Source organism: Falco punctatus, assembly GCF_963210335.1.
Source record: "Falco punctatus genome assembly, chromosome: 1".
Taxonomy (NCBI): Eukaryota; Metazoa; Chordata; class Aves; order Falconiformes; family Falconidae; genus Falco; species Falco punctatus.
This window is the reverse complement of record NC_137580.1, coordinates 19,119,159-19,663,192: the sequence shown is the minus strand read 5'-3', so window position 1 is coordinate 19,663,192 and position 544,034 is coordinate 19,119,159. Positions and strand designations below refer to the sequence as shown.

General features: G+C 40.2%; 11 protein-coding genes and 2 long non-coding RNA genes across 36 annotated transcripts; 6 read left to right on the top strand and 7 right to left on the bottom strand.

Annotated features, from left to right (window-relative positions):
* Positions 1–2,655: 2,655 nt before the first annotated feature.
* QRFPR (pyroglutamylated RFamide peptide receptor) lies at positions 2,656–25,531 on the bottom strand. Its single transcript, XM_080373604.1, has 6 exons — positions 24,091–25,531; positions 10,747–10,905; positions 10,060–10,121; positions 9,018–9,253; positions 7,380–7,477; positions 2,656–5,372 (listed from the first exon to the last, which is right to left on the bottom strand). The coding sequence occupies exons 1-6, from the start codon at positions 24,428–24,430 to the stop codon at positions 4,969–4,971; spliced, it is 1,299 nt and encodes a 432-aa protein (XP_080229730.1). The 5' UTR covers positions 24,431–25,531; the 3' UTR covers positions 2,656–4,968.
* A 94,606-nt stretch (positions 25,532–120,137) lies between these two features.
* Positions 120,138–142,914, bottom strand: ANXA5 (annexin A5). Its single transcript, XM_080373606.1, has 13 exons — positions 142,801–142,914; positions 142,671–142,726; positions 135,464–135,548; positions 134,296–134,390; positions 133,379–133,492; positions 130,995–131,085; positions 129,966–130,045; positions 129,459–129,515; positions 126,481–126,574; positions 124,662–124,757; positions 124,091–124,149; positions 121,808–121,930; positions 120,138–120,691 (listed from the first exon to the last, which is right to left on the bottom strand). The coding sequence occupies exons 2-13, from the start codon at positions 142,677–142,679 to the stop codon at positions 120,629–120,631; spliced, it is 966 nt and encodes a 321-aa protein (XP_080229732.1). The 5' UTR covers positions 142,680–142,726; positions 142,801–142,914; the 3' UTR covers positions 120,138–120,628.
* A 28,090-nt stretch (positions 142,915–171,004) lies between these two features.
* On the top strand, positions 171,005–176,333 carry EXOSC9 (exosome component 9). Its single transcript, XM_080373601.1, has 12 exons — positions 171,005–171,161; positions 171,294–171,388; positions 171,893–172,012; positions 172,126–172,228; positions 172,656–172,793; positions 173,275–173,357; positions 173,695–173,827; positions 174,281–174,369; positions 174,564–174,710; positions 175,095–175,285; positions 175,599–175,677; positions 176,192–176,333. Exons 1-12 carry the CDS (start codon positions 171,051–171,053, stop codon positions 176,271–176,273), a joined length of 1,371 nt encoding a protein of 456 aa, XP_080229727.1. The 5' UTR covers positions 171,005–171,050; the 3' UTR covers positions 176,274–176,333.
* A 527-nt stretch (positions 176,334–176,860) lies between these two features.
* On the bottom strand, positions 176,861–186,259 carry CCNA2 (cyclin A2). Its single transcript, XM_080373605.1, has 8 exons — positions 186,001–186,259; positions 185,685–185,916; positions 184,382–184,497; positions 183,782–184,005; positions 182,999–183,203; positions 180,938–181,051; positions 180,311–180,444; positions 176,861–179,886 (listed from the first exon to the last, which is right to left on the bottom strand). The coding sequence occupies exons 1-8, from the start codon at positions 186,124–186,126 to the stop codon at positions 179,835–179,837; spliced, it is 1,203 nt and encodes a 400-aa protein (XP_080229731.1). The 5' UTR covers positions 186,127–186,259; the 3' UTR covers positions 176,861–179,834.
* A 567-nt stretch (positions 186,260–186,826) lies between these two features.
* Positions 186,827–207,702, bottom strand: BBS7 (Bardet-Biedl syndrome 7). Its single transcript, XM_080373579.1, has 19 exons — positions 207,346–207,702; positions 207,111–207,176; positions 206,375–206,437; positions 205,349–205,524; positions 204,571–204,757; positions 203,793–203,865; positions 202,791–202,907; positions 201,274–201,404; positions 200,494–200,578; positions 198,706–198,808; positions 197,936–198,128; positions 196,374–196,448; positions 195,243–195,308; positions 192,363–192,502; positions 191,199–191,363; positions 190,004–190,113; positions 189,785–189,888; positions 188,151–188,274; positions 186,827–187,137 (listed from the first exon to the last, which is right to left on the bottom strand). The coding sequence occupies exons 1-19, from the start codon at positions 207,511–207,513 to the stop codon at positions 187,001–187,003; spliced, it is 2,283 nt and encodes a 760-aa protein (XP_080229705.1). The 5' UTR covers positions 207,514–207,702; the 3' UTR covers positions 186,827–187,000.
* A 98-nt stretch (positions 207,703–207,800) lies between these two features.
* On the bottom strand, positions 207,801–262,175 carry TRPC3 (transient receptor potential cation channel subfamily C member 3). Of its 6 annotated transcripts, XM_080373553.1 has the most exons (13): positions 251,736–262,175; positions 242,081–242,852; positions 230,797–230,982; positions 223,329–223,493; positions 220,447–220,663; positions 218,888–219,121; positions 217,308–217,572; positions 216,675–216,870; positions 214,674–214,883; positions 212,294–212,377; positions 211,167–211,242; positions 209,011–209,046; positions 208,450–208,589 (listed from the first exon to the last, which is right to left on the bottom strand). In XM_080373553.1, the coding sequence occupies exons 1-12, from the start codon at positions 251,957–251,959 to the stop codon at positions 209,036–209,038; spliced, it is 2,640 nt and encodes an 879-aa protein (XP_080229679.1). In that variant the 5' UTR covers positions 251,960–262,175; the 3' UTR covers positions 208,450–208,589; positions 209,011–209,035. The 6 variants fall into 6 exon arrangements, 5 of the variants coding, with proteins under 5 accessions (XP_080229676.1, XP_080229677.1, XP_080229680.1 ...); XM_080373550.1 differs by lacking the exon at positions 209,011–209,046 and having other exon boundaries at positions 207,801–208,589; XM_080373551.1 differs by lacking the exon at positions 209,011–209,046 and having other exon boundaries at positions 207,801–208,589; positions 220,558–220,663.
* A 4,462-nt stretch (positions 262,176–266,637) lies between these two features.
* LOC308058200 lies at positions 266,638–279,988 on the bottom strand. The gene is made up of 2 exons (XR_013925726.1): positions 278,327–279,988; positions 266,638–272,074 (listed from the first exon to the last, which is right to left on the bottom strand). It is a non-coding gene; the product is annotated as an uncharacterized lncRNA (long non-coding RNA).
* A 1,612-nt stretch (positions 279,989–281,600) lies between these two features.
* On the top strand, positions 281,601–414,741 carry BLTP1 (bridge-like lipid transfer protein family member 1). Of its 10 annotated transcripts, XM_080373532.1 has the most exons (87): positions 284,536–289,819; positions 297,835–297,964; positions 301,596–301,712; positions 303,524–303,602; positions 304,273–304,337; positions 309,710–309,896; positions 311,062–311,143; positions 311,772–311,965; positions 316,907–316,986; positions 318,068–318,218; positions 320,089–320,245; positions 321,007–321,085; positions 321,867–321,958; positions 322,833–322,950; positions 324,001–324,156; positions 325,111–325,208; positions 326,252–326,430; positions 326,567–326,673; positions 328,738–328,946; positions 332,128–332,355; positions 332,930–333,067; positions 335,458–335,634; positions 337,992–338,120; positions 339,025–339,144; positions 341,271–341,548; positions 342,292–342,542; positions 343,018–343,276; positions 343,693–344,536; positions 345,395–345,465; positions 345,948–346,121; positions 346,434–346,554; positions 347,461–347,607; positions 347,985–348,112; positions 348,560–348,762; positions 350,681–350,878; positions 351,547–351,758; positions 352,092–352,243; positions 353,130–353,280; positions 354,418–354,570; positions 355,811–356,051; positions 357,382–357,530; positions 359,347–359,566; positions 360,482–360,640; positions 362,307–362,482; positions 363,030–363,205; positions 363,839–364,545; positions 365,870–366,109; positions 366,473–366,566; positions 368,088–368,138; positions 371,690–371,896; positions 372,049–372,287; positions 372,892–373,136; positions 374,537–374,642; positions 377,986–378,083; positions 378,379–378,564; positions 379,503–379,671; positions 380,205–380,416; positions 382,425–382,623; positions 383,179–383,238; positions 384,476–384,702; positions 385,216–385,416; positions 385,624–385,754; positions 386,931–387,054; positions 388,064–388,173; positions 389,649–389,739; positions 390,270–390,332; positions 391,953–392,197; positions 392,833–393,048; positions 394,330–394,510; positions 395,904–396,096; positions 398,287–398,448; positions 398,567–398,706; positions 399,722–399,923; positions 400,330–400,533; positions 400,649–400,828; positions 403,663–403,800; positions 404,168–404,425; positions 405,564–405,714; positions 405,991–406,148; positions 406,649–406,841; positions 407,050–407,267; positions 407,907–408,158; positions 408,749–408,952; positions 409,446–409,640; positions 410,526–410,660; positions 412,086–412,251; positions 414,035–414,741. In XM_080373532.1, exons 1-87 carry the CDS (start codon positions 289,499–289,501, stop codon positions 414,249–414,251), a joined length of 15,624 nt encoding a protein of 5,207 aa, XP_080229658.1. In that variant the 5' UTR covers positions 284,536–289,498; the 3' UTR covers positions 414,252–414,741. The 10 variants fall into 10 exon arrangements, with proteins under 10 accessions (XP_080229657.1, XP_080229658.1, XP_080229664.1 ...); XM_080373531.1 differs by lacking the exon at positions 385,216–385,416 and having other exon boundaries at positions 281,601–289,819; positions 404,165–404,425; XM_080373538.1 differs by lacking the exon at positions 385,216–385,416 and having other exon boundaries at positions 284,537–289,819; positions 328,819–328,946; positions 404,165–404,425.
* A 127-nt stretch (positions 414,742–414,868) lies between these two features.
* On the top strand, positions 414,869–455,445 carry LOC308068691 (toll-like receptor 3). Of its 4 annotated transcripts, XM_080399713.1 has the most exons (12): positions 414,869–415,498; positions 416,881–417,057; positions 417,342–417,509; positions 418,062–418,130; positions 418,706–418,831; positions 419,582–419,705; positions 419,911–420,081; positions 421,732–421,958; positions 423,330–423,567; positions 424,078–424,210; positions 425,326–425,492; positions 448,925–449,058. In XM_080399713.1, exons 1-11 carry the CDS (start codon positions 415,177–415,179, stop codon positions 425,437–425,439), a joined length of 1,869 nt encoding a protein of 622 aa, XP_080255839.1. In that variant the 5' UTR covers positions 414,869–415,176; the 3' UTR covers positions 425,440–425,492; positions 448,925–449,058. The 4 variants fall into 4 exon arrangements, with proteins under 4 accessions (XP_080255839.1, XP_080255838.1, XP_080255837.1 ...); XM_080399712.1 differs by lacking the exons at positions 414,869–415,498; positions 416,881–417,057; positions 417,342–417,509; ... (5 more) ...; positions 423,330–423,567; positions 425,326–425,492 and adding exons at positions 450,786–450,977; positions 452,588–454,413; positions 455,071–455,445 and having other exon boundaries at positions 423,632–424,210; positions 448,925–449,373; XM_080399711.1 differs by lacking the exons at positions 414,869–415,498; positions 416,881–417,057; positions 417,342–417,509; ... (5 more) ...; positions 423,330–423,567; positions 424,078–424,210 and adding exons at positions 450,786–450,977; positions 452,588–454,413; positions 455,071–455,445 and having other exon boundaries at positions 424,230–425,492; positions 448,925–449,373.
* On the bottom strand, positions 428,376–442,188 carry LOC308068773. The gene is made up of 2 exons (XR_013930127.1): positions 442,059–442,188; positions 428,376–438,518 (listed from the first exon to the last, which is right to left on the bottom strand). It is a non-coding gene; the product is annotated as an uncharacterized lncRNA (long non-coding RNA).
* Positions 455,446–457,250: 1,805 nt separating the features above from the next.
* FAM149A (family with sequence similarity 149 member A) lies at positions 457,251–489,809 on the top strand. 6 transcript variants are annotated; one of them, XM_080399795.1, is made up of 14 exons: positions 457,251–457,307; positions 475,154–475,264; positions 476,247–476,379; positions 477,882–478,024; positions 480,236–480,361; positions 480,504–480,680; positions 482,495–482,685; positions 483,969–484,123; positions 485,230–485,333; positions 485,548–485,772; positions 486,082–486,202; positions 487,032–487,169; positions 487,539–487,617; positions 488,456–489,809. In XM_080399795.1, the coding sequence occupies exons 1-14, from the start codon at positions 457,285–457,287 to the stop codon at positions 488,527–488,529; spliced, it is 1,800 nt and encodes a 599-aa protein (XP_080255921.1). In that variant the 5' UTR covers positions 457,251–457,284; the 3' UTR covers positions 488,530–489,809. The 6 variants fall into 6 exon arrangements, with proteins under 6 accessions (XP_080255921.1, XP_080255919.1, XP_080255918.1 ...); XM_080399793.1 differs by lacking the exon at positions 457,251–457,307 and adding an exon at positions 457,365–459,637 and having other exon boundaries at positions 487,032–487,157; XM_080399792.1 differs by lacking the exon at positions 457,251–457,307 and adding an exon at positions 457,365–459,637.
* Positions 489,810–489,915: 106 nt separating this feature from the next.
* CYP4V2 (cytochrome P450 family 4 subfamily V member 2) lies at positions 489,916–512,668 on the top strand. 2 transcript variants are annotated; one of them, XM_080399856.1, is made up of 11 exons: positions 489,916–493,083; positions 497,468–497,580; positions 498,443–498,528; positions 499,552–499,742; positions 500,157–500,226; positions 503,619–503,745; positions 505,599–505,790; positions 507,131–507,233; positions 507,585–507,719; positions 507,891–508,070; positions 509,675–512,668. In XM_080399856.1, exons 2-11 carry the CDS (start codon positions 497,551–497,553, stop codon positions 509,848–509,850), a joined length of 1,290 nt encoding a protein of 429 aa, XP_080255982.1. In that variant the 5' UTR covers positions 489,916–493,083; positions 497,468–497,550; the 3' UTR covers positions 509,851–512,668. The 2 variants fall into 2 exon arrangements, with proteins under 2 accessions (XP_080255982.1, XP_080255981.1); XM_080399855.1 differs by lacking the exon at positions 489,916–493,083 and adding an exon at positions 493,121–494,538.
* On the top strand, positions 510,743–542,539 carry LOC308068705 (coagulation factor XI-like). The gene is made up of 17 exons (XM_080399780.1): positions 510,743–510,865; positions 517,511–517,667; positions 517,791–517,836; positions 518,416–518,474; positions 521,021–521,183; positions 521,857–521,963; positions 523,382–523,541; positions 524,121–524,230; positions 527,453–527,612; positions 528,394–528,503; positions 528,591–528,750; positions 528,881–528,996; positions 529,400–529,574; positions 531,601–531,776; positions 532,086–532,181; positions 533,518–533,657; positions 535,055–542,539. The coding sequence occupies exons 1-17, from the start codon at positions 510,857–510,859 to the stop codon at positions 535,208–535,210; spliced, it is 2,100 nt and encodes a 699-aa protein (XP_080255906.1). The 5' UTR covers positions 510,743–510,856; the 3' UTR covers positions 535,211–542,539.
* The last annotated feature ends 1,495 nt before the right edge of the window (positions 542,540–544,034 follow it).

Below are 544,034 nucleotides of genomic sequence, written 5' to 3'. Positions count from 1 at the left end.
CTAAACATGAGATCTAAGCTGCTAACCAGGATGCAGAAAGACATTATTCTAACCCTCCTCTTCCTACTGTTTCAGGAAAACCTCCTCCTGTTCTCATCAATTAAGTTTTATGGAACTGAACTGTGCACCCAATGCTCCCCCTGACCCTGGCAGAACTCGTGCTCCATTCCACCACTTCCACCCAGAGAAGCACCAAAAGGGGAGCTTTCACTCTTCCAGCCTTCTGCCCTGCGCATTTAGATGCTGTCCCATTCCCAAAACAACTCCCTAAATAGTTTCTAAATATTCCCAACTTTTCTAACACTCAGATCATCCCTCTTCTGTCTAAAAATATAGCTTGCCATGATTATCTTCCTATGCCATCTCTGTCACCAGCTCTACTAAATCCTCTCATCTACTTATTTTTTTTTCCCCCTGTGCAATAAAAATCTAGTCCTCATCTTCAACACTCTGCATATTACTATCATCTCTCAGGTATGTCTTCTCCTCTACTGAATGACTTGTTTTAATAGCTTCTACCACACTCAGAGACTCTGCAAGTAGCATATACAACCATTATATTAGCTAATCATGTAATCCGCATATAGACAGGACTAACACATTGCCAAGATGAAAAGTTACATATTTACCCCCTTGATGTAGGCACATCACATGTCTCTGCTGGCTTGGCACTCATGAGACACATGGAGCAAGGCTGCTTCCCATCACTCCTTGAAACAGGCTGATATTCAGTATTTTTTAATAGTGATCTTCTAATTTGCAAAAAAAAAAAAAAAAAAAAATCTTTCCCCTCATGCCTTGAATTGAGCTTATCTCTGTGAATTGCCATTACTATCTTATAAAAAACTAAAAAAAGTTATTGTTTTATTACATAGCTTTATGACATGTACACTCAGTTCAACAACTTTTTCAGCAAAGCTAAGCAAGGGACTTGCATCTGTGCTTCATAACTGAGCCTTGGACAGCTGAACACTGGACAAGGGTTTGCACCTACTTACATGTGCTTTTCAACTGTCCACCTCTGCTTTGCTCATGTCATCAGCCCTCAAGCATTTCCACCTTTCCCTCCAACATCTCCCTTACATTTAGGGCATGTTCCCTTCTAAATCCTTACCACCACTACCACTCCCTTCAAACAGATCATTTCCCATGGATACTCTACCAGAGCAAACTAGCTTCAGCTACAGATGGGTTTTTTCTTCTTGACCGAGAATCAGCAACTTGCAAACTCACAGTTGATCTACAAAGATTTTTACATAAACTCATACTGTGAAGACTACGCAGTACTCCTCAAAATGCTAACCGTAATCCAAGGTCTTAAACAACTAGCTGTTCAGCTCTGGAGCTTGCTTTTTATTGGGAATTTGGCTGAGGATGTTCTAAGCCCACACTACCAGACTGAGACACACTGTCCTCTCTGCTACTATTTGCTATCCTTGTTTAGGGAACAATCCAAGCCTACTTGAAAACAGAATGAAACTACAAAACTTCAAATGGACGTCTTCTGGTCTGCACCTAAATGCACCCCTCACTGAATACCACAAATCTTGTGAAAACATTCCCCACACTACAGGGAAAACGCAAGCTCTCCCATTTAGTTGTTCATCGCATTGTGTTAGCCCATACCACCACCAAAAGTCTCAATAAAAACACACTTCCATGTCTGTTCATCACAAAAGTATTATAGCCCAGTACTTATTTCAAAAGCTTAAAACTATACCCCCAATGAATCCATCTGATGTCCTCTGAAACTAACCCCTCAAAAAACCAATAAAAGAATCCTGCCAGGAAGAAATCTCACTTAATTTATCCTTTTTTTTCCCCATTCCCAAAGCATAGGAATTCCATAGCAGATGCACTGTTACAAACAGTTGCTAAGAGTGTTCACTCCCTTCTACTCACTGTTTTCCAGGTTTATACTCTGATTTCAGTTGAGCAAGACTACACATCTGACACTTTTTCCTGCTCCATTCAAATTTTCAGAGTCTCTGTTCAGTTGAGTGTCCTTTCATGCTCCTGTCTTCATCCACATGCAAGTTCCTGGCATCATCTTATTGTAACTTAATGGTTTAGAACCTTCCAGCTGAGAGTAAAGTAAGTTTCTTTAAGCTGATCAAAGTCAAAAAAGTAGTGATTCGCAACAAAGATATTAGAAAGAAACTTTTTAAAAGAAGCATTTTTCCTCAAAGAACACAATAGCTCTGATAAATATTCTCACTTCAGGAAAATAAGCATGGTTATCTTTTCTGTTCTCCAGTAAAATCATTAGCCAGAAATTTCTCTGATCAGATTTACCATGCAATTCTACTAATGTAAGATGGCAATAAGCAGGCAAGTTGGGAGGACAGCAGGGCTGCTTGCTCCACAGCAGTGCTAGTTTTCACTGGTTTGATGTATTCAGTTAGAGCCTGGACTGCCAATTGACCTGATTCAATAGAACAATTTGTTTTGTTAGTTAAATAAAAGTTGATGCTCTGACAGATTAAAAAAAAAAATGGGCAAAATCTTGATTCTGCTTAAGTTAATAAAGGTTTTTCCATTCCCTGCAGCTAGGCCTTCTCACAAGATTATCTGGCTCTGAGAAAACTGTTGTGTCAAAAATGTACAAATAATAGTTACTATTAGGCACAGTACTAGAGCTGTCTAAAGTACTCTAACCACAGCCACATAAATCTGCACTAAAACAACTACCACTTTTCTCCTACCAAGAGACTGGAATTTTTTCTCCCCCTCTTTCACCTCATTCTGCACAGGCCTTTCAATCACATCTCTCAGGATTATAGTAACAGCTGGCACCTGTAACAGGACCAGAATTTAATCACTGAAGAAGCACATATAAGCTTATATGAATCTTTAAACAGAGAATCAAAGAATTAAGTTTATAGCAGATACTCCCAGTGCAAAACAGCACCAACAATGCCAAAACCAAATTTTCATGAAAAAACCTAACACAATATGACAATAGTTACTCATTGAGATAACATTTTATGAAACCATAGAAGAAACAGGCAAGATGAAACAAAAACATAAGACTCTGAAGTTTTTGCTAAATACTTGTTAAAATCTGTCATTGAAATTAGCAGTGCAAATAAATAAGAAGGATAAAATAAATTGGTTTTCAGTCACAGAATCTGTCAAAAGACATAGTTTTCATCATTATTATTGTAGTTTTCCTCAGTTGGTGTAATGTTTATCTGGTTAAACAACCACTAATCCCTATCCTCTGGGGCAGAATACTTTTTGTAAAATAACCCTGTCTAGAAAGATGAAAGACAAGCTAACACGTAAGTGGTCTCCAAAGGAAGACACAGTTGTAGTTGCAGGCAAAAACTGTTGTTGTTGCTTACAGCAAAGGTAATGCACAGGGCCATGTCTACATGATTGTCTAAAGTGGAACCTGACCTCACTCATGCTGTTTTGTGCAGACCTAGCTCTCCAAAACCGTTATCTCAATTCCTGGCTGTCAGGACAAGTCAGGAATCTTCCCCTATCATTGCATGGGAGTACATCATATAAAATATACATAAACTATATGTAAATAAAGAATATGTCACAAACCAGCTTCAGAATGCCTTATCCAATGAAAATTTGTAAACATTACAGAAGGATCAGATTACTTCCAATTTATAAAAGGCTAATTGAGACTAAGTTTTCATTTACAATGCAAATGTAAAAAAATCTTAAAATTTACTGCCAAGGGTCCCTTAGGTGAGGCAAGGGATAACAGAAGAGAGCACTGACATTTCGTAGGCTATTAAAGGAAACCAACCTAACCTCAGCTGGAGTTGCAAATTATGTATTTCCAAGTCTCATTTATGGGATCAGTTCACAGCATACCATACCAGATCACAGTCTTCCCCTAGTCCTACTAGGAGAAGCATCCTTTTACAAGTTTTCAGTTTGACCCACTGAGAGCAAAAATGTTTAGAATTTATATGAATTTCAACCTCGTAGTTTACTGTGAAGCCTAACAATAGCATAACACCAGCCCTGTAGGCCAATTTGAAGATGTAGAAACAGAAAAAATTGTGCATGTTGTCAGAGAAGTGTTTGGCCAAAAGACTGTGCATTCAATTGAAATTCTTCTGTAGAGACCCAACAAGCTCTGGATCTAGCACTTGTATCCCTGCAGAAAACAGCAACACCACATTTTCAACCCAGAAGTCATATATGCAAGCATGACAGTTAAACTCAGTGTTTATAGACCAGACCTGCAGCATCTGCACACTCTTGTACAGCACTTTTCCAGCTTCTACATTTTTCAGCAAAACGATGCAGTTTACAGGACAGTACACTGGCGTTTCAATTTGTACCCAATAATTAACCTGTAAAAAATGCACATTAATTATGCATGCATTGTTAATTTCTAATATGCTTCCTGTTAATAAAAGTTGAATATGCATGCAAAGTTTAAATCTTAGTCTCTTCAGAGTCAAATTCTGGCTGGCTCTTTCATATAATTTTTTTCTAAAACAATTGCATGTCAGTTTGCACTTCTCCTGAACTCAGATCTGAGGCTTCTCTGTCCTCAGAGCTGCAAAGAGCAGATCTTACAATGTCAAGACCCATGTCAGATTTGCAATTTGTCCAAAAGAAAGTGCACACTTTCTCCACAGTTCTTGTCTTCTGGCATTCAGCTGTGTATGGTCCAGCAGCATGCCAGCATCCAGACACAAAATAAACAGAGCAAGCAATAGTTGTTTGTTTTACCTAAAGCAGAGGGCAAAAGCCCTAAATTAGCTTAAGAAGAAAAAATAGTTTCCTGTAAATCATACAGTAATATTGTTTTCCCAAGTTTTACTCCTCATCCTTATAAAATATGACATTTTCTCAACTGTTACCCCATTATAATAATCCACAAAATATTTTCCCCCTTATTTCAGCATGCAAAGTAGAAAACTATTCTAAACGGCTTGATAGTTATCATATAAAGAGAATGCTTTTTCCATTCTCAAAACCTTTATGATGCTACTGTCCATTTCCTAATGCAGAATGCACAGTAAGCTCAGAGTTGAATACAGCAAGGTGCCTTTTCAAATTCCTTTTTGAAGCTGGCTGATCGCAGAACTTGACTTCAATGTTGCCATCACTGAATGCTTCCCTCCTGGCTTCATCCAAGTCAATGGGATCTCTCCGAGAAACACTTGCCTTTTGCTGCCTCATAGTAATCCCCAGGTTCCCAAGTTGCCTGGTTGGTGATGTATGTTGTTTGACAATGCAGAAGCAGAGCGCAGACAAAAAATTTTTCTTGAAGTTTTCATTCATGAAAGCATACACAATAGGGTTGCAAATAGAATTGAAGAATCCTATAACCTGGACAATTGCAAAAGTCATTTTGACTGTCACATCATCATAGTCCTTTTCAAAATCACCTGGAAAGGAAAAAGGAAATATGCTGTAAGCATCAAATGGCATAAATGCCTACTACTTAGCCTATTTATATCTAGTCTGGCATTAGAAGCTTTTGTTTGAAATCAACAAAAGACCTCTCTGGAGGTTCTTAATATTAGCAATAGGGTTTTATCAGCGAGGAATGATCAAGATCTGCCACATGGCCCTGCTTTGCATATAGGTAAATAAGGACAGAGTCATTCAAAAGAGACAATTTATGAGCCAAAAAACTTGTGAAATGGCCAAGCAACAGCAAGCTTCCAGTCTGTTAAGTATTGGCCTTGCTTATTCAAGTTGTTCTTCTGGCTCTGAGTTTCATGTCTGTATTAAATCTGTTAAGTATTTTAACACCAATCCTTGTCTTGTCACTGACCACACACAGCTTCCATCTCTGTGCTGACACAGATCAGCTCATGGGGGTAAAAATGTATCTTTTTGGTCACATTTCACACTTTTTAATCACTGAGATCACAGAGGACTGAATACCTTGAATTCCAATACCCAGTGACCAAACTCTCCTGGATAAATACTATAAAGGTTTAAATGGCAAGTAAAATAAAGGCCTTGCAGCACCTGAAGTAATTCCTGAATTTGGCAATGAAAAGAAAGCAAACAATTCATGGACCATTACAGACAAGCTTAACATGGGACAATTACAACAATTTTAATAGTTACAGCTTCCAACCTTCTGATTCTGACCAGGCATAGACATTGGTTCATCTGACTGGCTGCAGGACTACTGATTTTTTCTGCTACAACCTTGTTTCTGATAGAAGACAAAGAAATGGCTGGTGCCTTTGGCAAAGTAGCGTTCCACAGCTACTGAAAGCTTCCTCTTGTTCCTACATAGCCTGCCGCATAGTCCTGCATGCTATCCCAGTACTCACACAGGAGATGGGAGATGAACAATGCAAGACTGCAGAGAACATGGCAAACGCAAAAAGCAAAGATAACAAGCACTGAGGGTATTTCCAAGCTAGTATCTAGGCAAGATCACTGAAAAAGTTCAACTGGATTTGTTAGGTATTACCACTATGATGTCCAGTATTTGTATTTCCAATATGCCTGCCTCATTAAAACCAGGGCAAGTGAAGGGATAAGTATTTCATAACAGTTTAACTCAAAGCAGTATAACAACTTCAGTGGATGCAAACAGAAGTATTCACACATTGAATTAAGATTAAGTTTGAATTAAAAAGTTCTTGTTCAAGAGGTTTTATAAGAGGTTTTGGAAATAACTTTTACATTCCAGCCAGGTACTTCTGACCTTTTACCAAAGGAGGGTAGCATGACAGACACAGAAAGAAAAAGAATCTATAGAGATTTGCTCACCAATCCAAAAAGTCTTTTTGAGTCTTTTAAGGCACAGCAAACTTCCTTTTCAGGGCTGGATTATGGGCTGTACAAACCCAGCGGCAATGACAACCTCCTTGCTAAAAAGCTTACATTCTAAAAGAACTGGCAGAGAACTTGGGTTCCCTCCCACCCATGCTGCACAAAGTTCAGTAGAGTTTACAGCAAGATACAAAGGTTTTATTATTTTTTTTAACTCCATTAAAACACACAGCAGAGAAGAAATGTGGTTGACAAGTTTATCTCAGATATACGGTATCTCCCAAACACTCCATTAAAGGTCCTTTCCAACCTAAATGAATCCATGATTCTATGATAATAGGTTTTTTGCAATGTTCTTGTTTTCCATGAGCACTGCAGATCTGCCTATCGCTCAGACTTCAGAGTAATTCATCTGTTGTTGGCTATGTATCTCTATTATTACAAGACAGTGATCCAGGACTTAAAAGCACAACATTAACCTTAGCTAGAAGAAGGTATTATATAGCAGAATACTACTGCAGCATTAGCTTTTTACAACCTGTTTGTTGTAAAAACAACAAAAAAGTTCCATTATTGTGGGGGAGGGGAACAAACAAAAAAACCCTCAAACACCCAGGAAAGGCTTTATTGTATGACACGTGACAGATACTCACTGTATTCTATCATCATGTGAATCACATGGAAAGGAGCCCAACAGACTGCAAAGAGAAACACCACTGTCACCATCATAACAATTGCTCGCTTCTTCTTCCTGAAATTGCATCAAGACATTCCATACTGAATCACTAAGAATTGACTGGCAGTTAGATGTGTCTCTTGAAGTTAGATCTGTAAATGTGTTCTGATGGTTGCAGATGCAAATAAAACCCTGGAATAACGCTCACAAGTGAAACAGACAATGCAGCATCATATAAATCTAGCACATCAATTAACATCTTTTATTTCTCTCTTTTGGGAAAGCAATGGACTTTGCAGCTGCAGCAAGCAATGACATTAGGAAATCCTGCAAGGCATTTTCACTCTATTCAAGTAGATGCAATTCCAATAGTAAGGGCAGAGGGACACATGAAATTCCATTAATAGCTTAATAAAAACCCAAAACAGTCCCTTCCTAGGTCTGGGAGTACTGACCATACTTGCAGCACCTGATTACACAGAAAGTTTGACAGTAAGTCAAACTGCACCTGCAACGTTCAACCTTTGCTGGTAGGTGAAGTGCTAGAGTAAGAGCAAGAAACACTCCCTGCCTCCACTGTAATACCTCACAAACTCAAGGTATACATGAATTTATTATCATCCCCAAATCGATATAATTCATATAACTACATTTATATATGCCAAGAGGGATCTCGAACTTGAGCTGAAGAAGTACCAGTTCACTGGTAGCAGTTACAGGATCCTCTCCCCACTGAGAGTAGCCCAAAAACTGCATGTCACCTTAACTCCTGTGAGACTGCACCCTCTTTCAGTTTTGACTTGAGGGTCTCCTTAGGCACTTTGTTAGATAAGTATCTGAGAAACCATCTTTAAGCTGCTTGTCAGTATTCTCCTTACAGCCAATACTTAAGGTGATACTCTCCTCAACAAGCAGAACTGCTAGAGGTTTGTAGCACATCAGGCAACAGATCAAAGATCAATTTGCCAAATGAAAGGAAAAAACATGAGCCAATATTAAGGGTAGCCCGCATTTAGTGCTGAATAGCAAAGTTGATAATCATCGATTTTGCTAACTTTTCAGATAGCACATTACCATCTGGATAGTCTCACACACACACATCTGAAAACACTCAAAACTCTTTGGAAGCAGTATCAAGTTAAACTACCAAAGTATTTTTTAAATTAATTCAGATTTTTTTCCCATATGCCAATTTAAGTTGTAACAGGATCAAAAAGGAGTGTTCACAGTCTCAGAATTATATAAAGAACTTTCCATAAAACATGCAGAAATAATGTAGCAGCATTTTCCCCAAGTCATCTTCTAACTCATGGCCTCCATGTGTTAAAAACAAGCATTTCACAATGTATAACATGAGATTCATTGAAAGGGCTTGACTTCCAAGGTATGGCTACACTCTACTTGGAAGAAAACAATCTCTGTAAATTGCCTTAAAGTGGCTATCTCAGTGTTAAATAACTAGATAGCTTTAATAATCTGGTCTATGCTTGTAGACTTGCCAACAGATAAGAAAAGACAGATTTTAGGGTGTTTTGCACTACTCTTCAAAAACTGGTGGGGAAAAATAAAAATCTTTCTAGAAGTCAAAGTTCCAACTGTATTTTACTTTACAAACCTTGATATTTTAGACATTTCACTCCCATGAATGGTTTGAAGAACTGAAGCATCTCCCACTCGTTTCTTAATCCAGAGTTCATAGCCAATTTTAGTGTACAAAAAAAGCATCAACATCAGTGGAAGAAGGAAGAGTATAACAAGAATAAAGGTCGTATATATCTTCTGATAAATTGGACTGGCCCATTCTTCCAAGCAACAAACATATACTTTTTCATACAGAAAGTCATACTTAACCTGTAATAAGCGTAAAGGAGATGAGTCACTACAGTGTTTACCCCAAGTGTAAAAACCAAGCACATTCAAATACTCCTTGCTCTTAATACAACCAAAACTCAGACAGACTTTTCAAAGTGGCAAAATTCTTCCAACCGGTTTTCCACATCAAGTGTTGGTTGATTCAAGTTGACAAAGAGAGGTCAGGAGATGCTTTGATTTGCACTCCTCCTCAAAACCTTTTTTTTTTTTTTAAATGAGGATTTTTCAAAAGACACCTTAGTACACATTCTGCAAGTAAAGATGAGTGTACAGAAATCTCACATATTAGTAACTTTGGAAAAAAAAATTGTTAACATTCAGACTCACAAGCAACAGGTTCCAACCAGTTGTTTGGGTTCTTTTGTTTCCCTCCAAAAGTATGGTAGCTCCTTAAACTATAATGGGCAGCTAATTACATTTTAAACTAGGCACAGTTCTTCCACATTTCAGGGAAGCTATGTCATCCTGAAACCGTAGTCTAAGCCCTACCCTGCCATGTGCCAGTGCACCTGTAAATGAAAAGGAGGCCATAGTGGAAGTCATAGATGCAATTACTGCCCTGTAGCATAATGGTGGAAGGTAGACATGACTAGTCCCTGCTGGTAGTCCTCCCAGTACATGAAGATCCTAATCCTTAGCCTTTCTCATGCTGGCACACAGAACAAAAGCTCCACTTCTCTCAGCTCACTCTCATTTCTTCAGTTTATTCGATTTCATTGCTAAGGTAAAGAAATATCCAGCAAGGACCTAGTTTAAAATTTAAGTTCCCATTTCACCTAACATACCTCAAGCCGTTGCACATGCCACATAGGTGATCCAACAATAAGTGCCAGCAACCAGACTATGCCTGTAAACAAATACATTTTTAAATACTTTGTACAATAAATAGCCCCATAAGTTTTGGATACAAACAGCTTAACAGCTTCACCTTTAAGTCAAGAAAAGCAGACAATTTAAACAAATAACAAAGTTTTTGATATGAAGCATAAACTAGTCAACATTCACACCAATAACAGTATGCTCTTTTGTTACCAGTTTTCTTTCTCTCAAACTACCTTCATTTATTGGTATTCAAGTGTAAAGGCCACTTAATTCGCACTGTATGTTCTCTTTGTGTTACAAAGGAAAGGCCATTTAAGCTGTTACCTTGCTTTAGCAGTGCTTGTACATTTTGAACAAAGAAATGAAAAAAAAGAAAAAAAAATAAAAGCCTGTCAAAGGTTTATCAGAGTCTTGGTTACATAAATTTTTGACTTCAGATTCCAAGCCTATTGTCAGGGTTTTGGCTAGTAATTACTGTAAATACAGGCACTATCCTTGAGATATTTTATAAATGTTACCAGATATATCATTAATCCTGCCTCTGAATCACTGGTCATATCTGTGCCTTCTCTCCTGTCATGTCATCTACACCAGCACACTGAAGATTATTTCACCATGCACACAATTACTGGAGATGCCTAAAATCTTACCAAGCATTGTGAAAGCTCTTTTATTGGTGTACTGCCACTTCATTTTTAGTGGATGCACAATTCCCTGGTGTCTTTCCACAGCAATGCAGGTCATTGTAAGAATCTCCGTTACAATTGCAGTGGATTGAACAAACGGTACCATCTTGCAAGTGAAGGCACCTGCAATAGTCAGAAAGTAAAGTATGCAACAGCTGCTGCAGTTCATGAAAAAGCTGTTAATACTGGAGTGAATTAATTAGTCAATACTCAAGTGCTATTGTACAAGAAGAACAGACTAAGATTCTTAGATTTATTTTAACAGCTCAACTGCTAAGTCACCCAAGTTATTCGTCAAATGCAGCTTTCAATAGTCATTCTTCCATCGTACGCACTACATCTGCAAAACCAAGACTTCTAAGGACATATTAGCTTGCTCTATATCAGACATTTATTCCTATTTCACTTCTGACCAAGTCTTCCATCATCTGTTTTCAAATGCGCCAAGTTACAAGGATATTTATTATCTTTTTATCTTGGCATATTACTCTTCAGTTTTATGAAGGTCTTAGTGTTACCTGTTTAAAAGTTTACCTTTTCTGCTGTTGTAAATACATTCCTTCTGCTCATTTAAATACCACTCTATTTGTACACTTCGACATTTAATGCAACATTTTGCCAAGCAATATATAGATAAATATATGAGTCCTCTAAGAGGTGTAACAAAAGAGAAGTTCAGCTTCATCATCTTTCCGTTCTCCAATTTCCCTCTTTCCTGATTAACACATTATATTAAAGATGCTGTCCAAATTAAATGCAATTTCCTGCCTGCATTTTCACAGTTTTATAGGTTCCCATTGTATTTATGCACAGCTAGCACAGATCTTCAGATTTCATTACTGCTATAGCTTCCCAAAAGTACATATGCAATCCTTAACATACCATTCTCCATTACTCATCCTCAAGGTCCAACTATCTTAGAAACTGTGGTGTAAATTACTGTCAGAAATCTTATTTTAATGCCTTTTCCAACCTACTTCTCATTTACTCATTTTCCAACCATATTTCTGACCCTAAGATAATTTTGTATGATGGCATTCTCAGTTCCCTCACATTCTTACAATTTAGTATCAGCTAATCATTTCTGCTACAGCTGGGGTTATTTCCCTTATTTGATCATTAATGATACCTTACCTAAATATAATCTATGAACTCAAAATAGACAAAGGAATATCTAATCCAATCATAAATCAAGCTTTAAGATGCTACAGACACCAGCAACAAAAGCATTAGAAAACAGAAAACAGGATACTATCAAAACTTAATCCTGCCCTGCATGAAGGAAACAAGGAACAGGGAAACTTCTGTCTGCTAGGCCAGACTAAAAGCCACTGTAACTTACAAGAAGGAACTGGTTTACTACTGGTCTTACCAATTCTAGCTGCCCAAAAAAAATCACTTTTTATGTAGCTCTAAAAAGGTAAGGAGAGGGCAAGGGGCAAAGGATGGAAGTCAAGTACATACTCAACACCAGCAACACCGTGGATGTGCACACAGATCTGGCTTAAAACAATAAAAATGCACCATGCAGCCCAATTTCAAGCTACTTGAATGAAATCTTAGCATAGTCAGTAGGAACTGCATGGAACAAGGTACACTGGGCTGCAGATCTGTTTCTCACAGTGTATGTGTTTTTCCAGGGTCTCAGGAAGAGCAAGACTTGATATCTTGTATCAACAGTGATTTATGCAATAAAATTCCCCCCACTTCCTCCTTGGCTTCAGTAAGCACAAAGTAAAAACCCTTATGAAATATGGCCAACATCTTATTAACTCAGCATCTCAGCAGTTTCTCAGTACACCACACATGCAAGCACTAGACCCACTCAGTGAAATTTACAGTCCTTCAACCAGTGTGTTGAAACTTCCTGTAGTAAGATAACAAAAAGCAAGCTCAAATCGTATCTCTGCACATGGCAAATGGTGAGTACAACCAAAGAGGTGGCTATGGCACACAATCTCTGCCTACTTCTGAAAATCAGCTTACTGCCATGAGTAAACAGAGCTAAAATGATCTTCAGCCAAATCCAAATCCTCCTTGGAATCAAAAGGAGAGTTTCCACTGTTGGTTTCAAGTGCTTTGCTTTGCAGACTAAGTTACAAGCGACTCCTGATACAAATAACATGAACAGAAAAGCAAAATTTGTATATGAAACAAATGCTTAAGTTCCTATTTCACTAAAGAAATGAGCTGAAGTTTGAGTGCTGGAGCTGTGGCAAAAGAAACCCTGATCAAATTTAGTCCACTTGAACTATAATCCATTACAGGGGTTTACCTGTAATGCACTACTCCTTCACTTAAGTCCCAGCATCCCAGGGTATTCTTAGGAAGAAAAGAAATATCACACTATTACTCAAGTAACAAATGAGGCAACCTGAAGTTAGTATTTCAGAGTAGTAGAAAGCTCAGAGTGAATACTGGTTATTCCAAGGATATTCTGAAACAGAACATTAGACAGAACAGATTACTGAAAGGACTTCAGAAGTCCTTTATGAAAGGCCAACCATCATTTTATTCATTGGGATTTAGCTGCCTAATGTCCAAAGGGTTGATTCTATTGCCCTGCTCCTTCAGATACTTCCAGGGTACAGGTTCCCAGCATGGCCTCACAGAGTTGTCTCAGTCAGTCTTGGCAAGCACAAAAGAGAATTAAGAGAACCGTGGAACAACGCTGGTTGGAAACAAACTCGAGATCTTTGATCTAAACTCATGGCAGGATCTACAATCAAGCCAGATCAAACCAGATGCAGCCCAGAGGATCCAGATCTTGAAGACCTCCAAGGCCGAAGACAGCACAGCCTTCCCTGGGTAAGCCTCTTCCTCTGCTTGACTGTCCTCACATGGAAAAATGTTTTCCTTATATTCTGACTTTCTTGTTTCAGTTGAAACATTTTGCCTCTTTTCCTCCTGCCATGCACTGCTGAGAAGAGCCTGGGTTCATCTTCTCAGTAACCTTCCAGTATGCACTGCAAAATGCTGCTAGGTTGCCCCAAAACTGTCTCTTCTCCAGGCTCAACAAGCTCCATTCTGTCAGCTTTTTCCATCCATCCATATAGGCAGCTGCTCCCACACTTGACATCTGGATGGCCCTCTGCTGAACCAGTTTATCAATATCCTTCTTGTACTGTGGGTCCAAAACTGGACGCCGTATTCTGGACACTAAACACAGCCTTGCCTGTGAGACTCTATTTAACAGGCAAAGTAGGTTTTACTACATCTAAGCCTTCTCAAAACAGAGATAATGCACTTCCTCCTTCCCTTAAACTGGTCACATGCTATAATCACTGAACAAGGGAAGTGTGTAGAAGGGGGCCTCAAATCCAGGGTCTCCAACCCTGAGGAGAAAGCCATACTGTTAGGGCCCCACCTCCAGGACCACCCTCTGAAATGAGCCATCTCACAAGAATACTTAAGGATTTTCACATCCAGGAAAAAAAAAAAAAAGCCTCACACAATACCTGCAAACTTGCATACTCACTACTAGGGAAAGAGGTAGTGAGGTCTAGTCCCCGATCCAATAATGCATGCACATTTCACTTAATATTTAACCCATTTGTGTAAAAAAAAACTTCACCTGCAACAAGAAGAAACTGATGCAACCTCATTCTCGAGTGCCTGTTAGTTGAAAAATTCCCTTCTGGAACAGCTGAGGGAAAAAAAGCCAATTTTTACTATAAGGAAGACATATTAAGGGGTGTGTGTGTGTGTGTTAAATTCTGTTACTGTATCTATCATAGTTTAGACAGTGAAATTAAAGACAGAGAGGCAAAGACCAGACCTGTATACATGTATCACTCATTTTACACATCGAGTCTACTCTTCACGTGTTTGTGTTCAGACTTATGACAGAGTGGCAAAATTTTAAAGAATATAGTAGTTCATGCTTTTTTCCTAATCACGCTGATAAAAGCACAGAGTTTAGAACATGGTTTGGAGGTAACATTATTTAACAGCTAGTATTATTCAACTCTTCACTAACATAACTGCTAGATAATCCGGTTATTTGTATCAGGTGCTATGCCCTTGTCATTATATACTCACCTATAATAAATCAACATTGGATTAAGAATACAATGAAGTTCTTTATCTCCCAATCAATCTGAAAATGAGAATGGATTTGCTTTTTATCTTCATGATAAAATAAAACCATTCAAGTGCTTTTATTATTTACTTATTTTTAAACAACATATTCTTCAAAGCACATTTTCAGATCCTATCTAAAGAGGACAACTAGTAAAGAAGTAACATACAAAAGTAAAGAATAAAACCCCACTTCAGTGAGTTTCAGTCAGGATTATTTAAATCTCACTCCTTAGAGTCTTTTTGGAGTCCTTAAGCTAATCACTATTTGAATAAAGGAAGAATTTGCCAAAGAAAGAACTTCATTTTAATGAAGGAAGGTAATGTGAACTCTATGCACACTGAAGTAATGCTGAAAAAGCAAAAAGGGTTTAAGAGAATTTTTTAAATACAATGTTTAAAAGTTCTCTTGAGACAGACCAATCATCAACACAAACCTACAGCTGCTGTCAAGAAAACACCACCCCAAATTGCAATAATCAGACTAGAAGAGGCAAGTAGCCTTTGATAAGGAAGAAAGCAATTGGACTTATTTGTCTTTCAAAGGTGAGAAACAGAAGCAGCAGGGAAGTATGCACTCCACTTCAAAGCTACAAGAAGAAAAAAAAAAAAAAAAAAAAAGAGGTAAGAAAGGACTTACCTACTTGCTTCGAATAAATCTGATATGTCAGTTACAACAGTACATTCACTGCCTACAGGTAACTGCTGAAAACAATGCTGTCCTCTTGCACTTCAGTTACACTGCAACTCCCATCCAGCAACTTCATCATCGTTAGTAAATGACAACTATATAATAAATTACATTAGAAAATAGTGATTGATTAAGTTTCCCTAAGGGGAAAAAAAAAACACCTTACGACATGCATATATATAAAATATCCTCTTACTTATCAAAAAGTAGTCTTCTAACTTGTAAAAGAACTATATTTAATTAAACAGACACCTCACACTTTAACCATTAACTGGCAAAATGAAACCCCTTTCTAGAAAAATAGCTATGAAGTTGTCCTGGTTTCAGCTGAGATGGAGTTAATTATCTTCTTAGGAGCTACTATGGTGCTGTGTTTTGGCTTTGATGTGAGACTTTTCAGTTCCTTGGGCCTTGTTAGCAAAAAGGGTGGAGGGGCACAAGGAACTGGGAGGGGACACAGTCAGGTCTGCTGACCCAAACTAGCCAAAGAGGTACTCCAGACCATGGGACATCATGCCAGGTATATATACCTGGGGGGTTGGCGGGGTGGGCAAATCGTTTCTGAGGGACTGACTGGGCATTGGTTGGCAGGTGGTGAGCAGCTGAATTGTGCCTCACTAGCTTTTTTCTTCCTTTCCCTCTGGATTTTATTCTTTTCCTCCCCCTTTTCATTATAACTGTTATTGTCATTGTTGTTATTATTGTTCTTTCATTTTTATTCTATTATTAAATTGTTCTTATCTCAACTCCCGAGTTTTACATTCCTTTCCAACTTTCCTCCACACCCCTCTGAGTGAGGGGGGAGTGAGCAGGTGGCTGTGTGGTACTTAATTACCAGCTGGGTTAAGCCACAACAGAAGTGCAGATTCCAAACAATATTAAAATGTATATATACCGATGTTACCTAGCTGCTGATTTAAATCATTAATTACTAAAGCCACCTTCACTATCAAGTGAAGGAATTTAAAAGCCTAGTCACTTCTTTCCGAGGTGACCATCTTGTTCTGTTATTACTAATTCTTTATCTTAAATCCCTACAGCCTTTAAATCACTGAAAACAAACCAAAATCATTATTTGCCTCTTCTTCAAATGATGAGAAGTACAACAAAAGCAGACAAAAAAAGCATGCACCAGAATCATTATTTGCCTCTTCCTTCAATGAAGTGCAATAAAAGTGGGGAAAAGCATGCAAAAAAGCAGACACCAAAATCATTATTTGCCTCTTCCTTCAATGAAGAGTGCAATAAAAGCAGGAAAAAAAGCACGCAAAAAAAAAGCAGGCAAATTTTACAGTTCCAGCAGGATTTGGCTACAGCCCACCTAACGCAACCTTATGCTCCTGATCAGTCACCCACTCTTAGAAGAGAAGTCAGTCTATGTGGACTACTCTGCTTCCCTATGTATTACTGTTCATTGATCCAATTTACATTTCTTCCCCTCAGGTTCCACAACAGATCACCTGGTAAATACAACATACAGGATTACAAAGCAAGAGCAGACTTCAAAAAAGAAAATCCTCTTCTACTGCCTGCTTATGCATCCCATCCTGGACTTAACCAGCCATTTTGAGAACAAAAGACATTCCCCTTGTCCCTAAATCAGAATCGGGACATAATTATAAAAATCCAGGATTAATGCAGTCACTGACTTACCCTTGAAAACAATGTTCAGCTTGATTCATGTGAAAAGCCCGGCTAGATAGATCCTCAAACTGAAGTTTAAATTCTTGAGCCTGACTCCAAAATTTGTTTGGACACCAGCTACCTGAGGTCATTAACAACCATTAAATGAGCCAAACTCTAGAAAGAGGGAGCTTTGGGAAAATGGGGCTGCTTTCTGCTTCCCAATGCAAAACACACAGCTAGACTTATTCTAGGTCTTTGGGACACCCAGGACATTTTTATACCATACTGCAGAAAATATGTAACAGCTATGTAATGCCTTCAAATGCAGAGCTAAACACAGCTCCAGTACATTACGCATTCTGAGACGACTTCGGCACTTAAGTCTTCTTGTTCTAAAACAAGACTGAAGTGTTCCTAGTGCCTCTTTCTCAGATTCTGGTTCTTCTGGGTTCCCCCCCCCCCTTTTTTTGGGGGGGCTGTAGCTATATTGAATCTTTCAGAACAGAATTTTGCTTAATTACTTTATAGTTTGCAAAAGAAGTTTCAGGCATCCACTATGCCTAATATCAGAAAGAATCCAATTCATATTTTTTCAGAATTTCTAAATTCTAAACCTCTAAAGGCTGTTTAACAATATTTTTTTCTTGAAAAGACTTGCTGAAAAATTATCTCCTTTTTTGCCTGCTCATTTTTCACTTACATACCTCCTGTCCAGAAACAGCTGACTTCTTTGAATATTTTAAATAACAATACCTTACCTAATATCTTAAATATTTTATTATGTATATTTTAATTATTTAAAATGTTTAACTTTCTACAAGCCAAGGCTTTCAGCAAAGACTTCGAACAGACTGTTAGCAAAGACAACACTGCAGGATTTAATACTGACCACTTCCAATTGGGAAAGAAAAATATTTGCACAGGAATACTGGGAATGAAAATAACTAATTGCTTCCCTTTTTCAAGAAGCTAAGATGTTCCCAGAAATATTCCTTATGCACTGCTAAAAACTGCAAAGATTATTCAAGCAACGCTTAGTTTTCCCCAGTGATAACACATTCAGAAGGCTGCAAATATAAATGGTATTCACTTAAACAATTCCTCATGCCTTCATTATCAGATGTTGTGGCTGTAACTATGATTTAGACATTTCATTACCCATTTAAAAGATGGAGTTTTCTTTATTACAGTAACAAAGGCAAAATCCTGAAACGATTCTCTGATAAAAGTTAAATTGCTCCTTCTTCTGTTCCATGTTGTTGGCCAAGCCCTTGCACTACAATTTCTATCACAGCTTGTAAACCAGTTCTCTCCAGTTCACATGATGCAAGTAAGTTAAGTTTTCTTATAACTTCTGGGCAGAAAATAAGTCAGTCATCATTACAGAGATGATAACCTTAAGGGTCTTTCATACCTGGGCAATGCTTGTTTTATATAGATTCTCAGGTATACAGGCATTTTGCATCCTTAGGAGTTTACTATCCATGATGCACAAGTCTCTCACATGTTACCTATACAGGATAAAGAACATTATACATACATTTGCCCAGAAAAAGACACGAGTGTAGCACTTGATAGTAGACTTGTGGTAGTTTAAGTCTGTTTATGGTCAACTAAAACAGCTGAGAAAATGGCATGGCATGAGCCCACACACCTCAAATAGCCTATAGTTTATTCACTGATGCCAGATGGAGTCCACACTGTTCCCTCTACCCTGCAATTTGAAATCATGGACCACACACCTTGGACTAGCTGACCTAGGTATTCCACACTGTGTACCCTCCTTCCCCCTTCCTTCCAAGGCTCACATGCAGCTTCAGTGGCTTTGTAAATCCATGGGCAGAGAAACAGGCACCACAGTCTTCAGGCAAACTTGGATCAGCAGCTTATTTCAAAATGCAGCCATTGGTGAGCAAAACCAAATACAGGCACGCAAAGATGCAGAATAGCTGTGCAGCAAAGCACCGCTACTAGAACACAAAACTACTGCAGTAAACTACTGTCTGCCTTTGTGGTACAATCAACAAGTAGTACAGCTGGATTTTCGGCAGGGATACAGATCAAAGACCCTGAACTCTTCTCAAGAGACACTGACCAGCAGGGAGCAGAACAGGGCAAGGCAAGCACATTCCCAACTCACTCAATGCAAGGCAGAAAATGCCAGGTATTTGTACCAAGCAAAAGCACATAATAACCACTTCATATGAAACCAATCTACCTGCATCCTAAAACTTGCTTTATTTCTTTGCCTGACTAATGCAACAGCAAATATTTCACATCAGTCATTGTGTTTAATATTTACACTAATTAACGATATGCACAACTTGAAGAAATTCCCCATGCAGAATATATCAGTACTTGTTGTTTTGCTGCTTTTAAGCAAAACACCCTGCCAACATATTTTATATATATATATATATATATAAAACCCCTAAGCCTATTATTTCCTTTACTGAGGCATTCACTGTAAAACCCCTTCTCAAACCATCTTCATACAGGATTTTACTCCTGCCTCTACTCATAAGCAAACACCCCAAAATACACAATAGCGGAGCATGGAGAATGAAGGGAAGTCAAGCTTTCACCAAGACAGAACTACAAAATCACCCTGCTCTTAACACAAGCAGATCAATCCCAAGACACAACTTCCCACACTGCAGGAGGCAAACGAAGAGCGCTCATGCCCCTGACCCAATTTACAGCAAGACTAGACAATTTAAATTGGAAAGCTAGAAAAAAGCTTAAAAAAGGAAGATTCAAATAACTGGATCTCTCCCATCCAGCTTTACCATCTAGTATAACCCTAACAGCATGTCAGCAGTTTGAGAGTATTTGGAAACTTTTCATTATCAAAGAACATTCCAGAAGGGAGTCAGAGTGAATAAGTTTCTAATGTCACACTGAAGAGATCAGAGGTATCCAGGAATATCAGACACAAAAGGCCCAGTGATGTACAGAAGACCCACCCCTCTCCTGAATGGCAGCTGGAGGTGAGACAAGATATGGGAGGGCATCTCAAATGCTGCTGTTGGTTCAGTGATGCCTCAGATGACTCACTACTCTATGATAAGAAAAGCCACCAAGTGATACCTGTCTTGAGAATACACATTCTAACTGTTAAAACACAAAATTCACAAGGAAAATGAAGCATAGTGCTAGATGAGGTTACAGTAGACCTTTTGCCAAGGCTGTTGTATTAGCAACATCAAAAGTAATTCTCCAGTAGCTGCTTCAGGCAGTTCTGTAAAGATAACACTGTTATTCAGCTAACTAAGCAATGTCAGAAAATAAAGCAATTCCTGTAATATCTGCTCCAGAAACAAAAGCCCAAATGTATCTGTAACAGCACTGTCATCATTATGACAATGAGACTACTACTGCTGCCTCTTGCCTACCATCACAAAAGCAAAACCTCAGCTGCTTCAGTCTGCACCACGACCTTAGCTGTATGCATCGAATTGCCCCTTATTCAAGTTCCCGTTTTATCTTCCTCTCAACAATAAATGTGATCCCAGTGACCATTTATGCCAAAGCCACAATCTTCATTTTTTTCCACAGTATCTTCCACATTATAAAGATTAACTTGAAGGACTTCCAATAAAAGTTCCCATAGAAATTACAGACATTTTAGTTGCAAAGTATAAAGTAAAAAATTAAATCATATACTATCACTATAAGTCTCACGTAGCTATACAGATTCTTAAAGAGATCGAAGAATCAAAAGTGTGACCCATTCACTCATTTTTAGTCAATACAGTGCTGCTCCCAGTTGCTACCTATGTAGAACTCGCAGGTCTGTTTTAATGTTGCATAATTACCAGGCAAAGGGCAGCACACACAGTTTCTTGAAACTGCAGTTGCTAAACTGTAGGTGAAATTAAAATGTATTAATCAATATACTGTGGAAAAAGTCATGCCAGTGCTTTCTTTAGTTTTTCCCCATCTCTGTCAGAATTTCTGATAGGTGTACTGCAGTGAACCTGAGGAATCTTCAGTTTCTAAGGAATTCTAACAAACACTATCTATTAGGTGAACAACTTTACCATCCGCCAGTTCAATTACTCTGTGTCACCAGCTATCAACATTCTCCTTGGAGTCCTTTTGTAAACTATGCACACCTGGAACCCTTCGGAGTAAAACTGTTTCACCCTTCACTTTAGGAGGACCAAAATGGTATGTAGTCCTTTCTGATAGCAGCCCATATTGTTTTAAAAGACAACAGCTACTCTAAAACTGTGGCTAGTCTTATGATTTCTATGTTCTCCTTCTACAGTCTAGAGTGTTTGCAATTTTGCCCTCACCTCTCCCATTCTGCTGTGGGTTTCTGAAGAGGAAAAAGAAGAGAAAAAAACACAAACACACACATACAAGCATGGAAGTAACAAACCAGTTCCAAATCAAAGGCAAGTACAAAACATGCACATCTCAGTTCCCATCACCTACTACAGAAGCTTGTTTTAGTGATGCAAGTGCAAATCAATCAAGATGTTAAGTGACTAAATGCTCAGAAATGCAAAGGTATTTCTCTAGCATCAAGTGTCTCAGGATGCACCACTCTTTCCAGCAAGGATATATTACATAAGTCTAATCACCTTTTATTTAACAGAGTTGGAGCTTGCACAACTCAGAGATGATGCATTAAGGTGGATGAGAATAAGCTTTTTCAGACTACAAAACAAAAATCAAAAGGAAAATTAAACCAGTAAAGCCAACAAGGACAAGGCTCCTTCCAGATTGTCATGCTCCAATTTCCAGTACAACTATAATCACTATTCACACTTCACAGTGCGAGCCTCAGGAATCAGATACCTTTGGGATACCAACAGTTTACATCCCATTTGTTTTCCTGAATTTTGCTTCACATCCCACACCCCCAACAGTGAAGGGTAACACCCATCAATTATGTTACTTATCATGTCCTCCCAGTACCCTGTTAAAGGTAATTTTGTTACCAGGACCATAAAGGCTGCTATCAAAGTCAACAGGATGTATTGTACTGAAGATGCTCTAGCACAGCAAAGAGAGTAGACAAAAAGTACAGTAAAATCCACAAAACAGTATACTTTAAAGTATGCAGCTACTGAATATCTGAAGGTATTTGTCACAACTATGCTATCTTTTACACTCACGACTTCCAAAATTTTGGCAAGTGTCTTCAGTAACAAAAGGTAAATGGAAACATACTGTTTCCCTGTACTGTTCCACATGCCTGTGCCACATCTGCCGTAATTCACCTCAGAAGGCTTCATCTCGCCCCACTTTTAGTTGATTCTGGTCATACGTGCAGTCAAGCTGACAGACCAGGGTCTTCCTTAGGAATGAGAAGAATCACCCCTCTTTAGGGAAAGCTACTCAATTCAGTCCTTTCCCCTTCATGTGGGATCTCTTGACACTCCCAGTAATCTTCTGCTGTATTCCTTGAGGAAGGAGAACCAAAACTACCACAGTCAAAAAGAAGGCATAGCAGTATAGCTATCAATTTACTCCATTATTTTTATTTACATATCCTTATTAGTTTTGGGGTTCAACATCTGTACTGTCTTAGAACAGTGGTTACCTCCCCGAAAAGGCAACTTGTAAGAAAATGGAACAGTTGTCCTTACTGTCAGCAGTCCCTGCAATCTTATATTCATCACAGTAAGTTCTGGTTTTCAGACAAAAATAAAGCCATTTCTCACAGGGTTAGGTATCCACGTGCTTTTCAAGTCTCCTCTGATGTGTCCATTCCCAGCCTGCATTCCAGTCCATTGGATGTACTGGAATTCTCCATTTTCTGAGGGTAACCTTCACTATCTTCCAACAACTAAAACACTGGAAGCCTTGGAAATTGAAACAACTGTGTCACTTTATGAACACCTTTTCTGTTTACACTGAAATATTCTGAAAAATATTTTCATTTGTGGTTGTACAAGATGCTGTCTGCTACTTGCTGCAAAACCATCCCTTTTTCCACTCATAATTGTGAAACACTGTTTTAAGACCAAGAAAAGGAAAATAAATACCATTTGCAGTGTTACTTCACCTATGTCTTCTTACTTTATTACCTTGGAGCTGGGATGCACAACAAAGAAAAAGCTAATAATACATTCCAAGCATCAGGGAGGTGCTGTCTAAAGGTCTTTCACATCAACAGGAATACAACACAATTTGCAAGATACAGGCATATCTTAAAATTAATGCATCCTTTCAACATAAATTCTGTATGTTCCCTCACTCCTTTATTTCACAAAGGATGCATTCTTTCTACTCACAACAGGTTAAAGAGGCCTGACTCCGAGTCGACTGCTGTCAGAGGAACCCGAGGTGAATAGAATGGTATTTCACTAGCCAGACAGCTTCTGTTACTTCGAAAACCAGAGAAGGTACTGCAAAACGACCTCATCAACACCACCTGACATACCATTCCTCACACATACTGCAACTTGTAGCGAATACACAGGATACACGTATGAAAGCACACTGGGTTTAACATAACCTGAAAGAGTGGTATAGCTACTATTTAGCCCTGCGGAAAAGCAGCTGACTTTTCAAGTTTTCGCCGACGAGTTTAAGCCCTTAAGGGAGTAGGAAGAGCTCCGCAGGGCAGCGCAGAAATAAAGCGGCCCTGAGGGAGGACAGCGGCCCTGAGGGAGGACAGCGGCCCCCTCACAGCGGGGCGGATGCGCCGCTCCCCCTCAGCGCGGGGCCGGCCCCGAGGGCCAAGGCTGCCCGGCGCTCACCGCGGGGACATTCACACCCCTCGGGCTCCCCCAGCGCGGGCGGGAGGGAGACGGGGTCCCTCACGGGGGACGCTGGCCACAAGCACGGCCCTACCGCCGCGCATCACCGCCCCCCCCCCCCCCCCCAGCGTCACCTCCCTCCAGCAGCCGCCTAGCCTCCGCCGGCCCGGGACTGCCCGCCCCGGCACCCACCGCCGAGCCAGTTAGAGGAGATGTTCTGCAACATGGTGAAGGGGACGCAGAAGAAGGCGATGAGGAGGTCGCTGAGCGCCAGAGAGCAAATAAAGATGTTGGTGACGGTCCTCATGGCTTTGCTGCGAGTCACCACGTAGAGCACCAGGCAGTTGCCGAAGAGCGCCAGGGCGAAGATGAGCACGCAGATGAGGACGAAGGCCACCTTGGTGCGCCCCGGCAACTCCGGGATGTACACCAGCGGCTGCAGCCCGTAGAGGGCGATGAACTGCTCCCGCGTCACGTTGTTGTCCCGCAGGAGCTGCGCGAACTGCTCCGGGGTGATGTTCAGGGACCGCATGGCGCCATCCTTCTCAGTCCCCTCAGCGCCGCCGCCCGCGCCCCGCCATCACCAGCCCACCGTCCCTCCGGCACTCTTGCCGGGGCGCGGGCGGACCGGGCCCGGCGCGCGGCAGCGGAGGCGCGCGGAACCGCAACAGCCCGCGGGAGACGAAGCGGCGGCAAACTTCGACACGGCGGCGCCGCCCGCCGTATCCAGCGAGCCCCGGGCGGGGGGGGCGGCAGCCAATGAGCTCGCAGCGCGGGAACGCCCCGGCCACGCCGCCGTGGAGCGGCTCCGCGCCTGAGGGAGCGGCTGGCGCCCCGCGCTGCCCGGCGGCAGGTGGCTGTCGTTCGCGGCGCGTCTCCCCAGCCGAGGCTCGAAATGCCCAAGGTGGGGGCTAAGACTACCGAACCAGCCTCTCCTCAGGTTTGGATCAGGCTGAGAGGGAAATGAAAGAGATTGTGTGGTAGATACATGGTTGCCTGCACAGAGGGACGTTTGTGCCCCACGCTGGTCTGTGCCCAGGCCAAACGAGGCAACAGGGGGGGTTATCTGCCCTTCCAGCCCTCATCTGTGCCAATGCTGCAGCAGGCCTTCACGTGATGATGAACCAAAGCTCATCAGAGAAAAAAAAAAATAATTTTCCAAACTTTTGGCCATTGAGCTCAAGAGCCCAGGAGGCTCCAGAAGATTCCTTTCCCAGACAGACGTTCACCAGCAGTATAACTACTGTTGCTGGAGGAGGCTTGTCAGAATCCCATCCCACTCAACCTAGCTGGCTAGGCTACTTAGGTAAGGTTATATACACTACTAATGATACTGAAAAATCAGAGACAAAACCCTCTAATTCTCGTTTTAGCATGTTAGAAAGCAGGCATTCTTTATTTTCGGCACCAGATGCACAGGGGGTAAATTCTGCCCAATGTGCATACTGTGTTCACTGTTTATCTTTGAATGGTTGATCTATACATATTAATAAAATTTCTGAGAAACTATTAGTGTATTCATTACAGTTCCAAGAACTACTTGTCGTATCTACACTCTTACTACACATATGGGGCTTAATGGGTCAGGGATCCTCTGACGGTCACTTGGGACATCTTCATCCTTTCTTCATCCTCTTCTCCTCTTCTGGCCCTGTTTCAGCACTCTTGGCTTGTGACTTGATTTCGGACCAGTTCTTATGTACTTAGCAGCTAAACCATACAATGCAGTGTTCTACTAGTAGCTAAACTACATAATAGAGCATTGTACCGTTCAGCAATGTCATGGATACATTAATTGCAACATTTACCATTAAGCACACTGGTGAAATTCCTCCGATATTAATAAGGTATGCTTAGCTAGCTGCAACAGTAATCAAGAAAATGCCATTGCAGTTTAAATGTGGATAATAATGGGAGTTAAGGTCTAACAGCAAGGTCACGTTGAAAATATGCATTGATTTGGCTTCCATCCTGTTTTAAATTGCTTAGTACAGCTTTCTCGCTAGTGTAGGTATACCCTCTTTGTACCATATGAAAATATATTTAATAGCAACAACTTGTTTTTAATCTGTCACGATAATAAATTATTGAAAAAGATCCAAAGAAGGCAATAACAATGTAGAAAATTGTTCTAGCAACACTGCCTCCTCCCCACAGTGATAGGTGTTTCCTAAGGAAACAGAATCACCTGGGACAATGCTGCAAAATTTGATTTTATACAGAAAGTGTGCTCCTTGCCCTGGGTACATACACATCTTTACCTGTACCAGGGAAGTATAAAACAGAATGAAGAAAAGTCTAACAAAAGTTGTCCATTTATTAGGCATTGTGTTGCTGGCTTGCAAGGAAGACTGGGAAGGGAAGAGTCTGCCACCTAGTCATTCTCAGCAAAATTAATGTTCTCAACAACAGCAAAGGTATTTTGTGTAATCTTTGGGGAAAAAATTGTGTTAAGTGGAAATAAACAGACAGAAGTTCCCATGCCTGCGCTTATATATGTATTCCAATCTGCACAAGTCAGTCCTCCAAATGCTGACAATCCTCTTTTAAGATATAGCTTCATGTCAAAGAATTAAGATTCTCTTCATTATCCCACTGTGAAAGAGTCCTGTCACCCTTCCTTGGTGCAGTATGGCCCTGAGTTTTCCTCTTGAGATCAATATAATCAGGCTCCCTCTCTGACAGGCTTTCTAAAGCCTTGTTTGTGGAGGGAAACGCTCACCATACCAGCTTAGTTCCCAACATTCAGACAGCCCCTTTCACCTTCCCTTAGGCCTGCCTTGTTGGCTAGAAAAGTTCACTTTTTTAATCCTGTAATGATCTTGCTGACCTTATACTCCGTAGCGCAGATAGACTTCTTTTGGATTCAATTTTCCCAGCACCTTCCCTTGGACTACATACTTAAGTACACGAGGTGTAGCCTAAAGCCATTTCAGGTACTCTGTTCATACACCAGTTCCTATACCTCTTTCCCCTCTTCTCTGCCCCATTGTGTTAATAACAGAAACCTCATTTAGAAGCTCTTCTATTAACAAACCAACCAGATGCATTTCAGCAGATTTCATTCCTATTACAAATAAAGAAAGGCCAAATGTGAAAGCCAGTCTTTGTCATCCTGGACTGCAGTTTTGTGTTATTCATTGCAAAAGCATCCAAGCATATCAGGAACTTAACAAGCAAAAAGGAGTAAGCTCTCACCTAAATACTGCAAATAATCAGGGTTTATGGTTAACATGGACACTTGTTTTGCATCTATCCTTATTTTATTACTATGATTGTTCATTACAAGTAATCAAACAGCATTAAAAATGAAAAACGTCTGAATGGCTAATCTACATAATACTAACAAATCTTGAAGCTCTAGGCTGTGGAAGTGTGCCATTACATCTGCTGCAGATTTAGCTGGTGTTTGCGTGCAAAGAAAGGCATGATGCAGGTAATTTTACAGACAACATTTGTCCTGAGTATTTACTCACATGGACAGGATAAATGCAGGATTTGCAGAAACTTTCATTCTCTTGAGCATTATTGATCCTCTTGGCTAAAGCAATAACAGCATGGGCATCATAAAAGTGATATGGCAAATCGCTAGTAATCATATTACCCATCTCCTTGACCTGAATAAAATTATATTTGGAGTAAAAAGGGTTGAGTTACGAAAGGTGATCTCATCTAAAACCTGCTGAAATTACTGAAATGACTTCTCTGCTTCCCTGGGCTGCAAATGATTGGTAAAAGTGTTTCTTACTTTTCAGCAACTAGAGTTCTGCCTTATCCTGCACCTTGTGGCTGCTGCTGACTCCTGCTGCTTCCTGCAGTCTGCAAAGTAAAGTAATCTGGGGCTGCTCCGACACTGCACAATGTCATTCAGCTCTCCAGTAAAATGACATGCCATGTAAATGTGTTTCTCTAGAAACAGAAAGAGAAGGTGTGCATGTGCAAGGGTTGTCATTTAACCACAGCCAGCAATTAAGCCCCACACAGCTGCTCTCTCACTCCCCGCTGGTGGGACAGGGAAAACAATAGGAAAAGGGAGAAAACTTGTGGATTGACGTAGACAGTTCAATAGGTAAAGCAAAAGCCAGGCACAAGCAAAGCAAAAAAAGGATTTTATTCACCACTTCCCATGGGCAGGCAGGTGCTCAGCCATCTCCAGGAATGCAGGGCTCCATCATAGGTAATGGTAACTTGGAAAGACAAACACAACATCCCCCCTTCCTTCTTCTTCCTTCAGCTTTATATGCTAAGTGTGACATCATATGGTATGGGATATCCCTTAGGTCAACCAGGGTCAGCTGTCCTGGCTGTCCTCTCCCAGCTTCTTGCACACCCCCAGCCTACTCGATGATGGTGTGAGAGCAGGAAAGGCCTTGGCTCTGTGTAAGCACTGCTCAGCAGTAACGCAGACATCTCTGTATTATCAACAGTGTTTTCAGCACAAATCCAGAACATAGCCCCATACTAGCTACTATGAAGAAAATAAATTCTATCGCAGCCAAAACCAGCACGATAAGAAGGCAGTCCTGCCTTGGTTCTTGACAGAAGAGGTATAAAACAGCCTTTTGAAACAAATGGGTTTCTTCTTCCTTGATTGACTTTCTTACTTTGTAGATTTGAGCAACTTTACAGCTGCCTCCCTTGCCAAAATATATATGTACACTTACATATATATATGCACACACATCTTTTATATTCTCCTGCATGACTTTTTTTTTAGTTTTTAATGATGATTCTCCATATCTTTTATCATCTACCTCCAAATCCTTCTGTTTCCATTGAAGTCTATGAAGTTGTGATATTTGCATCATGTCATATGCTGTTACATAATTTTTGTAATACTTAAAAAATTAATCTCTGTTCTAAATTTCAGAAGCTGTAGTGTTCTGTAAAATAAAGACTATGATTAGCCCATACACACCTTTATAGATAATAATAAATTACAAGGCACTTTTCTGTTCCTCTTGATTTTTAATTGTTAAACTGATGTGGTTAAAAATATAAAGTAGGGTTTGAAAAACCAAAATATTCTAACTAATTGACTATACAGGAACAGTATATTTGTCATTATTAAGTAAGTGAAAAAATTAAGCCTCCTACTAATGAAATGGCTAGAATTATTTTACTTCTGTAGAATCCCTGTGAAACAACCTTGCACCTTGAACACAGATCAAGTCTTGGGTTTGCCAGTAATTTTACTTGACTTCAAGGAAATTATATATTCTTTTGTCACAAACCTACAGACTGATAAGTATGAAAAGTGGTAAATGAGTTGTACCAGATTGCACTCTGTGAAAACCACTCATTTCTTCATGCCACCATAAGCTAATTGTTTTTTTGCCTAGATGATTCAGAGGTATGACTCTTTCTTCTTATTCAAAAGGGACAGTGAATTTTCTGCAGACTGAAAAATACTGCTGTAATTGAACTCTGTTTTCCTTTTAATAGCAAGCAGTATGGTCCATGTATGGCTGCTGTCAAAAAAAGCCAATGACAAAGAATGTGCATGCATAGTTTTGCGTAAGTTTTGTAAACTGAGCGTGAAGTTTGTAAAAACTGTAACAGCACACATTTTGAACATTGAGAAAGCAAATACTTATTGTGTAATCCCAACACAGAAATGTCAAAATGTATTCTTTTCCTTCCAAATCTCTACTCACATTGCCTAGTTCGGGCAAGAGAAATAGATGACAAAACTAACAGAAATAATCCCTTTCCTCCTCCTCCTCCTCTTTCACTCCTTTGACATTTCAAAAGACATCGGAAGAGATAATTCCTTTCAGAGCCATGTTACCAGCTTTTGAACAGCCACTGCAACTAATGAATAGTAAACCTTACTAGCTTTGGATCCTTTGGTAGTTGTGTTGGAGATGCACTCACTGCTAATCCATATTAGTATCACAGCTTTTAGGATCATTCTTCAAAGGAACGGAACAGCTTACCATCGTCATTAGGTAATTTTAGGTTACATCAAAAATAAAGTAGCTATTGAAGTGGTCAAAGCAGCCTCTGAAACATAAGTTTAGTTAGAACATTTGCTGTTTGTTGAGAATGTGTGTTTGGGGAGAGCACAGAGGCTAAATCCTCATCTTTACATGCTTTTATACTTTTAGATAAACCATAAATTCTCTTAGATAAGGGAAAACTCGACACTAATTGGACTAGAATCTTAGTTGTTTACTAAGGATAGAGCTCAGGGTTGGTCTTACCAATATATACTTGTTTCTGGCTATTGTCTCATCTTCTTTGAGCATGCTTTACTTTCCATCACTTGTGATGACAGGCAGCTCCCACAAAACACTATTTATTAAGGAAAACATCAATATCTAAAATAGAGATTCCCACAGTTGCAAGGTATGTTGGAGTGGTTGAACAGAAAATAAATTACGATAACCTAGCGCGTGGGCTAACTCCAAAATGTTTTGTCTCATACTGTGTGATTCTGCTGATAAACGCTGCTGGCTGAAAATGTTTATTCTTGTGGAGCCTTATGCCTCCATGGTTGAATTCATGCACACCTCTAGATTGAGTGATCCCCACTTAGTTTTATAACAACCCCATCTATCAGTGATATTAATGTATAATGCATACATGGGTGTGGGAGAGATACAAACCTTACAGCCCCATACATCTTGCTAGTCATATTTGATACAATGATCAAACGAGAACTACTTCATGCATGAGTCTCTTTGTTTAAACTGGGAAAGCTCGACCTCGTTAGTCCTGTCTTTGAAGAGGAACCATAGATCCATCAGTGTCTGTCACAGTGGCATGTTTCCAGAATGCAGGGTGCTGGGTCAGGCAGCTGCGGCCCACCTGGCACAACTCCCCCACATAAGCTGCTAAGGACTGCAGATACACCAACAATTCACCATGGAACATGCAACTGTAGCACCTATGCATCTTAAAGAATTCACATAGAGACTAACTTTATGTCTTATGGAAAAAGTAGCAACCCACCCCAGTGCAGGTGATTATTCACCCAAACCAAGACTTTCTTGCTAAGGCTGTTTTGACATTGATTTACAGTTTCTATTCTCTGCACTGTATCCCAGCCCCTCAAATTATTCAGTGAGCACAGAAATTGGTTCATTGAGCAAGAGCCTTTAAGATCACCTTGAGAAATTGATCCCTTCCCTCAAAAGAACACATTTCTAATAGGTCCTGATGCATGTCATGACTACCTCCATTTACTTTTTACCCCACTTTCTGACAAGCTTCCCTCAGGCTCGTTCCTGGGCTTTCCTCCTATCACAAATGAAGACTTTTCTAACAGAGTCTGTGCTGAACTAGGACTTATTCTTTTAGACACTTTGACTTCTGCCATTTGCCATCCCGAAATGTTTAGTGAGGAACTTGCGGAATCAAAAATAAGCTGCAGCAAGCAGAATGCTCAAAGGAAATAATTTAAATGCACTTGTTTTCTTCTGCTTCCCTTTCTTTCCTTCCCTATTCTCTCTTGTCATGCAAATGAAGCAAAAAAACCCAAAAAAAACCCAAAACAAAGACAACAATCAACAGCTGTAGAATGTAAAAAAATACACTATTTAATTTGTTGGAGGGGGGTGAATTTGAAGAATGGGTTTAATCTAAACAATTAAGTACTGATTATGTACATATATGCAAGTATCAGTCATACACATGCCCAAATGCTAAGCTGTATATTGATTAGGTTTGTAAGTTCTTTCCATGTGCTTGTGCTGAGGAGTTCATCCATCCTCATTTCTCTACATCTTTCCTCTTTCCTGTTAAAATTTCAATTGGTATTCTCCCTTATTCACATACACAGAAACCCAGCACCTTTTTACTAGCAGTTATCAACTACCACTGTTTCCACCAATGTGAAATTAAATTTCCTCATCTTCTGATTCAATATCAAGTCTAAGCCTTGCCTCCACCGTGGCCATCCACAAAGTATTTCTGTTGTCCTCAGATCAGTTGTAATGAGTATCAGGAAATAATGGGAACAGTACCATGATGCAAATACCATCACTCCTTGTAGCCCTCACGTCCTTTTCATTACTTTCAACGATTTCCAGATTACTTGTATCCAAAAATCAGTTCTAAACCTCATTTACAACCACAGTGAAAGGATTCCATTAGTAAATATTTTCTTTCATGTAAAATCTTTCAGCTAGTTGTCTGGTCAGCCTCAAATGTATCAGAAATCCTGAATATCTCTTGCTTTCTCTTTCACTTTAAGGATTAATTTTTGTACTGATTTTTAAGACTTCAATTGACTGTCAGACACAGCCTTATCTAATTGCAAAAGACCTATTACCCTGCTCAACTTTTAGCTGTTAGCCCTCTATTCAGCTTGCACAGGAATGAATTCTCCATCTAAGAGCAGACAAGGAAATTTCCACACTTTCATTCAAGAAATAAAATACAAAAGCAATTCCATTTCCTGATAGTCCAATTCTCATTTTCTTTCTTCTATCAATTCTAGTATTCAACATTGTCATTTGCAAAACATTGTATTAAGTGTCTGTACTGCAGTATTGTCTCTTTTTTCCTTCTCAAGTAAAGACCCATTTATCACAAAAAAACAGATTCCATCCTAGATGCCAAGTAAAAACTGAGGGACTCTTTGGATCTAAGCCTTTCCAGGGAAATGGAGAATATGGTGTTACAGGGATTGACAACAGAAGCTGCACCATTTTGGAAGAAAGCACTTTTAAAATTTGAGTTACAGTCATGATTTGGTGCATTGAATATTACTAAAATACTTTGGTATGAGGATTATGATACTGTAATTCTGTCAATAATTTTAAGTGTTTCTATTTATAATCATTAATTTGATGTTGTCAAGTAGAGATTTAAACTGTTTGACTGATAATGACCATCTGACAAAATTTCAGTCACACATTTTCAAGCATCAAATACACCTCAGAAAAAGTTCCTTGCTAAAGAATATAATGGTGCAGTTCTAGATGTGTAGTATTCAGTTAAATTACCCTAAATTGTTTCTGAAAGATAAATCTATGTTAGAAAATTTACTTTAAAAAGTAAAATGAGATCATTAAACTTCTGTAACCAACTTACTAGGATCCTACCTTCTTGCCAAGTGAAAACTTACTGATTCGTCAATCATCTTTTGAAAAGCTTATTGAAAACTAGGTCCATATTTTTGTCCTTTGCATTTGTATCAGGTATCACTAGATAATTACTAAAACCTATAAACCAAACTGTAATAAACATGGTTTGGTGACAGACGTAAAGGAGAAAGAGTTCATGAAAACTCTAAACCATGCCTGAAGTCAGAGTCCTAAACACAACCTCCACAGCCTCGCAATGATGTGTCACTGGTCAGATGCGTACACTAATTTTCCTTAACAGGCAGCTGCTAATATGATGCACAGAAGCTTGAGTTGCCCGAGTGCTCTCTGAAGAATTATAAGTGGCATGTGAGGCTGATGATCCACTGTCTGCCTCTCTCTTTGAGAAACAAACTGAGTCCCAAAATAATGTTCTAAAACCCTGTTAATAGACAAATTAATGTGGGCTAACGACCCATTGATCATACAGGCAATTGGTACATTGAGAAGATTCAGTGCTAATATAAGCATTGATATCAGTCATGGTATGGCAACCTTACTGGCACGACCTTATTCTTAGCATCAAAGCCAACACTTAGTTAAGTGAAGCATCAGAAAGGCTGATATTTCATCACCTTTACTTGTTCTCCTCATTATTACCAAACATACTTGTAGTTTTGGTACTGACCCTGGCATCAAACAGCTTGTAAGAGCTCAATTGTGTCTCAGTTGCTAATGTTCTAGGGGCAAAAACTTTCAGTCACCTCACAAAGGAAAATAAGTCAGCTTGTGATGTAGCCAAGATGAACCTCACCACTAATGACATTCTATTAGACCCATAGGAATACTCTGTGGAAGTTGCAGGCTGCTCCAAATTAACTCTAACTGCATTAAAAAGAGGTATCACCCACCTCATTTTCAAGTTAAAATACTTGTATTTTCACGTCAATCCTGCCTCCCTGCTATTTGAGTTATGTGAGAAATTCAAGGCCATCAAAAGTCTTCCACAGGCCCGAGTCCTCAAAAATACACATACACCAGCTTGAGAGAAAACCTTACTTGGGTTGCCCCAGATGCATAGTCAAATGCCAGCCTCTGAAACTGAAAAATACAGAGCAATTGTCCTTCTTGTTGGGTCACACTGCATTATCAAAGAGGAGCTCAGGGGTATAATTTTAAAAAGCCAAACAAATGTCAAGGTGGCCTTCTAGCCTGCCTTACACACTTAGCTACTGCAGCAGCCACGAACTCCAGGCACTGGACATTTCAGAAGAGGCACAGGGTGAAAACTCAAGACCTGTCTTCTGTCAGCTCTAGTGAGAGTGCTGGCCTACTTCTCTTCCATGTGTTATATCAGTCCTCCTTTGCAGCAGAAACCCTAGCACCAGCAGTGGGCAAGGAAAATAATGTTAACACATGTATTTTCTCTCCCTCAGTGCTTCACCCTGCTCCTGTTAAGTGTTGGCAGAACTGATGGAAGCAACGCTAAAGGCAGTTCACAGAGCTCAGCCAACAGAAATGACCTCAAACTGGACACCAGAAAACCAATAGTGGAAATTGCCATCTGTAAGTAGCCCCTCTAAATGAATCTGCCCTCTCCAGAGGAACCGTTTGGTGACAGCCAACCACAGACAGAAATGTTTCCGTTGTTTCATCTGGAAGAGTAGAACAAGACTCTACTCCCCATAATTCAATAATTACCAGAGATGGAAGAGAGTCTGTCCCATTCTTGATACAGGAGTCCTCAATGGATGATAAGGCACTTCAGATGCAAGATAACATTTCCATTACTTCTCACTTATAAGCTCAAGCCAACAGCTTCTGTCTTCCAGGAAACCATGCTGCAGTACATACACCCAGCTCACCAAAAGAGCTTAAGATCTGCAGCAGGCTTCAATAATTGGCAGATTATTTTGCCTTTTGTACTCTGATACTGGGAATAGTTACCAAATGCCATGCCACACTGACAGTGGACTACAGGAAACACGTCACCCATGAGCAGCCACAGGTAGGCAACAATTTTTTTTACTCCTAGAAGGAGCTCAGCATAGTACATTTGTCATAGGTGATTGCAATGATCCATATTTTGCTTTAGGATAGTGGATTTCATGTTTCATAGCTGCTACAGCTTGTAGAATGGCTTTTGCTTTCTGAAAAGATATTGGAAAAAATAGTTAATAGATGTTCCAACATTTTACAAGCTTTAAAGGCTGGATATTCCATGCGCTGGAGCAAAGCATTTGATTGACTCCCTTTTCACCCTTGTCTTGCAAAAAGACTTAACAATCACTCCTGCTGAACCGAATGACAACAGTAACAGCTAAATGGCAGATGCCATATTCATTTATGTGATGAATTTTTCTATGTAAGATTAATATTTGCAACCCCTTAAAAATCCCTTTACAATTTACAAATTTAAAAATTAAAAAATAGCCACTTCAAATGCAAGACAGTGTTGCTGAGAAATTACTCAGGGGAAAAAGCTGATTATTAGAATAAGAAATCTTGGAAAGATAGCCTGTAACAGAAATAACTAGGGGAGATCAACACAAAAGTATTAACAAAATTTGGTAGTATTGCTTGGCCCCATAGTTCACTTCCACAAAAGAGCTTTCAGAGCATATCCATAGATAGAGTGAGATGAAGGCTGACCACCTGGAGATAAAGTATTTCTTACCCTTTTTGATGAAATTAGAATTAGACTTTCAGGCTTTTTTTGTCTCAGAAGGATCTTCCTACTGTGATTAATCTGCACTTTCTCTGAGAAGGTAATTAAAACAATCACACTTCTACAAAAGCCATGAACTAGCCTTTCAAAAACCATCAGATTACTTAACAGGTACTAGTCTCACTGAAAGGCAGGGTACACCACCACTTACAAAAATCTCAGGAAATGGCTAATCCTACCCTTTTTGATCTGGGTGCTTACTACTTTGCCATGATTTGAATAGCAACTGGATTGGTCCTGCTAAACTCCAGAAGGTTTTATTACATAATAACACGTTCTTTCCCCTAGATGTTTTGTTTGATTGGCAGCAGTTTTCTAATTTAAAGATGATCACAGGATTTCAGAAAGGAAAAAAAAATCAGTTTATGAAATACCCTGTACACCACTCTCCTTTAAACAATCCACACAGTATTCAAGAGGGATGAATCACAGGCCCCTTAATATAGCCAGACACAGGCAATGTGGGGCTCGTGTGAATAATAATCAAGCTCTTTGGCTATAACCTGTGTATCTTTTAAGCTTTCTTTAATACTGTTGTGACTGGTGACCCTGCTAGGATGCTATTACACCAGGATTTAGTTAGATGTGATTAATTTCACATAACTGGGATTATTCTAAATTAGATCAGCTTGCTCTGAATGAGTCATTTCTTTCTTTCAGTTAGAATATTAAATCATTCTTCCTTTTTAATATTTTGCATAACTCCAGCTGGAAAGGGTAGCACAATGTGCTAAGCAGCAAGAGGCTCATCCTAGCATACTTATCCTGCTTCTATTCATGCTACCACCTGCTGTCCTGAAAAATAAAATTTACAGAAGGAGATATATCTGGAAAAATACAGACTTCAATGTACAGGCAGTTTCCAGGGAATATTTCTTATGAATAGATTGATTTAGGGCATTTAACAATGCATATTGAAACTGCAAGGATCAACAGTATACAGAAGCAATTTAATTTTCTGCTTTTAAGGGTTTGGGAGTTGTTTTCGACCTGGCTAAACATGATGATGATCACCTCTGTGACAGACTAGCTAATTTACCTTCAGTTAACATTATCTCCATATATCAAGTGTCACAGCACATAATGTCAGCAACATACATGTCATTGCTAGACAGTGAAATAGGAATCAAAATTTGTCTGAATGCATTCTGCAAGCCTACACATTGACCTATAGAATATGGGTTAATCTCCAAACAAGGTTTTGTTGACATCCTAAGTGTTATGAATCAAAAGGGCAGAAAAAGAAAGGTTGTCCAGACATGAAAAAGCTACCAGTAAGGCTACCAGTTATCACCTCCTTTAGGCAGCAGGTATGGAAGGGGTATATATATAATTTGTCACATCCGACTAATGAGGTGGTTCACAGGCTGGCAAAAGCAGTGGTAAGAATGAGACTGAGGGGAAAGAACAGGAGTGAGAAGAGGTAGGGTCTCATTCTCATAGTCCATGTGGGCAAAAAATGGTATTATTTCCCCCTTCACGCACCACCTCAACACTCAGTTATACCTTGCTTCAGAATAATAGGTTAAAAGTGGATCCAGTTCCAAAATAATTTTAAATAATATTAAATTATTAAATAACTGAATGCCATAACTAGGTAGAAAAAGGTATGTAGGATTTCACTGTCGGTTACAGAATTTCAGCTTAAGGCTGAAACAACAAAAAGCTATCATAGGTAGATGCAATCACCACAGACCATCTTTTTCGATAATTTTATCCACTCAGGTGGTGTTATGCTACAGGAAACTTTTATAAGCTCTCACTATCTCTCTCACTATCCATAAGAGAAGTGAGATTTGCAGAAGCAGCTAGATGTTCAGTTGCCATCACTTTGAACTCTTTTGAGATCCTGAAGAAACTTGCATCTTTGCATGCTGGTGCAGCACTTGACAAACCTGGCCTCAAAAACCTTGAGACACAAAAGCAACTTCCTCAGTGTAATCCAAGGATAAAAAAGGCCAAGAAAGTTGGAAAAAAGCAAATTCATTAAAAAAAGCAGGAGTTTTCTGGAACCAATCTGGGCATTAAAGATTGAATTGTGTAAGAAATCCTGGAAATCTTAAATTAACTGAAGTGCAGTGGAACAATCTGATTTTCAAATAGTGTCAGTATCAATAAGCCTTTTGTGCACAATTCATTTTTCACATTACAGAAATGTATTTGGGGCCACTGTGGTCTTTGTTTGGTGTGACTGTGAGTGGTTTACAAAGTAAACACTGTGAAATGAATCTAAGTAGTTTTCTCCTAAACATTATGGAGACAAGAAAATAGAGCTGTGAAGCAAGTTTTTGCCATTTAATATTTCACAGCTGTCATTATATTGTACACTGCCCACTGAACTATTTATATAATTTAGATAATTTTTTTAATGGGAAAAAAAAGAGTTCAGAAAAAAATCAGCCTGTTAAGGAATCAATGGCAGAGAACTTTGGATTTTTTCAAGGAGCGTTTTGGCCATGGCTCCATGCATTGTTCCAGTCCTTTATTTGGTAAATGAAGTATTTAGTTGAAAAAGGTAAAAACATTTTGCCAAAAAAATCCAGTAAATCGGAAAGTCTCATGCCTGAACACAAGTTAGAGGTTTCCCAAATCCTCAAAAGTTAAATCACTTGTGTATTAAGCACCTCATCCATCTTTGCCTGGTAGTGCAAAGCGTTTTCTAGAAAAGCTGTATTTAACAGCCTTGGACAAGCTTGTATTTGATCCTGCACACTCCCCAAGACAGAGAGGAGAAGAAAGATAAAGATAGTTCTGCATGCACATGAACTGGATCCCAGGAAAACACACAAAGTTAATATTATCTCTAAATGTTTCTGCATTTCCATACACTCAGTCAAGCAAATTAAATCTCTAATCAGTATTTACAAGCATGCAGCAAAAATGAGAGCCTGTTTGACCACTCATCAATTCATTTTAATCAAGATAAATTCACTGGATCATAGGTGGGGAACCATGTCCTTTCTTGTTGCTGAAAAGCAATTCTAATTATCTTTTGGGGGCTACTTAGGGTCTGTGTACAGAAATCCAGCTTTATGACTTTCACCTTGGACTAATTTACCCAGCAATGGCTTGAAGCATGGACAGAAGGCACACAGAGTAGTTTGATTTGCATTACCCCAACATATATCTTAGTCCCACTGTGGGATTTCAGACACTTTCCTCAACTTCAGAAGATGGTGGAGGGGAAAAAAGAGAAAGGACACTGGCTGGCAGTACCATTTCTGTCTTTAACACACCACCTCCATACAGGGACAAGAGCCAACCCACCCTGCATTTCACCGTGCTGGCAGCAAACCCATCCATTGCCATCAGCTAGGTGTTAGCAAGCCCCAAGGAGCATGGTGGTGCCACAAGCTCAAGAACCACAGGAGCTGTGGCCACAAGGATGCAGCCAAGTGTTCTGCTGCATACAGGTGCAGTCAGGCACCACAGGCAAGGCCAGGAGAGAGTAGCATGGAGGCTTGGGGGTACTACTCACAGACATCTCCAGCTGAGGCAAGGCAAATTCAGATTCCAAGTCACATCCAGGCCAGAGAAAGCCTAATATTTTGTTACCAAGCCTGGAGATCATCATCCCTCTCAAGCTGAATTTGAACAGTTTGGTCAAACTGTCTGCCCTTGTTGGGAAACACAAGCAAGCTCTGCACATCCTGGGAACCAGCTGCAAGCAAGCCAGCTACCATTCAAAAGACACATAGTCATGTTAATGTAGTCTAACATAAATAAGTCTAAGCTAAAATGACCTCTTGCTATTTAGCTCAAAGGCAGCTCCACCACTTCCCTGGCTGAGCTGGTTTTCAGCCTGAGTTTGCTCAAAGCTGTCTAAGAGGATCCTGTGAGGATGATGCCAGGAAATGAGTGTTACAGAGCTCCCTTGAAATCTTCTTCCCAGTTCTGAAGGTATTGAGGCCACAGATGAAGCAAGTGTGTAACTTCTCCTTACTAAATCTCTAGAAAAGTTTTCCTAGGGTTTGAGGTTTCCCATTTCTCCCATACCCAGAACAAACGAGTGGCTGTAGTCCCAGGTGTAAGATTGGTGAAGACTGGTTTCAGGAAAGACCCCCTTCCTTATGTTAGAAAGGACAGAATAACAACAGCAGTTGACAGCAGGCATGTCCGCCATGCAAGTGTTTGTGATGCCTCTGGAATGCAATATGGCACAGCCCACAGACTCTGTCATCAATTGACATTCAAACGCCTGACAACGGAGAGCAGTAAAATGTTATTGAGGGGGAAGCTCAGGTACAAAGAAATATGATTTGCTAAAGGTTATTCTGTAAACATAACCAAGCATGGGACTTGGGCATTAGACCAGTGTTTTTTCAACTAGACTATAACTCCCCCCTACCATGGGAAATCTATTGCATAGGTTCCTTTTCTTCCCATCAGCTTTTGCCTAATGTAAAGTCTATGCCACTAGATGATACGTGCACCCTGACATGGGGCCATCGGGTGTTCGCGTGAGTTTCACATCGAAACAGTTCCTTGTACTCATAACACCACGCAGCAAAGTGACTTGTCCCATATAGCTGCACTGAGGAGGCCAAGCCAGGCTGGATCATGCTGGGAAGGAGGTCTGGACAAGATGGAGAGAAGGGGAGGAAAGACCCAGGGAAAGAGGGCTGTGTGCCGCCTCCTGGACAGGGAGAAGTGCTGTTCTGCCTTTTGTGAGCTGCTAGGTCATAGCAGATGAGCCTTGGGGAAAGCTGCTAGTCCCACACCCAAATATCTTATTCCTTGGATATGAGGGTTTGGCAGAGGACAGGCAAGCCCACACATTCCCATGCAGTGCTGTGACAGGTCTATGTGTCTCTAACAAGCTGATAGCAAAGCAGGAGCACTAGAAGAGCCTTTCCAAAGGAGCTTTGTGCTGGTGACTTTGATGTGCAGATGCACTGGACAGCCCTCCAGCCCCACTGTTTAGAAACAAGTGGATGTTTTGCATAGGACGACTCATGGGAACAGTCTCCTGTAGCCCCGCAGCAACTCAGTGTAACCTCATCCCAGGAAGGGCTTGAAATAACTGCACAGAAAGAAATTGATTGTTCTTTTTAAACACCTAAAAAACTGTGGAGAACAAGAAGAGTTATTTAAGTTGTAAAATTCAGCTGGGCCAAAACCAGATGTCAGGAATAGTTTTAGTTTAAGAATAAGGAAAAGTCAACATTTTTACAAAATCATGTCTGTGCTATGCCAGCATATTAAACACAAGATGCAGTTCTGATTTCTCTCAGTTTAAAAACAACTGAGCCAAACTGGAAAAGGTGCAGAGAAGGATAGCTAATGGTACCAAGTTTTCTCATATCCAAAACTCTTCAGCTTGGAAAGGCATGACTAAAGGGAAGAGAGAATAGAAATCTAAAAGAAGAATGCTGAGTGACGGAAGGTAAAGTGAGCATGGTTGTTTCTTAAAAAAAAATAAAATAAAAGCAGCAAACACTAAACAGAATGAAAAACAGGGCACAACATGAAACCAGCAGTTATCAGGTTAAGAAAAGCAGCGAGATCTTCCTCCACTTAACATAGATATGTGTGTTCCAAAAGTGACCAGAGCAATAGGGAAATTAAAAACTGACAATACATAAATATACTACCTAATGTGTTTATTACTGCAGTGGAAACCTCAGCTGAGAAAGTACCAGTCTATACTTGCCCCATGCTAACATGCTTTCCTAAGCTGTTCTCAGATATGCCTAATAAACTGGATGGCTTTTCAGTCTCATGCACTATGGCCAACCTCTACTTCTTATAAAACTTCTCAGAGTGAGATTCCTGAACAACGTCCCAAGAAGAGCAGAGGATGCAAAGCCTTCAAAAGTAGAGACAGACTAGTTCCTCTAAGGGATTGCATGGTGTAGCAGATACAGTATCACAGAGATGATGCAATGTCAAGATCATTAAGTCCCCTTTGCTTCTAGTCCTGTGCTCCTATATCTTCAGATTTACTCTGTCATTTGAATCACAGGTATGTTGCTCATTTGCCTGTATTTGTGAGTACTGCAACACCCAACTACAGTTATATTATTTATATAGCTTACTCTTTTTCTGAAGAATTTCCCTGATTATATTTTCTGTTTTCAAGCTGTCAAAAGCATAAAATATTAAAATCATAACTTTGAGAACACAATGTTCAGTTTTCTAGGTTATCGTCAAGTCCATTGTGTTGAAATATAAAATGCCTCAACAAAAAAATTAATAACTTGATCCAGATCAGAAAAGAGAGATGGTTGTTAGTAAACATCATGCCTTCTCATACACAACTGCGGCAAGCTGCCAAATCCTACTCATTCAGGTTTTCAGTCTGCTAACTCCAGGTTCCAGGCTGACAAGACTTGACAAGCTTCAGAAATTGTTCTCCCATGAATTTTATCCACAGAAAAGTATAAATCATCCCAAACAAGTAATTATAAATTCTACTTCTTGTAAGAGTCACTCAATGCACCAAAAAAAAAAAAAAAAAAAAAAAAAAAGCCTTAAGACACAACTACATTCAACAGGAAGGTGTCCCTTCTGTGTCAGTCCCAGCCTAAGTGACATCAGCTGCCTCTTCAGTCTGAGAACTTGGCATGCCAAACGGGGAAATAGTGTATGACAGATGACATCTGTGGTGGTGCCATTGCTGTGAAAATGGCTTTTGACCTGCTAGTGAAAAACAGACCAGTAAGATATATTCACGAGACAGCAAGGCCTGAGGAAGACAAAAGGAAATCAGGGTGCCTGCAGTAACCTTTTCTCTAGTGCAGGCTCCAGCTGCCTTGCTGTCTGGTGTACAGTCCAAGGCCCAAGCAGAGTGCAAGTCCTCTGCCAGAGGACCCCGTTATTAGGTATATTCAAAGATGGCAGAAACCTGCCTCACCTTGCGCTGGTGGGAGATGGAGGGAGGGAGACAGAAGAGAGGGGGAGCAGGAAGTGGTTACTGGACATGGAAGTACCATTTTCAATTATCACTGGTGAATGCAAAAGGAAAGTAAATTCAGTTACTAAAACATGATTGCTTGCCTGTTGCTTTAGATCACACTGGTTTATATCAGTCCTCATTTATTTATTCTTTTCTTTTTGCCTTTGGTAAAGTATCATTGAGAACCTTTTCTTATCATTTCCATGCAAATCCAAAAAATGTATTTTCCAGAAGCCTTTATTAGGTGGGCTTTTTTAATCCAGAGACAAAATACGTACCATGACACTCAGCATTTAATATTTGATAACATTAGAAACCTTCAGAGAACAATCTGTCAGATTTTGAATTTCATTTGAGAAGGGCATATCCATCTTTTCTTAGCTTTACAAAACTCCACTAACTCTAACATGTTAGAAACCACAGAAGCACCTGACAATGGTCATGTAGGAATTAGGGCTTCTCTCCCTTAAAATGGTGGCAGGATCAATAGCCCAACTGAAGTGTATCTACACCAACGCACGCAGCATGGGCAGCAAACAGGAGGAGCTGAAAGCCACTGCGCAGCACGAAAAAACTATGACATAGTTGCCATGATGGAAACACTGTGGGATGACTCATACAACTTGTGCTGGTGACTTTGGTGTCTCCAAGCAATCATGCTGTGTGGATGCACCGGGCAGCCCTCAAACCCCACGGTTTAGAAACAAGTGTTATTCCAGAAATAGTGATTATTACCTTGTATAATTGCCTACAGTATGCAATCTATAGCTTAGTATGCTTTCAGTAAATGGTTTGAGCAACTACAGCTATCTAACAGTGAGTATTCTTCCCCAGACTAAGATTTCAAAGATTTCAGTATATGCTACCTTTTTATTACAGTTCATTCCTAATTTTTAATATCAGACTGATTTCTTTCTCACTTCAAGTTTTTACATAGAGCTGTAGTTAACACATAGTGATAGATAGGACCGATCAATTCTAACAATGTTTTCGAACCAGCCTTGGAAATGTCATCCTATTTGTTTCATGGTGAATTTGTTAAATGAAAAAAATAACACTTAGAAAGAACATCCAGTTTGAATGAAATTCACACTGTAACTATAACTCATGTGGGTATGCTCCAGGTACACACATGACTTTCAAGTGCCATTTAACCATTGCAACACTGGCTTATCTTTCAAGCAAACCCAAGAATATTCAGGCACCTTTTTGGGTAAAATCAGTAGCAGTAGCAAATTTACGCACAAGTTTCAAGTGCTTCTCAAAACTCTACATAAGTTACCATCCTGTAATTGTGGGGTTTGGTGAGATGAAAAGACTTGGCAGGCACTCAAGCTTAAAAACAACCCCATAGCATTTCCATTTTATGGGTCAGAAAGCTTTGTCAATGTTTGTTGGCAGGCCATTCAAGACAACTTTGTTTTCAGCTTTCAAGACATAATTCAAGAAGCCATTTCTTTGGTGGCAAACCTGGCATAAGAAGTTCTTGATTTTGCCTCCCATGACCTGCTTGCACAGTTTACCTTCCTCCCATTTGAACCAGTGCAATGGCTTGTGGGTTCACAGTATAAACCCTACCACTGAAATGATACACTACAGAAATAACCCATCACCTGCTAGACAGCGAGCTAAAGCACAGAGATTTAAATTACTAGACAGGAACCTGCCTTCTTTGCTGATGCCATTACCTTGTGAAATTACACTCTCATGTCCTTTACTTGAGGGGTTTGTAGCCTGCACCTTTCAAGGCACACAGACATTTAGAAGGTTCATAGCTTAAATTTGTTTTTATTCAAGTTAGCTTGGCCTCAACCTAATAATTTTGTTAAAGGTTAGGACCAAGATCTTAAACCTGCATCAGAACCTGGCCAGGACATCATGCAGGACTGTGAATATAGCAGCAATATATTCTTGGAAGACTGTGTTGAAAGAGGCACTTTTGTTTGGTACCAGTAGACAACAGGCACCATTCTCATGTAGAGATCCAGTAATGCAACTAGAGGTGACAGATGCATGGATGATCGCTGCCAGCCCCAAACAATGAGGATTCTTACAGAGCAGAAGGTACGGGAAGGATCAGGCTATTTGAGCATCTGTGGCTAGCAATAAATTCAAAGGAATTCAAGGAATCTTGCAATTACAATCAGCAGTTTCAGTCAGCAATGGGAAATGAGAAAAAAGGGCAAGAGCTTCTGTGCATTTGTCAATAGATGCACAGCAAACCCCTTGAGCTTCTATAACCTCAATATTTGTATATGTGCAGGTTCCATTCCTGCCAGGAAGCTGGGAAAACTTGGGGTTTAGGTATGAAGTCTTTTTCTCCCCCATGATAACTTTCCTTCCACATTTCAAAATATTATTTTTACTTAGAAAAGGCAGCTCAGAATAAATTAGAGAATAAAATTCTTGTCTCCAGAGATAATCACTCCCACTTTACCACCACCAGCAGCAATTTAATGAAAACAGCAAGTGTTAGGCATGCTTTACAGCCATCACATAGGCTGGGGGGACTGCACCAATCCTTAAAGAACCAGTAGTCAAATCCTTGAGGCAATATCCCTTCCTTCTCTAACTTTTCAAACTTTTGAAACTAGCTAACAAAAATAAATTGGTAATAGTTATTTTGGCAGGCATTCCTGGGTCTGCTTTTAGTTGAAATTATTTCCCCAGAAGACAGGTTTCTTCTTCTAACAGGTGCGCAATGCTTGGTTATATGACCCCAACAGCAACTGGCTGCTAGAACTGCTTATTATTGTTATTCTGTCCTTCACTGGAAGACTTCCACAGTGCCCTCACATTTTTTCAGGTATATGTTATCTAATCTTGTTCCCCTTAAAACTGGTTATAGGTATACGTACATAGCACACATTTCTTAGAAATGTTAAGGACATTATGCATTCAGAGCATATTTAAACTGGTTTAACTTGGGGAAGAAAGTTGCAATCAACAATATTTCTCTGTGCTTCATATTCATATTGAATTCAAAACAGATAAATCTGACTATAGGCACAAAGAATATCAACCTTTAATTTCAGCATCTCTATCCTGATTGACACATGTTTTTACAAAGAAGTAATTTAAAGGATGTCCTTGAAAACTGTTTGCCTGCCCCCAGTTGCATTTTTATTCATCCTTTCAAGTAAGAATGAAAATATCCCTAGAATCATATCATCATTTAGGTTGGAAAAAACCTTGAAGATCATCGAGTTCAAATGTTATTAAGCACTGAATATTTTCTTATTTAAAAATACAAGAGTAAAATCCTGTAAACACAAACATTTGTAAAAAAAAAAAAATGTACAAAATTACCACACACACACAAAAATACAAATTCAAGCTTAAATATATTCTGTTTATATACACACACACAGATGGGATACACAAAAATTACTACATCTAAAAGGAAAATTACTAGCAATATCAAATGATAGGTAGGAAGTATCAGGATTATGTCTGCTTGTGAAATCTTAATTTGCCTCCATGTTGCATTGAATAAACTTATTAGACATCAAAAGAAATGCCATAAAAATAAAAAGTGTTGACCATGGTACAATGCTTTTGAGAAAAAAAAAGGACTTACCACCACTAGGAGAGATGAAGACTGAGAACAGAGAAGTGAAAGAGGAAAGTACCACAGATTAGCATTATCATTCTGGAAGTGTCAATTCCTCACATTTTCACTTGTCAGCACAGTCTATCATGGCAGAAGCAGGAACACCCTTACAGCATTACATCTTCATAATTGTAGCCAAAGTTTCCAATTTTCTCCTAGTTTACTGAATCAAATAATTTTTGAACTATTAGGCAAAAATAGTTACAAGTACAAAGGCAGTTTTGAAAGGCTACCTTTTTAAAAAGATGTATTTTCCTTGGCTCTAGCAGCTAAAACAGTGGAAGGAAGAAAGCTGAAGAGTAATACAGAAACACCTATTAAAAAAAAATCTCATTAAAAGCAGGTCTCAGGTCATCACATGACTATACTTAAAAAAAAATCCAGAATACATTTAAAATAGGAATTTGCTACTTTTAGGGAGTATGTATCAGGGAAATTGCAGTCTGAGAAACAGTTTCTTTCGGGGGGGAAGTCTAGTAAAGCTGAAAAAAGGGAAAGGCCCACAGAACCATTTATATGATGGAGAGGAGCAAGGCCCTGGGACTCAAACTTTGTACCACCAGTCTGTGCTGCTCTGTACTGCTGGTCAGAGGTAAAACGTTGGTTGTGAAAGAACAGCTCCTGAAATAAAGCATGGAAGTTTCTCAAGGCAGGCTGCTCCAGAAAAAGCTTTGAAATTCTTGAAATGAACTGCTAGGGTTTTGCTCTTTTCTCCAAATACTGCAGAAATTTCCATTTTACTCTCAAGAGAAAACAGAGGTAATATTAAGACTTAAAAGTAGTGTTCCCTGACTTTTGAGGATTTAACAACACATAATCATTTTTAATTTTCTTCCCCAGTATGAATAATCTGTTATGAACCTGACATATCACGTATTTTATTTCTTCATGTAAAATTAGCCTGCTATATGGTCTACACAGAAATCTCTCCTTTTTGCAGGCTGCACCTTCACTTATTTTTCAACAAGATAATTTTTTATCCATAACTGACTTAAGGATACAACAATCACATAAGTTATCTATAACTCATGTAACATATAAATTCACTTAGTCTGTCCCAATTTAATCTGATATCCACTATAACTTTATAATTTATTTTCCAAAAAAATAACTGTTTATACCAAAACAGGTAAATTTATGACATACAAGAAAGTAGTAGCTGTCAAGATCATTTAATACTTTCACAATTGAATTATCAAACTGTGAGTTAGAAGAAAAGTTTGAAAAATTTCATCTCGGTAAATTGCTGGATCTACCTAATGTATTAGCACTATAATAAGATTCATTAGTTTTTTGGCAACATTATTGCGTTTTTCAGAAATTATTAGTGTGTGCTAGGTTAAAAGTTTGCATCCTAGTTACCTTTGCTTTGACCCAGAATATTCAGGCTGCTTCTCCTGAGTTTTGCGCAGACTAAAAGCACTTACAAACACAGTGGTGGGTTGCTCTGGGAAATGCCTGTGACTGCAAGGGGGAAGAGAAAGTCTCAGACAGATGCTCCTTAATTCACCCTGGTTTATGTTCTTCTGTTCTGGAAACAGAGGAGTTTTTCTGGGAATTTCTGTCTGATGATTGATGCCGGGGATTTCTCTCTGATATCACTAGCTAAGGCACAACAGGCAGGCCCATATGCAGAGAGCCTCACAGATGCCACAGCAATTGCTCAGAGATGCTCTTCTCTCACATTTCATTGGCAAAGACTGCTGGATCCTGACACAGGTTGGAAGAGAACAGACAAGGTCCCCACCTCCCCAGAGAGGCACATCTCACTCACTGCCTACATAGGTAGTTACAGTGCAGCTACACAAACGTTAGCCATGGAAAGCATGTGCAAACTTGAAGTATCTGGAAAGTCAGACCCCAAAGTTTCATAAAGCTTTCAGACTTATCAAATTAATAAATAATAGTTTTTCCTGCATCTCCAAAAATCAATTTCATATTAAGGGGGGGGAGGGGGGGGGGGGGGGGGGCGGGGAGAACACAGACAAAACCAAACCAGTAAAAACCACATAGAAAAAAAAAAGTAGAAAAATATACCAGTGTCTCCATTAAGCTGCATTGTACCATCTACTTATCCATAACCAAATAAATAGCTATGAAGAAGTTCACAACTTAATATGTTGCCAAAAAAAATAACGCCCAATTACAAACTGTGTGGTTTCTTGTGAGAGCTTCCAGTTTCCTTTTCCTTGAACTTATTTCATTTCAAGAGCAGTTCCTTTACTTTACTCCAACAGAGGTATGTGACAGAAAAAGGCATCTCTGAGTATATCTGCTCCTCATCAGGCCTATCTAGCTGGACTTAAGTCATTTAACTTTCATATTCATCCCTCAGAGAAACACCAACCCTCTCTAACAATGCACTAATACTTGCATTGGAGAGCAGAGTTTTTCCTAGACCTGAAATGTCACTGGGCTTTTTAGGAAGTCAGGTTCACTTCTCAGAAATGTTACTCTAGAATGGCTACGATAATTCCCTTTCTGATTAATTTCCTTCTTTAATTCTGCACAGCAACAGGTTATAAAATCATCTTAAAAGCTGTTGGTGAGATCACAGTGATCTAACTCATCCAGCTTACAGGAAGATTGCTGAGCTCAGACGCCTCCCCTCTGGGGCACCTGTTAGTAAGAACTATTCCCAGACAGCAGTGTGACCACCCATGCTTTTGACAGCATTTATTTCTGATCCTGTACGTGAAGAGGGCACTGCTTGTATTTTAATACTTCAAGTCAGCGAACGTGGGGTAAAGGACAGCAGAATAAATACTGTTCACCATTGCAACAAACTGGGTACCTACTGACTCCTGCAGTGATGCTCATGTACTTCAATGTGCTCACTGCTTTCAGGAAAGACTCCTTTTCCCTGAAAAATGTTTTTATTTTAAAACTGAGTTCCATTCATCCTGACCTAGATGCTGTCCTCCCTAGTGCTGAGGTAAAGAATTACTGCTTTAATTTCTGTCTGAAATTTGTAGCTGCTGATAGACTCTTTTAAAGATAGAATTAATCAGATATTTCTCAAAACTTCAGTCACAAGAAGGTACAATAATTTCTGATCTATTACAAGAATATCTTCCCATGACAATCTAGTGCCTGTTTTTCTTAAAATAAAAGACAAATTCATAAGGCTACCCTGCTTTAAATTTAAAATCACCTCTGAATAATTGAAGTTAAGTCATCAATAGTGTTAGGAAATATTTTAAATTTCTGGAAATACTCCTAATTTTTTTCAAAATTTCTCATTACTGAGCATTACTACAAAAGTCTGTCTCAATACAACCCTCTAACAGTAACAGCTTTGACGAGAACTTCATGCTATCACCCACAATTCAAACCAGCCTATAAAAAGAAGTGATGCCTTTCCAATAGGCACACTGGAAGATTATCATGGCATTCAACTGGCCACTCATTCTGAAAGGGCAGGTGTTATTTTCTTTCAGGAAGAACTGAGAAAAGTTGAACCACATTAAGCTGTGAAAACATTCTACCTTTTCAGTTCTTAAAGCATTATTCTCAAAGCAACGCTTTTGCTTTGCCCCGTTTAGTGCAACAGAGGACTTCCTTGGCTTAGAGAGCTCAGGGCAGTACCAGGGTCCAGGCAGCAACACTACCTGGAGAGGATTCCTTTTCCAGTTCAGAAAGCCTTCAATACCCAGACCTCACCTTTTCTTTGACATTTTTTATTCAGCACCATATTGGCTTTTATAGATGCTACTTAGAGGCACCTAACATTCCTCACATATTGCAAATAAGCTGGTGTATTAACTTCAGGCTGTGAATCCCACAGCATTGGGGGGCACCTAAGAGTTTGGAGCCGGCTGAGCCGACGTTGACTTTTGAAGACATCATCCTACATCCTACTGAGAGTAGCAGATGAGTTATACATCATCTGATGAGCTCAGAATGAGTAAGGGTAACTATGTGGCCTCCACTGAGAATAAATCTGTTCTGAATTAGGGAGATAATGTTGCCTACAGAAACACATCAAGAGAAACACTTCTGAACAGACGTGCAGATCCTCAAATGCTTGATATTCCAGCTGCATTGTCAGGAACTGAAGCTTTAAACACCTACTGTGAGTGACTGCAATTGAGTAAGAGGTTTATAAGGATGAGCTATATATAAGGTTTTGGCAATATTTTATACTGGCAGCTAAAGCCTTCACAGAAATATTTGGCACAGATGTCCCACTTTGGAGTCTAACCCAATGGAAATTAACTGCAGAGTAAAAGCTCACTTCTGACCTCTCAAAGCCCAGCCTGAGCACAAGGACATCTAACTTCTACTGTTTAATAAACTCAGAGGCTAACACACATTTTCTTCTTCACCCGTTTAGAGAACTTTCAGCAGAACTGCTGTGCACAGCCTCTTTGACCCAGAGAGGTAATGGTGACCATTCACTTCAATGCCTTTCCATTGCTGTAGCTTCTCCTTAGTCGTTTCCTGCCACTTTCCTTTGTGCTATTAGGACCGCAGCTCCTTATCCTGTGGAATTAAAAAGAGGGAAGACTTGTTCTGTTGATACACACCTTTCATACAAAAGTCAAATAAAATTACTCTTAAGTGAAAGTGCTATATTCAGACAATTCTGATTGACTTATGACACTAGCGGATGCTCACTTCTACCAAGCAGAGGTTCATTCCACCTGCACTCTAGTTAACTGGGGTAAGGCTCTTCTCAGTGTAAGTATGAAAAGAAAATCTATCTCTTGCTTAAATTAGATTCTGTTGAAGTTTTACTGTACTGTGTCACTGTATGGGAAGCTCTATCCCAAACACTTTGTTTTAATATTTGACACAGCAGAAACTAAACAGGAAACAATCATCATATGCAAATCTCATCAGAATACAGCAAATATAATAGCTCTAATAAGCTTATGTAATATGACTTGTCAAATCAAGATTTCTTCTGTTTATCTGGCATGACTAAACACATCCTTACAAACTATCAGAAATACAAAACTGCTTTGGTCTCAGATGGCTGCAGTCAAAACTCCATCTGTATTTAATAACATACACATCAGTAAAACCAGGGACAAGACCTGGTTCAGCTTGTCAGGCTTGCACTAGATGCAACACTTGGCAAGTTGCGTATTGAATTGGTTCTAACTGCTCCACTGCTGTTGCCTGCAAAGGCAATATAAAAACTCTCTGAAGTTACAGAAACACCTGATATATAATTCTCACCAAAAGAAACACATCCCAGTAATCCATTTTGTTTGCATACTAACTATTGGCTTCAGCTTCCAGGGGCATCACAAACAAGATAAAAAGTTCATATGAAGTTCAGTCATGAGCATTTTTTAATGCTATGAGTTCAATATAATGCTTAGTTTTGTTTTGTTTGTTTTTTCCAGAGAAGTTAAAAAAAGCATGTTAACACTTTCAGTCCCCATTGGTTCTTAGCCTATTTTATTTACATGCATGTTAACAAATACTTTATAAATTTTTGTTATCTCAGGATAACATGAAGGGAAAAAAAAGTTCACATGTATCTGAACATTCCTAAACTGTAAAAATCCTGGGATTCATCCCTTCTCTACTAATCACTTCAGTCTTGTGCATATATTTCTTCTTTCCAGTTTTGTCCTTCTCATCTAATTAGTAAGACAGGGATTCACCCTTACTCTTACTTCCAACTACAAGTTTCCAGAAAATGCAGTTGATGCTACTGCCACACGTGCCACAGGCTATAAAAACATCCCTTTGTCTCTTGACACCAATTATGGGAAAAATAACATACTAGAAAAAGTCCAAGATTCCTTCAAAGACAGCTTCCTATCTGGTCAAATATTGTTTTGCAATTAGTTTCAAGGTGTTGAATGATATATTAGTTTTTAATAGCATTTTCATCCTCAGAATTTCCAGGAACTTTTAAAAGCTCTGAGGATGCTTCTGCAACAGCAATGCTGTATTACTTGTAACCTCTGAAAGAGGATAGTTACTTTGAGCTGCCCAGGCTGTACCTGGTAGGTGAAAGCAATATAAATTTGAAATAGATGTAAAATTTCCAATTGTATTAAGTAGGATGGGAGCCTAATAAAGCTTTCAAACACATATGAAGTTTAATTATTGACATAGTTGGCCTTTTTCTACATGATGTTTCATGAAAGTAGAATTACGAGATCAAGTACCAAACATATATAAAATTAGTCTTACAGATTATGAACATGGCATGTAGCATTAAGTAGTGAAGATACTCTGTTCACAGTATCAGTGTAGAAACTGTTGTATATCAACAATGATTAATTTGTTTTGGAGCAAGTGATATATTATAAACTGTAGCATTGAATTTGCTGGTTTGCCCAGATTTCTGGGTGAAGAAAAAAGATGTAATCTCGTTTCAAAAGTTTCACCCTCCTCAGTGGATATACAACTTAAGTTTACAACTTAACCATATGCTATCCATTGTAATATCACTTGATCTCCATCTCAGGGAAATGTCCTTTATCTAGGTTAGCACGCTGGTGTGTCCACTAGGATATTAAAAGCATCAGACTGATCTTGTCACAGGGTCAGTATCTGCAATATCCTTATAGAGCAAATAATAGAAATACATCACAAATAAAAGGTGAAAAACAAGGGTCATAAACAGTGTACCTTTTTACAATCGCAAAAATAAATCATGTCCAGCTTGAACTGGCTTCAAGGAACAATCTCTGGTACAGGTGTAGGAGTGCCACAGCTGTTCAGTCCTATTTCACCCTGCAGAACATCACATTGTCCAAACCTGTTAAACCACCAATCACGTACCAGCATCGGTACCAACAATATTAATGGCTTCTCCTCACCCCTAATCCCCTCCTACCAGTCTCTCTGGTATCTTGCAGATGTCCTCTGGGATTATTGCATAGATTCTTCTGAGTCTTTTTTGTTAACATTACTGTAAGCACCATGAGACACATTTAAAAGGCCTTGATTAGACACAGACCTAACGATAGTGAATGTTTTTCCACCATTATTATAACTCAAATACACCTGTATTTTTCCAGCTACCTTCTCAATGCTTAAAAGTCTTCAGGGGGAGGGGGGAAAGAGATAGTAGCTAGAATAGGAGACCACTATGGTGATCAAGAAAGGAGAACAAGAACAAAAGGAAAGAGAGATGAAAGGGTTAAGAGCAGCAAAGAAAATAAAATCATAGAATTGTTTAGATTGGAAAAGACCTTTAAGATCATCAAGTCCAACCATTAAACCAGCACTACGAAGCCCACCACTAAACCATGTGCCCAAGTGCCACATCTGCACATCTTTTAAATACCTTCAAGGGTGGTGACTGAACCACCTTCCCAGGCAGCCTGTTGTAATGCTTGACCACCCTTTCAGGGAAGAAATTTTTCCTAATATCCAATTTAAACCTCCCTTGGCACAACTTGAGGCCATTTCCTCTTTTCCTGTCACTTGTTACTAGGGAGAAGAGGTGGACACCCACCCCACTACCTTTCAGTTAGTTGCAGAGAGCAATAGGGTCTCCCCTGAGCCACCTTTTCTCCAGGCTAAACAACCTCAATTCCCTCAGCTGCTCCTCATAAGATTTGTGCTCTAGACCTTTCACCAGCTTTGTTGTTCTTCTTTGGACGCAGAGAAAAGGACCAAAAGAAAAGGAAATGGGAACAAATATTTACTCTTAATCATTCACCTCTGTTACACAAAAAACTATTTTAAGTTTCCATCAAATTAAAAAATACAGGGGGGGGAAACACCCTTGTTCCTTAAATTGAAAGACTAACTAAGAAGTTAACTTCATTTAAAAGTTTTTAAGAGGGAATACTAGCTCTACTCTGGGAAGTCATTATTCTTAAAGCTTAGAATTACATCTTATTTATGGGTATTCAATACAGTCCACATGCTATTTCAAGTTCTTAGTTCTTTTAAAAACTCAACTACAGTTATTCATCATACCATAAAGGAGATGTACAGAATTATCAGGGTATGGAAAAGAATTAACAGCTGGTAAAAATAATTAGATCAAGCATCAAGTGCAACTTCAGAAAATCTCATGGGAACATTCATTTCTAATTGCTTTCCTCTGCTAATCGCCACCTGGATTGTACAGCTTGCACTCATTAGTAAGCAGCATTTCTACCTTATCACGGCACAGGATAGAGGGTGGGGGGTGGTGCAGTTGAATGAGCAACACAATGCTGAGTCCTGAAAGTTGTCAGCAGGTCTAGGTGAGGTGTGGACTGCTCCTTTCACAGGAATTATCAAAGTCAAGTGGCTTAAAGTGCTCAGCCACCACACCAGGACAGGGGATGGCTCCCACATGGTGTGACACAATCACCACCCTCCACAGAGATCATAGGGTCAGAGGCTGTGTGGGTGGGCTCCAGGCTACAGGAAAGTGTCCCTGGGGAAAGATGAGCATTCAGCATAAGTGCACTGTCAGCCTTTGGAAAAGGTTTTTTTCATCTTGTCTGTTCTAGTCATATCCTCTCACAAAGTCAAAGGGAAAAAAATCCACTTTAGTTTCCCTCTGACTGCCCTTCACAAAGCCCAGAGAGTTTAGTCAGTCTAACGTGCCATAGCTATCAGGAGGCATCTGTTTCACAGACAGGCAACAAGAGAATTATTCCCAAGACAGTAGTAATAGCAGGGAAGTGGATGACTGACATAAGCCCTGACAGCCCCAGATGCTCCCCAGACATCAGAGAAAGGTGGAAATCTGTGAGATACCTGCAGGGCAAAGTCATTTCCATCTCCAACTCAAAGATGCTCAAATATGAGCATACACATGGAAGCAAAAATGTCAGGCAAAGACCAGAAAAAGTATCCTTTGTGCCACATCAAAGGCCCATAGGAGTCTTGTGTCACACTTACAGCTAAGATCAGCCCCAATGTGCCAGAGGAAGGCAGTAAAACAGATTTTGTACCCGTCACAGCTGAGGAATGAAGCATTCCTAGTTGTGACAGGAGAACCATCACAATAATTTGTCTTGATACAGAATCACAGTGACCAAAGTGAAGAGCAGGCAGGCAGTGAAAGCAACTCCGATTACCAGATATAATCACAATTTTAAATCACTAAATGCAAGAGCTTTATTCAGATCATGAATTCCAGCCTTAGCTGCACCTGTGCTTTTTAGCAATTTTCTATTTTCAGTTTTCTCAGAAACTGTTGGGATTTGCAAAACACGAGCATAGTTGTTGAATTGCAACCAGTGCTACTTTTCCCCAAAATAAGAGAGCAGCTTTAAATACATGCATGTTAAAATAGCAGTCATGAAACTCAGTACTTATTTACTGCATGATAGGTAATGTTTTGTCTGTTTTTAAAAGTGCAGGTTATGTGCCAGCTCTGATGGAAATCATACTAACATGGCATCTAATATTTATAAATTTAGCCAGCACTGCTTTGTGACTGTCCTGCAGATAGTTTCTCATGGGCATCACAAATGTGCACTAGTCCCTCTATGTATTCTTTTCTACTTTCCCAAACTATGTTGGAAGCACTCCACTAATGGCCTTAGCCCAGCATAAGGCAGGATTTGTGTCATGCCCTGACTGATCCATAGCACAACATAAATATGTGATGGTGGATGTTTTGTCTCGACAAACCAGTTACCTGGTTTAAGAGAAACTTATTCTGCACACAAGCTTACAAATTTTACTCCTTGCACTCTCAGAGCTACTACCTTTTCCTGCACTGGCACAGGAGGTTGCTTCCGATTCCCTGGCAACCTGCCCTTGGAATTTCCTTCCTTGTTATTGTTTCTAACTCAGCACAACCATTTGCGTGCTCACTGCCAGCCTTCAGTAGCTGCAAAATCACCCAGATTATCCTCCTTTACTGAGGGCTGAGGCGATTCAGTTACCTCATATTTGCCTTCAGCTATGAGCACATGCAGTTACCAAAGACCCTTTGCTCCCTCATTTACTTCCAGAGTACAAGATCTTTACCTTAAAAAAAACAAATCGCCGAGATGTCTTACATTGTAAAAAAAAAAGTTCTACAATTTTAAGCTTTCCATACTTCCAAATAATTCACCCATCCATACTCCAGTTCATGTAAAGAACCCATGTATACCTTACATAGCCTGTCTGCATATAAACTAGGGACTCCATCAAATTCTCACGGAAACTAACAGAAAAATAACTGTCCAAATATACGTTATGTTTAACTTGAAAGCACTTATTTCTTTTTTTGCTAGAATTAATTTCCTCATATCATTATTTTTGAGGATGCCAATGATTTTTTTTCCTGCCAATAATCTTTATTTTTCTTTATAGCAAGAAAATTTTGAATATTCACACTTCCATGACTTCAGAAACTTGTCTTTGGAGTCTATGTAAAGAAACACACACACACACCTCTTTAAAAAAACATGTTGTTTGTAAAATATAATTAGTTCACAGGCCTAGAAAGCATTATCCCTTTTCATATATTGATAGATGGTGACCATAAGAACGTGTGATGCTGATTAGTTGCTTGGCTTCAGCAAAGACAACTACGCGTATCACAAAGCAGGGAAACTCACCAGGACTACACAACACAACACTAAATACAAGACCTTTTTTTAACTCTGCATGGCACTTGGAGTGCTTTCAGGGGATATACAGCCCACCAAGCCATTTCTCCCCCAATTACCTACTGCCTTAGCTATAATAACGCTCAGTAGAGATCTTCAGAGCGAGAAGTCTGAGGCTTGTCTGCAGAATGCTCTTCAGAAGACCCCCAGAAATAAGGGGCATGCTCCCTGACCTGAAATAATCCAACGCAGGTTACTTTCCAGAAACAACACCAGCCTCTGGCCAGGGTTCTTGGAAAAGGCTGAATACCTGTTCCTGGGTAGCTTTGGAAATTAAAGTCTTCAGAGGAATTCTTCTATTTTCATCTGTTGGGCTAAATCAGCATTTTCACTGGTGCTGGCTTGGCAAAGTTTATTTATTGGTGCATTTGTCTTCATACTGCTGGGCAGCAATTGCAAATGTAATTACTGCCAAAGTGGCTCTTGGGGCTTGTGCACAGGTGTTTTGCTTAATATTAAATCTAAATAAAAAACACACTAGCAGGAACCAGTTAATAACAATTTGTGACGTGAATGCTCTCAAGGACAAAAGCCACAGCTCTTAACCACCTCTCCATGCCAACCCCTTGCTATTTAATCCTTCAGGCAGTACCACTGTGCAAATCAGCAATTATCATCATTTATTGGTAACAGTTTTCATAGTTGCCAAGCAAGTACACCCAGGTGGGGCTTTCTCTATCACTGCTAGCACCAAAGACCTAATTGATTTGTGAAGCTTCATCTTAATAGGACAGCTTTGTTCATTTTCTGTGTTCTCAGTGACACCTATATAGTCTCACAGGTGCAACTATCACAGATTAATAACTAATTCAATTGAGAAAGCAGAAGAAGGAATTGAAAGTGAGCCAAAATGCTTCAAAAAGCAATTTTTAATATATTTGCTACTCTATGAGGCACACTTCTTCGGTAAATACACAAAGGTACACATTGACTGAGAAGCTGCCCTTTTAAGCATTTTGTTGTATTTCACAGTAACACCATCCGCATAAAAGCCTTCAAACAAACAAACAAACAGAAAAGTGCCATGTTTTTCAGAGGTTGACTCCAAAATTAAGTTAAGAGCACAACTGTTCCCAGTACAAAGAAAAACATTGTAGAAATTGTTGACAATCACTGTTCTTCATTCATTCTGTGTATATTTTCACCCATACTTCAGGATTTGATATTAAGTATCTGTGTAGGTTAGAGGAGTCTTAAATGAAATGTTAGTTCATTTATTGTCAGCTGTTTTTCACTAGCTTTCACAGCAATTTGTATTACCTTATCAGAAAGTATGGTGAAAGAGTTATTTAATTAATCTTTCAAGTTTTTTCCACTTCTGAGGAATATAATGAGTATAGAACACAGAAGAATAATAAAAATTTACAACAGTTTCTTTTGCTGACTTTGAAGAGTATTTTGTTTAAATTTTAGCATCTTCAGACTTGGATGTCATTCACATATTTTAAATCAGCCAGTGACACTCCCTTTCTAGCTCCATCACTGGTTGCTTTGCACTGCTTGCACTGTTCAGAGGAACTGGCACAACCCTGTGTGTCACTGCTGCCTTCTACAAGCCAGATTGTATTTTTATTCCTGACCTTGTCAAAAGAAAAATCTAGAAGACCAACCTGTAAAATACATTTTCCAGCCATTCTTCACCAGTGCCTATCACACTATGGAGATGTGATGCTAGTAATTGTGGAGCTTCATGAACTAGAACGCATGAAACCCACAGACAAACTCCAGAAAAATCCAGAAGGTGGGGTGGAAAAAGGAGGCTAAGTCATGTCATTCACAAGTCCTGCAGCACATACAGGTCAACCACCCAGGCAGAAACATTTTACTTTGGTGTTTCATATGAACCAGATTTGGGTTTTGGTTTTATTTTCAAGCAATCATTTCATTTCTCCTTTGAAAAATATATTCGACAATTTCACCAAAGCTCATTTTGCCAAAATGAAAATCTTTTTAAGTTGACTTGAGGCAAAAGCCCTGAAAAGAAACGCCAATAGCAGTTTTCACTCTGGCATGGACTTACACTCTGGCAAACTTACAAATATTTGGCCAATTATCACCCATCTTCCACAGGTTTCTACCTGAGGGATTTAATTACATTAATTCAATCATAATGTAAGGTTTCAATTTACAAGCATTTTTTTTTTCAAGAAACAGCTCTTTAAACTTTCTTTTAAATAAAACCAAATTTGAACAATAATTAGCAAAGACAGAAATTCAATTTTTCAACCAGTGAACAGACAGGGTAGTGATATACTTGTCTGTTTATGGTTTTATAATTAAGAAAAGAAGGTGTCTATTCCTTCTTTCAGAGAATAAGCTTCTCCTGAAATAAGTACTAAACCCAGTCTTCTAGATATTTTTGTTCTAGAACAATATTTAAAAACAACAATCAGCAAAGAGGAAAAAACCCAAGATCACTTTAACCTTGTCATGAGTTACTTGTGACTCACAATATCCTCAGAAGGTGAAAAAAAAAAAGATTGGTTTTAAAACCAGAAAAATAGGGAGACAAGATACTGAGAACATCCCCTATAAATATCACTAGTGTTTAAGCAGTCTCTTTTTAGGGATTGGCTGCAGTTGTTTTGTTACTTCTTCTTTTTTTATTATTGAATCAGCAAAACAATGAGTAAGGAATGAAAGTACAGATAGAATAACAATTATAATAGTAAGCATGTCTTCCACAACTGCAAAAGCTATAAAAATGCCTTATTTATCTGTTGCTGATTAATTATCAAGTAGTTTATTCTAACACGATTAGTACATTGCTACATTTATCCTAATGTTTTCAGTGGTGTCAGTCACACTTGTATTGTTATTGTACCATATTCCATTACTGTGGCTAGAAAAATATTTATGTGTTAAAACTGTAGTACTACTAGAAAGAAAATTGTGTTTCAGCATAGAAAGGCATCTTGCTAATAATCCTTTCTTCTCCCCGGAGGAGGAGAATGTGACTTTTCCAAACTAGTTTTTTACCCTCATAGGTTAATGAAAAGCTGGTGCTTTGCTGTTATCTAACCAAAAAGGAGAGCTTAGGTATCTGCACTGGGGTGTGCAGAACTTGCACCTGATGAGAAGGGGTGAAGGATTAGGGACTCAAAGAAAGGGCATTTCAGGATGAGCCGAAAGGAGAGACTGTTCATCATCAGCTTCTGCACAGAAGTGTGGGGGAGACCTGATCCTGTCCAAATGGGTGCAGCTACCAGGAGCTTTCAGTGGCATATCAACCCCAGGAACATGCATTCATTTGTTGCGCTTTGAAACATCCGCAGCCAAGTCAAGCTTGCTAATGATTCAGTGCCATACACAGGAGCTGGCTTCGGAGACACCATGTCACACCTGAGGAAGCATGAGGATAACAAGGCCTTGGCAGTATTCTTTCCATAAGAGATGTGTACTGCACATAGCAGTTAACTTCCCCCACTGAATCAGGTGGTCCTGGGTGTAGTCAAGGAAGGCAATGAAGGAAGAAAGGTGTGGGGGACTGGGGAAAACATGACTCGGGGATCGAAGCAAGGCGCTGCTCAGAGAAAGGCAACAGGAGATCTGCTCTTCTGCTATTGGCTCAACTCTACTGAGGTTAGCGATCTGCAGCAGCAGAAGAATCAGGTCCAACACTCAAAAATGATAAATAGTAGTGATGATACTCAGCCTGTCAATGAGGAAAATGTAGATTCTCTTCAGCATGTTTATGTCTAAAGGACTATAATTTCTTCTTTTCATCTTTTTCAAACCTTTCCATCTGAATGAGAAGTTGGAATGCTGTATGATATTTGAAGACAAGAAGAAACTTTCAGAATTGGGAAAATGAAAACTGTGCAACTCGCAACGAGATTTGTTTGCACAATACTTAGTTTCAATATCAAATGGAAAATATTTGAAGAAGATACAGTCTTCAGTCTGAAAGTGTGAGAACTGGCAGTACAAACCCATTGAGAAGATCAAGATGTCTTCCAGGAAAATATGAAAAGCCAACAAATTTCTAATTCCAACTGGAGCAGGAGGTAATGCTTATTCAGGTTGGTTTACTATTTAAAATTCCAACATTTTTAAAAAGTTGTAATCAAACTTTTCCCTAAAGGGAAAAAGTCTTCTAAAGGAAATTAGAAACTAGCCGAGTGTGCTGTCTAAAAAAAACCTCATCCAGAAGGATAAATGCTCACAAGCATAGGTGCTTATTTGAAATTACTCTCAATTGCCTTGGTTTGTGATATTTGACTAAAAGCTTCTTGACAGCTTCACGTTCATGATTTCAGAGACTTCCACTTCTGATCTAAGAGCATCTTGAAAAACATTCTTTCATGATAATGCACTACATCCACTTTGTTCAGTGTTGATAACAACAGAAGATTTGTAGACAAAGGCGGCATATTTTAGAACTTCAGAAGACATTTCAATTAAATTTGATTCTTTTTAGAACTTGTCAAAATTAAAGTTGTGGCTGGAGTGAGGGATTCATGTTTAAAGTCGGCTGGCTTGGTTCTCAACTGAGGCTGAAAAGATTTCCTTTGTGAAAGCATCATTTTTTATGAAGAAACAGATTTTAAATGAGATTCTGTGAGTCCAAAAACAGGGATGTTAATCTCTGTGAGGAACTATGAAAGACAACCTGCAGGCATTCTACAGAGCCCTGGGGGAGAAGGAAGCTCAAGAGTTCTGAAGTCCTGTGTACTCCTTAGAGCAATGGCATTACCAGAAAAAGAGTGAGTGACCTTTATGCAAGTCTAATAAAACAGGACTAGACAAGGAACATGGCAATGAAGATGGAAGGTGTCCTTACATGTAGAGGTTCAGCTTACCTTTTGACATGTGATTTCATCAGGTGTTTAAAGAAGATTTTACTTCAAAGGGCAATTGAGGCTGGTTTTGTTGTCAAAAACCTGTAGCAATTTTACTATTGACTCGCAGAAGAAAGTCAAACTGAATTCTTTCATCTTCAGCTTATTCCTATCCATGGGTAGCTGACCTGCTCCAGGCCACTTACTTTTATCTTTCTTTTTAAGCTTCACAACAGAATGGAAGGCTTTGAAGGTGACTGCCTTCCTTTCCTTTTTGTGTTCAAAGAACTCCTGGTCAAAAAAATTTAGGATCAAGAAATAAGTTAATTTGATATAACCTACTTTGCACTAGTAATTACAGAACTGCTCCCTACCTGATTTCTTTATCTTTCGAGAAAGCATGGCTAAATGAGCAGATGCTTGTCAGAAATGTTTATTTGCAAAGAAGATGTTTTCATACATGAGGTAAACTTTTCTGAAATTCAACATGCTTTGAGGTAACTGGTTTTGGTTCCTGCCATTTCTTCCTACCAAACTTTGGTTTTATTTATCTCCACTCTGCATGTTTCCAAACACAGAGATGGCTGCTTTTCAGTTGATTCCTTGATTCTCTCAACCCAATTGAATCTAACTAGGAAACAAACTTCCACACACAATCTTCCACCTTCTAGGGCACAACTCGGAGGGTTTGGGCCAAATTTGGATTGAAATTTCAGCAGCCTGAATGTCACACACACACACACACACACACACACACAGAGCAAGCTATGAAGCCCATATCGTTATGGTTGTGCTTTTAAAATCCTGTTTCTTTGTACTTTTATGAATTTCCAATGCACGTTACTAGGAAATATAGAAGTTATTGTATCTTTTTTTATCACATAACCAAATACATCAGTATAGTGGCACTTCAGCAACTCATTCAAGTATTTCGGTGAATAGCTAGTCCAACAATTATTTGTATGCATTATGTAGCTATTTACATATTTAATAATAAATTTTAAATACAGAATCTGATTGATGGTTCTTACACAGACCTTGAGTAGGTCAGTCTTCACTGAAAAATTGGAAATACTGTTCAGCTTATATAAAAAGTTAACAAAAGAAAATCTCTAACACCAAAGTCCTGAAAAACTAGACACTTTATCCATTCAATAGAAAGCACAGCCAACAGATTTGTTTATTCCAGCAAATATTCGTGCTGAATTCATCTTGCCACCAGAAAGTACCTTTCAAAAACTACTCACATAACAAAACAGTAAATCCAGCTTACCTAACAGGTAGGTAGGTATAGAGGAAATAACCAGCATTTTTGAAAGGCATAAAAAATCAAAACCAGCAGGAGCCATTACACTTGATTTGATGAAGCTTTTTGGGAGCATAAAGCCTTCATTCCTGAAACAGACTTGCAAGCACACACCGGCACAGAGCAGGCAGAATGCAGACTCCACCACTGTCTCTCTGTTTAGTTTTTTACTTCTTAAATAAGCAGCTCAGAAACCTGGTTTTTAATAAGTCACTATCTCCATTTTATTTTGCTTTATGAGACAAATGAAAAAAACTATATAGAGATGTGTGGCCTCTGGCATCGCAAGCAATTAAGTGATTCTAGATTCTTCCTTACTAGGTAGATAAAACTCCCAAATGCAAGGAGGTGGAGAAAACAGCAGATTTTAGGAAGGGGACCAAGGATGTATATATACAACTCTAGAAAGATGATTCTGTGGTGGGATCCTAAATTCTACCACCTACACTCAGTATCGTCAAGCCTCCTTGTTCTCCTCTTCACCACTCTGTCTGGTTAACATGTTGTATGAGAGAGTCTATTGATCAAAACAAATCACTAAGCAGCTGTGGCAGAACAGAGCTTATGTCCAACAGCTACTTGCTTTGCTCTGCCTTTGCTGTAACTTTTTCATAATAAACACCATTGATTTTATTCTTCCCTGCAATGTAATCTGGAATGGGAAGGCACAGGTTATCAGTTACACGGTTGCCTAAACACATGCAAGTTTTATAGGCAGTAAAACTAGGAAAGGATTACTTTTCTGTGCCCTGTGGCAAGACCAGCTGTACATGTTATTTTTGACATTTATTTCTGCAGCCTGTTCTTAAAGATGTCAGGGTCTGACAGAGATTTCAGTCTTTCCAACCTATGCTAGCATTTCAGTATCCTTACCTTTGAAAAGTCCTAGTAAGCACCTCTGTATTTTCTTCATTTAAATTTAAGCCTGTTCATTTTACCTTTACCAGCAGCGGTCAGGCGGAACAAGCCATTCCCTTCCACCCTGCAACAGTCCGTAAATATGTGCAAAGGACAGATCCTCTCAATCCTCTCTTCTTCAAGCTAAAGAATATTGATATGCTTCGTCTTTCCTCACAGATCGTGTTTCCATCCTTCCAGCAACTCTCTTATCCTCTCTACACAGTCCTCAACTGGTACACAGCTTTCTTGGACTTCAGTACCCAAATGTTTTAAGATTTGGTACCTAATATTCTAGGAGAAACCTTGATAATGCAGACAAACTCATTAATCTCCTACCCAGACTATGTATCTCATTTACATCACCCAACAGGATTTTTCTTTTTACAGTCTTCCCCTGAAACTGTCATCCTTTTCTGTACAAATGGTAGGCAGCCAGCTCTCCCATGCCATCATTATTCCTAAGCACAGTGCTTTACATTTGTACCTGTTGATTTTTTATTCTTTTCAGACTACACCTCCAGTTTGTCAAGATCATTTCAAATCCTGAGCTTTTTATTCTCCCACATATTTGTGGCACCGTCTCCACTTAGTGTCCTCTGAGGTTTTAAAAAGGCCATTCACCAGTTCTTTGTCCAAGTCATTAACTACACTGAGCAGTTTTCATCCCTGTCTGGTCCACATCTATGCTCTGTGCTAGTCCTTTTAGACAGAAACACCAACAATTATCTGCAGACTTCCAGGACAAGATGTCAGAGTGTTATACCTGCCCATAAATAAGAGACAACTGAATATCAACAACTATCATCGTCTATTATATTTTATTCCTAGAGAAATCAGACATTTCTGATACCACGGAACATATGCATTCAAACCTACCTTCCTACACATAGTCGGATTGAGAATTCAGGATTTAAGTTTTTAAGACTTTTGTTTGTACATTATTATTCGACATCAGTTATTGCTCCTCCAGAACTAAACCAACATTACATTATGAGCATATCTCTAATGTTTTATGACTTCAACTTTTATGCCATTTACTGAATGGCTGCCTTACTGCATAACTCCCTGCCTTGAAAAATGCTTCACTGGTACAACACATAGCAATTATTGAAAGATAAACACACACTTATTCTGAGAAACTAGCTTCTTGCTGACAATGAAGCCCACAGTTTAAGAATAAGAAAAACGTCTCCTGAAGATGCTTCTCATCTCAGAGAAACCTTACTTTCTTATTTCACCTAAGAGCAGTTTGTTAAGAACATTTATATTCCTCTAAACCTCTCTCAAGGTTATCTCACAGATGTTCAGAAATTAATTGAAAATTAATTGAAAATAGCATGACAAAACAAAGAAAGCTTTGGCTCTCCAAAGTGGTTTTTATGTTGCAGCTAACACATACAATCTCTGTGAACAGCCAGAAACAGATGCAGGCATGGCCAAGGACAATTTAAGCACTCAAGGTACTCCCAGAGACTAGGTTGTACTCAGCCTTGGGAATCCCGCAAAATAAATGGAAGGTTAGTAGGCTTCTCTCAACAGCTCAAGACAGAAAAGAGCATTTTCAGAAAGTTACAGCCTGGCCACTCTCTTAACAGTGGCATTGGGAAAGAGGGCTATATGCCAGTCCCACACCACCTGGGAAGCCCACCCACCAAAGGTGAGGTCTCAGAGCGCCACTTTCAACATTTTAAGGCATTTGTCACCGAATAAATGGTAAAGGACCTTCACAAAATTCAAAATCCAGTCAAATACATCCACGGTTTTACCACCCCTCTACTTCTGGTGAGGAGCAGCAGTTGTGTAACAGCACCATTTGGCAACGCTGGCCAGCAGTGGACAGGCAACACAAGTATCCCATCTAACTGGGAACACAAAGTCTGTAACAGACAGATCGACCAACCAGACTGAAACTTGTTGCCAGCACTTTGTGGCTAAATAGGGAATCATAAATCAGGCCAATGAGCTGGTGCTGGAGAGACACCCCAGGCAGTCCTACCACCAAGTGAAGTACAGGCCGAGCTGTAGGGCAGACAAGATGGGAGCCAACTCTGTGAGCTTCTCAGGAGGAAAACAAAGCAAGGCTTTATGGTAATGTCATTTTATTGATAGGGGAGATAGTGGGGAGAGTTAGCAGTAAGGTTCCTACCACAGATGCCAAACACGTACCATACCAATCTATGAGTTCTATCTGAAAGCAAAGTAGCAAAGCTCCTAAAGTAGCTGCAAGATGTCTGAGAAACTATACGCCCAAATAAAGATGAGTCAGATTTAGTCTTCAATCTGTTAAATGCTCTGAGGCTTGCACCCTAATGCAGGCTATATGCTGTGTTAAACAAAGCTCTCAACACACTCCATCAAAGTGATCCTTGAAAAGGCAACAGAAAGGGCTGTTACCCAACAGCTAGTTTTGCAATAGTCAGCTTGAGACACAATAATTAAACCTAGCATCAATTTATTTTTTTCTCCAAGGAGAGGGGTATGGTCATTGAAAGTAAAATAGAAGATAGATAGATAGATAGATGGATGGATGGATGGATGGATGGATGGATGGATGGAGAGTTTGGGAAAAAAATTGGAGGTTGGAGGCCTCTTATCTTCCTAGGTCCCAATCCCCACTCAGAAAGTTGCAGAGTAGTGTAGTGCCAGCCATGCGAGCCGCAATGACAAGGACAAATGCCCCTAGAAGTGCCCAAAACAGCCGGAGGAAGTGACTGTGAAGCACAGAAAGTTTGTCTGACCAGGGCATAGAGTAATCAGGAAGGAGTCTCACAACTGTGAAAATTTGTATACTACCTGTATACAAATGTGAAAAAGTCAGTAATGGTGAAGGACAAATATTAAAACCTCCAGCTGACTATGTACTGGTTTGTTTCCTTCCTTTTCTTTCATCAGCTGCAATAACTAACAACTGCTTCAGTTTAAAAGACACTTTCCCCCCCAGGTTTGAAGAGCACAGAGGTGAAGAAAAGCAACTAATTTCAACAAGTTTGCCTTGAATATTTTTCCCTCTAAATATGTTTTGGCTGCTAGTCAGCACAATTGAGTCAGTGTCAGAGTAGGTAAATTATGTAGAGGCTGATCCCCAGGGATCAGTCAGTCCCTGGCAGTTTGTGTTTGAAGGGAATGTTTGGTAAGATCTCACCTTTTATCTGTCACCTTTTTCCAAGCTCAATATAATCTTATAAATAATGCTTACTGTTATTCAAATTTCCTTCTTTTATATCAAAATAAGGGTCTCTAATTATTCAGAGGTGTTTCAAACAGACATTTTCAAATCCATTAAAATACTGAAATAGGTTGGTTTTGATCTGCTGCTTCACCTACTAAATGCCTGTCATTCTTCAACAAGGCTACCCCACAAAGTATATTTGTTTCTCTGCCCTCCACAGATCAACTTTCACAGCCACTGCAACAGGAAAAGTCACTTGGGATGTAGCAAAACCAAGCAAATAAGCAAAACAAGCAACCAGTCCTGTAATCCTGGCTTACTGAGCACTGCTGAGCCTCAGTACTTCCATTTGAGCTGTCTAGACACTGACAGACTGCTGAAAACAGCTAAAACTTATAAAACACGACTCAACATACCTTTTTCCCCACATAATTTTCAGCAGATTTGCCTGCTGTTAGTTCTCTGCTAACAACTTGCCCTGCCGCCATGTTTATTCCTCCTAAAGCACATGTCATAAGAAACAGCACTATACAACTCCAAGGTCAGTAAATGTAAAAAATTTTGAGTCGATATGGAAGCCAAAGTTTTTGATGACTGACAAGTCAGGAAACCCCAGAAGTCCAAGTTCAGCTCTACAATAATTTTTTTTCTTATTTTTCAGGCTGTACTATATATGTAGATTTCTCTTGCTCCTTTGGGCACACGGAGTACAGAATACTGATTACTTGCAGTTTCACTCATCCATCTCTTATTTGCATGGCCTGCATTTATTAATAAATACAGACCTTATTTTCCTCCATCTGGAGGCACAGCAGGTTTGGCAAGTCAGCAGCAAAGTTGCAGTCGTTTTCCTGGGGCTGTGATCAGAGCTGCAGTGGCTCCATTAACTAGGTAAATGGTGATAATATTCAAACGTGTGCTGGTCAGCTGGAATCAATAGCCAGATGGACCCTGTTCCTAGCCATGTACCATCATCAAATTAAACACATTCCTTCTGTCATCTCATCACTTTCCCCACACCCATGATTCCTTTGTACTGTTCTGAGTCTCCAATGTTTGAAAATAAACTAAAGCAAAGCTCAGACAGTGCAAATCACTGCTCCTCACAGCCAAGTGCCCTACATTGCCTTTTTCAGATCAGTCAACACATAACTGGAATCAATTTTTGAAGTGACATGCCACATCTCATACTGAAAATGCAGTTTGATTCCCAAGCAACTTGATCTGAGCACCTCCAAGGGACTTTAGATGCTCTGGGTTAATGACAAAAGACATTTTTTCTACCTGAAGACAGCACAAATGAAGCTGAAGAACAAAAACCACATTATTTTCCAGCCTTCTGAACTTTCACACAGACTTACTAAACAACAAAGTCTATAAATCAGTTGATGCTGTACCTGCAGAAATAGACCCCAGGTCAATGTTAGAGCTCCACTGGCTATGAAAGGCTGAGAGATTCATAAACAGGTCTCAGAAACCAACAGCTATATGTAGTCTGTGCCCTGGTATAAAGATCTCTAACCTGACTTTAACCTGGAAACCAAAAGACAGCAACAGTAAGGTCAAACAGATTAACATGCACTGAGCTCTGCGCTGGCAGAGACATGCTGCCTGCTCATGTAAAGCTAGTTCAGCATCCTGCTAAGGTGCCAGTAGTCTGCTATAGTAGTTACCTGTATTTTTGTGTTTCTGGCTCATCAAAAAAGGACGACCTGGTGTGTTTCTGGCTCATCAAAAAAGGACGACCTGGTATTTTAACTATCGTTTTAAAAGGCGTGCCATTTTTGCTGGACTGTATTTGAAAGTCTTATGCACACACCTGAACTTGGGTTACTGATAGTTTTTGTCTGTTTTGGCATTGGTTCATCTAATGCAAATAACTGCTTGCTGTCTGGCAGAAGACAGTCAGTACTTTCAGATGACTAGCCTAGGTATCAATAATCTGAAATGTTTCATGTGAAGCATCTTGTTCAGCATTATTTTTCCTTTCTTTTCCTTTTTTCTCCCTCCATGTAATCATAGGCCTCAGTGTAATCACGCAATAGACTTTGCTATCATCAGATCAAGATGCAATACCTTTAAATGGTAAAGAGAAGCTTCACTGCATTTCCTTCCTTCTCCTGTGAGAAGAAAGCTGTTTTGAAGGAGAAAAGGTGATTACAATATTTCCAAAGGAAAAAAAAAAAACACAACAACAAACACACACAAGTTATGAAATTTGTCTGAAAACTTGGTTTCTTGAATGTTCCAGTCTGCTTTTTCAGACAGCAGATGTTTGAAACCTTCAAAAACCCTTATGATTTTGCTCATTGCTAATTGGATTTCAGCAGTTCTGATATGCATTGCTGTTATTTTGCCCCTTGTCTTTGGGTCTCCAGCCATTTGTTCTGCCAACCCAGATTTCATACTGGCTGATAACCCCAAACCATAAGTCTTTACTGTCTCCACCTGGAAAATCTTCTATCATTCTGAAGGTCATGTCCCACTTAATTCTGCTTCTTCTAGCCATGCTACCTGCCCACAATCCTGCTGGTTACCTGAGTTGTTATCTATAAGGACATATGCCAATTTGCTTTGTAAAACAAGCCGGGAGCATACATTTACCCTGTGGCTTTACTTGCTGCCCCTTCCACACTTTACCCCATCTCACACCATTTACCAAAGCTGCTAACGCTGCAGGTAGCCATGGTAAATATAAAAAGTTATTTTTATTTAGCTCAAGTATAAAACAAAGAAATCTATTGGGAGCCAATTTGTCTCTTGCTGATGCAGAATGTGGACCCCAAGGGCAGACTGCACTGCATCAGGTATTTAGTATCTCAGCACCATCTACAAAACAGGAGACTTAACTGCTTATCCCTTCAGGAGAGTTCTAAAGCTTATTAGCTTTAACTCTGTATTGCCCAGAGCTGTATCAGCTCCAGCAAGTGAAGTGCAGGGCAGGTAACGTTTACCATCCAGCAGTGCCCTGAGTTTCAGTGTGTTAAGTTGTCAATGTAGAGCTAATTATTTCAGTGAGTGGTTAATGCCAACACTGAGATACTTAACTGCATGTAACAATGTGACGTACAGGAAATAGTCTGCCTGCTGGCTGTGGTGGTGTAGTATAATCTCCCAAGATAGACATAAAGGAATCGATCAGAAATAGCTGCATTTTGTAGCATGTAATAGGCATGTCCACATGGCACCATAGGAACCATTAAGACTGTACCAATCAAATTAACCCAAGGAAAGGGAGATACATGTATTTGTATCATGGTAGATCTTCCCTTGTACTTGGGCTGCTGCTTCAGCCATCATTGATTTATCTTTTTCTAACCATAGCGATCTGAGATCTAATTTATTACCAATGTAATCCAAAAGAAAACTTAGCCCTTAGTACTTTCCAGTACTTGAAAGGCTTGACGCTGTCTTTCAGTCATTGATTTTTTTTCCCCCAGATATCATTCTTGTTAGAGATGTACAGTTCACTGCACATTCTCCTAAACACCAGGAACAAAATGCTCTCTAGACTTTGTAGACATTTCCCTTCACATGCCCACCAGTGTTTTCCCTCAAGGTGATTCATGTACCTCTAAAACATTTCAAGTAAGCATCTTTTCTCTAGTTTCACACCTCATACCAGAAGTCTAGCATTTCATGTCCCACCACCAGCAAGCCCCAAGAAGAGGTCATAAGTCACTTGTGTAACACCTAAGCCAGACTGCATTTATTGTCTTGGTCTGAGGTTCAATCTACAACAGTTGACTCCATCAAATACAGACTTTAGATATAAACAGTATTTTTCTATATTAATGAAAATAGGCTCCAAAACTGTTCTCTTTGCTTAGGAGTACGTTACTGTCCCAAATTTGATGTTTTAAGGGGTAGTATGCATACAAACTTGCAGGTTAAGGGTAATGGCTGTGCAGCTTTCTAGTAAGCTCATTAAAATAATCAAGCTAAGTGATTTTGCAATGTTATGAAAGTTTTACTGAAAAGAAGAAAGCTAACAAATGTGTTTGGCATGAAATTGTAATATGTCATCAGCGATAATTTCTTATAATTGAAACACTACAGCAGAACAGTGGTAGACTGGCTACAAATTTAAAGTGTACTCCCAGGGATTTCTGAACATAACTAAATTAAAAAATATATTTCAGTAATTTCTCAATATTTCTCATGTGTGTGTTTCTCTGAGCAGAATTTTGTTCTGCTTATGATGCCACATGAGTTTTAATTTTACAGGTACAAGTAAGTTTTCCATCCATTCAATAACTGAAAAAAACTAATCAAGAGTAAAACACAGAAAGTGAATTAGAAGGCAGAGACTGGTTTTAATCTTATCTGTATTTTACATATTACAACTCAAGATAATTAAAACTCATTATGCAATAACAATGAAGCAGGTAAACTGGATTTGGCCTTTGTGAAAGACATTACATCTGACAGCAATTTATATTTTCCAGTGAAAAGGAAAGCAAGCAAGGCTCTAAAAGAGTAACTAAGAGTTTCAGTGTGCCAATACATCCTTGATGTTTTGGTTTTATCAGTCATAATGCTCTGCAGCTGCTGTCACAAAGCCCTCACTGTTGAATGCAAAGTGGTCTGCTTGCATAGCAGGGGTTGTGACTCCCAGTATAGCCAGTACCTTTTACAACCCATTGATGCCCATGCCCTGCTGCTTGTCACCAGTTTCTACCTCAGCTGGTTAACTCCAATCATTCAAAAGGCAGGCAGTACAATTTACCAGTGATAACACACAACATCCACTAACAGATTTGATTACATCCACTTTTGCTGCTGCTACCCATGAAAACCAAAAGCCGGTGGTAATATAAGGAGTTCAGGGTCCTATGTGCGATGTCTGCATCCTGGAATAAGAATCCATGCAGATCATCTCTTCAGAGATGCACAATTGTTTGTAAGTCCTTAGTCATTTGCAGGACTAATTTCTCTGGAAGCATTCTAATGAAAACACCTTTCTGTAAATAAGGGAAATGCTGGCAGATTGATTTGACACGGGAAAGGAAACTCAGGCAGGATGAGATCACCCAAGCCAACCACAGTAATAACATTATCAACTTTTCTGTCAACTTCCCTTGTTTTTCTTGTGCATGTAAAGATGAAACAATGACCAGTTGTGGTCAAACACAAAATAGTTCAAACTCTAAATAGGGGAGGAAATAAACTCTAGAAAGACCACAATGCTGGCTTAGCATCTAGATACCTCTTTACGCTCTGACAAACACAGTGGAAGCTTTGCAAAGACTTCCCCCAAAAAGACTGGGCTAAAAATAACACTGATCAACTTTCAAGCTGGTCACAAAAACCTTTGCTGTAGGAGGGTCTATATTATATTGTCATAGAAGACACGTACATGTGAAACACACAAGGACATTCGCAGAAGTTGTTTGGAGCCACTAACAAGCATCACAACAATATCTGCAAGATAAAAACATGCTCTCAATGCTCAGTTCATTGGGTCTTAGTCCCAGCTCTTAAATGACAATATGAAGGAATGCAACCTGATAGTAAAGTTTCATGGTAGCTTGCACAAGACACTGGATCATCTGGCTAGTCATTTTCATAATCTTTTCTACAGAACATATTTATGAGGATTTTTTAAAGACTATATCAGCCAATACATTAATGATGGAAAAGGCTAACTCTGTTAGCCCAAAGGATTATTTACAATTACTTGCTATGCTTGGAGAAATACATTTAACCCTTCCAAATGAAACATAAAATTAGAGCTTTAATTAAAATTTTATTTAGAAAATTAAATCAGAACTTTTCCCCCCTATACTTAAAAAATAGTATTGAATCAACAGCTTTATTTTACAAATTTCATGACATTTATTCTGTTAAAAAATATTCTGAAAAAATCTGTTTTAAAACTTAGAAGCTGCCAGAAGCAAGGCTTTTTGGAGTCAGAAGTCCAAGAAAAATACAAATTAAAAATAACTTCTGAAAGATGGTTCCTCATCTATATTTCAAAATCTTACCCAGAACACAGCTTTACACAAAAGAAGATTCTTCTGAGGACTGCTGCTAGACTCTTCCTTTCCCATTGATGTACGATGAATATAGCTTCTAGTGGAAATAATTCTAAGAGCATCAGAAATTGTGCATAAATGATTTCTATCAAACTAGATTATTTTCATGCATGAGTGCAAAAACTTTTTTAAAAGGTTTATGGCAATAATGTACATTCTGTAGCTGAGCTGATGTAAGAAAAACAATGAAAAAGAAATAAATTGCAATGCAGAGATTAGCCAGTTTGGATTTAAAGCTCCTTAGGTTTCTCAATGCCATTTAAGAAAAGAATCAAATAGATTATATAGCAATATATAACTTAGAATTAATTTCACTGAAGTTTATAAAAAATTGTCCTAAAGCTGTTAAAATGAGGACAGAAGTTTGTAATAAAAAGAGCAAGTACTGCTGCTCTCAGTGACTGTGCTGTTACACTAACTGCAATTCCCATCTCAGTAAAGAGCATTTAGCACTTGGCATATACCCATGGCTCAGTTGTAAAATGGGCCAGTGGCTTTTTAACAGGATTCAGAGATGGTTTTTTCGGTCTATGACTTTTCATTGAACATGGCTAACATGCAAGAACAGGTAAATGCTGTGAAAAAATTGTAGAAAAGAATAATAGAATGGACTAGGTGTCCAGGATGCTGGGGGCATGAGGCTTCATAGCAGAACTGTCAGGCCTCTTCCAAGCCTTATTTCTAGTGTTGGTTCTACACTGCTTGTAAGGACGCTGCTCTGCCTACACAGAGGCTGTACTGGCAGAGATGCTTACTGCTGCAGGTATGGTTTTTGCTTCCAGAGAGCAATTCATTTTTCATTTCCATCAAATTTGCACCTTCCTGGCCCCACTGTTACTCTTGTGCTGCCAACAGTCACCAGGAGACACGGCACATGTATCTCTGTCTTTCTGATAAACACATAGGTGTTGAGTTGCCAAAAAGAGACAGAGACAAACAAAAAGTATAACCATCTGGGTCAACATCAGAATGAACTGTGTAAAGATAGCAGGCTGGCTGCTCACAGAAACCAGCCACCAAAAGCAGTTTGTAAAGAATAAGTGGGTAATTCCATTACTACACAGTTTCAGCTCTCACTAAACTCCTGGAGGATTGGCCTGTAATCATGAAGGGAACAGAGAACTGTAAGAGTGTTTTAAAAATTGCATCCATAAGGTTAAAAAAACAACAACACACAGACCACAAAAAAAAACAAACACAAACCACCCCAGGATTTTATCCAAACGCTAGAAGCTTAGTATTATTAGGTTGACACTAAAGGAGGATGATTTTTCTAATTCCCACAACAGAAACCAAAAATGAAAACCAAATCCATAGCCTAAGTATGAGTAGCACAGACAGGTGAATATGATGTCAAAAGTGAGATTACCAGACCCTGCCAGTCAGTGCACAAGTAGGCAAATACCACATCTGCTCCAGCACCCCCCTTCAAGGGAAACACATTGCAGCAGCAGATCCACAGCTTGCTTTTCTGTGGGAACCTGTCTGCAAAATATACGTCATACTTCTGCCAGTCAGTGAGTATGTACATCCTCCATCAACACCGCATAAAAATCCTGCTTTCTAGATTTCTTCCTGAATTTAAATTCATGTTCCTTTGTATTATACTTATTTTTTTCTATTTCTATATATCCTGCTAATCCTATTATTTCAGTTTTACAGCCACAGGAAAGAAAAAATCAGTTATGCCTCAGTAAGAAAAAATGGCCAAATATTCTGAGCTGCGCAAGTGAATCCACATGAAAGTGTAACTGATCACACCATGCAAAGCACTTGCACAGTTGTTAGGTATCACTAAAGCCTTCTGGACAACAGTTTATTCTGAAGAGTAAACAGCTTATTAGAATTTGTCGTGTAATTTGGCAGTGGTCTACAGCTAGATCTTCCTGTTTGAAGAAACAGCACTGAAGTGGAACTGACAGACAACTCTGTTTGCACCTCAGTTCTCTGGGACACAATTCTTTTTATGCCTTAGTTCCAAATATCATTGTCAGAAAAATTGTTTTAGCACCTTACAAGCATGCGATAGTTAGGTGATAGAGCTTTATGCTTTTTAATAGCCACTTCAGACATCTTTGCCCAGAGAAAACTGGAGTGCAAATAATCACTATTCACAACATTTTAATCTATTTTTCCTGAATACTTTGAATGACATGATGTTTGAAATTTTAGGGAATTACATAAATGAATCACTACACAAAAAGTACTAGTAGATATTTAAGTTACCTTATACCTATTCCTTTTTATCACACAGGGGTTCCATACTATTGCTGTAAAGGGAGCTTAACGTGTCTTTATCCACCTGGCTCAGTCAGTTTTATCTTTTTCAGTGCTTGTGAGTCATTCTGACGTTGCCATACAACAAAACACAAAGAAGAGTGAAGTAACACAGTTTGAGTAGCAAAAATATGGTCAGTCACATTACCTCTGAGGGAATTAGATCATCCCAAAACTAATTTAAATAATACTTAGGCAGGAAGTCTGTATAAAATACATAAAGTTTCTTCAAACTTTATGAAAATGTAGTAGATTATCTACATACAGAATTGTTCTAGCTAGAAATTTATCTAGTTGCGTATTCATCATATTGAGGGGGGTTGGGGGGTAGGGGGAAGTTGTTTGCTTTGGTGGGAGAGTTGCATTAGGGGTTTGGTGGGGTTTTTTACTGATGAGATTCCTTTCAGACATAGCTTCAGTACTTTCCATTCACAAATAAATTCTTATTATTATCTGGTATTCTGGGCCTACACCAGGCTACAAGAAGTTACTGTGTACTGTTGAGAAACCAGGAACACTTCTTTTTGAAAAATCAAATCTCTTTTTCGAGCCCTAGCACGGCTAAGTGACATTTTTTTATATTTATAGGTGAAAATGTAAAAGAAAACTCTCACTGCTGTAGAAATGAAATTGGTTTATCTCAAATCTCAGATATAATTTGGAGGAGATGTGTTTGTGAAAGGCAGAAACAAATATTTCTTTGACATGACTTATCTGACAATTATGCAAAATACTGGGTTTTTTGGTATTATCAGAAGGGGTCTTTGGGTATGGGGCTATAGGACAGAAGGATATAAACAACACTAGTATTAACCATCATCACTGTAAGCAGAGGGTTTGGCCAAGTAAATTCATGCAATCTACTTTGAAAAGGCAGTGACCCTTGAGTGCTAATGACAATGTGCAGAGCTGACTTGTGAAGAAGTGAACTATGGGCAATCACATGGCCACTGCCCCTCAGGCAGGGTGACTGTAACTTTGAGATAAATCACTTGAATTAGATCACAACAGTTTGCCCCACCACAGTCTAGCATTAGAAAACTAATTCTGATTTGATTAGAAATTTTCTATCATAATCTTCTGCTCTGATCACGTAGGGATTTGTTATTTATCAGAGCTCTTCCATTTGCCAGAGAGCAGTGGCACACCAGTGACAGGCCCCGCCAGCCCAGGTGGATATGCCAAGGCCCTGCTCTGCAGGGAATGGCCTGCCAGCTGAGCTCCCGCGGGCTGCCCTGACAAGCATTACAGGGTTACCTCATCTGGCCTTTGCACCAGCAGCAACGGCACTTTGAACAAGTCAGGGAATGGCCACAATCTCTCTTTCTTGGGACCTGTGGTAAGATCTTGAGTTGCATCTTGAATAGCATGGGAAGATCAGATTATGCCTTTCCTCAAGCACCAACATTTCTGCAAAGAACATGGCTGAAAGCCTGGATAATATTTCTGAAGACAGGAATTCCAGGGAAACAAGTATTCAGTTCTATCTGCCAAGCAAGAGATAAAACCATGCGTTCAATTTCATTTTAAGAAAAGCTGTATTATGTGGTTCAGTGGCTAAAATAGCAATTTGAAAGCTTACCAACGATACAAACACATCTCACATTTACCAGGGATTGCTTTTTCTGATCTGGCTGCTCTCCCTTAGCCTCTCTAATATGAAAAGGAAAGACTATATCCTCCTTCAACAAAAAGCCATACATCTATTTCCTATGGCATATGCATTTTTCTTCAGCAGCTTACAGATCTCTGGTGACATTAGGAAATGTTGTCAAGACAGTGCATTCCAAACACTGGCACACAAATTGTCAGGCTTAATTTATAAACACTTCCAAAGTGTGTCTCAGACACATGTGAGAGTTTCCATCTGTTTCTTTTACCTGATTCAACAAGGAAAGGTGATCTAATTCACTAAAGTGCCATTATACACCTATATAAATGGCTGCTGAAAGAAAACTGCTGTCAGGTAAGGTCAACTAAATGATCGAGTTAACCAAGAGAAAGCGGCAGGAGAAAAAGATAAAATATCATCATTCTTTTCCATTTCCTACTTCTTCTGGGCAGCTGGTTTTGCTAGACATTTTCAGACTAGCTCTAATGGTGCTACTTCAGACATGAGGTAACATATAGCAAATTTAACACTGGCTCAGTCTGCTACTGCACAGCTTTCAGTCATCCAAATACCTCTGTAGTAGTGGGCTGAGAAACGCATCAAGCACATCACTCAGTAAGCTGTAAGCAGCAACCTGATACAAGCATCTAACTTTGAACTTTACTTTCATCCTCTTTACTTACGCAGTCAGTCAAAGTTTGGAAGTCAGAGATGCAACGTGGGCTGCTTACTATCAGGGTCTTAACTCAAGGCGATACAGTAGTGGTAATTAATACACTTTGGCTACAGAAACTGAGCCTAAACTACCCATAGAGGGTGAGGATATGGTGTGTTTCTTAACCAAAAATCTTAGAAACGAAAGGCAATTTGGTTTTCATTGTACTTTCAGAGCTGGCATTCTGCAGTTCTGGTCATCCATACCCAAGAATATGAACCCAAGCTAAAATGATTAACAGAATGACTAGGAAGCAGAGCAGCCACATCCCCAAGAAAAGAGTTAACTATCACCTTTGTGCAATCAGCCTCCTAAATTAGCCTGTGGGAGGCAGGGCATGACTGCTTCGGTCAAATACACTGACGAAATACGGTGAGCAATAAGCGCTACTCAAGCTGAAAGACAGCACTGGTCCAAGATATGGGAACACAGTGGCCTATTTTAAACCAAAAATTAGGAGGTCCCTAATCAGTAGAGCAATGATTTCCTGGGACAGCGGAGACAGAGGGCAACAGAGACATGTGAGCAGTTGTAAGATGGAGTACAACACATTTACAAAGGGAATTGTATGATGTGGTGGCTGTGACAGCAAGGAACAGGACTTGATCACCCAGGATATCTTTTCAATCCCATGTTCTTGCATATAGACATAGAATAAGGAAGAATTTTTCCCCTCCTGCTTAGATAAGGTACAAAGAAAATGTTTCCTACACAGATAGCTACTGTATTGCAAACTCCAGGTGTGGGAGAGATGCTTTTCAGTAACAGATAAGCTGCAAAGCTAAAGAGCAATTCAGCAAGAAAGACAAAAACATCTTAATTATAAGGTTTCACTTATTTCAATCAGCATAGAAAATCTTGCCAGAAATACCAATTAGCTACATCAGGACAGCAAGTGATCTATTCCCTTTTATGTCTATGTGGCACTCAAAATCTCAGTTCCTGTTCCATGAGTTTATCTGCCTCTTTTGCTATACTGTCTTTTAGAAATAAATAGCTTTTTAAGTGTCCATCAGGAAATTAGAAATCCACCCCATCCCTAATGAGAAACAATTTCGGCTCACTTTGGAATTGCAGACACCAGCCCTGACAGCAGCCGGTTCCACTGGTCACACAGTAAAAGCCTGAAAGCAGGACAGTAAATTCCTGGTGTTATAACACAAGAAAATCTCATTGGCGGGGTTCCAAGGCATGGTATTTCCACCAGCCACACACAGAGATACACAACAGGCATATTTTTTGGCCTTCCTGGAGAAAAAGCAACTAGTAATACTATATTTTCTAGTGCCACTCTCTTCACTTGAAAGAATGTACTACCATATCAAATATCCAATGTATTTTTCAACAGAAAGTTGAAACAAGATTAGCTCAATTGCACGTAAACAGTACTGAAAGCTGTTTTCAGTTTTAAAGCGCAGACAGTGCTGGCCAAAATCCAAGCTAAGATCCTACATTTTCAACAATTATGCTGCAGCTAGACACATCTCTCACCCACAGCTTCATTCCAGGAACTGTTAGGACTTATATCGTACTTAATTCCCAAGGCCCGGGCCTACGCATGCCATTCAATAAAATACAATGTTTACCACCATAGAGCTCATGGAAAATTTTCTTCATCTGCTAAAGCTGCTAAGCACAGTACTATACCAGGGTTAATAGAATCAGATTAAAGGTAGGTATTTTCTCATAGCTACCATGACCCTCAAGTAACTGGGAAAGCTGTGATAACGTAGGGAGATTAGGTATTTCAAACTTTAAAAATGTCTCTGAGCAAGTGAAGTTACTTCACGTTAAAGTATTCTTAGTCCCCTGATAATATACAATTTAAAATAATACAAAAACTGAACAAGATCAACCAAAAGATGCAAGAGCATCCAGCACAAGCAGATTTGCCAGACACAGACAGTCCCCCCTGCAAACTCACGCTGCTCACACTCAGACTCAGCTCAGCCTCTGGCAGTCCTCCTTTGCAACCCTGAGGGCCCACAAGCAGAGAAGGCTTTTCTTGAACAAGAGCCTCCTAAGCAATGGAATCAATGCCGGCCCTTGCTCACAGAGGAAAGGTGGTGCACCTTCGTTTAAGGGGCTGTTCTTGAACACAGAATATTTTAGGTTCAGTTCCTAGATTAGATGAGTTTCATTCTGAAGCATGCGTGTAAAATGCACGTGAAAGTCATACCCTAAACATATATATTTCTCTCCATCAAGTATAAAGGTAACACAGGGTGACATGCTCACGTAAAGACATTCAAATTTAGACCTGGGTGAAGGACAAATTACACGAGCTAATAAGCAACATGATGCAACATGTCCAGTGACACTGATGGACAAGTCTGAAGCAAATGTCTTCCTCCTCTAAAACAAAACAAAATTAAAATTGCCAAGACCTGGAAAGAGAAAAGGCAACTTCAGAACTCAGTATAAAAATCTACACAAGGGGTAAGAAAAAAAATACAGGATAAAACATTTAAAACATTCCCCCTAATGCAGATAGTCCCAAACACTCTTCTCTCTGCAATTATTTATCTCAGAACCTGCTACCCATTTAAAAAGTGCCTTTCATTTCTCATACATCCTACTAGGTTTTCAAGAACAATTAAACTTATTTACAGGTAGCAGCCTGGTCTCATGGCTGTGTTTTTTAGTGTCTCAGAAGTGTCTTTTCCTATACAAGGTTACAGGACTTCAGACATAGAAACATCAACCAAGATATCAATCACTCCAGCAAACTATTTTCTTTACATTTGAAGTAAGTATTTGTCCCTGACTGCAGGCAAACTAAAATTTGAGTACTTAATTAATAGACTGTACCTGGTTTGCTAAATATTCTTAATTCTTCTTATACTTAAAGAAAAACCTGCAAGTTTATGTACTTACATGCCTTAGAGGGAGTACCTGCCCCTGTATTAGTCCAATCCCCTCCCCAGCCATAAGCTGAACCACACTCTGCCTTCAGCTGCCACACAGCATATACATGGTGACTACATTTAAGCAAGTTTATTTAATCACACAGACACAGATAATAGTGTACTTCATGTAATAAGGCTAGTTTGTTTCAAGTCTCCTGCTTAAACAGCATGATGCTCTATACTTGGGAAATCCAAAAGAGATGTACCACTACTCACACTCAAACCACTGATGGTACGGACCCATCCAGCTTCTCCAGTGCTTCAGCTCTCGTGACTAGAAAGGAATCCCTTACTGTGTCTAGCTCTGCACAGGCGGGACAATGAACACCTAAACCAGGCATCAAGCATCAGGAAATCACTCTCGGTGCTACATACAGTCTTCTTATGCTTCCAGGACTGACCTTTGGGGCTTTAGGCAAGTGACAAAATTGCACAATAATGATGTGAAGCTGGGGCAAAAAAGCAAAATCCTGATATTCCTTTCTTAGTGCTGAATGGTTTGGGGTAACACAGAGGGTTTCTACAGGTCTTTACCTCTGATTGACGCTCCAGTTTTAAAGAAGAAAACCCACACATAATTCCTATACAATTCCAGGACTTTTTGGAGCTTTGACTGAGGATGAATTGCTGGATCTTGACTTCAAACTCTGCACACTGAAACACTTCAATCTCATAAAAATAGCTATACAAAATTGAAACAAGAAGTACCAGCAATCTATTCAGTGTCTGAGTATGTTTTATAGTAAATCAAATCTCTGAAACATGCTGTATCTGAATTATTATGAGTCCCTTGCATAACTTGAAATTGAGACTTAGTTTAATCTTCTTGCAAATGTTAAAACATGTCAGAAGAATAAGATATAATTCTATTGAGATGTATACTTCATCTAACTTTAAATCATCGTGCTGTCATTTTTACCTCGCTCTTCATTCTCTTTCTCAGAAGTAATGTTGTTTTTCCGTGGTACTGAAAGCCTTGTTTGCATTCACTCCTTACATAATGTTTCCCATCATTCAACACTCATTTTTAGAAAACAAGAATAAGGTGAGTAGACCTTGTTAGAGCTAATTCAACAAAAGCATCACTTGATCCCAATGATTTCATCATCAGATGAAATTATGTATAGAAAAGGTTTTTCAATATCCATTCCTTAGTTCTTTGGAAAGATGAATCTCTTACTTCATACTGTCACAGAAGTGAAATGAGAAAGCCTGTTGTTTTCAAAAATGCCATTAGCTAATAAAAATGAACCTGTCAGTAAATAGTAGCAGGGGACACTCACGCACTTACCACAGGCTGCTGCTCACATAGCTACATAGGCTACTGACATAAAAACAGCAACCTAGAATAATTTCTAATCTATCAGAATTTACACGTGACCTTTCTTACTAGAAGCTGGACACTAGCTTTTAAAATGTTCTCAAAAGAGTAGGCACATAATTTGCATTAAGTCCTTTAGAATAGTTTTTAGGATAAACAATTGCAAACATAACACACAAACAATTACAAATACAAACCTCTCTGAAGCCTGCTCTTTCTTGCGTTCCTTCCACTTTACCCCAAAGTTTGGAAGGCGCAGTGGGTCTGCATTACTCTACACATTGAAAACCTGCATGCAGCCTTGTCAAAGGCACTGCATTGAGTCAGAAGAGCCAGTTCCCTCTTCTGAAGTCCTCACAGGACTGCTTCTCAGGTAGATACATATCAAGAATGCCGCTACTAAGATCATCTCATGCCCTTCTGGCAAAGGAAGAGGCTTGCTGCTCATCTCTGCATGGAGCTGAATTGGGCCACCTCATGGAACCAAGTCATTCTATCAAACTAGGCAGGAAGGAACAGCCAAGAAGTCCTGGTATCATATACCTACAAAGCCCCATGAATGCCAGCCCACAAAAAAATAATTAGCAAATCCTATTCATTGCATAGCTAGGGATGCTACATTCAATAGTTATCCTGTCGTGGTGAGCAATGCGAGGTTTTCTGTTATACCACTGTCTCTGCTTGAAATACCAGCCTACACTAGCAAAACTGATTTTTACTGAGCCTTTAAGACAAATATTACTTTTATTTGAACCACTGGGAAGCAGCTAAAAATATATTAAAAAAAAAAACAAACCACTTGGGAAGCACAGCACTTGTGTTACTTTCTCTAATAAATGCAATAATGTTCGGTCTCAGATGCATGGCCCCCTCTCCCAGGCAGGTCCTGTTTATCTACACTGTTTATCTACACCATTTTATCTACAAGAGGTTTTTCCCCCAGACACTCCATGAAACTTTTATTAGTGAAGGAGACACACACATGAAAGAGAACTAAAATTTGTTCCAGTGTAAAACAAAAATATTTTTCAGTAAAGACTAGCTCTGTTGATTTCCACTCCCACAAGCATATAGAATTAAGATGCAATATACTTTGAGATATGAGTTTTATTTTCTGCAAGCTTTTTTCATTCCCAAAATGTTGCTGGTTTGGTCTACACAAAAGGACAACCACCACTAAATGTGAACAGTTCTTTAACATTTCAGGGGCCGCACACAAGGCTTTCCAAACTGGAATCTCAGCTCTCCCCTGAAAAGGACACAGCCAATCCTCAAAATCACCCACAAGCTACACTCTCGACCCAACTCTAGCTATAACTCACACAAGTTCTAGCCCTGACACTGCAGTGAACAAAAACATCCAACTTCAATAATAAAGAACTGCTGCCCACTCAGCCCATCATCCCAGTCCCACCAGCCTTCCAGGCTGAGCAATGAATGCAGTTTTTCAGCCACTCTTGATCTGGCCCTTAACACAAGCTTTAATCTTAAAAACCATAAGCATCCAAGTCTTACCTGTATGTCCCTCCCAACCAGTGTTAACAAACCCCACCTTACTGCCGATCATGAGCTCTCTCAGGCTAGAAGGACTACACCAAGCTCTTCAGTGCCCTGTGTTTCAAGGCCTAATGCTAACCCTGACACAAGACATGGCCTCACACCAGCCTGGCAGCTCAAGACAGCAGCATCTGATGGCTGGCTGGCTGGCTGACTAGGATCATCTTTACCTTGGTCTTGTAGGCTTAGGAGGCAAACAAGAAATGTAGCTCTTTAGGTCCTATAACCCCCAAACCTACTCCCAGCAAAACCACAGTGATCCTCTCCTGAGTAAAAACTAACTGTAAGACAGTTGGATCTGACACAAGTAGAGAAGCAATCAACATAGTTGTTCTTAGGATCTGGAGTCTAAATCCTCACCACCCTTCTAAACCTAAGCTTAAAGAAGCCCTAGTGATGTAACTAACAATGAGTAACATAATCCTAAAAAATTTTACCCACCAACTGCCACCTCATGCTAGCCTTCCTGATGTCCTAAAGACACTTTTTGTGTCAGACCAAACGACAGCAGACCAGACTGAGCTGGTTGCCCCTACAGAAGGTATGCAATCCATCAGTAAGCTCTGCTGCCTGGCTACTGTCACCAAAGCCTTAAACCCATTAATCACCTAATCCTTTCTTTACACACACGCAACCCCAGCTGTACCAGAACAAATCTCCATCCTACCTCGGCACGCTTTCCAAGATCCAACAACAAACTTGTATCCTTGGGTGGATCCCTTACCCAACACAAACCTAACCCTATACTCAGCCTCAACACACTAAACACAGTACTTTAAAACCACAAACTAATTGTCCTAATTCGCAGCTGGATTGGGAACTCTAACCCTGACCCTAACCTCCCTCACAGGTTAAGGCACACCACAGCACAGGAAAAGGCTCTAAAAACGCTTGATTCACTGGCACTATTCCCATCATTGCTGCTGCCTTGGTAAAACGTAACTGTATAGCCCATGTTTTCACAGCCTCTGACAACACCCCCAAATTTATCTCCAGGTTTAACCATAACCCTGCAGCCCACATGTACTGTAGCTGTTTTGTTTTCCAGAATCAGGCCTCCTCAGACAGAGTCCTGCAAGCCTCTAAAGACGTTGCTGTAATCCTGATTCTTTAGCTTCCGCAGCACCAAACCGTACCCTTGTGCTTTGTAGCCGTAACAGCTGCCAACAAATGCACGTTTGGTCAGGAACTAGCCAGTAACCGCTCTCCTCTATAAGCAGCAGCCTCCATCCTTGCCCTACGATGCTACCAAATTCCCAGCCTCCATCCCTTACACCAGACAAACCCTACCTCGAGCTTTTGCCAGCCCTGGGACTTGGGGATCTGAATGTCTGGTGGAGCTGAACCCCCAGACAGCTCTACTGCTCCTCTACTGTGAAACACTAGCTCCACATTGGCTAAGCAAACAGTGTATGTCTTCTAAAAAGCGGCATCCTGCCACTTGAGTAAATTGTCTGTTTGGTATCCTTAAAGCTCAGAGTCAATTACGGAAAATGTAAATTGAGACTCAAATAGCCACCCATGGGGTGTACAAAGAGACACAGAGCTATTAACATCAGACTCTTGAACACCTTAATTGTGAAAGTATACTGGGGGGGTGAAAGAGACACCTGTGGACTGAAAACCAGTAATCAGCAAATGAAAAACAGTCATCCCAAGCCTCACGTGCAACCAGTGGCATTCCCAAGCAGCTGGTTTATGTGGCACAGTTACTCAGAGCAGGCAGAAGTGCCGAGGCCGTGAGCCTGGTGCCCTGGCTGGAACAGAATTTCACTCTCAAACCCTCTCAGTAGTTAACTGTTCACTCCCACAGGGAGTCTGTTCAACCCAGTGTTCCCACAAGTTCCCATACCATATGCATTACATTAACTATCACGCTGTTGCAGGTAATCATTTCTCCCCTGAAGACATGTAATCAGCCAAATATCTTCCTGCTGAATACAGTGCTTAATTTTCCTAGAAGATCTTAATGCCAGTGAAAAGAACACACAGCTAGTGTGAAATTATAAGAGCTAAGGGAAAGAAACTTCAAATTTCTAACAACACGACTAACAGATCATGTGTAAAGTACAGAAGAGACTCATCTAATAGAAGATTACTAGCAAAACTAGCACAGAAATTGGTTTCTTGGTAACGTTGACCTCAACCATTAAATATTTAGCTAAATACCTAACGAGTAACTTTTAGAAGTAATATTGGAGCTCTGGTTATACTGGGCTTTCCAACCTACTGCTACTAAATTCTGCTGCAATGCTTGCATATCACAGAGGGGAAAGGTTAAAGTTGCTATAAAGGAAAAGCACAGCATACATTAAAGCATTTAGGCTGTGAACGTAGGCTGGATTTTTATATTCCTTGCACGTCATGTTTTTACACTTACACCAAAACTGTACTGCCCACTACATATGTATTAGGTATCATTCTACTGCCACTTCTTGCAAATATAACCGAGTGCACAATGCAACATGATGGAGAATTAGTAGGTCAGACTCCCCAGCCCTTCTACGTAGCTATAGCTTTCCCAAATAAAATATTCTACTCAGAATAAAGTAATGGGGAGGGAAAAAAGACTCTATAAAGAAAAGAACCACAATCTGAAGTAGCAAAAAATAAAGACTTTTGCATACAGAGAACAAAACAAAAGGACAAGGGAACTTCTCACTCCCCTCCTGGCTCCCCCAGAGGGCTGTGGGCGTGGGCCTGGAGACTCAGCGCCTGGCTGCCCTTTGGGTGCACTGCCAGCAGCCACGGTCATGCTCAGTGCACCTAAGAGGAGGCACCAAAGCTGAGACTACACATGAAGCCCAGAGACTCCAGATGAACAGCAAAGTCATGCCCAGCCCTGGCTGCTGATGACATGAGGGAGGAAGAGAGAAGCATTTTCTCTGTTCCCACCAGGCACCAAGGATGTTCTTTTATCTTTGGGTTTGCACTCAGTAAGACCTAACCTTCCAGACAGTTTCATCAGAGAAAATGGTGGCATCCTACCTAGCCCCTGCTTTCAGTAAAAGCACCTCTCAGGTATGAGAATAGGATGGCTCTATTTTTAGGATGAATGAGGAAGAAACGCGTCGTTCTTCGACTTTCTAGAGTCATTCAGAAAGGTCACAAGCAAGGGAGAGGCATAACAACTCTAGAAGAACATGTTCCAACAACCACCCTGCTACCTGCAACAAGAAAAATACATGTGGTTAATATCATTTAAGATAAGTAATAACTCGAACACAAACTGCATTTCTTTCAAACTCCGATTTTGCACTGGTATGATCTCCAGCTTTACCAGAATTATAAAACAAAACAGCGATGGTTATTAAAAAGGAAACACAAGTATCATTTGAATGGCAAGTCCATAACTACCTGAGCTGTTTAAAGATCTGGATCTTCCGCTGTATGTGAAACTCCAACAATGAATTATGTTTGTTCTGAATGAATATGTCAGCCACAGCAGCAAAAAAATGGCCAAACAAAAAAAAACCACACCAAACAACCACCCCAAAAAAAACAAAAAAGAAAAAACCCCACAAACTATTTGCAGAACTACTGAACTACTAGTTCAATTCAGAACTGGAAATGCATTTCATTTTACTAGTGAGGGAACATTTTTAATAGAAGTGGAAACAAAGTCATTGAAAATGATTCAAACTTAAACAGAATAGAAGCAATAAAATAGAGAAAGGCCATTTCAACATAATTTAGATGGGACCAGGTTATATTAAATTTCTTCTAAGACTGACAAATTCCAGAAAACATTTTCCTTTTTATTTTTTTTACAACAGTAAGAGTTAGCATAGAGTCTGTTCCACTGATTTATTTTTCCATGACATTTCACTAAATGTGCAGGGAAAAATCAACCAAAGCAGACACAGAAGTATGCCAATTAAATTCAGATGAAGACTACAAGCATCAAAGTCTCATTAATTGCCACTGATTAATATCACAGAGTTGAAGGTATTGTTTCTGCATTCACTTCAAACAAACTTTTACTTCAGGATTATATAGCTAACTTTGTAGCACCAGCGCAGTGAGAGGAATGGCACGCATTTTGTCCTGGTCCTCCACTGCTTTATACCCTGTGTAATTATTTACAAGTGCACAGCCACATACCGTCAAGAGCTGAAATATTTTACAGCCACACTGCACAAGTGTAAAGCACTACACGAAGTACAAAGAGATGACTAATTGGGCACTGAGTCAGCAATATCCATGAAACCTGTACTTTTTGATGGGTTCAGCTATGAGAGGCAGAGCATTTGGGTGCAGCTGCTCCCCAGCGCTCAGCAGAGCACTCTCAGGGTAGCACCGGTGCTTGCCCTCGCCCAGCCCTGCTTCTGCCACCTGGCAGGCATGCCTGTTGTCCCCCTAAGAGATATGGCAGATCCAAGTCTAATAATTCAAAAAAAGAAAAGGCAATTCATAAACTGTAGGCTCCAGAGCAGATCCTGGACATGATGTTGGACAATTAGATTCCCACTCGTGGGAGTTTATCAGCCCCCAGAACAAGCCCCATGTGAGCAACAGAAGCTTTAAGTGAACATGTATTCAATATTTTTTATTTAACTGAACTCATTGCTATTGAAGGAACATTGAAAGAATGAGCCAATTTATTACGGCACCGAGCAGAGCAAAAAGCCTGGGATTAATCCCAGCAACCCACAAGTTTATTTGAAAGAACAGAACAAAACCTAAACAGATGTTCTGAAACCAGGGTAAATCTAACCCCATGCCTGCTTTCATGAGTGCTCATTAACTTCCTTTCTTCAGTTTAAGGAAGTGTATATAAACTTCCCTTCTTCCCCTACCTCTTATTTGAAAGCTCTGAAAAAGGAGTTGTCTCTTACTTGGAGGGAAAGCAGATTTGTTTCGGTTTTACCATAAAACTAGGCTGCTCTGAAATCCCTTGTATTTTCCCCACAAAACCCAAATATTCTCTGCCACTTACACTGTCATCCTAACCCACTAGGCAGCATCAAACACACCCCGTGAGGTCTTTAAGGGATTTTAACTACTGGAAGCAAACACCCAGTTTGGTTTTTTCACATAAATTCTGCATTCTTCAGCTAAATACCTCTATCACCCACACCCCTAAAACCAGTGATTACACTTTCCCTACTTGAAATCCTCTCCCTTTTCTCAGTGAGCACCATCTCCTGCTTCCCCTAAAAGCACCCTAAGGCAGAGTTGTTAACGGCCCACAATGATATCTCCTGCCAGAAGCAGCTTCGCAGCATTTGGGTTTTTTACATAGCCAAATGTGAAGCAGCAGGCTCTGTTAGCTTTACACGGGATGTAAGCATTTACAAACTGCAGGCTCAACTAATGAAATCCTGTAAAGCAGACCGAGTCCTTTCAGAAATGTTCCTCAGGAAGCCCCTCTCCTTCCCACACTGCATATGGCACATCCATAGAGGAGGGCTAACCCTGAGGAGATCAGCGGGTGTTGGCAGCTATTTGGCATTTCAGATTCAGGCTTTCTCTATACAGGAGATGCCACTGCAGTCTGAACTGAATGCAGCAGGTGCCCCATTTCCCTTTCCCATTGCAGAGCTGGCTTTAACAGGTGCTAGTGACCTTTAACGCTGGCTCGGCTGCCAATCTGACTATAGTGCTAGCACTGACTGAGGGGAACACTGTCCATCCCACCTTCAGAAAACTCTCCATAACCTCTCTGAGCAGGGCAGGAAAGTGCTGGGACTCGCCCAAACTCACCCTCAGCAGGACATTCTTTCTCACAGCAAGGCTGCGTGGTAGGGATTTAAGTTCGCCTTCAGTCTGAAAGGCAACGTGCAGAAAGCACCTCTTTAATTTACAAACTTTGCTTAATTTACAAATAGGCCGCACTGTGTACCTCCCTCTGTGGCTGATAAACTCTTTCACATAAACAACCTTGGTTAATCCCATCGACAGCCTATTACAGTAATACTAAAGAACAGCTTTCTACAGCTTCCAGAAGAATGTTTTAATTATCTTTAGCTTGTACCTTTTAATTCCTTTTAGGCAATTACTGATAGCAGCTCACCTCAGATTAGGTCCAGGCTGCCAAATCACCACAAGACGAGCAATGTGACAGCAATTCCAGGCCAGTGAGAGCTAGCAGCCTGCAACTATCTGCCTTCCTCCTCTGCACATCATTTCTTAGTATTTACAGCTAGAGGTGACTCAGTTGCTCTGTGAAATGCACATTAAATGTGAATGAAAGCCAAAGACAAGACAGCTATCTTAAGTCAATTTGGTAAAAAGCAACAGCTCATCCTCATCCAGTTACATAAAATTCTTTTATCATAATATTTGGGTGTTATCACTTGAAGTGTGAAAGAGGAAATATAAACAGACTATTAGAGATCCTCATCTAGTTGTGATCCTATATAAGCCTATTGTATAGGTTTATCTATACAGATCATCTGTTATATATGTCCTTCTACACAGCTAGCAAAGCTTTTTGAAAAAGCTTACGCATGCCACTAATTCCTTTCTGTCTAAAATACGTTTGCCTGTATGTTTTTAAATAGCTGTAAGGCAAAAAAAAGACACAAAAAAAAAAAAAAAAAAAGAGATGCCCAAGCCCAGGCAAATGGCATGCAGCAGGATTCCCTCCTGCCCTCTCTGCTACCTGGGGGGTACCTCCTGGCTGGGCCCGCTCCCTTCCACACCCTCTGTCCCAGCACTGCCCAGTGCAGGCCCCACACCACCCTGCTGCACCGTCTCCACTCCCTTCAGCAGAACAAGATGCTCAACACACAGTCATGCTCAAGTCAGATCTAACCCTTGCTTCCATGGCTAACAGATCACAAAACATGCTTAATTATTACAAACTAATGAACTCTTTTCTTTGCTACGTCCAAACATATCAAAGGTGATAATCAGATAGAAAACAGAAGAAACAAGGGAGAGGGAGGGGGGTGGGGGAGAGCAAGGATAACAAAGGTATGCCTAGAGCAGCCCTTGGAAAAAAACCACCAGTTTCCTTTAAGTTTGCAAGCTAATATCCTTCCAGTACCCAAAGGGACCTACTGGAAAGCTGGGGAGGGACTTTGTACAAGGGCGTGTAGCTATAGGACAAGTGGGAATGGTTTTAAGCTGAAAGAGGGTAGATTTAGGTTAGCTATAAGGAAGAAACTCTTTACCATGAGGGTGGAGAGGAGCTGGCCCAGGCTGCCCAGAGCAGCTGTGGGTGCCCCATCCCTGGCAGGGCTCAAGGCCAGGCTGGACGGGGCTGGGAGCAGCCTGGGCTGGTGGCGGGTGTCCCTGTCCATGGCACAGGGGCTGGAACTAGAGGATCTTCAAGATCCCTTTCAACCCAAACCCTCTATCATTCTATGAATATGTCCACAGAGTTAAATTGGACATGGGGTTTGCACTTATTTGCAATTCATCTGACAAATAATTAAAATCCAAGCACTCCTCCTTAAGGATAGAATATTCCAGAGCAAGTGGTGTTAAAGAAAAAATTCACAGAGATGTGGGTACCACTAGGCTTGCTTCAGTCACAACTCAGAGTTGGGCTACCAGCTCGGTGAGTGGCAGAGACCAAAGGGCTGCAGCACAGCTCACATACACTTATCCATTCATTAGTCAATGTCCAAAGCTTTTAGGAGTTCCCTTTGGTCTTGTCAGTTCTGCGAATCCATCACCTGACTCTGTCCCAGGTGATTCATCTGTTTGGTCCAGTCTCTGCCTCGGTTCCAAGCTTCTCCTCAGATCATGGTCGTCTTTCTGCCGGCTTTAACTCACACAATCCTCCAAGCACACTTACTCTTTAAACAAGCAATTCCTATTCACATATACTAATTTTTCTAAAACCACCTGTGCTTCTGAGAGCACCTGTGTACACAAACTGATCATCTGTTGTTTCTCTATTCTCCCACTGATTAACTGAACGAAGTTTTAAACCAGCCTTGGATCAGGGCTATACAAGGGACAAGGCCTGGTTCTGCCATTTAGCAGCTTCAGCACTTGAAATTTCTCAATTCAAAATACATTTTCTTTAACAAGTGGGATTCTAAAAACAATTTTCTGCAAAACAGAACAACATATTCAACAAAACGCTGTAAGAGATGCAAAAGGAGCTATGTCTACAGATTCCTGGGTCTTCCCAAGAGACTCCTGGGCAGAGGTCAGTAAACAAAGGCAGAAGTATATCGCATCCCAGTGACTGTTCACATCGTATTACTATGGCGAGGGGGAAACATCCTGAGGTACAGAACCGAAAAAGAGGTGCTGTTTACATTCTTGCACCAGGTACAGGCTTTATGGTTAAAGTTACAATGAAAGAAAACATTACTTCTGTGAAATAGTATTTGAGAGGAAAATGTTGGACAACTAAGCAGAAAGAAAGGTCTAGAACAGATGAACTGGAAGAGGAATTTTGATATAATACATATTGTTGAAAGCACTAAGTGTGAGAGAAAGTAAAAGTCAGTAGAAGAGGCACACAAACCCACTTTTTTTTTTTTTAACAGAAAACATCTTCAAAAGACTAATGTTCTTAGTATACACATTAGTTACACTCCATAATGCTGAGTTCAAAATTACTAAACTTAAATTTTGATTCATTCTTAACATACCATTAGTGTTTTCCATAAGGGTGACCAAAGCTGCAACCAGAAACAGAAGATATCCTGCATGCTCTCTGCAGTGAGATCACCAGCCTGGTATTACTGTTAAAGGGTCATAACTGTTATATCACTAAATAACCCTATCAGTATGCTAGCAATAAAATACCTGCTTGGAAGGACTGTTGCTTCATTCTAGAACGACACTGTTCACAAGGTTCAAGTCTGCTTTCCAAAACTGCACGTAACTAAGCAGATTATAAATTTAATTTGTAGAATAGCCACTCACCATTACTAGAAGAGCTTGAAAGTGGCAATCTTTCCCAGCAGATATGTTTACTGTGTGTTAAAAACAGTCTTTCAGCATCAATGCTTTTAAGTAACAGTATAATGAGTACAACCCCGAATTTCAAATTAAATGAGATGAGTATCCAAGGTTACAAATTTTAATGATGGTCCTTGTTAGAGCTGTGTAAATAAACTCCACCTACTGAGTTGCCCAGCAGTCTCGGCTACCATGGCCTTGGGCTGCTGACACCTACACGCCATCCAGGGCTGCTCCTCAGGTGCTACGGCGAGCTGTGCTGAGCCTCAGTGGCTGTCACTGCTTGTAGCCTTCCTGCTACAAATTTTTCTAAAAAGGAAGTGATGGAGCAATGAAGGAATAACACTGAACTAATAAAGGACTCCTCATTTAAGCTTATTGGAAAGTTCATTCACTGGCCCTAAGCAGGGAAAAGTCCTCATAATGGAGCTACAGCATCCCTCTCCTAACAAAGGCTGGGTTTCTTTATTGTGCCTTTACCAGCTTTTCATCCAGCCTCATTCTATGAGACACAGCAATTGAGGCTTCAGCACTTCCCAGGAAGCCATCTACATAGACAGTAGTTCTCCTAATGAGGAAATTCCATCCGAAATATTCAACCTAAATGTTGTACCTGGCTTAATTTCACCCCATTATTTTGGTTGTAACTAAAAAATCAGTCCTTCATCTCTATTTTGCTTAATCTTCCTAACACATCGGTTCTTTCATTACCTTCCAATTTGTGTTAGACTCCATCTCATTTGCCAAAAATCTTTGTCTTAATGACATCTACAACGCAGTCTTCTAAATTACAAAGATGATATTAGTAGAAAAAGGGTTTGCTCCCTGCTCACTAACAAGGTTCCCAGACTAGCCAGAATGGCTCCAGTTGCTGTTACACACACTGCAGCTGCCATCTACTAGCCTGTCCTTCAGTTTCTTTTTGCATTACTTTATTTTCCAAGTGTCTGCCCCAAACATATCTCCTGACTCGGATTACTTTTTTCTTTACACATGCTACTTCACACTTTTCCTAGTTAATTATAGTAGCCTATTTCCTGACAACATAGCTAGATATCTGCCCCTGAGCTGTTACTCTTGTCTGCGTGACCTTCTTACACGTTTATTAGCTTTGAAAACTGGCAGTCTCCCCCAGAGCCAGAAGCATATGCACATCCCTTATCAGTAAATCAGCTACTCAAAAGTTTCATATTCTCAATACCACAGGTAGATTATTTTTTTTATTTCAACAAGTCTTCAACCAAAAGGAGACGATGATTATTTTTAAGTCTTTTTATTAAAGAAAAAAAAAAGAAAAAAGAAAAAAAATCCTGGAGTACTTCTTGCTAAGACAATGTCTTTAATTTCAAAATTCTTCTAACACATTAAATGAGACAGTAAAGCAGGATAAGATGATCCCATAAGGAAATGCTGAATATTGTACATCACATTGCAACTTAAGCACATGCCAATAGGTACTAGAAGATTCCTTACCTGCCCTCAAACAGTTCCTCAACACCAGGAGCACACTCACAACACACATCCACTCCAAAACAGCAATGACCAGCAGGACACTTACTACCTGTCAGACTGCAGGGCTGGTCTTCGTCAAGAAGTTAGTTACTTCAACCTGACCCACACAGCTTGAACTTGGTTCCAAATCCCACCAGGACCATTTTTATGACCCTACTGGTGTAATGTGTGCTTATGGCCTGATGTGCCCTTTCTGCTTGTTGGTTGCAAAAGCTTATGGTCTGGACAGGTCTCACCCCACTCAGGGACAGGACATCGTGCCTTCAAGTGTCAGTGCTCTGAGCCTGCATCACAGCAGCAAGCTGCTCACTAGTCCCCAAAGTATTTCATTATTTCTTTTCACTAAAGAAAATCTCCCCATCTGAATTCAGAAAGCCTCTGAGGTGCTGAGGAGCCTGTATTTATCCAGATATTTTCATTAAAGAGCAGAACAGCTGAGGTGAGTAAGCTCAATTCTCCCTCCAGCCACCCATGACAGCTGGGAGACTGAAGTACTTGCTAAACTTGATGAAATGCCTTTGGATGTACAAAACCCCAAGAAAAAATACCAGCCTCCCTGCAGCATGGTAGCAGAAGGAAAAATTAACTTGTTTATACTTATACCTTTCTTCCATGTGTTACGCAGTTTATTTGTTCTTGGGACACGTGGACTGTTATGCATGGATGCATCAGTCATTTATTGCAATCACTGAATTCAGAGACGATGAAAATAATCCTGGAGAAGAGCTGGTGAAGCCAGCTAGTCCATTCCCCAGCTTCAAGGCAGGACCAGCTAAAATTTCTCATTTCTGATATAGTTAACCTATCCTTTAGAAAAATCCAGTCACGCAGAGCCCATGACCTTCCTGTCAATCACAGTCTGTTCTCCAACACACTGCTACCAGTAGGACTTTGACAGCCTAATTTAAAGGAGAATTGGCTTTCTGCTGAAAATGGAGTGAGATTTGCAGCCTATGGCGTGCAATCCAAGGAAACATATGATGCTTTGTAGAAGAAGAGTAACATGCTGTGGTAGGAAGCGTCTGTTCAGTTTGTTTGTTTGAAGTCATGGAACTATGTTCCTTTTAAAAACCGTCACTGGGCAGCAAGAAGAGCTGCTCTTTGCCCTGCCCTGGCTGATGCTGCCGAGCCTCCAGAGGGAACTGCAATTACGCATCGGTTTTGGCAGTATCTGGGCAAGCACTAGAGGGAAAAGGTTGTAAAGACCAGAGTGGCATGGGCTGGGAAAGAGACTGAAATCCAGCCAGCGGCACAAGCGGAGCCTGGGAAACAGGAAAGCACGCACAGAATCAGGTGTCTGAAGGCACAGAGAGAAAAATATTTATAGGAAGCCAAAAGGGATTCTGTGGGGTTTGTCAGCAGAGGGCTCAGAACAAATGCAGAGGAGCCCAATGTGTTAGGACATAGGGAACATACCGTTACAACTTCTGCTGTATTCCATCTGCCATTGAACTTTTTTTTATTATTATTTAAAATGTTCATGTTTCTCATTTATATGCAAACAAATGCCAAATTTTAAATCTAAACCCCTCTTTTCCATTTCCTCTCATTAAGGAAAAGATCTAGGTAAGTCTATCTCAGAGGCTCAGGATCTCATCACACATGCAGAAATACAGACCTAGAGCATATCCCAGTGTGCCGTCACTGTATGCAGCACAGTTCATAGAAGCAATTATCACGGTAGAGCAGAACACAGTAAGCGAGAAAAGCCATTTTTTCTGCAGCAGCCCATAATTAACAAAGCTGCACTTCCTCTTGAGAAGCTGAGATCTCTCAGCTCCCACCACAGAGCCTTTCCACACAGATTCTAAGTGTGCTGCCCTTCGCTTTCCAAAGGCTAGTGAAAAACATGCTGCGTTTTCCTATTGTTCTCAAAATAGACTGCAACACAGGGTTCAAGAGCCAGAATGAAAGTCAAAAAAAAATTGCAGATGGTTACATGGGATAACATCTTGCCTTCCAGTGTTGATGTTTATCATATGCAGAGCTTTTCTGAAGCTTACATAGCAGATTCTGAAAACTGCTGTGTATTGCTCAGCAGAGGACCAAAGGTCAGCTAACCCCCGCCACCATCTACTCTACATCTGATCTCCACACTGGCTACTAAAGGAGGGGCAGACCTGCAGATTAAAGGATTTTTAGATCATGACAAAGTAACTGTAACAAACACCACTTTGCTATACCAGGTTAATTCCAGAGCAGACAGCTGTTCTGAATGGCAAGGCAACAAGTTACCAAGACCACACTCACGCAAAGCTCATTTAAACCTTCACGGGCAGAGTGATGCAGATCATAAAGCCACAAGGGGACCTTCATCCACACTCGGGTTGCTACTGTACATGGAAATCTGTAACGTGATGTCTTCATTAGTATTAGTGCTTTGCAAGCTGAATTAAAATCAAAGATAGACTGATGTACCTGTCTTTTGCTTTGTAGGCATGCCTTAATATAATGTTACTGCGTATAGCTTTAGTGTCACATCTTCATTTCAAGTGGGAAAGAAATCTCACCTTTTACAAAGAAACATCAGAGTTTAGACATGGTCAGACCCCCAAATTTATTCTGGGAGTCTGCACATCTTGCTAGATGTGAAGTTTTGATTTTTTAGTATTTCCAAAGAGTGCAATACAGCTCTAGTATAGAGAGACTTTCTTCATTTCATCAAGCGTTAGACAAGGTATGTGCATTTGGGACCACAAGTCCTTTGTCTTCAGTCTCACTAAACACCATGTGCAACCTACTCTGCAACAAAGCTCTGTTCTGAAGCACCCGTATGACACAGGTTTCTAGGTGCACCGAAGAAAGAAGTCCTACACTGATAGAACACTAGAGAAATGTGAAACCACACTCCCAAAATGTGTAACGCAGTAGGGAATGATTACTTCTATGTCCTTTAAAAAAAAAAAGCAAACCAACATTAATTTAGAACGCTTTAGAGTACTTCCTTATGATGCTGATTGAAGTGCATGTAATTACCCCTTCAATTTCCAGTTCCAATACCCAGGCTATTAAAAGCTATCTTTGTGAATTCGTATTTGAGTTTTCTCATTTTTATTCCATTCGTCTTTAACTTCAGCAAATTCTTAGTTAACAACTTGACAGCAACTAAATCCTTCCTTGTAGGCCAGTAATTCATACACTATGCGGAGAGAAGTCACGCTTCTTAAATCTTGTGCAAACTTCTGAACAGTTAGGAACTGGGTGTGTTTCTTTTCACCTGAGCCAGTACAAAATGGAAACACTGCTTTTCACCAAAGCAGTTTTGCGACATTATGCATCACAGCAGATAATTACAGCCACAGAGTAAGGCAAAAAACAGTTGCTTGCTATTGCCAGATGCCTGCAGCTTAAATCACACCCAGGGCACGAGCAATTTGCACGACCATTAGCATTTCGGATGTTTATCTGACAGATGTTTTGGGGAAAATAGTTTGAAGAATCTTGGAAAGATGTTTAAGCAATAAAGTTGATGCCTGCTTTTCCCACCTTATAATTGTTCCTTGAAGGCATAAGAATTTGTATACACAAGCCTCTAATTCCATGCTTCGCTGCCAATGCCTTTAAAGAATAATGAACACTCAAAATATTCCAAGGTTCAGACTTTCCACTAGGTTGATATCTCAAGAGCACAAGTTTCACCCTATTTTGTGAAGTTTTATCCTCCGAGTGTTTTCAATCAAGCAATCTCATAAGTAACCCTGTGACTTTGTTCTCATTTGACCATGAATCTCCACTGTGCCGGTCTCATTGGGAAAAAGATCTCGGCCAGATATGACCCCCAAAATGTAGACAGTGATGACGGCTCTTCTTCACAAAACTATTTTACCGCTACTGGTCTGCACTACTTTCTCCAAGGTAGACAGTATTTGAGAACTGCTATACTAAACCTCTGTAGTACACTACAATTTCTAGTACAAGTAATTTCTTAATTTTGACTGCTTCGATTCAAACCTTGACTTGTTCTTCTAATACCTCCAAATACCTCATTTCCCTACAACAGCCACTTTACCCCTCTCCCTCAATCCCTGCAAGATTCAACAGGGACCATGCAGGCTAACACTGCCATAGCATTACAGCCCACATCCCCAGGGGCAGGGAGGGGCTAAAAAGACCATTTTGCCAGGCCTTTACAGGTATTTACATGTGGGGAAGCTCCATCTCCCAAAGCCCAGCTCACTGAACACGGCATGCTGGCAACAGTTCCCACTAATGGATGTCTGTCTGTTTCCTACTCTCCTTTAGAGACATAGTTTTACACCAAGTATTACTGGAGGTAACTGAAACACACAAGTCATTCACTGAATCACAGAATGAGTTCAGGAGTGCTCCGGTGCAAACTGCAGGAGCTAATTCTAAACAGTTGAGCTGTTCTCCTTTCCTTCCATAGTGCTGGCAAACCAGCTGTCTTCGAACATTTGATCACAACTTTCTAAAGTCTCAGGGAATATCCTCACTTAAACAAACAGAAAGCAAACTCAGCACTCAAACACAAATAATCCAGCCACTAAATAATTTATTGCAGTCTTATTTTAAGCCGTGTGAAAAACAGACCTGCCACAGATCTGAGTCTCTTCATATTAAAAAGACACAGGATACCGCAAGCATCTGAAATAGCAAGACGCTGAAACCACAGTACTTTCACATCAGCTGGGATGACATTTTCAGTAAGCTAGCAAGTGCAACAGTGCTCTCCAGAAAATTGCTTTACTTCAATAAACAAGTTCCTGACCACCTTTCCTTAAAATGATGCACCAGAATACAAATGCCAGGAAAAACAAACACACACACATACAAGGTTTTGCTGATTAAGAACCAGAGAAACACATACTATCAGAAGTGCAGGATGTAACTCAGTGTTCTCTTTGTGCAAAACAAACACCTTCTACACTAAGTCTGCACAAGGGAAAGTCTGAACTTTTCACTGCAGACATAAGGGAACAGGTAACTTGTCAGCCTGCTCATTGCTCAAGCCACTGCCGTGAGTTGGCGTGACACCCGTTCAGATCAACAGCGTTCAATCCTGCCGATGCCCCAAGACTTCTTCTGCCCTCATCCTTTTATGCCTGTTCTATGCCAGCCAACAAATTCCAAAATAAATAGCCTCCAATGTCCACCTAAAATGAACAACCATAACAGCTGCCTTCACACAAAGCCCAAAGGAACAGACGTCTTTATCTGGAATTTAGTTTTGAATTATTCATAACAACTCAGGCGGGAATTGCCAACAGCATGCCAACAAAGAGAGAACTGTGCATGGCATAATATGGAGTTGGGGGGGCAACTACAGGAAAGAAAAAAACCAGCTAGTACCTCTTTTGCACCTACCCTAAGAACTTGCTTGATACAGTCAGGTTTAAAAGGACAGCTCAAGAAATAACCCTGGAATTTTTTTTTTAAAAAAAAAAAAAAAAAAAAAAAAAAAAAGTCCTGCTGGTCATCAGGTATTTTGCAATTTATTGGTAGGGTACAGCGTCTATCATTTAGAACCATATGTTGGTCACTTCCCTTTATAGATTCACCATCCAGATTAGCGCCCTGTATTATGACCATTAAGCATTTGCTTCATTTGTTTTCAGTTTTATTATAGGAAGATGCTCCAATTTCTGAAAACTTATTTAATGAAACCAAGAAGAGAAAATAAAATTAAATGCTCACCATTATTTGCAATCTGCTTTGGATACGTACCAAGCAGAAAGTCATTGTGCTCTGATCATTGATAACACTGAAGCTTGGCTTCTAACTAGTCAGCCAATAGGAGGCAACAGAAAGAATTTACTGACATTTCTGCATATGATATCTTTGCTCACACAAAGGAAAACAAAGACCCCACCAGACCTTTTTGAAGAAATCAGACACTTTGATGTGGGGGTAAAAAAGCATCTTTTCCCCTTCTCACAATAGGCACATTTTCCGAATATACATTAAATTCTCACCACCATACTTCCCACCACTTTCTCCCACTGTGCCATTATTACAATATTACTCATACCTTTATGTGACATCCATAAAATTGTGACAGCTAAGAAAGCCAGCATTAATTTATTTCAGTAAACAGTATGAACTACTTTTTCTACCTCTAAGAAGTTGGAAACTCATATATAAAATCCTGAATTCAGTCCCCACACAATCCACAGGGACTGATTCTTTTTCCTTTAGTGTTAAGTTTTCCCTGTCTCAAAGTCCAGAATTACCTAGTCTGATTCTTTTAAACTTTTGCCAGAAGTCTTTCCATTTCAGAAAGTTAGGAGTCAAAAATGCCTTAAAGACAACTCACAGGTATCATTTAAAGTGACTTATGTAAAGACTACTGCATCATAACCCAACCCAAAAGGCCCAAGATGAGAGCAAGAGAGACAGTGTGTGAAAGGCAGCACAGGATAATACCTTATAGACCTCACACCAGCTTTACAGCCTCATTTCCTGCTTATACTGTATGGATTTATTTTTCCTTAATCAAATCTGTCTGCTTATGCATTTTTTTAAAGCAAAACAGTTTTATTGTTTTGCTTTTCACTAGAAACAAGCCATTTTTCATAGCATTTGCTCACAGCCAATGAAATGTGTTTACAACCTTATTTGTAATAGCGTAATAAAGAATCCAAAGTTGGAGTTTACTCTCCCACCCTTCAACTGTTTCTGCATGCTTTTATAATATTTAGTGGTTTTATCTCCCCCTCTGTCTTCCTTTCTCCACTCTGCTTGTGCTTTGCAGAATCCTGTTCCCACTCTTTCATCTCTTTCATCCTTTAACCAGATGACAGATGTAATCATTACACTGGAGTAAAAGAGATTTAAAAGCAGAGATGAATACAAACGAGCGCAAGCTACAGCAAGGAAAATTCTGACTAGCTATAAGAAAAAAATATTTACAGCAATAGCAGTTAAGCACTAGAACAGACTGTTCAGCAAAGCTGTAGGATACTCTTGGAGATACTCAAAACTCAGCCAAACAAGTTCCTGAACAGCCTCACCTAACTTTAAAGCTAGTCCTGGGTTGGACTATATGACCTCCAAAGCTCCCTTTCAATGGAAATTTAACGTGAGATCAAAGGCCAAGTAAATACTGTTAGCTCACGTGCCTATAAATCTTTGCAGATATACACCCAAAAGTAGTTTTGTTGCTAGGCCTGTGGAAATGCGGCATAAACCATGCAACACAATGTCATTTGTTTCTCTGTTGTTCCTTGTCACCTTCTCCCAAACCCACAATCACTTCTGAAACAAGCGTGCCCACATCAGATAGCTCTGACAGAGAGATCAAAGCTAATCATACTCCTAAATGTTTCGAAATATCCATAAACATTCAAACACAGTGAGCAGCCACAGTTGGAAGCAACCAGCCACACGATACCCCTTGCCCAGCTAGAAGACAGCAGAAGCACCATGAGAACATGAAGGAGAACACAAGATCTTGTGGATAGTGGTACAGCCATCAGGAACGTGAAGAGCGAGAGTTTGTTCTAGGGACAACAGTACAAGTTCACAGGAAACTCTACTTCAGTCTACCGTTTATGGAACACCTTGCTATTTGTGTCTATTTCGTTTCACCAAATGAGTAGCAGGTGATTCAGAGGACAGCACAAGAAGCCTGCAATACTGAGATGAAAACGAATCTTCCCTTCATATATGAGACATTGAAATTCAGCTGATCAGCACATGGCACATGGTGTCTGAGCCGTTCTTCCTACAGGGGGAATTGGGCAGGTGAGAAAGGAAGAGTATGTCAGATCTTTAAGCATTAAGCCATATCGCTACAGATAGGATGGATGCCAAAGGGGAAGCCCAGAAACTCTGCAGAGTTTTGTTGAGATCCAGCTGAAGAGAGCAAATGAGAAAAGCAATGACTCCACAACAGCTGCATGAAGACTTCCAGCAGTCAATATATGGGCAAAACAAGCCATTCTGTTTGAAACGGGAAGGTAACAGGCCATCTCCTCCCCACTGTGCAGGTGGGAGCTGCAGCCACCACAAACACCAGGGACAACCAGCTGCATGCCAGACCTTGCTGTGCCCTGAAATGTCATGGTGTATGCGGGGTGGTGTAACTGGGGCTCTGACACTAAACATTTTACAACATTCCTGTCTCCTTGACCAAGGGCTTCATCCTGAATGAAAAACAGGCATAAAAGGGCTGGCAGAGCAGGTTGGCTGCAACACTGAGGCACGATGTAAGACAAAAAAAGTAACAGTATACCTGAGAGGCGTCAAAGGAGGCCAAGAAAATAAATTGGGCAGGAGGACGTGGATTTAGTCCATGCATACGTGCTGCTTTGTCTCCTCACATGTCAACTTCCCTTATGTCTTCCTGTATGTTGGTAAATGCCTAATACTTTATAAAAATGGAGGCAAGGGGAGGGAACTTCAGAAAGAGTCTTGCTCAGTAGAATAAGAAAAAACCCATTAGCACTGCAACATACATACCATCGTTCAGAAGGACAGGTCACTCGTTATTATCAGGGGGGTTACCTCAGCACAAACTGTACCCCAGGTCAGGATGCAGCTTTTGCTGATTTTTTGTGTGGTCCGTATTGCAGACAGGAATGGTATTTTAAACAAGGCATCTAAAAGAAAATCTTCAAGGTTCCTGCTCCTTCATGAAAAACTAATTCATTGACTAGGGGTCCACAATCCAAATCACTGAAAAAGTAATTGAAAAGCACACCAGAAGCAGATCACATTAGAGAAGCAAGGAACGCAGGCAAGGACACTTACTGTATCTTTCCTTTTAAAGCTCCAGACATCTAAAGTGCTTCTGATGTTATGTCCAACAAACAATACTTTATAGAATATACTGGCAAAACACAAAAGCTCCGGAAAGCTATTAGCTGCAGTTTACCTGCAGGAAGCCATTTTCTGCTGTGGTATACAGCTTTCCACAGTAAACAAGTCTCATACAAATCAAGTAGTGAGATCCATTTCACTGCTGTCGATACGAGAGATGCTTTTGGGTTCAGACTTCACAAACACAAATAGATCTGCACAAAGAGGAAACTGAATAAAGGCTTCCCTCTCCTGCACAAGATTTGAACTACTTCAAGGTTATATAAATGTGAAATCTTTAAAATGGGGATTCGTCTATTTTCCAACAAAACAGTGACTTGAGTCCCCGCTTGGAAGAGAAGGTTCCAAGTTATGCATTTCAGCCTTTTCTCTGAAAGGCATCAGGCTCCAGTCCAAATCCAGGGGCCAAAGACTCTTAATACTGCCAGATTCCAGATACATCCCTCTCTTTGGGATTCCCTACCACCAGTCAGCCAACCCCCGTTCAGCACGCTGTCAGGTGAGGAACACATGCTGCCCATCCCCACATGTAGATGCACAGGAGTCTTGCAGATTTGAATATCGTCCTCATCCCTTGTGTTTCTTTGCAAGCTTTACCCAAACTCATCAGATTCATTGAGTGAATCAATAGATTTCACTGCTTCAGCCAGGAACCCATCCTTTGTGCACAGCAAAGGCACACCTACAGACCTCCCTGACAAATAAGACCTCAGATGTACCTCAGACGTTGATCTGTCATTACGGTGGCTGCTCAACACAGCATAAAGCCATTGAGGTACCCTGCAGGGAGCAGAGCTCTTGAGTGCCAGTTAGCTCCAAGATTCAAACCAGCCTGCCTTCAGTGGTAAGACATGACTCAAACAATATTACATGCATTTTCTCATAGCTTTTCTGTTTAATTATTCCATTTTCAGCCTTTTCGATTCCTAAGTTGCAGCCTTGTGAATCAGCTGGCACTCAATAACTCTGCTAAAGATCATAAAGTCATTTTGCATTTACACCATTACTGCAAGCAAGTTTTTACTGTGCAAAATCATTGCTTCAAGCCTTCTCTTACAGAGATCATGAGCTCACTCTTCAATAAATGATAACAATTAATTAACTCTGCATAAGCTTACCATAAAATCAGGCCAAGAAATCTAAGAATTGTCTGTTCAGATACATTCAACTAACAAACTAATACGCTCTGGTCCACTGAGCGACTAATTCACCAGTTAAATTCTGGTTCAGACTAATTTGAGACAGCAACAAGAATCTCTCAGCCTTTTGTTTTTATTTCCATGAGACTTCCATTTGCCTCATCTAAATTCTGGAAAGAGAAAAACAAACCTCCCTGACCCCCTCCCAAAATCCCTTTTTTTTCCAAGTTATATTAATTAAGACTGACTAAAAAATTGCAAGAAATAAAGGTGTTTTCCCAAAGCTTAGTACACAGAAGAAATTAAATAGCTCAAGGGTACCATGTTCTGTCTTTTTTCTTTTTTACGTTATGAAGGAAAAGTTCAGTTCTTGATTTCCAAAGGCTTTTTTAATATATACTGTATTAATTCACATAAATTTAATCATTAAATCTAATTTAAACTTGCTTATTACACATTGTACCAGCATGATAGCATTTCACTTTCTGAATGTTTGTTTCAGCTGTAGAACAACAGAGAAAGAACAATACCTCCTAACATTTTTCAAACACTTCTAATTCAAAACAAGACTGCATTTTGTTAATCTCCACTGAAATCTCCCTCGCATTTTTCTCTGTACTTATTTATTGAGCTGAGTTTCACACAGCAGACTAAATATCTGTCACCCATTAAATTATTTATTTTTCAAAGTTCCAGAAGGTTGTAAGTTAAAGAATATAAGTCCCTTGTGATACCTCCATACAGCCTCACGTATTTCACTGGAACTCACAGAGATTACTAGAGTGGAAGACACATCACAATATCAAAACAAAAAAGACAATTTGATTCATTATTCAACCACATTTTTTCAGACCATTATGTAAATATGTGCACCAATTATTTTTTTTCTACCCTCTGCCCAGAAAACTTTTAATCCCTCCTCTCAAAAAAACCCAGCTGTCTTGTTCAATGCTGACATTGGAAATACATTTTGAAAGTGAGAATGCCATACAGTAATGTAGGATTGTCATGGTGAGTCCCTTTCCTTCCTGGCTGGCTTTCTCAGCTCTGCTTTTGGAAGGCAGAGCTCTTCCTCGTCACTTCCCTCCTGCTGCCTACTCAATAGCCTGCTGAGGGTGCTGCCTGTCTGCCTTAGCTCCCTCTGCTACACAAAACAAGTGAGAGATTGCAGCAGGTACCTTCTCCCATTGGCCATGTTTACCAGCCCCAGGTCCTGGTGCTGCCTGCTCCTCTCCCTACAGCCATTTTGGGACATGCTACAACATATTCTGGGCTCGTACCTCAGTTTTGTGGCTTCAGGATATGGCTGTCAGGCTGATTGTCCTGGAGGCCCTTGGTGACAGAGTGGTCACACTCACCCCAATAACAGAGGTGCCTGATACTCCTTGATATGTGACTGCTAACCTAATACAAGAGTTCACATGTTCCACATCTCTCTTCTTTCACTGTTTTCATGACTTCCCATCTCTTCTCTCGTTTCCTTCCCTCTTTCTTCTCTGCAGGTCCTCTAAGTAGTCAAATATTAAAACAAGAATGTTGTGTGGCAGCCTAAAATCTGTTTAAAATATAAATTGTGATGGCATATTAGAAGTCAAAGAAAAAAAATAATTAATTCAACCACCAGCCAGGAAAAGCCTTATTGATTATCTGCATTTACCTTTTCAAAAAAAGGCACCTTTGAATTTATGTGGTTATTTAAATGTGAATTAGCCTGAGGGACCTCAATCATAATGAAGCGGTGAGGAACTGCAGCTGCTGCAGGTGAACTCTGTGATCTCAGTTACTGTGGGGAAGTTGCTCTTCTAGATATAGCCACAGACCCTCACGGATTTTAAAAGTCATCATCGTATTTGAGATCATTTTGTCTGGCTGTTCAGTGCTCTGATGCCCTTAACTACATGAGGCAGAACATACTGTCCCTGAACTCGCAGTAAGTAAAATACAGGGCACAATTCTGGGCAAAGAGGAAGGTCCCAAGTATCTTCTACAGCCCAGAAGACTGCTGGAGAGAAGAGATGGCTCCAGGGTGGGAAGGACAAGGCTGGTAGGTTCACTGCAGTGCAAAGCCTGCAACCCAGGAGGGAGCCAAGAGGCAGCCCCACAGCAGGCCTGGCTAGAGGTCGTGGTGGGGCTGGCCACCCCAAGGCACCCCCACTCGTGGCTGCCAGGGCTGCCACAGAGACCCAGGGCAGGAGACATCCCAGCCCTGCTCCTCCAGCCCAGAGGAAGGGGAAGAAAAGCAGCTAATTAATTTTGTCACAAAAATTGATGCCCAAATGGTACCAGTATCTAATGAAAGAGTAATTCTAAGACAGCTCACAACGATATTACTGAGATGGCCTGTTCAAGCACATTAGCAGTCACGTGTTTATCCCACATGAGCTCAAGTTCTCAGTAATCTTCATTCTTTAAAACCTGGTATCATCTTGTTAGATGTGATCTATCGCAGTCCACACCTGAAAAATCATAGAATCATTTAGGTTGCAAAAGATCTTTAAGACCATCAAGCCTGATCATTAACTCAGCACTGCCAAGCCCACCACTAAAACATGTCCCTAAGCACCACATCAACACGTCTTTTTAAATACCTCCAGAGGTGGCAAATTTACCTGTATAATACATAATATCTGTATAACACATATGGTACTTGTTAAGGCCTGTTTTCTAGCTATCAATGTGCTACTGAAATCTCCTATAGGATATTCTGGCAAGTTCTGAAGGTGCATGACATCTTGTTGGAGCACCTCCATCTGAATTCACAGCTTCAGAGCTCACCATCAGTATCAGAAACAAGGAGAACTTTTACCCTCTATGCGGGCAACGATGCCGACCCCAATGGTGTGGGTCCCTGCCAGAGACAGATAAAGAAAGCTCTTCTCTGCCTCTGCTATTTTTCCATGTTTAGCACAGAGTGACTTTTATCCACCAGCAGTTTGCTAAGGGAACCCTGTCCTTATGCTAGTACGCCATTTTCAAGACCCCCATCTGCTGGGAAAACATGGCAAAAGATAAGCATTTACAGAAACTGCTGTCGGGGGATTTACTCAATACTTCACAAAGATCTCTCTCCAGTTGTACACAGCAGAGATCCATAGAGTAGAATATCTGTTTAGCTTTACCATGTTCTATTCGGTATATTACATGGATGGAACTAAATTATAGATCATAACAAAGCCAGATGAACCAACGCCAGAAGTGAGTCAACAGCTGCATAAGACTTCACGCAGACCAAGTATCAGTTCAGTATATTTTCCAGCTCAGTAATTTTTTCTCATCTATGGATAATAGTATTGCCATTAAAATGATGGATAAGATGACAAAACTTTACCTCTTCCATACTTCCAATCAGAGTTCCCATGTGACATACGGCCATTAACAACCCACATGAAATACTGCCACCCCATCAGTCATCAGTTTACATCCCTGTAGTGTTCTGAGCATTTTGTTGGTTTAATAACCACGATGTTGGAAAGGGGGAAACTCACCGACTTGCTGTGTTGAACTTGGACGAGATGCTCAGGCTTTTGCTTCCATTATCGCAACCACAAAAATGACAGAATTCAGTTTTCATTTGCAAAACACTCTCCCGCAGGTTCCACAGATGGATAAAGAAACACCTAAACATCTTTGTGGCAAATTCTGTTTTGGTTTCAGTGGGAGAGCTGACTGAGCTATGTCAGGAGCAGTACCCAGACCCATGATATTAAGCATTTCAGCAGCTTCCTTTTAGATTTGCAGTAGTTACTTTCTGCATCTGCCTAAGAATGACACATTTTCTAACCTTGACTGTCTGTAACTTAAAGGTTCAGCGACATCAGGATCTGAAGTTGGCAGTGCATTTCTAAAGCAATTGCAACTACTGCTATTAAATTAAAAGTTCTGTTAATTATACACAGTGTTACCAATAAAATGTTCTTTGTCTTCGCTCCTTTAAAGTGTACCTGTTTGAATAACTGTGTTTCTTCTTAGGAAACACAATCAATCCCAAACCCGAACTAGCAAAAGAGAACACACAGATTTGGAGGAAAGGATCAAGATGCAGGTAGCTGCTCCTTCAGAAGGAAATACAGAAGATTAAAGAAGAATCTCACATTTACATCAGTTTACTGCAGGATAATGGCAGGGACTGCCAGTGGATTGTCCACCAATAAACACAGGAGTGAATCAGCAGAGGATCAGGCTGCAATTCAAACACGCAGTTATTACTCTTCCACAACTACCAGGATCCCAGTCACTCCTTTATTTCACTAATTCTTAAAATCAATACCTACTTGGATTTAGAAATCCAAAGTCAGCCTGAGATTTAGGTACGATCATGTCTCATTTATGTCCACTATTTTTCTTCTTGCACTGAAAAATCATAATTTTCACACAAACATCCCCCTATCCAGTCATTTTGGTTTCTGAAGCAGCAAGATCACAGGATAGCCACAGAATCCTGGCCAGAGCAACAAAAAATAATGAATTGCACCTATGCTGCTTAGGCTACCTACAGGCTCTTACTGCAAAAGGCTACACTAGGATCTATTTTATAGGTACTAAACCACAACAATAAACTAGTGCTTTTCTGAATGACTGACAATTCAGAATGGATGTTATTTCTCCCTGCTCCCTTCCATGAGTTTCTGTAACACATACCCTGTTAGTGCAACACTTGCTAGAAAAAAAATGAGCAAAAAAGTAAACTCACTCAGTCTGATACCAAAAGCAGTTCTGCAAGGTTTTCATTATCTGAGGATCAAACAAGAATGAAAGGCAATCAAAACCTGCTCTTGAAGTGCCATGAAGTCTTGATTTGTTTCCATCACCCAATTCTCAACAAACTTGCCCACATTACAGCTTTTAGTGGTTGTGACTTGAAACAATGTAACCCTAACACAGCACTCTCCCTGCAGCCACTTTGCCACAATGCTTTCTCCAGGACTGATGAGCTGTTTGTGGAATCACAACGACCTCTCCTGTCCCAGTCCTCTCTGCAAGCCAGTGACAAACGATCACATCCCTCCTTCAAGCAAAGGGACATCAAGGAAGGAATGAAATGTCACCAAGTCAGCGCTTCCCAGGTTATCTTCAGGGCAGCATAATCCCCTGAATACTCTAATTGCCCTGATCTAAGGCCAAAGTCAAATCATACCTCTGGAATTTAGAGGGGTAATCCTTTGCTATATATTGCTCTGCTCATTCAACATCTCCCTAACAGCAGCCCAAGCACTGACAGCATTGCAAGTGACATTCCTTTTATATACAAAACCTCACAATCTTCCAGGACATTCTGGGTGAAAGAGGTGTGCAGTTAAGCATGCTCAAAAGCCCTTTTATGAACAAAGGCTAATTTTCAATCTGCAGACAAAGTTTACTTAGACTTTGCTATTATCAGAGGAGCAAAGAGCAAAAGAACTTCCGCACAGCAAATTAGCAAGCTACCCATTTTTCAAGCTTGCCTCTTCCATCTCTCCTGTGTAAAGCCAGCTACACTTGTACTCTGGGAACACAGAGCTTACAGTTTTCATGGAAAAGAACATCCAACTCTTTTCAAATGGAATAAATGTAACATTTACAGCCCAGCCTCTCTCTGTAAAGGTTGTCCGTCAATTACAGTTGCACTCAACCATGGACTCCTCAGAGCCTCTATAGAGAGCTCTGACCAAAATTCAAACTTTTTAACCCCTTATCTTTAATGCATGTTGCAGTCTACTTACTCTTTCCAATACAGGACTCTTAACAAGGTGTCTTAAAGCTTAAACCACATCCAAGTTTTTCAACATCCTTCTTGTGTGCTTAAATCTACAAGGACTACAAGCTAGACAATGTTAAGTACAGGTTTCGTGAAAGTTTTGGAAGCATCACAATCAACAAACACAAGATTCTCAGAAATGTAAGGTAACTGATACAAGCCTGTACACTCCCCTTCTGCACATGGCAGTGCCAGTAGCTGCTGGCCAGACACACACAGGCAGGCAGTCCCTTCCTGCCTCTTCCTCACCAGGGCCACAGTGCCGCCAGGCAGCTAGCAGCCACCACGTCTGTGGGGCACTGGAGGAGATCCTGCCCTTTGAAAAGATTGGTTTCGCACCAAACAGGAACAGAAATGTCCTTCAAAACACCTACCAAGAGATACCAGGCCAGTCCCAGTCTGCAGAATCTTGTTGGGGAATCAGACATCTGTTGACATTGACTACGTGATGCAGCAAAACCCATTGCTCCAGGGAGCAGGCTTTGCACAGCAAAAGCAAAATTTTAGGGAACAGAACACTGCAACTGGAGGACAACCACTGTCAGGAGCTCATGTTAGTCCAGCAGAGACAGGCTGGGCTCCATAACACAGTTATGTCTCTGTCCTTGCTAAGCACTTACCATTTCAGACTGAAAATGTAGACCTATGTTCAAAACAGTGGTTATAATGTGAACAAAAGAGAAAGCACACTTTGATAGGGTCAAGTATAAACTTGACTGTATTAAACCAATCTGCTGCAACTATTACTTTAGGTGTTATCAGTACTATGACAAATACTCCAAAGTCAAGCCAGACCAACCAATGTCGACAAGACAACACTTCTGCCTACACAAATACTACTACTCCGACACAGCGAGTCTCAGATCTATCAGTTTAATGTTCTCATTTTAAAAATAACAAGTTCCTTGCCTCGGGAGGCTTTGAAACCTCTCTGCCGCTAACTGTTTGACCTTTCCTTTGCTGTTACTGGGGGAGCTGAATTGACAGACTCGAAGGAGGGAGTTTAAAAACCAAACTGTTCAGTTGTCAGGCCTTCAAAAGTAAACACGTCTTTGAGCAAGCAGCTTGTGGAAGAAGGGGGGGAATGCAGCTGAGAGGAACAATTACAGTTTTAAAACAGTTTTTTTAGAACAGTTTTAGCATGTGCGTGGTCAAAAAAAAGTGGCTGTTCCCATTGGCAGTTGCAAGTAGATTTCAGTCTGTTCATTTACGCCCTAGCGTGGTTGTTATAGGCCAGCTCGTCAGATGCTGGGCAAGTTCAGTGTCCTGCCCTGAGAGCTGTGGGCATTCTGAAACGCGTAAACAAGAGAGACAGATCTGCTTCTGTTGACGTCAGATCTTCACTGTCCATTAGTATTTGGCATTAGTCCAAAGTGCCAGCCCTGGACGGGAGTGCAGTGAGCTGGGATACCTCTCCTCATCCGTTGTTCCCGAGACTAGCAATTAGCAGACATCTGCTTAAAACAAAATCTGTCAGAACTGAGATGCTTCCCGCTGTATCCAGAAGGGAAATAACAGAGAAAGCAGTCACATTACTTACCTCTTTCAGCTCAGTACCGTTTTGAAAAAAACAGTAGTGAGACTACAATTAGAGCATTTTGTGAACAGTAAGAATACTACAAAGCTGCGTTCTGTTCCTGCAAGCGGGCTTGGGGAAAAGTGGATTGGAAGAGTTAAGAGCCAGCATCCAAACACTGCAGGTGCTGGTGTGAGCCCGACACAGCATGTACCTGCCACCACCACCTCTGCACTGAAGAAGATGGGCCACTGAATTTTTGCTGCCCCCTTCACACCGCAGAAGAGGTAGGCCCCTCAAGCAATCTGTGTTATCTTACAGATACCAGAATACAGCCTGACAAACCACTGCAAACACTTATTAGAAAAATCTTGTTCATCTACACACATATACCCCCACGCAAATGAATAAAATGGAGGGGGGGGGGGGGGGGGGGGCGGAGAAACAGATGCATATTCAAAGCTTTCCTGCATTTTGATTCCCCCCACCCCCCCATCCCTGAATAGGTTTAGGTGAGTTTTCAATTAAAATAGGTTGAGAAACACCGCCCTGTCTTCTCCCCTCCCCAAGGCAAGACCAGCCAGATCAACAACACTCCTGACAGTTGTCTCCACTGAATCACTTCAGCTCACCTAGGCATTCATCAAGGTCACTTCCAAGAGGCCATTAATTAACAACCTCTTGACAAATGCAGCACTTTCTTGTGTGAAGAAAGTCTTATGGTAGCATTTTGCTTATTTAACCTGTGACTTAGCAGGCAGCCATGGGGAAGACAAACTAACTGCTCGACAAGGAGTTAATGGGGGGTGGGGGGTGCTGCCACCTGGGTCAGAGGAGGGGCCATTTAACCCTTTACCTAAGCCATTAACGGGTTTCCAGCAGAGACCATCATGAAAGAGCATCAGAAACAGAACAAGTACAGGGCTCCCTGCTAGCTCCTGGAAAAAGCAGCTGGGAACAGTGCAAGCTGGACGCTCTGTTTGGTTTAAAACCTACCAAAGGACTTGTCTGCATGAATTTCTCTTTTTATAAGTGTTGTTTATAGTCATGGCCTCCACAGTACCATGTAACAGCAAGTTCCATAATTTAATCATGTCATTTGAGATATTTTTTTCTTTCATTTTGTTTCTAAACTCACTTCCTGGCAATGTTGCTGGGGGGCCCTGTATGAGAACAGCAAGTAATGACTCTTCCTTTTCTGGTCATTTATCAGCTTGTAGTCCTCTTTCATCTCTCCCCCTCACCAGTCATTTTTCTTCTCAGCAACAGCCCTTGCATCCTTTCAGTCACTAGGCAGCACATACAGCTTATAGGGCACAGTAACATCAAGGCTCTACCTGCACATGCACTGAAGCAACTGAGACAAGTTAACTTTTGTACAAATGCAGTGTTATCTTGAGCCAGGCATGCTGGGAGTGCTGCTTGGATCCTACTCTGCAACAGAAGAACCTAGTAAGACAGAACAGACAAAGAGACTCCAAATACAGATTAAGAATCACCAGCTTTGAGTGAAGGTGACACAGTGGGTTCTGAGCCAAGGTAAAACATTATGTAAACAGGTTAAATAATTAAGCAATCATTTTGACTGGTTTTTGTTTCCTCTAGCCAGAGGATGTCTGTGATGGATGTCAGTGTATTTTTACTCACTGTAAATGGCATTACAAGGTGGCTGTTGTATTATATCCTCAAGGTTAACAGATGTTTGGAGAACCACTGCATATGTTCTTCATGAAGCAGCAAGTTAAATTACCAGAAGATAACAGAATCCATTAAATATTTCAAAATCTTAAAGCAAGAGGGAAAAGTGGGGAGAATAAAACCCAGCCTCATTCTTCTCTTCACAAGTCATGTCAACTATGTCTAGATCATTGCTACGGAAAATTTTGGCTGTGTCTAGTAAGGAACAACCTGAGAGAGATGTTTCAAGTCTGCACGTGGGTCTGCATATGCTGCAAGCAGTGCTGTTGAGATGGTGAATACAAGTGTAAGCTGTGATTAAACACTGGCTTATGAGTTTATTCGTTTGCAGCAGTGGACGGCAACACTGTGAAGTCAGTTCTACTTCTAAGCTGCCATTGCTGAAACACACTAAACATTACTGCACCTTTTTTGTTGTTGTTGTTTAAAGTATTCATATTCACTTTGTGGTGTCAGCATGCTCAGGATCTATAAACGCTTAGTTTCCTCCATCCATCCTTGTCATCAGAGGGCCATTTTTTGAAAGTAAATATACAATGCCAGAAGAGCGAGCACAGATGAAAAAGGTAAGGCACAGTTAATAAAGCTTTAGAGGCATCCACATACTAACTTCACTGATTTAATATTTCTGCATACAAAGCCAAAGCAGTCAGTGTGAAAGAACACAAGATGGGATGAATACTTGGCAACTAATAAGCAACAAGACTTCTAATGACATTTTCACTAGATTTCAGAGATACTATTGTGCTTTTTAGGCCTCATCATATGCAGCCTTATAGCCTGTTACTACTGAAGGAGGCTTTGAGAACAGGAAGGGTAAGAGGAAAGTACATTTACTGCAAGGTGTGTGGAAATAACCACCTACAGAGGTTGCCTTTTTTTTTTTCTGCCTTTGGGTTATCTCACTGTCATGACACACTTCATAGATGTGTGTAAAAGAATGACCAAGACTTGAACCTCTTGTTCTACAATACTCCTACCTACTGAAATTAAGGCTAGAGGTAGCCAAAAAGTTAAAACTGTGCTATGGATGAAATTCTATTAGCACATGCACTAGGTCTAGGAGGATTTAGGAGTCCATTTTCCACAGATAAATGCTAAAGACTATCGTCGTAGACCTGGGCAGAAACTTCGGCATACCCAGGATATCACAGCATTTAACCCTTGAATCTAGAACACGTGCTAAGGAACTGCTGAAAAAACCTGAGGATGTTTACTTTGCTATTCCTTCTGGCAAGGGATAGCTGTTTTTCCTCTTTGCATCAAAAACATTCCAGAAGTGATGCCGGGACATGGATCAGCAGCTCTAATCTAGCTGGTTAGCAGCTGGATCTGACAGAAGAAAATCAGGCATACAATCACTCAGACAACAGAAGCCCAAGAGAAAAAACAGCCAAAGCTTTCTTGTGGTAGCAGACTAGATTAATCCATGTCCTTCCTCATTACTGCTCCGAGAGTTTGCCATCACATTGTACAATTGCGACCTCTGTTACCACAACAGGTTGAAACAAAAAAAAAAAATCAAAACCTCATCTTTCCACTCATTTCCACTCCCTGAGTGTGATGAGTTTTTCCTGCTAATTACACATTTACCTTCTAAAACAGCAGATCCTCCATGGCCTTTCAGTTTCTCTAGACCAGGGGTCCTCAAACTTTTTAACCAGGGGGCCGGCACGCGGATGAAGTGGCAGGCAGTCATCTGCGGCTGCTTGGTTTTCCCCCCAACCCCCGGGAGGAGTGTGTGTCTGTAAATACCGGGGCCAGATTGAGGACCCTGGGGGGCTGTATCCGGCCCACAGGCCATAGTTTGAGGACCCCTGCTCTAGACAGTGCATGGCAGTTACACAGTGCTTAGAAGGTATGGAAGAATCCCAAAAGCTTTCTAAAACATGGTAGTTATTCAGGGACTGGAAGTTAGAAATACTTGTATATAAAATAAGACTGCGCAGCAAAATCTGTTCCACTGAACTCACAAGTTGTAAATACATGAGTTTAACACAAATTTGTTTTCTAAATTCCTGTAACTGTGACTGGGAAAGGAATAGTTGGTATTGTGTATGTTCAGATCGTAGAAGCTAAACATTCAACATTAAGAAATATGTCATGTGCATACAGCCAGCTTCTATTTCTAATAAAGTATATTCTTCATTATTCCCCACACACCAGTGCTCTCTGATTTTACTCTGAAAACAGGATTATTTTAAAGGATTCTGAAAATATAACAACAGTAAATTGAATTGTCTGACCCATGCTTTAGGTTGAGGAAACCAGAGAAAGCAAACTCGGGCGCCGAGGCATGGGGGGGCACCAAAAAAACACCACCCCCAAAAAAACCTTAAGGAAGGTGTTTGAGAGACAATGAGGCGACCTTGAGCGCCACCACCGCCTGCATGAGCGTACTTGGGACAACAGCACCATCCACTGCCCGCCTGGCGAATGGCGCAGGCACCGCCCGGAGCAAATGACACCCCTGTCCCTGTGGGAAGTGGCAGTTGGCCTCACTCCCTACACCGACAGACAGAGGAATCTGTCCTTTAACTGCAGACGCTGAAAGCCTAGAAACAAGCCTTTCCCAGTAGCTTTTTTTGCTGATTGCAGCAGGAAATACTTAAGTCACAACTTGAAAAATCTTTTGTAGTTTATTTGCTTTTTGAAGGAGGCAAGTGCATTGCAAGGCAGGGAGGGGATTTTTGCTGGCTAGACCCAGAGGAAGCCACGGGTGCCCTCCCTCAGTCGCCAGGTACAGCTGAGAGGGGCAGACCCATGAGTGCTGCACCCAGCCAGACACGAACATCGCAGTCACTGCCACCTGGAATTCAGCTTGCGCCTGACAGTGTATTCCAGCGGTTGCATTTTGTCAAATAATTACTGAAGCAGTGCGGAGAGAACAAGTCCACCTGCCCAGCAGTCTTCACACAGCACCACCAGGGATGGCCCTGAGCGCGGGAAGCACGCGCGGCCACTCCAGCAGGCACCGGCTCAGTCCTACCACCTCCCAAGGCACTGCTCGCACACGTGGGCCGCGGGCTACGGCTGACAGGTTGGGCCTGCAAGGCTCACGCACCCCTGATGATGACGAGATGACTAGCCCTAAGACCCCTCCATGAGGTTTCAACATTTCTGTAGATGCTTTGTTGAACAGGGACAAAAGTAACCGTGTGATTAAAAACTTTACTCCGTCAAAGAGATTAAGCCTTTCATTCACAAGTCAGAAATGCAACATCAGTAGTAATGAACTACTGACACTTGACAGGTCAGTTATCCACAAAGTGCTTTTCAGTCACATTCCACATACCTGTTTCCCAGCTCTGGATTATTTTTGACAATAAAATAATTTTTACCATAGTCTTTTTCAATTTTTTCTTTTTTTTCCATCAATTAAAACTTGCAAGACAGAAAGGATTAATTTCCAAGGAGAAAGTTACTATTTCTGATGAAAGCAATCCAGGGCAGCTGCATGTTCTGCACCAGCCACCTCACCTCTCCTGGAATGCCAAGCGGATGAAGATAAGATGATAAAATGGGAAAAAAGAAACTAATTGAGCTCTGAAAAGGTCCAATTTGAGGCACTTCACTATACTTCTGACAAGACAAAAATCATCCTCAAAGTCAGCATCTCTATTAACAGCTTCAGCAGAGAAACCAGCATCTGAACTAGTTAAAGACTGATCTAATCTCATTTCTCCATATTCAGTCACTTTCCAACAAGCTTGAAAGGAAGATGCAAGAAAAAATTCTGTACCCTGTGTCACTGGCCCAGCAGCCCCACCTCTCCCCAGCGATCCATCCTCTTTGGAGGCTCAGAGGAAGAAAACAGCAGCTTTGAATGCTCCGGTCGCATTTCTAAAGGGTGCCAAAAATACCTACACAGAACACAACAGCTGTCATACACACTCGAGCGGAACAGCTCATTTGCCAATACACTGGCCTTGCTTTGGGGATCTATGACTTCTAGACATATTGTACACTAAATCATAAAGGAGAGAAGTTATTACTGCTTATGTTTTTCACGCGTACTATTGCCTTATTCATAAATTACTGCTTTCAAGACAGATTTTGAGTAAAAAAATGCCTACAGCAATTCCAGCTGTCCTACAGAGTTGAAATGGGATAAAGAAACAATATGAACAGCACCATATTGGGTGATCCAGTGATACATGTCAACAGAATTCTGTTTAATTCTTCAAATTAATTCTAGGCTTCAGCACAAGTCTTGTTTTCTATTTTAGTTTTAGATTTAAAGGCCTCGACCAGAGTATTTTCTCTAAATGGCTGGATTATCTAACAAGCAAATAAGCAGCCAAATTCAGTTGAATGAGTACTTATCATGAATCCAAATAAAACAAAATTATATTTTTATACGCATCAACAAAAATTGAGGAAAAAATAAAAGTAAATACACCAGTAAATTCCACTTTTTTTTTTTCCCAATACACCATAATAGTGCTAAGATAAACACTTTTTGATGAAAACAAATAAGAGTATCCTATTTCTAGTAGTAAAATAGTATCTCCTAAAACACTTGGAGGGGTGGGGGAAGACAAAGTAGGGAGAGTACACTCTTCAGGCAAAACCAACAATATTTGATTTCTTGAAGTCTGCTTTAAAACAGATTCTTCATAGGTATGAGGGTTAAGTTTACTGGTCATGTTACAATTTGCTCTTGATTTATCAAAGAGAGACTGATAGGACTTCTCAGTGTTTCAGGTTTGTGCCAGAAACTAACTGGACAAATTTTCATGAATTAAAAATTAGAAGGTGGAGAAAAAATTAAACATCCACCAACGATAAGCCTTAAGCATCAGGTTTGTGACAATGGTCAGGCTTTGCTGGAACAGCTGCACATGCGAACCTGTCATCACAGACTCCTCTGCCTTCGGTGAAGGAAACACAGCAGCAGCCTTCTTTACACAGCACACACTGAAGCACATATTTCAAGCATCAACAGAAAATACACAACAAAATCTACAAAAGGACCAGTAACAAATCACAAACTGAAAGAAGCTGAAAAATTAAATAGTGTCTGATTTCCAGAGCAGTAAACAGCAGCAAATGTGGCACCTTAGCAGACTGTAGAGGGATCTACCGGGCTGAAGCTACAGAGCAGTTGTTCGCTGTGAATGTTGGAACTAAGGGACAAACAACATAATAATACCAGGAGCGAGGATGGCAAATGTGATACATTGCAGAAGAGCCAGCACAGCTTTTGGGGAAAGAAAGTCTTGCCCCCTACATTTACTTGTATTTTTTGAGAAGTCAATAACCATACAAACAAGGCAGATAACTATCTCTAGGTAGATCAGATCCCATGCAGCCATTTTCATAGCTACTCACCAGCAATTATTTTGTGCATGATTTTACCTCAGCAAATATTAACTCACTAAAAAAAAAAAAAAAAAACGAAAAAACAACCAAAAAAACACCCTACAAAAACCAAAAAACTTCTGTCGTCACAAGATATTTCATGGTCACAGTAAGCTTGTAGTGTGTGCAGCTGGCCGTGTTATTCAAGGATGACTAACTGCAAATTAACACTCCCTGCTAACACATTTTGTAGAGACTTAACAAAAACTAAACCCGACAAATGCTGAAAATTAATCCCAGAAAAGAGGAGAAAAAAACAAAATCTGAACACATAATATAGTTTTTTCTTCTGCCAAACACCTAAAGGTGTAAATAAAAACATTACTGCTTGAATATTACTACTGCTGTACCATGTTATTGGGAAAACATTTGATCATATGCCAAAATACTATACTGTAGCACTCTGAAAAGCTGGTAAACATCAGTGCTGACAGACAAGGTTTGTAACTGGTACAGCAGCAAACCATGTGAACAGCTCAGGTATCTAGACTGACTGCATTTAAGTCTTTACGCATGCAGTCTCAAATCAAAATTAAACCAAATGTACATAAAATATAAGTAGCTTCTCTACATCTGGATTCTGCCCCAGACTCCCTCACAGCCAAATAAAAGCGGAGGAGAAAATGTTATGATTAAGGTACAGTTATGAGATTCATGCAATCTGATTTCAAGCATCACCTTCGATTCACATTCAATCCAAATTTCTCTGTTGGGGTCTGTACCTACGCAATTTGAAGAACCTCTTTGCTAATACTGGAGGCTCTCGTAAGCCCAGGTGCAGTTTATGACAACAGACACCAACAAATAGCAACCCAGCTTGAGTCCCTTTCCATAGGACCTCTTCTCATCCTGCACAGGTTCTTAGCCCTTCCTGCCACCACCAGCAGCTCTCCCAGGTGTCCCAGTGAGTCACTGAGGGCATGAGGCTGGAGCCGTGTGGTTGGATTGTGCCAGCCCAGGGCCCTGGATCAGGTCACCCAAAGGGTCAGACGAGCTTCAGTGCCAGCATGTAGAAGGGCTGGGAACATGCAGCCTGCAGAAGAGGGCAGGGCAGGATTACAGCAGCACCATTTAAATCAGTTTAAATTATGGTGGAGACACAAGCCACACCCACAGCTGTCCCACATACAAGTGACATGGAGAATTCAATAACCTGTCCAGGAGGAGCAGAGGAAAGCATTTAACTGTCTCATTAAAAATAAATAAATAAATCAGTTGTGCTTTTTTTGAAGTCTGTAAGTCATAAATTTGGACAAAAAGAAGCAGGGAAGAGAAAGTGTGAAAGTGAGAGTGCATGAGCAGGAAAAAGTGAGTGCATGTGTGCAAGAGAATGAAAGACAAAGAAGATTTTAGAGTGGATGAGGCCTTAGTTAACACATTTACTTATAAAAAGAGCTTTCATATTTTACATTGAAAACCAAGTACTTATTAGCAAGAGATCATGACAGTAATAATTCAGAATTACAATATAAAAACATTATAATGTCACATTTATTCAATATGAAAGCTTTTTTTTAGCTTTTTTTTTTAAAAAGCTCTTAATAATCTGTGAAGAATCAATTTCAACAGGACTGTTAGAATGTGCAGTTTCTACAGCTGATGTCTGTGACTAACCGATAAGCTAAGCTTAGAACCATGCTGCTTAGACCTTATAATGCATGAAACGGAATTCTCCTCTATTCTCCTTCACACACGTCAATTTAATTTTCAGAGCCAGTCATAAATGATGAACTAAAGCAGTGAATTTAAAGGAGCCTATATAACAGACTGGTCCTTCTCTCACACTGTGCTTTTCTCCCTGCTAACCTGATGAGAGAGGTGCTGCAACCATCTTCTTTTCACTCAGGATCCCTGAAGTACAGATCACTGTGTTCCCATCTCTTCTTCATCTGCTTCCATTCCAGATATCTTCAACTGTTCCTACAAGTGCAGCACATCTGCTCTACTTTGGCACTGTGCAAACAGCTCTCCTTCCTTCCCTCAGCTTTGGAGGAGAAGAAAAAGACAAAATGAGAATGCAATGCCCGAAAGTACCAAAAATTTGGTATTGCAGCTATACCAAACAGCAGCAGCACCACAGCGCCCACACTAGACTAGACATACAGCTGCAAAACATCATCTATATTTAGAAGCCTACACAACAGTAGGAAAACAATGCCAACAGTTTCAAGCAGTGTAACCATATGAAAGGGAAAAGAGATCTTTGCCCATTAAACACCACACACAACTGTGCTGAAGAGAAAAAATTTATTGGTCCTTCAGATTTCCAATGATTGCTTGTATTAGATTCAGCAAATTCATTCAAATATTACATACAAAGGGTATCTTTCTGTCATTTGCAATGTTAGAGCTAGCTTAACATTCAGTGGAAATGTAAGGAATAAAAGCAACAAGATAATCTTCAAATTATTAGTAAAGTACATGATTTTTTTTCCCTATTTCAGCAAAACACTTGCAAAGGACTGGGTTCTGTGCTCATACCCATCTTCCATGAAGATGACTCTCGCATATCACAGAAGGCACTTGAAATTCCTGGAAGTTGGGGCATCAGAAGGAGGAGGGATCAGCTATCACTTGGATAACAATATGCTCATTTTTAGTAAGTGCAATACTGGTATAAACTCGAAGAGCCAGAAAGCATTAGGATATAAAAACTTAGCTAGCCATGCTAACTAAAGGGCTGCAAAGCTGGAGTACAAGGAATCTTTCGTGTCACTGTCACCATTACTCATCATTTCCACCACAGAGGAGCAGGAGTGCTTTCCTGTAGTCCCCAGACGTATCTTTCTGTTAATATAACAAACCAGTCACCATGAGTCACAGCCACAGAAATGTGAAGAAAAGCAACAGACAAGGACAACTCCAACAGATTATGCATTTGTCCCACCCACAGGAAATCTACTTGGATGACTCTCCACTCAGGAATGACGCAAGGAAATGCTCTGTCTCTTATGTTAGAGCTAAATTTACACAGACTTTCAGAAACACAAAAAAAAAGCTCTGAAAGCTTTACTAGAACTGAGCTACTCATTACATATTAGAATGCATTCTCCTGCAAGTGAGAAAGTCCAAAGGAGAAGCCCAAAGCAGCATCAACAACCTTTAAATGTGCAAAGTGCACCCAACATCACTTAGAAAGGTCCCAGCCCTGCTCCCTGTAAAAAATTGGAAGCTCTTGCTATGAATTCCACAGGACAGCTGTATGGGCCCGACTGACAGTGTCAAAAGCAACTCCACCCAGCCTAATTAAGAGAGCATAATGTCAAGAACGGCAACAGAAAATCATAAAAACCAGTGCTTGAAAATAAAACAAAATACCCCAAAAAAATTCATAGAAAAAAAAGCATTTTGGCTTCAACCTTGCAGCAACAGCTGTCTCTGGATTTCTTGCTGCTTCTTTCCCTTCCTGCTTCTTTCCATCCACTCAAAGGAGATTATGATTCAGACTAATTCCACAGTGAAATGCTTTACACTCTGAAATGGTGCAAAAGGTTCCACTCCGCAATCCAAGATTTAAACTTCAGTCTCACAATAATACAAACTCCCAACCTCAATATCATTTCTCTGGAGCCAGCACCCTCCCTGAAGCACTGAAAACCAGAAGGAACCCAAACAAGAAAAAGGAAACGAAGCTAAAAATGGTGTATGAGTAATTGCAATTTCAGAAAACCACATCTGCTCTCCACATAAACACTGGAAAGAAACATTTAGCTTTTCACAGGAAGTGCCCCCCACCTAAGTGACACAATGTGTACTTCACAAAACTGCAGACCAACCACCACTGCTGTCAGAGTGCACTGTGTTGTCCAGTTCTACTCACACCCACCCCTCCTATAAAAATAAACAGTGAAACAATGACATCTAAATCTCCTGTTTTCCCTGACGATAGAAGAGTAATTTTACCTGAATCATTTGATACAATGATTTTGCAAAATTCTTTCTGAATTCTTGTCTAATATCCCACAGATCAATTTCACTTCTTGAAACCATGACTCTGATCAGGGTATCGTCATCAGTGCCAGCCCCCTAAAAGAGAAAATTTTAAATAATATTAAAATGTGAGCTTGTTCTGGACAGATGCTGTAACAGAACAGCAAACAACCAGGGTGCAACATAAAAGCTCCAACTGCAACAACTGGTGTCTCCAAACACTCTTGCATTACATTTCTACTCCAAAGCAGAGGATAGCTGGGACAGTATCACAAGACACTCACGCTGCAATGTGGAGAGCAGAGGACCAACCGTGCAAGGTGCTCTAATTCCTGGACTTCTATAAAGTGCCGTATGGTTAAGCCTCTTATTTCATGTTTCATTTCACAGGCTTCAACTGTGAATGCCCATATAATTTTAAAATAATCCAGTTCCAAGATTACACAGTAGTATATATAGCTGGCCGCCACAATCAGAGTCACATGCAAATCACCCTTTCAACAGAGTCTGAGGCTGCAGAATCACAGTCTGTTCTGGAATCAGGTATATAAATCCTAACAATGACTAATACAAAGCATGTAACATTGTACAGCAAGACACAGGCAGAACAACTCATTTCACAAATCATCCAGCTGTTCATTACAAAGGCAAACTCCATAAACCTTTTCCAACCACACAAACATGCTGCACTCTTTCATTCAGCTTTATTGCTTTAAATATTTTAAGTTCCTGTGCTGGCAGGCCATGCCAGACTAACACCCTGACCCCTCCAGCTCAGACAAGTCAGACTCCACACAAGCTGAAGCAATACAAATTTTCATAGGCTGACCTGCTAATGCACCTCAAGGAAGGACTTGGCAGAGCCCCCACGATCATCTTCAGCCTAACGTCCAGGGTCACTCAATCCTTCGACTGGGCGAAATATTCTTGGATTACATCTAACAATGCCCTAAAGCTGCTCAAAAGTTATGCCGTGAGTCCAGTGGTTTCTGAGTAGGATTTGACATTAGAATCCAGTAAAAGCAAGGCTCTGCCCCACCTAATTACAAAAGCAAACTCTGCTAATTGTAGAAATCTGCCATGCCAAACTGATAAATTAAGAAGTACAAACTCTTCTGCCAAAGTAATAGGTGCTGAAGACCTTTCTTATCTGATGTGCTTAATTATTTTTCTTTATATTGAAAAAAAAAAAAACAACTGGGGATCTCACCAGCAGACGTTAATCAGGCCCCTCGTAATAGAAGTGTACAAGAATCTAAAACCTACAGGAAAAGATTTTCTACTGCACTTTTTAAAAAATAAAAATTAATAAGTAGATAAATAAAAAGAAAGTAATCCTCTTTGTACAGCTCAGCATACTGGTATAATATTTCGTATTTACCACCTGAACCCTATTTTACATTGGTATCTACTATAAAAGCAGTAAAGCAGCTTTTAAAAATTAAGCTATCTTAATCTCTTTTCACTAATTCTCATGGTGACACCACATCAACACAGCCATCTCGTGACAAACATACTTCAGTGCTCTTCAGCAAGGGGAAGGGAAGAATTCTTCAGGGAAGCTGATAACTTGCTCAAAAACAATGGACTACCTACCTCAGGCTTAATTAATATTAGCCCCTGTGAGTTAAAAGTACAGTTTTCCCTGCTTGTCTCTTCCCATCCAAGATAAGGCAAAACCAACAGAAACAGCTGTGCTGCTGATGGGTTTCCCCTGCAGAATCTTTGGTAGCTGTTTAAACCTCTGCCCGGTTTCTGAGTTTCTTTTCCTTCACAAAATGGGATGGATGGTCATCAAACACGTTTCAAAGCTAATCACATGTTCAGTGTGTAAATACTCATCTCCAAAACAAAGAGCGCTAAATTTGCACAATCTACAGTTCAGGTTCTGGGCATCGTTACTTCCTCAGTACATCCACCCCCTAAAGACACCGTAGCCTTTATCTAGTTTGAAGTGCCCAGTGGAACTAGCCAGACATTTTCCAATGTAACAAGATTAAGTCCAAAAACAGTTGATGAGACTGATGTTTCCTGTAGAAGATTTACAGTCTGACAAACTTAGGATGAACTCAAAGAAAAGGTTATGAATCATTTGTATCCTCTCCCAGACCTGCATTCCCCAAACCTTTCACAGATGCTTAGTGATACAGTATACTATTGGCAGGTACAGTGGAAGAAGAAATGAAGAACAAGCGAAAGGGAGAGGAATTGGAACTGGGGGAGATGGAAAGTGACGTATGGAAAACATGTACATACCTTCATGGAATAATACAGAGTCTCAGCAAAATAGGCAGGCACGCTTCGGATGCATTTCACTGAAAAAGAGGCAAAGGATTAAAGTACTGATTGTTATTCAATACATTCTTGATTCTCTCATTCTCTCCAGTGTGGATAATCAAGCATACAGCTGTAAGCTAGTCTGTTCCTCTGCTAAAACTCTTTGGGTTCTAGAAGTAAGAATGCACCATCTATTTCCAATAGGAAAGACACTTTGCTAGTCAAATTCTAATCCCAGTTACACATCTCCGATGACACTGTCCTAAATGAGACACTGGGAATACAAACAAAGGCAGAGTTTTGTCTCACTTTCTGACAGAGGTGCACATGACTGAACAGAATACAGTTCACCACTACCTCCTGGCCCACTTCCCCCCTGCCCTCCCATTCCATTAAAGGAAGAATAAAGGCTTTTCTCTAAATAACAAAAAGAGATCCCAGGTGATTAACTTTAAAAAGTTTTCATGCCACTTCCTGTAACAACTGCAATTTAAGGAGGCCTGGGAGTAAATGAAGGCGGCCATTTCTATATCTATTAAGACTTAATTACCAACTGCCAAAAGCAGCTTCTCCAAATCACCAGAGGTTTCACGATCAATGGTCTCTTCAATTTGAAAGCCGGAAATAGTCATGTATTTGTCAAACACTGCAAAACAGAAAGTGGGTTTAGTCACCTGTACAGTCAGCACTTCTCCCAGTATCCTCCTCAGTACAGGTTAATGCCACCTGTCACTCATTATCCACAATTAAAATGCTATCATCCACTCATTCTTCCCTCTGGCCTGTTCTAAATACCTATTTCCTACCAGACTGCTACTATACAACACATTTCTGCACCTGCGGAGGAAAAACCCTGTGCTCCAGCACATGCTGGGGGCCAACCAGCTGGAAAGGAGCTGTGCAGAAAAGGAGCTGGGAGTCCTGGTGGGCCCAGGTTGCGCATGGGGCAGCAGTGCACCCTTGCGAAGAAGGGCAATGGTACCCTGGGCTGTGTGAGGAGGAGTGTTGCCAGCAGGTGGAGGGAGGTGATCCTTATCTATCTACTCAGCACTGGTGAGGCCACACCTGGAGTGCGGGGTCCACTTCTGAGCTCCCCAGTACAAGAGGCATGTGGAGCAACTGAAGTGAGTCCAGTGAAGGACCTCTCCTATAAGGAAAGGCTGAGAGAGCTCAAGGGGCTCAAGAAGGTGTCTCATCAATACATACAAATATGTGAAGGGAGGGTGTAGAAAAGATGGACCCAGGCTCTTTTCAGTGGTGCCTAGTGTCAGGGCAAGTGGCAATGGGCACAGGGGGCTCTGTCTGAACAGGAAAAACACTTTTTTCCTGTATGGGTGACACAGTACTGGCACAGGTTGCCCAGGGAAGTTGTAGTCCTTGGAGATGCACAAAAGCCATCTGGACATGGTCCTGGGCAGCCTGCTCTAGGTAGCCCTGCTCAAACAGGGTTGGACAAGATGACCTCCAGAGGCCCCTTCCAACCTCAACCACTCTGTGACACATCCAGTGAAAGTGTGCAGGGATAAGAGGAAAAGGGAAAGAAGAGAAGCTGTAGAAAGTAACAAGCATTTTTCCCATGGTGAAGCTATCATTTATCCTGAATTTAAGGTCTTGTCTACACTGGGTTACTACGTCAAACTCACTTCATACAAACTGGCCTACTGGCAATCTGTTCAGGTCTGTCTTCATGAACATCCATAAGACCCCAGTTTTCTATGAAATCTTACACTTCTGCCATGCTAAGTAAATGTTCAATGTATCAAACCAAACTTTAGGATTACTGTAACATAAATAAAGGCAAAAAACTCAACAGTAAAATCCTTTGAAAATCCAAATGAATCCAAATATTCAAAAGGAAAACAAAAAGATCAAAGTACCAAAGCAAAACTTACTGATCATTACTCCCAACGGCCTAAACAGCTTGGTAACTGTTCATAAGTGTATTTTAAGATGCAGGGGAAAAAATTAATGCCTCTTTATTAACAGCTAGTAAAGTATGCACCTATAAAAGGGTAGATCTTTTCAGGGCTGGATCTCCATCAGATTATAATGACTCATGACAGACACTCAGCATCACTTCTGTTGCCATAACCTCTTATCAAAAGGGAGAAAAAATAACAAAAATAAGCATCTAGGAAGAAACACGGCAGCTGTCCCTCAGATCTATTGCAGGAGATCACCACTGCTAGGGGGGAACTGAATTACAGGAAACAAAATTAAATGCATTATTAGACAGAGGGAAGATTAATGATTTCTGGGCTTGACAGGTGCAGTACCAGAAACAACTTTTATACCACTTCTACCACCAGCTGGATAATATTGAGACTTCAGGCAAAAGTTTTCAAGCACACATGAGCCATACTACCTACCCTTCCTTAAATGGGAAACACTTCGGGTTCCCAAGATGGTGATGAACTTTTCTTCATCTGTTCCCCATTTCAGCTCCCCAGCTCTAAACAAAACCTGTTGTAAATTCAAGAGGTCAAAACAGCAGTATTTGTTATGTGTCCACACACCCTGTTGAAAAGCTCTATTTGTCTCACTCTAAGGAGCATGAAACTTACTAACAAGCTATAGCTGAACAGAAAAAAACAAAATAAAATTGGCAGGTACTGAACTGATCTTACATAGAAATAAAGGGTTAAATTCTGAAAACGACTGCGAAAGCATTTACAAGAGTAATACTGTTTAAGGCCCTCAAATTGACTAGGTGCATAGTTCCTTCCAAAAGCCTGAAGTTTTCTGAAAATATGGTAATACAAGGGATCAAATCTAGTCCAAACACTGCTTCTTCTACTTTCTTTCCCCCTGCCCTTCCCCTTTTTCAAATCAGACCAGCAAAACTTTATTAAATGGCGACTCATACCAATGGGAGAACCATGCTAACTTCACTCAGGAGGAAGTTTTCCAGAAAGGAAGGGAAGTTCTATTTAGAAGCTCTGATTCGTGGGCTGCTAAGTTCTTAGTTATATGAAAACCAGATCTTAATCATTTAAAGTACATTCATTGCTCTTCAGGCAAGTCTTTCTTCAATGGAGACAATGACTGGCCCATTAGTAGCGTTTAGGAAAGTAAAGCAGTTCTAGAAGTTGGAATAAGCAACAGGAGGGGGCGAAAGAGAAAGAACAAAATAATTCAGGAAATAGAATTAGTTTTTTCCTGACACTCGGAAAGTTTTCTACAAATCACATGCTGAACACCAGGAGAAAGTTTTGTACATATCGTAGTATATAGTACTTTTTCTCCCTCCTCAGTGAGCAGAGGATAAGCAAACCGGTTACCACTTATATTCAGGCAATCAAGTATTCATTTAAAAAATCCCCACAAACAAATCTGCTGCATAGCAACACTGTTAGCCATCTATCTGTCCATACTGCAAAACCTGAATGGGATGTTATAAATTTCTGTTTATGTTAGTCCCATAACCCTATTCAAAACACATTTGTGACTGCTGCATGCTCTTCTTAATGGTACAGAGTACAAAGGGTGGAGTAAAGAAAAAAGAGCTATTAAGGCATTGCATGGATCTTTAGTTCAAATAATACATGCTGTTCTTCAAATGAATACCAGCACTCTCCACTCAGTAGCGAATGTGAAGTCTCAGCACAGCACTTAGTAACACCAGAAATGCATTTCTTTAGAGATGTTGCAAACGGTATTTTATGTGAGCTCTAAGTTTTTACCTGCCTTGCTGCTGTGCAATACCCAAAAATGTACGTCAATTGCATAATGTTAAAAAGTGATATTCAAAAAATCTCTTCAAAAGGTCTCTTTCAGGCATTCTCAGAAAAGTCTTGCAAGTTCCCTGAACACTCATACTGTCTTGTAGTATAGAATGCCCATTCTCCAACTGCTTTGAATTAGTGTTTAGTTATCACAGACAAAAAAAATTAAAAATCACCACTGAGCAAAAAGGTTGCCTTCTAATGTATCAAATACTTCCCAGAATATCACATTAGTCGGGAAAGATTTGGAAGCCAAAAACAGTCTCGCATTTGCACAGTCACATACCTCAATTCTGACCATCTGTACCTGGCAACAGTAATTACAAAATTCTCTGAATCTGTTCCAGCTATGTTAGCTGTTGAACGTAAAGGTATCAATAAAGAGAAATGTGACAGAAGACCCCAATGTATATAAACCACAGAAACCACTCAGAAAACCAGGACTTTTTCAGCATTTAGGTATGGTGCCTCCTAAATTTAGATGCTCATTTAAACTCAATTAAAGAGGCCAAAAGAAATCTACCTACCAAGGCCTGTGGTTCATGGGTGTCCTTAATTACATAAGCCCAACTAAAAGCAAGACTGCCACAATTTTATGGAACAATCTAGTTCATGATTGACACATTCCCCTCATTTTCAAGCTCCAATTTCCACAGGGTTCATTTTAATAGCAGGAGAACAATGCTTTCTGAATTTACAGAACAAAGGATAGGCCTGTGCCAGGAAAATTCATTTTGCCACTCTGCTATAAGGAGAATGTTTTATTGATCTGGTATTCTGCTTTTCCTCCTTGTCACCTTGAACAATCCATGTATTTTCTTTCATCTCAAATGACAATTTACCAGAGGAAACTGCCTAGCCCAGAGTTATCTGAAATAACCAAGAAGAAACATGCATTAAACATGTTATGTAATCAAATCGCTAAAATATTGACCATCACTACAACTAAGACAGACAATAGTATCTAGCAAGAGACTGCATCAAGGATACCAATTAACTGCTGGTATTCCCCTTCCTGTCTAGAGCAAAAGTTTAGTTATCAGTGACAACGTCACCACCAATACTTACAAAGGGCAATATGTGAGGTCCCAGAAATTCTTTAGAGGCAATTCTTACACTGTCATCTGGTTACAGGAAACCAGAACATTTCATATATTTTCTCTTTTTAGTATTTCACCCTCTATGGAAGCATCCCTCACTGAATACCATTAACATTTCACTATGATACATATATGACCCATGATATGTAAGGATTGAATTCAGAGAGAAGTTCAAGTCAGATATTAAGGAACAAACCATTAACACCACTGAGTTTTCCAGAAGCGGGTGTCTCAGCACACCACAAAGCCTCAGCAATCATCACTCTCTCCTTCAGTGATCTAATCGCTGTTCCATTCAGGCACCTTGCCAAGTAATAAACAAAGTAAGACATGCTTTACACTGAAACCTGAAAGTGCCCAAAATCTAACGTTTCATGTTTTGACACTTCTTTTTTCCAGAATGTATAAAAGAAGAAACACAGAGAACCTTAAAAATTTATCTCACACATTTGAATTCTAGCTGTATACTCTCTTTGCAAGGTAACTTGTGGAAACACCCCAAAACTCAAATCATTCACCCACCTGTGCATCCTGCTCAACAAGACCCTCATCAACTCTGCCATCAGGATCTCTGTTTGCCTAAAGAGAATTTTTAAAAGTTGTTAAACTGAAGAATCAAAAGTTGCATCAAAAAACAACTTACCTGTTATATTGAGCCTATAGAGTTACTGCAAGAAGTCAAGCCCTAATGCATCTTCTCCAAAATAACGTTATTTTTCCCTTCTGCTTGCACATGTCTTTATTAAATAAATGTTCTTTCCTATTGCCTTCAAAACCCCACACAGCAGGCATTCTGCTATACCCCTGAGCATCACAGTTGTTCTTCAATTCAGTGCTGTGGAAATGACCCATTAGCAGCTCAAGACTGATCCTGCAAGTCAGGGGAAGTGATTCCATTTCAGCATCAATCCTGTCTATCACCAGGTCTATCTAGAATCCTAGCTCAGAAAGCAGAAAGCGACAAGTGTACATCAGACAGGAAAAGATGTGAAAAATCATACACACATGCTTGCACACAGAGACACTGACCTGCAACAGGACCACCAGCAGTCTCTGAAAATAGCCTGATGTTTCTCCTGTGATCTTATCCTCCAAGTTGGCCTCATATTCTGCAAAAGAGCAATACCCATTCACCACCTTACAGACTTCCTCACTATTTTGAGGAGAAAGCAATGAAAAGCCAAAAGTTAATTTGACTCACGGCTTGTAGAATCATTTATCAGACACAGCTTTAACAACCAGGACATACTGTGCTTTCACTTACAACCTAACATTATTGTAAGAGAGGTGAAAAGGTAGCATCTCACACCTAGTATCAGGAGCAGATTACTCAAAATTTTTTTAAAATACAAAGTGATATGCATAGATTCAGCTCTTCAAAGAACTAAAGAGCATACAGATCAGGAGTTATGCTAAAATATAACAGTCTCACAACTGTACAACAATTGCAAGCCCAGAAAACTCTAGGACTAATAAATTTTGCCCTTGGAGACTCAAGTTTTGTCTCAAACTTTATTGAGATTTCAGAATTTCTGGTATGGCAGGAATCTGCTCAGAGGTAAAGGAAATGTGTTGAATTAAACACTGCCTTAAAAAAAACAACCCCACAATTGCAGAGCAAAAGCACATACTCCCTATGGACAGCCAAAAAGCTGCACCTGCTTTAGCACAAATGCATCTGAACAGAATGCTAAACAAAAGGCAAAAAATTACTTCTCATTTTCTGTGATACCAGTTTTCTAGTTTTCCATTACTAAAAAAACCCTTTCAGTTAAAGGGATGAAAATGACCGGTGAAGGGAAGAAATGCATTTGAAAGAATTCTAACTATAAAACACAAAACACCTTAACCTGCAGTCATAGCCCCGAAACAAAAAATACCTTAGTTTATAATCCAAACTGTAGTTTCTTTCACTATGAAGTTTTGCAACACAGCAGAACAAAATCGCACTTATGGACACACCCATCAGTTCACATAGACCTTATCTGAACTATGAGCTATAATCATGTAAGAGAACTGGATGTAGACCCTAGAATTTTATTTTATACTGAACTTTACCTTGCAGATAAACCTGTTTAATACTCTGCACTTCCGCAGGTGTTCTGGAGGCAAGAATTTCAGTCAACACTTTCTCATTGGTTCCTGCTCCCTGCAGGGGTGCAAGTATAAATCAGTTGATGGACTAACAAAAAGAAAACAAGAGTTCCCTTTGACAATCAAAAACAAGCATCAGCTTATCACTTGGACCAAATAAAGAGAAATTTTCTTCTTCTTTCTGGTATGTTGAGGGGTGGGTGGGTAGGGTGCACATTTGAAAGCATGTCTTCCAACTCTAAGTTAATTGCTTTCAAAACTAACGCAACATTTAATGAAGGCTCACTGCTGCTGGATCAGATGAGCCTTTCCATGTTCAAGCACACCCAGATATGCCTCAGTTCTTCACTCTTACAGTCATCGACATCAGGGTAAGTGAATGACTAGAGTAACAGTTTCCATTTTAGCTCTAGTTCATATACTGTCTTTCATCAACTAGTGCACAAATAAACACAGAGCCACCCACCAATGATCTTTACCCTTCTATGAACTGTGCTGTGTTAAACCCACCCTTTCTTCCACTGCAAACAAACACATTTTACAACAGAATTGCTAACCCAGATAATTTAAGATGCTACACTCCAATTACAGCAGGCACAACAGGCACTCTTTACTTTTACAAGGATAAAATTTACAAAAGCCAAGTCAGTATCTTGTTGCCACAAGTCTGAGTCTACCTTGCCTGTAAAAATAAGCCATTGCTCTTTACACTTCCCAAGAAGTCATTTCACAAAAGGAACACTGTAATACTGCACATTTTTTGCTTCAGCATGTTACTTACAACCCTTCCTGCAAGGAAAATCCCAATACCACCTGCATACAAAGATATCCAGTTGCATACAAGGATATTCAAAATATGAGTCTGCCAGGTTACATGTAATTGTTTTTAAAATACAGGTTGTTTCAAGAACATGTTTACTGCATAAGTGAGGCAGGCTCAGTTATATTAGTTCTAATCTAGAGCAGCAGCAGTGAAAATTTATAGGACAATCTTCAGCACAGACTTAATGCTCTTAGCTGAGTTGTTATCTTGAACAGAAGACTCTGTTATCGCATCTTCTTAACTGGTGATACCCACCTTAACTGAACTGCAGCCAGTATTGACAACTTTTCCTGTGCAGACACATTCTCTGAAATCCTGTGAGCTTGTGTTTAACATCATTCTTTGTAAGTGACAAGAACAAAACCACTCTTGTTTCACTATCTCTATTTTCCCTCCTACACCCATCTGTTCTGTCATTTCCCTGTCAGTCTTTGACTCCTGAGTCAACAAGAGGAGTTTGGGAATACATTTTTTTCCTTTTAGTCAACAAGGCCTTTATCAATTTCTTTGTCAAGTGCCATGTCCCCTTCCCCCACTGCATATAAAGAGTTTACAGAAAATTTCCAGGATTAAAGTTTCTGTTGTCAGAGATACTATTTGCTGGGTCATGGGTTCACAAGCACTAGCTTGCACAGTTACCTACATATTAACCAGTTGGTCATCAAGGACCTTGGCAGTTTACGTGTAAGTGTCACCCAGCCAAGCACTACCTGACACTAGTCAAGTTCAATGTCCTCTACTTTCATCAACAGGTTCTGTCAATAATCCAGGGACATGTAAGTCCAGAATTTCCACACACTGATGATATCAGACAAGTGTGACAGAGGGGCAGGGGAAAAAAAAGGACTAATGGAAGAAAACACACTAAAATATCTACACATACAGACTGTAAATTTTTTACCTGGCCTTCCCAGAAAGGCACTGGATGCATTCAGCTAAAGAGAAATGTTATAAAGGTAACACTGCAGGGCTATCAACTCTTCCTTCTGCATTATTGCAGAATTTCCCTTGTGATACTGTATTATACAACAACTTTAATGAAATGCTTTGAACTAATTTGCAGCCTAGGCATAGAGCTATATAGCTATTAAACCTAGGCTGCTCACAGCACAAAAATCTAGTGTCTGCTGGACTGCAGCAGCAAAACGAATGTAAAAACAACATGTACATTTACCCGTATTTAAATCAGAAGGAGTAAGTCATATGCTATATAGATTTTAATCTGCATCTACAGTAACACTGTTCTCTTAAGATTACATAGTTTCTAATAAAAATAATTTCAAATAAAACATTATACAGACTACATTTCTAAACTACCTGTAACGAGTTATCAGGATGAATAAGAAACCAGGCAAAACCATGGTATTAGCAATAATAGCTGGTGTTCGCATAACATTCCTAATTTTTTTAAAAAAGGCTACTTCTATTAGCATTCCTCTTACCAGCCAGGAGATCATTCCTAAGAAACAAGAAAGCAACAAACATTTCATATAATGTATTTATTTCCTTCCCTCACTCCTCTTACCTTGATGGCATGCTTCAGTGCATGAGCATCAAAAATATATGTTGGTCTCATCAAAGATACCATCAATGTTTCAAATTTGCCGGTAAGTTCTGATTTCAGGTCATCTACAAGATCCTAATGCAGAATAAACAGTGCTGTAATCAACAAAGACTACCCATTTTAAATGGATGCATGTGCATCTGCAAGTTAGAAGACTCTGAAGACAGCAACGGGTGCAAGGGCTCTTTTTAATAGGTACCTGAACTGAAACAAATGTAGCCAAATCAGGCACAAGGATACATGGGCATTTGGAGAACCAGAAACATACTGATTTTTTTTTCCAATACAGAAATTCTCCAAACCCTAGCTGTTCACTGAACTTGTTATTTGAAACAAAGGTTACCCAGCCAGAACATTAAAGGATCCAACAATGCTGGAGGAAAGAAACAAGCTGCCTCTGCTTTGAACTCACTCATGGCTTTATCTACCAATATATCTGGTTTTGTTCTCTCATGCTGTATTAGGCTGCTTTATTTCTGTCACATTTTCTAGCTTTAGAAAATTCTTTTCCTGCTATCACCTTACTTTGCAGACCTTGCATCAAAATAGTTGATAACTCCTCCCATACTGAGAATGAGATCAGTATTAGAAATATATTAACAGGAAACTATAGGAGCTTTTGCACAAAACCCCACCTCAGACATACTGGACCAAAAGAGGGGAAAATGAAGTAACTTCCTTGTGCTGACCTAAAGGGAATATTCTAACTTAGTCAGCAATTAAGGATATGGCAGGATGGGGGAGAAGGGGAGACAGAAGGAAAATGAGATTTTCTTCAAAGGACCCGTTTACAGGGAACATGATGCATATGCCTCGCAGTTTTAAGTAATCATTACAAGCCACACTCAGCTCATTTCCAAAGGTATTTTTCTTCTCACCCTGCCAAATAAGGTTTTAAAAGCAGATGCAATTTCTTGACGCTGAGCATTGTTTCTGCTGGTAAGGATCTTCAGAACAGTTTCTTCATCAGTCCCTGAAGTTAAAAAGAACAAAGAGTTACAAAGACACTCTAAAAAACCAAATAGCAGTGGCACAAACCCAAAAGGCAGCAAAAGATGCTTTGAAAATAACAGTCTACTGACAAACAGCAGGAGCATTTAAATAACAAATGTCACCATACCCCAAGCTGAGCCACCAGGTTTGGTGTTCTGCTGTTGCAAAAATATGACTGGAGGACATACATGTTGTTTGTTCTCCATCAGTGCTCCGTTCCAGGCACTGCTCCCAGCTTCCCAAGCATCAGCTGGAACATTTAGTCGGAGTCTGTATTCTACATAGGAGTCTTGCCTTTGGGATCACTAAGGCATTTGCTCTAGACTAAACAATCCACTGACTCCCAGCAAAACTCAATCCAGTAATGCAAAACACCCCAGAGCACAGAAGTGCTGAGCTACTACCCATTTTATATACAACAGCCTGCAAGGTAGCCCTCACAGCACAGCGTCTTACTAGCCCTAGTGAATTTGCCAATAGGCCGAGGTGTATCCCATTCATGCTTCTCCCTGCAGGCAGCTTCAAAGCAAAGTAGCACATTAGGATTTGTTCTCACAGGGAAGTTTTGGGGCAGAAAGCTACAGTGTGAGTTTACAGACCACTTGTTAAGTCTACATTCATGCTGTGTGCTTGTATTCTTTGTTCACACTGTCACATGCTTCTGCACTTCCAGACTGAGGGGACTGTTGCACATCTTCCAAGCACAGAGCTTCTACTACACCATCATAATTCTCCATAGCTGTTGCCTGTAAATCCAGTCTAGCTTGCTGTGCAATAAGACTCTGTGCAGAGAACCCTGTGGAGTATCAATTTTTAATGGGGAATGGGCAAACCACGTTCTTTTTTTCCTTATGCTAACTTAAAAATAAACATCTTTGAGAGAAGCACAGTCAAAACTAGGACATGCCCAGACCCGAGCAGTCCTGGGGTTGTCATTCCATGGCATGTAGACACATGCCCGACCCTCATGTGCTAATATAAAAAAAAAGCTCTGAAAGGATATTTTCAAAGGAGTGAGAGCCCTTCCCTTTTCATAAAATATATTACTCTTACCCATTCCTTTCATGGCCTTACGAAGAGCTTCTGCATCAGCTCTGGCATCAAAAGGAGAGAAGGCTGTCACGGTGCCTCTCGTGTACTAGAGGGGGGAAAAAGGGGTGGGGGGAAAGGGAAGGAGCCATGAAATAGAAGATAGCATCTTCCGTTCTCCATACATGAGCTCAGACTAATTTTGAATCCACAATCCAAAAGATGATCACATTTTTTTTGCCATTGCCTGACTAAATAGCAGTCTGTGGGTATTTAAACACAGCTCATTCAAAAGGTACTACTATGGTTTTACTCAGCAGTACACCAGCTAAGTTCAGGTATATTCACATAATGGTGGTTTGCAGGATTGGTATTTACAACACTGGAGCCTGAATGCTAGAAAAGGACTAAGAAATTACCACTTGTTAAAGTAATTTGGAAAACAAATTGCACAAATCATGTATGCTGGAAAAGCTGCACAAAGATCCAAGACTTTTGGAAATGACAACTTCCTCCCCTCAAGACAAAACTGCTGGAGCTCTTAACCTGTATTCACATTGATTTTCTCCATCACGTTATAAAGGAGACCTACTGAACTCTGCAATGGCTTTCAATTTTTCATCGTGTTTCTTTTGACATAAGCAACTTTTTACTCGAGTGATTCAGCTACTTTCTCATAGTAGTTCACAGCTAAAAATAAAAACAGTTCAAACAAAAGGATAAATATCAGCCCATCCAAACACAAAAATAATTCCACTAGGTTTCCACAGAACATGGCTCTTCAGGGACTTTCTCTTTGGGCCTAACACAAAAGGATATTCATCACCCTTATGGAAAAATCTTGCCTTTATTTAAATATGACTGTTCAAGAACCTGTAACTGGATAGCACAGGAGTTAAGTTAGAAACTATAAAAGTTGAGCAATGGCCAAAAGGGGAAACAGCTGGGTTTTGTGAATAGGGAGGTTTTTCTAACAGCTGAAGAAGGGAAGTTTCTCAAAAGCATTGCGGTACAAAAGCAGTAATTGGTACAGGCAGGGCATTTTTCCACTCTCCAGAAAGAGCATGAGAGGACACCTACTGAGACTGGCACCAGATTACTTCACAGGCAGCACAGCCATCTGGCCTCTGTGATACAGCCTTTCCCTCAAGTTAGCAATTTCAGCCACACAGTGCTTCGGTTTCAAGTCAACGTACTCATCCAAAAAGAGAGAAAAGAGCAGGTGAGCACTAAGCAGAAACTGCCCCGAAGCACTGCTGCCTCTCAGGCCACCTGCATGTTACTGCCATCAGAGACTCTCTACCCCTCCCCATGACAGAAACAGTAATGATTAGGTTTACCTCCACGGTATTTCAGCAAACCAGAACACAAAGTATCACGGTGTTTAATAGCAACAACAAACTTCTTTCTGGTAGATGCTTTCCAGTATCCAGCGTACTTCAGAGGCATGGCAATTCCCCTGAAGCATTCTGCTTTTCTCATTACAAGCAAGTTTCCAGGCAGTATTTCAAATTTAGGCACAGCAACATGTACTTATTGCCATTTTCCCAGCTAATTCTAAAGGCTATCATGAAAAAATCTCAAGGATTTGGGACTCAGTTTTAAAAACTGGATTTAACTTGGTTAAACAGTTCAGTTAAAGACTGAAAAGCCTTTGTACTCCTCCTCCCTTATTACCATGCCCATCAGCATGGGGTAATTTAAAAGTGTGTTTCCTGCTGTTTTGTATCATATCATCTTAACATAACTAATATTATAGAACCACCACAATTCTCCTTTGTAAATTACCAATGGTCAACAGGTCTCAAGAGGAAATAGTGATTGGTCTTTAAGTTAAAAGTTTTCCTTTGCTTATCTTATTATAAGCAAGTGGAATTCCCCTTCACAATTCCTAAGTCTTGTGACAATGGGCCAACATTCCTCTATGGCTGTTTTAGACAACATGTGTGAAGACTAAATGCTAGATTAAATCTATCTCTGCATCATCCTTCTCATTTTTGTTAAGTAAGAAGAATCCTTCCATAACTCTCTTTTCCAAAGTACAGTGTGGAAAGCCTTCATACATACTAAGGTCCACATACAGTTCCTGAAAATCCTCCAGTGCAGCTGTAGTCTGAGTTTTCTTGATGTGAGCACCATTTGCATTCCAGGCATTCCCTTCTGACTGCACAGTATTTACTGGATTTTGGCTACTGACCTGCCACAATCACCCTCAATCAGTACCTGAGCTGCACCTAGCTGCAAACTAGAAGTATTGCTGTGGTTCTGCCATCCAGCACAACAAAAATCCACGTTACCTGGGCACCACAAAGACAGCAGCTATAACTGCAGAATCTCCAGCTACATCTGCTGCCCTTGATACTATACGCTGGTGCAAATAGAACACATCCACAGCAGGAACAAGCTTCGTATAAGACAAGCTCGGATACAGCTTTGTGGGCCCAAGTCCAACCTACAGTCTAACTGCCTGAAGAAGCCACGTATGGGTAGATGTGACATTGACAATAGTTGGGCCATTACTGGGAAAGCGTCAAGGCATTCCTAACTTTCACATCAGAAACCTACTCACCTAGCTTTTGAGAGCACTGCAGCAGGGCCCAGCAGTCAGGCTCTGGCAGGAAATACTCAGGCTCGCCATGTTTAACAACCACAAATCCATCTAAGACACCTCACTGTCCAGAAGGACCCTTATTAACTATTCCAGTCTCAATTTCTCATTTACAAAATCAATGGACAATGGCAGAAAGCTCTGCAGTGGCAACAAACTAGACCCCAGAGGGAAGAGCTGTCTCCTCCCTCCTTCCCAAACATGGCACTTTTTGGCCAAAGAGGGGGCAAGCATCTATTCTAAACTACCATCACTGCTTCAACCACTGAGGTCAACTTCCTGTCATGGAGAATCTACACAGGAGCTACAAACCAGACATTTCTAACAAAATAAAACATCCACACAAACAGTCTCTGACAAAAGCCAGACACTCATTTACCAGACAACTCAGCTACAGTTTCAACATTAAGTAGTTTAAACTTTATCAAAATGAACTGGTCCTTGCAGGTGGATCACAGCATCACAACTAAAGCCACTCTGACCTAATATGAGAAATGGTGAACTGAAAAACAACTATTTAAAGCTTATTTACAAACTTTGTAACTTTTTATAGAGGTAAATAAATTATCTTATTTTTAGTATCTCTAAGAATGTTCCTTGCCATTTATGCAAACAGATACACAATACCACTACAGCCTCATAGGTTTTTGTTTTGATTAGTAAACCTCCCACCCAGTAGAACCCAAAGCACATCAATGGCAAGAACTTGAATAGTCTTTGATACAAATCCTTTTGTAATCTGGAGTGATCCCTTTCTAAATAGTGACATCCAACACTGGGCAGTAAAATACAAAGAGAAGCACAACATGCAAGACCTCAACAGAAAGAATACTTCAAGACTGTAATATCCAAAACCTACCCACCTTCTTTCCTTTCTCCATTCCCCAATACACTGCCTGTTGTTAAGCAATCGTGTACTGCAAGCACAATTTGTGATCATACACTAGAAATAAACACCAGCTCCCATTTTCTCCAGACACCTACCAATGAGACTAACGAAGCCCCCAGATACACAATATTAGCGTGAAGAGGAAAGGCAGCGGGATAAAAAAAAAAGAAAGAAAATAAGAAGAAAAAAAAAGACTTCAAAGCAAGAGATGATCTTGCTTTAGAATTTATACCCCTCCAAATGAGGAAATACACATTGTCTGTTTTTGTTTATTCTGCTCTAGTAAATGTTTTCAGGAGAATATGTTAGTCTCATCAGGTAAGACGTTTCTAACCAGCACCTCAGAGCTACATAAACTTCTCCCAAGAGACAACCTGGCTTCACAATTTGAAGTCATGTGGCCACATATCCTGGCAACAGCATTATCTCTAAGATCAACAATAGCCACTTAACGAGGTTCCTTTTAGGTGTGTGTGTGTCGTGTCCCCCCCCCCCCCCCCCGAAAAGAACACAAAAGATTTCCCACCCACAAGATCCCATGTTTAGCCATTGTTAATACAAAGCATTATCAGCAAACTAAAGACCATACTTGAACTGATTCAGACTTCCCAGCTTCCCTGGTCCATACACACTCACTGCAAGTTCTCACCCATCAGATTTCCCACAGATGATGAGCTACTCCCTTTCAGTAGCATCTCATCAATTTGCCACTGGAAAGCCCAGTGTCCAGTGTAGAGAAGGTAGTATGTGATTTTATATTTTATTTATATTTAAAGCAACTGTCTGTTCACAAGATGGCACAGGAAAACTGTGGAGTGTTAAGAATGGAAATGGAGAAGGTTTTCCAACACACAGGGTTGAGGAACAGAGAAGGTATGCTATTTTCAGAAGACAGAAGAGAGCCCAGAAGGTCACATGCTGGAATAAATCAAAGACAGCCTTAAGATTTCCTACAGAAGAACACCCATCTTGCAGATAAAGCACAACACAGTGTTCACTGGTAAACTGAAAGCCTTTACAGCCATTGAAGACTACACAGAGGTCCCAGTTTAAACTGTGCTTTAAAACTAACATCATGCAAGGTAGATGTAAACATTTCATTACATTCGTACCGATATTTCAAGGGTAGTAGGATGCAAATTACATTGTGGATGGATGAATATAGACGCAGAGCTGACACAAATGCACAACTATAATGATGCCTCTCTAAGTCTGGTAATGCTTCAGATGTCCACTTCAACGAAAGTGGTAAACCCTGGTCAGCAGATTATATTCACATCTGGCCCACTAAATCTGAACTCCTGACAAAAAACTGAATTACACAACATCTGTGTTGAACTCTGAGTCAGTACACCACAGAAATACCAAAGATTGGGGGGGGGGGGGGGGGGGGGGGGGGGGGGGGGGAGAGAGAGAAGGGCAAACAGCAGCAATGTAGGAACTAATGCAGGGACATTTGCAAAAACACTCAAAGAACCTGTCCTCACAACTAACCACAACAAAGCCAAAGAGCTGCTTAGGACCCGATTCTGAAAAGTGTTCATACTTTGGAATGCGACACAGAACCCTCTTAAGCGCTACTGTAGCTGGTGATAACAATTTCTGTGCTCCAAGTCACACATGCACATTGGCAGAACAGGAACTCCCGATATGGCACACAAGCAGCCACACCTCCACCAGCAGCAAGCAACCCTTTCCAGGCAGTTTACAAATGGATACACAAAATATTCCTAACCTCACATTCAGGGAAAAATTTGGGAGTAGCAGACCAAACCAGATCAGTCCACAGCATGCAAGCAGCAAATATTCTCGTTGGTTTCTTTCCAGATTTCCAAATTAGCAAACACGGGGTAGCATTTCCAAGGCAGCCTAGGTGTTCACTGAGCAGGAAAAGATCATGCCATGTGCATCTATGCAGTAACAAAGACCACTACACATACAGATGTCTGAGAAAAGGCAGCTTGTTAGGACAGCAACACTTCTCCAAAGAAAGCAGATAAACACGGGCATGGAGAGACCAGCCTGCACCGTGCATTTTAACATGCAGTAGTTTTCCCACAAAATGAATGAACCTTTTTGTCCTGGACATGGAACACACAAAAATCCTCAGGTCTTGGGGGGGGGGGGGATAAAAAAAATCTTCCCATAACTGAACAAGAACAAATACTTCAATGACCAAGACTCCAACGATAACTTACCTTCTTCAAAGGATTTATTCTTCAGTTATGCACCTACACTTAGACTTCAGTAGACTGTGCTATGCAGCCTTTGTGAACTTGGAACCTTTGGCTGTACATATAACTAGCTGTTGTCAATTGACACTCAACATTTCGTGACTGACAGACATTTTAATTTCTTATCATTACTTCATGGTGCTTTTTGATTTTCATAAAGTGAACTACAGCCTACAAAGCTTTAACACTCCCAATCTTTCATGGCTGCATAATCGTACAGGCAAAGAGTACTACTGAAGTGGAAAGCAGCCCTCTGAACATGGAGGACAAGGCCTACCTAGTACAAGACCTCCTCGTTCCAGTGACTGCCACCTACCACCATCCACAGTTACAGTTAGTAACCCTGCCCAACCTCAGGCAATAGAAAATTCTACTACATTACGACAAGAGTAACTCATTTGCACTAGCGAAGAATGAAATACTCCCTTTACAAAGATCAAGAATTAAAGTTTGTGTCTCTGAGGAAAACAGAATTGCAAATTTCCATGCTTTTATTAAGAAGTTACCCACAAGCCTATAAGCAATGCTATATATACTGTAATAAAAGGCTGTCCAAGTAGATCTGTCTTGTTAGATGCCCTGCACTGGCATGGGTAGGGACCCCTGTTTTCCTAAGATGCATCCTGCAAACCAGGCCTGATACTTAAAGAAAGAAAAATCCCCTTTGCCCCTCAAAAAAACCCAAACAAACAAAAAAACCCAAAAAAACCCACACACCACAAAAAAAACTCCAAAACTTCAAGGATTTAGTGGAATAATATTTTTTTTTTATGCAGTACACTTTCTTCCTTTTAAAACTAAATCCAGACAGAATATGAGTAAATATTTACAGGAGTCTTAAAACACCACTAACCATTCCACTCATCAAGTTAAAATGAGACTACTACAACATTAGTGTGCAATTACCCCGACTTTTGTGAAGGTACTCATACAACTTGATGGCTTTCATTTCCTACAGCAGTTCAAAACCCATAAATATGCCATTAAACTCTCATTTTACTTTTCAGAGCACAGGCATTTGATGCAACTATAGAAACAATCACCAGAGTCCGCCCCGTTTTCCAAGCCTTCATCCAGGCTCAAACCACAGCGACTCAAGAGCTGCAAAGCAAAAAAAAAAAAAAAAGACCAAAGTACTGCACAATAGCTGCAGGGTTTCCAGAAAAATTCAAGTTAGACACAGATCAGCCCACGGGGCACAGCCACAGCAGTGGGGTTTTTTTTACTCCTTCCACCTCCAGTGGAAGGAGCCTCCACCCAGGCACAATATGAACACCCCAGGCACAATATAAACACAAGAGACCGAAAACTTGGCCAAATTAGTGGAAACTAGCAGAAAGAGAGAAAAAAGAAAAAAAAAAAAAGTTGTGCCTGACATGCGCCTTACATGATGAGCTACCCCGTCCCCTCCGCCCCTGCCCAGCGGGCTGCTTTAAGGGAGACCGAAAACAAATCTGGGGACAGACGGGACGAGGGTGTCCCGGGCCGGGCCGCGCTCACCTTCGCCATCCCTGGGGTCCGCCGGGCCGGGGCCGAGTCCGAGTCCGAATCCGAACCTGCAATGAGAGATACGCCAGTGAGCGCCCGCCCGGCCCCCCCCCTCGCTCCCCGCCGCGGGCCAGCGCCTTACCGCCTGCCGCTCCGCCGCGCCCGGGGCTTCCCGCAGCACTGAGCAGGGCGGGAGCTGCGCCGCTCGCCTCACCGGGGGCCGTGCCGGGCCAGCCCCACCCCGGGCGGCGGCCACGCTCTGGGCTGGGGAGGGCGGGCCCCGGGCCCGCTGTGCTGCGCGGCCCCCGCGGCCTGGGGCGCTGCCCGGCTGTCCCGGGCGAGCAGGGGTAGCCGTCCTGCGGCCGCTGCGCCCCCGGCGCCGCCGTGCCGCGCAAGGGTGCAGTTAGTGCTCTGCTCCTTAGCAATAACCCCTTCAAAAGGAAACTTGCATTTGCAAAGAGAAGGCCTCCACCAGGTGCTCCAGCCCCCTCCTGAGGAAGTCTGTATAAAAATCCGTTCCTGTTAACCTGAAGAGGGTCCCCCTGTTACTGAAGGACAAGTCTGCCCTGACCTCTAAAGCAGGCCTAGGTTAGCTTCCGAGTAAGCTGGCTCCGCAAAACAAGCTCCATGCTGGCATGGAACGTATCGGGTGTAGCTCTAGGCCTTCCATGCGGTAAGCGTTTGGGGTGATGACACCCTGCATCCCAACACCTCACAGCAGGGCATCCCACTGCCCCAGGAACAGAGAGGCTGTGTGCTGTCTGGGAGAGCAGCGAGGACACAGTCTGCACGGCCTTGTCATCTACAGCTGAGGACGTGCTCCCTCACCCATACAAATGCAGCCCAGCTGTGTGTTAGATGAAGCAGGAAAAGAGACCGCAACACAAATGGAATTCAGTGTCTTTGCCAAAATAAGATATGAACATAATCTCACCACGTGAGCATTTTAACATGTAATGGTCATTTCTGTCTTCAAGTCTGTTGTGTTTACCTCAGGAAAAAACCAAAGAAATGCAGATCGTGATGTAAATTTAAATATTAGTCCATCATTTCTTGTTGTCCCAGGAGTGCACATAAAGTTCAGCAAAAACATGAGATCCACCCAGCTGGCTTCCTTTGCAGGACCGAGGATCAAATGGCTTGCTAAAAAGGCCTGATTTACTTATTAAAGTCTAATTTGAACCTAATCCATTGCAGTGGCATTCCACATATGCTGAAAAATGCACGAAGGGAATAGGGAGCTGCTCATAATACGCAGGTGGAAATGCACATATGGATTACACCTAGAATAGCAATATTTAAGAAAACATTTTGGGTTATGAAATGTTTTTTAAAATAGTAGTTGATGTTCAAATGTGTTGCTTTTGGTTTAAGCAGAACCCCACTTACACACATATGCCTCTTTCTGCAAAAGTAAGTCTTTTTCTCCTTATACATTATATCCAGAGCAGATACAGGCCACACTGCAATCATATTTCAAGCTTTACTATCTACAAAGTGCACACATGCACGCACAAAGAAATGCAGTGGGATTTAAATCTGCCCTCTGTAACACACTCCAAAATTCCGTCCATCAGACTGAGGCACATAAACACAGCAGTAACTGCGTGTCAAGCACCAAATTACATGGGTGTAAGCACAGCTAAATGGAATTCAAACCTTAGCGACTCAAATCTGTGATAAGGAAAAGTTATTGGGTAACATGAAAGTTAAAAAAAGGCTCTATCAGTATCATGTGAACAATTAATAGGTGTCTAGAAACCAATAAAGCTGTAGACGTCTTCACTTTGAAATACGTTAATAGAATCTACTGCAGCAAAATCATACACAAAGATTGGTATAAAAATGTAACTATTAAATTTCACAAATAAACTCTTGAATAATTTGGAAAAAGGTGTATATTTGTCTAACAAGGTATTTAAGTTCGCTTGTAACCACCTGGAATGCAACTGCACTGCCTCAGAAAGGCAGCAGTCCTCCAGCCTCCCCTCCTCTCCGCTGCAGACCCGCGCAGCTGCCAGCCCTGCAATGTGTGCTTTGAATCCTTGCCTTCCTATAGTGTTGAGCCTAGTTTAAACCAGGGAATGTGACATACAATTTCTGCTAGCATCATGAAAATGGTGCTAGCATGTCACCTGTATAACAGCACGTTAAGAGGCAGGGGGGGAAAAGGCTTGTTTACTCCACACCTCTTCTCAAACATGCTCACTTACGAGGATGGATTTTTCTGTATTATAGCATTTTTGTCTCCTGTGTCTTATTTAGTGTCCCTGCTAATTTATAGCAACTCTCACATTTAAGGAAATTATCAAGCAGGTGTCTAATTCCATTTTTACCTTTAAACTTTGTGTCGGAGGTTGTGGATTTGGAATCAAATTTACACATGCCTTTTGTTCTGCAGTAAGTGCCTCTGTGTACACTTTGCTTTTCATTTCCAACAGAGGAACTCTATCTTTTTCATTTCAAGGCACTTGAAATGGATTTTCACTCTTCTGCCTTTGACTAGCTTACACACAATAGTTAATTATTCTGATCTATGTGCACAGTGTTACCCTCAGCCACATAAGAGGTGATGCTCAGTCAATCCAAGGTAACCTCTGGATTTCTAATCAATGAAGGACAAAGAAAAGAACCTTGGATGGGAGAACACAGAATATCTTCCTTCTCTGGTGGGGGTCTGAAATACATGATCCAAGATGAACTGCAATGGTAGGAAAAGGCTAAACGGAGACAAGAATGATCTTCTTGCCAACAGATGAAGTAAGGAGTAAAATCTAATCAATCTAAACTGTCATGATTATGTGGCTAAGCAAGAAAATATTTGCATAACTTCATGAAATAAAGAGGCCAGGAGGTGTGGGGGGAAACGTTAGAGTAAAACCACATGAAAGATTTGCCAGTCCATTTGGCAAAAGCAGATGCTTTAAAAAAAAATATCTCCTGATCATAGAATTCAGCCTTGGCAACAATTTGAATGCAAAGGGAAGAGGCAGAAATAGCTATATCAGCAAATCTAGAACGAAGACATGAGCATAAACTGGAGGGCAATGCAAATTGTACAGACTGCCTTCAGTGGAAACAGTTCAAGTTAGGCTAAAACTGTTACAGATGGCAACTCATAAGCACCAGATGCAGGACCTTCATGGTCACCCACCATGGGCAAGTATTTAACCTGACAGCAACTTTAGTGTTCAATAGTGCTCACCCACAAGCCAAAAATAAGCCTTCTGGATTTAGTATAATTCTTTTTCTCTCTCTCTCTTTTTTTTTTTTTTTTTTTTTTTTTTGTAAATGAAGCCAAATTTTCATACAAGGAAAAAAGCCACATTAGGCAAAAGCCATCTTTCCCCCTTCCAAGGCCCCCCCAGCTCTTTGCCCCTTCAAACACTAGCAGAATCATACCAGGATGTAAGTCTGCTTCTCAGTGCTGCTGCTGGCACAGTGCACTTCCAAACCTTCCTTAACAAGGAGCTGCAAGCACCTGGAACAATAAAAAGCAATATAAGACAATGAGAAACAGAGTGGCAGTGCCTTGATGATGTATTTAGCACTGGCACACACTGCAACTTTGCAAGCAGGGCTCTGCCAGTTCCCAACTCGCTCAAAGGCACAGGTCTTGTCCATACAGAGTGAAATTCTGGGGTTGGTCTCCATGTCACACTTTCAAAGGGAAACAAAATGCTGAAATATCACACTGAGGGTGAATGTGCCTTGATTAAGCAACCAGGAGGTATTCAGCAGCCAGAAAGCCAAAGTCACCTCAGAAGCACAGGTTACATTAGCCACCTTGCATTTTTTCAGAAGGCAAAGCTGTTAGGGACACACTCCAGGGTCAGGTTTTTTGTTCTGGAGATACATTGGCTGGTGTTGCTATGTCACAGCTTGCCACTTCTCTGACCTAAGCTCTTGAAAATGGATTTTTAAAATGACACATTAATCCAAAACTGAGTCATGACAAAAAGGTGAGATGATTAATCTGCATCAGGGCTTGCTCACTATGCGTTTCTGTTCCTCCCTAGGAGGTGAGGACTGGGAGACACATGGCTAGCCTGAACTAGCCTTCTATGGGACTTCACAACATCTTCCTGCAGAGGAGGTGACAAGAGAGAAGAAAGGAAGATTATCATGAGGACCCATCTTCATTTCTCAAAACACTTCTCTACATTTGGGAGAGGACAGGTTTTGTTGCTTCCCAAAGAAGTGCTCCAAAAGCCATCTTTTGTTCTTTAGTTACTGCTCAGTACACTCTTTTCCTTAAAAAAATAATAAATCCAAAACCTCAGCATAACGTGCACCTCTTGGCCTAGGTTCGAGAGCCTGTAGGCAGGACTGCATATTACATAGGACAAAACCAGTATGCACCCGCTACCTGAATAAATGTGATCCCAGTAAACCTTCTCACTTCTGTGTGAAATTCAGATATGCAAGTAGGTCTAGGCATATTTATTTAAAATAAGTAAGCAAGCAAATTTTTTCTTGAGCACTGACCACAGCATAAAGTCCAAAACTGCCATCACAGCATAGTCACACAACGGAGTCATTACAGTTGTAGAAGGGAACCAAAAGGCTGTGTACAGGAATCATCAGATAGGTGAAATAGCTAACTTGACATGGAATTTCTAATAAGGGGCTAGAAAACGTTTTCAAACTCTGGTTGTGGCACTCAAATGTATCCGCATGTTTTTCTAGAAACAATGTAAAAGTCTTAGAGGATGATAAGTTAGCACAGAAGCAGTGCATTTCAAAAGCATGCCCTCTTGCAGTTGCTGTCAAGAGCAGGCTGCTAGATCACAGAAAGACCAATAACTTTTTTTTTATTTTATATAAACAGAAAGATGGATGGTTTGCTGTATCAAGATGGTCCTCCAGTGGGTATCCTCATCTCCTGCCCAAAAAGCACCATACATCATTTTGCTACCAAAATTTCTGAGCTATTATATGACACTACATAGTTACCTTTAAATGCATCACAGAAAAAGGAAAAAAAGCAGGGCCCGCGTTAAAGGAAAGTTTGCTTCTGCTATGTATCCAAAGGCTGCTGAAAAGTGTAAAGTTCTTCAATTTCTCTAACAGAGCTGAAGCACAGTAATCACATTAGAGCCTTTTTCACATGACACAGAAAGGCCAAGGACACATATCGTCCAAGTTAAAATATTTGCTTTTTTAAAAAAAATCCAATTGCAAAATAGTTTAAAAGCTATTGTAGAGCCACTAAAGTGCAATAGGTTTACCAAGGGAGATTTTCAGGCTTGGGAAATTTCATGGAGCAGACAGTTTCCTTATGAAATTATAACTGAAGCTCAATCTTAAATGCTTTTCCACACTTTAATATCTCTTTCGAAGCGAAACAGTCAAAACTGCTTGATGAACCACAACTCAGAAGCAAGGGGTGGGGGTGGGGGAAGAGCAATTTCAAGTTCATGCTTTGATTCATACTGACAGAGAAGAAATCAGTTCTGTTCCAGACTGGGTGCCAGTAGATGGCAATTTCTTAATGCCTCATTTCCCTCTGCTCTTACACAGGGACAGCAAACATTCCAGCTGTTAGCACAAATGAAGAGAGCTTTGTGCTGCATTCTAGCACCTTGTGTGGAAGGTATGAGGCAAACACTAAGCAGTAACACCATTAAAATAAGGGAGAAGAAGGGAGGGTGATACTGGAATATAGGCAGGGTAAAAAGTTCAAATTTTAATACTGACAGAAAGTTTATAAAATTCTTTCCATGCTGTATGTGCCAGCATTAGGGAGCTGCTGCAGGACAGGCTAAGAGTACAGTGTAGAAGAAGATGTATTTATTTTTTAAAAGCACTCTGAGGCTTGATTTGGAAACTAAATATTGGCTTATATTCCAGCAAAGACAACTTCTTGTAAATGATTCATTACCTGTAATCCACAACCCATTACAGAGCAGTGCTGTCAGATCTTGATTTCTCTTGGGACACCAGTACAATGTCAAAAGTTTAATAGGAACTAAGTGCATTCATACCTGTTACAGCACCAGGCAGCTGAATTCATCTTACCGGGAAAGTATGTTATTTTAGTCAGCAGAGGTGCTGGTTTCTTTGAAATTGTCCTATTAGAGAAAGACACATCACAAGGATGTGATTAATGCAATACTCTCAATTCAAGCAAAAATAAATCACTTGAGCCAGATTCCAATACTTGTCTCAGGCCCTGTGTGCTAATCGTGATTCCTAAGACAGTCTGCAGCGCTACACTAAGGCACAGCTTGATCTCTGGGCTGCCCTTAATCCTTCCTGAGAAACAGAATGCCCATCCCTGATGACTAGTGATAAGGACTCCTCCTCTGAGGCAAAGGGAGAAAAAAGGAGCCAAGTGCTTAGCTGTATTTCTGTATTTCCAGCTGTTCTGCACTACAATTTATTTTGAGCAGATCACTTGGGCTTTGTGCTGTGTGCACTTCCACACAGTGATGGTGTATGATGGGACAGCCCATCAATAACAGCAGGACACTTGTTTTGTCCCCCATCTAGGAACCTGAAGCATTGTGTGAAGATTTTAAGAGCCATCACAAATCTTTGAGATAGCACTAAGTAACTATTGAGAGTAACCAATGCAAGTTCAGAAGATATTTCCCTTAACCAGTTAGGCCATTAGTTCTACTTATGAAAGAGGAGCAGAGAGAAAAATAATCCCATTCTCTTAGCTTAACAGAAATCTGAGAAATCTGATGGAAGAAAATGAAAATCATCTGTGAGTGGTTGTCTCCCTCTCTGTCGGGAAAAGAAATAAGAATCATTTTAGCTGAAATGAACTAGCATAATGTCACTAAAGTTTGGCCTTTTGCATTTATTATTCCCAAATACTTCTGAGGTCCTGTAACATTAGATCTCTTTCTCATCAAGGGACCTACTATTAGCATCCCCACGAGAGTCTTGAGATACAAGAATGCTATTATCTTCATTTTCAAATGGAGAATAAAGGTAAGCTGAGGCTCAGTGGTTCCCCCAAAGTCACAGCCAGTGACTGGTAACTGAACCCCGGTTTCAAGTCACAAGCTACTGACTTTGCATTTCTTTCTATTTACTTTGCCGAAGGGCGTTGGTGTCACTGAAAACTGCCTCCTTGGTTTACATATTCACTGATGAAGAAAAGAATCCATAAATTATTCTAAAGGTGCCAGGATAAGAAGCATCCTCCCACCTCTGCAGTGATGTTCTTACCTGAAACAGCAGGAGCCCTGACTCCCGTAAGAGTGAGCAGAATCAGGCCCACAAAATTTTAGTTTGATTACTTAGGAAAGAAGTCTGAAGGCAAACCCAAACAAAGCCTAGATAAATTTATTTTCATTTCAGCCTTTCATTAAGTTTCTAAAACATGTTGATCTCAAATCTTCCAAGCCACTATTTACCCAAAGCCTCAAATAACAAGAGTGCTTCAACTGCAAACTGTGTGCAGCCCACACCACCACCTAGATAACCCAACAGTTTTATCAGGAGGCTCACTAGTGTCTTACTAGTGTCTGGAACTTAACTTACTTCCATTTTTTCTGTCCATAACTTTTCATATATTCCCCTGACAGTGGGTGTTTAGTGTTCCAGTAAACACAAAAAACATTTTTAGCACTTAGTCTAAGACCTAAAAAGCCTATTTCCTGGTTTCTATGATACGTTTTGATCTGACACCTGAACTAGGACAAATCTACCAAAACTGCCAGCACATAGTAAAGTTTGTTTTAGCTGCACCTGATAAGTCATTGACAATCCACACCCAGACACGCTCAAGATTAAAAATGCTCCATTTCTTTACTTAATTTTGAAATTCTGAAAGGTGAGCAAGTCACTCAAAGGCTTATACATGGACAAAGACCTGCGAATGTGAGACTCTGGGTATAGTCCTGTATAGGACAAAATTCCATAAGCCTTCTCTCGCTCATTCTCATACAAGGTTGAAGGGCCCACCACAGTCTAAACACCAACCCTGGCCTCAAAAAAAAAATCGAAGACACTTTTAAATAGCGTTTCTTAGCATCATTCTGTTCCCACTTTGATCATTGCTATGCACAAGGGGGTTTTCCCCTCCATGGATTGCTGGCACTATTGTTCAAAAATAGGACTAGCTTTCAAGTAGTGTAATGTCCATTTCTTCTGTAATTGTCTCTGGATTGCATTGCCAATCCTTTTCTCTATAGCAACAAATGCTGGGTATTGGGGGTGTGGGGGGTATATGTTTTAATGAAAGGTGAGATTTCCAGGTGATAATATGATTCGAGGAGTCCATGTTTTAGCAAAGCAAGGCAGAAAATATAATGTATTTCATAAATTTGTATGTGTAATCAACATTGCCAGTAATTTAAACTTCTCATCCCCATCATGTTTTTAAGAGCTGGCTGTCCAACAGAGTATTTTTGTTCTTCTTAAACTAGCTGTTCGTCTGAAAATAAACTTAGTTTGGGAGAAATGCCTGTGGTAACATTCCTCTACACAGCCTCAGTGCCTCTGCACCTCCTCTTTTGGTGAGTTTTTGTTGCTTTAATTTACATATTCGAGCATAAAACAATTAATATAGCACACCAACAACTTCCAGTAGCAGCAATCACAGCAGAGCTTTAGGTAGAGACAGGTTAGAGTCCAGGAACACAGTAATGAGATTACATCCTGAAAGTCAAGGGCTGCAAGTCCTCTTCAAGATCCACTCTTAGGCTACTATGAAACCCCAAGTCTCTTTTTCCAGAAGTAATATGGTTAAAATAATATTTATTCTTCATAAAAGCACTGTGATTAAAATCTCTACAGAAGATCTAATGCTATTAGCACTAAATTCTCAACTATAGTTTAGCATCATTTTTGCAGCATGCATGTAGTTACTGCCACGTATCCTGATCCATTACCAGACCAAAAACCTGGCTGTTTTTTGGCATTCAGATGCAACAGGATGAGCACATTTGCTAGGGGAACCACAGACCACCTTATGTTAAATGCCATTCCCTGCCTCCTCCTTGTTCAGCTCTTCATTTGGTTCCATCTATTTACAGTCAGTAGTTTGAATGGCTTCTCATGGGTTGCCTGCAACAATCCTTGCTTGCCCATGTTGCAGGTAATTAAAACACTACAAATAAAATTGCAATTACATTTCAGGTCTGGAGGTTATTTCTAAAAAGCAAATACCCAAATACCTGCTTGGAGCTAAGAAGGCATGAGATACCACAACTGAGCTAGTCAAATCATTTTCCCAGAATAAGAAAAGAGAAATACCCAGACCTCACTATCCCCTTGCATATTTGCTTGCACTTGGAGCAGCAGATCAGTGAAACAGAGCTTAGAGAACACTAAAGTTTTGACGCACAGCTTTTCTAAACTCGGCAAATCTTGCTCCTATGTAACTGCATGCCTCCCAGCTCTGGGCTGGTGAGACCGAGGAAAAGGGGAGAAATCCCTGCCGTGATCCCTCCAACACTCTTTTAAAAACCCTCAGGGCTTGCAGCACCACTGGCACAGGCAAGATGGGCAGCAGCAGGCTGCAAGCTGTGGGGAAAGGCAGTGCATTCACATCTGTGCAAGGGCACTAGGCAAACAAGCACGTCTAAACTCTGCATCCAACCTACCAAACATGAGCAGGTGCATTTTATTCTTTTAATACCCAACTTATTTGCTTCCTGGTGTTATATTATTTGCTGAAGACATCTGCAGACATCAATTACCTTTTTTCCTTCAGTCAAAATAAATAAATATTTATGGCTAATTTAGGACTTCCCTTTCTCAGTTGTGAGTGTTCATGTGGCTAAACTGCTGCAATAAGAGGCAAAGCAGCAAGGCTGACCTGAGCAAGGTGAGCAGCCATATGTCCCAGAAATGGGTAGCAGCTGCTGTGCCTCTAACCCCAGGAGGAAACCAGTAAACACACAAACTTTATACCAACACCAGCTTCCATCTGTACAGTCATTAAGAGCAAGCGACACCCCTCCTGCCTCACAGTGTGGCTCTATGGGTCAGAGCTGCAGAGACAGCTTCAGCACGCATTACAAAGGCTCTTGGGACAAACTTCCAGGGGCTTACAGCAAGAGGATCAAGAAACGCTCCTGTGGGATCTAGAGGCCAGAAACCCCTATTGGTTGTGCCTGCTTAGTTTTGGAGCTCTAGTGTATATAATCTGCATGAAGGCAGTAGTGAATGTCGCCATCTGAACACACACTGGTGCTGTTTCAAAGTATAATTCATATACTGCTGCACAGAAGCACAAACCCTCTGCTCAGACCTGCACAGAGGCGTGACACACAGCACAATTCATGCATAGCTTTACTTCACAATTATTTTTAAATCAAAGGAGCCCACCAAACAAGTACTTTATGCCAAATATCTCCCACTGTTAGCAGCTACAGAGCCAAGGGCTTGGGTTTTGTACAATAATTTAATTAAGATGTATATCCTAGTATAGCAGTGCTGCTATACAACAATTTGAAACCAAGTTATCCTGCTGAATACAGTGAGAAGGGAGGGATGCCTGCATTTTGTCAGACCCACATTCCCAGTCTTAGCCACTGTAGGAATTTCAGTTAAACCACTCTTAGCAGCAAATTTTTCAAAAATAGCTATGGTGATAGTCAAAGGGGAGGTGAAAACATCAATAATGTAAATGCTGACTTGCTGAAATCCTTTCCCATATTTCCAACACAAAATAAGAGCAGTGATTTTGAAAGCGCTACAAAACTTATAGAAAACGGGACATCTAGTGGCAGTGCGCGGGGACTGCAGCACAGAGCAGATCTCAAACCCTCTTCCATGAAGACTGTGACAAAGTAGAGCATTAACAATGACGACACGTAAGCGTCCTCCAAAATCCTGACACATGGTAAAATTTTGTTTCAGAAGTTCATGCAACAACGTCCCTTTCTAAATAATTTAAAAAAATACCACGAAGTGATCAGGCAGATATTCCACCTGATGGGCTTTTTCTTTTACCACACACTTACTCGTTGCTTACTTTTCTTCCCCCAAACCAGTCGAAAGGTTTACATTATGACATCCCACTGTATCTAAATTATGGATTCACCTTTTGAAACACCATGGTTTTGCCGTTATCTATAATAATTTAAAGCACAGAGCTCTGGTGTTGGGGAAAAAGAAAAACATTACCTACACTATTCCCTACACATCCTTGTATTTGATCCCAGAATACTTTTGTTTACTCAGCATTCCTAGCAGGTGTAAACAGGTCCCCCACTAGCTCTGCTCTTTTCAGTATGAAATCATGAGCAGGTTTCTGTAAGTAAAATGCTCCATACTGATAGGTAATCTCATGCCAAGACTTTAACACATGAAAGCTTATTTCTGAGCTGGAAATGGACCTGATACAGATACAGTAGTGCCAAGGGAGAAAAAAGTAAAAGGCCCTGAGGTTTTTGATTTTTGTTTCATCAGTCCTTATTCAGACTTTGCATTTAAGTTTGGATTGTGTTATACATCGAAGAAAAAAATTTCATGCCTGAGAAACTGCATACTAGCAAATCCTACAGTAGTGATGAGCAAATAAGGAGAAAACAATAAAGCCTCAGATCAGTCAGGTTACTTCAGTACAGACCGCAACAAAAACTATCACAATTCATAAAAGCATTCCATTTCCCCCTCTGCACTAACATGGAATAGTGTGCCAAAACCTTCTAGCATTCAAATAACTCCCTTCAAAGGAAAGCTGAAAGGGGAAGGATTTTCATAATAGTGAACTGTCTGTACAGTCAAGGCAGGCTTCAGTCAAGCAAACCTTTTTTAATTTGATATTCGTAAAAGACATCAAGGAAACTGCTTTTAAATGGCAATAATCCAGTCATGCATTGACTGTGCTTAAAACACTGGACTAAACTGGAGGTACCAAATTAAAAAAAAAGACAAACCACAAACTAAAAACTATTTTTCATTTGGTTTCTCTTTAAATTAACATTGCACAGTTCCAGGATTATGCATTTATTTTAAAAGCTGAGGTATTTCTACAGAAGTTCAGAGGTAATATTTCCTTCCTCAGAGCTGCAGGCTGAGACAAGCAAACAGTTTTGTTACATGTCTTCTCACATCAAAAAGCTCTGCTCTGTCACAAGCATTTGTTGGTGCTTGAGGTCTCCTACTTCCTGACATGTTTTGTCACCTTCAGGTTTTCCATGGAGCCTCCCATTACTTTGGGTGCTGGCAGCAGAAAGGAGAGACTGAAAAGGAAATTCATTTGGGGGCTTAAAGCTACCAGTAAAAGCCACCAACTTGCTATCAAAGTGAGGGGGGGATGACTTCCGTGGGTTCATTAAGCAAGTTTCCACAATGCATCTCCTAGTAACCAGCCAGCCACATGGCAGAACAAACTTTCCCCCTAAGCAGTTTCACCTGCCTTTCACACAGTAGCAGGACAAGTGCTGCGTTTTGCCTGAAGGCCAAATTGCAAGCTTTATTCACCTGCCTTTGTAACACACTTTCTGGCAGCCTTTTGGGTTTCTGAGCAGCATTTAAGCAGCAGGTAACAGCACATGTAGGTATAGCTAAGCGCATTTGGATTCTGTTCCAGGGACCCAAAATTTTGGCTTCAGCCACCAAGGAGCTCAAGGCAGGTGGGACACCTCAGCCCATACTCAGGTTCTGGGAGGCACATGAGCTCCCCACTGGTGATCACCACCAGAACCTTGCGTTGCATCCCTGCCACTAACTGTTCCTGCATGCTTAGAGCCAGTTTATGCATCAGTTTTCCCATATGAAGAATAAGGGTAGTGGGGTTTTGCCAAACACAGAAGCTAGGAGAGGATGAGCAGTGTGCACACGGACCAGGTGCAGCACATTTTCCTCCTGGCTTTTTTAGCCATGTGTAAGGTGATTGAGTTCAGCCAAGTTTGAGTGTGTTATGTGAATACAGGGCTAGTGTAGAGCAGTGATGAATCACCTTTTCCTCTACGCTTATTCTTTGCGCAATAATGTATTGCAGACCTCCGATTCCTCTGCTAAACATCCATAATCTTAAGACAGCTGAAGAATCTCCAGAGATTCCATATTTGAATCAGGGCAACAGGCACAGACAGGTCACTTAAAGCAGACTTCAGTAAATCAGTTACAGAATTGGAATACTTCTATTTTAACCAAACTGTGCATTTTAACACAAAAGTGGCTTACATCACTTCAACTACTGACAAATTACCATAAGTCACTCTTGAAGAGATAATTTCATTAAGGGTTTACGAAAAGACCATAAAGATACAATCTCTTTCCCCCCCAGTTTTAGAGTAAAAGAGGGCACCTCACCCTGAGGAGGGCCACACCTCTCTCCAGCAAGAGGATGCTAAGCTGTACTTGCAGACAGAAAAAACTCTGTGCAAACACCGAAACCCCTACAGAAGTGCTGCGAGTGTGTTAACAGACCTCTCCATATCTCCCCATGTGCTAGCTTAGGGCCCCCCTGCTAGATACAGGGGTGTTAAAGGCTTGCCTTCCCATTCCTGGCATGGGGTGGCTGATTCCTCTTTGAGGGTCCAGAGGTGAAGATGAAGGCAGCAAGTCTCCTGTGCAGCCCCAGGGTCTATCTTGTGCCCAGATTTGAAAAGCATGAGAGGTCTCATTATTTATTGTTTTGTAAAATCTCACTGTTTTCCTGGGTAGTATTTGGCTGAAGAAGAAAAAAAAAAAAACTCACAAGCACAACTCCCCTCCATAGAGGTACTTCACGATACAGGACCTCTGCTCTTTCCTACACAAAAGAAACCAAGTATGGCAAAATACACATACATAACATCTGCTTTCCTTCATCGCCACTGCTCTGAGCCAGTCCATCTCCCTGCCTCTCTTAACACCTACCAAGGTGCTACAGAGGGCATTAGTACTGCCCAGGTCAGCAGGCAAGACCTAGAACACCCCTCCCCATGCCTCACCTTTCTCCCAGGAAACCCACACAGGTGCCTGTCCCACTCCTCTTAACCTCTCTGTTCCTACCCTCCCCTGCAAGTAAACAAGCCAGCTCCTGTCTCTAATGGCCACATCTGTGCTTTGTCCTGCTGCCCACCACCCACTCCCCACATGGCTCTATCTGGCTGGCTGCATCCCACAGGTCTCACAAAGGCAGCCCTGGGCTATGTCAAAGAGTCTGCAAGCCAGTGACACTGCCATAATATGAAGGTCTGAGCTGGGTTTTGGAAGGCTTTTATCAATTCCAGCATGGGAATGTCAAGTTTTCACCACACAGCTGATGTTACATGGCATTCATGTCATGTAGAAAGGACCGGTTTGAGTTCATCAATCACCCCAAAGAAAGAGAAAACAAAAGAGGAAAAGTATACGCCAAGGATCCTTTCTCACTAAGCAGAATAGCTAAACTTGTCTTCAGCAATCAATCAAGGCTCCAGCAAAACCTGTTCTCCAAAGACAGACGATCTTTTGCGAAAGAACAGATACCTCTGAAAACTTCATTATCATTCCTTAAGACAAAGAGTTGCCTCTTGACAGTCTCCTTAATGCAGTATAAATTTTAATAAGGCATGTGCAAATGACCAGCTACAGTGCAGCTTACAGACTCCACTGAGCTTTAGGAAAACAATTCTCTATGACTCCTTTTCACCTCCTGTCCCAGTATTGCTGAAAGTCTCTCCTGCTAATCACATGCCGGAGAAACAGCAGCATGCATGTGCAGGCTCCAGGTCTGGTTTTAAGTTTACATCCATCATGATCTTTCTAATAATCACTTGTTTCACATCAGCTGCTACAAAATCGCTTAGACAATCCAACTGGCTTTTTTGAATCATTAACTGGGTACCGAGAATACTATTACAAGGGGAGAGTATTAAGGTCAGAAGCAATGGATACTTTTTTTCAACAGCTACTTTATAGGGTAAAGAGATCAAGTAAAAATCTCTAGGTCATTCTGTGCTTCTTAGGTCAATACATAGATATTGCAGCCAAGCCATGGAATTAATTTTTAGCATTATATTTGTGGTGGGTTTTTTTAATCTTGGTGTATTGTGTGTTATGGATTACTTTGTGCAACATTTTTGATATAGCTGATACATTTTTAAATTTTCTACAAATATTAGTACTACACCAACTGTAAAATTAGGATTTGTACTATATTATCAGGCACATTGATTATTAAATTCTGATATCTTGATAACACTGATAAAGAAATATCTCACAGTAACATCAATCTGTATGAAGGATACCCAGGCATGTGAGGGCTCACTTCACTTGGAAGGAAAACATAAGGAAACCTAAGTTCAAAATGAAAAATAGCTATTTCAGAGTGTAACAGAAACATCTCACCTTAGCTAGAGTTTTCCTTGGATTCAGCCTCCACCACTGCCTTACACTAACTCAATTGCTGTTTAACAAACCAAAATAAGGTTCATTGCTTTTAGTTGCTGTGGCTTGGCAGAGTGCCTACACCCTGGGAAGATCATTAAGCAGCCTTTGCATGACTGCAGAGGTACTAGAAGAAAGCAGCCTCCCAGCACAGCAGGTACAGCTCACATGGAACGCATCTTTCACCCCAGTTCAGGTGTTCATGCCATTTCAGCACATACAGGGCTCCAGTATGAACAGGGGAGACTCATGTCCCAGGTCACACGCGGTCTGGGGTCATGAAAATCTAAAGATGAGAAAAAGACTCTTGGATGAGACCAGTCCAAAGCATCAGGCAGGTTGTGGGAGACAAGCAATGAAACAAGTCCTCATGTTTGCTGTTGTCATCTTTTAACAACCTTTCCAATTCTTCTTTTGTCTCCTGGCTGCGCTATTGAAAATGAAATCACAGACAGGCAACTGAGTACTTTTTACTCTATGTCCATTTATCTTAAACAGAGCATCCCTCACTGACACAGGAACACCCCAAGCTTGTGGTCAACCCATTGCAACAGTCTGGAGAGAGAGGCTGTGTTAGGAGGTATTTCACTAACCGCTTGGAGAAAATGTAAGCACAAGGAAAATAATACAGCAAAGAAAGCAGATTTAGTGTTCAGCAGGAGATGCATGCTAGTACACACAGGTGTTAAATAGGTGTGAGTACACCTTGGTGATCACAGCAGACTCACAGTCAATTCAGCATTTAAGGATATTGAAAACATTATACTGAATCTTTTTGGAAGAGCAGAAGTGCCACTTACTAACATAGAGATTAAGTAAAGCCTTGCGTACAAAGACTGATATGAAAAGTAATTTGTTTTTCTCTATCATCTGATATCTTCAGCAAGCAGGGACTTGGTCTTTTAACCCTTTTTGCAGAGTGCTCTTTCTGTCAAGGCAGGTTCAGAAAAAGAGTACCAAATTATTTTCTAAAAAACACCCATGAAGACAGAAATAATAAACTAAGCAGACTGAAGACATGTATTTTATCCTAGATCAATAAAAAAAAAAAACATAAAAAATGGAATAATTTTAAGACCGTTTCTATTGACAAGCTCTGTTCTAAAGAAGTAATTTTTCTGAAAAAAAAATAAAGTAAATGCATTTTCCGAGGGAAGTCAACTGAAGCATATGCTGCTGAATTTCACTAAAAGGCACACTGAAAATATATAACATTTGGATTTGTGAGGCTGTTCTTACACAATTCCTCTAATAATTGTCTAGGTCTCTCATAGAACTGAATCATACTTCCATTTTTGTAAGTGACATTTTCTAAATTTTCTAAAACTAGTCATTATCATGAGGGAAGGTAAAATATGAATTTAACAAACAAACAAAAAATTTCTTCTGTAAGCCCTAATCAGATGAAGCATCATATTCTGTACTGAAAGCTTTGTGCATTCAGAGTCCTTTCCAGCTATCTGAAAAAAAACCCACAAAAAATCAGGTATTTTCTGCACAAGGAGTAAGATACAACCACAAGACCTTTACTGATTACCTTCTTCCCTTTCAAACTTCTTCCTTGCATCGTGGGATCTAGAGAGATTTCTGAAAATGGAAACAGATTTGTGCCCACCCACCGAAGTCCAGGAGCCAGGACTCTCAAACCAGCACTGGGTCTTCTGAGCGTGACACAAGCCGCAGGAGTGGGTGGCTCAGCACAGGCATGCCGGTACGCCTGAACAGAAAACCTGTTTGGCTGAAGTCCCACCAAGACACCTCAAAACAGGTCTTAAATGACTGGGTGAGTTTTGATAGCCCTCCACAGAAGCAGATTTTCAAAGTAAAATTTGAGAGATGCAACAATATTTGAAGAGAAGCAAAAGAATAAAGAGTTTCTTGGGAATGCCAAGGAATTAAAGCTACTGAGCAGGTCTGGCACAGCTGTGCCTATGAGTAGAGCTACACCACATGTCACTGTGAAAGTACTCATACCATATTAACTGTCAGAAAAAGAAATAGCTTTTTGTACTTGTTTTAGAGTATTTGCAAATGCCCAAAGTAGGACATTTCTGGCATAAATCTTCAGGCCTCACAGGAAATTATTTTGGTCCACTGAGCCTTTGTGTCTTTCAATATAGAGATGGGGAAAAAGGTGATTACATAGTCAATGCCTCTACATAAAAGCACAGCTTTATTCCCTCTTGTGCACTGTTTAGTTTTCAACACACAAACATTGAATTTTGTGTGTTTTCCTTGGGAGATTATTTCTTGACTTCTCATCAACTATTCTCTCCTGCTCTTAGTTTTACTAGTACCTATCTGTACCTGTGTTGTTATGCCTAGTTACAGACTATGCTAAATAAGTCATCTGCTTCCTCGTGTTTTATATTTCAAGTATTTGCAGATGACTGTTCCCCTATAGCTGCCAGCTAACAAAAGCATACATTTTTAACTATTTTATTCCTTCCTTCTGAATTCCCCAAGGGCTTTTCATTGCTTTTATCTGAATTCCCTCTGGCTATCAACAACGGCCTAGTAATGAAGTGTAAATGAAGTAAAGAAACTGACAGCACCCAGCACCTTAGGGCTGAACACAAAGGAGACCTTACCCCCTCCTAAGACACGGATACCTATGCCTATGCAGCTCAGCAACACATAAGACACTTTTGTTGCTTTGCAAACTCAGGATTAATTTACTACTAATGATCACATCTTGTATTTCTCTCGCCCTGGCCCTGCAGTTTATCTGTTTATCTTGTCTTCCCAAGATGATTCATCTGGCTAATCTTTTAGAGCCTTTCACTTACTTCTGACTCTCCCCACTGATTAAACAAAATGATGCATGTCCTTTGTTGTGAAGTTGGACACCAGGAATTTAGAAGCTTCCCAGAAGAGCTCTGGACAGTGGGACAGGCACTCTTTGCACAAGAGGTGGCCTACCGTCCTCTCTGAGCAAAAGGACAAGGGGCTATCAGCAGCATCAGTCTTCATTTTGAAAAACAGCCAGATACAACACCCGCACAGAAGATCTTGGCCTCTATTCACCTTTCTGCCCTGTGACACCAGAGGGGAAGGTGTTGCCTCCACAGCTGTACCCTAAAATCCAGAAATGGAAATCCATTTGAATCATGCAGATGTTTGATGCCACTTGTGTGTGTGATGCCAGCTTCCCTGCTTGTCCTTCCAAATTACGCTGCAGGTGACAGCATTGAAACATGGAGATTACTTACAAGGAGCGTTCATCTTACTTGCATGGGAAGTTTGAAGTATTTATTCCCACACTGCAGGTATTTGTGAAATTAGGACATTTGAGATGCAGTGCTAATAACGAAACAAGACAAAGAGCTGATAATCCTCTGACTTCCAAATCTTTAACTGAGGTAATGCCCCCAAACTCTTTTATTCACTGTGTTGCTGTACAAGGCATATATGCCAGAGGGAAATCATCTATTAGTTTCCATTTTCCAAATAAAGGTAACTCAGCCTGTGCATTGTCAGTCAGAGTCATTACAAAAATCAGATTCTCGCTACTCTATGCAATACAGTAAGTATGAAGTGCTTCTGAAAATCAAGTTATTAAAAGTACCCCAACCATTTGCATGATGTGAAATACTTCAGGGCTGCTTATCTGCAAAGTCAGCTGGGTATAAAGGTAATCTCTGTGCTCATGCAGAATATGCTATATAGTTTTATGGCTACTTATATGGATTGAGTAAAACCATTAGCCACCCATTTCTAATCACTGACATGAAGCCAAAGTCATTCCCACCACTTTCACAGAGGAAGAACAAGAAAGCCGTACAGATAGGAGGTTGACTGGTCACAGGCAGGAAAACACATACAATACTGTTTTCTCATCATTTTCCCATGACTTTGGAAAAGCTACCCAAGAGTGCAGAAGGGCACCAGGCACTAGGAGGAGGCATGGCAGGACTAGAGAGGATTGAGGCTCTGGCCCTCGCCCATGCACCCACTCTGGGAATTTCACAGATATAGTTTCCTTCAATGGAGCTTAATTTGTCCCTGTCACCCTGTGCGCTGAAATCCTCCTGGTGCAGGAGGATGCTGGGCAATGGTGAGCGCTGCTGTCCCTGCCTGTGTGGCTTAGTTAAGGCACCAGGGTCCAAGAACCAGAGAAAGGCTGCCATGGACAGTGGAAGCCACAGTCCTGACTTCATAAGCTCCTACCAGCCAGCTACAGACAGCGAATCCTTGCAGCCTGAAGTGTGTGAGGCAAGATGGCATCAGCTCCAAGCCTCCCATACTAGTAGCCGAGATAAAATGTCCTTTGTCTCACAAAGTCCCTGGCAAGCAGAACTGCTTGTGGGGACAGTCTGTATAGGAGATGATGGGGTCTATAATGACGCAGATAAGAGACTGACATAAATCACAGAGCGTGCAATCATTTCAAAAGCTTGCAATGAAAAGCCAGGGCCAGCCAGATGGAAGAAGAGCCAGAGCAATGCCAACACCCTCTGGAGGAAGGCCTCTCCCACTTGCTTTTAACATTACACCTGCACCCTTGAGAGACTCTTGCCCCCATGCCAAGTTGCCCAGCAGTGAGCAGAAGGAGAAGAGGGCTCAGATTCACTGCAGCAAGGGCTGGGGAGCCCGAATATCATATGTGCGCTGCGGCCTCTAACACTGGCCCCGTCATCATAGCATATTGCCTTGCAACAGAAAAGTGCTCAGCAGGTGTGAATAAGGCAGGCTGTGTACCGAGAGGCACTTATTTGAATTAGCAGCATTCTGCCCTGTAAAATTCAGCCCATGGCAACGCTGGAGACCCAGCTGCCTGCTGTTCCACAGCCAGACCGCCCCCAACAGCTGTCATCTAATGGGACCTAAAAAAGAACCCCTAAACCCCATGCATTTAAAAAAGAACACCAGCTCTATAGTACTTCTAACATATTTTCCTTTTGCCATGCTTACTGCACAGCTGTTAGCACCTGCCCTGAACTTCTCCATGTGTCCTTCCTGTAAGGACAAATCTGTGTCCACCCTTTGCCACGGTGCAGAAACTCACTTGAGAGCTTCATCTTCTTGCTTCACTGTGGTGACTGCTAGCTGCCACCCCGATGGCTCAGTAACCTCAAGCCCAACGCAGTGCATTACTGAGCAGTTTGCCTCACAGACCCAGCAGGTATCTACATGCCATTCCAACCATCAAAAGTCATTCCCAAATCCTCCTCTCAGATTTTTGCACTGATAAACGTGCAAATGGTGAGAGGCTCTTGTAAATAAATGCCTGGATCAAAACTTGTGTCAGGGTGCAGGTCGTACACGACAGAGCTCCCACTCGCTTCAGCTCTCTCTCTGCAAACCACTATGGTACAAGAGAGCTATCAAAAATGATGCTGTGAGAGAACAACTAAAGGTCGTGCCTCAAGCACGAGTTTCCTAAAGGCGCAGTGGCCGAGTCACTACCTCTGTGCCCCTCCCAATGCCCAGCACAGGGGGGGGGCAGTCGGCAGGAAAGTGCCCTGTGCCCCAGGGCTCTGGCCCAGGCAGTGCCTGGGGAACAGCAGCTGCGGGTCTGGGGCCAGAGCAGTGCCTGGGGATATCAGGGATGGGGAGAGGGCAGCTGTGGGATGTTGCCAGGTCTGTCCTCACCTATGGGGAGTGATGCCTACTTAGCATCTTAGCCATATGAGGGAATAACGCCTGTGGAGTAAAAGGAGGAAAACTGTTAGATGTGGTTAAAGTTAAAAAAAAAAAAAAAAAAAAAAAAAAAAAAAAAAAAAAAGTAATTTAAAAAGGTGTCTTCTGCGCTGGAAAACGCTAAATTTAAAAATACTCTAATCGGGCCAAATTCAGATCACTGTACGCCGAAGTAAAACCAACATAACCTCTTCCGCAAAGAGGGCCCGAGGAGAGTTTGGTCACACTTTGTTACTGAGTAAAAGCTGCAGGGCAAGCCCACCCTCAAATTTCCCCTGAATTTTGCGTGGTACATGTAGCTGCCCCAGAGCGAGTGGGGACCGGGGGCGGGCGGGGGCGAGCGCTCCGGCGAGGCAAAGCTGCCGGAGCCGCGAAGCCGGCCGGTGCCTTCCCAGGGGACGCGGAGAAGCGGCGGCGGCCCCCGGGAGCGGCCCCCCTTGTCCCTCCCTGCCTCTGGCTGCCTGGAGAAGCGGCGGACTCACCTGCGGGGCGCCCCGGGGCGGCGGCGGCGGGGGGGGCTCACAGCTCCCGGCACGCACCCCAGGGCTGCCGCGGCGGCGGGCGGCGGCGCGGGGGGGCGCCGGGGGCGCTGCCCGCCGAGCCCCGCAGCTGCCGGAGGAGCAGGCAGAGCAGCAGCAGCAGTAGCAGCAGCAGCAGCAGGAAGAGCGCCAGGTAGAGTAGCAGGTTGAGCTCCCACTCCATGCCGTCCGCGGCTCGGATCGGCTCCCCGCGGACCGCTTGGTGCAGGTGCCGGCCCAGCCGCCGCTCCTCTCGCCGCCCCGAGCCTCCTCCCCTGCGGCAGGGCGGCCGGCGGGCGGAAAGGGGCACCGGGCGGAGGGGCTGCGGCCGGCCGGCCGCCGAGCCGATGCTGCCTGCAGCCCCCGCCTCTGCGGCACCTCCCTGCCCGGGCTGGGCAGCGGGGCGGTGGGGCCGAGGGCACCGTGGCGGCCGCTTCTGGGCCCGCGGCCGGAGCTGGGGCGCGTCGGCCGGGCTGCCTGGGCATGGGCTCCCTGGTACAGGAACGGTGCTCCGAGAGCTCCCGTCACCACCAAGGGAAGCTCGCTGGGGGGACTCGCCTGGGAACGGAGCCTGCCATCCCAAGTGAAATGCCCCTCACAGCGGCACGCAGGCAGCACCCATCCGCCCTGCCTCCCCACCCTGCATTTCACATGCGTTCACCAGCACAGGCCAGCCAGCTCTCAACTTTATGGGTTATCAGGAAATGTCTCTCTCCTTGAAGACATTTGAGAACCATCCCCTTGGCCAGGAGTGAAAACACCTGTCAGATATTGCCACAGGAATAGAGAAGTTAGATTTTTTAACCACTTGACTCAGATTTCGGTGAATGATATAATTGTGATGGACCTGCCATGACTTTTGCTTTGAAGGCGATGAAAAAACATACTTTAAAAATACCAGATGCCCGTCATGGTACTGTATGGCTAACACCCAGCTGTTGGTCAGGTAACAGAGACACTGCCCTTAGAACTGAGGGATGCACCAGGGTTAGACCTGGCATGACCTGGTGGCTCCTGCACCCACTTTCAGAAACTGCTCAGTGCAAAAATCCCAACAACCAGACATATTTCACAGTCTCAAACTATTGCATCTCAGCTGCCTCTGCTTCTCCCTACTCCTCAAAGACCACTAGTGCACTGAGGCTGCAGCAGAGCAGGCAAAGGTGGTGGAGGAATGTCAGCTTGGACTTGCACCTTTTGGGTAGCACCTGTCTGCTTGCCCACAGGATTCATCTTGGCTCCAGTCACATCCCCAATGCCTCAATGGATTTCTAAACATCAGAACTGAAATTTCACAGAGTGAACATAAGCACTGCTGCATATATCGCAAGTTTTGTCAGTGCCATAGAAAGTGTGTTACTTCCTGAAGAAATACACCCAAAAAAATGCATACTACTACACAAAGCCTCCCACATTCTTAACGTAACTATAGCATCACGCAAGTGTGAGCTAAGGAGATAGCTATGTATTGAGTTACCATTTTACACTGAATCTATCCTTATTGCACCTCTAGAATAATACTTTGTAATAGTGCTCAATAAACCAACTTGAAGCAATTCAGGAAAATGATCGTTCACCTTTTCTTGAAGTAGCAAAACTTCATTCTGACATCCTCATCAATACTGCAGAAAGCATTATCTGGTGGAAAAAGAAAAGGCCAGCATCCATGATTCTCTGGTGCTCACACATCCCAGCTCTGTATTCTCTCAGGCGCAATAACTAGCACTTTTCCATTTCGCTTGTGTCATTAGCGAGGAATTAAACTACTCAAAACACAGTTTTCTTATCAGCATTTCTTTGCAAGGAATTAAAAGTTAGGATCTTTGGGAAACAGGGCAAGATTAACGCTTGCATTTGATACGCACAGAATATTATCAGAAGCTCCATGAAAGACAGTCTGCTGTGGTGCAGGAGACACTGGTGATACAATGCCTTGTGAGCGGCTGTTGTACACGACAGGGGGTCCTTCCAAACCATGCTTTTAACCTTTAAAAATGACTGCATTTTAAGATACAACTGTAAATGTGAAATTGTATTTAAAATCAGCTGAATCAAAAAAAGATACGTTGCTTTGGGGGGGATTTGTGGGTTTTATGACCAAAACAGATTTCTGAAATTTCTTGAAGCTGTATGGAAGAGAAATAGTTGATCTTCTTTTACTATTAAAATGTTTTGCTTAATCCTATAACTAAATGGTGCAGGCTGTTTCTTATAGTCTGAGCAGGAAAGTGTAACAATCTGAATAAGCAGGTATGCTAGAATTCCTCCAGGTCCTTACTCCTCATATAAAGAAGCAGTCAGGCTCTATGGAGCAGTGGCAACAGGATTACTCAGAAGAGGCATATGCATAAATTTTCTAAAATGTACCTCCTGATTTAAAAGAAACTTTTCTGTATCAAGAGTTATTAGTCTCAAAAGAGGTTTGCCATTCAGAACAACAAAAAGACTTGCTTGGAAAAGATTATGACTTTCAATGTTTCAAGTAACCAGGCGGTCAAGATTAATTTCTGGTTTATAACAGATACGTAGAAGCTGAATAAGCAGGAGAAATAACTGAAAAGAGCTGTTCTGATTTAATGGTTTAACTGGATCATTTATTATTTATCCCAATTATCCTGGGGCTGATACCATCTTTCCTGTAATTGCATCAAGATGCACTGTTCTAACATGGTTACGGTGGGCGATGCTGCACGTGCAGTCAGATTTTCCTTGCCTGTTTGTAACTGAACACACGTGTTCATTCAGTTATCGCTGAGTCACGATGGCACTTTGGAGAATCTGGGAATGGGGATAGTACTGGTTTGTTAGTGCTGCAAAGCTGGGCAGATTCAATTCACAGGCACCAGAAATCCAGATCACGTTACCTGAGCAATCCGTAGATACTTTTTCCACCAGTATACCAGCAGCAGTGTGATCAGGCATTCAAGGCTAATAGAACTGTGGACTGTGAGAAGAGTGGCACAACACTGAACTGAATTATTCAAAATAATCCACATTTCAAAAGAGAAAATTATCCCCCAAGTTTATTACATGTGCTATCGTCTCTTACAGATCAAATGTGACCTTAGAAGCTTTTCAGTAGTCTGGATTTCCTTTGCGTTGTACGAGTATTAACACGTGGAATGAGATCACACATATGTGGTACCAGTAAACATTTTCTGTCTTCTTTTTCTGTAGAGAAAACCAAGTTGCCAAATTAATATTCACTTCAGTTTCACGCTCCTGTGTTCTTGTATCAAGCCAGTATTTAACCTGTCTGCCAAGTAATATTTAAGACTAGGATATGAGAAAATTTTTGGGTTTTTTTTCCCCCAACAATTTTGACTTATTTCTGCCTACTCTCCATGAAAGCAATCTAGAGTTTCTATTTTAACATGAACATTTGTTACTTTTTAAGGGAATTTGAAGATGCTTCTAAAAGGCCTGAAAATCTTAAGCAACACTAAAACCTAAATCTAGATGTTGGGTTTGCATGTTTAGAGCCTTCAACTCTAGCTGTAACAATGTTGGCTTAACATGAAGCTTAACCCAGCAACTGTTTTCACTTGAATCAATAAAAATCATGAACACAGTTTGTGTGGAAACAGAGATATTGTAGGATGTGGAGACAGCTGACCTCTCAGCCTTTAGCTATTGTGCTGAGACTCAAAGCTGCACATTAATTAATCGCACTCACATGTGGCAGGACAGCACTTTGGCCATTTCAGTAGCTCTTTGGAAGACTATTATAGAGTGAAATAGTCCCCCAGCTTTGTTGCTTGTCTAGAATCCAGCCTTGCAAATACTTCTCACTTCCCCAAAAGGATTGCTGGGAGCTGGGAAGTTCTGGATGCAGCACTGTCTACAAGATCAGAACTTCTGGTAGGACTCTTTGGTGCAAAAAGCTTCTTTCACAACGGTAACAAAACCCAAGAGATTATGTGAAGGCTAAGTATGGGTGGAAAAAGCAAGACTATTTTAGAGTTTACTCAGAAATCTAGCCAATGAAAGATGATCGAACAGACATCCAGCGAGTAGATGAAGCAGAAGTTATTACCAACTTGCTTTAAGATGGTATTTGGATGTTGTGATGATGGTTCCAAGTCCCTTTTTTGGAATAAAATTACTTTAGCATACATATTAGGCAACAGCTTTCCTAAATTTTAGCATTGCAAGCTGTGACACCTTCCTTCTAATAAGTAAGGGACAAATGTGCTTATAACTGCACTTCAGATAAAAAGCCTGTTTAAAGTGCTTCTCTGGACCGGGGCCAGAATACCCCACACCTCACTGCATCAAGCTGGTACGCAAACTGTACTGTTCATGCTTTATTTCTGCCAGCTGCATTGCTTGCAATGATTACTTATCCTCCCACCTGCGTGGAACTGTTATCTGTTTCAAAGCCTCAGAGGCTCTCATAAAAACAAATTATAAAAGATATTATTACATCTATGTGGAGCATTTTTTCCCAAATAACCTCATAAGCTGAAGTACCACATACATCATGTTGTGTGTACATGTGTAAATGTGTATACTGGAGGCTCTGGAGGGCAGGACTTGCAGCTAACCAGCAAAGGCACATCACAGTTAAGGCTACCATAGAAAGAGAAGATCAATTTTTTATTTATTTTTATTAGACCATAAAATGTGATTGCTGGAAGCTTGCTGTCAAGATGCTGAGATTCTGATGCAGTTTGTTTTTTTCTTCAGTCCTCAAATGTGATTTTCCCTCATGGCTCAGTTGGGTAAGGTAATCCAATTCAGGCATTTCAGGCTACAGAGCATTCATCTAAAATGAAGAAATGCTTCTATGTGGGCACAATAGATCATTTGGCTCTTCTTTCTGACAATTCCTGCTTTAGCGTAAGTGCCTGTGATTTATTCATGCATTTATTCACTCTGCAGTGTAAAACACTCATGCCTTTTCTTTCTGGTTTCAAACACCCAGACTATCAATTTCTATTACTTGATTACAATTGTAACTACCTTTGTACAGAAATGTAGTAATTGTTCAACTTCCATTTCATTATCTATTTATATTGACCTTATTTTCCATGTAGTCTGCTTCAGATTTCAGGTGCTATGATTTTATGCCTTTTTAATTTGTACATGAAATTCTTTACCCTTCCTAGCACGTGTGCATGCACAAAATCTGCAAAGTAGACTTTGTGCAAAGAAGATGGCGCGAGTCAAAGGATGTAGCGGATTTCCAGCCCCACACCACACCACACACCCCCCCCCAACTTGGTTCCCCTGGAATCACATCCACTTCCTCCTGAAGTTCACCATCAACCTCTGCGTGTACTACTCTTGAACAGGAGCAACATCAGCAACAAAAAGCCACCATACCTGCCTTCCAGGCAATAAAGGTATTAATTAGTGCTTCAGTAAATGTTTCTGGCAGAACATGTACAAGAAAGCCTAATGCAAAAGCCTGACAATCTTGTTGGATGTTCTGGTTTAATGTAAAAAAAGTGTGATTCCTTTGAAAATACTGTTTCATCGAAGCTGTTACAAAATTTCTCTGGCAAAAAAGCTATTGCTGTGATTTGCTACGCAACAAGACTGCAGCTCCTCACCAGCCCAAACACTCAGTCACTCACTTCTGTCAGGAGGAGTGATGCCAAAGGGCGCTTTGCCACCAGCCTGACAGATCGAGGCACATGATGGTTCACTGGGAGAGCCGGAATTTTCCCCCCTCTAGCCCCAAGCATAAATCTCAGCATATGCCCCAGCTGACTTTTTGTAATTGATGGAGAATAACACAGTTTAGAAGACTTCTACAAACAACACAAACCCTTTCCAAGGCTGTTGATAGTAAACAAAAAGTTCAGAATTCAGCCCCAAGCCTTTACTAATGAGTATTATTACTGAATTTAAATAATAAAAAAAAAGTAAAACCAGTCAGAATTTCTGCCTAAATGCTGCCAGTTAAACCCCAAGGAAAACACGCAGTCAACCACACAGCTGCAATGAGAAAGTGCTTTATGCCAAATGTTGCTTTATCTGTGTCTAGAGAAAAAGTTGCAAGTGTTACCTCATTTTTCTCCTGTCCCTTCACAAGTAGTGCTGTTTGGAAAAATTATATGCTTATTTTTATTCCTAAAGAAAGATGGTCTTTTTGTAATCTCTTCAATAGTCTTTTACACTGAGTATTTGTGATGGTATTAACTTATCCTTATGGGAAAATGTAAAACCAGCACAGAAAAGTCAAGACAGCAGTTGTCCTCACTCTCACAAACCTGAAGTTTCTGAAACGTGACTCACTTTTTAGTTTGCACTAGAATTTCAGCATGTTACCAAGGTTTAAAAAAAGACAGTATAGCTGAGATATTTCCGCAATTTTGGGTGAGAAAAGTCGGTGTCTGGGGTTGAACACTGGTGGGAAGATGCAGTAATGGGCTTTCTCATTTCAACTCGAATAGAGCATAAAAGCCACTTGTAAAGGCCTGGAATTTTTACTTACAGGTGATACTCCAGGGTAAGAGGGAAGGCGGTTCTGGCAAATCTGAAGCTTTGGCTGCGTTTTTTCTGCAGCGTTAACCACCGTGACCACCACGGCCGCTCCCGGAGGCTGGGCCCTACAGCAGTCTCACCGCTGGGAGAGCCTGAGACCTGGGACGCGTGTTTGGATTTCTACATGGGTTTTCCCGGCGGCCAGCAGAAGCCTGCTCGGCCCCTGTCCCTTCGGCCGCTGAAGGCGCCGGGGGGGTGGGTGGGGTAGAGGGTGTGTGTGTGTGAAGGGGGTGACTGCTGTAACAGCCCCATAGCACGCAGCCGGCCTCCAAACAGTGGTTTCAGTTGTACCGAAGCTGTACCCACCGTGAGGCCGGCCCACGTGCCCGTAGCGGGGCGGCAGGGACGCCAGGTGCCGGCTGAGGGGCGGCCGGGGGCGGCTTTACCTCAGGGCCGGGCGTAAGGAGGGGGCGGCGCGTGGGCGGGGCCGGCGGCGGGAACGGGGCGCCGGCGCGCGGCGGTGATGACGCGGAGCGCGCGCGCCTCTTCCCCTTCATCCCGCCCCGCCATGAAGGCGACGCCGCTCTCCAACTGCGAGCGGCGCTTCCTGCTGCGCGCCATCGAGGAGCGGAAGGTGCGACCCCCCCACCCCCGGCGCCCCTTTCCCCGGTGCCCCCCCCTCCCCTCCCTGGGCCGGCGCGGCGCCCCGCTCCGCTGCTGCCGGTGGCCCCGGGGCGGCGCTGACGCGGTGTGTGTGGGCCCGCAGCGGCTGGACGGGCGGCAGTGCTATGACTACCGGAACGTCCGCGTCTCCTTCGGCGCCGACCGCGGCTGCTGCATCGTGGAGCTGGGCAAGACCAGGTGAGTGTGGGGCAGCGGGCCCGGGGGGGGTGGGGTGTCCCTGGGGACCGCCCCTCCCCCCGCCGGGGCTGGTGCGGCAGGGGGAGGGGGCGTGTGTCGTTCTCGTGGTACATTATAAATACCTTATAAAAGGCAGAGTGAGCGTCATCCTTCCATCACCTCAGCCAGTGGCGGGCCTTACGTCCTGCCTGCTTCTACAGGGCCAACGGCCCTTCTCTGTACGTGGAATATACACACTGGTGGGTGTAAACATTTAGTGTTAGCTTCTTCCGTGTTACAATCTGTATTTCTAACCCTAAAAGGCAGGAGGATGCGCCAGCTCCTCCATTTGTTGTTGACCAAAGTCTAAAACATATGCTAGGTGCTGAATGAGAAACTCTCAGGAGTAAGAAATGCGAACTAAAAGACTAAACCTGTGCTTTTTCGAAGCATGTATTTTATCTCTAGTGGAGGAGGTTTTTTCCTGCTAAATTCCACAACATAGGGGTTTATTTACCTTTGCAGGGTTCTTGCGCAAGTCTCCTGTGAGCTTGTACCCCCCAAGCTAAACCGGCCTACGGAAGGTATACTTTTCTTTAACCTTGAGCTTTCCCCAATGGCTGCACCTGGTTTTGAGCCTGGCAGGTATGTGGCTTTCTTGAAAAAGGCTGAACGAGGATGCCAGAAGAGCCGCTGTTTTGATACGCATAAGTATATGGTGTAATCGTACTCGATTTGGGATAATTTTCTTTGAATAGGCAAACCGAGTTACTGGTGAAACTGAACAGACTAATAGAACGATGCCTGAGAAATTCCAAATGTATAGATACTGAATCTCTCTGCGTTGTTGCTGGTGAAAAGGTAGGAAAACCTACTAGTTTCAAACTGAAGCTACATCTAGTCTGTTTTTAAGGTCTTCTCTATCTTCTTTTGGAAACTAAAGATTCTGATTTTAGGTTAATGTAATGACCCACACATCTGTCTTTACAGGTATTTTTATCTTGTGTACCTATATAGGCTTTCTGAAGTAGTTGGAACCCTGCACACTCAAATATTTCTTTGCAGGATAAAATTTTAGTCTGTACTGAAATGTTATGTGTTTTGATGTAATTAAGTCCAGAACACTGGGTATCTTGGAACATAGATATCTTTCATCTTCTTAAGCACAGACCCGAAGAATATCTGCTGGTTCTTTCTGTCATTCAAAAAGTGAAGTTGTTTTGAAAAACAGCAACTCCTGTAGAATCACGTCACAAATTACCAAGCAGTCCTGTATGCTTTTTCTCAGGTTTGGCAAATTCGTCTGGACTTGCACCTGTTAAACCACGATGGTAACATTATTGATGCTGCCAGTATAGCAGGAATCGTAGCTCTGTGTCATTTTCGCAGACCAGATGTGTCTGTGCAGGGAGAGGAAGTGACTGTGGTGAGTTGTACCAGATCATAGTAAATGTTGTGGCATCGCAGGTAGCTGTTTCTTCCTGTCTAAAAGGGAGAATTAAATGTTTGTGTAAGCAGATAAACTCCTGAGATCCTTAAGTTTTAGGATAGATGTGTTGCTATTCAAAAAGTGAAAGGACAGTAAGGAAGTCTGCTGAGTACACAGTTTTATTAACCTCAGTTTATGGGAATATTAGTTGTAAAAGATAAGTATTTTACAGTATGTTGACCAAATTAAGCATAAGACTGATGAACATGCTATATTTACCTGTGAGGTAGTAAACAGTAAGAACTGCACAAGAAGAATAAAAAGAATTTTTTTAACATTTAGATAACTAAACATTTGCTAGCCTTTTTTTCTTTGTGGGTTTTTTTAATTATTTCTTTAAATATCTTTGTACAGTATGTAACTTTACAATGAAATCTGTTTCGTAAATAATTGTCTTCTGGGTCAATTATTTTCAAAGTTCACTCCTGAGGAACGTGATCCCGTCCCTCTAAGTATCCACCACATGCCTATTTGTGTCAGTTTCGCCTTCTTCCAGCAAGGGTAAGATTGTTTTAAGTCTTTTGACAGAAATGGCATATTGCCAGTGCTGCAGAATTTTTTTTAAACATAGAAGAGTCCTAAAAATATCTTGACAAGCCGATTTCATAAAACACTTTATCTGAAGTGATATGCCATGGGGGGAGATTGTTGTGTTCCTCACACTGTAGCTAACCAGCAGCTTTCAACAGGTGACAGAAAAATTTTGGGGGTGGACAGGAGGAGTTTACCCATAACTACTAATACAATATGTAAACTGATCCCTTTTTAAAATTGTTTTAGGGGTAGTAACTCACCCTAAACTTCTATTGTCACCTTATATTTAAAAACTTGATTCTAGGACCTATTTAGTGGTGGATCCAAGTGAACGTGAGGAGCGTGTAATGGATGGCCTCCTTGTAATTGCCATGAATAAACATCGTGAAATTTGTACCATCCAGTCCAGTGGAGGGATTATGCTGGTAAAGGATCAGGTAAATCTTTGCCTTGACTAGTCTTTCTCTTGTATATAAACTAGTTCCTGTGTTGTAATCTTGATACTGAAATATCCTAGACATTTGGAAGCTAAGAAAGTAATTGCCTGTCTGATTTAATTGGAAAAGGTTACATATTTTCAGTCCTAGTGGAAGAGCGTAGTACTGTGTGACATTTTGAAGAGAAGACGCAGAAAAAAGATACTGTTTGGTCAGATAAGCATCTTTTCCCCCTGTGATTTGGCTGAGAGAGTCTAAATTAATTCAGACTGCACTCTCATGAATAGCTGGAGGCTGTTTTATTGACCCTTTGCATCAACTGGTAGCATATCCAGTCCCTCATACTAAGATGACATATTTTAAGTATTTGTGACTTTTCTGATGTTCTACAGTTTTAGTTAAAACCATCTTGCTTTCACGATCATAAACTGTTGCTGTATGTATAACAAACAGGTTTTGAGATGCAGTAAAATAACGGCTGTTAAGGTTGCGGAAATCACAGAACTAATTCAAAAAGCCTTGGAGAATGACAGGAAAGTTAGGTGAGTGTTTTGGGAAGGAAGGGAAGTAGTACATGTCTTAAAAATACCCGAAAAGTGATGTCAGCCTGTAGTTTGAACAGTAAATTGTTTTCACTTCTTTTAAATAGCAAATATTTGTATAGTTGAACTTGAAAAGAGAAAGCATTTTCAAGTGTGAAACATCCTGAAATAATGTCTTGTCACTGAATGACTAGGAAAGAAGGTGGGAAGTTTGGCTTTGCAGAATCTATACCGAACCAAAAGATCACCACCTTCAAAATGGAAAGTGCTGCTGTTGATACCAACAACGTGGAAGAACAAGCAGAGGAAATCATCACTAAAGCTGACCCTCCTTCAGAAGTGTATCTTTTCTGTTGTATTATTCAGGGGAAAACGAGGCTTCCCCTCCCCTGTGTTAGCACTGCTAGAAGCTAAACACACATACAGGCTTCCTCACGGCTTAGGTAGCCTTCAGAGCAGGTATCAACCCAAACCCAACTGGTTTGGGTTCTGACTGCTTTTGGATAACTTATGCTTAAGTTATGCAGAACGAGCATAAAGTGCAAAACTTAGGTGTGAAGTGACTGATTGTTGAAGTAACTGGGGAAGTACTCTTTCTTTCAGCTCCCTGTTAAGGATGTTCTCCCCTGGGGAGAAAAAAGGTACAGCTTAAAAAACAGCTGGTTTGTTCTCAAGAGTACAAAGAGTTTACCAGCTGACACCAAGGGTTTTCTTGACAAATTCAGTTTTGCCAAACCAATATTGCACACTCCTGGAACAGCCCAAATTGGAGAAGGAATAGAGAACTCCTGGGGAGACCTTGAAGAATCTGAGAGGGAAGAAGCAGTGGAAGAGGAAGGTGAAAGTGAGGCTACTGCTTTTGAAGTTCAGAAAATGGAAACTGAGGATACAAGTACATTGAGGGAAGCTGAGAAGGGCAAGTATTTATTTGTCTTGATACCAGATATGTTTATTATACCACTTTATTAACAGTCTACAATTAAAATGTGACAGAGGCCCTTAGAAAGGGGGACCATTGCAGCCACTTCTCACTTGAGTTACATGCATTTGCTACTTCCACTTCACCTGGTCGCTTCTGTTTTCTTCAAAAGAAAACTTGATTTCTGTAGTATATGGGGGGCTCCAAATCAAACTCTAGCTGCTCTGAACGTTTCTTTTAAAATGCTGTACTTATTAGTTATAGAAGCTGTAAAACTGATCACTGGTTTGTGGTTGGTTTCTTTGTTTAGATGAACCTATTGTACTGTCCGACAGTGAAGAGGAGGAAGTTATCATTCTGGAGCCACAGGAGCTGCCAACAAAAGCAAGGTAACAATCATGTGAAACTGGGAGGGAAGTACGTAAGGAGTGTTTTCACAAAGCACTGAATTTTGGCAGGGCTGAGAAAGGTCTTGATGGATCAAAGGGAGGACTACAAAGGTAGCAGAGAGTGAGGAAGTTTAAATCTAGGCTAGTTTGCTCCTGTCCTAGGAGGCAAGTCACCCTGGCTGACCTGTGGCTCTATGAAACAGGTACAGGCATCTGACTAATTTTAATCGTTCCAAAAGGAGTGAGAGCATAAAAGTGGATGTGAATCAGCTGCTTCTTAGAGGTGCTGCAGATTGTATGTGCTGCACTACAGCTAACCTTAAGTTTTATCTCCTGAGAAGTGAGATTGGTTGCTGTATCCCTGCGCTCATTGTGTGCAGTATGCTTCCTAGAAACTAAGTTTGAACATTGCACCGAGTGTGGTGGATGGTTGCCCTGTTATGGATGATCAGCCTGTGGTCTTTTGAAATAAAACTATTTGGTCCATTTCTTTGATACAAATGTTTGCTCACAGACCACAGGCCAACCTGAAACAAGAAAATACAAGTAAGAAAGCATTTAACAAAAGGAGAAGAAAGAAGAGAGCTGTTCGTTGAAGCCATTGTCCCTTCTTCAGAAGTGCTGTATAATAAATAATTTGGTCTATCATTACTGAACTTATTTTTGTAGATAACCTTATTTCCTGTCGCCTCATTATCTGGTCCTGCTTTTATGTACGTGTTACAAAACTATTGTATAAGCTTTCAATAAAATAATTTTGCATGTAAGTGAAATTCCATAGTTAGCATCCAGCTGCAGCAGAAGAGTTGCTATTGGCCTTGAGCTGACTCAAGTTCTACAATTTGAATGGCAGAGGCAAGATGCAAAGTTTTCGTAACAAAGCAGCCTCTGCTGGGGTGGGAGTGGGCTGCATGTAGGCAGAGTTCGGGTGGTTTAATGCCAGAAAATGCTTCTTCTAATTAGGGTAGCTATTCACCACACCTTGGAAACATTTCATACCTCGGAATGTTCTTCACAGGGGGGGAAAGGGTGTGCTGTGACTAAGGCGTTGCCCATGTCCCTCCGTGTCTTGCCTTTCACTGATTCTCGCTTTGTACAAAACCAACCTGAGATGCATGTACTTAACCAAACAGCATAGAACAAATGCAAAACTTTCAGAGAGAAGCCACTCGTACTTCAGCAATGGAGTTTCTTAAAGACAGTTTAATTAAACATTACATGCAACAGACAGGAATGCTTCCTGAACTATATTCAGAGAATTATGCTCTGCGTTTAAAATCAGGCAAAAGGAAGAGATGAGGTTTCCATACCTGACATAGTCTTTGTTGGAAAACAAATTGGAAACATGCACGTATTTACAAGAGCAAAGAAACATGTATTTTACATGTGACTTTAGTATTAATGAAACATGAACATGAGAGAAGTTACTGTTCCAGATACTAGTTCCCCAAACAGGTTTAAAATTTCATGTTAAAAAAAACCAAAACATTGCTCCCAGCCAGGCAAAGCTTTAATCAAGTTGTGCTCTTTCAGAGAGGGACAGACACAGAAAGCTCCATTCCTCCAGGAGCCAAAGCAGTGCATTTTCTTAGTGTCAGTTCTTCCAACCCAAAGTCACTGTCAGGAGTACAAGAATGAACGAAGCTTCAGGTGGTTCATCCCTCCACAGTACCACAACACCATAAAGTTCTTCAGGGAAAGGAACGGTATTCTTTGCACCGCTGTTTATTTCTTCTTTGCACATAACCCCTCTTACCCTATGCTCCTTAAAGGCTTTATTTTGAAAGGACTAGGAAAAGTTAACACTGGATAGGCAAAACTAGTACAGTACAACCTGGGGTATTTTCCTCAGAGATGCCAGCCCCCAACCGAAGCATTTTTTAGGCTTTAGGGGCAGTTGTATTAGTATATTGAAAGGTAAAGCTCAGGGAGCAAGGGAGAATTTTTCTCTGTGGTACAGGAACAGTAACGGAACAACTTCCACTGAAACTAGAGCAAGGAGACATTTCATCAAGCGGTAAATTAATACTATAAACAATTGAAGTCTTTCCACTGAAGTACTGCTACTTGCTCTTTTTCTGGGGAAAATAAGGGATAAGCTTCCTTTAAATGACTTCTCTTCCAGTGTTTATCTTTCATAGTGGTCTTGGAAAGTTTCCAGCACACACCACAAAAAAACAGAAGGGGAAGGCAGAACCCAGTTTTTCAGGCAGAGCACTGTGCTCTGTTGTCTTCAAGGAGGAATTGCCGGTTGGCATTCCGAGTCACTCTTCCAAGGTCACAAACTGATGTTGCAACTGTGGCAAACGGGTCCTGTATCTACAAACTCCCTCTCCTGCAAGGTTAGGGCATTTCCATTACTAAGCACCAGATGTGATCTACTGTGACATTTTCCTCCCAACTAGTTTTAGCTTTTCAGTGGCAACCTACTGAAATTAAGCTGAAATAAAGGCTACTGGAGAACATGGTAGACCTATTAAATACAGTTCTTCACTCAATATGTATAAAAGTCAAAGTGCATCCTAAAAAGCTCAGATTGATCCAAGTGGTGGTGGCTTATACAGTCAAGAGGAAAGTGCAGTACAGGCTGCTGGTTTTGGCCAGTTTTATAACTGAGTTGGTTCACGGAGGGCTCAAACTGCAGAACTGGGGCAGAACAGCAAGTTTTTAGTTACAGAGGCAGGTGAGTTGTCACACTGTAATGCTTGCTTGTCAGCTTGACAGAAGGCTGATGGTTTTTTTGATGTTTTTTCTTTTTAATTTCAAATAACCCACATTGTAACAGCTGTTTGACATCTGTGAAGTATTTATGCTGCTACCTGCTGCATGTCCAGATAACCTGACAGTGCTGTATCAGCTTTAAAGTTGAAGCGGCACAGGTTTCACAGGGCAGCCATTGGCAAACAGCTTTAGAAATGAACGCCAATTTAAGATGGTAGTACCACCCCTCAGTGGTATTAAGGCATTGGCAAGACCACTAACATCAGATTTAAAAATTGTTTATTGGCCAACCTGGAAGCAGCTTAATTAAACCCACTTCCATGCACTCCCTGCTTTACACACAAAGAACAGCAGGTACAGGGCAACATCACTGGATTTACACAAGCTGAAGGTAAACATCCACTTGATTTAACACCGATTATCTACCAATTTGCTTGTCTAACAGTTCTAGAACTAGGAAAAAACTAAGACTGGTCGGTCTGTATTTTTGCTGTGTGCCGCAGAGGATCCCTTTCTAAGCAAGGGGGATGTACAGGAGCTGTACCGTTCTGCACATAGCCCATCCATGCCAGAAGACTTCCCCTCTTGAGGGCACAGAGCAGTAGTTCACCCTCCTACAGTTTAATCCCCCACCGCCCCCTAAAGTAGCAAAGGATAACCAGACTGATGACTTTTTTTTTTAGTGGACATGGGCAGGCCTTCAGGACAGCTAGCATATCAGTGGGGACACTCCATGGGTTAAAATTCGTATCAGTTTTACACTTCATGACTAGAAAATACCTGTGGCAAGACTTTTCTACATACTGGAAGAGGGAAGTATGAATGGGTATAATAGCTTTAACCGTGTGGTCCCTGCAGCAGAGCATTCACCCTCAAACCTGATGGAGATCTGGCAATACACAACATAGGGATCAAGGCTTCCAGTAACCACCATGTCCCAAAGTGCCTCACAAAAGTCAATTCTAGCAAGGTGTTCTCCTCAGAGCTACTTCATTTCTTTCTTCCAGTATTACAGCCATAAAGCCACATTTTGGATCTATACTAAGTCTCAGTTTAAACTAGACAGTACAAAAATGCTACAAATACTGCTGTGGAGTCCAAGTCATTCTTGAAGTGGAAGGAGAAAAAGCCCTACTATAGTAATGCACTGCTAATATTCATGTTTAGTCTATCGTTAGGTAAGCAGTCTCAAGATTTCACTTGGTCTGCATGGTTAATTCTGTGCTTGAAGAGATCTTTATTATAAAAACCCAGCTAAGTATTTTATCAAAATTGCATGTACAAAAGATTTACATTAAAACTAACTTCATAATTAAGCTCCTCAAAACCAGTATTAATATTATGAATGATCACATCTAGAATTTCGAAGCACGTTTAAAAACTGTACATCATTTTCTTATAATATACATCTTTTTAAAAGATCAGTCTCTTGATTGTTACAATAAGTCTAGTGTCTCTGGTGGGTCAATAAGCGATACTCCATAGTACCTGGAGAGGGAAAGAAAGATGCAGGATGTCATCTTGCTCAAGAGCTCTCTGCCATACAGAACAGCCTATATACTGCAGCGAGGCACATTTCTCACAAGGCAGGAAACATATTGGGGCTTTGTCAGCGGACACAGATTTGTAGGAGTGTTAGGTACCATCTCCTGCCCACCAATTGTAGGAACATCATGCAAATTCCCCCCAGTTTCTACCTAACAGTTCAGGCAGCCATAGCAGGCCTGGTAGGGAACACAAAGTATTGCTCAACAAGGTGTTGTGCAAAAACCTGAGGAGTCTTGTCACCATTTCACTTACACGGTGGCTTTGGTTAGTGGGGTCTGACTGGAGGCTCCAGATACACCCCAGTAGTGCTAGGACAGCTTGGGTGTAACACACCACCTCATCATACATCTCCACAGCTACTTACTTTGCACTCTTGTACTTTTCCCTTATGGACTGTTGCATGTGCTGTGCTGCTTTGAGGTAGGTCTGGTGTAGGTCCATGAGGCAAGGCTTGATGTCTTCAAGGGTGTAGCCTGTTACTTCACACAGGGATTCGGGCTGAGGGAAAAGGGAAAGTAAGAGGGATATTTGAACATTTCTGTTTGCTTCTGACAACTACTGGCAAAGCTTTTAGCTTCCTGTTGAAACTGTTATTCTACTAGGTTGGTAGTGTTGTTTTCTCAAGCACAAAGTAGTTTAATACTGCTCAGATTTTAGCAGTAATCCTGACAACTACCATATTAGAAACAAGTATTCCTTGTCTCCAGCACTTAGGCTTTCTGATTGCCCACCTCCTCATCACAAGGAAGCTGCTTACAGCTTTGAGAAGGATTGCCAGAACTAAGAGCCTCAGTAGATGCCTCTTCCTTCCAAGAAAAGGCATGTCGTCCCCCTATGTTTCAAATACCATAGGGAGCAATCCCTAATTAACAGTCTTGGAGCACAGAGGGACTGGGATTCCTGCAGCCCAGGCTTCAGCATTCAGAATTGCATAAGAATGTGCTGAACAGGCATAAAGGCAGTTGACAGCTCAAGTGTTGGTGCTACATACCCAAGTTTGTCCAGTGATCGTATAGCCTGCTAGGTGAAACGCTGCAGCAGCAATAACTGATGGCAAGTATTTCAGGTAAGGATCAGCATCAATGAGACTCAGCTCCCCAAGGTACTGCAAGGGAAACGAGAGAAAGGGAATCACCAGCTTCCAAAAGGAAGTAAAAGTGCATTTAACAGTTCACTAGAACCCAAATTTAAGCTTCCTCCAACTGATGGCAGGATTGGAACAGCTTTTTACCTACTTTCTACTTACTTTCTCTTTTAGCATCTACTGTTAGCTACTGTCAGTGTTCCCAATACATGCTTTTTCAAAACCACATTTTATATTTAGAGGTATGCAAGATCTAGAGGGCAGAGTGTAGGCAAGCCTGACCTCTGCACAAGAAGACAGACTTTGTATGGGGTTGGTTTGCTTGGCAAAGTTTTGGTAGTGGGGGTGCATGGGGGGCATGTGTGCTACAGGGGTGGCGTCTGCAAGAAGCTGCCAGAAACTTCCCCTATGTCTGACAGGGCCAAGGCCAGCCAGCTGCAAGATGGACCTGCTGCTGGCCAAGGCCCAGCCCATCAGTGACAGTGGTAGTGCCTCTAGGATAATGAATTTAAGAAGGGGAAAGCAAAAACACTGCACAACAAACTGCAGCCAGGGAGAAAAGGGAGGCTATGCAAGAGCAATAGCTCTGCAGACACATGGGTCACTGCAGAAGCGGGGGAGGGGGAGCTCCAGGTGCTGGAGCAAATTCCCGGGCAGTCCATGGCAAGGCAGGCTGTCCCCCTGCAGCCTGCAGAGCCCTCAGGGGAGCAGATCCCCACCTGCAGCTTGGGGAGGACCCCAAGCCAGAGCAGGTGGATGCCCCAAGGAGGCCATGACCTGTGGACAGCCCAAGCTGGAGCAGCTCCTGGCAGGGCCTGTGGCCCCATGGGGAGAGAAGCCCAGGCTGGGGCAGGGCTAGTGCCCCCACGGGGGACACGGACTGGAGGAGGCTTTGTCTGGGGGGCTGCAACCTTTGGGGGGGACCCACACTGGGCCAATTTGTGAAGAACTGCAGCTGTGGAAAGGACCCACACTGGAGAAACTTGTGGACAACTGTCTCCTGTGGGAGGGACCCCACGCTGGAGCAGGGGCAGAATATGAGGAACCATCCCCTGCAGAGGAAGGAGCAGCAGAGACAGTGTGATGGACTGACTGCAACCCCCATTCCCCATCCCCCTGAGCCACACTGGTGTAGAGGCAGAGAAACTGGGAGTGAAGCTGAACCTGTGAAGGGGGGAAGGGGGTGGGGGGGAAGGTGTTTTTAAGGTTTAGTTTTCTTTCTCATTACCCTACTCTGATTTGAATGGCAATAAATTAAGTTTCCCCAAGCTGTCTGTTTTACCAGTGACAGTAATTGCCAAATGATCTTTTCCTGTCCTTATCTTCACCCACAAGCCCTTCATTAAACTTTCTCTCCCCTATCCAGCTCAGGAGGGCAGTGACAGCAGCTTCAGTAGGCACCTGGAGCCCAGCCAGGGTCAACTCACCACAGGCTTCTATTTAGGAGCTCTGGTAGCTGCCATACAGTTAGGATTTGATGTAACTAGCTGACACGTTATCTGTGCTCTGCTTTAGAAGTTAGGCTCTGGGTTTAGAGCTCACTGCTTGTCGAGGAGAAAACCAAAACAAAAGCCCTTCAGCAAAAGTGGGTGGGTAGATGTGGCAGTTTTAGATAAGACAGAAACATCTAGCAGTGAAACAACCCCCAAATTACAGTTCATCAATCTCTGCCTACTCTGAGTAAGCACGCATGCTTGAGCCAGGCTGAGTGCCAGTCTGCGACAGGAATGGGTTATCTCAAGCAGCAAATGGTGATAGGGAGCACAAGGCACACCGCATGCACTCTGCAGCGCTCTCCTAGACAGACTACACGTTTAACAGTAAGAAGAGGCAGGGAAGCCTGGACTGAAGAATCCTTTAGCATCTGTTTTCTTTTTCTACTGAGACTAGGAAACAGAGCTTGTAAAGTGCATTAGTAATAGTAACAGAACTCTAGTTATGCAGACTGAGCTGGTACTTCTTACTTACCATTGATAGGCTCTCCACTTTAGCATTTGTCTGCTCGTGTAGGAAATACTGAGTGAGGAACTGGTTGATTGTTGGAGCTGCCAAATCAAATGACAAAACCTTCAAAATTAAGTGCTCCATCCTTAGAACCTGCTTCTTGGTATAGGTGTCATCTGTGATGTAGACAAACTCTGCTACTTCAGGAGGGTAGATTTCTTCAAATTTTCTGCCAGAAGAAATATAGTTATGAGCAAATAATTCAGTACTAGAAGACCAGATAACCAGCAGCATTTAATGAAAGCCAGCATGCCAACAGTAATTCTGACTTGTGAAATAGCTGGGCACTGCTACCAAACAACTTTGCTGCTCTTGGTTCAGCAGCCCTTGAATCAGTAGAATTTGAAATTGGAGAGCTACCATAGCCTGTTATTTTAGCACAAAGCAATTTGGGTCTCAGAGTTACCAAAATTCCAGAAGAACCTACCAAACTAATAGATGGTGCAAGCAAAGCTTCCTTTCCACATGCCTCACACATATTCCCTTCAAAGACTGTTCAGAAGCCTGCTGCTGCAGCTAGAAATAATGAGTCCTCCCATTAGAGCAACCTATAAAGCTAGCCTAGAAGCTTGCTTGCATAGTTCCATACAAACTGCCAAGCTTTTAGGTGGGTAACTCCCAATTTTTCTTCTAGCGTGAAGCCCTCCCAAGTCAGTCTGGCTATAGGCAACAGAAATGCAGTAGCCACAAGATTTTCGCCTGTATGAGACCAGCAGGTAGAATTTTAAATTAAGCAGTTTCACTTACGATGCAAGAAGCATAGCTGCAGTACCCACAAGCTGGAGTTTTCCTCTCAAAACAGACATTGAGGAAAGAAACCTGTCGATGTAATTTACAGCTAAGTGCAGAGTTTCATTCTGTAATTTGTATTCTTCTCCAACTTCCACCAGCCAGTCCACAAGAATAGCCCGCATGTTGTTTGTGATATCAGGTTGTTTCTTCATGTAACCCATTTTAGGCTTGCATTTCACCTGTAGGTTTAGATGATAGATATAAGATTTAGCATGGACCAAGTGCTGGCAGGGAAGCAAGTGTTTAAGCTCCATTTACCACAGTTTAAACAGATCAGAAGTAAACAGTGCTAAGTCTAGTTCCTAGTACTAGGATCAGTAAGTTATATTTCCACAGTCTTGCTTTCCAGCTTCTCTTCAGCACATGGCACAATCAACTTCATCATGGGAAACCAGTCTTGTGTTCACAACCGTGGACACAGCATCTTCAGTTCTCTATTTCTAGCAAGCTGATTTAGTCACTGTAGCAGTAACCAATGTTTAGATGCATTTGCCAACCCCAAACCTTCCCACCCCCCCAAACTGTAAACAAAGAAGAAAAGAGACAGCAGCTCACCTCCATTTCCCTGAGGTACATATGGATATCGCCGATATAGTCTGGCACGTTATTAACATTTGGCTTTTTCTCTTCTGGTTCTGAGCTTATCGAAATATCCAATTTACTTGGAGAATCTAAGCAGAAGACAACAGCCTTGTTAAAATGGCCACCGTCAGACCATTCCCTGGCAGTACAGGGAACTACCCTGTCCTGTCCCACATCAATGGCAGCTCTCCAGGGCGGCTGGGCCTCTTGTCTCCCAGACAGGCAGAGAGGGCAGACTAACTAAAGCTCAACTACACAGTGAGGTGAGGGGGCTTTAGGAAAGCCAGAGTGTTACTGTAACAGAGAATGTTCCCATCCCCCTTCCTCTTCTTCACCTTGAGAACCAAGGGATGGAAAACTCTTTTTGCAAGCACACAGTGCTCAGGGCATCCTGCGTTACCTTATAACAGAGACGTGAATCCTATCAGCTTAGCTATTGCCCCTTAGAACAGGGCTGGAGTACCAGAGCTTTTTGTTGACTGCAGAAGTGGACCCTGATGAAGTTGCCCCTTGGATATTCATGCATATATTACAGAAAAAGGATCCGACAGCTCACATTTCTTGGGTACTAGGAAGAGCTCAAAACTTTTGCACCGGTACAGGAAAAAAGTCTGTTGAGTCTCAGAATCTGCCTGAGTAAAGTCCCCTTCTTGCTCTACAGCAATAGCAAAGGGCGAGGCTTTAGGTGTTGCTCTTCTCTGCAATCTGGTTTCTCTCTCAAGGCATCAATACCTGAGAGCATAAAACTACCGACAGAGAGGAGGGGTTAGGAGCACAGAGGCTCGAGTTCTGGAAAGCTCAGCTGGACAGAAAGGCTATTGCATCTTAAGGGCAAGCTCAAAGGAAAAAAAACGGTGTCAGCAACTGAAAAGGTGTCTTTTGGGCCGAGCCATGAGGGTGATGAGGCGCTGGCCCAGGCTGCCCAGAGCAGCTGTGGGTGCCCCATCCCTGGCAGCGCTCAAGGCCAGGCTGGACGGGGCTGGAGCAGCCTGGGCTGGTGGCGGGTGTCCCTGCCATGGCAGAAGGGCGGGACTAGGTGGTCTTTGAGGTCCCTTCCGACCCAAACCGCTCCATGACTATGTGCCAAGCGGCTCCCGGCCGCGCCGCCCCCACTGGCTCGGGAAGCCGCCCCCGGGCAGCGGCTGTCTGGGCACGGCCGCCCCCCGCGGCTCCCGCGGGAAGGCTCCCGGGGCCGCAGCGGCGGGACGGGAGCGCGCCGACGGCCGCCAGCAGCGCCGCCCTCCCGGCGCGCACGGGCCCGCGGGGCGTCACGTACCGAAGCTGATGTCCATGGCGTTGTCCAGGGGCGCCAGCGGCCGCCGCAGCCCCACGGCGCAGATGGCCGCACGCAGCCCCAGCGCCGCATCCTCGCTCTGGGCCGTCGGGCCGCCCCGCCGCCGCGGCCGCTCCCCGTCCGGCTCGTCGACATGGATGGTGAAGGCCTGCTGCTGCTGCTGCCCGCCGCTCGGCCGCCCCGCGCAGGGGCCCTCATCGCCGCTCCGCGCCGCCTGCGGGGGAGAGCGGCCCGTCAGCGCCTCCACCGGCCCGGCCCGCCCGCTGACAGCTGCCCCAGCCCTCCCGGCCCTCCTCACCTGCGGCGGCTGCCCGGACCGCTGCTGGGCGCCCCGCAGCAGCCCCAGCACCACCCGGGGGCCGGCGGGCGGCGGCGCCTTGCCGCCCGGGAGGACGTTCTCCTGGTTCTCCTGCCCCGCCAGCATGGCCGCGCCACCACAGCACGGGCCGCGATGGACGGCAGCCGCCGAGTCTGACGCCGCGGCGCCGCTCTCGCCGTTCAAGTAGCCCGCGACTATTGAATCAGCCAATGAGGGGCCGCGCCGCGCCGCGCGGCCTACGGGTGGCTGCAGGGGACACGCCGGGCGGGGCCGGAACGCGGCGCTCACTGGCAACGCACCGCCCTGCCCCGCCCCCGCCCCGCCCCCTGCCCCGCCCCACCGCCTCCCCTCCCCGGGCAGAAGGGGCCGGGCGCCAGCGCAGCACGGCAATGAACGGCAAAAAACGCAGCGCGTTTAACACCATCCCCGCCCCGGCCGGGAGCTAACGCGCGGCTCGGCAGCCCTCAGCCCCCAACACAGATAGCGCCCCCGCCACCCACGGGGAGGGTCTCGTACCCCCCCTCTCAGCAAACATCCCAGCTCCATCCAGCAGAATGCACGCATCGCCTCTCGCTCTGATCAAGCCTTCGAAAACCAGTGGTCAAGCCTTCGAAAGCCAGCATCGCCAGGCACGCCTGCTGCCCGGGAGCAGCCTGCCGCACGCTGCCTCTCACTGCACAGAAAGCTTTTCTCCGAAGAGGGTGTTCGGTATTTTACAGGCAATTCCAAGCGTGCTTTAGCTGCCAAGGACACCACGTACAGCAAGACTCCGCATGCACTCAGCACTTTACAGATACTCAACAGCTGATGGGAACTGTGTGACTACTGTATTCTGTACAATAATGAGTATGAATCAAACCAAAGAGTTGACAGTACAATGAAAGAGTTAAAAGTGTTTTTCTTAAAAATTGTTTTGGACTTAGTATTGAACTCCTTTGACTAAATAAAAATCAAAATAAAAATGCTGCTTTTTTCCTTGTCAGGCTGTAGCCTCAAAAAAAGCAATTAGTCCATCTTGATCACAGCCATCCAGAATTTCCAGAAGAAGAGGAACTTTAGTTTTCACATTAGTGCCTTTAAATTTAAATTTATCTATGAAGAGATCCGTGATCATACCTGCAAAGGTAAAAATCCCAAGATTTATTATTTGCCTTGTTTTCATTATGAGGTATCTCTACTTTTAAGTCATTCTTATATACCCACTATTCTAGTCGATTCGGGGTTTAGAGACAAGGACTCTTTCTAAACTTGATGTTTTAAACAATGATTTAATTTTAAACAAGCCCAAAACGCTGTCAGAACAGCCCGGATTCCAGCTCCATCCTGAAGCATGTATTTCTGCCTTAAATTACCCACATCTGAAACACTAAAGAGAGGAATTATCACAGGACGGGTAATGTGGGCTCTGCTTAGCGCTGTATACACACAGGCTTATTAAAGCCGGTGCCTGGCAGATTCCCCAGGCAGAAAGCTGTACAGGCAGCACCAGGGAAGGTTACATCGTTTCCTTCACTAAACTAGATGATCTAGGAGTCTCTCCACCCCATGTGCATTTTTCTGTTTTTCTGCCCTCTTGCAAAACTTAACCACTCAGAATTGCTCATTTACCCTGTAAGCATTCTTAAATGCCATCCTGAATTTGAATACAATCCTAAATCATGTCCAGAAAGACAACGATCATCCAAATATAGGAAGCTATTAAACAAAAAATTGAAAAGTCGCTGGCATATAATTCTGGTATTTTTGTTCTCAGTGACACGCTTGTGATGCCAAATCAATTTTAGAAGTTTTTGGGTGACCAGTTCTTGAGAACCTCAAGAGTTACTCAGATTTGTAGTAGCATACAAGCCATTTTCAGTATGTCCTAAGTTTTACTGCCTCACCTCTGACTTCAGATTTGTATGATCAAAACCATGATGTAACTATGCAGCCTCGGCTGTATGACCAAATGGACATCCATGCTTGGCATACCTATAGCTGTCCTGAAGCTACCCAAGCCCATCCACTTACCACATTATTTCAATCCTGCTAATACTGACTCCATAAGTCTTTCAGTCATGTCCAGCATGCTCTCTGGACATTGAGCTGCATTTAAATAAAAGTTAGAACTGATCAACTCATCAACAAACCGTAAAGTCTCTCGAGATGTGCAGGTTGCCTCTTGTATTCCTCGAGCAGCTGATCTGCCTCTTCCAAAATGCTGCGGTACTTTGGTAGCAGGAAGTCCACATTTCCTTCATGAACTTGTAATTCCTCAAAGATATTTTAAATCATAAGAATTAAGAGCAGTTAAGCATCATAAGAGAGCATAAAAGCAAGAAGAGATTAAGCTTGGGTCTAACAGGAGGAAGTACTCTCAGAGGCAAGACAATCCCCTTCTAAACTGGCAAGAGTTATTTTCCAGGTGCCTCGTTTTCTAGCCGTCTGATGAAATGCCAGATGTTACTTGTCACTTCATAGACTAGATTTTCAAAATCCTGCATATTACAGCCTCCAGCTCTGAGTTCCTGCCAGAACAGGATCACACGCAGCCCAGCCCTCTGCAGAATCAAGACTGATGAAGGCTTAAAGCCTTCACCGGGCCTTCATTTTTAGAATAAGTAAGCTCCTAGAAAGTATAGCACATGCTAAAGACTGAAGGTAAAAACCAAACTCTGAAAGTATCACTGAATTCATGGCAGCAAGAAGTTTTAAAGACTTCTCTAAAATGCCCTGGGGTCTACCATCAGACCAGCTTCAGATGGTCGATAGTATAGATCTTTTTATCCTCCATAGAAAGACTGTTCTTGTCTAGATGAAAGGTAATTATGCTGTGCGTCGTGAACTTGCTGGGATAACAGCCTTCATCAATCATATTATTTTACTACCTATGAATAAGATATTAACCAAAAAATGACTGACAAAAAGACTTGTCAAAGATTTGCTGACTCAAAAAAGCCTACAAGCGAGATGTGCAACATCATTATTATTGTATAAACATAACATGCAGTAAGAATAAATTCTCTATTATTCTCTGCCTCTCAGATTTGCTAAATCAATCCCAAGCAAAATACTTTCAGTGGTAATGAAGATACATGCTATTCTCACAGGCAGTCAGGCTTTTTTATTGCCTACAGAACTCTGACAGCCGGTATTTGGTTCCCCAAAGGACAAGAGAGAACTGGCTGCCCATTTTCACCCACTCCCCAAATAAATACCAAAAGACATGACGGCAAGTTGGCTGCTGGAAACAGTGCAAGAACTGAGACACACTGCCTAACTGGTACTTCCCAAAGACTAACCGTTGAGGAGGAGGGTATTAGATAGGGGGGTATTAAGGTATTAAGCAAAGAGTAAAAAGCAAATAATTCAGAAATTATGACACACTGGGATGAAGTTCCAAAGCAAAGAAGTCGCATCTGGCCTGGATGATCATTCTCAGATCTAAAAAACTTTTCAAGGTTAGTGGAAAGAGACACAGAAGGAACTGGAAAATAACAGCAGGCAGAAAGAGAACGTTAGGTGATAAAGCTGGCTGCCTTTTACTGTCCGATTTAGGCATCCTCAACATCAGTCAGTAATCCTACATGTTATTCACTAGCTACACAGCACAAATGGGAATTTGCCTCAAAGAAGTCTGTCTCCTGGATAATTAAAATACATGTTCTGGGAACAGAAACGGAACAGATACCAGTATGACACACATCTGACTTAAGCCATACAGCTTGGTATCTGACAGCATAATACCGCATAAAAATCCCTTCATGGGAGTTCAGGTACTTACCCTTAAAGCATCTATTAAGTGAACCTTCTTGGCCAACAGCTGCTGATATTCTAATTTAGGGTGGATAAGCTTTAATGTGTGCCTCACAGATTCTTCATTTATGTCTAGTAGGGAGTGAAAAAAAACCCAACAACTCAACAAGCAAATGAATACTACATATTCCATTTATGAGAATATAAAATGAAGTCAAGGACAACAAAACAGAAACAAAAGTTTTACCATATGATATGTTGAGATTAATCTTCCTTTTAGTAGCCTCTTTGGAAAGCACATCTTTTAGGATGGATATTGTAGAAATGTTGTCAGACTTGAAACATCCCTCACCTTTTCTATAAAGGAAGAAAAACTTTAAAAGAACAAACTTAAATGCACATCCATGCATTAGATTTGTCCCTATGTTCAAACAGAAGGCCTGTAAATCAATGCCCAAATCGAAGAAAACCACCTCTGTAAAGGTCGCAACGATTCTCCATGTATCGGGTGGCTCTATACACACCTACGTTATTCCCTTCTTCCCAGCGTAATCTTGACACAGAACAGTTTGTTCCAGTAAATAAGACACAGTGGTGTACACAAATCTTGAAGTTGTTATCCTTACTGTGTGGCACAAAGGTCATTCAAGTGAGATTCCAGACTGTATTCATTCCTCCTAAGTTTTATCATTGCAATACCTTGAAGCAAAACAGCAAGCTTCGATACCAGAAGGGGAAAAAAAATACTCTCCCTTTCCCCACAAAAAAATCACCACCCAACAGCTTTCTACATTATGAGTAGACAAGATGTATGGCAGGCTGGGAGCAGGCTGCAATCTGTACAATTACAACAATTATTTTTCCCCTGCTTTATAGTTCCATTTTCAGGCGGGCATATATGACTTGCTGAAGGAAGATGTAATTAAATTGAGAACACAGTATTAAACACAGAAGTAGTATTTGATTAATATAAATTGCAGAAAAAGGTCTTCAGCTCAATGCTTATCACGTTTTTGTTTGCATGTGCATTAAATACCTTTTAAGTTATTTCTGCTCCTCAAAACAAAAAAGGAAGTTAGAAAACAACAGGCATTACACAGTATTTTCACTATATTAGTTAGCTATGTTCCTTAAATTCTAAAAGCAAGCCATCATCTCAAAAAATCTATCAAGCCTTTCTGCCCTGGCAATTTTGTTTTTTGGACCAGCTTCAAGAAAAACCCTATTCAAGTTACAGATGGCATCATTACCAGATAGTTCTCACTCCTGGCAAAGTTTGACAACCCTTTTTAAAAAGACTCCCGTCTTCTTTAATGGGAGTTTTGATGGGGATGAGAGTGGAGAGGTACATGTATGAAATGGTACTTGCAGACTGGTAAAGAATGAAAAAGACAAAAGGCCCAGCACAGTCACATTGCGCTTTAGTAATAATTGTATCTTACCTGTAAGTACTTTCAAGCTGTGTACCCAGGAAGGTGTTCTGAAAATAAAAGGTGATACTTTCTCCAGCGGGAGTCTTTTCAGGCACCTCAGGCAAGCAAAACACAACCCACGAGTGAATTTCAGCAAAGCTGAACTGGCCTTTGAGCGTCAGTGTATTCATGGGTCTGTGACATTATGAAATTAAAAAAACACACCAAACAAACAAAAACCCAACAGTTAGTAATTATGATGGAAGGGCACTGTCACTGCACTGGTTATCCACATGAAAAAAGTTTAGTTCCACACAGTGGTTTCCTTTTAATCAACTCCCTGTACAAGGTCAGGTACCTTGCAAAGTAGTTAAGTGCTGTGGATTACGGCTACTTTTCAGTATTTCAAGAAGCTATGCAGACATTCAAATTTTATCTCCTACTTGGCATGTCAGAACTGGATAAGAAACTAGCTGGAAGTTTTTGACATACCTTGTTTCAAGCTGTTAAACCTGAAACTTATGACCATGGCAAATATGACTAAGAGCCTCAACGGCCTCCCATGCTATAAACCACAGGCATAACACTTGTATCAAGAACGAGGCGCAATGGAGCTCATTTGCACACAAAAGCATTTGGTATCATTCCTTCAATCTATCAGCTTTGTTTTGAAGCAAAGCAATGCCTTGGTGGCAACAGAAGGTGTTAACTGAGGGTGGGGGAAAAATATCAAGTAGGAACTGCATAAAATACTGGGTTCCTAACAGAGAGATAAGCAGGGGTGGGGGAAGTCTTGGCTCAGTTCTGGAGCCAAATTAAGCTATAGGAAAAAATTACATTAAAAGGGTGGAGGGGAGAATGAGGCTGAAACTGAGCCTGTGGTTACTAGTACAGGGGAGCTTCCTTTCTACCACACCCTCAGCTCTATCAACACATGCGGCTACGCTATAACCCAGGTCAGTAAAATGAAAAATGACCTGAAAACAGGGATTAAGAACAGCAAGGAAAGCAGGAACCCATCAAACCCACACATTCTGTCAGAAAACCCGTAAAATGGGCTCAAAACTGTAGGTTAGGAGTTAGAAGGACATACTCAAGAAATGACATACTCAAGTTCATAGAATCAAAGTTGTAACAACCGGATTTTGACAGTTTTTCAAGAGAAAAAGGCATTGATTTTTTCTTTGCAAATACCTGTCGTGGTCAATAGAATGAGTTCTCTGATGAAGTGAAAGTGGTTTAATTTGATATTGATGAACTTGGCAGGTTTTTGGTTGAATCCTTGGTGTTACATATGCTTGAAGTGTCCCATACTGTCCTTCAATTGATCGAACCTGCAGAAATAAAAGCAGAGCCCAGAAAAAAGAACAAAAGGGAACAGATTAAGTTATCGTGACTTGGAAAATTGGTGGGTATTCAAAATAGATTAAAGAAAGACTGTAGTACTTCAAGAATATTTAGAGTACCGTATTTACTTGATAGTGCTATTATAAATAGAGCAGATCAAAAATGTTTTAGAACTAGATGAAGTAGTGGCCAATGAAATGCTGCTGTATTACATGAATGAACTTTTAAATAAAGAAAAGCCACTAACTTACTTTCTGATCAGTTAAAATAAAAAGTCTGTAATTTGTGTTGAATTCTTCAGTGGCTTGCCCTGGTTTTGGCTGGGATAGAGTTAATTTTCTTCTTAAACTGGTACAATGCTGTGTTTTGGATTTGGTATGAAAATAATGTTGATAACACACTCATGTTTTAGTTGTTGCTAAGTAGTGCTTGTGCTAAATCAAGGACTTTACAAGTTTCCTGTGTTGGCCAGTGAGCAGATGCACAAGAAGTCGGGATGGGACACAGCCGGGACAGCTGACCTCAACTGGCCAAAGGGATGTTCCAGACCATGGGATGTCATGTTTAGTATATAAACTGGGGGGAGCTGGCCTGGCCAATCTCTCCTTGGGGATTGGCTAGGCATCATTCAGCAGGTGGTGAGCAACTGTATAGTGCATCACTTAATTTCCACTCCCACCCGCCTTGTTTCAGTCCTCTCTCTTTATCTCTCCTTTTCATTACAATTTTTGTCGCTGTTACTATTATGATTATTATTATGTTTTATTTCAATTGTTAAATTGTTCTTATCTCAACCCATGAGTTTTACCTTTTTTAGATTCCCCTCCCCATCCCACCACAGGGGTGTCAGGGAGTGAGCCGTCAGCTGTGTGGTACTTAGCTGCTGGCTGGGATTAAACCACCACAGGCCCCATTAGTATTGTTTTGGGTTTTCTTCAGTTATGGAAAAAATAACATTCTGTAGCAGTTAGGAGCCAAGAACAGATCAAAGAATTTAAGAGTAAACTGAATTTCACATTATGTGTTCACCTCTTCATAACATTCCTGAGCTATTTTTGGAAAAGTAAGGGGCCAGATTTAAGTTCAAATCTCAGAATGCCCAACAAGCAGGACGTAAAAACACATTCAAGACACAGTGCGCACTCTCCACACCTCTGAGGACACAGCAATGCATCAATCACTTCTCTGCTGAGATCAGTTAGGCAGCCTGCAGTAAGAAGCCTGCCACTCACACAGAACTGCCAAGAAACAGGAGTGTCCCACCTACAGCACCAACACAGCCGTGAAAGTAGGCAGGAGAGCTACCGAAATAGCTTCATACAAACAAAAGAGCAGACCGGACTTCAAGTACAGGTTTGCTTTATAACCTTGGTTACACTTCTATTTTACAGGGTCTCAGAAGTCAAAAAAAGCACCGTTTTGTAGGAAGACATCCACATCAATGTTTTTAATAAAATCTAGTAAGTAAAGAATTCTCTTTGGAAGTAAAATCACCAAGACTTAAAGGCTGTATTGTCTGCATGTGCACAGACGAAATACATGAAAATGAGCTCTGGGTGGCAGGTGTAAATCACTGGAGACCCTCAATGTGTTGCAGCAAGGTGGCAGTGGAACCTGCGCAGACTGAATCCATCATATCAGGATCCAAATGCAACACTGGTAGTACAGTGTTTTGATAATACACTGTGTTATGATGACACACTACAGCAAGTTTATAAAGGCTTTTTTTGTGGGAGAGTGAAAAAAACCCTCTTTTTGCGTATCGTGAATGCATTTGAATAATTTTTTCTTGAGCTATTTACCTCTTTACCTAGCATCTTCAATATTACAGGTGGCCAGGGTCACAACACTAAATGAAGAGAACACAGGGAGATAAAGAGACCTGCTCAGAACCAGTAAGCACACTAACAGCATTTCTTAAGAAGGGGACCTGGAAAATAAGAGTCTTAATTCTGCACACTAGGTCCATTATTGCAACCTCACCAAAAAACAGTTAACCACCCCCAGCTTCCCTACATTTGGTGCATCTTATGCAGGCTTAAATTTCTAATGGTAATCTTTTGACTGAGAGTTTTACATAAATGAACACATGTCAGATTAGGAGGCTGTAGAGTTAGGCGACAACATGAAGAGAAAACGTAGAGCCTGTGTGCATGTGGAGGACCTTCCTAATTATGACTTCCTTCCTTATTTCCCCTGGTGACAGCCACAAAACACGTGAATTTAGTGGATCGTTAAAAATAAACCCCAAAACATTCACACATCTTTAGTACAATAAACATAGAACAACCGGATTTGCTTCCTCTCCAAACCACAAATCCAGCCTATATTCCCTGGTTACTTCCCAGCATAACTTCCTTCAAACACTTCCAGGGACAAACAGTGCCAGAGCTTGCTTTCCCACGCCTCTCTCCACCAAGTTCCATACACTGTCTCCAGAACCCAGTACTTTCACAATCTGCAATTTTCCAGCTGCTTTTGTCTTAGGGACACGCAAGAAGGATCCAGGCTCTCCCCTGAAGTAACACACTTTTAGAAGCCTCTGGAAACCCTACAGGAAAATATAAAGCCCCGGAGTAGAAAGTCCAGAGGAAACAAGAAGCAGCAGAAATTGGACTGATCATTCGCTCAGGGTAAGCGGTCAGTCTGGGTAAAGATCTCCCCATTCCTAAGCAAACATCCACATAACCATTAATTTATTACAGAAAATATTTTGGAGCATTTTACCTTAAGTTCAAGCCTTGTAGTATTTGCTTGGCATCGGTATGTTGCAAGAAGGAAATTGCTATTTGGCTGTAAACAGCAAAAAACCAGAAAAATAGTAAGAAACAACTCTCTTGATTTACAAAAGCTCTACTGGGCTGTTTTAACCGTAGACATGTACAGCAAAGTTTCTGCTATTTATGTACAGCTATTTTACAAAAGTTAAATACAAAAAAGTAATCTTTGGTTCCCTTGAATATTCTGATTCATTTTAAGTATGGTAGAATTTAAAAGATTTCTCTATATAAGGAGAAATCAACTGAAGCCCCTTATAAGCTTTAATACCACCACAAAAATGACATAGGTATCTACTTTTCATCTGAAGAATGCATGTCAGCCTGCCCCACTCATCTGCAATACTAGTCCAACATCCAAAAACTAGTAACAGATCAGTAAGAAAACAAACCCCAAAAAGCTAAATTAATAATCATAAATTAAAAGAAACGTAAAATAAAAACTTGATTTCTGAAAGCTCCAGCGTAGACTAACGAATGTGCAAACAGCTCTTGAAACTAAAATACTTAAGAGGACTGTTACAAGGAAAAGGACTTCACAGATTCTGATAATGCTAAGGTAGTTTCTGGATTTTCCCCCTGGCCCTATGCATTATTAGTAACTCTGTAAGTAAGTTTATTATATAAAAAATGCACTTAAACATATGACTCCCCAAACAGCAGAATATTCACATTCTAAAGTGATTTTTAAGAGACAAGCTAAGTATGAAACACAATGTTTTTCATCTACATTACTTTGAAGTAAATATACATATGTGTGTGATACTGGCAAATCCAGAGAAGGAAAAAGCAATCATGCATGTGTCTTTCGCATTCGTGATCAGGCAGAAAAAAAGCAAGCAGTTGCTCCTGGATCCTCTTGCACACGTTTAGCTTTGCCTTAGGTCAGCACCTGTTACTAACTCCTCATTCTGCAGCATCTCTAACAAAGCTGAGCTCTCCAAAATTACCAAATGAGTAATTTAACTCAATATATTTAATATATTACAAATATACAAGTCCCAATTCTATTTTTACCATACAGTATTAAGAGCTTTCATCATGCGATCTCTATAAATATCATCTGTTTTGTTTCACTTACCTCAGAATCACAGCTGCTAAAACTAACAACAGCAGAATTTTTATCCACATCCAGCAAGTCTATTGGGACATCACTCTGCAGAACACGTGAAGATGGGAAAATAAAGAGCTTAAGTGCCAGCGTAGCTTCTAATGCATTTATCTTCTAACTGTCATCACTTATTTTAATAAGGGAGAGGCAACGACTGCTTCATCCAACAGACATGCAGCTTACTACTTAATCCTGGAGTAACATGATGATCTTTTATTTCCTTATGGATTCCTGAACTCTTGTGTGTCCAGCTTACAACAACTACAGTATAAGATGTGCAATTATCTTTCGGACATGAAAGTATACTTCATTTACATGCCTGACAGATATTCATGATTGAAGTGTTCCCATGTTTCAATAGGGGGATTACAATATTCGTTCAAGAAATGAAGTATCTTCCTTTTAACATAATTGTTAATGATCCTTTTACTTACAGTAATGCTTCTGACACAGACTACTTCTTATCTAAATGTCATTTCGCTAGAATTAAAATTAAATCTAACACTGTTTTAAAAATTAGATCAAAGGGTATTCAAACGATCAATTACTTAATTTGGTGCTGCTTTGTAACTCCACTGAAGTATCAGGAAACACTGATAAATACACAACATACTTCTTAAAACAGAATTTTAAAAGCAGTTTTATTGTCTTCTCACAGCAGAGGAATACCAAATACTGCTTTCTATTTCTTTAAAGAAGAAGCCAGTTCTAAACTCTACAGTAAATTCAGGGATAGATTAAACAATTTTATTATTCCTCACTCAGCTATGGAAACAGCAGGTACTACAGCTGCGTATTAGCTGTAGCTTCACAGTGCTCCAGTAACATCCTTAATAAAAATAAGATTTTTATTAAGAAGTGAAAAATAAAATCCGACAGTAGCACTCTCCCACGTGTTATGGCAAATTCACCTCACAAATTCCTCCTTGTCAAATTTTTCTCCTCATGCATATCCCAAAAGAAAGCAATTCAGTACCACCACTCTTTCTGACTACCAAAGATAACATTAATTGCTGCTGAGGCAGTAGGAGAAATAACTAATTAAGGTCACTCTACTTGGCAGGAGTATTTATCACCAACTGCACCCAAATCAGATGCTGTTCCACACTGAAAGTGCACAGGTGGCCCACACCCTTCTAAAATTAATTTTCTACTACAGAGGATACTTAACTGGGAGAGTGAGAATCTGCGCCCCGTTTAGGATATAGTGAGTTAATCCATGTTTAAATAAGGAGGGACATGCGAAAACAAGTTACATAGAAGCCTGCTAGTGCAGCAGGCATTTTGGTCTGTTTTGGTCATGTAACGTTGCTTTGTTCAATAAAGGTTTGAGTTGTATTTGGCCCCTAACAAGCCCTTACAACAGTTACTTGAACGTTACAAGGCTATACACTTCAATTCCCTCTTATAACAATGCAGACATTAAAAAACCCATATACTTCGGATACTGTAACTCAGCTTTTTGAAGCAGAAAGTCTCTGAATGTTTTATTTACATATCAAGAAAGCCAAGAAGAACAAAACCACACTCACCTGTACCAAGACATTATCTATAGCTGTCTGCACCTCCAAGATGAGGCTGTAGCTAGCATCATCCTTATTTAATGTAAACTTATCATTCACACTAAACGCAGGTACTGATGAAACAGCAGTACTGGACTGGGCAGACTGCTGGTATTTTTCACGTTCCTGAAGTACTTTAATCTGTAAGTGTTCCAACTCATTCCTAGAAAAGGGAAACCATATATAATGTCTTTGAAAAAGCAACTACAAAAGCTACCCTAGAAATTAAGTTGATTAAGCTTGCAAGGCAATCATGTTTATCTTCTGTCCACAATTTTCCAACCAGAAGTGACTGCTGACTCCCCTTCCATCTACATAAGAAAGATAAAAATTGAAGTCTATATGACATGAAAACGTAGCTTCTAGCATACCTTGCCAAAAGAGATTTCTATGAGTCACAGGAAAGGACAACTTTTTTCCTTCAAGAGGACAACACATTTTGAATTATATGCTAATGACTATTTTCCTCCCATCATTTAGAGGCTATAAGCAGCATTGGAAGAAGGGAGTCTTATCTTGCTGATACGGAGGAAGAAGGCCATTAAGACACCATCATGTGAGGGCAAGATAAAAGACAGACTGTGAAATGAGGCTGCTATTCATTTCTACTTTGAAAGGGCTTGACTCTACTTCCAGATACATTAACGATATAGAAAATCTAGTGAGATAGGAAGCAAAGATGACATTTCAGCTTTTAACATTTCAGTTCTTCTACTTAAATTTCTTTCTAGTGCAATTACCTTAAGGATGAAATCTTGTTCTGCATTTCTTGACTTAATTTTAGTTCTTCACCTGATCCACCTTCTCTATGGACAGGTTCTGTGGTCAGTCCTGTCAGCCAGCCTAAACCAATATATGAAGTTTATATTCCTTATAAGCTATAAATAAAAGCCTTCACTCAGCTTTTGTATGTGCGGAGCAATGTTTGTTCCAGATACTGGGTAGAGAGAATCGAGACTTGAACTTAATCCGTTCTTTTTGCTGTTGTTAATCTAGACACTGAGCATGGTTTTTTATGGGTTTAATTCTTAACTTATAGATTGGAAATCATTACTTATTCTTTTTCATGAAGCACTTCGAACAATAAATCCCTCTGTGGCAGTTTTTAACCAAGCACTTAAGTATTTTCCCACCTCTCTTTCTCCAACAAAACCTTGAATAATTGGCAGTACTATAGTTGAAAACAAAAACAAAACCTGTGCAATGTGTTTACAGCAAACTGTATGTTGCACTGTGTGTTTTGAGACTGACTGCTGCCGGTTGAAGTGTGTGTATGGAATAATCATCTTTTTGTTTACTTAATTACATTTACTTATAAAAGCAAATACTAAATGATTACACCCTGACACCTCAGGTATGATATATGGACTTGAACGGGCATTTATGGCTCTAGTTACCTCATCTAATGCATGCAGACAGTAAGATAGGATTATTATTTTAAAATGTACCAGAGAAGGTGACATCCACAATCTTTCACATTCCTCAGCAAGCTACTTCAGGTACCAAAAAGGCCCAATAACGGAGCATAAAATTTAAAAAAAAATCCACAGAAATCCTACGCTGCCAGGCTTCAAATCTAACTTTTACTACTCTAAGGCAGTACTTTTCCTGATCTGCCAAACTGAAGTCTACTTCACATACTACCAGAGTTTACTTTTGAAAACCTGCTTTCACTTTTTTCCTTCTTCTATGATTCATGGATCTTTATAACGCTCCCGCTGAAAGAAGCCACAAAGGGCTTTGGCCACAGTATTGCTGCGGCCTATCATACCAAAACAATTCATATGACGTGAGGTATAAGAAACTTTTAATCATCCAGAGCCTATCCAAAAGAGGTACTTGAACACCATTACTTCTCAATAACTGACAACTGCATCTTGCCAAAATACATGAATTTGAATACGAAAGGTTTCAGTAAGCTGATTTTTCAGCACTGAAGATAATCAAAGATAGAAAATTTACAATCTTTTAGCTCCCAGCAGTTAACATACGTAGCATATTTACCATGGCCTCTGCAACAGCCAGGCCAATAGCTCAAATCCTACAGAGGGGCTGCTGAGATGCCTCACATGGGGAAGCTTTATTTTCTACTGAAAGCAAAATCAGCCCCACTTAAAGCCCTGTGAAGCTGAAAGGGAAGGAAATTTATGTAAAAGGCAGGAAAACAACAGCAAAAAAACCATATCATACTGTTTTTAATACAAAAAATCATAAATAATTCCTTTGGACATAACATATTAGTTATTTCATCAGTTAGGCAGCAGTCTATTCCAGAGAATAACCAGCCACTGTGTGACATGGTGGAACACATGAGTACCTCACAATATAAAACCACAGTTTCAGTGTAGGAAACATTTTTTTGAAGTGTAAATATTAAATTAGAAGACGTCTTTTGAACAAAACATTATCCTGGTTCCGATCAGAACAAAAATGTCAAAGAGATGTGAGCTGTGCTAACAACATAGCCTACTTCATTTTTATCACATCATCGTACATGACATTTACTAGGTAAATGATAGGAAGCTTACCTGAGTATGTGGATGCTAGAATTTCATCATACCCATCTTTTCCTACACAGCCACCCTGGATTGATGCAATACTCTCTGACAAAGCCTTCAAATAAAGACATTCAAGCAGAGGGAAATATCACTGCACTCGTCGTAGAAGTCTGGGGAGGGGGTTTGCAGGAGTTTAAGAGTTGTGCTCCTCCTATCTACCTACATAGATGTACAATATCTAGACCTACAAAAATCAGGGTGTTTTAAAAAATGCATCCTGATTCTACTCTGCATAACAAAGACATAAAAAAGCAGTTTAAATCAAAACACTGCTGGACAATATTTTTCCAGCAGGAATTTGCAATCTGACTGAAGGCTGAAATAATCTCTATGGATCAAATCTAGTATTTTAAACAAGTCATAACCAAAATAATTATGCTCAGTAAAGTCCTGAGAGCTTATTAGTATTTCACATATAAAACACAGATTATACATATCATAGGTTTGCTTTTTCACTGAAAGAGAAGCACTCTCTTAGGTTTCACTCAGGAGATGCTTCAGTAGTCAACAGAGCCAGAACTTTTAACATACCCTCTACATAATTTTTATTTTTGCTCAATTCAAGACTACCCCCCTTTCTAGTTCTTAAATATTACAATATTGCTTTGGAGTTCCTGTTGTCAACATTGGAGAGCTCATCAAATTAATAACAAACCACACATTTTAGTAGTGGTGGTCTAATAAGTTTTGAAATACAGATATTTTTTTTAATTCATTTTTACAGCAATGAAGAGTATGATGCGGGCTTACATGATCATATCGAAGGACAGGATCATCTGCATTCTCAAAGTTATAGATTTCTAGGACTCCATCATCTCGTCCAACAAGCAATTCTTTAACTCCATCTCCCAGAATGTCAAAACTATCAATACATAAGATACCTAATGAAAAAACCACACCAAACCCGTTTACTTCATTTGTATTCATTTTTGACGCAATAATACACAGACCACATTCTGCTACACAGAAAGAGATTCTTAGTTATTTTTTAAGGTCTTATTTGTGCCATTTCTGATGAGCCCGCTAGAAGGGTGAAGTCTCTCACCTGTGCCTGAGGTTCAAGACTGAACGGTGGGTTTTACAGCAACCAATTCCAAATCAAAACCACTGAACAGAGACCCCTTCTGACGTTCAAATAGCCTGCTTCTGAGGCATTTCTTAATCTTCCTTCGTGAAACATTTCCCCAGATGAATTATTTCTCTGTCCACACTACTGTAACTTTGCCAGGTGAAGAAGCAAGCATACTTTGTTTCCCATAATTGACTTCAAGCTATTGGTAAATGGACTACTACGAATTCTGACTAAAGCAACAGAAAGAGGGTTCTGACTTGTGCCAGACCTGGACCAGGTACTGCTACTTGACATGTTAACAGACAAACCCACTACTAGCACATGTGCATGTGGAACCAGCCTGTGACAACTAATCACATCTTGATAGGAAAGACAGTTAGGGTCTGGAAGAAGGAGAAAGCAGTGAAGAAAGTTTGTACGAGAATTAATAAGAAAAATGAGACGGAATTTAACTTTTATGACTCTTTCATATGAAAAGTAAGGATATACTAGGAAGTGTTTTAAGAAAATAATCTGGCAATACCTTTTATGAGATAATGAAAATTTTAAACACATACATACAAATACCCACACACCTCTCTCTCTGTTTTATTCCTGGTCTTCTCCTTTGCAAAGGAGGATGAGCCAATAGAAACTGCAGAAGCAGCATACCAAGGCTAAAATAGGGAAAGTGTTATACTGCGCTCTAATCAATTAAGTCTCCTTGTGGAGCTTTAAGGAAAGCCCTGTTCCATTTTCAGGGAAAAATGCTTACAATGGCTTTTTTTTTTTTTAAAGTAAAAAAAAAAAAAAAGTCTTGTAGGGAAGATGCTAACCTTTCCTCTGAAGACATTCTAAGACCACTGAACATCTAAAAAATTTGGCAGGTATATCTGCACTTAGAAATAGTCACCAAAATGATAAAAACATCAAGTAATCACATATGAATTAACTGTTCCAAATATCACTTTAAAAATACTGTAAAAATGAAAGTATACTAAAGTACTCAAAATAATATGAACAGAAAACTCAGAGCAATACAAAATTATTAGATTTATAAAAAGCGCAGAAGAATGAGAGTGTACCCATATTTATATCACATACTGACATAAGAATACTATGCCTCCAAAGTATCTATAGATTTCCCAATTACTATACTTGTAATAAAGCCTCAGATATGCTGAAAAGCTGAAGAGTGAGAGACTGAGACACATACCTCCTCTCTTTTTTTCATTTCCAATTTCCCACTTAGGTATAGGCTTGGAACTAGTAATCTGGGTAAGACCCAGTTTACCATCAGAAGTTCCATACACAATTTCTTCTCCAGAATCACCTAAACACATAAACTGAATTTAGAATTAATAAAATCAAGTACGCCAATTTTTTTATAAAATTTAAAGTATTGTGTAGTTACACTCTACAGCCGCAAGGAAAAAGAAAATACTAGCATTAGTGTTGTGTAACAGAACCATCAGGCTTTAAAAACAAAAAGAAATACATGAAATCTGCACATGTTCTGATAATTTCTTTACGGCTGTCACTCTCCTGCATATGAATGACCCCCTGCACTGAAGTTCTGCCTAAAAAACATTCACAATCCAGTATTTCAAATTTCAAAGACAGGCTATTAAATTGCCTTTACAGAAGAGAAGCAGAGATTCGTTCAGAACACACATCCAATAGTGAATGTTGTGTCAAGACTTGAGCAAATAAGAATTACTTTTCCAAACCAGCTCTGAACGTTGTTGTCACACAAACTTAACTGAAACTAAATTAAGCACCAGATTAACTCCCTAAAGCGATTTCAATCAGATTAGCAAGGAGGATGATCAAACTATTTTAAGCTTGATCCTTCCACACCTTAGTTTATGTAAGCTCTACTCAATATTCTCATCCATCCATGGATGGATGCAACTAGCGATTCTAGTTATGGAAAACCATGTGGAAGTGAAACCAAAGCCCCAAACAGACAAGGCCCCCAAAAGTCCAGTTCCTATCTACAGAATGAGACCATCTTATATCTCACTGCTTTTGTAAGACTCTTTTGTATATATTTATTTGTATGTAAGAAATAACTCTACATAGCCAGTTTTCTGTCGTGTTTTTAACACCAGCTTAAAAATCAAGGAAAAATGTAATTAACAATACAAGCAATAAAAATTTTAGAATACAGTAAAATAACATTATTCAGTTACGTGTATATTCAAAATGGTGTTACCCCCATTTCCATTGTTTAGAGCGAGAACAGTAGGTGGTCCAGGGACTTCTACTTCATACAGTAAATCAGATCCCTAAAGACAAAAGAGAATCATCCTGAACGAGTTTTGTCAAAAAGAAAAAAAAACACAACCCAAAAAACAAACCCACAAACAAATCCACACCAACCAAAACAAAAAAAACCACCAAACCACAAAACACCAAACACAAAACAAACTCAAACAAAACCCCACAAGCATAAGAACAAAATTATTATGGATAATATCAACTGATATGCTTCACTTACACAAACTCTCAATACCTATGGGAGAACCATTTCTAAGCCAAAACAGGGCGAAGTCTATATAAATAAAACATAGGACTCTTGAAAGGTGTTACTATTAAAAATAATCCACGAATCTGTCTGGCAAATAAATTTGTTAAACCACTTAATATCACTCAGACTTGTCTCAACAGTAATTAGTGAAAGCAAGAATTCCCAAACTGCTAAGAGACCTACGCATTTAACTCCCTTATGCGAGCACTTTTAGTTAGAAGGGACCAATTTTTTATCTACTTCCACCAATAAATTCTGAAGCCTATTTACAGTGGGTTTATTAATTCTCATTTTACAAGTTTAGAAAAAAAAACCCCAGCATTATAGACAGTAACACTTCCAAGTAAGATACAGTATGCTTATCCTTATGATGTTTCAGCCATGCTAATAGGCTGATTTCCTTAAGAACTAGTCCAGTTCTATGGCATCAATACACAAAACATAAACAAGCAAGTATTCTGACCTGTAAAACTCTGAGGACTCTATCCTGACATGCAAGTACCGGTGTAATGCAATTCACTTTATCTACAGGAAGGCAGAGAACATCATTGATTTTATCTCCCGATAGGTAGTAGTGCTGGTCTTTGCAGTCGCAGTAATGGTTATAGATGTAGCTTGCACAAAGAAAGAGATCTGCTCCTGAAATATGCCTGAGAAAAAGAGAAGACTTCCTGTAGCATTTTCCAAGTATAGCTGCAGTGGTAAGTCTTTTAGCTTTACTATATTGCATGCACTACTGCTTGCAAATACAAGGCATTAGCGGGCCCCGCAAGCTGTTAAAAGTTTCTTATGAATGCTAAACCTACGTGATTTCTATAGTTCTCAAATTGTCTATTTTGTTTTCAGGAAAAATCCTAAGAATATCCTTACAGAAATTTCATTAATGTATTTTGATGATAATAATTCTTCTCAAGCCAGTTTGCAGCACCTTACAACACGATCCAAAAAAAAATTAAATTGTTCCTGCTCTGCTACAGGAAGGGTATATGGACATGATACACTATGGCTCCACTCACCTGCATTTGCACTGAGGTGAGTGCCTCCAGACCCCTCCCAAGCCCCCCTACACTTTCTAAACTTCACCATGATTTTCTAAGTTCTTTCCTACGTGTCGTGTCACAAGCCAAAGCTGGACTGGCACTCAGTGTCACCTACAAGCATATAATATAGTAAAAAAATATTTCATAAAACCATAAGCTAACAATCTGCTATGGCTATGAAGTGCAAAATACCATACGTACATAGCTTTGATGCTTTCAGTAAGGTTAGTTTGAAATGAAAGAAACTGCTTCCCTCTTTTTGTGAAACCTCTAACTTCTGATCCTATAGCCACAAAAATTTTCTCTTGTGGTGTATTAAGAGCTCCTCCCAACTCCAGTCTTGCAATTTTTTGGCCTGGCAGTGTCTTGAACACTGGCTGTAAATAAAAAAGCCATTTTCATCATCACAGTATCATATTTATGGTAAACTTTTAACATAAAGGATAATAAATCTGCTTTATAATTTCTGGCAAAACTCAGACATTATGGATTACATGCAGACAAAAATAATCTGTACATTTCTCTTCAGAACCACAAAGTGACCAAGCTTTTTGTAAGTCAATAAATATAAAAAGCTGTAAAATATAATACGTTAAGATTTTATTATTTCAGTCTTATTTATCAATGGGAAAATTCAGCACTGCTGGCAGCTTTTTGTTTGTCTGTGTTTTTGTTTTCCTTACAAAAGAACACCACACACACACTCACTCACTCATTCCCTCCAACATGCATTCTTGTTCCAGAAGACTACACAGATTTCTTTGCATTATACTACAGGGTCCTTCTGAGCTAGCTATGAACTACCTTAAGGGGAACAAAAATTAATCATGAAGTGATAAAATTTTATTAAGCTAGGCATAAGTCTAGGCTCGTAAAAAGCAATCAGTTTGTCAAAACCCCCTCGGGTGACTGACTTAGTGAATCACTGCAGGTTTTTGTCCAGGAACAGTAACCGAGTGTAGGCAAGGCTTGACCCCAACTGAACTGCAGAGCAAGAGATGTTCCTGTGCTGATACACGCTAGGGTCTGACTCCACAACCGTGGAGGACCACTTGCTTGTCCAGGTGTGAAATCACATGCCCTCGTCATGGCTAGGTATCAGTCCACAGCTCTGCCCAGACACTTTCCACAGGCACCTCACTTGCCATGTCAATAAAAACAGACTTTTGAAGTTCATTAGGAAGACTATTCAAAAAATAAAGTGTTAAATGGAACATTTCCACTTACCACGGCTTCCCCTTTTTTTATGCCAAAACATGTAACGACCCCATCCTGATCTCCAACAACCACCTTCAAAAGCATAATACACCGTTATTTTTTATTACATGCAAAAATGTGTTTTTTAATAGTGCTCTTCCTGTCTGAATCGTATTTTCCTGCATATAAGTAAATTCTGCGTCACGTAATTTACACAGCTACTTGGCGGTATGCTTTAGATTACATGCAGACAAAAACATTTTTAGATTTTTAGATGTCAGATGGGCTGCTACAGATGGGAGATGACAGACGAGGTGCAGCAGCTGAACCCACAGCACTTACAACCCCATTTCTGCTTCTACATACAAACGCCAGCAGCCATCAGGCGCAGCGCTCCAGAGAGGCGGATTTAGGAGCTGTTGTATTGTTGCATTGAGAATTTATTATGAAAACCAAAACCAGACTGTCATTTCTACTGAGTTTTCCTAAGTTTCCTTAAGGAAAATTTAAAAGGATGTATTTAATCTCTAAGAAGTGTTAGCAAAACAGAAAAAGAGAAATAAGCAGGAGCTTCCTTGTGGTTTCAGCGATGCCTGAAGCTCGGAAAAATCCTTACTGCTCCTGGCAGTTTTCCAGACACAAATTCAGCCTTTTTTCCCCTCTACTTTCCCAAGCGTGTCGCAGCGCCGCGGCTGCCCCCGTGAGGAGCCCCCTAAGCCCCCGAGCGGAGCGGGCCGCTGGGCCGAGGGCGGGCCAGGCCCGCTACCTTCTGCGTCGCTTTCCGCCCCGACGCGGGGAGCAGCCTCATGGTCTTCTGGGCCGTCACCCCCACCTGCGGGAGACACGCTCGTTACCGGGGACGGGGCCGCGGGTCCCACCCGCCCCGGGCCGGCCCTGCCGAGGCGGCTCGGGCGGCCCGCCCGGCCCCGGCCCCCGGCAGCCGCCTCCCCGCCTCAGTCCCACCGTTCACCCCGGCGGCGCCGCCGGCAGCCCGGGCCCACCTGCAGGTAGTCGACGCGGGCCAGGCTGAGCTCCATGGCGACGGCGGGGAGCGGCCGCGGCGCCCCGCAGCTCTCGTCACCGCGGCAACTCGGCCGGCCCCCAGCCGCCCGCCCATTGGCCAGGCCTGGGGGCGGGGGGCGGGCCAGCGGCGCGGCGTGCGCCGCCATTGGGCAGAGCGCTCCCGAGGGGGCGGTGGCCCGGGGCGGTGGGGGGTCCCGGGCCGCAGTACCGAGCGAGGGGCAAGACAGGCAGCACCGGTACAGTCGGAATATTTTATTGAACAACGAAGCATCGGAGGCATCATTTAGAACAGTGTAACAAAATAGCAGCCCTGCTCCGGGTCCGAGTTAAAAAAAAAAAAAAATCCTCTCTCCCATGGAAAGAGGCGCTCCGCCGGGCGGGGGCGGTAGGCACGTTGCCTTCCAAAGTTTTTTTTTTTTTTTTTTAGAAAAAAAAAATTAGTCCTTATTCTTGAAAGTAAATACCTTAAGAAAGGGTAGTTGTGGGTGCATGTATATACATACATATTATTAAACCGTGCCACTACGGTTCCGTTCGCACTTAGGTACCTGAGTGGCAAGCGCTCCTTGTACACACACCATGAGTACTTGGCCCACACACGTTACTACCACACATTACTACCACTGCTACCCATGAACAGAGAGCCCGAGTAATCCTCCACCGATCTCTAGCCCATTTATTGTACCACGAAAAATGTACCTCGTTGCTGCAAGGAACTGAGCACTACACGCTGTACCTGTTATTTTCATTTTTTCTTGCAAATTTAGCGGAAAGAATTCTTAGTATGTATTCATGAACCTGTTCAAAGACCAGCAGTTGATACCATTATACCTTTTTAATGCATAAATGCAAACAAAAAAACCCCAAAAGGCAGTCCTTGCTTTTAGATTATTAAAATGAAGAGCGCGATCTTTTTTCTGGTGAGTTAATAAAATTTCCTAAGACTAAATTCCAGAGAAGCTGTACATAAAGTTATTTAGTGCTAAAAATCTACAATACATTTTTCAAGTATAAGATACTGAAATATTATTGCCAATAAATAGTTGTGCTGTAGTCAAAGCCATGGTTCCGGTGTTGAATCATTCACACCTCAGCATATTAGGATTTAGTTTCTCACTGAGTTTATGGATTAAAATCGCCAACTCTTCTGTTGCTTGAGACTTATCCTCCAAAAGTTCATAGCGAAGGCTGGAGATATCCTGTTTGATTTCCTTTAATTCACCTGTATTAACAATTGAAAGAAATACTCGTTAGCAAGCTCCCTCTTTCACTACCATTCTGTTCAGTCACATCAGCACGTATTTCAGATTATCATCTCAAAATGTCGAGGAGAGCAGGTGCTGGGGTGGGCAGGAGGCTTCACCTCTTCCACAATCTCAAGATGTGTGTCTGTCTCCACCCCTAAACAATACTGAAGGTATTTTAATAGTCCCTTGAACTCCAAAGTTGCGCTCCACGTGTATACAGAACATCAAAGATTCCAAAAGCACTTTACATAGGTTAATGAATTAATCACAGCAACACTGCTGAACAGCTGGGAAATATTAGTATCCCGCTTTTAGAGAGAAAAGGCAAAGAGTTTTTTTTGAAGTGGTGTGCCAAGATCACACAGGAAAAGTGGCAGAGCTGGCAGTAAAACTCACAGCTTCTGAGTCTCTCTCCTCTTCCTTACCAACACCCTTTGAATTAGAAAAAGTCAACCAATTTGAAATGATGTTACAGTTTGACACACCCACAAAAACCATACATTTAAATGAAAACAATTGTGAAGGCCTGGCTCATAACAAGCAAGAGCACGCTTTCCGTTATGGGACATTCAGCTCAAGAGCAAAAGCTTTTTAAAAAATATTCAAACACTGTTCTTCCAGCAAGCGTGAGTTATGTGAATTCTTATGCAATAGCCACCCACAGGAAATGATCTGTCACGTATGAAATCAAAGACAACGAAAAAATACCTAAATTCTCCAGCGATGCAAAATAGGGAAAAATCCCTAGACTTGCATTAAAATAGCTGCAGTACGTAAGAATGCCGAAGCTTTCTATTTAGAATACAGCAGACTTCAAAAATTGTATCTTCAAAGGATGGCTCTATACTTTGGGTACCAATGAGATGGGCATGACACAAAGAGCGCTACCTCTGCTATGCAGCTGAAGACTGAGGTTCAGGGGTTAGCTGACTTGCTCAGAGTGGACTTTCCTCTGCGAAGACTGGTGATAAAGCAAGAACCATGATGCCCATGAACCATGATGCTTCTGCACCACCTTGCTTATCTAAAGACATATATGCTGATACCAAACAGGCATCGGGGAACTAGAAGACTTGCACGTCCCTGGTGAGGGAAGAGTCTTTTCATCATCACTAGATAGATGATTTCCCCCACCACAGAGTGGGGAACAGGAGGAAAGCTGTGGGAAATCAGGAGAAGGGCACAAGGGGCACACAGAGGAAGATGCTTTTAGGAGCTTCTCTGCTTTTGTTCACTGTCGCTCAGCTCTGTACAGCCACACAGGATGGGGCAGAGTCACGATAACAATCAATGCACAATGCTACCTTTGAAGGCACACAGTGCAATTTAACTTACATCATCTTTTCTGCACTTTGCTTCTTGCTGCAGAGTTACAAGTAAGCGGAGAGTAACTAATAAGCAGGATAAAAGCTATGCTGCCTTAGCTGGCCCCTCACATCATATATGCATGCAACTGCCTGATGCTTCCATGCCAGTAAAAGCTGTTCTGATCTGAAGCTGTTCATCACTGCACACCAGCTGAAAACCACAAGGCTGCCAGCAGAGCAGCTTGGGTAAGCATTCCCAGCATGTTGAAACCAACTACACCAGCTCAGCCCAGAGCTACTTATGCCAATCAGGCATGTTTTTCTGGTGGCGGTCACACAGATTTCTTACTGGCTGAACCATGATGGTTATAACCTCCAGCCTATGGGGAATAAAATAATTGCTGGGGTGTTACATTTCCAAGAGCAGAGCCAGCCCTGGAAGGGACATCATTCTATTGCCTGGTAATCTTTTAGCTGCAGCACAGCTTAAACATGCCCCGTGTTGCACACACCCCTATTAATTTGTTTGGGAACCTGCCCAGAGTCAAAGAGTTGGCTTTTTTTGGCCTGTAGCCCTGTGTTTCATTCCTGGAAGGATAGAGGATGGACAGCATTTGTCTTACTCTCATCCCCATCGCAAGTCGAGGTGTGCACCTGGAGCACACACCCCTCGCTGCCGCAGGGGCAGTTCTGCACTGCCAACGGACACCAAGCTCAGATCCACCGTTTCTCAAAAGATCTCTGGTTGCGCATTAAAACAGTGGCTACAGCTGTCGTTTTTCTCACCATGCAGCTAACTCTACGCAGCTTTGTTTAATGATGTGCAGCTCCACAGATTAATATTCTGCACAGCTTTATGAAGTAATGCATGCAGTTCATGGTATAGAGTGGTAAATTGTGTGTTCAGTTGAATGAAACGAGAGAGACATGTCCTGCAGCTCTGACTAAGACTCTGTGAATACAGTTAGTGGCTTCCTCACAGATTTCCTCTGTAACTGTGCATCGTGTCTGTGCTCGTGTTTTCCACCTGTAAAATGTGGGCCATAATATTTCCTTGGTTCTACTTCTTTGGTCCTACTTGTCCGTTTTTGTTACCACAGTTCACTAATATGTGAGTTCAGTGCATCTGAAGTAGAAATAAACCCTCTTTTTACCTGAAACCTCCATGCACCACTGTAATACTCAGTCCTAATACAATGGGACAAAAATTGTCTCTGAATATTGCAAATGCAGTCTTTTTCTTACCTTCATTTACTTCATCATTTTCTTTGTCCACTTGTGCTTTCAAAACATAACGTTTTATCAGTCTTTTCATTATTTGCTGCCAGATTGAAACAGTTATGTAATTAGGTGAGCATATATAATTAAAACTATTCACTTTTAACTGTCTCCCTAATATTCAGATAAGTAAAAGAAAGAACAGCCCCAGATCAAGCAGTTGCCTCATATCGGCTTTTTTGGTGGCATGCTGAGAGTGATCGTTACAAGAAAGCACCTTTTTCATCCAATTGCCTCTTACCTACAAAGCATCACGACATTTTGTAGGGAACAGGACAACATGAATATATGCCTGAACACATGTAATTTAGGCTTTAAGTAGCTTCAGAATAAGTCTACTCTTCGTTAAACTCAGTTTGCACGTAAAAGCATATGTAACAGTAAGAGATAAATATTTACCTTTTAAAAAGAAAAAAAGTTGAGATTTAACAGCATGACAGTGCAACGTCAGCAGTAAAGGATACAGTAAGATTATACCTGTATTTTTATATCATATATAAAAAAATATATACGTACTATATATGTACATATACTGAACGTGCTAATATTCTTGTACTGTGTTACCATACCTAACCTAATGCAGCTCATTAACAGGGTTTACACAGGTGGATTACCAGACACTTTCACTAGGGGAGCAAAAGCTCCCATTTGCTCTTTTTTTCCTGAGCTGGAAAGATGACAGGAAGGTAGTATTTGACAGACTCCTCTTAACAGAAAATGAGCATTGCCATCTGCAGAAATGTTGTATGTCACATCTCAGATCATGAGAAGGAAGGAAGGGAAAGTAATGCTAACCTAGTTAGCAAAATGCTTTTACATCCCTTCCCCAGAAGCCAGTTTCAGCTGTTTGCTTCTCACCCTTTCCAAATGGGGACATCAAAAGAAAAAAACTAAAGTTTTGTGTGGGCTAGTTTTTAAACGCTTCAAATAATGGGGCTTGAACAGTAACTGTCTTCTTTCCAGCAGCATCCTGGAGTTTGATTTCTATATGTTTTCTTTATCTGGTGAAGGCAAAATGTACTTGAAACACAAAATTTTGCTGGTACCTTCACATGGTTCCATTACTTAAACCAGTGACCATTGTACATACTTACCTGATAGCGTGTCGGCTGATTGAGAATGCTGTTAAAACTGTGTGATTCAAAAACTCTGGAGTTCGACTGAGTGAAAAGGTTTAACTATGGAGAAATAAGACAAAATTAAAATGTATTATGGAATTCACAGTTAGAATTAAGCTCCTTTGTTGTTTGTTTGTTTGTTTTGAGAGATGTTTGGGGTGTTCCATTAGCACAGTATCAGAATATTATTTAAAAAAAACCACCCTGAGATTGCCTTGACTTATTTGTTAGGTTTTGTTTTGTATTTTTTTAAAAAACCTGATCATTTTAGCCATCCTGTTCACAGCACAGCTTCAAAGCAAATGTGCTCACACAGCTGAGGAAATAATGAATTATGACTTGGAGGCAGGGATGAGTGGCTGGAGTAAGGAGCAATTCTCTAAACTGGCTTTAACAAAGAGCTGTTGTGGATCTGCACACTCAAGCATACTTTTAATGACAAATACATGCTCAAAACCACTTCTGCTTACTTTGAAGTGTTTTTTCAAAGCCCCATTTTCAGGAACAGTAATACATTTAGAAAAAACGGTCATTGTTCAATTATTTGAGGATCAAAAAGCCATCACATCTGAAATAATTCAAGATTTGTGTAGCAGTGGGCCAGAAACAGAAGGGAAAAAAGCAACCTTGGACAAGGTGGCTTTGTGACCAGTGCAGAAGGTTTGTTACTACCAAATCAGGGACCTAACTCTTATCTCAGACACACTGGTAAGACCTGAAGTAAAAAACGTGCATCCATAAAGAAGATTCAACCCCCTAATGAGCATCAGTTGTTAATTTTCTGTGTGGCCAGAAAGTTGAAAGTCACTGAGTCAATGATAGCTGACCTCTCTTGTGGGGTAGAGGAGCAAACTCACCTCAGCCTGCATATATATAGCAAGTTTGATGCTTACTGTAACTGTTGTGGGTTTTGTGCCCATACTGCATACAGCCTGTCACTTAAGCTGGGCCACAAGTGGGCTATTGTTACCTTCTCCAGGTTGCCCACCTTCTTGGGGGCAACCAGACATCAGCTCAGCCACTGTTTTGGTTAGGGAGTGGGGCAGGATTTATCTTTGTGCAGCATAACACATGGTGTACCAGCCCAGCCTGACACAGAGGAGGCCTTTCCCAGAGAAAAGTAATTCAGTTTGTAGTTCAAGACAACAAGCTCTGCCCAACCTGTCTCAGCAGTGATCCAGAGAGGATTTTATTTCTTTAGTGACTTACATTCTGAGCATGATAGTAAGTACTGCTGTATATGTGAGCACTACTGAGCGTTTCGTTATAAAAGCATTATCTTAGGGTGTTGAGGGTTTTTTTTAAACACATGTTCTGTGTTTAAACACAGTGACTGGAGAGAACTAATGAAGTTCAGGCACTTGGAGCACTAGAGAGCAAAAGATGAATGGTTAGTACCAAAACACTGCTTCTAGATAAACTGATTTAAATCCACGTTTTTATAAACATGTATCTGCTTTCACTGCCACAGAAAACTGGAGAAAATGTTTTCGCAGCTGAAGATTCAATACCAGCATCAGCTCAGAAGTCCTAGGCTCCAGAGGGATCTTTCAGAAAAAACGACTAGACTTGACATTTCTAATAATCTACAGGAAAAAAATATTTTCAAGGTACTGCTTTCAGTCTTTGTAATATACAGGGCCTTGAGCCTAATTTATAAAAAATGCCACATGTATCCTCTTTAACCCATCCATGCCCCAGTCCATCATCAGTAAAACAAGGGGAATTGTTATCTAATTCTCACACAAGGGCGTTGTGACACTGCATTCCATTAGTATTCGTAAAGAACATTTAGATACCCAAATTTAGAATGTCATAGAAGTGCTAAAGATTATTATTACCACATCCTCCTCTTTCCTGTTGCCTTCTGTTGAGAACACAGCTTTTGAAAATAGGAAGTGAGCATGATCTTGACCACACTTTATCCTTTTCCTGTCCTAGTGAAAGGAAAAGCTTTCTCTCCTTATTCTTATCCCCCCCATATTTTTCTTTTTTTTTTTTTTTTTTTTTTTTTTTACCCTGAACTAAAAATCTTCCTAATGGAGGCTGAAAGCATCTTTATTCAACATTTAGGTCATTTCTTGTGGGAATTATTTATATCTTTGAACGCTCAGTTATTTTTGTTTCAATTGTATTTTTCTAGTCATTGGACCTTGTTGTCCTAAGAAAACATAGTTATTTTTTGATTTTACGCAGTATGTTTAGGCAGTCTGAAATACAGATCTATGTATATAAATGCTTGATAATTACCATACTATAATCACAAGCACAGAGTACACCCTAAAACTTAAAGAAAAGCAGAATGCTGGAATGAACACACAATTCTTCATTGCAATAAAAAGATTTCGGTACCTACCCTAGATTTGGAATTGCCCATTCCCATTTCTATATCCTTCTGTAGGTGTCTCCTCCTGCACTTAGAAAAGTTAATGATCCTCATGATGAAATAGAAAAAAGATTTGGGGCTTGGTACAAGACTGAACGGTGGAGGTAATGTTTTTCCATCATCAAAATACGATAACCAAAGTTTAGAACGAGCGAACTTCCACTCTACATCACTGTCATCCTGGGTTAAGATACGAAAACAGGTACATGCTTTGGGTTTATGAAACACAAAATTCTTCCAAATAGAAGTTCTTTTAAATATCGACCCTTTCTGGTTTTACATAGAATGTTATTTCCTTGCTAATAAGACTCCCAGTAGTCCTGAAAAAAATGCAACCACTTCATCAAATCCATTTTAACTAAATTTTAGTTGTCTCTTTAATGGCAACATCTCATGGGCAATACTTAGTTAAAGCATGTGAACCATTTAAACAAGTGTTATTTTTGCACTGACTGAAAGCCAACATATAAACTCCTTACTATTTAAAGTGGACATTTTTTTGTTTTTTTAAAGACTTGTTTTTCTCATTAAAGACATCACATAAATTTGGTACTCACACAAGTGATTAAATACTAGTTTCAGGGCAGACATGGTTTAAAATGGTAGTACTCACAGCTTTTTGCATAGCCATGAGAAGCAACTCTGATTTATAATGGAGTACAGAAAATACAAACTTTGTTGTCATGAAGAAATCATGTTAAAAACTGACAAACTGATTTTGTCCTAGTACATTCTTACTTGGATGAAGTATTCCAAGGCTGGACTTTGTTTACTCCACAGGTGAATTTTTTTTTTTATTATAACTAGTTTTCTCCTGCCGAATTCCCTGATACTTCCCAGAAGTCACTGAAAGCATGAAATGACTTATCCATTTATACACTATGTCTTAGATGATTTTTTTCCTCTGCTAGTGTGGGTATGCACCCACATCTATCTGAATGCAGTACTCTCTGAATAATATCAGAACTCATGGTCTGAAAAACTGGCACCATAAATATACTTTTTCTTCCATTTAAGCAACTTGGGATTTATTTTTAAAACCAGGTGTCTTCTCTAATCTAAATTTCCTGAAATTTTTATTGGCATTGGATGCTAAATACTCTGTCTTCAAAAATGAAGACACTGTGTCATCATAATGCAATTAAAATAAAATATATTTCTTTCAATAAGCAATGCAGTCAATAACTTGCTGTGAAATTCAAGTATTCATTCAACTGAGCCATTTGTCAAATTTGGAGAAATACTGCCACTGTGTTTTCAGGACATATGGCAAAGCTAGAATCCAGTTTTAATATTGTACCTGATGTGGGAAAAAGCACACATCACAAAGAGTGTAAGCATTGCAAAGTGTGACTTGGTCACAACAATCTTGAAGATAAGCACCTGTATCATAACTCCACGTACAGAGGCATATAAATGTAATAAAGTACGTCCATTTATCACTGTGGTGTGTAAGTGTCTAACTCCCGCACATCTAGCTAAAAAGTTTGAGGACTGGAACTAAAGACCAGATTTCCATTAAATAACATCTCAAAATACATTTAATCCATGTCCTAATGATGTGTCAAAGACTGAAGTGCACTCCATTAAGGAAACACGCAATAATCTTCCTAAGGATACTGGGAATGAACCACCCATGTCTAAAATGTGACACCCAGTAACTGTTTTCTACTTCACGGCAGTCTTCATTTGAATATTACTTGAGATTTTAAGATTTCTGGATGGATGACATCTCCTTAGATGTGTACAGATGGCACAAGATGAACTAGTTGTTTAGATCCTCTAAGGTTCTGCAGCTTGTCTGGGTTGTCAGATAAAAGTTAGTCCTAAGAACATGGTATTTTTTGTGATCTCCTCCATTGAGATAATGTCTTCATTGTACTTTTGTGTATCAAGATGCGCTCACTGAAATAATTCCTAATAATTCTACCCTTTTTCAACACAAGAGAACAACTTGAGAACAGAGCCCACCTCAATTTCTTGATATGAACTGTTGATCATAGCAATCAGCATGTTGAGCAGAACTACCACCATTGTCACATTGTATATGCCATAAAGAACATAGCCAATATTCTCTATGAACTTGTGATCATATTTGAGGACAACAGAGGTTACTTCAGACAAGCCAAATATTGACCAAAATAAGGTCTTGAAACTTTCTTCCACTCTGCAGGAAAAAAGGAAAGGTAAAAAAAAAAAAAAAAAAAAAAAAGAGGAAGACATTATTACTAGCTACACAAATAAATATTTAAGTTGTGTTAACAACCTCAAGTAATTTGTCTGTGAATTAGGTTTGTAGAACGCTGATCAAAACAACAAACATACAAGGTATCAGTAATGGTTTTTTGCAATTGTTGTCCACAAGTCTGTGTGATTAACATAATACAAAGGTAAAATTATTTTAGACTGCAATGAAAACTTCCATTCTACCAGTAGGAAGGAACTGGTCTTCTGCTAAGGTTCTGGGATAGCTGATTTCCAGCTGACTTCAACCGTCTGCACTTTTCTTTTAATGCTAGGAGAGAGCACATAATATCTTGCAGACTTTTGTTACCTTAGTGAAAAACCTGAAAGGCTTTTTACTGAAACAAAATTTATACTTACGTTGTAAAGGCTGGGTTTAGTTTAGCTCCAAGGTAGTAGGAATACAGGATGAACATTCCAATCATAAATGCAAGAAACACCATAATAAAAAGGACCATAAACTTGAAGATGTCCTTAACAGTCCTTCCAAGTGAAATCTGCAAGGGCCCAAAACTCTCATTGGCAGGCAGGATATAGGCAATCCGAGAAAAGCTAAGAACAACAGCAATTGCATAAAGGCCTTCCGATATTATCTGAGGATCAGATGGAAGCCATTTATCTCTAGCTGGAAGATAGGAAACATAAGGGTAAACGTAAGGAGTTACTCATTTATCACAATGTTGAGAAATAAATCTTGTTAGGATTTTTCCATGAACACGTCTGAATTTAATTAAGACAAATATTTTAAGAGTCTAGTAGCTGCTACTCTATTCCTATTTCCCTTAAGTCAAAAAAGATGAATATGTTACATTACCTTTTGCTAGAAGAAAAACTGTACTTGAAGAAACATGACATTTGCTTCTACAGTTTGCATTTTAACCTGAATGACATAACAACAAATAATTCCTTACTGCTTTTCTTAACTGTACTATTAGCTGTCTTAAGCACTATGTTAAAGCCAGAAATTTCTTCATATTTTGTGTTTTATTGAGGGGAACAATGTTGGTTGATGAACAATTCCATTTATTAATCACACCAAACTTTGCCATTATTACAATTTCAGGATGGAAATCATGAAGATTTTTGCCATTTATCTCAATGGAAGTAGGATTGTGGGTTTTACACACAATATGCACAGAAACAACTGAGTTATATGTAAATTCATAAAATACTTATTACGTGAATTAATGTACCATCTTAGCAAAATAACACTGAATTAAAATGTGTTTCATATCAAAATACCATGTGTTTCTAAATGTGTACTTACATCTGCACAAATTCAGATTGATTATATAGCAGTTAATTTAAGTCCAAGTCTGCTAGTATACTATATTGAAGTTCATAAAGCATATGCTAAAATACACCATCAGCAGCAAACACAGCCTTTGCTGGTGTTACAAATAGAGATTCATCACACCTTTAATTACAATTTCTGCACTGCAATAACTATTTAGTACTATTATTCTATTTGAGCACATCTTTGCTGGGCCAGCATCCTTCCTTCAGCGGGAGATGCTGATTGATCTTTACAAATATGAATAGCTGTATCAAACAACTGAACCAACCAAAAAAAAAATCACATCAAAATCTTATCTGTTGTGTACCAAACCAAGAACAAAATAGAGCTTGCAAATGTTTAAAATCAAGAGGGTCAAATTTAGCTCTAGGATAAACAAAATTGTGGATGGCTACATTTGAACTGAACTTCATTTATGTATCTTGTTTGGTTTTAGTATCTTAGCAAACTTATTTGTCAAATTAGAGTGTCATAACAGCTATTGTTTAAATAGCACAGAAACAAAAATACTGAGGCAGAAATGGTTAGACAATGCTATGAACAGAAACACTTGCAAATATTAACCTTAAGGCTTCAAAACGCTAGCACATCCTTACCAGTTTTTCTGCGTTCAGATCTCTGTTGCAGAAAAGTTAAAACTCACCATAAGTAAAATATTCTATTTCTGGAGGAAGTGTGACCTCAGAGAGGTCATTCTCCTCAATGTAGTTGTCCACATATTGTTGTGCTTTTGTGGCCTGCAGGAATGCCAGAAGCCTCGCTGTGAAAGCGGCAATGAAAATGGACAGCATCCCAAAATCCAGAACGTTCCATAACTGCAAAATATATTCCCTGGGTCCTTCCAGCCACAACTCCTTGCATTCTGACCACATCATACCTGCAACAAGAAACGAAAAAGCCCCACAACATAGCAATATTAGCCAAATTATTTTCATTTGAATTCTTTGCATTCTCCCATTTCATGAAACCAGATGGTACCAGTGGAGCAAAAATTCACTTATTTGCAGAGTCACGGCATCATACACCTTGAGTGAGGCTCTCTTGGTTTCAACAGCATTGATCAAATGGGAAGGTATTGATTGATATGTGGGAACAAAGCTCAGACATCTCCACATAGGGTAGCGTAGAGCCACAACTTTGCAGCAAGTCTTACAGCCTAACAACGTTAACAGTATGCTGTACTTCTAAAGAGGAAAAAATGCTAAATGTGGAAAAAGAACTCTCCCTTCCTTACAATTTGTACTCATAAAACACTTCTAAGGCAGAAGGATTAATTTTTACAGAGGAGCACAACTATCCAGCTACACACATGACCCTTTATGAGCACAATTATACTACTGGTTCTCCACTTTACAGAATAAGACCCTTTTCAGCACAGAAAGTGGAATTTGGCTATGTGTAATTGAGTTTTCTTATTCGAACTTCTCCTGAGAAAATAATTTCCATGGATTTAACCTACCCTAACATTAAGATAAAGGAGAACTTAGATCAGGAGATACAGGTGATTCAAAAGGCAGAGCAAGGCACCTTCATGTAGCAGCCCCAGTAACACTTCCTTTCTCTTCCACTGCCTGTAAAAGCTGAGAAAGCTAAATTATCATGTGGCTAAGTGACATTTTGTGATGTAAAGCACCTGACTTTGATGAAATGCTAGAAGATAGCATTTTCTGCCATACAGAGTTTCCAACAGGCTGACAGTTGTTCAGGTTTTGTGAAAGAAACCCTGAGTAATTAGAACTGACTCAGCCCCTTGACACTGGTAGGAACTGTGATTTCTCCAAACGCTACCTAAGCAGCAATGCCACAGAGCACTGACGTGCCAACACATTAATACCGATCCGTAGGAACTCCTGACCTTCTGGCATATACCGCAGCGTAGGCTTCCTGACACTATTTAAGAAAATCATTTTAGTAAAGTATAATTTCTGTGGCGTTCTCTTCAGCAAACCTGTGCTCCTGCTACAAATGCCAGGACTATGAAAGATGAGGCAAATCAGCAAACAAAATTTTACCCCATACTGCAAAAGGAGGCAGATGCTCTGATGCTCTTACGAGATCTAATGCACTGTTATCTGCCCTGAGGGTTTATTCTAACCACACAGCAGCTGGAGCACAGGTTTGGGACCTGCACTTCTCTCCTTTCTTTTAGAATTTATATCTGCAAGAAAACAGTTGACAAAGATGAAGGGGCAATATACCTACCAAGTACCCATACCATGATCAGCATTTCTGTCCAGGTGAACTGGGTAGTCTTCACCCTAAAGATCTGCTTAGGGTAATCAGTAACAGTGACATTCGGTAGCGTTGTTATACCTTCAAATCTGTCTGAAGCATTGAACACCAGCAGGCCTAGGAAAATAATGAAGGATGCTGCATGTGCCACAAATTTCATAAATGGGCTTCGAAGAATTCTTCCAAGCTGCAAAGGCAGAATTGAAAGCAGTCACTCAGTTTTCTCAAAGAAACAAACTATCTCATCAGGCATTCCAGAAGCATAAATGGGCACTGAAGAACTCAAGACACTCTGAAATCCCTTTTTAAAGGATGCTCTTCCAAGTGCACTGAACTGTGATGCTCTACATTTCAGACAGAAGTCTCCCAAAGGCAGCCTCATGGAGTACGTTGTCCTGTTAGTGAGTGTTCATGTTATTCCATAAACTCTAGGTGGCAATGTTTGAGGGAAAACACCCTAAGGAACAACAAATGTACAATGGCAGTGACCAGAAAGAGTTTGATCTCCTGCTCACAGATACAAATGGGGGGTGGAAACAAGCCCATGGAAAATAAACAAATAACATCTCCAAGTAGCAAAAGACTTTCCCTACCAACAAGTGTGTACTATTAGCCTATCTATGACTTTAGGCCTAGGGAAAACCACAGACTTATCTTCTCATCTTTAGCTACGGTATTCCATCCACAGAATAGATGTTCAGAGCTGTTAAGTGCTAAACAAATAACCTGTGTCCACTAAAAATAACAACTGTTCCATCACAAAAGACTAAGAAGGATAAGAACAGCAACATTACTATTTTCAAATAAGTTCCACTGATTTAATTCACACCTGCACTTGGCAGAAGGACAAAACAGCAGCAGGGGCAGTCTGTCCGCACCACAGAAGGGGGCCAGCTGCCTCCAGAAGACCACAGTGGAAACAGCAATGGGCCCGGCGCTCATTACGCATACGAAAAAGAAGAGTCTGCGATCCCATCAGTACTATCCTTACCCTGCAAGCCAGCATCAGAAGTGCCAAGCTATAAACCCACTCCTCTGAGGGCAATACTGCCGGTACCCTTTATTTAGGCAGTGAAGGTTTCATGCGGCCAGTGCTGTTGCAACTCCCCACCCCGTACTCAAGACATGCAGGTATCAGCGAGGCTGCACCACACACAGCAATTTGTGCATTGGCTCAAGCACAGAGATCCCTTAACAAAGCCCTTTGGAGACCTCTTGGGGGCAATGCACATGTAGGGGTACTTGTCCTTCCCAGCCTGCTCCCCTCTGGGAGGAGCAGTACCTTTGGAATTCACCTTTCTGTGGCCTGAGCGGGACAACACTTGTGCCATCTCTGTACAAGGCGTGACAAGGTAGATGCTACACAGACCTCTTTGTCTTCGCTGCTGCACACCTCTTAAGGCCAAAGGTCTCCTGTCTCCTTCAGTACAACAGAACAATATACCGCTCTGCCATAAAGCCCAACCGTTAGCTTTCTTATTTCAAGGAATGGTTTTCCTCACATGGGTCAGCTACTACGAACTAAGCGGACCAGCGCAAGCTAAAGAGCATTTACTACCTGAGCAAACGATCTCAAGTTCCCTTCCTGCTCCCGACCTTTAGAAAGTATTTTGAAATTACAATATGAAACAACTGATCTGAATGTACAGTACTTTATTTGACATGAGCGCTAGGAAACATGTCAGGTGTTTCTGGTACTGGGAATTAAAGCTCAAGGACAAATGTCACTTTCGTATTGGACACAAATGCTAAAATGCATTTCTATGATATGGAGCTGTGAGTAAGGAATATCTTTACTACAGATATTAATGGAAAGTGACATTTCAGAGAATAACAACAGGAACACTTACACTACTTTCATAAAGGTTTATCTTTAAGGTAAATAAGTATTTAACCCAGAGAAAATACCAGGTTCCCTTGAAATAGGCAGGAGATGAGCAAAATCTTGTCCTTTTCAAGGTGAACTACAGCAGCAAAATGTAAGTGAATGAAACTCACATTTCTTTGCTGTACACTTGTTAAGGAAATAAAATTGAACGACCATACTCAGCACAGAAGTAAATTTACTTTGATTTTTTTCAAAAGCTAATGTAACAGAAATCTTCCTTCTTCTGTTTTACCAAAGACCTATTCAACATGCTTCATTCGCAGACAATTCACACACAATAAAGATTTCAAAGAAACTGTGGTTATTTTAATTGTGAGATCATCAGGAAAGCTGGAAGCACACATATACTTTCACATAATTTTGAAGAGGTAAGAGTTTACAGTTGCCCTCTCTTAGGAATATATCTTAACACATGGTTGGAATACTGTGTTTAATTTAATTTCTGCTCTATGGTCCACCTGGTAAAACAGAACTCCTAGGGCAGGAATAACAAATACTTTACTTAAGATTAAGTTCTGCATCAGTGCAGTCAACAGATGTTCTGCTAATGGTTTATATGGGAATGGCATCAGATGCCATCAGAGGAGACCTAATACACAATCTGAGCGGTGAATTTCAAAAAATCCATGTTACTAACACAAATACAATTATATAGCTGAGATTGTGAGATGAGCACAATCTATGGAAATTTTAAAAAGAAAAAAAGCTCTCAGAGAAGGTATTTTTTTTTTCTTTCTTTAAACTTAACAACCGTGTATTTGCATGCTTCATCACTGTGATCCCCTCTTTACAGTGCAAATAAACAGTATCTTTTGGCTCAAGATTACAGATTACTAAAAATACCATTAATTAATTAAAATTTGGAAGCAGCAGCATTAGAGATACAATATTGCATTTTGAATGCCAGAAATGGAAAACCAGCTCCCAGAATACTATAAGATACGTAATTTATAAAATTCAGTACCCTGCTACATGGCGCAATCCAATAACCAATGGCTAGAAATGGAAGGCCCAATGCCACAACCAGCACAACGAGACACTTGATAGCTATGGTCTGCTCCCGTAATCCTGAGAGATTTTCATACCAGATAGTCAGTAGCTGTTGCTGACAGTTTGGATGGGCCACAAACTGTAAAGAAAAAGAAAGAAAACCAAGACATATTATAATTTATAAGAAGAGTTATATAACTGCTACATACCTGATCACCTGAAATATCTGGTGTTAAGTGAGAGCTTAAGTATCATGTTTTTTCTCCTTTCTTTTAAAATAAAAGTTAATAAAGAAGAAACTACTGAGCTGATTTAAAGCAGCACTTTGGGGACAAAGCTGCACACATGGGCAGCCATTGCTGTTAGAAGTCTTTTATGCATTATTAGAACAGCTTCACATACCTGACTGGATCTTTTCAGAGCTGAACCTCAGTCCTAACTTCCAACAATTTCTCAGCAAATCAAGCTGATTCAAGGCACGTGCAGAATTTTTGTGGAGACTGAAAACTCTGGTCTGACCATAATCCACCGTGAGCCTCTCCCCTTCCTGCATGTGCTCTTCACAAACTTCCTCAATGCCATTTGATTTGGTTCGTTGACAAAAGTTCCAAATACCTCCTTAACCATCTATACATTTTCAGTCTAAATCTTACTGAGGCAAGAAATAAAGGAAGCAAAAGTAGAGCACAGAATTTTAAACCTCACCAGGACACACAGAGATGAATATTGAAAGGGCTTCCTCTCTCTCACTACTACCATCAATGGTGCTAGCTATCACCTCTACTTAGAGGTACTTGGGATTTGAAAAATAATCAGGAGCAACTTACTACAAATACATTTTCATGCTTTGTGGAAAATAAAATTTAGCATTCAGTAATACAAGAAAATGCCATTTTGAGAACCAGATGAAAAGATGATCTTATGGTTTTGCCGATGCTCTAAAGACTCTGTAACAGACTGTATTTTATTGTACAGTTTTGTATTTTCTCCAAGTTCATGCATTTGATACTATCTCAGCTGAAAAATATTAAATTCTCAAATTTGACAGTTCTCAAAAATAACTTTTCCTTTTTCACTTTTTCAAAATTTTAAAGGACCCTGAACATACAGATTGTTATCACTAGAGTCTTATGCTATTCTTTGTATTTTAATTAGTTGTTAACAGCTTAACAACACACTGCAGGAGGCTCAAATAACATCTGAGGTATATGCTTTAACTAAAAATATAAACATTTCACTGTTTTCTGAGCAAGCCAGTTTTATTTTTAATGAATTATTTTATGAGATGTTTCTTTTATCTTTGCTGGTTAGTTTACATTAATGTTTATCAATATTAAGTATTTGCTCATTTCTATGGCAGAAGGACTAAAAGGTGCCAAACATAACAGAGATAACCACAAGACCAGATGTGCACAAATATCTGAATAAATATAGCCTCTGATAAAATGACCAAAAGCTGACATATTTAGGCACTTAAAACAAGAATATCCTGATTGTCAGTAGTCTAAACATACACAGCTACAACTGAATTTCAGTTCACTGAATGTCAGGCCACCTTTGTAACATTGAGCCCTACATCCACATTTTGGTATGTAATTTTCTTGCACTCAGACATGGACACATGAAAGATAATTTTCAAATATACTTCCTCTCTTTTGATCTAACTCTGATGCCCACTGAAGTCAATGGTAAAATTTCAACTGACCTTAACTAAGCAAAGCCGAGACATCATCAGGGGCTTTTGTAACCAACTGCTTCAAAACAGGGAGGGAGGAAGCCAGACAAACATCAAGACAAAGAAACAGGGTATCAAGTGAATTTATTGGGATGTAGTCATGAAGAGACAATGAAACAAGTAGAAAAGCAGGCTTAGGATTAACACTCAGATTCTCCTCAGACAGTTATTACAACACAAACTTGCTCTCCTGAGCCTTCTGCATAAGTTCTGTTCCTTCCTAGCTTCCACAAATTCTACCTTAAGTGTCCCAAAATTGAAAGGGAGCAGAGATTGACTTGTTACAATAGTAAACCAGCACATAGTAAGGATCTAGTAGCCATAAAAACCCACAAATAAACAAACAAAACCAACTTCCATCTTTCTCCTATGCAGCAAATAACATGCAAACACTATTTTCCTAGCTTCAGTAAGATTTCAGTATGATCACAGGGAAAGGGAAGTGATGCCCAAATTAATTACGGAATGATGAAACAAGCTGCTGCCAACAACTGCATTTGTATAGATATGCTTTAAGTTTTATTTTACTAAAATCACTTTTGGTTGAGTTTGTTGAAAAGTGAGCATATATTGCTCTATTTTTAAAGCACTGCTGTATTTCTTTAGGATGAAGTAACGTGGGCAGAGGAAACTGCAGCCACTCCATCAGGATCATGTTGTGTAACCTGAAGTGTGTAGCCCATGTTGGGTGCTGCTACTAAAGAAACATAAGGAATGGGAGGGAAAAAGAATTCTATAACTCCCAGCTCCCTATGTTCTTTGCCCATATATTTACACTTCTGGTTAAGTCAATTTCTAAACTTTTATCATACTCATCACTATAACTGTTATACAATATCCTGTGAGCATGTGGGATATCAGTTAAGCACAAGGGTAAACAGCCTAGTTACCACAGCGATTTAAAGAAATCTGGTAATATACTTTCACACTGGTTGAGAACAACTAGTAAATCAGAGTAAAGAATGCTAGGCAGTTTCACAAAAAAGATTTCAAAATAATTCTGATAATCCATGTTGGCTTAAGAGTGAGTTGATCTGAGTTGCTTATACTTAAAAAAAAAATAAAATACTGTAAACCTTGGATATCCATTTTATTATCCTTTGTACTCTGTTGAGATCATAATGTACTATATGCATTCTTGTTTGCCAGGTCTTGCCTGCAAAACTCCATTTATATTCCAAATCTCATTAAAAAATGCATACAGTAGTACAATAGGGCAGACTTTTTTTTTTTAAATATCAAATTAAATCATTGGCAATGAAAACAGGGAACCTTAAAACCCTCAAGAGGAAGAATCTGAAGCTGTTGCATGAACTTTAAAAAGGGAAGCATTCTTCATAATTTAATCTACTTTGCTCTAAAACTAAAGTCCCAAAATATTTTGGTGTGCGATTCATTAACCAGTTAGATTATGTATCAATGCAGTTTGTTTCTACAGTGGAATGGCCAACAGAAATAAATAGAAAGATGTAAAAATTTTTCTAAGAAATTAATGTCAACCTGAACCACCACAGAATCATTTAGGTTGGAAAAGACCTTTGAGATCATCAAGTTCAAATGAACCCAGGACTACCAAAGTTAACCCAGGACTAAACCATGTTCCTGAGCACTGCAGCTACATGTTTTTTTTAAGCACTTCCAGGGATGGTGATTCCACCACCTCCCTGGGCAGCCTGTTCCACTGATTTTTCCTAATATCCAATTTAAACCTCCCCTAGTGCAACTTTAGGCCATTTCCTCTTGTTCTGTTGCTAGTTACCTGGGAGAAGAGACTATGGTTATATTTTTATTAGGCTGTCACCTTTGAAGCTTATGCACCATAAAAAATGCCAGCCTGACCCATTTGAAAAAAGGAGACTGGTTTTTTTTTTGTGTGTTTGGGCATTCTGAAACATGCCCCAAGCCTCTTCTTTTGCCAAGATAAATTTCATTCTCAACTCAGGACATCAAAGGACAAATCCCACAGCAGATTAACTGTGGCCAAAGACAGGAAAATAAATAATTATTTCAAATTACAAAGACATTTTTAAAAAGCAGGCTTGAAACTGTAGGGAAGAGGAGAGAGAAGAAACACCCACATCACTCCTACTACCAGAGGGAATAGGAAGAAACAGCAAAGGAGCTTTAAGGGAGCTCGCCTAGGGCTATGAATCAGCCCACAGGCCCTCTTGCATCTCCTCCAGAGCTATGTGCTGGTTTATTCCTCCTCGTCTATCAACATTTTGATCTGACACTAAGAGATCTGCCTGTGCTATAATTTTCCCCCAAAAAGGGAGGAGTTAGTGAATAAGATGCCAATGGTTATGGCAAGTTCTTCTCTGGCAGTAAGTCTAAGGGCTCTTGAGAAGATCTTAGCAACTTATTTAACTGTTGGCCACTGCACAATACGCACCATTTCCAAGCGCTCAGAGCAACTTGTGTCACTTCTCTCATCCACAAAAACTCTGAAATTCATCCTTCTCTTCAGCTCTGCTGAAATACTTAACTCTATGATTACATTGCTTCTATTTTCAGCCACCTCTTCTATGTTCCCCCCGCCCTGTCTATCTGTCTCCCTCCGTCCCAGCTTCATCTCCTCCAAGAACAGCAGGTTCACATCATATTTACCTACCAATCACCTCATCCTACAACCCTGTTCCTTCTGCATTCCTCTTATCTCATCCTACTTTAAACACAGTTTCTTACTTTTCATTACATATGTAGATCTTATTATCATATTTATTTAATATTTTAGGATCTAATTCAAACCCCAGGGACATGCACGAGTACAGCATCTGGTCACCAAGAAAATCCCAATTTTAATTTAGCTGCTTTTCTGGGCATAATTGACTGTAACACTTCAGATGTATTCAGTTTTGTGACCAAGAACCAAGTCATCAGTATGTAAATATTTTTCTGTATGACTAAGAATGATTATTATGTTATTTATTCCTAACATCCTAATGACTGAGTTTAGACGTAGCAGGAACAGATCCTGGCACACTCTAATACACAAACATACAACATACAAAGAGATTTTTGAATCTTCTTTTTTGTCTACTGATTCAAAACTTCAGTGTTTGAAAATTAAATCCTGTGATTTTACTTAAACAAACTCTTAATGATTTCACTTGGAAATTCCATTCCAATTTTTATCTCTGCAAGAACTGCAAAACTTGGCCCAGTGTCGCTTCTCTGAAATTTTGTTGACCATCTAAAGACAGAGTTAAGGTACAATATTAAAAGCGTGACATCAGTAGCAATTCAGCATACAGAGCAAGGCTACTTTTCTAACTAGTTTTTCTTGGTTTCTTAATTCCCTTAATCCTTCACTATTGGGGCTGCAGTTTCAGTATGAACTTTAACTTCAAAATCATATCCAGCTTACCAGATGGGCTACTTTAATGCAGTGCCTAGGGTATTAAGTGCAAGAGTTTCATTACTAATAGAATTTAAAACTCCATTTCCCTAGCAGTAAACTTCTAAGCACATTTGCTCACTTGTCATATGCTTTTTCCTGTCTCTCCTCCCTCTGAAAAGGGCATACGGCTCATTAACCATTTCATGGATCTGCTGTTCTGTTTGGCTGTACTGCTGGCAACGTTAGCTGACCTTAAAGTAGCTGATGCAGAAATGTAGCTAGAAATACTGAAAGCTAAGAAACGTAAGCCACATCCTTGTTTGTTTCCTACAGTTACAGGGTTGAAATCATCCCATGTGGAGTTCCCACATCTGAATCTGTGCTACAGTCAGAATATTGCTATAATCTGCCACAGCTGTAACAGACTCAACCCCAGCATCAAGGGATCACCATGGCAGAGACATTTCCTGGCTCAATCCCTGTCATGCCCTTTGTAATGGCCATTTAGAGGGAACAGCACATGTAGAAATATGGTAACAACTCTGCACCATCTATTTATTTCCCTCCACCAAGATCACTAGTGTTGTAGGTTCTGAACTGTATTTGTCACAAATTGGAGCCAAAACCTTGGTTTATCTACAAATAATTAATCTCTGGCAAGAGAAGAAAACAAGTTTGCTAAATGAATTGTCTTTTTTTGTACTACGTAGATTTCTGTTATTCTTAACAGATGTGTGGCCCTTTGCTTAGCAATTAATTTCATCAGTAACAGCAACCTCATAGAATACCAGTGTCTTCAGAAAGCAAGCTGAGACTCAGGTCTCAGGAAAGGTTTGGTACACTTTAAAATGCAAGAGCACAAAGAATTCACATGTTATTTAGATATAACAACATGTTTATGCACCTTGATTCTTTTCCATTATTTTTAATTAATTTAATACTTGCACATATTTACCTGGAATTCTGGTAATCAATATGCATTTATCTGCTGTAGACCAGTTCTATATTGGAAATGATGAACTGCTCTTTGGGATATGCATTTACAATTTTTGTTAACCATCTTCTGGGGACATAATAAGCACCAGTATTTCCCAGCTGTTTGTGGCAGGTTGCTTACAAATAATTTTATGTGGCAGATTGGCTCCACAGGTGGCCACAGAATAGTGTTATTTATTCTGAAAGACACAAGGCTTCTCGTAGAGATGATGAAACTATAATGGCTGTTAAGAATGGAAATGATGCTAACCATGTAAATAGGTAGCTGTAAATAATAGAGGCATTGCTGTATTCCTTGAGCCCTCTCACAGTAGGACACAGTATTAACTATTTTCTGTGCCAGGGTAGTGGGATCTTGAAGAGAACACTATAACTATATATTGAAAACTGTTAAATGGATATGCATTGTGTCAAATGTGTGATACACAGCTCCATTTTTTAACACATACCATTCATTCACAAAATAACTATTCATTAAAAATTATTTTGAGAGGCATCAACTGAAAACACATCGCACTTCACAAAACACTGATAGATACAGGTGCAAAGATAAAGAAATGAACTGATTAACTAGCCACAAATATATTCCATAATTTTTTGGCACTGAATTTTAAAATATTTTTTAAAGGAACACACAGAGTAAATCATGTAGAATTTCTCACTGAAACCCACACAGTTGCAGATTGGCTGTTTGATTTACTGTCATATTTTAAAATAAATTAAAAAATAACATACTTAGTGACAGTTTAGATGTTCTCTTTTTCCCTTTTCAAAGTAGTAAAAGGAAGACCTTTCTTTCCAAAGAAAACCCACCAAAAAAACAACCAAAACCAACAATCAAACAAAAAACGCCTATGTGTTGATAGGAACACTAGTAGAAAGCTGCAAGACTTACTTCCCAGAATTTACTTGCCCAATTAATTTAGTTAAGGTAGAAAGCAAAGATGATAAAAAGAAATAATGAACAGACCAGATCTTTTCAGTGGCTGAACCCAAAACTTTCACCAACACAGCCTTCTCTTTGGATTAGATATTACCACACAGACCAGCAGAAAGATACATCCTCACTCTCACTGAGTGAAAATCTGGCTCCAATGAAATGTCTTCTTTTGGATTAATCACAAGAAGGGTCTGACCAACTGTGTATAACCTTGCTAGCACAGCTGATTTACGTCATTAAAACCTCCTGCCAATTCTCAGCTGTGGAAAGTAGATTAAACTCCTCCACTGTAGTCCCCTTCTGCCAGCTTCTGCCTTGTGAAAATCTTGATTACACACACTATGTCTCCGTAAAGCATCCGATCACTGGTTCATAGAGACAACACTGTGTTCCTATTACACCGTCTGAAAGCACTGGCTATGTGCAGTTACCTTTTTGACTTCATACTTAATGGCCAGCTTCACGCGGCTCAGTGATGCTCTGTGCCTCTGCGCTTCAACTGGCTCAGAGTTTAAATCCCCGTTAAGAATGGCCTCCACTTCTTCTGAGTCTCGGCAGAGATCAAGAACACCAACCACAAAATCCTTGCACTGCATAGACAGCTTGCGATAGTCATTCTGGAACAGAAGGAAAAAGATGGCTCATGATGAACACACTTGAAGTCAACAGTAAGGAAAAAAGGACCTATACAAGTTCCTAAAAATTAATAGTGTTTGAGGGGGGGCTGGAACTAGATGACCTTTAAGGTCCCTTACAACCCAAACCATTCTATGATTCTATGCTTAGGAGCACATCAGACATTTAAGAATTTTTGTATAGTGGAACCATTTCTTCTCTGACACAAGGTAGCCACTTGAATAGAAGATGATGACAACTGTTTGAGAGCAAGGGAGCATTAATAACAGTGTGATGAAAATAATCCAGATGGGCAGCAAGGGGAAGCTGAATGGACAAATAAGAATTGCACAGACAAACTGGGACCAAAATTCTTTAAATACTAACCTCACCTTTGCAAAAACTTTGCAGACAATTAATGAAATAATTCTTACAGGGTTGCCTCCCAGGCTACAATTATGTTTCTACTCTTTCTACACTGCTAAAATGGCTGCTTACTCTTTAATATATACCATAGTCATTTCCCCCCTCTGCTTCTCACTTATCCTTGGAACCACTTTACACCCAACAGTGCATCCAGTGGGTTACAAAGTAACTGCACAGAATTACTGTGGCATGAACTTGGACACCAGTGTTGTGGGAAAAAATACCCCAAATTTCCTGTACAGGCAACACAGAAACCAGCTCCTTCAAAGGACAGTTAAAAGATACTAGGCTTCTGCCTCATTCTCCAAGAGGTGACCTTGCCACTGACAACACAGCTGAACTACAGAGAGACATTTCTGAAAATCTCAAGCCTTTTATTTAAGAGCTCTGTCCATCTTTCCCTTCCTCTCTCCTTCACTTCTGTCTGTAAATGCCACAAACCATTCCTTTTCCAAAAATCATCTAATATAACTCCCTCTTGTTCTTACTCCATCAGCTTTCCCTTCCATTACTGCTGGAGTAAACAGCTCTGCCTGCGTTACCTTCTGAAAGTATATTTGTTTTCTGTTATTAAAAAAATCCTTCCTCCTCCTATCCAGCTTCTTTTCAGAACTTAATCTTTTAGCAAAGCACTTCTTTCTCTCCCTCACTAGTTCAATTTCGGTGCAGTATCACTGACCATTTCCAGACTTGTAGCTTGTTGACTACAGCTGTGAAATCTTACTGTGTCACACAGAAAAAACAACTACTTTCTACTCATCCTTGCTCTTTCTAGCTTTCCTCAGCCTCCTTCAACCATTCAGTGCTTTGGGACCATGTCCTGAGTTACGCCCATATGCTGTGATACTTTCTGTGCAGCTACTATACTACTGCATCAAGGACGCAAGTGGTACTGCTTTTCACTAGGTTCATGACTTACATCTGGCATGCTGCTCACAAGTTTCACACTATTCATCCTTACAAGCAAGCTTATATCTGTCTTTGAGGTGATACCTTAAAACAACTCAGTTGCTCCTGTATGTTGACTTTGCAAAGATTTCCACCTATCTTTCTCTTCAAACAAAACATTTGTGGCTATGGTTCAGCATTTTAAGATCTCTCTGTAAAGCATGCACATGTAAAGCTCTGCACTGGTTGCTCATGCTTGCCTGTGTCTTCCACCACCTCTGTGACATTACCTATAAGCTCTTACCTGATACCCAGTTCAGTAGAAATCTTGGTCTCATTTATGTGTCCATGTCCTCTCAGCTAAATTTCTAGGACTTCTTTATCTGAGATGTAGCCTCTGATTTCCTCGTATCAGGTTACAGTTGAAGGAGAAAACTTGACTGAACCTGTCAATTTTACCTTGTATCAAGTGTTTCAGTGCCCAACTGAAAATAGCATACCCTTCTTTTTAAATTACGCCACAGCTTTTCTTCATTCCACCCTGCCCCCCCCCCCCCCCCCCCCCCGTTCATCAAAAGACTAGTGTGAATCCTCTGCCTCTCCATTTTTGGATGTTTACTGTTCATTTTCATACACTGCCATTTTTAAAAAAATCACTTTTGGGGGGGTAACAGATTTATTTCCTTTGTGGTTCCTGCCTTCTCAAAAATGATTCCTTACTGCTCCTGCCCTCATATTTTTCTCATTCGGTCTAACATTTTTTCCTGAAACCCTCAGTTTTTCCCCCTTGCCTAAGTAACTTTTCCTTCCTTGTGCTGGTAGTTTTGTTAAATTTTCAACTTGGCATCTATAAAATGGGACAGAGAAACTAATGTGCTCCCAATAGTTTCAAATTATTTTTGGAAAATATAGGAAAAGAGGCTGCATAGGATAATTGCAGGAATCAGCTATCAATCCCACAGGTCAGACTCAGATATGAATCAAAATGAAACACTACTGGAGATAAACAAATACTACTAGGAATTGTGTTATTATGGAATACTAACATTCCATAGAGACTTGGAAACAACCAGTCCTAGTCATAGACCTAAACAGGACTCAGCTATTTCCTTTGATCATAGAGGGCAAATTAATTCAGTTGTCAGTAAACCAACAGGATGTAAGGTTATTTTAGATTTGTTTTTGTTAACCAAGGAGAACAGTACAGAAGAGTCAACTATAAAAATAATACTGGGATACACGATTAAATTCAGTGAAAGGATAAGCAAGCATATGTATGACTAAGCCTTAGGACGTTTAAAAAGGCCAAGTCTCATAAGAAAGCTAGTCAAGGGAGTGAAACTTACTTATAATTATGCATGAAGGTCCAAAGGCTTTTAAGCAAAAGATGTGAAAGCAATCAGACATCAGTTCCTACAGAGATAAAAAACCTTGCAAAGGAAGACTCCAGAATGGTGGCTAGAGCAGCAGTCTTAAAGCAAAGGGGAACAGTCTTTCCTCACAGTCTAGTTATAGAGGCCATGAACTACAAGCATAAACTGCTAGAAGTCAGGCTTGCAAAGGATATTAAGCAAACCATAAAGCTGTAAGACAATGTAAAAAGAAATGGGGACTTTCTTCAGTGAAGACAAAGCAGACTAAAGACATCTTGAGTAAATCCAAAAAGAATACCATGCCTTCAGTTCACTGAAGTCGTATGCTCTTAATACTGTTTATATTGTTTTCACAACAGAATTATTACGGATCTGTGCAAACTTGAACACTCTTCCTTAAATTTCCAATTTCAAGCAACACTTACTTACACATTTCACTACAGCTAAAGAAAGGCAATTTACTGAGATGGCTGGGCAAAACCCACAATGATCACCAGACAGAGCATAATATTAATTCAACAGGAATAAGACTGACAATCAATTTTTCTTTAACACTATAAAGTAGCTGTAAATCCTCTGCAGCACATGGGAGGATATACTAACTTCACTGACTTCAGCAGTAGTACTATATAGCTAAAAGATAAACTACATTCTTTCTCACTTGAATGTGCAGGCACTTGTAAGCTTTACATGAAAAAAAAAGTCTTTGCTTTAGTATGATTTCTACCTGTCCTATGCTCAAAGGTGACATCTCATTAAGGTTTCATGAAGTTTAGTTTAAATGCTTTTGTATTATTCGAGTGCTTTATGATATAAGACAACCCCAATTGTGTCCTTGCATGAGTGAACACAGATTGTCAAGTTGCAGGGAGTGTCTTCATTTAAGTCTTTTCTCATTACTCTAACTGCAGAAAGGGAAAGAGAAACAGTGGACCTCTAACAGGTAGGAAGTAACAATAGTTACTCTTGCTAAAGGTTCACTCCATTTTCTTTACCTATTAATTATTCTCTTTTTCTTTAAAATAACACAGAAATGTTACGTTACTAAGAAGCTGCTTCTCTAACAACTTCCATATGAAAGTCAGGAAAATGCTATAAACCAAGTCTCACACATATGCAAGTACCCAAGTACAGCCTAGCATCAGGTTCATCAAACGTAAACATTCAAGTAAGTTTCTGTTATAGTCACACACACAGTTTAAAAGATCAATTAACATAGTTTTCTCAGTTAGTGCAAACTAAGCAAGAAGAATACATTTTCACTGGCAGTTAAAATTGTGAAACATCGCCTACAAATGGCAAAGTGGCATAAAATCACTTTACTTTGGCAAAAGGGAGACGAATTGCGATTGCAGCAGTAGCTCACTAAGACTGTTATTTCAATAGACTACAGATTGTTTCATTTTGCTATTCTCTCACAAATGCAGACTCATTCCCACAAGTGTGTCAGAGCTCCTGACTCATCCTGGCAGAGAGTGCAAAGCTCCTGCCCTCAAAACTCACACTATATTAACTGACATCCCAAAAAAATATTCCCGTCCACTCTGTGAATGGCCCTGCCGGTTCCTGCTTTGCATGGACTACTTGCCTACTACACAACAGTCACCCACATTTTTACTGAAAAATTACCAGCGCTACATGCTTCTTGATAGGTGGATATATCACTTGCTTATGAAAGTTATGCTTATTGTCAGACAAGATTAAAGATACGATGGATTAAATTTTACTCTGTCAAATCTAAGGATTAAATTCAGGCTACATTATTTATAAATGCTATTACAAGAACTGAAAACGAGTATGTGCTATCTGACTCAGGCTTTGAATCTTACACTAGGAAAACTTGTTGGATTTCCCTCTTCAGGTGTTTACTTACTTATGGATTAGCAAATCAAATTTACATCCATCTACTTGATCGCTTTACAGAATTAAACAGAGAAACACTACCCACATTGTAACCATGTGATGCAATTCTCAAACAGCCTTCTACCTCTAGGGTGTTGTGTGAATATCAAAAACCAGAATCTGTGGTCTTAGTCATCCACATACACCTCTGCTTACTCTTGAGAATATACAAATGAAGCCACCAGATCACTCATCTCTTATGGGTCATAAACAAGGCTACCAAAACTCCCCATCTGGAGTATCCATGTTCAAAAAGCCCTGCTACATGCTGTGCAAGTTGCCAATTTGTTAATGTGAAGCTGATCTTCAGGGGAACGCTGAGTAAGGCACCAATAACCCTGCTTATATAGTGGGGTTCTTTGCGCACAGTACAGGGACTTGATCAACAAAGTGCTTCTTCAATTAATTCACAACCTAACTCAGCTGGTTTTACTAGCTATATCATCTTAAATGGTAACGCTCTCAAAAAAATAACTGGTTACACAGACATCTTTGTATCATCAAAAATACCAGCCTGTATTCTACATTTCACAGATACTGTAGCTGACACTGGTACATAATGGACAACTGATGACGACTGGAATTGCAGAACTGTGTCTCACGAGCAGTAGTGGAGGACTCTGGCACACGTCAATGGCTGGATCTCAGCCTGCCCAACTGCATATTCTGTCCTCACTCATAACATTAAAGACTACCTTATGAGTTCATCTATAATTTTTACAAAGACAATATCAACCTGTATGCAAAGAATGAAGCATATAAATTAAAATCTTCAGCCGATTTCACACTTAAAATTTTGAACTATTCCAAAGAAAATGTACACTGAGCAATCACATGCAGTCAAACAAAACTTATAGATCCATTTTCTATTATGAGCATCACATCCCTGTAAGCACCACAGTTTGTGGCTATGCACAGTTGCCTAACTAGTTCACACACATTATATGCAACCATAGACTTATGTTGAGTATTATGTAATAAATGGCCATTTTGAGATCATGCATATAGTTTACATATATAACTGCAGGAACTGTATATGCAAATAAAGCACATAATTGCAGTAATGATTATGGATCTGGGCCCTGTCCTTTTAAAAGTTGGACCTCAACGTAAATCAAGCTTGAACACTCTTTGTTAGTTCAGCTGAGATAACACTATGTAAATTTACTTGGAACGGTGACAAATTCCGCTTTTAGATGCACGTCCACATCTTCCATTGGTTTCAGTAGGGGCTTTTAGCAAAACTGAGAACAGGGATTTATCCTATATAAAACAGGACTACAATCTTTTTGATCCTTGCTATGATAGACCAAATTCTGACATGGTATCAGCTAGCGCAATTTCAACTGGGAGAATTGAACATGCTTACACAGGACAGCATTTAGTTGAAAGCTGGTATACAGAAACAATTATGTGGCTTTTTAGCTACCTTGAGATTTTTTTTTTTCTATGATGACTCCAAAAGAAAGTTCCATCAGCTGTTCTGACTGCTAGAAATTCTCCCATCACTGTGCAGTCACACTTTTAAAGTTCTCAGGGAGGAGGGTAAATATCAATTAACTTCAATCAAGCAACTAAGCTACAGCAGCCACAGTGGCCAGGGTCTGCTAAAAATTATAGTAAGAAAACACAGAAATTGAGAATGCTTGTATTGCCCAGTATTTTGTGGTGCTACTGTGATTGGAAAACATGATTCTCCAACTACGGTAATGAACAGTTTTTTTACATTAAGACAAGATACAGTTCCACACTGAACTTCCCTAGCCAGTCTAATCAGGTACAAAGTGGTACATCTCTGAGATCTCTAACTGCTCACAAAGGCAGATGCCAGTAGAATGCCACTCTAAACTTTTTCTAACTTAACAGTTTTTGTCCTTGTCAGCAAAAGAAAGGAATCAAATCTGCAGATTATATATACTTTGAAATCACTTTCAGATCAGGCACATTGATTATAAAAGCTCTTAAAAATACTAAAATTGGTGAAGAAGCCCAGAGTGAAGAATAATTCTAGTTTTGTAACTTAGATGCAGAACTTCATCAAAAATGCTGCTTGCTTTCTAACTATCTCTACTAGATATAAAACACTCCTAAAAACCTGACAAGAAGGAATCTCATCAGCTGCTTCAAGGAACTGAAATTTGGTGTGACAGCAATAGGCATGAAAGAGTAAAGGGTTTTTTTTATGATGTGGTAGCAGTCTTGACTCAGATAAAACAAACTGAAATTTCTGACATCATCTGAAATCCTGCTGTCAATCCCTGGGATGGGGACTAGGATCGCCAAGGAAAGTAAACTAAATACTGTGGCACCTGCCTTGGCCACAGGGACGACATGCCACTATACTGGACATTGCTGCTTAGACAGCCAGGCACTGATAATCTCTGCTGTTCCCTTAGCTGGTTTCCAGACCTAAAGAGGAGTCACCAGCATGTTCAGACAAGCCAGCCATGTTTTACCAGCATTACATAAAGCAATAAAGAAACTAAAGGAAGACCAAGTTAAAAAAAAAAAAGTAAAGAAAATTAGGTGAGCACTTAGAAGGGAGATACGAAAAAAGGGAATTCAGAAGGAACTTAAAAGAAGAAAATAGGGGAAGATGACTAGTGGATGCAGGAATGCAAAGAACAAAAAATGGTAATAATGTCAAGAAGAAACAATAACAAAGACGAAGAATAGCAAAAGGAGCAACAGGAGCTTCAAACAAGGATTTCATGAAGGAGTAAGAAGTAAGGAAGCTTGAGGACAAAAGAAGTAGAGTGAAATGGTCTTTAGGGTTCCTGTTAGCCCATCTATTTTTACTCATTTTCAGTACTTATTTTTGGCTATGTGTCTTGCATCTTCCAGGAAAAATGAGGATTCACTGGTTTCTTTGAATCCTTTCTCTTATTTCTGAAGGGGAAAGAAAATAAAAATAAAAATCAGAGTTATTAATAAGGTTTTTTAATATTCACGGGGAACCGTCTATCATGAATGTATGTCCTAAGCCACCTTCCCACATTTCTAATACACTTGTGCAAACTTTGGTTTGCACACGAACATGAGAATTTGTTAGGGTAAATCATAAGTGATAAAGGAAGACTGGACTTTGTATATGCAAAAGATAGAAGGTTAGCAAGCATTTACTAGGAAGCTTGGCCCTCAGGCATTTTTAAACAGGTTCACCCTATATTCTTTCTCTGTGGGAAAATCACCTAGAAAAGTATTTTTAAATTAAATTAATTTATTACAAGCTCTCCACATCCAGGAAGAGCATTGCTGTGAGCACACCCAGGAAATGATATGGGCCTTAATGTACCACAGATACTAGGCATAAATCATGAATATCATCAAAATTGCCTTTAAACAGATTTGTCAATTTCTTGTGGGAGTTGAACTATTTTGTCCATTTTTCTTTACTCTCAAACAATTCTGCTTGTGTTGCACTATAGACTGAATTTGATTGGAATACTTTAGCATTTCCAGTGATGATTCTAAAGGAGAGTGCGCCAGAAGTCTATCAGTCATTCTGCCTCACAGGGAGTGCAAATGTTGGACTAGAAGCCTTCTCTTCTGGGACATGATAAAGCACACAGTTATTAGCAAAACACATTCACATGACATCGAAGAAAGCACCGATCAGACAGTTACAAATTGGACTTACATCAAATGTGTCAAGCTCTCTCAACAGAATTCTGCAAGACACGGAAGCGCTGCTTGCTTTCTCCTTGATCTACCTCTACAGCTTTCAGTGCAGCACGTTGTACTACATCCATGCTAGACCAGACCTGCCCACAGCCCCAGTGAATATACAGTCTTCTCACCAGCCATGCAATTACAGCTCTTTCTGGACTGGGTTTAACGGTGATACTAAAAAATTCCTCCCCTCTTCTTTTTCCTCCTCCCTCCCTTCCTCCCTTTTCCGCTACCCCTTCTACCCAGTAAGGGCAGCCAACCATCGTTGCCAGAGGAAGACAAGCAACTCTCCTACCAGGCTTGGTAGAAACAGAAGAAAACCAAACCCTGAGACACACAAGAATCAAAAGGAAGAGAGACAGACGTTAGGTCAATGAGGACAGTAATTATTTCACTGGAAAATTTTGGTGTTGATGAGAAGCCGAAATCTCCATGCTAGCAAGGAACCAGGAACAATTTCTACTGTAGGTGCCCAAACTGCATTACCTTGTACCACTGGCAACGTTAGCAGCCATGTCAGTACTATACAAAAATACTGAAATCTGTGAAAATAGAGCATTTCTTGGGTTCTTAGGCATCCCAAAATATCAATGAATAGAGCCTAAAGAGTTCAGAAAAAGAAAAACAAAAGAAAACCAAGAAAAAATTGAAAACCAGAATATTTTATTCTGTGACAATTTAATATTTTAAAAAACAAAGTATTTTTTTTAAGGTCTGGTTTGAAATGAGAAGTCCAGCCAAAAAAAATCAGTTTTGCTCCTCCAAAACTTCGAGCTTTTTTTCTGATGAAATTTGTATTCATGGTATTAGTACCTATGATATGGGAGCTTCCCCTGAATTTATATTTTTACCAAAATTTTTCTACTCAGTTCTAACCATCTACATCCTCCCCTTACAAAAACATGATACAGCTTGCCTTAATTTAGCTTTTGGTGGCAGAGATTGTATTTTGGGTTCCTAGGGAGTTGCACAGCACTTAAATTGAGTCCCCAAACCCACCAGTGCTTTTGAATACAGGTATAACAACAAAATTTGTATGCAGGATTAGAAAGAAAAAGATGGATGGTAGAGTTTCTAAGGTGCCAACCTAGAAGAAAACTTGTCTCTATGAAACCGCAGGAGACAAAAAGGAAGGCTGGGGGGTGGGGAAAAAGGTTTGCATCCACACCACTGAACCATCATTCAGAAAACCCATAAACCTCCATCTTGGTCACACAATTCTGGAGACCTCAGGTCTCTCAGGTTATTGGCCTAGTTGAAAAGGAATCAATAAACAGGACTGATACACATCAGTGATTTAACCCTCTATAATGGTCTCTAAATGAGGCACTTACCTGTAATTCATTGTGTGAAGCACACAAGCCAAGAAGCTCTGTGCTATGATAAAACTTCTCTAATTCTTCAATTTTATGTTCACAAAGGGCTTTCCCAGTTCAGTATTTTTTCAACAGAGGGAAAAGAAAAATCTGACATTTTCCCTATACTCCTGAATAAATACATTGAGGAAGTACTCAATCCATTTGCCAAATCACACAGTACGCAGCATCATATGGCAGCGTTCATTCAGCAAAGGAAGGAGAGTAAAAGTTCAAGCCAACTTTTACACTTTGTAGTGCATGGCGTAACACATGAATCCTTCTCAGCAATGACATCTTATTTTTAAATTATATTTTAAGTCACTCAGCCACGTGTGGAGCTATTCTTTCTCAGCGGTTTAAAACTGTTTGTTCCTCTTCTGGTAAAGTTCACTTTATTAATTTCTGTCTATATTTCTCTAGGTTGTTGTATATTTCTTCTGAGTATTCCACAGTGTTAGCAATGTTTGCTGTTGTTTGAAAAGGTTAATGCATCTTTTCCCTCTCTCAGATCTTTATGAAGATACTTAACAAATAATTGGTACCCAACACTGACCCTGCAGAAACAAATTTTTCATTAAAACTAGAAACAATGCTGTTGATATCACTACTCACTGAGAACAATCTGTCATTCCCAAATCTGAGCTTTTCTTATTACATGCAGCCTACTAGGGTTTCATTTTTTTGTGGGGTTTGGTTGGCAGAGAAGGGGAGTGGGCAAGGGGAAAGGCGAGTGTTACTGCATTTTTCAAGGTATTCAATAGAACTGCAAAATCATTAAAACAAAGGCACTGGGAAACAGTTAACTAATCATTAGTTAATGTATATTATTAATCAATCATTAATTGTCAATAATATTTACTTGTCTGATGGAGAAGCTGAAATATACAGGGAAGTCAGGGCACTGATATACTAAACCAGATACAGCTCAAAACCAGGTAACAGGACCTACGTTTGTAATCAATCTAACAGCTGGTTTTGAACAAGTGACATTTCCAAAAGGTGCATCAACACCCCCCCACACACACACTTTCTATATTCTCAACAATTTGGAGACATCATTCAAAATTAGTGCAAATAAAAAAAGAAGGAATAAGGTCAATGCTGCAGCATGCTCAAGAAAAGTGTAATGTTTCTGCTTTCTGCACTTAAAATTACCCAGCATTTGTAACTAAAAACAATCTTTGTCTGCTACATCAACCAAAATTGTTTTCCATCTGCTGCAAGTTTATCAGAATACATGCTGTCCCTTATTCCCATTTTCTTCATACACAGTAGGTGCAAAAGAAATTTCATGAAGCATTCTTTTTTAAAGGCTTACATATGGAAAACTACAAAATCAAAACCAAAAGAGACAATAAATATCATGAAATCATTTGCAACTGAAAAAGCGAAGACACCGAATAATTTCAAGCATCAAAGGACAACATGAAGTAGCAGCAACTTTAAAACAATAACAGAGAGAAACACCAAAACACCATTACCTTGAATTCTTTTTCAATGTTGGCCAACTTGGCAAGTTCATTGCTGAGTTCTAGAGCAGTAAGTACCGGATCTTCACTGGAGAGGGACAGGTAAGCCGGACTAGCCAGTCCTTTGTATGCATTTATTCTTGACCTTGAGTGACTGAAAGAATCATGCTTTTGCTTCTCTGTACAGTCATTACATTTGCAGAAATAATCATGAGGTCTCTCTATCCTTGCTCCTTTCATCAGTAGCATGTGCACAACTTCGTATTTTTGGCAGTGGGCAGCTAAAATTATGGGAGTGATATCTGGAGAAAAGCGGGTACCGTCTTCGTCGTAGGAATAAAAATCATCATCCTGGAGCTCCTGCTCACAAGGGCTCAGAGTCAGTCGCTTATTTACTGAAAACCCAGGATGATTCAAAATTGCTTCCACTATCCTAATGTAGCCCTTGCTGATTGCAAGCAGCAGGGCATCTCCAATCCGTGCCAAGTTCTCTTTCTTTAACAGAAGTTCTGTCACTTCCAAATGTTCATTCCCCACAGCAAGCTGCAAGGCGTTTTGGCCCATGTAGTCAACACAGTTGACATTCAGTGTTTTTGACTCCTCCAGCATTTTGCGCACCACAGGTATGTTCCCATACTCTGCTGCATCTAGAAAGCGCTCTTCTTCAGCTGTAAGACTGGTGCCCCTGTTGTTGAACATGAATGCTGGGCCTCTAATGGCCTGTCGCCTTCCCTTTTCCCTCATCATAGTCATACGTCTCAGTGACGGACTCTCTTCAATGTACCTACGGAGAAAACAAAAAGGCAACAGGATTTCACCATGTTGGTTATTTGTAGCTTCCACTACTGTGGCTACAATCATGACTTATTTTGGCCCTTGTCATTTGCCCATCTATAGACAAGAAGTATTCTTTATTGTGATCCTTCTGCCTTTGTGCTTGCTTGTTTGCAATCTAAAGGCACTTACAGGTTCAATGCCACAGAGCCATTTCTGTTTTGTTTACCATGGTCAAGAGTGGTTGTGGGTTGTTTTTTTTCTTTACATAAGACATCTCTTCAGAAAACCCTCTCAACTCACTTTAGTATGTATACAAAATGAAAAAACATCTACTGTACTACTTCCAGTAGTAATTAATACTACCTACCATAAGCACTCAAGCTGATGATTTAAGGAAGACAGTATTTATGCTTACCATATTGTAGTTCACATAAATGAGAGGTGAAAACAAGCTTTCTTCCCGATGTCTGGCCAAGCAATACACAGTGAAGCCTGATCTCAGACTTCTCATCCAGTGTTACTACTAGAAGCATTAACCAAGTCTGGAAGATTCTACTCACGAGTCAGTCTGGCTAAATTATAAGTCTTTGAAAAACAACAGTTCATGCACATTCAACACATTTTCTGGATGCTAGTAACTAAACTGCTCACAGATTGAGACACTGGGCATGATCCAGTATGGACTGGGATCAGCTCTCACTCCACCTGGACTTCTGCAATGCCGTGGGTTATGTTGGGCCTATTTCTATTATCCATCTACCATTCCAGAAGCTGAAAAGATGCTATCTGATGTTATTACATGAGTATATACATATCTTTAAAAGCCTTCATGCATTCTTGTAATACAATCAAGAAAAATGGGAAAGCCAAAGATCTACTGAATGAAAATGAAAACAGGGATGGCAAGCTGTACTGGAAAAAGGAAACCTGGGTGGAGGAAAGGGAGATTGTTTAGGAAAGGGAACTGAGAACCAGGGAGCCTGTGAACTCCCCTCAAAAACTGAGTGCAAGAACAGAAAGAGGGGAAAAAAAAAAGGGGGGGGGGGTATAAAAGAAAGGGTGAGCAAGCTAAATCAGGAAAGACAGAAACTGGAATTATGAACCAGTGAAGGTACTGGCTGAGAGCAGCAGGGAGCAAACAGGAATGGTCTGAGAGAACCAACAGATCAGATGCTGAGCTGTATCTAACAAGTTAAGGAGACTAAAGAGGGGAGAGGAGGTTCAGATACGTGAGACTAGGAGTTGTAAAGAAAACAGACCTAGGACAAGAGGTTGAGAAGCAGACACTACCTAGCTGGAGAAAACAGCAACAGGAAACAACTGCCTGGCAAGGCCTCAAACAACAGAATAGAGGGGATGAGGCTAAAGTGACCACAGCTAAAGGAAGAACAAAATCATTTATGCCTGCCAGACCAGATGCCAAAGGCCTAAAAAGTTATTTGGGATACCATAACCTTCCTTCACTACCGTCTGCAAATAAATGTGAAATCTATCAGCAATCTCCCTTTCCTTTCTAGTCCAGCTTAATACTGAGAAAGACAGCCTCCAGCTGCTATCAGTTAATCCATTAGCTCAAGGAATAGAGATCACTTGAGCTGATTTGATGGGCACAGAGACACCAGTGCAACAGATAAACAATATATGAATTAAAGGAGGGTGTGCTTTGAATACATATAACACTATATATATGCTATATAGGGACAAACAAACCTTATACATTTCAAATTTGGTCCTTAAGTCCTATGTGCCTCTGTTCCTCATCTATAGAAAAAGAACAGTTGGATGTTACACAGACATTGTGAAGATTAATTTATTCACTTTGGCAGATACAAGAGTAAAAGGCCAGACAAAAAAACTGAAGAGGAAATGAATCTTCTACTCCCAGTACAAAAGCCAGGTAATGTGCATTAGGAGAGCTGTGGGTCAACACAATGAATGATGAAGGCAAAACAAAATATTAAACGGCCCTTTTTAAGCAAACCCAATTCGTCTGCAAAAGGACAGAATTAAGGCAAAACCACCACACACACTTTGGCACACACAAAGACTAAGCATTTAAGTGAACACAATGGAACCTGCTCAGGCAGCTTTAAAAGCCGCATATTCTCATTGCTCCAGGTTCAAAACCACAACCAGAGCAACAGCCTCTTAAATGCAGGTGGGTTTTTTTCTGTGTGATCTTTCAACAATGAGCGTAGCTATATTACCACTGCACAAAATATGCCTGTTGACATCAATGGATTTCCCCATGTGTAGCAATGTCAGCCCTAACAGTTTTCATCAGGCATAACTAATTCTATTCAGGTTATAAGAATACGTCTGGCCTTCCAGCTATCTGCATCAGTTGTAATAAATTCAGCAAAATATAAAGTCTTAATCACTTTATCACAGCTATAAATAGCATGAAAGCTAGTCCATGCTCTGAACATTTCAGTTAACACAAATGGGCATTTCCAATGCAGACCAAGTGAAGGGACTGTGATAATCATTACCAAGAGCAGGCTTCTCCTGGGATGAAGCATTTGATCTTTTTACATTTTCATCTGTGGTTGGTGTTTCTGGACTACCAGAGATGACCTGAGTGGCACTGCAGTACAAGCAATGCTGACTGGCGTTCACTTTTTGAAGTATGTGCCAAAACTGCTTTGCCAAAATGACAGGATCCTTTTTTTTTTTTTTTTTCTCTCCTCACTTTTGTACCACTTTCTTTGAGTCTATGAAACAGGTTCCACAACAGAGCGGATTTGTGACTCTAACTGTTAAACATAGAATTGATTTAATGTCTTAAAGCTCAGGCATATTTCACATTTGGGAGTACCCCAGATATAAGGATAGAGTGCACGTGGCGAAAAGCCACACCATGCTACTACCTTATTCCCCAACAAAATCTTAAGTAAAACCAGATATAACTCTTTTCAGAGTTACCTTTTAAACAAGATCTCATTGTCTGATATGCTGTTATGTTTCTATTCTTCCTCCACATCTAAAAACATCGTCACAGAAATATAGTTGTTTACCGTAAGGTTATGAAGAAAAAAGTATGGGTATTAAAAAGTAAAAAAGACAAAGAACAACTTGACACACTCTGACTTCTTGATTTAAGACAACTCTAAACTGCCACCCTGAATCTCATTTATCTCTTATGAAATACATAACAATATATTTCCCTCTTTACATTCAGTTTAATTTTTCAGAATATTTTGAAATATGACACTTACTTTCTGGTTTAGATACCTTTCTTTCAAAACCCACTGTCTGACCAAGATGACTCATCTGACTTCCATAAAAAGATATATATCCTTCCAAAGGTGTTGCATTAGAATATCTTCCCAACAAGAAAGATATCCTTAGCTATAAATCTTGTGACAAAAATGATATATTTGAAGTGACTGCAGTATCTTCTCAAAATAAAGATGAAAGTTGCTTGGTATTTGAATGGCTACAATATTGTCCAGACTTCAAAAAAACCCACCAACCAACCAAAAAGCAAAAAATCTTGTACAGCACCACACAGCCAGAAGACTGTTAGGTTCATCCATACCTCTCTGCTCTCTTCTTCCCCTCTTCCCTCAGCAAATTCAAAGACCTCGAAGTCAGCCAGCTCTGGTCAGAGTACAGCAGGCAAGAAGCACTGGGTACAAGGTCTCCTATTCCATTTTCTGCTCTCCTGTTCTTTCATCTAATATTTTTAGGCTATCCCAATGCATTAAGGAAATGGTTAAAATTTTAGTTTTAACTGTTTAACCATTTTCAGCACATTCTATATGTAATATTTGTCAACTGAAATAAAACAACAAAATCTCAAGTTGCATCTCTAAATATCATTAGACTGGCTTAAAAATATGAATAAAATAGAACTAAGTGTGCATTAATTATTTGTGTTCTATTTCCTAAAGCCTTTAAAGTTCATATTTTCAACCTTGTCTCTGTAAGAAGCTGACAACTTACATTAAAAGAGGAAAGGAGAGATGGAAATCGTGATGTTCCTATTCCCAACTGTTCCCAAAATAGTTGAAAGAACACAAAAATTTAAAAATCTGTAGAACGCATGGCAAAAAATCCAAAAGAACACCAAGCAAAAAAATGCCCAGTTGTTTTACATTAACTCTTCAGCAAAGATACACCATGACATTAAGTAAAGTTCTAGTCCTAGTACACAGGTTCCATAATTATACTACGTGGTATGCAGCAGGAAGGTGAGAGGAGAGAATTCAGTCCCCTTTACGGACATGAAGCAGCATTTTTGCTCCTGCAGGTTTTTTCCACAACCATTTTTCACCTTACACAGCAGAAAAATGGCCAAGGGGTCTATAAAGCTTCAAGCCTCCATTTGCTGCTCAGCACAAATAAGCAGCATGGAACTGGAGAAGAGCAATCGCTTTAACTCAAGTACACCAGTTCCACCACATCTGGACACATTTCACTTGGTCTGAAGTGTGCACCAGTTAGGCTGCTCTTTCAAGGAACCACAGAGCTTCACCGGCAAGAACGAAGAACTTCAGGAACTCTGCACCAACCTTCAGAATCATTCATTCATCACTGTGAAATAAGGATGGTCTCAAATTAGAAGTTTTATATACTAACTATACTACTACCAGCTTAAGCCTAGTTCATTGCTTCCTACTTAGGCAAACTCTCAGTAACTTCAGCAATAGCTGTAAATGAACATAACTTACTAGAAGACAATTAACCAAGACGTGACAGGACCCTAAGTCAGCCCCTTGTTGAATAACACAAAAGCAGGGCACCTCTATTTCAGCTTTGCTGAGAACTCTCACATTAGTGAGGCCACGGCTCCTAAAGGAGTAAACCACCTCTCAAGGTCTTTACCTAACAATAAGTATCACAAGCTTTCACATCGAGCAATGTTATGTACACTCTGAACAACATGTATGCTACATACCAGGTAATGTCGTAAGACACAAAAACCTATCCTATATTATAACATATTTATCTTTACCTTAAATATTTTCATCTAAAATCTATGACCTTTACATGCCCAATAAAAAAATATTTGTTAAAAAATTTCCACTAAACAAGCAATGGCCACTTGCCTCCTGTTTCACATGCATCACATTTAGTATGACCTTTTATTGCATCGTATGTTGCATGGATAGAGTTACTCCTATGTACAAAGCTAGAAATTTGAGCAGCACAGCAACTGTAAAGGACTGAAGTAAGCATGATGATTCCTCTGCTTCTACCATGAATTGTTTCAATTACAGATTTCTACTCTGTTAGCTCAACTATCTCTTTTCATGCTCAGACTTTCAGCATTGTAGTAGAAGGGCAGAAACGTGGGACAAACAGTTGACCTGAGAATTCCTAGTGTTCTGCTGTTCACTGCCTCATCAACAGCAATTCAAAAGATTTATAATCTTGTTCCTAAGTCTATTTTTTAACAGTGAAAATTGCATAAGCAATTTTAAAAGAAAAGAAGTTAGAGAAACATTCTTGGCCTTCCCAGATCTGTAGAGCAATTTTCTAACATTTGTACTGAAGAACAATTCACCCTGAACTGTTAAATGCAATAAAGAATGGCATCAACAATTTACAAGGCAGTTTACCCCACTGCTAAACTGCACTGCAACACTAGTGATCTTGATTCCATTCTAACCCTGGAAAGGAAATGCAGTCCAGTGATTACAGACAGATCAAATAAGCGCATCATGGAAACAGCGATGTGCATGCACATTTAAAAGCAACAACACCAGAGTGAGCCACATAGGAGATGCCAATTGTGCCTCTTGTTCTGCTAAAACTAATGTCTGAGGTCCCAGTTTTAAAACAAAGGAATGATGATTACCTTACACACGCACATATGTATGTGCAAAATTTTTAGCTCGTGACTCCTGAGATCTCTTAAACTAAGTGATCTCAAGCATGTGTTTTGTTACCATCACAGGAAAAGACTGTTAATCCATGTGAGGTAGCAGCTCCTGGCCCCGTGCAGGGCCACAGGCAGTGTTAGAGGAGCAATCCCTCCCCACCCTCACTACCTCTGGCAAACCAAGGCTTTTCCAACCCTCCAAGCTCTGCTACAGCCATGTGCCTGAAGAGGCTGCTGGTAAATTTGTTTCTTCACCAGTAAAAACAGTGTCACATCCATGTATGTTTTCATGGAAGCTTGCATGTGTTAGACACAATTTGGGAATCTCTGCACCAAATCTAAAATGTATTAAAATGAGAGCTTCCTTCTCCCTTCTGTGAACTACTGCCTGGGCTTTCCAGAAGAGGGAGGCTAATTCAGCTGAACAGCAGAACATAAATCAGGCCAGCTGAAAATCTGACTCAGGTCTATACTCTCCCACTGGTCTGAAACGACATAATCCATCATCCAAAATGCCCTCATGTCAGCTCACAGAAGTTCTGGCTCCGAACTGGAAAGAATTAGTCAAAAAATGGAACAAAACAGAATGAGATATCAGGAGGAGGTACACATACACTTAGTTTGTTCCTTCTCCTCCTGCCCCACAAACTATGCAGAGCTTTTTCCTGCCATTACTCTTCACTAACTCCTCAACAGAAAATACCAACCATCTGAATTCCTGTGGGAAAATAAGGACTATATTTTGATGCCAGGAGTGCATCTACGCACACACAGAAAAAGGCAAACAACTCACCAGGAAAGAACCAAGTTAACAAGGCTGTGGCAACAAAGAATTTTAAAGCTCCTATTACACTCAGTCCTTTGCGTTCTGTCGTTCCACTCGGGAAACTAAGCTACGATTTTCAGAGACTCAGGAAACCGAGCTTTCGATGCCTACAACATTTAATTTACAGGTTTTGCTCACATTTATCCTACTGGGGCATATAGTACCTTGTGAAACAAGTATTACATCCAGTCTGCAGTCTTAGTGGGAATCTGAGGTTAATTACGTTTTCCAGCAATATTTGGCACAGGAGGGAGCCAGCTGTACACTGACAGGTACCTTGCACAGGTTACAGCTTTCAGAGCGAAAACATTTCAAATACCAACTAAGTGCATCTTCTTGCGCAAACTACTTCACATATTCCTGTCTCTTTCCCCTTGCACTGTTTGTCAGTACCGAATATTTAAGACCATAAATTCTTCCTGTCAAGGATTCTCATACCCACTTTGTGTACACTAGAGCCTTACGCATATCAATCTTGGCGCATTATGAGCAAACTGATATTCATTTATTTCATTAACATATGCTATGATTTTAGGCATTAGTAGCAAACGCAAAATGTTACTCCAGAAGAAAAATCGCAGTGCTATGCTGAGGATGACCACAGGCACATAACAGGGGAAAAGGCAGTTGTGGGTCTTTTGCCTCTATGCCCTGTCAGTTCAATACGCTCCTGCGGCACTGACTAATGTCAGCCCTTTTGTCAGTCCACAGGGCAGTGGCTCACAATCATTGCTGTGATGGACTCCTGGGCCAGGATCATAAGAATTATATACTAGGGAGCAATTCCAAGAGTAGGAGCTTACTCCAGGCTCAAATGCCTATAGCTGTGCAAACTGAACTCCAGTTTTATCCCCTGGTGGCATAATACCCATTTCCTAAAGGAATATGCCAACAGTTCTAGGAGGACACTAACCTAAAAGGGATCCAGAAGTTTAGGACTCATAGCTTAAATTCAGCTGAGCTAGCTTCATCTGTCTAAAAATAAAGTGTCTGAGTCCAAACTATATCCTCTAGGCTCTTCTTATGGTGAACGGAGAAAGACAGGCACCTCAAGAGAGAAAATAAATGACTACGCTGCTTTGGCCACTGCCGTTTCCTCTCTCAGTCCATCAACTACAGAGAGAGCCCAGACAAACAACTTAAACCCAGCAAACTTTCAGACAGCTCAAGACTTGTGAGAGACACTCTTGCTCGAAGTCTGGATCACCAGGTACAGTGTATTTGTGAAGAATTTCTGCGTCAGGATGGTAAAAAGCACTTTTATTTGTAGTTATCCCATTCCAAGCGCTACTCTAATTATTTCTGTACTTTACATTTTTAATTGAAGCTGCTTCTATAAACACTGAATATGTTATCTTAAAACTCAAAACAAAGTGTTTGTCACCCAGTAATTAAAATATTTAATTAAGAACTAAATATTGTCCTGCAAGTATAAAATAATCAAGTAATCCTCAGAGGCAAGTCTGTCTAAATTGCAGCGCGTTATAAATGTAAGTGAATAATTAATGGACAACTTTCATTTTCTAAGTCAGAGAAAAGAAAGTTAACATTCCCACCCCTGTTAGTAAAACCGAATTTATTTCTCTTGCAGTAAGTCTAGGCATGGTCAGTATGTATGTATATATATATGACTGCATCTTAAAAAACCTGAAATTTCTGACGACGACATCAAACAGGACAAGATGCATCTCAAGAACTGAGGCTTTTCTGCACAGGTGTCCTAGATTTCTGTGGGGAGTCTGGTTTTATCACAGCCTAGATTTTTAAAAAAATATAAAAGGGGTGCATTAGCGCTGCCTGTACACGAGGGTAGAGTGGGTTCTCTAAACCTCAGCCGAGCCAACAATTAGGTTTTCCCGGCGGCTACGCTAACGGCCGGGGGTAGGGGGGGAGGAAAGAAGAGGGAATCTCCTCCGCCCCGGCACGCCTGCCCGCTGCCCCCACCTCGCCCGGAGCCGGGGCCGGGCAGGGAGCGGGGCGGGCAGGCGGCGGCCGGACCGTCCCCTCGGGCACTTTCTCCGGAGCCTCCGCGCCCCAGCCGCCAGCGCCGGCCCCATCTCCCGCCCCAGCCGCCGCTCGGGGCCAGGCCGGGCGGCTGCGCTGCCGCCGCGGCCCCCGGCTCGGCGGGACGGGCCGAGCGCCGCAACTTGCCGGGGTCCGGCGGGCGGCCCCCACGGCCGCTCCGGGGGAGCTGCCGGCCAGCGCCCGGTACGCGCCCCCCGGGCCCCACTTACATGGTGCTGGCAAACGGGGGGGGCGGGTAGTAGCCGTAGGGCTCCCGGAGGGTTTTCACAGCTCTGTGAGGCGGCGGCGGGGGCTCCGGCCCCCCGTTGACGCCTCTCCAGCCGCGGCGCCGGCGCTGCTGCTCCTCGTCTTCTGCCTCCTCCTTCTCCTCCTCCTGCTGCGGGGGGAAGGTCACTCTCCCTTGCTCCTTGCTCTTCCTGCTCTTGCTCGACATGGTCAGCGTCCCCTCAGGCGGCGGCTGCTGCTCCCGCTCCCGGCCGGCCTCGCCCGGCAGCGTGTGTGGCGGGGAAGGCGGCGGGAGGAGGAGGAGGAGGACAGCCCTGCCCGGCGGGGGACCGCGCACCTGGAGGGGACAAGCCCCTCACCACAAAACCCCCGCCGCCCTTCCGCCCTCGCCTCCCGCCGCCCGGTAGGAAAGCAGCGCGATGCAGGGGCCGGGAAGTGCCGGGGAGGCGAGCAAGAGACCGGGCTCCCGGCGGCAGCTCTACCCCTCTCCTCTCCCTGTCATCATCCCTCGCTAGGACAGCATCGCTACTGAGGCGGCGGGGGCGAGCCGCGCCGGAGAGGAGCAGCCGCCTACCGCAGCGGGCGCCCGGGAGAGGAGGGGACGCCCCTGGCCCCCCCGCCCGCCTGGCCCCGCGGGTGGGGGCGAGGGGGAGGTGCCGCTGGCGCGGGGCCGGTACAAGTGCGGCTCGGCCGTCGCTGAGGTGAAGCCGCTCCCCGGCACGGCCGATCATCGGGTGCCAGTACCGCCGCGGCGGCGGGACCCGCGGGAGCTGCCCGCAAAGGCGGTGCCGGGCCCGTCCGGCGCTGCGCGGGAAGCTGGGCCGGGCTTCTGAGGCAGCGGCTGCCTGCCCGGCAGGCAGGTAGTTCCGGGCCGTTCTTGTGAGAAACGTTCGGCCCTACGCTGCCAACAGCTGAAGTTAAAATTTTCAGGTAAAAAGAGGTTTTCTGATCGGCTCGCTGGTGGTAAAAGCGAGTCGGGGTTGCCAGAGTGCGCCAGGTGGCCCTGCCTTGGGCTTGGCTGGTGGAATCCTGCGCGGTGTCAAGCTAAGGAACCGGGAGGCTGTTAAGATGCTCATTGCATGTAATCAAGGCTAATTATGCTCTACAGATACCAGTTGCAAAGATTCGTGCTGTACGGAGACATATAATCTCTTTCTTATTATGAGGGTTTTTTTTGATGCGTTATGACATAGGGGAAAATTACCCTATGATAGACCTGCGATCCCATTAAAATTGAGGCTGAGCATGTGTGCGTTTATACACAGTATGCAGAACAGTAGGTACACACAGACTACATGCCTTGATTTATATATACAGCAAAGCTATTCCTTTGCCTATGTGCTGCTGAGATGCCGTTTTCTTCTCGCTTTAAACTTTTTTGAAGCATTGTGTGGCTATCGGTATAAATTTGCATGAATCTATGTTCTTTGAACACAGGTCCTCCTGAAACTGAAATTCATGTAAGTTTTCCAGTGACTTCAGAGAAAGCGGACCTTAAATCCATGTATGGCTGCTCTGGTAGAATTCTCTCCGCCGAGCATCGTTAAGCAGTCTCAGCACAGAGCAGTCATTACCTCACACTGTACACTGTTCTCAGTATCAGACCAAAAGGGGTTTTGCCTTTGCTGTTTCCCATGTGTACAAAATTTATACTCATGAAGGGCAGGAAAATCCAACCAAGAGTTTCACAGAGATAATTTACCCAGCTACAGCTTCGAAGAAAGAACTGGGTTTTGTTTTCATCAGTTTTAATTAGTTTGCATCGTGACTTTGAATTCATTGGGGAAGTGGTTTTTTTTATGTCTTTCATGACATGGTAGAGCAAATTTTGCTCTCTAAGAAACTAATATATTGTGTAGCTACTTTAACTTTGAAGTACTTTGGGTTATTAATTTAGGATGTCTAGGTGTCTAACCTAATTATACATATGGTATCAACGTTACGTATTTTAGAGCATAGCAGTGCAACAATCCTTGCATGAAACCTTGCGCTCTTGCAGGGGGCTTTTGACTTAGAAAAATGTTACTGCCCACATTGTATTCCTTTTTTAAAAAAATTGTCCTCTATCATTACAATGGGCTACAGGAATGGACTTTCAATTGCCCCTATAATTTCCCTTGAGAACAAAACATAAAAGCACAGCTGAATGTACATGAAAATGCTCTTGCTTCCCAAATGTGTGTTCAGAGCAAGGCTTCAACATACCAAGGTTTTGTTTTCTTTTCAGGAATTCATAAAAGAGGGGTTTAATATTGGTTCTTCGTTTTAAGAAAGTTATATTCTTGCTTTTTCTGTTGTGCTTCCTATCGCTAATTTGAATTACGGGTTCTGTGGACTGTATTTTCTATTATTTGAGTATTGTCTAAATAGAGATTGTTTTGGTGTTTCTACAATGAAAGGTAATGACTGCTATCTATGCAATTATCCAAGTCACTGATAATAGTTGACTTGGAAGTCATCCTTGTAGAAGCCTTCAATGATACATCCCTCCATTTCAAGGGGTAAAATGATGATAACTTTCCAGCTAATATATATTTAATGCTGTAGAACTTTCACCTGAACTTTTGCTGTATTTTGCTTCTGAGAATGCTCTGTGAGACAGCGGCAAAAAACCCCCACCCTTATTAAAGTCATGGTACAGCACTATAACCGATGTGTAGAGGGCCATATTTTTTACTACACAATACTCCTGCAACATGGATTTCTGACCAATCTGATTCTCCTCACTGCCAATATTAAAGAGGAAATGCCAGTCAAATTTTTCAAGGAAGAGAGCATTCCTTTTTGATGCTGAAGAAGGGTAATGTAAGAAAAAATTACCAAATTCTTTTCTTTTTCTCACTATACTGTTACAAAGCCACCAAGCCAAAATACATGGTTCCTAATGTGCATTTAGAGTAAGTGCTTTTCTTCATCCTGCTCTTCCTGCTTGACTTGCTTTCTGGTCAATTTTGGCCAGCATTTGCTTGCATTTGAATTCTACAACACAATAACAATGGAGAAATTTTCCCCTTTATTTATTTGAAGGAGATCCTACCTGAAAAACAGCCAAGATGGCAACAAAATAATCCATTACAAATCTCAAATGTACTTAGTATGGTTACAGTCTTAGAAATATTGTGTGTTTCCAACTGAAATGTGTAGGGAAACAATCTCAGTCCCAAGAAAATGATGTGTAGAAAATTTACCACAGTTTGAGGTATCAGGCTGATACCAGAACATGGTATTGGAACAGGGATATGAAGATCCTTGCCTGATTAAATTTCAGCCATCATTCCCTCACCTGACAGTAAGAATTTAAAAATCATTGCTGTATCTTGGTGGTGTGGTTGAGGCTCTAAAGTGCCTTATTCAGAAAAATAAAATGCATGAAACCACACTTTTGAAACACCAGGACAAGTGAGAAACCTAACAGTAGTGAAATTGCACCTACAAAATCCTGGGCAAGGCCAAATGTTCTTGAGAAGGGATTTCTGTTCATGAGTGATGTACACATTTTTGAAAACATTAGCAATCTCAATAATGCCAGTGTTCCAAAATCATTATTTTTCTCAAAAATGTGTAATATTACCGAAGTATCGGGTAGATGTCAACAGGACCAAACTGCAGAAAGCAGGGGAAAAGGATGAGTAGATTTGAAATACGAGGCAGAGCAATACAGGGAACCTTGTGCTCTCTGTGTTTTCCACTGATTAGACTTTATAGTCAAAGGCTGCCAATCTAGTACATTTTGTGAACACTAACTTGAATTTACAGGGTTTTGAAGTGATGTCATTTCAATTTAGAAAACCTTTTCCTCAAAGTTGCTTAGACAAGAGTAAAATAATGAAAAGTATACTACTACAAGGACAGAGAGAACAGAAAAGTTTTACAGCAAATAATGTAATGTAGCAGATACAGTATTGTATTACTGAAGGTACTAGATTATTCTTCATACTCTTGGGTTTTTTTGTTTTTTTGGGGGGGATTTTTTGTTTGTTTGGTTAGGTTTTTTGTTGGTTTTTTTAGGACATGGATTTAATGCCATAACTATTTCAGGTTTGAGCCAGAATACAATCATTCTTTGCACTGGACTAGTTTGATCAAGACAGGGTGGAATTAGATTGGAAAGAGGTTTTGTTTATATGGATTGACTACTCTCTAGTGGAGTCTTTCTGTTCTCATCAAAATCATAAGAAATATGCAATTCAGATTTTTAAATTTCTGTTGAGAGTATTCTTCAGCTGGGAGTGACCAACACCCAGCTCTTCTGAATTGAAATAAGGTGTCTAAAGAACCCACAGCAATAAATTTCCTTGAAATATCGTCAAAAACATTAATTCCATATTTCTCTTTCTCATTTTTTTCAGCTTCTTTAAGTTAGGCAAATTAACGGAGTAAAAATCTGAAATACATAACAGCACAGTTGGCATTCAGTATACAAAAATATCAGGAAATATATTCAGATTCTTAGACTGAACTAGCATAGCAGTATTTCAGATCTATAAGGCACCTAACTGAGTGGGTATGCAAATCAGTAAGACTGTGACAAGTGATGAGGGAAAAGGTCATTTAATGAATATACTTTGGGGGTTTCTTTTACCAGAATGTCTCTGAGAGGTACTTTTCAATGGTGTTAATTTGAAAATAAACCTAACCTGCTTGTTGACACCAAGACCTTCTTGTTGAAACTAAGTGATTTAGATTTAAGAACCAGCAAGATCCAAGAAACTGCTAGTAACCATTTCCCTTGCAGAACAACCTTGTATGTCATATGATTATGCCAAATGATTATTTTCCTGCCTTATAAAAAGTAAGAGTATCTTCTCTCAAGAGACAAAACTGTTTTTTATTTGCTTGAAGTGACAGGTAAAGAGAGGCAAAAAGACACAGTAATGCTAGAAATAGAATCCAGGTCGTGCAGTACACTGAACCCTTCTCTAACGTGTGTGTACTACTTTCATGAAAATTGGGAAGTTGGTGGGAGTAGCAACAGTGTAATGAAAGCAAAATTGGCCTTCTTTGCCTCATACTGGGAATTTGCCTACTTGCCAAGAACCCAGTGTTTTCAAGGACATTTAGCTCCTACATCAAGGACTTCTATGAAAGTCTAAACAGGTTAATCAGCATGAAGAAAAAAGATGGAGTGATGTGATGTCACTGATCTGTAAGCAGATCTCAGCCTCAGAACTAATATTATGGTTTAAGGCTTTTAAATGAGATGAAGAGATAAATTCCTGAGACTTCAGCCTGTAATTTCATGCATGCTGTGTAGCCATTCAGGCCCATGCAAAGTGAGTGGGTATGAAATACTTTCAAATCACCTACTGGAAACCAGGCCCTCAGAGCTGTGTGTTGCAGTTGTATTACATAGTCTGCTTTATGATATTAAAAGGCTACTGAAGTCTCCTGCCAATAAAACCATTAGATAGATACTAGCTACATTTTCAAAGGTCTGCAAAATGTCTTTCTAGACAAAATGGACAAATACTTTTTTTTTTTGTGTTAAGTAGCAACTGTGTGTACATTTACATATTTGCACCTGCCACTTCCTTTTTTCTAAGGCAAACCAGGTATGTCTGTAAACAAATCCAATGTCCTTGTACATGTCTGAATGGATCCAGAGAATCCTGAACCTATGCCAGTTAAGTTTTATTCCTCTCTTTTCACTCATACTAGTAGAAATTAGAAGTTAACAGAAGTGCTACTAAGAAAGGGACTACGGGATCAATTCCCTTAGCTGTACATTGCCCTGGGGACTGTATGTAGCTTATAAACTTTAAAAAGTATACTTTAATAAGATTTGGTTTTCTTTTCATTTATATATCGGGCTGGATTTTCTTCCTTAAATTAGTGTCCCTGTGTCACTCAATACTCCTTGAAAATGTAAACGTGAATCTTAGTCTATTGCTGAGTGCTGGCAACCATGTGGTAAGTAAACGTGTTGTCACAAGACAACACATTTAACAACTAATTTTTCTTCAGACATGGGTGGATGAAGGTAATATCCCCATGCTGGTTGGTAAAAAAATTTTATCAGTTGGATGTATTCAACATTTCAACTAATGAAATTGAGAGTTGCAATGGATATATGGAGTGCAGAGTAGCGCTTATTTTAGCAGATTAGTAATGATTTCTGTCCTGTGCAAGTAATTAAGTCTGAATATATTTGGACACAGTTTGACCTTTCTCTGATTGGACAAGCAGGATTTGAGGCACTGTGGGGATCAGAATGGGGAAGCAGGACATAGTAAAAATAATAGCAAGAGACAAACAGGTCAAGTGATGAATTGGAACAGTTCATGATGATTTTTAAATCCAGAAACAAGTGGATTTTTCACACTGTTTTGTGAATTGATACCATAATATATTTTAATTTGTGGATACATTCTCCTTTGTGACACCTTAGCAGAAAGAAATTTAAACAGCAGCTTACTTCATAAAAACAAATCTGAGTGACAAGCATGGCTCCCTGCGGAGGAGAAAACCCTTCATCCTGGTTTGCACCATTCAAAGCTCCATTGTCCAGGATGTCTGGTGATTTTGAATGGAAGATTACCTGACTCTGTCATGGTTCAGAGCCTAATTTTCTTAAATTACATCAGAACCCTTTGATAAATATCATCTGGTACTAACTACTTGCCATACCTCAAAGCATTAAATTCCTCTTGTTGGAAAAGGAATAAATACCACAGTGCAGAGTGTTGATTGAAAATGTAATCTTTGCTTCCATGGGCTTCTGTGGAATATGTGATCACACTTAACCACAGGTGCTAAATGTTTGGGTGACAGCAACTCAGTGGGTCATCCAAAACCACTACTTTGCTATAGTGGAGGAATGGGCAACTACAAGGGGAAGAGATGGAAAGAAGATCCTGCTAAGTAGTGCAGCTATGCTGTGAGTGGGAGTACATCCTCCGGCAGAGATCCTGAGTCATTTGTGGCCAAGTGAGAAAGTAGTTCAGTACCTGGTATGGCAAGAATCACATTTCCAGCTCTACCAAATAATTCTCACCCATGAAATATTTTGCTGTTCACTGCACAGTGAAGCACTGAGCACTTAGCATATCATTCCCAAATGACCAGAAGATAATATTGGCAACTGGTGGATTAGTCCTGAGCCTTTTGTTAATAAACTTCTTATGAAGAGGCCATATCTGATCTCTGAAATAAGATGCGCTCAGAGACATTCATTAGGAATTAATCAGAATCAATATAAGAGACACAGTGAAGCTATATACTTGTCTGATTAAAGCAGCCACAGGATGCCAACAGCCTGCTTTTGCATAGCACACTCGGCATTTAACTCATGCCAAGTCCAGGTGTCCTACAAAGCTGGGGATCCCGTATACATATTCTGTGTTATGAAATGAGAATAATTCCTATACGTGTTTTTGTTACAGTTTTCCTGTCTTATATGTAAGAAAAGCCACTTTGTAGAAAAGGGAGTGAGGAAATGCCAAGTTTCAAGCAGTGGAGAGGTGCTCAATAACAGAAAGAAAAAACCAAACAGGATCTTTCTGTGAGAAGAGACTACATTTAGTGGTAACAATCTTCAAAGTGACTGACAGGAAAGATGGCAAAGTATGGAAAAAGGGAGACATGACCATACTTATAAATTATTCCCTGAAGCCAATTTAAAATATAGTGAAGATGCAACACCTTTTGCCATGAAAATTACAATAACTCTACTGTTGTCAGTAACAGGTGGATGTCCCATGCAATTAATACCTGTTTTGGGGGGGAGATGGTTGTAGAAGTGAAAGTAAGGTTAAAGAACCTCAGCACTCCTGTCTTTCAGCAGTCCCTGTAGTACCCTGGCATGTGTGACCAGGTGTTGACACAGAGATATGGAAGTCGGATTTCCAACTTCAGGAAAGCAAAAACTTTTAAGGATATTGTCACATTTTCAGTGAGTTCAGGTCAATGGAAACATTGCAATCATTTCCAGTGGAGTTTCAGTTTAATATTTAGCTTTTAATAAAAGCAGTTACTCGTGTTCATGAAAAGCTGGAAGAAATTTTCCCAGGGTTTCAGAACACAGCCAAATCCAGGTGGGCTGGTACTGAAACAACTTAAGGAGAGAAAGTAAATCTCAGGAGGCCCTCATAGGTTGCATTAATTTTTAAAACACCATGTCCTGGTTTTTAGGAGTAAACAGCAACTACAGTTCCCATTAAAACTCAGAAAATGAGACCAGAGATGCTTATTCAGCAGAAGAGCAGTAGAAGGCAGACAATTTTGCAACATGACAGACATAGGTAACATAACAGACACGTGTAAGAAAAGGCCTTTTGTGCAGAAAGCATTTATATGCCCATAGCAGAGGTATTTCCATCTCCCTCAATATTTTTCATTACATTGCCACAGCTGCTGTGTGGAAACTGCCTGTGACAATGAAATCTTTGCCTAGGAATCCCCTCTGACAGGCTTCTAGAGTCTACTAACAGGGATTTGGTACCAATAGGGAGCTCAAATACAATTTCATCTTAATGTAAGATGAAAGTGAGAGGTAAACACTGAAAAATTGGAATTGGGAGCATCAAAATTAATCTATAATGAAGATACAAACTGTTTCCTTATCAGATGAAACAGCTATTGACAGAAATATGTGCCTGGCAAGTCAGAGATTTTGGAAAATCAGTAATCTGCACATCATGGACTTTGATGTGGGCATGGAATTAATTTGAAGAAATTAAAAGATTATTCCAGGGCTTGTTAAAAACACACATGTAAATATACATCCTAGGTGTAAACTCAGTAAGTTAAAAGACATACAGAATTATTTTTTAAAATTACAAAAATAAAGATATGGCCAAAATGGGATTCTGAAATTAATAAAACCTTTCTTACATATGTAATCATCAAATATAACTAACCTGCAGTATTAGGTAAAAAAATTTCAAGAACCTCACACACTTAAACTTTCTATTTTTGAAATTATATCATAAGCCATCAAAGGGTGACCATTTAACTTCTTAACATTCGAGGTGCTTTCACTTTAAAACAAGCTATTAGCTTTGTCCATTTTTGAACAGTCTGTTTTCAGTTTCAGATAGCGCTTAACATATTTCAGTATAATTTCAGCAAACATTTTAGCAAGAGTGAATCTGTTATGTTACCTGTTCTGTCTGACACTCAAAAATGGAAAGGACTGATTACACATGAGTATGACTATCTGATAGAGATGATGTCTCAAGTCATATATGAGTGACAGAAATGTATCTTGACTTCTCTGTTCTTTCTTCTTGACACACTGTAACGAAGATGCTTGTACCAGATAAAAGACACCCCAAATTACATACATTTTCATTATAAAAAGGGCTGAGTGAAAATTACTGTGAACAAAAGCGGATTTCTAAAAAGACCAACAATGATACACTGACTTGTTCAAAACCAGTGAGATGCACAGGAGAAAATCAAAAAGATTTTAGGGAGGAGGCAACAGTTTGTTTCAGTTATCTTCAGAGATGACATCACCACAGAAATGGGGTAGATACACTCACGCTTGCTTCTTTCCATTCCATCTCAGTATCTGCATGTTCATCCTTTGCTCCCTGTGACACTCCCACAATTAATACAACACGGCTCACTGGATCATGAAACGACTGCTGGACACTTTCCTTAACTGTCTCCTTGTAGCCCTATTGGATTCCCCATTGTCTGATTATGCTGAGCCAATTAAATAACCAGCATCCAGTTTCGTGCAAACCACAAAGTCCAGATAAAAGGTACTAGGATGTCCTTGACTTTTGCAGGAACTGAAAGGTCCGTATGACAAACTGAGATGTGAAACCTGACTCTTCATCCCATGAAGAAAAATGAGACATTTTGTGTACGAAGACACATAAAGCTTGCTGTTCCCATATAAGTTCCCTAGTTATTCCTTTCTTTTGCCCATCTTTCCTCTTGTCCCCTGCTGCCATCCCCACATAATGGATCAACAACTATTAGTAGCTCTCGCTGAGAAATTTGGAGCCAGTTCAGCAGCAAAGCCTTGGCAGAGAATACCTGTCACTGCCATTGATTCTGTCTGAGGCTCGGGGAGGAGATGTGAAGAGAAACGTTACCTGGTGTTTTGGATCAATGCTTGTTGCATTTGACATATTGTTTTACTGGACTTCAGTCACAGTTGTGATTGTTCTTTCTGCCCTTTCAGCCACTCCATGTTTTGTATAAACTTTTTCTTCCATTTGTCTCCTCTACCTTTTTCTCTCCCTTGTATTACATCTTTGTATTTGTTTTCTCTCATGGTCCCTTAGAGCTATCAGATCCCTTAGATAATCTCTGCCATGCAGTGCTGGAAAAGAAAAGCTCTACCCAAACTAGCCTAGATAAGAAAAGAAAAACCTGCATTTTAAAGTATCCATTTATCATCTCTTTTCATGTACTTGAAAGCTTTTTACTTCTGCTTCTTACATAGATGTACAGTCACTGTCTCACAGAGTCCTCTTTCCCCTGTCACAGTGCCTTGAAGCACTGCTGTACTGTTGTACAGAACATACAATATAATCCTAGACTATAAATATATATATGTAAAATATACCAATGACTGTAGTGCTGCTTCTGACCTTACTTTCCAGTCCTCTCCTATTGCTCTGCCTTCTGATACCTGTGTGTTGCCCAGAATGTAAGATACTCTTGATGTAGGAAGGTAGACCTAACCAACATGTCTGGGGTGATTTGACAGACCCTGATTCCCAAGTTATAACCAAGTGGCAAGACAGCAAAAGGAAAGGAAAGGTGAAAATATTGCAAGATATATCCCAGGCCCTCAAACAGTAAATGAAATCTTGAAGGAAAACAGCAGAGACCAAGAAAACAAATATTGTATGCTTAGAAAGTGATCAATAAATAAATAGGCAAATTATATCAAAAGAAATAATGAAAATATCTTCCTGTGGTTTCTAGTATCTAACAACACACCAGCTCCCCTAGCCAACAATTCATTAGCATTTGTTAGGCATGGGTCAAAACTGAAAAGTGTTGAGATCTGGATTAGAAAGTTTACTCCTCAGAAACTGGAGGATACTCCTGTGCAGCAATAAAATATGATTCAAATGACAGAAATTCAGTGGAGCACTATTGTAATAATGTTCTGATTGATGCATGCTTTTTTGTTACACCAAGTAGCTGTTTGACAGAAATAATCCACTAATATCTATTTAAAATCATAACTGATCTTTTAGCACTGGGGATTTGTGAATACTGTCGATTTGCTTAGCTGCTGAACTGAAGTAGAGCAGAAGTAGATGTAATGAGAATGAATGTGAGGAGCATTGTACACAAAACCAGTTGACAGTTCAGGAGAAACAGACCCAATAAGAGCACAAACATAGCCTTAAATATTATTAAAATGGTACATTGGGTCATTCATGCCACTTGATTACTTTAACATCTGTAACCGTATGGGACAAGGACTTGACATGAAGAATGGAATGGCTTTTGCACAATGGACTATTCAAATTGAAAAATTGGCCAAGTGCATGACGGGCAATTTGCGTTCCTTTGAAGCATCTTGCATTTGCCAAGCATAGTGGAGAATATTGGACTTGATGGATCATTGGCTTAATGGGGCATGGCAGGTCCTATGTTCCTATTAAAACTGGCTGTTGAAGGGCATTGTTCCAAACACAAATTTGGTATTAAAAGTAAATGTATGTATTCTTCTGAGCCTCCCTAGATTAAGCAATTACAAGTTGCCCGATTTCTGTTAAAATTTATTAATTTTATGTGGCCTGATTTTTTTAGTGGTGCACTCTGATTTACAGATGACCTCAGAATAACAATAACTTATTATGAGACTGAGTGAGAAGAAAAAGAGCTATTCTGAAATCTAAGAGGGAATAGTGGTGTTGGTGAATTATTTCATATGTCACATTTCTAGCTTGCTTTGCTAGAGCAAGATTCTGTGAGAGGATGCTGTTTTTCTAAATTGCCATGTAAACAAGCAAGTAAGGTGTTAAGATCTGTGTAGCTGAGAAATGTGGTGGTCTTGTGACACAAGAAGTACTTCCAGCTAAAATGAAGGGAATAGTCTCAGGAAACCAGAGATGCGATTCAGTGATCACTGTCTTTATTTAATCTTTCAGCAACTGTAAGGCCACAAACCTACTTAGCTCACAGCCATAAAACCTCTTATCAGAATTAACCCAAAGTTAAGAAATAAAAAACATTTAAATCTTTTTACAGGCAAAGGCAGACCTGGAATGGATAAATATCTCAGAATTACATCATTCCCCTCTGTCTTCCTTGTGGCAAGTCCACACGCTTAGAAAAAGGGCAAAGTAGGGCATCTAGTGTGGTTGTCTGTCTGCCAGTTACTGCTACAAAATCCTCTCCCTAAATTTACAGGGACCTGTCTTGAAAGTAGTTAGGTGTTTTACCTGCCTGTCTGTCCTCCTTTGTTAGAAAGCTATTGTAGAACCTTACCTCCTTGTCCAAATAACTCATTTTCCATGGGCGGTCCCCTGCTGAACACACGTCGTCGTGGTCTAGTGACTACATGCCGTAACACAGCACCATACAGCTAATTTGAGCCTGTAGGTTTTTTTAAGGCACAAGCTACAAAACTATCACAGTAATAAATGCAAAGAACCTTTAAAATCCATCTACCTCCAAGTCATTTACATCATAATTATTAAGTTACTTCAGAGCTTGGGTGAACATCCTGCAGTGAGCAGTAATAGGAGCAGAGAAGATTATCACACTGCCTAACTTCTGCTATCTAAGTAATGAATATGGAGTCTATCTTCATTGTATGTCAATGGAGAAAAGGAGTGGCTCTTCCAAACAGTCATTCTAACTGCCTGCATCAGGGTATGTAACAAGATTTTCCGATTTAGCTACCCGTATTTGGTTCCTAAAGTCAGGTGGTGTGCTGTAGTCAGGAAAGGGAAGCTCTAAAAGGAATTGAAAATCCTTTCTTTGACAGAGGAGATACCTTTGTATCAGCAACAAAACGGAGATGGAGAATTCTAGAATTTTGTGAAACATAGAAGTGCCAAACTCACTGTATTTTAACATGGATTTTATGTGTTGTCATAACTGGACTAATAGAGGTCATTTATAACCACTAACATTCAAATTATGATTGTACTTTGGTCTTTTTGATAACAAATCATATTTAAAAACCTTGAAATAGGGTCAGAAAAGCCATAACTGAAAGACTGGGGCAATTACTTAGGTCCAGAGTTCACTTCCCAAACACTTGGTTTCTCTTCTTGAATACATTCCCAATCATGTTTTAATTTTTAGCAAGATAGAAAGAAGAAAAAATTTCAACTCATAAATGGGCATTATTTTTGATATTTGCTTTTTCCTCTGTTGTTTCCTTTTTTTCTTTCTTAAAAAAACCCTACATATGTGCTTTTTTTACATATATGCCATATGTATCTCTAGACTTATGCAGAGGTTTTAAAGAACAATTCTGACAGCCTTGGAACTGTCAGCTTCACCACATCCTTGTTGGGAAGAGGAGCAATTACATTTGGTAACTCTTGGGGTTTTGTCAATGAGTTCATGGGGGTTTTGTTGAAACAGAAAAGGAAATTACAAACATGGGAAGAGGTCAAAGGCTATCAGAAGTGAAGAAAAAACACCTACTGCCAATGGTGCTTGAACTTCAGTCATTGGCAAGTCAGAGAGAAGAGAATTGTTTTGCTTTTCCAGCTTTATCTGAGTTTTTCGGTACAGGCATATTAATCACTTTGAGACACCAGCTGTACTAAGAATCCATTGCTGAAAGTGGGGTTTTGGATGCCAAAAGGGTTACTGTAAGGTTTGTTCTGACTCCTATCAGATTTAGACACTTCCTTGGGAGAAGGATGCAAGGGAAACATAGGCAGAGGACATGAGGAAGAAGGTGAAGAAACATATCCTAGAGATGGTATATGAGATTGCTATCTTCTGACGGAAAAAACAGAAAAACGCTTATGGCGTCTGGTTCAACATTTCTATCTGAGCAATGTATCTGTCAGCTTTAGAGAAATGAAAGCTCAACAGCATTATGGCAAGTCCTGGGATGGAACGTATGAAATTATTTTGTTAATAGTGAAAGATCTGAAAGGTCTCAGCCATTTCTACTTAGATCTGATAATAAAAGCAAGCTTCCAATGACCAGTTTGGAAATTTCATTAAAATCCTGGTTTCATACTATTTTACAAGCTTTTCAATTTTACTTGAATACTATTAAGTGGCAATTATTTTCATCAGACCACTCACATGCTTTTTTTTTTGTTTGTTTGTTCTAGTATGTGGCTTCTTTCTAATATATAATTATACAATAAATTTGCAAACTAAAAACATTTTCAAACACTTTCCCTCTTTTCTGGGCATTTAAAAACCTCAGTCTAGACTACTAGTTATTATTTTGTTGTTGTTCAGAGCTGCAGAGATAATGTAGCTGGATGGCGTTTAGATGGACAGAAGAAAACTGCCCTGATTCACATTTCATCTGAACATCACAGGATGCGGAGCCACTCCAATGATTTTAGCTCCAAAATTCCATTTTTTTGTTAAGAAAGTGCTTCTTTCCTCAGTGTTTACATAAGATGAACAGGAGTTCATAGGGATAACAGAACACAGCTTTGCCTAATTATGAGACTTGTTTATGATGGACAAGATTTGTTCTTACTTAGGTGCTAAAGTGGTATGTTTGAATCTTGTGTAGAGAAGTCTGTTGTAATGCCTATTAAAAGTCTTTCTGCACAGAAATAGTTCCTATTACAGGGCATACATACAAAAAAGGGATCACACCTCTGTTTGCTGATGACTGACTTCAAAGTAAAATGCTCTGTCCAATATGGAATTGCTGCAACAAATAGTGACTTCCTCTAACCTTCTTTTTAGAAACAAAATTCCTTACTGTTTTCCTTTCCTGCTTTTTTTTTTCTTCTCTCCCGCTTCCCCCCCCCCCCCCCCCCCCCCCCCCCCCGATCATTTTGGATTCCATTTTTTGTCTTTTACCTAGCTTCTTACCAAGTCCCACTTACAAAGGTACTTGTCCTTTCTATTCAAAGCTTGCAGAGGTTAGCTTCCCCCATCCTGGTAATATCACGCTCAGTCAAAGAGCCTCACTTGCAAGGAGTGCCCATGAACATGATGAGTGAGTGTTGTTCAGCAAGGCCCATGAGCAAAGTACAAAAAGGAGACCTGAGTAAATCTGAATTTTATGCTTCTTAAACGTGTTTTCATTTTAGGACTTCCAGCGTGGTGCAAGTATTTGCTTGGGTATGGTCATGTTGCCATACATACAGATGTTTAATGCTTACAGAGTGCTTTATTTTTTTCAAGGTGTTTAAAGAACATAAATAGTTGCTATAGCATACCCACTACTGAAAATGTTAAGCAAAGTTTAAGTTCATAACAAGCTTAGGGCCAGATCATCTGCTCCACAGCAAAAAAGGCTTGAAATTGCTTTCAAAAGCAGTCATATCTCGTGGCTGTAAAGAGAAGATGATCACTTCTCTTTACAGCAGCCAGAGAAGACACAGAAAAGGCATAAGCTGTCACAAATAACACCTTCCCTGTCACAGGACATGCAAGATTTTATGCGAGGCGTAAAACGATGAGCAAAGTGGTAGATTTTCATACTGATGACATTTTGGGCGCAAACTTAAGCCATATCTAAAAACCCTGGTGATGAAAGTGGAGATAACAAAGAACATTGTGGGTAATAAGCCAGGACAGTTGCATGAAGAGGTTGCTTCTCAAATTGCCTGGCTTTGATGCCTTCTGCTTTCTGAATGTGTGTCTTTGGAGCATGTAGGTAAACAGTTACATCCCTTGATGCTACATATGCCTACAAATGCCTCCCATCCTCCAGACCATAGTTAAACCTAAGGTTTACTACAGCTTTCAGGTTGCAGGGATTTATGAGAAGCTTGCCCTCATCTGTGCAGTTCTGTGCAGACAGGGAATATGAGGTCTCAAGGGCTTTCCTTTTATTAGAACAAAACCATCACTTTTATGGGCTTTTAAGTAAAGCATTGGCAAAAAGCAAAAAATATTAGCTGATATAAAATATGCATACATCTTTACCTCGGCATGAGAAATCAAATTATTTTCATTAATTTTCAAGGATAAAAAATAACTTTGACATACATTTAAAATCAGGACAGGCTGGGGATAAGGAAAATAAAACGTTCTGTGTGAGAGCTGATCTCAAACAACCCAAATGTTCATTTCTCATTCACTAATTCACAGCTCAGGAAAATATATTTGGGTCATTGCCCAGCTCCTTTTGCCCTGAATTTGGATTGGCCATCTTGCTGCTGTATTAACAGCCACTGCTGTATTCCAGGGAATGCTTCTGTGAATACATTTTTATATTGTGATAGCAATAACAGTAAATACAACTGGTCTCTCTGATTATGAAATACTGAATGTGAACACTTCACTCCACTTAGCACTGCCTGCTTTCTAAATGGGTTTTCTCTCTGGCCTTTTTAGACAGTGAGGTCAACAGGTTGGCCAAATGTGATGAGAGTTTCTTAGTCAGGTTGTGGAAAATGAATATTAATATATATCTATTACTAGTGTCCAAAATAAGTTAAAAATCATGCATTGAATTTTCTTACCTAGTAAAATATTCAGTGACCAATTTAAGGTAATAATATAGTGTAGCGCCGGTTGATTATAGGATACCACATTTAAATGAAGATCTACTTCGCTACAATAGATGTGTCAGAAACTGTAGAAATACAGGACTGGGTATAATCCCAGCCATCAATTCCATTCTCTGGGATCAAGCCTAGTAACTCTCACAGATACTTGTATAGCCTGTTCTTAGGTATATCCAGCAATGCAAATTCCACAAACCCTGTAAATAATCTCTTATAGTGCTAAAATGTAGTTAGGAAGTTATTCCTAATATTTAATATGGATTTTTCCCTTGCCATAAAGAAAGTAGATTTAATTCTTGTCCTGTTCTTGATGTCATGGAGAATAACAATTGATCACCATCCTTTCATGACAATTTTTTTCATATAGGATGTCACCCATCTTTCTCCACATCTTCCCTTCACCATGCAGAAAAAAGATCAGTTTTTTTCAACTCTTCTTCAAAGGCCTTATTTTCTAAACCTCTCACCACTTGCTTACCTCTCCAGTTTATCCTAGTCCTTTTTGACACTGAGATTGGTACTCGAATAAGGAAGCATTATGTTCCAATTTAGGCCATATCAAATTCCAAGTATGACAGTGCCTCACTTATATGCTATATATATGCTTACATGCTATGTGGGCAACTCCTAGAACAATTGCTGTTTTCTTTTTGGAAAGAGCGTTACATAAAAGCATTCCCTATGCTTATCATTTAGGCTGCTAATTAAAACATTAAATAAGCTTACATCCAGGTCTGACACAGTCAAGAGTTGACTTTGAAACGATTTTAAATATGAGCTTTCAACACTTACCTAATAACAATATCATTTTGTCTAGTGTTTCTTAGTTTTCCTGTGAGAATAACATTAATGTCTTGATATAGTAAAACTGCACCAGCAGCCTTAACTAAAGTGAAGTGATACTGTATAAACTTACAGGTTAACCCCTATCCATTAGGCTGGATCTGTGAAATAGAAGAGCTGGACTTGACCTCTTGTCAAGTCCATGTTGGCTGATTTTATCTCCTTATTGTCCTCTGGATGAATACAAAATGAGTATAATTTGTTCCATTATCAAAACATCATATTGGCTGGTCTGTAATTCTTCCAGTCCTATTCTCCTGACCTATCTCTAGTGAATATTAAGAGGTAATTGGGAGCAGCAGGAAGGAAAAGTGTTGCCAGGCATCCAGATGCCTCAGAGGGGTGAAAGAGGCTGCCGAGTCTCTTGATGCATGCAGGGCCCTGACAACGGCTGGCTCTTGCTAGCTCATTTCCCTCCTCTTACTTTCATTTTTTAAATTTCATTGTACAACGGATAGACAGAAAGTGCAGGTTTTCACTGCAACCATTCTAATCTGGTTTGAGTGCAGCCATGGCACCTTAACATTACAGTCTTCTGAAGTCACAAGCTTCAAGGACAGTTTCCCTACAGGTAGCTTGCACTGGTAGTGCTTAGCCACTTGCCCATATTTACATACGCTGGCATGTACATAATTACATGCCCACTGGATGGACTATTCTACTTGTATTATCCAACTACAGTGATACAGCTTTTACATGTAAAAAAAAAAAAAAAAAGGTATTTTTACATCTCTTTCTTCTTTTTTCCCCCCAGTGACCTCTTGCCTGCAACTTACCTTGTAAGGAAAGGAAGTATAAGGCTGCTTCAGTGTCTCTAGACAGATAATACAAACAGCAAAGTTGTAAGTGTTCTTAAGATCAATGAAACAATTTTGGTAGCCATTAATAATATGTAAATAATTGTTGGATTGGTAAGAATAGAAGATCTAGCCTATTCAAGCATTATTTTTAAATGATCACAGTTCTAACAGCTTGGTATTGGACTGCTTTGCTTTTGCATGTGCATTTATCAGCAGGTTTGGAGGTAATATCACTGATTTTTTTCAAGAAGAATATTGTATGTTTTCATTGGCAGGTGTGCAACATTTTTTCACTAAAGATGTAAGGACAGTATTACCAGGCATGGGGTTGAATGTACAAACTAAGATTAACAGTGTATCTTTACCATCTCATAAAGCTCCCAAGCCCCTATAGGCTAACCAGCTAGCTGAAGGAGATGCAAAATACTTGGCCAGATAGAATATGCGCACACCCTTTACAGAAACACATAAAAGAAACTTTTATTAAAACAACGCTTCTGCAGAGTCTGGTGTGGAAGCAGAGACTGCCTGCTTCAATAGACAGATACACAGAAAGATGAAGGCATATCAGGGCTGTCACCTGCTCCATTTTGGCTGAAGATGTTAGTGACAAAAGGTTGTTACCAGCTAACAGTTGTTTAATCTTCCATGCAAAACTACTAGTTAACTTAGCTCTCTGTGGACAAATTGCCACCCTACAAAGGTGCTGATCCTATACTACCTAGCAGTACTGCTGGCAACTTAAGTGAAGCAGCTGAGTGACTTGGTGTGTAATCTTTCCTCCCAGTACTACTTCTAGGTGGCTTGGAGATCTGCCGGCAGGTCACAGTCGTGCAGGGCTGGCTGCAGCGCTGCTGCTTTCGCTCTACCTGCCTGTGAAGGGGAAGGGTGAATTGATTTCCAGAACCATTAGTCAGGCTTTTCAGGATTAGTATATCCACTCCTTCCCATTTCTGAGAAAAAGTGCCTGCTGGGGGGCTGCAGCTTTGCCTCATTCTTTCTTCCTGTTCTGCCACAAGTCTTAGTGATGGACTGAAATAATGTCAGTTGTCCTGATAATAAGAAATGCTTATTTCCTTGCCACTGTGAAGTAAAACAATAAGTTGCTTTAAGATAATATTTGCCTCTAACCACACTTAGACAATGCACTGAATTTCCATTGAGAGGCTAAACTAATGCTTTAGACTCAGCTCCATGGGTTATTTATAGATCCTCTGCTGGCTGGTGATAATGATCCTCGTCAGCCTTAAGTCACAGGCAGAATAATCCCCTGAATTTGAGACCTTTTATTAATTGTTCATGTGTTTTTTGCTTAGTGGGAGGAGAGCTACGTCCTACCTGCATGCCGGGATGCTATTAACACCTCAAGCAGCCTATTGTATTTTTCAAAGGCGTCTTACCTCAGAGAACAGGGAACTATAGTACTTTGGGTCCTGCAAACATAATCCCAAGGAACTGCACAAGCAGTGGGTTTTATCTTGCGAATATACTTGCTCAGAACCACCACATGCCTACAGCTGCAACAGTCAAGAGTAGCTGTCCCAAACTGTACAGTCAAGCAGCTGTGTTGTCTGAGGTATTCAACACTGTAGAATATTAAAACAATTATTTTCCTCTTTTTGTTTTTTTTTTTTAATTAATTTGGACAGCAGCAAGCACTAATAAGATAATAGGAAGGACTGGTCATTATTCAGAAAGAAACAGACACAGAACAAATGCTCTCTCTTCGCTAATGTGCCTTTGGGAATAAAGAAGCTGGCAAATTGGACCAGAGAGTCTTACAGTCTTTACAAGGGAGGAATGATGAAGCCTTTGCTATACAGTTTCTTTTACCAGCTTTGCTCAAATCTCTTCCATGATGTCCTCACTGACAGAACAGTGCAGGTACTCAGGAGCAGGAGTGCAAATGGCAGAGGGACTCCCCCTGCCATACCATCAGCTATGTGGGTGCTGTGGATTTAGGCTTCACTCTGGGCTTCAACTCCTGCTCCTAGAGGTGCAGTGAGGCCAGGAGTCTCCAGAAGGCATCAGTTTCCATGTAGTGCAGTGTCTGACCCCTCATATTTCTTGCAGAACCTGCTGGAAGATGGTTAAGAAAGTAAGTCTGTGCTGTTATTCCCCATAAACTTGTATAAGTTTCTAGGAGGAAAAGAATGTTCTTCGTGCTGATTTGTAGAAAGATGATGCATTCTTCTTTTTTTTTTTCCTACCAATGTTTAGCAAGGTTTTATTTCCATGTGAATAGCATACTGGAAAACTGGTATACTCCCAAGTTATAAAAACTGTCATAATTTTATTTCCTTCACCAAATTTTACCCAGTTTTCTGCATATGTAAGTATGGGAAAAGAAAAAGCATTCAATGAAAATTTTGAAGAAGGTGGAAACATTTGAAAATTTATTTGCATTACTGATTCCCTACCAGCAATTCCACTGTGAGAATGCAATGAGGAAGCAAATGGCAGATTATTTCCCCTCACATTCCATGCTTCTAAACCCTGCTGAAAGTTACAGGTGAGAAGTAATATCATAATAAAGTCAGTAAAGACAAGTCTTATACTCTGCAAATTAAGAAGGGTCAAAACTTTTTTAGAGGATCAGGTCCTACACTAAAGGTAGGAAATAAAGTACATTTAATTTATTGACCAGAGGTTATACATAGCAAAATCAAACAAATGTACTGAAAACCGGATCAGAAAACGGAGAAAAAGATTCTGCAAGGTACTCAGCACAGTGTGGAGGGGAAGCTGAGAAAGGTAAATTATCAGATAATACTGCAAAGTATTAATGCTAGAAGAACAAAGAACACAGCAGGAAATATAGGCAATGATCATGAAATTCTTTTGTGACTTAGTCTGCCTTGTGAGGGACTGTCTCCTCAGTGGAATAAGCCTCTGTGAGTACAGAAAGAACTTTGTGAAATGGTCTTGTCTTTTAATCAAAAAGCCTTTTGGAGTGCAGTTGGTTAGGGAAGACAGGTTTTAAAGACACCGGTAATTCATTACTTCTGGTGTTTGTGATTTTCTCCAGTTGTGAACATCCCAGATTCTGCAATCGGACAGTTCATTGGTGACGGTATTACTTGCACCACCAATAGCTGCTAGAATGCAGCTCCATTCAGGAAAATGTGTTTGAAATTAATTTCTAATAGATCATGCCTGCCATACAAGAAAGATAAAAAGTTCTCATGATACTACTTCAGAGAAACCTCTTACTAAGGGACCTGAGGAGAAATCTCTTTGGGAGGAGTCCTTAAAATTGTGTTTAAAATTAGAATTTATATTACCAGATAGAAAGGAAAAGATAAAAGTACTTGTCAGATTTGCTGATAGGAAGAGTACCTACTGAAATTTCTCTAATAGTCTCCCATAAAAGTTGAAAATACACATATTCCAAATGTTGAAGGAACCAGTCTCTGTTATTCTACTCTGCATTTCAAGCAATGGGAAGCCAGAAGGAATAAATTTTTCAGAGCACAGCTATGTGCACAATGCAGGCTAAGTCTCAGAAGGACAAGTGCAGACTGCAAAGTTAGCAACTGCCAAGTGAAGCTCTAGAGGTATTAGCCTAGCTTCAGCTCAGTCCCTCTGTATGCATATACTATGATCCATTTTTTCATCACAGAATCACAGGATGGCCAGGGTTGGAAGGGACCTCTGGAGATCATCTAGTCCAAGCCCTGCTAAAGCAGGGTCTCCTAGAGCAGGTTGCACAGGGTCGTGTCCAGGTGGGTTTTGGATGTCTCCAGAGAAGGAGACTCCACAGCCTCTCTGGGCAGCCTGCTCCAGTGCTCTGTCACCCTCAAGGTAAAGAAGTTCTTCCTTGTATTTGGTTGGAACTTGTTGTGTTGCAGTTTGTGACTGTTGCCTTGTGTCCTGCTGCTGGGCACTACTGGAAGGAGCCTGGCCCTGTCCTCCTGACACTCACCCTTAAGATATTTGTAGACATTGATAAGATCCCCTCTCAGAAGATTCTCTTCTCCAGGCTAAACAGGCCCAGCTCCCTCAGCCTTTCCTCATAAAGGAGCTGCTCCAGCCCCTCACCCCCTCTGTAGCCCTCCGCTGGCCCCTCTCCAGCAGTTCCCTGTCTGTCTCGAACTGGGAGCCCAGCACTGGGCACAGCGCTCCAGCTGCGGCGTCCCCAGGGCACAGCAGAGGGGGAGGGTCACATCCCTCCACCTGCCGGCCACTCTTCTCCTCACGCCCCCCAGCATCCCATTGGCCGCCTTGGCCACCAGGGCACGCTGCTGGCCCGTGGGCAACTAGAACTCCCAGGTCCTTCTCCACAGAGCTGCCTTCCAGCAGGTGAACCCCCAGCCTGTGCTGGTGCGTGGGGCTGTCCCTCACCAGGTGCAGGACCTTACACTCGCCTTGGCTGAATTTCATTAAGTTCCTCTCCACCCAACTCTCCAGCCTGTCCCGGTCTCGCTGAATGGCAGCGCAGCCTCTGGTCCATCAGGCAGCCTTACGCCATTTATACCCCATGAAGCAGGGAAGAGCCCAGGCTGTAAATTGTGGTGCTTTCTGGGACTCCTCCTTAGTGGCTACAAGGTTTGAAGCAAGGGCTGCAGGGCTGTCAGAGGTGTGCACACCTGCCGTGGGCAGGCTGGGAGGCAGGTGGAGGACATTTGGGTACTCTGTGGTGACAGTCCATAACCCTTCCAGCTATTAATATAACCTTAGCAACAGCCTGTGTGGAACCTTAAAAGTCACTGAAATTTAGCTCAGTTTCTGTACAGAAAGCAGAGGATCCATCTGTAACAGAAAAAACAATTCCTGGAGACATTTAAGCCCTTAAGCCACAGGATGGGAAGACAACTAGGACTTCCCAAATAAGAAGATACCTTGATTATTTTTTTTAATGCCAAACAAAAGCAACATTCTCCCTGTGTTCCACTCTGAGAAACAGCAAAATGAAATTCTCACAGCAAAGAACCCCATTAACCTTACACGCAGACCATGTTAGCAGTTCAAATTTAATAGAATTATAGACAGTTGAAAATGGAGTTTTCTGATAAAACCTGTTGGGTATTCTTAATATAGATGCTGCTCTTAGTCTTCAAAGCAGCATTTATGTGCAGGTATGTGCACAAATGTGTACGCGTGTGCGTGTACCTAAAATAAACACACTTTTTCTTGTTTTAGTTCTGCTTCCTGCAGAGTGGAAGGTGGTGGTTTCCAAAGGGCATAATGTTCAAGAACAGAGAACAGGAAGAGTACTTAAAATAACTACACAATGGATACCGATAGTGTTTGAGTAGATGATCCATTACAAATGCTTTGTATAGGCTACACAGTATAGCAGTATACGGCTATGTCTTTCAGTTGACTGGATGCTTATGCTTAGAAATGGATAGTACAAAATAAGAAAACCCATAACCATGTTTGCTGTACCTGTGTTAGTTTCCTGAGACTGCTGCTGGTAAATATGAAAAGGAATCAAATAACTACTCATCTCATTTGATGTCAAAGAACAACGCTGGTAGCAATACAGTGAAGACAAAATATATTATTTGGTCACAGTTTTGCAAAGCATCTCCAAAATAAATAAATAAATAAAAACCTGGAGATTTTTTTAGAATTCTTCAAATGAGCCTACAAAACAACACTTATAACAGAACTTCATTAAAAAGAATTAATGACATAATCTCTCTGTGTTTACTTCTTCAGAACAATTACTTGAGGCAGGAAATCTTTAGATAAAAACCTCTAATGATGCTAAGGCTCCTATCTAACCTCCTTCCCGAAAACATTACAGTTAATGATGACAAATTCTTTCCTTTGTATCATAATAAAATTCAGTCTTTGTATGTGGTTCAATAAGAACAATAGATGATTTGGCCTCCTTCTTTCTGATTTTAAATTTATGCTGGTAATTAACTTATGAGAAGTTTACAAAGGTGGAAAAATGTTTTTCTTCCTTTGTCACTGCAGTTCTTATTTGTTTTTCACTTGCAATAACTAACAGATCAATTTTTTAAAAGGTCAGCAAATTCAGAAGTTCTAGGGTACAGTGAACGAGGGACTCCGCATGTGCTGTGTTCTTTCATAGATTGCAGAGAAAATAAGATGAACTTAGAAGATACAGTCAGAAAAAGCAGGCCAGGTTAGAAGGAAAAAAATACAGCTACAGATAGAAGAAAACCTACTGAAGTTCCATAGCAAGTAAAACTATAATAACTAAGCTGTGCCACCCCTGAAGTGATGATAAAAAGCTTTTCTGGAGCTAGCCATACACCCTAAAGCAGTGAGTTCATGCTAGAAGAAAGCACATCTCTGCAGCACCTGGGCTACTATTGTCCCCTGTTGCAAGCTAAGCTCTGAATCCCTGCAAACACCTGTGTCCACACTGGCCGCTGTGCTTCGTGGGTGCAAAGTTACAAACCAGAAACATGGAAGGGAGAGCAAATACTTCCAGTTAAACCATGTGCTTTCTGCAGTCCGTTGCTTTCAAGTCCAGGCTGTGATATGTGTACTCAGGCGGGAAAGCTCATTTCCAGATAGTAGTATCTAAGGGCCACATGCTGTTCGGAAGCACAAAAGTGTCAGCTGAGCTGTTTACCTACTGATACTGCTAAATATAAGGTGAGTTTATCACAGTTTTTCAGTTATGATGCAAAAAATTAACTTTGGACAGTTCTACTTATATCTAGTGAGAAAAGAGTCACAGTTCTACAGAAGAAATTACAGTGATAGGGATTATGCATACAAATAAGGACCGCAGTGTCAAATTTTAAAATTCTGATTTTGCATCTGAGTCTACAATAAGTACTATTGATGTTAGTGACAGTGAGCCCTCTACTACTTGGGGTATTTGCACTAACCTTTTGCCCTTCAAAGTCACCCACCATTAGGAACATGTGTGTGGAGGAGGCTCTGGAAAACGCTGGTACACTACAATGATACCACACACTCCTGAGTGGACGATACTAGGGTTTAAGTCCCAGCAGTAGTTTTAGCATTGCCTATACTAAAGCTTGATGTGACAGTCATTGCTGGAAAGGTGCTGGCAGTTTAAGACACAGCTATCCACAGCTGCTTGTTACTTCTGTGCCAGAAATTACCTCGGCAGTTTGGTTAGTGGAACAAATCACTGGAATGCTCCTCATCAACAGCACTGCAGAATTCAGCCCATCTAATTCAAACTGCTGCCATGGCTGTGTGAAATAACCCGGCTGATTCCACACTAGGCTCGGTGAGGAAAGCTCACATAGCCTGTTCCCTGGCAGAATGGTGGGGATGTGACTGCCTGCAGATAGCTGCTGCTGCTGACAAATCGGAGAGACCTTCTGCACAGACTGTCTGATGGCCACCTAATGCTGCTGCCGGTGCTACCTTTGGCAGACTGGAATCAATAATAGCTGCTGTAAAGACTCCTTATCAGTCTGGATAAAGCCAGAGACTCTACAGAAGCAGTGTCTTAAATGTTTGAAAAGTATAAAGCTGACGTTTGAGGCAATGTAGGTCTACCGATACTGGGATTCATTATGAAAGCTCTTACTGAAATAGTCAATTACATTATGCAAAATATTTTCTCTGAGTATGCCCCTTAGCATTGCGCATGCAAAGGAAAAAGAAGCGTCTTTAATTCAATATTGCATGTCTTTTTCTTTTACGGGAACCGGGTAACAGTAAGGCATTGACAAAGTTGTTACAAGGTCATCAGGAAGTTGTTAGCCCAACAGGAGGTTGTGGCAGTCACTGTGTTACTGGAACTGAGCCAGGAAGAACTTTCACAGCACAGAAAATTGCTGATACTTTCTTATAGGTCCAGTGTGGAATGTAAAAGGAGATAGGATAATCTTTAGAAGTACTTGCTGGAGCTTTCTACTTTCTGAATTTAAAGTACACAGCACTGCAGTTCAGGCAAGAAAAACAAAACAGCACACACAAGAATGGACTCTTTTGCTGCAGCCTGAAATATAAGCAAAGCACCCCCCAAACAAATACCTGCCCAGCTCCCCAACAGAAGCCCTTCTGAGTGTACCACATTTTTTTCTGTTATCCACAGGTGTTACCAGCTGTTATTACCTCCTTCTTATACTCAAAAGTAAACATGATGCTTCTTAATTTCAACTCTCAGATAACCGTCTTTCCCAGGCAGAAAGAAAACCTAATTCCCAGAAACACCCAAAGAATTAATTACTGCTCTAAAACACAGGAGCTCTGTTTTAAAGTAATTTTCCATCCCCATGTGGTTTTCTACCCTGTTTGAAAGCATGGGTGCCTGCTGCTCTCCTCATATCACAGTGGCAGGGCTGGGCTGCGGCAGAGTTGACCTTCAGAGATGGTTGGGGAGGTAGGCAAGAAGCTGGCTGCTCATCTGCTCACCAAGAGTAGGTCCCAACTGTGAGATCAAGGGCTGCAGCATGCACATGTGTGCTCTCACCTCACCCCAGCTGTGTACCAAGCACAGCCTTTTGGGGAAGGAAACCAGGGTATTTCACTTGGAGGTGAGCCTAACACTTGTGGTGAGATCCTCGGCTGTGGCTGGTAGGTCAGGGCTGGTTTCAGCACATGCACCTGCCAGGCAAAGCAGCCATCACCTCCAAGTCCCAGGCAGACCCAGACTGAGGGAAGTGTGTCATGAGAGCACAAAGGCTGTTACTGCCACTGAAAGGCCATGTCAAGGTCCCAGGCTGGGGTCGTTTGTTCAGAAGACAGATCAACAGCGCAGCTGGCCAACATCCACGGTGCAGCTTCCCAGCCCTTCCCAAGCCCCCTGCCCGCACCATCACTCTTCCCATCTCTCTCGGTTCTGCAGGAGGTGCATTGACTTAGTGGTCCCAGGAAAGGGAGCAGGGGCTGCTGTGTCACCCCGTCAGAAAGCTCACTGCTCTGCCATGAGCACTTTCTCCTCACCCCTGCTCTCCCGGCCTCTTTCCAGTACGGCAGCATCAACCTCCTCCATCGCCAGACCTTGCAAATGGTTACAGATGCCCAGGGCTCCGTGGCAGGGGAGGGGTCGGTGAGAGAAGCAGCAGCAGCTGGCAAAAAAGGAATCAAGAAGAAAATGGAGAACAAATATTAAAAAATAATCAGCCTTCAGGAGGATTATGTGATTGCAGGTAGTTATACCAAATCCATCAGTTCTGTCATTGTCATCAGAGCCCTGTCAGAGCCTATCCTCATTGGCTTCAGTGGGCTTTGGATTAGGTCTGGAATCAATATAAAGTATTAAAGGAGCTGATTAAAACCAGTGGGAACTCTAGGAACTTGGCCAGTCAAAAGCCATCTTGGCACTTGAACGATGCACCCTGCTCCGCAGTCAGCTGCATCACTGTTGGGCTATTTGCTTTCAGAGAATGTGTCTGTGGGTGACAGTGACAAAGAGAAATACATCTAGGGGACACCGTTTGATCTAGAGCTGTGACAGGGCTGCTCCCTGCCAGCAAGAGCTGACTCTGGACTGACAAAGATGTTCATTCTAGGTGGAAATACGAAGTTGGGATCTACAGTGCAGTAGGCCAAAAGGGAGTACGTTTGCTTTTTTTTTTGTGGAAGTGCTAGTGCTAAAGTAAGCAGTTTTCCATTTTGCTAAGTCTGCAAAAGCAATGACTATTATGGTCAAAGTCAAAGGACTACTGTGAATTTAGCAGAAGCCCAGTTTCTAAAGAATTTCAAATCATACTTGTAAAATCTGCTAAAAGCAGAGTTGTTTATATTGTACAGTTAATACTGAAAATGGTTTCCATAATAAGTTCGATTTTCAGTTTCTCCCCTTCCCCATCTCTTGCAAATGTAAATTTAATGATAATAAAAGGTAAACTCTGTAAACATGTTCAAAGCAAAAATCTGAAAACCTCCAGTGTTCCCTAAAACCTTGTCCACTGGTAGCATCTCTAAGGGAAGTTTGCTTTAGGAACTCACCAAAGAAACATACAGTGATTAGGAAGTGAATCGGTAGGCTTTTGAACAGTTTTCTACCATTTTTTGACTCATGGAAAATCTGGTGTTTGCTGGCAAGTGTCTGAAAAGCCTGTATTTGTTTTCTTGACTCACAAAATAGTAAAAGGTTGCATTTCTTTAGCTGACTATTGGGCATCTTTGGGAAAACATGTTAAATGTTTGTCACACTGCTGTCACATTTGCCACAGTGCGGTGTTGTCTAAATCACAAATAAAATCTCTCTGGAAAGAATAATATGATTTACTCCTATGCATCGCCAGGTAGTTCATAGGAACTCACAAGTATTTCTGAAGAACACTTGATAAAGATGAACATCCAAACACAAAAGAAGACAAGTCACAGACCCCCCTCCCTCTACAAACTCTCCAGCTCTACCCAGGTTCAGAAAATATTCCACAAACTGCTCGGAAAAAAGCAAACATTTCCTGAAAAGGCACTTAGAGTAAAACTTCCCAAAGTGTTATCTTCCCTTGCTTAAAAGAAAGTTTTCTGGCCATCATGGGGAGGAGGGAAGGGAGTAAGTCTACAGACAAACCCTCCTTTCCTGTGTACGCTGAGCCCAGGAAGAGGCTAGCCGCAGGCCAAAAGGGAAACTGTGCAGCTCTTTCTGCCAGGAGATAGGCAGCGCTTCCCTACCTCCCCCAAGCCGGCATCCACGCACTGTTCTGGGCTCAGAGACTGGGAAATGTGGGAATGCTAGAGCTGCTGGAGAGCGCCCAATTCAAGATCAACTCTGCTATCTTCTGCTCTCTCAGATAATTTCAGTGGGTTTTCAGCTGGAGTTATGTCCTTCCAGCTGCAGGGAATGAGCTTGTGGTCAGAGAGGTTCCCCTTCGCCCCGAGCTGGACCTGCTGTCAGAACACAGGTAAAGCCATTTTCACCACTGCCACAAGAAGCACCCAGCATTTGAGATAACAGCTTTGGAAACAGTGCAGAAATACTTGCCAGTTTTGTCTTTTTAACACCAACAGTTTAAATAGCTTTCACCCTTAGTTCAAGGATGCTTGCTGGTGTTAACTGTTTTCAAGGACGGTTTAGGACCTTCAGGTAGACAGACAAGTTGTGCAAACAGAAAATGTTGAGCTATCGTTTTCCAGCTACACATGAGAGAGAAAAAATGAAGAGAGCTGATTTTTTTAAGGCAAAACTCAACTCAGTTCTGCACGGTGGCAGAATAGTACAGTCAGAATACAAGCAGGGAAGCTGCATAGTTTAACAAATGCAAATGTGATAAATTGCTTGTTTATAAATTACTTACTAATTGTAAATACAATTTGTGAAGTATTTCTTAAGTAAAATCATCAAAATCATGTCTCCGAGGTTGTGATCTGCATATTAGCAATGACACTCAGATTATTGCTAAGTGTTACCGCCAGCCAGTTTTCATCGTAATATTGTATTGCCAATAATTATATATTTATTTGCACTGCTCTGTGCACTACCCAGGCTAAGTGGGATCTGCAGTGATTACACTGTGAATGTGTCAGCAATATTTCATCTGGGTCACTGGGGAATATTAAGGGCATGCACCCTGCCTCCATGGATGTCACAGTCAAAACTTTCAGTAATTTCACCAAGAACAGGACTGGTCTTGCACATGCTGCCCTGCTTGTTCCCCCGATGTGATCCCGCTACATCAGTCTCCAAGGTGCGGGCTCAGGAGCTCTCCATGACTCTGAGCTCCTCATTGATTAATTCCCTGAACACAGTGCATCTTGAAGTGGTTCCTTTTCTCTTTCTGCTGCCACTTGTTATTTTAGTAACATTTTTTAAAGTCACCTTGCTCATCCTTAAATGTTGTAAGCCTTGAAAGTAAGATGCAGTATCTTTCCAGTATGACACTGTAGCTTTTCCATGTGCAGGTATCCACATTAAGATAGTGTCCTTACAGCTTTGCCAATGCTTCACCTATATTTTCCCCATTTATCCTGGAAGACTCTCAGAAGACCTGGAAAATGCCTACACAGCAGTCGTTTCACCCACTCCTTGGAGCAGGCACTGCTCTAGCTGCATGTGGTCACCTCTGCGGTCTCGCAGTACCACTGCACAGGCAGCTATTCCCAAAAGATCGCAAAGATGACATTACAGAGGTGTGATGTGCTAGGGGACCTCCTAGGCAACTCCCAGAGCCCTTGGTCACACAGGCCACGTGCATTTCAGTTGCTGAACACGGAGAAGTTGCATACACAACAATTTGCTGCACAGCTGACTATCACTGTCTCCTGTGCACAATGGTTCTCCATGAGCACAATTTTAAGAGCCTTTGGCCCAGTTTTCTATGCCACAATTATTGCCTTTAGCTACCTTTTTTCTCCTTCCAGTATATGTTTGATTCCCCTCCCCTTTATCTCTTCTTTCACCTCTGAATCATTTTCCTAAAAACTGCACTTAAGCATGATTATTGCCTGAGCTGCACAATTTACACCCCTTAAAATCCATGTTATATTTGTGCATGAAGAATTCACTGTTGGATTCTCCCACTTTTTCATTTTTTTTTTAAAAACAAAACCAAAAATGAACAAGTAACGAAAGGAATAAGCCCCCACCAAGTTTCAGTATTATCCTACCACACAGCAGTCATTGAGACAGCAAGTGAAAAGTAGCTTCTCCAACAAAAACACTAGAGGACAGAAGTAAAAATGTAAAAGAAATGTAGGTGGGTATTTGTCATTACAAAAGGCTTATTGTACAAAGCTAGTATTAAACATGGGGTGATACCCTGTGTATGTCTTTGTACACCTAAACGTCAAGTCTGTGGGAATTTCCAAAATGCAAAGAACATGGAATCTAAGCCAGAATTATTTGTAAACATGTGATAGAAGAGATTTATATAACAGGCTACTGCAGATTTATGAATCCAGGAAAGGAAGTAATTACAAAGGAAATTAAAGTTAAAAATAGTCACAAACTGCCAAAAAGACTGTGCTTTCACCTCTTTCTCTGGCAACAGGGTATTACACCCACTTGCTGTGTGCCAGTTCATTCTTCTAGATAACTGGTAGGGCCAGGAATGGGGTCTCCAGTTTAAAGAAGAAACTTGACTTAGTAAATACTTCTCATTGTATGTTCAAAATAGGTTTTAGATTGCCTAGACAAAAGGCTTACACAAATTGCCTATACATCTAGCACACGAAGTCTTCTAATAGTGTGTTCCAGCACAATGCCCTTCTGAGAGCAGGAATAACTAAAAATAAGAGAAATTTAAGAACAAAAGCTGAAGCTAACCTACCATCTGATGACATTTATTACCAACAGAACACCATAAAATATAATTTGCTATTAATAAAGTGATGCTGTAGAGCTATAAGACATGCACACTGAAAGAATGGATGTAACTGCTTCTAGTTACCCTACAGGCAACTATTTATAGGGCTATAGACACCCAATAAAATCCAGCATAAATCAATAATGCAACTAGACAGAAAAAAAAATAATGGGGAGAAAGAGTCGAGATGTAGCTCTGCAGCACTGGATATTGCTGTTACCTGTGGTTCCTGGGGCCATGTCAGGGAGCAGGAAGGACACCTGGGGTCTTTAGGGGCTTCCAAATATGCACCTGAAGCCAGGCGCAGGTTTTTAATGGCTTCACTGAACAGATCACAGGAAAACACAAGCTAAAGGAAATCTCAGGGACCCTTAAAACAGCAATAACTTCCTTAATAGCAACAATTTCCTTTAATAGTAAGGAAGTTATAATCCATAGAAAAAAAACCCCAACGTACCAAAAAAGGAAGCAGTAGCACAATTAAGCTTCATGTGTGCATACCTAGTGAGTGATGTGAGAAAGGTGACAGGTGAGAAAGGCATGGTTTTACAATATTAACTAACAGATTTTGTGGAAAAAACTTGTGCAGGTGCAACGCAATGACACACAAATGTGTTTTCATAATTGCCAAGATACAGTGATGGGATATCATGGGATCCATACCTATTTGCCTGTTTTCACCTGTCATTTTCTGAAATTAAAAGTCACAATTTTTCACGGAAATAGGATTTTTAGTGCTGTCTGAAAACAGTTTTGATAGATAAATCTTAACAAGTTGTCAGTAAAAGCTTTTGGCTTCTACAAGCTAAACTCTGGGCTTGCTGCAATCAGCATTCATTTTATGTGGTTTGATGCCCGTTTCCTCACAGCATAATCTGTATGCAAGAGGCCTGAATGAGATTCACAAGATCTTTCCTGTGAACTTGGCACACAGCACCTGTTATAAAATGCAGATTTTATTATCAGTGTTGTTTTATAATCATTAATCACCTCAGAAGGAAAAAATTATAAAAATAATGATTGTTTGAAGAAACTAAAATAAAACCCATATTCTGTTAGTAATTCTCACATACCACTCTGCTGATCAAAGTGAAAACTATGTTGTTTGGTTTAGAGTATGTATATTATATGTAGAGAGTATGTATATATACATATATATACATACTCTATATATAGAGTATGTATATATAGAGAGAAAGACTATGACAGTGTATCCTTTATGTAGGGTATATTATATTTTCCTTTAGATTTTATTTATGGATTTAATGAAGAATAGTTTGATCCTTCCATGTTTTTCCTATACTCATGTAAGATCTGGATGTACAGATCCAGACACCAGTAAACCACTCTCAGAGTAAGGAGGATTTCTTCCAGCTCAGGAGGAACCTGTTTGGGAATCAGTTTTTTGGGTACACCATGAGATGGACAACTTCCATGGAAAGACAAACAATCTGTGGTGAAGCTCCTTGGACAAATATGCTTTAGAAGCAAAACAAGACACTGTGAGTACTGAAAGGTCAAGTACAAAATAAATTAATTCTGTAATTGATAACAAGTGACTTCCAGCTCTGGCAAATCATGTACTCAATACAAATTATTAATATTTGTTTGTTTTCTGAACTGAGTGTCTGTGATTTTATCCTCAAAAAAAAAACAAGAAAGAAAGAGCCAAAAGAACTTAAGATTTTGCACTAAGCTAAAAAGAAGTGGGTGTTTCTGGCCCATTGGCTGCCGGCTTATGTTATAGTGAGTTTTTGCAGTGTCAAAAATATTTTGCATAAAGAGTATTTGCATCTATTTATGTCTAAGCTCAGTGTTTGTTTTTAATGTAATCTAGAATTAAGCCTTATAGTAAACACTGATGTTATTTAGAGAAGGCATAAACCAACCAGTACTTCCATTTCTATACTCACAGGCCCAGCAACTTCAAAGCACTCACTAAAGAACAGCTGAAGACAGGATTTTGTTTCATAACATATAGACCAGTAGTAACACGCTTTTTTCTATTTATTTATGACTGTTTTCTCAGAGCTGGGCGAATGAAGGAAATATTTTAATTTCTGGGTTGATTACCACACTGCTCTCAGTCCACCCAAGCCAGAGCCCAGCCCAAGGTGCAAGACACTCGTGTCCACACTCTGCCTCCTCCTGTGACACTGAACACAGCACCAAGAACACAATTCCCCAACGATACTATCAGAGAGCTCCCTGCAAGAGGGTTGCCTGACAAGGACTTTTCAATCTGATGACTATGAAGCAGCTCTTTATGGTTTCCTGATTAAATGATTTGTCTCATAAAGCAATCAATGCCAGTGAATCAGCTTCTAATTCTGCAATGGTGAATGCCTGATTGTGCTTACCCGGGCTGGTGAGGGGGCTGTTGCAGGAGCCTGGTTGCTCTGGGGGATACAGGTGGAGATGGGAGCTGGGGTGGGGACAGATGCAGTAGAAGGAAGGGAAGGTTCAAGGCTCTGCGGTCACATTTGGGTTAGGTCCCTGCCTGCTCTCCCAGCGCTTGGGGCAGAGGGTCCCAGATCACTGTGAAAGGATGTTGCCAGGATTAGCAGGCCGAGAGACAAACAAGACCCATATTACTTAAGTGATTGCATATGGCAGTTTAGTAAGAACTTGCTCACCTAATTGCAAGAAGAGAATAACTGTTGCAAGGCGGGCTTTCTGCAGCGTTACTGAAGGAGGAGCGCCAGTGTGACCAAGCTTAGAGGGGTTATGACTGTGAGTAACCGGGTGGTGTCAGCTGGAGCAACGACCACTCTGTTCCCCTGGAAAATGCCAGGAGAACCCAGCTGCACTAACAAGGTAAATCTGGGAAATTGGTATGAATGTTCCCGGTCACAGTTTTGCTTTTGTTAAATGGTGTCATGTCCCCAGCAGCTTCTGCTTCTGTATAAATAAATTCTGCCAGCCTCAACATTAGCTTGACTTTGACCCTTGGATGACATCAACCAAAGATAAAGCATATGAATTAAAAGACTTGGGAGCTTTTAGAACAATGTTCAGAGAAGCATCTTCCACTGCAAAACAGAAAGGGTATAAATAATTTAAAGATGGTGCTTTTACTCAACTACTCCTCTTTCCTTACAAAGAAAGTCTTGGAGTTTTAAGCATAAAAATAAACATACTGAGGCAAATGGGAATGCCACCAGACATAAAATAAGTTAAAGTGTAGGGGATGGAGTTATAGTTTTCCTTAAGTTGAAAGTTATATGATGAGACAACATTTATAAAATGTCTTTTTTAATTCCCATGCTGATAACACAACGTCGTACACTGCAAAGAATTAAAGATGAACTACTCTCTGTTTTCTAGACCATAAGAAACACTTGTGCAAGCTTGAAGTTACACCCAGGGACAACGCTCAAGCCAGGCCATTTGTGCTGTGTGCTGTGATACACATCAGACGACGCCAGTTTCCCCCCAAAAGCAAACAAGCCTCCAGTATATTACAGAGCAGACAGGACTGAAAGAACTCCCAGACTTGGCACCCCACTCTGAAATGTGAATCTAACTATGACAGTCATTATGTTACTCTACTTTTAAGGTATTGAATTGCATTGCAGTGCATTGTATTTAATCTGTTAATCTCAAGCCACCTCGAGAATGGCTCGTGTGTTGGGAGGGGCTTTCTTAGTACTTCAGGTCTGAATCAACTGGATTAAAGAAGACAAAAGCAAAGACAAACTCCTTTTATCACCTGAGCTTTTTTGGTTTATGTGGATAACATAGCTTGAAGCTTTGATTATTTGTGTACCATTTTAAAAGTAATTTCTCCAAATAAATTTCAAATGTCGAATATATTTCACTGTCTGGCATCAGTTTACAGAAGGAAGACCTGAAAAAAGCAATCCAGTATCGTTACTTATTGGGAAGAAAATGAAGGGGAAACTCCTTTAAGAAGAGAGAGAAGGAAAAGAAAGTGGAGGAAAAGACCAGGAGCTAATTTGTGGACACTCCCTAAAAAGGTCATGGGAGGTAATGGAAGGAATGAAACTGGTGATGGAAATCAGCAACACAGACAAACATCCCCAAAAATGCAATCTTCAAATAAGAAGCAGGCAATCAGGCAGGGGTGCTGTGAGAATCCACAAACCCCATGTCAGCGCTAATCTACAGCAGCCACCAGCTCCACTCCCTGTTGCACCCAAGCAACACCCCTGCCCCCAAGGAACTGCCCTTACCGGGTCAGGAACTTCAACATAGTAACACCAAGCGCCCACCTGACAAAAGAAACTCCAGCACCCAAGGCTTTCCACAGCTCCAGGCTGTGACACAGTGACCTGCTGCGGTCATCCACATGCGAGGCTCCACGCTTTGGTGACAGCCCAAGAAGGCTGAGTTTGTTTAGACCGAGCCAGATGATGCTGACAGTCTGAGGTGTGAAAAACAGAGGGACCTGAAAACTGAACATCTACAAATCTAAAAATGACATAGAACCGTTGCCATCAATTACTAAAATTACTCTTTGTTCTCAGTTTTGGAAATAGTTCTTATTACTGCTGCATTAGCAAAGAAAGAGACCAAAGGCATTTAAAACTGCAGTGCTGCTGCCTATCATAAGGCAAAGTGAAGCATGTGGTTAGACTGCGTGCTACAAATACGCACATTTGTACTAACTTACACAATGTGTACTAATTTCTGACAGAAACACAGTAGCATGTTGGAATTTAGCTGGCCTTTATTTAAAAATACTGTGTGGAGTAAGTCTGTTCTTGATTTTATGTTGCCCAAGCAGACCCAAAGCTTCTGTGTTTCCCCCCCACCACTGGAACTGTGGTGAGACCTAGAATTTCAGCTCCTCCAGCTTTTCTATTTCAATCCTGCTAACTTTAAATTGTGGTGGTACACTAAGAACAGAAACTGTTTCTCCCTCTTCCGTAATTTCGCTTGTTCTGGGATACATTCTGCTCTGTAGTCAACAGAGTTTAAAAATAAATCTAGTTTGGTCTTCTCAAACATAAAAATATTTTCTTGAGAAGAAAGCGCATGTTTCATCTACAGAGAAGGTAAACATTAGTGCCCTTTATGAAACAAATAGGTTCAAAGTCATAGAGGGGCAAATATTTTCCCTTGCGTTAATTCCATATTTCAGTTTTCTAGCTTGTATGAGCATTAAAGCTTTTTTTTCCATCTCTTACACCAGGCAAAGACCTGCCTTGCCCCAAGCTCTAGTGCTCGTTTCGAGCTAAAATTTCTTCATGTGACTTAGCCGCATGGTCCTCATTAAAGCCTTGAGGCACCATGTGGATCAAAACATTTGGAAGAGCCTCTGGAGCCCTGAGCATCCATCCATCCATCCCTCTGACACAGCGGGTCAGCGCATCACCGGAGCGCACGGGAGGCGGTGCAAAGGGGGGCTTCGGTATGAAACCCAGAAATATTTAAACAATATTTTCTTTCGTATGCTTAGTATGATAAGAATGTAATAAACACACACGAAGGATAAACCTCGTTAGATAACGCTCGCTTTGATGACAGCTCATGTGCCGGGCGGAGGCCGCCTGAAGCTGCGCCGAGCATGGCAGCGCCCGGCCGCGCTGCGCAGGGTGCCGGGAGGGGGCGATCCCCCGCCGGGCTACGGGCCACGGCCATCGCGCTCGCCCAGGGCCGAGCCAGCGGGTCTCTGCGAGGACAACCGGGGGCCTGCGGGAGCTAGTGCGGGGTGGGGGGAGCCGCCGGCGGCCCTCAGCCCTCGGCCCGGCGGGACGGGAGGAGGGAGAAGCCGCCGGCCCTCAGCCCGACGAGGCGGGAGCGGGGCTCGGCGCGGTTTCGCCGCGAGTCTAGGCAGCCCGCAGGGAGCCCTCGCCGTCAGGCCGGGGAGCCTGTCCCGGCTCGGGGGCTCCGCCTTCCCGCCAGGGGATGCATTCAGCCGGTACGAGGGGGCACAGGCGGCCGGCTAACGGCGCTGCCCAGGTAGGGTGCGGCGGCCCGGCCCTGGCACCAGGCAAGCCGCAACCCCGGAGCCTCGGGCCGGGCCTCGGCGGCAGCCACCGCCCGGCCAGAGCCGCGCAGCCGGTCGCTGCTCGGTCTCCCCTCATGCCGCCGACGGAGCCCGCAGGACGCGCGCCCGGGAAGTCCCAAACAGACCGACGCGTCCGTGCCGCCGCTCCCCGCCGGGCAGCCAAGGCGCGGCCCCGCACGCCTGAGGCCGACACGGCGCGCCCCAGAACCCCTCACCGAGGGGCGCGGGCCGGGCGGGCGGGGGCACCGAGCGGCCCTAGGAGGTGGACAGAGCTGCCACAGCTTCTCCCTGCGGCGCCTCACAGCCGCACTCGCATCGGCGGCCAGCCCGCGCCGCCAGCCCCGCCCGTGCATGCGCGGCGCGGCGCAGCGCACCGCCCCTCTCGCCGTGCAGGGGCAGGGAGGCGCCCTGCCCTCCCCGCGCGCGCATATACACACAGGGCCGGCACCGCCTCTTCCGATTGGCGGCGCGGCCCCTTCTGCCCGCCCCCTCGGGAGCCGCCGGCCTTGCCATTGGCCCCGCGGGCCGGCGGCGCCTCGCGGTTGGCTCCGGCGGCGCTGCGGCCCGGCGGCACTGTGGGCGGGGCGGCCCGGCCTTCGCCGTGAGGTGCGGGAGGGCCCCGGCCGCCGCCGCTTCCGGGTCTGTGGTGAAGCCGCCGCGGAGGGCGATGGCGTAAGTGCGGGGGACGCCGAGCGGGGGCGGTAGCTGCCCGCCGCGGGCGGGGCGGGGGTGCTTTCCCGTTTCCACCGGGCCGGGGGCGGAGGGGCCGGCCCCGCCGCCGCCCCCGCGCCTGTCAGGCCGCGCCGCCGTCGAGGGGAAGCGGCCTGAGGGGGGCCGAGCGCCGGCAGCGCGCTGGTGCCGCCACGGGCCTCCGCCGTGCTGGGTGGGGGCTGGGGGCCGCGCTGCCGGCGGGGGTGGCCTCCGCCGCCCTGCGGGGCATTGCGTTGCCGGCCGCGGCGGGTCCCTTCTCCCGGCGGTTTTCAGAGGGAGCGGCGCCAGGGGAAGCCCCTCCGGTTTTCCGGGTCCCGGTTCTCTCCCCTCCCCGTATGTCTCCTGTCGGTTACCGCCGTGTGGCGAGGGAGGTGGGGGAGCCCGGGGCCTCCCGTTCTGCCTGGCCCGCGGAAAGCTGCGTCCCTGCCCCCCGCGCCGGTGGCAGGCGGCCTCCGCGGGACCCCGCGGCCCTCCGGGGCGCACACACCGGCCCGGCGCGGCACCACCTGCCTTGTGCTGCGCCGGGGCTGTGAGGTGCTAGTACCGGGTGCTGTCGGTGGGGTGTTGGGTGTAATCGGTGGTGTAACGTGCTCTGACGTGCTGGCACGGTGGAGGTGCGCTTTAAAGGTTAGCGTGTAGCCGGTATCCCGGTCATCACCCACGCCTGGGTTTGTTTCCCATCTTCAGGTGTCTCACCGCAGCAACCTTCGCTGAACTTTGCGAAAACTTCCAAAGTTGGCAGTTTACCACACCGTGCAATTTTGCCAGGTTTCATATGAAAATGACTGCAGTTCTTGCCATGGGAGTTCATTTGTTGTGTAATTTAATTATACTTTTCTGGCACTTTTCTTATTGTGGCTGTGCAGGTTTTTCTCCAACTTTTCTATGCAAAATGTAATGACCCGACCAACGATCGGGCCGGGGATCTTGGCAACTGAGAAGAAAAACTAGAGCGTAGGATTGTGAACTTGTTGTAAAAGTATGTTAATAGGTTATTCAAACAGCCCTTGGTAACAGTGGTATTTAAGGTCGGATCAGACAGTTGGCTCTAACTGGCTGTTCAGGGGTGTTCCCTCAGACCACGGCCTGAATTTGCACAATTTGACAGTGTTCAGGAACACGTTAACGCATGGGTAGGTTTTGCTCACAGTGAACTGGGTGGAGGTATACACATGTTTGGGACTTCTCTGGGGAGAGCTCTGGTCCCTGTGTGGCATGTTGTAGTAACTCGCCCCTTTTGGGTATGCTGCTAGAAAACTTTGACATGTGAAATGTGCATCAGCTGCTCTTTGGTAATGGCCCTTTTGCATAGTTTTATCCTGTGGGAAATAGGCAAGAGTTTATTGCTCTTTGTTATCAGCATGCAGAGTTATCCTGTGTTTACAGTGGTGTTGAGATACACTACCTTCTCCCAGTAACTTCTTATCTTCTTACATAACTTCTTGTAGCACTTGTTGCTGCACCAGAATCTGTGTGTTGACTGCAGACTGGGAAAGACTCTAGCGAAGACCTTTGGGTAGTTCACTTAAGGGTGGTGGTGTATGTAGCCACAAGACTGATTTTTGGTTTGATTTATGGCAGATTTCCCCCTTTCCCCAAGTTGTGGTGATGTGTCAGAGGAGAAATTTGAGTCTTCTACACCTTACATATGAATTTTTGCAGCTCTAATTTCATAGAGTAAATCAGAGGTATAATGCTGTAGTTCAAATCAAAGAAAGCGGCTGGGGGGTGGGGAGGGGGGGGAAGTCATTGCCTTGTTATTGAGACCAGCTCCAAAAAGGATTATTTTTTTCCCCCCTAAATAGAGGAGTATGCATAAGGGAGATTCTTATTTATTTCTGCTGTTATGAGCCTTTAGGTTCTGTTGTTTCAGTGTTTTTTGGTTTTGCCCCTTTTTTTTTTCTTCTGCAGCATCAGAAGCTGGCAGTGTAAGCAGGAGAACAACCCTCTGAGCAAATCTGGGAAATGAGGTTAAACAATGTATTTTTAATTTTTAAAAATTAAATGAAAAATCATCCAAAGTTCAGTTTGGCATTCCTGGGCTAGCAGCTGGGTGATGCAAGGAGTACTGTATGTTGGCTGACATAGAAGTTTGCCTTTGATTTCTTCTGTACTAAAGCTCATGTCCTGTACTACTAAAAAGAAATAAAAATATATAACTTCTGCTGCTTTGGATGCTGAATCAGTAGGTACCAGATTCTTACTGCTCTTGGAAGGATGTTAAATTCACACACACAGTTATACATGTATATATTTACTGTAGATGCTTCTCTGGTGGTTTCTGTTTCTCTATTAGGTGAATTAAATCCCCATCAGGTAGGCTATTGTAAGAATGACTTTTATCATATATCTTACAGTTCCTTTGAATATGCTTTAATTTTGATTTAATTATTTTTTAATTAAATATGTCATTTACTAAAATAAGCTACTGTGGTGCAAATTACGTTTAACTAAGACTGTCCAGACACCGGTTTAACTAGGTGTGACTCTCTTCTGTGCTCTGCTTTTAGTTCAGCTCTTTCTGCTGGAGGTTGGAGCAAGATTTCATTAGTATAATTAAAGCAGTAGTTTAGCTTGTTTACACTTCACTGCTATTGTTATTTCAGGCAGTAGCAGAGTGGGGAGAAGATAGGCCTGAATCTTGGTTCTTTTCTTAAAAAAAGAACTCATCTTGAATTGAGTATGAAGCCAATGCCACGTGTCAGATGGCTGAATTACTGTGCGGGTGCTGTCACTTAGCATATTTTTTGTGTACATGTGTCTTTTCAGAACAACTTTCCTTCTCTTCCTTCCTCTTTCTCTTGCATGTTGATTAAAGAATAGCTGAGCTTCCTAAGCTGTGCTGAGACGGGTTTGAAGTCTTCAGACCTGGCTGGAGTGTTTCGGGAAAGATGCCAAGGTTGGCAGCTTTTTGTTTTGTGAAATGTGCCTGATGTGTGTGTGGGTGCTGACAATGTCACTGTGCCTTCAGAGGAAAATTCAGTCGAGTCATGTTTACATTTGTGAGACTCTTCTAATAACGTTTAATTATCTAAAGCTCTGATTTCATAGCAGCTGTTGCTGGAGATACTTTGAAAGAAAGTGATGGAGTGGGTAGGATGCAAAAACATCATTTTTTTCCTTTTCTCTAAGGAACCGCTGTGGGTATGAAGCATCCAGGCTTACTGTCTATGTTCACTTATCTAGACTAGTGGGATTTAGCTCCTGTTGTTTAATATGTCTGTTTGGGTGTAATTGTGACTCCGCTGTTTTCTAACTGCTGTAGAAGCTGGGAGTTGAGTATCTTCAGAATGGTAACCTCTAATAACAGCAATTAACATATGTTTGGTAAGTGCTTGATTTCTGTGAAGATCTGAGGAATAAGTCTGGTCAATTTAGACTGCAGGTTTATTCCCCCTGTGAATTCTAGTAATAATAAGGGGATTGGCAGCGTCCATTATTTCCCTACAAGCTTCATAACTGTATGAAAGTGTTTCTTCTCAGTAGCATGAGATGCTCGGGTTTTCCCCACCTTTGGATACCAGTATTATTCAGCTGTTTCTACAAGGTATGCTGGGAAAAGAGTGACAGAAAGGATGTGGTAGGCAGACGTTTCTCCTTTTTATTTTCTTATGCAGCTCAAGACCCATATTACCCTAATGCTCTCAGGCACTGAATAAAATATCCGTTGCCTTCATCCTCAGCTATAGGTACAGGACAGACCTTTTACAGGTGGGTTGTCGCTCCCTAGGCTGCAGCTGCCTCTGTGAAGCAGCTGTGTTCTGGTGACTGAGAGCCTGGTGACCGGACTTCTGAGGGTTTTTTTCTGTCAGCTCTTTCATATATGCATGATTTCTGTAAATCTTTAATGACTTTGTTCAAGCAGAGGTTTGTTCTCAGTGTTAAGTGTTAATCTTGGGCTGAGGTTAAAACTAGTTTACCTATTTGATGCAACTGAAATGTATTGAGGCAGCTTGCTTTTGAGTGTTTGGCTTTTTGTGAAAATCGGCTTGAGTTTGGAATACTGGAAGCAGACTAGAAGTGAAGTCCATCACACCAGGATTATAACATCCCTTGCATCTTTTTAGTACCAAGGAAAATGGATTAACATATGACACAAGTCATTAAAACTCATTTTTAAAAGTATCTTAGATGTGTGTTTCTGCTATAAAGAAAGCCTGTCTGAGCAGGAGGAGCAAATGCAGAGCAGTATCAAACCCTCATGTCCTCAAGCCAGTCTGCTCTGTGCTTTGAACACGCTAAGTGCTCTAAACATGCACAGCCTGAAAAGCAGGCCTCAAGTATTTCAGTTTGGGCATCATAAATAAAGGATTTGGCTTTTATCTCTCTGTGCTTCAGATACCCCATTTGCAGAAAGAAGACTAGATAACACCTTAAAGGACTGCTGTGAAGTCCTTTAATAATATAAATAATAATAAATACAGGCATTGGGATTCTGTCACTTTGGTGCCACAGAATCTTCCTCTTCTCCTGTCCTCTTCCCAGGAGAAAGCTAATACATTTTGTCTGTATTAAGATGGTATACAGTAAATGGGAGCCATAAGTGACTTACTGAATAGTAAGATGTGCTTTACAAAAAAAAACCCCAAAAACCTTAAAGAAAAGGTGAGGGGAAGGCAGATAAACCAAAACACTTTAGTTTTGGACTATATCCTGGCATGTTAATGGCATGAGCTTGTCATTGCAGAGCAGCAGAGAACTTGAGAATATGCTGTAAATAAGAACAGAGACCTAAGTGTGAAGTCTTGGGTTTCTCTTTGGTGCATTTTCTTTCTTGTACTAGCAGGGCTGGTAAGGCATACTTTCCCACCCAGACTTGTATCTCATCCTTCCAAGAGTAGTCCCTTAAGGTTGGAAAGTATAGTTACTTCAAAAGAATATAGCAGCAGGATGAATGTAAATGACAGGCTCATTAACCTATGGGTCAGTGTTCCTGGAGAGTGCAACAGTTACTTTTTTTGTCTGATTGCAAAGTAATTCTGCCCACAGGAATAAATGTAACAAGGGTGGATGACTGCAGGGAGCTGAGAGGTAAGCAGGATTTAAATCTATGGGTACAGCGTGTAGGGTATGGAAGATGAAGGCAGGTAGGTGCAGGGCTGTCAACAGAAAAAAGTGCTTGTTACTGAAAGTACTAACACCTGTCCTGACAAGACTATATCTCTTTCTCTTAACAATCGTGGTGATCCAGGTCCTGCCTCTCCATCCCATATAAATACACAAGGACATTATGGACAGTGTGTACTGCTTAAGAATACATCCCCTTTCTATTACACTAATTTGTATAGTCAAAATTGCTTCATAATCACAGGATGGTCAGGGTTGGAAGGGACCTCTGGAGATCATCTAGTCCAAGCCCTGCTAAAGCAGGGTCTCCTAGAGCAGGTTGCACAGAGTCGTGTCCAGGTGGGTTTTGGATGTCTCCAGAGAAGGAGACTCCACAGCCTCTCTGGGCAGCCTGCTCCAGTGCTCTGTCACCCTCAAGGTAAAGAAGTTCTTCCTTGTATTTGGTTGGAACTTGTTGTGTTGCAGTTTGTGACTGTTGCCTTGTGTCCTGCTGCTGGGCACTACTGGAAGGAGCCTGGCCCTGTCCTCCTGACACTCACCCTTAAGATATTTGTAGACATTGATAAGATCCCTGTCTTTAATATGAATGGATTAAGCCCTTGCTTTCTCTGAGATGCGTGCTGAGAGCCCACATGTAGTGCAGGTGATGCTGTTGCCTGTTTTTGGGTGGTTACACTTTAATTGCCATCATGCTCTTCCTCAGGTGACTTGATCGAGGGCAAAGGGTGCCCTAAGAAAAAAAAAAATATCCATGGGGCAGGGTGTCAGAGGATCAGCTGTGGAACTCCAAAATGATGTATTGACACGTGTTAACTGATGGGGGATTCCTGACTTTATTTGCATGCAAATAGCAAATGTAGTTCAGAAAACTAACAAGGGTGTCCAATTTATGGTATGAGTAGTGATGACAAAAAATATGGGACACTGTTCAGGTATCAGGATCCCATGACTTGCACTTCCTGTTGTCTTGCCACGTCCTGTTTAGAGCATAATGATCTTTAATGTCGTGTCTTAGTATTTCATAATATTGGGTGATAATTCTCCTTAGGGAAAATCCACAGATTGCCTTCTTGAGGGTTTAAGTGGTGGCGGTGGTGTTTGTTAAGGTGATAGGCAGTCCTTGCCAGCTGACAGCACTTCCATGGTGGTCTTGGTCACAAGAGAGTGACCATGTTGTCTCTTGGTAAGAAAGAGAGAAAACAAAGTTTTTTCTTCCTGAAAGCATTGGGTTTGGTTTCTGTAGTTATCCTGTCATTCAGTGGGTTAAAGGCACTTGGAGACTGCCCGCAGAGGCATCATCTGCTTCATAATACCAGTTGACATGTGGATTTTTTATTAAGGTACTATGAAAGTCTTAAAACAAAGCAAAGTGCCATTATGTGATTTGATTTGCCTTTGTAATGTCCTTTCTAAAACAAGGGCTGCTTTTTTAATGTTTTTTTTTTTTTGTGTATGCGTGTGATGCTTAGTATTCCTCTTTGTGGGGGAGCTGTTAGTAGCTTCTTTATCATCACCGCTGGAAGCAATGCCTGGTGTTTTGGTGTTGGTTGGGGTTTTGTTGTTGTTTGTTTGTTTCTGTGTATTACTTTCATGTTCTTTCCTCCCCACTCCATTCCCTCTTACAGAAGAGGCAGCGAACAAATTGTTAGCACTTATTCTTGGGTCCCTACTTGTATTTTAGTTGAGAATGTAGGCTCTTAGTTCAAGGTACTGTATTTACCCAAGTCTGGGGAGAAACAAGTGCATTAAAAGCATTTTTCAACTTCTTCTACATTTTGTTTTCAACTTACAATAGTGAAAGATAGTATGTATATTACAGGAAAAAGTGGAAAAAATATTAGTTTTGTTGCTAACGCTTCTAAATACTGACTCCTCCAAAGATGTTCAGCCTCTCAAAGACTAAGGTCTTACCAGCATTACTTAGTTTTATGTTCTAGAGTTCTTGATGAAGAGCATCAAAGATTTCATAAATAAAGGGAATAAAGCATACTCTCTTTTTTTTTTTTTTTTTTTTTTTGAGGGTTGAATACTGACAGGAGGACAGGCTGCCAGGAGCTGGGAAGTGCTTGGAAAAAAAAAAAAAAAAGCAGAATTAATGCTTGTTTTCCTGTAAGAAAGCTTTACAGATAATGTCCAAGAGAGAAGACTTCAAATGAAACTCATGCAAGTAAAATACTGCTGTGTAATTACAGGTGTTACTGAGTTGAGCTGCTCCCTGTTAATCACACTTAATTAATATAACCCAGTTGAAAGGTGATTTATGGGTGGTTTGAATAAGTGTGTAAGATCAGGAGGACTGGTTTTCTGCTTTCTATAACAGAGATACCATGTAGTCACTTTTTATAAGGTGATGCAAATTCACCCTATAGCAGAAGAATTAATGGGCACAGTGGATTAGAAGGGTATGGGAATTTTCCTTAGCTCCTGAAAGTATCTGCTTTGGCCTTCCCTTCTGCAGGGGCAGGAGTTCAGTCTCAATAACTTTTTGCATGTTAGAAGGCTTAATACAGACTCATTTTTACTTGTGTGTTCAGTTACCTTTTGACTTGCTGCTATGGCACAACAGTTTTAAAAATTTATTTGCTACTCTATTCTGTACAGGGCATTCAGGGTACTAAATGTCTGGCATTCTGTTGATGTGTGATCTGTTTTAGGGAGGCACATGCCTGGAAACTGTTTCAGCAGAGGTGAGTGGAAGTGTTTCTGGAGTAGAAGACTGGGAGAAAGGGTAGCTGAGAATCATGAAGATCTAATTGAAGGAATAAAACAAATAAATTCATATTTGAATGAAACAGAACGTTAGAGATTGTTTAACATGGTACATACGCAAATTTCTCCAAACTGTACTGTGCTTGTTACTCATTTTGGTTTTGATGTGTGTTTTTTTTTGTTTTTTTTTTTCCCTTCAGTTCTATACATGCTGGTGTAATAACAGTTTAGCAATGGATCAAAGGAAGAATGATAGTTTTGTCCCAAGTATCACACAGTTGGAAGACTTCCTAACAGAACACGACTCCAATGTTGTTTGGCTGCTAGTAGGTAAGGTGAATCAATTCTGTTTTGGTTAAATGTTTTTTTTTTGCATTTACTTTTAAACACACTTCTCTAAATGCTGGCATACCAATATTGAATTTCTTACTAAATTACATCAAAACATTGAAAATAGATTTTTATTTCTCATGCAGCTGTTTAGTGAGATATGGCAATACTACTTCAGTCATTTAGAAAGCAAAAATACACAACTATTTCCAATGCTAATTGTGCTGCAACGCTTGCGAGGTAAGTCCAGTGCGCAAAGGATGATGCTCTACAACTGTGACTGTGCAAAATAAGAACTCAGTGAGAACTTCTTTCCATGAAATAAGCTTTTTCTAACATCAGAGTAAGCTCGTGATTAACTGTAATACCATAACAAAGGATTAGCACTGTAGCACATGACGGGCAGATACAATAACTTTGTTATACCAGTATTTACATATCTGCCATTTAATATTGTATAGTCTGAAAAGTGATACAAAGACTACTGTGTTTAATGACACAAATTCTAGGTTAAACTGTGTGCCACAATAAGCCTTTAAGTCAAACTGTCATGTACTCGGTTATGGGCTGTTTTTGTAAAGATGCCTGATTTAGGTATGCTAACTTTTTTATAACACTGGTGCTATTGTTTATTTTTCTGTAGGTACTTTTATTTTCTAAATCTATAAACAGGTGTATCAGGGACAGGCAAATAAAAAATAAGTTGTATTCAGGTCCAGATAAAGAGTGCTAGAAGTGTGTGATGGATTTGGACTTTTCCAAAGGTAGATAATGCCTGCTTTTTGATCTTGATTCTTGGACCTCAAGTGAGGGGCAGCACAGGAAAAACAACTTTATTTTTTGACTTCTGGGAAGTTAAAGCATGTCAGTTGGCTATTGATGTACTGGAATTATTTTTCAGTAGGCCAAACTGAATGAAAAAGGTGTACGCGCATTAGCCAAAGGTGCTTTCTGAATATTATTTATTTCACTTTTATATGTTGACATGAGAAGTTCATAATCAGCATAAAATTCTGAGTGTAATCAAGATGAAAATAAGGGAAGTCACCATGCTGATAGTTGCTCATAGTAAAATGGGGAACAGATGCAGAACAGATCTAAAAAAATTGTCTCTGGAAGCTTTGACTTGAGACATGAAGATGTTTAGGTCTTTCACCAAAGAATAAAAGTGTCAAATTACAGTCTGCAGAATTTTCTTTCTCTGAGTTTCCTGCTCTGCACTGGATTCTTAGAGCAAACTACTAGTAATTCCACTTGGAAAGTACATAGGAGATAAGCAATCCCATGTAGCAGCTATAATTTAAACCAAAAGCTTTGCTTAGCTTTCTTATTTGCTTGAATGTATTAAACTTACAAATTTCTTTTGTCACAGAAGCGTGGGTAGAACTACAGGAAATAATACAGTTCATCCCCTTTTTCTGTGGGGAGAATGACCTACATAAAATTATGCAGTTTTAGGGAGCTGCTGATCTCTCGATCAACTCTAAGAAACCACCTGATATTTTAGAAACAATGCCACAAACAACAGAAAAAGCTGGGTAGCCTCCTGTTACTATGAGGTTTGGATAAGAAACATATTAAAGTAACATTTATTAACTGACCCAATTTCAACCAGCCATTCCTCCTTTGCTTTCATCTGTTGACCGATGGCGTCCTGTTATGAGAAAACAAAGAAGGAAGTCAATAGTTTCTTCTGAATCCTGAATCACCTAACTATTGATCCTACTAAAAGAGGTGATGCATTCCAGAACTTGCTCCTCAAAGAGCTGTTGCTCAATTCTAGAATAATTTCTAAAAGTTGCATGCAGTAAAACTTTCCAAAATGTGATTTCTGTGAAGAGGCTTTTAAAATCAAGAATGTAATTATGAGTTGAATAGATTTTATGGGATCTGTTGCTTAATAGTGGAGACTAAATTTAGTGAGGGGAAAGAAAATGCTACAATTTGTGTCAGAGATGAGACTAGTGGTAAGGCAGCGGATTAGGACCATTGTGCCTGGAAACTGTACTAGTCTGCTGTTTTTTCTGTGTATGCCACCTTAAGAAGGTACCTTCTTGGCTTTGGTATCTCGAAACTAAGTGTCTGGTTGAACTCTAATCTTAAATTAAGTTTTATTACTGGAATGAGGGCCTTTCAGCATGAGTCATCTCACCTTTCTCCCTACATCCATAGAGGATCAGCAGTGAGTATCTTACTCATTTGAAAGCAAGGGGAGGTACACCCTGTCCTTGGAGTGTGCCCTCACTGAATACCAAGAGCTGTTTCTTTCCTGGGGAAAGAAACTTTTTTTTTTTCTTTCCTGCCTTGTTTCTGTGTAATCACCCACGCAAATTTGATTTGTTTTACATGCTAAGCAGCTTACCTGCCTAAGTCTATGAGCTGCTTGGATTTTGGCCACACCGGATCCATTTTCCAGTAGGGAAAAGATGGAAGTTATGCAAGTTTTTCTCTTTTACCTTCTCATCTTTCAAGAAAGCACAGGTGTTGTTACAAAGCAGTGGAGCATCCCACTGCAAAAAGATTAAGGGGCAGTAAAAGGACAGCTTGGATTTTTTGAATTTTTTTGTTGGCTTTTTTTTTTCTTTTTTTGAATAACCGTCTGAACTCTCTGCAGAGTGAAGGCATCATACCCATATGCCATTCTGCACTTCCCATTTCCCATAAAAGGCACAATAAAACTGAGTTTTTCAGTATGAAGTGTACACATAAGTGAAAAATTTCTCTTACAAAGTTTGGTTAGTATAATGAGTAGAGATACCTCAAATACAAAACCTGCTTGCTTTCCCACTCTGCTCTAGGTGAAACAGAATGGTAATTATCAGTAAAGTCAGTAAAAACTAGTCCATTCCCTGGCAGTCCCATTCCTTTTGGGTTTGTCCTTCTGGAAGGTTTGAGAACCCTTGTAGTCAGAAATAGGTTACCAGCTCTTAATCAACTAAAGTAAAAATTACTTTGGGGATTAGCAGACCTATTTTTTTATTTTTTAAACATATTTCTAATCGGATTGCTATTTTCTTTTTTTCCTATCAAATTCCATGCGTGAAGTGTTGACAGATTTCTGCTAACCCAAGGACTGGTACATTTCTTTCAGGATACAGCAGCTTAGGAAGTGGTTTCAGATGTGATAATGTTTCCTGTGCTAAGATGTGAAAGACTAGAAATTTAAGTTACTGGAGATGAAATGTAGCGTGACTTTAGTGGCGGTATATTTTTAGGGTATTTTGAAACAAATGACCATGTGAGATAATGCATGTTATGATTTGATCTGTGAAATTTTAACTTCTTGGATGATAAGGGATGTAATGAAATAATGAAATATATGCCTTTTGCAAGTCCTCTGTAGAACAGTTGGTTTTGGTTTGTGTTTTTTTTTTTTTATATTGGGGAATAGAAAAGCAGTGAAGAATCTGTATTTTTCTGTACTTCCCATTTCCCCTTCTCCCCCCCACCATCTCGTCACACCCTTCTTTATACCGTCACTCTGAAAACACACACTAAAGTGTCCCATCAGTTTCAAATTTTTTTTGAGAGTAGGAAGAACACTGTTGTGCTTTATAGTCTTAAGAGGTAAGGCTTTTATCTGGGTCAGCATAGTTAAAAAATATTTTAATTAATTTTAATCTTTCAACAGCGACAATATTGTCTTGCGGATGGATTATCTACCTAACTTATTATAATTCCCGGAACATTGGACTCATTTTAACACTGGTTCTTAACAGATTGTATAAACATGGCTACATTCATATTGGTAAGTTATGATTACTGTAATGCCGCTGTTAATCTACTGCTTTTTATTATACCTCAATTTACTAAAAACTTGAAGTAAAATCAAAGTGTTCCTTTGTTATAGTAATTTGAAAATGGTTAGCATGGATTGAATTTAAGAAGAAAAAAGTTCAGTGTCATGTTTGAGGGGAGGATTCTTGGCATAGGTGGAAACCCTCCCCCCCCTTTTTAATTGATGTCTTTTATTATTTTATATTAAAGTTCACTTGGCAGGCTTTTTTAATGTTGAGTTCACTTTTTTCTGGTCTGTATACTTTGTGTACTTAAAAAATGTACTTTTTCAAAGCCCTATAACCATAGTGGTTAGTATCCTAAAAGGAGAAGCTTGACCTCCGTCCCCCATGGAGCCTGCCTGATCCACTTCTGAATTTGCCTTATAATTCCATGTTAAGGTGCAGCTTCCCACTCCCCCACACCTTTGAGGCTTGTTATACAGCCTCTAAAGTGAGGGTAGCGACCGCTGGAGTGGACTCAGAGGGGCACAGTACAGTCTCAAGCCTTGACTCCCTGTTACGGCAGTGTCCTTGCTTCCTAAATAAGCTGTCTGAACAACTAACGTTAATCCATACTGGGACTGTGATATGTAGAATTTATACTGGCTGGAACATTTGCATCAAATCCATTAACTTTTCTTTTTCTTTTTTTTTTTTTTTTTATCTTTTAAAACGTTTTTGAGTAAAACAGGTCAGTACAAATCACTTGGGCACTCGCCCACATTACAAAAATATCTGGTGCTGAATCACAGAGGGCTCTATCCCACAACCTCACTCTGATGGCACTTTTAATTTTCTTTCATTTATTCTTCCATGCCTTCTTCTGTCTGCTTCCCAGAATAATGATGACTTTAGTTCTGGATGTTTTCTGCAACTATTGATCATAAGTGTAGTGAAAATTTAAAACAAAAAAAAATCCTACCCATGCTTGCCTGCCAAAGAGACCCCCACAATAATTTGCTTGTGTCCTCAAGAATTTAAGAACTGTAATCCAGATCACCTTCAAATCCAGCTTTTTGAACAGCAATATAGATGAAATACTTACTGGCTGCTACACTTGATCTGTAGGCTTTTATTAAAATTTCTGTGTGAAACTGCTGTTAAGTAAAGACAGATGGACATAGCTGACCAAATATGTGGTGTTCTTTATAAACTTAATCAGTAAGAAGAGTGTAACATTAATTAAATCCTATGATTTACAGCTTGGCTTCAATCGATTAATGTTGATTATTTTTTTTTTTTAATCATGGTTTACTTAACTTTCTGTGGATGAGGTGAGAAGCCCTAGGAAAAATATGGGCTATTACATTACCTGCTGGTCGTTTCACGCTTATTAATCCTTCCTGCTGTAAACATGACTTGTCATAATAATTGGAATAAAAATGTTATAGCCATTGAAAATTTGAAAAATTTATTTGTCAAGAATCTTTATTTCTCTTAATTACAGTCTTGCATACAAGGGCTTGGTACTGTCAATGTTCAAAATGGCTTTCCTAACTCTTTTCACAAGCTTCACAAGGCACCTGAGTGACTAGTGTGTCTCAGGGTACTGGTTGTATTCTTGGGTGGTGCCAAACCCAGCACCTTTTAGAGCTGCATCCTTTTTGTCTTGTATGTTCTGAATCTCTTGACTTCCCTTCTTGTCTGAAAGTCAGTGTGTTTTCAAAGGGAAGACTCAAGATACCCAGTAAACCTGTTTTGTACTATATTCCTCCTGCTCAGAAAATAAAGCATTAACAACTTTAGGCTAATGTCTGGTAAACACTTATTTCCACACCAGGTTCCTTTTCGTTCTCTGTGCTGTCTGGAAAAGTCATGGTTCGCGAAATCTATTTCATCACAGAAGACATGTCTATCAGGTACAGGTTTCCAAGGGAGTCACTCTTCTAATAGTGATTTGAAATACAATAAATGCGTATGTCTAAATAACACATATCAAAATACTTTCTTGCAAATGAGCAGTAAATATATTTATAAATGTTAAAACTGAACTGACTCTTTTGATTATAGTATTGAGATGTGTTTAGATACTTGTTAGCTCATTTGCTGTTTGAGCATTTTCAATTGGAACTGGATAAGTTGTCCTTAATATTTGTGAAAGAAAACACTTCAGAGTTTGAAGGACAGCTATTTTTTTTTCATTAATGTCTTTCACTCCCTCACGCTCCTGCTCTTAAATCTGGGAGTTTCATTTTGGCCAAGTAGTTTGCATTTATTTACTGGAATTGAGAATAATTTGTTTGATGAACTGCACACAGCAAATAGCTTGTAATTTTGATTCTTACTCTTAAATCTGGAAAGCCTTGAGAAGGCAATGGGTATGGGGTTTTATAAGTTTCATCTAACGTAATAATTGTATAGTACTGTACTATATGCTTGCTGCTGTAATGCTTTGTGCTTTAATATTGCTTGTCCACTACTGCAGCTGCAGGTCTCTGCACTGCACAAGGCAACATGTTGTGCAGCTGCATATAGGATATTGCATTAGCACTCTCTTAACTTTTGTTCTGTCTAATTTATTTGATTTAGAATTCAAGATGGGTTTATCATATTTCGCTGGTGGAAGATGTACAACCCTAAGCAGAAACAGCACGGTAAGTTTCTCAAAAAGATTTCAAAGGTTAAGTTTACAGGTAGCCTGCAGAAAAATACCTCCTTTGCACAATTGCATGCGTGTAATTGTTAATATGTACCTGAAGTACGTTGAATCATCAGAAGGTATGGGGTTTTTTTGCTAGTTGATCTATGTTAGTAGACTAGAGCAACACAGTGAAATAAATACAGGATTCATTGCCAGGGACTTGAACCCTGCTTAATACAAACCATTAACCTTAATAGTAGCCTTCGTTAGCTGTAGTGTAAGCACAGTTGAGCCTGTTTTCAAGTTTTAGTGTTGTGATGTTAGTGTTTTAGTAAAAGTGTTATAGTAGGGGATGTTCTTTAGTACTGGATGACCTTGTGTCTTGATGACATCTGTGGTCATAGAAGTGAGGAGGTGTGAAAAATTAATTTCTTTTTCCTCCTTATCACTGGCTGAAGAATGATGATTAATACCAGATGCAAGAGATTAATTGTATCTGCGGAAAACACTGTGAGAAAACATAAGTAGCCTAGTGATGTGTGCTTAGTCATTTATAGGATTAGAATCTGGTTGAATGAGAGGTCCTGCCTCTCTAGACTTCTGAAGCATTGCATCTCCCTTGCTAATTCAAGGGGGTCCAGAAATAGCAACTGTCTGCACTTGAGGAGGGCACTGATTGAGAGGCTCATTGAACTTTGGAGGACTTCTCTTCCCCCCCCCCCCCCCCCCCCCATCTCCCCTTTGGAAGTGGCCTCTGATGGTGTGAAGCCTCTTAAGCTTGTCAGCAAGCTTGTACAGCTGCTGCTTTGTCACTACCAACTCAACAGTGGTAGGAGTACTGCATACATGTTATGCAGATAAATAAGAGGTACCATTCAGAGTTGCTCACTTCTTTTTATCGAGGCATTATTAAGCCTCTGAGATGATAGGACACAATTCAAGTTCTTTATGCCGTAAGAAGACTAATTCAAAAAGTGGCACCTAGTCTTAGAGTTAATTAGATTTCTCCAACCACAGGTTATTGTCCAACAGGTTTTCATAGAATTTGCTTCATCTGCTAGTTAAAACTTATTTCTCTAGTGGCTCACAGAATGAAAAAAAGGAATTGAACTTCATGCAATAAAGATAGTTGTGTCTGTCTTTTATGGTGGTATTTTTGCTTGGCAGTATTGCAAGGTTTTAACCTTTTCTGCTGGCATTTAAGACCGCATAATTAGCGTACAAATAATCCAAGTAACCAAGGAGGTCAGAGGTGTATAGGTCTGACAGCAAAGTAATGCCAATAAAATACTCTCTTAAATAATTACTTGTTTTCCTAGGAAAAATAACCTTACTCAATTTACATTTTGATTATTTAGCAGAGATGCTTTCGGTTTTAACCTTAAAGGAAAAATAAAATCTTCAGTGATTCTTGATTTATTTTACTATATTCTTTCCAATACTTTTTAACCTGCTTGATTACCACAGAAGTACCTGTACCTGATCAAATGGCTGATGATATACTGCATCTCAGATGTATGTTTTGTTCAAGGATTACTGCTTTACAGCTGTTACAGGGAATGATTGGAAAACCAGCTGTAGCTAGACATTACTGATGTATACCTTTGTTTCAGATCCTTCATAAAATAAAAAAAAGACAAAATAGAGCTGAGATTTTCCTATAGAAAAACACAGAGGCTGAATCAGGGCTAGTAACAATTTAAAAATCCCACCAGATTCTTATAAAATCACAAGACCTATGTATTTTTTCCAAGCAAAATTATTGAAATATTTCTTATGAAGAATTTGATATAAGCAATAATAATTAGTTTCCGAGTGTTTTAGTGGTTTTGGTTTTAAGTTCTGTAATTGAAATGCAATGTGTCCTAACAATAGTGTGAAACAGAACAGGAATGGGATTCTGTTTTTCATAGTAGTGATAAACTTAAAGTCCTGTTAATGCAGAAATAATGTGACCTCATTCTGTTTTATTTTTTTTCCTGAGACATATTCAGAGTGTTAGAGGAGGGTTTTTTTGTGCACAAAGGGGAGACCAGCGAGAGCTCCTGAAATACTTAAAGGCCTTAATAAGTCAACTCCCTTTCAGGTCATTTCAGGTGTTCTTGACATCACCTCTTTGCTAAAGGGCTGTACTCGATAATCCAGTTTTCAGTGGTAAGATTATTAAAGTTAAGTGCCATTACAACTGCACACAAGGAGCTGAACTTCAGCATTGGGGACATGTTAAATTTTCTAAAACCTATCTTTGTCTGTTCGAATGTGTACAAAGCTTCTATGTCTCTGTCTTGTGAAGGAATGTGCTGAAGTTAGTGCAGGCTCATATGTTCCCCGCTGAGCTTGTGGGAGGAGAATGACTAGAAACTAATTTGTATATTCAGAGGTTTTAGAACCAGAAAGGGATTTGATGTTCATCCAACCCAGTCACACAAGTTGTAAAGTTTTCCCTGGAAGCGAAATAAGTGACCTTTTATAAAGATTGAGTGATGATGAGTATTTGACATGTTCAGTAAGTGATGCCAAAGTAAAATGGTTTTTAATGCTAGGATTTACATACTTAATCTTGATAAACTTCAGCTTCCAGGTTGTTACTCCTGTTGGTAAGAAAAATGCAGTGTCGTTCCACATGCCAACAGAATATGTTCATGTGTTATTGGAATATTTTTCCCTGATAATTGCTTTCTAATCACATGGCTTCTTAGCTTTCTTCCTGAGGAGCTGAAGAATGTGGCAGTGCCTGCCAGTCGCTGCTGACCTGCTGAGATCCACTGACTTTTGCAAGTCTTATGAGGACACAGAAAGAAATAAAAATGGGGCGCAGAGCTTCATCTGAGGTTTTGTCAGAGAACAGTGAAGGTTATTAGGCAAAATAGGGGAGAACAGTTGCGTTCACTGCGCTGTGTGTGATTTGCAAAATGGTTTATCATGTACTCTTCCTGTTGAACTTCTGGTGGTCAATATGTCTTTATGATCAAAGGGTAGATTACAGTAATGGATGCTAGGAAGTGTCACTATTAAACCTCTGTGTCAGAAAAAGGAAAAATGAAAATGCTTTGCATCCTTTTTTGGGGTTCTTTGGGTTTTTTCCCCATGTTCTAAAACTTAGAGAAGTATTTTGTTACCATTCTTGGCTTGTACTGTAATTTAAGGATGCTCCTCATAAAGCCTTAATCGGAGTTCCTTGCATAAGAGAAGGTTTGAACCACAAAAAGTTTGGGTAATGATTATTGATAGCATGTAGTGAAGTTGCATGTGTGTGTGTGGTTTTGTTTTTTTATTAAAGTTCCCCAGTTTGACCTGGCAAGCGCAATCTGTTTTTCATTGTGGCACTGTGTTTGTACTAAGCTTGTCATAGCAATGTTGAAAGAATTTCATACAAAAAGTCAAGCACGTGGGTTGTCTTTTCGAGTGTTAAGTTCAATCATACTGGGACTTGAGAATAGGTTTTGTACATACTTGAGAAATGAAAGTGGTTTAGGAACACAAGTTGGAGGATTGTGTTGTGAATAGGGCAAACCCAGATGTCTTGGCTTAGGTGCCACAGCAGTATTAATGTTCATGTTGTAAAACTATATAGTATAGTTTGTGTGGTACTTTTTGAAGGGGAAATACTGTTTTGAGAACCAATTCCACTACTTTTTATTGTTGGGAGTGACTTGTTTCATGTTCCCATTAGGGCTTATTTAGTGGGTATGTTTATGTTGAATGGTTTGGGTGGGTGCGATGCAAACATTTTAATAAATAATAAAGAAATAAATAATACATCTTGACTGAACTCTGTAGGATGCCAGTGTTAAAACCTTGGCTATGTTAATCACCTTGATTCCAACAAATCTTGATAAAACTTCAGTATTTTGCTATCAAACTGGTAGTTACTGTTACATAACCTATATATGTACTTCTTTGCATCATTTAAGTATATGGCATTCAGATGTACTTGTCTCTTTTTCCTTGCATTTTTCTTTTGCAAAAGTGTCTTAGGCAACAAACTTGGTGCGTGGAAGTCAAATCTTATTTTTGTTACTAGGAAAAAGAGGTAGTTGTCTCTTTAAATCTTCTTTAAAGAAATTAATTACTACATATGATTTCATTTAGTTGATGAAGTCTAATGCTTGCCTCCAGGAATTGAAAAATTAAATTTATTTGTTTTCTTGATGATACTGAGATCTCCCAGGTGAACTATTGTGTATCCCAATCTTTGTCCATCCTTTGCCTATATCTTATTGATGCAAGTTAACATTACCAGCAAACAGATTTGATAGTGCTTTTATAAAGACAGGAAGGAACTGAAACAGGCTCATTAACTTTTTTCTGTCTCCTGTTCAAGAAAACTGTGATGTCAGTGCTTTCTGGAGACTTACAATGCATTCACTTCTTTTTTTTTTGTTTAATAATTATATGGAAATTTCTGGTAATTTAGCTGTGAGGGCTAAAAGGTGGGTTGCTGTTGTATTGTATAGATGTGTAACAGTGGGGGACAGATAAGCTTGATGGGAAAGAGGATGCATTTAATAAAGCAGGTGTCTATAAGCTTTGGCTTTTGGCCAGCTGCATTTCTTCTCTTGACCCTGGCCACAACAGCAGTGGTGTTTGCTCTGACTTCTTAATTTATTGTGTCTGTGGGAAATGTACCCACTGAGTTACAGATTGGGGACTGCTGTAATAACCGTTGATGCTTCAGCTTCCTAAAATCTGTTTGACTTAGACCAGATTGGGTTTTAGAGCAGCTCAGGTCTCTTGAGTGAACGTGTAATGGGCACTCTTTCAACTGGGTAATTAGGGGGAAACTGTGTGAGCTTTTTCCTCACATTAACTACATAATTAGGTCATACTATCTAAGGCAAAAGTATGTCAAAGTATGTCACAAACAGCCCTGTATGCAACCAGCAGATGTTAAACTAGTTTTCAAGTATCAGAGAGTCAAGCTGATATTACCGTTAAAATTTTAATTTGTGGATATTTTGACCAATTGTGCAAAATCAGTATGCTTCTTGTGAGTTCTGCATATTGGTGTTTTCTGTTTCTCTGCAAAAGAAAGCTTTTTCCCAGTTCAGGCCTGCTGTACCACAGAGCTTGGCTAGAAAACGATTTGGGTTTTGAGACTGAATTGGTCTCAAGTATTGATGCCTGTACTAAAAAGCAGAAGTTGGCACAGAGGCTTCTGTGCTGTGCATCAAGAGGGATTCTTGTTTGGTTTTATATATGAAACTGAATAAACCTCGTTTACCATTTTCTGCAGCTCATGCCTGGGTTTTTGGGTTGTGACCTAAGGGTGAAATGCTTTTTGGTTTTGTATTTTGTATGCAACTGTGCTCCTTACCAAGTTTTATTGATTTGCAAGGGAATATTGGAATAGAATTGGAAACCCTTTTCGTACTATTTGTTTAGATCCAAAGGCAGAAACACGACTGTATATTATGGTGAATGACTTTGAATTTCATGTGTACAACCGTTCTGAGCTTTATGGTCAACTTCAAGAACTATTTGGATTGGATCCCACAATAATTCCAGCAAAGAAAGATGATGAAAAAGCACAAGTAAACGGGAGGCAGAGAACACATACCAATCTTGAAAGGTAAATTATTATTAATTTTGCTGTTTTGTTGATGCTTTGCTCTGAAGTGCTGAACTGATCGGGTAATGTTTTGTTAATATAGGCTTTGGAGGCCAAATGGTTAAAGTGCAGCTGAGAGAGAAATTGCAGCAATGAGCCTGACAGTCTAAATCATCTTCCTTTCCTCGGATTCCTACCGTGATAATTAAAAAACACAACCAAACAAACTAAACACTCTTTGTTTAATGATCAGAGACAGGTTGAAAAAAAATCTATTTGAAGTACAATGTGGAAAGGGGGCATGTGTTGAAGAGGGTTAAGCTTGCAGAATAGTAATGGTATTGCTCAGTAGAAGTAACAGCTGCTCAAGACATTCAATAGACAAAATGTGAGGATCTACATGGTGTTGGGAGGACTTACTGGTTTCTAACCTTTAAACTCAGTCTGATTTCACAAGTTGTATTTCTAGGGGTGTGTGTTGGTGTCTGGCTACACAAACCTTCTTGTTTCATTCCCCTTTTTGGGGTACTCGGGAGAACATGAGGTGTGTCTATGAGGAGTTCTACATGGCTTATGTGTCATGAAATCAGATGCTCAATAATAAGCCCGTCTTTGGGCAGAATCACACCAGACTGATTAATTGGCAGGAGCAGAGAAGATCTAATGAGACTTGAGTCCTTCCACTGCTGCTGGCCAGGCCAGTACGTGTTACTGAATTACGTTAGTGGGCAGCTGCAGGGTGCTGTGGCAGTTCTGAACTGGAGTAAGGGCTGTGCCTCGAAGCCAGCCTCTTGACGTTTTCATCTTATGCCCTTGTTGACAGGTGCAGGAAGAACTTTGGGCAGGACGTGTCTTGGGAAATGAAAAATCCCACACCTAAATAGGAATATTTAGAACAGACTTTTTTTTTTTTTTTCTGAACTGTTGCTGAGTGTTAGATGTGGCATGCTTGTTTCCTACCTGTGTCAGCTCAGCGTACCAGCACCCAAGCTGTAGCTGCCTGTTCCCTGCTGTTCCTCCAGGCTCTGGAGGAGTCAGCAGTAGTCTGCTAGCAGGTCACTTACAGGAGGCGCCCCTGTGGGAAGGAGTGCTCCCTGGGATCTGTGCACTGAAGACCCCTAGAAGAAAAAGTTAATTAGTTCTGCTGCAGAAAAGACAAAATAATAAAACCCATTTTTTCCTGTAGTGTTAAAGTAAAAACAGAATCTCAAGACCCTTCTTCTTCATGGAGATCGCTTATTCCAGTCATTAAAGTCAATGTGAGCACGGTAAGTGAAAAGACCCTGATAATGAAAATAGTTAGCAGTATATGTTTAAAAATCAAGCTTGCCATTCATTTTTGTTACACATTCTTTTGGAGTTTTTGTTCTCCTTCATGCTTTAACAAAGATTTAAAATGATACCACCAGCACTTCTCTGACACAGTCACAAATCCTGCTGGTGCTGACGGAAACATGGTTATGTTCTCTGTTTTGGGAAATACCTGTGTTTTAGACTTGTAATGATTTGAGGAATATCACCAAGTAATTAAGCTTGGTAATGCATGTTGTATGATGTGTGGTGTGTTGAGTTTTTGGGAGGTGTTTGGGTTGGGTTTTTTTCTTCTTTTTTCTTTTCTTCCCTGCATTTTTTAGTAGAGGTATTTGGACATGTTCCTTAAAAGTTGATGTTGCCTACCACAAAAACTCGGATAACTATTATGGAGGTGATAGGAGATAGAATATTGAGAGTTTAATATACAAGGTAGTATTTTTAGGTATGCAGAGATTATGGCCAGGATTTTTGTCCATAGTCTTCATTGGCATATGGCCAATTAAACTGCATTATTACAGGTCAACATGTACATATATATAAGAGCAGTGTGTAATGTGTAATTGGGTTTTCTTTTTGATTTAGGGTCGCTTGGCATTTGGGAATCATTATCAGCCACAAACACTTTGTATTAACTTTGATGATGCTTTTTTGACATATACCACAAAACCACCTTCGAGCCACCTTGATCAGTTTATGCACATTGTGAAAGGAAAATTGGAAAATGTTAGAGTCATGCTGGTTCCAAGTCCAAGATATGTTGGTCTTCAGAATGATGAGTAAGTTTTGGGTATTTTTATTTACATATTATTTTATTATTAAGAAAATGGAGAAAAGAATGTTGGTTGTGTTTCTGTGACTTTATTTTTCTTAGCATGTTTGGATGGTTGGTGTTTCTACCACTCTGAAGGTTTTAAATGTTGGGCCTTTGAATCTTTGAAACTATTTTATTTATGGAGAAAAGCACTGGTTTTCTATCTCTTTAAAGATTTTTTTTTTTGGTGTGTTCTGCTCTGTGATTAATCAGGGAATCTTCAACTAGATCAGGTTGCTCAGAGCCCTGTCCAGCCTGACCTTGAATGTTTCCAGGGTTGGGGCATCCTGCATTCAACTTTTATTTTCCTTCATTCAGGTGCTGTATCTGTACACAGGCTTTGACAGCAATACATTTCTAGTACAAATACAAGGTTTAAAGTGTTAACTTCTGTAGAGTTGATTTGCTTATGGTTTGGAAAATAATTTGAAAAAAAATGAGCAAAAGCTGCGCACTTGTTATGGTAGAAATCATGTTATCTTTTGAAGACAGACTGCTGATTCTTTTACCTCTGTGTATCCCACATAAGCAGGGTTATGCAGCTTTAATGAGCTGAATGGCAGTAAGTTGAACAAAAGAAAGGGTGCTTGCATGAAGTGATTTGACACTAGGATTCTTGTTTTATTATACTTTAACCAGCAAGACATTTATGTGCATACTATGTTAATGTCCCTGATTGATATGGTATGAACATTGTAACCAGAATTTTCTGCATTATCTTATTTAATGTGTGCAATGTTACATATTCAACAGATAATTTGGACAAAACTGCTGAATTTTGGAGTCTTTTCACAGGCATTATTTGCTCAACAAAAAATAAATAATGTATACTACCCTTGGGCAATTATGTTTATGATTATACCTATTCTATACCTCCTAAGCAACAACATCCAGAGAATGAATTACAATTTTTGCAAATAAACTCTATGTTGTTTGCCTGTACCTTAATTGGCTTTGTATCAGCCAAATACTGCCTTCTATCATATACCTTCATAGGTTTTCAGAGATCATTCTGTGGATGTGTACAGAATCTTACTCTTCCAACATGACGACAAAGGAAATTTCTCAAACTAATATTGAAAACAAACAAGATTAAAATAGAATAGGATTAAGATACTCAAACTATTAGCTTTTTCTCCTACTTCCGCAAAGTATTTTCTCTTTATGTTGTCACCATCCCTTTAGCTCCTGATGGCTGAAGGATGGCATTTGTGCAGAAAACATGCCCTAATTTCCTGGGTAGATTCAACAAATGACCCAGTTCACTGGAATGGGGAATATTTCAAACTTTAGAGCCTGCCCTCTTGTGCTTCTTTGGCTTAAAAATGAAGCTGGGTGTCTTAACTTTCAGAAATTCCTGCAGGCAATAGACATATAAAAAACAGCTAAGTGACTTGATGAAATTTCTTACAGACTGGCTGATCGATACAAACATCAAAAACTCACCTTGAAAGCTGTCATATTATATTACAAACAGACATGTCAATGCCTCCATCACTTCTTGCAAATAAATCCTCTGAAACCCAAGGAAAAAAAAATTGTGCTAGGAAAAGCAGATCAAAGGAGAACAAGTTTGGAAAGCAGTGACTGAGTCAGCAGGCTCAAAATGGAAGTTTAAGATAAGATATTAGGAAATAATTTTTAATGATGATGATAAACTCATTATCATTATTTGCTATTATCAAATTAGGTTTTGCAAATGACTTATGTTGGAGTTTCTAGGGTTCTACCACCTCCACCAGCTAAGTCTGGCAAGGTGAAACTATTCTTGCTGAGGGTGGGTTAGGCAGCCTCCTTAGGTACCTTCCTCTCCCATTTTCTGTGGAGGTACCTTCTTGTGCACTTTAAGCTGGGAATACAGCTAAAAGAAGCACTACCGTGTCTTTTTTGCGTGGCTATGCAGTGAAAACTGACCGTGGAATTCATCCCTATTAAGAAAAATATAGATGTTGGTCTTAAAGCTAAATAGGTTCTGCTACTGGATTCACCACCTGTTGGTTATCACCTAACCTGTGATGAGCCTAGGACTGGTGTAAGGAAAGATACCACTTTTCTTGGCTGCTGTGTTGTTTGCTATGGCCTGTGACGCTTTGATAATACAAAACTATAAGCTACTTCAGTCATCTACTGTCTATTTTCAGATTCTTCTTAAAAGTGGAATCAAAAAACTAGTGACAAGACATGACGATACAGAAGAGAACTTTCCTCTTTGTGGAAAAAACTCACACTGAGCAGGCAAAAAGATTTTACAAGTGTAGTGAGTTCAGAACAAGAGCACAAACCAGAAATGTATAATGGAATGTGTAGGCATGGTAAAGATGTACATGAAAAGAATTTGAGGAAAAGGACCGAGGAACACATTTAGCTACTGCATGGGGTTTTGTTGGTTCCTTTTTCACCCCTTGCACTTCCATTTAGTGTAAGACTTCGTACCTTTACTCCAGAAAGTGGAGTATGGGAAAGGTGATGAGCATGACGTGTCAGCGGGTGTTTGACAGGAGGATTTGGCCATTCTGTCAGCTCCTAAAGCTTTCCTGTAGATACTTCTCTTTCCTACAGCTACATGGGAGTTTCTGTTAGGTTGTGAAGTTAAGCCAAATTGTCCATTGTGAAGACAACTCAGCACAAAGACTCTGTAATGACATTTAAGATAGTGGTTTAGATTAAAACAAAATTATTAATTATTCTGAATTGGTGTAAGTAAATGCTGCTAGGAGGACAGAAATAAACAATTGTTAAATCTGCCCTATGCTTTCATACTTTACAGTAATTTTTATTAAAACAGTCATGTACCTTCTCCAGTGTATTTCTGTAGATAGCTTAGATAAAGCTGTATAGTGTTTCCAGACCTATGCCCTTCGTGTGAAAGGGATATAGTGTTCTGTATTTCGCAGCACAAAACATACAGCAGCTTGAGCAGCAGGGAGCAAGTACAGTTTGCCATCATAGACGGCTGCCTCGCGCTGCGGCTGGCTGACCTTCACGGGGAGATGCTGAGCTGCTGGAATGAGATGCAGCCCCTGCCCAGTGGTGTGCCCTGCTGGGGGTGGCGTCATGCAATGGCGAGCCATTGTGGCCGCCAGAGAAGTTACTGCCAGGCTCCTGGATTTTGCAGCTGGTGGTGGCGTGAGCTCCTCCTCTCCTGCGTTACAAAGCAGGGTGGCTTCCCCTGAGCCCCACGGCGGTATGCTCGGTGCGAGGGGCAGCTTACCAATAGCACGTGTGCCACAGTGTGCTTGTCAGTCTTGCTGACCTGCCTGTGCCTGTTCACAAGAGCGGATGGAATACACTGAACTCTTCCCATGAGCTAGTATTTACATATCTCTAAATGCTTTCCTTCCCACTTCTATTCCTGAGCCAGTAAATGGTTGGGTTGGTTTTTTTTTTTTCACATCTTGCTCTATTTGCATCTTGTTGGGGAGGCCGGTTCAATTTTGGACAGAAAAAAAGAAATGGAAAACTGGTAGTGAGTAGAAAGTATTTAATCTTTCACTGCTGTCATTACTCTCAAGGTAAAATTGATTTCAAGGTTCCTGCTCTGTTGCTTTTCAAGAACTTCTGGCACTATATGGGCTCTGCATATGCTCTTTTCTATATTTTCCAAGTTTTTCTGCATTTGGAACGAGCTGTGGTAAAATGGGCAATGTGCTTCTAACAAGCCATGCTGTTAGACCGTGTATTTCTGTTATTGGAATTTTCTTTTTTAGTTAAGAACTAGCAACTTATAAAAGTGTTTGAAAAGTGGCAAACAACTTTTGCAGTAAAAATGGAACTTTCATATTATAGTATTATTACTACTAGAAAATGTAATAGTATGTAAATTAACATGTGTTAATGCTGTAAGAAAGGGATTGTAATATACCAGTATAATAGTGTTAGGAGAAGTGTTTCGTGTATTAGTTTTATCACTTATATCCTTTTATACTGAGGGAAATGTTATTGAGGAAGAACAGCTTTTTTTTTTTTTCCCCTTTTAAACTAATGGTCTAATTACTGAAGATGTCCCTTTGGATCAGAGTGCTATTTTAGTAAGAAAACAATTAGCAGGTGAAAGAACGATGTAGGACAAGGAGAAAGGAACTCTTGATGGAAAGAAACATTAAAAGTAAAACTTTGGTAGTTGGTTGGGGTGTATAATATCTGAGAAATGTCTTTGTGGAGAGGAACCTGGTATGTTTGTGCTTGAGTTAACTAAACTTTGAAGTTACTCTATGTAGTAGTAATAATAATAATGTAAAGATTAAGTGGGTTTTTTGCAAATCAGGGTAGACATAGCCTAGCAATATGACAGCTACCTTTTTGATAGGAGACTTGAGACAAGATAAACTTAAATATTCGCTGTTTATTTTCAGAAGGTATTCAGCCTGAGGTAGCAGATCAGGAGTCACAGTGTGATAGAGAGACATGGAGAGTAACTGAAGTTACAACCTGCATTTCAAATTTGGCTTACAAACAGCTGCGTTTGGGCAGACTGTGGTGTGGCCCAGGCACTTCTGTCTGTTGCGTCCACCTTTTTGGTAGTGTGACACAAGACCGATGCCTGGTAGATAAGGTAGCCTGTGGCTCATCCAGGCAGCCTGCCGTCAGGCTGCTAGCAAGACCAGTATAGACTCATGAAGCCAGTATCTTGGGATTGCATCGAACTTGGGTCTTGCCTACAAAATTTCCTGGTGAGGTACCGCCACATACACTGTATCTCTGCTGTTGGCTTGCTTGACACAGATAGCAGTTTTATTGATGATTCCGTGGTTAAATAGGTACTACTTATAAGCTACAAGTAAGCCTGACCTACGTAATCTCTTCTGTTATCCTTAACATGTTACACTTAAAATTACTTGAATTCATAAAGATTAATTTTGGTGTGTTGTTTTTTCAATTTTATCTTTGCACTCTTTTTCCATTACAGACCACCAAGACTGATGGGCGAAGGATTTGTTGTAATGCAGTCCAACGATGTCGATATCTATTACTACATGGATGAACCAGGTATCTTTGTTAAATACAAAGATAAAATTGTAAGGGAATTGAAGGCTATTTGTTTATTTGATTGTCTGGACTTGCAATTCCTTCTTTTTTTTTTTTTTTTTTTTTTTAAATGTTTAGAGAGTTAGTGTGAAACTTTGGAGCCAATAAAAGCATTCGTGAGTACACTTATGAATGCTTATAAGTTCCTAAGTTTTTTCTGCAAATGACAGAAATTTCTACTGAAACAAATGAGAGAAAGTTTACGTATTTTATATTTAGAAGGAAGTGAAATTTGGAGCTGCATTCTTTTTAATGGTTGTTGTAAATTTCGAGGCTCTTTCATGTAAGAGGCCTGGGGTATTCCATAGTTGAAATAACTGTACAGGTAGAACCAATGTTTTTATCAGTGAGTAGTTTATATAGATGTAGGTACTCTGTCAGCAGTGCCTTCCACAAGTCTCGTCTGCAACTTGGAAGCAATTAATCTTGATATTTATTCTTGAAACAAGTTGTGTTTTAAGGTGTAAACTGAAAAAGATGTAGGTTTTCAAAAGTACTTCAGCAGTGGGGACAATTTATAGTCAATACCTATAGGGGATTTTGGGAAGTTGATTTGATCCATTGATTTCTGAATATTGGGGTGTCTGTCTTTTTGACTTTAAATCCAGTGAATTATATTACCATGTTATTTTGCTGGAGTTTTTTTTTGTTTGCAAAAGCTTTTGCTCTGACTCCATGTAAAAGTATTGCCTGAATCTTGAACAAAGGTAACATGTTCAATAACAATGCATACTGATGTAGGATAGGCGTAGGAAAGCCTGTATTGGTAAAAAGCATGCTGAACAGATAAAACTGCTGTGTATGTCAGCATTTCACTGACATCAGTGAGGAGTGCTTCGGAAAACACCAGAGATTTTTGGTCATATTCTCGCCCTTCCACTGGGAGTCTGCATTGGATTGTGGCTTGATATTTACGCACTGTGGTGGTTTCAAATAAAATTGACATCAGGACACTTTAATTGTCTTGTGCTTAATAAACATTTTTCGTGCGAATTTGAAGCAGCTTCCTCAAATAATCTGTTTATTATATTATGTAATATAGGTCTCGTACCAGAGGAGACGGAGGAAAGTAATGATGGAGAAGCAAACAACGAAGACAGCAAATTACAGGATCTGCCACCGTGTTGGGGTTTGGACATTGTTTGTGGAAAAGGAACAGACTTCAACTATGGACCTTGGGCTGACAGGCAGAGGTATTACCACGATTTACATCTTTACTTTTTATCTTTAATATCTGTTATTATTGAGAAAACATTCTAAAGTTTCTAGTGTGCGATTGCTCAGACTTGTAATTTGTATGGGGCAGGCTAGGCAGTCTAAAAGAGAAGTCCTGCCACAATGGTTTAAGATAAGTAAATTCATTGTTGCTTCTCTTGTTGGCCTTCCAAAGTTAGGATCACTCAGTGAATATTTATTATTAAATTAATAAATTATGTTCCTGTTTTCTGTGAACAAAGTAGTTTTACTGTTTACCAAGTGTTACATATCTAAGGGTTTAACCTTTTAATTGGTTACCTTCAGACTTGTCAAGCTCCTGTTAGCTCATGGTTAAGAATACACTTCACATTGATGTGAAAATTTTATGGGAGTACAGATCTGGCTAGGAAAATAATGAGGGGGGAATCATTTATCCCTGCTTAGGAGAATCAACTGCTTGATACAGTCTCCAAAGTATTTACTATCTAGATATTTTAGTGACAAAATATTAGGCCAGAACTCTACTACTGTTCTTTGCTTAGCCCTCAGTGTTTTGCACATGAGTATTTCTGGTGGAGACAGTAGGTTGTTTGGAGAGTGAAGAACTATTAAGTAAAAGTGACATACTCAGTGCTTTCCCTCTTTTTCCCCTATTAATTACAGATTGATACTTCTCTTGGCCTCCATTAATTCTCCTGTGAAACTGTTATGATTAACTGTCTCTTAGGAGTGTGAGGATGGCAGACCAAAGCGTAGTCATTAGATATGGCAGTGTCTTAGAGAATTGAAGAGAAAATGTCAGTTTCCAGAACAGTGCTTTTCTAGGAACTTGAAGTTGGCGAATCATTAATGATATTTTTAATACTACCAAGAAAGCTCGCTCTATGATAGTATGCTTTTTGTAATTTTAACTGTCTAGGTAGAAGGCAGTTTAGTGCCTATGCAGAGTGCGTAGAGTTCACAGATACATACCTGAGAATGCTTTCACATTGTGCCATGGATAGAAAATAGAATTTTGGAAAGCACCTGAGCATTTTGGAAGCACTGATCTGTAGGTGTTCTGTGGACTGTGTACTCTCAATTCATGTAAGGGGTTCTACAAATACCGATCTTTAATGTATTATGCAATAAAATCTTGGGTTTCCCCAGGATTTTGACAGTGTGTGGTGGTTGTTGGATTTTTTGTTTTTGTTTTTCCCCCAAACTTTAAGCTGCCTTAAGGGTCAGCTGCTGGGTGCAGGAAACTGCTGCCCTCCTTAAAGACATACTTCCACCCCCTTGAGACCTATATGAGCTATGCTGTCAGTGCTTCATCGCTGTAGCTTTCCTTTGATGTAGTTGCCTGTTCAGCTACAAGTCTGCAGAAATGTAGGCTTCACTCCCATTCTGAGGTTCTAAAGTTTTGTATTTTGTTTATTTCTGGGCATTACATCAATTATTTATGCACAAACCAAAGCGTAAACAGATTACTTCCTACTATGTTTTTGTAGCAGATTTGTAAACCAAAGATTAGGAATAAGAAGAAAAACATAGCTTGTTTGCCATCTGAATTAAAATATTTTTGTTCTAAATCATTTATGGTCTGTCCATTTATGGCTTTTATTCAAAAGTCACTTCTTGTCATTGAAACTTCTGGAGATTTCAATAATGAGTTGGAAGGCTCCCATGATGCAGTCTTTAAAGAAACATTCCTTCTTATCACATTCAGTGGTTGTCTAAAAACTCAGCTAACTGGGAAATAATTAAGTGAACCAAATAGATGCATAAATATGTGTAAATATTTATCTCTATTTCTTCTGTGAATAAAAACTGTTGGGTTTTTGTTGTTTTGTTTGTTTAGTATTTTTTCTTCTTCTTCTCCACTAGGGATTGCTTGTGGAAGTTTTTCTTCCCACCAGACTACCAAGTTATGAAAGTCTCAGAAATTGCTCAGCCTGGAAAACCAAGACAGATTCTCGCTTTTGAACTGCGGATGAACATTATTGCAGATGCCACCATTGATTTGCTTTTTACCAAAAATAGGGTAAATAATGAAAAATTACATAGAAAATAATTAGCCTACTGTGATAACACAGTACTTTTAGATTGTGTGTATTTTCACTTGTCTCAGGTGTGTATTACAGAACTGTGGTTTTAAAAGCTAGGCAATTTTGGTTTTAGTCTTCCATAATTATGAGCAAACTCTTCAAAGAGAAATATTGTCTGAGATGTAATATAGGTCTTGTACCAGAGGAGATGGAGGATGCCAGCTCCTATACTCTTGTGAATTCATGGTCTGGACATTTCCTGTGCAGTCTTCCATTACGATGAAGCTCACCATGATGAAAAGATAATATCTTCTGATACTGGATGAATATCTGATATTACTGGAGAGATTATACTGGGGGGAGCAAAAGACCTGTAGGGGTTTGGAGTTTTCTTTCTACTGTTGCTACTCTTATAAATGGGATATAGCATGACCTCATTGTACACCTGTTTTTTCTTTTTTGTGTGCGTGTGTGTGAGTGAAAGGGTTAGAAAGCGCAGTGTTAGAAATACATATGCATCTGACTTCTCAGGCATTGGATCAGAATATCTTATGCTGTTTCTATTGGTGGACCTAAGTCAGAATATGTTAAGCCTAAAAATGGTGGTGCCTGAGTGAACTCAGACAGTTCATTAATAATTTTTCTGAAGGCAAGACAGGCTTTAGTCACCAGGTGCCTTAATCCAGGTATGGGTAATGATAGCCAGAAGCATAAAATACACTGGTTAATGTGACTTTTTTCCTTTCTTGCAATACAGGAAACTAATGCTGTACATGTAAATGTTGGTGCAGGATCATATTTGGAAATAAATATTCCCATGACAGTAGGTGAAAATGGTGAGTTAAGACTAAGCTTAATTTGTTTTCATGATGTTTTTCCTGAGCAGTTATCTTAAGTCTTATCTGTGTGTGAATGTCTTGTAATGTTTTTCCCTGTGTGACTGAGATGTATTTTCTTATGTAAAGGAACAAAAAGTATTTCATTGCAAGGTATTAAAGCATGTGCATATTTAAGTTACTTCCATGTTTTACTTGGGTTAGGAAACACAGATACCTTAACTACTAGACAGCGTATCATTTAGTTATGTGTCTACTGAAGCAGATTACTGATACATTGTCAACCCAGAGCAGGAAGACTTCTTCAGTAGGATTAGTGTAGTAGTTGAATCATGCTGAGAAATGCATTATGAAAACTAATTTAATAGTAGTTCACTTAAAACAAACCGCAAAATCCAAGGTGGAGATAAACATAAAGTTACGGGTATGCTCCTTGCATTTACTTGTCTTGTTGGTTGGTTTGAAGCCCTTTGCTAAATTGTTTGTTCTCTTGATTCTGTATGGCATATTTGAGCTCTATTCTGCAAGTTAAACTCAGACCTCCAGAACCTAAGCGTTTCCAGGCCGAGCAAGATGACTTTTGTCATCCCCCCTACATGAAGGCAGAAGATGTTAAGCTCTTCATTGACAAACAGTAGAGGACAGAATTATTCTAGTATTAATTTCCATCGTGATATTTCTTGATTGTTGGTGGACTGCTGAAATCACTAGTGAAAATTATACAAATATTTGTGTAACTCTTATGTCTGAATGGTTATGTTTTATGTCTTTTGTTTGCTAGGCTATTCACCTACAATTAAAGGGCAGCTTCTACATGTTGATGCCACCAGCAGTATGCAGTACCGGACTCTTTTAGAAGCTGAAATGCTAGCTGTAAGTTTGTATTAATAAGCACAAAGCTTTGGTCTCTAGAGAATTTTTACTAAAGAACATATTTATTTGTCTGTTGAACAGTTCTTCAGGTTCTTAAACAATACAGAAATATGCCTTTTGAATGCATTTTGCAAGGTCTTGATGTGTAAGGAGCTTATATATACACACTTAACTATGCACATGTAACTTTCAGAGACTTAAATAATTTATATACCAAGTTATATGTGTTTTGAAAGCAGTGGAGAGATTGCATTGCCACTTACAAATCTTGCCTCACTTACTATGTTCATATAGGCTTTACCTTATTAAATAGTTACACTCGCTAGCTGTGCTACAGAATATGTGTGCGTAAGTACTTGAAAGTACTTCAGAGTGCTGAAAGTACTTGAGAAAGATTTAATACTGCATTATTACTTTGCCTAGTATTTTACTTCTGCAATATTGTAAATCTGTAGGTTATCTTTCTCTGGATTTTAAATGACGTTATTAGAGTGATGTTTTTAATGTTTAAATTTGAGCATCGTATCAATACTTGAAAAATATTGTATTCTCAGGGATTTCATTTTTAGTGTATTGTGAAAAGTGATGCTTTTAATGAAAACATTGGCTTATAAATTGCTTGGTATGTCTGCTGCAATAGATGTATGAGAAGTTCAGAGTATACCTTTCCAGATAAATGAATACACTAACACTTGACCTTCAAGCAGAGAATGAGAGATTAAATTATTAAGGAACTGGAGAGGCCTTCTGTTCATCCCAGTGGGAAAACAGTTTTAATTATTCATCAGAGTACATATGTGAAAACTGCTGAGCTACAGGGTCAGGCACTGTCATCTTTTCAAGTAATACTGATGCTTTAATATCTTGTTCACAGTTTCATATTAATGCCAGCTATCCGCGGATATGGAACATGCCACAGACATGGCAATGTGAACTTGAGGTTTATAAAGCAACCTATCATTTTATCTTTGCTCAGAAAAGCTTCTTTGCAGGTAACTTCTTTACTAATAAGTTATATATCAAATTAACTATTGGGTTTTTTTAGACTCTCTTTTCAAATTTTGTACAACAGATTGCTTCTGAGGACAAAGTTCCTGATGTTTTCTGTTGCCCACAGGTGTTTAAGTCCATGGTATTCTTACATTTGAGTAGAGATACCGAACAATTTAATTTTCTGACATCTAAACTAAATTTGGTCTGCAGTTACGTTAAGTGATCTTAAATTTCAGATGAATTTGTTTCTGTCAGAGCTATTCATTTGTTTAATATTTGTCACCTAGGATGTTGATTTCTCTGATATCTCTCTCCTTGGCTGACTGATTTTCAACTGTTGTGTCCCTGTGGCTGAGGGATGATGAGACAAAGGAATTTGCTCCTTAGGATTTTGTCTGTGAAGAAGAATACTTATGTACAAGGCAGTACAACGTGACACAGCATCACCAAACTGTTGCTGAACATTCCAGCTGCAGTAATGGAAGGAATATAGCCCCATCAATGTGACATGGCCTTGGGTAATTAGCCCTGCTGAGAGGAAGGATTAATTAGTGCAGGCATAGTGCCATGCTAATAGTTATCCTCCTGGTGAAGCTGGAGCCATTATCTGTATAGCACTGCAGTACACAGCGTAGCCTACCAGTCTGCTCAGAGCAAACCTGAACTTCTACAACATTGTTTTGCTGCATTAGAAAATATTAATAATGTACACATTCAGAGTATCAGAGCAGAGAACTAAAGGAAAGCAGTTGGTTGTCCAGTGCTTTTAGGTCAATGTGTAACTTCGCTACTGCACAAAACAAAACTAGTAAACTTAATTAAACCTATGGCTTTCCAACTTAAAAAAGAGGGGAGAAATGGGAGATGGATTCACAGCAAGTATTTGTGGAATATCTGCCTGAGAAATACATACTCTGTGTTGTTCTTATTTTCTTTTTTCTGTATAGGAGGAAATGGTTAAGATTTACAATTTATGAAAAGCCAAAAACTCAAGAAGTCTCTCACTTGATTGCTACTAACTTGCCTTTTATTACTTTATGTGGGTTTAGATTTGATCCAAGACTGGTCCAGTGATAGCGCACCTGATATTTTTTCATTTGTTCCATATATGTGGAACTTCAAAGTCATGTTTCATCAATTTGAAATGATTTGGGCAGCAAATCAGCATAACTGGATTGACTGTTCCACCAAACAACAAGAGAACGGTGAGATTACTTTTTTGTTTATTTGGGAGTACATACTACAAAAAAAAAATGTATAAAATGTATATATATACAGAGTGAGAGTACAAGAATTACAAAATTTGTACTAGAAAAATGTGTTCAGTGATAACTACCCGTTTTGCTACTGTTGATGTGTATAAACCTTCCTAAAACTGTTGTAAGTTCTAAGTTGCTTTGTACAAATGCATACCTTTTTGGGGGAGAGTGCAGTTCTAGATCATGTTTTAGCGCTCATTTTTCAAAACCCTTTGAATCTTTGATTTAGTACAACAGTTTGCAGAGAGCAGCTCTGAGGTTTTGACATATATTCAGTAAGCTAAGTGAAAACATTTCCTCGGGAATAAATATTTCTAAGTAATGTTAGAAAAATACCATTTGACTTCCGTATAACTAGAAATGTCTATTTCCTGTTTGTTTTGGAATAGCAGATAATGGTGCTAATTCTAAACATAACTAAGAGGCACATTTCAGAATGCCAAAACTGCAGTGGTCTACACTGCGCTAGTCTTACAATTTCAACATATGAAGAGGATGGTGGATTAAAAATCATGAAATTGTGTTCTAGTTAAAAAATAAGGCTCACTGCTTCATCAGAAGCCTGAGGAACTTTTGATATGTGTTTTCTTGTCCAGACACTGATGTGTGAAGCAATAAATTGCAAGATATTAGTTACAGTTGTTTTTATTATCTGCTTGCAATTTCATTTTGCCAAGTACAGTGTCTTTCTAAAAAGGACAAGGTGTACGGAATAAATACTTTCAGAGTAATTTATTATGATGTACTCTAAATACACAATACTTCAAATGGCAATTCCTATCATTAATTCTTGAATGTCTTTTCATTATTTTTACCTGTGTTTGATAATTTGCCTAAGAACAACATAGGCAGTAATATTGACAGATTTTTTTAATATATATTTTGCCTCTTCTCTCCCAGTTTATCTAGCAGCTTGTGGAGAAACACTGAATATTGTTTTCTCTCTGCCGTTCACTGACTTTGTTCCAACCGTATGCAATACTAGATTCTCTTTAAGGGTAAGTTCTTCCCTCCTTGCCCCTTTTGTCTTCTAAATGTGAGATAGTTTTCCTACCTTTTTCAGTTAGGAAATTTTGAATAAACTCTTTCCTGAAAGAAAAATAACTCTCTCTCACTTCCTGTTCATAGAAATTTTTCTTTAAGCAACCCAGAGGTGAATGGTTTCTGTTGCTTATATGAAGCATCCAATCATAGGCTGTTCTAACTTACATATACATATATATATACACACACATTTAAAAATACATTTTAGAAATATATATGCACATATGCTTCATACATACATATAGACACACATTTAGTATGTGTATTTACTATATATGCTTATGCTCTGTGTGTCTGCGTATGTATTTTATCGCTTGGAAGTCTGTTCCCATTTATTTAGAAAATGTGGAATTCTAATGTGTGTTCAAAGGTAAAAATCAGATACTGGAGTGAGTACCCCCCAGCCATTTTGGAAAGCCATCTTCCAGATTTTTTTTAGGAGTTTCTGTAGAATAAATAAAGATGATAAAGTGTTTTTAGCAGACACAGTTAATTCTTTGAAAGAGTGTACTACTTATCTTCCCTAAAATAGAAACAATTTACTGCTGCTAAAAATAAAAAACTAGTTGATGGTGATGTTGGTAATTTTCTGTAATTTGATAGCAAAGAAAGCAATGTTTTATCTAGTTAATTTTTTTAAAAGTATGTTTTAGTTGAGATGTAAGATAGCCTTGGGCCAGTCACTTAACTTTTGGCTGTGTATGGCTTGAACAACGGAAGAGCAGTAGTCACTAAAAACCATGCTCCTGTGTTTTACAGATTGCTATGGTGTGTTATTCAAGTTACTGAACTTGTAACTGTTCAGAACTACAGAGCTCTTGGCATTTCACTAGGAAACAGGGAGTGCTGTGGCCAGCAATCACGTGAAAACTGAGATTTCTTGCCTCACTTTGCTTGTAAAGGGAAGGTGATGGCGCATATGAACATGCAAATAACATGAGCATTATGCATAATGTGAATGTAAATTAACTTTTCTGTTACTAATGTTTGATTTTAGGGAGAAGATGTTGATCTTCATTTGTATCTACCAGATTGTCATCCTAGTAAATACTCCCTTTTTATGCTGGTGAAAGATTGTCAGCCTAATAAAATAAGTCCCGAATCTTGTATTTCTGCTGAATGTCAAAGTGGTCAAAAAACAGGCAAACCCAAATGGAGGAACATTACTCAAGAAGAGTGAGTTTTATTGTGATATACTGGCTTTTCATATTTACTTACTTTGTTTGTGATGCAAGCAACCTCATATGTTTGAGGAAGATATTTAATGAAACTGTTCTACTTTAAATTAAAGTGTGATGTTTCTTTTTGAAAGGGCTGGATGGGTTGAATGCTGGACAGTCCCGAGTGTTGTGTTTACAATTGACTACTCTTGGCACCCGATTTATCCTCAGAAGGCAGATGAGCAGTTAAAACAATCCTGTAAGTGTCACTTGTTCTTGTTAGCGTGTTTCATTTCAGGAACTGCTGTGACTTTGTTGGATCAAACTGCTTAAATTTGCAGAAATGAGTTTTGGACTGAACTACTACTACATGTCACATGGGAGTATGCTAGTCTTTAGAATGCACCAGGTTTGATTTAAAAACTGACAATGCTTCGTGATGCAAATTTCAGAGCGTGTCCCAGTTCCCCATGTAAAAAGAGGATACTGTCTGTGATCCACTTCTCCTTGTCCTTAACAAAGTGGATCTCTTAAATGGGTTGTTGCATAATACAAAATATCACTTTGTATATTAAATGTGAAGTAATTTTTGATGGTATCATATTACTTACCATTTCAAGCTTTTCTCCTTTGGATGTTGTCTTATGATTGATATGTTCAAGTACACTATATCAGAGATATAATAACTCTGTCTTACCCTTATGGATATGAAACTTGAGATTTCATTGTAGTTGGCACTGTTGAAGTGAGCTGTGGCCATCAGATACATGTGTTAGACTGTTCAGTCTAACACTGACTTCTAAAGATAAAATATTTTACATGTCTAAACAGTATTTCTAAGTAAGAAATATTCTGTAAGTATGTGCTTGCAAAAAAAAGTTATAAAATACTTAAACACAGAGATAGTAAGTTTTTTTAAATGCAGAGGGAGGTGTTTGGGAAGTTACGAGGTTGCATAGAAGTCTTTCAGGTTGAGATGCTGGAAGAACTGATGAAGGAGAGGTATTAGAAGAATAATGAGGGCTAATTCGAATGGGCCTCGATCAGCAGGTGTTGGAAGACATGCTGAATAGCATTTTTAGGTTTTGAGTTCCAACAATTCAAATCTCAAAGAACTGAAATTTTAGAGGATGAAGCAGAAAAAATAAGATTCATCTTGCAGATGTTCATTAAGTGCTCTTGTGAGACTCTGTCAGCTTGTGTCAAATGTGCATACTTCAGAGCTGAAAACATTTACTTGTAATTGTAGCAATTTAACCTGCATTTGAAAGTTTCTACATACCCAGGTAGTTTCATCTGCAGCTTCCTTCAGTGAGTAATCCAGAGCAGTCCAGCTCACTTCTGTGCTGCTGGTAGAATGTGTTTGTTACAGCATCAACATTTGCATTTTGTTTTGGGTCAATCAATGGAACTCTTGTAAGTCTGTAAGAAACAAATATGTTGCATTACAAGAGATGCAGCTTACAAAAAAGTGGTCATCTCACTGCAGCGTTTAGCGTATTTATAAAATAAAACATAATGCAAGCACTGAGCGAGCATTGTAGACAATAATGGTAAGTTAAAGCCTTGAAGGTTTTCCAGCTACAGGTGTGTATTCACTGTAGTTCTGTATGCACTGGTTCTTCCAGTTAAACTGGCACCTGAAATCTTTCTCCATCCGGAGCATCAATTTTGTGTGGTTTTCTCATAGAGTTCTTTATTTCCCAGCAAGCGCTTTACATCTCCGAAGCACTTGCAGTTACTCACTTCCTTCTTGTTGCCTTTCTTCACTTAAAAAAGACAAAGTGCTTTCTTCTCCCCATCTCCAAATAAAAAGAAGGGATAAAAAATAAGACTTGAATTTCCAAACTGTTTTGTGACTAGAGTAATTGAGTTGTTTGAGAAGAAATTTTGGCCTAAAGAGCTACTGGCTCAGAATAGGTTTTTAATACGACTTTTGCATCTTTCCTGTTTATTCACTTTTGTTTTTTCTGCAATAACTGTGTGTTTTGGGAAATCTGCTACACTGAAATGAAAGCATCTCTTTGTTTAACTTGAAAAGCAAGATAAGTAAATTGAATTTTTTTTCAGAATGCGAAGAATTATTTTTCCTCTTGCATATTTAACATTGACTAAAATATCTATATTTTCCCATCTTCCGTAGTTACTAGATATGAGAAACCAGTTCTGTCTGTAACATAGACATGTCAGCGTAATTGTACAATCCAAATGAGAAAGCTGCAAAAAGTTGTATATCGAATACACATTCATATTTGCAGAATTTTGTCCATCAGGAGCCTAACTTGTAATCAAAACCTCTTCTCTTCTTTGTTTTGCTCCAAAGTGTCAGAAATGGAAGAAACCATGTTGTCAGTGCTAAGGCCATCGCAGAAGACGGCTGACAGTGTGATTTCATCTCCCACAGCTTCAGCCCGCCTTCCCCTTGATCCCTCCGAGCTGCCCCCAGATAAGCTTCATGTGGAACTGGAGCTCTCCCCAGATTCCCAGATAACCCTGTATGGACCCCTGCTGAAAGCCTTTCTCTCCATAAAGGTGGGCATAGGAACACAAGCTGTAAAATTCATGGGTGTCCATGGGTAGAAAAGGGAAATAATTTGTTTGAAATGGAAAATCAGAATTCTGCAGATTACGTGGATTTAGGTGAAAACTTTCTGTAAGTACTAGTTTGGAATTATTTCATTTGGTGGTAGCTGGGATGAATTCAGTTGGCATAGGCTTATGAAAAGACTTCCTATGTGTGTGTATATTTATATATGTAGATGCATATTGGCATAATTTTCTTTCAAGGAATAGTGTATGTTTTGCATTCCATGTGCAGAAAATTTCTTCTTTGACTTTTGCAGTAGTGAAAAAAAAAGGGGGGGGTGGGGGCAAAAAAACAAATAAAAAAAAATCCGTTATTATGACTAGAGCTGATATTAACAAACATTTTTATACAGAGATATGTCATAATCCATGCTTTTAGTGCATTTTAAGTTCTGCAGAGTGTCTTAATGGTTTGTTTGTTTTTATTTTAATTAGGTAATGTGAAATTTCTGGAGTTAGGATCATGGAGGGGAAGGGGGAAGGACATGAGAATAAGTTGAATTTAAAAAGCTACTACAATCAATATTAAGAGGAATTTTTCATCTTTTTCTTGATGTTGCTCTGTTAAATGTTTGTTGGTGTTGCTTATGTTGTGTTCTCTTCCTTTACTGATCTTCAGGGGGCTGAAAACAATTTAATTTCTTTCTACCTCCCTCATGCTGCCTTGTCGTGACAAAAGCGGAGACAATTGAACATGTTGCCTCTATTTGACTAACAGTGAAATACTTTGGGTTTGATTGGATTTTGTGGTTGGGGTATTTATTTGGTGGGAGTTTTTGTTTTGTTTTTTGTTTGTTTGGGGATTTTGTTTTTTGTTTACATGCGCAGATGTAAGCTAAGGTTATGCTTCTGGAGGCTTTCATTTTGGGTCAGAGGATGAGGAATTCTCTGAGAGAGATGATGATTATCAGGACTCATGCTGTAACAGTAATGTATTTTTATAAGGTATTGCACCTAGGCAATGAATAGCAGAAAATATTAAGTTTTTGTAGACGATAGGACTTGCAAATAAGCTCATTATTTTTTCATGTTGCCACTAAAATGAATAGGATTAAAATTAGACCAGTGTCACATCTTGAAGACTTTATTTCTTCTGATACAGAGGAAATGCAGCCATGTTTCAATTGTTTATTGAGCTCCTCTTTTGGAGCCCATAAATTCATAAGATGGTTCTGTCTTTCCAAGCCAAGCAGCACTTCCGCAGTGCTCTTTGCCCTGGAGGTATATGTAAACAGTGCTGCAGTTAGATTCCTTGAGCCTGTGATGATTTAATGCTTTTAGGTGCAGATTTCTCAGATTAAATCTAGCTTTTATCTTCCAAATCTCAAGAGAAAAGTTAGATAACTAGCTTATTTTTGAAAATGTGCGTTTATCGCTCTTTTTTTAGTATTTTTTGACTGTGTTTACATCCTTTTTTGTCCAGCTCTGCTGGCAGTGTATCTTAATAGATATCTAGGGGGTGGTTTTTTATGCTTGTTTTCCTGATTTGTGGTTGAATTGTTTTCAGTTTTCATTGATCTCTTGTAATACATGCAGGAGAGATTCCTAGACAGGCATTGTTCATGCCCTCGTGAAAGCTTCATTTGTAAAGCCTTCTATGCTTGGGAGGTAGTTTTTTTGCTGTAGTGCATTGTGTTTCTTACCGAAGGGCTTACAGGCTTGGAATGAATGGTTTGTATAGGTCTTTGCATTCCCAGCAGAAGGTACCAGGAGTAAGTTACTGGGATTCTTGGCACCCTCTGCTTGGTCTGCCTTATAAAAAGTATTTCAAGGTCTGCATTGTAGCACTGACCTTTATCTTTTGTTTTTGCTAAAAAGCAAAGCACATTAACTTTGCTTAACTTCTGAGGGTGTTTTGGTTTGGCCACAGAGCAGTGCTTAATTCATACACGTTAACACCAGAAATACTTCAGAGACTCAGTACAAGATGGTAAAATTACATGTCTGCAGGTGTCATTATTTCAAGGCTGATAAAAGCCTGCCTTTTCTGCAGACCTTTGTGGATGCAGGTATGTTGCAGTTGCCTGTGTGGTTTTTGTTGCACACTCCTCTTTGCTTGCTTGTGCTGCAGACCTGTGCTCAGGAAGGAACAAAGAAGTTTTGGAAAGCAAATGAGGCACAGAAAAGGGAAAGAGGGAGCAAGAACCTAGTGAGATTCAAATCTGTTTCACTTGAATCTTGTGTCTAGTACTCATTTGTCTGCATCCCACAAATTGCCAGTGGAGTTCGTAACAGTTGGAATATTTCTGTTGACATGAAGGGCCGAGGGAGTGACATACTTTCTAAAAATGAACGAAGGAGCAACGTTTGTGCCTGTGTTGTAACCTCTTTGGTCAGAAAGGATTTCGTTCTACAGAAGGCTTGGTCCCCAACACTTCCCACATGCTGAATTAACAAGAAAGTATCACCTGCACCATTCAGAATATTCTTCTTGAGAATCTAGCCTTTTTTTAAAAAAATGTATTTTATAGGTGAGGAAGAGGTGGCATCATCAGAAATCTGATTCTGATGCATGTAATAAATAAACCACAGGAAATTAATCTCCCCCCCCTTCCTCACAAAATTAGTAACGTATTTTCTGTTTCCTAGTAGGATCTGGCAAAATTACATTGGTCTTATACAGTTGAGGCGGGGTGGCTTAGAAACAGGGTGGGTTTTAGACCCGAGGGAGGAAATGTTTATGAACTGATATTTTAGAGGCATGTTTAAGACTGAAATCTGCTGATGACAAGTTTTGGTAGTTTGGATGAGAGTGACTTCCTGCAGAATCTGTTTTGTGTTCTTACTCTTAAAGTTCTCTCTTTTTAAAAGCCCAAAATCAATCTAAAAATATCAGTAGTAGTGCTTCAGAATAGTTATTTTTATTGCATGCATCTAGGATACCTGTACTTTGAGAGCTACAGAGTGCCCCTTCTTTTCCTGCAAAGCACATGGCCTAAGTTTTCTCACCTAAGGTATCCATTTTTCATAAAATAAAAGCATATGAGTTTCTTCAGCTATAGTTTGTAGCTATACTGCTTATTTTAGGGAGGACTAACTGCAGAAGAAGATTGGGTTTGTGTTTTGTTATGTTATCTGTATATTCTTAAATTGTTTTCCATATGTTCATGACAATTCTTTTACCTAGGAGAATTATTTCGGAGAAGATGACATGTACACTGATTTTGAAGAAGTTATTTCAAGCCCTGTTTTGTCACTGTCAACATCTTCAAGCTCTGGGTGGACAGCTGTTGGGGTGGAAAATGACAAAAAGGAAAATGAAAGTTCAGTCAAGCCGGTTCACCCTCTTACCTTACGCCCGTGGGATATCACTGTGCTTGTTAATTTGTACAAAGTGCATGGGCGTTTACCCGTGGTAAGTACATTAGAATCTTAAAATACTTTCCTTCATAATTTTTTTTCCTAGTTTCATAATCTGGAGTTAAATTTAACTCCCTGGAATGTTAAGTTAGGGTGGTACTGAACCAAAATGTATGTATACTCTCTACTAAAACTGTGGCTATCTAAGACAAGTTGAGATATGATTTATTTTGCTTATCTGGGAGGCAGAACTGGATAACTTTTTGTACGATTTTTACTCAAAGAACTTGATTTGTGTGATAACATTTTTGATTGACCATTACGACTTCTCTGCTGATTAGCAAAACTGTCTTCTAGTGGTGCATTCTGCTCCGTATAGCTGCATTCTGAGGGATTTCCAGAAATTCAAGTAAGATTCCAAATAAAAAATTGGGTTCGCCCAAATGGGTTTGAATTGGTGTTTGTGTAACAGCTGAAGGGTTTTTGAAGCTGCACAGGCTTCTTGTTGAGCATCTACGTGGAGGTAAATTAGCGTACTTCCTACTCACAGGTTTGCTTCTAATCTTACAATATCAACCGTGTTGTGTATTTTTAGTTTCTGAAACAGATGTGTTGAATTTTTATTTTAGCATTGCAGTCCAGATGGTCCCGAGTGCCCTACAGCTTTCCTGGAAAGGTTGTGTTTTGAGATGAAGAAAGGATTTAGGGAAACAATGCTTCAGCTTGTTCTGTCTCCAGTGAATTTGTTTCTGAACGACAACTATCAGGTAGTAAACTATTTTTTATGTGTTTGGTTTTAAAAGATACTGTAAATACTGACACATGTAAATTTTGTGCAGTGGCTGGATATTTCACTTTTTTAAGCATATAGTTTTGAAACAATATGTGTGTTAGTAAACAGAACGACTGCAGCTTTCACACATGCTCTATGGCTTTTATTAGACTACATCACAGAGTTGGATCTGTATCTTACAGTCCGAATACTATTTAGGACATACAGTCTTCCTGTGGTGGGGGAGTCATTAGCCGTGTTTCAGAAAGTACTTAATGAGATTAAATTAAGTGTTGTTTGTGGCTTGTCAGCTGGCTGTATACTACTTTGATTTTAGTAAACTTGTAAAAATTGCCAATGTGGATGAATTTAGCTCAGTGAGGATTTTAAAACTGGCATTTGTTAACACAACAAGTTGACTTGATTCAGTGAGGTTAGTGAATAGTTGGAGTGTATTTTGTTTATGCACATGTTAGTTGCATTAAAAGCACTATGGTATAAGAGCGTGCCTTACAGATTATATTGTTTTCAATCCCTGTGTCCTGAAATACATTGCTGCCAATAGCCTGCATGAAATATTACTGAAATTATTTTTCATCTTATGCGCGTTCAAGTGTTTGAAAACTGGAATACTGTGTACAAATGAAGATGTATGTCACCCTATTTTTTATTTTTTAACTCTCATGTCAGTAAGCTAATGAAAGGAGCTGGTTGATGCTTGTTTAGTCTTTCCAAATTTGGATCCAGTGTGCCACAAGCAAAAAAGTACCTTAAGTGTAAACACTGACTGTGGCCTGACAAATAGATAAAGGAATTGGAAGAAATAATGAACTTCCTTGATGGCAAAAAGTTAAATGACATCTTGAGAGGTTCTAGGTTACTCCTCATATTTTTGAGATGTTATTCTGTTGAGCTCTGATTAGTGAAGAAGAAATCCCTGATGAGAATGTAGAATCTGAACGTCTTGGGTTTTGGTTGCAACACTGCAATTGTCTTTCATAGCAATCTGAAGAAAGTGATGGTGTGAAGTTGCAGGAATTGCAGATACATAATGTACGTGGGATTAATAGAGCTGTCTTTTGAGAGAGCTGCAGAAATTGGATGTACTCACAGCATGGTGGAAGACAAAATTCCATTTTCCTCATAGCCTTTGTCAGGAGCTAAGTATCTGGATTGTTTTTCAATTGAATGAAGCTGTCAGAAGGTGCAGTTGAAGCTGATGAGAATTACACTTTGAACATACAACTTATATGTAATGAAAAATTGCATCCTATGAATTTCAAGTTATGTTATCTAAATCTGCTAGGAGGTTTTTGTGTGTTACTTTTTGTGATAGGTTGGTTGGTTGGTTTGTTTTGTTTGTTTTGTTTATCCTATGAGGAATCCAAGTATTTAAATAGCTGTTTAAGACCCTTTATTCATATTATGTATCTCAAAACTGCTGTTTAGTACTTCCTAGCTCAACCTTAAAGTGAGAAGTTCATGGTGCTAATGTATACAGAACAGGAATTGTCCCTCTGCCTAGCTGGGCAAGTACTGTATGTCCTGTTCGTATCATTTTGAAATAGCTTCTGAATCGAGACATAGGTCACCGTTGATATCAAAAGAGTAGGTGTTTCTTCTTCAATAAGCAACTCCAAAGGGTTTGCTGGCAGTGGAAAACAAACCAGGCAAAATAACAAGTTGAAAAACCTGAATGGAAGAGAAGATTTGCTGTTGATTTACTGGCTAATCCATAGCTTGCCTCCATGCGGTCACAAGCTGCTAGTGTGTGCTTGTGCTGGTTTTGCTTTCTCCATTTTTCTCTGACTGGTGGAGTAACATTCCTTAGGAAAATTCAGATGTAATACTTTTCAGTCTGCAAACAAGTAGCTTTGCTTTAGGTAGCCAAAAACTACTTTAGTGAAAAGTGCAACTTCAAAGACAGCCTCTGTTTGTTGTTTGGGTTCTTTTTTTTAAAAATGTTTAATAATGTGGCAGCTTTCTGGTAGCAGAAAACCTTCATAAGTTGTGTTTTTTAACCTCTTGATCACTTCCATTGTTAAACATGCTCTTCTATTCTTTGTATTTTATTGCAGTAATATTTAACAGATGGTGTCTGGATGCTGCTGTGTGGCATTCACCAAGGGAAGGTTGTTGACAATGGTTGCTAGAAATGAAAACAAACGGGTTAGATAAACTTGCCTCTCCTCCTATTAGATTTGCATGTAGGTTGTCACATGGGTTATGCTGAGAGGTCTTGGAACTGTCTAGCTGTACAGAAGTCAATAGCATTTAAGAGGTGCAGATGAATGCATAACGAAGCATCTCTGGCTACACAGTTTTTGCACTTCCTATTGATGTATTCTTTGCAAATATTAGCTTTAACTTCCTTGTCCTTAACAGCGACCTGCGGTGGATGAAGTTCTTCGAGAGGGTCACATCAGCCTGTCGGGTCTGCAGCTGCGCGCTCACGCAATGTTTTCAGCAGAAGGTCTGCCTCTGGGAAGTGATACTTTAGAGTATGCGTGGTTGATAGATGTACAGGCTGGAAGTCTTACAGCCAAAGTTACAGCACCACAGGTACCATCTGCAAACTATTTGCTTTGAAGTATTACCTTTCTTCTTTCTTGTAAAACCAGCGTAGCATGGATTTTTGGAAAGTACGTGATCTCAGCTGAATTTGGATGCATTTGTGCCTGAAGTAAACTTAATTTTTAGTTTGAGAATCTAACCATTTCTATAAATGGGTAGGAGATGTCAAATGAGCTGAATCTGATACTAATTTTAAATCTTAGGTGTAACAGGGTGTCTGTCTAGTGTTATATAAGCATTTTGAAAGGGTGATGGTAGCAGAGCACTACAGATCAGTAGTGAGTACTGCTGTCACTACATGTAAACACATGTATGTTACATCTGTGTATGTTAATGTACTCTAATACTGACTGGATGGGCAACCACGGTATCTACATGAACTTCAAGTGGTTTAATCACAGAGTAAATGGTACTTCTGTAAAAAGAGCAGGTGTTTGGGGATGCTTCAGCTATGAACTAGGTAATGTGTTGAAGAGGAGAAAGGAAAATCTGTTCAGAAGGTTCAAGTATGCGATGACTTAGCTGTCTCTGAGGTTACTTTTGGTTTGTGATTCTGACTTCTGGAGGTGCAGGTTCGTTACCCCTGCTGGTTAACTTTCTGGGAAGACAAAAGAAGTATTCAGTAGTGATTGCAGTCTGAAAGGCAATTTGATATCCCTCCGAGGTTAAGTACTTGGAGATATGTGGGCACGGTATGCTGCCAGCAGTAAGGATATCAAGTTGAGGATCTGGCAAGAATTTAGCTTGCGAATAAAGTTCTGGCTTTCCATAGAAAGCCATGGACAAAGCCATGTTTTAAAGCAGGAGGCAGATGAGAGAATTTGGTGGACTGTAGTATGGGCAGGCCTCAGCAGGGGAGTAGCCAGTAGCTCAGTGATCCTGCTCACTGCATAAATTGTGATGCTTGGTCTGACTGGAACATAGTTTGCTTTCACAGTACTGGATTTTCTTAGGTCAGTCTTAGCACTAACTCCTTGTAGTTTTGCCATTTATGTTACTTTTATTCTCCTAGATATAATAACAGCTCCAAGTATACAATAGGCAGATCACTTATTTCTGATGTGGGCTGCCAGACCTTTAAAAAAGGTTGCTTTGTGAGTGTATTCGGAGATGTGAAAAAAGTACATAAATTCAATGTAGTAGTTACGGTTTAGTTTATTTGTTTTTTAAAAAAACAGTTCTACATCCTCTTACTCCTCTAAAAATTGGCATTATTTTCTAGGATTAAATGTGCGTTTCATTAGGAGACTTCTGCAATAAATAAAATCAAAATAAGGCATAAAAGCAACTACATTAAATCTAAAGAATAGGTTCCAGATACATTTCATGTTACATATGCAGACTTTTGTGGTGCTATTTCCCAGAATGATGCCACTGATTTAAATAAGCTGTAGTATTTGCTCTGCTGCTCTATGCTTCAAAATTAAACCTACTAATTGATTCAAAGTACTCTAAGGTTAGAGAACATTCTAAATGCTTGATGCAACTTAAGGATTTTCTTCCCCTACGAAGCCATTCCCAATTGTATGCTTCATACAGGATTTCGATTTTCTTTTATTTTTTGTTGTCAGCACTGTTCATTGACTTTTTTTTTTTTTTTTCCTCCAGTAGTGTGATGTATTGCAAGAATTTGTGAAGGGACAACGCTAAAGGGAGGAGGAGAGATTTTGTGTGGAACAGTCATAACTGTATTAAATTCCATTTAAATTACTGCTGATTTTAAGTGCCCTTTCCTTTGGCTAACCAAAGAAAACCCATTTCCCTCTCATAATAGAGACAGGCAGTCATGATTCATTTCCTTTATGAATGAGCTAATTATATAAAAGACTTAAACCAACAGCAGGCTAATTGCCAGGTCTAGTGAGATTCATCAGTGTTCTGTTTAGCCAACTTTCTCCTATGCTTTCTAAATGTAACTTTGTTACTTATCTATAAGGAGGTCTGACGTTTAAATTCTGAATGGTGATAGAATATTTTGAGGTATTTTTTGAGGTAAAATAAGGGGATCTCTGTCTTTAAAATTAAGTTCTCAGTTGACTGTAATATTAAAAGCTGTTTCCTTATATTAAGAAATAATTTAGGAAATTGTTTAATGTCACAGTGTTTTCCATGAATTACTGCAGAGACTTGCATGTTGTGATGCATACAAAAATAAAAATCAAACTTAAGCAACAGGAAATAGACTCTGTGTAAGCAAGGTAATGCAGCCAGGATGTTACTTTTTTTATTATTATTATTCTTGCTCACCTCCCAGCCTTTTGTGATGTTCTTTTATTTCTCTGTTGAATGCTGAAAGTTAATTTTGTGTACTTACTGTTAGATACCGTGTTGTTACTTGCTCACAGCTTGCATGTCTTCTGGAATGGGGGCAGAGCTTTGTATTCCATGTGGTGTGCCGGGAGTTTGAACTGGAAAGGCCAAAATCTGTAATAATATGCCAGCATGGAATTGATCGTCGGTTTTGTGACTCTAAGGTAACCTTTCATCCACCTGAATTGCTTGCTGTATTTGCCCAAGTTCTTTGAACAGTGTAGAAATCCAGGCTTAAAGTTATCAAGACATGGAGTATATAGTTATATAGTCAGATTGGATGTTCCCTTTGATACATTATAGCTAATTATGTTTTAGAAATAAAAGTGATTCTCTCTGGATTTTCCTGTGGATATGCAGAGTGGTTTTGTGCTCTGTGAATTATTTTGAGAAACAGTATCCACAGAAGTCAGGCCAAGTTTCTTACCTCCATGGTGGCAATTAAGAGCCAAAGGGCATACTCCAGTGTCCTTTCAGAGACGAAAGTCGTGCTTCCCCTTGTGCTCCTGGCACATGGCCATGGTACTTTTTCATCCCGTATCCTCTGTTAATGAAGCAGTGCTTTGGTGCGAGCAGACAGCTTATAGCTTCTGTGCCCTTTATTTAAAAAAATGGGACTTTTACTAAACTATCATGTCATTGTGGATTCTGCTTTTGGTGCTTATCTCCTGGAATCCCCGTGCATGATCACTTCAAGACCAAGAGAGGGTTGCCCTATGTTAAGTATGGATCCTGGATTTCATCTCTCCACATCCTTCTTGTTTTGTTCCAGTTTTTGTGATGTTCTCTATTAGGAGACATGATTTGCCTTTTGCTGGTGGAAGCCAGGAGAGCCAGCTGGGTCCTGTGATGTGGCTGGACAGAAGAATTAAACATGCACTAATGAAAATGAACCTCAGCACAGAAACACCCCATCTCATACTCATGTTGGTAGTGTAGAATAAGTGACCTTTTCATTGCTCTAGTTTTAGGGCTCAGTTAAACAGAACATAAATAAAAGGATAAGCACAAATTGAAGTAAAACTCCTAATGTAGGTTTAAAACTTTTTTGTTTTTTTCTTTCTTCAGATGAACTGTGTTCCGGGGCCATGCCCAACATCTGATGACTTAAAGTACACTATGACACGCTTAGCTATGGATGGAGCAGACCTGTATGTGGTAGAACATGGCTGTGCCACGAATATAAAGGTAAAAATATTTCTTTTAACAGCGATTAAAATACTTATTTGTCAATAGAGTTCTTTGTATTTTTTGATAGAATAGCTACCTGAATTTATTATTTGCTTACATGCAATGGACTAAGCAGAATTTCTGAAACTTCAAGTGATAAATGGTTGGCTTGGACTCGGCCGGGAGTAGGTTACTTTAGCTTCTGCCTGGTAATTCCATTAATGATCTTGGAAGATGGTAAGGAGGAGTGGATGCCTGCCAAAATAAGAGTGAAAGCTGCAGGACTGGTGTAAAAAATTTAAGAAAAGTCTGGGCAATATAAATCTTGGTGCCTGTATGTGACAGCTAATAAGAACTTGTGCTGTGAGTTAGTAACTCAGCCACTTGAAATGATTGTTATGGATTGCATACAAGTCAGTGCTTGATAACTCATGATTGTTTTATGTGGTACAGCTGTTTGAATTAATATATACCTTTGGTGGAGATGAGAAGAGTGTTAGTGTCACTGACTGAATCTGAAATACTGCATGGTGTATCCAGTGTTCAGAAAAGGATGGGCAGAGAAGAGCTGATATTCTCTCCATTATCCTGTCATACAGGAGAAAACTGGAATAATTTACTCAATATAGCAAAATGTAATTTAAGAGACATTTGAGTTATGGCAACAACAGAAAAGGAGAAAAGTGCTGTGCTGGTATAAGTAACTAGTAGTTATGCTGTCCAATAATAAATTTGGTTTTAAAAGGTAGACTTAACATATAAGGCTTTGGGGGCAGCTTCACATTATGAGCAAGAATCTAATGGAAGGAAAGTGGTAATTATTTTAGACACTTTTAATGGCATGGTATCTTTGTCATTTGAATGGCTTGCTACCTTGTGGCAATAAAAAAAAAAATAAATATGCTTGAGTCTCCAATTCCTTTTGAGTCCAATATTAAAAAGCACCATCACAAATATTAACTGTGTTTGCAGGCATAAATATGAATGGCAGTATTTTCAAAGGCAGCTTAATAACCTGAACCACTCTAGTAAATTATATCCTGAATGTGTTTCATTTGAATTTAAAAAAACAAAACAACCAAAAAAAAAAAGGTTTCCAGTGCTCCTTTATAGTCCTTGACAGAGATGAGAAGTAATAATTTAATATCAACGCTGTGGGTAGCTCTTCCATGGCTGAGTTCTTTTTCAGCTTGCCACCTCCTCGCTATGAAAAGTTTCAAGACTTGATCTGAAGTTTCAGGTACTTCATGGGGACTTTTTGGAGAGGACCCAAGCTGTGCAGGAAACATGGTCCGATGTTTTCAGATTATTTGACATTTGAAGACTAAGCATCTGTGGCAGGGCTATGTCATCTTTTATTAGTGTACGCCAGTGTCAGGGAGGATCCCTACGGTACGGGCAGGTGGGTTAGTTGTACAGTGACCGGTTTCCACAGCTAAGTCGGGGGGTAAAGCAAGAACTTCTGGTTCGCCTTTGGAGAGGGTTGGCCCCTGCAGGTACCGTGCTTTTCATAGGAGAGGGGCAGCCTCATGTTTGGCTTGCCAAAAGTACTTCACATTGGAGTTACACCAAGGCAAGAAACAGTGTGATCATATAAATGTTGCTATAATGTAATTAATGTGGATGTCAGTTAAGGTTTAGGATCTGGAATTTCATGAGTTTTGCAGTGTTTAACATGGTCGTCTTACTGAGATATTTATTAATACAGTTTTGTATTCCAAGTGTATAATCAATGTTTTAGTCTAAGGACATAGAATTACATGTATCCTATCAAATCATATATCTGATTTTGAAAGTTTCAGATTTTTTTGAGTTTAGGTAAAGAATTTAGTAATGATTTTTTTTTTTTAAAGGTTCGTTACAACATCTCCAATTTTTTTGATCCCTTTACAAATGTAGACTCCCAAGTAGAGATTTAATTTATGTTGTTGAAAAACTGGCTGAAACTAATTTCTGAGCTTGCTGCCTTTTGTGTTTATGTGCATGCTTGCATATTAAACTGGTTCTCTGTCTTTTTTTTGGAGAGAATATTGTACTGAGATCTTGCTGGGATGTAGTAGGTGGTGTGTTAACTGGTTTAAGCCTACCCTTTCTTTGTTTCACTCATGATTAATCAGAGTTGATGTTTTAAATCGTGTTTGCAGATGGGTGCTATACGTATTGCAAACTGCAACCTCCACAACCAGTCTGTTGGAGAAGGTGTAAGTGCTGCTATTCAAGACTTTCAACTGAGACAATACGTTGAGCAGGTGAACAACTGCAGAACTGGTCTTCAGCCGATACTAAGGAGGGCATACTGGCTAGAAGCTGGCTCTGTCAACTTGGGGCTCATCACTGCTGACATTGCTTTAGCTGCAGATCATCCTTCTAAACATGAAGTGCAGAGACATTTCTTAGAAACGCATGATAACCGAACTAAGAGGTGAGAGTTACGATTGAAAGAGATGCATTTGAATTTGGGAGGGGGTATAAGTTAATACACTCCTCTGAAGATGGAACTTTGTTTTTTTCTTTGGAGAAGTTTTTTGCTTACATAGCTTATAATTTCTTGTAGTTTTCTTAAAGTATGTTGAATGCTTAGCTGTGGGGTTGGTGACTTGAATGTGCTTGGCCTATATAAAATTGTATGATTTTGGTTCTGTCTGCCTTCCCCTATCCCCCAAAATGAAGATCAGGGAGAGAAGGGAATTGAATTTGTCCTTTCTTCTCAGACTGGACTGAAAACAGACTCAAAAAAGTTCTGAGTCAGCTGATGAGCAGGCCTGGTGTAACTGTGATTTGTGTGCCTCCCCAAAGAGCAGTTGCCTCTGCCATAAGCAGCACACACCAGTGAGGAGAGTTTCAGCAGTGCTTGCCTCCATGCAGAGAGAAGGTGTTACTGTTAGCCTGTGTCGTGGCAAGTGGACATAATCTGTGCCTGAGCCTTGTTGCCTGAGCACTGCAGATACGTTTGTGGCTTGCTCCATTCTGGGGCTAATCCTTCATTTTATGTTTGACGTCTGTGTTTCAGATACAAATCTTACTTACTCCCTTCATGCCAGGTGAAATAGGAGCTTACATGTAAGACAGGGGTATCTTTTAATCTTGTTTTCACTGAATTTAAATGTACCAAGGCTGATGTGATCGTGGTTTTGTTTTGTTTTCTGGTTTTCTGCCTTTGTATAGGTTGTGGTTTTTGTGGCCTGATGACAATTTGAGGAATAAAAGAAGCAAGAACAAATGTGGCTGTCTTGGTGGTTGTCGATTCTTTGGTGGCACGTTAACAGGACTAGATTTTTTCAAACTTGAGGAACTGACACCTTCAAGCAGCTCTGCTTTCTCAAGTACAAGTGCAGAATCTGATATGTTTTATGGGCAGTCTTTACTGCAGCCAGGAGAATGGATAATTACCAAGGAGATTCCTAAAATTTTAGATGGTGAGAATGCATTGTGCTGTAATTTTACTCTATTTTGCCCAAAAGTACAGTTTCTTTACTGCACGTTAATATTTGTAGTCTTTCTGATTATGATTAATGAGTACTACTTGTTGCGTTCTTGTTCAAGTGGTCTTGTAGCGGCATGGGCCCTTCTAAGAGCAGGCAGTAGCTTGAAAGTAGCAAGCAAGCTTTCGTGTGCTAAATTTTTATATTAATGTGCAGCTCCTTTCTGAGTAAAAAGAAGGTTTTTGATTTGCGTCTCTTCTGATTATATAGAAAGCAGCCTACCAAGATAATCTGATGTTTTGCTGCTGTGTTGTTATTAATTTTTTGTTAGTACTTCATGCTAGTATATGTATGCATTTCAAAACTAGGGCTTTCATTTAATGAGGATTTCTGTTTCAGTGGGCAGGGAAGAGACAATTGCGGTTGTATTATCAGATGATTGATTTTTCTTTTCTCTTTCTGACCCTAGGTAAAGCAAATGGTGTAAAACGAAAAGATTGGGATTGCAGGTCTATGGGTATAGAAATAGAAAGAAAAGCACAACACCTAAACCTACAAGTGCCATTGCGTTCCCATAGCTCCTCATCGTCTTCAGAGGAAACTAGTAGTTCTAGCGCTGCGCTCCCCTTGCTCGCAGGTGAGAAGGACAGCCCGTCGTCAGCTACTGAGGACCACTTGGGACAGAAGGAGTTCCTGTCTGGAGCAAAAAGGGAAGATGGTCATGGAAGGTTAGTACTTCCTGTCCAAGTAAAAGTGTAATGCGATTCTTGAACATGCTGTGACAGAAAAACCCCTATTTTTAGCAATATATGAAGTGTCGGTTCTTTCCTAATGGTACTGCTGAAATGCGTTTCCTAGTTTGAATGCGTATTTGGATCCCTGACAGGGGTTGATCACTAGATCTGGGTAGAAGATCCAGCATGTAAGACAAAGCCCTTGCCATCAATGTTTGGGTTTACATCCTCTGTATGTAGGCAGGTGGACTAACAAGTGGCAGGATTTAGTATGTAATCAGCATTATGAAAATAACTGCTATGCTAATAGAAAGTCACAGAACTGCTGAAGCATTTGACAACTTCTGTAATGTAAAAAGAGGAGCATTAATAATAAAATAAGCTAATGAACCTTTAATTTTTGTTTCCAGCGTTGCAGCTGAGGGTGCAGAGGGCAGCCCTGCATCCCCTGGGAACCAGGAACGGCCTGTTGGTCAGTCTCCCCTGAGGTCTCCACTGAAACGACAGGCGTCCGTGTGCTCTACCCGGCTTGGGAGCACCAAGAGCCTCACAGCAGCTTTCTATGGAGACAAACAGCCTGTTCCAGTCGGTGTGCAGTTCAGCAGCGATGTGTCTCGCAGTGATGAGAATGTCTTGGACTCCCCTAAGCAGAGGAGGAGCTTTGGTTCTTTTCCATATACTCCATCTGCAGATTCAAACTCATTTCACCAGTATCGCTCCATGGATTCCAGTATGTCCATGGCTGATAGCGAAGCTTATTTTTCTGCAGCAGAAGAGTTTGAGCCAGTAAGTAGTGATGAAGGTCCAGGAACATATCCGGGGAGGAAGAAGAGAAAAAAGCAAGCTCAGAAAATTGAATATAGTAGAGGGTCTATTTATCACAGCGTGGAAGGGCCCTTAACAAGCACCATCCATGGAGAAATTAATCAAGATGTTAAAACGTTGCCAATTAAGACTCATCCTTCACAGGCTTCATTTGTTTCGGCTCTGGGAGGAGATGATGAGCATGTTGAGAACATGTATATTATGGAATCTGAGAAGACTGTGGAACGTGAGCAAATAACTTCCCAACAGCCTGTAATGGCATGTTACCAAAATTACCTTACACAGTTCCAGGTGATTAACTGGTCAGTAAAGCATCCAACTAACAAAAGAACTTCAAAATCCTCATTACATCGCCCTTTAGACCTTGACACGCCAACAAGCGAAGAAAGTTCGTCATCATTTGAGCAACTTTCTGTCCCAACTTTTAAGGTACGGAAGATGGAGGAAGAAGGAGTAGAGAAAGGAAAAAGAATTTAAAGGAAGTTAAAAATTCTTAGTACACCTGTTGTGTAAATAAAGCTGTGAGAAACGTGAAACTTCACTTGCTTTTAGATAAGGAATAGCTTGGATTTCTGACTTGAGATCATGGGCTGTGTGTCTGAGAGGTTGTGGAAAAGAAAAGATGGAGTTAGAATTCTGTGGATAAGGTGTGTGTTCCAAATTGTCATAATTGTACTTAAAAATGCTGCCTATTAAATGATATGCAGCTGAAGGATATTTATACGAGTTTTCTTGAAAATATATGTTACATGGAACTTCAGGAGTAGTACCTTTAATGCTGATAAAGTATAATCTAGGCTGTAAATGCTTTATTTCAAAGTAAAATTGAAACTGGGATTTAGCAAATGATTTTTGTAGATGTTTGGGCTTTTTTTCTGTCTCATGATGTATGTGATATGAGCATACATGCTTAAGGTGCTGAAATGAAATACATGAAAAATCATGGAAATTTCTTAATAGAAAATAGGTGTCTAAGCTCTGGAATTTAATTTGTTAGTACTTTGCAGCAAAAGCTTTGTGTTTGTGCAAGCCTTTTGTACATTAGTATTTGAAGGTGGTTTTTTTTAAGCACTGTTTGTGTAAAAACTTTGCAATCTCATCTCTCAAGTAGTTTAAAAAAATAAACCTGTGAGTTTTTATATACTAGATAGGAGAATCTGCGTATGAGAGATTCTTTTAAGAAAAAAACTATAAGGAGAATCTTTATTTGAAGATTCCTTGGGTATTTTTTTCATACATAGAAGGAATGTAATAAATGTAATAAATTTCTGTGCACTTTTATCTTAGATTGTTAAACAGGGTCTCACAGCTAATTCATTACTGGACAGAGGCATGCAGCTTACAGGATCAACATCTAAGTAAGTGGAATACTGCATAATGTTATTAGCATATTTTTTTAGAGAACAGGATTTTCCTGATACTCTTGTTAAATATTTTGCCTCTTTCTAGCACTTCCAAAATTTGATTTGTACCTGTAGCTTTCAGTACAGACCTATTATACAACAGAATACTCTCTTCTAAAATGTTTGGTTTTCATCAAAAAGAAAGTACACCGTGAAAGCATTAAATGATTTTACTCGTACTTTTTCAAGATTACGAATTGCAACTTAATTTAAATTAATTTGGAAGGTGCTTATAGCAAGTGTCCATTGCATTGCCAAAAGCTGAACTTGAATCTAGGGAAGGGCTGGGCCTTGCCCTGGGATTCTCTTTGCGTGCTTCCTATGCAGTAGAAGAAACGTGCCATTATATGTAATTTATTAAGAATTAAAATGATACCAGGACACTTCTGTATTTCTTTTACAAACCTGGATTATTCATATGTGTTTAACTTGTTTAGTACACCTTATACTCCTTTGGAAAAGAAGTCTGCAGAAAATACAGATGATGAAACAATAACAGAAGAATGGACTTTGGATCATCCTGTCTTCCAGACACGGACAACGGCGATAGTGGAAGTAAAAGGGACTGTAGATGTAGTTCTGACTCCACTTGTAGCAGAGGCACTGGACAGGTAATTATTTTTATACTTACTACTGCAGTGTTAATTGATTATGCTAAAAATTGTCTAAAATCAAAGCTGTTTTGTTCAGCAAAGGTTTAGGTAGAAGGATTGAATATGATTGATGGAACAGCAGGGTTTTGTACCCAGCGAATTTTAATTCCGCATTTCCCATGGAGAACCTGGAAGAATGTTATGCTGACCTGGCCTTTATATCTGTCAGCACTTAATTTTTTTCTCTGTAGTGTTAATTAAACATTATTGATGGTGTCATGTGAAACTGGCAGTTTAAATGGTCTGTTGTGGGCTTGTTTGCTCTTGCAGGTATATAGAAGCAATGGTGCATTGTGCTAGCTCTCGACACCCAGCAGCAATCGTTGATGACCTGCACTGCAAAGTTCTTCGAGATGCTGTACAGAACAGCAAAACAAGCTTCTCAGAAAACGTAAGAAAGGGAACAAGAAAAACGCGCAAAGATTTGAAAGAATATAGTTTTCTATATTTTTATTTCTATATTTTACATAGAAAACATTTTAATTGAAGTGTTTTGAGATATAGGACCTACATACATAAGGAATACATATTTGTTTTTTAATTTGTGCCTAATGTATATGCATTTTTACGATCAGCTGTTACATGTTACATTTACAGCTGAAATGTTTCAGTGACCAGAAATCTCTTACGTGACTGAAGTGAAGTTTTTCTGTTTTGGAAAGTCTAGTCAGCAGCTACAGTAATTTGCATGAGATCATACATTCTGTTCTTAGAGATTACTATAATTGATATTCTTATGTATTATATTCATAAGAACAATACATTGTTTACTATTTTACAGTAGTTAGGGAGATAGTCTCTGTGAGGTAGAAGAAAGTTCAGACTAGACCTGTGAAAGTACATGTTTGGGTTTGGTGGTTTTTTTGCAGTTAATCTGATACCTTAAAAGAATTGATTTACCTTGACAAGAATTGTATGGTAGTTCTACATAATTAGGAGTTCTTTCTTTCCAAGTTAATGACCATATCTGTATTTTATGATTTCCTAGACTTCACAGTGTGATGGAAGCTATTTACTTCATAATAAGTTGTTCTATGTAAGTTATATATGTAGAATTCAAACTTTCAGCTGAAATGTGGTCATTAGGAAGTTTGTTGCAGAGTGGCACTGCTACACTTATGGATCTAGACCTACCTTATCAGTAAGTGCTACAGTCCTCGTTCTAGAAATCATGGTACGGTGCTTTAAATTAAGTCAGACTCTCCTGCTGCTTCAGTGCTAATAAACTATTCTGTTATTCTTTAGCTTAGTGGCTCTGAGTCTCAGTGAGAATAAACTATTTTTCCCCCCCTCCAAGTTATCTTCGAAGCAGGATATTAGAGGAACAAAAATAGACACTACCACTACAGGAACAACAAACCAGGGACCACCACAGACCAATCTCTCGCTTAAGCAAGATAACGTGACAATTAAAGGTCTTCAGGCCAACGTTACTGTACCAAAGGTAACAACTTTGTTTGGCTTGTTACTAGACATGTGCCTTACAAATTACCCTTACTTTGCATCCCTGTTAGTCCCCCAAAAGCTTAAGCTGAGGCTATGTATTTGTGCCAGAGAAGTAATGTTTTGAACAGGACAGTGTTGTGGAGCTGCTCAACTTTATTATGGCACGTGTGCAAGTTAAATAACAACCAGTATAGGGGTAACTGACTGCCATGTCTTTAAATTATTTTTTTGTCTTCCATGTGTGACAGTTTTATCTTTTCTTTTTTCATTTTACTGAGAAGTATAAGACAAGACTGTATCAGAAATCAGTGATGTATACTTAATGCAACATGTTTTTCTAAATTTCTTTACTCTTTGGGCGAATTTTATGTATAGGTGAACCTGTGTTTACTACAAGCATCTGTTGATGAATCCCCAGGGGTTTCTTCTGGCAAAACCGTGACTCATGTTTCATTAGTAGCTTTGTGTTTCGATAGAATTGCTACACAAGTTCGTATGAATAGGTAAGAATAATACATATCGCTATTCGTGGCTGTTTATTGTGAAGTTAGTCAAGAGACTTACAGTGATGCCAGTTTTCTGCAGTTCTGAAGAGTATTTGAAAAAGTTGTCTTGACCAAGTTATGCAATAAAATGTGTCTTCTGTGTTTTAGAAGTTAGCATCTAATATCTGATTAGAATTGCAGGTTTTTTTAATAAGTGAATGAACTCTTCTGGAATAATTCTTGAACTTTAGTTTTAACTCTTTCTTGCTTTTATGTCATGCAGGATGCAATTACATTTTTCAGTATTTTTCTACCAAAGTATGTATCTTTTATTGTAACAAAGACTTCTTTTTAACACTGCTGTGCCAATGTGACTTCAAAATTTTAAACAAAATTAATCAAATTAAGTATGTCTACCTGAGACTTGCTTAATTGTGGGGTTTTTTTTTCCCTTTATATTCAAAGGGGTATAGTTGAGGAGACTTCAAACAATGCAGAAACTGGGAGGAGTTCTGTCACATTTGATCGTTACATCCAAACCAGTAAAATGCAGCCCCAGTCTTCTGGCTCACTGAGATCCAATGCTGGAGCAGAAAAAGGAAAAGAAATTGCTGCTAAACTGAACATCCATCGTGTTCATGGGCAACTTAGAGGCCTTGACACAACAGGTAAGCCTTTTTTTAAATTGTGGAAATGCCAGTTTTCATAGAATTGACTGGTTATAGTTCACCTTGATCTTGTACTTTGGTTGCTGTTTTTTTTAAACAACATAGATAAAAAGACACTTGAACCTGGAGATTTTGCAGATACTGTAAAAACAAGTTAATGATGGTTATTCTGAATTATTTTTGGTTATTAAAGTGCTAGATTTAAATATAGGCAGAGTGAAAACTATCAAGATGAACTTCTAAGCTGTTTGTGTAGCAAATGGGTTGTGTTGTAAATATTAACATGCACTGGTAAAATTTCAGACCTGGGCTCCCTTCTTCCCACCTGGTCTCTTTTTCAGCTATCATTTTTTGTCACCTGATGCAGGGAGTGAATTATCCTTATTTACTTTCTAAGAAATTCAAGATAGGTATAATGTGCCTGTTGTACTGGCAATTTCAGCATGACATGCTATAGATTTTAAGCTATAGTGACTATGAAACTGAAAATGAGATCTGCCCAATGGTTGGTCGTCTTGTTTGTGTTAAGGAAATTTCTTCAAAAGGCTATGAATTAAATTCAGCTGCTGTAAGTCCTGATCCTGGAAAAGCTAGCCTGGAAAAGATGACCAAGAGTAGACATGGTTTTTGTTAAAACTGCTTTGGTTTTGATGGAACCTGTACCAGTTAATGCTGTGTTTTGCTTTGTCCCATAAAGAATAGGAATGTTAAGGACATGAGGAAGTGCTCTGTGAAGCAAGTGTGATTAAAAATGACACGATAAACAAAAACCCCAAAAAATCCACCACTATGCAAAGATGGGTGAGCAAATGATGAAATTGGAGGAAACTAAAGCAATATAGAGAACATTAAAGTAGCAAACTCCATTTTTACTTGGTATGGGTAGAATCTTCGCACTAGTGTCCTGTGTTAGTTATGCTGCAGGCATTTAAGAAGGCCAAGTAATTTTTGAATTCTAAACAAGAAAAGTTACAAGTTGGGGACAGAGTGTGAGGATTAAAAGGGATATGAATTAACTCAGTGTAGTTCTTTTCCTCAGATATTTTTGAAGCTCTGTGTGTGAGTTGATAGGCAATAGGTTTAAAATTATTTGAAATGTTTCTTCAGAAATGTTACTAGAGGAAAGGATTTATGTTCAAGCTACACCCTAACGTTAAAGAAATCAAGGTGGCATAGTACATCCTTGGATCTTAGACAGCAAAGATCATACTGAATTGAAAACTACCTGGGTCCATATTTTCTTTAGGAATCAGTGAGACTTAGTGTTTGACATCCTCCCAACACAGATATAGACATGCTTCCATCCAAGAAGCCGTCTTTGAATTAAAAGTTAGAACTTTATTTCTAAATTGCCTTCAGGTACGTTATAGCTAATACTAAAAGTGTTTCTACTAAAACATACTATCCAAGAGCACTGTTGGTATCGTTGTCATTTATTGCTATTAAACCTTAAGTACTTATTAGGAATGTTATTTTGGTGAATTAATTTCAGACCAGTTGTCAGTTTCAGATATAAATCTGAAGAGCTTGTCTCTGGACAGCTCAAAACACATGTCTCTGGAACCATGACTCTACAAAAAGACAAAAAGAGGAATGTGTTAGGATTGGGAATGTCTCAAAGCTTTAACTTTGTGTTGCTCGGTCCTTGTTTTTTTTGAACTTAAAAATTACCCAGCTCATGTTAAAATACCAGGAGCAAGGTTTTTCCTCCTTCTTGATGATTCTTTTTTTCTTGTTCATTCTTGAATTTTATCTTTTTTTTTCTCCACCCAACCCCCCCTCCACCACCCCGCAACCCTGTCTGGGGAATACTAAAGGGACAACGCTCCCAAACCACTGTAAACTTCAGAGAGCTATTCGAAGATGTAAAGGTTTTTTCAATTTTGTAAAAAAGTGGTAACTATGTTTGTTTTCACAGATATTGGAACTTGTGCAATAACAGCTATTCCTTTTGGGAAATCAAAAGTTCTTTTTACTTTGGAAGAGTTGGATGAGTTTGCTTTTGTGGATGAAACAGATCAACAAGCTGTTCCAGATGTAACTCGAATTGGTCCTAGTCAAGAGAAGTGGGGTTGGATAATGTTTGAGTGTGGAATCGAAAATTTAACTATAAAAGGTAAAGCTTATATAGGTTTTATTTTATTTTATGAAACTGCTAACAATTCTATTGTTAGGTCTTCTAGTCTAGCAATTATTTGATTGGAAATTGCTGAATATAGGTGATACTAAATAATACATGTCTGTTGTAAATATGTCACATAGTAGATTACAGAATAAAGGATCTTCTAGTAATCAATACCATTTATAACAGCATATGAAATAATTCCATATAAACTGGTTGCTGTAGCTTCTGAAAGAAGAGTGAAGGCAGAAATTGATACTTTCACTGAAATCCTGGCCTTGCAATCATACCCACAGTAAGTGTCTGCATGTGGGGCCAGAGTTTTGCTTTGAGAGGGGAAAGCTAGCTTGAGAAAAAAACCCACCCAGCATATATGTATTTTCTGTCATCCAAATTAGTCTTTCCAGGGAATAGCGTTTCAAAACAGTCTTCATCTGAGTACTCTTCATCTACTTGGAACAAACTATCAGAAGCTCAACAACTAGCTGTTAAATTGTTATACAAAAACTGTAGTGAAAAATTGTTGTGTAAAATGCTAATGCATCTTATTTAACCGAAATCCTATGTATTTCTCCTCTGAAGTGCGGATCTTTTCTGTGGGATGTAACTTAGATGTTTATACACAGCAAACGTTTACAGTCTTGGTATGTGTGCTTTTACAGGAGGAAGACAATCTGGAGCAGTATTGTATAATACGTTTGGGGTCATGGGTAAATCAAGAGATACAGAGAGGGGTGGATTGCTTGCATCAAATAACTCTTCTGATTCTCCAACTGGCAGTGGTTACAATACTGATGTGTCTGATGATAACCTTCCTTGTGACAGAATAAGCCCCTCTTCAGATATTAATGGAAATTCAGTTTCGGATGAGCAGGTGTGTACATACTATGCAGAAATGATTGGTGTTGGGTTGTTTGGGTTTGTTTCCAGAGTGATTAACATTCTTCATAATAAAATTGAAAATTTAACATGTCTCGTTGTGCTAATTGCATTCATACTGTCTACTACACTAAACTTTAAGCTTTCTGCAAGGTCTCTTGGTATTGTCTTGGGAGAGTTGATGGACAGCATTAGTTTCTTTTTCTTTGCATAAATGTATATGAAACTATTTCTTATGAGCAGTGCACAGTATGGTATGTTACCGCCTTTAAGTGTAATCACGTTGGAAAACAATTTCACTTTTGACTATGTGTTTCCTTTTTTTAAGGATGAAGGGGTTGAATCTGATGATCTAAAAAAAGATATACCCTTGATGCCTCCTCCCCCTGACTCTTGCAGCATGAAGTTAACAATCAAAGAAATCTGGTTTAGTTTTGCAGCCCCTACCAATGTGCGCTCTCCAGCCCATATATTTTCAAGGTATAATTTTACCTGATTTAAAAGAAAGAAGTTACAGTTCCGCTTTGTTACATTGCAGTTGTATTGGTAGATTCTGAAGGTAATTTCAATAATTCTTGAAACTTAATCTGGAAATGAAAAGTTTGGATTTTACATATATCACAGTAACTCTTGCTTCAGTTTTTTATTGTGGTCATCTATATGGAAGTGTTGCTACAAATTTTTTAGTTAGATATGATTAAAAAAAGAAAGATAAAAAAAAAGCCAACAGAAAACTTCCAGTAAGACTGAAATGTATGAAGGAGAAAGGTAGGGGAGGGTATCTTTTTTGAGTAGGAGAGATGCTAGAGAAGAGAACCACTCGGTGCTTTCGGTATTCAGCCAGATGCTTAACCCATGATCTTACTGCCACTGCAGGATAAAGTTCAAGATTAATCTTTCTAAGATATTTTTTCATGTTGTTTTTGTAGAATAAGCCAAATATTCACATCTGTCAGTAGTTTAAGATCAGTATGGAGCTATAAATTGGAAAATACTCTTAGTGGTTTCTTGTCTCGGTGCTGCAGCAAAAGCCCTGCATGATGCAATGTGCAATAGTTAATGTGCGATTTAGTCAGTAATGGGAGTTTCAAACTGTGATTTCAATAGGGAATACAAATGGGAAAAGGAGGGAGTAGCAGTAGCAAGAGTGGTTGCAATTACAAGTGTGTGACTGAGTAAAACATAACCTGCCTTAGGTACTTTTTACCAGTTCTTATTTTCTAGACAGTAAGTCTGTATTTGTTACTTTCTAACATTGTTCTGTCATATTCCACCTATTTGAACGTAATTTATAATAGCATTAGAAAATCCTGCTAATCGCTGCTGCTGGACATGAATACCTAATTCTTTTTGTTTTTCTCAACAGGCAGCTGAACCTGCTGAGTACAGCCACACCTGCCGTTGGTGCTTGGCTTGTACCCATCGATCAGGTGAAATCATCATTAAATAAACTGGAAACGGAAGGAACCCTGCGAATCTGTGCTGTTATGGGTTGCATTATGACAGAAGCTTTAGAGGTAAGAGGCCTTTTATAAAAGCAGTAGGTATATTGGAACAGAGCAGTGTCGTATGTAATATGTATTTGTTTGGGATTATGGATATTTTCACTGACAAACTTAGAGCACCTTTTATGATTTTTTACATCCAGAACTGGTCACAAGAACTCACTACTTGTACTTTTTGTACACGATCTAAATTTCAGTGGAAAAAAAATTTGCTCTTACTAGTGAGGAAGTCTTGTGCTTCTTACAGGAGTGTGTCTCCACGTAGAATAACTGGAGATTCTACCTTTTGAAAGGGAGGAGTGAGAAACATGGCTGTAGCGTCTAATATAATTCATGAAACATGAAAGTGTGTTGAATTATGAAATATTCAGGGTGTATTTCAGGAGAAAATGAGAATTTCTGTGCCCCTGCAGTGTATTGAATCATGGTGTTTATTGGACCTGCTTGTTAAAGGAAGGGGGGGCAAGCATTGCGAGGGTGAAACATCCTAGCAAGAAGCACAAAACAGACAAAATTTTTTATTGAAAACTAGGATTGGTAGAACTTTTGTAACGCATTGGGTGTTACTGTGATTTGCTAAGGCGCTTTCTTGTGTGTAGGCAGTTTTCTGCTGGTCGTTTGGTTGGCACCATCTAGTGGGAAGATTTTGAGGTGATACCCGTTCTGGGTGAGATGCTGTCTTGCATCTTAAGATTGATGAGCTTAGGGTCAGGCTAGTTTTCTTCTGTACTCAAAAATCATCCTTTCAAGCAGTCTCTTACTGCTAACTCTCTTATTTCTTTTCCTACTCTTTCTCTAGCATAGAACCAAATTAGAAATGTACCTGTTTTTTTTCTTTAACTAGGAATAAACAGTTCCTTTGAAAATTTCATCTATGTGTATGTCTGTTAATCCAGAAGTAACTTTACAAAGTCTGCGATTTGAATCCAGCCTTCTGTTTTATTACTTAATATAAATAAATAAGCATCAGGTATGATTTTTCACATACACTAGTTAAGATATGGTGGGTATCCATGTGACAAGTCTTGGTTGCAGAAGTTCAAAATGAGGTTAGAAACTTGCTGTACCATAGGTGAAATCTTGTAGTTCATACGTGGATTCTGTTTGCAAGTATGTTCATATGTGAAAAATTGTTACATTTTATTCTAGAATAAAAGTGTGCACTTTCCCCTGAGAAGCAAGTACAACAGGCTTACCAAAGTAGCCCGCTTCTTGCAAGAAAATCCTTCTTGTTTACTGTGTAATATATTGCACCATTACCTTCATCAAGCAAATTACTCCATTATTGAGGATGCCACCATGGTGAGTTACCGTGTGAAAATGGAAATAGCTCAGCGCGTTAGTTTCAAATGTACAATTCTAATGTCTTAAATTACCTAACAGTTTAAGTAAAGTTAACAAGCAAGAAAATGTAACCCAAACTTGTATATATCCTTAGATCGATAAGTAGATATGGCTTACCTCATTTCATTTTCTTTCAGATCTGCTGGTTTTGTTGTGGCCTGTGTATATGCATAATTTTTATCAAGCTATTTCATTAGTAAATACATGAGAAATCATAAAGCAGAAAGGCATATCTTTAAAGTTGTTCATGGCCTTTGTATCAGATTTCATTTTTCTTGAAGAAAACAGCAGTTATGTTGAGTAATTAATAGTAAAAGTTTGCATCTCTAGTTTTAAAATTGAATACATCTCAATTATTAAGGCAGGTGCATGCACTGATTAACTTCTTCAAAATTCTCTCCTCAGCACTAGTTTTCACGTCTTTTAGATATACTTGGATAATGCAGGCAGTTTTAAAAAAAGAGCTAGAATTGTGGAATTGTTAAGGCTTAAGAATCTAATCTTTTTCCTGTTGGGTTTAGAACGTAAACATCTGATTGTAGTGGTAAATCATTGTTTCAACAAACATACTAGGCATAAGGAGGAGTGTTTCTTCCCGATGTTGTGTCATTTTTATAATCCCATTCTACGGGTGTCAGACTTAAACACTACATTTTCCAAAGTATCCAGCTGAGAGCCCAGTGATCAGAATTAGCACAATTTGTGGCATAAGCAGCAGTTTGATTAGTAGCCAAAATAAGCTTTTTTATAATTCAGTGATGTAATCAATACAATCCCTATTTTTTGCCTCAAATTTCTGTTTTAAAATCCTGCTTACCAACAATGGAAAAAACTTAATCTTTTTAATTTTGGTTCTGTTTCTATAGAGAATCCACTGCTGTTATGAATTTCAGTCAGTAATTCAGAGCTTTATAATTACTTAAGTACTTTTAGTTTTGTATTGAATAAACCTTTTTCCTCCTGTTCTTTATTTTTGGCCCCTCAGGCTAGATCCTCAGGCCATGTAGATGAATGTATTTACTGTGTTTAGTGGAGCTATAATTTTTATCTGTTAGCACTATGGTTTCTTCGGTCTGAATGGGTGCTGTGTGGTGCCAGCATAAAGATTTAAGGGAATTCTGACTTTCCCCCCTGCCTCAGTTTACTTTAAAATGCTGTGATACATGTGTGTGTGTTTTTTTTTTTTTTTTTTTTTAAGAGTGATGGCCTTCCTGCCTTAGTAACCTTAAAGAAAGGTCTAGTTGCCTTAGCAAGACAGTGGATGAAGTTCATTGTGGTGACCCCAGCTTTTAAAGGAGTCAGCCTACACAGACCAGCTCAGCCAGTGAAATTGCAGACAAATGCCTGCCACGAGCATGAGGATGGACTGGGATTAGACAACGGAGGGGGTCTTCAGAGCGACACAAGTGCTGATGGAGCCGAGTTTGAATTTGATGCAGGTATTTTTGTGTTCTTCTCTCTCCGTAAAAATTCATAGGGAGAAGTGGCTCCTCTCAGAGAATATGTATCTTCTTTAGCTTTAATGCTTTAAATACAGTATATTTTTCTTTTTTTAGAAACATCAAAGTTCTTTTTTTAGAATCATCTTCATTTTGAAGCTGCTGCTAATTATAATTTTAGCATTATGATAAATATTACTTGTTTGGGGAAAACCAAAACAGGAGATTTATCTTTCTTCACATGCTTTTTCTTGTTCTTTACTGCACAAAATACATCAGCTTAATTATTTGCTAGCTTGGAATTAGGATGTTGTTCTTTTGACTGTAGTTAAGAATTGTAACATGCAATTCTATGAACTTTCCCAGGAATAACTTCAAACCTGCCTTCTTATTTGGTCTTTGTGAAAATACATTTTCTTTTTTTTTTCCTCCCTCATTTTTACTACTTATTTCTGGTATATTTCTGTTGCCAGCTTACACACTGCCGATTTAACAAATGCTACTGATTTAGCTCTGTACTGAATACACAGCTGACTGAAGTAAGAACCACAGAAATGGAGGGCATAGATAGATACATGTTGGAGCACTCTTTTTTTTGCTGCCTTGAGGCGACTCAGTTATTTTGTGATTGTAGCATGTGTGTAAAGTGCTGCTCTTCTCAGGAATACGTTTATGTTTTTCTTTTCTCATGTAAAAATTACGTAACATGGAGAAAAAATATTTTTAAAAAATCAGGAGGAGAATCCGCTTTTAGTTAAAAGCTAGGCAGCAGTTATCAGCTTAGAGAGATGTTTGTGTGTGAAACTAGTATATAATCATACTGTATGATGGGAGTGTTTGCCCCCTCCTCCAAAATACGTGCTTTGGTTGAGCAGAAGCAGACTTTTAGAGCCAGTGATGTATTGTAATTGCCCCCCCCGCCTTCCTGTATATTATTCTATTTTTCCACTAAGAATTTTGGAAGCAGCAATTTTTCTGCCTTGTATACATTCACTTACACATGGAATTCATGCAAATGGAAGCATCTTAATTAAAAAAATGATAAGTCATGCCCAAGTCAGCAAAAGAGATTTGGCAACTTTCTTTTGGATCTGTAGCACAGAGCAACAGTTGTATGTCATTAGAAGGACAAAAAGATTTGTACTTGGATTAGTAAACAAAATCATGTCTGAGATTTTCTTACTTGTCTTAAAAGTCCCTAGACAGCTGTGTGGGGGTGTGTGTCAGAATTTGGAAGGTCATGAATGCTTGCAAATAAATGTATCTAATAATAGATAATCTTGGTCCCCCATATATATACAAATGAGAAAAATTTTTTGCTTGGTTCCAGCTACTGTCAGTGAGCATACAATGCTCTTGGAAGGAACAGCGAACCGCCCCCCACCTGCTGGCAGCTCTTCTGGGCCTGTAACTGGTGCTGAGATCATGAGGAAATTATCCAAGACTCACACTCACAGTGATTCTGTTCTGAAAATAAAGGTAAGTTTCTTGTGCCATGCACAGCAGGGGAAAGTGATTTGTAACTATAACTAACTATAACTGTAGCACGTGGGAGGTGTGCTCCTTACCTTATAAAAGTGATGCTTAATCAGTTGACCTATATTCTACATCTGTTCTTTATTGTTTTTCTTGCCAATTAGCTTCAGAGCCATGCTTAAAAACAATATATATGTGCGTTAGCTTTTATGACTTTTCATATATTTATGTAAGCAGGAATGAGGATTTAACTGTTGTTACACAAAATCTAAGATTGACAAAGCTCTTCAATAACTTCTAGTAATATTAGTGTGGGGTTTTTATTCTACAAGCTGTTCAGAAAACTGCAAGATTTTATTTTTATCTCTACTTTCTGAGCAGGAAGAGTCTATGAAAGCTGTGCATTAGGTTTTTTTGGTTTTCTTTAAGTAATTTGTTGTCATCTGTGTATTAGGGAGTTTGGTGCCTTGTACTGGTTCCTTTTTTAGCTGTGTTTTTTCACAGGGTTTTTGAGATTGGAAGTGACCCCTGTAGGTCACCTTGTCCAGTCCCCCCGCTCAAGCAGGGCCACCCAGAGCCAGTTGCCCAGGATTGTGTCTAGATGGCTTTGGAATATCTCCAAGGATGGAGATTCCATAACCTGTGACAGTGCTCAGTCACCCTCACAATAAAAAAGTGATGTTCAGGAGGAAACTCCGGTGTTTCAGTTTGTGCCCATTGCCTCTTGTCCTGTCACCGGGCATCACTCAGAAGGGCCTGGCTCTGTTGTCTTTGCATTCTTCCTGCAGGTATTTACACTTGTTTTGTTAGTAAGATCCCCCCTGGGCCTTCTCTTCACGAGGCTGAGCCAGTCCCAGCTCTTTCAACCTTTCCTCATAGAGGAGATGTTCCAGTCCCTTAATCTTCTGAGGGGCCCTTTGTTGGACTCCCCCCAGTATTTCTTTCTTGTACTGGGGAGTCCATAACTGGACACAATACTCCAGGTACAGCCTCACCAGTGCCAAGCAGGGGCGTAGGATCACCTTCCTTGACTTGTTTGCAGCTTACTGCCTAAGGCAGCCCAGGCTGGGCAGCCCAGCAAGGGCACATTGCTGCCTGACATTCAACTTGGTATCCACCAGGACCCCCAGGTCCTTTTCTGCAAAGCCGTTTTTCAGCTGGTCGGACCCCAGCATGTACTGGCGCATTTGTCCCCTCTAGCAGATACTCACCTACTACCACTTACTGCTCCCTCCTGCTCGTCTTGGATGGTTTAGGATTAAGTGGCCCAGATGCTTTGCTCAAGAACAGATCTGGCTGCTCTTCAATTTGAGGGCAGAGAACCTCTTTCACAGTGTTAAACCTTTGGGTGGACCAGGAGCCTTCCTCTTGGTGCCAGAAGTCCCCAGCTTCTGTTCTTCACCTTCCCCAAAGGCTGCACCTACCGTTACACTAAGGATGGGGTTTGGTCTTCAGACCATTTGGTCTTCAGACAAAGACCAAATACCAGCAAGGTTTGTATTTAGTGATACGCGCTCTTCCTTCTGCAAACTTGCTTTAGATGAATTCTACACATCTGCAGTTCCATTTTGTTACTCGTTTGACTTTTTAAACTGTTTTTACACACAAGATTATTTTAATACTTGAGAATTCAATAGCACCTTTATGCGTGATAACCATACGGTGTATAACCTGCCCCAAACGAAGTGCTACTTGTCCAAAAGTTTGTGGGAATAAGAATTTTGTTGTTACTGTGTTCTGATCTCGTATTCAGACCAAATGTCACATCCTTTTTGCAGTTTATGCAGTACTTCATTAGTTTCTTTGTTTTCTCCACAAGGGTATACATCCATATCATTCCTTAAGTTACACTAGCGGAGATACAGCTACAGATTCACCAGTGCACGTTGGCCGTTCTGGAATGGCAGTCAAAGAAAGTCCAAGAAAAGAGAGTCTGCTCAGCTATCTTACTGGGAGTTTTCCTAGCCTGCATAATCTTTTGGAAGGGACTCCTCAAAGAAGTACCACTGCAGTTAAAAGTAGTTCTTTAACAAGAACAGGTATGATGTAGCATAAGTAAGCTAAAGCAAGGGGAAGGGAGGATTGGTTTTATTTTCATGACTTAGAAAAGTTACTATATATTCACTATGAGTTATCTTTTCTGTTTAAGACCCCACCTCCCTCCTCCCAAATAATTGTATTTTTTAATAGCAGTTCCCAAACATCACTGCACCATACCATTTTATTTCCTAGAAGCAAGCAGCGAGTACATTGGGTTGGGAAAAGAAATTACAGCTAACAAAATAAATAAAGTATTTTCCTTTTAGTTAGCCTTACTACTTTTTGAGTATAATACGTAATTACTTAAGTGAGTATTTTTCAGTGAATAAGGAAATGGAGTGATCATTCTGTATTTGTCATTTTTTTTCTTGACCTTTTAAGTAGCTCCAAAAGTGGACTAAAACGAATGTCCTAGTACTTTAGTTTGTGTATAATAATTTGGAGATTTTTAGTAATGGTCTTTTGAACAAATGTGTTTTGTAGAAGCTTGAAATACATACATTGAAATTTTTATGTTCTATGTTACTGTCCAGAGTGCATTGTTATGATTTATAGAAAGAAAAAGAGATTTAACTTTGCTGCATTTTCTCTAAAACCTCTCTCCTTTGCTGTCAGGGAATGAAATATTATTCAGAAAAAAAGGTATTTTTGTTTCTTAATGACTCCTTTCCTCTAATTAATGTTAGAGATGAACAAATGAAAAGGTGCTTGTAGTGCAACATCCATTTAGCGTCATAGTATAACTTCCATGGTAGCACCTGTAGTGCTGCTTGACACAATTTACTGCAGTAAACCTTGAGAAGTAGGCTTACTTTTATAGTAAATAGATATTGTCAGTAAAATCATGCTGCATTCCTGGGTTTTGCTGACTTGGATATGACAAATGCTAAAGCTCTTCTGTTTTGTCTGTATAGGAAATACTGTGGCCACAGACATGTTATCTGAACATCCTTTGCTGTCTGAACCATCTTCTGTGAGCTTCTATAACTGGATGTCAAATGCTGTGGGCAACAGAGGAAGTGTAGTACAAGAAAGTCCGGCCACAAAATCTGGACACAATAGTCTTCCAACAGGTATTGTTAATTACAGCTGAATTTAAGAGATGACTCTGGGTTGGCTGTTCCTGTGTTGGCCGCTTTTTTCTGTAAGTAAGTGAGCAGGTGACAACATACATACTATTTGTGGGACTTCTCAGCAAACCGGAAAATGAACAAATATGATTTAAGCAGACCTGTTGTTTTCATTTCTTGCACCCTGCCTCCAAAAATTCAGGTTTTTCTTACATTTGAAAATGTAAATGTAACTTCCAAAACCATGTGTAGGTGTCAAAAGCTAAGCCATAAGATCATCCTCGGTTGCAGAGTTCCTTGGGTTTTGTTAGTTATTCTTAATCTGATTTGCATATGCTGTTTTTGTGATAAAAATTTTGTACATTGGAATCCTTGCTCTTTCTCTGTTCAGCTTGAAACTAACCATGTGTTTTGAAAGTAAGTTCCTCGGGAACTGGAATGATCAGCTGGTGTAAGGGAATGGAGAAAAGAAAATACACATTACTGAAAATCTTAAGTGTATTAATGAAGCAGATACGTAACAACTTCTTGAAGCATGTTTATTATTCTTGTAAGCCTGTCATCATTCATAATCTTCAAATGTGTGTCTCTTAACTTTCTTTTCTAGTGACACTAAATTTGAATGTTTCCTATATTAACGGTCTTTCAGCTGTAATACATTAATCTTAGGCAGTAAGAAGTTTTTTCAGTTTGTTTTTAATATTGAACAGATATTCTGATCCTACAGAACATCTTTGTGCTTTACGTGTATGTACATATGGTGTGACTACTCTGTAAACTGGAACATGTTTCTCTGCAGAAAGAATCACAGGGTAGAAGTATAGCTTTCAATTTTGTTTATTCATTTATTTATTTCAGAAAAAAGATGCATTTTTTCCTACTGAAACTGTAACGGTTTGTTCACACGCTTCCGTTCCTGAAGTTGAGACTCTGATTTTAACTCAGACACAGATCTATCCAAACCATTTTTCTGTGGAGACATGTAGTTGTGGCTCTCCACTAAGTGCTGTAAGCTTGAATTTTGAAGAATCGGGATTAATTTACATTGGCAGAGCAACTCTGTCTCATGGAGTTGAGTCCAGTCTAGACTCAACGTGCAGGCGATTCAGCATCACTCTGTCCTTGTGCTGCAAGTCTGGTTGTTCACAAACAAGCAGCTGCAGGGAAGTGGCTGTCCCTAGTCACCTCTGAGGAACGTATTTGGGTAGAGACTAATCAGTAGATGTCCAATTAGTGGATTTTGCATTGGGACTAAAAAAACCCAGAAGCTTACAGCACATTGAAAGCTAAAAGCAAGTATCTCAACTGAGGAAAATTTTTTTTTTTTATTGTTGCTGATATAGGCTACTCAGCCTACATACTATTTCAGTTTAAACAGGAGTCAAATACTCTATAGAACACAATGCAGACAAAAGGCCTCAGGAAGGAAGGCAATAAGAAGGAAATATTTTTGTGCTTTCCAAATATGAGTTGGACTGTCTCTAGTCCCTCTTCAGCAAGAGTTTCTTTACCCTGAATGCCACTTCTGTGAGGTCAGAGACCTGACTGGGGCTCTGACTTTCTGTGTGTATGGCATGTGTTTCTCTATAATTAATCTTGCTAAATTAATAGAGTTGGTGGTGATAAAATTTGCTGTGCTGTTAGCGTTCCATGGGTATTTATTTTTCAGGTGTGGCACCCAATCTTCCTACTATACCCTCTGCTTCAGACTTCAACACTGTTTTGTCTAGTGACCAGAACACCCTGGATGGCACACACTCCCAGCACAGCACCAGTCAGGATGACATTGCAGGTGTAGAAGAGGGTAACCAGGGGTTTCCTGCTGTCCAGCTAGCAGATGCACAGGTAGGTGTGGTTTGCTGATGTAGTTTGAAATGCTGTAGGGAAAAATAGTTATTACTTAAGAAAACCAAACCAAAACAACAACAAACTTACAACAATGAAAACATTATCTTATTTTTGTACACGTTTCTGATAGATTCCTGTGCAAAGAGGAAAGGCTCAAGAAACCTCTGAGGCGTCCCATAACAAACTTTATAATGGTGATTAATAGAGCATTGTTTTATGACCTCAGAGAGAACATACTGGAGCGTTTATGAGAGTAACCTGGTTCTCCAGAGTGCTTTTTACTGAGAGGAACATGCAAAAACCTTGCTTCCATAGCTAAGGATTCAGTGCTGGCTTGCTGTGTTGTCAGTCTTTTTACTCAAAAAGTCCATAAAGCTTCTCCTTTTAATCCCCCTTCCTTCTGTTTTACAGCACTGACAATAAAACTTGAGTGTTCTGTGTGACGTAGCTGACGTTGGAAATACTGTAGATCAACAAATGATGGAGCAAGAAGATAAGAATAATCTAGATAATAAGAAGTAAAGCAGTGGGTTTTGTTTTGTAGGTTGTTTTCAAACCTCTTCTAAGTTACACGGGAATTCAGTCTCAGGATGCAATGCCACTCTGCTACAGAATGTACTTCGGGGAGTACCTTTCATTCTCAGGAACTTTGGACTGTCTAAGGGCAGATATTGTTGATTCAGATACAGCCAAGGAAAGAAAAAGCAAGCGAGCTCGAAGGTATGTTGTGAGATACTTGGAAATGTGTATATTGGCTAAAGAAAAGAAATTAGGATTTTCATGTGAAGACACAGAATTCCAAAGTACTTCCATAGAGTAAGGATCAGTCCTTTTTTTTTTTTTTTTTTTTTTTCTTTAATCTTATCTGTTTTGTCTTCCTGTTAGAATATTTTTATTTTTTTTTAATCTTCCTGTGGAATGGTTTGGAAATTTTAAGTATTTGAATCTCAGCTACTTATGAAAATTGAAGACTGGGGAAGGGAGAGCTGGTGGGAATAATAGTAGGGGAAATTTGAGAGACTCTTAAATGCTGGTTTGTACTTCATCCTGTAAATGAGGCTGTTACTTTCAGTGTAAATACTGAATTTTCCCCCTGCCCTTTGGGCTAAACTAGGTTGTGATGGAAAAGTTGCATGCCAAAGTAAGTTTGCATAGAACTGAATGATTACTATGTTAGTAGCATGCAGTATGAAAGTATAAAATTTAATTTTTTATATTTATAACTGGTAAGGTGATATCCTAAGGGAAATAAAATGTTGGATTCAGTAAATTAGATGAACCACTGTGTTAAAAAAATATTTGACTCTGATAAAAAGAAACTAAGTAGTAACTTGTACCTTTTTCTTTCCTTAGGCAAGGAGCTGTCAATCTTCCTCCTCTTGAATTCAAACCAGCTTTGATGTTAGAAACTTTCAGTATTAGTGCCGTTGTGATGGAGAAATCCATGTGCACACCTCATAACTCCGCCAATGCCCTTTCTTTTCATGACTTGAATAAACGCTATTATAATACTTTTCACTGTAATTTTACAATTTCTTGCCAGTCCATAAGCCAGCACGTAGATATGGCACTGGTTCGTCTCATTCATCAGTTTAGTACAATGATTGATGATATCAAAGCCACGCAGACAGACATCAAACTTAGCAGATACACGGCTGGATCAGCCTCTCCAACACCTACTTTTAAAACCCGCAAACACAGAGACTTCCGCTCTTCTGATTTCAGCCGAAGCTCTCGAGGAAGCCTTAATGGAGGTAACAGAGTGAACAACACGAAGAACAAGCGAACGAACAATGAGAACAATAAAAAAGAGTCTCGAAACAAGAATTCCTTGGGAAGGTCAGAAAGAAGGACTTCTAAAGTGTCCAGGAAAGGTTCAAAAGATGTAGTTGACCACATGACTATTCATATGGATGATTCTGACTCTATTACTGTGTCGGAACAGAGCGAACCTTCTGCTGAGTGCTGGCAAAATATGTATAAACTGTTGAACTTCTATTCACTCATTTCTGATCCAACCGGGATTTTAGAAAAGTCTTCTGAAACTTTTGGGCCAACAGGTAAACTAGTTCACAAATCCAAGTAATTGAGAGTGCGTGCTTTTGCTCAAGTGTATTATTCTAAAGCTTGATCATAAGGTGGTTTTTGAAAGTTGCCCACCCCATCCAACTTGGATCAGAAGGGCAAGTGGTGAGGATGTGAGGGGGACCTTGTTCACCAAGATGGTGTACAGAAGAAAAAAGGTATTTTCCTGGATGTATAGTATGCTTTGATTCTTTCAATCCTAGAATTGGTCAAATAAGTGTTAATTGATTGGTTTTAAATTCAGTCCCTTGATACTCTTGTGCAGCTCCGTTAATCTGGATTTGCAATGGGTGTGGGACTGCGTTGAAAGATTAACTTTTCTGGTTAATTGTGTGGAGAGTGAATTTTACTTAGAGTGGATTGTGTAGAGTTTGTTCCTCCCTAGGTACTATTTTGTTTTCATGTGGCTGCTGGAAATGCTGTGTATTATCGTTCTGTGAAAATGAGGGAAACAATTTGTGCCCTGGGAATGACTGAGAAAAACATAATCTGTGAACCTAGCTTTGAGAGCAGAAGAGGTGAAATACTGATATTTTTTTTTTTATAAAGTCCGGCAAAGATAATAGGTGTTTGGGCCAATTTCATCCAGATCTTTTGAGATCTAGGGTGGTCATTGCTCTCTCTTTCCATTGTATTTTAGCACAGCAGAGTAAGGTTGAGAGCCTACTTGGTATCGTTCTTTTTGTTGGTGAGCTTAGGTTGTTGTAAATATGCAGGGAATGGTATACTTACTAGTTTAGCATGTTTTCTTTGGACTTCTTTTTTAACTAAACAGTGAAAAACTGAGGAAATGTCAAAGGAGAGCTTCTGTTAAGCAGAGGGCAGTATCTTTTATGCACAGAATATGGTATCCACAGCGATGGTATCTGCACAAAATGTAAATTTTCTTACGTTGTTTTTGTGCTCTTGAGTGGTGAAAAGGAAAACTTGCTAATCCCAGACTCAATTATAAGACCCTTCGGCTGTGAAAGAGTCAGAAAAGAAATAGGATAGTTGGAAAGTCTCAGAGTATTTTTATTGTGTAACAATAAAAATATAAATATGAATATTTACAAAATGTACATGAGAATATATCTATCAATAATAATTAAATCACATCACTCATTATTGTCCGCATTGTGTCTTGGATTTGGTCCAGTTGCAGTGTTATTAGAGTGGAATAAGCGAGGCACAGATAATTTGCCTGAAGAGTTCCTTTGATGTGCAAGACACATGATCCTTGTTTTCAAATACAAACATAAATCAGATAGGCCAAGGATTTCTTGTAAATTATCCTTAAATAACTCTGTATTTTTGTAGGTGTTCGAAGCCCAACCGAACCTGCTTGTAGAGTGGTGTTTGAGAACGAACAGGATAATGGCAGAGACGCGCAGAGGAAGCGCAGCCTGGTGACTTCGGAGCCACAACATGTGACTCTCATAGTTTTTGGAATAGGCATGGTGAACCGAACCCACCTGGAGGCTGACATTGGAGGTCTGACGATGGAGTCCGAACTGAAGAGAATCCATGGCAGTTTCACCCTGAAAGAAAAAATGAAAGGTTGGATAAGCTAAAATGTACTTTGTAATTAAATTCGGTGGCAACTTTATATGACTCTGTGTGTGCGTATGCCTATAGCGATGCGTATGTATGTGGATGTGTACTGTGTTTTGTTTGTAAATAGATGTGCATTATGTTTGCGTATGGATAGCGTAACAACGTTCAACAAGTTGGTTGCTCCTTTCATTTTCAAAAGCTTTCTTCTTGTTGTCATTTGATTTGATTTTACTTAATGCAAATACTAAACCTGTAATTTTTTAATTTTTTCCTGCTACTATTTTTTTGAAAGCAGTAGGCTTACCTGGAAATATTTTACTGAATGAAATGCTGTTAAATATATTTTCTTTTTTTTTTTTTTTAAAGATGTACTACATCAAAAGATGACAGAGACGTGTGCCACTGCTCACATAGGAGGTGTCAATATTGTCCTGCTGGAGGGAATTACGCCAAATATCCAGTAAGTATGAAGCCTGACAATTTAAAATGTTCAAGTGCGTAGAAGTGGTATCAGTTGTGTGACAGCAAAGGTATGTAGCTTCATATGGAGAAAGCATTGATGATATGTCTTTAGGTAGAATCTGTGGAGTCATAGGGTTTGGTGGCAGTCGTGAAGCTGTTGCAGAACTGGGTTGGAGTTTGACGTGTAAAACTAATTGCACGTGCCCATTGATGGGAGGCTTTTCTGTGGAAGGCATGTCTGAGTAAGCTGAGAAGGAATATGGCGAAAGTATTAGTAGGTTTCAGTCTAGGGCACCCAATCACACAAGCCATAGACATGAACAGGAATACTGTTCTTTCCTATTTCTAGTTAAAGATAATAGTAAGTTCAGAACTGGCTGTAGGATCACAGTGTAAATGGGTAGGTGACCTGACTGCAAAACTGTATGTGACAGGTCCTCTTGTAAAAAGAAAGAAATTAGATTTCATGTAATCAGAGCTTTCTGCAAAATTATTTGTGTGGTGTATGCATAGAAACTTTTATCACATTGTGTGTATTGTTTCTTTTATGCTTCTAATTGCTTTTTGAAGCTTATAGGTCCCACTAAGCCATACAAGATTTTTAGAGAGTGTTTAACCTACTGATGCTGATTATTCCCATTTAAGATCTGTATTGTTTCTTTAATAGGTGTCTTTTGGAATTCCCATGATGGATGATTCTTTGTGTCATTTTTACAGTTCTTATATCCATTCTCCACCCTTTATATAATTGACACAACTTGGCAGGGGCCGGGGGGAGAATCACTTTTTGTGCATGAACATCTTGAATTACTTGCTCAGCATCCACATTAGGGTGTTTTTGGTTTGGGGGCTTTTTTTTTTTTTTTTTCCCCAGGTTCACAAACTCAAAAAAGGGCATGCATTATTTTTCTTTGTTTCTAGATGAACTTCTTTCTGTTTGAGTTGCAAAACAACAGTTGAACCACAATGCTTTGTCATATAGATCACCCTCATGCAGTTTGAGTCTTAGTTGGGTAACCCTTAGTATGTGATCTGGTTTTAGAATATTAATGTTGTAGAAAAGGGGCTAAATAATGGGACTTGAGTCTCTCCTTTTAATTTCTGTGTAGTTTGGAAGATAATACATAGCACTTAAACCATACAGAATTTCATAAGTATCTCCAGCTAATTGTTTCTGCTAAGTGTGTTTCAGGTGGATAAATATAAGTGCGAATCTGACAGCCATGTAGGATTTCTGAAGGCAACTGAGGTTCTTTATGTCTGTTTTACCTCATCATTGTACTGAGCTTCCATATAGGGAGGGTACCAAAGGAAAGGGGGTAAATAATGATAAATCTTTAACAACAGCAGCAGCAAACAACAAACCCTAAAAAAACCCAAAATCCTAAATGAGGTAAATTTGAAAGTAAGTGTCATATTGTGGGTTACAAGTAATTAACTGACTAATTTTGCATGAATGTTTATTCTTTATTTGCTTTGTTTTTGTTTTTCTTGCTTTCTCTTCAATCTTCATCTGTAGACTGGAGGATTTTCCTACATCTCCTACAAGCACAGCCAAACAAGAGTTTCTGTATGTCATATTATTATGTTTCATAGTCTTGCGATTAACTCTGTGTTGTGTAGCTAGTGGCTGCATTCCTACTGTGTGTGATTGTGTAGGCAGATGTTGCTTGAATACATTTTAGTTTAACATCTAATATTACCTAGATAAGCTTTTAACGTAGCCTGCTAAATACCTGTCCAAAAAAGCCCTTGTAAATGTTAACAGGCTAGCTTTAGGGGCAGGTATTACACTATACAGTCACTCCAGTAACGCTAGAATAGTTTCACTGGCTGTTAAGTTTGTTAGATCCACTTCTCTGCTCATTTTGAGGAGTTAACATAATGCTCATAAAATGTAAAGGAGCAGGCAGGTTAGATGTGCTTTGGACTTGGTAAGGAACTGCCGTGCTTGGAGTGCTCGCACCTGCTGTGATTTCAGCACAAATAGGACCATTCCTCTTGCCTTTATTTACCTCTATGCCGGGTTAATTCCTGGGCATGCTGACCAGGCTACACTAACACAAAGTGTTTTCCTGAAAACTCTGCCTGTGCATCTGCTGCTAATGAAGGTGATGCTTTTTGTCTCCCCCATGTCTGCGTGTGTGAGTCAGGTCTTTGCTTTCACCAAAGATGCAACGTGTTCTTTCTAGTCGTGTACTTGCTTCCCCACGCCTAAGTCCAGAGAGTCTCAGGGGAGTAGCAGCCAAGGTGGGGAATGATGCACTGGTAGTCCAGAAGCCCTTTTTCACAATGAGCCTGCAGTATTCAGAGAAGAAAAGTTACGTAGCCAAAAGTAGTGAGGCTCTCCTTTCCCCCCCTCCACCTTTTTTCTCTTTCCTCCCCACCCCCCAGCAGTATTCTGAGTACAGGTTTCTTTTGCTGCTCTAGACCACCAGTGCATATCTTCTAGAAGGATGTAGTACAACTGCTCTTTGTTACAGCAGGTGTATATACTCAGTGTTGTGAGACTACAGGCCTTTATAGGTGGTAGCTCTGGAAGGAGAGGTGATGGACTGTAAAACTGCAAGTGATATAAAGAAAAGACTGGGGTTTGTTCCTTTTTGTCTGGTAGCAACACTAAACCAACAAAAGAAAGTGGTTTTTTGCGTAGTGTGTCACTGAACAGTTGAATTCATTGCCATATGATGTGGTCGGCAAAAGGATAAACTATTAAAAGGATTGGGCAAATCCTTGTAGGGTAGATCTGGTGGTGAGGCGTGAACACAATGCAGCCTCTGGCTCAAAAAGTAAACCCCTGATGGCTGGAATTAAGGGAAGGATCACTTGATTTATGCCCCGGGTATCTGCTACTGCCTGAATCTTCATCTGACTCAGTGTGGTAGTTCCTGTGTGTGTTACAGGCCTCCTGCTGATGTTTTTTCCCCGCTTTTTCTAACGTTCCCATAAATCTGTTAGGTTGAGTGATGGCCTTGTAGCCGGTTCTGTAGTGGGACAAAAACTGTTTTCACAAGTTTGTCTGCAGAGTGATTATTTATGGAATTGATGCAAGAGCATAGAATGACTTCTGAATCCATTACTGGTATATAATTTAAATATCAATTAATGATTTTAATGATATTCCGCCAGATCTGTTATAGGCATATCCCCATAGGTAAGCAGACTGCAGGTGTATCACGTGTAGTGCTCATTCCAAGTAAATGAATAGCTGCACGGTTGTTCTGCAGCTCAGTCTGTGATGGGTGTAGGCTTTTTGTAGACCAAGAAGTGACAGTGTAATTCATTTGTTGCATGAAATATGGAAATACTTTAGCAGAGAAGCACAGTTGGATCTTGCTGAAATCTCATTCTCCTGTGACGTCTGTATTGCTGTAATTTTTTTAAATTAAGGAAGTACTGCAAATGGTATGAATTCCCATGTTTGGAAGTGATTGTAAATTCAGTACAGATGTCAATTCCAGCTACCTTTACTTTTAACTTCTATACAAAGGTAGGTTAAGTCTAGGCTGTCTGGTGCAGATCAGGAAGAGATCCTGCAACTTCCCTGAAGTTGAATATTGTTCTTTGGATGCTGGAATAGCTAACACAGTAGTATTTTGTGTTATAGATGGGGGAAAAGATGTGTTCTTGATTGGATTGACAGTAGTTCAGTCAGAATGGCAGCAGGAAGAGAGCAGGAAATAAGCAAACATCAACAGAGAAATAATAGGTGTCTCAAAGAAGTGGGTTAAAATAAGTCTGCCCTTTTCTTAAGTAATGTTTATTTGTATAATGTTTTTTTGAAAATACTTCTGAGTTAAGATGTTTCCTCCATCATACTTGTGTAAATTCTTCAAATATTCCGAAATTGTTTCTGCTTGACAGTCTACCCTAAAATTCTAATCCATAACCATTTTAGGTCACTTGTAGCTGGGGAAATCTGAAAATGGTTCTAGAGGTTCAGTAAATCAATCTGCTGTTGATAGGCCTGTGGTTGTGTTACAGTGCTGTGTATTTCTTCATTATAAGTAGAAGGATGATGATGTTGGGTTGGAGTTTGGTTTGTTTTTTTCATTTCCACACCTGGGATGCTTTGGGCTAGCTGATATTTTAACATTAGAATAAGGAGACATCTGTTTGGGCTTCACAGAAGAAAAATGACTTGGGGATTAGAATACATAGAATATTGTAACTTTCACCATGAAACCAAACTGTCTGTAGAACAATTTAAACCATGATGCAAGAAGTATTTTTTATATGCTCCTTAAAATACAGTAATTGAGAAACTTTCATTGAATGTTGCAATTGTATAGAGTCTATTTTTCAGATGTTTTAGCTGATGAACTACATCTTCTGAACTGTGTGTCTTTCTCTTTGAGGCTGTGATATTCTGTGCTGGCTACATAATATACTTCCGTTGGGTAACCCTCCAGTAATTGACCAAATGATGAGAAACATCAATGTGTTACCCCATGTATCTTTTTTAATAGGAGCTTAGTGAATTCTGATATGCCACAATTTCATTTTGACATCAAAAACTGTCAGCTTCGTGCAGTTGTATTTTTATCTTGGTTATCCATTTTGAACAATATCCTCCTTAACATTCAAATGAAGTTTAGACTTCATATTTTGGAATACTATGTGTCAATTAAACATCAGTATTAATTCACAAACCCGTTTATCACTTGCTATGTATTTATTGCTGAGTGTTTCCTCCACTGACCTATTTGGATGCTAAAATCAGATTTTACTAAATCTTCTTATGAAAAGGATGATTCCAGATTATTCCTGGAAAGGAGCTGAAATGGAAGGTTCTTGTTTGTTTCAGTGTGTGAAAATTTGTTTGTGTACGTGCAGCCTAGTGTGTGTAATACTCAAATGGTCTTATGTTATGCAAGAATAACAGTTTAACGGGTATTTTTCCAATGCATGACTTGTGGTTCTCTTAAATGTAGTGTAGTTGTTTGTGGCATGTAGTGCATCTGTGTGTGTAAAGTGAAAGAAAAAGGAATGTGGACATAGTTTATAAACAAAATCGCTTATACGAATATTTTAAAATTCAAGTAACGCTTAAAAAAATTAACATAAAACTGTAATTGTTTTGAAAGATGTGCAAATAAATCCTATTTCCTTTTCTGTTAGAACTGTCGTGAAATGCAGTATTGCCAAATCCCAGGCCCTGTATAGTGCCCAGAGAGGGCTGAAAACAAACAACGCTGCTGTGGTCAAAGTTGGAGCCATCAGCATCAACATCCCTCAGCACCCTGCCACGCTGCACAGCATGATGGTGCGCAGCTCTCACCAGCTCTCCAAGCAGATTTCGGATCTCATCAGGCAGCCATCAACTGCGTGAGTGCTGCTTGCATGGCACTTCGGAATGCCGCTGTTGGCCGTCCCGTTACAGGCGTGGGCTAATCCAAACCTATGGGGGAGAGTCAGGCTGGTCGTGTATTGTGTTAGAATAACAAGATGTATTTTCTGATCTTTGTCTTGGTGAATAGGCCCCAGCCTACCAAAGAAGATGTTGCGACTCCTTTGCCCTCTGAAAAGACTCCCACGAGTATTAATCAAACGCCTGTTGAAACAAATGAATTTCCACAGCTCCCAGAAGGCTTAGAAAAGAAGCCCATCGTTCTTAAATTCAGTGCCATGATAGATGGTATAGCTATTGGAGCAGCACTCTTGCCATCTCTAAAGGCGGAATATAAGATGGGAAGAATGAGGAGTCACGGAATGACAGGTAACAGTTCTCTGAAACTCTAAAAACGTTGTGGTTGATAGTTTGGTCTTGCTAGAAGCATCCAAGAGGACTCGATATTTCTGTTGAATTATAGCTAGAGCTCTGAATCTGTTGCTGTCAGCTTATGTTTTTGACTGTGGACTTCAATCAGATGAGGCCATACAGAGAATTTACTCTCTTGTTGCTATACACAATTGCCAGAGGCTGCATATGAGAGTAGATGAAGACATGTGTATACATTCATATATAGCTTCCTCTCAGGAAGCTTCCCTCTAACTGCTAAAATCAGTTTATGATCCTCAATTAACTGTATTCTGATTTGTAAGGCTACTTGAGAATACTCTTATAGAGCCTCAATACATGAGGTGGTTTGTATGACTCCCTTCTCCATGTAATTACAGTGAAGTCTTCATTGTCTTCAAAAATTAAGAAAACCCAGAATCATGTGAGTGGGTGTTTATAGCTCTAGAGGTCTGTGCACTTCAATAGTAGCTTAAAGATCACTTATTATTATTATTATTCCAAAAGTTTCTTTAAATTTAAGGACGGATAAAAGATCATTTTGCCAGTTTATACCCTTTCTTTCCCCATCTTCCTTTTATAGGGGCCCAAACTAGATTTAATTTTGAGCTTCCAAGTCACAGATTGCGCTTCACTTCAAAAGTCTCTGCCACTGATATGTCGACCATTCCTCCTTCGGCAAGTCTCAACCTTCCTCCTGTCACTATGTCAGGCAAATACATCATGGAAGAACACGATACCTACTCGGACCAAATTTGGAGCATAGATGAACTCCCTGCCAAGCAGGGCTATTATCTACAGGGGAACTACTTACGCTGTGTGGCTGAAGTAGGTGTTGAAGACAGTAGTCATCTTTGACAGCATGTTCTTTCCATTCTGTTACCTTTCTGTTGTGCATCTTCATATTATTGATCTGCGTGCTTCAGCACTCTCAGGTTTACAGGTTCATCCAAATAGAGCATTTGTGAATGCGTGACACTGAAATAGAACTTTCTCAGTCCTTAGTTTGATGAGCAGCCAAACATATTCAGCACTCAAGGCCACTATATCAGAGGATTTTGAATATGATATTTTGTGCAAACAGTTTGGAATGACAATATTTCTCAATAGTGAAGCAGAGGAGTATATTATGCTGATGATTCAAAGAAAGTATAATTTTAAACCGAAAGCTGATGCTAATGCATCAGATAGTTGTATATTTTGCAAAAAGTAATATTTAAAAAATGAAAAATAATTTTACTGGTTTATAACTTCTTTTTTTTTTTCATGATTAGGCAGCTCCATGGCTAGGAGAAGCTATATATAACCTTAGTAAATGACACAAAATTTTCTGTTCGACAGTGTGTTCTACTCACCAGCTCTATTTTTGTACCAATTTCCATGGTTGCTTTTCACAGAGAGAAAAGTGGTGCTGCTTAAAAGAAACCTATCTGGTGGGGAAATGCTGGGCTTTTCTGCTAACTTTTTCTTTGGTCAGAAAAATGATCCAGCATGTTCATAATTGAGATTTCTGACATGTGTGTCTTTATGGGAGAAGTTTCATTAGGTGCTGCTCTTTGTTTAACCCATTTGAGTTGTTTCCTGGCTGAAGAAGGACCTTCTTTGAATTGAATGGAATGGTCTTTGAATTTGTTGAGCATGTAAAAAAAGAGGGAGGGGCTGCTTAGCAAAGGCAAAAGCCAAATGCAAGTAGTTTTAGAAAATATCTGTATCATAATTTTACTTTAAAAACCTTAATGGTGAATTTAAACATTCTTGGGCAGACTCCAGTTCCTTAGGAATATTCTTTAATATTAGATTGGACACATAATAAGTTTGCCACTGAAGGTATCGGTAAACTTGTTCATATACAGTGACTAGAATAACGTACTTTTAGAGGTTGACAGCTCATTTCTGTTTTGTTCTGGTAACAATTTACTGTCTGAAATTCAGTAGCATTTTGCACACATCCCTGAACCTTAATAGAGTCCTGCATTTTATTGTCTCAGCTAAACTTAAACAGGAGAATAAACCTTTTAATATAATAGTGTATGTCCTTCAGTTTTCTGATAGGTATTCACAGCAGAAAAATGGCAAGACAAAACTATGTAATGTTCTTTTTTTTTTTAATGCCAATAACAATATAATTGGACTTGAAAAGGTATGCCTGAAAATTAAAAATGTGTTGTCGTGAAACCATATGTATGTTAACTTTTAAAGTTTTGTTCTAAAATTTTATATTTCTGCAGGTTGGTTCTTTCGAACATAATCTCACAACTGATCTTTTAAATCACTTAGTATTTGTGCAAAAAGTGTTCATGAAGGAAGTAAATGAAGTCATACAGAAGGTTTCAGGTAAGCAGAACACTTAAAACCAACTTTAAGTGAGATCCTTAAACCTCATTTATGGCAACGTTGTGTAGCTCTTGGATGAGCTGTTTATTTCACAGAGGTTGTCCTTTGCATCTGGAGCAGCAGAGCTGGAGTTGGAAGTAGCAACAGAGGCTCTGGGAAGTTTTTGTAGCTCTATCTGAATAAGGTGTTTTATTGGGAAGCAGAATGGTTCATCATTTTGGATGCTAGCCTTTGTGTCTGTGACATGATCTTACTTGGCTTACTGTCTGTATTCACTTTGTTTACCTATAAAATGCAGATCGTGACACTGAATTTCATAAAATAACATCAGCATATACTCTTAAAGGAAAACAGCTGCGTCCGGGGAAAATAGTGTCAATATTGGTATTAGTGTCTGCTGATTCCTAGCTCTTTTGATAGCAGGTTATGTGTTTCAGAACTGGTTGAAAAAGGCATTTGGCTATTCGTTAGATTGCTTTGTGTTTCATGCTGTATACTTAGAAACGACTGTATTATTTCTGTCATTTAGGCTGGCTTCTGTTCTCAAAAAACTTTCAGAAGAAAATAGTGGGTTTTTTAACCTAGTTAGAGAAGAGTTCCAAAATCACTTAGTGCAGTCTACATTGTGTATTCATCTGTTTGATGTTAGACAGCCAAAGTTATAAAACATTTATTTTCTTACATAGAAAACTCTGTTTGACCAAGTCACAGTTTACACAGCATTTAAAACCAGGTCCACTCACTTTGTAGTTTTTACTGTTAGAGACTTGGTCTGTGTTCACGAACTGAAAGCAAACCAAAAAGCTGGTAACTTCTGCCATGCAGTAATATTTTAATGGCAAACAAGTTCTATCATCCTCTGCACTGGAGAAAATAATTAAAAAAAAAAAAAAAAAAAGAAGAAGAAAGAGTACAAAATGACCCTATTTTTTCTGATATGTGACTACTCTGAGGGAAAACATAAGGACTGGAAGCTTTGACACATTAGATATTATTTGATAGTTTTAAGAAAAGCCAGGAATATAATTTACAGTGGATGTTACATGATGGATGAAGAGACTAACAGAAAAGCAAATGAGAACTGTGGAAGCGTTTTGTTGTTCTTTAGGTCAAAACAAGAATTGGCAGATGAGGGTAAACAGTATATGAATTAGAAGGACAAGCAGTAATGAGTAAGAAACATTGTCTGCCTATTAAGAAATAATAATAAAGAAGGTAAAAAGAAAGAAGAATAACCAGGGGAGGTAAAGGGAATATGAATTTCATTAGTTATGTTTTTAGAGGAAGAAGGATGTATGTTTGAGAGAAAATATTACAGGATGACAAATGTGAATATATACTCAAAAGCAGGTGAAATGTCAAGTAGTATTAATTATAACACTTTTTGAGTTATCCTAAAAAACTGTCGTAGAAATATAACTGATTTTTTATATTTAGGAAGGATTCGATGCAGTGGAGAAAATAGAAAATGTCAGAATCCCTGAATGAGAAGAACAAATCTAAAACACCCTGATGTTTGTTTCACGCAAAATATATTAGCATTGAGTAGTAAGAGAACACTTAGGGGAAGAATTAACCTTCAACAGCTGTCATTCTTCTATTAGAACAGTTTTTACAGAGGAGCATAAAGTGGTAAAAAGGGAAACCTGTATTAGATTTCTTTTACAACATTTCTCAGTCTCTAGAGTTCATTCTTTCCTCTGTTTTATATGAGGAATTTGGTATCATTGCTGGTTTTTTGCTTTTCCAGACCGTAAATTTGTATTAGGAGTAGCAGCCTGATGGTTTTTGAAATGTGACTGCTACTTTCCATAGTTTGGAAATTCAGCAGGAATGTAGTCAGCTGCCAGTGATCCATGGGTCTGGGTGCTGAATGCAGAACAGTGGGCGCGGAACACAGCTTTTGTCCTTCTGACTTGCAACAAAGTAATTTACATGGCTTGAAAATTCCTTTTAGGATAGTATACTAAAGTGTTTTTTCTGTTTATGGTTTCTGTTGCACTAAAATATCGAATGCATGTTATCCTTATGTAAAACCCGGGTAAGTACCAATTATTTAAGGTGGAGTTGCACAGATTAAAGGCTAGGTAACGAACAGAGAGAGCAGTTCATAGTAGTTCCATCTGCAAGCTGAGGGCAGTGTTGATTTACAGACAGTGGGTGTCAGCTTTCAGACTCTTGGAACTTTCTGCACTGGTTTATGTAAAGATTCAAGTCTAACTTTTAATTTAGTTTCATTCAAGAAAATTACGCTCGTTTAAGTGAGAAATTTAGATGGAGAAATTTTATTTAAAAGTGGTATCTGTTTTCTTTCTTTTTTCTTTTTTAAACTGGCAAATGCATTGTAAACTTTGTGAAGAAATGTCATTGCAAAAATAGCCTGTAATATGCATGTGGAGAATATATGAAGGATGAGTTAGTTTTCTTGCTCAGAACCCTTAGGTTGCCATTGTAGTTTTACGTGATCCTAGTTGAGAATATCTGGGGATGGGACTTAACACTCACACATACACCACCCCTACCCTAAACAACAAAAGGAGGAGGAGGTTGTTAAAACTGTTTGGAGAAGAAATATCCAGATGAAAAATGGAGTGACAAAAATTTACTGTTGTTGTGTGCTTGTGGGTGTTTTTTTCTAAATCTGCAATTTAACTGCCTATTTTTTGTCTAATTAGAAGAACTGGCATATATGGAGAGAGTGACTTAGCCCTTTCCAGCAACAAGACCTTCCTGTAAACTGAGACTGAACATAGATCAAATCTCAAGGAGAATTTAAACCAGGATTGCTCCTTCAGTTTAGGGCTTGTGGGAATATGTGACGCGGGATGAAATATGCCAGGATGAGGAAGGAAACACAAAAATAAAATAATCACAGGATACTCTTTCCTCTTGTCATTGAAAAAATACTGATAGAATTTCAAATCCTCTTTTCATGTAATTTGCATGGTATTCGTTCAAGTATTTAATTTTTATTGTCAGATAATTAGGAGATACTCCTCAGCTCCTACACCAATGTATCTTTTTGAAAACTAGGTGTTACTCCTTACAGGCTTTGAGCCTTCCTGTGGGAAGTTTCCCAGGAGGGAGGAACACGAGAATTAGTAGTAGTGTTAGAGACGCAGAGACTTAGTACAGTTAGTAGAGAGCTATTCGTTATCTGTAACAACCTGAATCTGCACTGATGTCTTACATCTTCAGCCTATATTTGGTTTTATAAATCTTCAACTAGTCACTGTTTAAAATGCGGCTTAATTCACTGTCACCTTTATTTTGGTTTAGTATCTGTTTGTTTGAAAATGTTTGCTGTGTTAAAACTCTGAATGTGCATATTTAATGTGTACAGGAGGGGAGCAGCCAATACCTCTTTGGAATGAACATGATGGTACAACTGATGGCGAAAAACCAAAAATTCTTCTTTACTCATTGAGCCTACAGTTTAAGGTAATCTTATGATGACAAAACAGCAGTCCTAGATACTATTGATGGTTTTTGGATTTTTACCTCAAATCTTAATGAATTAGGAATAATCCGCGTGGAGAAAAAGACCTTGAGTTTGGTTCCTGTAATCTTTTTAAGACAGCTTAGTAGCACTGCATTTTGAAAAACTGTTACGTCCTCTTTTTGCTGCACGGTGAAAAGGGGGTTTTGCTGCGTGTTTTGTTTGGGTTTTTTTCCTCCTTTCTCTTTATGTCTCTGAACTAGATCCCAATAATGTTGTACTTTTCTTATTCACTAGGGAATTCAAGTGACAGCTACAACTCCCTCAATGCGAGCTGTGAGATTTGAAACTGGACTGATAGAACTTGAACTCTCAAACAGACTGCAAACCAAAGCAATGCCTGGAAGTAGCAGCTACCTCAAACTGTTTGGGAAATGCCAGGTGGATTTAAATCTGGCACTAGGACAGATTGTTAAACATCAGGTTAGTGTTCATCATCTTTGCATGTGGTGTTCTTCATAGTGTGGGATTAAAAAAATACATGACTGGGTGGGGGTTTTAGCTGTTTTTTTTTTTTTTTTTTTTGTAATAAAAGTTTAAGCATTCTGCAGCACATAGTTGTGGAAATTTACTTCATCAATATGCCCTAGTATTTTGGTAAATTAGTCATGTAAAATAAACTTTCTCATTTGATTCAAGAAGGGAAGATGACGTTTCAGGAGAATTAGTAAGGCCAGGGTATGTGCATTGAAGATGGAAGGAGAGAAGTATGGGCTCTTCTTTACTTTCCCTTTTTTTTTTTTTTTTTTTTCTTTTTTCTTCTTCTTTAATTTCTCTCATGCTGTTAATATCTCGGAACTTACTAGCCCTTTGCAACAGTACTGGCCATGCTACTGAGTCCAATTTAAAATTTTTGTTGATAATGCTATTATTTTTAGGGTACATGAATGCAATAATAAGACCAGACAAGACCCAGACTTGTCTAGAACTACATTTTGACCTAGTGTGTCTGTCTTAGTTTGACAGTTGTATCTTGTAGTCTTAAACCCACTGTTAACGTGAAATCACTAATTCTATGATAGAAAAGTATTTTGTGATGCCTAGAAATGAATAAATACCAATCTTAGAACCTATAAATGTACTGTCACAATTGTATATCTGGGGATATAAATAGCTATTTTAGTTACATTTTATAATAAATAAGGAAAAGAACACTGCAATCAGAATCTGATGTAAGAAAATTTAATATCCTGAAAGGAGCTTTGGCTAGAAGAGAGAAAGGGTAAAGGAGACAGCTTTACTTCTTGTTGTAATTTCACATTTTGTCAAATGCAGTGATTTGCTTTTAAAATTTTTTTCCTACCCCTGAACTCCTCCCTGCTGCAATTCCCTCCCTCTTCCCAATTTTTGAACGTTTTAAGGTTTATGAAGAAGCTGGCTCAGACTTTCATCAAGTTGCCTATTTCAAAACAAGAATTGGTTTAAGAAATGCTCTCCGAGAAGAAATCAGTGGTTCATCAGATAGAGAAGCCGTCCTCATTACTTTGAACAGACCAATTGTTTTTGCTCAGCCTGTGGCCTTTGATAGAGGTATTGAAGAGATAATTGCTACAAATTTGGCTTAATACTGAGGAAGCTATGTTTTGGTTTTTTTTTTTTCAAGAGGCTTGACTATTCAACATTAGTATATTTCATGTTAAATCAAAATGTTAGGTAGTTGGGAAATGTAGGAGATCTACTGCATGCTGACAGGTTAAAATTCCTCATGTCAAAAATTCCATTTGCTAAGGTGGTGAGTTTTCAGATGGTTTGGAGGAAGTTGCTTTTGTAAGTCTTCACAAATGAATAATGCTGAGAACGGCGTTGCCTTCTCTATTTTAACATGCTGACTTTGATGCTAAATGCTTGACTTTGTCCACCTTGCCCTTTGCAACTGCTCTTCACTACTTCCGAATATATCTGTGTGTCCATCCAGTGTTGTACATACAGTGTCTTAAAGTAATGGAGAAACAGTAAAAATGAAAAAAAAATATATTAACTTTATGTAGTGAATGTGCTTTTTTTTTTTTGGGGGGGGGGGTATGTGTTGATTTTAATGAAATGTTTCTGTTTTCTTCATAAAGCTGTGCTCTTTTGGCTGAACTACAAGGCTGCATATGACAACTGGAATGAACAGAGAATGGCTTTACATAAAGATATTCATATGGCCACAAAAGAAGTAGTAGATATGCTGCCTGGAATCCAGCAAACCTCTGCACAGGCTTTTGGAACCCTCTTTCTTCAGCTGACTGTCAATGACTTAGGAATTTGCCTGCCCATCACAAACACACCTCAGGTAATCAGAATGTCTAAAGCGATGTGACTGTTGGTAGTCTGTTGAAATACCCAATGTCCACAAATGTAATTTTTTATCACACCAGTGCAAAAGTTATAGCATGCTGATAGTTGCAATAGTGACATTGTTTGTAATAGAAACGGTGTTCTCATTTATAGAAGACCTGGGGTTATGCATGTTTCAGTTCGTATGTGTGTTTTGGGGAAATGTAGTGGATTCTTGTTTACACCGCATAAGAGCTCAGCACTTTGGAAAGTCCTTGGAAGTGTTTCAAATGGAACGTATTTTCTTGAAAGCTTCCATCACAAATCCCAATTAATCCTTTATTTTTCATATGATTATAGATAGAAAAACTCTGAAAACTGTTGGCTTTAATGTTATGTTTTGGTTCGTTTGTTTAATTAAAACAAGGAATGAGGCTATGAATAACTATGACATATATAGATATATGTTTTCAAACAGTTACTTTTATTTACTCAGATTGGATTAAAGATATTTAAAATGTAGTCATTGACAAAAAGTGTATCATTATAGTAGGGGGTAAGGCTAATATGTTACACAGGATGATGTATTGTTTAATGTGCAGTTAACTAGGTTCTGTATTAAAGTAATGCCTACACAGGGCATTGTACAGTGTGTTAACCCAGCTTGTTCTGTAAGGGAACATGCACTGCGTTACGCTTCTGAGCTCTCTTTTGAGTCTTAAGTTTAATGATGCACAGCTCAGTAATGCGTTCTCAGGGTGTGCTTTGTGGCCATGCAGCTCCTCCTTCACTGGCTCTACAGTTTGCCGAGTTTCTTGACAGCCAGCGTAGCATGATCCAGCACATTCCCCAATGACATTTAGCTCTGCTCATTGATCCTATCTTCAGATAGACAGGAGAGTACCTGAATCGGTGGACCTAGCTTTCATGAACATCTCTGTGTTTATTCTCATGTAAGAAACAATTCTGTACAGACCTGTATTCCCTCTGTTGTGCCTTTCTTAGAAATGACTGCAGTTGTGCCTGTCTCTTCATATATAATGCGAAGGTGTGATCTGCACTTAAGTATAAAATTGAAGATACTACAGTGGAACTGGAACGTTATTAGGATAGGTGATGTTAATGGCTTTGAGAGAAAACCTTGGATTCAGAGACCATTCCTATGTTGAACTGGGTGTATTCTTAATGGGGAATAATTCCAGAACAGGAATGAATCATTTTAATGATATAGAAGAAAATAGTTGTAATACATAGAGACATAAAGGAGTAATGAGGCCAGTAACCTAGAAGTTATAATGACATAACATTTTGATTGGGAATCTTCCATCTGGCAGCTATGGACAAAGCAGATGGCATTTTATGTGTTACAAATTATAGTAAATTATAAACATTTTTTTGGCTCACAAAGTCTTAAGCTGTATATTAAGCATGTTCACAATACTTACGCTGGATCAAAAGGATTCTATCATTATAGAACAGAATATGTGGCCTTTTTTGCAGGTAAATAAAATTACAGACCTTTGTATACAAAGGACTGGAAAACAATCAGCTTGTGTATTTAAGACATGGCATAATTGTAGATATCAAAATAAGCACCACAAAATCATGTAAAAATTAAAGCTACTCTTCATCATTGTTCAATCAATTCATGTGCAGCACTTCTTGGAGAACAGAATCAATCCTGGGCATGTGTTCTGTGGTCGTAGGGTCAAACAGTTCATAGCTTGTGATGATATAGTCCTTGATCATATACGGATTTTCTTTCCTTTTCCAGATAAGCTTGACTCCAGATGCCCTAATATATTTACACTTTAGGTGTTGTATTTAGGAAACAACGATGCAAGACATTGTATGGACAGATGTGATGCTTTTGAAACTTTGTGCGTAGAAGGAAAAAATACAAAGAGATACAAGAAGAGGATTGGTTTTCTAGTGGGGAAAGATAAACAGCATTTAACGCATGTACAATTATCACTTTGACATTGCCATGACCAGTAAATTCTCTCTGTGATTTTATTTTCCAGTCTAACCACACTGCAGATCTTGACACTGGCTCTGCTTTAGTCCTGACTATTGAAAGCACGTTAATCACTGCCTGCTCCTCGGAGTCTTTAGTTAGCAAAGGTCATTTTAAAAACTTCTGTATCCGCTTTGCTGATGGCTTCGAGACAAGTTGGGATGACTGGAAACCAGAAATAAGAGGAGATCTAGTCATGAATGCATGTAAGTGGGTGTGATTTCATACTGGACAGTAGTATTTCAGATATAAATCCACTTTTACCTGTTCCTGTGACTTTTAAAACTGCTCAATTTTCCCCCAAAAAAGATAAAATACTTTGGCCTTTTGGATGCAAAATAATATGTATCTAAAAGGTTGTATTCCTTTGTGGTTTTCCTTATTAATAACTTTGTTCCTATATGTCTCGTTTTAAGTTCTGTCTGAGAGATGTTGGAAGAGTTGCATGTGTTGCTTTTATGTAATTTCATAAGATCCTAGAATCTTCACCATAATGAAAGACAGATAAGAAAAAATAATCTATATTAAACAATTATAAACTTACTGGGATAACTGTGGAATTTTAAATTGATATAAATTTGGATTTTACCAAGTAGATTCTCTTTACTAAAAAAGAAAAGTCGATCAGTGGGAATTAAAACTAAACCTCCTAGCCAACACCACTCATACTTTAATTGTGGATGGCAAGAGACTGAGGTGGAATTTGGAAGGCCTAAAGCAACTTTCACTGTCTCCCTTACCTGTGTATATGTTTCATATAGGTGTTGTGCCAGATGGTACATACGAAGTATGTTCCAGGACAACAGGACAGGCTGCAGCAGGTAATAAACTTCTTTTAATATATCAAGCCCTATATAAATAAAACATTCATAAAATATGACATTTAAGTCCTCTAACTGTGTTGTAATTTAGTTGGTGGTTTGTTTTTTTCTTTTTTGTTTAGGATTTTGTTTTCTTGGTAAAACTCCTCCATGTTTTTATCTGCTTCATATTTCCAAGCTCTTCCAAGCTCTGAGTCACATCAGCCACACTGGTTTTAGATTTTTACCTGCAGGAAAAGACACGGTGTATGTGTGTTTGTTCCTTGGTTGGAGAATAGTCCTCTCTCAGCAGTGTGGCCCTACTGCTTCCCGTCCTAGGGACTGCTAAATCTTCCAGTCCTCCTAATGCTGAGACTTTGCATCCTGAGCCCCCATTCTTCCCTCACCACTTTGAGACAGCTTCTGTTCTTCCCAAACTCCCTCTCTTCCTGGTCTACCATACTGAGTTGTTTGGACATTCTCCAGAGGGCTTGGAAATACCTGGCATACTCTGTCTTGGTCATCATACTTGCTGCTTGCTTCATCTCGTCTCTGTCCAAACGCTGCACCTGCAGTGTCTCATGTCCCTGTAGTTTCACTCATTGTCCCCCGCTTGCTTTTTTGTGCTGAGGAGACATGGAAATGAAATGCATGCTGCAGCTATTGAAAATTGTCCTCACGTGGAATTGTGAATGGTGAAAACCAGGACGAATCCATGTAGAAGGAGAAACAGTATCTTGTGTAGTTCTGCTTAAAACAGGTTCTGTATTTTGATGCTGAAAGGTGGAACTCATTAGAAAAATCCTGGGAAGACAGGGTATTCAGCAGGCACATCACACATAAATTGTAACATCTTCCAGCATCCAAGACTTGAAACTGTAAACAGGCTCAGCAGTTTTACATGCAGATACACATCCTTTAGGTTTCTCACTGTTAGAAAACCTGTTCTGGAATAGTATGCTTGGCTGCAATTCTAAGAGCTGAAGTTTGAGATGCTCTTTCCTGGTCATCAGCTTGGCTAAAGGGAATATATTTTCATTAGGTTTGTCCATGTACATCACTTGTTAAAGAAATACTGACTCCATAGCTGTGAAGTACTTCCAGCAAGCATTTCAGTTGTAGAGTATGTTTTCCTCAGAGTGGGCAGGAAAGACAGTTCTTTGTAACTGATAAACACTGTCTTGGCTAACTAGGATGTAACTCAGTATACACTAAGAGGTAAAACAGTTAAACTTTTTTTGTTTGTTTGTTGATACAGAAAGTAGTAGTGCTGGGACCTGGACGCTGAATGTGTTATGGAAGATGTGTGGTATAGATGTCCACATGGATCCAAACATTGGGAAAAGATTGAATGCTTTGGGCAACACTCTCACAACGTTGACAGGAGAAGAAGACATTGATGATATCGCTGACCTCAACTCTGTAAACATAGCTGACCTCTCCGATGAGGATGAAGTTGACACTATGTCTCCTACTATACATGCAGTAAGTGAATCAACCAAAATAAGTGCTGCTAATCGGAAAAAGTATGACAAAGTCTTCAGTCAAATAGAAAGATCTTAGCTTGAGTTAAGTTCAGCCTGCTGTTCCTTATAGCTCATATAACTCTTGTTGCAAATCAGAAAAGCTTGTGTGTTAGTTTTCTAACCTCAAGCCTCAAAGGCAAGAAATCAGAGATTGTATTTGTACTGGTGCTATGTGGAAATATCAATCTAGATTTGAAAATATGAAGACACAATACCTAACTTAAGGTGCCTTAACCGGAAAAGCTGTTGCTGTACATGGATTTTTCTTAACAGGAGAAAGAGTAAGTTACTGACATGAGCAAATGAAAAAAAATCTTTTTTGGTACTTCTACCTGCTATGCTGCTGACCTTGCGGTTTGGTTTCACATAACAACATTTTAACAGTGTTCTTTAATGGCTATCTTAAATGTCTCTTGCCTGCCAACAGTGAAAACATTATCCCAGAACACTAATGTTCCTGTTTGTTGTTTAGAAATCAGGTGGAGGCTCATTATGTGGAGATGTGCGCAAGCTAACATTTGGGCAGCGGATTGTAAATCACCTCCTGGGTTTGAGCCCCCCAAACCATCGATACTCTGTTCCTGTAGAATATCTATTGGGGTCAGCGAGGTGTGATTCTCTCCAGTCTAGCAGATCACATATGAAAGCAGGCAGATCCTGCTCGTGGGGACATGTATGTAGTAGTTACAGTGTGTCTGATTGAATGATGGGTTTTGGATCACTGGAAAAAAAATCCAATCAGCTGCCTTTTGAGATGAAACTGATTCTTTTGCATGCACTAGTCCAAATTTTACGGTGTGAAATTCTCTTTGCCTGTTGTTTAATTATGCTAATGCCCAATTTTTGATGAGGGCATTAATTAAATGTTTATTTTAAATAGGAGATTGTTGATCACCGACGGCAGGGAGTTTCTAGTATCCAAACTGGAGAACAACGAGGAAGAAAATATGTGAAACGTTTAGTTGATATTCGAGAACTCAATGAGCAAGCTAAAGTTATTGATGACTTAAAGTAAGTTGAGTTTTGCTTTAACTTGCACAAAGTTTGGGAATAAAAAACTGCAGCTGACTTTCTTTTCTTATCACATATTTTGTGGCATCGTGATGGTCAAGTGGAAATTGTTGTATTTATTGAAAAATAAAAAATTGTTCTTTTGGATTCCATAAGGAAAAAATATACATGCAAGTAGTCTCTCAAATTTCTCAACTTCTTCCCCAAGTGTTAAATTAGTCTATACTTTTTCTGGTTCTGAATCACAATGGCTGATTATAATCAGTTTCCTATTGATTCAAAATTATAGTTCCATCTTGATTTATTATCATGGTGATTAACAAAATATATTACTTTGTGACTGTAATAACCTTAGTCTTTGTCACTGGAAGAAGAAAAAAATATTTAAATTGAGTATTTTTGCATCTCGTAGGCGATATTTTCAAATTAAATCTCATATGCTGTACTTGAGAAAACCCCGAAGAAAGAATTCTTTCCAATTTCATACATTTCATCTGAAGTTCTGTGAATTTTATGAATAATTTTTCACAGTCGTGGTTTGTTGGGTTTTGTGGGTTTGGTTGGGGTTTTCTTCTCCCCCCTTCCCTAAGACAGACTTACTATAAATGGATATGTCTGGGATGGGAGGGTAGAGCTTGGTAACGATGTGTTAAATAATACAGAAGCTTTGGACTGTTACAGCAGGAGGATTTTTCTTCATCCTGCTGTGGATTCTCAGATTTGTCAATTACGTTTGTTTTTAGAGAGCTGTTGTGATTGAAAGTATAGAAGGTCCTTGATCTGGTTGTTACAGCTAGGGCTTTTTGAATCAAGTTTGTTGCTGCATAGCCTTTCTTATTCTCCACCTTATTTAGCATCATGCTAGCACTGTTGTTTGGGGGTCTCCCTGCATGCTAGTTTGTTCTGCATCCTCATTCTGCTTTGCAAAGTCACCTGGAGACAGAAACCTTAAAAATCAGAGAGTCCTCAGAATATTACACCGAACAAAAAGTTGTGTCATGAAACAAAATAAATCTCCTGCAGCTATATTTGGCACTGGTCATAAGTAACTACTGCAAAAAATGAGAACATGGGATCATTCCCGGGGAAAGCGGAGTATCACTGCAACACAGATTTTGAAGTGGTGAAAATAATATCACCTATTTGTAAGATAACTCAACCATGATTTATCCCCAGAAAATTAGGTGCAAGTGAAGGAACTATAAATCAAGAAATTCAGCGCTATCAGCAGCTGGAGTCGGTGGCTGTGAATGATATCCGCCGGGATGTTCGTAAAAAGCTACGCAGGTCCAGTATGAGGGTGAGCAGCATTAAGTTACATTAAAAATATGATAGTGCTTGCGTTGCATCTTTCTTCTCTGCATGTTGATTAAAGCAAAGATGTTAGTAATGGAAAAAAGGAGGTTAAGAATATCAAATTGTTCAGCAACCCCTGTACCTTTAGGAGGGAGCGGGGAAAGGTTTTTCTCCTTTGTAATGATGGTGATAGGAAAACTGAAATGTCACAGATAATGTAATGTAAGTGGGGTTTTTTGCGCACTCAGAAGAAATAGTCGGAAAATGTGTATTTGAAGATGTCGTTTAATCTTTCTCTCAGAGGATGTTAAAATGATTCCTTATTGGGGTGATGAATGCAGATGCAGAGGCAAGCATGTTAACTGCCTGGGCTAATGATAGATGCCTATTATGTTCTACTTGGCATGTGTGCTTTCTATAATCGTGTTCTATATATAAACAGTGTATTTGCAAAGTTAGATGATACAAAACCAAGCTACTAAGCATAGACATTAGTAGAAACTAGACAAAAAACCAAGTGGCGTTGCTGATAATCCACAAATGCGTGGCTGTTGTCCCAGACCCTGGTAACAAACTTGGCAAAATGTTATTTTCAGTGTGTCCTAGTGCAGGAGCTCCAAGTATGATGCTTCATTAATAAGAAAAGATCTTCCAAACAGTAATCTGTTTGCAGCTGTATCTCAGGTGCTCTCGTTTTAGTTCATGTTCTTCTGTTGCTATAGTGGTAGTTTGGAAGGATGTTTGCCAAAGCACTTGGATTATTAGCTTTGGGGTATACTTTTCCCCTGGCCACAGGGTATTGCCAATTTCAGCAAGTATGAAAAGTGAACGTGTATCTAGAGGCAAGATGAAGATGGTGGCAAATGCTGATAAGAGATGCATTTTAGCTATTACAGAACAAAAAAAATCTTTTCTTCTTTACTGGCCCACCTGCGTAAAATAGTATTTTAGCTTGCCAGAGTTCTTCTCTGTGTTGTCAGTTGTGTTTTAAGTATTACTTTTTTTTTTTTTAGGCTGCCTCCTTGAAAGACAAATGGGGTCTCAGCTACAAACCCAGCTATAGCCGATCTAAGAGTATTTCGGCATCAGGAAGACCACCTTTGAAGAGAATGGACAGAACAAGGTAAGCTTCTGGTAATTTGAGGTCTGTGATAGCAACAACAGCATAGATAAGAGGAAACTTCGGACTTTGGCCATAAGAGCCCTTTTACTATAGGCAACGGCTGTAGGTGGTGGAACTGGATAGGAGGAGGTCATTCTGGAAGACAGGCATGTTCTAAAAAGCAACTTTTCATCTTGTTTTGAAACTCCTTTCTTGACAGACTTGGTAGTATGTTAAATGAGAAGTTTCCATTTCAACAACTTAATGTTAACCCTTTCTACAGAATCCCGCTTTCAAGACATATACTGAAGAAATGTGTGTAAGGAAAAATAGCATAGTGTAATCATATCGATTTTTACACTCAATTTACAGTCATCTGCCTGTTGTAATGAGAAGAAAAGGAGATTCTTTTCACCTGTATAATATGTATTGTTTTGTTTCATCATCTAATGGCTGCTGAGCAAACTGTAGTTGTATAATGATGCCTCCTAGTGAAGTATTTGCTTCTGTTTCAGAGTACGTGTGTTTGAGTCTGTTGCTCTTACAGAGCCAGCTGAAGCATTCAAAGTTTGAAAATAAAAATGTGCTGCATTATTGTGAATTACATATAAAAGATTTGAAAATTAAAAAGATGGAGAGGAGTGTTAGAATTCTTTGGATTATTTTTTTTTTCTGTGAGAATAGAAATTCTTAATAGAAATTTGCTTCAAATTTAGATATTTCTGTCAAAGTGAGTGGAAATTTCTAAGTCCAGATGTGAAAATACCGAACAGCAGCTATTCCATTGTAAAACCAGCATTACAAGTACTCTAAAGTGAATTTTTCAAGGTATCATTAAAAAGGAATATTTTTTCTGAATTAATTAGCATTCTTGATAGTTAAAGCAGAGCAGGTGTTGAAGTCATGAAGATTCTAGTTCAAGATCTGTCAGATGAAAACCACTTTCATTTTACCTTTTCACAAGGTTATCTGAAGAGAAGCAGAAATTGTATGGGAAGGATAACAGGGCTTTTCTGCTTTTCTGTTGCTCTATAAGAAAGAAGTTCTGAAAAACCTTAATGACTACTTTAGTTGTGAAGGAAAAGTAGTATGCATATACTGCAAGACCAAATCATTTTAGTTGCACCAGAGAATACGTAATCTGCCCCCTTGCTTTGGTCCCACATGGCTGACCACAAATATCTTGGTTTTTTATAATTTATGTGTGTTCACTCAGGACTGACAAACTTGGATAAAGAAACAAATAGAGGCTGGCTAGCGATGGACTACTGGCCCAGCAATGTGTGGCTTCCTTCTCTTTCCTTCCCGCCCCTCCCTTTGCCTTTCCATGAACCCTAAGTGCTTCAATTATGATTTTATACTTTCTTCCATAACAAGATCCTAAGTCTTGACTGTACTTTCGTATTGCCTTATATCTGTGCAGTTAAACATTTTGCATGAACCTCAAACCCTGTAGTAAAACTCAACAAGCTGTTGTGTTTTGGTTTTGCTTACAGCTCTCGACTAGGAGACAGTGAAGACCTCCCGGATATCCGTGTAGATGCTGCATCTCCTGGGCCAAGAGTAACTTTCAACATACAAGATTCTGTAAGAATTACTTTATATGTCATATAATGGTATTTGCTGTGCCGTTTGGTCTGAAGTTCATGAGATAGGTACACCTAGGCAGACTTGGATTGCTTCTATGGTTTTGTGTGTCTGTTTCTGTTTGTGTGCCTCGAATTATTGGTGTGGGTTTGGAAGACAGATTTGTTTTGATAGAAGACAGAAGTGGTTTGGTTTCTTAACACAGAAATTAATTGAATCATTAGAGAAAATATTTGAGATTATTTTTTTTTTTTAGACTGACGTAGTAATACAGTTGTTTAGGAGTTTTTATCAGAAGCATGCAAAAAATCAGTATTTTTTGTGTTTGAACTTTAGAATTTTGGAAATGGGTATTAGTTTGCTGTAGCCCTACGAGTATATCCTTATGTGTGTTTCAAATGGATTGTTGAATTACTGGTTTTGGTGGTTGTTATGTTTTCTTATTTTTTAAAATGCTCCTATCGTGTTGTTCTTGCATGGCTGAGATAATTGTAATTGTTTTAATTTTTTTTTTTCTACTTCTAATTAAGTTGAATAAAACAGCTTTGGGGATTGCACAACAATCCAGCTGTCCAGGGGAAGGGTATTTTCAGGTATTTCTGAGAAGAAACAAGTATTCTTTGCCAGAGAACTAACTTATTTCACAGGGAACTGCTTTTCAATGTTTTCATCTCTTTTGCGCTTAGCTAAACAGAATGTATATAAAATTTGAAAATATTTAGATCTAAATTTGTAAAGCAAGCAGAAGAACATGAATGTTGATAAACTTTCCAGAGTGTTTCTACACCCTTATGTAGACTTAAAACTTGCTACCTTTTGTAAAATAAATTATTGGAATTTTGTTTGTATATTTATGAAGACTGGTCGAGGCTGATGTAAAGTGATGTAAGTCTAGCCTTGACATGTGCTTTAGAAGAGGATTTTAGTGTGTGTGCCTTCACCTGCTACATTGTGTTCCAAGGCTGCAGGCATCAACACCAGTACAAAATAATTGCTAGGTGGGAAGGCATCTTCTCACTTTTTATTTCTGTTGGAATTCCTTTATTTAATGCAGAGTAAGACATTTTCAAATAATCGTGAGTAGGGAATGTGCCAAAACTTAATACCCAGAGAACAAATGGTGGAGTTTAACCGCTTTAAAAAAACATGTTTAGTGAACATAGTACAGATTATGTTTTTTTAAAAAAAAAAATCAGCCAAACCCAAAAAGCAAACCAATAAAAGCAAATCTAAACATAAACCAAACAAAGAAACAGAAAAACAAACTCAAGAGATAGTAAAGTACTTTTTCTCCCTTCCAACTCATGCTCCCAGGAAATAAGTTCCTGTTTCTGAGAGAGAGGGAAATGAAACATAGAAATGTGCTTTGCACATTTAAATACGTTCACACTTAAAAGCTATTCTGCCTTTTGTTGTTGTCATATATAAGCCTACTTAGCTTCTATTGGCATAGCAAAGCGCTATCAAACAAGGTATTAAATGTTGAATATTTTTTAAAAAAAAGAAAATCTTTCTGACATTATAATGCCAGTTCTTCAGCAGAGCTCCAACTCAAACGTGCAGACGGTGTAACTCTATAGTAACACCGCGTGGGTAGTGCTGGTGTTAAATTAACACTTCTAGATGGTTTTTCACAGGCATTTTAAGAAGTTAAGTGTTTGAAAATTGCTTGTGTGGTGCTTGTGGCGTGTTTTACGTGAGAAACAGGAGGCCTCTTTTGGAGACTGGGCCCAAAGCTCATTTTGTGTTAAAGCACATGTGCCCTGTGCGCAGCCCTGAGCTGCAGCCCGGTGCCGTACATTCTGCGTTAGCATCCTGCATGCACACCTCACTAACGTCTCTGTGTGCCTTACCCCCTCTGCAAGGGTCCTGATGATTTTTTTGCTGTCTTTTGTTCTTTTCCTTAAAAATATTCTGAAATTAAATGTTTCCATTCCATCTGATTGTATGAATTGGTCAGAGCACGACACATATTTAGCTAACAGGCTGAGCTCAATCACTAGGCAATGGCAAATGTCTCCCCACCAAGCTTTCGTTTCTTTCTTTTTCATAATCCGTCTGGCAAGTTCTACTTCTGCTGTCTCTGTATCATGAGGAACTTAGGAGTGAGTTTCTCATAGCACTCTTGCTTCTTTTATTTCCAGAGCTATCTAATGCATTCTCGATGGAAGTATCTGTGGAAATTTAATAACTTTTTGTCTTTTTATAATCAGTTTCCAGAGGAGACAGAAATGGACCTTTTGTCTGTAACTATTGATGGTCCCTCCCATTACTCATCTACTAGTGAAGGCTCATGCTCGGTATTTGGTTCACCCAAAACTCCAGTAGTCTTCTCACCCGGCATTCCCTTCCAGCCTGAAGAAGGACGCCGGGATGACAGCTTGTCATCAAGCAGTGAGGACTCTGAGAAGGAGGATGACCATGAAAGAGAGAGGACATACTTTTATAGGAAACCACCGTAAGTAATGGCCCTGAGAAAGAACAGAGACGTTTAGAAAAATCACTTGAAATGCTGACTTTAAAGCTGCAAAGTCTGTTGCTGGTGAAGGACTGAGTTTTGCCTGAAGTGGCTCTGTGGGAGGCAGAGGTGGTTGTGTTTGGCAAAGGTGACTGTGCAGGAAGGAGGAGAATCTCATTGGAAAAGGAGGTGACTGTTAGAAATTTCATGGCTTGGAGCAGAATAAAAGAACTTGGGAATTGAGTTTTTTGAAGCACAGGGCAGGTTTTAGTGGGACCATATGAAAGATTTGTCAAATACAGCATAACTTTTATCCAGTGATCATACTTCCACAAAGTGCATGTAATAATGTAAATATTTTAAAATATGGAAATTATTGTATATATCTTTTCACTCCTTTTCTTGATTGAGAATTTAAGAAAGTCTTAGTTCTTTGTGGTACCCTATACTAAGAAAGGATACGTGGTAATGTGTTAATGGGAGATGGATCACATGCTGTGTGTCAGATAAGGCCTTTTCAGGAAAAAGTTCTTAAACAATGACATTCTGAGTGTGGAGGTAGTCTAAGAAGGCCTCCTGCCACCTCTTCAGGTCAATGTTACGCTGATACCTGACCCACAATTGTGCCTGTGCAGGGGTACCTCCCGCAAGAAAGCCACAGGCTTTGCTGCTGTCCACCAGCTGTTCACTGAGCACTGGCCCACGACGCCCAGCAACAGAAGTATGACCGGCACCACCACGGAGAGAAACATTGACTTTGAACTTGATATCAGGGTTGAAATTGATTGTGGAAAATGTGTGCTGCACCCGACAATGCTTCAGCAAGAACATGATGACATTAGCTTACGCAGGTAAGGAAAGTGTTAATTGGTTGCCTTATGACGAACGGGGTGTGAGTACTTTTATTCTGCTTTGGTTGTTAAGGCCATAGAGTATGTCCATCACTTAAGTTATGGTTATATGCACAATAATTAATGATTTAAGCTGACCCATTTGAAAAGCATAGAAGATGTATGCGTTAGTGTGTTACCATCACTTTATTCGTAGTAATGACCGCTACTTCATAGCATCACTGTAAGTGGCAGTTGTTATGGCCAGGTGGGGAGTTGCATTTGTTTGGCAAAAGTCAGCATATGCCTCTCTTCTGGTTTTACTTTTCAGATCATGCTTTATCCCTCATAAACAATGTTAGGCTTTCAGAGCACTGGGATGATTATTTTTTTTTCAGCTTCCAAAGAAGTAACTTTACAACTTAGTGAAACCATATAATGGTTTGACTAACAGTGGGGACTAATGTGTTTTCTCATCATCTTTGAGGGCTCCCATTATTTTCTGAGTGTAAAAGCATGCTCATATTCCATGTCTTTCTTAACAAAATGTTTTTAAAAATATTATTTTTATCTGAGGCAATAGAAGTGCTTTACTTCTGATCTTAATGAGGTTTGATCTCGTCCTCAGTTTTTAAATTCTCCTTTTTTCATGTGTACATGATTTGGGATCTAATGGCAGCTTTACATTTACAAGTGAATTTGAAGAAACTTATTTTTCAACAAAAATAATTCTTAATAAGTATAGTATAAGGAAATGAGATTTACCTTTTTTAACTCTAATTGTAAGAAATAGAAACAAATGAGAAATACTTTTTCTTACTGAGAAGTATACATAGGAGATCTGTAATTAGCCAGCAATTTGGTTTCTGTCTTTCCAAGACACGTTTTTCTGAGAATTGATACAGAAGGAAAAAGAATCTCTCAAGAATTTATATGAAGACAGGCCTTACAGCACAGAAGGAAAACTAGTGTTTTCTGCATTTTGAAGAGTTTTCGCAGGTCACATTGGGTAACGTAGATGACTGCAAGAGTACAGAGCGTTGGAGGGTGTTTCTCTAATGACATAACAATAATTTTGTAGATTTTACTGCCTGAAATAATCACATAATGAAAATGGCAGAGTGGACAGACAGGAAGGGTGTAGAGGTCACAGAAAGTAAAGCAGAGGTTGAAATGCTTCTTTACACAGTTGATACTACAAATTTGTTTTAGACATCTCTAGGTTTTTTAATACTAGAAAATACACTCTTATTAGTATGAGTATGAAGCTTTCTTTAATAACTTGCAGTGTATTTATTTTAGGAGCTATGATCGAAGTTCCAGAAGTTTGGATCAAGAGTCTCCTTCAAAAAAGAAGAAATTTCAAACTAATTATGCATCTACTTCTCACTTACTTGCTGGCAAGAAAGTGCCATCATCTCTACAAACAAAATCTAGTGATGTGGAGACAACAGTGTTTTATATTCCTGGGGTGGATGTAAAGGTAAAAGGAGTGTATACCTCAGCAGGGAAGTGCTTGTTCTTTCTCTCTGCTCAAATGTGATTTCAAAGCAAATACATGGTTACAGTATGCACAAGTTCATATATATATACACAGAGCAGCTGGGCAAAATCTTTTTTCAGTTATGTAGGTACTGCTAAAATAGGAATAATGATTTCTGGAACAGTACACTGAAAACTCATAGACGCTTTTATGATTGTTTTCTTGGGGGTGAACCCAAAATCTTGTATGTATGATCAAAAATAAAGCTATGTCAAATGACACTCCATAACAAACAGTGTGTGTGATATGATATGATGAGAAGAAATCTGTACCATTAATGTTTTGGTGTCTAAAATTAGACAGCTGTTTTGGCTTGTTTTCTTCTCTGACAGGTAATTTGTATTTTATGCCCTTTTTAAATAAAGGAAGGTCTGTTCACTCGCAGTAATTCATGGGAAAGGCAGCTTAGCAGTTGGCCCACTAACAGATAGAGCTCTCTTGCTGTGTCTTCCACATTGCTTATTATAGCAGTCAGAATCTTGGTATAAAAAGCATCTTTTTAAGACCATGTTCTCTCAAACACCATCAGACTGTACACTCTTGGGTTTTTTTAATTGTTGTTTCTATATCCTAGTGAGAAAGGGTCTCACCAGAAATGTTCTTGTATTTGGTGATTTGAAATCACAGTAAGTATGAAAAGGAAAAATAGGTCACTGCTGCACAGAACCTTCATGCAGTTCAGTTGAGGCAATGCCATAAATCAAGTGCTTTTCACTTGAAGCAGCCTGGCTTTTGTAGTAATATGATGTGGAAGGGCTGTATGTGTCCATTTTCTAGTTTTCTGGGCTATCTTCAGGGAAAATAGTTATGTCTCAGGTCCTGCCCATCACTTTTTGTCAAATTCAGGAATAACTATACATTCTCTACAGCTTTTGTTACGTAGAGGAGGTGTGAACTCTTGGAATATTTTATTATTTTTATTCGTTATGCAACTTTCTGTATGCTGGTGTTTAGTAGTGGAATAGTTCCACCGTGCAGTAAGACAGAAAGCAAGCTCTGCAAGCAGGAACAAACAGTTGGCAGCTCAGGATGTGTACAACATAACAGAGTGGAGGAACAAGCTTTAGGCATTGTTTCTAAATAGTTTATTTCTTTTGTTTCTCTGTTTTCTTGATTTTTTTTTTCATAGTGTATTAATTTATCTTTTTTACACAAAGATTTATGTGCACCAGCTATTTCTGTAGGTCATGGTTGGGAATGTAACATATCTTAACAAGGTATTTTTATAAATTATGGGGAAAAAAATTATTTTCAAGGGAAGGAATGATGCCAAACTGCTGTATAGAAATTGAGCTACTTGTATGAATTAAATTGATCTTTCTTTGTTTTCCAGTTGCACTACAACTCTAAGACTTTAAAGACTGAATCGCCAAATACTTCTCGAGGATCCTCTTTGCCAAGAACCCTTTCCAAAGAGTCCAAGCTGTATGGTATGAAAGATACTGCCACCTCTCCTCCTTTATCTAGCACTATCCACAGCAAGACTAACACCTTACTTCCTCCCCAACCCCCACCCATCCCATCAGGTACTTATAGACAATAACCTTCTAAAACTGTCATGGATTTGTAGCTTTGCTTCATGTAATCTACTAGCTTTAGATCTGTCTGCACATTACCTGAAGCACTGTATTTATCAGGTCTTAACTTTGGCTGCAGAAACCCAATGCCAGAAGGGTGTGAATGCGTTTTTAGAAATCACTTGCTAAACCAGTTTCCCTAAGATTTCTGTTGCAGTCACCATATCCCAGTGATGGGCTGTCACTGCCTTCTCCCTGTGTCATTTAATGAAGTAATGCTGGAAAAGAAAATTACTGGAAAGCGAAGTTTAAGTATCTGTATAAAAAGTGAATGCTGACTGCTTTATTCCTTGTAATCCAAGAAAAAAATAATCATCAGATGAATCCTTGTTTCCATGCATTACACTATTCAAAGAATACTCTCAGCTTTTAAGTGCCTTCTGCTGCACAAGTAATAAGTAAATTATTGCTTTGTGGAACCTGGTTATTTCTTGTGGTACTTCAGCAGCCATTTTTACATATTTGAATTAATCAAAATACCAGACTAGTGTCCTCAGCTGTTGCAGGCCCTTAAATAGCCATGATTTGGAGTAACGTGAGTTAAAATACTTAAAGTTTTGGTTTATCTCCAATGCTTCCTGTTTTCAAGCAGGAGTCCATTGTTACGTCATGTCAGATCTAGAGGTATGTAGATTGCTCCTCCAGCTTTTGAGACATTCACTCTTCTCTCCTTCTGTATTTGAATATCACTTCAAAAACAAAGCCAAATTTTTGTCAAAACTTGATGAGTGGACAAAATTAGTAACTGAAGAAAGTTGTGTGTGTTTGGGGTTTTTTGGTTGTGGTTTGTTTTGGGTTTGGTTTTTTTGCAAAACCAATGGAGATGCTGGGAGAGAACAGTGAGATGAGGACACCTTCCTCAATTATCCATGCTATTGAACCATTAGCTCTTACTCCTTTAAGTGTTCGTTCTCTTTATGATTACCGAATCTTGTGTAATCTTAATTTATACCACTTTTCTTCAGTTTTGTTCTGTATTTTCCTATCGCCTTTCTGATCTTTGCCTTTTAATTTTTACCACATTGTGCCCAGTTACTGGGTCTGTTTTTTCCGTCTGTAAGCTCTACATTTGGTGAGGGGCTTACGGAAATTGCACTGGTATGATGGTATAAGTGTCTCCCAAAACTAAGGATTGCCATTACCGTGCCTCTTTATGCATTGTATTTTTAGAAATATTTATTAGTTCCGAATTGTTTCAAAACACAGGTATTGTTATTGATACTACTTTTTAAATATTAGTTTTCCTCTGGAATGGAAAACACCTTGTCTTATTGTCTTTGGTGTCCAGTAAGAGCAAGATAGGACAATCTGGTCAGAAGCACTAGACAGAATAGTTCGCATAGAATGAAAAGTGAGTGCTGGTGGGTTTTTTTGGCAAATGAAAGGATTTTTAAGCTCCGTTTTAGTTGTTTAGCTAAAGTTTACATTTTTCTTGAAGAATTAAAAATCGGTATCTTCATTTATCTCTGTTCTTTCTAATAGCTGTATTTCATAGAGACAGTAGTTGAGCTGGTATTAATCCCTTCTGTGCATATTTGTGTTTTGATGAGCACGGATCCAAGTGCTAGCCTCTTCCACAGGTTTGGAAGACAACAGTCTTTTTATTTAGTTTATACTTAGGCTAGTTCCAAGCTTTTAAAAACTCTGGTTTAGAATCTTTAGTTATTCTTTGCATAAACATAGCAGGACTGGTCGCTTACGGTTTTAATCTTTGATGTATTTTCTCAGTTTAAGCTGACATTCTTCTCAGGCTCATGTATTTGTTTTTCCTAATTCCACTTGCATTTCCAGGCACCTGTGGTTACTTTGCATTGTGTGTTTGGAGAAGAATTGGGTGTGTATCTGATTACAGTATGTTTTTTTAAAAAGCAAAATGGTGACAATGACATAAGAGTAATTGGACAAGAACACACGCAAGGGAATTACAAGCAAGAGTGACAGACCAACATTTGGTTTTGCACAGTTTCCTTAGTGAAAACTTACAGCTTAATTTTTTCTAACCGATCTGATTTACGCCTTTTCAGATGATGAGACAGAGAATGAGAGGAAACAGCTGTTAGTTACGAAGTATCTTCTATTGTCTATCAGCTACTGTTGAGTGGTATTACATTAAACAAATCTATCTTTTGAATGTTGCAGCCAAAGGGAAAGGAAGTGGTGGAGTGAAAACTGCTAAACTGTATGCATGGGTTGCGCTCCAGTCGTTGCCGGAGGAAATGGTGATTAGCCCATGCTTACTGGACTTCCTAGAGAAAGCTCTTGAAACCATTCCAATTACACCCATTGAAAGGAATTACACAGGTAAGTTGCATGTTTGTATTCTAGTACTCTACGCTTTTTCTTGTTCTGTCTTCTAGTGGCATTGAGCTGCTCTTCCCTTTAAATTCACTTTCTAATGAGTTCTTGTACTTGTTAAAAGCTGTTAGTTCACAGGATGAAGACATGGGACAATTTGATATACAAGATCCCTTAGAAGAGTCTACAACGTCATTAGTATCGTCCTCGACATCAGCATATTCATCCTTCCCTGTAGATGTGGTGGTTTATGTACGAGTTCAGGTGAGCATTTTAACTCAACATTCAGTATAGGAAGTAATTTCAGTCACAGTCTTTGACACAATCCATGCTTCTAAGTGTGCTTTTTTAAAAATAAAAAAATATTTTCAAGTGACTTTTCTGAGATACTGATGTCTAGTGTGATGGTAAAGGAGTTTTGCAGCGGAAGTTCTGATGTAGTTTAGTCCTGTGGAGACCAAAGAAATGAACTGTTTTGAGAAGTCACAAAAGCTCTGAGGATTTTTAATCATTATTTCTGCCTTGTCTTTTTTGGATTTTTTTAAAAAATATCTTTCATAACAAGTATTTCTATCCATTGTTTATAGGTACCATTACAAACCAAAAATAATAATTAAAGCTTTTCTCAATTTATATGGAAAATGTAGGAATGTACAGTTATCATCTACAAGGCGTTATTCATACTGCTTAATATGTGATGTTTCTGGGCTTTTTATGCGTGTAAGAGAGATAAGTGCTACCACAGAGTGATTCAGGGTACTTGAGCTTGACCTGAATGTTGCTACTACATTTTTCCACTTTGCCCAAACAAATTTTTTTCCTTGATTGTGTTCCCAAATTGAACAATGTGTTCTAAATTGCTTTTTTTTATTTCTTTTTTTGTATGCCTATGAAAATTAACCACTACAATCTGTAGCCTTTCTCAGCTTTTACTTGCAGGCTCATCTAGCTATGTATTGACTTGACGAGGAGAAAGAGAGGGGGATGTACACATCCTCTTCTGCGTCCAGGCTTCCTGTGTCTTAAGTTTTCCAAAAACTGGTCCAAATAATAGCTCTGGTGTTGGAGGGATTGCCTGAAATGAGTGTATCTGTATCAACCTGTATACAGTTACGTTACTAATTCTAAAACCAATGTGAAAAGACTTCAACTTGCTTAGATTTAAAAAATAAATACATTTTTTTAATAAAATATAAAAGCACTTTATATGTTAAATTTGGGATGTTTTTAGTATTTCATATTCGTTCATTGAATGCTTTATTTTCTTTCTGTCTTTCAGCCTTCTCAAATCAAGTTCAGTTGCTTACCAGTATCAAGAGTTGAATGTATGCTGAAGCTGCCTTCCCTGGATCTGGTCTTCTCTTCAAACCGAGGAGAACTGGAAACATTAGGCACAACGTACCCATCAGAAAATACGTCAGTTGCTGGCAGTACTTCACAGAGTGGCTCAAAGAATTCAGTTAGTAAATCTGGAGGACCAGGTAATACGTATATGAATGCTGACACTATATACAGCTTGTAGCATAAATAAAAGGAATGTTCTGTTGTCTAAAATTACAGGAGAAGTTAAGCTTTTACATGCCTTAAGGCTAGGCATTTACGTATTAGTGAGTTCAGTGGGATTTCTTCATGATGTATTAGCTTCCCGTAAAAGCTTGTGTAGGTAGAGTATATTGGAGTTTTTCTTGCATCGGTTAAGCAAGTTCAGGTATCTCTTGCAAAAGGCTAGCATCGATACGTAGACTATTTAAGCCACATTGCTGCTACAAGGGCAGAATTTGATGTGCATTTGGTCTGTTTAATATTGCTGTTAACAGTCAGTGTTCTTTCACATTTGAAAATTTTTTTGTACTGAAGCTAACTTTTTCAAAAAAAATGTGACCTCAGGTTCGTCACCTGGACTCGGCAGCCCCCTTGGCAGAACGCGGCACAGCAGCAGCCAGTCGGACTTAACTACTTCAAGTAGCAGCTCCTCAGGCCTCAGCTTTACCGCCTGCATGTCTGACTTTTCCCTTTACGTGTTCCATCCATATGGAGCTGGAAAACAGAAATCTGCCGTTACTGTTCTCACCCCTGGGTCAGGAGCCTTAGGTACAGAACAAGTTTTTGTTTGGTTTAATGAACATTGTTTAAGTTTGGCATGGCTTTCTGAGCTGAAGATTTGAAAAGGTCATGGAAGATTAAACTTTCTCCTTTCTGTTTCTAGGCAATGTGGATGAGGAGCCAACTTCGGTCACTGGCCGGAAGGATTCTTTAAGCATTAACCTTGAGTTTGTGAAAGTCAGCCTGTCACGAATAAGGCGTTCAGGAGGTTCCTCCTTTTTTGAGAGTCAGTCTGCAAGCAAAGCTACCAGCAAGATAGATACTACATTGATAAACATATCTGGTAAGTGCTTGTTTACTTTTAATCCCATCTATTCAGGTAATTACGGAACTGCTGTTCCAGTGATTGTCTTTACTCTCAGCACTTTTGTAGATATGTGAGAGCCATCTACTTGTACCACGTAGTAAAGGTTTTGCTCGGAGTACCTATTTGCAGATGCACTTTTTTAGCCTCCTGCTTCATGTAATGCAACTAAATGACTTGCTCAAACACATCTCTGACATCAGTCCCTGTGACTTAACGTGACTCTTGAATATTCTGAGATTGTGCTGGCTGTAACTAGGATGCAGTTAGCCTTCTTTGTAGCAGCCTGTATGGTGCCATGCTTTGCATTTGGGGCTGAAGTAGTGTTGGTAACACACAGGTGTGTTGGCTGTGGCTGAACAGGCCTTCTCTCTTTCCTGCTTTGCTCTGGGGTTGACACAGCTGGGACAGCCAACCCACATTGACCACAGGGATATTCCATAGCATGTGATGATGGTGTGCTCAGTAATAAAGCTCAGGGAAAGTGGGAGGAAGGAAGGATATTGGTGGTTATGGCATTTGTCTTCCAAAGCAGCTGTTAAGTGTGCTGATGCCCTTTTTCCCAGCAAACAGCTAAACATCTGCCTGTCAGTGAGGAGCAGTGAACAATTTTTTTTTTTTTCTTCTTTTGCATGCACAGCTTAAGCTTTCCCTGTGAAACCATTGCTGCTTCAATGCACAAGCCTCCTTGCTTGCCTTCTGTTTTCTCCCTCTCCCACAGGAGAGTGGAACGAGTGAGCAGCTCGGTGGGCATTTGGCTGTTAGCTGCAGCCAACCCACAACAGCGATAAAGCCTACATAGTTTCTGTTTAGTCAGCTTCAAGTTAGGTGTCATTTTAGTTGTATTGCAGATATTTCTGCCAGGTATTGTCAGAAGGAAGTGGTTTCAGGTCATTATTTAGTAGTGATCTTAGTATGTCAACTTTATTGTAAGTTCTTAGCATGCAAAACAAGGTAGTTATTTTCCACCTAATTGCACAATATATATTTTTCTTCAGATAAAGTGCTGTTCTGTACATTAGCTTTGTACCTGAGAAACTAGTCTTTGAAGAGTATTGTTTGTTGAGCAATATCTATGCCCTTTATTTTTTTAGCCCTGTTTCTGGAGAGCTCCAGAAGTCTGTGTGACTGCAGTGCAGTGATACGAGACTACATAAATGGCAATGAGATGGAACATTTAATATCTGTTCTTGTTTATGTAATTTCTTTACGTGACAAAATTGGTAGCCTTGGTTAGCTTGTAAATACTTTTATATTAGTTATACTAGTAGTTCTTGTTCCCTCCCCCCCCCCCCCAAAAAAAAAAAAATCCTTCTTCCTAAAAGCTTTCGTTTTTTCCTCACTGTCATGCATTGTTAGAGTTAAAATAGTGGGTTTGAAATCCTCGAATTACATCATTTCATTTTGGTGTACCACTGCAAATCTGTTTTATTGCTGATGATCAAGAGCAGTGATGGTAATCCAGCAATGTATGTTTCTCAGACCAATCAGTTGAAGGGACTACTAATAATTAAGAAAAAAGTATACGATGAGGGTTGGCCTTTGGTCTGGGTTTCTTTTCAGCTTGTTTGGTGGAATTCTGCTGGGTTTTCTCCATCTGTTACGCTGCACTAACTTGCTCACTAAAGTTAGAAAGCAGTCGCAGTATGCCCACGGTGCCTATATAGCACAGCTTCGGTAAGTCTCCACGTAACAGGAGTGAGCAACAAGGGGATGACCTTCAGCAGCCCCCCAGTGCCCTAGTGTGAATGCTCTTTTGTGTCACCCTTCCATCAGAACAGAAGGATGAACAAACTGTTTCTCCTTGCTGATTTGTCTCTTAATACATTTTGTAACAGATAAACCAGTACAATAATAATAAAACCTTTTGATACATTTGTTCCCAAAGTTGGTTAAGGTTTCAGCTGGACCTAGTTTGGTAAGCACTAAACACCCATTTCATAGTCCTCTCTTCAGAAACAGGTATTTCACAGCTCTCTCTTGCTACCTGAATAGGACAAAATCTTTTACAGATACTCATCCTTTTTTTCTTTTTTTTTTTTTTATATGAAAACTAGAAATAGTCTAGTTTTGAAGCAATCTTCCCATAGAGAGGGAAAAAAAATCAAAGTTGATTATCTACCACAATTAAGAGTGGTATTATAGAGGTGATAGCTGTGCATATTAAAAATTACAGCTGAATCTCCTTCACAAGCTGCCACCTTAGCATTCTTCATTATCTTTTTTATTTTTTCTTTTATTTTTTTTTATAATTGGTCTGACATTTGCTGTGTGTTATTATCTTAATTCTGACTGCATTGCTGTGTGTTTAACTCAGTGATACAGTTCTGCAGTCTGTGTTCATTTACTACCTGTCAAATTCACCACCTTGCCACCTCACCAGCTGGTGCCTGTGAAGCTACAGTGAGAGCTGGACTCCTCAGTACTCAAGGAACCTTGAAGTAGAAGTGGAGTTTAAAGATTTCTTATTTATTTGTTTTTCCTCACTGCACATAGGATCCTGAATTACTGGGCAAACAGCAGAATGGTTGCCATTAAAGCCCTCAGGTGAGGTGTCTGAGGCACATACGACACAAGTAGGACCCAACATCAGTTGTATTATTAGGTTTTATCTTGCCTTTATGAAATGTGGTTGTATCTAATCCTGGATGTGGAGAAAAGGCAACACTTCAGTAAAACTGCTTTTTCATTTCAGTAGAGACTATACTGCTAGGTAAAGAAGTATTTGACTATATTGTACACCTATTAATTAGATGTGGTTACCAAAACCTGTTACTGCTGAGAGTTTACAGCATGTGTTTTTTCTTTTTCAGCGGTCTGTGATATTGGATCTGCTTCTTTTAAATACGACATGCGCCGCCTCAGTGAGATTCTAGCTTTCCCAAGGGCTTGGTACAGGAGAAGCATTGCTAGACGGCTTTTCCTAGGTGATCAAACAATAAATCTTCCAGGTAAGGCACTGCTTCTTATTGTGTTAAACCTTTTTGTACAAGGGGTTATAGTAGGAGTTGTATAAACATCTATTACCTGGGTATTGTTACATATGTGACTAGATATAAATGTATTATAACTTATTCCATATGCAGTCACTCTCAAAAGTTTAATAGAAAATCCTAGAATGAAGAAATGGAAAATTTCTAAAATAGGTCATGGAATTATTTAAAGAGCTTATGTTAATGAAGACAGAGGAAAACCTTTAGTTACAATAAACAAAATATATTTTGACACTGTCCAAATACTTCTTAGTGTATGAGGATCTTGTTAAACAAAAATGAAGTAGTTTTTCTGCCTTTCATGTTGCTGCTTTTTTTCTAGTAGCATCGGGTCCTGGAACACCAGATTCAATTGAAGGAGTAAGCCAGCATCTGTCTCCTGAATCGTCACGGAAAGCATACTGTCGGACATGGGAGCAGCCCTGCCAGTCTGCTTCATTCACGCACATGGCACAGTCACCTAATGTTTTTACTGAACATAATGCAAGCAGCAGTATGTCACCTGGGACAGCATCTCATAGCTTAAAGTCTCCTGCTGTTACAAGATCCAGGAGTGTGTCTGACTCTTCAGTGCCTCAGAGAGGTTAGCAGACAATGTGATCTTTATTTTTTTAAAGTATTTCCAGCAGTCGTGTGAAAGAAGTGTGTCATTGCTGCTTTGCAGAAAGCAACCATAAAATATTATTTTCCACTGTGCCTGGGAGTGCAGAGTCAATGGCTTAGAGAAAGGAAAATGTCTGAAACGGATGAATCAAAGTGTAGTTTGTTAGCATACTTTCTATAAAACTGCAGTTTCTTTTACTAGAGCAGGATTTGTTTAGTTGGGATTAGGTGGGTTCTCCAGCTTAATTTGATTACATAATCATCTTCTTGGCCGTGAGTTCTCATCCAAGAAGTTACCATGCTGTTAGCAGAGGGCTGGTATCACAGCTCACAGGTGACGTCAGTTATTTCATTTCATCTGAGACTTCAGGCTCGCACTAAGAGGCCTAAATAAGAGGCCATATAAGAAATAAAGTAACTTTTCATTTCTTTCACTACACATGTTGCTGTATTGTCTCATAGCAGTGTAGCTGTTCACAGGGCATTAGATATGGATAGGAGATGTAGAAGTATGGTGCTTTTTTTAGTCTAGGAAAAATGTCTGAGAAAAGAAAAGGCAGGTGTTTGGTCTGTTTAAAATGCAAGCAAGATGTTATGTATGAATAGTTTTTCAGAGAAGACACAGTTGGAGAAGGGTTTATGACTGATAGACTGGCTTGTTGATAGGAAATGCAGTTTTACACAGGATTTAAGAGTATTGCCATGATTTTTGTAAAAAGAGCAAGGAATATGCTAATACTTGAAATTCTGACTTTGCACTTGTGCAATTAACTGCCACCTGAATATTCAAATTCAAATAATTCGTTTTCTGAATGAACTGGTATTTTCAGACAGCTAAATGATTTAAAATATGCTCTTGCATGACTGACTGCAAATTAAAAATTGTTTCTCTTAAAGACATTAGTAAAAATAAAAGTGTAAAATGAGTCAATTTCTGTGACAACTGAAGCAACACATATTGCAAATCCTCTAGTTCTCACTTATTCTCACTCATAGTTTTGTGGCACTTCTTAAATACAGTGTTAGCCTGTGCTTTTACAATATGTACAACAAATATATTCTGGCAGTTTTTCCTAGCATGTGGAATAATTTAAATTTCTCTCTACTGTTTTCTTTAGATACTCTCTCAAAAACATCAACTCCATTCAATAAGTCAAATAAAGCTGGAAGCCAGCAAGGAACACCATGGGAAACACTGGTTGTATTTGCTATGAACCTAAAGCAATTAAATGTTCAAATGAATATGAGCAATGTAATGGGCAATACAACGTAAGTATAAAAGAGAACAAGCATCTTTAAACAGACAGTGTTGTTTTGGGGGCAAAAAAACCCGATCTTCCCCATAGACTGTAAACAGCCTGTTGTTTCTAGCTCTTAAGATCCAAACTACTTCAGTTTTGAGCTGTGAAGCCCCTCATGAATGCTGATGGATGCTTAATCCTGAAGTCACATATGCCTAAACCATGATATTTGCTGCTGTCCAGTATTTTCAGTTTCTCTTTGGACAGCCTGGAAAATTGTTGTCTGTTTTCACCTCTGTTCTAGGTGGACCACCAGTGGTTTGAAAAGCCAGGGTCGTCTGTCTGTGGGTAGTAGCAGAGATCGGGAAATTAGCATGTCTGTTGGCTTGGGCAGATCACAGTTGGACTCCAGAGGGGGCGTTGTTGGAGGTACCATAGATGTTAATACCCTGGAGATGGTGGGTAAGTTGGAAAGCTGCCTGGTATTAGTATATGCTTCAGACAACAAATGTGAAAAACTGAAGCATATATACAGTACCTCACTTTGTGAACATGCTACCGTATAAAACCTTTGGATTCTTACTCATGCAGTCTGACTAGGAAGCACACTTTGAAGGGATAGCTGATTCAGTCCTAAGCTCGCTACAGAATTACACTACCTATTTATGCCGCCCTCCAGCCCCTCTCAGCTGTCTGGACGGATGGCAACTGAAAGATTTGATAGCATTTCAGCTTCTCCTAGAATTTCACAAGTGCTTATGGTCTGGGACATGCAAAACAGGCTTTGGAAAGAGGCTGGGTGTTCTGGCGCTACACCAGAGTCATCACCTCCCCATGCATCTGGAAAAAACCTAGTGCTTTCTCAGCCCCTCTGTGTCATGTGGATGGCATAAGGCTGATACCAATGGAAAAACTGATTTTCTTTAATGTTATATTTCTGTTTTGCTTTGGTTCTATTTCAGCTCATATTTCTGAACACCCGAACCAACAGCCCAGCCATAAAATTCAAATTACCATGGGTTCTACTGAAGCACGTGTTGACTATATGGGGTCCAGTATCCTAATGGGAATCTTCAGTAATGCTGATCTTAAACTACAGGATGAATGGAAAATTAACCTGTATAATGCTTTGGACTCGAGCATGTCTGATAAAAGGTAATACTGCTTCCTGTGTTTAAAATGCATCACGTTTGTTGATAAGGTCAAATCCTGCCTATACGTCTTCTGCCCAGTATCGCTAACCAAAAATGTAAGCGTCTGCTAAAAAGCAAAGGTTGACTGTTTTGTGGTTTGTTCTTTGATTATTTTTTTCTCAGTAGGAAATAAATTAACTGTTAACATTCCTGCTGTTTTTAATATCTAGCGAGATATTTGTCCATGGGGACTTGAAATGGGATATCTTCCAAGTGATGATTTCAAGATCGACTACACCAGACCTAATAAAAATAGGAATGAAACTCCAGGAGTTCTTTACTCAGCAGTTTGATACAAGCAAGCGAGCTTTGTCCACCTGGGGACCTGTTCCTTATCTGCCTCCCAAGACAATGGCCAACAACTTAGAGAGAAGCTCACATGAGCAATGTAAGTGGTACAAAAATTAATGTACTTCCCAAGTAAGGTGTTTTAATTGCGAAAATCCATATGAGCAACTTTATATGTGCAATTATATCTATTTGGCTTGAAATAGTTTCTTCAGTACATTTTTTCCTGTCAATTTGGGCTGGCAATAACCTTTCAATGAAGGACGCTAATATCTCGAGTACCCCGCTAGACCTGGAGTACAATAACAACTAACTTATGTTATTTTGGGAGGTTAGTTAAAAATATGTATTTTAAAATAGAAAAATATTTTTTTCAGTTTTCATACTATTTCAATAGAGTTGAAATACTTTTCAAAGTCTATTTTGAAGTCTTTCTGAAAAGTTTTACTTTGAGTGGCAGTGGAAGTGTGACGTTCTTCTTACTTTCTATTGGTTATGAGCTGAAACCATTATTAGTCTGAAGACAGTGAGTGAAGTCATTGATTTCCAAGTACGCTTGTTCAGGAACTCTTAAGCTACAACCACCTTAGATCACAAAGATGGAACAGTCAATGAAATAGATTACGAAATATTGCTCATAATTCCATGGTTCTAATAAAAATATAAATATGGCAGCAGCCTTTTCTGTATTTTTCTCTTTCCTAAAGTTTGTTCTTGCTATTGCATGTTCACTTTCTAGTGTTGGATGCAGCCCATCATCGCCATTGGCCAGGAGTTCTGAAAGTGGTGTCTGGGTGCCATATATCCTTATTTCAGATGCCATTGCCAGAAGATGGAATGCAATTTGGAGGATCCATGAGCCTGCATGGAAACCATATGACACTGGCTTGTTTTCATGGACCTAATTTCCGCTCCAAATCATGGGCCTTATTTCACCTTGAAGAACCCAATATTGCATTTTGGACAGAAGCCCAGAAAGTTTGGGAAGATGGTAATTTAAACCATTTCCTATCTTTTCTAAATTCCTTTAAATGCATTTTAAGAAAGTATTGATAGGTGAGAAGAAATCAAAGGAAAGATTATCTTCTTTTAAGTTGCAATTCAAGATTTTTTTCCCCAAAATTTACCGCTTACCTAAAATAATAACTTGTTCCCTCTCCATCTTTAGCAGTTTGATTTATCTGTGGAATAATGCAAAGTACATTTTCAAATACACTAGATATATCCCTGATAATGTGCCTACAAAGTGGATTGTTGGCCTTGTTGATTGCATGTCTGTGTTTATGTACTCCTTGTGTTTCTGTATGATGAATTTTGATTGTCTTATTGCTTATATTTGTCTTCATATTGTGAAGTTTCTACTGCCTGTAGCTAATGAGGATTTAATTTTTCTGTTGTTTGCAAGCTTCATACCAGTTTTTACTGCCACTGCCATACTGGTTATTCATGTTATATACCTGTGCAAGGAGAGGAAAAATCCTGCCACCCTTACCAAGCTGCTTTTCCTTTTTTTTTTTTTTTTTTTTTTCTCTCTTTTTTCCCCCTCTGTCTTACCCTATGCTGCCCACACCTTCAATGCAGGTACTAGTGAACACTCCACATATATTGTGCAAACCCTGGACTTCCATTTGGGCCATAACACTATGGTCACCAAACCGTGTGGAGCCCTCGAAAGCCCTATGGCGACAATCACAAAGATCACGAGGCGCCGCCATGAAAACCCCCCACATGGTGTTGCCAGCGTGAAAGAATGGTTCAATTATGTTACAGCCACAAGGAATGAAGGTTAGATTATTAACGTTCATTAAGTTTTGGGATCTGTCTGCTTGCCAGGCAGTGCAGATGGTGCTGTTCAACAGCTGCTAAATTTCAAGCAGGCTACAGGGAGAAGGGAATTTGAAATGATGTAAGCTGTTTCTTCTTGGGAACCTTATGGTGAACTGTGGAATGAAGCATAGCAATATGCTGAACAGCTGGAGGTGTTACTGAGCCAAGTCCTTTTTCAAACTGTGCAGTAAAGCCAGAATGTTCTGTTAATGTACAGCATGTTTATGTATCTGGCCTTGCAGTAGTTCCAGTCTTTTCCTCCTTTAATATGGACTTTAAGCTTCCAAAAAACTAGCAAAGATTCTTAGAAGTGCTTGGATGTTGTGGTTCTGACACTTCTTTCCTTCTCGTTATGAGATGCATTTTGTGAAAATTTGTCACCCTCAGTGCTGACAAGAACCATTTTTTAATAAAGACTACTGAATTCAGCAATTTCCTGTTGTCCATGTAGAGCTAAACCTGCTTCGAAATGTCGATGCTAACAACCCAGAGAGCAGCACAACAGTGAAAAGCTCAAGCTTGCTAAGTGGCTTCAGAGGTGGCTCCAGTTACAACCATGAAACTGAAACCATCTTTGCATTGCCAAGGATGCAGCTGGATTTTAAATCCATTCACGTTCAAGAGCCTCAGGAGCCTTCATTACAAGGTGCAGTAAACAGTTTGTTTTTTCCTGGTCCAAAGCTATTTGTCATAAATGAGGAGTTAAATACAAAGCTACTGTGCTAAAAGAAGAGGATTTAATCTGAGAATTACTGCAGATCTGCAAGAAAGGGTATCATTTCGTAAAAATACGTGGAGGGAGTTCTGCTGATAAAGTAAAGATCTAGTCCAGAGACTGGTCACTATAGAAAAAAACTTCCTAAGATAAATAATATGAACATTTCAGCATGGTTGGCTGTTTTTAGAGTGTTGTTTTTCTTATTAAAATATTTTAAAAGTGGGCCATTCTGAAAACGGAACACGAGATGGGTACCTACATTTTATGCTCTTTTCAAAATGTTATCTTCAGATGCAGTTGGAACTGGTGGGAAAATAAGAATTCTGAAGGTATAAGACATAAATGTAGGTAGTTATTTTGGCTCAGCTGTGGTTTTACTCCATACCTGGTCCTGCATAATTCTGCTGGATAAGTCAACCTCTTGGGTTTTGGTTGTTTTTTAATAGCCAAACTAGCAAAATCTGCTATTAGGTTTTCTTATTGTCTAAAATCATGCACTGACAGTGTAGCACGAGCACTAGATAACTGCTCTAGTTTGAGTTTCCATGTTGAGCACGATCAGGGTTGGTACGCGGTAGTATTTCTTTGTTTTCAATATCTTTTACAAAATACCAGATGTTACTTTGATGGGAAAACTGTTTAAAAAGTGCTGAGGCTGCTAAACGCAGCTCTTAATTGTGGTCCTTCCTCTCTGAGTCTCTGGTTCAGTAAGAGCAGTATTATTTTCAGATTTGTTGTGTTCACGTTCTGTGTACTTTTATGTATACCACCTGTCCTTAGAAGCGTATTAATACTGCTTTTATCTGACTGTAGATACAAGTGTTAAACCAAAGGTGGAGTGCAGTGTAGTAACTGAATTTACAGACCACATTTGTGTGACTATGGATGCTGAACTGATTATGTTTCTGCATGACTTGGTATCTGCTTATCTAAAAGAAAAAGAAAAAGGTAAGTTGTTTCCTTTACCACACTTGTGTGACAATCTGCAGTTGTCAGACTATTCAGTAGGAAATAAATCATACTTTTTATGAACAGCTGACTTGTTAAAAATAGATTTAATTTAAAAAAAGTTAAGCCTAACTTTGCTGCCATTGAAATCATCAGAAATATTATTAATTATTCTTGAAATCTGAACTTCATGCTATGAAATGATAGTTAGCTCTTTCAATCACTGATAAGTGAAATTTAACCATACAATAACAAAAAGGTTTTTCTGGGTTATTTTGGACTGAAAGCCAAGAGGTAGTTTGGCACTTCTCAAAATGCGTAACAAAGTTCAGAAAATACTTGAGCTGATTTTAAGTCAGCTCCTGTAGGAATGGAAGCAGAGTGGTTGCAGGCAAACTTAAAAGCTTTGTAGTATCACTACACTGACGTGCCACCACTGTGTAGGGAGCTGTACTCAGCGAGGCACGCTTTGCTACACTGCGTGGGCACAGTAGGTTGTTCAAAAACCATTCAGCCAGCTCAGCTCCATTGCAGCACTTACATGGAGTGTGCTGCAGAGAATAGACATACTCCTGCATTTCTGTTCCTTACCCACTATTGATGAGCTTGTGCTGGTTACTACAAGTCATAATCATGCTCCTGTTTTGACACCTGGTGTTTAGTTTAACTTTCCTTTTGTAAGATGTTATGTGCAGATGCAAACTGCTTTAGGAAGCTACATTACTTGTATTGCAGTCCTTTCATCAGTGGTGTTTCGAGACATGCATTTTTCAGACTTCAGAATGCTTTACTTTTCCACGTGAATATGTTCAGTTGCAGCATTGAAATTTGGTGCATGCGTTCTTAAGCAATGTGTGGTCTTTGCAAAGAAAAGCAAATTGAAGACAAGTGAGTTTGATGTATTTGTGAAGTGCACCAAACAGAGATTTTTTTTGCAGGCTTAAGATGAATAAACAATAAGAGCTGGGTTCAGGTCGTCCTCTTGATGCCTCAGGACAAAGATTTAACTTAACTATTCCCCCGCCATCCTCCTTCTCAGAGACTACACTCTGTCAGTCCATAAAAATACTCTATACCAGGAGTGTGTCCGTACTTCGTTTATGGAATGTAATATATATGCTTTGTTGAATTGAATTTGGAAGAAAGCCCCTGTATCTGGATGCCTTGGGCTGGCAGAGAGAAGGAAGAATCCCACATTCCAGTATTATCCAGTGTCTATTACAGTTTTCATAAGATATTTTTTACTAGCACTTCATTCAAATCAAAGCTGTTTGCCAGAAATTCTGTAAAACCAAACCACAAGGTGGTGTGTTTTGTTTTTTTTTAATTTGTGCTTTTCTTTTATTTAAATGATGTGCAAAGAGAATTCAAGTGAGATGCTTGTAACTGACTTGGGGTGGGGTTTTCCCTCTTTCTGTTTTGTAGCAATTTTTCCTCCTCGCATTTTGGCTGCTCGTCCAGGGCAGAAAAACTCCGTTGGTGTTCTAGACGACAGCTCCGCTGACAAAGAGGCAGAGGAAAGCATTACTTACACTACAGTTGACTGGAGAGAATTTATGTGCAATACTTGGCATTTGGAACCCACGCTCAGGTAACAAGCAGGCTTACCTGCACTCTCTTGTCTGTGCATCTTACCTGTGGGTACTGTCCTGCAAATGACATGTGTTTCCAAGTTGATGCTGTTCAGCTCCTGAAAGGATTGATCATGTGGACATGGATATTGTAGATCTAACAATAAAAATGGACTAAATGGATTAATACATGGTGAACTCTGCTCTGAACAGATGACTAAGATTTTGTGGGACCATGTTAGGCTACTTTAGAACATTTGAAGTAATCTTTAAAGTTATCCAGATAGCTTTAAAGTTATCTTGAGTTAGGCCAATGGAGCTTTCAGGATGTAAAACTGTTCCTAGGTAACAATAGGAGGAAAGCAATCTACTTACTGTACTGCAGACTTCCCATGAGATGCTGGCAAGAAAAAAATCCGTTAGTCTATGAATTGACACGTGGCTGAGTTTCCTTTCCTGCCTAAGGGATAATCAGGTCAACCTCAAATGAAATCTGCTGTACAAGTGACAACCTTACACTAGTATTCTCGTGCTATTAAAGGACACAGGTCTGTGGGAGAACAAGGAGTAAGAAACCAAACCCAGTAAAGGTTCCCTACTAAACTAACAACTCAAAATCTGGGAGTTGATGTTCTGGGCCTACTGTCATTACACTGCTCACACCATCTCCCAGCTATTTTTATAGAGGAGAAATGAAAGCCTAATGGGAAAAACAGAATAACTACATGGATGTGTTTAATTATGAGTTTAATTATTGCTTCTTTACTCGCATCTATACTCCAGCTGCTGCTCTCTCCCTCTTGGTGAAATGCTTGCAGCTAAAAAGGCTGCATAGTCTTGCAGACTTAGCAATGAGTGTCATTTTGATGAGTCATACTTGATGTTATTTTTCTATATCTCTGCCTTAGTGAAATTTACAGTTTTTAGCGTCATCTCTGATTACGCTTTGGAGTCAGCTTGGCCCAAACTTTGTGCACAGATGTGTTACGGATTTGTCTTTGGCTGTTAGCACTGCTATGAAAGATACCGGCTACAGGACATGACAAGTGTTGGATAACACAATTATCTATTGCATCAGTTAATTTCTAGATGAGAAATTACAGAGATTAAAGATCCTGTTGGAGGTTCTTCAAAATTAGGATACAGTAAAATTAAGCTCATTAAGGACCACAGATTACCGTGTTTCACTCTGTGCTACGGCAGTCCATTCACTTTCTGCCGTGTATTTTTTCATCTTGCAGGTTTTCATTTTCAGCATTCCAGTTCTTTAAGACTTCTTTAAGCAGTCACCTTAAAATAAAAAAAGTATCATGTACTAGTTGCTATATGGCAGTTTCAACTGACCACAAAAGAACAGCGTATACAGCAGCAACTTGCTGCTCTCAATATACACTTTTAATCGCTGAAAATGACTTTTCTCTGTGTTGGGGTTGGTTTGGTTTTTCCACCTCTGCTGACACTGCTGGAGGACCTCAGTGTTCATTCACGTATTGAAACAACAAATCAGTGCAGGCCAAAGAAATCCTGACAGTGGGCATGTTGTGTTAGCAGTAAGCATGCATGGGTTCAAACATCGTCTGGAGGCAGCCTGGTCCTGTTTTTTTGCCTCCTTGAGCATCCTCTTCCTTTGAAAGGTCATTCCATTGGTCATCTTTAGCTTATCTGTGTACATTAAGTTTGAAGCCATGCCCGTTGGATGCAAGTGGGTCAGGGGTAACAATGGTAAAAATGCATGTTTGTTTGCACAAGTGCCAGGGGCTGTATTTATATATTTGAGATTGTCCCCTGTTTATTGTTTTCTAGATTAATATCATGGACTGGGAGAAAAATTGATCCTGTTGGCGTTGACTACATCCTCCAGAAGCTGGGCTTTCACCATGCGAGGACTACTATTCCCAAGTGGCTGCAGCGCGGTGTCATGGATCCTTTGGACAAAGTGTTGTCAGTCCTTATAAAGAAACTCGGTACTGCACTACAGGATGAAAAGGAAAAGAAAGGAAAAGACAAGGAAGAATACTAAGAAGAATGTGACAACTGTAATTCCGTTTGATTTTATCAAAGTGTTTTATGATATTTTAAGAATTTAAATATGGTTTAAAGAGAAACCTAACAGCTTTTTTGCTACTCTATTTAAAACTTACATTGTGAGTAACTGTTTACCGTGGTACATGATACCATTCTGTATTTGAAGTTTTTGCATGATGATGACCAATGTACATTCTGTGAAGGAATAGCTGGAACACTGTAAATCTGCTCCTCGGCATCCACCGTTTTCTTACGTGCAATATGATTCCTGCATCTTTAAAATACTTGCAGATTAACTGTGAATTTTCATAAACTTTATTTGCCATAACACAAACCCCTCGTTGATGTGACCGGTAATTGATTTGTCAATGTAGACTTGTGTAAATTGTATACATATATATATATAACTTATGAAACTGTGATTGCCTTAGTGCTAAAAAAAATCATTAAGTTTATTACACTTGTAATAAAATTTAACTATTGTACAGGGCCCCTTTTTTTTGGGGGGGGGGTGGTGGTGGTGGTGGTTGTGGTATTTGTTTGTTTAATCAAGGAACTGCTTTTGGCATAACTTGGCATGGCAGAGACGGGCGGGCGGCAAGGACCGCCTCTTCCCGCCCTCCGCGGCTGGAGCGAGGCGCGTGCCTGCCTTTTCCCGCCCTCCAGCGCCCGCTGCTTGCTGGAGAGCTGGGCGGGACCGGCCGCGGTAATTGCCTCGGTCCCTCGAGGGCCAGCCCTCTCGCCGCCCTTTTTTCTTCCAGCCGCTTGGCGGCCGGGCGGCATGAGTTGTGAGGGAAGGCTGCTGCCGAGCCGGGGTCGCGGAGGGCGAAAGGGAAGAGCTGCCAGAAGCGAAGCGCAGTGTGCGGCGCGGCTCCCGCGTCCTGTCGCTCCACCGCCCGGCCTCCTGAGGCGGCCCAGGCATGAGCAGCGGCGGCGGGCGGCCGCCGAGCCCTGGCGCCCCCGGCCCTGGCCCGGCGCCGGGGGGCACCCGGCCCGCCGCGGCCCCCAGGCAGCCGCCGCTGAGGGGGCCCGCCCGGCCCGCCGCGGCCCCCAGGCAGCCGCCGCTGAGGGGGCCCGCCCGGCCCGCCGCGGCCCCCAGGCAGCCGCCGCTGAGGGAGCCCGCCCGGCCCGCCGCGGCCCCCAGGCAGCCGCCGCTGAGGGAGCCCGCCCGGCCCGCTGTTGTGAGGCCCAAGCGGCAGCCACCTCACAGGGGCGCCACACCAGAGGTGATGCAAAAGTTAGGTATGGCTTTAGGTTGATACGAAGGGATTAGCTATTGAAATGCACTTTTAATGCTAGCGAAAGTAACTTAACGACCTTTTTTTTTAAGGTTGCAGCCCTCTGCCACTCTTTTTTTACCACAGTATTTTCTTAAATGACTTCTCCAGCATTGGGTGACCTTCTGTCTCCGTCCTTCAGTGCTGGTACTTTGTTAGAGATTTGTTGTGGGTTAGGCAGGGTAGTCTGCAACATCTCATTGTTACAAATTCCATGTTGTACATTAACAGTGCTGTAGAGGCTGCCAGAATACAGGAGATGTGCTGCTGCATGAATTTTCGTAGAGTTCATTGAAAAACAGCTTTAACTGCAGTTCTAGATACCCTAGGATGTATTCTGAATAATTTCTTTTCTGAATAGCTGTATCGAGGTAAAGGTATCTATTGATGACACTTGGAGATAACTTTATTTTAGTTCATGGCTGGGATGTGCTTGTGCGTGTGTATGTGGTAGTCCTGAGGCTGGAGATTCCATCCATCCTTGAGTTGATACAGTGAAAAAGACTTAGTTTTTTCTCTTAAATCTGAAAGAACACCTCGTTCCTTCACAGAAGCAGATGCTGCAGGAAATGTTAATTGGTTATTCTGTGGGAGACCTCCACATCAAAGACAACTGTCCAGATAGTAGTGTGCTCCTTGGAAGATTTTGTCTTGTAAAACTCAGAAGAGTAGGTTTGCCTCAGGACCCCTCAGATTTGGTAGAAGCCTCTTATGACTTGACTGAATTGGTTCGCATTGTTTACTGAAGAGCGTAAGGGCTCAGTGCTAGGACAGATGGAATAACCCACCCCACCGCTGTCCTGGTTCCTGGTGTGGGTAATCATGGGCGTGGGGGGGACCGTTGGGGTGGGAGTGCAGTGCAGTGCAGCTCTTGCCATGTTTTGGCCAGAGGTGCTGTTTCTGTATTCAGCAGTTCTTTGTGGGTGTGTTTCTTTTTCTTTGAATGAGTTACCTGCTTTTTGAAGTGTGCATGGTTGCCAAAACTTCTGTGGTGTCTTAAGGCACAGAGTTGCACAGTTTCACAGTTTTGTGTGAAAAACCACAGGCTCCATTGTTTTGAATCTGCCATCAGCAACTTCCATTTGGTTGCTGGTTTGCAAGGGCGGGGAATGGGAATATATGTTCTTTTGACATGTAACATCTGATTGTATTCAGAGTAGATTTAGTACTCAAAGTAAAAGCTTTGATGCTTTAAAAAAAGGAGGTACGCGCCATTTCAGAATTGCTAGTGTCAGTGTAGAAATCAGTACAAAGCAATAGAGCTTGAGTCAGTGTTTTTGCTTTTTGTTCTTCTAAGCAGCATCTAAAAAGCAAGTGTGTTCAGTCCTTTTTTAAATTTTGTTTCAGAACCTTTTCTTTTGAAAGCAGCCTGTGCTCCACCACTGGCAGCACTTCCTGCAAAGAAAGACATCGAGGACTTCATTGCAAGATATGAACAGGGAGCAATGAACCCAGTATCTGCCTTGCATCAGTTTGCGCAAATGCACCACGCACAACTGGAACTGAAAGAAACTGTCATGGCAGGTAAGTACTTCATTTCTTAAAGTAATACTTGCTTATCCTTGAGGTATAGAATTTGATCAGGTGAATCATATAAAATTCTGGCTGCTACCAGAATGCTGTGAAAAGTGCATAAAGTGAAAGCTGCCCATGTTCTTGTGGAGGTGAAAGCTTTGAATTGTATTTTGCTACAATTGTCTTCCTTGTTTTCTGCTTGTCCCTGGAATGAATATAAGCACATAAAGCTACAGATGAAGTACGTTAAAATAATTTCACTAATTATGTCTGGGTTTTTTCCTCCTTTAAAGGCAATATCATATGTCCTTATTTTGCCTTTTGTGCGGTGATAGATGGTGTTTGCTACAAGACTGGACTTGGGAAAAACAAGAAGGAATCTAAATTCAATGCAGCTAAACTGGCTCTTGATGAGCTACTTAACTTGGAACATGGAGGGGCAAAGGTTTTTGAAAAATCAGGTAAATATTCTTAGCAATACCTAATAAGAACTTGAAAAGCATGGCTTAAGGTTTTCCTATGCAAAACCTCTGTGTAGTTTTATTAAATGCTTCCGTATCAGGGCCTCTGTCAGTTTTCTTGAATCCTTTAGGCAGAGCTACTTGTTGTATGGTTCTGAAACTGTTTTTTTCCGTTGTCTTTTGTGTATTAGGAGTTGCATCACTTTGTAGCAGAGTGCAGAATACTGAAGGAATTAATTTATTTGTTGCTGTTGTCCTTGATTTGCTACTCACTAGGTAACAGCAATGTGGAGTTGATCTATGTGGTTTTGAATTTTTGTGATTAAAAGTCTTCAACACCGAGTTAACTACTTTCAAAAGAATTGAGCTACCATAACATTTATCTTATTTTAAGGGTTGCTGCCTAAACGGTTCTGTGCTTACAAGGACTTCAAAGTCACAAAAGAAAATTCTTAGAGAATTGGAAACTTTTTAACTTTCTAGAAATAGTGTGACACCCATGTTTGAAATTTAGAATTTCCATCACAGTTTGAAATTTTGTTGAATTCTTAGATCCTCCCCATATTCCTGCCGAGCCCTGGACTCCAACAAACCCTGTTTGTGTATCAAGGATCTGCTTTGGTAAGGAGTAGTCTTGTTCTTCTCTATTGATTCAAACTACCCAGCAAATGCTTGCTTCTCTGCCACCCTGCCCCCCCCTTTTTTTTTTCTTTTTAACATTTTAACACCTTTAGTTGATCTCAGTGAAGTTACTGTTATTGTAAACATGTCTTTGAAAACGCTGTAAGAATTAGTGTCACTATAGTAGGAGACTGACTGTCGGGTCTACAATCAGACGCAACTCCAGTAAATTGCTTAAAGTGGTGAAATGATTGTGACGGAAACAATATTTCTGTCCTTACTCGAAATACTGCGTGAAGTAGATGATCAGACTTGATCCACATTCCTGATGTCCTACCATGAATAATAAAAGCATAAAGTGTTCAGATATTCCTGTTCTTTATTTATTCATCTCTATCCTGATAGTCTTCAGAATCCCAGAAGTGTGTTGATATGCTTCTACCATGTATTTACATTTATAGTTTGCTAAGCAACTGATCATGTCTATTGTCATCGTCCTGTGTCTGTGTGTCCTCTTTCCCCCCACAACACACTGCCTGACAAATTTGTGTTTTGCTGGCTTTTATTATATTTAGGAGGAGAACAGCTTATACATCAAAAACTTTCACAAACAGTTCAAGAAGTATTTAACAGACTGACTGCCAAGCATCCCGAGTACCGAAGTTGTGGCAGCTCACTGGCTGCCTTCATCATTGAAAAAGGCAAGTCTGTTTTGATAGTGAGTGTTGGGGGACAGAAAACAGGCTGTGTTCGCAGAGAGCCTTAGATTAACGCATTTTGGAGCTGGTAAAGGGGTAGTTCTCCTTCTTTAACATACTTTGTTCTGACGGCTCTGTCACAATGTATAACTGCTACAGTGGTACAAATATCCAAGACCTACATAAGTGTTTCCTTGTGCTGCCTCAAAAGAGGAGCAAGGCTCTATAGACCAGCTATATAGGCCACATGCTGGAGTGGGGAAGGTGTGTGAGGAGGAAGGAGCAGCAGAGACAACATGTAGGAATGGATGCTTCCCAGTAGTCCTGCGCGGCTCAAGCAGGGAGGAGAGGAGGTAGAGGAGTCAGGAGTGAAGTTGAGCCTGGGAGGAAGGGGGGAGTAGGGGGAAGCTGGTTTTACTTTTAGTTTTGTTTCTCACTGTCCTACTTTAATTGGCAATAAATTAAATTAATCTTCCCCAGGCTGACTGTTTTGCACATGGTGGTGAATGGCAAGCAACCTGCCTGCGCTTGCCTTGACCTATGAGCTTTTTTATTTTATTTTTTTATAGGATCATTTAGGTTGGAGAAGACCTTTAAAGATCATAGAGTCTAACTTGCTGGGGGATGGGGGATGTGAGAGAGTGACTTGGTGGGCACCTGGCAGCCAGACAAGTTTAACCCACCACAGTCATGTAAAAATAAATGCAGTGGGTTTTTGTTGGGTTTTTATCTTTGGTTTGCTTTTTTTTTGAGGTGGATGGCATGAAGTTGTAGCTTTAGGAACAGGAGACTGTAATTACAGTCAGTGCTTTCAACCTTGTGGAAGAGTGTTGCATGACAGCCATGCCATTGTTACTGCAAGACGTTCTCTACTTAGGTAAGAATGTGTGTACCAATAGTTTTACCAGTTCTCTTGCAGACAGTTCTCAGTTTTACTTTCACAAATGTCAATATAACTGAACTTGCATTTTATAGTTAGTACCTTCTGGATTATTTTCAAATTGTGTGAATAAAATGTGAATGTCAGTGTATTTGTAAACTAAGTAGTGTATTTTGTGCTTGTCTTGATGCTTTCTTTTTAGATATTTTTATAGGCATCTTTTGCTGTTCTATAACGAAAATCCAGCAAGGACAGAAAAATCTGTATTTCACGCACCACCAGGCTCGAAGCTGCTTACCCTAAAGCAAAATACGGCTATCTATCTCTACATGAATCAGCTTCCAAAAGGAACGGCTCAGTTAAAATCACCGGTGTAAGTGCCTTTGTGTTTTCAGAGGTGTTGTAGTGGAATATTTATCTGCAGTGACAAACATATTTGTGAGTGTGGAAAATATGCATTGTTACATGTTTCTAATATGGGGGGGAGGCTATTCTGTGGGGTTTTTTCATGTTTTGCAAGCATTATAGTGCAGGGTGATAGTGATCAGTGTATGAGATACAGCTCAACGTGACGATACAGAAGCCTTTTACGTGGGTTATAGCTTCAGAACGATTCTTTGTTTGTTACAGATACCCGCTTAGCAGTTAACCCCCCTCCCAAGATACTCTTAAAATACTAAGTCATGAATTTAACCACTGAGCAAGTGGATGTGGTGACTGAATGTCATCCTTTGCACAATGGGCCTAGGCTATAAAAAACCTTGAACTGAAGCAGTAGGTTCCTGCTCTGCTTTGTAGAAAAAAGGTAACGAGAGAAACTTGATGGGACAAATACACTTCTATGCTTATCTTTACACTTCTAAAATTTTGTTAAATTTTTGAAGGCTTTAATAGCTTTGACACTTAGCAGCAGCAGTCACTGCTTTACAAGGTTACTATGAGCAACGTTATTTTGTGTTCCCTTACAGTGGTACAGTGGAATGATGTCCCTGAAAATCAGCCAGTCATAAATTTTTTGTATAAGTGAGACAGCTAGCAGCTTTCATACTGTGTTTGGGTGCTGGGAAGGTAGAGCAGTGTACTGCAAGCTGTGCTGACAGGGGGAGGAGCCCCTCTTGTTAGACCTGCAGAAGACTTCAGATGATGTTCAGTTCACAGCCCGCTCTTACACAGAAATAGCTGGTGAGACTGGGTGCTCTTTGTGAGCTGCTCTGTTGTAGTTGATGGATCGCAGTGTCAGTGCTTATTCTCTTGCTTTTTGGCAAGTCTGGTCTGTGCTCTCTTGAAACAAACTCTGGGAAGTATTCTTATACAGCAGGTTTGCTTATGTATAGAGTTATTTAAAGACTGTTTTTAGAAGGGAGCTACTTGCAAGCAGTCTACTGAGTAGCAAAATATGACCACTTAGAACAGGTGGTAGTATGTTACTTAAGCCAGAACTAAATTTTTGCTTTCTAATAAAGTAGTAAAGCAAAAGCACCTGTGATCATAACTTTGTAAGTTATGATAAAACTGGGGAGAGTTAGCTCAAAGCTTCAGGCTTTGACTTCTTATCCCTATGTAGTTAAGGAGGAAAAATTTGTTTTGCTTCAGAACAATTGCTGTTTTGTCTCCCTAATGTGTTGCAACTCCTTGTTTTAAATATTTTGAAGAATTGCAGTGTAAATTGTTTTAAAGGGGATTAACAACCTTACAGCTGCTTTTTTCAAAGATGAACGGTGTCCAAGTAACGTCTGTGGTAGTATAGACACAAAGTGATAGCTTGTTTGCAGCATGTGCTGATCTCTTTCAGTGTTTGCACAATTAGGTTGAACTACCATTTCTTAGTTAAACACCAACTTCAGTATCCTAGTCGCTTGAGCAGCTGAATGTGGTGCTTCTAAAATTTTCACATACTGAATGAACGCAATGTGAGACGCGTGCCTGTTGATAATTGCTTTTTGAGAAATGGTATTAGGTGCCACTTTGCAATAACCTCTGATTAGAGTGGTTTCTCACTGAAATTCATTTTGTCTTAATTTAGATATCTCAATCCAGGATCTATCAATGCTTATGAAGCTCGTGAAGAACTGAACCTTCATGTGACTGTAGAAGGCAAGATTTACCTAACTGTTTGTTGTCCACATAGAACTGATAGGACAAGCAGTATGTCAGCTAGTGACAAATTAACAAAATGGGAAGTGGTTGGTGTTCAGGGAGCATTGCTGAGTCACTTCATTGAACCAGTATATATCAACAGTATTCTTGTAGGTAAGCATAACATGAATTTCAATGGGGTTTCTTTGTATGTTTTCATGTTCCAGTTTGATCACATTTTATAAAACATGAACTAAACCATGGTGGTTCTTCAAATAATTACAGTATTTTCCTGAAAAGGTGGGGTTTTTTCCTGCTCATCTTTGAAACGCTCTAATGTAAAACTCGGGCTTGCTTTTTTGTCCTTATGGGTTTTTTTTTCTAGCTTGCTAGATTGCCCTTCCTTTACTATGTATTAGAGTAACAGAAGAAATTCAGCATTGTTTTATAACAAATTAAATTTTAGGTGTTGAGAAAATACTGTGTGACACATGCTGTGGCAACTGTTCAGTCAAATATGGTGACTTTAAAGGTGACAAGTCAAGTAACTGTAGAATCAAGCAGTGGAAGAACTGCCAGTATTTAACTGAAAGTGCTCAGTTTCACCTTGGGGTATCTTACAAGCTCTACTGGAAAGTCTTTGTTCAGTTTTGTGTTGTGTTCATGGCCTGTGCTCCCTGCCACCTCCCCCTTGGTATTGGTTAATGCAAATGGATGTTGAGGAATAGGGATTACCAAGGTGATAAGTGAATTCTCAGGATTTAGCGGCAGTCAGGAAGATTGTACTATTATCAGAAGTCATTTCAGTAGCTTTTATTTATGTGCTGGAATTAATTTAATGGCTGTTATCCTGAAGATGTTTAGGTGTTTGTTCCTGTTAATATTTGTACTATGAGACTTGGTACATGGTCTGAGTTCCCCAGACATGGAAGGTGTAGCAGCTTTTCTTTTTCTAGCACGGAACAAGGTTTATGAAGCACTCCAAAGGATCTTACAAGAACTGGTGAAAGCCTGCCTGTTCCTTCTGAGGAAATTTGGGCACTTTTAAATAGAAATAGAAAAACTTCTAATATGCTCACTTAAGTGGTATTCAAAGTAATCATAATGATCTATAATATATTGCCATTCTATTTAATAGAAATTCTATGACTGTTCTTTGAGATGCTATGGACCAAAGCATACTTAGTCAGCAGTCAGAAATACTGTTGGATATGGAGTAATGTAGGCAAACTCCCTAGCACATTTTCTAATCTAGAACATGAAAGTTTGTGTTGCAGCTTCTATTTTAATGCTGTCTTCTGCAAGGAATGGAAAGAGTTGATGAAGAATAATTGTTCCAAAAAAGAGGCATCCAATGAAAATAATGATGCCTCTGGAGAAGAAACTGTGAAACAGTTTTTGTTGTATGAACTGAATGTTGGAACTGGTTCTTCCAAACACTAATTTTGTGTAGAAAAATGAATATTATGTAGACCAATGGAAACATCTGCATTAATTTTTTTCTTATTTTTTCTTCTTTTAATTTGATTTTGTTTTGCTTAATAGGAAATGGAAATTGCAAAGATACAAGAGGGCTGGAAATAGCTATAAACCAGCGTGTTGATGATACACTTACATCAAAGCTTCCCACGCCTTACATGGTCAACAAATGTCATACTTACATGGTAAATGCTGCATACCCAATTCAAGTAGACTTCAAACAGAAGTCTCTTAGTTTGAATTGGTCATTGCCAGATAGATCACTGGAAGTTGTGGATGGATTAAATGGAAAAACCATTGAAAGGTTAGAAATTTCTCTTTGTTATGTTGTAAATAATTGTTAGCCTTATTGTTTTGTGCCAGCTCACTGGAGTAGTGATTTTTTAATCTATGTGTGGAGGCCATAGTATTACCCAAATGAGAGAGACTCTCCTGTGTTCCGTGACCGCATCTTGTGATGAGATACAATTTTAAAGATCTTGTAACTTTACAGTGAGAAACCAAGACATGACATTAAATAGCTCTTTGAATTGAGGTATCTTTATTCCATTGTCTATGGTACTGAGTGTTTTAGTCTGCACAATACAGAAAAACAATAAGCTTCCTAGTTCAGATGAATTCCACTTTTGAAAACAGTTGTTGATTGACTTGTTTAAATTCTCATAGCTGCTGATTTGCATTAGCTTTGCATGTTGAAAGTGGAACATATGATCATATTCACAAAGCATTGGGGGGGGGAATCCTGTAATGATCAAAGCAATATACCTGTAATGTATTACTGAGTTTTATTATTCTCTCTTTATTTTGACTGTAGTTCACCATTCAAAACTGGTATTTTTATGGCAAGTCGCCTTTGCAAGGCAGCAATGTTTAGTCGCTTCAGATGGCTTGCTAAGGAAGCAGGACGGAATGATTTGCTTCAAGTTGCAATGTACCATGAAGCTAAGGTAAGCTGGGGGGTGGCAGAGACAGGAAGTTTTAGCAAGAGAGTCTCTTAGTGCTACTCTCAAAGCTGATTTGTTAGCCAGGGGTGACTTTCTATTTTGCTGATGACTTTACCTGAACAGTGGGATCTCTCATAGTGCCTATAATCTTTGCCTGAGAATGTCTGAAATTTCTGTTTTCAAGTAGAATTAATCTACTGAATAATCTTGAACCGTTCTCTATGAAAATCTGCCGTGTTTTGTGCCTTGGCGTATGGAGGTTGCTGGCCATTTTCGTCACGTAAGATAGTTTCCTATTAAGAAGGTTGGAGGCAGTTTATTCATTTTCAATCTTACTCTTTATGTTTGTTTCATGCATATGTAGATACTTTTCTACCACAGTGTGGTCTTGTCAAGGATTCTTATGTCACAGTGGAGTAGGAAAGTAGGACTACTTCATCAGAAAGCAGCAATCGGTCCCAGGCTTTCCTTCGTGGTATAAAAATACAGAGAAATTATTTAAAGGAGCTACTGTGATTCTTGATTGCTGTGAACACAGTTCACTAGATTCTCTCCCTACTTAGACATATGTAGGCTCATCTTATACTTCATATGCTTCCAGGTTTTTCCTCTCCTTGAGGAGAGGAATATATCTCCTTCAAGAGAGATATTTTAATTCCAGAATTGTTAGGTGAAACTTATGCTTTTATAAAGTATGGATCTTTTTTTTTCCTCCTGTTAGAACGTGCAAGAGGTAATTTTTCAAATAATTCAAAAACTACCGTAAAATAGAATGGCTTGCTAATTGTCTGCTTGTTTATGTGTTTAGATTTGCACTGAATGATAGCAAGTGTTTATTTTCTGTGTCAAGGTAGTATTGGAACTCTAAAGATGCTGAAAAGCAGTAATGTTCAACAGAGCTATTCTCTCATCCCAGTAAATATCCAGGCATATAAGAAGAGTATGTTTTTAGAGTCTGTAACACTTTTGTCTCACTGTCAGCAGCTGAGAGAACTGTAAGATTTGTAGGTATTGTTTTCTTCAAGGTTTGTGCTTGTGTGTATTATATGCTGGTAGTAAAGAACTCAGGTGTCTCTAACAACCATTCTTGACAGCTTTCAAGATCTTTCTTTTTCTAGATTCAATCTGAATTGTACCAAAAAGCTAAAAAATTGCTGCAGAGCTACTTAGAGCAAAATCGTTACGGATCCTGGATTGTGAAGTCTGCAGATGTGGAACAGTTCAGTGGCTGACTGTGAGCTGGACTGTATGTGAATTCAGTTTGGATGGTTTCTTTCAGTAAAAGGTAATTCTGATCGGTAAAATGTTCAACTGTAGGGTTCGTATTTACAGCAAGAAAAATCATCTCCCAGAGCTGTTTCTTGCCAATTTCAATGCAGGTATTAAACCATCTCTAACAGTTTAGTCTTTTCCAGAAGTTGGTATTTCCTCATAGGTAGGAGTATCTTGACAGCTTTGCAAATCTGTTTTCTTTTGGCCCCCGATGCCACCTTGTTTCTGCTTCCTTGCTCCCACGCCACCCTGTGGAGTTAACAACGTTTTTTTTCTGGTAGTTTCAGGATTGCTGTGCATTTGTTTCTTCTTTTTCCCTGCCTTTTTCATAGCTCTCAAAAATGAGCAGAAGTTGGATTTCGTTAAAAAATTGTATACTAATGTGAGAATCGCTTTCAAAAACAAAAATTGGGGATCTGTGCTTTTTTGCTAGTCATTTCTAGACTTTTTATTTAGCATGGATATTTGTCTAGTGGCTTGGAATTCACTATGTATTATTTGTTGCAGAACGGTTAAGAAATAATCTGTGTATTTTCAAATATGAAACTTTGAATCACAAAACTGTTGAGTAATGTCTTGGTAAGAATTGCTATTTTTGGTAGTTGATTTTCAAGTATTTTGAAGGTGTCAGGTCTGTAAATAAAATGGTGTGATCTGGATTGTTCTTTGATGAAGTAGCAGCATACACAAGAATGCACTGAGCCAGTAAAGATAAGCACATAGGGGTTCTCTCCAGGGTTTTCCTCAGCTGCGTCAGTGATTTCGAAACATATGATTCTATAAGCTTGAGAGAGGCAAGAGTGCTGTGGTTCCAGCAATGAGGCTGAAGCTGTATGATCAGCAGGCACATGTGCACAGAGCACGTATACATCACACATACATACATGCGTGGCCGGTTGCACAGGCCAGGGACATGTGTGTGAGCACAAAGTACCAACAGTTGCTGGCTGAGAGCTTGGCCTCTTCCTTGCATCCCCGAGGGGAACTGATGTCCCCTGCTGAGAACAGAGTCACTGTCCCGCTTCCTTACGTGATATGACAGATTACATAGACGGTGAATGAAGGCTACACTATTCTCTCTAAATAGCAGTTGTCACATTTTTTTGCTGAAGGAAACACCCAAGTAACTAAAGAGGCCACCTAACCCTCCCTGGAGTTAGGATCACTCCAAGCAAAATCTTTCAGTAATTGAGAAATACAGCATAAGAGTTAAGGAATACTCTCTGCCTCAACTTGCATTGTAAATCGCGTGCACAGTGGCTATAGCAAGCATTGCTTCCCACTGACCAGAAGGGAGTCTTGCAGCACAAAATGAAAGAAGAGCTTTGTGAAATGCTTTTGGCAAGTAAAGAGAATTGGGTATTTTTCATGTGCATCTAGTTGAAGTCTTCTTTCTAAAAGGATACTGCTTTTGGGTTTTGACTTGTATTCAAAGATGACTGAAAGAAGTAAGCACATCACCTCACATAATTCTGTCAGGAGTATATGAATTAGAAATACGGTAAGAGCAATACGCAAGCTGATGTTAGCGCTAGAATGAAAGCAAACCCAAACACTACAGAGATCACAGAATCATGGACTGGTGGGGGTTGGAAAGGACCTTAAAGGTCATCTAGCTCCAGCCCCTGTGCCATGGGCAGGGACACCTCCCACCAGCCCAGGCTGCTCCCAGCCCCATCCAGCCTGGCCTTGATCACTGCCAGGGATGGGGCATCCACAGCTGCTCTGGGCAGCCTGGGCCAGCGCCTCCCCGGATAAAATGTGTTTGAGTGTAATACCATTAAGAAATCAAGGCTATGAGAAATAAACAGTTGGTATAAGCCAGTAGTAAGACAAAGACTGTTTATAGCCAGATTTTGAGTGATATGAAACGGGTCACTTTCAATTGTTACAACATTGTAACTTTAAAATACCAGTGTGTTGCTGGGAGTTGGAGAGGCTTCACCAAAGAAAGCAAGGTGGCACATGAAAGGAAAAATTGTTGTAATGGACTCAAATCAGACAAGCGGCAATTGGCAACAACAGTTTCAAAGCACAATAGCTAACTTCAGAAGGCTCAAGGAAAAGCAACCAGGACAGCCCCATTTCCATTGTTCTTGTAACAGGTAGGATAGGTGAGACACTTGAAAAACGGGCAATTCGTGTGGACAAAGTGCCATGTCTTTTTTTAGAGAGAGAAAGTGTGGGCACTGCTCCCTTGGCTCAGGAACTGTGCAGCCCAATCTGGGAGCAGCAGCTCTGTGGTGCCCAAGGGCCAGCAGCGGACCTGCCCCAGGCGCCTTGCCTGTAGGAACAGAGGCCAGGCTGGGCCATGTGGCACCTGTGGCTGAGATGCCTCAGGTAGGGCTGAGAACACAGGGTGGGGTAGCCACACCCCTAGTGACAAGCCCCTGGTCCTCCCTGTGCCACAGGTGGGGATCTGCACCACTGTGGATTTCCATGGACTGTGGGGGACAGCCTGCCTCACCATGGGCTTCACCCACGGGCTGCAGGGGAATCTCTGCTCCGGCACCTGGCGCATCTCCTGCCCCTTCTTCACTGACCTGGGTGTCTGCAGAGTTGCTGCTCTCACTCCTCTATTTGGCTGCAGTTTGTTGTGCAGGGGTTTTTTACCCCCTTCTTAAATATGATATTCCGGAGGCACTACCACTGTCATTGATGGGCTTGGCCTTGGCCGGTGGTGGGTCTGTCTTGGAGCTGGCTGGCATTGGCTCCATTGGACATAGGGGAAGCTTCTAGCAGCTTCTCACAGAAGCTACCCCCTACTATCAAAACCTTGTCATGTGAACACACTATACACAGAAAGTTGTTATTTGGCCATCTCCTGTTTTAACTGAAAATAACTCTGATGGAGTAGCAGTGTTAAACACCAGCCAGGCAGGCTGGCAGCAAAGTCTTGTGGCTTTTTTTTTTTTTTTTTTTTAAATTAGTTGGAAACAGAAGTGCTGAGGAACTAACAGACTGACTCCTGGTCATTTACCTTAGCTGTCAAGAGTGGTTCCAAAGAATGTTTATCAATGTGGGGACAGGCACTTTATATATATATAAATAAATATATGTCTCCTGTGTTCTGTCCTGCTTTGGATGGAAGAAGATGATTACCCTTAGTTATATCATGTATTACTTTCAGCTTGACCTTTTCATATCACAGTTAGTGACTCACCTGAAGAGCAATGACTGGTTGTATTGCACTGTTCAGAGTTTTTGCTAGCATGACCTTTCAGCACATACAGGATTTCAGGAGCCAATAGAATCAACAAGTGAGAGACTAGATTTGATGTTCGTAGTTGCAAATGTTTGTGCTTGGTTGAAGATCCTTACATTGCAATTAAAGAATATTTTTTGTGTAAGTTTCATAACATAAAGGATGCAGTGATGTATTATAATTACAGATAAAGTCTGAAGACTATTGAGGTACACATTTAGAAAGCAGTGGATCCTTTATGTGGAATTCCAGATTACTTTTCTTGTCTTTGCTAGTAACTGCCACCTAGTGTGCGCAGTAATAGAAGAAGTACCAAAAGTACACAAGGGGGAAAAGGTAAGTAAAGCATGCACTGATTTAATTTTTATCTGTCCCTTTTCTTTATCAGGACTTTTTTAGTTCTACATTACCTTTGAAAGACAAGGTGAACTCTAAAACAGACATAATATTTGCTTAACAGGTGGAGTACTGTTTTGTTGAGGTATGTCTAAAAATGTGGTACTTGGCAACAGGGTTCAGGGATTTTTAGGCTAAATAACATGAGTGACTGGTGGTGATGTATTTGAAGACAATTGACTTTTTCACCATGAACGATGAAGGTGACTTTGCTATAAGTCCTTGCCTCAGTAAAATATTTCTGTTGATGATGGATTAATCTTGAATGGTGGCTTGCTAGTGTTCCACTAAATAATAATAGGACATTTGTAGTTCTTTTTTTTCATGAGTTACATTTAATTTTACTTCTTGTCCATCTTGACTTAATTCAGCAGCTTCATTTACTTTCTTTAGAAAACATAGTAGGGCTTTCATATTTTACTTCCTGATTCTATTCTTAGGCGTGGCTCACGATACCATTTGAGAACGATATCTTAAATTATTATCTAATACACATCTGGGCATATTATGTTCAAAGTATTTTCCAGAATGATTATTAGCACAGAATAAAAGATTAAATGTTCACAATGGGTTGCTTCAAAGCTGTGTTGACCTTTTCAAAGTGTTTTGTCTTACTTTTAAAGTAAAGCCATGTACCCAATGAGAACTGAGATTAATTTCACTAAATAGGACAGTTCTTAAGACTTCTGGATTTAGTTGAATATCCTGGATCTTGGAGCAAGTGTGTAAAGTTCTGGTAGAGTGAGACACCCTGTAATGTATATCTTTATGCACGAGCAATCTGTTTCCATGAAACTCTTCCTGGTCAAGATTTGATCTGACATTAAGCACTCTGAATGAAATTCTGAACGAGATGTAATCTTCAAAAATAGAAGTAGCAGGTGAACTATGATAATTCAGTAAATTTATATTCACATGTTTTGGATAGGAAAGTATTTTTTTACTTTTTCTTTTTTGCACAACGCTCTTAGTCTCTGACAGATGCTATTTTAGAAGGAAAAATTGAAGTGTCGTAAGACTGAAGGAAAGGAAAAGGTTTTTCATAAGCTTTAGTTAAAATCTGAAGTATTGTAAAGAGTTTGGGTAATGGAAAAATATGAAAGCTCCAATACAGCAAAAAGTAAAAGATGTTGTTAGCTTTTACCAGGCTTTATATATGCACAGATGTTTGCTTGCACTTCCTGCGTAACATTACACATAAATATAGTGATATTTAGATAATATCACTTTAGATAAACATAGAATATAGTCTGTGGGCCATATGTTAGGCTGCCAAGGCAATTTGCCTGGCCTGCACCCTGCGTTTGATCATCCAAGTATTTCTTGGCCTGGCAAAGGAATGAGCCACAGGCCAAATCGATACTCTGATGGTAGCTGCTTATTTTCAGCTACCATTTTGAGAGTGTTGGTCTTCTCTCCTTGCCAAAGACCAAAAAGTTGGGAAGGGTTTTGTGACCTGTGCAGTAAGCGCATTGCTTCTGAAAAGTATTATATCTGCTGTACCTACCGAATAGTTTGTGCCATGATGAGAGACAAACAGGTATATTGCTCTGATCTCTGTAAATGGCAAGTTTAGCAGGAAGGTGGGTGCTCTGATAGTACTCTTTATCACATTAAAACTGCATCTGCAATAAGGAAATGTACCTACACAGTAGTCTCAGGGTAGGGAGCAGTGAAATAACTAACAATAAAAACGTCCTGTTTAGAGTGTTATTCTGAACGAGATTTTTCATCTGCTTCTAACCCAACAGAAATCCATTTGAGTATCACTGGTTGCATTGTGTCATAAACTAGAAGCATTGCTCTTAATCAGGATTACAAAAAGATAGATGCTGGGGAAAGGACTGTTACACTAATGAAGATGAGAAGAAGCTTTAAGGCCAAGGAAGCTGCCACTGCCTTTCACCTAAATGCATAAGCCTAGCACATCCTATTGGATGTATCTAGAGGCTGAAAGCCAGTCAGCAGAGAGCACTAAGCCACAGAGTGGTAATGAAATCTAGCCTGGGTGACTGGTCACGTATTAGAGTGAGTGGAGAAACAGCACACTGAAAAACAAACAATCTGGTACCTTGTAGCAGCGGTTTTCCACATAGCATGGAAGCCTGTATTTAAAATATGGAGCAGGTGGAGTGTTTTTTGACAGTTTTGAGCAGAAAATGCTTATTTAAAAAAAGGGCTTTCCTAACAAATTTTGTTTTTTAGGAAGTGTTTGAGTGGCAAGGAAGAAAGTCTGAGATCCAAGATCGCACTCCAGTCAGAAATAAAATAATGGCTGATGAGGATGTTAATCTAATTTCAAGCAGTGTTCAGGGTCAAGTAATTTTGGCTGTAAATGTTTGTACTCACAGCAATGTCCACTGGTCAGAAGTGGTTCTAGGCAAAGTAATCTTGGACCCAGCACTTCTGACAGAATAGTCAGCAGAAGCCTTCATTTCTTAACATTGGCTAATGGAACTCCAGCACTATACAACTTATTTCCTCTTCTAGTCCATATAGAGCTCTGCGAAGCAGAGAATACCATACTCTAGGTCATATTTCTAATTCTTGCCTACTGACAGGCACAGGAGTATTTATTTTTCCACTCTAGGATACCAGAACAGTGCAATACAAATGGGGTACAGAAAAATGTCAGGTTCCTTTGGAGCAGGTGTTCATTCTTGATTTCAAAGAATCTTTATACCTTGTTCATGCTGGAATATGACCAACTACATTAAAGAAAAATATACAAAAAATTTATATTTGGTGGTCCTGATTCAGAGCTTTCTGGCTTGTCTCACTGTTTGGTGGTTTTAAGGCTGTAGCTTCAAGAATTCTTTTTTAAAACAATCTCAACTTGTTTGGAGGGAAGGTCATTAGCTGTCATATTTATGTAAGTTGCCAACTTAATTGGACTAATATGCAAAAAAGTAATAAGGCTTTCTTACCCCAAAGTTTTAGTCCTGATGTAAGGTCCATTTAAAGGCAAGTTCATGTTTTCTGAGAACCCAGGTCATCTGTGCATAATGGTTGCAATCAGCAATACTGGCGAAATGGGCTGCTCTGCAGCGGCTTGGTTTTTGTACTTATAGTATAAATTAACTATTGAAAAGGCATTATGTGAAGGCATAACATTCAGTTTTAAAAGCCTAGATTCTGTGAAATGTATCCGTCTTTTCCCCTGATAACTGTTTGTAGCAAAAATCATCCAGGTGACTTAAAAGACAATTAAAAGATTTGAATCCTTTTATTTTTAGGTTTGTAAATAGTTTGTCTGGGCCTTTTTTTTTTTTTTTTTTTTTTTGCCATTCACCTCTGACTTGATCTATAAGGCAGGCAAGTTACAGAACTGTACTGTGAATTGCCTTGCTATTTGGCAGAAGTGCTTTAATTTGCAGTTTGAAGGATTTGCTATCTCTTCCCTATTGTCTCCTGAGTACCTACGGTAATGGCCTTGGTAGCAGAACTTATTTGGAGGTTGAACATGTTAGGTCAAAGAAGCACCATTTGCTTCAGAAAGTTTTGCTGTGTGGTTACATACCTCCAACTATTCTAACTTAGGTAAACCAGCACAGTGCTCTTGCACTCCTTAAAGTGTTCTTGGACTTCAGGGCTATAGAACTTGCCCTCAGGATCTTTTGCAGATTTTTTTAAGTTTCAAAATTTACTCTTTCACCAGCATTAATACTACGGTAATGCCCAGAGTTGAAGGTTGTCAGGTGCTATATAAATTCAGATACTGTCTGTGTAAAGGACTTAACACTCAATTTATGAAATACTCACTGAGAATGGAGAACATCTTTACAATAATCTGCTTAGGAAAACTATTAAGGCTACAGATTTAATGGTCAGATCATTTTCCTTATAAGTAGCAAAAATGTCATATGAAGAACTGATATCTGAAAAACTAGTGAGATTCTAGGCTGTTGATTCCTGATTGCATGCACAAATGAAGTGATAACATTCAGTTTATTTTATCTGCTGAGACCCAAATTTTCTCTAAAAATGAAAATCAAGTTTCACTTCTACCTATAGGATTGGGTAAATAATAAAAGGGTAGTAAAATAGCCTGATGAGGCTTACACTGTAGGGGAGCATCAAAGGATAGAATTCCTTCTGATTTGCATACCATTTGCAACACACTTTGCTCTTACTAAACCAAAATTATTGACCACTGTTTCCTTCAATCGATGTCCTCTTAAATACCCAAACCTGTCTGAGTCCAAAAATGTTCCACTACCTACACTGCAAATTCAAAACAATTTACCATTACCGTGTGTGAATCAATTTCATAACTTGCTTTGAAGAGCAGTGTAAAACTTTAAATTCCACTATCATTGTTCCTACATTGGGGACTTTCATATTGGTGTTCAGACCTGCGTGCTTCTACAGGTAAGCACAAGAATTCAGAAAGGAAAAAACAAAGGCATTTTAGTAAGGCATGTATTCTCATGGCAGTAAGCAAAGTAAGCAGGTAGAAGAAACACTTAACTGAATCAGGAGAGAAATTCTCAGATACTTTGTCAGTTGCAAAAAAAGTCTCAAGTGCTTGCAGCTTTCTGGTTTTTTGCATAAATTTAATGAATCGGCCTCTAGAAAATCATAAGATAGTTTGTGGTCAGTCTTGGGGAAGGTTAAGGCTTGTATCTTAGGAGTAATAAGCCGTGTTTGTCAGGTACCTCACCACTGTCAGTGATGCAACTCCAAATTTGGCAGGAATTGCTGTTATAAAACTGTTAAGATGCAGTTAGGTCCACATGTTACTCCTTAGGTTATTTAGATAAAATTCTGGTAAATTTAGTAGCAGGAGCAGGCTTATGAGTAGTGATTGCAGTACACACAACAGAAGCTATAAGGCTGTGGGCTTGGCTGCTTCTTAGCTACAGCTGAATAAAATTAAGCATTTTATGTGTATTAAATGTTCAGTTATTAAGGCTATGAATGTGGAATTACTTTGTAATTCTAAATCTAGTTCAACAAATTAAGTTGTGCCAGCCATGTAGCCCTGATCCTGAAATAGTTGCAGGATCAGTTTTTAGGTTAAATGTTTCCCTTAAGGAAAACTTGCCTTTCATTTTGGACTTCAAGAGCTACTTAGGGTTTGTAGTTACCGCTAAATAGAAACTAACGGGTTCGTTTGTGTTTTGCCGAAAGTTAATGCTGACATCTAGTGGTATCTTTCTGCATGTACAAAAACATGATAAATCGGTGGCCTGATGAGTAAGTGCAACTGCTACCCTGATACTTCGATGCTGCCTTTTCAGTATCGAATAAAATGTGACATTTCCTGTTATAAACAGCTTTATTGTGGGTAAAAAATAGTGCCAATTCAATGCTTTTCAAATAATTTTGCTGTTTCATGTAGGAAATATATTTTGGTGATTTAATATATTTCTCCTAACTTTCTTATAATTAAAGTAATCAAAATATATTTCTCATCGTTATTCCGTTATTAGGTCAATTGCTAAATAATGCAGTGCAAAAACATTTTAAAATATTCTGGATATTATTTTTGTATCAATCTATTTTTATTTCAACTATTTGCCATAATAAAGCAGTGACTAATAGTCAGAGGTCTCTAAAGCTAAAGGAATTTCAACGAACCTGTTTAGTATTTACTTATTTATTTGGCCGTGTAGTACTATACATGATCAAATCTTCTGTCTTTGCTGTCTCCTATGGTTTCTCTAAATGAAAACTTCATGTTTTGCTTCAGTGCTTTTAATTGAAGGGTTTTTTTCCATACTATTAACACAAGGAATTCAAATCAGAAGAGATGCATAGTATGTACTGTCTGATTACAAAGCACAGGAAGGGAGATCACTTCCAAAGCAGATATTTCTGTTGTATAGTTTGGAGGATAGAAATAATTGTTTTGAAACACTTTGGCTGATCGTGTGTACACACGCATCTGTTTTCATTATAGGTACAGGTGACAGGCAGATACATCAAAGGTGCTGAACTTCACTTGAAAAGAAATAAATTTGACTTACGGTCACCTTGATGTAGATTAATGACCCTCATTTTACAGAGGGTTTCCCGGTGTGGTGAAGAGCAGCCTGGCACAAAAAAACATCTGACAACACCTGACTGGTGTGCTGTAATTAAAAGGAAAGTCAGTGTGAGGTTACTTTTAGGGAACCCAGCATATGTGTTTTTCTTCCCCCATGAGCATTGTACCTCATGCTTGACATAAGCTCTTCATGCTGAAGTAGGTTGCTTAGATATACTGAAGCTTCATTTCTCACCTAAATTCCTGGATGTCCAAATAGTTGGAGCTGTTAGTTAGGCAGATGCGTACAACGGCAAAATTGTAATTGTGGACTCAATCTTTGAACAACTGATAAGAAATTCCTGACTGGTTTTGCTTATTGGATTGGCTGCTATTAGAGCAAAGATGTCAAATGGTCCTGCTGGCTAAGATAAAACCTTTAGAAGCTCAGCATATGTTGTAAATTTAAACTGCCAATAATCTTGTGTACAGTTAGTGTCTCAGAATGCCATTTTCATGTACGTATGTGATCAGAACCAGTATAAACATGGGAGCCCAGCATTGCAAAGGAATTGCACAAAGGTGAAGGTGCAGAACAAGGGTGTATTCCAAAGGGAGGGGGCCCAAGGAAGCTAGAACACTGGTGTTTTGGCTGAATACCAGAGTTGTGGGCTTATTTTCCTTATTTTCAGTGCTTACACAGCCTTATGTAAGAGCAATGAGCTGCAGGCTGGTGAAACCCACCATGTTCTCAAATCTTTTAGCATGCAAGACATGCAGGAATGTCTCCTGTAGAGGCTTCTGGTCAGTCCAGGAAGCATTGCTTGTGAACCTCCACTTTTTTCACTGTGATACTGCTTCTGCAGACTGCAATGCTATACCAATCATATGACCATTTTCCCCTAGAACTTTTTAATGCTCTTCTCATGATTTCCTGTTGCTGTCCATTTTCTTATTTTCAATTTCTCCTTAAGTGATTTCCAAATGAGTGGCCCTACCTGCATAATCAAATAGCCAAAACAGAGAATTAAAACCTTAACCAAAAAAACCCAAAACATATATTTAAATAATCTGTGGATTAAAAACTTCTTTTGGGCTGTCTTCATGTTCAGGAAAATATCAGAGTGCTAGTTTTCACTTGTTTTATATTGATCAAATGACAAGAAGTCTATAAACTTTTCTTTAAAAGACAAGTTTAGACTGAACATAAGGTGAACAACATGGATATAACCAATAGGCTAACATGTTTACATTTTCCTTGCTGAAGAAATAGTAGTACACGGATTGTTATGCAAATCTCAAATATTAACATTTCCATTCTTGGTCATGATAAAATATGTTGAGATGGAAATGAGAACCCACAGAAGTATTTCTGCATCTGAGGAGAATGGAAAACTAGCTAAGGCTACTGGTAAAGGTTAGATACAGAAATGGTTACTTTGTCTTGTGGTATGCAGCCTGACCTTTTAGTCCTGACTTTTTTTTTTTTTTTAAGGTTTCTGGTGTAGATCTAAGTTGGTTTTTTTGGTGTCGGTTGGTTGGGTTTTTTTGAGAGGTTTCTGGTGTAGATCTAAGATTATGTGGTTGTCTATATTGGATTTTTTTCATATGAACTTGGAGAGATGTTGACATGTTTTTTAAAAATGCAGCTCTGGAATGGATTACTCCTGTTCCAGACTGCAGTTAGATTTTAGCTCTGCCTTTTGAGGTCTTGTGATATTAATAAGAAACAGTAATACAAGTATCAACATGTAATAAAATGAAATTCCTAATGAGTTGATTTTTACCCACTGAATTTTTAATTGAAACTCAGAAATTTTGGGGTTTAACTTTTATGTGGTGAAGTGGCAGTGTACTTCACATCTGGATGACATGAAGAGAAAAGTTTTCGAATTGGATTGTCCCCTTACTATATACAGACACCATCAGTATAAAGTTAGTAACTGTGAATGCATGCACAGGCATATTTGGCTAGATATTTAAATATATTTCTAAAATCTGACATTCTTCTGTAAAAAAAAAAGCTTTAGCTTTAGATCAGAATTTATATTTTTTTAGAAAAAGTAGTACCTTAATCTTTATTCTGTTGAGCAACACAGCAATTCAGATTTCATCCAGTTTTGAGATCTGGTGTGTTTGTGTGTGGTGTAATACCTGTAAACTGTAAGCAGGCTATCCTACACGGGAGTCAATATCTTGTTCCATGTGAAATTTTTCTAGTATGTTTTCATGTAGTTCAAAATAACTTTCAACATACAATATGCCTGTGCAGTTAGTACTATAGCTGAGTGGAAGATTTTTACAAGTTGAATGATTTTCAAACATGCCTTTAAACACTTGCAAACAGACTGGTTTTGTAGTAAATCATGGATTGATTTAATGAGCTTACTGTATCAAACATCTGCAAATGATTGAAAATATTTTTTATGCAAGATTTTAGCTGCTTTGAGCAGAGACTGTACAACACAGTGCCACACAGACTAGTTTCCAGCACAGGTGTTAAGTGACTTAAAGCTCAATATTTAAGCAAAAACCTCAGACTTAATTTGCTACTTACAAATGTTTCTACCAGTGAGCTTTAATATTCACTGCAAGACATGTAAGGCAGGCGGTGAGAGCTGGGAATGTGAGGCCTTCTTTCTTCAGTTTTTGGGTCTTAACATCTGTATACAGAATTGATTTCAGGCTATGAGATTTTCTCATTTCACTTTGTAGAGAAATGTTTAAGTTTTAACTGAACATTAGGACTTTTCCCTTTGCCTTGAAGCACTGTTAGATTTGTTATTCCTGGTGTTCAGACAGGATGCACTGCTCTCATTCTGTTAAGCATGCTCAATGTCAGTCTGGGATATACTATTCATGTGCTCTGAGCTAAGTTAAGTGGTAAGATTATTGGGTTTTGCCCTTTGCCCCGTACATGTTACAGACAGTCCCATAACAAATTTTCTTCTTGCAGGAAGCTACCACTGCCAGTGTTCTCACTCCTATATTTTTCCTGTGTAATATTCTGTTTGTTTTTCAATTTGTACTACAGGCTTTAAGTTCGTTGTACTGTGGGTAGTGTTTTGTGGTCAGTGATAGTGGCCTGTGCAGCTGTTCTGTAGAACCTCCTGGTCTAGACTGTTTTTGAACAGTCTGTGAAAGGAGGAAGCAGATCTCAGTGACGTGGGCTGTCACTTTCAGTTTTATTTGGCTGTGTTGCTTGGCATGATTCTCTGCAGGATGTAAAACCACCTCTTGTAGAATCTTTCTAGCTTTCAGAATCTTTTTGAATTAACAATGATCAGCAATCAGTTGCATAATGCAAATTTTCAACTGGATTAGACACATTTCAAATTCATTAGACATTTAAATAGTCCCTGTGGTGTCCTTCACTGTCAGGTCATCTTGCATGTTCCTTGTGTTACTAGCAGTGAATGTTAAATCCTTATGTGTGGTAAATTAGGTCAGTATTCAGCCAATGCAACCTGTTGTGGAGTAAGATGACAGTCTTAGATGGGATTTTTCAATATGCTCCATTCTGGTTCCTGGTCCTTATGCTTCCTAGGTTTCTGTCTGTCTGGAGTGAAGTCTCATTACTGCAGCAAGAACCCATATTTTAAGTGTTTATTTTTTAATTTGTAATGTCTATATATCATTTTCCATTGTTTACCTCAATGCACAATACACTGGAGGATTTCTTTTTGCCTTCTCTGCCCATTTATGTTATACTCAAGTACCCTCTGATACTGGAGAATATAGAAACTCAACTGATAACCAGTTTCCAATGTTACAGGCATGCTATGCTGAACAGAGTGGTGACCTGTACTTCCTTAACTTTGTTCTGCAGGTTTAACTTTCCCTAATGCAAATCAATCTGAACGTCATACTGTTACTGGGTCAAATTTATAGCCAAGTGACTGGGGCAGGAGGTAATTAAGTCTCCTTATCAGTATGGCTAATGGAGAACAGCACAGCTATTAACATGCATGGGATCATATCAATTGTGTGCAAATACCTGTTTGCATTTGCAAACGAGTATTTCCAAATGTGTTTTGTATGCTTAAAGCATTAAGCTGTAGGCCAAAAGCAACTGGTCCCAGGGAATGCATTTTGTGCAATATAGAAAAAAATGTAGTAGTCTCTAATTTTAAGACATTGAATCAGGCTCAGTGCTTTAAATTTTGCTTATTTTTTCGTGGATTTCAGCTTTTTGTAGACTGTCACTGTCAAAAATAGTTATATTTCCAACACTTACATAAAACTTGTCTTACAAATTAAATGAAATCAGAAATGTGGATAAACTGTTAAACCTAGCATTTTTTCACTAGTTACGATAAGACATACTTCTCTATTTTTTGTGCCTTTGCTCTGGCTAGGAGAAGGAATTGAAATCTATTGTTCCACACTTTATTTATAGATGAAAGCTTTCACAATCTTAACCTTTGAATAACAACAGATCTTCAAGTTCTGCAGATGAATATAGTAATAATCTAATGCACTGGTGCTGGGAATCAGTCCTCACATTTTAATCTAACAGGATTATAGTTAAAGCCTGATAATTGTGATAGCAGTTCTGATTGTCTTTCCTTGGTATTTCTTCTATGTGAATGTTTTCCAAACTTTCACTGTTCCTCTTGTAAAGAGTGGGCTACATAATGGCACTATTGATGATGGGCCTAAAAGAGTTGTTGATTGGATTCAAATGGCTGTTGTGTTCCCTCCAACTAAGAATGAAAAATTGTCATTTAAACCACCTATAGAACAGAAGTTTTGTTTCAGGAACATTTAATCATGTTACATCATCCTATACTTTTATTCAGCTTCATCATTTTTGTGTTATATTTGTTACAGCTAAAATATACGGGCCATGTTTACTATTACTAAAATAAACTACTTCTGGCATGTCAAAATTAAATGAGAAAGCTGAAATTACTTGGTATTTCTTGCTCAAAAGCTTTGTCCAATTAGTTGTTCCCCTAAAACATCTGGTTTTCTAAAGACTTACAATTTCTTTGGCTATCCTGCTAAGCAAACCAAACACTATAGCTACTGAAAGCAAGATAATAATTTTTAGTTAATCTAAGGCAGGTTTAAAAAAACCATCCTGTTGGGACCAGTGCATAACTAGCCTTGGATCCTTCACAATAAAACAGCATTGCCAAAAATCCCACGTGATTAGGCAGAATACACAGAAGCAGGATCATTTGTTTGAGGTTTACTGGCACCATGTTAATCAGTGATATTTCTGGAAGACTCACAATCAATATTCACTGCATTTAAAAGCATGTTCATGATTTGTCTTGCAAGTGAAGTCAGATGCAGCAACTTGTGTATATGGCTGTTGTGATACACCTTAGAGACCTAGCACCTGGCAGCTCATGGGGCCTGCTTTCATACCACTGAAATTTTGTAGGTTGAAAATATATTTATTTAGGTGAGAAAAAAACCCAAACAACTTATTGTCACTATTTTCATAGTTTCATGCGAGGCAACCGAGAATGGGTGTGGACAAGAGGTGTACCAGGGGCCATTGTAAAGAAGTAATTTTGGGTTTGAAGTCAGTTGTTGGCACCAATATTTCTTGGAGGTGAGGAGGAAAAAAGGGTGGACTATGTGGGTATGTTTGCATGTTTATTCACTTTTGTGCATCTTCTGTGAGTTCAAAGTGAATCCGAACATTTAGGGCTTTCAGGCCACAATGACTACTGAGAAGTTGCAATGCAAAAAGATATTGGATATAACTGAATAGAGGTTTTAGTAAATGCAGTGATCAAATGCAGCTGTGATTCTTTTAAATACAGGCTACCTGTAGAAGCTAGAGATTACATTGCCTTCAAAGGCATAGTCTTTAGTAGGAAAATACTTTTAAGAGTGTTAGAGGGGTAGACTTGTACTAGTGTATGCTATCTGTGTTGCAAGCATGAGTGTAAATAATTTCCATTTATCACGGAATCACAGAATGGTTGTGGCTGGAAGTGACCTCTGGAGATCATCTACTCCGATCCCCTGCTAAAGCAGGTACTTCTAGAGCAGGCTGCACAGAGTCATGTCCAGGTGGGTTTTGAGTGTCTCCACAGAAGGAGACTCCACAACCTCTCTGGGCAGCCTGTGCCAGTCCTCTGCCACCCTCAGAGTAAAGAAGTTATTTTTCATATTCAGAAGGAACTTGCTGTGTTGGAGTTTGTGCCTGTTGCCCCTTGTCCTGTTGCTGGGTGCCACTGAAAAGAGCCTGGCCCCATCCTCTTGGCACTCGCCCTTAAGATATCTGTAGACACCGGTAAGATCCCCTCTCAGTCTCCAGCAGGCTAAACAGGCGCAGCTCCCTCAGCCTTTCCTCATCAGGGAGCTGCTCCAGTCCCCTCACCCCCCCTGTAGCCCTCCGCTGGCCCCTCTCCAGCAGTTCCCTGTCTGTCTCGAACTGGGAGCCCAGCACTGGGCACAGCGCTCCAGGTGCGGCCTCCCCAGGGAGAGGACCACATCCCTCCACCTGCTGGCCACGCTTCTCCTCACGCACCCCAGCATCCATTGGCCTTCTTGGCTACCAGAGCATGCTGCTGGCTCGTGGGCAACTTGCTGTCCCCCAGAACTCCCAGGTCTTCTCCACAGAGCTGCCTCCCAGCAGGTCACCCCCAGCCTGTACTGGTGCCTGGGGTTGTTGCTGCCTCGGTGCAGGACTTTACACTTGCCTTTGAACTTCATAAGGTTCCTCTCACCCAATTCTTTAGCCTGTCCAGGTCTCACTGAATGGCAGCGCAGCCTTCTGGTGAATTGGGCACTCCTCCCCGTTTGGTATCATCAGCAAACTTGCTGAGGGGACACTTTGTCCCTTCACCCAGGTCACTGGTGAATAACCTGACCAGGGCTGGACCCAGCACTGAGCCCTGGGGAACAGGGTCAGCAGCCGCCTGGCTACAGCCCTCCAGCTGGGCTCTGCGCTGCTGGTCACAGCCCTCTGAGCTCTGCCATCAGCCACTTCTCCATCCATGTCACTGTCCACTCATCCAACCCACACTGCCTGAGCTTACCTGTGAGGATGTTGTGGGAGACGGTGTCAAATGCCTTGCTGAGGTCAAGGTAGACAGCATCCACCACTCTCCCCTCATCCACCCAGCTAGTCATTCCATCATACCAGGTTGGTCAGGCATGAATTCCCCTTGGTGAATCCACTTTAGCTGTTCCTGATGACCACCTTTTCCTCCACATGCTTTGAGATGACCTCCAGGATGAACTGTTCCATCACCTTTCCAGGGATGGAGGTGAAGCTGACCAGTCTGTAGTTTTCTGGGTCCTTCTTCTTACCCTTTTTGAAGACTGGAGTGACACTGGCTTTCCTCCACAGTCCTCAGACATCTCTCCTGTTCTCCATGACCTTTCAAAGATCATGGAGAGTGGAGTGGCTTAGCAATAACAGCTGCCAGCTCCCTCAGCATTCGAGGCTGCATCCCATTGGGGCCCATGGATTTGTGGGTGTCAGGTTTGCTTAAATGATCTCTAACCCCATCCTCGACCAAGGGAAAGTCTTCCTTTCTGTCAAAGTTTGCTGTGTTCAGAGTGAACTCACCTGGTATGGGGGAAATTGTATATGATCTGCATTGGGACATAGACTTTCTGTTGGAAATGTACTGTGCAAACAAACATGAAAATGTGCCAGAAAAAAAGGGGAACAGCAAAAAAGGAAGGGATTCTGAAACCAGACAATTAAAGACTGTGGGGATATGCTAGGAAATAAAAGCTACCGCAAATCAAAAATGTTTAATGTGCTTGCTTAGTTGAGAAAGGTGGATAAGAACAATATTTTAAGAAGGCTGTCACCTTTCAGGGAGAGTTCTTAGAGGTAGGAATTGCCAAAAAAATATTTCCACAATACGAGAATACCCACGTCCTAAATTCCAGCCCCCTTACTACCTCAGTATGTAAAAAGTTAAAACATTTAATAGCAAGATTAAATATATATATATATATATTCCAGTGGTGTAAACACAAAATTTTGGGATACCTATTTAAAAAAAAGTTGAAATAATGAAGTATTTTGACAGTTTCTAATTCTGACTAAAATGTTAACTTAAAAGTGACTGACATAATTTCTTCAGATCCAGGGTTCTTCCTTCTTTGGGAACAGAATTCCCTAGATAGAAAGTAAAGGCATTAACATAGCATACATGCAAGTAGTGATGCATCCTTCTTGCTGGAGCAGTGGAAGATGCAGAGAAGAGTGTTGCAAAGGCTGCCTTTGTAACTGTCCCAGTATAGAGAGAAGAGGTGGTTTTGAACAGGAATCCATCCTAGAACTGAATTTTTAGTTCTCTGTTCTCTAAATTGCCTCCTGGCTAGGCTAAGTAAAGCAACCTGATTGTACCAACATAAGCTTGTGGGAATGCTGTTAGTGCCAGAATTTTTCAGATAATGTGACTTGTTCTGCAGTTGCAGTTGATCTTTATAGACAGTGCAGTACACCAGGAAAGCAGGCACCACAGTGTCAAACCTGTTGAGCAAATGCTGTAGAGTTTATCTGAGCACACTCACTGGCATTTTGCGTGTTATTTCCAGTTAGCCATGTGCCAAGTTAATATACTTGTTTGTATCTGAAGATCAGGTTAAGATCAGGAGACTTCCTTTTTGATGTTTACTAGGCTGAGTTTTGGTGGCGTGTTTGCTCTGGGAGTGTTCTGTGTGATGCTGTGCTTATGACCCCACCCTTCTGTGCTTATAGCCCAGATAAGCTTTAAACTAGGTCTGTGCAGCAACTGGTTATGCTGCTGTTAAAGATTATATGAAATGGCTACATCTCCAGAATTTTGCCTTTTTATCGCCATTCAGAATCAACTCAAGCTGCTTTCCTTGACCACACTGTGGGAGCATTACCTAGGTTTTGTGCTGGATTTTTTCCTAAGTTATTCTCTGGACATGGTGATGCCTGACTTGCCCCTCTGTTATGAGTTACCCTGTTCTTTCCAGCACTGGAAGACATTAAGTACAATTTAAAAGAAGCTACAGTAGGGTTATGGTGACTTGAGAGCCTGATGTGATTTCACACCACTGAAATAAGCACAAACGTGTCTGCTTTGTCCTCTGCCTCAGAAATACCATGCTTGCTGAACCTGCACTGGTTGTCTGTGCCCTAGAGTCTGCCTTGCACAGCAGTATCTTCTGGTTCTTGTAGATCATGCTGCAGAATGCCTACAAGAGATTTGTTGCTTTGAAGTTTTCTGTAATAAAATAAATGTTCTTACCCCCAGTGCAAGTGCTCTACAGGAGTGGAGCTCTTTGAGCATTCTTGTGCTATTGTCTCCTTGAACCGCTGACATTTTTCTAAGGCTACAGTGCTGGAGAGGCATTACTGATAAAATTAGCAGCTTCATCAACATCAGATGGTTTTCCTCCATTGTGCCTGAAACAACTCCATCTTCCTTATAGTCCCCTATGTGTATAGGGAAGAGAGGACTGAGAGGCAATAAATCGTGAGGTGAGATCAAAGAGCATGCTTTGTCTGTAGTATGAGATGGCGTAGGGAGAGATAAGAGGCAAAACACCTGACGCTATGCTGGAATGATGGTCTGCAAAAGTTATTAATTGCTATGCTTCATTACCATTAATTGATCTCTTCTGTTCCAAAGTAGCAGTTACTGAACACAAAGGCAAACCCTCTTTGGAGTAACTTGGTGTGACTTCAGGTGGCTGTGCTTATGATCAAATGACCTTATCCAGTGCAGAAGCACACAGGGCAGCATGGAACAGAAATTTGCTCTTCCTGTAGCAAGGTGAAAGGGAGGGTCAAGGTTTAACTGTGAAATGGGAACGAAACAGGCTTTAGGGCCTTTCAGCTCCAAAGCTCCAACTCAACCCCCTGGTTCTGGTCCCAGGTTCAGTGTCCTAACTTCAAGAATAAATATAATTTATATTGGGCAGTTGCTGAAAGAACTCAAGAGAGCTGGAGTAGGAAGTAAGGGCCCTAACTGCTTTGGAAGCCAGCCTGCCTCCCTGGGCTCCGCAGCAGCTCTGTCAGTAGCCCCAGATTTAATGGGATATAAGTTAGAAACCAGCAGGGTCTTCCCTCCCTCCCCAGAGCTCCCGGTGGGCAGGCAGTTAACGCATTGCTGCAGGCTGTAATTTCAAACATTTTGAAGAATTAGAGCCTATGTTTACTCTTTTCTGGGTGGGTCTGCAGCTGCCACTCACCACCCAAGAGACAGCACGGCTACCTAGAAACGTCAGGTGAACCGGGGGGTGTCGGTGTGTCCGGAGCACGGCGCGATGCGCCCCGCGGAGGATGCAGCAGCGCCACTGCAGCTGAAGCAGCAGCACCTTGTCACATCCAGCTGTGGAAGTCCCCGCCAGGACGCTGATGGTCCTGTCCCTGGGAAAGCTGGGACATGGGAATTCACAGGCAGTATGAAAAAGACACACATCTAAAAGCTGTACCTAGAACTTTTTTTTTTTTTAATTGTATTATTTTTAATACAAGCGAACGTATTTTATTATCGCTCTTAAAAATGTAACATATGCTCTCTCACGTGAATAAATTCCTTTTTGAAAAGGGATGCTTTATGTGGCTCCCTAGGAATGTATTGGTGCTCTGCACATTGAAAGAGTAATATTCCTATGTCAGTAACCCGTCAGTCTGCATGCCTGCTTCTGGAACACGGTCTCGAGGATTTTCGGAGCCAGCGGAATTAGCTGGGAATAAATCGTAATTGAGCTACCAGCAGGATTGTGTGATGCTGCTCATCGGTGACACACCTCTGTGCTGCAATCTGGTTCTGTCAGTGCCAGCCCAGCTCGGAGTTTAACCATTTCCACCCCCGGCGCCCCTGAAACATTTCAGGTCAGGGAAACCGGGACCGGGAGCGCGCGCGCTGCGGCCGCCGCTCGCCCCGGCGCCCCCTTCCCGCTTTCGGTTTCACTTCTTCCCGCTCCGGGCACCGTGTTTCCTCCCGGTTTCGGTGTGCTGAGGAACTTGTGCAGTGCCTGGGTGCCTTCAAAGTGAGGGAGATAAAGCGCGCAGCGGTAAGTGAATGGCATTCTTCCCTTCTTAGTAATAAATGCGAGTAGCCGGGGTACAACGCCAAAGCACTGCTCAGGAGTTTGGGCGATCTCCTCCATCTTGGATTTCTCTTAAATTCCAAGTTAGAAAAGCCAGTGCCGCTGCTGTTTGCTTCACGGGTGTGCTTTGGTGCTTGTGCCCAGATGTGGTGGTCCCAGCTGGCAGGAGGTATCGTTGTCTTTTTGAAAAAAAGAAATGGCAATGTAGGTGAAGAGGGACTGGCCCTCCCTAGGAGGTGCTCCAGTTTTTTGAAGTTCTCGCTCATTACATTAAAATTGACAAATAAAATCCTTCCTTTTATTGGTTATTCTGTAACACCATCCCTTAAGTCTTGATAATGGGTGCATGCACTCTCCACTGGATCCCTGACCGGAGCACAGAACACTGAAAGCTGGCTCCAGGCTGCTTGCAGTGGAAACAGGAGAGAAGTGTAGCCCTTCAGGCCTCGCTGGAAGCCAGCCAAAGGACTCGGTTTGTGTTCGTGCAGTACATTTATTATGCCTTTCAAACATAAAGATGAGGTAGCAGCAGCTGTCGAGGAGCCTGGCAGCTGTCTGATCTCCCTAAACCCAACTCTCAGAGGGATGCGGGCCAGAGGTAAAGCTTTTGTTAGAGACAAGCTCCCCCTTAGTTTTCCTTAGCTCTTCCAGCAGCGGGGGTGCAGAGGAGTGAGGCAGGACAAGTTGTCCTGTATTTTCCTCAGCTACAGGGACAGGGGTGCAGTGTTGAGCAGCAGCTGTAGCATGTCAGGCTGGCTGCAGGACCCTCAGGTTCAGGTATTTGCTGGTCCTCCCCTTCCCTGCTTGCTGGTGGCAGGGGAGTGGAGAGCCAGGCTGTGTGAGCTGCAGGAGATGGGTCAGGCCTACGTGCAGTACCCAGACAAGAACTGTTTTTTAATTAAGGTTTATTTTAAATCTTCTTTTGCAGTCCTTTTTGTATACTTATGTAATTATCTAGGTCCCTCTTTCCCTTGCTGGTGTTCCCGCTCCCACTGCATTTTACTGATGTCTCTCCCTAAATGGCCAGGTTGGTCCCATGGAGGCACTCAGGGTTCCCCTCTGGCTACTGTAATGTGGCTTTTTGTCACTGGAACAGTCCTGATGCATGCCCTCTGAAAAGGCAGGTCACCTATGGAGCCAAACTCTGCAGAAGTCTGACCTGCTAAACTCTGCTGAGGCTGCAGATTACCGTGTCAGTTCCTCAGAGTGTTTTGTTATGGTAGTGAAAAGTCCTCCTTTTAAAAAAACATCAGTTCTGAAGGCTTTCCTCCCCCCCCCCCCCCCCCCCGTGGTGGTTTAATTTCTTGTGTCATGTTTCATTGTTTGCTATTGACCAGTAATCTAATGTGCTTAAAGCTGTATCATGTTAATTAAACACGGGTTCCAAGCAAAGGAAAATGTAAGCTACAGAACTAAGCTCGTGTCCCTAGGAGTTAGTTTTTGGAGAAGCTCTTCTAGATTCCTGTTAAGACTAGTAAGATTAAATTCCCTTCTGTAGCCTGTTCTGTAGTGGGGCACTGATAGTCTTCTCTGCCTGGGAGCCCACTGTGCTGAGGCGTTACTCACTGGTAGGCTGAGGTTGCAGGTGGTTTCATGTTGGTTAGCAGAAGGCCATACAGATCTGTGTATATGGAGATTGTGGAGACATTCAAAGCTTCAGGGGTGAAAATACAAGCTTTATGTTTTTACAAAAAGAAAAAACTGAAGTGGAGGAACCTAAGCTTACTGTTCTCTGCTAAAGCATGGAAAAATATTCTGGCAACTACTCCCAAAGTATTTTTTCTCCCTCTGCTAAACATTAATTCTGAAGAGAATGATATGGAAGATACACTGGACTTTTCCCTTGATTAGCAGAAATGCTATTTAATTAGACAAGCTGTATGACTCAGCAGGCTCGTCAAACCCTTCTCAGCTCTCACAGCTCTATCCCAATCAGAATTTGCGTGGAATTGATTTTCTTCCTTATCTAGTATTAATCCATGTAAAAGATCACCAGGTGAATGTAAAGCTTATGGATACTAAATAGAAACTGAATAAAATGTGAAGTCTGAGATTCATTGGAAATGTAATGCCTAAAAGAGCCATTGAAGCTTGGAGCACCAGTGGACAGAGGTTGATATCGTAATGGAAATGCTCCGAACATATGGGGTGGGGTATAAAAATTCTTAAATGTGTAAATTTTCCTGGAAGTATTTGGAGAAATGTATTGAATCTGTGGACAGTGTTTTCTCTACGCGTTGTCTCTTCTCCATTTCTTTCTCTGATTAGGTTGGTACTGATTTTTTTTTTCCTCCTCTGCTCTTACTTTCTCATCCATCTTTCTGTAGCCTGGTATTTCTTCTTTCACTATGGGATGGAAAGACATAATTTTGTGTGGCTGGCTTGTTAAAAAACTGGCAAGAACTGTAAATTAAATGGTATATTAGGCATTCTTACTGCTTTAACTATAAATATTTATCAGTGTGGTTAAGCTCAGAGCTCAGTGATTAACATTGAGGGGCCTGTGTGTTATTTGTCATATTTATTGTATTTTATGCATGTTAAAGCAATGCAAAATTAACCAGAAAAGCGAAAATTGTTGGAAATTTGCATTGATAATAGGTAAAGTGTTGGTAACTTTTTTGAACATAATTATTTTTACATGAGACAATACTATTGTTTTTATAGAAAACGTAATTTAGAGAGATTATTGGCATTTGCTGCAGAAATGAATGCTACCTTATGGGTGAAAAATAGTTTACTCAGCATAAAGCTACACCTTTTTTGGGCTTGGCTTGCTTCATCTTCAGTTTAAGATATAAGCTGTGTCAAAATTATTGTAATTTGTACTGTGTTCATTTTACCTTTGCAGATAAAATGATGGGAAGTGCAGTTCTTCAGTGGAGCAGCTTATCTGTGAGACTGGTGTCTGTCTGCTTGCTCTGTGTATCAGCTGGAAAGCAATGTCAGATCCGATACGAAATGGCCGACTGCAGTCACCTAAAGCTGACTCAAATTCCTTCTGATCTTCCAAACAATATAACGGGTTTGGACATCTCTCATAATCAGCTAAGAGAGCTAGGTCCTGCAAATCTGACCCAGTACAGCCAACTGGTTTACTTGAATGCAGGCTACAACATCATCTCTAAACTGCAACCAGATTTGTGCCGAAATGTGCCCCTGTTGCAGATTCTGAAGTTAGAACATAATGAATTGCATAAGCTCCCTGACAGAGTCTTTTCTTCCTGCACCAACCTGACTGAACTCAATCTAGGATACAATAGAATAGATATAAAAAATGATCCTTTCAAAAACCTGGAGGTAAGTTTTAGAAATGCACCTTTTCATGTAAATGAAGTATAAATGGGGAATATACTCTTATCTTCCAGTGTATAGCAGAACAGCTGCTTATTTACATCTGGAAATACCCACCATATAATCTTACTTCATTGTTTTTCTAAAGAAAAGGCCTAGTGGCTTCTTGTGTTAAGAGTCTCAGCCTTCCTTATGAGTCAGTGCTTTCCATGCCCTTTTCCCTGTTGCATGCCATAAAGGCATCTCTTCATACAGCGCAGAGAGAATAGCAGCAGCAGGTGATGTATAGGGCAAAATGGATGGCCTGGAATCTGAGTTGCCTGGGGTCTAAACATGGTAGCTAGCCTAAGCTGTCAAGGTCAAGGTGTAATTACTCAGACCATGAAAGCCATTGCTCAGGCTGAATGTAGTGTCTCTCAGGACTTGGGGGACTGAGAAAGAGTAAAAACCTTTTCACTCTTAGCTTTGTTTTTCCTGGTAGCTTACATGTGGTTAAACATTTTTCTTTTTAGCATCTGTGAGGCTGGGGGACCAGCAGAGGAGGCAGGAAGAGACTGTTCCATTGTCTTTGCACCAGGCAGGGAATCATGCAAAACAAAGGACCTAAGGACAACAGAAAATACAGACAATGCATGGTTATTAATTGTTGTACAACATTCTAATGAGTGTGCATGTTGTTTTGAACAAGTCTGAACTTTTCTGCTAAACTCAGTATTCCAGTGCAGTTACATAAAATGTATTGGCTTGCATCATAGGACTGCTGACTCTCAATGAAGTACGAATGAGTACAGCCAGCTTTGGTGCTGGAAACGGGATGGAAGTTCTGGCCTTCCTCACATTGCTGCTGCCCCATTACTGATGGAGGCCTCCTTGAGGCACCTCAAGGCACATTCTGTGGAATCACGTGTAGGGCAGAATCTCCTTCTCTGTGGGAGGAGCCTGAGCACCTGGGCATGAGCTGGAGTGTATGGCACTGGTCTTTGTAGGCTGCTACTGGGCTCCTCTTCACATTCCTCACTTCCATTTATGGGGTGGACCACAGTGAAAAGGGTGGAATACAAGATTTAATATTGCATTAGTTGTAACTGCAGCCAGCTGTAGACTTTTGCTTTTATCACAGGAGCAGGAGGGCTTTTAGTGAACATAAGGAATTTTAGATAAAGTAATTCTTTGGTTTGCAGTAGATATTTTAGCAGGTTAAGACCATGAATGCAATGAAAGTTACAGGTGTGGAAGATACAGAAGGCTTCTTCCTGCAGGAGCTTGAAAGCTGCCATTTCTATATTACAAATTTATTTTAATTGTAGTATTGCAACTAATTTCTAATCAGTTAGACTGTAATGCAATATTTCAAGATGGTTTTGTATGGTAGAAAATAAAAATAATTTTATATTTTTCTGCTTGCGTCTTCTCCTCAGAACTTGAATATTTTGGACCTATCTCATAATTTTTTGAAGTCAGCAAATTTAGGAGTACAGCAACAGTTGGAGAACCTTCGTGAACTCATATTGAATAGCAATCAAATCACTGAGTTACAAAAGGAAGACTTCAGTTTTCTTAGCAACACCTCATTGAATAGTATTGATTTGTCATCAAATCCACTGACAGAGGTAGGAAGCATTTCAACAGAAATTCAACAGTCGTAAGTATAAAATGGAACTATCCTGATTTATCCTTTATGATTGTCTGGCACTTACATTACATTTTTTTATTCACTGAGGTCCACGGTAAAACCATTATATCATATACAGCATTACTTCTGACCTCCAGTAGTGATACACATAATTATTTTTGTCCCACTGAAATCAGCAAGAGCTGGTTCCATGCAGATCAGAGGTCACAAGCAAGAGCTAGATCAAGTAGTTGTGTGAACCCTTACTGGATATTTTCTATGCAGGATTTTTTTTGTACGTGCTGAAGGTGAACAGTTGACATACTTTCTAAGTGGGGAAAAAGTACAATATTAGGTGATACGCAAGGCTAGTTATACAATCTAGGTCACTTCCTAATCAAAGAGAACATTCAATTGTGCATGTGGGGTACCCCAGAGAAGTAATCATTGCAGAAAAGTATACTTGCGCCTTTAAAAAAGCAAGTGGGCGTTTTCCTAGCCACCTACCCCACTGTTCTCTCTGACCCACTTCTTGGTGTTAACACGATTCTTTGAAGAGTGATGGTATGTGTAGCAGCTCTAAGCTGGCTGACCCTCAGCATATGAATGCTGAATTTGCATTTGCTTGGTTTATTTCCCAGTTGACTGATCTGTAAAGAACATGTACATTAAAATTAGAAGAATATTTTGAAGTGGTGTAAGTTTGTACCACGGGTGAGAGGCAGCCCCGCTGTCCTCTTTCCCCTGACTGCTTCATCCCTCCCTCTTTCTGGTACAAGCGTTAATGAGGCTATGCACTAGATCACTGGGGAAGCTGCAGATTTTTTGGCTTGGTTAGCTTGCAGTCAGGCTGGTTCCCTGGCTGGTTTAGTGTGTGACTTGCGCATATGGCCATATTGGCACATGTGTGTGGATAAGTAGATGGAACTGTGCCTTTCTTGGGCAGCGCTGCTCTCTGCTAGTTTGGGCTGCTCTGATTTTACAGTACTGCTGTCTGAAAAGCAGCCTTATGCATTTGAATAATTCTCACCAATGGAGTATTTAATTATTCAGCTGATACAGGAATCAAGATGAGAGGCCAGCACTACAGTGGAGGCTTGTGATCTGAACTGTGGAAGGAAGTGTGTAGTATCACATTCCACGAGCGTAGCTTCTGCTCACACAGAGAAACCGTGTTTCTTCTTGGCTGTCTGAAAGGCCGAAATAACTTCTTTTACAGTACATCTGGCTTTGCAGTAGTATATTGATATTCCTGGCAGCTGCCAATGAAAGAAAGCTGAAGGAAGAGATTGTCTCAATTTCTAAGATGCTTCTAGTGAAAGAGTTTTAGCAATGAGATTTAACTTTCATCTCACTAAGCACTTCTTCTAAAAAAGTGCTAATCAGAATTATGATAAGCATGTTACAAATTCTAGAACTATTATTGCAAGAAGTATAAACTCCAAGAAATGTTTGTCTGAACTTGGCTGTGGAAAAATCTGAGTGTAGGAGTTACTTTCTGCTTGAAAATCTCGTTTGAAAACCTTTCCAAATTTTAGCTTTAGGGATCAACTTTCTTACATAATCCCCTTGTTTAGGTCAAACTTTTTTTTTTTCTTTTCCTTTCAGTTTCACGTAGGATGTTTACATGCAATTGGAAATCTTTTTGGCCTCATACTGAACAACGTTGAACTTGGTGAAAATCGCACAAAGAAACTTTGTACAGAATTATCAAACACAGCGATTCAGAACCTCTCACTGAGCCGTGTGAAGCTTTCGTACATTGGCAAGTCAACTTTCCAGGGTCTGCAAGGAACAAATCTCACAGTTTTAAACCTTTCCCAAAATTCTCTGTCTGTGATAGAAGATGACTCATTTCAGTGGCTTTCAAGTTTACAGTACTTAAACCTGAAGCGTAATAACTTTCATGTATCTTCACGTTCGTTTTACGGATTATCCAGCCTCAAATATCTGAATCTGATAGATTCACTTAATGGGAAAATTGAAGATTTTTCCTTTCACTGGTTATACCACCTGGAGTACCTTATAATGGATAATAATAATTTTCCAGGAATTACTGCTAATATGTTCACAGGTCTGCACAACCTGAAATACCTGAGTCTCTGTAACTGCAACATAAACTTACAAAGAATAACTAATAAAACATTTTCATCACTTGCTAATTCCAGTTTGCACGTTCTCAACCTCACAAAAACAAGAATCTCCACAATGGAAAGTGGGGCATTTTCCTCCTTGGGACACCTGAAAATTCTTGATCTTGGTCTCAATGAAATTAGTCAGGAGCTCACAGGTCACGAGTTTAAAGGTCTCAATAATATACAAGTTATTTATCTTTCCTATAATAAAAACGTGGCTTTGAGAAGTGAATCATTCATTTTTGTCCCAAGCCTTAGAAAACTGATGCTGAGGAAGGTAGGTTGCAGTAATCTGGCACTTTCTCCTTCGCCTTTTCGCCCTCTACAAAATCTAACTGTCCTGGACATCAGCAATAACAACATAGCAAACATGAAAGAAGATGTGTTTGATGGACTTCACAAACTTGACATTCTGGATTTGCAGCACAATAATTTAGACCGACTTTGGAAACATGCAAATCCAGGTGGCCCTGTTCTTTTTCTAAGAAGTCTTACCAACTTGCGTATTCTTAATTTAAAATCAAACGGGCTTGATGAGATTCCAGTTCAGGTTTTCAAGGGTCTGTTTCAATTAAAAATTTTGGATTTAGGATCCAATAATTTGAATGTACTTCCAGCAACTCTGTTTGATGACCAAGCCTCTCTGAATTCATTGAACCTTCAGAAAAATCTGATAACCTCAGTTGAAGAAAAAGTGTTTGGCCCAGCCTTCAAGAGCTTGAGAATACTAGAGATGGATTCCAATCCCTTTGATTGCACCTGTGAAAGCATTGCTTGGTTTGCTGAATGGCTTAATGTGACCCGAGCATATGTGCCTGGATTGCGGTCCCAGTACATTTGCAACACCCCAGCTAAGTATCACGGTAGTCTGGTGTTGCATTTTGATAGCTCAGCCTGCAAAGACAGTGCTCCGTTTAAACTTCTGTTTGTGATCACTGCCACTACCGTAATGCTACTCATTTTTACTGTTCTTATAATCCATTTTGAAGGGTGGAGAGTAGCTTTCTACTGGAATATTTCAGTAAATCGAATACTGGGTTTTAAAGAACTTGACATACAACAGGAAGAGTTTCATTATGATGCCTATGTTATTCATGCAAGACAGGACAAGAACTGGGTGTCTAAGAATTTCATCTCTCTGGAAAAAAATCCCCACTTTCAAATTAGGTTTTGTTTAGAAGAACGGGACTTTGAAGCAGGCGTATCGGAATTTGAAGCCACAGTTAACAGTATAAAAATGAGCAGGAAGATTATTTTTGTTGTGACTGAACACCTCTTACAGGATCCCTGGTGCAGAAAGTGAGTAGGATATGAAATATTGTATGTGAGGGGGAAAATTTCTTAACAGATTTTTTAACAAGGTTCTTTATTTTTTTTCTGTGTAATTTAATAAAAAAACCTATTTAGTAAAAAATACCATGCAAATTCTACTTTTATATTTACTTAATATATTATGTCTTCAGAATACTTTCTATCTGAAGGTAATTGCTCCACATGTACGCTAGTAGAAATTTTAATATCTCAGTCAATTTCATTTTTTTTCCAAAAAAATCAAGCTGTCACCTGTGAAAATTGCTTTCCTTAAAATTAGATGTTTGATAAAGGGCAATAATGGGTGACATCACTGGCATCCAAAGATGATTTTGTTTGGCCTATAAATGAGTCTTTTACCTTTCTTATGTAGCGATCTTGAAAAGAAAGGAACTTTACTAAACAAGGCTATATCAATACAGTAGACTTAGGTTATAATTTTAGAGGATGATTTTTTTCTTTGGTTAGAAGGTAATTAATTTAAGTAATGACAATTTTATATCCTAGAATAGAAATTAAGACCCCTGTTTGAGTCTAGTCCTTGAGTTTGCAGTGTGCTATTATTTGAGCTATTTAAAGAACTGTTTGTCATTTTTTCCCTCTACATGAAAGAAAACATGTTTTCTTGTCTTATTTTTGCTTCAGTTTTAAGGTCTATCACGCTCTTCAGCAAGCTGTTGAACAAAGTCGGGACTCCATCATACTGATCTTTCTTGATGATATCCAGGATTACAAGTTGTATCATGCACTGCACCTGAGAAGAGGAATGTTCCGATCTCGCTGCATCTTGAACTGGCCAGCCCAGAAAGAACGAGTCAGTGCGTTTCATCAGCAATTAGTGATCGCACTTAAGTCTAACAGTAAAGCGCACTGAATTCTGGAAGCACAGATTTGAATTATAGGGTTCATTTTATTGCGTATTTTCTGTTGTTGGAAATCAAGCCTTCAGGGAGACCTGAAAAAGTTTGTCATGCTGTAAAGATACGTAAGGGTCACTATAATTTCAATTTACTTGTCTTATGTTCATGTTTTTGCTGGTATTTTCATTCACCTGCACAGAAGTGACATGTTAAAATGGATCATGAGTGATAGTGGATCATGAGTGATAGTGGATCGTGAGTAACAGTCATTTCAGTCTGCGTATCAAAAATGTGGCAGAAACCCAGTGAGAATGACTGATGTTCTAGGAAAAAATACCTGCTGTAGTGCAGAAGAAGACACAGACTCTCTAAAGGGATATGCAAAAGAGAATGTTATAATGATAAAATGGCAAATTCTGTGTAGAAGGTGGAGTGGACACTGCTGCTTGCATTCATAAAACATGGGCAGATCCAGTGAAATTAAAACTGGTAAGCTTCCCTTGTGCAGCACAGTAAGAAACATGGAAAATTATTTGTGTAGTTGAAACCAAGGAGTGTAGCAGAGTTTCAAACTGAGTTTTAAAACTTCTATTTTAAGAAAAAGCCATGGAAAGAAACGTGACCCTGTGAGCAGCCTGTTCAGGGCATGCAGTGAAGGACTGCTTATGCCTTATGGGTGTACTGGTGACTATCAAAAACAGATTTTCAGACTAATGAGTCAACTGACTCATCAATGCGGTATGATTAATATTTTTTTTTACTCTTCCCTACTGAAATTCAGAGAGAGATCTGGCGGAAGCACATTTATACTGAGAGATGTCACCTTAATTCTTTGAATGCCCATAAAACTATATGTGTGCCTTTAAAGAGAACTTGAAATCAATGTGAAACATGGCAAAAGCACAGCTGGTGTACCTGTATAAAATGAGTGAAGGCATAGGTATTTCTGTAGCATAACTAGAAGACAGCTTTGTGGGAGGTGGTGCTACCATAATTTCATTACCAGTGAAACAACAACAACGTAACACTCCAAAAGAAACTGTTTTAAATTGTATTGGAAATATTTCTGTGACAGTTACAGGTAGAGTGGGAGAAAAAATTCTAAAGCAGATTAATTTCATTTTTTTTTTCTTTTTTCTTTATGACTGTATATAGTTTTGCCTTTGATAGCTAAAAGAAAATTATAAGGAAATGAGATAGAATTCTGTAGTGTAATTTCTTATATATTTATCGAGTTTGTTTTTTCCTTAACATATTTTACAGAAACATGGGCTGATTGGCAATTGCCAGAGCATTAATGTTCAAACCTGTGGGCTAGTAGGTTGATCTGGAGGGAGCTGAGAACCAGCAAAGTGTGCTCTGAAAGGATGTTTATAATGTTTGAGACTGGTTGCCATTTTTTCAGTGTTTGAGTACAATTTATGGTAAATTAGACACTAGACAGTCATTTGTATGTTTTTGTTAATATATAATTGCTGTTTCAAGGACCTTGTAAAAACTTTTTCAATTTTTAGTAGGTGTGTGATCCTTCAGTAGCTCAGGAATATTTTTAAATTGCTTGTTTCCCCCTAGCATTTCCCTTGTCAGTTTCAATACCACCATTACTCTAAGAATGCTGTTTTACTGCTTTAGAAAACAGCTTTCAGATAGTTCAATACTTAACCTTTTAAGCAGTTTTTCCTCATGATTTATTAGATGCATAGATGAAAAACATTGGGTTTAATAGGTTTATATGTCCCATGATGATAAAAAAATAAATGAGAAAAATAATTAATGAAGTAGATTCTGCACGCACCAGAAGAGTGAAGAAATGGGATTCAGATGGTCTTCATTTGCTGAGAAAGTGCTGAATGAAAACAAAAAAGGCTTTGTTTACAGTTGAAGTGATAGATGATGATTCCCTAATTATAGTAATAGGATTATCTCCATTGTGATGCTTTCATCTCATCTTTCTGACCTTTTCAGGTGAAGTGACAAATTCTTTCTTCATGCTTAAGCCATGAAAGTTGAGGAGGCAAGCAGGTAAGGATGTCGTGCCAGGTATACACACGTCAGTCCTTGTTTCTCTAAAGACTAACATGCGAAAGGGTTCCTCTGTTTCCTAAATCTGTTATGACACACAGTAGCAGAAGTTGTCATTCCACATCAATATAAATTGTTTAGAAAATGTTAGCAGTTCACACAGGTATTAAAAATGACATAAAGATGCAGAGAACGCATGGAGAAACGCTGAAGTGAAATGTGATACAAGAGCTCAGGCCAGATGATCAAATGGACTTTTCTGGCCCTTAAACCCTGACAAATGACATCATGTCTAAATCCTATGAAGATTTTTTTTGCTGCTACAAATGGCCCCCAAAGTCAGTCTCAGAACAGTGAAAAAATGTGTTACAGGTGCGTAGTTTTGTAATATAGCTAAGGATGCAAACTAAAAGTACTTGCTGATGAGGGAAGATAATTTTAAATGATAAAACTATGATGATGCATTCTAAACAGTTATTTCAGTACCTACATTTAGTTTAAAATAATTTACAACAGGAAAAAAAATTATAAAGACTTACAATGAGAATTTGACTAACATTAAAAAAGGCACAAAAGCAGTAAGCACGGGGCCAACAGTAATCATCAATTATACCTGACATAAAATTTTCATATAAATTTGCCCTGTTTGGAAGTTACCTGCTTCTGCTCTGCTCCCGTACATTTGTTTGGCAATATTAATTAGAGTAAATAAATGGGTTTACTGTGGCAAAGAGTTAACGGTCTGTATCTGAGCTGGGTGGTTTCTTTGCTGTAGGCAGCCTGAGACTGTATTAGGCTGATTTGTTGAGGAGGTGGATACCAAATAAATGAAAAAGAGCTCCAAACTTGTAGTGTCAAAGATAGTAGTTAGGACTAAAAAGCAATCATCTGTATTGAAAGCAGAGTATCTGAATGACTTGAGTGAGGCAGGATGCTCAGGTCTGTAGATTTGGGTGGAACCTGGCTTTGTGGTTCTTGAATGATGGGGAGTAATGAACAAGTTACGGACAATGATGGTCAGAAAAGGTTCTATTCCAGGTCTTCATGCAGGGTTGCTTTGGGGCTACAGCCGAGGTGAATACACTCCAAATACACTACACACCCATATGCTCAATTGTGCAGTTTTCACTGTGGCTCAGCCAAGGCTTTTTGGCATGGTGAGGAATAAATGCAGATTGTGCTGCTGTTAGATTGATGTGGGCCTATTCCATAAGGCTTGGTCAGAGCATATTTATTCCAGCTTGTAAGAACAAAGGCCAAGGATATCCCAATTTCAAATCTCAGTCCTCTACTTGGTGTCACGTGTGCTCTGTTCTGCCAGCTCATTGCACTACTTGACGTGCTAGGAAGACAAGGCAGGGATAAAATTCTGTACTTTGTATCCTTGGTTGGTGTCTGCCAGCAGCTGCCAGCTTGAAGTTGGTTGCGCAGCTTGCTGCTATCCCTCAGCCTGTGCCGTCCTTTTGGACATTGCCAAGGGCTGTGCTACCTGCCAGAGTGTGCGCTGCCACAACATTCACCCTGTCCGTTAATACCAGCTGTTCGTTACTGCGTCCCGCAACTGCTGCTGGTGTGATGATGCCTTCATGCAGGCAGCCAAGCCCGTGCTGCAAAGCCGGGGCGGGGGGCTGTGCCCCACCCCTGGCGCCAGCTGCCCGGTTTGGGCCCGGGCTGCTGGTGTTTTAGCACGAGAGAGAGGTCCCCTTGATCCCGGCGCCCTCTGGCTCTCTAGGCTGCCCGGGATTGTCGGTAGCATCCCGGGGCGCGGGCCGTTGCCGCGGGGCGCCATTGCGGTAAAGCCCCGTGCGGTGCGTGGGGGGCGCGAAGCGCGGTGCCGCCACCCCGGCTGGTGGGGCGGTTTCTGCCCCTAACGTCAGGTGGGGTTTTAAGGGAAGGAGGAACGCGGCGTCCCGAGTCCTTCGCGCCCGGGCTGCGGCCGGTCGTTGCCCCGCGCTCGCAGCCCGCCGCGGGCCGGCGGCGCCGTTTGTCTCGCCTAGCAACGGCCGCGGGGCCGCTCCCGCCGGCGGGCCCAGGGCGGGCAGGGGCTCCCGCCCCGCCGCCATGAAGGTGGCGCCGACGCACCTGGGCGCGCTCCTCGCCAGGCTCCGCCGCGCCCCCGCGCCGCCCCCCGGCCCGCGGCCCCCGGCCCCGGGCAGGGCGGCGCGGCCGGGGGGAGCGGTCGGTCGGTCCTCCCGCCCGGCCCCCGCCGCGGCGGACAGGGAGCCCGGGGGGCGGGGGGGTGCCAGGGCCCCGCCGGTCACCCTGCCCGGCATCGGGGAGGAGGCGGCGAGCGACGGCGAGGGAGCGGCCCGCGGCCCGCGGCGCCCCCCGTGAGTGCGCGCCCGCTGAGACCGGGGGCGGGCGGCGGAGGGTGCGCGCCCCCCGGGCCTGTGGGGGTCCCCTCGGGCCTCTTCTGCCTACGGGTGCCCTGAGAGGCACCGAGCACCCCCGCGCTGGGGCTGCCGCCCCCAGGGGCGCGCCGGAGGGCGGGCAGGGCGCCTGCCGGGGCGGCGGTGCCGGGGGCGGCGGGGGGAAGCGCGGAGCCGGGCTGTGCTGGGGCGGCGGGGGGAGCCGCCTGGTCCCCAAGGGGAGCAACGCCCCGGGCTCGGGGGCAGGGGGCGCGCCGCAGCGAGTGGGGGCGATAGGGGCACCCACCGCCCGCGGGGGTACCGGTTGTGTCGGCCTGTCCCGAAGCTGCCCCTGAGCATCGGAACCGACGTTCGGGCAGTGCCCGGTAAAACCCTGAAGCATCAGTAATGGTTTGAGATTTTGTTTGCGTGCTTCTGTGTTTGATCTTCAGCTGCATCTTGAAAATGTTTAGGTTTTGCTGAGGATAAGAGAAGCCTGTGAAGTGTGTGTGCACGGTAGGATTCCGCTGGTGGTATTTTGCTAAAGCGAAGGTATAAGAAAGCAGAAAATTGTTTCTTAGCATATGTAAAGCAGGAGAGATTACTGAAGTGCGGAACAGCTGTATTACTGTATCGGTGGAGTATTTTGTACCGTTAAAAAAAAAAAAAAAGGTTTCTGTATGTACTACATGAATATGCTGACTCTGTAGTACTGAACTGTGCTAGTCTGGTATTATTGGCAATCCCAAAAACATCTTTTCAGGTGTCGGTAAGAAGGAATGTATTAGGAAAGTTAAATATTTAACTCTTTAGGACTGAAATCTCTTTAGTACTCTGTTAAACTTTCAGGTGGATTTTGGGACCTCTCCTAGTTTGATTTCTCTGTAGCATAACATTGAAATGGTGGTCCTCTGGCTTTCTGACTGGGTCTCAAGCCTGTCTCTGGCAGAGAAATTGTGCTTATCCCCCAGTGTTCGCAGTAGGCACGTTACAAGGTAGGCACCTGTTTAGTCCTTTTGGAATCAGTTTATGGGCCTGATGTCTGTGGCTGATCGGTTTTTGAATGTGCTGGTAGCATTTGCTTCTGTAAGCTTTAGTAGCAACAATGTCTTGAAAGTCATTGCCTCCTCTGTTTTGGAAAAAAAAAAAAAGTTTTTCTTTTATGCTTATTTGATCAACTGTTTTCAAGGAGCATCCCTAGTTCTTGTGTCGCAAAGTACTGTAATAACTTCCTTCATCTTCTAGTTGATGTACCTCTTGGATGATTTTGTAGACCTTCAGCACGTGATCTCTTAGCCTTGTCCAAGAATCCCGGCCCTTTTAGCCGGCCTTCTGAAAGCAGCTATTTCCTTAATCACGTTTGTAGTCCTTCTCCTACTCCAGTATGTCTTTCTTGAACCGCAGGGGTGAGAACTGGGCGCGGTATTCTGTTTGTGGACAGAATAAGGTTTTACACAGCAGCAAAGGAATGCTTTCCACTTCTGTCTCAGTGTCCTTCCTGATGTGGACCAGTTGTGTTGGTGGATTTGGTTGTCACTGTGTATTGAGCCCATGATAACTCCAGGATGTTTTCTCAACTGTAACTGCCAGTCCCAATGTCAGCATCATGTAAAGGTGCTTTAGGCTGTTTTTTTACCTGGATAAGGATTGACAATACAATACACATTTGTGAATACATACTTTTATCTAGATATTTATAAATTTATTTCAGGAAATAGAAAATAATACAAGTAGGAACACAGACTCTCCCTGATGTACTCCTTTTATTTCCCCATGCTCCTATTTAATGCATTTGGTTTTGTTTCGGAATGGATTCTAAGCTCTTTCAGGCTTAACCTTTTTCTGCATTTGTGTAGAATATTAGCCTTTCTGAACAGGTAGGTTAATCTGGTTTGAAGTTTATTGAAGTTTATAAATGGAGTTCTGTTTAGAAGATATTTGATGCTTTATATAAACAATACTAGAACCAAATCAATGTTGTCTGCCTATAATTCCCCACTAGTTGTTTCTTTTTTGAGTACCAAAATACAGCCAGGTATGATGCTGTATGAGCTGGTGTTCCTCTTGAAGTGCTGATGACTTTAATCATAAAAAAAATAAAAGGATGAAATTCACTCTTAAGATGAAGTAATTGCTTCTATTGGGATGCAGAATCAACCCTATTACATTAAAACTGGCTGTGTGCAGCAAAACACTTATTTTGGCTTGCTATTAAAACACTTCTAACTGATATCCTCTAATTATCGCCTGTTATACTTCTGTATGCATGGTGGCATTTCAAATATTTTATTCATAGCAGTCAAGCTTATTCTGATAAGGTATTGTCTGTCTTCAAAAAAACAAAACCAGACCAGAAAGATGTAGAAGAAGGAATAAGATACATCACTTTGACAAGGAAAGTCTATACCACCACATTAGCATTTTTTAATTAGATGGTTCCACTTAAGCTTTTAGAAGAAGCATCTTAATTAAATATTGAAACCTTTAGTATTCCTTGCCTAGAGTTCAGATTTGAATTTGTGAGTTACAGAATATGATATTGTTGATAGTTACACATAGGAAGCTTTTGCTTACCCAAACAAAGTTTCTCCTCTTCACAAAAAAATGTGACAAGTTTTATTGCTGTTTAAAATGTTTTAGAAGACATTATCAATGGCCAGTGAGTGTACTTTCATTAATAGCAATTTAACTAGATGTAATTACTTAATAAATGAAAAAGATCAATCTTATGTCTTGCAATTTTTATTCATAGATGCTGACAATTTGATAGCAATCAAAATACACTGAGAGCACAAAATAGTGAAAATCTGGCACGCACTTCTTACTGTTTTTCCCAGGTACTCTGAATTTTCTGAGCTAGTCTAATACTGTGTAGGTCTAAACTACAGCAGTACTTCGTAAGATTTTACATTTTCTGTTTATTTATAGTGATTTCATATCCTTCTAATCAAATTGAAGGAATGGTGATGAATACATCTCTTTTTCTGCAAATGGAGAACAAAAAAAATCCACTTTTATTATTGTTTGAAAAAATATATGCTGCTGTATAAGATCATGAAATTCCTTGGGAGGATACTAAGATGATTTATGCTACACTTACTAGAATATGCTGGTGACGCCAAGGTACATAGATTCTTTTTTTAAGAAACATGATTATTGATGTCCTAACATGTTGCAAAAACTAGAGGAGATAACAGCCCTTAGCTGATCTAAAAGTAAACTGGAGGAGGCTTAAGATATGTTGTTTAGGAGTGGCCAATATTTTGTAGAAATTAATTGCACTGCTCCCTGTTTTCAGGATAGTTCTAGCACATGGAAAACGTGTTTGTGAACTTGGTATGAGAAGGGTCGCTTTATCTGTGATGTAAAAATGTCACTCCTGTCACCTTTTATTTCTCAGTAGCTCAAACTTTGGTCTTCAAAATGATTAACTTTGAAAATGTGAGTATAAGTAACTTGATGAGCCACAAGATTGAAACTCAGATTCCTTATCTCCTTTTTTAACTACTAAAAGCAATAGATTTCTTTCATGCTGTAATGTGTACTAACCTACATAAAGCATTGCAGTGTTACTTAGCTGCTTGTTTCCATTGTCGTACTTATCTAAAAGAGTAAATGTAGTAATGTGGCAGTTTACCATGGTCTATTTTTTTCATTGCAAATAAGCATAAAAGTGCTTAGAGGTCTATTTTAATTTTACATGATACTATGGAACTCAGTAGTCCTCTAGATGGATGGAACTAAAAAGAGTTCCTAATGTATTACAATATTATGTGTAACATTAGGTTTTTGGTAAAGTCTTACAAAGTTTCCAGCAAGTAGCTAATCAGCTAAAGAATAAATGTAAAAAAAAGAAATAGCTAAAACCGAAGAAGCCCAATTTTCCTCAGACTGCTTTTATTGCTTTCAGATGCTACGTATTTATTCTTGTGTATGTATAATATTTGTCTGTGTTGTTTCTAGGAAACTAAGGTGGTATGTTTACAGCCAGGCATTTTATTTCTGGACCAGCACTCGGTGAGCAGGATCGCTAGGTTAGCCATGGGAAGGAGGAGCAGAAGGGCCCAAGGCCCATGTTGTTACACTTCACTGTGATTTTTGAATTCCTCTTCCTCTAAAGTCCTGTGAGTTGAGGGGCTAGAAATGTGTTGTACTTTATAATGTCTACAATGTGTGTTTGTCTTTTTTTTTTTTTTTTTTTTGTTGCTCTCAGTGTGCAATTGTTCGTGGGGTTACACTTTTTAGTTTAGTTTTGGCACCAGATCAGTTCCACCACCCCATTTCTGATAAGGTAGAAGATTCTTGGATCCTGCAGTAGTTTTTTGGAAGTTCATGGTCTTTCCAGAGGTGAGATCACTCCTGTCAGCTTGATCAAGTTCTAAAGGAATTAGAAATTTCTTGTCCTCAGAAAACACTGAACTTGTGACTGATTGAGTCAGGCTTTTCTCTAGCTGTTGCCATAATCTGGTTGGAAAATTTTTGAAGGGATGTGAATGTATACCTGTGCTTGTGTGTACATGGGTGTGGGTATCCATGTACATATGGATAATAGAGGTGGGGATTTCTGTGCTGCTTTGACTCCTTCACTGGAAAACGCATCTTTGTAATGTATGCAAGTTGGCACACAGTTTATTTTTACTGGATAATTTCTTCTGAAGGGGAAGTCTTAGGTAACCAATACAGGAAACAATTGCTAAAAAAAAAATATTTATTTTTTATTTTACCTCTTTATTTTTTACAAAAGCATGTTCTAAATAGTTCTTGAAAGTTCTGCAACTGTGTGAGGATTAACATGTAAAGCTTTTATGCACATATATTTTACACTCCAATCAGAAAGTTTGGAATGTTTTTGGTAAATTCTTTTATTCTATAAAATACTACTATGAGGATAAATCCTAATTAGTATGCTTTGGAGAAAGGCATGAGTTACACTGCAGTGAGACAATTTAACAATCTCTGAGAGTATCACTAGTGTTTTCTTCCAAGCAGAAATCTTCATAGTGAGGCAAAATGAAACACAGTATTCAGTGGTATGGTCAGCAAATAACTGTCTGTTGGCAAATAAAACAAGGCACATACAAAAGTGTTTCACAATTTTAGCCAATTAAAAATATGGGATCACGTATGTCAAGGTTGAACAAGTTCTACCTTAAATCATCAGCATGGCTACAATAACCTATACTTGTCACTTACTAAAATGTGTCCCAACTACCTGAGCAGTACAGAAGTAGAATGTTACAAGCAATGCGTCGCTGCTGAGGGGGAATACAAGCAAGCCATGTGTATGGTTTGGGAGAGTATGTGTTTGGAGTTCAGCATATATTTACAAAGTATGTTGTTTGTAACCAAGGAAGACATGTTCCACTAAAAATATTCAATCTGACCAATTGCTGAAAGTCATACTGACTGACTACTTTAATTAATTTTCAATGGCATGACCATATTCCAGCTCTTCACAAAGAACATATTGGGAACTTTTCTACATCAAAATGTAGATCCCTATAGATTGTTAATCATGGGTTGTTATGCTATGTGACTTAACATGACACAAAGAACACAAACCTTTTGTCTTGCTTTCTATTTTACAATGTATTTCTAGTGGCTTTCATGTTCTTGCCATTTTTTTCTCTCCTTTTCATGTTATTTCCCCTGTTCCTCCTGTTCGTTGCCTTTCATGACATTTTCTGAATGAGAGATAGTTTTTATATCCTCACTTTTCCCTCTCCTGACTAGGCATGCTATACTCCTAATGGTCTTCAAAATATGTTTTCTCTTGGCCACGTTGATTCCTCCGGATGGATTGGTTACTGTCTCTCTACCTACTACCTTTCTACAAGCATATTCTTAGCTCAACAGTCACCAGAGGTTTTAATGAATTGTTTAACCCTTGAATTTAATTGTGGCTTCTTTATTATCTTTCTATAACTTGAAATTAAAGTGTACATCATAATATACCTAACTTTTTTTCTTCCTGTGTTAAAAAGAAATGCCTTTGTTGACCTATGTATAGACAGTATGGACACACTCAAATGTTGCAGTGCGTGTTTGTTCAGTTCATAGGTGCTGACGTGGGGTGAAGGCTGGTTAGCTGCTTGGTGATGCAGTGGCACCATGTCCTACAGGCTGCAGCCAGCCGGTAATAGAGGATTAGCACACTGACTCGGTGGCTTATCTTAATAATCAGAAAGTGGCAGTGCATGAGGGATTTCTCATGGATGTGCAGCAGGAGATTGCCTGACTGAACACTGTCTGTCCATCATCAGTGTGTAATCCCTCTGCTCTGGCTGATACACCTCTAGTTCAGCATATTTACATAGTGAGCACTTGTGTTTTAAAATACGTGAAATATGCTCTTTAGTGCTTCCTGATATGAAAGAAAAACATTGGAATGCTGCTCTGGGTACTTATTGCAAGATTGGCTATTATTTGAGATAAGCACTGGAAGGGATGCATATGTCATACTGGCAACATTTTGATTATATCCTTATTTTTGTTGCTTGTAGCTATAGAATTGTAGGGAGAGGCTTCTGCCATGTAGTATTTTGGCAGAGTGTTGGAGCACTTGCTGATGTTTGATTTTGAATGTTATCGGCAACCTAGCAGATGAAATAAGGTATTGAACATTATCTGGTAGTTCAAGTGAGCTACAGTGAAAGTACAGTTTTGATGGTGTAAAGACACGGAGGTTATCTTTTTTAACATTATAAAGTCAATGTCTTGACCTCACTACAAAAATTTTGTAACCTAATTAAAACAGAGACTATTAAACAACTTCATTGCTTGAAATGAAAGTTGTTTGTATGGTAAACAGACAGTTCGTGTTACTTTATGTGGTGCGGGTATAGTGATCTTTAAACTTTGGAAATCTGGAAATTTCAATATAAAGGGTATTTGTTTTTATGAAAGGCAAAACAAGCATTAAATAATTTATAAGCTTTTTCCTCAAAAAAAAAAGGGGGGGGGGGGGGTTGAGGTTGTGGGATAAATGAAGAGATGTTTCTTTGGGTTTCAGTAGTGCCTTTCTTCAAATCCAACAGCATGGATGTCATGCTATAGCAAGGGCAGAGGACAAGTTCCAGCTCCTCAAGTCTGTTGGGCTATAGAAGCTTTTAGATACACAATGTGGCATCTTGACATCTCAAGCCGGGTGCCTGTGGTCCTAGAGGAAGGAGAAATGTACTTAGTATACATGAGCATATACAGATAAGGTCTCCCCACACTTGTATGGCTTCACTCTGTACTGTAGAGCTGTTGCCATACAACATTTCAAAGACTTTTTGGTGGGTTTGTTTTAAATTCAGTGTTCAGAGTATATACACCTGTTCTGGATGATTTATTTTGTCTGATTTGCTTCAAAGATTAATGAACAGAATGGGGGGGGAAAAAAAGTTCCGATCTCTTTGGTGTTATGCTGATGAAATAATTCTGTTCTAAAAAGATATTAACTGTATTTCCAAATGTACATCAGTAACAAAAATATACAGGGAGAGTCTTATGGACCACTTCCAAATGTTTTGTTAGGGTGCTGCTTCCTTCCTGGCTGTTCGCAGACATTTGATCCTGCAGCAGTAAATGCCTCCTATCAGACCAAAGAAATAAAACACCTTCTCTAAGACACTAATTAGCATTCTTTATTATTGCAGTTAATTAAGATGATGGTACTTTTCTTAATGGTAAATTGTAATTTATATTACAAAGTCAGATTTACTTCTGTAAATAGAAGAGGTACTTAACATGCAGATCTTACTCTTAGTAGTTGTTTATATTTCCTAGAACCACATGTTATACTTGTGTTTACATTTTCAATGTGTTTCAGGATTAGAAATAGATTTATATATGTATATATAAAAAATACTTAGAAAGCTCATGCCATCTTAAAGATATGCATCTTTATAATTTTGAAATGCATTCAAAATTTGCAGAAGAATAAAATGGCTATATAGAAATAAGCCTATCTTTAAAATTGGAACAGTTTATTACTCTGTCTTGTAAAGGTAGGAGCAGAACTGAACACCTGTTGTGGTTGCAAAAGCCTTACATCTATTTTGGGAGTCAATGTGAAAATGCCTAATAGTAGGCATTCCACTTAAGTGTATGTAGTAAAAATATCTACCCAAGAGGCCGTGTTGTATGTACATGTATTGTTATTGTATTAAAAATTATGGCCGTTTTTTCCCCTTATTCCACCTCTTTAGAAGTAGCCCTGAAGATGCAGGGGGACACTGTACGTGTGCGTCCACTTACTTTTCTTCACTCTAGATAGATGCAGTAACAAGGGACAACCTGAACCCTAGGGAGAAGCAGGTCTTGGGTAAAAAAGGTGATTTTGAGTGCAGCCAAACAAGTTCTCAACCAGTTGCCCCAATGCCCTGAGGTCCCTCTTGGTTGCTCTCAGACTTCTTGTTTGGACTTTTATAGCTAGTCACCTGGAAAACCAGTAAGCAATAGTAATCAGCGGGCTGTACCCGACAAGGGTCTCCTTTTATAACACTCTCCAGTTTCAATTTAGAGTGGTGGAAGTAATAGTAGTAATAATAATAATATACTCTTGCTCAATTAGTAATCCATAAAATTATCATTGTCTTGATTGGAAGGGAGGAAGAAAGGGCTTGGTTTAGAGAGATGCAGTTGGTATTGTGGGCTTTTCTTTATAATTTGGTGGTAGGGTGTGAAGGGTGATCCCTATTTCTTGTGATTGCAGTGACGAGCACTCCAAAAAGCAAAAATGTTACACAAAATCTAACTCATGGTCTCAGTCTTTACACTGAGGTTAAGAGTGGATAAAGGAAAGTAATGCATTTAGGGGAATAATAATTAGAGCCCACCTTAAATAATGCTGACCTCAAAACTGGCAGCTGTGACTCAAGAATGAGATCTTGCCAGCGTCTGACTGCTCAGTCAATGATTGCCTCTGTGTACGGCAGTATCCAGAAAAAGCAGTAAAATCTCATTCCTGATGAGGAACGAGTGGAAAGCACCATTTCAGCACAGTCTACTACATCTTGTGTGCTGTGTGTGGTTCTGGTTCCACATGTCAAGAAAGGCACCTGGGATGTGTTGGGGGAGAATAGCGACCTGCCTTCAGAAGACAGATTGTGAAGTCAGGCTTGGCAGTTTTGAGAGGCAGCGGCTCAGGATGACCAACTGGTACAGATGTGGTGCTTGGAGAACTCTGGATGCAGTGTGATGGGCAACCAGAACAAGAACTTGTTACTCATGAGATGCTGCAACATTAGATTCGGAAGGCATTCATGGAAAACCTGTAATTAGTCTGAACATTTTAGGAGAAAAGATACATGTCTCCCTTGATTTTTTTCTGGTTTTTTTTTTCTTTGTTTTTGTTTTTTAACAGAGTAAGCAGTAACTTCTGGATTTTGTTACAATCAGTAGTCTCAGCAGGCATGGTAAGGTGTTCAAGAAAATGCTGAAAAAGAAGACCTAAATTTGAAAGGACTGGGCAGTGATGTATTTTCTTAACATCTGTTAACCCATGATGGTGGATACTGCTAGAGAAGGAGGAATATAAATCTGGCTATCATCTGTAGTAGGTGCTTCCCCTAAGTAGTATGTCCTGTTGCTGCTGTCACACAAAATACTGGAGTAAAGGGACTCTCACTATGATCTAGTAGGACATTTCTTCTGTTCTAGCGTTACTTAAGAAACAGTTACAGGTAGGAGTGACCAAAATAAAAGGCATGTAAGTACAAAGAGGCGGTGGAAAGAGCTTCCAAGGCTAAAACCTATGTTCCGAGGCCAAAATCTGTTAAATGTGAGGTAAAACCTTGTAAAACATGAGATGTTTTACATCCCCTTCTTTTTAGAGGTGAGAGATGAGGCGAATTCACACAGCGCTCAATGGATGCCACACTGCAGGGCTTCTGGAGCCTCTTCTGGAGAGGAAAAGTGAGGGCTTTCAAAGTCTGTTGTTTATTTCCATTTGCACTTCTCTTCTTTTTCTTCCTGACTTTGGAGTACACCTTTCTATCTAGCATTTATGATTTTCATCATCTTTAAGTACATTTCTAATCAGGTGTGAAAATAATCTGCTACTGATGATAGGATACATCCTCTCTCCCTTCAGAACTCTGACTTCATGCACTACCTTCAAGCTTTTTGTCTTTAAAACCCCATGCAAGGTAATGGCTTGTGCATCTTATGTCAGGTCTCCTCTTTCATATCCTCACCCCCACCCCCAATTAATCTCAAAACATTTCTCCTTCCAGATTGATTTTTTTCTCTTGCCTGTGTGTTCTCCTAAGCCTGAAACTTCTCTCTTAAATTGCTGTTACACCTTCATATCAAGCGCTGCATGTGTGATGGGATATGCTTTTCCTGACTTTTAAATGGAAAGGAAAACTGAAGCTCTAATACATTTGTGGTGGTTTTGGTTGTTTTTGGGTTTTGGTTTTTTTTTTTTATTTTATTTAAGCTTTTTGTCCAGACAGACTCACTTTCTCTTCTTGTTTATTGTACTTTTCCTTGTATCTGATGCTTTCTTCTCTTTTTCTTAATATAGGCCACAGGGTTCTTAGCTCTGTACAGCCATTCTGAGGTGGTTGGTATAAACAATTCTGTCGTACAGTTTGATCTTTAAATGCAACTGAGAAACTTCTGTGCATAGCTGGCTTGTTATATTTATCCCTTTTTGATCTAATCAACTAGACAAATTTTGTGTGTTGCTTGAAGAAGGGGGGGGATCAAATTTCTCTTGCAATGAATACATAAATGTAAGATGGATCAAATTTTAAGACTTTTACTGCCCAGGAGGATCTACCCTCCCACGCCCCTTTGCAATAAACAAATGCAAAACAAAGATCTTAAAAGTCAACTGAAGACACAGGCTGCTTCATTTGCTCAGGCCTTCTCGTTCCCTCTTTTTATTTTGCTCTATTTCAGATAAACTTCCTTTTTTTCACATCATTCAAACTCAGGAACAGCCTTATATTTTCCTTTCTTTTGACACAGTTTTGTTTTGAGACTCTGATTTTCTCTCCTGTAAGGACATGTAATGACTTGGAGCAGTCTGAAATAAACAGCATGCTCAACAGTGAGACTGGAGTTGGGTCTAGTAGAGAATTATTTTTGTGGGTTGGCTCTGTGCTATGAATGTTGCTTAGAAAGGAAATAAATTACATGCAGTAGAAACAGTTTAAACATGCTTTATTGTTATGTTATGTGCCTTTATTGATAAACTGTTACTGGAAATGGCTGGCCCGTAAGCTTTTGGGGTTTAGGGAAAAGATAACAGAGTTTCAGTTTTCTTTTTGTTTTCATTTGTCCACACCGTGGATGTGCTGCTTTCTACTTTTTCGGTTAGAAAAGGCTATCCCGCTGCCACATTTGTGCTCATGTGTTCTCCTCCTTTGCTGAGCTGAAGTAACAGCCAGTGCTGCCTTCAATGTTTTGTGATTCTGGAGGTAACACAAAATGAGTTCTGCCGTTGTAGAAAAGCATTTTATTTTTTAATGTTTTGAAGTGTAAGTTGTAAGGCACGTTGAAGGGGGAGGAAGCTGAAGTGGCAACAGCAGTCAGCTGGGGCACAGAGAATTACTGTGGATGCCTGTCTTCTTCCTGGGTAGTGATTTTGTAGGCTAATTACTTACGCAACATCCATAATAGTTACTCCGGACACCGGGATTGGAAAAATAAATGACTGATAACGTTGTATCTGTGCTTTTGTTTGCCATCCTCTGCTGCTTGCATGTATGAGCAAGAGATGTCTGTAAATACGCATTGTTCCTGGACTGACAGTGTACGTCTCTGCTGCAAAGCTTGCTGCTTGGCCTTCATGTAGGGGTGCGTGGTCTTGGCCCTTTGTTAGGCAGTATGTTGTTGCCTGCCTTCTAATTTGTTCAAGCAAATCGGAAAATAAGAAAAAAAAAATCTTTTTGTGTTTGTGTACAGGTGTGAGTAGGTCTTTTGGACCAATAGCAAAATCTCTTTAGAGCTTGCATAGCACTACAGCACTGAGTTCCCTCATCTCAAAACAGGGTTTCAGGGTAGATAAACCAAAATAAGATGTAGAAAATCCTCCTAAGGTTTCAGAGAAATAATTTGCTTCATGTTGTAAATATCCTTGGAAGCACGGTTGTTGTTCTCAGAGATTTACAGTATTCCGTTCATCAAAGTTACATTCCACGAACATACGTATGTGCAGTGATTTAGTGTTAAAACTGTGGGGTTTTTTAACCTGGATGTGACTTGCTCTTCTGGATCTGCAGCTGCTTGTTGGATATGTGTTAACTTGACAAAGAACTCTGCTTTTTTCTGTGTGTGTGTGCGATTTCAGACAAACCTGCTTTTATAGAAGAACAGTTGCTAAGGGCAAGGCGAATTGTTAGTGACACGCATAAAAGTAAAATATTTCTTAATGTTTTACAGGGTCAGGAGAATTTGGAACTCTTGTTTTTTAAAGCTAGGTGAGAATTCTTTAAATATCAGAGGAATACTGTGTAGTCATTTTCCATACATCTTTCTTAAGGAGTAGTATTTTGTTTGGTTATGACACTTTAAATATCATTTGAATGCAGCTGTTTTGCTGTAATGAGAGGTGTCCTGTGGCATACCTTTTGAGACTTAATTTTCAGCATCGTTAATGCCGCCTTTCTTCTTTCCCAGGAAGAATACTTTTATTTTCCTCCTGCTTATGAGCAGAGGCACTCCCTCCCTGGAGAGAGGCTTTCGGAAGGATGCGGAGGCACCAGGATTTAGGGCCTGGAGCTAGAGATGAGCGGCCTAGCGCGAACCTGCGCGGGCACCGCCCGTTCGGACGGGAGCTCAATTGTCCAGGAAAATGTTATCCGCTGTAAAGGCGAGGGACACCGTCCGTGGGCGGCAGGACCCTAACCTGAGCCGTGCTGGGCCGTGCGTTCGGCGGCGGGGGCCGGGGGAGACGCGCCCCCCTCCCGTTCAGCCTGAGGCTTGGTTCTGGCGGGGAGTCCCGGGGGGTGTCCCCGCCGCCGGCCGCCCGCCCGCGGGGGGAGGCGACCCGGTGCGGGGCGGGCGCTGCCGGGCCTCCTCCCCGCCGCCGGGCCGGGCCGAGGGGCCGCCGCGGGCCCCATGCGCAGGCCGCGGGGCGCCGGCCCGCCGGGGGGGCTCCTGGTCGTGGGGTGAGTGTGGGCGCGGGGCCGGGGGCCGCGGCCAGGCGAGGGGGGGCGGCCGGGGCCCTGGCGCGGCTGCGGGCGGGCACGGTGCCGTGCCGGGCAGCCCCGCGGTTGCGGGGGCGCGGCCGGGGCCCCCTCCCGGCGTCGCCGGGGGCGCGGCGGGTGATGCCCGGGGAGGTGCGGGGTGTCCCTTTCCCTCGTGTTTTCCCGCAGCCCTTGCCTGGCCCGTCCCCTCGTGGCAGGGGCCGGAGCGGGGCGCGGCGGGCGGTGCGGGGGCCGGAGCGGGGTACCACCGCATGCAGCTGGGTGGTGCGGGAGCCCTGCTCTGGCTCGCACCCTGTATCGTGCCACTGCGTACAGCCCGCGGGCCTTGTTTCGCAGAAGCAGCCCCTGACACTTTATTGGTGGCGTTTTGCTTCTTTTCATGTTTGTAGAGTCAGGTTTCCTTCAAAGCCACAAAAAAAGCCCAACCCCACCCGGGGTTCTTTGAGAGGCCAGAAAGCCTTACAGATACAGGAGAGCCAATCAGTGTAATTAGCTTGGGTTGCTAGAAGTCTGTGGAGTAACTGAAGCAGGTGGACTGCGAGAGGAAGGTGCTCCGCCGCGGACAGGCAGCTGCAGCAGGGAGCAGAGGCAGCGGTGCGTGGGTTTCGTAGGGGTCTGGCCTGGGCACATCAGGCTGGTTGACCGGGTAAAGGGGTGAGCAGTGAAGTGAGAAGGCTTGGTGGTGATGTTAAGTTGTGGAAAAATACTAAGGACAAGGATCAGCTATGAAATAAAATAATAATTGAGAAAGACCTTAGAAGGCTGCCTGGGCCATAATGTGGCAAATGAAATGCCAGGGAGGGGTGTATGTGAACAGAAGGAACCAGCTTTTCATGTAGAAGATGGTCTGTGAGCTCACTGCTGCTGCTTGGAAGATAGATCTTGGTGTTATGACAGAGTGAAGTGTTCATGGGACTGGGCTGTACCACTTTCCGCAGGGTCTCTCGGTGCTGACAGTGGCCAGAGGCAGGTACCTAGGGAAGAGGGAGGAAGTTTTGAGCAAGCACATAGAGATGCTTTCCACTGCTGTTGTACCAGCCTCCCAAGAATTTGCAATTCAGGGTCTTCCCTGGTGAGAAGTTTAAATTTGTGGTAGGTTTTTGGTGGCTATTAGTCAAGCCATAGGAGTAGGATATGCGATGTGGCCCATTTGAGTGGGGAGCTGGATTTTGACATACGTATCTTTGTAACCTGTGGAAAGGCAATATGAATATCAGAAAGGATAGGAAGACAACAGAGCAATCCTAACTGTTGCAGCACCAGTATACAGTTTTTGGCTAAAAAAATCACGAAAATTCTTGATTTGTGAGCTGTATCCTTACAGTTACTCATTCACAAATGTACCTTGATGCAATCGTGCTGCTGTTCACAGTTATGACCCGAGGGGTTTATGGGATGAAAATAGGAACTTCCATAGATGAAGTAATTTGCTGCTGTGAAAGTGTTTCTGGGGAACACTTTGACACTTCTGTATGTATTCTGAAGAGGTGGGTTTAACATATTAATGACAGAACTTAATGGGATTATAGAAATATATGGTTAAACGCAGTTTCTGTTCTTTTTTAAAAATAAGTCTCTTCCTTCCTCAGAAGGTATTCTTTTAAGGCTAGTAATAAATCTGCAGGCATTCCTGTGCCTTACTATAATTTTCATCTGTGTGGTTTGTAAGAGATGGTTTTAAAGCTTGAGCATTTGAGCATGTGTTCAGGTATTTGTTTGGAGAAACAAAAAAAGACAAGTTCTAGCATTTCTTAGGCTGGAAAGGCATAATAGTTGAAAGTTCGTGGCTTAGTTTTTAAGACAGTGTTAAGGAGTCTTTGGTACTGGAGGAACTGATTCTTTGTGGCCTGTAAACGTACTGAGAATATGCCCATGTGTCTTGATGTAGTAATATCTTGGTTCACTTAAAACAGCCAAGTTGAGAGTTCACAGTTCAAGTAAAGAGCACTGTTGGCTTGGCACCGTATCTGTAACTTCTTTTTATGCAGAGAGACACCTGAGAAAACGGACTCTATAGTAATGATTGAACAGAAGCACGTAAGTGAATAACTGCTGTATGGACAATTACTGGTTTGTGCCTTTGCTCTGTTCCTGCAGTAGTGAGGTGCTGCTGCATTTGTGTGTGCTTTGTGCAAATTGTAAAGTGCAAAACTGAAGGAGGATGCCTGTGGAGTAAAGTAAGTCTTAAATTAAATGTACACTTTTTTCTGAAAAATACTTGGGTAAATAAAATCTGTTCTAAAACAAGGTGTTTGTTTGAAGCAAATGATTGTGTTGATGAGTAGGATTGAAAAACTAAACAGAGTTGTTATATTTAATATTACGGAGTAGCATGTTTCTGTGTTTATAGGAAGGGACTATCCAGAGGTTCCACAAATCAGTGCCTTTCTGGAAAAAGTGGAGAATCTCTTCCAGCAGTTTTTGCAAGAAATGTGCAGGAAGCCATCGACAATTATACTGGGTATGCATTTGGTTCTGAAATAGTACTTTATTAATGGACTTTTGACTTAAGTAGATATTTTAAGATTGGTATTCATTTTCCCTAGTCATGCTTCTAGTCATTCATACAGATGACAAGTGTTGCAGGATATAAATTGACCTAGCCCATTTTTTTGAATATTTGAACTTGTGGTTTGTGTTACGGATTTGTGTGTTTTTAGAGCATAGTAAAGTGCACAGATTAAGCCTGGAAGGGAAGTCAGACTTCATGGTTAAACGCAAGTCGTGTTCACCAGTGTTGCGGGTCAGTTAACTTTCAAGAAGTTTTAATTCCAGTTGGCACTGGTTAGGATTTGCCTGGCCTGCACATCTGACTGCCCTTGCTTTCACTGCAGCCCAGGGTGAGTGGCAGCTGGCAGGGACCAGCTAGAGCTTCCCGAGAGCTGGAATCCTGGGGCTCAAGGGTTAAAGTGCACCAGGTCTAATAGCGTTAAGAGACACTGTATGGATAGATATATAACTCAATGCTAATTGAAACATTTGTAGAGACGTTATGCTCAGTTTTGCAAAATTTTTCTTGTGGTAGCTTCTAATGGCGTTAAAGAAGGCTCGTGTAAATCTTTAATGTGTAGCTTTTGACGTGCCTGTTAGCTGAACTGGAGAAACCTAAATAATTGTTAGAGGTGGAAATGTAGTTGTGTGTGTGCGTATATATGTTTGAATACATATACACATACATATGCATATTTTAGAGTGCCTTTACAGTTGCAGTGGTGCACATATACATACCAAGGCATATTATTGTAGAAGGAATTGCCTTTAAGGCAGTAAATGGTACAAATAGGAGCATGTATTTATTGCGCAGTACTTAAACATATACTTGGAACTCTTCACATCATTAGGAATACATATCATTTGTCCACTTACGTGATCAGTTGCATTATTTTTAAAATGCTTATAAAGAAAATCACTGTTCTTCATTTTAATTTGTCATCTTTTTACAGTGAAACGCTTTCATCACTTTCATCTAGTGGTTGTACAACACCCACGGAGTTGAATAATTCTTGGTCTGGAATAAACAGCTATGCTACCGGTTTGTCTAGTGAAAGAAGTTCAGTTTACTCCTGGAGGGATGATGTATGTCACGGAAACTCTTACAATATACTTTCTATAAACATTGTAGAAAAGATTAATTTTTACAGAAAATGGATATGCAGCACCTCTCCTGTAGGAGAATTTAACCACTTTCATCCATAATAGCCTAGTGATTAAGTGTATTAATTTAATCTTTTAAAAAGGGTTTTGTTTGCAAATTGATATCAGTGTAGCTGATGTGTAACAAAGAAAAATGGAATAAAAATATGAAATGATGGAATTTGGAGTAGAACAAACATGTTTTACCCAAGAAGATAGGCTTAGGTTTCTGAGTCCAAGAAAGTGATAAAATACGCATTTTCAAATACTGCATAATGAAAGCAATGTCTAAATTGAATTATTCTTAGTGCTTTGAATCATAAACTAGATTCATGAACATACATGTAAATGTGCTAGTCTCAGTAAATATTTAGCTCCTACCTAAGCTGAGTTCTGTTTCATAGATGATGCAGAGAGAGGGCGTTACGGAGGGCAGACCTCAAAGGCATACCAAGTGCAGGCTGGCAGTGTTGAACAAATCCAAAAGCATTGCAATTGCTGCCACTTTAATTTTAAAAAGGCATCTGTGGCTGGTAGTGGTAGTACTGCCATACCTTTTGCATAGTGTCCTAACCTTTGGAGTACTGGCCCCATCTGCTGCAGCCAGCCCTCCAGGAGAAGCCTGGCCCTGTATCATACAGTAACCTGGGTGAGAGTTATTTTCCCATTCCTTTTCAGTGTGATCCCTTCTATTGTCTGAAGTGGTCGGGGCACTCAGCTGGAAGTGAACAGAACACTCGGGTGTGGGCCCTGAGTGTTAGCACTTCAGAGTGTCTGAGATAAGTGGCAAATAGCATTATGAATGGTGCCTCAGCTGAGGAGTGTTCAGCCAAGTGCTTGTGTCCACATTGTTGGATAAAGTCAGATGCTTCTCGGCTGGTTTCATATGCCCCTACACTCGCCTGGTTTTGGTTGCACCAAGTTGTAGCTTCAGTGGTGTGGAAGGCCATTTCTCACACCGATAGCTGTTTCCTAACCACCAGGCTATGTCATGCACCTCAAAGAAGGTGCCCTCTCTTAGCCTCTTAGCTTTTTACTAAGAAAGGAAGAGCACCACTCAAAAGAGCAAGTGGTGCCATGGTCCCAGAGATGCAGTGTGCACGCTTTGCTTTGCATTGGAGCAGGGAGCAAGCTATGAGTCCAGGCACCTTGATATGAGTGTTTCCTGTTGGCTAATCCTAGGCAGCTCTCTGTTATCCATTAACTTCACAGAAAGATAGGCTTCTACTTCCTTTTTGCTAAATCTCCTTGCCCAGGCTAGCTATGTGGAGTTTTGTTTTTTTTTTTCACTGTGGTATATAAATTGTGTGTCCAAAGTAGGTAATCTGAAGATCCATTCTATGATGATCAACCAAATCAGTCCAAGTTGTCCTGTTCTTTAAATATTGTGTGTTGTTTGGTATACATGCATACTTGCTAACAACTATAAAATTTATAATTCGTAGGAATTTGATAAAGCCAACACACAGAGAGTGCATCAGTTACTTTGGGAGATCGATGAGATGCTGTTTGAAGGAAAAGTGACCTCCCAGACTCAGAGTCTGCAGGCAGAATGTGCAGACTGGGTTGACCAATTTCCTCATCTAAGGTAAGGAAATTTCTTGCTGGTACTAGTTTTAACCAGTCATCACTCTAATGTAAATTTTGGGGTACCCTCGTATGAATTGCTCTTGGTGTATGGCACCAGTAACACTTTTGCATTCAGATCTGGATCTCTGGGACTGAGCTGTGCCATAGTTGCACAGTAAGTATGGGTGGTGGTGCACTAACAGCTAATGCTCTTTGTTTATTCTTAATACAATGATTGCAGGCAAAGATACTTTAGCAGGATGTAACAAGAAAATAATAATGCACCATTTTCGTAATGACTTTTTCTATATAAAGAATACACTTGTTTTTACTGTAAGTGAAAACATTGTGAAATTCCAGTGTTAATTCTATTATTGATTCTTCTAAAAAGAAACGAAAAATGAAGGCAGAGACATGCTTCACATATGCTGCAAAGCTATAATCTCTTCCTAGGCTATGGAAATCAAGGTAAAACAATATGTGTTATTAACCTGGCAATAACTAGTTAAATGGATTCAAGGATGTATACATGATTAATGACAGCTGTTTTGCATAGATGTGCAAAATATCTAGGCAGCCTGGTGACTGCTGCTTATTACACAGGGGACAGAAGTCAGTGTTGCACTGTGTTTGCACTGTTCTGCCTTCGTAAATGATGGCATGTCATTCTGTGTGAGTTGTGGCGGCTTTAAGCTATTCTAAGCACAAACGTGCATGTGCTTATCTTCTATTCAGTAATTTGTTAACACCATTACAAAGAATGCTACAGTAACTGTGGTATGCTTTCAGCGCTTTTAGATAATTTGCAGAGGCTTGTTACTAGTAAGTATAAAAATCAACTAATAAAGCTTGTGACACTTCGTCAGGAAAAAGAACTGTTAAATAAATCTGAGGCAGTTTTCAGTAGCGTTAAGCCATGCTTTGCGTTGTTTAGATACTGTAAAAATTAATAGAATATACATAAAATGGAGACAGTTTTTGTGCTGTGTAATTAATTCAAAATATTAAGTAATTTCAATATATTTTTAGAGTATTTTCACTAGGTGGATGGGGTTTTTTAAGTGATTTCCTGTACTTAAAATTTTCTGATTCAAATCTAATGCTGGCAATACCAACCAAGTCCAAGAGGTTCAAAGCGAACTGAAGAAGTCTGGGAGCTCTGTGTCATTTGGTACTAAGAGATGTGGTACATCCTGTGGTTTAGAAAGAAGAAAAAAAATTACACTCATTATTAAGCTTAAATCTTAAAACACAGTTTGTGTTGCCTAGTTACGCAGAAGAATAGCTTCTGGGATGCCAGATTTATTTCTGAGAGTTGTGCTTCAAATTGCTTGCTGGTTGGCTTTTTTTGTTTTTTAAATATGTAAAACAGCTATGTCGATATATGAATACTTATCTCAGTGTGTGGGAGTAAATGTACTTGTGAACTGCCATCGATAAAAGATCCTATCTATTTAAAGAGAAAGCTTTTTTTCATGTCTTAGAAAGTGAAAAATAAAAAAGGCTATTGATTAGAGCCTTCGTGTGGCACAAAGTGCTGTTCTGTAAAAGGTAGCCATAAGAAAATGTGTTCAAGTGAGTTGAACATAGCTTCTTGCTCTGCAGATGCGATTGGTAAATTCTTTTGAGATCCTTTGTGAATGCTATTAAAAACAATTCAGTAAGCAGTGATTATTATTTACCTATACTGTGTTCAGAAAATGTTATAGGCTAATTTTGTGTACATTAAATAGAGTTGCTTTTACCTTTTCTCTCTGCCTCTGCACATGAGGCATGTTGGAGTTTGCATTTGCTGAACATATAATTCTAGCCTTAACTATCAGTGTAAACATTTTGGATTTGGACTTCTGCTCACGTTGCTGGATACTGGAGTTGGATAAATGAAGTCATAGCAGATGTTATTTCTCTTCTGCATCCATATGGAGTTTTGATAAGAACGGAAGTGTGTTTATCTGCCTTTAGAACAATTTTAACAAGTTTGACTATTTGCTCTTAATAATTATAAGCTAGAATCTCATCCTTTGTAAGTCAGCTTAACTATAATGAGTTAAATACTAGGCAATGTTAACATTTTGTACAAGGCGCTGCCCCCTGCATGAATTGGTTTTTCAAACCAAATGTAAGGTGTGCTTTTGTACAGCCTGCTGTTTGCAGCTATTTTTGTTCTTGATATTTGCATATGGAATGGATTTCCATCTAAGATGCTGCTTGGTCTCTTCTTTTTATTCAGGGTTCTTGGAAAGCAGCTCCTATTGCCGAAGGATGAAGGCTTTCAGCATTTTCAGAGCAGAAGTGATAACTTTGTGGATGCTACGTGTTTACCTGGCCTCCATGAATGTACTAGTAATATAAAAGAGTATGTTAATTTTTTAAGCTTTTTGGTCTTCCCTCCCTAGAAACATATACAAATATTACTTCTGTATTGCTGAAACATTTCAGTATAATTAAATAAGCACTTTCTTCTTTCTTTAATTGGGATTTTGTTGATATTTTTTCAGGCTCTGCATTTCAGGCTCTAAACTGATCCCTACAGTATCTCCAATACATAAATTACCAGACACAAGTTCTACTAGGATTTCTGCCTCTGACTCATCCATGTATTCATTCCTGGAAGAAGAAATCTATGATGTGGATGGAGAAATAGAAGAATATCTTGCCTTTGACAACAAGGAGCTGTAAATAACAGATATGTGTATTTTTGAAGAATATAATGAAAAATTATCAGTGAACCCAGTCAGGGTTCATAAACTGTGTTTCTCTTCTGTAAAATACCGTTCCTTCTGCCCGTGTTCAGTAGCACAGGGCATGTGGAAGATTAGGTATGTCGTCTTTCTAGTGGTTCAAAACTCGCATCTCCCATGTCAGAGGAATGTGTCTTATCCAGTAGTTGTTCTGAGGTATTTTGTGCCTGGGGATTCAGTGAAATGTGTGTTTGAATTTTGAGACAGTGAGTAGAATGAAGGAATCCCTTCTCCCCAAGTGAGTGCCTTGACCACCAGGTTGTTTGGTGTCATTACACTGTGTGTGCTTTCATTGTCAGCACTAATGAGTCTTGAATTCTCTCTGTGCAGTGTAAAACAACTTTGTGAGGAGATGTACAGGTTGCATTTTGATTATTTAGAGCACTCTTGTGAGTGACAGGAGTCATGCAGCTGTTTTCTTGACAGTGCAGCCTAGGTTTCCAGTGAGCCAGTGGAATGTTCCAGCTACTGGGTAGATGGAAGACCATAACGCGCTGTTTTCTAAAAGGCCTCTACGAGGGGGAAACTTTGGTAGGGCTAGTGGGGCACAAAGCATAGCTTCTTGTGCTAGAGCTTGGCTCACTTGGAGGAAGAAAATACGGTTGTTCTGAAAAACTGAGGAGCCAGATTGAGACCCTTCCACTTCTGTGTTTGGAAGAGAGGGCTTGGGTGGCTGCCTTTTTGGAAAGGGTTTGCGTTTAAGAATCCTCTTAGGATTCTTCTCTCTTCATTTTGCTAATGAACAATTTGGGAGACACGACTGAAGGTGCATTTCTCTCCTTTGTGCCTCCTTGAAAATGTTGTTTTTAGTTTCCTTCAATTCTGAAATACCTTGTTCTCTGGAACTAAAACATTAGGTGTTACAAAGCCTGATGCAAAAACAGCGTGGTCATTTTGTGAGCTGGACCATTCAGCCAAATCTCAGTGACGGTTAAGAAGTTTGCAGTCCAGTTTGAGGAAGAAGTGATGGAGAAGAGAAAGGGAGAAACCAGTATGAATTTGAGATCATCCTTGTAATATATAAAAAATAAACTGTTTCCTTAGAAAGAAATATGACAGCATTAAAAAAAAAAAAAGGTTAAACTCTTCTTCAGGGGTGTTTTAGAAAACCAAGTTAGGAAATGTTGCTACACTGTGCTTCCCTAGGGAGGGAGGGAGGGGACAAAAAGTGAAAAAATAAACAAACTGTCCACACAACAGTGGAAAGGAAGGTGTTGAGTGTAAGGCTGTGGACTCTGCCGTTCTTGTCAGGCTGCAGAAATCATTTAAAGTTGTCTTTGGTCAGTGGTGGAGTGTTTCAGATGTGTGCAGGTGTATGGGACATGATAAAAAAGAAATGTTTTATGTGGTAGTCCTCCTGCCAAATGCAACAGTAGTTCACTTATGGTAAAAAATACAGTATTTAGTCTCAAATGACTAAATGGCTATGGTGAAAAGTATAGGATTTAGTCTCAGGTGATTAAGTGCCATGTACAAAGCTGTTCCTTCTAGAGCTGCAGATCTTCCTGTTGTAATGCCCTACACTGGATTGTTTAATTTTTCACCTTCAAGCAAAAAAAGAAGAAATTATTATATGTATTTGGTAGGTTCTGTTCCCCTAGGTACTCTGTGTGTTTGATTTTTTTTGTGATCTACATCTGACTGGCTTTTCTTTCATATGTATGTTTCTATTCATTTTGTGTATTAGAAGGAGTGAAAACAAAAGTCAAAACTGGTGGGAACTCATTTGAATTTGCTTCCTTTGTTAGTGATGATGCGAGCTGGGAACAAAAGGAAATGCGTCTTGCTGAGAAGAGGAGTAAGCGTGGCATTCCTCCTGTTTCTCCCAATGCCTGTATCAAAGATGCCGTGGCTTCTGAAGTATTTGATCATGTCTGGAGCAGTGTAATTGGAATATTGGAGGAACTGATTAAAAAAAATTGGGAAACTAGTATCACAGGTATTTGGTATTTTTCAGATATGGTATTTATCAAATCTAACTCAGAAAAGTGTGTTGTTTTTTGTTGCCCCCTGCCCCTTAAATAAAGCTTGGGAAACATGGGTATTTTAAGATAGCCATGTTGGTAGTACAGCACTACAAAAGACAGATAATGCCTTAGCATGAACATGCACCCACACACATACATCGACCTAAAATAAAAACATTCCTACTGATTTTCAGGGAGTTTTTTATCAGGGGTGTAAAAAAAGGAAGAATACTGACTGAAAGAGCTTAATTGCAGGAGAGCGTGTTTTTAAAAAGAAAATAAAAAAATCTTAATCACTGGTAGGTGTTTAAAGTGAGATAGACAGTCTTCTTGACAGTGCAGGAGTTGGAGTTTAATATAGGATGAAGAAATGGTGGTGCATGTAATTTTATTTGATGGTTTTGTATTCTAACAGTCTGTACCGAGGAAAAGCAATTAGAAGTGAAATTCTATTTAGTGTGCATGCATTGTCTTTGGAGGCTGAGGGAAGTTTCAGTTCTTCTTTCAATGTATTTTAAAAAAAACAGTAACAGAAGAATATCTGGGGATGGGTTTTGGAAATTACCTCAAATGAAAATCTACCACAAAGTAAGAAATGGCAAAATTGCTCAGAATACTTGCAACATCAGAACTTAACATTTCAGGTGTTACTGAAATATGAAAGTGCTTTTCACGCCACAGGTGGTTTGTATAGCTCAATATTATAGCTTAGGGAGGATAGCTTAGCAGTATTATGATAGATGTACTCATCTTTATGAAGGGCGTAAACTTATGACAAACAGCAAACCAATGTATTTCAACTAAGAATGTGAAAGAATTTGGGCTTATAGTGGAAGTCAGAAGGCAGTATATACCCAAAATGAAACTGTAGGTAGCTGCTGTCAGACAAGGATAGGGTCAATAGACTTTATAGCTATGTCCATCTCTCTATATATTCTGCTTTAAAAAATTTATCTTCAGGAATCCTTAAAATAAAATTCCAAGAGTCTTAGCAGTATTTTTTAAAACAAACATCCCCCTTCCAACTCTACATGTATAGACCAACTTGTTTGTCAGAGAAAGCCTAAACAAATGGAAAAGCGCAAATGCTTTCAGAAAAGCATCATTTGTAGTAGATTTTTAAATATCATGAAAACTTTATATGAAAGTCTCCATTTATTGTGAAGTGTAATTTTGTTTGAATCCCAGTGAATGATAGCTATTAGACATATAGAATACCTCTTATTCCTTCTACTTTTCTTTTGCTGTTGTGCAGAGTGTGACAAACAGGTACAAAACCTGAAAGCTGTTACAGTGAAACTTCCACATTTGCCAGCTGTTCGTGTTACAGCAGATGCTAGGAGCATTCCTCTTTCGAGAGGCTCAGAAGCACGAAGTGCATCTTTTGGGTCTCATTTTGTTTCCTCACAGGTAAAAAGAGCTTTCCATCGAACAGTGTTCTTTTTTTCTGCTGACCTTGGACAGGTTCCTGGGTGAAGCTAGGAAAGTCTCTTCTTTCTTTCTTTTTTTCCTTTGTGTGTGTGGGTTTTTTTTTTTAACCAATTAGGTGTACTTAAAGCAAGTCATCTCATTTAAAATGAAGGCTCATTAAATGTGCCTTTCTTGTCTACTATTGCTTGTTCTTTGGTGGTTCTTAAAAGTACCATTTACCACTAAGATATTGCTGAAGTTGGTTTACAAAAAAACCCGCTTGTTGGACTACTTTCTGTCCTTATAAAGTAACTTTGCTTTTATTGTGGTTCAGTCGTTTCCTCTTGGTAAAATTTAAGAAACCAAAACAGGCTCTTTGCTGGGTTGCAGGGTTGTGAAGTTGCAAGTGCTTTCCTTGCAGCCCTGTGTGCTTCGTGCTCTCATTCCTTGTCATTTTGTTCGCCTCCTGTAAAAGGGGACGCTGCAGTACATCCACCAGTGCACTGGACCCTTACCTGGCTTTGTGGATGCTCATGTTTGTACAGACAGAATGCCCTTTTGTGTCCCACTTGCTGCCTCCTCCCTGTGGCTCCTGTTTTGCACATTTGGGTGTTTTTTTTTCTTTTCCAGCCACTGCTTCGGTTTGTTTGCCCCATGCCGTCTCTCTCTGTTCAGTTCCAGTGACTTCATTCTTGCGTGCCTGCTCTTTTCCCATGCTTGTTAGCTAGTGAGATGAGAAACCTGGAAGAGAGACTACAACAGTCTCAGCGCTCCCTGTTGGTGCGCTTGGTTCTGGAGGGGTAGCAGCAGCCAGAAATTGTAATAAAATACTTAGATAAGCTTCAGAGGATCGAACTCCGGCATCAACTGAAACTTACGTTGCAAATTGAGTCGCAATTCGCAAACTAAATTGCCCAAGTTCTGTTTATTAGAATCTGTTTAAAATAAACAAAACAATGTATTTGCTGTGGCTACTACTGAGAATTCTACTGAACATCGTAACAGAAACTTTTCTAAGAAACCGTTACATCTCTCCTAAGTATGCGCTTTTTGAGGTCTTCCTTCAAAAAAAGTCAAAGTTAATACATATTTGTTGCTTTTACTAGGTTCACCGTTTTTCCAGCAACTTTTGTAGCGATTTGAATGGTGTGATGACAATTCAAGCAAAGCCACTCCAACAGAGGCATGTTGCCACAGTAGAAAAAACACAGTAAGTGTCGATACTCACTTTTCAAAATGCGGCATAATTCATATTATGTAAAAGATGCTTTGTAATTATAAAACAGCAATAAGAATGCAGTCATCTCCTCTGTGTGTATCGCTGATGTGATAATGATCTGTAGGTTTTGCAATGGTACTTTGTTAAGAAATCCTTCCCCACTTCCCCATCCAAATTCCCTATCTCGTTCTTCATTTTTCCCTAGGAATGAGCAAGAAGACAAACAACATAGCATTGGCTCCAATGCTCCAAATTCAGTGTGCGCTAGGTTGGAGAAGATTGCTGGTAACAGTGTTCTTTCATCATCTCGGGTACTGCTGACACCTTCCAGGAAGCTGCCAAGCCATAAGTTACCTTCTCTCACTTCTGACCAACTCTCCTCAAAAGCTCCCAATACGTACAGTGATCAAGTCCTTAGGGGGACTAAATTGTGAGTTTTTTCGTTTTATTCTTTGCTTTCCTTAGAACTTTACTGAAATTTCACCAGTGAAGGATTTTTGCAAAATACTTGAAAACTAACCCGAGATTTATTACTGATTCTAGAATTCAGAGAGAAAAAGGAAGCAGAACCGTGTTTTTTGAGGAGAGGCATTTGTTTTATTTTTTCGTTGCTATTTTAGGTGCTGTTACTTTCTGTGGTTGAACTCTATAAAGAAATGCGCTGAAGTCATATGAAATTATTAAGCAGTAAAGAAGTCTTTAATAAGAATTTTCCTAAAATTTCCTTAAAATTTGGTAGGAGTGGCAGGTCGGATCGTTTGTCTTCTGCTCGTGCACCTACAACCCGGAACAAGTTACCACCAATAAACTCAGAAGCTGTCGAACAGTATCTTTCAGTACCTCGATTGCAGCAGAGCTCTGTGAGTTGTGTTCATTTTTGTACTGGTGAAGAACTTCAAGCTATTTGGAAATAAATTGCTCTGTATCAGTGGTTGAAATGAGCGATTTTACAGTTTGTGTTGGTTCATATTTAATATCTGGTCTAAACACGCTAATGTGTGTTACATTGGGCTGCCATTAGAATGCAGTAGAAGGCAGGTTAAAACCTCAGGTCACAAACAGATCATGGTGGAAAGGCTTTTCTCTGACAACAGAAAAATAGGGTTTAAAAATAAAAACAAACAGAAAACCAACCACCCAGACAGTAACCTTGCACTTATGTGCATCTGGATTTAAATAGCTTTTTCCAATGTTTCATTCACTAATGTTAGGTTATAAGAAGTAGAAAATTATGCTGATGGAAGTAGAAAAGGATACTGACTGAAAAAAAAAAACAACCCAACAACAAAAAAAACCCCAACCAAACTTCCTGATACTGACCTATTTTTGAATGGTGGGGAAGTAGTAAATCACTAGAATGAAAATAAATTGGCATGTTGATGATATTTTGTTTCTGAATAATATTTTGAATTGAGAAACATGTAAAGCATATTATTGTTATTTTTATTATCGTTATTGTTAATAATAATAATATAAGCTTTTGGGGATTATAGAATAATATTAGGGAATGGTATCAAATCTGTTTGAAAAACATGAGTACCCTTACATTACCTTAAATCGGTGCATTTGGTTAGTGAAAACACTTTCTTCTTCTTCTCTTGTGTTTTTTTTTAATATGGCAACAGAAAAGTTATTATTTTAATTGATTCAATTGCTGTATTCTCTTAATGCACTTATATATTCTCTCAGCATCGAGGACAATATGCTTGTAGCAGACTGTCAAGTGCTGTGCCTGGCAGTACCGAGGAATGGCGGTTCACAGGAAGAACTGTTATTGATCAGTTTTCAAGGCCCAACACAACTCACACGTTCAGGGTATGTTACAATGTAAGTAGAGACTTGGTCTGCAGGTCTAACTTACTGGGTCTTTCCTGATTTCTGATGTGCAGGGATTCCTGCTGCCTGCAGAGGGGAGCATGTTAAAAGGCTTTGAGGGGTGTGGGACCTTGAAAAGCAGAACTAGTGTATGAGGAAGACTTTTTTTTTTTTTTTTTTTTTTTTTTTTTTTTTTTTTGGGTATTAGTGCATTAAACAATTCCTTTGAGGGTGTCTATACGCTAGAAGTGTGCAGTTTTAGTACTGCTTGGAGCTTTGCAGCTTGGTAGGACTTGCTGTACTGGACTAGATAAAAACTGTATTCAAACAATTTCAATAGATAAGCATGCCATACTGGCTGATACTATGTGTTTTTTACAGACAGAGACACTTCAGAAGAGATCACTGACTCCCATGGATTTTTTGAACCACAAAGGGACAGGTCAAGGATTTTTAATAGGTAGGTAAAGTAAGAATCACTGGAAAGCAAGAGACCAACAACCTACTAACCATCATACAGTCAACAAGTGCTCAGGGAGAGCTGTCTCTGCATAAAAGAACAACGGGTGTGCTTGGCAGGATCTTCTGAGTTTGGTTTCGAAGTTTCTTCTCACTTGATCTGAGATAGCCCTAACTCTGACTGTTAGGAATCCTGCAAAGCTTCTTTTCATTATTATGGCTTAGAAGGAAAAGAATTGCCCCTCATCTAAATTTGTTGTTAAGATTTCAGCATGTTTACATTTATAGGAAGAGTATGTGGTGGACAGGCTAGATGTTTTGCTGCTACTAGGGTAATAACAGAAATACTTTCTTCAACTGTTTGATGACACAAATTTTACTTTAGCCCACATACAAATTAAAGAAGAAATAGTAAACTTTTTATGTGGGGAAAAATAAAATTGAAAATGTGCATTTTGAACATAAGTATAAAGCTCTCTTAAATAAATAAAAAAATCCAGTATTGATTTGCAACTATGTCTTCTATTTATAATGCCAGAAAAGAGAGCAGTCCTACATGGCTTATTGAGTTTCATTGTTACAATACAGTTGACTAGCTAGTTCCTGAGGTGTTTGAGTGCTTGTACATTATCTTTATTTGTTTGGAAGCTCCTTGAGTTTAAGTAATTATGTGATTGGCGTAATTATATGATTGGCACAATTATATAAAAGGTGATGAAAGAATAAGGGCGGGTAAGCACACGCTGATCCGAGAAGGCTGATGGAAGTAACTCGTACATAAGGTTGGAGTGTCTTTCAGATTCTACCACAACTAACAAACAATGTTTGATCTTTTCTAGGCTCACAGCATTACTACAGATCATTTCAGAGAAATCCTCTAACCTCGAGGAAGAGATTTCAGATTGCATCTTAACTCAGTTGAGGAAGAAACAGAAGAAAACCCTGCAGTGAATGAAGACCGAAGCACTAAATTTGCCAGCTAGTATCTTGTGTCACAAAGAATATGTGCCGTGTGCTGGCTTCTGCTGTGCCTTGCAACCCTCAGGATGCCTGCATTGCCTTCTTTTAAAGTTGTCTGACCGGAGGTTAGATTAAAAGTTAGAGTAAAATGAAATAAGTGGTTGAGGCATCTGCTCTGTTTGCAGCTTCAAGATGCTGCTGCACTTTCTTCTCAGGCATTCCTCCTTTTCCATCTTTCCTTAGGAAATTGTTATTCTCCATATTGAAGCAAGTTAGTTACATTTAGGCCATGAAGTCCTGTTCCCACTTTTTTTCCTGTTTCCTCAGTGTTAAAGATGTTCTAGTCTATCCAAACATCAGTCATACACAGAATTTATACTTTTAAACAGGAGTCTGGTATCTCCTTGTTAACTGATGTTTTAACATTTCTCCATTTTTCACTCCGCGTATTGCACTTGTTCTCTTGTAAATATTCTGTCCCTGCTTTTTCTTCTTCCTTTGATTCTTTTGAGATGAAATTAATTAATTGCTTCTACTTATGCTTTCTAATTGTCAGTAGCTATGGGAACTGCTGGGGTAAACTTTACCTCCTGTAAATAAAGTTTTCCCTGCTAGGCCAAACGTATTTATAGATGCAGAGCAATTGAACCTGCAGGCTGACAAGGTGGTAAGACTGTTCCCACTTCTTGAGATGTCTTATAAAATATTGCCTGTTATTGTGGAAGTTAATCATATCTTGAAATATCCGAGCCTTCAAAGTTTTAACTTTAAAATGTGTACTTAACTGATGAAAGCATTATTTCATACCTCTTTGTATAGACCCAAATGGGAAGATCAAAGAGGAGACTGGGGTTGCTTTCTGCTCAGAGATCACAGCCCCGATCAGGTCTGTGCTGTTAGTACTGTGTGCATTCACAGCCAGGGGTTCCTCCTGCCCTCAGAGAGCCAGCAGTGTAAGTTGATGTGACTGAAGAGCTGTTGAAGGGGAAAGGGAAGAGGACAGAAACTTAATTATTTGCCCAAATGATGCAGTTAAGTATAGAATCAGTTTCTTCTACTTGGTAACTAGTGCCACTTCTCCTCACTTCCTTTTATGAATGTTCAAGGATTGGTAATCTAAGGCAAAACATTTGTCGTAATGTATATATCTGTACTGTTAATCAGATTTCTGGGTTTTGTAAATGGACATCAAGCACTGCGTTCTTTTGAGTAAATGAAAACATTATAAAATTAGTTTCCTGGCTTATTATTTTTCTTCTTTGGCTACATTAAATTTATTCACTGGTGATACTGTGGTATAGTATCTGAGAAAGCAGAATGCTTTTGCTTTGGCGTTGCAGGTCAGTTTGAGGCAGTTTCTTCAGAAATCTCAGGTCAGAGATGACAGAAGGTTCGAAACTGACATTTAAGTCTTTTTCAGCAGTGTTTCTAAAATATACTTTTGCTCTCCTGAGTGCTCCCTCCTGTACTGTATAGACATTGACAAGAATGCAGCGAAACAATGGTAAAATGTGTCCCTTACCATCCTGTGGCACTACATTGCAACACTGATCTTATGTTGTGGACCAGATGAAAAGATGAATATGTGACACTTTGGTTCTATAATGGCAGAAGTGGGAACCACACAGTTCCATCTTCTGACACTTTGTGAAAGAGAGAAGACTGCTGACCTCTGTGATGTCGTGAAGCTCAGTCACTGAATTTCTGAATGGAGAGAGGAGCAGAGCAGCCAGCATCTGCTTCTGCAGCTTAAAGGGAAAGGAAAAATTGCTAATTACTAGAACAGCAATGGAACACTCTCAGGTGGCAGAAGAGAGAGAATAGGGATGTTTGCTGGCTGTCAGAAGTTTTTTAACACTTTTTTCCCTTTTGGTCAGTTTTTAGAAACCTGTCAGAATCACGGGTCATCACTTACATCCTGATAATCATAGTCATAGAATACCAGGTTGGAAGGGACCTCATGTTTCAGTTTACCCCTGTGATATCACAACTTTCTGACTGGGTGTGGAGCTCCTCCTGTTTGTTTGCTAGGCTGCGTGCATTGGTATACGCACACTTGAAGTGGTGGTCTTCTGGTTCTCATCTTGGGAGGCAGCCAAGAAATGTTGGTGCTGCTCTCGTTGGCCTGGCTTAATCAGCGTGTGTACGGGTAGAGTTTTTCACTCTTGATTCATGTTTTTCTCATGGCTGTGGGACTAATAAGTCTCATGTTCCGTACCAACTGCACATCCAAGTATTTACAAAGCCTACTTGTGTGCCAGAATGGTGTTGAAATTAATATCTTGGTAAATCGGGACCTCTAGGGCTATTATACAACAGAAGCTGCTATGAACTGGGTCCTGTACTTTACTTGGACATAATCCTGAAGCCTGGAAGAAGGTTCACAGAGAACACGAGGTGTTCGGTATGTTTTCCATTACTTTTTTATCAAGGTTGAAGAAGTGAAGGTAGGAATGTGTCTTGTGGCCATTCTGGAGCTTTAAATAGCTAGAAGTGGTTGAGATGGGTGCTGGAAGGTCTGCAAGCAAGAGAAATTGAGAAGGCTTCCCAAATAAAAGGGCAGGGGGTTTCCTTTGTTGTTTTTGGTTTGGTTTTTTGTTTGTTTGTTTTTTTTTAATCTGTGTAGCAGTTTATAGAAAATCACTTATTTGCTGTTGTTTAGACCCTTCTCCTCTCTTTTTGTTTTCTCCTAAGGAGAATATCAAATGGCACAAATATATCCTTGTTGCAACTTACGCCCTGCATAGAGACCCCAAGATCTTCCCCAGCCCAGAGGAGTTCAGGCCAGAGAGATTTTTCAATGAAAATTGTAAGGGAAGGCGCCTGTATGCATTCCAGATAATTAGCATTGTTGAATGTGCATGTGGCCGTCGCTTCATAGCTGATGTTTCTGGTTTTGCAGTGGTTTCACGGTAATGTTTTCAGGTGAGTGTTGGCAGTGGGGTGCCGCTAGGGTGGCCTCTGTGAGAAAAGGCCAGAAAAGAGAACACAGCTGGTTCCTGCTGGCTCGTTAAGGGACCCAAGTTGGTGGCACCTCTGTGAAAATGTATTTAAGAGAGGGTACAAAAAGTCCTGGATGGACAGAGGAGGAAGGGGGAAAAAGAGAGCGAAACAGCACTGCAAACACCAAGGTCAGTGGAGGAGGAGGAGTTCCTCCAGGCACCAGAGCAGAGATTCCCCAGCATGCTGCTAAATGCTTTCTTCGAACTTTCCAGACTTTAGTGAGGAGGCAGCCCTTAGGATCTAGCTGAAGCACAGAACAGTGGCCAGGATCTCCACCTGTGGCCTTGAGGTCAGTTGTGGCCATCCAACGTGGGAGTGTGCTTTTTCCTTGACACATAGATGAATAAACATAGATGTGGTGCTTTGGTAGCCACTCAGCGTTAACATCTGTTATTTATGACAACATCACTGGTACATTACCAGAATTGCTTTACGAGGTAGGCTGTGTTCTGGGGGACGGGTAATGGCCTGCTTTGCTGCAAGCATGGAAGATTTTGGTTTCTTAAAGTTTTTTTCCTAAGGAAAAAACCTTCCTAATTGCAAATTAACTGTAGTGATTGCAAAGTTAGCAACCAGTTAGTCTTGTTTACTGTGGATGCTCTGTGTTTTGCAAGGGATGGCAAAAATGTCAGGTATGTCTTGGCTGGGGCAAAGGACTAATGTGAAGAGCACACCAGAGTTTTTCAGAATGTGTTGCGTACTTCTCTTTTGTCCCTCTGTTGTATCGGATCTATTTTAGTCTTGCTTGGCTTTGGGTTTTTGGTTTTCGTGCCGGTAACAATGATTTTATTGATTTCCTTATAAAAAAATCCAGACCTGCATTCTAGGGACCAGCAGAAGCCAGCGTTGCCATTGTGCCTGTGGGCTGACAGAGCTGCCTGATAGGGTGCGTGCCTTTGGTCAGCGGGGGCAGGTAGGCTGTCACTTAGGGGAGAGGCTGAGTAAAGGCAGATTTGTGCTGTTACATGCATTTATGACAGCAAAGAGCCACTGACCAGTGGAGTGCCTGCTGAAAGCCAGCACTGAGCCCATAGCTGGCTGGGTGAAAAAGGAATGCTAATCACACTCTGATAGGAAACTCCTCTTTTACAGAACATTCTTCAAGGTTTGTAACAATGGTAAGGCTCGTTGACATCATTAAGCTTCAGAGGCGCCAGATCTCTCCTTTCTTGGGTATATCTTTTATGTCTCATTCCAGTGTAACCGCTGCCTTTTGTTAGCAGCAATCACCACTGCCAGCTCCTGGCAGGATTTTGCAATGTTTGTTCTGCTGTGTTCCCTACTGCTTTCCCTGTGGCTTTTCACCCTGTCCTTACTGTTTTGCTGTCTTTCAGTTTTTTCCTACAGAAGGAGTTATCAGCAGTTAGAAACACAGATTTTGGCTTGGAATCACAGTTAACCACTTCATTTAATTATTTGCTTCATGAAGGCAACAACCTGCAAGGTTTTTTGTAAAGAAGAGAATATAATTACCCAGCTGATCTTCAAGTTACAAAGACAGAAGGTGAGCCTCTTAATCCTGCTTCCTTCCTGGGTTGTCACCTGAGCAAAAGAGGGGACTGATGGCTATGTAGCTTGCCTTATGTCTTTGCAAGGCAGGGTATGTATGTGCTACTTCATGTCACAAACCATTACAAATAACAGCAAGAGTAGCAAAGTTCATTTCCAGCTGTTTACTGTGCAGAAAAATGCAACAGTCAGCGTTTATGATAAAGCATTTGCAGGGAGAATGCAGGAGTAGAGTGCCAAAATTTAATCCCCTCTGCTGCCAAAGGTCGTCAGCCCTTCCTTAGCTTCTAATGTTCTGAGCTTTCTCTGTTTGTGTTTCTTATCTTAGATGCTTTGTTTGTGCTGTTTGTTGGTTTACTAAAAATGCCAGTGCAGCAGGTTGGGTACAAAACAGACGAGAACCATGACTGTGGCTGTAAGAAAATTGTGTGGTATATTCAGGGGATGAGGTTTTGCAGATTGGGTGTGAGCCGTGCTGTCTTTTCACCAAACTTCTGTTTGACCACAAGGTTTCTGAGCATTGAAGGCTTTGAGTAGCAGGGCTGAGCCCCTTGGTTGCTCAGGGTGTATGGTGGTATGGCACCACTTCTGCCCAGGCGCTTTGCAAGTTGTGACATGGGTGCTGGTGCTGCCAGTTGTGTTACTGGCACCATTTAGTCTGTGACTGGGCGTCCAACAGTGAGATCAGTAAAGGCCGTTTGAGCTGTGAAGTGTCAGTGTGCTTTGCAGTGCTGCTTTTGATCGTGGGTCTGGATGGGCTCTGGTTTGTGTAAACCCTTGAAGCCATCAGCCCAAGCTGGGCACCTGAAAACAGTTAGAGAAAGATGGTGTTGAGAAAACCCATCCTTCTCAAATCAGCAAAAAGGTGTTTTTTCTCTTGACAGTGGTTTGTATCTTTTCTTTTGAGGTATTGCATGGGCCTGCAAAGAACTTCTTCGCTCTGTTTGAGTCGGAGGAGCCAAGTGAGGGCAGGGAAATGGCACCCTTCCATGTGGCTGTTCTGCTGTCACAAAGTGCTTGCAGGCAGCCTCTCCGCATGTGTGTATGTTATATCTCTTGTTTATTTTCCTAGCAGGAAGCTGTGTCTTGGGGACCATGTGACAGCTCCACCTCCCACACTTGTGACCCAGGTCCTGGCATACTTGGCTCACTGCAGCGCGGCAGCAGCGGGGACAGGCAGTGCGGGTTCCTCAGTAGGGATCAAGGCTCTAGGCAGGAGTTTGAGAGGTGGCCATGGAGGTCATGCAGTGGCAGGGAGCCACAGGGGGACCCCAGCTGCTGCACTTGGGGGCTGGGGTCATTGCTCTGCTGTTGGCGGTTGTGGCCGTGTGCTCCCTGCCCTCCCTGATGGATTACTGGAGGCAATGGTGGGTGATGAAGCCAATCCCAGGTATCAGCCCCTGCTATCCAGTGCTGGGAAATGCTCTACAGTTGGAGCGGGGGGCAGAAGGTAAGGGCAGCTTATGCCATAGCTCAGCTGTGAGGCCCTGCATTGCATGGGGCTTTGCTGGAGGAGCCAGTGCTGGTAGTGTGCTTGGGTGGTTGAGCTGTGGCTGGCTGGGGACAGGTCGTGGGGTGTGCCATCACCTTTAGGTCTCTCTGAGGCTCTGGGCAACCTGCTGAGGGGGAACTGTGGGCAACCTGCCGAGGGGGAACTGTGTGAGAAGTGGGCAGTGGAAGGGAGAGGGAACTGCATAAATGTGGGGTTATCAAAGATAGCTAGACAGTGGCTGATCTGACAGTGGCTTCCAGATGCTGTTCCCAGTTGGTGAGGTGGAGCGTGAATGTGGTTTTGCGACTAAGAGGTGTGCTGCGTGCTCTGGCAGCAAGTGCTCTTTTACAGCGCAGAGCACTGTGTCCCCATGGCTGTTAGCTGTGATCCAAACAAAGCTTTTAGTTTGCAAAGGAAAAATACTTCCTTAAACAATTATCTTTCCCCAAGTCAGCATGTGCAAGGGACTTTTGGGGTGCTGAGATGCTGGGTCATTTTCAGAATTAGCTGTGCCTTAGATAGATTTATGCATTAGATGCAAAAGAACTTGCTGAGTATTTGCAGTACATCCCTCAAAAGCAAACCTTTCTGTTCTCACATGGGTCAATGGTACTTTCTTTTTTTTTTTTTTTTTTTGCCAGGTGCTTGAGAAAGCACTAATTTGCTACACATTCCCTTTCCATTTGGTACTTGGTTTTGCACAGGAGCATGTTTTTTGAGGAGTCTATCATGTGAAAGTGGCTCTGGCTGTGCTGTCAGTGGACCCTTCTGGGTGTGTTTGTGATGCCTGTGTACACCAGTCTGCTTTGTGCCAATGCATCCCTGGCTGTGCTGCCAGAAGAGAGGGCACCTGGGTCATGGGAGTGTGGTGATGCCAAGGGTGACTACAGCATGGGTGCACACATTACCGAGTGCTGACACAGCTGAGGCATGATCCCTCTGTTTGCAAGGGTACATGTTCTCATCTTTCCTCTGGGTGCACCCCCATACCTAAATACAGGTGTGAGAGATCTTTCTTTGGTGGAAGTGAGGATGAGCAGCTTTCCCTGGAGTTGACTTTGGGGAAGCAGTAGCAGGATCATAGTCAGAATGTGTATACAAGCCTGACTGAGAGACAGATCTTTTTTTTTTTTTTCTTCTTTTTACATCTAATTAAAAAAAAAAACAACAACAAACTAAGAAAGAACATTGCTTCTCTCTCCAGAAAGCAGTTTGATTAAGACTTTTATGTTCTATGGAATCTTTAATCTCTTTTGTTAGCAGGAGTCACATAGCTTCCATGCTTTACTTAAGTCCTTGACCATCCATCTTTGTTTATTTGTTCTTGTTTATTTATGTAAAAATGAGTGAAGTCTGTGGTTTATAAGCTTTTTCATTAAAATGTGACAATTAAAAAGAATTACAGTTTTTAGAAAAAAGGATAAGGTTTTATAGCAGAAGGAAAATTACTTTATCTGCTGGTGATTTTATTTGTTCGTATTAGTAGACAAATGCTGGAAAATTGTGATATTTTGATCATGGTGATGTTAGGAAAAAGGATGTAAAACATGGCAAAGTAATCTGACATTCTTAAGCCTTCTGGATGAGATGTCACTAGAACTTTGCCTAGGACTAGGGAATGCTATATTTGGTATCTATTAGGAAACTAGTTTTTTTTTTCTTTTATTTTTTTCCTTTGATTTGGAGACCTTTGAATTTTCAGCTCTGTGGAGGCCTTGGAGGGAGTCATTATTGTTTAATCTGGTTTGTGAAAGGGCAAAGGCATGTTTATTTCTTGAATATCCTGATAGCAGCCACCTCCTCTAGAACTGCAGAATGAACTTGATTGCCCTCTGTGATGAGGTCACTGGATCTGTGAGCAAGGGAAGAGCAGCAGATGGTGTTTAATCTGAATCAGTGAGATTTTCGATACCATCTCCCGTACTTTCTGTATAGCTGAATTGGTGAGATGTGGACTGGAGAAGTGGATAATAATGTTGGTGGAGAATTGGCTGGATTGCTGAGCTCACTGGTGTGAAGTCCAACTGGCAGCCAGACAGTAGTGGTGTCTCTCAGGTGGTCTGTGGCATAACGATCCTGAGTCTTTGTGCCCTTGAATTACCAAATCCACAGTGGCCCTGTAAGTGGCCACTAACCCTTCAGTAAGGTTTCTAAAAGGACAAGAATGGAGTTTAATCCTGGAGCAGCCAGCTGTCAAAAGCCCCCTGCTAGAACTGCAAACCATCACTGATGGTTGAGGCTGTGAGTGGGAGGATTGAAACATGTTGGAATAAGAAGTGATTTGACAAACAATAATGGTGGTGTAAGGGCTCCAAAGATTTTCTTCAGGAATCCAGCTATCAGAAGCTAGACTTTTGAAGTGATACTGGTTCCTGTGCAGTGCTTTGCCATTACTGTGTGTGATCTCACTTGTTTCTGCATCACAAATGTAGTACTTGTCAACGAGGTCGCAGGAAAAGGCTTGATGCTGTACTTGGAAAGTAAAGGAGCATCTTGATACAGCATTTTGGATAGTGTCAGGTAAGCCAAAATGTACGCGTAGCCTTGATGAAGTTTGATTTAGTTCTAATAGTTACAAAGAGCATTGCAATATGGAAGGGCCATGCTGCAGTGCTTTGAGACTGCTTAAATCAAACTGCCTTCTCCGCAGCTAGGAGGGGTTTCTCTAGTAGAGTGCCGTCAAGAGTGCAGCCGTGAATAAATCCCTCTGCAGTACACCTAATAGCTAGGTGCAAAATATGCTGCTTGGTCATAGTAGCAAAATAGAACTACAATGAAAACATAATTACAAGGTATAGGGTGAAAAAGAGGTCATTATAGAAGTCTTGCTTATTCAACAACCCCCCCTTTTTTTAAAAAAAAAATCTAATCTGTCTTTTCATTTCAGGTTTTTTTAAACAACTACAAGTTTATACTGAAGAGTTCAGGAGCTGGCCATTGTTCAAACTTTGGATAGGACCATTGCCTGTCATGGTTTTGTATCATCCTGAATGTGTGGAGGTGAGTATGCTTGCCTCCTGTCTGTTCTACTGTCATGCAAAGTAGTGTCCAACCTATTTGTTTCTATTCTCTCAATATAATTTTTGCTAAAAAGGGCTTGCACTGATTTAATTAAGATTGTCCTCTGATCCAGTGCTAAAAAAAGGTGAAAGCAGAAGAATATTAAAAGCCTAGTCTTGGAAAAAAAATAAATACTGAAGATGGCCAGCAAATGAAAGCACTAACTCTATATGTTTTTTATGTAGTATCTCCTTTCGTTTTGTTTTCACGTGTGTTATAGCTTCTGCTCCAGAGAGCAGAATGGACAAACAGATAGCAGGGAAGATGGGACCACTGAAACAGGGATAGAACATTATGAGATGCAGGTTGCAATGCTTATGTCTGTTTGACCGACTTCTACATTAGGACTTGGTGGGTCTGTGTTGATGCTATGAAATGGAGTTGTTAGTTTTGCTACTGACAATGGTTGTCCTTGAACTGGGAAGATAGACCTATTTCTTTATTGGAGGGGTTATTGAAGAGGTGGAACTTCTTGTGAGTTTGGTTAAGGCTGGAAGCCGTTGGGTTTTCTCTGAGCTCTGCCTGTGACTTTATAACACAAATTTTTCTTTTTCAGGAAGGTAAGGGGTGTAGGACTGGGAGTTTTTCAGTATTATTTCTCAGGAATATTTACTGAAAGACTTGAGGGTGTGACCTTAATGTTCCCCCAGTGTACCAGCTTGTATTGAAGTATTGTGCATTTTACTGAGGCTGAGGGCACTTTGGTGGGGGAACTGAGGTTAAGTAAAGTAATTCCAGCTGAATAAATCTCTCTCCGTCTAACAAGTGATGGGTTATTTCTCTCCTTTCATTTTTCTGACAGGTTATTCTGAGCAGTTCGAAACATATAGAAAAATCATACCTGTACAAATTCTTGCACCCATGGCTGGGCACTGGACTTCTGACAAGGTATAGTGAAGTTGCAGGTGCATTGCTGTCTTTTTGAAATTTGCAGAGTATATGATAGGAAGACGGCTCGGTGGCAGGAATGCTGTGTGTATCTTTGGACAGAAATGTAGGTGATACCTGTAGAAGTCTTTTATCCTGAATTTCGTTCGTGGCCCTTAGGAAGGTAGTATAGCAAAGTGCAGAGAGTTGAGGTCCATGGGTATCAGACGTGGTGTATCCTCACTGTTCGTTTTCTTCCTTACTGGTTGTGCCTGCAGTAGACCTTTAGAGGTGTTTTGACTTCCTTGTACTTGCAAAAAACTTAATGGAGGAGAATGTTCCAGTCTCTGCTGGTTAAGGGCAGTAGTGGTAGATGCTAAACAGATAATCTGGCCTGAGGAGTGCCCCAGTAGCAGGTTAACAGGAGAAGTGGTGGGATGGTTTACCCTGTAGCACAGTTGCCAGCTGGGTGCCTGTGGGGCACGTGATTCAGAAAAAGCGAACAAGAACCCCCAGGAAGCTGGTGTCACCCACTGAGGCTCCATGCTTTTTTACTGACATGTGGGAGGTGGTTGCCTGTCTCCAGGCAACTGCAAATGAGGCAGTCGTTTGCGCAGTGTCCGTGGACCCTTGTTCTCTGCAGTCCTCATTTCCTAGTCAGCAGATGAAGGCAGGCACGGGTGGTGATTCACAGAGACAATGTGGTGAGTTGAGGCCTTGATGCTGAGTAGCTGGTTTGTCCTATTGATGACTTCTGCTCAATCCCTCTGAGCCTGTGCACTGAACTGTGTTGCCTGAAGGCTTGTTGGCATCTCCTTTTGTTGAGAGAGTTACAGAAATGGTAGATGGTGCTTCACATCTTGCTGGAGCAAGAAACAACCCATTTTGCTTCTTCCGATTAGTGCAATGGACAGGTTGAAGAGTCATCTACAATGTGTCCATCTTTCCAGCTTGCAGTTTTTACTGTGTACTTTCTGTGATGGTAAGAGGTTTATTTTTGACTTTGGAGTTTTTAACCCTTCCTTCTCCTTGTTAATTTTGCAGCACTGGAGACAAGTGGCGGTCACGGAGGAAGATGATAACTCCTACGTTTCACTTCTCAATCTTAACTGACTTTCTAGATGTTATGAATGAACAAGGAGGTATTTTATTGGAGAAACTTGAGAAGCACGTTGACAAAGAACCGTTTGATGTCTTTCTGGACATCACTCTCTGTGCCCTAGATATCATCTGTGGTAAGTCCTCTTCAGTTATTGTACTGTGCATGATGTGGATGTTCATGAGTACAGCTGTGATATGTTGTGTGAGGAGACAGTTGAAGAGGAATGTCCCTTCATATTAGTGAATGCATTTCCATCCTTCCAAGGCCATCCTTTCTCCTAGGGTGTCTTGTGTGCATCTGAGCAGGTGAGTGTGTGGGACGGGCAGGGTGAAGGTGTAGCAGTCTAAGTGAGGTTGTGTTGAGGAGCAGGGTTCCTGGGCATGGAACTGTAAAGTGAGCTCATCACCTGGAAAGGGATGTGTGTACACACCTCTCAAAGGGATGGTGTGGTGACAGTCAGAAGCTGGGAGCAGTAGTAACTGATTGTGTAGAGGGCCTCTGCATTTCACTTTGCACTTGTAAACTGTTGATGTTTTCCTCTTCCTAGAAACAGCAATGGGCAAGAATATAGGTGCTCAGGAGAATAAGGATTCAGAGTATGTTCGTGCTATCTACAGGTAAAGGAACTTTTTCCTTGGCTACTTTGTAGTTGTGCTGGAGTTGATGCTGCTGGTGTCAGGAAGGAGTTCATCTGCTGTGAGCCATGAGGGAGGGCTGGAGGCAGAAACCCAAGAAGGCAGGAAAGACTCCTGCAGATATTGATGTATTTTCTGGTATGAGTACATGCAATAGGGGGCTGAGGCTTTGTGGAGGTGTCAGCTGCCATTCAGTTAATCCATTGGTACAGGAGGTTAAAAAAAAAAGAGAGCTGCAACATTTCATATCAACATGACTGGCAGAATTGGGAAGGTGCTGGTTTAAACAACGTGTTAAAGCAGAGGCACTGCTGCTTTGCAATTCACAGCAGTATTTACACCATTCAAATTGTCTGTGACTGTCCAGTGGATTAGGAAAAGCATGGTGTATATTCCTACCACACTGGTGTGTCAGCCTACATGAAGTGTGGCTGCCTGTGGCATTAATGCGGCAGAGGAGACACTGTTGTAGAAGGTCTAGGAGGTTTCTGGAGTGTGTGGAAGATAACTTCCTGACATAGTGAGTGAGCCAAGTAGAGAAGGTGCCCCACTGGACCTGTTTTTTTGTGAACAGAACAAGGACTTGTGGGTGATGTGATGCCTGGAGGCCATCTTGGGCATAGTGACTCTGAGATGACAGACTGTTTGAATCTTGGAGAAATAAGGAAGGGCTCAGCAGAACTGCCATCTTGGACTTCTGGAGGACCAGTTTTGGCCTGTTCAGGAGCCTGGTGGACAGAGTCCCTGGGCAGGCAGTCCTGAAGGGCCAAGGGTCCAGGCAGGCTGGGCATCCTTCAAGAAGGAAATCTTGAAGTTTACTGGTGCAGGAGCAGGCTGTCCCCATGTGCTGAGAGACGAGCCAGCAGGGAAGACAACCAGCCTGGCTGAACAGAATGCTTAGGCTGGGACTCAGGGGAAAAAGGAGAGTTTGCCACCCTTGGAACAAGGATCAGGCAGCTCAGGAGGACTACAAGGATTTCATGAGGTTATGCAGGGAGAAAATAAGAAGGGACAAAGCCCCACTAGAACTTAATCTGTCTACTGCTGTAAAAGGCAAGAAAAGATGTTTCTGTAAATACAATGGCAATAAAAGGAAGGCTAAGGGTAGTCTCCATCCTTTATTGGATGCAGGGGGAAACACAGTGACAAAGGATGAGGAAAAGGCTGAGGTACTTAATAACTTACCAGTAGTCCTAGATAACCAGAGAGGTCCCAGGTGACTGGAGGTCAGCAAATGTGACACCCACCTACAAGAAGGGCCAGAAGGAGGATCCAGGGACCTACAGGCCTGCCAGCCTGACCTCAATCCTGGGGAAGGTTAAGGAGCAGATCACCCTGAGTGCCATCATGTGACACGTGCAGGACAACCAAGTCTCAGACCCAGCCAGCAGGGGTTCATGAAAGGAGGTCCTGCTTCATGGACCTGATCTCCTTCTGTGATGAGGTAACCCACTTAGTGGAAGAGGGAAAAGCTGTGGATGTATACCTGAACTTTAGTAAAGCCTTTGACACCATCTCCCACAGCATTCCCTTGGAGAAGTGGGCTGCTCGCGGCCTGTAGGTGTGCGCTCCGGGCTGGGTAAAAGGCTGGCTGGCTGGCCGAGCCCAAAGGGGGGTGGGGAATGGAGCCACATCCAGCTGGCGGCCGGGCACACGTGGTGTTCCCCAGGGCTCAGCGCTGGGGCCGGTCCCGGTTCGTGTCTCTGTCTGTGATCTGGGCGAGGGGATCGAGTGCCCCCTCAGCGAGTCTGCAGCCAACACCCGGCTGGGCAGGGGTGCTGATCTGCTGGAGGGCAGGAGGCTCCGCAGAGGGGTCTGGGCAGGCTGGATCCGTGGGCCCAGGCCACTTGTATGAGGTTCCACAGGGCCGAGTGCCGGGTCCTGCCCTGGGGTCACACCGGCCCCACGCAGCGCTCCAGGCTGGGGCAGAGCGGCTGGGAAGTGCCTGGGGGGAAAGGGCCTGGGGGTGCTGGTGGGCAGCCGGCTGGGCAGGAGCCAGCACCGTGCCCAGGTGGCCAGGAGGGCCAGCAGCATCCCGGCTTGTGTCAGCAACAGCGTGGCCAGCGGGACCAGGGCAGTGACCGTCCCCCTGCACTGGGCACTGGTGAGGCCGCCCCTGGAATCCTGTGTTCAGGTTTGGGCCCCTCGCTGCAGAAGGGACACTGAGGGGCTGGAGCGTGTCCAGAGACGGGCAGCGGGGCTGGGGAAGGGGCTGGGGCACAAGTGTTGTGAGGGGCGGCTGAGGGAGCCGGGGTGTTCAGCCTGGAGAAAAGGAGACTTAGAGGTGACCATCTCACTCTCTGCAGCTACCTGAAAGGAGGTTGTACCTGAAAGTGAGGTGGATGTTGGTCTGTTCTCCCAAGTTACAAACACTAGGACAAGAGGAAACGGCCTCAAGCTATGCCAGGGCAGGTTTAGGTTGGATATTAGGAAAAATGTCTTCACTGAAAGGGTTGTGAAGCATTGAAAGAGGCTGCCCAGGGAGGCAGTGGAGTCCCCGTTGGATCACCACCCTGGAGGTATTTAAAAGACTTGTAGATGCGGTGCTTAGGGACATGGTTTAGTGACGGACTTGGCAGTGCTGAGTTAGCGGTTGGGCTCAATGATCTTGGAGGTCTTTTCCAACCTAAACGATTCTATGATATCACCTGTAGCCTTTGATGAGGCTTATTGAGACAGCTGGTTACATAATAGGGGCGGAATTAGAGGGTTTGATTGTCATCTGTTCCTTGGCCTTTCCCAAATTGTACCATAGGTGGGCCCGAAGTTGGCATAAATGTAATAATTACTCCTCCAAGTCTTTCTGCAGCCAAAAGTATGTGCAAGAGCTGAATAGAAATGACAATCAGCCCTTTAAAGTGTTCTCCAGTTGTGTTTGAGCATACAAGAAGTCTCATATTCTTTATTTTAAATACTTTTAGTGGGCTGTCTTGTATGTATGGTGTCTGGACAGTCAAGTAGGAATATAATGCTTTAAGATGGTTGTTTCAGATCTCAAGGCACATATTTTGGAACCCTGGCATGAGTAGTCTTTTCAGGATGTGGACTAGGACTGGACAGGGTGCCTTAATATGTCTGTTTCAAGAGGATTCCAACTAAATGGGAATATGCATTTCTTCTCAGGGATCCAATGCTTAAAGATATAAATCATGGTGATGCTGGGACAGGGGACAAATTTTGAGATGGTTTAAAATCAGGTAACAAAGGAATTGCCTTCTCTTCAGATGAATGGCTTTAAACCCACACAGTATGTTAAGTTCTGCTTCACTGGGGGAGATAGAGCTCTTTTTTTTTTTTGTTTTTGTTCTTAAAAGTGTGCTGTAAATTTGTTTTTTGTCAAGAAATGTTACATAATTTAATTGTTGTGCCCCTAGGATGAGTGATCTAATCCAACAGCGACAGAAGAGCCCTTGGCTTTGGCCCAATCTTGTATATATGCTGTTCAAGGAAGGAAGAGAGCATGAGAGGAACCTGAAGATCCTTCACAATTTTACAGATACAGTATAGATTCTTTTTTGTAAACTATTTTTTAAATGGTACATTTTAGTTGTTGGAGTGGTCTTGCACTCAGTGGACAGCTTCCAAATGGGAGTAATGTTCAGCCTCCATGATATGCTTATATTAAGAGGAGAAGTATCTTTCTCTTGGGATGCTGAGGCATTCCCTGAAAAGAAGACAACAGCTGATTTCCCTGTCAGGAACTGTGTCGCATTTAAGCAAGGGTATATACTACTCCATGGGAGTAACAAGATGTACAGAACCTTGACAACCAAAACAAACAAGCGGAACTCATTGAACTCTTGTTCTGCCCCAGCTGTTCCACATCTGAATCACCTGCAACAACTCACAGCCAAGTTTGTAGCAGTAAGCGTAGGGCTCTGCTTGGTAATGCCACTAGGTCCAGCCCTCAGAAATTGAAGCCTGTATTAGTTTTCCCCTATCCAGAGCAGAACTGCTGAGATGAGCAAACACGTGCAGGTCTCCACGTCAGCAGTAAAACACTTTAACACAGAAACCATTAAGCATACGTCACTGATTTGGCATAAAACACAGTGTTCTCTCACCATGATATACTGTGCAAGTAACACCTCTTTTTCTCACCAAATAGTTCCCACGCTATTCTTGCGAATGTTTGCCCTCCCAAAGCTACTGTTAGGGTGTTAGCAGAAAGGCTGCTTTCCCTGAGATACACACGTACGTACCCCATGATGTCATTGTATCAATGCCCATGACAAAGGAAATAACCTCTGAACTTCCACTACATCTAATAAGCCACATTGACTCTGCATTGTTTTTAAGTGTTTCATGTTTTGCTTCCATTTATTGGGAATTGCAGCAGTGAGGCATGAAAGAGGCTCTTAAAGGGACCTGTGGTAGCATTTGCTCTCTTCCCATGCTGGGCTGGTGCACTGGTTGCAAGAGCCCAAATCTTAGAATATGAAAAAGGAATGGTAAATAATAATATCACCTAGTGTAGGTGCTGGCAAAGCACTGAGACAAAAGGTGGCTCAGTATGTGTCTTCAGATGTGTATGTTCAGCGAGGGAAACAGCGTGTGTGTATATAACTGTTTCCCCACCCTCACCCCCCCATTCAGTGCTTCCTCTGAACAGACTGACATACTTTACAACCTTTATTTTTAATTATTTTGTTCTTGTTGCGAGCAATACCAGTTTATCGAAGGGTTCTGTTTTGCTATTATGACAATGGTGGTGACAAGAAGAAATCTGTCTGACGCTGGGGCTGTGCTTTGACCAAGAAAAATGAAGTTCAGCCATTGCTCTTCTGCTGAAGGAAATCCTCAGACTAGGAACCTTAATGTATTGGTTCCAGCCATGTTATGTGTAGTCCTGATGCAGGATTGTGGGGTGCCCTGGCTTCTCTTCGGTCTCCTGTGTTCCCCAGAGGTTGGAGATGGAATTCTTTCCTTCATTAGTGGATAGGGTAGAAAAGACCATCTTGTTGATCAGCCTGTTTAATTGTGATTTTTTATTTTATTTATTTACTGTCACTGTTGTTGATGTTCACAATGGGCTTGTTTCAGATATTCTGGAAGTCTTTACACTTCTTGATGATCAACAAGTTTTTTGCATAGTTTGGCTGTCTATTTTCTTGATCACACAAAGGCTATTCAAGGTGCATTCTGTTGCTTGGAACAAGCGGGGCTGGCCATATTTTATCTACTAACACAAAAAGTCAGTTAAAGTTCATGAGCTAATGCTGACAGCTAGGCTGCTAGCACATGTAGACTGTTATGGATGGATGTTGTTTTAACAAGTTGGGCCAAACCTGTGTGATGTAGACTGTACACATGTGCTGTGTGCATCATATCTGATGCAGTGGTTCTAATCTCAGGTCATTGCAGAAAAAGTTGCAGAACTTGAAAACTCCAAGCAAATGAAACGTGATACTGAAAGCAACTGTGAAGAAAGTGGCTCCAAAAAAAGAAAAGCTTTCCTGGACATGCTGCTGAGTGCAACAGATGATGGAGGGAACAAACTGAGCTACAGGGACATTCGTGAGGAAGTGGATACTTTCATGTTTGAGGTACTGAAGGAACCCATTGGTTGGTTGTTTTTTTGTTTGGGGTGGGGTTTTTGGGATTTTTTTTTTCTCCCAGAACCTGAGATTCACAGTTTGTGGGTAGTGACTCTTCCCGTTCTTTATTCAGGAGGTTGCTTTTAGTATAAAGTTATTTTAGCCCTGGAAACCTAAAAGGAAATCTCTGTAGGATAGAAACTACTGAAGGATAGAAACAGTTGATCCAGAATTGTGTATTGCCCAGTATTTTGCCAGGGCACACATGTGGCAGGCCCTGCCTGTGTAAGCAGGCTTTATTCGTGAAAGCAGGTGAGTAATAAGAGCTTAACGGCTGATGTGGGCCACGGGCTCTCAGCTCCTGTTGCAAACCTCATTAATGCTAGAGACAGCTCTAAATAATTTCAGTGTTTTGTCTTACGCTTTGTCAGCTGTACTCAGATTTTGTCGGTTGCCACGATGGCTGTAACCTCCTGGTTCTGTTGTCAGCTGCGCGTTGGTGTACTGTCTTCTCATGTCTGGCTCCCTGTCTAATGAAGGATCTAAACAAGACTCACGAGTTTTCCACACACCTCCATTAGGTGGACCTGAGTTGTTACAGGTTACAACTGCTGTTGTAACCTAGGGAAACTGTTTTCCCACCTTACCTTTCCTGTATTACTCCATAGTTGGATTTTGAAGAGGTCCAGCATCTTGAACTTCACAAGAAGTGCCCCTTCTTAGTGTCAAAACCCTTGCTGGTCAACTTTTCCCCTTGCTGTTCCTCTTTTTTTGGTTTGTTTTGTTCCCTTTCCATTTCCCTTTCCTTTTCTTTTTTTTTATGTGGTGCTGAAAACTGTAGTAGCTGATCCCCTTCTCATAGGAAACCAAGAAGTATTCCATTCCCTCCTATGGCTACTGTACTGTGTCTCATTAGACTATTTTTTCGATAGTTTTGTAAAGGTTACAGATTGTGTCCATTGTATCTTTCCTGTTGTAGTTGGCCTTCCAGATGTTTCATTGTTGACTGGACAGTAACCAAAAAGATGAATATACATCTCTTTCATTGTGTAGATACTGATAGTTCATGCAGCTTTTGGAGGGCAGAGGAGGGGGATGTTTACTTGGGTTATTTCAACACTTTTCCCTTTTGCTCAGTGTTTAGTCATCTGACAGAATCATGGGTCGTTTTACATCCTGATAATCAGTGCATTGGATAGAGTTCTTCACTCATTATTTTTGTTTTTCTCATGGTCATGAGACCAATAATTCTCACTTTCCATACTACCTGCACACCTGAATATTTACGAAGTCTGCTTGTGCACAGGAGTAGTGTTGAAGTGAATGTCTTTGTAAATCTGGACCTCTAGGGCCATGATACAACAGCAGCTGCTCTGAACTGGGCCCTGTACTTACTTGGACATAATCCTGAAGCCCAGAAGAAGGTTCACAGAGAACTGGATGAGGTGTTTGGTATGTTTCCATTCTCCTGTTCATTGAGGTGGTTGTGGCAGTTGTGTTTGTGAGTTGATATGTGGTACAATATAAGCCCAGATGTAGAAGAGGAGGTTGGAGCAAGCCTTATGGCCCTTCTGGAGCTTTCAGTGGCTAGAGGTGATGGGAATGGGTGCTGGAAGGTCTGTAGGGAGAGTACAGCCCTACTTATGTCTCTGGGGAAAGGCATGCATGTTCAATGTATGTGTGGCATCTTCTCCTGTATTGTCTTGGAGTGTGATGAGAGTCCGGGAGGCAGCTGGGATGAATTTGTTTAACCAAAAATGGGGAGTTCTAGTCTTGCTCATCCCCCTGTTTGTTCTTGGACAGGGGACACGGAGCGTCCTGTTACAATGGACGATTTGAAGAAGCTTCGATACCTTGAGTGTGTTGTGAAAGAAGCCCTTCGGCTCTTCCCTTCAGTTCCACTGTTTGCTCGTGCCTTGAGAGAGGATTGCTGCATTGGTAAGTAGTGTCTTGCATTTGCCACTTCCTATACTGCTAGCATCTCCTCAGTAGAGGTATTCCCCAAGTAAAGGAAAGCATTGTTTTATTTTTTACTGAACCGTTATGTACAGAAAGTCACTTACTTGCTGTTGTTTTGACCCCTGTTCTCCCTTTCCCTTTTCTCTTTAGGAGGATATCAGGTACCAAAAGGCACAAATGTTCTTGTTATAACTTACGCCCTGCATAGAGACCCTGAGATCTTCCCTGACCCAGAGGAGTTCAGGCCTGAGCGATTCTTCCCTGAAAACTGCAAGGGAAGGCACCCGTACGTTTATGTGCCTTTCTCAGCTGGTCCCAGGAACTGCATCGGTAGGTAGCTGCAGAGGAAGCCCTTGTAATGTGGCAGCGCTGCTTTTGCTGTGGTAACTGGGGCAGCAGTGAGTGTATCAGAAATTTAAGGCTTCTTGTGCCTGCTGGTTGTGTCCTGTCCTCCCCCCCAGTGCACCCCCAAATTCTGGGCAGTCTCCTCTCCCCTGCCAGCCTGGTGCTTGAGCTGCCATATGTTGCTTCTTTCCAAGGGTTTCCTTTCTTCCCAGGGGCCAAGGTCTATCATGCTGGAGTTTCCTCCTCACTACCTGTGCAGCCTGGCAGCATGTTAATGGGCTCCTGCGTTAGTACAGGATTGCTTCCACATTTCTGATGCTCCGTGTCAGCAAGACAGAGCAAGAGAAGGCAAATGTCCTGCATCCTGCACTTGTTTTGCTCTGGAGACATCTCATCTGTCTATTTCATGATCTCAGCTGGGTGTCCCTAACATGCAGTCCACAACTGATGTATTCTTTCTCTCTTTCTGACACTGCTGTTGCTCTGGTGTTTTCACAGTCATCCCAGAACTTTTTAGCTCTTCAGATGCCACTTGGCATTTATATGCGCTCAAAGTAGAGTCGTGTTGTTTATATTGTAGAACATATGAAAAGACTGTTCCCTGCACTAACCATAAGTGCAGACAGGGAACACACAGCTATTGTCCTGCCATTTACAAGAACAGGCAATACAGCTACTTCTGGGTTTTTGGTTTTGTTTGTGTTCTTTTTTGGGAAGTGAGGTTTGTATGGTTTTAAATTGTCTCATTGGGAATAAGTGCCCTTCCCATAAGAACAGCAGACTAGGTCTTCCCATGTTCCAAAGAGGAATCTAATTTAATATTACACATCTAGCTAGTTCCTGGGTTTGTTAATAACATTGCAGAAGTACATCACTGTGTACATGTATACAGACATCCATCTGTGCATATTATACAGAGGGGAGCACATAAAAAGTTTTGAGCACTGGCCTTTGTGTCCTGTTCCCATTTTCAGTTTAGTTCCAGTGAACTGCCTGGATTGTGACACTTGGTTTGGTTTCCCTCATATTTCTCTGTTTTCCCCTTTCCTCCTCCACCTTCCTCTGAAATGTAAATCAGACTTTGCCCTCTGTGCTGCTAAATCATCAGTGTGATGCTTAGTGTTCATTGAATGAAGGTCTGTCTGTCGTTCTGCATCTCCTTTGCTCCTCTCTGCATACACGAAACAGTGGGATTTGTCAGTCCCCACAGTCCTTGTGCTGTGTCCTCTCCTGCTCTGGTCTGCCATCCGTTCCCTGCTGCCTAGTGCATCCAAGAGACATGACAAGGCTGTGTTTTGTATTATTTCCATGTAAAGTGTTGATTGTTTCCTCTTTGCTGTTGGAGTTCTGTGTGCTATGGGTAGAAGGACGTGCTGTGGATTGTCCCAGGAAGGCCAGAGTTGTCATGCAGAAAAAAGTACCGGTTTCAGTAATATTCCTATGACCTTGATTTTGACCTAAAGCCAGTTCTGTTCTCAGGGCAGATGCACTGTCCTTGCTGTCCTGCGGTCCTAGGGATATTGCTGTGAGCATGCAACTGTTAATGCAACCTGACAGTAGCGGGTTTTTTTCTGCTCTGTAACTTGTAGGTCAGCGCTTCGCACAAATGGAGGAGAAAACTCTTCTAGCCCTCATCCTGTGGCGCTTTTGGGTGGACTCGTGTCAAAAGCCAGAAGAGCTTGGTATAACTGGAGATCTGATTCTTCGTCCAAGTAATGGCATCTGGATTAAGCTGAAGAGGAGGCCACATGCTGGATCAGAATGAAAGGAAATTCAAGAAGTTATTTTTTCAAAATGTTCCAAGCTATTTAGGCTGTGATATGTTTTAAAATCAGATATTTTTATGACAGGCCAGCAATTTGTTTAGACTAGTAATTACTGATTGTTTCGTTAAAGAAGATGTTTTAATAGCCCTACATTGCTCGTCTTTTCTAGTACATCTGAAGTTCATGTTCATCTTTGAAGTGAAAATCTTTAAACATCAAATCATGCCTTAACTACTCGGATGAAATTATTCTAACAGTGCAAAAAACCTTAACTTATGACTGTAACAACAGTAATGCCTGTGATGAAGGGATCTGGTTATATTCCATAGAACTTGCAGGGTATCACAAATCTTTGTATAGCTTTCAGGTTTGTTTGGTTCTGAAAGGTAAAAGTGATCAATTCTATCAATTCTTCCACTTGGCACAATTTTTTTTCTGTCTTGGTGATGACTGCAACTATGGGGACAAAGCAAAAAATCTCTGATAATTTAACTCCTCCTTTCTAAGCATTTTCAGTAGTTCTTAAGTAGTGAGAACTCTGAATTATTTTTTAGCTAGGTGTACCATAAACATTAGTCTGTATAATCATACCGTGAACTAGATAGTGTGCAAATTACCCATAGGATTTCATAATGACAGAAGCACTGTGTTATTACACATTTTGAGAATAAACTTCTACTGTGCCTCAATATGGAATGCAATTACATCTGTAAAGGTTACATGCCTGGGTGCAGGTAAGTTACCGATGGATAATTATTTCTTATCATCCATTCCTCTAGGTGATCAATTGACCAGATTTTACTGTGTTAGTCCAAGCTGAAACAATGAGCGCATCTGCTTTTTCCTTCTAGGGTCCTGAAGGTAACACAGAGAATTTCTTGCTAATTGATGTTAAAGATGAATTACAGTGATGGGATGAAGCACCTCTGAAAGTTTCTGGCTGGTTGTACGTTCAGGACAGGTCAAAATCTACAACAGGCCACACAGCAGAAGAGCAGACTCTCCATGTCTTTTGTAAGCGCTGAAGAAAAAGCTGGTACTAGGCCAAGCTGAGGTCCTCTAGCCTGGTCTGCCCTTTACTTCTGCCCTATGCATTGGCACTTCTTTTGGCAGCACACACCTGCTTGGCGCTGCACAAAGAAAGGTCCATGTCGATAACCATGCCTCTGGCTTTATCTGCTGATGCAGCAGTTGCTCTTGCCACCATGGTTGTTGGTGGTGGGGTTTAGGTGTGCCATCACCTTTAGGTTGTTTTGGGGCTGTGGGCAACCTGCAGAGGGGAACTGGATGAGAAGATGGAGGTCAGAGCTGACACAGCTGATACAGGCTGGTCTACTACTGATTCATGTGTTACAGAATACCAAAGGAGTAATCTGTCTTTACTGGTTTTGTTGACCTTTACAGGTTCCTTTGTCTGCTTTTGTGTCTTTTTAACAGCACTTAGTGGTTTTACCTGGGCTATTGCTGTGCTTTGTAGAACATCAGAATAGAGAGAAACAATTCCTTTTTTCCAAGTAAATGAGAGCTCTCCTTGAACCTGCCAAATTATTTTTATTCTGATAAACCTGGGGTTTACCATTTTCTAAAGAATTTATAAAAAGGAAGGATTTCCCCACTTTGTTTACTTGAATGAAATCACAGACCTTGACAATAAGTTTATTGTAATTGCTACTTTTCTTTTGTCATTAAGAAAACAAGTCATGTAACTGATAATATCAGTACATTTTTCAGCCTTCATTTCAAGAACAGTTTTCGTTGCTAGATAATAACAAGAATTTAAGTTCACAGGGCTGGCTGTGAAAATTGTTTTCTTTATAATAAGATAACTTTCCAGCCAACCTTCTTACATAAATACACTTGAAACAGTGACACATGTTTTTCAAAGAGACTCTAAGTTAAGGAATTATTTAACACTTCTGGGTACTTGTTAATGCGAGCTTTGCTGGTATACAAAATTTACATCCAGAATACATTTTCTTAGGACATTTGGTACCTTAGTTGAAACCTGGAGAGTTACCTCGTGTTTTGTTAAACTACGTCCTAAATTGAGGACTTTCAGGACAAGTGAATAGTAATATTAATAGATCCCACAGTAGAAAAATGATTTTGTGGGAACAGTTTTTAAAACTGCCCAAAGCAGAACAGTTCTCTCTATAAGATCATTTTTGTGACATCTGTCTACAATGACCAATATATTTGCTTGTGCTTTGTTGTTGTACCACACACTTCTCATATAACAGGATGTCAAGTAAATTGTAATTTCTTTATAATCTCTGATGGGAACAAGAAACATAATTGAATCAAAAACTAGATAAAACTGTGATGGGAAACTTCTTATTAAAAGTGCATGGACTCAAATGCTGGCCCACAGTTACCAAAGGGGAAAATCCCTATTTAATGATGCACGTAGTATCTTTGCCAAGATTAACACTGATGTAATCCTGTGGTCTTTGTGTTCAGAGCTGTTCTGAAAAGGCAGTGACCTCTTGTCTTTTGTTATGAAAACTGGTTCTGAAGCCATCTGAGGCTGCTAAGGAAATAAATACTGAGAAAATCAATACTGAAAGAAAGCTTTCTGCTTGCAGTGTATGTGTTAGAAAACTTTCATTTTGTAGAGTGTGTACTTATATTAACCTGAGTCATACAGTATGTAGTTGTTGGTTGTAGTCAGAAACAACCCTTTGGGTTTAGGTGGTTGGTTTTTTTTGTTTTGTTTTGTTTTTTTTAAACCCTGTAGGACTTAGGAATGCAGTGCAGCTTTGCCAGGTTTCCTGATAAAATAATGGGACAATAAACCATTGTGTAATAGAAACTGCATATGCATAGTAGCTGCTTGTGCTTTTGTCCCGATGGCTAGCTATCTGCTGATGGTATGAAGGTAGCAGTATGAACTCTACACCTAAATATTACTCCTGAGTAATATTATATAGGGTAATCTCAGTCATGCTAATCACAAGGTGATGCTGGCTGGGTTTCTGAAGTATGACTGCTTTGCTGTAAGCAGTTGATAGTCTTCTCTCATAAAGATCCCTTTTTTTATGGTGACAGAAAAGACACAGCTTTCTACTACTACTACAGAAATAGAGTGTGTGAGTGTTTCTGGATCATGGTTTACAGCTTTTACGAAGAAAACTGACAACAAACCCTCTGTGTGACCTCGTAGGTGGTGCTGCTTGAAAGTACCTCCAGGGCTGCTTCAGAGGAACTGGAGGTTTCCAGCCATCTTGACACGAACTGCTTCTTGGGCTCTGAAAGCTGCACATTTGGGGCATGTGCAGGAGGTGGGCTAGTGGTGCTTACGAGGCATCTGCCTGCCCTCCTGAATTTAATCCTCATGCTGCAAAAGGCAAACCGTCATGTGTAGATCTTAGTACAGTGCTGCATGCAGATCCTCTTGCCATGTGTGATCTAACATACCATCTTGCTGATACTCCTCTTCCAGTAGTTAAAGGACTCGAAGAGCCTTTGGAGAATGCTACCCCACTTTCCTTTCTAAAAGCAGTGTCGGTGCCACCCCGTGGCAAACCTCACAGTGTAGTACTACTTCAGTTCATAGTCAGGTCATATTTAGAAAATTATCTTTATAGTTTGCATGGATTAAAAACTAAATTAACTCACTTTACTTTCTAAAAAAAAAATAAAAAAAAATTCTGAGATTCTTCTGAAAATGGGAGTTTTCTGCTAAGTATAACTTCCTCTTTTGCTCAGCAAATGGGCTTTTCTGATCAGTGCCTGGAGTGTAGCTTCTGGAAATGGGAAGTGTTCATTGCAAATGCAAATTATTTTGAGCCAAGAGAGGCAACCAGTTAGAAAAACACCTGTACTTCCAAACCTCCAGACTGACTGCAGACTAGTAGTTCGGGGACACATATAACTTGCTCAAGTTACTGTTTGATAATTGACAGGGCCTGGTGAAGACACTGGAACCCTTCATTATGTTGAAACTTGCTGTCTTCTCTAATGTCTAACAATAACCAGCATCAGGTGTTTTAGCTGCAAGAAGGAAGGGGTTGGGCAGTTAACCCATTCTCCATTTATAAGAAAAATCTGTAAGACAGTAATCAAAGAAGACCTCTTACAAAATAAATGCTGTAGTGGTTTGTGGTTTGTTTTTTTTTTTTAATATTTGCAACTGTCTTCTATTTTTATTATGGTCCTGAATTTGGTCTGTGTTGGTTGGCAGTTATATCTGGGCTGTATTTCTAGGAATACCTATTGCTGACATGTAATTGCAGGATATAGAACTACTATACTGCTTTTATTTCAGTAAAATATGCAATCTAGCACTGCCCCAAAATCAGTGAAGTTATTCTGGCCATTTTTTTGCAGCCGTTTTGGGTGGAATCAAGTCAAGCATGAGACTTTGGTCTAGTGTGAGAGTGAATTCTTCATGCAGGTAGTGTCATCTGGACTCAGATGTGAAGGCTCCGGTTCATTCATTGTAAGAAGGAAAGATCAAGATTTAATTTTTAGAACTTGTTTTAGCAGCATTTGGTATTTCATTCTGTCCTTTGTCATACACATAACAATATGCAGATAACGATAACCATGCAGAATTAAAGATACACAGAGAATACTTTAGAATATTTAGTTTTTTTTCTACTGGAGCATTCAGAACCAGGTTCACGATATAATTAGAACATCTTCATTCAGATGGAAGGATGTCTACAAAGCCATTTTGAAATGAGAACTTGTGTTGTTCCTGTCTTACTGGTCTTTCCTTGTTCCCTCTAAATGCTCTTTCTCTTTTCCATGTCACGACTGGTGGGTGTCTTACCACAGAGAGTAGATAGTCTTTTTGAATAGGATTGCCATAAGAAATACAGAATTTTATTTTGGGTGGCAGAATTAGACTTAAGTCAGACTAAAATGACTCTTTTCCTGAGGTGAAACATCTCAGTAATCCCTCCCAGCTTTGCAGATGAAAGAGATTTTGCATAAATCACGGCAGAAAGCGGTATCAAGATAGTAGGCAATTGAACTGCCAGGGAGATTACATCTTAAAGAACTAGCTGACAGCTTAGGCTGAAGCAGGTTTTGTTTTTTTAAATATTAAGTCAGAATGAAATGGAGTCAAAACGGAAGCAAGCACTCCATTTTGTTTCATGTGATTAATCTAAATTTTGTACTTGTATCCTCAAAAAATAATTCCATTTTATCAAAATGTTTTGATGAGCTCTTCTTTTAACTGCCATCTGAATTACTGAATCTTAATGACAATATCCCGATTTAGTTGCCAGATTATTATTGATAGCTAAGTGGGCAAGAAGGAATTCATGCAACAGTAACCTTAGTGTGGAGTTTTTATAAGCCTGAGGAGTTGTTAGGTGGTTTTGGTATTCTGTGCACTTTGAATTTCTAGCTCTTCTCCTAGTTTAAATCACGTATCTCTTTGGATTTCAGTGAAGCTCAGTAAACTGATACCAGCTGAGAATTTGTCTCAGCATATTTTATAATTTGTCGTATAATAAGTGTCCTGTAGTGTAATAAATCATAATTCATTCAGGAACATAGTTTGTAGCACATTCTTTTTTCTGTACAGAAGTGCAGCTGTTGATTTGAACAGCAGTGTGGTGGTGTAAACGGGAGCATTTGTGATGTGAGTAGCAGGCCCACTGAAAGAAAATGCATTTATTTTCCAAAGTGGGTGTGCTCATTGTGATTCTCTTGGAATATTATTGCTGCCGTATTCCTCAGTTTCACCATCAAATCCAACTGATGCTTATATAGATGTAGTTAAAATGATGTATGCTTTTGGAAGGAGTATGACATCTAAATTCGAGAACTGCTACTTTGAGAAAGTCTCTTTTTCTTTTTTTTTTTTTTTTTTCCCCCACTAGCTTACTTATGAAACAAACAGCCATCAAGAAAAGAGTATTTTTCCTGAGACAAATTTCTAAACTAGAGATAGTGGATTATAGAAATGAATCCTACAGAAGCTTGTGATGAATGGCTGTGACTACATATTGTATGATGATAGACATGATCTTGGTGAAAGTGATGGTGAATCTTCCCTGTTTTTTCTGCTAATTTGAACTGTATGCCTTATTTTTCTAAAAGCATGGAGTTGGAGTTTTTTGCGGTTTTTTGTTTTTTTTTTTTTTTTTTTTTTTAATAAGACAGTAATGAACGGGAGTAACACTGCCCAATATCTGAACTGGAAAGCCCAGATGAGAAATGTAAAGTGAAAAAATGAGAAGTCTTTGGAGAGAAGTTCTAATGCCCTTGTGCCACCAGTGAAATGTGTGTGCACACACACAACACAAAATGAAATCAATTGAATACTAGTGCAGGTTGAGCAACAGAAAAATAAGTTCAGCTTGTTTTGTTTATATATATTCAGATACATGGTGGGTTTTGTGATTACTTTCAGGATTTATGAAAATTTGATAGTTTGAAGTAAAGCTGATAATTTTTCCAGCGGTGTCAAAGATTATCATAATTTTATAGTTGAGAAGAAAAGAGAGACTTAAGTGATATACCTGTGGTTACACAGGAAGGCTTCATTGCTGTTGGCTGGAGATGGTGTGGTATACTTTCCTACAGCTGTATTCCCATGATACCTCTACCACCCGGTGGCTGATGGAATATCTCCTCTTCTGAGCTGTACAGACATCTTAAGCTCAAAACACTTCATGTTACAGGAATAAATTATCAATGTGTCTTGCAGTAAAGCCTTCTAGCACTATCCCTTCTCACCATTCCCTGCTTAAAACAGAAGAGAGTGCATAAAAATGAAAGCTGCTGTACTGAAAACATCTGAGCCCTCTCCTACAAGCATGTCAGGGCAAAGGAATCGATACACAAGGGAGTGTGAAGACTGTCTTTGAGACAGTTCTTCTCTGTAAGGAGGAGCTGGGAGACCTTGCTGGCCCGTAAGTCATGGAGAAGTCATTTCAATCATCAGGATGCTCAGAAAGGTCACAGTGGGGTGAAATGTGTTGATCTAGGTACTTTTTGAGTAGAGCATGTGTATCTGTCTTTTTGGCATATTTGGTCTAAAAGAAAAGAGGAAAAAGAGTAGGGAGGAGGGAAGAGTTGTCCCTTTGCCAATTTCACTGTGAAGCCAAGTACCTTTTTTTAAAGATTTGAAAGACTCTTTTTGGGTTGAATTTTATTTTGCTTTGGTTACACATGTTAAAAAGATTTGTACAAACCAAAACAAGCGATTCAGACCAACTATAAATCAAGTCTGACTTGTTATGTTTACGTTTCTTGTATCTGCAAACAGATTTGGTTGTTTTTTGGGGTTTTTTTTGGCTTCTGGCAAACAGAAAATGCTCTTAGTTGTATCTAACAACAAACTAGGAGTGTAGAAATGGCCACAGTAAAACTACTTGGAAGATGTAGACATGATAATTTCTGCAGAGTATTGAAAAGGAGTAATAAGAACTTGAACCAACGTTAAAGAAAATAGAGCAGAGAATACACAGTTGAAGAACAGGTATGTCTCTGTTTGCCAGGGGAATGCCTCAAGTAAATGGTTTTATGGTAATAAAACATAGGTGGTGTTTCTGCCCTGAGTTACAGTAGTTTCTTAATGGTGTCATTTACTTGGATCTGAGTCACTAGCCTTACTGATTTCATGCAGATTCCTGCCTCCCCTGCCCCCAGCTCAGGATTTACTCTGGAGATTAATCTTGTTCCCTCTTTATGTAGGTTCTTGTGATAATTACACATATTCAGGCTGTTCTGAACCAGGGTTTTGCCTTTTATTTTAAAATGTCATCAAGAGGCAGATGCTCAGCTGGTGTAAAACCTGGACATCAATTACATTCTGGTTTGGATGATGTATGCTCTCAAAATGTGGCCCAAGGTCAGTAACAATATTGACAGAAAAAGTACCCATTCAAAGTAAATATTAAAGATAAGTTAGCATTGCAGGCACAGTAATATTTAACGCAAACCATTGATTTTTTTATTTATTTTTTTTTTTTAGTCGAGCATAAACCTTATCCATTCATCCACACCGACTGTATGTTCAGGTATGTAAGCATTATTGCAACTGATATTCAGTGAAAGGTTTTCATAGCAACAAGACAGCGTAGGTTGATCTATTTATGGACTGTGTTGTGTGATTAATTTATTTGATTCTTTCCTGGCTTAAGTTGTGGCATGGGGGGGGTGGGTGGGGAGAAGAAATTGTTTAGAATTCAGGTAATATATATCAGAAGCAGTGAGTGCAAGTTATTTGCTTGCTACGTTGATAATAGTATCCACGTAACTACCAGGACAGAGTCAGGATTAATAATGACATTTTGATCCTGCTCCCAGTCTAAGCAGGAATAAATGTTCTGCTGTAAAACAAAGCAGAAATTCTCTAAGTTCTTATAAGCTTTATTGCTTCTTGCACCCATAAGTAAAGGACCAACCTTCATTGCTCTTTTATGCTACTTTATATATGCCATAACTGCATATCACTGTAATTTGTAATTCTCAATGTCATTTTGAATTAATGGTGTAATAGTACAAGCGTAAGTTGGTATATGCCTTGCAGTACTTTATAAAACTAATTATACACCCTTTATTAAACATATCCTAATAAGTGATTTTGTGTTTTTTAGGATGATTTGGATTTATCAGACTTTTTATTTCCTTTTCTTACTTGCTTCTGTTTACAGTGGTAAGTGAATATGTAATTCCTAAGGTAGGCACTCAGAGTAACACAGTCTTGATCTGTCAAGAGCTGTCTTGATCCTGCTGGGTTGTGTTCAGTCAAGTTTGGGTAACTCACATAACCCTGTTGCCTGACCTGGAACTTTCAAATGGGGCTTTAGTGATCTTGTCCTGCCGCCCCTGCCTTGCGGTCACCTTGCCCGGCACCCACAGGACCATGCTATGGGCAGTTTTCTCTATCTGCCTGAGGCACATCCAGCTAGCAACTGTGAAGCTGGTGTGATGTTGAGTGTCCTGCACCCAGCACCAAGGTTAGCAGCTTTAGCAGAAACTGAGGCAGGGAGCCCTTTGTGGTGGGTGGTGGGTGCAGGCGGTAGAGTGGCACTCCGTGCTTCTCAGCTGACTTTGCTCTAACCTGGTTCCCCTGGCACAAATTAGAACTCTTTGACGTTTGCAGTAATGGGTGCTGACTGCTGGAGGCTGAGCCCAGCAGTGCTGGGATAACCTGGCTGCCGAGGAGCCTCAGCCCCTTCCCCAGGGGCTGTCCTCGGGGTGGGAGGCAGGACCGATGGCCACGGTGCAGGAGCTGCTCAGCCCAGCAGCCTTACTGGGGGACAGCAGCTGAGCTTCAGATCCAACGTCCTTTTATTATTTTATTTTTTTTAACAAAGAAACCAATTACCAACCTTCAGACTTGTTCACATGTTGCCTGTGTGAAATTACTGATGTAAAAAGTATGTCACGCCTACATACCGTCATACTTGAAAGACTACTGCAACAAGCGTGAATATAACTCCAGAACCAATTATTTTATTGTAAACTTTTTTTTCTAAGATTCTCTCAATACGCTGGAAAACTAGTATGTGTTAATGATTTACCTTGTTCAGTTAGCAAAAGTCAAACTACAAAAATTGCATTGCATTTCCCTGAAGTTCCATGTGCTGATAAATTCTAACTAAGGCCTAAAGCAGGTTTATGCTCAGTAATGTATTAACTGTGTTCTCAGGGCACGATGAGGTAACTCAGCTTTTTAGCAAAGTTTGTCTGATAAATATAGTGTTTTTAAGGAGATGTTTTACTTGGATTTAAATCTCTGCGAAGCTAACATCTTGGAACCTTTCTGAGGCCTAGAAAACATATTTTTGAATATACTTTTATTAAAGCATTCAGAACCATCATAGTTTTGAATGTTACATAGTTTTACAGCATAAGTAATTTTTTTTGTGTTAGTTTATATTAGAAGAAGGTAAATAAGATCCAGAATGTCTGATAGAGGAAATAATTGCAATATTCTCTTCTTTTCACTTCAGAAATAACTTAGAATATTCTAAGTAATAGAAAATGCTTTTCTTTTAATGACAAAATTGGGTGAAGAAACTGCTAAGAATAATAAATAGCATTTTTTTAGAGAAATATCTTGGAAGTATATATACCAGAAAATGTGGATGTTTATAAAGTACAAATTTTGTGTTAACAAGAAATTAAAAGACATTAGCATATCTTGCACATACATGTAATAATTCCTTACTTTTTCCTTTTCTGGGGTAAATTATATATTTTACCGGTGTGCAGGAAACATAGAGCTACCTGAGTATAGTTTATAATCACATTAAGAGATAAAACCCAATTGTAAGAAATAAAATGAACAAGTTCTAACTGTAAAATCCAACATGGTAGTTCCATTTCCTTTCATTTTCAATAGCTTTTGATGCAGTACAGTAATGCTATAGTAACAGATTAAGCAGCTAGCTAAAATGTTTTCAGTTGGGTTTCCTCCCATTCTGTAAAAATACAGTGTTTTCTCTTTTAGCTAAGGAAAAGCACTTGTGTAGATATAGGAATAAAAATTGGGAGTATTTGCCTGTTTGCTGCCTCTTTGGAGGGCAGAGTCCAGGAAGAGAGCGGGCTGCTCTGCGAGGCTGGCCCCTGCTGTGTGCTCTAACGCAGAGATTGTAACAAACGCCTTCATTCTGCGAGGTGGGAGCAGGTTGCTCCTTAGGGACGCTGCAGAGCTCTGCCGTGCGAGTGGGTTTCATTGCAGACTTCACTATGTGATCGACGGTGGATTCCCGCAGGTGCAGGGCGGTAGTTGAGTTCATTTTTATTCTGGACTGTTCCCAAGGCACCACTTCTGTAACATTATTGTCTTTATTGTAAGGCTAGTTAGAGGGGGTTTGAGGTGGAGTGTGAGGAAGCTTCTGCTGCTCCTGAGATGCGCCATGGGAAGGTCCTGTCCTCTGCTGTGCAGATCTGCCTTGTGGCCCATCCTGCTGCTCGGGCTGCTGCCTCAGCTCGAGCTGCCCTGCTCCAGCAACAAGAGTGAGGCAAGGGATGGGGGGAGGCACACCACGAAGTTTTATTTCTGTTGGAGAGCTCCTCTCTAAAGGAGCTAGAAACTATGCTACGCTACCCACTCCCCTCACCCTCTCCTCCTGCCAAAGGACCATCTGAAAAGCAAGTTCAATGACAAAGAGGAGCAGCCGTTTCACCCTCTCCTGGTGAACTGTGTGCTCTTGTCTCTAATAATTTATGCCACTTGTTTTTCTCTATCAGAATGTGTGACTCAGATCTATGAAAATACATACCTCCAAGGAGGAGACCTTGCTACGTTTTTTACACCGAGCGCCAATTACTGCCAAGTAGTGTGTACTTACCATCCTACCTGTCTGCTCTTCACCTACTTGCCCGCAGCATGGATGAAAGATCCTGCAAAAAGGTAAAATGTTCGTGTGGCTTTTGCCGGTGCCCTGTGATAATTTTAGGAACTCGGTAACATTTTGATAGAACGCAGGCATGCAGGGAAAGGTACAGGGTTGCCATGGAAAACAGCATCATGTATCTTTAAAACTGGTGATCTAAAAGAGTGTTTGCTTGAATTTGAAAGATTGCATTTGGCAATGCCCAGTCTCTCACACTCACATACCAGCCCTTCCAAGAAAACAGGACTGATGGGGCACTCCCTCCTCTGTGCCACGTATTTGTTGCTGAGGCACCACGTGTGCTATTTCACATCTTCAGTGGTCCTCCATGCTGCCCCCCCCCCCCCCCCCCCCCCCGTAGCATATTTTTCTGACAATTAAGAACTTCAGTAACACAAGAGGATGAGGTTGTCCTCCCTCTCTGTGCCCAGTGTGTTTGTTATCCAAACCCTGGGTTCTGCTTCTTGCTTTAATGAGACCTCTTGGAGCTCCCACATACACTGAGTAATTTCACCTGCCACCCGTGCCCACAAAGCAGATGCAGCTTTATGCTATCTTTCTCCAAACCGCACCTACTGCCTAAATTTTAATGTTGAGGGTTATTGGTCAGCCTGCATTTCACCTGAGAAACAATTATGAAAGTCTGTGTTGTACTACAAAAGCTGTGAATTGCTGGATTTTAAAACACAGGTTTTCCTGCTACTTAAAAGACAGCGATACAGAAATGCTGCCGAAAGTGGATATGGAAGGAGCCATCTCTGGACATTCCTTAAAACAGTGTAACATCCAGATTAGTGGTAAGATACGGTAATTCCACATGTATGCATTTTATGCTCTGTATCATGTAGCAGATATTAGAAAAGTAGCATTTCGAAAACAGCGTTAGAATCAGAGAAGCAGCCAGGCAGCAATTTGTATGTTCTTTGCCAGATCTTTCAAACACAGCTTACAGAATCTTTAGCTGGTTTCACCCTTCAGCCCCAGCTATCCAGCACCGAGGGTCCCCAGATGAGGTAACAGGGAAGTTACGCTCCTGCAGTCACTGTTCCATTTGCTAGAGGCAGATGGGAGCACATGCTTTAACTGGTAGCTCCAGTTATAAAGGTTAATTTACTACTACAATTCCACTCCAGCACAGAGTCTTAGTGTCAGTATGCCATACCTGCAAGTTATCAGTAGGTGTATTTGTGTATTTAAAACCTATTAAATGTGTTGTTTTAATTGTGTTTTAAACTTGTACGTCATAATGATGTCATTAAGAGGAGATCAGCTTTAAGCATAGCCCAGAACTGCAGAAAAAACAGAATACGGAAGAATACGTTTACTCACTTTCAGACTTTGAGGCCAAGTAGTGTCTTATGGATGTCGGGCTAATTCTTTAGTTTTATTGGTGATAGCACCTCGATACGCCAGATCTAAATAGGTCTTTATGCAAGTTCTCCATTGCGGCTATTGACATATTGGTTGTGTTTGCTTTTGCTTGCCACTTGCCTTTCAGAACAGTCAAGACTTTTAAAAGCCCTTTCCTTCCAACATCCTGTCACGTTTCTATTTCTGAGCAGCTTTGGCTGAAAAAAATAGATTTCAGTGGGATGTTTTACTTTACACTATGTAGACTATTCAGTATCGCTGGAGTTACTCTGGAATCAGCCTAACATCACTAAATTGAAAATCTACCCGTAGGTGTTTCAAACTGCCTCCAATGGCTGGCTGATTCGTGTTTGACGAAGAGACAGAGGCAAAACGTGCTATTTCAAACCCCACCGTCCCAGCTCTCCCTCCGTGGAGTGTAAACTGAATTTTCTGACTCAGATGGGAGATGTATGTTGTTTATGGGGACAGGACCTGCCTCTTAAACTGCTCTGTGTATTTGGAAATGGGGAAGTATGTTTTAGTATTAACCTTGAGTTCTTGCTGTGATTAACGGCATGATGGTCTCAGGCACAGTGGTTAGAGCTCCTTGCTCCGGTGGGCAGAGGCAGTGTCAAAGTCTGCCAGTTTTTTCCTTTGCCATGCAGTACTGTACTGTACCTGCGTTTCTGATTTGGTTCCATCATACTTCACATCTAGTAACTGAAGTGAGCATGGGATGTGGAATCTGGAATGTGAGAGCTGTGTTGTACCAGCTGCTCTCTGTTGGGCAGTTTGCAGTGCAGGGTGGGGAAAAGAACAGAAGTGTGCTTTCAGAACTCGGTCTTTCTTTTTTTTTCCACAGCTTGCAGCCCAGATGTCCACGCAGGACTGGATATGGAAGGGAATATTCATGATGTTGCTATGGTTGACAGCTATCAGCAGTGTCAAAAAAGATGTACCAATGACAAACATTGTCATTTTTTTACATATGCCTCAGAAACATTTCACAATGCAAACTTACGGTAAATACAGGTTTGATCACTTTCTTTGAGCAGCACTGTGCTTTAGTAGAGTAAATCTCAGAGCAGTCTAAGATGTGAGAATTTATTCAAGGAAGTATTTTTTCCTTGACTCATCATCCTTGGAATGTTTATTCAAACTTAGAAATAGGAAAATGTCTACAGTCAACTAGCTTGCCCTTCTCACCGATAGACAAATGAAAACTTGATTATCGTAGCACAGAAGAAAGTTAAAATCCTCTGGAGATACTGAAATGCAAATTGTATTGGTAGGTGTGCAGCATTATTACTCTGTTAAATCTTGTTCTGCTTATTGCTGTGAAAATAGCATCGTCAGAGAAGTCAGAGAAATTCTTACATTTCTATCAGGGCAAATTTTTGAGCTGTTAATCTGCTCAATTTACAAGTTAAACATTGTTCAGCTAGCTCTGTTCCTAATTTGAAAATTATTCTGGAGATTGAAGATTCCTCTGGCCCATGGCCAGAACATGCAGCATGGTAGGAATTATGGGGCCAGGAGGATGGTGTAGAGCAAGGAGATAGCCTGTTGTCTTACCACTCTCTTTATTCTTTGTCACTCAGTAAAAAATGCTTCTTGAAACATACCAGTGTAGGAACTCCAACCAGCATAAAGGTGCTTGATGAGGTTGTGTCTGGATTCTCTTTAAAGCCATGCCAGCTTTCTGAAATAGGTAACTATTTAAAAATCTCTGATTCAGTTTAGTTTTAAGGGTTATGGATGATGAGGTGCAGTCTATCTCTGACATGCATAAATGTTTCATTATATACGATAATTCTACTATAAACTTACTCTTGCAAATATAGTTAGTATTCTCAGGCAAAAAGGAAGTTCAGATCTTTTTAATTTTTTCATTTTAGCGTTTGTCTTACAAAACCAGTTGCCTGCTTTGAAGATGTAAATAATTTTTCGTAAGGTTAGCTTGATGAAATTGCGTATTATCTTTGTACCATGGATTCAAAAAGGAAAGCTAAAATCCCATCAAAGTCAAAGATCAGGAGGAATATAAAGCTTTCTGAATTGTTTGTATACCATGTATGCACTTAGAAATTTTTAATGAAGACCTGCAGCTTTCTAATACAACCGGCTAATATAGGGAAGTATTCTGTGTTTTCTGGGTGACTTGTGATGAAAGCAGTGTCTGTGCTTGTTCCTACAATCATTACTCAGGCAAAACTCTCAAGAATGCAAGATCAAACAGTGTGTATTATACCTTCTTATTCCCAATTGAAACATCTTTCACTTTTTAATTTTTTTTCTTTTTCTTTCTTTCTTTTTACATATTTACCTCTACTTTGTCTTAGTGTGTGGTATTTTCCCTGCTTAATGGTGACGATATTGTTCTTCTTCCATATAGCCTCATTTTAGCTCACAGATAATCTAGTTTTCCCATATAAATCACATTTTGTAGACACTCTGCGTCTACATCAGTGTTTTCTTCAGACTCTGCTAGTCCTACTGTGGGAATAATTTTTGGAAACTACAGAAAAAGTAATTTTGTTCAGATCTTAACAGTGAAGACACTTAAAGGAAAATGAAGTGTGAAAAATAAAAAAAGGAAAATAAAGTTTTACAAAGAGAAGAAAAGAATTTAGCTATTTCCTTACTATGTGTATGAGAGAGAACGGAGGGAAGATTGTTCTTTCCCCCCAAAACTCTTGCATTAAGATATACTAGAAAGGCATGCATTCATCACTAGAAGAAAAATCACAGTACTCAAGAGGGTCCTGCTCACAGATTTTAAGAAGAATTGGGGGACTGTAGCATATGCACAAACATTATGACTTCAAATTTAAAAAAATTAAAATACCAAAAGCTATTTGACACTTCATCAAAGACGTTTATGACAGTGATGACATGGCAGTAATGATCCATCACAAATTGAATCACAATTTCTGAAAGCATGTGAAGGTCAGTCTTGTTCCTACCTGTTCTCCCTTGCTTTCCGTGTCTTGTGAGAAAGGCAGGAGGAGAGAAGGAATAAATTGTGGGATCACAGAGGCCTGGACAGTACTATTGGATCAAGGGGTCATCTAAGGATGTCATCTGTCCTAATCCAAGATACATCAGCTATACCTGTCCAGACAGAGATTTGTGAAATGTAGTTTTAAAGTCTCAGCACCACCTTCTGCCTTGTTGTGTTGTAAATACCTGAAATGAGTTTATTTGAATATTCATTCTAGTTTTTTTTCTGACTGTGTTTAGGCTGACTAATGCTACATTGTATATGTTCTCAGTGCCCTGATTTTAAAACTCGATACTTCCCCTTTTAAAGCTTTTGGAATCACAGCAACGCTCTGTGAACGCCAAAAGCTAAATTGTACCAAGAAGCTCTGAGATTCTAGTCAGTTCAATTCTAAGATGACTGAAATCAATATAGGATTTCTACGTTTCCTGCTCTACTGTGCCCCCTTCCTCTGCATAGTAATGCTAATGTTGTTGACCATCTGACTGCAGTTTGTTTTCATGAAGAGAGAGAACATAAAAGGTCCTTCTGTAGCCTTTCTTGTGTCCTTTGCCATTAGCTTTCCTTCTCCCCTGAGCAGAACCTGAGCTTCTTTCTTAATGCTAATTGAATGGTACTGCCTATTTTTCTTATAAGTTTCTTGCTATTCGGCCTTTTGTTTTGTGCCTTTGCTTTTCTGATTTTGTCCTTACGCACACATGCTATTACACCTCCATAGCAATTTGTGTGTATTTCTGCCCTTTGCAAAGTACCTTCCTTGAGGTCGTTGAATATTGAACAATCACTGAACATGATTGTTGAGATCATGGGTTAGCTTCCCTAAACTTCCAGATCCACATTTGTGCTTCAGATATAATTTCCTTTAGAAGATGCCCATTCTCCTGAACTCTGTTTCCCCTTAACATGGGATCTTACCTACTAATTAACCCTTACTTTCTAGTCTCCTGATTTTTTTTTCTCCCTGTTCTAATTGTGTGATTAGTATCCAGTATTGTTGTCCTTTCATGTTTATGTTTTTTGAAAACCTCATCAAATTAACAGGAATCACATTAAGTTCTACTTCTCCCTTTTACTGTTTTTAACCCTTTCTGTACTAAGATGTTCCCAGTATGTTTCAGTAACTCATTGTGTAGTGTCGACTCCACCGCTGTACTTTCTCAACAGCTGAAGTTCCCTGCTGCCACCAAGTCCTGCGTTTTGGATCATTTCACTGTTTTTACTGTCTTTACAGCTTGATGGTTTCAAGAAACATCCTCCTTGCTGGTGCTTTTTTTTTTCCTCATTTTCTTGTTAACTACGACTTCAGGTGTATCTTTAGAGAGGCAGTTCATTCTCTTTCTAAACATGGTAGTACTTCCTCTAACTTCTGTACCTGTAGTTTGGTTGTGTGAATTAGCCTGCCAAGCCTCTGTTAGGTTATTTTAGTCTTGTCAGAGGACAGGCTGTACATTACTCCTGCTTATTCTACCTACTTTTCAAATAGCATCTAATAAAGTCTTAAGAAGGTCATTCCATTATTTTTCTTCTAGCCATCTCATGGTCCTTTTAGATATACCCATTATCTTAATTTTTATAGGCTTTGCCTAGATTATCATGATTTATTCCTAACTGGATTTGTACACTTGTCTCCACTGTTCCTAATTTAAAGTCTTCTCTATTAGATTAGCAAATCTGTATTCTAACATATAATTTTTCCCCTTCTCTATATGAACCCTATCCTTGCTCAGTAATCCTCTCTGTGAGTTAACACACTCAGAAATGTTCTGAGAAACAGGTTTTGGTTAAAATGTAGTGTTACCTTTCAGTCTTATCAGTCACAAAGGAAGGAAAACGTGAATAAGAATAGAAAAGAGTAATCTGTAAACTTCAACATTCTGATGACGTAATATAATCTTTGGAATTTTGATATTTTGTTCTTGTTTTATACAGATTGTCAAATGGACATTTTTGAAGATCAAGAATTTTCAGGAATGAATATTACCAGTTTTTTCACTCCTGACATCTCTGTCTGCCAAACTATCTGTACATATTTCCCAAAGTGCTTGTTCTTTACATTCTTTACCAGAGAATGGCAAATCAAATCCCAAAGGTGAATATGGCAACTAAGGTTAATTCTCTAAGTAGATTTTATTTTATTTTTCAGAAGCACAGAGTCTTTTTTTAGTCACGATTTTCTTATACTTAGGGATTTTTTTTGTTAAAACGTTATTTTTCAGTGAATGACATCATTTTTATGTTTTGTATTCATAAATTTATAATCCCCTGTGGGCATTTCATCTGTTCTCCAGTATGATCAGGGCTTTTGTATTGCAGCTGCATATCTGTTGTTAATCTGAAAAGAGTTATATGCAGCAAAGAGACAGTGAGCCTCCAGATTGCTTTAATGACTTAAAGCTGAGTTTTAAGATATTATCAGAAGTGTCATCTGGTTTCCTAGCAATATTATTTACTTGAAAAGACTTTTGATAAAGTTAACACATTTAAAAATGTGCCTAATGAGCTTGCTTCTTTCATACGTAGTGGAGAGAATAGTTAAAAATCTACATTCCACATAAAACATAAGAATATAGTTTCAAAGGAATTTCAGGGAGAAGCAAAGCTTCTGAAGTCACATCTTCTATGTATGTATAAATACTGTACGACCTTTACTAGTACAGTCTTATGCCATTTCACAAAACTACAAACGCCCCATCAATTTACTATGAACTAGTGAACTCAGTGAATGTATTTTCACATGAAATACTTTTACAGATAGAAGACTTGGAAGAAAAAAACACATTTAAGAAAGAACCTTCCCTTACCAGTACCTAAACAATCAAATTTAGGGTGTGAGAACAGATTTAGTTACTGTAAAACATTTTTCTTTTCAGAAATCTTTGCCTTCTGAAGACGTCAACAAGTGGGATACCAGAGGCACTTACATCGCGAGAAAATGCTTTATCAGGCTTTGGTCTCCTAAACTGCAGAAGATCCTTTCCTGGTAAACAGTAAATTACAATAAAAATACTAATTTGAATTAATCAATTTCATAGACTTTCTGATGGTTGGAATGCCCTCACTTCTACAGCCTGCACTTCTCGCACTTACATGCATATGGATTTTTTGGGAGATGAACTAAATGTCACTTATACTAAAGGACACAGAGCCTGTCAGCAGGTTTGCACAGACGTGGTCCGCTGCCAATTTTTTACCTACTTTCCTCTCCAAGATTCATGCAATGAGGAGAGGTGAGAAATATTTTTTTAAAATGTTCAAAGATTGCCGAAATAATAGTTGCACAGACTTGGTTGAGGGGGTAATGTATGTGTTCAACATAAAAAAAGTAAAAACTGAATCTTTGCATTAATTCATTGGCAGAAAGTGTGAGTGTCACCTAAGAATGTCTTCAAATGGATCTCCAGTGGAAATAGTACACGGGCCAGGAAGGATCTCTGGATACTCACTAAGATTATGTAAAAAAAAAGCCAGTACTGGTAAGTAAAACTTCTCCCATGTAAAAGCAACAACAGTGCTTAACTGATTTCAGTACAGGAGGCCAACCCCCCCCCCCCCCCCCCCCCTTTTTTTTTCTTCTTTTTTTCTTTGGTTTTTTTACTTGGTTGCATTGTCCCAATGGGATGCTTTGTTGCCTTGTGATGTTAAAGTGTTCCAAAAAAGTGAAGTCTGCCAGTTCTGCACATTGTAAACACCAACAGTAGCACTGTGAACTTGGTTTTAATAGATTTTATGACCATAAATGATAAAGGGGTTAGCATGTATCATGGATCCACCTTTGCAGTGGATTGGTCCCTGTTCAGGGATCAGCAGTAGTCTCATCTCACTTTTCAGTGTTGGGTGCAAATTATCTCTAAGCACAGTTTTTAATTATTCCTATAGTGTGTATGCAGCATTCTGCAAGAACTATTAGGATCGTTGGAGGGACAGACTCTTCCCCGGGTGAATGGCCGTGGCAAGTCAGCTTGCATGTGAAATTACCTCGTCAGAGACACCTCTGTGGGGGCTCTATCATCAGCAACCAGTGGGTTCTCACAGCTGCTCACTGCGTCATGAGGTGAGGCCTAAGTGTAAATATATAAATAATTTTAAAAAAAAGTCATCCCGCGGGTGAGATAAAATGAGATCTACCTTTTAGAAAAATAAAAGTGAGGACTAGAATAAACTCTTTTAATGTAACCAAAAGATGAACTTTTAAGGTAGACTATTCATATCCTTAACATAACTGGAACTCTATACTTTGTCCCTTTGTAACATAGTATTATACTACTGATGCTGAACTATTTTATTGTGTCTAGAAGATGTAATTCTAAAGTAGGCACCAGATACCTACAGAAACTTAGACATTCTCACTCGATACAAGCTTTTTCTGACTGTAACACCATGTCATCCATAAAGGAAAATCTGTTGGTAGGTTATTCCATTTCATAACCTTCAAATGACTTATCTTGGAGATATCTCTGTGAAGTAGTGGTATTAATCCGAGAGCTTCAGCAGCAGGGTTCTCAGCAAGACCAGGACACAGAGTAAATCTCTGTGGGGGTCCAGTTAGGCTGCTTCTGGCACCTGATCTACCTGTCTCTGCATTACATGAAACATCCAGATCCCAGTTGCCCTGGTTTTACTTTAGCAGATTTTTTTTCCCAAAAAAATTCTATCAGTCAGTTAATGCTCTTTTTTTTAATGCAGATTTCATATATATAATATAAATATGTATTATTTATATCAGTATATATATTGTATCTGCATTAAGATAAATATAACAATTTTATTATTATATTATAATATAATAATTATATGTAATATAATAATTAAATAAGATAAATATTATCTTAATGCAGATAAGAACAAAATCTAAAGCAGTCAGTACCTAGGACATGGCTACTTTGCACTGATGCATATAGTCTGTATTGTTAATCAAATTACCATCAGATTTGGGTCATGAAATTGCTTGTGTTGTGAAGAGCTGATTTAATGGTCACATAGATGATTCATTTAATTTATTAGGTTGTCATCACCTGTATGCAGGTTATCCTGTCATTTACAGAGTGGAAAGTGTAAGGCTATAATGCAGCCTGCTGGGAGAAAAGGCACAAGTAACAGATGAAATGCTTCAAAGAGGGAAGACCCAGCAACGTTGCCCCAAACCAGTCATTTTTACTCATGCAGTGTAGTGAATTACCCATTATTGATTTCACGTGGAACAGTGTTGCCAATATTTTGCCTCCACTGGCAAACTTTATAGAAGTGCTTAAACTCTAAAAGACCTATATAAAAGATATCATTCTTTACCTGTTATCCACTGTAGAAGTTACCAGTATAATAAAAGGCAAAGGGAGAAGATTTGCTTGCAAAATAAAAATCAAAAAGACAGACTTTGCTAATTATTAAGCCTAACTGATATTTATGAATTTATATATAAAATCTTAAAATATTTTTGAAAGTTTATTTAGGACAAATTTTGTGTCTTCCTCATTGTATGTACCAAAACTTCTAGGTTGCCTTAATGGTAGAATATCACAATGAAATAGCCCTTAAACTTACTCAAAGTAAAACTGAAATAATCAGGATTAACTGGAACTTTTCACGTAGGTCTATGACATTACACTTTCTAATCTATATTTACATGGCTGTGTCATTTTCCTAACAAGGAAGTGTCAGAATAGACTCTACCTGAATTTATATTCCTAAGCTTATTTTCATTATTAGAAAAGCTGTTGTGTTGGAATGAATGGAAATAATGTCATTTACTACTTCAGGGCTTGCATTAGGCTCAATTAAAATAAAATAGAAAGAGAGAGAGAGAAAAAGAGAACATAAAAGATGGCAGAAGAGGATGGAGGATCGGGACAACGAGAGAGAAAACTGATGTGAAGAGGAAAATAGGAGTAGGGAGAGGAACAGAAAGAAGTGGAGGGAATGGACAAAACAAACCTTTTTTCAATTTTGAGTGTATGAAAAAAAATATGAAAAAAGGCCTCAGTGTACACTCAGGAGTAACAGAGGATCTTGGCATCTGCACACAAACTCTAAATGAGTGAAATTTTTTTGCTGCAGACTGACTGTTTGTCTTTTTCCCTCAGTCTTGAGAATCCCAACATTTGGCGTGTTTATGCTGGTATATTAAAACAATCAGAAATAAATGAGGATACGCCCTTCTTCAAAGTGGAAGAGATTATTGTTCACCCTCAGTATAAATACACACAGACTGGATATGACATTGCTTTAATGAAACTTGATAAGCCTATGAATTTTACTGGTATGTAGTGTATTTCAGAGGAATTCTGAAAATGTGCAGGATGACATAAGGCTGGCATTGGTATGGCAGTGCATGACACCTGGGCTGGCTTCCTTTAATATGGAGTTACTGGGGGTTGAGGAGAATCTCATTCTATTGGCTTTAAAAAGAAAAGGGGTGGCTTTCATTTATGTGCCTGGAATGATACGTACTGTAAGAGACAAAGCATAACAGGGAGGCTGTCATCAGGGGTCGTGTAGATGCCCACAAAACCTTAATGCTGCCGTTATCTCTGCTAGTCAAACTAATATTTTTTTAATCGTATTTTAGATCTTCAACTGCCTATTTGCCTGCCATCAAAAGAAGATGCTAACATACTTTATACTGACTGTTGGGTAATTGGCTGGGGCTACAGAAAAGAAAAAGGTACAGATGCATGTATGAGCAGTGAGTTCTGGTATTTGCAAAAGTCACGTGGGTGAAGAAACCATACACCCTCCCTCCCCTTTTTTTTTATTAAAGAAACTCTCCCTTCTTTTTTGAAAGAAAATTCTGCTATGTTCTTGAGTACCATTATTACTATCTGGCCAGCATTGTAATATAATTCTTAATTAGAATCTACTTCTATTAAGGCATCAAATGAGATGTATGAAATTATCCTTAAATGCCTTAGTGCTCTGACAAAAAAATTAGATTTTATAAATCATTTGACTCAGTAATATGATAAATGTAAGTAGGCAACCTTAAATATATCCTGTACAGCCCTCAAATACTTTTCCTTAGATTCTAGCTTAATCTACTGGCAAAACCCAGTATATATCTGGGCTGCACACTCCTTTTCGTGCTCCCGGCTGGAAAATAGCTGACAGACTTATCACTGAACTGTGAGGTTTAGAATTACAGTCTGCCCATAACTCATGGGGTTTTTTTTGGTGTTTTTTTTTTTTTTTGGCGTCATTGTATTCATATGACTTTAGAAATTAAGATGGAAGATGTTGCTTTTATGATTCTGAAGGCTGATTATAAACAGTGCTAATGATTTTCGTGTTTTGACAGTTGATGCGATTTGAACTCCTCTGATACTATATGGAGTTAGGCCAAATAGCTGTTAATTATAAAAGTCTGGTTTTACATGTGTATATCTATATGTACACACACCCCCCTATTTAAACAATGTCCTTTCCTTTGTACACTTTCCTATTTGAAGGTTAGAGTTCAATGTGAAATCTAACAAATTTAGGTGGATGCTGTATAGGCTAATTTCCTCTGTTAATTTCTAAGAAAAGGCTGCTCTAAAATACTCTTATTTACTCTACGTGCCGATTTCTCCATCCTGTAAACTACGAGAGCATGGAGCAGCACAGATTGGGCAACTGGGAGATTCCAAACCTATTGTAAAACATTATTAAGAAATAATTCTTAATAACACAAAGCAATGTTCTTAATGGGAGGGCAAGTTACAAGGTCCAATGTCCTGAAAGCCGTACTCATATGAGGATTCATTGCAAATCACAAGGGAGTTTTGAAGCTTGCCCAGTCACGAGACGTAAAACGATATTGTAAGAGCATTCAAATTACAGATAATTCACATGGTTTACTAACCAAAAAAAAAGGAAAATCAGTGTCATGAACATCTAACATTGCTCTAAAAGCACTGGCCTCCAACTGTGTAATACCACTGTAAGGGGATTTCTGGGGTTTAATTTGAACTTCTGTTTTGTTAGAAGCAAACATGTTTCTGTTTGTACCACCCATCACATAGGTCGTGTGGAAGATATCCTTCAGAAGGCTACCGTTCCCCTCATGTCCAGGGAGGAGTGCCAGGCAAGGTACCGGAAGCACAGAATAGGTGACAAAGTGATCTGTGCTGGCTATGACGAAGGTGGAAGGGATGCTTGTAAGGTAATGAAAAGTAGTAGTATATAGTTCTATATTCCAGCCATTTGTTCAAATATATAATTTAGTACTGTAATTTTTTTTTAGTTGCCATTAGAAAAATATGGTTATCAATAAGGCTGTTGATTAATTTGTCAGTCTTGCATGTCAGAAGCACTGGAAATCAAGGTATTTGCAAGATATTTCTTATGTGACATTGAAATCTTTAGGGATAGATTCCATGGATAAGAAATTCTGAGTGTGTGTGTATATATATATATATATATATATATAAACTCATGCATTTAGGCAGTAAACCAGTATTCCTTTGGAGTATTAGAAATCCAAAGACAGAAGTATAGTATCTCAGAGCGTTTCTCCAGTAAAAGCAGGTTTCCTATGTGATATTTTTATTTCTTGACATGAAATACATGTGAAAGCTTATTTCAAAGCATCCACTGTGTACAAACCCAAAAGGAAGGGTGCTAGCGATGCTATTAAAATGCACAAGGAATGGAAGGCTAAAGACAACATGAGTGGATTGTTCTGTTCGTTATAATTGAAAATGTCACAACAGCATGAGTTCAGTGAGCCAGATTCTCTGCTTAGGCGTAAGCTCGTGTACTTCCATTAATTTAAGTATTCTGAGTTAATTTATGCAAGAAGAAAATAGTCTGATTAGTAAGATTAAATTCTCTACCACATACAGTATTTTCATATTAAGCATTTAACGGTTAACATTTTTATGTTAAGATGTTTACTGTTACTATGATCGGTATTGAGTAATTAGGAATAAAAATACTTGAAGCTAAGATTTCCTCTATGCCAGTTAAGGTTGCTTTATCTGAAACTGTGTACCAGAACATGGGGATGCTGGTTTATAAAAGTAACAGACTTGCTATTGTCTTAACAACTCATAACAGCTACACTAAAGAACCTTATGTTCAGAAAGATCAGTTAGGAATAGGAAAAGAAAAGAGAGAGGTGTTCTATCCTGAGAGGGACAGTCACTCAAACAAGATAAGCCATGCAGAGAGCTGAGGTTTGTGTCCTAAAACTAAGGTTGTAGGAGAAAACATTAGCAAATTTACTGTTTTTCTCACTTGCATGTGTAGTCTTCATTGGGTTTTAAATCAGTGTATGTAGATAAATAAATACATAAAAAGTCAGTAGTTTTGAACCCTTGTGGGAAGTGGAAATGATTTGCAATGACTGGAAAGAATTTAGAAGTGAATTTACTAGATAAAAAAGAAAACCTGCTTCAGTAGGCTGTTAATTAACCTTAAGTGAAAGTGATGGAAATCCAGGCAATTATGCTGGTGTTAATGCTGCATGATGCTGATTTTAATCAAGGTTTTCTTTGAGAGAGAAATACTGACGAGAGCTCTTCCTTGCGTGCTCTGATTTCTTCTCCTGTGACACAGGGAGATTCAGGAGGGCCGCTGTCGTGCAGGCACGAGGAGGTGTGGTATCTGGTGGGCATCACCAGCTGGGGTGAAGGCTGCGCTCGCCCCAGGCAGCCGGGTGTCTACACAAAAGTTGCTGAGTATTCAGACTGGATTCTAGAAAAAACTACGTAGCATGAGAGTTACCGACTAGCTCCAAGTGATGTCGTGGAATAATAACCCTAGAAGCAATGTGATGAAGTGTATTAGCATTTTTTAAACAGTGTTTCTTGGTAGACTGGAATGTAAAAGACTTGATTAAAAAAAGTAGAAAAGCAGGAATGAATGAACTGTGCCTTTGCTAAATAAAAAGCAGTAATAAAAATCAACTCTGTGGTCACTGATTTGGCAGATAAAAAAGTATATCTGAACCATTGACTTCTTCTGTCCTTGCTAACATAAAATGGGAGTGGATGAGGTTGCAAGGCATGTATGGACCTGGAAGTTGGGAACGGCTTCTGACTTCTGAGCGTACAGCAGTGGAGTTTGCCCTCCCTTGTCTGAATTTGGTTGAAATGGGCTGACCATTTACAGGCTTACTGCAGGGCTTGAGGAAGGGAAGCTGAGGCAGAGAGAAGCCTATACAGTTGTATAAACCTTGTTTCCTTAGGGAATTAGCCAAAAAAGTGGCAGTACTAACAGAGGAGACAGAGCCTGAGGCCTTGGCATGCTCTTGAGTAAGTTTTGCAAGTGTGGTTAACAGCTCTGTCTTTCACTTATATTATTCTAATTTCTGCGGAAAGTTTTGTGAGAACAATAATATGGGTCTGCTTGCCTTGAAGCGGAATATCCAAAAAGTCAATAAAAGAATTGTCCCCTTTACCAATGACATATGATATTTCTATTTAGCACAATGTATTTTTATTTTCCAGATCCCTCGCTCTCCTTGATTAAAGAAACCGCTTTCTCCTTTTAATTTTTCTCCTTTTTTTTCCTTTTATCCTTTCTTCTTCTTTTGTGTCACATAATAAATGTGTTTCATGGCCAAAGTCAACACTAGTGTGAAAAAGAGCAGTCAAGTATTCATTACTTTCCCATAGTAAGAGGCAGCATTTCACACTGAATCAGAAAGGAAGGCACAGGACTTTGCATTGTCTTTGCGAGACTTCATGAGCTTGTTTCCTAGTCATCTACATTACCTTCATTTCTGAAAATGTGTTCTGGAGTGCTACTCATAACTGCCACACACCCCCACTGGGTATGTTGTGGAGGAGGTGAACAGCAGGAGTGGCTTTACAATTAAATGAGGTTGTGAAAATTAGAAATTAAGCATGTCGAATTTATGGGAGTCAGCAATCAAGCTGCTGAAAATTACTTCTGCATTTGATTTTTTGATGCTTTATTTGCAAATAACACTGAGGAAAAAAATGTAATTCCACAACTACAAGCTTACAAACAGTTGTATTTCTGCCTAAGTATCCAAAGAGCCCCTAGGGTCAGAGTGTTTCTCGGTATGTGCAGTGCTGAGCTGACCGCTGTCAATGCACCTGAAATTGCAAAGCTGTATTCAGGGGCTGGGGGTTTGGTTTTGTTTGCTTGTTTTTGAAGAATCAGAATTCAAAGCAGGGATGAAAACAATCCACATGTAATAGGAGGGAAGAGGGAATGTTGCTGCTGTGGGCACATCTCAGGAAAGAAGGGTGCTGCCTTCTCTCTGCTCCTCGGTGGGCTTCTGGGGCCAGGGGCTTGCAGTGCTGAAGGTCTCCTGCTTTGGGAGTCCTCATGCAGGCGGTAGGCATTCAGAGAGCCAACAGGGAAAGTCTGGCATGTGGTGAGGGGATTGGGTCAAGGGGGAGAGGGAAGACATGTCACTGTGTTGGCACTCTTTGCCAACACTGCAGAAGCCGAATGGGAGATAAAGGTGGGGGCTGATGTCCTTTTCATGCTCTGTTTAATCCACAATAGTTTAAAATATCAGTAAACCTCGGACATGCTGTCAAAACCCTATATACTTAAATAAGGGACTGAGAAAGAGTAGGAAAAAAAAAACCCCACAGCAAAAAAAGAATGATTTCTGGCATTCAAATGTGGTTCTGCCCTCATGGGGAAGGAACGAAGATGGCTGGAAAAGAGCTGCCGAAGAAACAGAGGAATGGCTTCAGTATGAAGGTAGAGACTGAAACTTTTTAAAGAAGAATCATCAGGAAACCATCCAAAATACCTGTCTGCCAATGCTCAACCTGTGTACTTGCTGGGGAGCATATGCAATGTCAAACCAATAACCTTTAATGCTTTCTTTCTCATAGTAATGCTGTCTCAGCTTCTTTTGCAAATGTACACAAAATGCATGTGCCTTTTTTTGGAGGGGGTGTGTGTGTGTGTTTTTATTTTCTGCTACAGCTTTCCAGGTTGTGGCTACTGCAGTAATGAAGAGGAATGGCAGCTCAGCAGCGCTCTGTGGGCCTCTGGAGCTCCAAGTGTTGTTTCTCAGAGGTATACCTGGTGACAGCAATATGCCAAAGGAAATCTGTTTCTGTGGGAAGGATAAGGGGTCTTAGTGACTGCATACATCCTTCGTGAGCAGCTGTTGACCAGGTAAAATATCTTATTCCAATATATTTTCACCTAGAGCAGATATTCTTCAGTGAAGTTTTGTATTAGTTGTCTATTCATCCGCAACAAATTCCTGATAACTAGACGTGAGTAACAGGTATAGGTATTATGTGGAGAATGCAGGAATTCCTGGTAGGTGTACAAAGTTCTTATGACTTCATTTAAGCATAGTTACATAACGGAATGTCTGATCTTTGTGTGGCTTTATATACCAGCATAACATGTAATTCATTGAGACCTTTAGACTCATAGATAGAAACACATTGGTATTGTTAAATGTTATGTTTCTGAGGCTTTCTGGTATCAACAGGTAGCTTGCACTAAATGAGAGGCAGTTTATGACCTTTATTTATTCTCCTTTCTCCTCTACCTCCTTGGGGAGAAATAGTTTTTAAAACCCAATAACCACAAAACCTATTGCAATCTCATTAAAGAAAAGCCTGGCCTTATACTTTAAATCTGCCTCTGTTTGTGTTGGTACAGAACATAAACAGCAGTGCTTTAGCGGTTACTTTGATTAATGGCAAGTGTCTGTTGATGTCTTATATTCAGCTCTTAAGTTACACTGAAAATCAATAAAGCTCATAATCTTACTTACATTAGGCAGGCAGAAATCTTGCAAGGGGCAAGCACTACTGCTGGTGAATTGAATAGCAGCATTCGTCTGTCCTGAGTTTTTGTACAAATAAGGTCCTTAATCCCAAAAATTGACAGCCTTGTTCAGGAACAGATGAAACACTTTATATGTGCTGTGATAGTCTGGAGACCAATTAGTTCATCATAAAATAATCCATAGTGTGGTGCTGCTCAAGTGGACTCTTTAACTTGTGATAGTTTTCTCTGTAGTCGTTTTAATAGAATTGTAAACCAAATGAAACCAGCTTCTCATTAAACTTGCGCTGCAGTGTGATTCCTGCCACTGCTGATGCTTTGCCTAATGTCTGATCTTGAAGTATGTCTTCTTGAATGTGACCTGGTCTGGGAACAAGAAGGCATGAAGCCTCTCATTTCTTCTGCCTGAGAGAATTAAAAATTTATACAGTGAGGATGTACAAACATCACCAAGTATGCCCATTTCCTCTGCTTCCTCAGCAGAGAAGGGAAAATCTGGGATAGGCTTTTAATATAATTATTTGTTCTGTGAAAAATGTTTATTCTGCTGTGATGAAAAATGTATCTCAGATGCTGAAAAATAGGGAATTCTTATTCTCTGCCTGATTTCCAGTATGGATGGAGGATTCTTTGGAAAATAATTGCTAGTTCATTTTTTTAAATGAAATATTTGCATTTTAATATATTAAAAATGCATTTCCACTTCAAATAGAGGGCAACATTATTTTGCCTCTTTGAACAATAATAGCAGATATGAAATATTACATCTTTATAGTCAGGAATTTCCTGGAATAGTAAGTTAATTGTTTTTCCTATGGTCATTGTGTTGTAAATCATGTTATAAATGTGTATAGATGTATTAGACTTACTGTTGTATGTTACAGGAAAATTTTTCGTGAGCTGTGCCGTGGAGATGTAAAATCATTTTGCATCTTCTTACTGTTTCTTAATTTTCATAGGATCCTAGAAGAGGGATCTGGAGAAGGTCTGTAGAGATTAACTAGTGCACTATCCTGCCCACATGGACAATCAAGAACCCCTACATCATTAATGACTACAGTTTCTCAAGCCTCTAACAACAGAGGTTCTACAGTCCCCTTGTGCAAGCTATTCCAGTGCTCAGCGATCTTTACTACTACAAAGTTTTTCCTTGTCACTGAGTTAAATAATCTTTCCTGCAGCTTGATTCTAGTGTGCTACCTGCCATGGAAATGGAAAGTGAGGAGAGAGGGGAGGTTGGGGTTTTGTTGTTGTGGTTTCATTTTCTGTGGTCATCCATCATATGTCTGACACTTTTTTTTACATCACAAGGTGGTTAGCCAATGTTGAGGGAGTTCCAACATTTTTGTTAGCTACTTTGTTTGTGAAGACTAGAAAGGGTGGACAATGACACTGAAGAAAGAGGGTGTGCAAGGCCCTGTGCACAGGGTGTGCAAGAAGAGATTAAAAGGAGCTGATAGGAACTGAAGCTGAAGTGAAGTTATTGAGAGGAGAGTTGGAACAAAGAAAAGAAGGATCAGCGCAAGTTAAAGAAAGATGGGCCCAAATGGTAGGTACTCATCTGGGCACTGGAACTGAAAACATAATGGAGCACCTAGACATCCCTTCCAGGTCCACACAACTGTACTCCAGGACCTGAAAATTAATGAGGTGTGGTGCAGAAATGGGCTAATTGGCTCCTTGTGTCCTAGGAAGTTGTAGAGTTTTCTGGAGTGCAGTGCTACCCCAGCGTGACTGTCCTGTGCTCAGACCTGAGCTCATTGGCACACAACTCTGCTATGATGTGCTGCTGTACATGGATGTACCAGTCCGAACTGCCAGCCTCGTATCTGTACCTCCACTCCCTTTTCCACTGATCTTACCATCTGGTAGATTTTGTCTCCCTGTTACCTCTTTGCTCATTTTTGTCCCCAGAGGTCATGAACAGTGATGTGAAGAACCGGAGAAATTGCTGTTCTGGGGTGTTGATGGGTGAGGTGGCCTCCCTAAGGTTTATTGCATTGCATGTCCCTCGTACAGCATCACTTTTTCAATCATTCCTGTTGGCTGAGTGCGGCTTAAAGAAAGGTGCTTCTTATGGAAACACCATCTATAATGCTCCTGAAGCTTCTGTGTTTCTGCACTGTGACTCTCTTGTCCTGTGCGTGGTTCACCATTTAAGTACTTTTGAGTATTTTGGTTTTAAACTTGTGCCCAACACATTGAGTAGGGAACAAGACACACTCAACAGGTCACCCGGTGTGACGGGAAGGAGAGAGGAGCAGTGACATCCTGTGGAGGACAGGGAAGGTGTAAAAGGGGAAAGACAAAGGTATGTCAGCTTTAGAGCTGCTTCTTTCTTCTGAGCTTCCTAGGATTTGGCTGTTTTGACAGGTGACTTGATGCCATAATTTTCGCTGAATCCAGCTGATTTTCTGAGTGGTGAGCAGTTAAACATTTATACAATTCTTATTGGATGAGCCCACATAATCCAAAACTTTGGACTTCAAAGAGTCCAAAACTTCTAAGATGGGCAGAAAGAGCTGGTGGGAGCTTATAGAAATGAAAAAGAAATGGAATAAAGTTGTATATTTCTTTCCAGTAAAGGTATTCTGCTTATCTACAGAAGTGTTTGTATGGCTTTCAGTAAGCCTCTGATTTCTTTAACATTCACTGCATGTTCAGCTAAAACTTCAGGGAAAAAGAAAAGCATTTTTGTGTACTCTAAAATTACTTGCAATAGTTTTGTCACTAGGTGGCCCTTTTGCTCTAATTTGTCTTGTGTTTAATAGCTATGTTGAGCAAATGCACTTGTTCTAGTATAGCTTTGATTAGAGTAAGTATGATTAATACATCTAAAAGGGGTATTTTAATTCCTATAGCTAATAACTAATAGTAAATAATTAAATTGGCATCTTCATTTGTAGCACTCTGAGAGCAGATATGTTTAGCTCCACTCTTCTGCACGGCACAGGACCATTAGAAGACAGCAGGACATGAAGGCTGACAAAACCAAGCTAAGCAGGCACTCTTTGCCCACAGCGTCCTGCCAGTGGAACCCCATGGTATTTCATATTTTAATAAACAGGCATCAAAACCACTGAAAGCCACAGCCAAGGCCTCGAGCGCATCTGCTGGCTGTGGGGTGCTTGGCTGGAGGCCAGCTTGAGTACAGTGTGGCTGGCTGGTCCTGCAAGAGGGAGCTGGGGGAGACAGAGCTGGAGGCAACCTCAGCTCGGGGCACTCCGTGTGAGCCTGGCCTGCGCACGCTGCTGCGCATTATAAACTTACAGCAAACTTAGTCTGTACAATATAACTGGCTTTTAGCATCAAAAATATACCTAGCTGCTAAGAATGCCTTTGTTGGATTTCCATGTCTGGAAAAAAAATACAGGGAGATTGTCTGAAATGGATAAATTGGTCAGGACTGGGCAGAGGTGAAAATCTGAATTGTAAATCCCCAGCATTTGCCCTGGATGCAACCGCAGGGGACCATGCAGAACAATGGCCCAGGTAGTACAGGTTCTTGAGGAGCTGGAGGGTAAACAATATCTTGCTTTTCTACTACAACTCCATTCTTTCAAAGTGGCCGTTGATCTTAGTAACACTTGCACCAGTCTGGCAGGAGGAGAGAGATGTTCTTTATGTGCATCAGTGAACAAACCAAAGTTTTAGAGATATTTGTGGATTAAAGAAGAACTAATAGCCTTAAGTTACAGCAAGAAGGGTGCTGAGAAAAACTGTCTGGGGTAAAAGGCAGTGAAGCAGTGGGTAGGGGGCAGTGGAGGATATTGTGGAACTTCTGTCACTGGTATTATTTATGGCTAGGTTACTCGGCATTGTAACTGTCCCTGTCTTGCACAGGGGAGGTGGGCTGGACCATCTTCCTTCCAGCTGCTGCCTGTGATCACCAACAGCAATACAAAACCAGGAGTTTTCATTTTTTCTCTAATACATGTGGCTTTTTGAACTTGAAATACCATCAGAATATTTGTTTGTTTGTTTTTCTTATCCATTCAGCCCTTTCATTCTTCAAAACCCATTTTTATTATGGACTGATTTTCATTCTCTACTGTTTGATTTATTTAGAAAGCTCAAGTCCATTTAAAAACATAATAAAGTGAAAGGAATAAAGAAAAAATGAGAAGATGAAGTAGTCCTAAGCATGACTAACATGAAGACACGTTTGTTGTGCTAGCCTGGCAAATGTGATTTTTGCCATTACCAGGGGAAAGCACCAGGCTTTGCACTGACCTGGCAGTGCGGGGACCCAGCGCTTGTCTGTGTCTCTGCCTGAGCTGGTTGTAGCTTGGTTTAGCAGCTGTGCCTGACCTGTTTTAGCCTGAGCGATGGGAAACTACATGTAGTAAAGGCCAAAGAGCCCCAAGGAACCACTGTGCAACAAACAGCAGCCCCCAGGGGTAAAAGGGCTGGGGGCGCATCTTTGAGACTTCAGCTGGGAAGCAACGAGAAAGAAGCATACTGTGATAAAAAGCAGAAAAGGATAACTTCAAGTAAATCTTTGGGATCCCCACCATGATTGTCGTACTGCTCCCAGCAAAGGGCTGACGATGCTGATGGCTGCTGCACACACAACACCCTCCCTCTGAGAGCCTCTCAAGGAAGCCTGAGACCACTGACCTAGGGGAGCCAAGGTGATGCAGGAAAGGCAAGCACACACCAGAGAAAAGGGGTACGTAGCAGGAAGGAGTTATTTTCTTTCTATAGCAATTTTTCCTGTAATATTAATGAAGCTTTTCTGTGTTAATTGGACAACATGGATTATTAAGCTGTTAAAACATTAGCTAGACGGGCAGTACATTCTGATTGTGCATGTGTGGTGCATTCCCTTTTGCCCACAAGAAGATTTTTTTCTGTGTGACAAAGTAAATGGAGCTTTATCTTGGCTCATGAAGGCATACAAGGGAAAAGTAGAAAGCCATCTCAAGGGTGGTAGCAGAACTTCAGTTTGAAGTATTGTCATCCATTGATTGAAAAACAAGAAAACCACTCCTTTTGCAACTCCTTCTGTTGCTTCTGAACCTTATATTACTCTGCATAATATATCAGAAACTCATCTCAGTTAGCCTCCAGGTGCTACCTAATGAAAAAAAAATTGGTAAAATAAATAGCGTGTAGTGTCCTCATACATGCAGTTAATATTGACACATACAGATTTTGTACGCGATTGATGTTGGTTATTTTTTGGTTAATTTTCTGCACAATGTTCTGTATTTGATGTTCCTTTTAAAGCTGCAGCTGCTAGATCATAGGACTGGGTAGGAAGGTCACCTTTATACATAGAAAGTACATTTCTGTCTCTTGTGGTTGCAGGGAAGAAAGCTGGAAAACATGACCTACGGCCATCCTAGAGGCTTACAAGCTACCATTAGGATTTGTAAGCAGCTTTTCTGAGCAAAAATTCTCCTGATAGTAAAGCTTTTTTTCATTATTTTCAGAGATCTGACTCACAGCTGTCACGTGTGTGGCAGTGACAATACAATACTATGTAAACCTTCAGACAAGATGAAGGGTAAATCTCCTGAATTAGAAATCTAGGCCGTAAGTTTCACCAGAACTTAAATTCAGCAAAATCTGACCTGAACTTCTTGCATTCCCTTTTATCTATAGCACGGATTTTTGTAAATGATTTAAGTCACTGACATTGGTTCCTCAAAGGTCAACGTGCACTGCTGAACTACTCCAAGCCTCCGAGCAGCCTTGGTAGATGGGCCACAGATGATACACCAGGATTGGTGTTACTTTGCCATTCCAGAAGTGAACTCTCTGTATCAACACTATTCAGACCTACAGC

Bases quoted from the DNA above. Each gene is read 5' to 3' on its own strand.
- BLTP1 (XM_080373532.1), top strand. From the start codon at position 289,499: ATGCGCGGCGCGGCGCAGCGCACCGCCCCTCTCGCCGTGCAGGGGCAG. The intron at 390,333-391,952 runs GTATTTCTGAGA...TTTTATAATCAG, and splicing joins CAGGGGAAGGGTATTTTCAG to TTTCCAGAGGAGACAGAAAT. The intron at 398,449-398,566 runs GTAAGTTGCATG...ACTTGTTAAAAG, and splicing joins CATTGAAAGGAATTACACAG to CTGTTAGTTCACAGGATGAA.
- QRFPR (XM_080373604.1), bottom strand. From the start codon at position 24,430: ATGCGGTCCCTGAACATCACCCCGGAGCAGTTCGCGCAGCTCCTGCGG. The intron at 10,122-10,746 runs GTAAGATTTTAG...ATTTGTTTACAG, and splicing joins AAGAGCTTTCACAATGCTTG to GCATAGTCTGGTTGCTGGCA. The intron at 7,478-9,017 runs GTTTGTAAAGTA...ATGCAATTTCAG, and splicing joins GAAATGTCTAAAATATCAAG to GAAGAAGAAGCGAGCAATTG.
- FAM149A (XM_080399792.1), top strand. From the start codon at position 459,369: ATGAAGGTGGCGCCGACGCACCTGGGCGCGCTCCTCGCCAGGCTCCGC. The intron at 480,362-480,503 runs GTATGTTAATTT...ATATTTTTTCAG, and splicing joins TGTACTAGTAATATAAAAGA to GCTCTGCATTTCAGGCTCTA. The intron at 482,686-483,968 runs GTATTTGGTATT...GCTGTTGTGCAG, and splicing joins TTGGGAAACTAGTATCACAG to AGTGTGACAAACAGGTACAA.
- ANXA5 (XM_080373606.1), bottom strand. The intron at 130,046-130,994 runs GTAAAGTTCAGT...GCTCTTTTGCAG, and splicing joins TAAACAGGTTTATCTGCAAG to AATATGAGGCCAACTTGGAG. The intron at 126,575-129,458 runs GTGGGTGAATGA...AATTTACAACAG, and splicing joins TTGTTGAGCAGGATGCACAG to GTTTTGTTTAGAGCTGGGGA.
- TRPC3 (XM_080373550.1), bottom strand. From the start codon at position 251,959: ATGTCGAGCAAGAGCAGGAAGAGCAAGGAGCAAGGGAGAGTGACCTTC. The intron at 223,494-230,796 runs GTAACTGCACAT...TTTTCTTTACAG, and splicing joins TTAAGTATGAAGTCAAAAAG to TTTGTGGCCCATCCAAACTG. The intron at 211,243-212,293 runs GTAAGTATGTAC...TCAATCTGGCAG, and splicing joins ATCAGCCGACACGCTATCAG to CAAATAATGAAAAGACTGAT.
- CCNA2 (XM_080373605.1), bottom strand. From the start codon at position 186,126: ATGCTGGCGGGGCAGGAGAACCAGGAGAACGTCCTCCCGGGCGGCAAG. The intron at 181,052-182,998 runs GTAAGTAAGAAG...TTTCCCTTGCAG, and splicing joins AAGTGGAGAGCCTATCAATG to TACCTTGGGGAGCTGAGTCT. The intron at 180,445-180,937 runs GTATGTAGCACC...CTTTTCCCTCAG, and splicing joins CGATCACTGGACAAACTTGG to CCCGAATCCCTGTGTGAAGT.
- EXOSC9 (XM_080373601.1), top strand. From the start codon at position 171,051: ATGACGCGGAGCGCGCGCGCCTCTTCCCCTTCATCCCGCCCCGCCATG. The intron at 172,229-172,655 runs GTAGGAAAACCT...GCTTTTTCTCAG, and splicing joins GCGTTGTTGCTGGTGAAAAG to GTTTGGCAAATTCGTCTGGA. The intron at 172,794-173,274 runs GTGAGTTGTACC...TTATTTTCAAAG, and splicing joins AGGGAGAGGAAGTGACTGTG to TTCACTCCTGAGGAACGTGA.
- LOC308068705 (XM_080399780.1), top strand. The intron at 527,613-528,393 runs GTGAATATGGCA...TTTTCTTTTCAG, and splicing joins TGGCAAATCAAATCCCAAAG to AAATCTTTGCCTTCTGAAGA. The intron at 529,575-531,600 runs GTGAGGCCTAAG...TTTTTCCCTCAG, and splicing joins GCTGCTCACTGCGTCATGAG to TCTTGAGAATCCCAACATTT.
- BBS7 (XM_080373579.1), bottom strand. From the start codon at position 207,513: ATGGCGGCGCACGCCGCGCCGCTGGCCCGCCCCCCGCCCCCAGGCCTG. The intron at 207,177-207,345 runs GTGGGCCCGGGC...TGTCTCCCGCAG, and splicing joins CCCGCGTCGACTACCTGCAG to GTGGGGGTGACGGCCCAGAA. The intron at 204,758-205,348 runs GTACGTATGGTA...TCTTTTTCTCAG, and splicing joins ACTGAAAGCATCAAAGCTAT to GCATATTTCAGGAGCAGATC.
- CYP4V2 (XM_080399855.1), top strand. From the start codon at position 494,322: ATGGAGGTCATGCAGTGGCAGGGAGCCACAGGGGGACCCCAGCTGCTG. The intron at 494,539-497,467 runs GTAAGGGCAGCT...TTTTCATTTCAG, and splicing joins GTTGGAGCGGGGGGCAGAAG to GTTTTTTTAAACAACTACAA. The intron at 497,581-498,442 runs GTGAGTATGCTT...TTTTTCTGACAG, and splicing joins ATCATCCTGAATGTGTGGAG to GTTATTCTGAGCAGTTCGAA.
- LOC308068691 (XM_080399712.1), top strand. From the start codon at position 448,930: ATGATGGGAAGTGCAGTTCTTCAGTGGAGCAGCTTATCTGTGAGACTG. The intron at 449,374-450,785 runs GTAAGTTTTAGA...TCTTCTCCTCAG, and splicing joins ATCCTTTCAAAAACCTGGAG to AACTTGAATATTTTGGACCT. The intron at 450,978-452,587 runs GTAGGAAGCATT...TTTTCCTTTCAG, and splicing joins CATCAAATCCACTGACAGAG to TTTCACGTAGGATGTTTACA.